This window comes from Lemur catta, chromosome 1 (assembly GCF_020740605.2).
Source record: "Lemur catta isolate mLemCat1 chromosome 1, mLemCat1.pri, whole genome shotgun sequence".
Lineage (NCBI taxonomy): Eukaryota > Metazoa > Chordata > Mammalia > Primates > Lemuridae > Lemur > Lemur catta.
The window spans coordinates 142391092-142819459 of record NC_059128.1 but is presented as its reverse complement, the minus strand read 5'-3'; the positions used below and the strand labels follow the sequence as shown (position 1 = coordinate 142819459).

At 43.3% G+C, this 428368-nt stretch overlaps 8 protein-coding genes and 2 long non-coding RNA genes across 26 annotated transcripts; 6 read left to right on the top strand and 4 right to left on the bottom strand.

The window, feature by feature from the left end:
• Window positions 1-78084: 78084 nt before the first annotated feature.
• On the bottom strand, window positions 78085-144929 carry ITIH5 (inter-alpha-trypsin inhibitor heavy chain 5). Its single transcript, XM_045536201.1, has 14 exons — window positions 144745-144929; window positions 138470-138514; window positions 127622-127785; window positions 126295-126396; window positions 123259-123509; window positions 111047-111216; window positions 110194-110310; window positions 92744-92912; window positions 89272-89581; window positions 88186-88745; window positions 85555-85608; window positions 83317-83433; window positions 80964-81341; window positions 78085-79497 (listed from the first exon to the last, which is right to left on the bottom strand). Exons 1-14 carry the CDS (start codon window positions 144832-144834, stop codon window positions 79196-79198), a joined length of 2829 nt encoding a protein of 942 aa, XP_045392157.1. The 5' UTR covers window positions 144835-144929; the 3' UTR covers window positions 78085-79195.
• Window positions 144930-152606: 7677 nt separating this feature from the next.
• Window positions 152607-184536, bottom strand: LOC123626920. 6 transcript variants are annotated; one of them, XR_006731075.1, is made up of 4 exons: window positions 183897-184536; window positions 182904-183004; window positions 161271-161337; window positions 159420-159539 (listed from the first exon to the last, which is right to left on the bottom strand). It is a non-coding gene; the product is annotated as an uncharacterized LOC123626920 (long non-coding RNA). The 6 variants fall into 6 exon arrangements; XR_006731074.1 differs by lacking the exons at window positions 159420-159539; window positions 161271-161337 and adding an exon at window positions 152607-152783; XR_006731076.1 differs by lacking the exons at window positions 159420-159539; window positions 161271-161337 and adding an exon at window positions 158209-158477.
• ITIH2 (inter-alpha-trypsin inhibitor heavy chain 2) lies at window positions 157148-183568 on the top strand. Its single transcript, XM_045536160.1, has 22 exons — window positions 157148-157228; window positions 158194-158391; window positions 159916-159990; window positions 161960-161992; window positions 163390-163553; window positions 165969-166073; window positions 167126-167288; window positions 168864-168971; window positions 169504-169632; window positions 170019-170135; window positions 171792-171960; window positions 172512-172637; window positions 173626-173807; window positions 174649-174834; window positions 175150-175289; window positions 176874-177043; window positions 177619-177756; window positions 179664-179777; window positions 180233-180431; window positions 180897-181069; window positions 181689-181800; window positions 183263-183568. The coding sequence occupies exons 2-22, from the start codon at window positions 158308-158310 to the stop codon at window positions 183408-183410; spliced, it is 2835 nt and encodes a 944-aa protein (XP_045392116.1). The 5' UTR covers window positions 157148-157228; window positions 158194-158307; the 3' UTR covers window positions 183411-183568.
• Window positions 184537-186828: 2292 nt separating the features above from the next.
• Window positions 186829-214436, bottom strand: KIN (Kin17 DNA and RNA binding protein). Of its 6 annotated transcripts, XR_006731051.1 has the most exons (14): window positions 214235-214405; window positions 210025-210119; window positions 206314-206357; window positions 206111-206233; window positions 204593-204774; window positions 203061-203109; window positions 201819-201879; window positions 198012-198141; window positions 196081-196131; window positions 193180-193248; window positions 192331-192430; window positions 190357-190457; window positions 187384-187636; window positions 187081-187173 (listed from the first exon to the last, which is right to left on the bottom strand). XR_006731051.1 is itself a non-coding variant. In XM_045536126.1 (13 exons), the coding sequence occupies exons 1-13, from the start codon at window positions 214346-214348 to the stop codon at window positions 187111-187113; spliced, it is 1182 nt and encodes a 393-aa protein (XP_045392082.1). In that variant the 5' UTR covers window positions 214349-214405; the 3' UTR covers window positions 186829-187110. The 6 variants fall into 6 exon arrangements, 5 of the variants coding, with proteins under 5 accessions (XP_045392082.1, XP_045392072.1, XP_045392103.1 ...); XM_045536126.1 differs by lacking the exon at window positions 187384-187636 and having other exon boundaries at window positions 186829-187173; XM_045536116.1 differs by having other exon boundaries at window positions 187087-187636; window positions 214235-214436.
• An 89-nt stretch (window positions 214437-214525) lies between these two features.
• Window positions 214526-233021, top strand: ATP5F1C (ATP synthase F1 subunit gamma). 2 transcript variants are annotated; one of them, XM_045536105.1, is made up of 9 exons: window positions 214526-214677; window positions 221067-221101; window positions 223446-223577; window positions 225633-225837; window positions 226500-226643; window positions 226771-226835; window positions 228499-228654; window positions 229291-229387; window positions 232886-233021. In XM_045536105.1, exons 1-9 carry the CDS (start codon window positions 214622-214624, stop codon window positions 232887-232889), a joined length of 894 nt encoding a protein of 297 aa, XP_045392061.1. In that variant the 5' UTR covers window positions 214526-214621; the 3' UTR covers window positions 232890-233021. The 2 variants fall into 2 exon arrangements, with proteins under 2 accessions (XP_045392061.1, XP_045392056.1); XM_045536100.1 differs by lacking the exon at window positions 232886-233021 and adding an exon at window positions 232392-232434.
• A 7916-nt stretch (window positions 233022-240937) lies between these two features.
• Window positions 240938-370081, top strand: TAF3 (TATA-box binding protein associated factor 3). 2 transcript variants are annotated; one of them, XM_045536037.1, is made up of 7 exons: window positions 240938-241327; window positions 246321-246563; window positions 335003-336831; window positions 347129-347211; window positions 364066-364306; window positions 367260-367366; window positions 368099-370081. In XM_045536037.1, exons 1-7 carry the CDS (start codon window positions 241162-241164, stop codon window positions 368211-368213), a joined length of 2784 nt encoding a protein of 927 aa, XP_045391993.1. In that variant the 5' UTR covers window positions 240938-241161; the 3' UTR covers window positions 368214-370081. The 2 variants fall into 2 exon arrangements, with proteins under 2 accessions (XP_045391993.1, XP_045391998.1); XM_045536042.1 differs by lacking the exons at window positions 367260-367366; window positions 368099-370081 and adding an exon at window positions 360198-360261 and having other exon boundaries at window positions 240978-241327; window positions 364066-364148.
• On the top strand, window positions 290902-292241 carry LOC123626848 (chromobox protein homolog 1-like). The gene has a single exon (XM_045536082.1). The coding sequence runs from the start codon at window positions 291127-291129 to the stop codon at window positions 291682-291684; it is 558 nt and encodes a 185-aa protein (XP_045392038.1). The 5' UTR covers window positions 290902-291126; the 3' UTR covers window positions 291685-292241.
• A 10803-nt stretch (window positions 370082-380884) lies between the features above and the next one.
• LOC123642470 lies at window positions 380885-394566 on the bottom strand. Its single transcript, XM_045557620.1, has 7 exons — window positions 394411-394566; window positions 394159-394318; window positions 393270-393474; window positions 391800-392024; window positions 390938-391039; window positions 385430-385530; window positions 380885-381258 (listed from the first exon to the last, which is right to left on the bottom strand). Exons 1-7 carry the CDS (start codon window positions 394564-394566, stop codon window positions 380885-380887), a joined length of 1323 nt encoding a protein of 440 aa, XP_045413576.1.
• LOC123626865 lies at window positions 387579-388492 on the top strand. Its single transcript, XR_006731047.1, has 2 exons — window positions 387579-387770; window positions 387974-388492. It is a non-coding gene; the product is annotated as an uncharacterized LOC123626865 (long non-coding RNA).
• Window positions 390492-418695, top strand: GATA3 (GATA binding protein 3). Of its 5 annotated transcripts, none has more exons than XM_045536058.1 (6): window positions 390492-391095; window positions 400721-401328; window positions 403724-404263; window positions 409178-409323; window positions 413634-413759; window positions 417506-418695. In XM_045536058.1, exons 2-6 carry the CDS (start codon window positions 401088-401090, stop codon window positions 417788-417790), a joined length of 1338 nt encoding a protein of 445 aa, XP_045392014.1. In that variant the 5' UTR covers window positions 390492-391095; window positions 400721-401087; the 3' UTR covers window positions 417791-418695. The 5 variants fall into 5 exon arrangements, with proteins under 5 accessions (XP_045392014.1, XP_045392018.1, XP_045392024.1 ...); XM_045536062.1 differs by lacking the exon at window positions 390492-391095 and adding an exon at window positions 391585-392122; XM_045536068.1 differs by lacking the exon at window positions 390492-391095 and adding an exon at window positions 394569-394839.
• The last annotated feature ends 9673 nt before the right edge of the window (window positions 418696-428368 follow it).

The window sequence follows — 428368 nt, the reverse complement described above, 5'->3', positions numbered from 1 at the left end:
TGTTGGAGAGCGCGGGGGTGGGGTGGGGAGCGCAGCCCGACGCAGGGCTGGGGGTCTGCGGGGCCTGCGGGCACTTGGTTGGGGCGTTTGGGGAGGACGCAGAGGCGCTTCCCGGGCCTTGGGCGCAATGGCTGGGCAGAGCACGAACGAAATGTCCCCAGTGCAGAAAACCTGGTGACGTCCTGGTAGGCAAGACGGCTTCCGAAGAGGGCTTCGCCTTTACTGGGGAGCAGCGGGGAGATGCTGGTGGGGGCTGGATTGTATTTCCCCGGGAAACAGAATGGACACGTTTGCTCGGGGTTTTTGCTCTGTTGCCACAAGAGATAAAATCTTGCCCGAGTCTTCCAATTCTGTTCCCACCCCTTTCCCATGAACCCCTCTCGCGGTACCGCCCCGCCCCGGGGGGCCAGGAGGTCCTCCAGGCGTCCACTGGTTCGCAGCTCCGCCCGCCCTCCCTCGTCCCGCCACCCTAGCGCCGTCTGCAAGTGGGGTACCCCGAGGGCAGGTGGACGCTCCCAAGGGCTGGGGACTGGCGATGGAGTGAGGGCGCCGGGGCCGGACCGCGCGCGGGAAGGGCGGGGGTCCCCCTCCGGCGGCCCCTCTCCCAGACAGCGGGGCTGGAGTTGCTCTAGAACCACGGGGGGACGTGCCCGGAAACGGGTCTCGCCACGCCGCGACCCTGGGGAGCGCGCCTCCACCGAAACCATCGGCCGAGCTCGGAGACCCAGGGCCGGCGTCGGCAGCCTGGAGACCCCGCGCGCCGCCAGTCTGGGGAAGTCCGACTTCCTCCCGCCGTGGAGAGGGCTTGGCGAGGTCTGAAGCGCCTTCCGCCGGCCTGTCCCTCCTCCATTTGACGTGACACAGGAGCCGCCCGAGACCCAGAAGGGTCAGGCCACTTAGGATCAAGGCCATCCGCGGCGCGGCACGGTCTGAAGCTCCAGCCCGCGTCTGCGACCCCTCCAGCTCTCCAGTCAACAAATTTTGGGGACACCAAGCCGGGGCCCTGAACTCTTCTCCCTGAAGCTGGATGAAGGCGGACGCTTCAAACCAACCGTCCCACCTGCACCCCCGAACTGCCTCCTTCTGAGCCCCGAGGAATCCAGAGTGTGGACTCCAGACACTCGCCACGGCTCCGGCCCCAGGTCTCAAACACCTGGGTCATCTCTTCTCCCTCCTTCAACACACAGTGGCGCCCGCGGGGAAGGAGGCGCGGGAGACCCAACCCTGGCGCCCCTCTCCAAGAGGTCATCGCCTTGTGCCCTGGCGAAGCGCAGAGCGTGCGGCGGCAGGAAAGGCCCCGAGTGCTGAGCCCTCCCCGACTCCCCGGAGCCGCTCGCTCGCGGCCCGCGCTGCGCCCACCGAGGTGGCCGTGGCCTTGACCGGCGGCCGCGGCTGCGCCCTCCCACTTGCGCCCGGGACCGCGCGGCCTCGCTCCGCCCGCGGGGACTGACGGGCGCTCCCTCCCGGCCCCGCGCAGGGCTTCCGGGCGGCTCGGGTGTGGAGGGAGACCTCGTTTTCCCTCTCTGCGATCCCTGGCGACGTGAGCTGCAACCAGCCATTGCGCTGTCTCCAGGCTTGTTTACCACTTTCAAGTCATTATGATGCACGAAACGTTATTTCATCAAAATAAAAACAAATGCAAAAGAACACCTGATCCCAGAGTATGTGAGACTGTGCACAATGGTTGCACCGTTATCATGAAGAATCTCATCCCTGCCTATAGTGAAATTTCTGGAAGTTTGGTCCCCACCCACTTTTTTGTGGCTTTTTGCACGTGACTTATTGAACGTTCCTTGACTTTCTTTTTGCAACCTCCCTTCCTTCTCCTTTATCCAAGGACACCAATGAGGCAAATGAAAATTGGTTAGGAGATTCCCTGTGGCGATTAACGTGGCCCCTTCCTCCCACTCCAATACGTTTCAACTTACATTTTTATTTCAGAACCAGACACTCAAAGATGGAGGGAAATCCGGCATAGTCAGGCCCAGGATAAAGCACCGATAAAAATTGTGAACGCTCTTTCAAAGTAAAGAAGCCATATGCACTTCAACTCTGAGAAAGTTCACCACGTAAATCTCATGATTAACACAAGATTTCCCTACATATTGCTAACATTTACTAAAAATCCTGGCAAAAATTAGCCTTCTATCACACCGTAGATGTTATTTCATTCCTAGAGTGAAGCCGTGAGTTTCATCACTTTTTAAATCCATCTTCAAATCTAAGTTATGCCTTCAAAAGCACTTGGGAATTTTTTTTAGTATGAATGAGGCTAAATGATATAAAATATTAAAATTATATCCGTTAACTGCAAAATATTTCGATGCTATTCCGTTTGTTTGATGATACAGCTCAAATGACAAATCTATAACAGTTGAAAAGTTTCTCATATTCTGTTTCCTTAAGTATTCACAAAAAGTATTGCAGAAGAGTTGAAAAATTATATGCAGAGTATTTTATTTCTGTTGAAGACGTGATTACTTAAATCTTACTGTATTAATCTTCATATCGAGAAAAATGTTGCTCAATTTGCTCATATCTATTCCATGTTTAAGTTATCACTTCCTACTGAGAAAAGGAAATGTCTTAAAGATGACATATTTAAGAGTTCTTAATGTAGAGACACTCTAATGAGACATGAGACAAACCAGCTTAACAGGAAAGGACGAAGGAAGGAAAAGGACCAGAATCCAATATTTGAAGAATTTGGGCCATCTGCTCTTTACTGGAGACTTTATCTGCAGTCAAATGCTCTACCACTGAGCTATACCCCCTCTTTTACTGGAGACTTTAAACCAAACTTGTTTTCTCTTAGGGCTACATAGATAGTATTTTTCCATCAACCTCGTAAGGTCACGAAGAGTAAACCTAAACACACTTTTTTCTTTTTTCACCATTTTTCCCTATCTTCCATCCCCAATTAAAGCACTTAAGGACTAATGCATTGGGAGCCAAATGACCTCAGTCACAGTGTCATCACTAATTATCTGTGTGACCTCTGTAAGTCCAGTGATCTCTCTGAGCCATTCTTTCCTACGGGGTAAAATGAGGGGATTGGACTTGATGTTGTGTAAAGTCCTTTCAGACTCTAAAGAGTGCTTAGCAATCTATGCCACCCGAAGCCACAAATTAACTTGTTTAGTATTCTAGTACCATCTCTGCCAATTTAATATATCAAAAATGTGAACTCCGGGGTCAACAAGGGGAAAATATATATGTGATAAAGTAAAAGGATCCGTAGGGGAAGGTGTTAGGCCCTCCATTGCCCTCTGCCCTACAACGGAGGTCATATTCCTGCCTCCTTTTCATTACTGTCATGTTTTTGCATGTACTGTATGGGTTTGGGGTTGCCCACGAAAGTGTCGGGGCTCAGGTGAGAGTACCTGTGAGAGTCATTCTGGGAAAAGCCCAGGTAATTGAGATGGCTGGCTAAAATGGTTAGGAGTTCTCAGTGAGTACAGTGAGGGGTAGTGAGTCAAAAATCATCATCACCTAGCAGAGCTCTTTCTCATACATTTCTACATATTTCAGAAACACACTATTGCTATTGCTTCTTGTATAATTTGAAGGCATTTCAGGCTTCCTTGACAACAGGAGAAAAAAAAAACAGCAGTGGACAGGGCATATCAAAAAATGCACGACGTCTGACCTCTCCTAGGACCATTTACAGAAAGGGCTGAGATGAGTTATGGTGGATGTACCAGTTTCAACTAATGACTTCTTTCTCCACTGAACCTGACAAAAGTCACTACCAGCTTCTGCAGCTACTGGCTTGTACATTTGGGTGTACAGTATCATGTACGTCACTGGTGAATTTTACTTTCTATTAGGCATAGTGGAGTTGAAGAGCAGGGACTGGCCGTCAGGCACGGGCCTTTTATTCCTCCACTCTACTAAACACAGGGAAAGGAGAGAGAGAATCTATTTAGTACCTAATTTGCACCAGACACTATTGTATGTATTTCTACATATATGATAGCATGTAAAAACTTCTAATCTATATCATATGGAATATCCCTTTCAAACAGCTTAAAAATAAACACACAAAGCTGAGTTCTCATCCACTGTCAGTGCCATTAGAACACATACTGTGTTTTTTGTTGTGGAGCTTAAGTTGTCTGGAACCATTTACATTTTCTAATCCAACCCCTTTATGACTGGGGGTGTCTATCAGCAAACATACACACATACACACACAAACACAAACAAAAACAAAATCAGTGCAGGTCAGGGATGTGGTCTGCGACCCTAGAACAATATTTCCTGTGTATGCTAACTGGCCTGAGTGAGGTTGAATTTGGCACAGTGCAGAAGTAAAAAGTGCCCCGTTGGACTTATAATATAAAATAGACTAAACAAATTAAAACAAGCAACCAAAATCCCATATCAAAAAGGGATTGTATTAATAAGCACAGTGGGCAACTTGTTATATGTACCCATTACTTTAATAAGTGCCCAACTATGATATATGAGAGACTCAGTGTGGGGAGCTGGACAATCCCAGCTTTATTGCAACTTCAAAATCCCTGACATACTTATTCTCACTGCATACGTAGCTTTAGATGATCTTGCTACAGAATAAATCATTATTATCATGATCAAAGGAACAATAGTTATCAGATCTATAAAGACTTGATTTGCAGCGCCACCTGCTGGAGACAACTATTGACTTGCCTTCAGATTTTTTAGATAGTTTTGTTGTTGCTGTTGTTATTTTTTTAATGAAAACAGTGTTGGGAAGTACAGATAGCAGTGGTAAGGGAAGCATTAGGTCCTTACTATATTTGATTAAAGCTCTACTTATAAGTAAACTGAAATATATTCGTATAGAATCATTCATACTTTGAATGTTAGACATAAAGAGTACTTACATGTTTCTTTGAAAAGTAAAATCACTCCCTTTTTTTAAATGAGTCATTTAAGCTAGGTTTTAATAGAGCACTATGTGTTTGATTCTTATCCTTTCAAAGATTGAATTTTTTTATCCTTGTAAGTGCCTCTGAAACACATTGAATTCTTGGAGGTTTTAATTTTAATTTCATACCAAGGGCAGGGAGGGACTCAAAGATTTTTCAAGGTTTCCTAAACCAATTTCTTGAGGAGGTAAATGTTTTCAAATTAGGTTTAGAGGAAAATTAATGAAAAATAAAAACAAATCTCTATTTTCATTTAATCATTCAACAGATATTTATTGGGGACCTCCTATGTGCCAGGCACTGTTCTAGGAGCTGAAATACAGCAAACAAAACAGACAAAGCCTTGCTTCATGGCACGTATATTTCATCAAGGTGAGATCAACAACAAACAAATGAATATATAATGTGTCATGCGGAGGTTAGTACAATGGCAAAGAGTAAAGCAGAGGGAGATATAGAAAGTGACAATGAGGGAGGGGAAGGTGACATGTTATATGGGAGGAGGTCAGGGAAGTGACATTTGAGCAGAGTGCTCTGGGCAGAGGGAACACTGAGTACAAAATTCCTGAGATTATTTCGGCCCCATTTGATAGAATAAATTACATAAAAGTTTGATGATATTTAACAGCATAAGCATAAGCTATTAAGTTGTAACTTCTAAATGAAGCAAGGAGTACTAGTATTCCCAAGTGGGAAGCCATAACAAGGTGATCAGTTCAACTACTTGACAACAAATCCACGTGTTCCCCAAGAGATCAAACCCAGGTCACCTGAATCTAATCAGATTCTTAGGTTGCAGGCATAGTAAAGGTCATCTGGTCTACCAACTCTCTCATACCCAAGTCATCTCTACGGTATCCCAAGTAGTCATCCAGTCTGTTTAGACGTCCCACTCCCTCCAGAGAGAGCCCGTTCCATCTCTGGACTGCTCTGACTCTTGGAAAATTCATCCTTACCCTGGAATGAAACCATTTCTCTGGTCTCCAGTGTTTGAGTAACCGGCACGGCGTGAGCAAAGGCAGAAAGCTCCCTCTCCTTCCTTACTGGACAAGTGGCCTCTGTGAGCAGGAGCCCCGTGGACAGGTCCAAGAATTTTGCATATGTTCTAGGACCTGTGGCCTTGCAGCTGCCCCTTTAATTAACTTGCAGTTAGTGCAGTATCTGGAAAAGAATCCATCTGCCGTCATTCACGACTCTGATCTGTCCTACATACAAGCTCCTCAAGGACAGGATGGTTCTCAGCTTGTCCTTGTAACAGTGGAACTGTATTTTCTCCAATCTCTAAACCAATGGAAACTGTAGTTCGCTCAGCTGAAAGCCCTCTGTGTCTAAGTACTCTCACCTACCTTCCATTCCTTTCTTGGTTTGCAGTTATACCAAATCAGAAATTAACTGCTTAGGGATAGCACAAATGAGAAATTCTGGAAAACATACACACATATCCAAATAAGCCATATAGTTCATTTGCTAAAGGCAGACTTCCTTAGGCCAGAGAATCAGTAACAGCAGCTAACACTGGTTGAGCACACGTGGTTGCCAAGCCTTCCTCCAAGGGCTATGCGTGTCTTAACTCACTCCAACAGCAGGGCTGAGAGCAATTAAGCAAAGCGCTCATGGACGCATAGCCGGTGAGCGTTGGAACTAAAATTTGAACTCAGGCGGTCTGACTCTAGAGCCTGAGTTCCCTAAACTGCACTCCCAAGATTTATAAGAGTAGAGATGCCAGAGACTAAGGACAGCACATGGAATGGAAGACGGAAGGAATTTGGGTCATTTAGCAATACAAGAAAAGGCTACAATGAAAAGGTGAGCCAGGGAAAGTTCATGAGCAACACCTATGTCAATTTTTTTAATGGGTTGAAAATAGATGGGACTGTGATCACCATCATCATGTCATATTGCTACTTCCTTATGAGCTCTGTCTCTCCCACGAGAATAGCATGGTGACAGGAGGGACTCCGTCCTATTTACAGCTGTCTCCCCAACTTCTAGAACAGCCTGGCACACAGTAGGTGCTTAATAAATATTTGTTGAATAAAAGTGGAAAGAAAATGCCATAAACACAGAATCTCTAAATAAGACTGAAATGAACATTTTATATAAATTATAGATTTCATGGAATCCGCACTTGTGCGTAAAGCAGGAACATGTTCAACTGCAACACGCCGCGATACAGCTTTGCATTCTACATCCTGTTCAGCCTTTCCCCAGCTATAGGATCTTGAACGAGTGATTTAACCTCTTTCAGTCTAAGTTTCTTCATGTTAAAAAGAAGAAACAGTTGCCATTAGGCTTTATGTAATCTAATATTTTCCATTTCTTTTCTCTACTTAGGTGCAAAGTGTAGGCTCAGAGATCTAAACAGCTATTCTGATCCCCTTCAAGTTCTACCCCCATGCCATTAGGGAAAACATTAACCACAACGTTAAAATTAACAGCCTATGTCCATTAGCAGAAATAACTCTAAAGCTGCTTCAAAGATGAAGCGAAATATTTCCTTTCGGAAAGCTGAGAAACAAAAATGAAATTCTACCAGGAATGTCAATCATAATTGATTGCTAAGATCCAATCCCATCCTTCCACTATAACCCCACCTGGCATCCTAAAGATAGTGTTGGAGGTAAACAACCCCCACCCCTTCCAGCCACGGGAGGCAAAGTGATTTTATCCCTTTAGCTACTGCATATAAAACACAATGCACCTCTCTTCTGTGGGGGAGAAATGGTTGAAATGACTCATTTCTTTACTCATACTGTGCTCCTTTTAAATCTCAACTTTATGCGCAAATCCTCTACCCAGAAATTGAACTTCTGGCAATATAGTCTAAGACAATAACAAGACAATTACATACAATGCATGTTGTAATGGTGTCACCAGAGAACTGTTGAAAATACTCATCTATAGGGGGTTGATTAAATCAACTAAGGTATATGCATACAATGGAACATAATACAGACACTACAAATTATGTTGTAGATTTATGTTTTTTAACATGAAGAGTATTTTTAAAACATTGTGTATACTATGATCTCATCTTTGTAAAAAAAATCCATTTACATATGCCTGAAATCACAGATTCTGGTAAAATCTGGAAACATAAAAAGGTTAAGCACATTGGTAGTGGTATAAGTGATATCACTTCTTACTGTATAACTTTCTACACTGTGATAAATATATATTACAAATATGCATCTGTTAATTTACAAAAATATTTGTTTTTAATAGATAATACTTGTACATGGCACAAAACTTAAAGGATACAAAATAGTAAACATCATAACAATTAAGGCTCTCTCTTTTCCATGGTTCCCTTCCAGAAGGTAATTACTGTTACCTCTGTCTTCCTTAATCTTCTTGAGATAATCTATGCTTTTCCATATATTGCCTTTATAATCACAAAAGCAATAATACTAGGTCCACTTAAAAAAAATAATTTCAGAAAGATTAAAAGTCTTTAGAAGTTAAATAAAATGCAAGGACTGAAGCAGTAATATACTTCCTTGGGTTTTCTTCTTTGTTTTGCAATAGCAGTGGACAGGAAGCATCAAACATAGTATCCAACTCTTTGGTAGGTAACGGTCCTTCTTTACTATGTTACATTTATTTAAGTACATGTTTTTTTCCCCCATAAGACACTGCATTTTTGGAGGGCAGAATTGTTGCCATACAATTTTATGTCATCCACAGTGCTTACACACAATAAAATAAATTAAAATAATATTTTAATATCTAATATTTATAATTTATCAAGATTTTATATGGTAGGGATTATCATGGCTGTTAAATAATAATTTGTATGCAGCAAGCAGGAAATATACATCTGCTTCATAGATAAATAAGTGACTATGATCTGAAACCAGATTTAATAGTTGGATCTTAAGCAGTAATGTTAGCAAATACTCATTGCACTCACTGCGTGCCAAGTATACTTCTCAGCACATGACAGGAATTAACTCAATCCTCTTAACAAGCCTATGCACAATTTTCCCTGTTTCACAGATAAGGAAACCAAAACACGGAAAGAGTAAGTAACTTGCCCAAGATGATCCCAGGGCTAGAGGACTAAGCTTGGCTCCAGACGCAGGCAGCCTAGCCCCAGTGGTGTGTCTCTTATGTTAGTAAATCAGTACTTTTCAAATAAGCGTCTTAAAGTATTTTATAGCACACAAATAAAAATAAAGCCAGCATTTTAATAAGGCACTCACCATGATTGTGCTGGTGGTGGTGATGCCCAAGAGGGTTATGTAACGTCACCAGCAGAACTAAGGGGTCTGAATCCCAGCTCTCAGCCGTCTAGACCACACTCCCTCACCTGCAGGTGACAAACTGCAGTCAAAGAAACTGAAAGGAGATACAGTGAATATTTGTCACCTCATGGTTGTTAATTGAGTATTCAAAGAACATGAAAAGGTAGGACCGGGACGTGGCTGGAGAGCGAGGTGATCGTATAAACACCTGGGTCTGTGATCTTCGACTATGATGAGCTGAATTTATTCTTTTCCAAGCTAATGGTTTTTATTAAAACTTGACTGTGCCCAGGGTGTTACAGACATGCCAAGGAGACACTATAAACAATTAATAGTAAAACCAAAAGTGGGCTGTTTTCGGAGCAAGGGGAGAAGGCAAGATGAGAAGTAGGGATCTAAACTCCATGAACAATTCAGGCGATGACAAAGACAGGAGTCCCTGGGCTATCTAAAGAAACATCTCATAGAGATGAAAGGAAACCAGTGAATTACCATTGCCTTTCCCGGCGTGGTCCTGGGACTAGCATCACTGGCACCACTTTGGAGCTGGGTAGAAGTGCCCAGGCCCCACCCACCTGAGTTCACATCCACATTTTAGCAAGATCCCTAGATGGTTCAGATGCACGCAAAAGTTTGAGAATCTCGGATCTATTTTAATCTCCTTACTTTACAGATGAAAAAACTGAGTGCTGTGGAAGACGCCAAACTCACGTAGCTAATTCTTGCTACACACAAGATTAAAATCCAGATGAGAAACTATGAAAAGACCAATACAAAACTGTTTTACACGTGGGGTAGTACACTGACCGCTTTGTGTGTTAATTACTTTGTGGCTGTGGGATGGGGGGGTTACAAGTGATGCTGAAATGAGTAACTTCAGTCTCTACGTAACCAGCTGAACTGTTAATTAATATATGTCTGGCCACAATTATCCCTACAGATTCCTGCTATTTCTTGGGCAAAATGTATTCTTTGAGTGAGGGTAATTTTCCTAACATCAACTTTTTTCCTCCAATTCTCAAGTGCAACTGCAGGAAAAATAAATTTTTTGTAGGCTGCCTTCCCCATGATATGATAATTACTACCGTATTTAAAATGTAATCCTCTTCTAAAAATATAAATGTTAAATGCAACAGCGTAGTTGTACACTATGATTATCCATCATTTTAATTTCTCAGTTGGTTTTCGAAACAGCTTCAAATCAGCTAGGTATTTATTAGGAGAATTTTTTTTTCTTTTTTTCCTTTTGGATTTGGAAGACAGAAGCATTTGTATTAATATTTCCATCCATGGGGAAGATAAAGCCATTATAGGTTACTTAAACATGGTTGGTCTCAATCCTAACATCTTGGGAGGGGTTAATGATTAATTAGTATTTAGAAGCAGATTGAAAATGGTTGGCCTCAAAAAAGTGATGCTTGTTAGTTTGTATCAAGGCTGGATTTAAAAATGTCGTGGTTGCTGTCGCTACGAAAAAAAAGAAAAAGAAAAATTAGTTGGGCATACTGGTGTGTACCTATAGTCCCGGCTACTTGGGAGGCCAAGGCAGGAGGATCGCTTGAGCCCAAGAGTTTGAGGTTGCAGTGAGTTATGATGACACCACTGGACTCTAGCCAGGGTAACAAAGACCCTGTCTCAAAAAAAATTTTTTTTAGATTATGGTTGATATTCAACCCTACTAGCCCAAATTTATATCCAGATTGTATAAGAGAATCTTGTTGGATTTGCTCATATCCTGTAAGAGTACATATGGGTCTCTCTTTCTCAACGCGTTTTTTCCTGTGCAAATGATTCAACCGGTAGTTCCTGAGTTCTGAGCATGCGCACTGCACTTCCGCTTATACACCATCGCGTTTACCTCTTGAACTGGCCATGCCTTTCAAATTTCTAAAATCAATGCTCCTCATCTGGGCTTTATTCCAAAGAAAACATTTTTTTTCTTGCTTAAATGACTGTTTGAGAATTCCTAATTTCCTATTGCTAAAAACTGGTCAGCATTACTGGGAAAAAAAATTGCAAAACCTGAGACATTTCCAGGACCACGGGGACCCACCCGAACACAAGCCCCCCCGAGAGGGTCACTATGCACGTCTGTACGGGAGGACGCGTTGGCTTCATGTGGGAAATGCACGTCAGAGCTGGAATTACCACTCTGGAGCAGATCCTAGAGCCCTCTTCCAGAAAGAACCCTTTGGCTTCAGTTGTTCCTTGACAACTTGAGACGTGAGATTGCCCCACACATGATGGAAGTTGGATGTCTTCTGCACAAAGTGGGTTGTGTGTGCATAAAAATGCCCAGCCATTCTGCAAGCAAGAGTGTTTCTCTGGGACAAAGAGAGGGGACAGAAGTTTCATTTAAGCCAAAGTTATGTAGACAACCGCATGTGGAATGTTCCTTTATTACCAAGGAGGGGAAGAGTGATGGGGAGAGGAATTCAACCTCTATTCCTCAATGTTCTGGCTATTCAAATCTATTCGAAAGGACGGGGAGAGCTCTCTGAGTCAGTAATTAAGCCTCAGTTACGACCCACAGGAAAAGCATCAGAGACACGAAAAATACGTAAGTCATGAAAAGGTTTGGGGGAGATTGGCAGTGGTCTTATATTTTGGGTTTCAACCTAACTGATCTCATTTCATTCCGGCTTCTGGATCATATTTGATTTAGAGTTTTTATAACGTGAGTCTCGCTAGTCTCACCGGCGACATGGGGCCCAAATCCCTGAAGGCTCCACTGAGCTTCCTTTTAATCTCTCTTTCATCACTGTATTAGAGTCTGTCTGGTGATATATGTCTTTCTGAAGATAATTATATCCCTCTGGATTTTTTTTTCTTTAATTCTTCAATAACTTTCACAGTGTTTGAAATCTTCAGTCGTCTCCCTTTTATCTCGTACGGCATAACAGGCATAACATTCTCCCTCACGGAGAGTTCTTTCTGAACGAGATCTGAAATATCTTTACATCGATGTTAATTAATTCTCTCACTGGGAGATTCCACTCCCTATTTTTGCCTCTTCGGGAAACTGAGGCACATAGCAAAGTGACAGATCGAAGTCACATTAAAAAAATTGGTACCAGTGCTTGACTTATCAACCAGCAGATGAAATTCTCAATGTGCTCTTCAGAAAGAAGTGGTAGTATGAACTTGAGATAAATAATGATAATCAAGAAGTCACATCATCGAGTAGAACAGAAGAGATCTGTGTAGTTTCACTTCATTGATATATAAACCTGAACAACGACATACTCTTAATGGAGATTTAGACACTAAGACTTATGGTGAAATGCATATTGCCAAGATTTTATTACCATATACATATCCACACACAGCAGGACTTTCGGTTTCCTACTGCAAAGTGCTATTTGAAATCGTTAAAACTAAACTGCACCTGTCAAAATAAATCAACCCATGCATTTAGCGATTCAGAATCTCGGACTTTTCAAAAAATCTTTTCTATCTGTTCATTAATTCTTAAATACTCTTTCCCATTGTTAGTGTTTAATTTCCAAGTACTCCTGCCCTATAAAAATAGTGCATTGAAGTGAAATTGGGTATTTAATGCATAATTCTGTCTTTGGATTCATCTGGGTCGAGCTTTGTCACCCAGTGTGCGCTTCCAGGGCTGCTGTATGGTTTTCCCACCTATAAAATGTTTTTACAGCTTTGTGCTGTAAAAGTCAATCCAGCTGTCAAATCTTGGCCGTTGCCTTACGTATGTCTGTTTGATTTAACATGCTTCTGATTAACAGTGGAGTTTCCTGATGTTGTCCACGTAAGTAAGGTATTAAATGCCTTTTCAGAAATGACTGTTTTTAAAAGAGAGATTAAGTAAACTAGCCATTCCTGCTGGTACAATAATTGATTCTGTTGCTGACTATGTAATATTATGTTTAGCCAGAACTCCCTAGGGACAGTTTATGACATTAGCATAAACAAAGAGAGAACAGCCCTCCTCCGCAAGGCAAGCACATGAAGAGCCGCCGCAGATATTTGTGTTTGCAAAGGAGAGAACAAACGCCTTCCTTGTTGAAGGAACCAACGGATCCCATGAAAAACACACACGGCGACTGGAGCGTTACAAACTTATTCATGCTATATTAAAAAGCCACCCTAAGTGTTTTATAAATAGCTTTCGTAGTTCTCCAAAGAAGGATGCAATTAAGAAAACGGTTTGGTTAATAAAGTTTAAAATCCTGAATCCAGCAGGTAGAAACCTAGCTGGTTTTAGTCTTTAATTTGCTTCATAACAGCCCAGTTTTTGTTTCCACATTCTAGTTAAGCTCGGGAAAATCTATTAACCTATTTTCCATGGACTCCTTTGGTAAAAGCGTCATAAAGAAAAATTGATCCCGCTCTCCAAGGCTCTCTTGCTGAGTTAGGCATAAAGTATATTATTAAAAGATACCGGGCTAGCCGCTACATAGTATTAGGCTTATATCTGCGTGCGGCTGTGATTTTTTTCAGCACGTGTTTTCATTTGGGGCTTAGGAAACATTTGTCTCTCCTGCTATGTTGGCTTTTGAAAGAAGGAAAGTAGGAAGCAGACGTGTTACGTTGGAAATCTACTGTGCACGTCCTCCTCACGTGTCTGTAAAAGTGAGGAGTTTTTACAAGCATTCTTTTATGGACTTCTCCCCCGAACCTGGGAGGTGGTTATTATCTGCATTTTTACAGTTGAAGAAACAAAGACTGAGCAAAATTTAGTAATTCACTCAAGGCCACACAGCCAGTGGCAGGCGTTGCCGGATGAGCCCGTGTCTCCTCAGTGGCAAAGTGCCAGCCGTGATGGCCGAATGGAGCCTTCCTGCCCAAATACTCCCTTCCTGGGGCGCCCAGGTGGGAAGGCTGGTGCTGGGGAGTGGGTGTGAGAAAAAGCTAAGTAACAGGGCACCCCACAAAGGCAGGAGCCAGCCTGCTGAGCAATCCTCCCCCATCATCCCGTCCCCGTAACACTCTTACTCAGAATATCCATCTAACGTTTATTGACTGCACCAACACCACCCGGATTACACCCATTTTTCGGAGGGAAGAGCTGGCAAAATAGTCAAGAACATTGTCCTAATTTAAAGTGGGCTTACGTTTATTAACTTGGAAATGGAAATATGGGTGTAAGGGTTGGGGAAGATAACAATGGATAAAGAGATTGATACTAATTGTTTCTGTTCAGATATTCAACTGCATGGCGTAGACTTTTAATTTAAGGATAATTGAAAGTCAGACTTTCCTTCTCTAGTCTTTATTGGTGGTATATTTGGGTCCACTGTGTATTTGCCAATAGAAGTGTTTTCTCCCTTAAACTGGAACTCATAATCGTTACCACCGCAACTACAACCACATGCTCACGGGCCACTTTTATCAGCACCTACCAGGTCCCAGGGCATAGATGAAGCGTTGATGAGGTGGAAACCTTGGGCTGGAATTACCATAGAGGATCCAACCAGTACATGTTTTCTGTGCTTTGGAGGGTAGAGTTTTAAAAGCATGAGTTTTGGAACCAGAAGGATCTGTGTTTATATGCTAATTAAGTAGTTAACTAGTCTGAACACATGAATTCAAGATCAAGTTCTGGCTCCAAAACTAGCTATGAGGCCTTGACCTTGAGCAACATTTTTTCTGTTTTTTTCTTTGACTCCTCTGAGATTCACTTTCCTCACTGAGCCATAGAGGTGCCGTCCTGGTCATTCTCAAGGCTGAGAAATAGCAGGCAGCGGTGGGACCTGCAGGGTCGCCCCTGGTAGATCTGGCTGGAGTTGGAGAAAGGGGGAGGGAGGCAGGTGAAATGGGAAGTGGAATGTGAGATGAAAGAAGGGTGGGTTGGATGATCTGAGAAGAGCCAATCATGTAGCTGGGAAGGCAATCCTATGCATCAAATCCGTATGGCAAGATGTGTCCCAAAAGATGAACCTAAGTAGAGAAACAAGGGCAGAACAGGGTATGCTATTGCTGGGACCAGTGCAGTAGCTTACAGGGATGTTGGCAGCCTAGGCAGATGGGAGAATTAAACAAGATAATGTGAAAGAATCTAGGCTAGAGCTTTATAGTAGACTCTCCCAACTCTTCCTCCCACTTTTTCTTCCCCTTTTTCTTCCCTTTCCACTTTCTATAAAATAGGATAAGTTGCTTGTGAAGCTGCCTAAAATCCATCAGACCCAACTGCATCACTTTCAAATGATGAATCATTAAGTCAGTGATATTTCTAGAGGGATGCTCTAAATCCAAACGCTGCCAGATGTCCCTTCTATTCAAAATGACTTGATGTTCATTTGTGCACATTTTGGATTTTTGAAAGTGATCTCATCTGTAAAGATTTATTCAAGGCTAGAAATCAAAGCTAGGTTAACTGTTTGACCCAGGAAGCCAACCTTTTAAGGAAATGGATATTTAAATCATTTTAAATCCCTGCCACATTTTCTGAAGCTCAGCTTATATCTTGAAAAGCCAGAGTTAAGTTGTATGACTGATGTTGACCCTAACAGTCTTTTTGCCCTATTTTTCTCTTACATGCCATCATTTGTATCGTGTCACACAAGCTTTCTGCTGCTAACCCTTCCTCTGCCTACCTCCAGGGCTATAAATCTCCCAAGATCCACGAGTTCTTCTCTCAGAAGCTAGCACCTTGTCTCTTACTAATTTAATCACTAATGAACAGTTCCCACTTGGGTGAGCCTGTCACATTGCTCCAGGCAGGGGAGCCTTGGTGGGACAGCTCTGCCCCACCACTGACTGGGGAGGGGCCCAGGATGTCCAATGTGGCCACTACAGACTCAAACACAGGAAAGTACCAGATATTTATGGCATAGATTCCAATGCCCCCAAGACACAGCTCTCTCAGATGTCGGGTTCAGGCTCTTGCATACATAATGGTGCATGGAGAGGATCTGAGGTGTGGCACATGGACAGACCTGGGTCCAAGCCCAGTTCTGCCACTTGCTAGAAACCTACTTCTTCTTGCTAGTTTTCCCTTTTGTAACATGGGGATAATGACACCATACGGAATATCATGAGGATTAATGAAGACGGCACAGAAAAACGCCTGTCACGGAATAGTCACCTCATCGCTAGTGGGTACAGACACAATAGCCAACACTGATGAAACGTCTAATAGGCTCCAGACATGGTGCTAAGTGTTTTATGGGCATTACCTCTTTGTTCCTCCCAACAACCTGGAGAACTAGGTATCATCATACTCATTTGGCCAACGAGGAAACGAAGAATAGAGAAATAGTCGTGAGTCACTCAGGGTCCCACGGATGCTGCCTGCTTTGCGTAAGACCCCCACGTTTTAGTTAAATACTCCTGTGCAAGTAAACCCACAGGAACCATGAGATTATAAATGGTTTGGAGCTTCGCAGAGAAAGCTGCCATATGTTTCTTATTTAAAAAAAAACAAAAAACATAAATATGTTTATCCATGAGTGAAGTGGCAGTAACTTGAATTACCGAAGCCAGTGAGTTTTTTTTTCCCAGACTCTATTTTTCTGAAACTCATTAATTCCAATTTTAGGAAGCTATACCGAAGCGTTGGAATGACGTAGTGATGAGTGCGGTAGAATCAGTCCAGAGGAAGGTGGACGGGGCTCAGGGAGAAGGTGACAGTCTATGCAGTAAGCGCCAGGGCATCCTTTGGGGCTGTTATCTCTGTTTGGGCTGTGACATAACCACTGACTGTCATCCAGAAACAACATCACACAGTATCACTTGCACGCAGCTCTGGGAGTCAATCTCTGACTCAGTCTTGAGTGATTGTGGGCGGCTTGTTTCTGGAGAAATTACACTTAATTACGTGAGTAACGTGGAGGGTGTTTGCGTGTGTATTTTCTTAAGGGAAAACTGTTTACGCTCACTGAAGAGGGCCCGCGACAGTTGCAGACCAAGAGGGAGACGTGGTATCGCACGGGAGAGGAAGAACTTCCTGTGAAAAATGGGCAGTTTGATGAGACGAAAATGGAACAAGTGTGATAAAAAACAGGACAAGGTAAGGGGCTGGGGACAGAGTGTCTCCCATCTGTGTGCTCGAGGGTGTTGGGAATCGTCACCAATTGCATTCCTCTAACGCACTGGCTACGGCGCTTAATGTCCACTTTAAGCAGCATCAAGAGCCGGAGCAATTGAAAGATAATAAGAGGAAAATGAGAAATGAATCTGTTTTATTGTGTGCCGTGCACGGCCTCCATCGAAACGGTCCGTGTTTAGACTGCTAATAAAAATGAGTGATGAAGGCAGACGTGTCACATGGGAATTAGTTCAAGCAAGGAACATATTTTCTGTTTAAAAAAAGAACAACCTCACAAATAATTGGGGTTATGGAGAAATTTCTTGCTTGGAAACTTTCTGCAACTACTGTGCGGTTTTTATAAGCCTTGCCAAGGGGTGGGTGGCTTTTTTTTTTTTTTGTGGCTTGAAACATTGGCAAGGCCTATCACAGTGGCTGAGGAACGTCAGTGTTTTGTGTGTCAGTTTGTCAGTATGTGGACTTTTGTCTCTCCATTGGGCAAACACGGGAGCCGTAGGGAGAAGGATATTCAGAAAACACGGGGCGCTTCTGCAGTGTTAAGGATCCTGTAAATGTGGAGATCTGTTGTTCAAATATTCAAACTGTAACCTTGTCTAAGCCTCGAACCTATTAATCCAAAATTTTGACCAGCTCCTCCTCCTTGTTTGCAGTCCCCATGGAAGAAAAGAAATCTGATTTACTATTCTCTTAAGTGTCACAGTTTAAGAGTCTGAACGTCGGAACAGCTCATTTTTGGGAAACCCAATATACGCCTGGCACCTTTAACACAGCCCTTACAGCAACCCTGCAAGGCGGACACGTCTAGCCTCATTTCAGTGATGAGACATTGAAGGCTCAGAGAAGCCTAATGACTTGCTCACTAATAAGTAACAGAGCCTGGAATTCAAGGCTGAGTGTGACGGACCCCAAAGGCCCATGTTCTTTCTAGAGTGCAGCACTGCTGCTCCAAGCAGAGGCGCGCTGCCTGAGTTAGGGAGATGCTCACTGACTAGACACAGCCACAGCCGCACCGGGGACAAAGAGCTCACCCCTAGCACGGGAGATGCTAGGGCTGCCTGCAGCCGGCTGGGAGCTGAGAACCCTGCACTTACACACAATCCTGCATCTTTTTTTTTTTTTTTCCATTGCTCAGACCTTTGCATGATCCTCTAAAGCAGATTTCCTGATCATTATTTGCAGAAGAACCTGTGATTAGGAAGATAGGGAAGAATTTGTAAATTGGGGCAAAGATGAAGTTAGGACAGAGTTTGGAAAAAGCAGGTTGCAGGGTCCCTTCCTTTGTGCTCTCGCCTCCCCGCAACCCGGCCGGGCAATGCTCCATCAGGGGGTTACCACTGTGACCGACGTTTTCAGTCCATAGATGCACCCCGGGAAAATGGACGGGGTGACAGGGAAGAAAAATGATGCTCTCACTATTCCCACATTGCTCCTGCTTTAAGATGGTGCGTGCAGTATCCTTGGCTTACTTGCGGTATTTGGAATACTTTGCAGTCACTAGGAGAAGGACAGGTCGGGTGCAGGATTTTCTGTTCAAGGTTTGCACCATTTTGGGGACTCAAGAGGCAGCTCACAGTTCAAATTAGTCCTTTAAAAAAATGGATTCCCACTTGAAAGCAAAAATCAAAACAAAAGAAAACAAATGCTCACTGTTTCGAGTATCAGCATTCTACCAAGCGCTTTAATGTGTTAGAACCCAAAGGCTCCAAAAGCCACTGCAACATCTCCCTTAGAGTGACCGTGGCTTTCCTGTCTCCTGAAAATGGGGCTCGTCCCAGGAATCCCCATAATGTGTGAAATATTAATATGTCACAAACTGGAAATGAAATATCACTGCATCTGAGGACAAGCAATCAGTCATCTACAGCCAAATGGTAAACCTGCAAGAGGATTTATGCAGAAGGATCATAGGTGGAGTATGAGAAGCATTAGCACAAAACCTAGACACGTGGGGAGAGTCTAGGGCTCTTTCCGTCTCACTGGGTAGCAGGTGTGGCCAGTGCCACGGAGGTCCCGGGACTGCCCCTCACCCTACCTGGTTGGTTCAGCACCTTGCTTCAAGTGCATGGTGATCGACTTTGTCACTGTGTGACCCACCCAATCTCTGCCCAGTCTCTGTGCCCAAGCAGTGACCTGAGCTTCCTTCATTCATATTCTCTAAAAGTAACACATGTTCACCAGGAGCTCACGCCTTTAATCTCATCACTTTGGGAGGCCAAGACAGGAGGATAACGAGGCCAGAAGTTCAAGACCAACCTGAGCAAGAGCAAGACCCCCGCCTCTACCAAAAAGAAAAATTAGCCAGGCTTCATGGTGCACACCTGTAGTCCCAGCTACTCGGGAGGCTGAGGCAGGAGGATTGCTTAAGCCCAGGAGTTCGAGGCTGAAGTGAGCTGTGATGAGGCCACAGCAGTCCAGCCTGGGCGACAGAGTGAGAACCTGTCTCAAGAAAAAAAAAAAGGAAAGAAAGAAACATGTTTGAGTTTGCAGGTAGGTGTTTGGCCTCCGTATCAATCAATACTCTTCCCACTAAAGCTTTCCTTGAGCTACTTAGTTGGTTCGCAGCTCAGGCTGCACTTGAACTTGGGAGGTGAACGAGGGGGCCCGGCCTGAGATTCAGATTCAACAGTCAGAGCCGTGAGCAGAATCTGGAGGGAGGTGGGTGCCACAACACACCCCTGAAGGAGATACCTGGGGCCTAACTGGATGCCTGCAGCTTAAATCCTGCAGTGTAGACAGTTGACTCTGCGCTCGAGCCAGGAATCTGCTAATCCACAGGCTGTGCATGTTCCACGGCTTCACAATCCATGATTTATTTTCCCCCCAGAGCCCAAGGGAGGATTCAGTATAAAAATACTCTGTTCAATGAACAAGTCAAAAGACTCCTAAGTGAGACAGATTGGGGGCCACGAGTGCCCAGCGGATCGGGCAAACCATCTGCAGGCTGAACTCAGGGGCTTAGCCCTCCAGGGTTCCCCACAGCCGCACAGAGAGAGGCAGGGACCAGAGTCTCCATTTGGGGACCTCTCCATCCCAGAAATGGCTAATTAAAAAAAAAAAAAACATATTACAGGTAAACAGTTATATAATCTGAAGTGTAGAATGATCGTTTTAATCCCCATCCTTACTTTAAATGTTTATACTCATGACTTGCATTGAATCTTTTTATTCTCCTTGAGCTCTCTGTTAAATGCGTAATTATTTATTTAAATGACCATGCACTATTGTACTAATGTATATTAGTATATTATGTGTATATATGGATATTAGTACATCCAAAAATAGGGAGGAAGACAATTTTAAAGGACAAGAGAAAAATAAGCTTAATTAGAAGTTCTCAATTCCCCCCCACATGCACGATTTAATTGAATTGAAAGCCCCATTTTTGAAAACCATAGATCCGGTGAAAAGGAAAAATGACTTAATAAAAGCATCCTCTGTGTTTGAAAGAAGTGGCTTTGTCCATCGCATTTGTTGCCAGACAAACAAGCCAGCCAAGAAGGTGGCATCAGCACTTCTCTCCTAAAGGGTGTTTGAAGCGACCGTGTGGCTACAGGTTCATTTTCTGCAGCAGCGAAAGGGGCCTCGGTTTCCCAGCTTTGTCCCTCGGTGGCTTCTCTGCAGGATGGGATTGGGGACAGACACGGCAGAGCATGCACTGCGGTTGTTTGCAGCAGCTGTTTCTAAGGAGATTGTGCTTATGCCTCACGCAGAACGAGCACTGTCCCTTCCTCTTCCCCAGCCGAATTAGTCTCTGCCTAATTGAACTCCTCTTGGCTCTGTGCCAGTACAGTTCTGTTTCACCTACTGATAAATGGTCTTTCACTTTTTAGTTTTCGAGCTAAAGTAACCCCCGGAATGAACTAACAGTTCATCTTCCCTGTGTCCCCAGCGCAGGGCCCAGAGCATCAGACAATCGATGCGCGTTCGCAGCAAATTGGCTGAGTTCAGCGCTTGTGTGCTGGGACCTCAGAAACACAGATAGGCAATGGCTTTCCTGACAGTGCCGTGGTCTGCCCCGGGCTCACTGGGGAACCTCGTGTGAAGTTCTAAGAAAAACAACTTGGGCTTTCTTGTAGCTTCCTGCTGAAGTTTGGGAGTTCTAAATGATGACCCCTGGGAACCCATCAAGCAAACAAACATTTCTCCACCTAAATGAATGAGATAAAATTTGGAACGAAATAAGTATAGACATCTATCTACCCATAGACGACACGGGAAACCATAAACATGTATTTAATGCACGTCTCTGAGCTTACATCCCTCCAGCAATCAAAACAACCAAAGCTGAGAGAGCCAGCAATTTCAGGGATGATGAAAACTCAGATTCAGATGAACGGAAGTTGGGTCCACAAACTGGGCTGGGCCCCTCTGGGGAAGTGAATTAGTATCAGGATTGGTGTACAAAAACAGGAATCTGAGCGAGTCTAAAATGTGGAAGGTGCTGCTTATTTATATTTTTTTGTTCGCATTTTTCTTTTTTCATTACATAATTTTAGAGGAATAAAAACCTTCGCCATCAGCCAACATATGACAAATGAGGCCCAGATAGGAAAAGTAACCCATTAAAGGCACCTGCTAGTTAGGGGTGCAGCAAACACAACAGAACCCACACCCTGGACTCCCAGAGCCACGTGCCTTGGTTTCCAAAATGCCATCACAGTTCCTGTAAGACAAGATAGTCTCTGTTCTTACAGAAGAACAGCTCAGCCCCACCCAAAAGCAAAAGTTTATTTACACCTTTTCAAAGCCTTTAGGACTATTAGCTTTGTTGCTGAAATCAGCAAAATAAGTCATTATCTGGCCAACTTTGAGAATGAGGTTTGCTAAATTTATCAGCAGTTTGAGGTTATCCAGAGATTCTGCAAACTTGCATGTCTCACACATGCTGCCAATAAATTCATAGTTTCATTGGCTCATTGATTCACACATCGCTCTGCCTATGTGGCTTTGTGACTGGCCCAGTAAAGATATTCAAAGGGAACACGATGTGTCTGCGATACAGCACCAGTGTAAGTCAGTTGGTAATAAACATTGCTAACTGCCCTATTCCGTAACATAGTGATAACCTACACCCTTTACTTGTGAAAATTATGTGGCCCTTGATTTTTAAAAATTCAAATAATAATATGGTTTAAAATGAAAAGCAAATCCCCCTTCCCTTCCAGAGCTTGAGTGACTTTCCATGTTGGAACTCTGTATATAATGATTTTTATGTTAGCTACCTGCCTTTGTACACTTCCTTTATTTATTATTTTTAAAAATCTCTTGGCAGGCCATGGTGGCTCACGCCTGTAATCCTAGCACTCTGGGAGGCCGAGGCAGGAGGATTGCTTCAGTTCAGGAGTTCGAGACCAGCCTGAGCAAGAGCGAGACCCCGTCTCTACTAAAAATAGAAAGAAATTATATGGACAACTAAAAATATATATATACATATGTATAAAAAATTAGCCAGGCATGGTGGCACATGCCTGTAGTCCCAGCTACTCGGGAGGCTGAGGCAGGAGGATCGCTTGAGCCCAGGAGTTTGAGGTTGCTGTGAGCTAGGCTGACGCCATGGCACTCTAGCCTGGGCAACAGAGTGAGATTCTGTCTCAAAAAAAAAATAAATCTCTTAATATGTTTTTAAAGTAAACTTTGTCTTATGTATTGCAAATTTTTTCATTTGTCATGTGTCTTCAATATATTTTACCGTATTAAAGTTCAAGATATATACATTCTATAGACAGATTGATTAAATCATTTTCCAGATGGCCTCTGAGGTTTGCATCTTGCTTTGAAAAACCTTTCTCCGCTTTAAGATTATAAAACAAATTCTCTTATATTTTCCTCTAGTGGTTTTATGTGTTTTTTAAAAAGGTAAATGTTTGATTCAGATTTCCACTTCAAAAGGGCATGAACGAAAGACCTTTGCTCCCAAGGTAACACCAAGAAACATTCAGAGAAAAAAAAATCATATATTCCCAAGGGCCTAATAAAAATCAGGGGTCAAAGGAAAACTTAATGAACTGAATTTTATAGAAACTAATCCTTCATTGGCAAAGAGAAAGCCAGGCAGCTTCCATTCCTGACAAGAGTTTCTGACCTAGGTATGGCAGGGTTATCCTAGACAGAGAGATTTGCAAGAAGGAGGATTCAGCTGAGCTGTAGATGATAGTACAGGCTAGAGGGATGGATTAGAATACAGAAGTGTTTCAACTGCAATAACAAATTGGTCCAATAACTCTTACATCCTCACCCTTGCCCTCAAACTTTGACAAAAATGTATTGGTGAAGAAACAGCTAATTTGTAGAACAAAATTACAAAGACTCATGCATTCCTGTGATGCTTGGTTTCCAGGACCCTGCTGAATTGAATCCAAAGTAAGTGAAAAATATCTAAAATGGAAGCCCACCAGCTCAAATATTGATAGCATCCAAAAGACAGCAGTAGCATGGGAATGAGGGTTGGTCTAAGCATAGGTGATCTCAATCTAATTAAAGATTTAGCCAAGACCCAGCACCATTTGACTTCAGAAGGAATCTGAATAATCAACCCTTCACAGTGTCAGACAAAGGGAAAGGGACTGCATTCTTTGGGAAACAAAAACATTATTAAACTTCAATCTTCGTTATATTTTATATACATATTTTAGATACAGTAAAAATTATGAGGCATGCAAGGAAACAGGAAATGCTGACCAATAATCAAAAGAACATATAGTCAATAGAAGCAGACCCACAGTTAAACCCAGTTACTGAAATTAGCAGCAAGAATATTTAAGCAATTATCATAATCCTTTTAAATTTTTATAGAAAAAGATGGATATAATGGGTAAGGGGTATTTCAGGAGAGAAAAAGGAACTCTGAAAGAGGACAAAATGGAAATTCTAGAACTATAAAATGCTATCTGAAATAAAAAATTCACTGGATGACATTAACAGTAGTTTGAATTTTCAAAAGATAGCATTTGTAAACTTGAACACAGGTCTATAAAAATTATGCAGTTGAGTGAGATTTGAAAAAAAATAAAAAACAATGTGGTGTCAAGAATAAGAACAATGACTGACTTCTCATTAGAGATGATGCAAGCCAGAAGACAATGAAATAATAACTTTAAAGTGCTGAAAGAAAAAAACCCTATCAACCTAGAGTTCCATATACAGCAGTGCCCCCATATCCACTATTTTGCTTTCCATGATTTCAGTTACCCATGGTCAACTGCAGTCACAAAATCTTGCAAACTCTCTTCAGAGAGAATGCAAAGACAGAATGAAATACTACCCATCAATTTATTTAAAAATCAAGGAGAAAATATTGCTTTGATGAGACAGTCCAAACTTTTAGTGTAGAATGCAGATAGTGTAGCACGTAGATAGTGTAGCACGTAGATAGTGTAGAATGCAGATAGTGTAGAATGTAAATAACGTAGAATGTAAATAGTGTAGAATGTAGGTGTCTTGGGGGAAAATAGACGTATTGCAATCCAGAAAAGAGCAGTAAAGGACTTTTCACTAGTGTGTGGATTTTAAGCGTAAAGAAGCTTATGAAGGTCTTTTATAAGTCACCACAATTATAACAAACTGTCCCCTGGAAGTTTTCATTTAGCAGTGTGTTTTATCTATAGCTTGTATAAAACAAACAGCAGTGTAACCACTGCTGGGAACACTTACCATAGGAAACATTACCCTCTGGCCACTCTGCAGCAATGGGATGTCACCAGTTATTTACAGGACAATCCTTTTTTTTTTTTTTTTTTTTTTGAGACAGAGTCTCACTTTGTTGCCCTGGCTAGAGTGAGTGCTGTGGCATCAGCCTAGCTCACAGCAACCTCAGACTCCTGGGCTTAAGCGATCCTACTGCCTCAGCCTCCTGAGTAGCTGGGACTACAGGCATGCGCCACCATGCCCAGCTAATTTTTTCTATATATATTTTATTTGTCCAGATAATTTATTTCTATTTTTAGTAGAGACAGGGTCTTGCTCTTGCTCAGGCTGGTCTTGAACTCTTGACCTCAAGCGATCCACTCGCCTCGGCCTCCCAGAGTGCTAGGATTACAGGCGTGAGCTACCACACCTGGCCTAGGACAATCCTTTTTTAAAATACTGTTTAGACTCTACCCTCTTCCAAGAGCTGGTCTACATACAGGCGCCCTTCCTTCAGCTCTTAAACTTTCCTTTTACGTACACAATACAAAGGTCCAAAGTGAGGGTAGCTCTGCTTCTCTGGGTCCCACCTGGATCTTCCTCCTCTCTGCACCACCTTTGCCCAAAGGCTGCACCTCTTAAGGTTGCAAGGTAGAGAGAGCATTTCCAGGAATGAGTAAATAAAGGAATGCATGAAAAAATGAATGAAGAATGAAAAAGTCACTGAAACCACTTAACACGGTCATTGTTTCACCTACCTGATAGGAAATCACCACCTAGTATTTTTTTTTTTTCTGAAATAAATTAGACTCGGGATGGATGACTGTTTCTATAAGAATGTCAGATTCTTTCAGCCGTGCTTCCTGAAGTCATGGTCTTTCACCCTACTTCTTTGTGCAAACCTTGCTGAAAAAAGACTTCCCTGTTCTTTGGCACCGGGCACTGTTTTGTTAGCTAGAAAATGCAGCCTTGTAATGGCTACGTGTGTTACTGGTCTCCAGTGTCTCCTAAATAACCCAGAGCCCCTCTCGCCCTGGAAACGGCAGAACTGAGAACCGCTCGAGGCCCTGGGGGCGAGACGGGATTGACTACAGGGCTGCGCTTTCTGTGGTCTCACAAGACCTGTGTTGTTCCTTGCACCACAATCCACCCAGAGCAGGGATTTCACCCACGGCTGCTGCCAGCAGCGGCTCACCTCTGACAACACGCACCTGCCCGGCCGGCCAGAAAGCCACAGCGCCAACGCGCTGCTCCTCCAAGGGGGAGAAAGACAGTACTCAGGACCAGGTCTCTCTCCACCTTGGGGCTTTCTCTGGCCACAGTACATACGTTTTGTGTGTGTGTGTGTGTGTGTGTGTGTGTGTGTGTGTGTGTGTGTGTGTGTGTGTTTTAGAGTTGGAGGTCTCACTCTGTCACCCAGGCTGGAGTGCAATTGTGCAATCACAGCTCACTGCAGCCTCAAACTCTTGGGCTCAAGTGATCTGCCTCCTTCAGCAGCCAGAATGGCCGGGATTACAGCCATGGCGGATGTTTATCCTGTGCACAGGCCGGGAAAGAAGTGCCAGGAAATTAATGCCTTTAGGAGAAGCCCTCAACCAGCAAGGCGTGGAAGTTGGTGGGTAAATATCACAGCTTCCCTGTTTCTTGGGGAGACAGTGGGTTGTCAGCTACACTCCGCGTATACTCTCGGGATCCCAAGCCGGAGCGAGCCCGGGTCGCCCACCGCGGCACCCTTCTCGGAAGCTCAAGCGTCGTTGCTTCCCTTCCTTCTCACCCCACTGTGCTTGCTGGGATCCCTTCCCAAATAAACTACCCACACCCAAACCCTCCCCTCAGTGCCCTGCTTTCGGAACAAGCTAAACTAATACAAGGCAGCTAGCATTAATTTCCCTCCTATAAGAAGACTACACATGAATGAACAAAGTGTGTGGCCTAATATCTTTAGGACTGTAAATTCTAACTCTATGTTTCTAGTGCGTGAACCAGTAAATTAGAGTGGTCTTACTATTCTGCTATTTGAGGGAAATAGCAAGGAATAATTAATAATCCCGAAATTATTTACAAACGTGAAATGTCATTTTAAAATTTATAAGCAAAAATGTATAATTTTTAAAGAGCGCTTACTGCTTAAAAAAGTGAAACACATTCAGTGCATTAAACTTGGGAAGCGCAGAGCGACCTACAGAGGAACACGAAATGCCCTCATCATCCCACGGCGGCTTTTAAAATTTAGGTATGCAGACTTTCAGGGTTTTTTTCCGACGCACATATGTTTTAGCAAAATGAGATCACATTGTATAAATAGAATTGTAACTTGATTTCTCATTTACCAAGAAACAGATGTGTGTAGCCTTCAGTGGGACTCCAGGTGTATTTTAAGAAATGCATTAATTCCATCAGTCTGCAGGATACGACCTGATGTCCCAGATCCATGTTGGACTTCGTTCTACCCCAGGCCCACTTGATAGACTGAAATAAAAGTATTCAAAGGTCAGAATGAATTTATAGTTACTTTGCAAACTCCATGAGATCGGGGATTTTCCTTTTTCCATTTAGTTATATCCAGAGTTCGTAACAACGCTTGATACAATATGCTTTCCATAAATATTTCTTAAACACACAAATCAACAAAGCATCTGCCACCATCCTACTGACTAGATTAGATCTGACTAGATTAGTCGGCATGAAGCAAAACCAGCGTCGAATAACAAGCGCTCTTAGGAGAATCAGGGTCCGGGGTTGGTCGCTTGTTGCATTTTCTCCACTTTATTTCTTCATTCATATGTCAGACTTTCCTTGTATCAACAGCTATCAAACCCTGCTATTCCGTAACAACCCAATGCCCCAGAACAGGAGTGAGGTTTCTCAAGGGCAAGACACAACTCATTCGGGCTGCTAGAACTCTCCCTTTTCTACAATACCCTGTCGGCATAAATCAGTCACACCGAGTTACGTTTGTCAAGAAGATGATTGGGAGCATTTTACAATGCTGTGGCCTAGATTTTATCACGGGGCCTTGCTCTGTTTCTAATTTGCAATCTTCCATAACGTTAGCCACGCACCTGCCGTTCAGCGGGGGCTGCGGGCGCGTTGGCAAAGGGCTCACGGCCCACAGTGTCACTGTCCTTCAACATCCTAAAATCATCAGTCCAGACAAGGCCTCCGAGATTCATTCTACTTCGGTTCCTGCCTCTTGAGGGCTTGCAGAGCTTTGAGAGGTGTTGAAATAGCCTTAGGGACCCGTGTCTGCATGACCTGTGAAGTGCCATTGTCACCGTTCTGGTTATTTGTTGACTTCAGATGCCGCGGGGTTGAGCTGGCTCCACATTGAATATGCGACTCCAAAACTTCAAGGACAAGTGGGAACACTTAGGTTTTGGCAAACTGGCTGCACAAGTGCCACATTCAACAACTGTGGCGAGTTGCAAACCTTCACGCCCCACCCGGCTGTGGTGGATAAGAGGCAGGCGCTCGGCACCCGTCCTTGCCTTCCTCTGCTACAGTGTCACCTCATTTTTAGGTGGCATCTGCCATTTCCTTCCTGGAAAAATGAGCTTCATAGCATAAACTCTGATCCATGGGGAAGGGTAGAGACAACATCTGCTGCCCCGTCACCAACGGAGTCCCCATCACAGCCACAGTGGAGTTTTTATGTTTACCAAGGCAGAGCTAGGATTTTAAAACAGATCATCCATCTCTTTGCCTATACATTATCGCGGAGAAAGAAAGAACCATCTCAAAAGTGGAAAGAGAATTGGGGGAAACGGGCGATTTAGTAAAGGGAGGAGAGGACCAGGCGCCGCCAGCCAAAACACCAAAAACAAGAGTACCAATAATGTGGATGTTTAAAGAAAATTGGTGTTTTGCTTAAAAATAGAGCAAACATGTGGGTGTGAGCACCAAGGGTAGAGGAAGGCAGGAATGGGGAGGTCAGGCTTCTCCCTGGATCTTACCCTCCGGGACGGGGGCACCAGTATTCCCAGGGCACTCACCATACCTGGTGGAATTCCTTCTTCTCCGGCCTTGGGTACCTGCACGCCAAGTGTACATGTTAGTGTCCAGGGCACAGCAGCAGCTGGAAATCTCAAGGTTTCACTCAGCTGGACGTCCTGAGAATGCACAGGGTTCTTCACTCTTTGGAAGCACGTTTTCTGTAATATTTCACCTAAGTTCTCCGGAGCACAGCGGATAGAGGGTATTTTGCTCAGACTGGAACATCCATTCAGTGTCCAGACTTCACACTCCTGCTTCCTCAAACCACATTGTGACGTCTTCACCAAAAGCCTCCTCATTTTTAATGAGAGTTGAACAGTATTTCCTGTCCTCACTTAACCTTGACCTGTTGCAAACTCATTTAGCAAAAGTGTTACGTTTCCATAAATGGATGGAAAACTCTAGAAACTCCTGATTGTGTGCCCAAGTGCTCTAGATGCCTTCCAGATCTTTATTTTGGAGGCATTTCCTTGCTTGAAGCTCTTGAGTACCAAAGAAAGTAGAGAATGTATGGATTTAGAACACATTATTCCTGAAGGTGAAAAACTCTCATCCTAGATCCTCTGGGAGGAAATTTGATACACATGAATCATTCTTATCATTATTCCGTGAAGCAAAGAGTGTTCCAGAACAAGCTTAGTACAGCCAAATAGCCTTTCATCTACGATTATTTATCATGTTACTATGTTTGGTCTTAGACTTGTTTAATCCAAATAATTTTTTATCATTTACTCCCTCTGTACCTCTTATTTTCATATCCATTATTGGTGTAGATTTTCTAAACAAAATAATTCAAACATTCAAAAAGGTATAGAGAATACTACGATAAAGATCTGTTAGTTCCCCACTGAATTTAAGAATAAAAGCATTTTACAGTTACAAGTGTGGGCCCCCATCACATGCTCTCACCACCGCCCTTAGCCCCCAAGCCCCACTCCCCTCGGTTTGGTGCTACTCCCTTACACACTTTTGTATTTTAACTAACATGTACATGTAACATGGGTATTCGCTAAGACAAAGATTAAACTGCTATAGCAACAGAAGCCCAGTGGAGACATTGTAAAATGAAATTAGTACACGGGAAATGGGAGTTCTCATGAGGAATGCTAGGCTGGTTTAGCACATGAAGATTAATCAGTGTCATACACTGTCTACGTATTAAGAATAAAAGACAAAAACCACGTGACCATTTCCATAGATGTAGAAAAAGCATTTGACAAAATCCAACACCCTTTCATGGTAAAAACACCCAACAAATTAGGAATGATAACCCCGATGTGGGTTAAAAGGCATCCGTGAAAAACCCACAGCTAATGTCATCCTTAAAGGTGAGAGACTGAAAGCCGTGTCCCCAACATCAGGAACAAGACCAGCATGTCTGCTGTCACAACTTCTGCTCACCATCGTGCTGGAGAGCGAGGCCAGGGTAATTAGGCAAGAAAAGGAAATAAATGGAATCCCAGTTGGAAAGGAAGAAGTAAAATCATGTCTATTCACAGTCAAAATGATCTTGTATACAGAAAACCCTAAGAAATCCACATAAATCTATTAAAGCTAATAAATGAGTTTGGCAAGGTTGTAGGAGACAAAATCAATGCATTAATACAAAAATCAACTGTATTTCTATACACTAGCAATGAACAAACTGAAAATGAACATAAGAAACAATTCCACCTACAATAGCATAAAAAATATACTTAGGGTAAGTTTAACAAGAGAAGTGCAAAACTTGTACACTAAAAACTAAAGAACATTGTTAAAGTAAACCAAAGAAGACCTAAATGAGTGGAAAGGTATCCTGTGTTCAGGGACTGGAAGATTGAATGTTTTTATGATGACAATATTCCCCAAATTGATCTACAGATTCAACACAATCCTTATCAAAACCCCAGCTGCCTTTTTTTTTTTTTGCAGAAACTGACAAGCTGATCCTAAAATTCATACAGAAATGCAAGGAATTCAAAATAACCAAAGCAATCTTGAGAGAAGAAGAACACAGTGGGAAAACTGACACTTCCCAATTTCAAAACTTGCTACAGAGCTACAATAATCAAGACAGAGTGGTACTTCCCTAAGGATAGAGACATAGAGCAGTTAAACAGAATTGGGAGCCCAAAAGTAAATCCTTTCATTTATGATCAATTGATTTTTGACAAGTGTGCTAAGACAATTCAATGGGGGAAAGAAGAGTCTTCCGACAAATGGTTCTGAGACAACTGAATATGCAGATACAAAAAAAAAAAAACATGGATTTGAACCCCCGCCTCCCACCATGTGTAAAAATGAACTCAAAAGGGATCAAAGACCTAAATGTAAGTGCTAAAACTACACAACTCAAAGAAAGAAACCTAAGCATAAATCTTCACGATCTGGGATTAGACAGTGGTTTCTTTTCCTCAGAAACAGTGTGGGTGACCTTAAACAAGCCTGTTCACATAGTTTTGAAGGTCTGTTACACACTTCATGTGTCGCTCTTGCCACCTTTTTTTTTATTTCAGCATATTACGGGGGTACAAATGTTTAGGTTACATATATCACCTTTGCCCCGCCCGAGTCAGAGCCACAAGCGTGTCCATCCCCCAGACGGTGCACACCGCACCCATTAGGTGCGAATAAACCCATCCCCCTTCCCCCTCCCACCTGCCCAACACCCGATGAATGTTAGTTGCTACCAGGTGTACACATTGGTGTTGACCAGTTAGTACCAATTTGATGGTATGTACATGTGGTGCTTGTTTTTCCATTGTTGTGATACTTCACTTAGTAGAATGGGCTCCAGCTACACCCAGGGTGTTATAAAGGGCTGATACCTTGAATCTGTATAGAACTCTTGCCACCTGTGTAATGCAGCTCATGCTGTGGCTGAATGTGTGTACGCCTGCTTAGACGGCGCGCGCACACACACACACACACACACACACACACACACACACACACACACACACACAGCATGGTCACAGCCATTCACCAAGCCTGAATCAGTCTCTTCAAATCCTACACGTCTGCGGCTTAGGTAGAAGAAGCTGGTCCCCGGGAACGGCCACCTGTCCAGGTAAGGCAGGAACAGTGTAGTCACACCAGTTTCGAAACTCTTTTAAATATAGCCTCGAGTATTTCCTACCTTTATAAACAGGAACGAAATTGCATTTAAACAACTACCCAACGCAGATGGCACAAATGTTCTGATCGTTTCTTCAGAAACTGAAAGGGGAACAAAAGAGAGAATCCCTCCCAAGGGAGTGTGTGCAGCTATCGGAGAGAGCACAGGGCCTTTCCCTGAGCACTGCAAACACTGCAGCCCGGGAGCACATGTCGGGGTGGAGTAAACCCTGCCCCCTCGTCCCAGGGTGCGTCTGCCACATCCGGAGCCAGATCTGCTCCCGGTCTGGTTGCTGCAGGCGCTTTTGCGGATCTGTGGACCCGTGAGAAATCCCGGGACCGCGTGGCAGAGCGGCAGGAGAGTCAAAACATCTGGGTTGGAGAGTCCTAGCTCTGGTCTTAACCAGAAGCCACTTTCTGTCTGTCTTCAGATTTCACTGGAAGATGTCTCTGCCCCAAGGTGGTCACAGCTGCAGAGACTTGAAGCCGTTCCCAGGTGGCTGGTGGGAAATGTCTGAGCACCTTAGCTGGGCTCAGCCAAGGGCGAAGCTCCAAGCACGTGGCGCTGATTGGCTTTCACCCCCCAGGTCAGGGCACAGCCCGGTAGGGAGGACCCTCTGCCTAGGCTCCCCCACCCGCCTTCCGAGGGGCAGAGATGCAGTCACAACCCCCCTGCATGCCGCTCATGGCTCCCCAATACTGCTCTTTATTTGCAACTATTTGTTTACTCCCCTGCTCTTTCATCAACCTCCGGCCCCGCCTTCAAGACCACCACGAGCGACATTCACGGCTCATGCCAGACCAGACATGGGGTGATAGCAGGCCCTGGGTCCACCTATTCTCCTCCTGGCCTTGCAGCAAACCCTCCAAACCATTATGGGAAACTTTCTAGTTACTCTGCTTCCAAATCTCCTGCCCCGCTGGAGTCCCCCTCCCTGGCCAGACCACACCTGAGCCCCTCCCCACACAGCCTATGCCCTTTATTTCTCTGATTTGCTCCAACTCAAATAAACCTTCTTGGAGGATCCTCAGGTTGTTTTGAGAATTTCTGTTCAGAACAAATTTCCTAAAAGTTTCTTGAGCCCTGGGAATGGGTATATATCCTGCTGTATCCATAGGAGACGCCCCACAAATATTTGCCAACTCGATCGATAATCAGGGGGCCAGACCAATGCCATGGCATTGTGTTGCTGTATGTTGTAACTGGCTCACATCTTAACTGTGCAGCAATTTTTAGTTTCCATTTCGTTACTGCTGCAGAGAGCTATTTCTTACTTTTTCTTATCACCGTCAGTTTCTTGCTCTTTGGCCAGAAACTTAACAGCAGAGAGGAGAAAAGAAATCAAAACTCAGAAAGATGAAGAGGGGATGAGTTGGAACCCAACAAAAACCTTAGTGCCACCGCTGACACTAAATCTGAATTTTAGAGAACACTGCTGTGATCCAAAGGCTTTTGTTATTTATTCTTCCAGCATTATCTATCCCTCAGGAACAGTAAGCTAAAAATTAAGCAGTAAGAGAATTGGCTCTTCTTTTGTATATCTTGAAATATACACACATGGACACATTCTTTGGGAATCTTAAGCTTTTGAACTCAAAGGAGCAATCAGTTTCGGTGAACTGCCATGAATGTGGCAGCTTTGAACCGGAGTCTGTTAATGCGCAAAGCCGCACTTTTCAGGTCTATTCTTTTAACTGATAAATCTCCCATGAGCAGAAACCACAGCCACCAAATGTCACAAGCAGAGAGTAACACGTTGCAGTCACTTAGTAACTCAGAGGTGGCTGCACCTCAGTTCCACGGTAGCAGCTGCGTTCGCCAGCACCGTGTGGCGGTAAGATTTCCATTCATTGCGTGAGGCCCAGGATGTGTTCTGGTTTTGCAGGCTGCTGAGCGGAGCCCGCCTTCCTGTTTCTCTGCCGTGGTGCGCTCTCCCAGCACACGCTGTTCAGAGCCCAAGGGGGTGTCTTTTGCAGCTCAAAACCAGAAAAGACCACAACGTTTTTAAGTAGACTCAAAATTAAAAAAAAAAAAAAATAGCCACTCTGAAAGATGTGTTCCTCTCTTTTCTTTTGAAGGCTGCAATTAAACACATTTATGGGAAGAACGGATCCTCACAGTCCCGAGAAAAGGGGAGGAGGGCAGCAGAGAGGTAAACCCAATTATTTGGCAGTCAACTTTGCCCCTACAGTAAACGGAACTGCAGAACTGTCTTTTACCAGACACAGGGCATGGCCACTTCACACCCATCCCCTCAGGGCAGGATTTAAACCAAGAAATCTGTTGTCAGGAGGGGAGTGGAAAACAGCACCAGGAATAGCTGCAAAGTGATGGTGAAGGGTTTTGGTCTCCCTTTCAACCCTGTAAAACTAAGTGAAGCTGATCTCTGATTGGTTATTAAACACTTTGCATTAAATGCCCAGGAGAGAATGTGCTCATTAAATCCATGACTCTCAGCAAAGCCCTTGCAGTGGGATTGCTGTGCTGGGTGCTGGGAGGCAGGTGCCCACCACGAAAAGGAAGTGGTGCTCGCAGGTTGGCATAACTCCTGAGGAAGTTAAAAAAAGTAACCTTCTGTCAGCAACGTCACCTACAAAATGTGCAAAATGGATGCCATTCTTCATGCGATTAAGGAATCAGGTGGACAGATATAAATCAATCACCTTCACTACGGAAGGCAATCACTCAGTATGGTGTGCGGAAGAGTAACATCTACTGGAATTCTTGTCTTCCATTCGGAAGGGACATACAGATGGGACATTTCTTGTGCATCTCATTCATTGCAGAATTAAGACTAACAAAGGTTAACATGTTTCTCTTTATTTCTGTTTGAGTTGTTAATTTTGGGTATCAATTATTTGTGCATTGAAAAAGATTGTGCACAGTGGTGCCTAACACCATGGTGTTTCGTCTGCATGAGGATTCCCGGGTCTTTAACCAAACACTTGGGGGACTACAGACGGCATCCTGGTATCTCTATTTGCTAGATGTGTTTTCTGTCCATTTTTATGGTTTTTATTTTTTCCTCCACTTCACTTGGAATAGCATCATCTCCTATCTATCTGGGGATAAAAGATGATTACCTTTTTGTTCAGAATCCACTAAACTAATACAGTTACTCTGTTTGTTGCTAAGCAACCGAGCTGGGTTACCCAGAAGCAGCCGACTCCGCGGTCAGTTCCTTGTTCTCTTTTTGATAATTGACCGTGGAGGGAGTTTGCCTGGTAGGGAGGAAGAGCTGGTAATCAAGAGACTTGAAGAATAAAAAGAAAAAAATTTAACTCTCCCAAGTTTTGCCAAAAACTTCTATCTTAGATAAACAAATGATGGTATATTCATATGCTGGAATGCTTATCCGCAATAAAAGGAGCAACACACAGCAACACAGAGGGATCTCAAGTGCATTAGAAAGAAGCCAGACAGTACTGTGCATTTCATCTCATTTTATAGGAAATCTAGAAAACACAAATCTGATCTAAAGAAACAGAAATCAGGCCAGGGTTGCCTGAGGCCGTGGGTAGCGATTGCCTGAGATGGGGCCAAAGAAACTTTTATGGATGGAAATGCCCCGTTGTCTATATCTTGATTGCAGTAGAGGTTGCACGGATACAAATCGAAATGTCATTTAAATGAATGCATTTTATTGTATGTAAATTATACCTCCACAAAGAAACCAAAGTTATCAGCCTACATCTCAGTTTATTAAACTTTGACTTAGTTGTAAGATTTTAGGGCTAGGAATATATTTTTCTATGGAGAGATAGAAAGGATTTTTATTTTTAACGGGAAGGAAATCCATGTCACAGAAGTAAAATACAACTTAATTTTTAAAGAAAGAATTTTGTGTATTTTTTTAAGGGATGTTTACTTGAGAAGTTCTGTAATTAACGTTTCTTCCTTGGCTGCTTTTTCGCCCTTGTCATCTTAATTTTTATCCAAGTTATACATGCAAATAACTGAAAGAATATTCTATGCCTTAGACTTTTCAACCCTTTTTAGCTGTTTCTTTTGGAATTGGTTTTATATTTCTAGTAAAATATGTATATTGCTGCTTCTAGACTTTTTTCAGATTTTGCTTTATTGATTTATTACTCTGGAAACTTAGTATTTAGTATTCTGTCTCTCTCTCTCTTTCTCTCACCTCCCCCCGCAACACACACAATTTCCAGTCCCCTGTCTTATACAATAATTTTGTTTAGATTTGGTGTTTACCTTATTGTGACCGCGTAAATGCCATTCTTGCTAAGACAAGCAGTGAACTATGATTTACCTTTCCTCCTCTGCACAACTTTTTGTTTTCCCCGGAGTTAATCGGTGCCAGGGTTTTGTTTTGTACCGTTGGTGTGTTTGCTCCAATCAGCTCTCTCGCTCTCTGGGGTCACTGCAAAACTGTCACCTGCATCTTCCTCCATCCACATCCTGCCGACCCCTTCGCCTCTCCTGGGACTGATGCACCTGTGTACGGGATCACACGTCTTATGTAACCCCTTTGAAAGGGATAAATGACTGGTCTGCGTGACTAGAAACAGAGAGGGATGCTAGGACCAATAAGACAACAGACATAGACTATCATTAAATCAAAGGTCTGTGGTCTGATGATGCTATTAAAGTCATGTCCTTGTTCTGCAATGGAGGGCCACAAGAGCAAAGATGTCCCTTAGGGAATGTTTGGACCTTAGTTGCCAAACAAAAGCCATGGCATGAAGGCTCCATGTTCCATCAAAAACTCCACACTATACTTTTCATGCAACTGGAATGTCTCCTAATATGTTTACCGGTCCCTCCTTCCTCCTTCCTGCACACTGTGTCTACAGTAACTGATGATTACTGTAGAAGGTGAAACTCTGAGGGGCCCTGAGCAGGCAGGACCTAAGGTGACCCCAGTGCCTTTGCACAGAAGAACCTAAACCAAGATAGTTTACTCTAACATTATTTATAACAATGAGGCACCAAAACAACTGAAGTATCCAACAACAGAAGGGCAATTTAAAGATGTTATTTGGTTTTGTTTCTTTGTTTGCACTTCAGACACATCATATCTAAGCATCAGCAGCACACCTGCAAGGTAATATTTGTTTTGCATCACTATTTTACAAATGACCACTGAGGCTCAAAGAGGAATTGTGATTAGCCCAAAGCCGTCTGGCAATTAAGGATGTAAGTTTAATTCCAAAGCCCATACATGTTTCCCTAATCACGCTGCAGGAGAGGCCGGGCATCCCTTTCACACAGCCTGTTCTAGGATTATGTTTTTGTTCCCTGGGTGGACATATACTCAACAAATATGTCTTAATTTTTAGGAACCACAGAAGCAAGAAATCAGGAGGTCCTAAGGCTTCACCAACCCGAGCTAAGCATTTCAAATAGGCAAGGGGGCAGATACTTAGAAAACCAGTGAACTAGGGACAGGACAGAGACCCCAGGGGTGTAAGTTAAAAAGGCAAACAACAGGAATCTATTGGCAAACTGCCTACGTCCTGTCTGCCCTAACAGCACACAATCTTCAGAACTGTGAGTCTTTGACTGATGGAAACCCTGCAAAATACCTTCTAAGTATCACTATTTTGAAACTGGAGAAGACCACAGAAAAATCCAGATGGCTCCTATCCAAGAGAAGTTTCAAGATACCACAGAAAATATAACAAGAGCTCAAATGCGGGGATTTTCCATTAAAAAGTACAGTATGTAGCAACTTGTGACACTTAAAAAAAAAAAAACAAAAAAAAAAACCAGCTGTTACTTTGACAGCCAAGGCCATAATCTTGTTTCCTAATTGTGGCTCAGTGGAAGAGACTGACGTTCAAAGGCTCACTTTGAAATCAACCTACACAGGCACCAAGATGAAAATCAGAGAAAACACGGAAGAGCTGGTAATTATACTCCATTGTTTCTGAAGCAATTAGGCTGCAAAGAGCTACGCAAACCACCCCAGCCATGGTTTGAAAGAGAATCCTCACTTTGTAAAAGATTTAAAAAAAAAAACCCAATCAGCTATCCTTTTGTAAACTTTTCTATATTTTTTAGGAATGAGGCTGAAATGAAGGCTTTACAGCTTCATTGATCACAATTCTCAAAACAATTCACACTAACCTGTAAATTATTAAAAATGCATTCAGACGCTACCCCTTCGTGAGCATTTACATTTAAACTGGAAAGGAAGGCGAGAAACCTTAAGGCAAAGACATAACATATTAACGACAGAATTTTGGCTAGGAGAGCACAGACTGTCACCAAACTGGAGATCATCTGCTCCAATTTCCTCATGTTATAGAGACCGTGGGCGTGAAGGTGTAGGTAGCTAGCCAGTGTTAGAAATCGGATTTCCTGCCTCCCAATTCGGTTCACCTGGCCGGGGCACCTTGTTCTAAGGGAGGGGAAGATTCCCTTTGTGGCAGACGGGCCTATGGCATCACAGGACCAAGACAGGTGACTCCACATCCACTTAGGGTAAGCCCGAAAATCTTCCAGGAGGGGGTGTGATGGTTCATTTTATGTGTCACCATGACTGGGCTACGGGGTGCCCAGATCAAACATCGCTTGTGGGTGTGTCTGTAAGAAGTTTCCGGATGCGACTGGCATTTGACGGGGGGACCTGAGTAAGGCAGACCCACCTCCCCATGTCGGTGGCCTCATCCAGTCCTCTGAGGGCCTGGAAAGGAGGAGGGGGGAATCCACCCCTTTTTCCTGCCTCACAGCTTGGGCTCCCCCGGTTCCAAGGCCTTCAGACTTGGACTGAATTACACCACTTTCCTGGGGCTCCAGGTTGTAGATGGCAGATTATCATGGGACTTCTCAGCTTCCATGGTCATGTGAGCAATATTCGATATTCCTCATAATAAATTGATCTATTCATGTCTGCCTATTTAATCTCATCTCACCCCCCGTATATATTCCATTAGAGCATTAGAACAGTATTGGAAGTTATTTCTCCCATGCATGGGGTAGGATTAGGAAGTTGGAGGGCCGTGCAACAGGCCTAGACTCTGAAGACAGAAGGACAAGGGAGAAGAGGAAAGATGACTTTGTAACAGAGACTACCAGTTATTACCCAATATCCATCCATTCCCCCTTCTTAAAAGACCAAACTTGTGTTTTTACCTTGGCCTTGCTTGTAGTTTCACGTGGCCATGTGACCAAACTGTGGCCAATAAGAAGGAAATGAAAATGTTGAGTGGGGGTCCAGGAAATTTTCTTGAAGGCATAGACTGCTAGGAAGAGTCCGTTTTGCATTTCTGCTTTTCTTCTTTCTCTTTCCTTCCTTTAAGATGTGATAGCAGGAGCCCCAGCAGCTATTTTGGACCATGAGGTGGCCTTGGAAATGAAAGCCATCCAGGCACTGAAAATGTCAGCGTGGAAAGATCAGAGCATGGGTCCTTAGCGACCACCAGGCTGTCTTGCTCATCTGCAGAGTTTCGTGACAGAGAAGTAAAACTCCACCTTGCTTAAGCAACTGTTATTTTGTGGTTTTCTGTTATGTGTGACCACACCTAATTTTAACTAACCAAGAAATCTACTCTCTCTTACCCTCCAAATAACCTCAACCGAATGTCAATGGCTTCCCATTTACAGTTACTTACCTGAGGTATGGTGACAGCCTTTATATGATGAAATAAGCAAGGACAATGTTGTTTTGGGGCTGATTTGATGGAAATACTCATTTCTTTTTACTCATACTCTTTATGATTTGCCGGTCAGATTTCCAAGAAAGGGACATTAGTCAACCTGCTTTCCATGCACCAGTGGTTTCCTCAACACCCTCAAAAGTGGGAATAGCTCCGCCTCTACCTTCCTCCCCCATGAGCTCTGGAAGTCCTGAGAGGGGGTCACCTGTGCTCTGACACCGTCCTCCTGTCACTGACCTTCCCGTCTTGCTCTCTGGCAGCCTGCAGCTGCCTAGAAGGAGTGGCTTCTGCTCCAAGTGTGTCCGGGTCGGGCTCCTTCCCTGCCCACTGGCTCCTGACACTCCACTTGGCTGCAAATGCATCCTTTACATCTGTCCAGATACCTTGTCATCACTTGCCCCAGTGAGGACATCTTGTGCTTTCAACACGTGACGTAGTTTTACAGCAATTTAATTGAAAGAATTGTTTAACTATTTACTTATTTTTCCATGATGGACACATTCGCCCAGAGCCTACATTGGGCTGCAAGGCTCCAAGGGACAGGTTTGTATCTGATTATCCCTTTGTGTTCCCGGCATAGTGTTTGACGCCTGGAAGGTATTTATTAAAGTTTTTGCATGAATGATGGCTCCAGTGGATAACAGGAATACTCACATTTAGTTTCTCTTCTAATCCCTGCATTATCATCCTGGCACCAAACCAGTGTGCCCCAGCACTTGTCCTTGAAGATAAGGTCTCCTCTGGACACTCTTGCTCACCTCTGACCACCAGAAGGATTTATCGCAGGTTCTTGAGCTGTGACTGCTCACCACACGCAGCCCTGGACATCTTCGGGGGGCTGGGGGGAAGGAGATAGTCTTTTGCCTTTGTGGCCTTGGTGCACCCCATCATTTGATGATGGAGAAAAGGAAGAGGCGCAGTAGAGTGTGAGCATCGTGATACTATTGGCGATCATTTGACAGATGTAGGACAAGAAGACAACTTTTGGGTGCTTGGACGAAACTCCCCAGTGGGACAACATTTAGGTGATGGTGTAGGGTACTCGGTCTCTCAGCCTCATCCAGCTGGAGGGTGCAAGAGCTCCTGGGACTAGACGCGGGACGAGGAGGGGTCTGACCTGCTAACCAGCTGCTGCAGACAGCTCTGTCCTGTCCACATCAAAGGGGCAACAGCGTCAGCCCGTCAGAAAGCTATTACACGGTCTTCCTAAGGAAGGTGGAAGGCCGAGGGCCGTTGTGCTGGAGAGACCCCCATCCCGGCAGGACAACAGGGGCAACAGTAAGAAGGGAAGAAGCTGGCTTAGGAAGAGCCCCCCAACCTCCCCACCGCCTTGCAGAGTTTCTCTGCACGACAGCTCTCTCAATCCCATTAAATCACAATGGAAGTGAATCTGTCTTGTTTCCTCATTATATACCCGGGACATAGCACAGAGTCTGGTATATGTTAGAAACCCAATAAATATTTGTTGAGCAAATGAATGCAACACAACGAAATTGCTGATCTGTAGCTCTAAAGCAAATCTCAGGGAACACTGCAAGCGGGTGATACAGAGCAGATGCAACACAGGAAGCAAATTAGCATGCGCTTGTTTATAAGGACCCAAGGATTTTGATAAGCCCAGGAAGAAATCTATAACACAGCATCAACCCGTATGTCCCAGCCAGCCACAGATTATAAAACGTATACAGGCTCACACGCAGCCCCCAGAGACTTCCAGAAACTCCTTTCTCTCTTTCCTTGCGAGCCAGGTCCTTGCTGCAGAGAAGCAGGTGAGCAGTTGCGACATCCGGCTCTAGGTCCCTAGTGCGCGTGCGCTTGAGGGGGTGGGGCTGACTGTGCTCAAACGATTTAATCTGTGGACGTCCCAGAGGAAGGGATCACGACGCTAATAATTCCTGCTTGACTAAATGCACGAGTTTGTGTTGATATCAAATCGAAGACTCAGTATGAAAAACACTTTCAAACACCCAAAATCCAAAAAACAATGCATTCTTTCCACTTTTGGCTGTGTTTTTTGTTTGTTTGTTTCCCCACTGTTTAATTCCTTAACTCATATTTCTTTTTCCCCAGACCCTTCCAAATCTCTGTGTCCTCTAAGCACAGGAGTGGGTGCCCCTGAGGCCCAGGGGCCTCTCCCGCCACCCCAGGACCCCACTGTCTGGACTCTCGAGCCTGTGCGGCTTCCCCTCCTGCACTCCTCTCTCCAGAGCAGGTGGACACCAAACCCTACGTCCCCACCTGGAGGCCCAACAACAGGGCACCGTTGGGCCCATCCAAGGCCACCTTGCAAGTGCTCCTGGCCGTGGGCCCTTCCAGCACCTGATGGGTGAGGAGCAAGTGCCTGTTTGCCCTTGGGGGAGACCTGTTCCTTTAAAACACTAGAAAAGTCGTGCAAGTTCTATCTAGACTTGGGACATGTACAACTGTGTTACCAAATGCTTAAGGAGCTGCTGCTTCCAGTTTGATTTAGGACTGGGGGACAGTGGGGGTCGCAATGGTGTGAACAGTATGAGGGGTGCTACTTGGCGAGTTTCCCTCTGATCAAATGAAGAAGAATGGGCGGTGTGAGCACCGGCTGGGCCCTGGACCCTCTAGGATTCCCGCAGAGGGAAGCGCAGATCGGGAAGCCGACTCCTTGTCCAGGGTCTTGCATCCACCAGCTGGTCGTGATGTGAACAGAGAAGCTGACGCTGCCAAGAAGTTTTTTTCTACAAAGGGCCACAGACCCGTGGTCTCTGGGCCAGTCCTAAATTGAGGGGGAGGATTTCCGCTGAGAGATGAGAGCCTTCGGTTAGACTGGGATGAATAGATCTGATTGCCTTTGTTGCTGTGAGCATAATGTCTCTTGTTCTCAGTCCTGTGATTTTCTAGGTCAATAATATTATTTCCTAAGTTTTGAATAGAATCCAGCACTTTGAAAAGAGGACTGAATGCCAGTGGCTCCCTTTATGTTGTTCCACTGAACTCTGAGTATCGGGTCCACCTGAGGAGGGTCTCTTAGGATGAGAAGGGAAAAGTCCAGAAGTGCTTTTGTTCTACAGAGGCTGAGTATTTGGCAAATTATTGATCAGCTATAATGCAAATCTCTCTGAGATCAGGAGTTACTTTGTCGCAATGTCTGAAATGGAAAGAAAGTGCACGATGGTTAGAAGTTGACTCTGTCCTATTGTTTCTTCCAAAGGCGGGGAGGCCAAGGCTGGAATCCGTGGCACAAAAAGCAGGGCCGGGTAATGAGGACAAAGCAAGGCGCTATAAATACTTGGGCTGACGGAGCAGCAGATGGTTGAGTTGGGAGTGGATGTCTGGGAGGGAAATTTGCTAAGTGGTGTTGGCATATGTTCCTTCAAGTCTTTGACCTGCTTGTTTCTCAAAAGACTTTATTAAATGCTCAGAAAAAAAAATTGAAAAAGTTGTGACAGCAAAAGAAAGTTAGAAAAGAAAAGGGAAAAAAAAAGTCACCGAGGCTTGTGCATGTTCCTCTGCTTTGTGATTAATCTGCATGATAAGTAATCGTTTTATTCCTCCTGAAAAATATCAAAGCAACACCTCAAACTTCCCGGGCCCCTTTGCCCTGGTCGCCACTCTCAGTGGCCCTGGGTTGCAACGCAGAAAACCGAGAGTGCTGTTGGCAACAGGTCTGTGGGCACAGAGTTGGTTTGACCCCGTAGGAACTTCCTCCTGACTCCTGTCTCGGGTCTATGCCCATCCTCACGCACTGTGTCCATCGTGCGGCTCTGCTGGGGAGAACAGCAGCCCAATTCTCAGCTGTTTGTTCAATAAAGCAATGAATCTCCAAAGTCCCTCACGTTGGGCCAAGACTTCGGCTTCTGTTTGGCTGGAATCCATCTTTTCTTTGACTGTGAAGTTACCCGTGGGCCTCATGTATGATCTGTCCTTGGTTCACACTGTTGGAAACTCCTCCAGGGCAGGACTCTTCTCTGTGCAGCACCCAGCATGGAGCTTCCGGCATGAGCAAGAACACGCTCAGCCTTCATCGAATTGCATTCTTTGCAAGGGTCTCACTAGATTATAAATCCTTTGCTGGCAGGAGTCATGCTGTGCCTTTTAATTTTTTAATGCCCCAGAGCACCCAGCACAGAGTCTTGCACCTTAGATACCCATGAGATGTGGCATCTGACAGTCTGTGGCTGGGCAGGGTGCACTCTCTCATCTCCCTACTGGAAGAGAGCCTCGAAAATGGGCAGTGGGCGGCTGGGCATGACCTGGACCTGCAGATTATACCCTTGAGGACCCGATCATGAAGCTGGCATCCCATTTCTCCAAAAGGTGCAGCTAGAAGAACTCCAATACTTGGTATTCGTGAAACGGATGTGATATGGAGTTAAGACTCCCGCGGTTCAGCATCAGTGGCCTGGTGGCCTGCGAGGTAGTGTGGGGTCTCTGGAGTCCACAGGCAGCAAGTGGGGGATGAGGAGTGGGTGGTGGAGTGGCCAGCATGGTCCCAGACCTGCACCTCCTCTCTGCAGGTGCTGCTGGCCTGAAACCCGCAGTGACAACTTCCCTTCTCTCTGGGGACGCAGCCCTCCACGCAGCCGTGCTGCTGGGCTGGCCTGCGGTGTGCCGCCTCCTGGACTGGCCCTGTGTGTGTCCGACAGCAGCATCCCAGCCTTCTGTGGGCAGCTGCTACCTCCCGCCATCCCAGCACCGTGGCAGTGCCTACCTGCGCTCCTGTCTTCTGACGACTTCCCAGCTGACTTTAACTCGTGGTGAAGCAACAGTTTCCGTATCTCCCCATCATCTTGCCCAGCAGGCATGACTTTCCGTGGTCCTGCCTCAATGCCTGAGGAACAACCCACATGTGATTGAAGATGGGTCCCTTCTATGTAAAGGTGACGCTAGGACATTGTCGATGGCAGCCAGAATGCAGACTTGAAAATAAGCAAATCACAGTGTTGCCTCTTGCTCCTGCCCAAAGCACGTGGCAGAATATTTCTGAATCCTGCTACTCCTAACTCTAACCCGAAGACCAAGGAACCGTTCCTCTGTGCCTGTTCATGTGCCGTAGAGGCTTAGACTTAGTGGTCGTGCAGGAAACGCAAGACCTAGCGACTGGAGACATTTTTTGAGCTGCCGGATGGAAAATCCAGGTACCAACACTGTGCTTTTTCCTGCAAAGGCAGCTCCCGGGCAGGTTTGCCAGGCCTCCCCTCCTGCTAGCCCACTGTCTCTGAACTGTTCTGTATGCAAATTCCGGAGTTGTTTATTTCCCATCACATACGCTGTCTCCGGCTCCTGAGGTTTCAACAATCCAAACTTCAGATCCGCTCTGGCTTTGCTCACACCGACACTCCCTGTGGCTTCACCAAGAACTCAGTTTGGCCCGATTTGGCTCGAAGGTGCAGTTTGCCAATTCCCACTGCAGAGTGGTGTTGTTAGGTGCGTGGTTCAAGCTGGACCTTACGGTGCTTCCACATTCAAGCTCACAGGAAGGAGAACGAACACACAGCAAGGCGGGAAGCCCCTGACCTCTGACAGCTCGTGTCACTCTCCCATTTCCTTGGTTCTGTCACTAGCGGGGCTGCATGTGAACAGCCTCAGCCTTGTTACTATTAACAAGGGATGATGGGTTCTTGTTGACAAGCAACAGTCTCTACTACACCGGCTCGGTTTACTGAAAGAGTTATTTATCTATGTTCCTTTCTCACTCGTGCGTGACCTGCACCTAGCACAGTGCCTGCCGGAACAGGCATCGGTGGATACTTGAGTGAATGCATGAATGAAAGTCAACGCGAGGCTACGTGCTAGCCCGTCTGCTAAGTTTACTCCCCAGCCAAGCGACTTGTTCTAGTACAATGGCCTCCCAGTTCGGACTGTCCAAACTCATGCCTCAGTAAAATGAAATTGAATGTTTGCCACACACTTGCTAATGCTGATGACTTATTAATTCTGAGAATGCTCAAAGCTTTATTTTTTCTATGAACAACAATAATAATACACTTCCATACAATGTCATTTGATGCTCAGAATCTGCTTGTGTGCCAGGTAGAAAGGTTATTGTACTTACCACATTGTCACGTAGGTGAAGCTATTGATGTTCTAATTGATTCAGAACACAAGGAAGTAGGATTAGACTTAAAGGTAATGACCAACATCTTTCTATAATACTGCTAAAGAGTCTATTTAACTTATTTGCTATAATTTCAATTTTTTATAATTTAGAGATAGCTATATCTGATTAATTTATAACTTCAGTGTTTTTTTCCTAATGTGACTTCCTATTTTTATTTTTTTAATATCTTCCTTGTTTTCTTTTTGTTTCCTTTTTTTTAGGTCTCTGAGTATAATGTGACTTTTAAATAACATCTCAGCAAACTTACATTTCTTGCTAAAATTTCATCAGCATGTAAAGATTATTTTGCACATAAAATTTTTCTAAAAAGGGATCTGTGAATATAATTGCTTGAAACAGTAGCATACACTGTAATTAGAAGTTATAATGATGGTATATGTGCTCTGTAATGAGACCAAAACTTCATATGTTCTTAGGATTCCATGTACTAAAAGCCTGTTGAAAAACATTGATTTTAAAATAATTTATTTTTCTACATTTAGATACACAAACTGTGCTCCCAGACACCATATGGCAGGGAGAGGTTGGATTAGAAGGAGTAGCAGGAGGGTAGGGGATGGAGGGGGGAAAAGAAGGGGAGAGGAAGAGGAAATGTGAATGGACTTGGCTCGAGCTCTTGCAGTTACTGGGGCAGAAACTGCTCCTAAGACCCTTGCACAGATTCCGAAAGACGGAGGTGCTGAGAGTGGACCGTGGAATCCACCCACACAGAACACGCCCTTTGGACTCGGAGCTCCTTGATGAGAAGTCTGTGCAGCAGAGCCTTTCCACCTCCCCGCACACGGCGGCGATGTGCCCACACCAGGAATGAATGAAGGGGGCCCCCTGTGGTATTCGTGTCTGGGGGCCAGGGGCTCATTTGCCATCAGTGTGGCCTTCGGTCTGCGGAGGTGGCTAGAAATTTCTAGAACCTTCCAGAAGCCTCCTCCATCCCATAGACCTTTCTCTAGCCCCTCCAGAGGGAACAGCTGGCCCAAATCCCTTTCCCTGTAGTTTCTGGCACCTAAGTGTGTGTGCCGTCCTGGCACAGCTTTCTATGGTTTGAGCACTTAAGCATCTCTGAAAAGTACAGTTTCGTTTTGGTAAGTTTTTGACCTTATGTAAACAGAATCATATAGTATGTTTTCTGTTATGCCTGACTTTGTTCGACTGGTCGGGGGTACCAGTTATGGAGATACAGAACGTTGAAGGAAGGGCAGGTTTGGGGAAGAGAAGGGATGAGTTGACACTGTGGGTCACCCACCCAGACCCGAGCAGCAGGCAGCTGCCGTGTGAGTGTGGAGCTCGTGGGAGCACCGGGGCCACAGGAGGGTCCCCAGCTGTGGATGACGACCTTGCAGCCCTGGTGCCGATGGGTTCTGAGGGTCTGTGGAATGGAGAAAGGTTGGTTCGAGGGGCCCTGAGGATGCCAATATTTAAGAGATGAACAGAGGCAGAAAAAACCCCAGGGGTTAGTGAACATGAACCTCTGGGGCAGTCAGGGGGGTAAAATCCCATGGGGTGGGTTATCTCAGAAGCCGAGGGAAAATCACATTTGGGCAAGAAAAGGAAGTGTAATGGTGTCAGATAACTACCGAGAGGGAAGCTGAGGTCAGGACTAAGAGTGACAAGGTGGCCATTTGTACCCTGGGCATCTTGGGGTTGGAGGGAGGCCATCTGGGGGTGGTCGGAGGAGGACACAGCAGAGATAGCCTGTGCAAAGCTGGACCACGCGGCAGAACAGGGGCTCAGGGCAGTGGACAGACAGCGAGGTCTGGTTGAGGGAGATTTTTTTTTTTAATATAGAAGAGACTTGAACATCTTGAAAGATAATGAAAAGATGCTGGCCGGAGGGGGAAGGGCCACCTTGTCCACGGTGACAGGAAGGAAGAAGAAACTAGGTCAGACGCAGCTGTGAGTCCATGTGCCGGCCTCACCGCAGGAAGCTGAGGGGTCTCGGGGCTTTGATTTCCTCTATAACATAGAGATCGAGATTGTCACCCTGAGCGAGGGGCAGGGACACAGCTGGAGGCCTGTGGGAGCAGCTGCTGAGGGAACGGGAAGGGCCCAAGTGTGGACTCACACGCTGCAGAGCGGGGACAGGGAAGCCCCCCCCCCCCACCGGCACAGGGCAGGGGCCGGCGGGGAGGGAGGCGCCGGCCCAGGATCCGGCGCAGGGAAAGGGGAGGTCAAGGCAGCAGCCGAAGCCGGAATCTGCGTGGGACACGGAAGGACACAGGACACGGAAGGACACGGGACAGCAAGGAGCTCAGAAATGACAAGAAAGTGCAGGTCTCAGCAGACACAGGAGAACTGCCTGGGGAGGCTCCGAGAATGTGCACGATGGAATCCAAATGAAGAGAGAAAGAAATCAGGGGATGGAAGGAAGAGTAGAAGGCAGAGGCGGAGTGGAGAGGTGAGCACCCAGAGACACGTACTGCAATGCGACCAGCTCTTGGCCACTGGTTTGGATTTGCGCTTGCTGCTAGCCAAGGGGTTTAGCCGTCGAGATGTCTGCCTTCCCCTAAAACAACAGGCCACGTTACTCCCAAAGAGCAGACTTGTGGTCCTGGCACTGGGGTTAAAGCCTTTCTGCCCTGGGCTCTAACAAGAGACTCTGCGTCACGTGGTGGACAACGTTCCGTCAGCAGTGTGACCGTTAAAGTCACAGTGAGGTGGTTTTTAAAAATATATGTATTTATTAAAGCTCCTGTATGTAGTTCAATCTATAGAAAAGTAATTCCTTTGAATGGGTTTTCATCTGCATTTTACAGACGTGCAAACAGGCTTAGAGAGGTTAAAAACTTAGCAAGCTGGTGACTGGTTCTCTCAACTCCTGCAATCCGTGATTATTTCGGCTCCTATGTAATTAGTATTAAGTAGGCATTATTTTTTAGAGCAGTGTTAGGTTCATAGCAAAATTGAGAAGTTACAGAGACTTCCCCAGTACCCCTTCCCCAACACACACACAGCCTCCCCACTGTCAACACCCCCACCAGATGGTACATTTGTTGCAGTTGATAAACCTGCATCAATGCACCGTTATCACCCCAAGTCCACAGGCTACATTAGGGTCACCTATGCTGTTGTGCCTTCTATAGGTTCGGACAAATGCATAACGACAGGTGTGCCTCGTTATAGTATCACACAGCATAATTCCACTACCCAAAATTCCTGTGCCCGATCATCCTCCCTCCCTCCACCTCCTGGCAATCACCGATCTCTTTACTGTCTCCATAGTTTTGCCTCTTCCAGAATGTCCTATAGCTGGAATCCCACAGTGCGTAGTCTTCCAGAATGGCTTCTTTCACCTAGCATCACACATTTAAATTTCCTGTGTCTTTTCATGGCTTGATGGCTCATTTCTTTTTAATGCTGAATAATATTCTATTGTCTGGATGTACCACAGTGTATTTATCCATTCACCTCTAGAAGGAGATCTTAGTTTCTTCCAAATTCTGGCAACTATGAATAAAGCGGTCATAAACATCCGTGTGCAGGTTTTTGTGTGGACGTAAGTTTTCAACTCCTTTGGGTAAACATGAAGGAGTACAATCGCTGGATCGTGTGGTTAAGTGTATGTTTAGCTTTGTGAGAAACTGACAAACTGTCTTCCATAGTGGCTGCACCATTTTGCATTTTCTCTGGTAGTGAATGAGCGTTCCTGTTGTTCCACATCCTCACCAGCGTTTGGTGACATCAATGTTCTGGATTGGGGCCATTTTAATAGCAGTGCAGTGGTATCTCACTGTTGTTTGGATTTGTGTTTCCCTGATGATATATGATGTTGAGTATCTTTGCATATTTTTCTTTCCCATATTAGTATCTTCTTTAGTGAGGTATCTGTTTAGATCTTGTCCCCATTTTTAATAGGTTTTTTTGTTTTCTTATTGTTGAATTAAAAAAATTCTTTGTGTATTTTGAATAACAATCCTTTATCAGATGTGTCTTTTGCAAATATTTTCTCCCAGTTTGAGACGTGTCTTCTCATTCTCTTGACAGGGTCTTTCTCAAAGCAGAAGTTTTTAATTTTAATGAAGTTCATCTTGTCAATTATTTCTTTCATAGATCATGTCTTTGGAATTACATTTAAAAAGTCATTGCCCAACCTAAGGTCATCCAGACTTTCTCTTATGTTTTATGGTTTTCCTTTTTACATTTAAAAGGAAATGATCTATTTTGAGCTAATTTTTGTGAAGGGTGTAAGGTCTGTGCCTAGATCCTTTTTTTTTTTTTTAAAACATGCGGATGTCCAGTTGTTCTGGCACTATTTGTTGAAAAGATTAGTGAGGTGTTCTGGGGTTTTTTTACATAGTTTTTCTGGAAGACTGCCTCGAGGTTAGTCAAGGAAATAACCAAAAACACAGTTCAGGGAAAGCTGTTTTCTGCAGGTGAGGCTAACCTGTACAGTGTAATTATATCTGATGTTCTGGGTCTGTCCTAGGATAACATCTAGAATCTTGGTTTCCCAAACCTCATTGATTAAAATCCTTTGGCACACATGGTTCCTGGTTCTACTTCTGTTTCCCTTTTCTCCACATATCTAAGGTCTACTTCTATTTCAAGGTCTTGAACACCTTCTACTTACTCCTCAGTGACCTCAGCAGCACATAGACACCTGGGGCAATGCTTGTCTTTCTTGCTCACATAGTCTTGGATTGTTTCATGATGCTGAAGCACAAATTCCTGAAAAACAGCTGTCTCCCCTACTCAACTATGTTTCTTGGTGGCAGAAACAGTATTATTCTTTGTATCCCATACAGCACTTAGTACAGAACTTGACACATAGTTTAATAAATGTTTGTTAGTTAATGAATTGACTGTTAGTTCTTGTGAGAAAGGATGAGTAAGTAGCAGCTGGCCTGTGAAAAAATTTGTACAAACATGATATTAAATACTACAAAGAAAACCATGACTTAATCAAAACAATTGAATCCAAGTTTGTTTGGTTTTTTTTTTACTGGAGGAATGTATTACTTTGTAAATGTCAAATGTACAACTAGAAAGCTGTCAAATAAAAGTGCTTTTGCTGCAATATGTATTTAGAGTGTGTATATATACTGTATGCATATGTGTGTACATATATACATCTGTATGTGTGCATATACTAGGAAAATGTTAATCCTTGAAATTGTTCATGTTTTTCTTTTCCCTAGTCATGACTTATAAATTAATGCAATTATCAAAGTTAAATATGTTAACACCTTAAATGTTATCATGATGGGTAACATTCATTTACTTGCAAATATTAAATGAGCTTGGTACAAGATTGTGAACAAAACTAGCATGGACCTATTTAAAGGATGTCACTATTATAAAAATGTATTTTTGAAGTAATTAATGATCAAAAGAAAGCATTTTAAGTGTATTTTGATCTATTCAGAAGCCTGTCCCATGATTTTTAAAAATGCAGGCACACCATCCTCACGAGGTTGTTTTCCTTTCTTGTCTGTTTGGTGTTAAGCACATCGCTGGGCTATTTAGCACGGCCCTCACTAGGTATAATGTCTTGTTTCCTGTGTGTAGATAAATGCACCACTTTTTAACAGCATGTTGTCGCAGCCTTAGAGATTTCCAACTTCAACAATGTAAGTTGTTTTTTTTTCCCCATGTAGCCAGGAACTGGATCAATAAAGTAAAAGTATAATGACTTTCCCTGCTTTATTTTAGTAGGTTATCTGATACTATTTGCTTTTTCAGTGTTAGTCAATACTGCTGTCTCCAGGGAGGGGGGGCTGTATAGCTTCCCTAAACCCACTTCTCCACAATCCTAAATAAAAAGGCAGCCAGGACAAAGGACGCTGACTGGTGCTGGGTTTTTTTTTAAGCAGTTCTGAGGCGAATGATAGCTTCAGCCTAATTTCTCCGGTAATAATGTCCTTTGCTGGGACTGGGAGCTGTGGCTCCGCCTCTCTTCTGGAGCTTTCTGCTGCATTGACGCTTTGGGGATAAGCAGCGCAGGTCCCTGTCGTGAGAGGACAATGTGGCAACATTGCTGTCCTCGCTGACGGCTCAGGAATGGATTTGAAAGCTCAATAAATTCTGCTGCCTTATCAAACAGGAGGAAAAAAGGAAATTCTTCTGCTCCCACCCTGGATTTCTCGGGCTGTAACAAGTGTAGTACATGGTGGGTACATTTCCCCTCCTCCTTTCTGAACCGCCCCCCCTTCCCTCCTTTCTGCTCCCCTGATGTCTACAATGCTCCGGTCAAAGGACGAGGCCCTCAAAGAAAAATTTGGAGCTGCCTGATGTGATTGAGAAAATGAGATTCCACGTAAAACAATCACTCCCCTCCCCAATCCTGTTTCTTCAGACTTGTAGCTTATTCCAGGTGTAGGGAGCCGTGTTTGTGGGTGATCTCTCCTCCACATTGCACTTTCCCCTTAACCGTGACAATGGGACCCCAGAAAGCTGTCAAATGACTTCTAGTCAACAATTAAAAATTACATTGTTCCCCAGTAAGCAGCAGCAGCATTTTTTGTATAAATTAACCTCACGTCGTGATGGGCGTTACTGTCGGGGCTCTCATTTTGTACATGGGAAACTGAGGCACAAAGAAATAGACTTTTTGAAAGCCATAAATTTAGCATCTAGAATTCACTGCTGCTGACCACTGCCCTGGACGAGTCCAGCACATCTGTGAAAACAATAGAGAAAATGGGGACCGCCCTGGACTCAAGTCCCAGCTCTGGCATTATGCAGCCGTGTGATCCTGAGCGATTCATTCTACCTCCCTCTCCTGGTCTGTAAAAAAAGAAGTGGCTGAGTTAGATGGGTAGGACCTCAGGGTGTTAAAATTCTCTGATTTCTAGTTTCCTTTCTCCCGGAACAAATGGCATAAATTTAAACCCACTTACAATGTGCCACATATATGTACAATGGAAGAAAACACTTCTTCCCAAATGCTGTGATTTGCAGTAAGGGAAAAGTACGTGGGCTGAGTAGGTTTGTAAGGAAAACCGTGTGGGAGTCGGCAATAAAACATAGCTCTTGAGAGCATTGCCAGCCCATCACCTCCCTTGCCATCACCACTTGGGAACATCTCTGGGCCATCCTCGTTTCATAGACGAGACGTGAGGGAGGAAGAGCACTCTGTTCCGCGGGTCCATTTTTAGCACGAGGGCTTCCAGTCATTCAAGCTCTTATCTCCAAAACTATACATGTAAAAAGTGTTACACTTGGGGCAGCTTTCTTTCCTTTCTTTTTTCATGTTTAGAAAATGAACATTTGTTCTGCTTCAGAAAACAAATTATTTTATCCACCCAAAGATGAAAATTCAGCACCCGGTCCTAAAATAAATTATTTAAATACAATAAATTTTGCTTTCAATAAAATCGTATCTGCCCTTATTTGTGCTCCACTCCTGATACATTTTAAACAACAGAATGAACTATGGATTCCTTTACTACCTTCTTTCCAAATATTTTTTCTAGATTAACATTTCTTCAGCTGAGGTTTATGGACTTCACCTAGGGAGCTTACTGTCTTTCTTGAATGGTATAAAATAGTTGTTGAATCCTCTGAACAGAGGTCAAAAGACATCATATGTATGTCCACATCTGTAATTTTTTTAACATGGGCAGAAATTTCAACATTTTTTTTTAAGAAAATTTAAGAAATCCTATTCTTAAGAGAGACCACCACTAGCAAAAGGGTAAGAATCGCTGTTCATGACTTGATGAGAATATAGGATTTCTTTTTTTCTTGCCATTTTACCTAAATTACTTGAACTAAGGTCTTCATTTGAACTACTACATGTCTAGGCTTAAAAAAATATCAAAATTTCTGAAACGTCAACTTTGTAAAAAAGTTGTGATTAGAGCTTTTACCAGTTTCAGGAGATGCTATGTGCTTTTATACTAAGTATCTCTTGTGACCTGTTTGTTAAAAAGTTAACATGCTACATTTATTGGTCTTAAAAATTTCCTTTTGTAAAATGAATTTATATGAGACTGCAAAAGTGCAGGAGCCGTGAACCTCTCCTGTTTGGATGACCTGGCTTTTGGAAACATAGTATATGTTTCTTCTTTCTTTACCTAGCAAACAAACAAAAATGCTATAAACGCTCCTTTTTTTTCTTTTTTTGCTCTACAACGTAACCACCAAATCGTTATCACTTTAGAGCAGTATTTAAGTCCTGTTTGTCTTCCTCCTTCTCTTTCTGTTCACAAGTCTTGAATTTTGACTGAAGTTAAATATATTTGATGCTAGGAAGGACGTTGGCAGAAATTGAATAAATATGAACAGTTTTAATGAAATAATCTGACCAATATAGAGTAACACAATGTATAATCTATCCCAGGCAGTTTCCTCTTTCTTTTTCTACTATCCACAAAATTGGTCGAGCTTAATATACCTGCATTCATCATTTTGGACAATCCCCTTTAAATGGACTCCATGTGTGCACTGGGACCTAAGACAGAGACCCACGTGAAAAAAATCAAGGGCATCTGGCAGAAGCCACGTTCAAGCCCGTTTAATTCACGTGCTCATTGGCAGCCTCCTGAACAAGCAACACGTGGGAAGTGCTGCGGAGCAAGTTCAGGAGAACTGATCCCGGGGGCTTTTGGTCATTGGGTAGAAGAGACGTGAGCCTGTAAAACTCCAAGGAAATGATACGCGGAGTGTGCACACCAGTTTTAAAGCACGTCCTTGTGGGATGCTACGGGAAGTCAGAAGAGAACAGAATGGGAGGCCCTGACGCAGTTAAAGACAGAATTCTAAATATATATTTGGATGAAGACCAAGGGGTGGACAAAGCATCGGAAGTCAGGGCAAGGGCAGAGCAGAAGCTCTCTGGGGACAGGGCGATGGCGGTGGCAGGAAGGGCAGGAAGGGAGGCGTCCGGAAGAGGGAGAGAAAACGTGGGCTCTGCTGGCGCTGTGGCTGCGGGGGGAAGGGATGAGGCTGGTGGACCCCCTCAGCAAGAGTGAGGGGCCCCCAAACTTCAGTCGCCTCCAGGGTCAAGCAGTGTCTGTGGCACCAACAGCTAGTGCAAGACTTGGATGTGGGAGCAGCGAAGGGAGAGGATTAGGAGACGAGACAGGACAGAGGGAGTGAGGAGGAGGAGGGGGAGGAGAAAGAAACACGAACAGCCTCTTTTCATTAACTACCTGATTGTGACCAGGGCTTTGTAGAGCCAACCCGACTTGGTGGCATTTCGCTTTACAAAAAGTGATTCAGCGGGTAGCTCCCCAAGCAATAAACACGCTTAACATGCATTGCTTAACGACGGGGCTATGTTCCGAGAAATGTGTCGCTAGGCAATTTTGCAGTGTGGACATCCCAGCACGCACTCACACAAACCCAGGTGGTACGTTCTGCCACACGGTACCTGGCTGGTACGGCCCATCCCTCCCAGCCACAGACCTGTACAGCACGTGCCAGTCCCGAATACTGAGGCAGCTGCAACACAACAGTATTTGTGTGTCTAACCATATCCAAGCACAGAAAAGGTACAGTAAAAATGCCTTATGATAATCTTACGGGACCACCATCACATACGTGGTCCATGGTAGACCATGACGTCGGTATGTGGCATGTGGTCGTGCAGTGCCACTGAGGCTCTTAGACTCTCTTAACCAGCCTGCTTTGGGGACCGAGGGCTCCTTGACACAGATGAGCACCTTCACTCACCTGGAGTCATTCGGGAAGTTACCAATGAGCACAGGAGTTAAGCAGAACTGAAGTTCCCATCAATATAGCTTGTGCGAGGTGACCTTGATTTTTCCATGCAGATTCCATTCTTCGATCCCAGTATACACTCGGAGTCTATTTAAAAGCACACGGTCCAAAGTGACCATGTCACCTGAGGCTCCCCAAGCTGAAAGCCCCCCGAAGCCTCTCAGAGTCTGATTCCTGGACCAACCAGCTCTGAGATGTCCTATTAAGCAGTTAATTATTTCTCTTTGATACTGTTTTTTTATCTTTTAATACAACAGTTTTACTGTCTCTGATAATTACCCTGTCTCAGATAACTCTTTTAAATCTAATGAGGCATGGCAAGCTCTGCTTAACAAGGCAACACATCGTTAACTTTCTGCCTCTTTATTTGGCATCTTATCACACTCAATTACTACATCACCAGCCAGAGACGCAGCCTGTCACTGGCTACCGGCTACACCGTGTGAGGTGACCCGCTGTGGGGTCAGCTAGCGGCCTCAGTAAACTTCAGGGGCCACCCACGACCCTGCATTCTGTCCTGCCCACACCCAGGTAGAGGGCACCTCCAGTCACTCAGCTCTCCACCTGCCTCACGAGAAGATTCGTAGGCGTCCTCACCCCCGGCTCCCAAAACACTACAATGCTTTGTCCCTAAAGTCCCTGAAGAGAAGCCGGGAGGAGGAATGCCAGAAGCACAGGGATTCGTCAGAAGACTTTGAGTCGGTCTAACGAAGCTCTTCACCACCTGTGTGACTTTGGCCAAACCACTTAACCTCTCTGAACCTATTCCCTCATCCCAAACCATGATGACAACAACATATTGCTAAAGGTTGTCTTGAAAGTTCAAAGAGGTGATTGTATCTATGTTAGCAAACTGCATTACCCTAGAAGAAAGAGTAGGATAATTCCCTTTGGTCTGTTTTGGGATGAGTTACGGAATAAGTAAATATAGAGTCAAGACACTATCAGAGGTCCATTTCTTTATGTGTCCTCTCTCACTCATACTCTACATAACTAACTCTGCAACCTCCTACTGTATCATCCCAAGTCATTCCGGGACACGGTGTGCCCAGTGGCCCCTGCTCTCTGCCTGTAGGAAGCTCCTGTTCTGTCGAGGGAGGCAGCCACGCAGCACGCCAAAGAGAGCTGGGCTAGAAGGCAAACTGAGGGAGCTGCCCCGGGAGGCACCCGAGAATCCAGCCTGCCTAAGACGGTAACTCCCCGAGAGCAGGGACCACAGCCGCCCTGTTCTTCTCCATGTCCTCAGAGCTCAGTACAGCACCTGTACTGAGTAACGCCTGGCCAGTGCGCAGGGGTGAGTGTGGGAAGGAAGGAATGCTCACTCACCTGGGTGCATCCCACCCGGAGCTGTGGATCCTGACTCTTCTATGGTCATGAGTTCCTGCATTCAAGATGCTCCCTGAAAGGCTGGTGCGTGAGTGGCTGTCACCCTCATGGCTGAGGGAGGCCACGGGGCAGCCTCAAAGCACCCAGTCATTCGTCTTTATCAAACTCACATGTTGCTTCACTAATCCATTTTCTTTCAACAAAATTAACTGAGCACCTGTTCTTTTAAAAGTACGTGATACATTCACATGACTCAACATTCAAAGTTAGACAGGAAGGTATGAACTGAGAAGGTCCCCCATCGTGACCAGATTTTGAACAAAACAGCAGGCTGCACTCATCCTCACTGTCCATCCCCATCTGGGTTATAACACGGTTGCATTTTTTCCAACTCCTGCAGTGCATTTGCATGACGGGGAATGAATCTCATTTCTCCCTCACTCAGCAGTAGAAAACAATCCATGCCGTGTGTTTGGTGAGTGGTTGAGCCAAGTGGAATGGAATCGGCAGTGGGCAGTCTGTCGCCGGTCCCACGGATGCTCTTGTGTTCATGCTGTCACAGAAGGTCGTTAGATGGATTAACTTTGGCGCATGTCAGAAGTATGTGCACTTTCTGCAATCTCTTGCCTCCCTTACTCCCGGGGGAACTGTCGAGAAGATGAGAATTGGCTGCTTTGTAATTTTATGCCAAATGAAGGAATTTTAGAAATCTGTTAAAAGACGTATCATGTGATCTTCCTGAGTGACAAGGGGCTGTGTTCTAAGTCGTCCTCTTTCACGGAGTGGGGAGGAAAACGTAGATGACGTCATAGAAAGAAGTTCTACTACACGTAAGTGAAATGGGACATCTATTGATAGTGAAAATACGCATCTATCGGTGTGCTCTCACGACACGAGAGAATCCATCAGCCCTTCTTTCCCTTAGTTTTTTTCATTTATTTAGGTGCCTTATGACAATAATCCACTAGATGGGGACATTCACCTGTTTATCTACCAAGGTGCGGCGCCATCACCAGGTTGAACTCAATTTTAAGACTTGAAAGCTAGAGGGCAAGATTTCCTTAGAAATCAATTTTTTAAAACCACAGACATGAGGGGACTTTGTCACCAAATGTGGGCGATGATTTTCTGGAGGTGAGCGGTAGGAATCAGGGAAAGACTCTAAGTCCCCGTGAAAAACCCTCGATTTTCGTTAAGTTTCGTTAAGTTTCGCTGCCGCCTGGAAAACCTACCTTAGATCTGGGTGCTTTGCTGGGTGTCGACCACCTTCTGTGACATGCGGGTGTGGACAGGTGGGCGTGTCCTCTGTTCCCATGCGGGTGAGGGCAGAGAAGTGACTTTCAGAAACACTGATGTCACTATTTTGCAAAAGGGGGTCACGTTTCAAGGCCTTTCCTTGGGTTTGGGGGGGGCAGCGTGGACTCGGGCCATCAGAGCTGGCCACCAAGTGCCCAAACGGCCCTCAGCTCCCCACGACCCCGGCTGCTGTGACCTTCCAGAACTTTCCTCATCTTCCTTCTCCCCTTTCTCTCTTGCCTTTGCCTATCTTGTGACCTCTATCCAGAACAGCCTGTTGCTTCATTTCCTTATAACCTTCCTTTTGTACTTTTCAAATTTCCCTCTGAAATTTAAACAAATAATTTTGTGTGTGTTTGGCGTGGGGACATATCGGGACCGGTTATTACAGATTCCGACAGAACTGAGCTTGTTCCCAGCAGGCTACGACTTACCACTGTGACCACCTCTGAACCTGGAAGTGGGGGGCGGGGGGTCACCCAGGCCGGCAAGGGGGCGCTCCCTGTGATCTAGCACCAGGCTGACGAGATGCCGGTGACAACCCTCCCCAGACCACCCTGGTGCGTGTCCACTTCCATTAACGTCAACGTTATGACAGCAATGGCTCCTGGCTCCTCAGGAAGGGGACTTAAACACTTTGAGGATAGGAATTCAGACAAGCGTACCTCACGCCCCCACCACCACCCCCGTCCCCATTCCTGGTGGCTTCTGCAAACATACGGCGTCCCAGGCCCTCCCCTCAGCCCTGTGGGAGATGCCTTCACAGTCCTGTTGCATTCATTAGGCACACTTGGCTCAAGTTTTCTGAGAGTGCTCAATTAGTCTGCTTTCCAAAACTGGTTTGTTTTGTTTTGTTTTTTTAAGTTGAAAGAGAGGGAAATAGAAATGAGTGTGTGCAGCCCCTGAAATATGGGCTGGGGTTTTTCAGCCTAAGTAGAGGCACCAGAAGAGACAGTTGGGTGTGCTCATTTCATGTCACAGAACAGATGACAGATAGACAGATTACAGATAGATAAATGAATGACGAATAGCTAGACTTATACTCTAGCTATTTTTCATAACCATAAAGGCAATCCAAAGAAAGGCAAAAATAATTTACTAGTTTACTTCCTAGAGCAATCCCACTAAAAGGTGAGCTATTTGCCAAATTTTTGGTAAAAGGAGTGACGCGATTCCTTCTCTGATTTGAGCTACCTTAGCCAGGTGCCACAGGGATGTGGAGACGCTGGGCTCTGCCGTGAGCTCCGTCCCCGGATGAAGGTGGCAGTGGTGGGACCTTTCTCTGTAAACTGTGGCAAGAAAGCAAAGAGAGAATTTAGAGACAGAACAATAAACACAGCATTTATTCTGCCCTTGATTGCAGAATCTGCCTTAAGAGACCTCCATGGGACGCTGTGTGTATCTCCACTTCCAGGGAACCCCTGAGGGGCAAGTTTGACACCGTCCTGACGGGAAGGGCCCTGTGAGCATCGTTTGACCCGAGAGCGCCCTGCCGGGCAGCGGGAAGAGAGAAAGATGGGCTACTTCAATGGGAAGGCTCTGTTGTTCAGAAATTAAAATAGTCAACGTGAGGTCACATTAGAAAATGCTCTTGGTAAATTTTTCTAGCCGTCTTAGACCGATGCAGTGATTTATGCGTCCTTAAGAACTGTGTACTTGCCCGGAACAAGCCACTTTAAAAATAATAATGACTAATTAAGACTAGGTCCGCTCAGCCCTTCTGCTCTGTGCAAAGGATCCCCCAAACAATGGATTTGTTGTTTTATGGATTGGTTCAGATACAATGGGCTCGCGTGATCACAGTGCCACATGCTTCAGGTATTTGCACTGAAACCAATCAGGCCTCCGGGAGAGACTCTGCACAAGGGAGGCTGTGGACGTGTCCCCCGGGGAGAAAACGGAGATCACTTCAAAGCTTTCGGTCTTGTGATTAATAAGAAGGAAAAAGACCTTACGGAGGTACAGGGTATAGGTTCCTTTTTTTTACATCCTTGTTCATGACTTTTTCCACCTCAATAAATCGGGAAACGTTGCCATGGAATTCTGATTTTTCTTTTTCCTCCTCCTCTAGTGAAACATCTTAAGGGGCCAAAGGAAGACAGATGTACTTGGAGAAGCTGGTTAGATTTTCTCACTTTCAGTTAGTGGAACTGAGGAAGAAGAATTTTTTTTTCCAGTGATAACTTGTATTCCTGTTGCTTTTTACTCTGAATATTGTAAACATGACACATTGAGGGGGGATTTCTTTTCTTAGTTTATAAAATAAGCTTTGACACAAAATAAGTTGTTCTTATTCCTGTTGCACACCACATTTGAAAGCCAAATGAGATAAACCTAATATTTACAAAAGGCATAAAATTATTTCAGAAACACTGATTTTCTCTAACTTCAGCTTATTTTTAAAATGCCATTGGTTTGGGCATATGAATGTGGTCCACATTTCTGGATTACCCACTGTCCTGCTCTTAGTCTGAAGATGTTTCTTAAACTCTCTCCACCTTAATGTCCTCTTCTGAGAGTAAAACAGCATTATCACTTATGATTAAAGTTATTGCAAAAATAAATATAATAACAATATTGCAACTCAATTTCTTCATGGAAGTCATTGGGACAGACAGAAATCATACCATGTAGAGAACGTTAGCATACATTTTATGGACATTTCATTCATTTCTAAATGCTTTCCCATGTTAAGGGCCTAGAATCAGATGCATCTGCAGCTATGTGCTGTAGAACAGTACAGTGTAGACGAGAGTCATAAAATTACGGCACTGAAAGAACCTCTGATATCTCAAAACAAGCAGGAGGGGCCCTTTCCATACACTCCGCTAACATCTGCCTGTCAGATCTTACGGAACAGCCATCTCTGAAACATACACCACTGCCTTTGTTAATAAAATTAATTGAATTTTCTATATAAACAAATATATATAATATCTTTAATTTTCAGTCACTGCTATACAGCTGAAATTGGCTCCAGGTAGTAATTAGCAGTCCCGAGTGAATCTGTAATTGATATTCCGTCTTTCTTTGCCACCATGGCACTTTTTAAGCAGGACAACCTGATTTCATGGTGATAAGATTTTCCCTTTCTTCCATCCCGACTTGACAAACAGTGTTTAATATTAAACAAACGTGTCTTTGGGAAACTGTTCGATTCATCTTCCCTGGATATGCTGCGATGCATTTTGCCTTTGATCTGCAAAAATGGATTGGTCAGCTTCTTTTAAAGCTACGGGAGAGGCGGAGGTTATCAGAAATGAGACAGGCTGGTGCAATAGCATCTGATTCGACAAATACTGATGGGTCCCGACCACCATGTGCCGGCCACTGTGCTGGGTTTGGGACACACAGAGATTAACTACTCTCCGCCCTGTGTTTTTGGCTTTGTGGACAATACAGACATTTGATTTTCCTGTTGTGTGCCAGGCCCCATCCTTTTCTGTTTATTCCTATGTTTAATCAATTCTTTAACACTCTTCCCTTTTTAAATCTATTCATTCATTCAACAAAGCTCTGCTCAGTCCCTATTGTGTGCCAGGCACTGTGCTGGGTTCTGGGGGTAACACAAGGCACAAAACCAGCCCTGGCTCCTGTTCTTGGAGCTTACACTGCAGTGGGGGAGAAAGACATTCATCAACCACTTATGGGGACCAAATGCAAAATGGCGCTCATGTCAGCGACACCGTCAAGGAGAAGCGGGTGGTGGATGCCGCGAGCCCTGGGACAGTGGGGGAGGGGCAGGGAGGATGGCTGGGCCTGGGGTCCGAGGGTGGGAGGGGCTGAGTCAGCATTGAGGGGCCAGGAAGTCTTCCCCACCCCCACTGAGAACGGGGAGCAGAGAAAGAAGGAGGGGCACCCTTTGGGGCAAGATCAGAAAAGAAAGGGGGCAGGTAATGCCGCCTGCAGGGGTGGCTTGCTCACACCCGATTTAGAAAAGAGCTCCGCAGCTGCAGCGCAGTGAACACATGGAAGGACGCCTTGCTGGAAGTCATCACTCCCAAGGATGTGTGACATCTGAGAAAGAGCGTAAGGATGTACGTGCCTTGATGCCAAAGCAAGACCCCCGTGTTGTGGAAGCCCCCATCACATCTGGGGAGACAGCACCAAGTCTAGTGGTCTAGAATTGCCAGGCTGGTCTTTGTAACACGATTTGCAGAATAGAACAACAGCCCTGGGAGGGAACTTACTTCCAGTCTCACACTAATAAACGATATGGATTTTGTTCCTTGTCTTCCTACAGTAAGAAGCCATGAAAACACAGCCCAGTGAGTAGAATGGTGAAAGCTAGGTTTGTGGGCTCCTGAAATTCTTACTGCTTTGCAGAGCATTCTGTCCACAAGGGCCGGAACCGTGTCTTCGTTGCCTGGAAACCACAACGTCCTTGTTTCTGATCCAAAGGACGATGGAGAAAGAAACGATGGCTCATTTAACAATGTGGCATCCCCATTTCAGAACTGGCTTCCAATGCAAAGTCTTGAAGTTTTTCAAGGTTTTAAGGATGGGACTCGAGGGAAAGAAAAGCCACATTTCCCACCGTGAAGACACATTTACAGGTCTTTTCTGGTGGGCAAAGCCTACGTGTGTTTGAGTAGCAGCTCCTGCTCCCTTCGCTCTTTGTTTAGGTACCTGATGAATGTTGTTCTGGAGGGAAGTTAGTGTCCTGCATGGTGGGCCATTGGGATCATTCCTTATCGGGGCATGGAGAGTATGGGAAGTGACCAGGGGGGTCCAGGCTAGGCGGATTTAGCCTTTGTGCCATAGAAGGAGACACTGGTGTGGTGTTTCTGTTTGCTTCAGCTTAATTTCCAACCCTGTGGGCCTCCATAGAAGGTTCTTTGTCAGAGCACTGCTACTCCTGTGCTCGGCTAACAAAAGGAGCTTGAGGAGCTAAAATGACCCGTGTGCCTCGGTGGTCAGGCTTCACTTGCAAAGAGCAAGGTCTGCTGCGGCTGCGGCAGGCAGAGGAGATAGATTACAGGGTGTCAAATGACCCCCAGAAACCTAGGTGGGACTGAAGAAATTGGAGAAACCCCAGGCTGAGTTTCTAGGAACTACCCCCAACGCCACACCCCAGAAATGGGCCACCAAGAAGCTGAGATGCTGTCATCATTAGGAACCACCCACCTGCTGGATGACAGGGTTTCTGCTGTGTCCCACACTGCCAGATCCCTACATAGATACTTCCCCCTATCGTGAGTTAATAGCCTCGTGTGCATTGTCTGCCTCACAGTTGGATAATAAGCCCTGGGCATCTCTCACGATGTCTTGCACAGACTGGGCATTGATTATACATTTGTCACATCACGGTAAAGTTGGTCTCCCAGAGTTACACATCAACACAGAAGAAAACCGCAGCCCCATGACCTATTATAAAAATGCCACATCTCACTCGAGCGCTCAGATGCCCTTCGAAGGCAGGAAAATAAATGTCGCGTTTGTCTTCTTACTTTTCTGATCTTTGTGCAATCGTGGCTTCCCTCTGGGGCTGGGAAGAATCGGATCATTTCGTAATTGTGTAGAGTTAAGCATAAGACACACACTGGAGCATTTAGCGCTGGGGGTGATGAGAAAGAGAGAAACTGGGAAGGGGCAGAGTGGATGGAATCCGGCTGGGGCCCCCTCTCCATCTCCTTTTTTGTGGGAGAGGAGCGGATGGTGGGAGGGTGGAAGGAACAGCTATTTCAAGTTGCTCCAAAAGCTGGGAGTGGATGGGAATAAAGTCACTATCAGGTCAAGTTAATGCTGGTCAGAATTAGCAAAGCAAATAAGGGTCAGCCTTGGCATGTACTTGTTTGGAAGGAGTTTAAAAGTCCTTGCAATCAAGCACGCCAGCTCTCTCGAATGCAACGCGTATGATTTGTCACAGGCGACTTCCACTGAATTCCACAGGCTCTGTTTTCACTGTGGACTGGAGGTTATGTATCTTGCTTAATCTGCACAGCCCAGTGTGAAGAAAATCTGTGTTCTTCTCCCATCTCTTTGCTTAAGAACCCTGCTTCCGGCTGGCTTCAGTAATGCCCTTGGCAGAGTGGGTAGCAGATGCGCCCTCCTTCCCCAAGGACTTGAAGAATGTGCCCTGGTTAGATGTGCAAAGCAGACCACGGATGTGCTCAGCAGCTGTGGGCACCCTGGAGACAAAGAGAAAAAGGATCGAATACCTGAGATGAACCAGAGCCATAACTGACTTGTAGAGGAATCGAACGGTCACATCACCTATCCGAAAGCGTAGACGATCCAACACTCAGTTCTTTTTGGTTTACAATCTGATGTGCTGCCTTCATGTCAAGCGGTCGTTTTCAAATTGTGTTTTAATAATTTGATCTTGCAATTTCTCCGTATCCTCTAAAGCACATGCCGATTTGTGTCCGTGACGTGCACCCCAATTAAGGTTTATGTGAGGAGCAGGAGGGTTGCAAACGGATGCCACCGTCAGGGGCCACCAGGTATCCATTCACAGATAACAGATTTTTCTTTTTCCATCCTTAGTTGACAAATATTGGCTTTGTGATTGATTAGAAGGTGAGAAATTTTTTTTTTAGACTAGTCAAGTGCAGTAGTGAGGAGCGGGGAAAGCAGTAGAACAAGGAGTTCAATCTGTAACTGACTGTGAACAATCAAATGAGATAACTCACTACCTTCGGACCAGCCAGAAGGTGAGAAAACTTTTAGTCTAGTGTGCTAGGTGCACCATTTCACTCAGTCCATAATTTTAAAGATTGAGTTTCAAGGAGAAGCCTCATTTGATATTTTCCACTCTTGAAGGTAAACTCCCTGAGAGCATAGAGGGTGCATCTCTTGGAAAATCCCACAGCAGGGCACGCAGCACCACACAAACAGCAGGTGTACAGGTGGCAAGGACTCCATGATGTCTCGTGCCAAGAATGGAGTGAAAGTTTGACATAAATTCTCTTCCTTATCCGAGAAGCAAAACTAAATATTCTATTCAGATGAAGACAGAACTGAAACAAGCAAGACTCTTTTCTCCTTCGTTCCCCAGGACTGTAGATGTGGCCCTTGGGATCCGTGGAGTCATTCACTGCCCAAAGGACATGGGAGGCTCATTCCTCGCTGGAATAAGGTTGCTCCTGAACGTGGCTGGTCCTGCACGGTCACGCCTTCGGGACGTGCATTCCGCGGGGCGGGCGTGGAGGGCGGGAGCTCTCACTGCTGTTGCCATGGCCCCTGCAGTGTTTCCAAAACACAGCCGCCCCGCAGCCCGGGCAAGCCAACGTGGACGGTCCGCCCAGCACGACGCGAGTCAGGCTGGAAAGCGATCAAGGATCCTTTGGGACTGATATTCCGATTTTTGTGTGTGAGAGTTTAACTCTGGCTAAATCCAGGCCCAAGATCTCACAGGGAAAGCACTGGGTGTGCTCGACCTCCCTTCCTTGCTGTGGGGACGTTGTGAGCACCCAGGGAGTCCTGAGTGCTTTGGCTGCGGGGTCCTCCCATCTGCGCGACCTGGTAGCTGTCAGGAGCAGGATGAAAGTGGGAAGAACAGTGAGTAATGACAAGGGGACCCACACGGGCAAACTTTCGTGGCCCAAGATTTTAGAAAATGACTTGCACACTTCCCTACTTTTTTTTTTTTTAACAAAAGAACACCAAGGAATTCAGAAACTTGAGTTTTAAGAGATCTTTGGTTTCTTGGCAGTGACAAGCCACCCACCATCTGGGGTTTGTAAATATCATTGAAAAAAGAGTCCCCCCCTGGCAGAAGCAGAGTGTGGCAGGCGTGGCCACCGTGGATTCCCCTGTTGGTCTCAGGGCTCATTTTAATCAGCGATTCTATTGTAGTCCCAAGTATCCAGGGGACAACGTTTCACTACTGCTCCTAGCTCAGAACCAGGAAAAAGCCCTGATGGGGCTGAGTCCCCCTGCTGTCTGCGAGCGCCACCTGCAGCAGGGATGGGTCATCTATGAAGACAGGGACAGCTCCTGGCTTTGACGGCTGCCACAGTGGGTGTGCCACTCCTCCTCTGCCTGCAAGGTGCGACCTCTTCCCCAAGCCGACCCCATCACACCCTTCCTCCCTCAGCCCTGCCTGTCTGCATCATCCACCCTACTTACTAAAATGCAGAGCATATCTGAGCAGTTTTTCAAACTCTCCTAGCTGCTAAATTGTGAGATTATCATATACTTGCCTTTCTTATCTTCTCTACCAAACAGTAAGTTCCTTGAGGACAGGCTGTTCCTATCCCCAAACTAACAGGTTTTGTGCTTCCATAATAAGTCCCTGGCAAAGGTCTGTTTAAATAGCACAAATCAAATATCCTAGTGTTTGCAGGAGTGGACATACACCAAAAAAGTATCCAGCCCTAGGAAACCAATGTAACATATCATGAGCATGTTTTTTGTTGTTGTTGTTGTTGTTCTTTTGGTTTTGTTCCTTATTCCTGTGCTTTAAGGATTTTTAAGGATCAATAAGTCTCGTCTTTCAAAAGAAAGAGATGTTGAACATTCCCGTTATTCCCAATAGAAAGTTTTTGGGATAAAATTTGACAACTTGACACCCAAAGTGCCAAATCAGTGACTGTTACCGGCCATTGTAGAAATTCTCATGCTTTCCTGAAAGTCTGCGTCCCCCGGGTCCCTGGCAGCTCCGCTTCCCACTCCACGGCCCAGACGCTGAGACTCTCTCCCGTGTGACACGCGAAGGGAGGACTTCACATTGCGGCTGCCACGTCACTCCTGAATTGTAGAGGAGTATAATTTAGTGGGATGCAGTTGGTGATTAATAAACTTTGTCCATGGATAGAGCTGAAGACCGTGTTAGTGCAAAATGCAGTCATCATTCTTCGGCGTATGCTGATGTTAATTGGTTTTCAACTGATTGTGTTGGTGGAGTTGGGGAGACTAAGCGCCGACGCCAGGTTCTATTTCACTTGAGTAAAGAAAATCAGATTGAAACACTGAGTGACAACCCAGGAACCAGGAAGCTTCCTGGAGGGGGGGGGGCGGTGACTGTCCACCGGGTCTCGGCGTGAGACCTCCTCTGTGGCCGAAGTAGGGATGCATTTCACAGCAGTGAAGCATCAGGAAATATGCTTTTAATTATCACTTAAGATGTAACCTGTCAGAGGTATTAGTATCACTTGTGTTTAATGAGAATTGATCTCCAGATTGTATTTCCCAGGAAGCCCAGGGTAATGGAAAGCCCTGGCTCTTTCCTGAGACCTTAGTCCCTGCCTGCGTCTCTGTGCAAAGCTCATTGGAGTCTGCAGCCGCCCGATACCCGATCTGCCCACATGCGGCCCCGGCAGGGGCCTGCTTCGCCTTAAAGTGATTTCTGATGGGTGAGATTCCACAGAGCTGTGCCGGGCTCATGAGTTTTCCTGCAAAGTGAGAGAGCTTCAGGGAGACACTAATGAGGGATTGAGGTTTTCACTGCGGCTCTCGGACTGGCCGCGTCTATGCGAGGATGTAGGGCAGAAACAATGTGTTGGCAGCGGGAGCATCCATTTGAGCAATGCCCGCCTCCAGCTTGGTCTTCTATTGGTTTCCTGAGCTTTTCTGAAGTGGTTATGTGAGCTAGATAGTTAGGATCTCTGGCTCTTCTCGAGACAAGGGTGCCCTGCTTTGGTCTGTCTCAAGCAGTTGCCCCAGCTGGGAAGAAGGGTAAGGGTGGACGCCCACTGCAGTGCTGCCCCACCCTAATCCTATCCCGAGCAGCCGCTACACCTGGGGAAGGAGGGAACGCTTTATCAATCTGGGAATGCCCCAGCCCAGGCACGATGGGATTTAGAAAGTGACCCAGAGAAACCTGAGGGTAATTATTGTGCCATCAGCTTGAATCTGCATTTTGGTTCACAGCCCCCAGGTGGGCTTCCTTAGAGGGAGCTCCTATATGCAGCTGGAATTTTGAGGACGCCTGTTCATCATTTGATAACATCCCACACCTTGTGAGAGCCCTCCCCCAGAATGGACCAATAAGAGGAAACAATCTGAGAAGTCAGAGAGAGAGTGGGTCGGTCGGTGAGTGAGTGAGTTTGGAGCCAGGGGAAGGACTGGATCTGGCCAGCTCTTGGCTGTTCCAGCTCTGATTACACGGACTTAACCTGCTGTTGACACTTGAACCACTGCTCTGCTCCTGCAGGGGAACGGGCACCAGTCGATTATACTCATCTGGAGGCAGTTGTGGCAAACACGGGAGAAAACGAAAGCTCAGTCGAGTCCTCTGTACTGGGAGGCTGGGGACGTTCCTGGACTTGAGGACGTTCCTCTGGAGTCTCACGGATACCTGAGAGTTGCCTCTGCTGGATTTTGATTCCCTGTCCCCAAGGCACCGCTCCTCCATGACATACATAATTTTGAGCTATGTGCTTTATTTTCCCGTTCCTTCATGTTTCCTGGTAACAGGTAGCATGAGGGGATTTCAGCTCCCCAGGAAGAAGGCTGTCACACGGCTAAGATCCTAGTATTGGTGTCACTCCGCTGCCCTGATGATTGTCACGTTCCCCCCATGCCCCCCCGCAGGTTCAGGAGGTTTCTTGGATGACATTCCAGATCCTCACCTTAGGAATGCTTAGTGTGCCTTTCCTGGTCACAGAAGTTGACCTCAGTGCGCCTCCAAAGGTCTCTGAGAGCAAAATGGAGCAGCGCCAGGCACGACGGCCAGGGCAGGAAACTGGCCGCCGAGCCCCCTCTGCTGGGCACGGGGAGGAAGGAAACGTCATCCCGTGTCATCCTTTGCAAAGAACGTTCTCTTGAGGACTTGGATTTCCTCAAGGAACCCTTAAAGCCATGAAATGACACATCCTTCAGGTGAGGAGAGAGCCACTGGCGGCGTCCACGAGGCAGACAGTTGCTGGGGTGTCCACCCAGACACGCCCCTCTGCCTGTGTTTCAAAGCACTCTCCTTGGGGGGCATAGCTTTCCCAGTCTTCCGTGAACAGCCTGGAAACCCTGGTGACTTGGAGCTGTCCTGATGCTTCCTGTCCTTGAGAGTCAGCCTCCAAATAAAGGAGGGACAAAGGGAAGTTTAGACTCTAAGAGGGCTGGTGGCTGTCACTGGTGTGGTTCAGTCAAAGGACAGGAAATGGAAAATAATCTGTCTTTATTTAAGCCCAAGATGTACCAATAATAGGAAACAGAATGACCCTCAGCTTCTTAGAACTTCAAGATATTTCTGGCTTATGCACCAAACCCACCTTCCCCTTTCCTACCCCCAAGCAATGCAAATCATAAATATTGTTCCCACATCATTTTGTGCCTTTCCTGAGCTACTAGGGTCCTCTTTCCCCAGAAATGCACCATCAGTGACCAGGGGCGAGTGGTTGCGGGGGTTGGGCTGAGCCTGGATTTTTGATAAACTTTATAATAGAAAATGTGCTTCACCATCACTCACAACCCAGTTGCAGGGTCTTGTTCAAAATCATTTTCTGTCTCAATAATAATAAATAATAATAAATTTCTTATTCCTCTTTGAGGCCATCCGGTTCTGAGTGGAGGAAAGCCTCATCCTGAGGCTATGTAAACTGAAGACAAACAGTAGTGACAACCTTCAGTGAAGATGGAGAGTGTCACTAGTCAAAACCAAGAAGAGTATCAGGCATGGACCAGCCCACGTGGCCTGAAACATGATCCTTCAGGCAGAGTCAGGGTGTGTTAAGTCAGGCATCCGGATACAGAAAGGATAAGTTGTTAATACATTTGTAACATTTATTACAAAAGTTATATATAATGTATATATCCACTTAGAGTACTATATAGTCATTGTAGAAACTTTAGATACTACTAAATATAAAAAAGGAAATAAAAGTCATCTATACTTCTACCACCCAAAAGTAATCGCTAGTACTCTTTTGGCACATTTCTTGTGGTCTTTCCTAGGGTGTGTATGCTACATTCTTTTCTGTTCAACAGATACGAACACTTTTCCATGGCATTGAATATTCTTGCATAATAAGATTCCGTCAGTGGCATTAAGCACCGCCACCCTGCTGTGCATGGACACACAGGACTCTGAGGTTTGCCACGCAAGTCTGATGACACCAGGAAGGGCAGTCACCCCCGTCTCCTGGCCGAGAAAGGGAAATGTGGGTGCTGGCCAGGCTGGATCTCCTGCGGGAAGGCGTCTCACAGCTGGTCGGGGAGGGTCTGGCAGCCGACAACGTCCCAGGACGGGGTCTGTCTGCAGGCTCTGCATCCCACCCTAGCACCCTGGACAGGGGCCCTCCCTGCTGCTTGTCCACTGCCTCCCTCCTCCCCTCACCCCTGCAGCAGGGCCCTGCAGGCTGCAGCCTTCCCCGTGCACGTTCCTCATGCCCCATAGCCAGAGACTGAGTGGCCCGACCTGGGGGTGCTGAGCAAACTCGGCCCCCCTCCTGCCCCTCTGGCCACACTCCCCGCCCCAGCTCCCTGCACCCCTCCCCACCTGCCCTTCCCTCTCCACGGGGTGCTGGAGTTTCCGGGCTGGCTGGGGGGTGGGGAAGGAGCCTCTGCTTATCAGAGTCCATCGCACCGTCTAACAGCAGGCGCCGGGCTGCCAGCATAGCCTGGACTTGAATTTCAACCATTTTCTCTGCTTAACACCTCCTGGCCCACCCCCTCCACCCCACACAACGGGCTCCATTCTTCCCCAGCAGGGCAGCCCAGACCCTACTGCGTGGGGACCGGACTTGGCTCCGCTCAACCTGCGGCTTTTTCTCCCCGTTTGACCAGCACGGTCAGCTGTAACCCTAGCAGGGCCCGGCCACGAGGGGTGCCACGGCTTCGCTTCAGGGAGGCCTGAGCCAGCGGGGGAGGGTGACCACGCAGGGCTGGCCTTGCACGACTGTGTGCTTGTCAGTGGCCACTGGGTGGGAGCTTGCATTCCCCCCCCAGGAGCAAGAAAGCGTGGGCTCAACTCGCCCTGGCCTGGGGGAGGCCTTGGGAGTGGCCTTGGCCTGCGTGCTGAGTACTGCCACCTGCCCACGGCACCGGGCACTGCTGCTTTGGAAGCTCTGGTAAAGCAGTGTGGCTGGGGCCTTCGCGGGAGCTGTGACATTTTGTTTATTTAAATAGTGGGGGTCCCTAGATCTCATATTTCATCAGATGCTCAAAGTGTCCGGGACTCGGAAGAGTTCAGCACACGTGGGGATCCGTCGAGGGTCCCCTGATGATCCGGAACTTGCTGCTTACTTCTCCCACTGCGGAGCCGGCTGGAGGGGACAGAGGAGGGGACAGGGAGACACAGTCAGGGGCTGTCCAGCAGAGCCTCAGGGAGCCCCGAAACTGGTTACCTTCCCCGAAGATGGGCAGCTCCCAGCTGGATCTGCCTTCGCTCGTCTGAGTGAGCCTTGGTGCCCAGCGACGTGCAAAGGAGGCTGGCCAGGGACACAGGAGACTTTCCGCAAGGTTGTCACCCTTGGGTTGTGCTGTTTTTTCATTTATTTTTTTCAGAGACAGGGTCTCGCTGTCGCCCAGGCTGGTGTGCAGTGGTGCGATCACAGCTCACCACAGCCTTGGACTCCTGGGCTCCAGCGTCCTCCCACCCCAGCCTCCTGAGTAGCTGGGACTGCAGGGGTGTCCCCGCACCCGGGTCTGGGTCATCGTGCTCTTTGCTGCACCCGCCCCCTCCAACCTGGAGGACTCTCTCCTCGTGCCGGTGACCCGTGTCAAATCTCTGCTACCTCATTTCTTAGTGCCCGCCCCCCACCCAAGCTGTCCTGGCAACTTGCTTATCTCCTCTGCAGAAACTGGGGTGCGTCTCCCGCACAGCACAGCCCTGGAAAAGGCTGCCTCTGCGGCCGCCCCCGGCCAGGTGCAGCCCAGCGGCTCATTAATCACACCAAGGGCTGCATTGTCTCAGCCTCTCCCAAGAAGACAAGTGACATTTAAAAGCCACTAAATATGCATGTCAGCTCTGCCTCTCTCTTTCTGTGTATGGAGCCCGGGTGGGGGGCTGGGGCCCGATCAGACGTGGCGACACCCCACCCCGTGCCCCACCCGGCGCTCCAGGTCCCCGCACCCCTGCCCAGATGCGCTTTGCATCCTCCCGTCTAACTGGGATTTGCTTCAGAAAGCTACTGGCCCCAGCTTCTCCATGGCACCACATTCTTCCCCTCGCTAGCCACGTCTCTGTCTAAGAAAAGCCTCACCCAACAAGAAACACCTGGAAGGTGGAGGTGCACCTCCCGATGTGGCCCCAAAATGTCCAGCCATCAGAAGTCCCTGACCTCTCCCACCCTGCCTAGTGTCCAACGCAGCATGACTTTCTTTACGGTGGACACCGCATTTGCATGGAAATAGGCCATGCTGAAACCACGGCCTCTGGGGGCTAAGACAGCCCTGCAGTCACCGCCCTGACCTGCTCGGGCGGGCGGCACGCAGGTGGCCCAGCAGCCCGCGGCAGTCGCCGTAGAGACTGCCCTTGTTTAGTCCAAAGCAGCCCAGAGTCATGAAAGAGGAAGAGCCTTGCAGCCAGGCCAGCCTAACCCCAGATGTGAGCACTGTCATGACGAGAGTGACCCAGACGTCCTCTATACAACTTATTTTCCTTCTCCTCATAGTGTTTGTATGAAGAATAAATTATTATATAAAACGGTCTGAGACATTTTTTCCCTCCAAACCTGCTCCGCGCTGCCAGACCTGGCCCTGGCCCCAGGCTGGAGACAAAGCCTTCCTTTGTGAGCCCCTGTCCGCTCCATCTGCCCCTCTGCAAGACAGGCTGCAGTCCCCACCCCCATTCTCGTAACTCATTACGTCAAACAGCATCTCAGGGCTGGGTGGGAAGGAAGCCCCAATCCTTCCACATAGTTAGTTTGTGCTAAATATCAGCTGAATGAACGAATAAGTGAGCGTATTTGTTCTGAAGCATTTTCTCTGCCGGGCAAATGGCATGAACAATTCATAATGTTACTGCTATTCAATAATATACACAGTCTTAGCCCAGGTTTCTTCATCACCAGTTTCCCAAATGCTCTGTTTTTGTTTTCCAGGCAGATAGATAAAGAGATTAAAATGACAAATAGTTACCTACAAGTTCTAGAACTTTTAGCCTCTAGAATATTCCTAGACTCAAAAGCAAATACACTGTGCTCTTGAGCTGAGCCTGAAATTGTGTTTGCCTTCTCAGGAAAAAGCTTGTTTCTTCCGTACCTTTCCACATGGACCTTCGGAATACAGGCTGGACTTTGGTAGTGGGCGATCTCTTCCTACTTGTTATCATTAATAGAGGGATGTGAACATCTTGGCTGAAGGATTCGGGAGACGGGAGGCGGACATCCAGCTGGAAATGTGACAGGATGGACGAGTCTCTGTGTAGCACTCGGGCATTTACTCACACTCAGTGACCCGGAGCAGGGTGTTCTCTACCTTGCCCTTATACATTGCAAATAATATTTGTTTTCAAAAAACATACTAAAATGTATTTATGGAATTTTGTGCTTGCATTTCAGCGAAGTTATTTAATGGGTGTGTCCCTAAACCTCGTACATGGGAGTCTCAACTTATATAATCAGACATTATGTGAGCCAACAGGACAACTGGGTCTTGCACAAACACAGCTGTTGTTTTTGAGAAAATAATATGATTAACGGAATTTTCAGGAAGCACATTGTGTCGATTAAAATTAATTTGGGGTTGGTTTGCTATGAAATGCACCCAACACGTACGTGTGTGTGTGTGTGTGTGTGTGTGTGTGTGTGTGCATGCACGGGTGGGTGTACATATATATATATATATATATATATATGTATGTATGTATGTATGTATGTATTTCTCCTTTATTTGCAACAACCAAAATAGGAAAGGATGGTGCTGGAACTTCTTCCTTTCTTTCCAGATCTCCAATCCCAAACCCTATAATATAAAATATAGACACTTTGAAGATGGAAAGTTTGATTGAACTCCTGCATTTGAGGTGGTGTCAGAACAACCAAAGGGCGGTGGATGCGGCAGATTAGAGTCAGCGCCATGCACGTCTGCAGAGGCAGGTGTGGAAACCCGGAGGGGCTGAGGCCGATAAGGGAGGGCGCGGAGAGGATCAGCGAGGCACCCTGGGGCACGTCCGCGAGTTGGCAGAGGAAAAGAATTCATCAAAGGACACAAGACAAGTTAAAAAAAGAATCACAGAAAAGAAGCAAAGGGACTCAGCACCTTGTCAAAGAGGAAGAGGCCAACAGAGGCGGCATCTGACGCTATTAGCCACGGACCAGGGGATGGGAGACACGAAGGTTCACATACATATCCCTCCAGCAAGTGTGACACCGAAATAAAAGACAAGACAGAAGCCCCAAGGGGGCCGAATCAAGGGACAACGGTTTCAGACTAGAGGAAACTTTTGGGAAGGTATTTGCAACCAAGGGGGAGGCCAAGGCACTGACAGGAAAATGGTGACTTCGGTTTTGCCAAATGCCAGCAGCAGCCCTGTCGATGCCATGGGCCGGGGGCAGAGTTCTGTGACCGTCCCCTAGCTTTCTCATTCTCCTGTGTCTCAGGAGCAGACGGGAAGGGAACAGGTGACATGGGCGCAGGGTTGGACACTGATCCGGCACAGGGGCAAGCAAGCGGGGCACCTAGGATCCCCCAAGTGTCCTCTGCTGTGGGTTCTCAGAAACTGCCACCTCCCCAGCGCCGTGCCTGAGACTGAGCGTAGTGAGAAGATTGCTACGGGGGTGGGGGGTGGGGGGGGGGAATGCCTGCAGCCGCCTAACATCACAGAAAACATAACGTCTGTGGTTGCCCCATGCGTGTTCCTCTGCCTCGTGGCTTAACTCTCCATCCTTGGAACGGTTTCCTGACCTCCTTCCTACCTTCATAATCGTCTGAGCTCACACAACCACCCCTGGCAAAGTTCTCTGACAGTGTTACTCTCACCCTCTTCCAGCCTTTGCATTCTGTGTCCTGTTCTAAACCGAGAACTCCACAGAGGTATGAATTTGTCTGTCTTCCTAAGAATCCCCAGACCCAGGACACCGGAACTTGAAATATACTGGGGTTCCCAAATGAATCATTTTGCATTTATCACTTGGCAGTTCTGGAAGTATCTGCATCTGCGGGAAGAAAGTGAAGATAACATGACCTGGTCCAGCCCCTTCATTTTATAGCAAAAGTAACCAAACCCGCAGAGGCTAATCCGAAGTCCTCCATACCAGGTGTTGGCGTGTTTTCTCTTTACATGGACTACCAATGATGGCTGCCTGATGTGCCCTGTTTGCTTTGGTTCTGACCGGGTGTCACTCCATTCAGAATGCAACATGGCGCAATGGAAATCTATTATACACAAGATCCGGCAGGACCCCTCAGAACCAGAGGGAGGAATGCCAGGACCACAGCTGGAAGTGCCACCTATGGAGGGAGAAGTCCCTGAGCTAAAGGGAAGTAGCTCCAAGCAAGAAGGTTATCAAAGTTGGCGATGCCAGTCCCCAGGTAGGAATGGACAGAGGTTTAAGATACTCGCGTGCATGTGTCGGTTTTAGAAGAGCACAGGAATGCCCGCTGTAAACCTGCTGTCCTCTACAATAACTTGTGTTACTCTAACATTATTCTTCCAATGTCACTAGTCTGTTTACACATCATTGTACGTAATTCAGAAATTCCCACGAACAAGCAGTGCAGTTAGATTCATCGTGTTTATTCTCAATAGCCCTGATTCCATTTTCCCTCAAAACAATAAACATACCAGTATGTAGTTTGTTTTTACACATCACTCTCTTACAAGTTTATGTTTAAGAAAAAATGTCTCTTGACTGTGAACTATCTTGTACCCTACTATTTAAAACTGACAGAAATAAATATTTAGAGCTACATTTGTAAGTATTTGCTAAGCTGTGTTTATTTTATTAGCTGTTTATTTTAGCTGGATGGTGTTCTCGGGTTTCCAAGAGTCCTTTCAATTTTAATAGCAGCATTGTTTGTGTATATTCTGGGTAGCTTAAAGAAAGAAAAAAAGAATTCATATGTGGACTGACTTAGTGTCTTACCCTGGGCTGCTAGAACAAGAATACTGCAGACTGGGGGGCTTCAACGACAAATATTTATTTCTCCAGTTCTGGAGGCTGGGAAGTCCCAGGTCAAGGCGCCAGCAGGTGTGACATCTGGTGAGGGCTGTCTCCCTGCTTGGCAAGTGGCTGTCTCCTCGTGGTGTCCTCATTGGCAGAGAGGACAGAGATCGCCTCTCTCGTGTCGTTTCTTACAAGGGCACTAATTCCATTTACGGGTGGGGGCTCTGCCCTCAAGACCTAGTCACTTTTGAAAGGTCTCACCTCCAAGTACCACCACATTAAGGATTTAGGCTTCAGCACATGAATTTTGGGAGAATGCAAACATTTGGTTCACAGCACACAGTTTAGCCAAAAGATAAATTTAAAGCAATGAATCCTGTTCCTAATCCACCTGCAAGGATACACGATCCCATTAAATGTCTGGTGTTCCTCCTCACAGGAGCAGAGGGGCACTCGCTCCAGGCCCCGGTCTCTGCACCCTCGCTACAGCGCCCGGCTCTGACACGTGTTGTGATGGTTCAGTCCCCAATGTGCACCCCCTCCCTTTAGCCTGCAGTCCCCAAAAAGCCAAACCGAGGAGGATAAAGCACCTAGCATGGGCGGGTAAAGAATGTTCAGTCCATTTTATTTGAGGAATATGACACTTAAAATTAGGAAACCATCAAAGACAACCCATTCAGATGCTTTTCTTCTGTAGACGAGGGAGGTTATCGAAACCTGGAGACAGGGACCGGGCTCGGGGTCCCCATGAGTCAATCATTATGTCTCGTTGACATTTGCTATTATAATAACAATGAGATATATCTCCTCTAATTGTGACATATTTCTTAATCTCATTCAATTACTCATTTAGTAACTCTGCCTCTTCTTATTTATCAATGTTCAAGGCAAATAAATGATTACCCAGATAGTGAAAGAGTGTCAAAGCTAACAAAATGAACTCTAGACGTTCAGCCTAGCCCTCCTCTAAGTCTTTTTGTATAACTTGGGGTGGGGGTAGGGGGGAGGAAATCACCCAATGGCACTCTGCCTCAGTTTCCGCATCTGGAAGAGAATTCCTCCTTTCCTCTGCATTTATTTTAAAGAGCTTGCTATTCACTACACATGTAGCCGGTAGAAAACACCGTGTTTTTCAATGAAATGAAAAGGTCCTAAGTATAGCATTGGCATGAGGTTTCAGGCTCACAAATACTAATTCCAAATAAAACAGAAAACTTAATGGCAAATACTGTTTACAAAAAAAAAAGAAAAAAGAGAGAGAAAGAGATCTATAGCAAAAGAAGAGGAGAAAGAAAGTGGCATTTATCTAAAGTAAAAATATAATTTTTAAAATAAAAACTCAACTTTGATACTTATTTTTTTCTGAGTAGGAGTGGTAGCTATGGGTATCTCGCTGGAGTATTTTTCTCTGCTCTTAGACAAGGCAGCCGCAGACGCAGTGGGAACAGGTCTCGCCTAGTAACACCCCCCCTCTGCGGTGTTGGGAGCTACACCTGCAACAACAGATCACTGCTCCCAGCACTGCACGGTGGCCTGGGCCTCTTGGCCGGGGACTGTCTGCCCAGCTGGGGTTTACATAATGGGACGGCCCCGGGGAAGCTGACCGGGCTCGGCCAGCCCTGGCTCCGGCTCTGGCTCTGCCTCTGGGCTCTGAAACGTGGAAGCATCTGGCAGCGGCGTGGGCCGGCGGTCCTGGCACCTCTGGCATGCAAACCAGCAGCTGAGCTTCAGAGGATGGGAGTGAAATAAATAGCAGAGCAGACAGGCTCTGGGCCGGCGGGCTCACAAAGTGACGAGACTCGGACATGGGACAAGACAGGCGGTCTCCCAGCCCTAACTCCCTCCTGAAGCCACCAGGGCCAATAGGAACATGTGGATGTCATTCTGCTGCCGGAATGTTTCCCCTGGGAAGGTGAACACGATAAAGAATTTTCCTAACTCTGCTCTCTCTCAAAGCGCTAAGCACGCCTGCAGCGCTCACGCGGGGGCCGGCCGCCCTGGCGTCGTGCCCAGGGGATGAAGCCGCTTGTGATGCCGGCCCCAAAGCCTTTACCTCCAGCCCGCATCAGAACAGCCTCTTTCTTTGACCGCAGCCTTTCGTTCTCTGCTCTTTGGCCCAGGTTTCCCTGCAGCCATCCACTTCCCGACCAGGCCCTGAGAAGACCGAGCAGAAAGAAAATTGAAAACCTCTAAGGGGGGTGGGGATGGAGGCTTGGGGCATTGGCCTTGGATGATATGACTGGACTTTACAGGGGGTGTTTGGAATGAGAAGGGTGACCTTCGCTGATTTTAACCTTTTCCTTAGCAGATCAGGTTTGTACAAGTTTTGGAACCAAACTCCCTGTTCACACGGATTTCCTGGTTTTTGCCCATCTGAGAGGAGGGAAGCCTTTTCAACTTCTCTAAGCACGTACACGCTTCCCGCTGTGGGTCCACTGACAGGCGCGCCCTGTGCTGGCTCTGCCCCCCGTCCCAGTGCCATGCACATGTGATTCATCACCTCCTGGAGGACCACAAGCCGTAATGGTCCAGGAACTCTGGCAAAGGCCGAAGGGCTCCAAGTAAAAGTTTCATCACTGCACAGGCAGACTCTCCAGCACCAAGACGGGCCAGTGAAAGCCACCCACGCGGGTTGTCTGTTGTCTTACTGGAATAAACTGGAGAATACCCACTCACAAAGTCAAGCGGTTTACAAAGCCCATCAGAGAGAGAATGCCCATTGTTCCATGTTCAACTACTTTTGCAAATGAAAACTAATTTTAAGGGTGAGATACCACAGCAGAAGAAAACCCTCTCCTAAGAAAAGACTCAATTGTTTACAATGATCGCATTCATGCACCGTTTGCATGACCGGTGGCCTGGCTTCCACGGGAGCTTCCTTTGAGGCAGAGGTTGGCTGAACATCTGGGGAACGCACGGTACTAAAAGGAGAGATTCCTAAGCGTCAGCATGAGGCAAAAAGCAGACTGCCCGAGGTTGGCCGTTTCCACGGAGAAAACACGTTTCGCAGCAACCTTCCTTCACCAGCAGGTGTGACCTTACGGAGGGCTGTGGGACAGACAAGCCGGTTGGCACAAGAAACAGACTCTCTTGCTTTTGACTGTGACCTTTCTCCCCGCGGTGCTACCAGGTTTCTCTGCTGCAGAAGGGAGGGTGCAGGAGGCAGGAAGAGCGAGTAGGAGGAAGTGACACTGGCGCTCGAGCTCCCCGCCCGTCCCCTCTGCTCACAGACGCGGGACCTACACCCCACCCGGCGAGGGTCACGGGGGCAGCTGCTTGCCAAGAGCGGAGGCGCACACAGCACACGGGCCCCGAGATGAGCTGCACCACCGAGTCCCCCCGATCACCCACCCTGCCACGCACTCGTGCCAGCCTCAGCGTCCCTCCGGCATTCCCAGGCCAAGCGTCATCTCTGTGTCGAACGGGTGAGACGCCAGGTAATCCCTGTACTCCCCGTCGATCAGCGTGGCGGCGCTGTTCCTGGCAAACCAGCAGTCCACCTGCTCCTCCCCGTTGTAAATCTTCCTCTGCTTCCAGACCACGGGGACCCGGCGCCCTTTCACTTTGAGGACGGCCTCAGACGGCTCCGGCACCTGGGAGGACAGCAGGTGAGTGAGATTCCTGCCAAGCCCCCTGGGCTCCTCTGTGAGTTCGGCCTCCTGGTGCAGGAACTGACCTGGGAGGACAAAGAGAGCACCGGGTCTGAGTCAAATGGGGACCACAGCGTGCACAGTTGCCCTAACGAACTGAGAGAGAAAACCACCGTCTCCGACAGAGCTGGGAGGACTCAGACAGCGGCAGATAAGCAGGGAGGTGGGGTCTGGTCCCCCCTCTCCTGCCTGTCACAGACCCCTCCATGCTCTCTACTGGGTGGTACGTGCGGGGTGGGGTCCAGTTCATTCCTGACACTTCGTCCTCACAATTCTGCAGGCCGGGTGAGGACACTGCTCAGCCCGAGGAACAGACGTGCATCTGCACGAGGGGCTTGCGTGGCTGCCAGGAACCACAGAACCCGTCTCGCTCAAGGGCCAGGAAATCCTGCCTCTGCACCAAGCCCTGACAGTGGCTCGCTCTTTATTTTTAGACAAGGGGCCCATGTGAAATTGCATGTTGAAGAAAGCCAGCCAGAGTGGCCTGCAGCCACCACGGCCATGCAGGCGACTCCCATGGAGGAAATGTTAATATTAACCTCCCTCTCATGCTGGGTGCTGCGAGACAGCTCTGTGGCCGCCCTTCCCTGTGCCTTCTGGCTGAGGGGCGGAGAACCAGACCTTACGATGACTCCTCTCCATTTCTTTGTCCATTCTCCCAGAAGGCGAGTGACAACTGGTTTATAAAGCCCATTCTTACCCCAGAAAGTCATCGGGAGATAAGAAATCTAACGTGTACATTATACAGACAGTCACGTGCCACGTAACGACATCTCAGGCAACGACAGGCTGCATATATGCTGGTGGTCCCAGCAGGCTATGACATCATATGTTTACTGTCCGTTTTCTAGGTCTAGATGTATTTAGATGCACAAATGCTTAGCACTGTGTTACAGTTGCCTATGGTACTCAGTAAGGTCACACGCTGCACAGGTGTGCAGCCAGGAGCAGCAGGCGGTACCACACAGCCCAGGTGTGTGCTAGGCCACTCTCTCTAGGTTTGTGCAAGGACACTCTGTGATGCTCACACAGCGAAATCACCTAACAACACATTTCTCAGAACATATCCCCACGGTTAAGGGACACATGGCTGCATATACACACACACATATATATGTATACAGGAGCCACATTCCCATTGCATTTCTCAATCAAGCTAAAGATATTAGAAGTATGAACTTCACTTTGAGAAATTTCATTTTATCCTCTAAACCTGTGGTCCCCAAGCCCTGGGTCGAGGATGAGCACCAGTCCGTGGCCTGGTAGGGACCCTGCCGCAGAGCTCCTCGCCCACCCCCCGCCCCATCCGTGGAAACACTGTCTTCCATGAAACTTAGGAACCTGGGGTGGGCGCTCCCCATTGCCCCTGAGCTCCACAGCCCCCCACAACCCCCATCCCCCTACCCCCATCTTCCATGAAACCGGTCCCTGCTGCCCCAAAGCCTGGGGATGCTGCTCTAAACCCCGTGCAGGGGAGCGAGCCGCTGCCCACCTAGCAGGCCGTGGCAGCCGCCGGAGAGGCCGTGGCTGCTGGAGATGTAGAAGCCCAGGTGGTTCCGCTGGAAGGGAGCCGGCTTCTTGTAGAGGTGGATGAGGATGACGAAGGCAATGGAGCCCTGGATGGTGACGGTGACGTTGGCATTGGCGGACACAGACACCTCCAGCCCCCGACTGCCCACCACCACGCTCCGGTTGCAGGGGAGGACCAGCCTGTCCCCCCCGTCCAGGATGACTCTGTTGGGTGTGATCTCGAGGTACGACCTCTCGGGCTTGTTGACGAGGATGGTGATGGTGCCGAAGTACGTGCGCTGCTTCTTGTGGCCGTTGGGAGGAGCGGGGGCCCCGATTAACTCTCCGTTCACTGTCACGCCTCACAGCCCGAGGGGAGAAGAACAGGGGTTAGAGAAACAAAAACCATATCCCCACCTTCCTGCTAAAGGCATCTGACCAGAACGTCCTTCCTCCTCTGGGCCCATCATGCAAACATCTCCAGCACGGGGCACGCTGCCTGCACACGCAGAGGCCACGCAGTGGTTACCGAATGAATGAGTGAATGAATGAATGAAGAGTGAGTGCAGGAAGTTATGAGTGGATTTTTCCCCTGAGTCTGATGAGTACCTTGGGACAGGGGAAGGAGGATGTACGTTTGGATCAAGATATCATAGAAGGAAACACAATGCTAAGTATTTCTGTATCCAAACATAGCTAAACATAAAGTTTGTTTGCCTTCATCCCGGTATCTGGTTGTGGTGACAAAAAGTCTTGTGTGGCCCTGACGTGTGTTTTGTATCTACCAGTAGCCACAGATCCTAATTAGGGGACGCTGGGATGCCACTGAGTAGGGTGGTAGAAAACAAAGTTAGCTTTAGTAGTCCCCAAACTCAAGTTCTTCCACTTAGGTGCTCATCCTTAGATAAGTCATTAGAAAACTTTGAGCTTCAATTTCCTCATCTGTAAAATGGGGGGATATAAAATCTAACAATTTTTGTGAGGCCCCTAGCAGGTTGCGTATGTGTAAGCTGTAAAATGTCACCAAATATAACTCCTTTCTTTTTTCCTTCCTCATTGTGAACACGGCTGTGGCTTTTCTGGACTTGAGCAAGGCCCGTGAGCCTCTTGGTTCTGCGCTGTCTGGCTGAACAGCAAACAGATGGCAATGGCATGTGAAATGTTTGGGGCCGAATTTGGGTGATGCATGTTAAGTGTGTTTTGCTCTCAGGCAAAGAGGCAATTTGCAATAATAGAAGATTACTATATAATGGACTCTTCTCTGCTTCCCAATAACCTTCCCAATAAATCTTGGCTAATAACTTCTCAGACATGCAAGGAGAATAGTGCCTTCCCTGGGACAGGGGTCCGGGGAGAGGAGAAACCCCAGCATGAGCAGAGCCCAGGCTCTTCGGGCTGAGCTCCCATCACAGACACCTTGCGGAATACGGAAACCATGGGAACAGTTGCTAGGAGAGGGCACTTCCAGGGAGGGGTATGGTTAGGCCCCATCTCACTCCTGAGCCCTTTGACATAAGAAATAATCGAGATTTATTTAGCTCTGAGGCTAGAAAGTCCTTCAAGAGAATAATATGCTAAAGGAGCCTCAGGATCAACTTATATTATTAAATCATATGTGTCACCCAGCTGGGGACCCTCCACAACATGACCTTCTGAGACACCTATGTTCTTGGCACCGAGAAACACCAGGATGTCTACTCCAAAGCAGGTCCTCGCAGAGCCAGGCTGTGTGGCTGCCCACATAGCTGTTCATCATCACTGCCACCTGCATTGACTCGGGAAGCTTCTTCTTGCTAATCTCTGTCGCCCAATCCCTCTGCAGACTGACAGGACCAGAGCCCTGTTGACGTCCACGGCTCACAGAGAGCTGCATGGCTGACACCTGGGCTTTCCATCTGAGCCATCAAGGAACTAAGACAGGTGAGTTTAGACTCTCTCCAGCATCACAGCTGCTCAATGGAGGGACGTGATGACAATAAAAGTCCATCATGGGTTTGTACAGCACCTGATCGTTTATGAAACAACTTCATATCCACTATTTAATCGGATCCTGCAAGGCCAGCAAAGTTTCACTCCCTTCATTTTGCAAAGGAAACACTTGCAGCTCCCAAGGCGTGTGCTCAGGGCCACAAAGTGATTCAGCGGGATTCAGATCCACGTCTTTCTGACTCCAGGTCGGAGAGCAGAGTCTGCTTCCTTCAACCATCCACCATCCTCCCTGAGCATCTATAATGTGGTCCTTATATTTTACCAACTGGACATTCACCCTGAGAACAGAGGGCACTGAATACCTGCCTGGTCCTTGCTCGGAGGCCGAGATGCAGGGCAGAACTTACCGGAGTCCACGTGATCCGAGACCAGTCTCAGGATGTCCCCGGGCTGCCCGTCGATGTTGAAGCAGACGGTGAGTCTGCTCGCCGGGAAGTCCACCACGAAATGGGGGTCTCCATCCACTGCGGGACGCGGGAAAGAAGGAGGGAGAAAGAAAAGCATTTCCTGGGGCCTTTTGTGCATTAAATTCTACTTCCTATTTTCCCATGAATGGTTTATTCAATCCTGACGACACTGGAAGGAACGTGCCCTCAGTTTCCATGTGAGGATGATGGATGGGAGAAAAGCGACTCCCCAAAGTGACCCATTTACGTGGTAAAGTAAATATTTGACTTCAGGTCTTCTAAATTCAAATATAATGCTCCTCTCAGCCTGCCTCAGCTAGATATAGACAACTGAGCTTTGCAAGGCAAGAGGGATGAGAAGAGGACAGAGAGAACTCGCCACACACCCTCAACTGTCACGGAGCCACGTTCTTCGGTTTCCCACGTGGATTTCCCTGTCCTCTGCTTCCTCTCCGACAGCACAGAGGAGAGATCTGAATGAGGACCCTTCCCCTTCCTACAGCCAGAGTTCTACGGCTCTTCTCCTCCCAGGAAGCCATAGGCTATCTCAGACACATTCTTGGTGCCAGCTGTGTGCAACCCTTGCTAAGAGCCACGCCCGATGCAGGGGAGTGACCGGTGAGACACAGAGTCAGTTACGCTGCTTCTCTAATGCACACACCCAACACAGCCTGCTTCACGCACACCTCTCTCTGCCTACGTGGGTGTGCACGCGTGTGTGTCCCCGTGTGCTGGAGGGTGTGGGCCCGGAGGGGGCCAGTCTTTCCAAGCTGCAAGCAAATTAACGTCCTCACTGTCACTGCCCCCAGCATCGCCGAGAAGGACCCCTAAAAGAATCTGGCTGCTCTCCCCATGGGGGGCCTCAGGCATTCCGTGAACTGCAATGTGGGAAAAAATACAAGGTGTTGGTCTTTTGCTGATGGAAAAAAAAATGATACCCAGAGGAGATAAAAGTTCTCATCCATATTTTTGGCATTCTTTAGGTCTGACTATTGTCACCTCTCATTGTTGTGGGGCAGTGGTTCCAGAATCCCTGAGGATATCAGAATCCACGGACGCTCAAGTCCCTATTATAAAATGGCATATAACCTTCGCACCTCCTCACAAATGCTTTAAATCATCTCTAGATTACTTATAATACTTAATACAATGTAAATGCCATGGAAATAGTCATTATATGGTATTGTTTAGGGAATAATGACAAGGAAAAAAGTCTGTATGCATTCAGTAGAGATGTGGTATTTTTTCTTGACTATTTTCCATCTGAGGTTGGTTGAATCCATGGATATGAAGCCCACGGATACAGAGGGCAACTGTATAACTTATCTGACTGTTTTCCGAGAATTTCTGTGTGTGCATCTGACACCATTTCTGCTCAAATAGTCCCAATCTCTTTACAGGGAAAGGCGTTGCTCGCTACAAAAAAGAGGGGTGGTCCCAAAGTCATCAGCCCAGACAGCATCCAGGAGGAAGGTTTCCTGGCATTCCACAAAGCCTGTGTGTGCTTAGAGGAATTACACCCTGTCCACCAGAGACTGTGTGGCTCCTACCCCGCTAGCTAAGCTCTAGGATGTCGCGGGTTTATGAACCTGCACGTACCGCACGGCGGCAGACAGGCAATCCCAAAGGCTTACAAAGGACGATACGCACGTTGTAGGAACAAACCCCAGCTCTTATGTTGTTCTTCCTCTGGATTTTTATCTTAATCCCAGCAGGTTGGCAAAAGGAAATGTTATGACTTTTTTTTTTTTCATCTGTTCTTCCCTTCTAAAGCCAAGGATTAAAAAGCAAAAACAAAAACCCTGCCTGTCACACCAGACGCCTTTCTTTTCATTGCACCATTTTTTGGTCTGTGACACCAGAGGCTGGAAGCATGCATGCTTCAGATCGCTGAAACAAACATCTTTTAAACTCAGCGACGATCAGAACGTGCCTCTGCTGTCTGTCTATCCTTCTGCTGGGCCTCCTGCCAGGCCTCCTCCGACTGTGTTATCTCCACGGTGTTTATGTGACGGCTCAGTGACGGTCCTGCCGCCTAGCATCTGCCTCACGCCGCTGGCTCGATGCCGGGTTCTACAAGCTGGTATTTTAACCGGCTTCGGGGGGGCTGTCTGGTTGCCCACTCTCTGAACATCCCTGATACTCTCAATCCACACACAACCGCACCCTTTTCTTTACCTGATGTTTTGGAGATTTTAATTCTTGGCTCGTGTGGTTTCTCCAGTGCGGGTCCTAAAACGAAGGAAGAGGATGCCACTGTTATTCCTTAAAAAGGATGAAGGGAGAGGCACACACGAGAGCGGCTGGAGACGAGTGAATACAGCTCCCAGATACGTCCGCAGTAACTTTAAAGAATCAAAACAACATCTTCAAAACCTTGTCTGTTTTAAAGGAGCGAGCTTGGCCTCAAAACACACAAGGGGAGGGAAGTTAAATGTGCACAATTAATTATTCTTTTATAAATTAGATAATATTCTTCTTTTCTTTGATTTCTGTGTATATGATAATGAGAAATACTGTATCACACTCAAGATGCAGTTATGGGGGAGGGGAAATGGGGAGTTTTGTTTAATGGGTGCAGAGTTTCAGATTTGCAAGATGAAAAAGTGCTAGAGATCTATCTCGAAACGCGAATATACTTAACATTACTTAAGAGCATTGAACTGTGCACTCAAAAATGATTACGATGGTAAATTGTAAGTTATGCAGTTTTTACCACAATAGAAACAAAAGACAATAAAAAAATGTAAAAAAAAAAGTTATAACCCAGTGTCTGTAGCTATGTGTCCAAGCATAGCTCACAAAGCATTTGGCTTTGAAACACTTTGAAACACAAAGTATTTTGTACTTTGAATAAGTATTCAATTAAAGAACAACCTAAAAGTAATTCATTTCTATAAATATGATCAGTATCTTATGTCACATTGTACGAGCAAAATTGTGCTCCTCTTCGCTGGGTTCTGCCCTGCACAGAAATCAAAGCTCAAAGTACCTAAATGGTTTTAAGCACCCCCTTCTCAATGCCGGTCCCTGGCCAGCCTGAGTGCTTGGATGGAATGATTGCTTTGCAGCGTGGCAGCTGCCACAGACGCTGAAAAACTAAAAACAAAAATTAAAACGCCATCAGAGCTTTATGAAAAGCAAGATTGCCTCGAGTGCTCATGGACACTTCTGGAGGATCTTATTTCCAAAAAACTGCTTCGAGCAATCAGTTGGCTATGTCCTCGTCTGTGTTCCTGGCCCTCTGGGTCTCACATCATTTGAGTCTCATCTCTCCTGAAGCTACTGAAATGCCAGCTGATGACATAGAATAAAGATCTTATTCAAAAAGCCATCTTTCCTGGATGTGGCATGGGTCCCGCGAGCAAGAAATAGTAGCATCTTGCGGCTGGTTTGCAGCCAGGATGAAAACTGCACTAGGCTGTGCCAAGACAAGCCCCACAGATCACTGGTAACCTCCCCACCCAGGTCTGAATGTCTCACTAAGTTTCCAGTACTCCAGGCCTCACAGGGAGGGTGGATCCGACATTTATAGAAAACTTACTAGGGGCCAAAGACTTCCCATATTTAATCCTTGCAAGAATCCTTCAGGGGAATTATTAAGAGCTCCACTTTACAGGTGAGGGAAGCTCAGAGAGGTTCAGAAACCTGCCCCAGACTTCACAGCAGGTCAAGGTGGATAGATCCTAACGTCACGCTCCCTCGGCCACACCGGGTGCTCCTCAGAGTTTAGGGTGTGAGGGATCAATGAGTCCTCACTGGTGGGGTGCCCACGAGGGCCTGGTTAACCTCTGATCCCTGTCCTAGGGGAAACTTCACAGGAACCTAATAAAAATGTTACACATAAAAAACACAAAGTTTCCACAAAGGGATATTGCCAAGGATACAATCCCCTGCTTTGGTTTAACTGCTCTTTCTTTCTACTGTTCTTGTCCCTATTGCCCTCCCACCCCCGTGTCCCTACTGCTTTCCCACCCCCTTGTCCCCATCAAAATGTCCCCAAGCCTGACAGCCTCTGCAACTTCATATTCAGACTGAGTGAGAGGTATGGAAAGGGCAAACTCTCTCAAGGGTCCACATCCTTGTGCCTCCCATATGTTCTCGGGAAAATAAAATCAAGCACACAAAATAACATAACTCTGAGGTACCTCGAAATACAGAAAGGCACTTAAAAATGAACACTTGTTTGTTCATCTCGGTAACTCCATTCCTGCCTGGCACTTGGGAGGCACTGGGCTTATTGATGATTTATTGCTGGACTGACCTCACTGGGTACCATTTCTGAGCCAAATGCCATATTTTCTCATTTCTCTAGAGAGCCACAGTTTATAACAGTACAAATACAACAATCTAAGATACTCTCTGAAGACCATGAGCTGCCTGTAGGGTCTATAAAAATTATAATATGGCCAGGCTGGGCGGCTCACACCTGTAATCCCAGCACTTTGGGAGGCTGAGGCAGGAGGATCACTTGAGGCCAGGAGTTGGAGACCAGACTGGGCAACATAGCAAGACCCTGTCTCAAAAAAAATTTTTTTTTAAATTAGGCAGGCATGGTGGTGCATGCCTATAGTCCCAGCTACTCGGGAGGCTGAGCCCAGGAGTTCAAGGTCACAGTGAGCTCTGATGATACCACTGCACTCTAGCCTGGGCAACAGAGACCCTGTCTCAAAAAAAAAAAACCCAATTATAAAATGATAAAATAAAACAGATCCCTGCTGAGGTCACCGCGGCCCTTGGTGGGGTTAGAATGTGCACTGTGTGCCCAGCATCCCACACGAGTGGCTGTCACCGGAGCTGCTGCCTTACCTGGCAGCGTGCTGGCCCCTCGCAAGCTCTGCAACACCGGTTCGGGTCCCACCGCAGCCGACAGGCCATGGGCCTCCTCCAGGCTGCCCGAGGGAGGGCCCGGCTTCTTCAGCCTCATGGTGGTGAAGGGGGTGAGGAAGCGCCGGCTCACGGCCAGCGCCTGGGCCCGCTGCCGCAGCCGCTCCTTCTCCCGCCCGTCGTTACTCTGCAGCCACGAGCTCAGCAGCTCCTTCACCATGAGGTAGCTCCAGAGGCGCTCCAGGGGGTTGGGGTCCTCCTCACCGTCCCCTCTGGGCCCAGGGCTCCCAGGGAGGTCGCCCCCCACCTTCTGGGGCCCCACGGGCACGTCCGCCTTCAGGATGACGAATTTCTTGCTGTTGCTGGCAGTGACCTCCACGTGCAACTGATCCAGCTGCCTGTCCACCAGCTTCCCCGCGACGATGATCTCTGAGCCGTTGAAGTAGTTGGGGAACAGGGTTTTGGTGGCATGTTCCACTGCGCTGGCCGGGTAGTCCACGCGGATGTCAGAAAGGAGGGGAGTCCTGATCTCATCGTAGAACCTGCAGCAGCAGGACAGGGAGAGAGAGGGTCAGGGAACTCCAGCCCGGGCAACAGAGTGAGACTCTGTCTCAAAAAAGAAGATCTTTTAACTACACCACCTCTCTCACCTACTTCACTGGGTAGACTAAAAGTGAGCTTACTAGAAAATGCCTTGAAATGCCAAGAAGACAATTATAACCACAGGAGTTCATTGGACACATAATGTGATGGCCATCGCGCCAACACTTTACGTAGGTTTTTTCATTAAACTCTATCAACCATAATCCTCATTTTATAGATGAGAAAACTAAGCCACAAACAGTCCTAAAATCTCGCATAAAGTCACCAAGCAGGACGAGAATTGGAGCCCAGCTCTGCCTGGTTTCAAAACACACCCTGACGTCTCCCATCGCAACCAGCTGTAATCATTTCCCGCAGACGGGAGGTTCAGGGGCAGCAAAACAGCCTCCCGTCTGGGTCTCCCACTGAACCCGCCCCTCCGCCCCTTGGACAGCCCCTTGCGGTCCTGAGACACAGACAACAGACCCGATGAGCTGCGAGCCCGCGTCCTCCTCCTCCTGCACATGCCGCGTGAGGCCGCAGTTCTCCAGGGACAGTCTCTCCAGCAGCCTGAAGTCCACGTCGTTGCCGATGCCGATGGTGAAGATGCAGATGCGGCCTCGGGCTGCCTCCCGGGTGTTGTTGAGAATCGTGAGGGTGTGGGTCTCTCCCACGGTGGGTTTCCCGTCGGTCAGGAAGATGATGAGGGACACGCTCCGGTCCTCAATGTCGTCCTGGGCCATGTAGTTGTTGAGCAGCGCGATGGCCCTCTGCAGGGCCCCGTTGATGTCTGTGCCTGCAGGATACCAACACGGGACAGCTCATGCCTCTGCACGCACCTGCTGACCCTGAACGCACCTTCACAGCTGCAGGTAACGCTCAGCCATTCACGCATTAGTGGGAGTGAGATGGGGGTGGGGAAGAAACCGCCTGCACGTGCAGGGTGAGCCCAGGTTACACCACCTGTCTGGAAACTTGGCAAGTGTTTGCTAAATAAATATAAAGGACTCAGGATTATCGCTCCGTAAATAAACCTCCTCTGGAAGGTACGTGATGATATACGTTAGCTTAGAAAACCTTCACTATCTTAGCATCGATGGTTTCTATCCCTTTTCCTGAGAAGGGCTTTAAAAAGAGCAGGAGTGTGTTGGGAAGAGGTGGCAGCAGGAATTTGGAGGGGACAGGGTCACAGAAGGGAGAAAGGGGCACAGAATGAGGAGGAGGAGAGTAGCTGGAGGCATGCAGGGGCCTTCAGCTGTTGCCCAGGCCTGGATGGCTCCGAGTAAAGAACCAATCAGTGGGGTCACTGTCCTTCCTTTCCTTGCTTCCTGCCCTTTGGGGATTACCTCTATTTGTCAGAACCCTGAGACAGAAGGGTGCATTTAAATATGTCACCTCCCGGACCGCCCTTGTTCCTTTAGAGGCCCCTGTCATCAGCCTCTGATTAAAGCTGTAGCCAGAGTTCACAGCAGGGGCGGAACAAGTGTTTGCTTGGTGGACGGAGAGATGAGCGGTTGGTTGGCTGAGGTTGAAACTGCCAGCTACGATGAGGTTTCTGGAGCAGCTACAAACTCCATTCGACTAAGATCCTACTCTCCCACCATCGCCACACACAACAGAGTTCTTACCATCACGTGAACACTTATCTCCTTTAGTTTTCTTTTTAATGGCTTGAGATGAAAATTTACATCCCAAAAAATCACCCACTCTACATGTCCAAAGTTATGATTTTTAGTAAGTCCACAGAGTTCTGTAACCATCACCACCATCCACATCCTGACTGCAGTGACTTTTGTCTACTTGCAAAATTGACCACATTTGATTGAACCAGGTCACCGTCCCCATGGCTTCACATTCTCCATAATTTCTGGCTAAAAGAGTAGATAAGCCTAATGCATGGGACCAAAATGTTCCTAATTCTTGCTAAAATGCACATAGAATCAAAACGGAAGGGAAAGTTCCAGCTGCAACCGTCCTCAACATGTCACCGGGACCATTCATCTGTCTTTCCGAATGCCCGGTCTCATCTCACGCTGCCTCTGGATGTGCGGGCAGGACGGACGCGCTGGTGTTTGCTTTCTCTTTAATCTGCACTTAGCGATGGTGCCAAATCTCTCACTCCGCTTTATAGCCATGTGAGCCAAGGCAAAGGGACGGATTAGCTTTCCTGACAGCACCCAGACGCCAGAGGCCCTGCAGGGTTTAGAATGAAGCCTGTGCTGAGCTGGGCATCTCCCACCCACACACAGCAGGGAGGAGCTGCCATCAAACCACTCAATGCACCAGCAGGAGGGATCACTCAAGTGGGCAAAAGCCACGGCCACACCTGACGCTTATAGAGGACTTCCCACGTGCCAGGGCCATTCTAAGTGCTTTAAATATTTGAACTCATTTCATTCTCGTAAACTCCATTGTTTTCCCATTTGACAGATGAGGAAACTGAGGCCTAGAGAGGTTAAATGGTGGGCAGGAGGTGGAGCTGGATTCAGATCCAGGCTCCCACTCCTGCTGCTACACTTTTTTAGAGAGAAGCAGGTGAATTTGCCATCCACCTGCAGAGTTTGGGGCAATAAAGGAAACTGAAGGGGTTTCTGAGGTTTGGATTCTGAAGGAACATAACATGTATTGTCTACGGCCACACCACCCTGAACATGCCTGATCTCGTCTTATCTGGAAGCTAAGCAGGGTCGGGCCTGATTAGTACTTGGATGGGAGAACCTAACACATATCGGCTGTTTTCTAAAGTTGTTGACCACCCCCCACAACACACACACACAGCATTCTCATAGGAAGTGGTACCATTAAGATAAACTCAATCTATGAATATTCACTGAGCATGCACTACACGTCGGAAGCTGTGCCAGGAGCTATTGGCTATGTGACACTGAAGAGGAATGTCTTCCCTCAAGGACGTCACAGTCTTGTCACCTTCCTGCTGTAGATCATCACCATAATATTAAACCTCATCTCTTCTTTCTCCCATCAAACAGTAAAACAGTTCCTAGATGATACCGTTTTAGAGACTGTTAGGAAATCCCATCGTGAATCAAAGCACCAGCCAAGCAAGATCGAGTTGCAAATTAAGTTCATTTGGGAAATTGTGAATATATGAACAAGGAAAAATCCCAGAAGGGAGGAGACTGAACTGAGTGCTTGGTATGTTTCCAAATGACCAAAGCAAAATTCATGGAGACAACAACTCCAGGAGATGGTGTCTCTGCGAAGGCCCTTTAAGAAAGGGGGTGGGGCAGGTTCGGTTCCGCTAAACACTCCAACACTGGGAACCTCTTATGTGCCCACTGTGCCAGCTACCCAGGTGACAGCAAGAGCAAGACCCATGTCCCGAGTAGAAGGATCTTACATGTGGCACAGTAAGTAACACACTATTCTGATTCTCTCATCTTCCCAGTGTTCTACGGCCCTTTCTCTCCTCTCTTACCTGGGCACCCTCCCGGGCCACGTGTGCAGTGGCTCCACACCCTCCCCATCACACTTTACGTCCACAGCGCCTCCCAGGCCACCACAATGCACACTCTGCTCACTCTGTGGTGGCCCTGCCGCGAGGGCTGCTTGGTTTGCAGGGCGGTTCCACCCGCCACCGCCCGAGGTGCCCACGAAATGCTGGATCGTCTACTTGACTTCAATTCTTCACCCCAACACAAGTTACAAAAACGGCTTCATCTTTGTAACAACAAAGCGCTTTGTAACAGGACCCGTGCGATAAGCAGGAGGGCTTCCAACTACCTCTCAGGTATTTCCCCCATAACTGGACCAACTTTGGGAACCGGGAGCGGAGAATTGACAGAGTTGGTTTTCAGAGAAACCTGAGCTTCTGGGAAAGCTCTCGCCTGCCACCCCTTCCCCATAATCAGCTGCGGCTTTCAGATCCTCAACTCCTGGCAAAAAAATCAGTTTCTTATCATGGCGAAGCTAACGTGAAAGTAGGGATCGTTTGTACCTCCGGTGGGGGACATGTGGTGGATGTAGACTTTGCCATCCCTGACGTGGTCTGGGGTGACTGCGATCAAGTGGTCCTTCCACACTTTGATCCGGTTGGAAAATCCAATGATGCTGAAACGGTCCTGGGGTCGGAGGTCATGGAGGATCGTGAAGAGCGCGTCCTTGGTCTAGGCAAACACAAAACCAGAACCGGTCACAGCCAATTGCGTTAGTGCACTTGTCCCTGGCCTGGAATAATCTCAGGGTTCAAGTTCAGTGTCTATGCTGTAACAGCAACTTGGCTAAATGTCAAAGAACTTGTCACCTAACTGGGGAAAAAAAACGGTATAAATATGTTAACAGTTGTATACAAGATATGAATAAGTACTTAATATAACACATGAAATGTCACATGCTGCCACCAGCCCTGGTGTCTCGGGCCTCCATATCTTCACCATCGCTATTCTCTCGGCCTGGAATGTTCTTCCCTAGCGCCTTAGCCCCATCTTTGATTGGACTCCAGGAGACATTTTAAAGTCTGTGGCTGTCCCCACTTGTCCCACGGGTGGCTCAGACTCAACACGTCGAGATTGGAAACTTCATCCTCTGACTCAAGCCTCTCTCTCCCCTCTGCTGCTCTCGACCCCGGGTGACACCCTTAGCTGGCACTCCAGGGCAGAGCCGTGGGATGCCAGGTCAAGTCTTCCCTCCTCCCCGACCCTCGCATCCTTCAGCACCAGCCCTGCAATCCCAGCTCCTCTTCCTAAGTATCCCAGTGACCATATTCTGAAGGGATTTTTCCTTCTTTTTTATTTTTTCCTAATACAAAAATAATATCATTCCTTTTTTAAAAGATCAGAAAAAAAAGCATATAAAACCCGCATCGTTCCACCCACCTAGAGACAACCACTATTAAAAGGCGGGTTCACCACGTGCTGCTTCAGAAACCTTCCTCTGTGTGTGTGTGTGTCTGAGTTTAAAGAAGTGGGAGCGTATACTATGTAGACCATGCTGCAAAGTTTTCATTTACTGTATCATACGCAGTTTTCACGTCAGTAGATAAATGTTCGCCACATTCTAACAGCAGCACGAGATGCACACACACCATGCTTTAATGTTTTGAGCATTTGAGCAGCACTGCTAGGAAGCTCGTTATTCAGCCCTCCTCTGCCCTTGACTCATTGCCTTAGGACAAATTCCCAAAAATGGAATTGGAGCAACAAAGGGCTTGCACTTTGGGGAGGACTAGGCACGTCCCCACGTTGCTGCCAGAGTTATTTTCCACCTTCCGCTCTTAAAAGCCTTCGCCGGCTCCTCACTGCCCTCAGCATAAAGTTCAAATGTGTCTTGGATACAAGATCCTCCATAAAAATAAGTGATCCCAGTGGAACTTTCTGGCTTCATTTCCTGCTGTTCCCACCCCCGCCGCAGACTCTAAGGTCTCATTTCCCCGAGCACCCGACCTCCCTAAACACAGCCTGCTTTTGCAGGACTTCCTGCCGCTGCACAAGCTACCGCCCCAGCCCCTCTCCCCCCCCACCCCCACCAATGAACCACAGTCCCTTCAGGATCCCTGACCTGTCCCTCCTGCATGAGGCTATTCCCAGCTCAGCCGTGAAGACAGGGGGTGGCTCAGTCCCCTGACGCTCCACCCGCTACGGCACATCCACACTGTGCTGTCATTACCTCTTTACGCTGCTTCCCAGCTTGGGGACTTTGCATCTGCTGTTCCCTTTCCCTGGGATGCCGTTCCTCACCATCCACGCTGCTGCTGTCCCTTCTCCTCCTGCGGTTCTGGGCCTACACGTTCTGTCCCAAGAGAGCCCTGCCTGTCTCCCCTGCCCAGCCTGTCCTTCCCTTCACTGCACGGACAGAGGGGACGTCACTCTTCCCTGTGCGTGGACTGTCCTGTCTTCCACTCCACGCTCCTTAGGGCAGGAACGTTTTCTATTTTATTATTCTATATTTAATGCCCTATATTCTATTTTATGATTCTATAGCCTTTAGTTAATGCCCAGTGGTGCCTGGCACATAAGAGATGCTTGATAAATGTTTCCTAAATACATGAGTGGTGAGTAAACCGTCTCTCTGCCACGCTAGAGAGGCAGCTCCTCGGAACAGCTGTTCCCCTGGCCTTCCCCACCCTCCCAACGTGATGTTTTGTACAGTGCAGGCTTTTAGTAAATGTCTGTCGCATTAGAAAATGAGTGAGAGAGACATGGGGTGGGGGGAAGAGAGGGAAACAGGGGAGAGACAGAGACGGGGGAGAGAGAGACAGAGACGAGGGAGAGAGAGAGACGAAGAGAGACAGAGACGGGGATGGTTCTGTTGTTGCGAAGGACGTGAGAGAGACACAGCCTGTCCCGGGGGCCCTGGACAGGTACTACTGAGACGGATGACGCCCAGGAAGCTCCGAGCTCCTGACGGATGAGTCGCAGCAGTGACCAGCAACTCAGATAACCACGCCAGAGGCCGGGCTGCAGGGTGGGGTGTGGAGAAGGGGCCCCATGTCGGCGAGCCAGGCCTGTTAGCTGCTGGCATCCTCAGGATCCTTAAATAGTGCGCCGAGGACCTCCGGGGGGACGGCTGGATCCTGTGCTGGTATTTTTCCCCACGGTGACGGGTACTCTGCTTTGAGAAGAGTCGTTCAGTCCCCCTCCTCCCCCAGCTCAGCAGCCAGAGGCTCCGTATGACCTTGTAAGGCCGCAGCTGCGACTTGTCCTCGTGTGCACCAGGGAAGGCGGGCGGGCGCCTCTGGCCACTCTGTCCCCACTCGCTGGGAGAGCCCTGGATGGTCTCCTTCCCTGGTCCCAGGGGGCCACCAGAAGCCGCTGCTGCTGCTGCTGCTTCCTACAGCTACCAGCTGCCGTTAACCCTTGCCTGGCCCTCCCCTGCCCGTCCCCGGGCTGCGCACTGAGAGCTCTGCACCCACAGGAGGCTGGAGGGGAAGGTGACCGTCCACACAGGAGCGCACCGGCCAGCAGCTGCAGCCCGGACTCCTGCACACCGTGCTCAGATGCCAAAGATGAACCGAAACCCAGGCTCAGTACGGAGCAGAGGGTGAGCACATTCCAGGCAGATCAGAGGACGTGGAATCAAGCCTGTCCAGAGGCCTGAACTGCTCTGAAGGCAAGGAGCACCCCCAAGGGGCTGGACTAGGTACCCGCCAGGGTCCCTCTCGAGTCTGAGATCCTGTGACATGACTAGGAAGAGCTGCAGACTCCCCCCAGTGCAGGCGACGGACCAGGCTGGTGGCCACCCGCCCGCCAACGCCCTTCCTCCTGGACACCCCGGATGCCCCGTCCCCTGGACTTCTCCCCGCTCTGCCCTCAGCGCTCCCTCCAGTGGCCCTCCATGCTGCAAAGAGGCCACCCTGCTCAAGACGAGCACCCCAAAACACGCAATGTGGAGTAATGACGCCCCCAAATCAATCTGTTAATAGGTGACCACAGGAGACCACGGAAACGTCTCCCTTGAAGATCTTTATAACAAAATGAATGTACGGAATCTGCGAGCACACACACGGCACGGTTCCCATCCACACGAGACAGCAGAAGAGATCTCTAAAAAAATCCAGATTGTGTTTGGACCGAAGGGAGATTTTTCTTAAAAGGAACACAGAAAGTATACATGGAAAAGATATATTTCTAACTATTTGGGTAGCAAAGAAGTACCTGGGCCTGGCTACAGGCGACAGACAAGATTCCTTCCAATCCTAGTTATTTAGAATCACAAAGCATAGGGATTACTCTCCGCTTAAAACTATTTCATGGTGATGGATTCTTCTTCTTATATGTACTTTCCTTGGACTAACAAGAAGAAAAAAAGTATTTCTTTTAAAAACACAGTCTTAGATGTTCCTTCCAGCTGTGCCTTGGGTTTACTACTGAATAAGTCGTTTAATCTCTATTTAAATTCTTTCAGGCACAGGCGGGACATAAATAAATAAAAGTCAACTCAGATTCTCCAACCATTCGATGTGGTTACCAATGGTCCTCTTGCTCCAGAGGATCTTCAGGGAGGAAAGTGAGACAATCTCTTCTAACAGTGTGTGTAGAAGGTCGAGCTGGGCCTCTGGACACACAGCCTCCTTTGGTGGCACACACACATCCGAGGAAGGGAGTGTCCGGGGACAGTTCTGTCCTGTGCATTGCAGGCCCTGCGTGAGGCTGCACCAGGAACAAGGATGGGTCCCCCCCTTCCCTTCCTCTCTCTCCCTCTTCCCTAGAACAGACAACCTCAGACTCCCGGCCCAGCCCCCAAAGGAGCCGGCATCCCACTCTGCTGCCATGGTCTCAGTGACCAGCGAACACCTCCCAAGTGGACACACGTTATCTAACAAGACCTCAGGGGAGAAGCCAATGGAGCCCATGCAAGAGGCAGCTGCAAACTGACGCTGACACAAAAGGCTTTTGTATCACAAACCCTCGGTCATCGGGCATAAGATGAGGGGAGCCAGTGACATCATAGGTGAATCCAAGTTCAAGGGAATTCGGTATTGGCCATTCCAGGCTTTGAGCACAACGATCGGGCTGTTCTCCTGAGTGGTCCACACCCCGCCTCATCTGAAATGCTTTCCAAGGAGTTGACATTTTCTCCACGCGGAGTTGGTCCACACGGCCCTTTTGAATGAGCCCAAGAGGAGGATCTAAGACCAATAGCTTAGAATAATCCAACCAAGAAATCAAAGACCTTCTAAAGGCTGAAGTGGGGCACGGAAGAGAATCGTGATCAGGAAATATATCCCATGAGAACAGCCCTGAGATAATATTGGAAAATGGAAAGTGCCCAAGACGACGACTGTGGCTGCAGGTCAGCCTCACCTTTCGGGAGGTGGGCAGGCAGCAGACACGGAGGGGAGGGGGCGGTGTGTCCCCACTGTCCTCCTGTTTCCCTGTGAGTCCTCCCTGATCCAGCAGGCAGGAGGGTCTCAGAGCCCGGGACCCCTGCCCCTCGCTGGGGGGTGGCAGTATGGCCCTGTAGTCATGCCACCCTAAGGGACAGACAGAAATAAAAACTGTCCGGATTCCATCAAAGTTTGCAATGACAGATTCTCACTGCAACCTTCCACTATGTATCTCAGCCTGAAATGAGGAGAATGAACGTGTCCACCAGCCCAGCCTCAGATCTGTCACCCCTGCTGCACCCCACAGACACCCGTACACGGCGCGGTCCTGAGTCACCTTGGCGTCACAGTCACAGCTGAAACCAGAGTAGCCGTGACCTGCCGGCAGACGTGGCCAGTCCGTGGGCACCAGCTTCGCCTCAGTGGGAGCATCTCAAGACTGTGGCGTTGTGAGATCATAAAGACTTATTCTGCAAAAGGGCAGCATCAACTTCTATGACTCCCTGCCAGTCTTTCCATGATGTGAAGGAAAGGTCTCTGAAATCTTACCGTGACTGACCCATCAAGCAACCAGATTTTTCTTTTGAAATCCCAACTTTAGCAGGAAGGCAATTAAATTGAGTGAGAAAGACCATTTCTCTATAATATGTTTGTGTTTATATCATTGTTACCCTTAAAAAAATCTAGCAACAGATTGGCTTCAGAAAAGAAAGCAAACAAAACATTAAAAAATAATGCGATTCCACTGACTCTTGAACAACACAGGTTTGAACCGCGTGGGTCCACTTATACGCAAGATCAACCCTTTCTCCTCCTCTTCCTCCTCAGCCTACTCAACGTGAAGTCGACAAAGATGAAGACCTTTATGATGATCTACTTCCACGTGAGGAATAGTAAATATATTTTCTTTTCCTTATGATTTTCTTAATAAGATTCTCTTTTCTCTAGCTTACTTTATTGTAAGAATATAATACATGATACATATAACATATAAAACATGTGTTAATCAACTGTTTATGTTATCAGTGAGGCTTCAAGTCAACAGGAGGCTATTAGTAGTGAAACTCTGGGGGGGAATCAAAAGTTATACTTGGATTTCGACTTTGTAGGGGGTTGTCAAAAGTTATACTTGGATTTCGACTTTGTAGGGGGTCAGCCACCTCCCCCAACCCCCAGGTTGTTCAAGGGTCAACTATATAAGCAACACTTCAAGGAGTTGTGCAAACTCATAAAGCAATCAACACTAGCACAATCTCTGGTTCCTTCTTTTTGCTACCATGCTATAAATATCTCCTGGAATGAACAACTACTGTATAATTTATATTAAAAACAAAAATTCTAAACTATAATAAAAGAAAGAGACTGTGACCAAAAAGATGTCTCTGTCAAATTTGGGGTATCTTGTTGAAAGAAACTGAAACTATTTTTCTACTGGCTAAAATAAAATGTTCTTTCTGGAGAAACAGTAGAACCTAATATAAGCTTTCTTTATATAAATGGAAAATTTGGAATAGAAGTCATCACATCTTCCAATACGTTAAAACAGTTTAGTAGATGCTATATAGTAACTTGAAATGCCACATAGAAGGAAATGTAGCAAACGCTGTGTTCTTTGGAGTCAACATTTTAATGTTCATACTACTATGAAAAGCATATTTCTTAAACAAAATCACAGGGTTCCTGGTATTTAAAAATGCATTATTTTTTAATTTATTTTAACCCTATTCCTGTCCCTTCTACAAAAAATATATTATTTTAAATAATAACAATTTCATGTACTATTTGAAATCTAATTTCAAATGCTCTTCCAATGCTGTACTGTGTGGAAATAACGCAGCTCTGATTTGGAATACCTCTTTACACATGTGTTTACCTAATCTGTGTAAAAATATAAAACAGCTATTTCTTTATAGTAAGATAAAAAGCACCTTTATAATTCAGATCAAAATACCAATAACACTTCAGGGCTAGTTCTAAAATTGAATGATTGTTAAAGACTTAAATTCTGGCTAAATTCAGGCTTAACTTAAAAAAAGAACCGATTAGGTTTGGATATTAACATATTTTTGCAATATAAACATAACTAAATCGCATCAGTCTCTGTGTTTGGATAATGTTATCCTAACTTGAGAAGCCAACTATGTCTCGTCTCAACCCTCCTGCTCATGTTAGGATCCGTTCCTGCTGTTTTGACTTTGCCTTGACAAGTGTGTCAAACATTCACCTAATAGTGTCACTGTACATTTGTCTCAAGAGCTCTTTGCCAATAAAATTTCTTTGATTCTTTACAACATACTAGGCACATCTATTTTTTATACTTGATGTGTAAATGACTCCAGGTTCAAAATGGATTTTTTTTTCCCATTTCTCTCCACGTAGAAGGTTAGTACTCGCGAGGAGTGATGTCCACAGTCAGTTCTATACTTCTCGCTCAGCCAAGAATACAGCCTTCCCACGTGGCCTGGGGAGCCTTCCCGAGAACACAGCCACCCGCACCTGCAGGGTGCAGGTGTCATCCCCAGGTGCAAAAGGATGGTGACCAGGTGACGTTCACCTGCGACTGCAGATCGCCGAGAAGCTGGTGACCTCCCCCCACTGTTCTGACACGCCTGCTGGCTGAAATGATTGAGTTCCCGTCTCCAGCCTTGGTCTAGATTCTGAAGTTTATATTTCCCGGCTGCGTGTTTGGATTCCGGAGTCTCGCCTGTTCCATTCTACAGATTTTTGGTGTCAGACTCTCTGCCTGCCTTTGACCCACTCAGTCCTCCCTGCAGCCTGAGTTCTGGTGATTCCTGTTCCCGGGCTTGGGTCCACCTTCTGCCTCCCGCTATAAATTCCTAGAGATTTTTCTTGACAAATGTTAAGAACATAAAACACAAAAGTATGAAGAGGCTGGGAGAAAGCCATGCTCCACGTAAAATCACGGAACAGTTATGTGAGAAGTAAACACAGTATATCAACAAATGTAGTTTGTATATTAGAGGAAGTAGAGCCACCGTCCACCAGGCAGGGGGCCTGAGGACACATCCCTGTGTCTCTTTCCACCTTCCCGGACTTAGTTAAGGTGAGGTTTTTATTGCAGGAGGGAAAGGATTATAAAACCGGGTGAGGACCCTTTGGTTACTTTTTCTTGTCTTCCTTATTTGCACTGGACGGGACCCGGACAGCCAGAGGGTCCACAGCAGCTCTGTAGGGAAGGGGGTCCAAGTGAAACTTCATATCTCTGCTCATGTCAGCTGGCTCAGTTACCAGGAGGAAAAGCAAAATGGCATCAGAACTAAGTTCTGACCAATCAGAAAGGTAGTAGGTTGGCCGAGGTTTCAGATGGGCTACATATCTCAGAAATCTGAGCTAGTGGGTGGGTACGGTGGCTCACACCTGTAATCCCAGCACTTCAGGAGACAGAGGCAAGAAGATAGCTTGAGGTCGAGTCCCATACCAGACTGGGCAATGTAGCAAGACCCCATCTCTAAAAAAATTTAAAATTAGGCAGTGTGGTGGTGCATACATCAACCCTGTGCCTTCTGCCCCTAAGAAGAACCGATCACCCCCCCACTGTGCAATGGCAGGAACTTGCATCTGTCTCCAGCACAGGGAGCTCTTTGCATGTAACTTTTGTCTGACTTTCTCTTCTCCTCTGGGCTTCTTGACGGAACAGGCTCTGTCTCATATATCGTTGTACCCCCCGAAAGCTCTTCCACCGCAGATAGCCCATATTTGTTTCATTCTTGGAGAATCTGAAGTCCAGAGTCAAAGCCAAGACGGGAACCTGAGGGAGAGTCAGGTGTTCCGAACAAGGGAAGGCGGCAGCTGTGCTATCAGGAATCCTAGGTACCCAGCTGCAATTCAATCAGCCACCGAGGCTGTCAATACCCGGAGGGACAAAGCTCTCTGACACTCTGATAAGCACTTCCACGCTTGTTATCTCACTTAATTTTCTTCGACGTGCAGTGTTTATCTGGTTGTTGCTTGTAGCAATGTTTCCTTTCAGCCCCTATCTGGCCCTTCACAGAAAAAGTCTGGAGACTTGAGCGTAAAATTAGGAGACCAGAAATGGGGGGAGCTGGGCTTTGCCGTTATCTCCTGGCGCCATGTTCCCAGTGCTCACAGCGGGGCTGCAACCTGAGCAGGTAACACAGGAGCACCCAGAGCTCTAGAGTGACAGGTTTCTCTTTGTCGACAGCCACACAGTGGCTCCATTCAGAGAGGCTCAACGTTTTAAAAATATGACCTCATCTGGGTACATCTTAACTACCTCAACAAAAAAATTTTCTAAAAACGAGGACCTCCAATTTATCTAAAATTATCTGCATTGTCATTGTTGAAGAGCAATTTTTTCTTGAAACTAGAAACCCAAGTGTTCACTGATGGGCCTAGGGAAAAAATATCCTGCCCTCTGTCCCTCACCGGTTACCTCATGGTCTGAGTCAGAGACAAAAACTCCAGTTTTCCCACTGACTTCTCTCCTCTGCCCTACGTCCCAGATCTCTGTTTTGCAACGTGTTCCTGAAACACGCGTCTGCTAGTGGGCATGTTCTGACAAGGGCAGCCCAGTAGTAGATGGGAATAAATACTGTCAACTGAAATGACCTCTAGTCACATGCCAGTTAGTCACTGCTCTAGACAAGGGGTCAGTAAACTATGGCCCAGGGGCCAAGTCCGTACTGCTACCTGTTTTTAATAAAGCTTTATTGGAACATAACCATGCCCATTGCTTTGCAAATGGCTGTGCCTGTGCTTTTGCACTACGACAGCAGAGTTGAGTCGAGCGGTTATGCAGAAACTATCTGGCCTGCAAAGCTAAGTTATCTATTATCTGTCCCTTTACAGAAAAAGTTTGCTGACCCCTTTCAGAAAATCAGAGAGGGAAGCTAGACTGTTCTAGGGCCATGCTTTCTGACATATACAAAGCCCAGCAACCTGCATAGGCAACGCAGGCAGACCCAAAGCTCTGCATTGTTGATTTTTATTTGTGGGACAGCCACAGAGTGGTTGCCTTCTGAGACTCTTCCAGTTTTCTAGACCAGATCTCATTTGGCATCTGGCATCCTCCTTCCTTCTGAAAGCCTTTGTTTGTGCAGGGAGTTCTCTCTTCCCAACCAGGTTGCAAGTCTTCTGAGGCCCTTTTGGGCCCTGTGTCCTGTGCCTGACATTCCTCCAGGCTGCTCAGGGAACCTCAGGCTTTCTGCTTGGGTCCCCACATACTAATATCTTTCCAGAACCCTCCCTTTCAAAATGTGGCAGATCCACATATTTGTGAAGAGGACAGCTAGAATGTCACACCACTAGACATCACTGCCCTTGACAGTTACCCTCCTTTCCTTAGCCTATACCTCCACCGTCTCCACCCTGGGACCTGTCCAGTCCAAATTATAAAAGGGAGAGAAGTCTTCAGCCCTGCACATGTCCGAGGGATGCTGCACATTAATTCTATGGGTCAGAGAAGAACAGCTTCATTCATTTGTCTTAACACCAGTCTGCTGGCTGATACCTCTTTGGGCAGGTGACAGCTGTGTGCACTCACCTGAGATGGGCAGCACTGCCCATCACGTTACTTGTTGACAAGGACAGGTAGAGCCTCGCAGCTTCACAGGTGGGCTACAGCTATGTCACGGTCCATAGCTAACGTTACGGTGAAGTGCTTTACGTAGGCCGACCTGGGCTTGAAACCTAACTTTTCTACTTATAACTTTGTGTATTTCAGCATAATTACATAACCTTCCCATTTATAAAATGAGGATAGCAACGTCTACGTCACTGGATGCCGAAAGATTAAATGAAAAAAAAATGCATGTAAAACCCTCAGAGTGCTCTGTATGTACTCATCACTCAATGGTCTCTACTGTGCCCTAAAAAAAAAAAATGCAAGGTACATTTACTGTTTATGTGCTGGTAGCTTTGCAGCAAATGTCATTCCCTACATTACTGTGCGTCAGGTAATGTGCTGAGAGCTAGGAATACATACTATGATGATCAAAAGCAAGATGTTCCCCAAATCATGGAGCTAACCAACTATCCACCTGTAAGGTTACACATAAAATGCCCAAATAGCTCTTGGGAGCCCAGTTTTGGACAGTGAGGAAGAACCTCGTGTTCTAGAGCATAAAGTAAACCTGCGAATGAAGCGCGAGCAACATGCAGTTCCCCAGCCCATTAATTCACATTTTCCCTCATTTTAATATGGCAATTACAGATAAGGAAAATGCTTGTTCTTTACCCTTTAAAACTAATTAAACAGAAAAAGGGAGACAAAACCTTTCAAAAGCTACATGGGAACCTGGGTTGGCACATGGAAAGGCACAGAGTGTGGGAACAAGTTTGGAGAAAGTTACAGCATGAAAAGCATCCGGAAAATGATCCCTTTGTCACTGCTTGGTTGCCAAAGAGGGTCCCTCAGCCAAGATCCTTAACATGAAGGTGACAGTGGTAGATACAATCACATAGATTAAGAGAAAGAAAGAAAGAATGTGCAGGCCTTGGTCAAGGAAAAACGTATTTAACAGACAAGGCATTATCCTTAATGCCTCCAAGGACATGCACATTTGCAACTTTGCAAGTGCTAATGCTTTAGTGTGCAACTAGCAAGGAAGAAGGAAGTCGACCCCCATCACATCTGTCTCCCCTCTTTTTGCTCTTCTCAGCTGCCACCCTGAGAAGTTTTACAAGATCCTGCCTGCCCCAGCTCCAGAGCCATCTCTCCATGCATTCATCTGCAGACGCACGTGGAGGAGAAAAAGCCAAGCCACGTGTCAGCCAGCCGGGGCAGCTCTGTCGCTGTTCCCAAGCTGGGGAAGTCCTGGCTTCTGGGCGCATATTCCCACCGGGATTAGGACAAGAACCAGAGAATTCCAGGTGCACACAGCTGCGGGGGCTCCCCAGGGTGGACATACCCCTTCCTGAATGTGCATTTTAAGGTTGAATGATCTTGACAAGTAATTATCAAAAACCAACTAAGTGCCCTACATTGAGATAAGGACAGTGAAGTCTTCCAGGCCCCTCACCCACGGGAGTGCCAAGAACATCCAGAATAACAGTGAATCATTCAGAATAGAATCCAAGTGGACCCGTGACAAATGTCCCGCGTTGCCAAGCCTGTTGACACAATATGAAAGCCCTGTGCGTGGGGTGATTTTCCTTCTCACCAGTAGACATCATACCACATACAAGACTCTACGAAGAGCCAACCAAGCTTTTTGCTTAGTGCCGTGGCCTCGGAGAAGCAGAGAATTGCTAAAATAGCCAACAGTTTCCAAACCGCTCAAGGCAGCGAGGGGCGTGAGGAATTGCTCAGACATGTGTTTGGCCGCTCCGTGTCCTGGAGAGAAGCCACGCTGTAGCTTAGCAGCCAGCACAGTGCATGCCAGACCCTCAGCGGCCGGCAAGGAATGGATTGCAATATCCAGGAATGAAGGAAGATGAGAGAATAACAAATGGTCTGACATCTGTTCTTACATTGCTCTTGCATAATGCAAGGAAATCCCTGCCTTCTGCAATGTGGCCTTCTCAAGTGGGTCCTACAACGTAAAATTGCACTGACCTCACGTCCCTGTGCACGTCTCTCTCTTACCACACCGAGAAGCACATGAAGGAACCATAGCTTTGTGTTTGGTTCATGGACTTGGGAGTCGGACTGGCCCTGCCACTCATTAGCCGAGTTATCTACCTTTGCAAAGCCTCAGTTTCTCCATCAGTAAAATGGGAATGACCAAACTGTTACAAAGACTAAATACTCTCATAGTAAATAATTCATGTAATACCCTTAGATATGTTCAAAATGCCCCATGCCATATTTTTAAGAAGTGCCCAAATTAGTTTATGATTAAAGAGAAATTTGGGAGACCATGATTTACTTCATTGGTTTTTCTCTGGACAATTTGGAGCAGGATTCATCTTTCTAGGCGTTGTTTGGCAAGAAGATTCTTGATCTCTCTCCTGTCAGAAGGAGAAGAAGACCCTGTGCTCCGGAAGGGACTAGGTTTGGGCTTAAATCCTGAAGTCACTCCAGCACCTGAAGATGGGAGTCTTTGAGCATTTCTTTACTAATACGGTTCACCCCTGTTTCATAATTTCACTGAATCTTCTTATTTCTTCCCTTTTGGTTTGTTTTGCATCCTTTGCTCACTTCCTTACACAGGATTAATTTTTATTGATCCAGAACAGCGCTTTACACATTAATGATAAACTCCTGTCTTTTTCCTGCATACAATTTCCCGGTCTTTTGTTTACTTTTATTTTTTTTATTTACAACCAAAGTTTTGAAAATTTTATGTAGCTCAAGTTTTTGATTCTTTTCTTTTACAGTAATTATTTTCATTGCTTTTAGGCTTTTTAGAAAGTTTTCCCCCACTTCAAAACTAGTTAAATATGCACCTGTGTTTTACTTACATTTTGGGGGTGTGGTTCATTGATTGATTACCTTTTATCCCCTTAATCTATTTGGAATACTGATCTTGGTAATGGTTTTATGTGTTACAAATTGGCACAGCCTTTCTGGACTGTTTTGATAATATACACCAAAAACCACAAAGGATTTGGCACTCTTTGGCCCAGTAACTCTACTTCTAAGAATCAAATTTAAGAAAACAACAGAGCATGTGTCAAGGATTTCTACATAAAGAAAATCATCTCAGTGGTGTTTATAACAGCAAAAAGTGGAATTAACTTAAAAGTCTCTCATGGCGGGTAGGGTGAATAAATGTTCTGCAGCTACATTGTCCATGCAGCAACTATTAGCCACATGTGGTTACTGAAATTCAAGTTTATTAAAATTAAACCAAACTAAAGATTCAGTTCCTCAGTTGCATTAGCCACATTTCAAGTGCTCAGTAGCTTTCTGTGACCAGTGGCTATCGTATTGGACAGCACAGGTGTAGAACATTCCCATTCTCCTAGAAGCTTCTATTGGATTGTGTTGCTCTATGGCCACTAGAATCAGGTTTTTAAAGAATATTTAATAACATAAAACAGATTCATGATATGATGGTAAATAAAAATCTCAGAACACACACTATTCGGTGGTGACAGGAATTCAGATTCATTGCAGTAACTTTAATCATCAATATCTTCATCAAGTTATTTTTGATCAGAGGAAACACAAACCCAGCCCTCATCAAGCTCATTATTTAAAAAGAAAGAAAAAAGAAGAAGAAAAAAATTTGAACGTACATATGTACATAGGAATTAAATGAGATATATGGGGAAACCTAGCCCATGACAAGTACTCAGTTAACTATTAATTGATTCAAAATCCAAATGAGATTATTATCACACTGGATCATATGTCAGATCTAATTAATACCGTGTTCTGTGGCCAACAATGGTCTTAAAAGAAAAGAAGCCATGATTATTCTTCTGTCAATATCTATTGTCCAGCCACCAAAGTCACAAAAACAATTTGATGAGCAAATGGCACTTGCATAAGAACTTGCAGTACATAAAGCAAAGCACTTTATAGAGTATTCAGTAAATATGGAAAGGCCTCTCAAACATCAATAAACATCAGCCACCATGAAAAAACACTTCACTTTAGGGTGATTAAAACTTTGGGAAACCTATACGTAATTTAGATCCTAATGGGCTCCAAAGTTTAAATTTATTAGACGCACACTTTAAAATAACTGTGTTTACTATGCTGGAGAAATTTTTTTCAATTATTAAAAACTTAGTGCAATAACTGAAAATCCTAAAGTCACAAAGTAGATTTGAAAAAGAACCAAAACAAACATTTGGTTTAGCTTTCCAGTGGAAGCAACTAAAAAAGCTGAACAAAATGTTTTCTTTTTTATCTTCAAAGTAGCAGAAAGCTAACAAAACAGTGAGAGAAAAAAATATGAGAGAAGATGAAAATTTAAAGAGGTGTGATAAGCATTTAGGACCTTTTGTCTAAACGATGTTTGTTGTCAAGGTCAAAGAGATATCTAAGCGACTGAGCATCACTTTTGCAGGTTAAGGGGCCAAAAGTTGAAGGTCAGAGTCCACCAAGGATGAGTGCTTTGGCAAACCCTCTACACTTTGTACAAAACAGAAATATACCAACTCTTGAAAAAACTACAATACAGCTTTGAGCCATCTGGGCTACCCAGAAAAAGCCCAAGTCCTAAAAATGGACTAAAACAATCCCAGATTTTAATTCCCCCAGGTACCTGACAGAAACAAGCCAAAACCTTCTCTAGAGAAATAGACCATCATCCTAGGCCTCAAACTATTTCTACAAACAAATTTTCAAATATTATGTCCATCATTCAATCAAAGACAACCAGTCACACAGGAGAGAAGATAAGAGACAATGAAGACAGCCCCTAAGGGCTCCAAAGTTTGGATTTATCAGACATGGACTTTAAAATAACTATGTTTACTGTGCTTGAGAAAATAAAAAAATTATTAAAAACTTTGTAAAACAACTGAAAATCCTAAAAAGTCACAGAGCAGATTTGAAAAAGAACCAAATAGAAATTCCAGAACTAAAAATACAATAACTGAAATAACTCAATGGAAAAGTTTAACAGCAGGTTAGACGTACCTAAAGAGAGTATCTGCGAACTGGAAGATAGGTTTGGAATGAAGCATGGAAAAGCAAAAGTTGGAATGTGCGGAAGAGAGCATGAGAAACATAGAGGATATAAAGAGAAAATTTAACACTGGAATCCCAGAAGGAAAAGTGAACTGAAGCAGTTTCAGAGATAATGGCGGAGGGTTTTCTCACAAATCCATGAATTCATGAAGTCCTAGTAATCTTAAGCAGAATAAATAAGAAGAAAAGCCACATCTAGAACCATCATATTAAAATTACAGAAAACTAAAGCCAAAAAGGAAAATCTTAAAAGTAGTCAGCTATAAGAGTCCCTTTAGAGGAACAACAGTTAAAAATTTTACTGACTTTTCAACAGCAACAATGGTAGCCAGTAGGTGATGGAATCTATCTATCTTCAATGGACTGAAAGAAAATCACTGTCAATATTTTTACTGGGTATGTAAAAATATCCTTAAAAAATGAAAGTGAAATAAGTCATTTTCACACAAAACCAGAGAATTCTTCACCAGCAGATCCCCATTTTTGAAAAAGACCCTAATGAATGTTCTTCACATAAAAGAAAAGTAACCCCAGGTGGAAGGTCAGAGATGCAGAATGAAGAAAAAACAATGAAAATGGAGGAGTTGGCAGGCTGAACTCTGTACAAGAATGTGATGTTGAAGAACTACAAAAAGCTGACTTACAGAATGAGGCTACCTTCCCCCTATATTAGTTAGAAGTTATATTTGGCTATCCTCTAAAAGCAAAGAGTTAAACCCTATCCTACATAACATTTTGGAATATATTTTTTTGCTATATTGCAGTGGAGGAAAACCAGATGTCATGAGGAAGAGACACACAGATTTTACTAGATGATTTTAAATATATAAATGGCCACAGGAACAATTTAAAAAGTACTAGACCAAGAGAAAACATTTGCAATAGTTTATCAACTAGTATTAGGCTCAACCACATGTGAGGTGGGACCTAGGAGTCAAAACAGGTGGAATAGGTAGTATTTTACTCATTAAACCACAATTATATTGTTAATTGTTTAAAAATAGATAATGCATTTAAAAATAAAAACTAAAATGGACTAAAAAACTAAAAATGGACTAAAACAATCCCAGATTTTAATTCCCCCAGGTACCTGACAGAAACAAGCCAAAACCTTCTCTAGAGAAATAGACCATCATCCTAGGCCTCAAACTATTTCTACAAACAAATTTTCAAATATTATGTCCATCATTCAATCAAAGACAACCAGTCACACAGGAGAGAAGATAAGAGACAATGAAGACAGCCCCTAAGGGCTCCAAAGTTTGGATTTATCAGACATGGACTTTAAAATAACTATGTTTACTGTGCTTGAGAAAATAAAAAAATTATTAAAAACTTTGTAAAACAACTGATTTAAATTTTTGATGAATGTAGAGACTGGAGACATTAGGTGGTCTGGCAGCCAGTAGCTCTCTGTTTTCCATTATGTGAGCTTGAAATATATTATAATTATAAAATTCTGACATTTATGATACCAGACTAAGATAAGAAATAGCCATTTCCAGTGGTATGCAAGAAAAATATAAATAGCTGTATTTTCAGGAAATTTAATTTTTTGGCATAGACTACATGTCCCCTTAATGTCCTCCACCCAGCTCTAGAATTTTAAGTTCATCCTAAATTCTGTGAGAATATCAGCCCTGAATTATCGAGACCTGAGCTCTTTGCTCTAAGGATAAGCCAAGGTGGCTTCCAATGATTCTATCCCATTGTCCTCAGAGGAAGCATCACTGAACAGAATTACTCTGTCAACAAGGATGCTGTTGCGTGTGGCCCCCTCAGTGTGTTCCTGCCTCACTCACATCATCCACTTTGCCAGGACAACGTGTTTCCATAGCACACGTCCTCTTAAAACCACCTCTGCCCTCTTAAAACCACCATGCTGAAATGTTTGTGTTGATGCATTAACCGAATCCGTTCAGGAATGTTCTCTGTATGCAGGAAGAGCTGGACAGGAAAGCTGACGTTTGGCACCACCTGAATGTTATTCACCAAGCAGATCACTGTCCCAGGCAAAAGCGAGGGAGGAACAAGACGGGCAGGTGGCACTCACCTGCCGGAGTTTGGTTCCGACCATGGAGGCACTGCTGTCGAGCACAAACACCACGTTCTTGGGCAATGGAGGCAGGTCTTTAGGAGCAAAGTAGTGCACAAAATAGCCATTTAGCACCTGGTGGAGGGAAAAGAATGTGAAAACGCTAGTAACTAGAATAGGGAGGAAAAATACCTAAAACGGAGAGTCTATGGAACTTCTAAAAGTCAAAGACTGCAGGAAGCAGAGTCTGGGGTCCGATTCCACACCCAGAGTAAAATGATCTATGGTCCTGATCCCTCCAAGAGAACTAATTGCTAATTTAATTTGTATAAGGATAGAATCTTCCCTTAAAAATTTATCAATTATGGCTACTAATTCAATTTTAATTATCCCTCCTTCCCTGGCCCTTGCTACTTGAGAATCCTGCTTCCCTCGTTATCTGGTTTTAACCAAGCATCTTACAAGTTGAGACATCAAGGTTGTCTACATTCTAGATGCACGTTAATACATTTTAATATTCCCAGCCTGTCTCTGGAGCAATAAAACCTAAAGGGAAATGAGGCACGGAGCAGTCTTTTTTAATTAAAATTGAAGATGAACTGAAATTCTAACTTAATCTAAAACACCACAGGGGAAATCATATTACAGATTTCATTTGCTCTCCAGATTACTGAAGCAGGAAATAGGTTCACTCAGCTTCCAGCAAAAGACCACCGCTAGTCTCTTTGAAGATATATTTTGGGTTAAAACAAATTTCCTAAGAACCAGAAGGTTCTCTCTCCTTTAGGTAAGTGTGGAATCCATAGTTCTGAGTCCCCCTAAAAAAATTCCGCAACCAACATGAAACAGCAACAGCGAACCCAATAAATACCTGGATGTCCCCAATGCTCTGTTCCCTGTTGACGTCATAGCGAACAATGAAGTCTCCCAAAATTCCATTCTGGGCAATCTTGGCTTGTTGCACCACACTGGGCTTAAAAACTATTTTGGCAAAAGTCTCGTTTTGGTTGATAACGGTAGAAGGAGGCGGTCCAGAATCATCTGCAAACAAAGTGTAAACATAACAACTGAACATAGAAATATTCTTCTGAAAAGAACTAAGAACTTTTTTTGCATAGACACATTTTATTGCAGGTATATTTCATAGGAACTTCTAAGACTTTGTGCTGATACTATGTCACAATGCAAGAGATACAGTATTATATAGTTCACCTTTATGCCCCCTTTGGAACCTGAAAATTTTTAAAACACATAAAAGTAGAGAGAATAGTAAAACCAACCCCTGTATACCTACCACCCAACTTTAACACTTATCAGCATTTTATCAATCTTTTGTATCTCTTTTTGTCTATTCTCCCACAATTTTTTTTTCCAAGAGTATTTTAAAACAAACCCCAGATGTCATAGTTCATCCTTAAATGCTTCACTGTGGATCTCTGACTGTAACAACTTCCTTTCTAACATAACCACAAAACCATTATCACAAGGAACAAAATGCAAGCCCCAGGCCTTATGATCACTTAATACCAGCAGAGCGAGGACCCAGGATAGAGTCACCGGAGCACTTTTCCGTGCAGTGTCTGCACACTTTAAGAAAGATGTGCTGTTGGCACGAGCAGATGTCACAACTCCTCCCATGGAGTAAACCTGGGGACAATCACCTGCAGGATGGCATAGAGCAGTTCCCACAGTGTGATCTGGGACCAGCAGCAGCATCGTCACCTGGGAACTTGCTAGAAATGCCGATTCTTCGGCCCACCCCAGGAACCCTGAATCAGACGCTGGGGGTGGGGGTGGGACTCGGCGTTGTGTATTCTAATGAGCATCGCAGGTGACTTTGGGTTTGGCCCATAGAAAACAGACCTGTGCTTTACCCACAGAAAAGAGTCAATGAAATGTGTTGTATGTCATTAGGCAGTACTTAGATTATCTCTAAGATTCTGCAGTAAATAGATTTGACTCTCTTTATAATGCCAGCGTGTGCCTACTTTGTCTTGCTTCAAATCTCTCCCATGAAAATGCTTCTGACAAGGACCCTGAATTAATGCCATTCACAGCCACATAAAAGCCCTGGGGATTAGAAATTATAATTTCTCTCTTCATAATTCCTGTGACTGGGCTCTTTCAGATCGACCATGAGAAAGGATGGAGTATGATGATGGTGGTTTCCTATTGACCTCTGGCGTTGGCTAGTTCGTGATGAAAATTCATGAGATTCGCCTAAATGGGCTTATTTTCCATGCCCAAGGAGCGGGTTGATCCTTAGTGTGGTCACTCACCCAGAAGCCCAGTTCCTGACCCGACGTCCACTCATGAACTGCCAGACAGGACGTGTGACCCAATGCATGTTCCACTACCTGTTTTTTTAGAAAAAGTTTACTGGGAACACTTCCAGAGTAATAGCTCTAGAAAATAAAACCCTCTTTTTAGTAGAGGAGGAGGAAAAAACTCCACAGTTACTGACCAAAATCCCAAAGCAGCATGACACTGTTTCGTTTCTCCTGACTGTGAGTCGGGGCTCATCCTGCCGGGCACAGTGGTGTCCCCAGCAGGGCCCTCGGAGTCACGGGCCGTACTCCAGGGACAATGAAGAGCACAAGGAAAGAGATTGGGAGTGGACCAAAAAAGGGAAGAATCTGACCTACTTTCCTAATGAGAAGCATGTATCTCTTCCTCCTGTTTCCCTTCGTCCTCGCCCACTTGGCCGGGGTGGCAGCGAACTGCGGGGGCTGCCCTGCTTTGGGGGAGGCCGAGTCTTCTCATGCCGTCCCCCTGTGAGCACTGGTGGTCCCATGCAAGATGACCCTCTCATGCGCCCCTAGAAAAATGCACCAATCACTCCTTCTCCACCCACCGACTCTGCTCTGTCTCGCAGGCCCCCAGGGGACCCGGGAGGCTCTCTTCACTCCTAAAGCCCCACATTTTTGAGTAAGAAGCTGTGTCCTCCTTGGAAGTCACATAATACCAATGAAAGTGGGCTCTAGAGCAGGACAGAATCAATGACTGACAATATTCCTGAGCCCCACTTCCAGGCCTGTTAACTAGGAACAATTAATTCCACAATCACAGAGTCATGGTCAGGATTAAGTGATATCACATACGCACGGTGCCTGGCACACAGTAGGTGGTCAGTGCCTACTATTCTCACCCTCTTCCCCTTCAGAAGTAGCTTCTTATACTCTTTGTCTATCCTGAAAGACACCTTACAGAGAAAAAATATTCTTTGATAACACACAGTTCATGTTTTGTCATCATGGCTTTCTCTATACTCCTGAAAGCTTAATAAAAAACAAAGAAGTGTTTGGAAAGGACAGACACAGAATAATGAACATTCGTAACAAGGAGTTCAATATATATATATATGACATACATATATCAATATATTTCTATAAAGAGCAATCTTTATAAAGTAGAATGGAGTCGGTATCTGTCCAAAGCCCCCTGAAATGACACGCAGAATCTTGCACGTTAAGTGCATATGTATATTTTTTTCTGAAGGAAGGGTTTGTAGCTGTCACCACACGCCCCAAGGAGTCAAAAGAGAGTTAAGAACCCTGCCTGTAAGTGCTATTAAATAGTCCCCCGTTTGATTCTACCTTGTGATGACAAAGCACTTTAAATATAGCGCATAAAGGTTGAAGAGAACAAAACATGTGTCCTTAGTTTTGTCCTGGAACATGAATGTGAGTCACAAATAAACATTCTCCTCCTAGACAACCACATGGGGAACAAAGGAAGCCAACTGCTATGGAAAGTGTGCAAAGGTGACAAGATTTGGACACAAAGAACCATGCTCAAGGGCGTCAGCTGGAGGCTGCACCCTTTGGGTGGATGGACAGAGGGATTCCTGGGCTGTTTCCTGCCGTCCCTGGCTTTGGCTGCTGCGGCAGAAAAACAGCGCGCACCTGGTGCTTTCACGAAAGGACTTCCCGACACACACGGCCTGCTCAGTTCCTCTGCGGAGAGAGGCTAAACTGGCTGTTTGTTTATGTAACCTGCTCACCTGGGATCCAACCAGGCAATTTTTTTAAATATATGGCAGCCAAAGGTACTGTGGATAATTGCGCGACTCTCCTCTGATGGCAGCGTGAAGGCCGACGTCGAGTGCCCCAGGCGAGGACGGAGAGACCAGCAGAGCCGAGGCAGTGAGGATAAAAGGGAATTTGGCTAAATACCTTCACCAGCCTCTTACTACATACAGTTTTCTTATTGAAAACATATTCTTCGATAACACAGAGTTTACGTTTTGTCATAATGGTGACCGTTTTCTTATTGAAAAGGGTTTTTCTTTCCCCTACACTGACATTTGGCATTTTAAATCCTTTTGGAAAATATCGTCATATAGACAGGACAGCAACATTTAGCGTAGAATAATAATGCAAATTTACAGCCAAAGGGGTTCAAATTCAACTCTAGTATTTTACAGTTAAATGCTGTTTGCCCAGGTTTCTTAGAAAAGTAGCTTTCTTCGCTACTTATTTGGTGTTTTCTTCCTAAAATAATAACATTCCTGAGGCTCAGTTTTCCACATTTGATTGACATCCCAAGGGAGACTATGCATGAAAACGAGTGTTCACTAGCTCACCAGCAAGCACCAGCCTAAGCGCAATTAACCCCCGAAAATACGCACAGCCCTTCCTGCAGTCGCTAGTGTCCACTGAAGACCTCAGACACTCGCTGCTCAAAGCGCTTGAAACTGAACAGAACGGAAGCCCAGCGAAAGCAGTGTTAGAGCAGCCAAGGAGTATGAGAGGTCGAGAGACTTCTGCTACATTCCTTTACATTTTCCTCTTGCACGCAGGCGGAACGCAATCTAACAATTGAATCAGGCTGGGCAGCCTTTTATAGGTTCAGCCTTACAGCATTTTCCTTTCTGATTATTCAAAACTGCCAACTCTACACATCCACTAGGATGACTGCTACCAAAAAAGAAAAAAAAAAAAAAAAGAAGGTAACAAGTGTTGGCAAGGATATGGAGAAACTGGAACCCGTGTACGTTGTGGGTGGGAATGTCAGATGGTGCAGGCACGATGGAAGATGGTATAGGATTCCTCAAAAAATTAAAAATAAAATTAGTATATGATCTGGCAATTCCACTTCTATATATAGACCCAAAAGAACTGGAAGCAGGATGTAGAAAAGGTATTTGTGTACCCATGAGCACAGCAGCATTAGTCACTAGATCCAAGAGGTGGAAACAACCCAAGTACCCATTCATGGATAAATGATAAACAAGATGTGGTCTATACATACAGTGGACTCCAACTCAGCCTTAAAAAAAAAAAAAAAAAAAAAGGGATTTTGATACACACTACAACATGAATGAACCTTGAGGACATTACACTAAGTGAAATAAACCAGGCACAAAAAGACAAGTATCTTATGATTCCACTTATATCATGTATCTAAAGTATTAAAATTCACTGAGACAGAAAGTAGAATGGTGGCTGCCAGGGCTGGAGAGAGAGGAGATGGGGAGTACGTGTTTAATGGGTACAGAGTCTCAGTTTGGGGAGATGGAAAAGTTCAGGAGGCTGGTGGTGCAACAATGGGAATATACTTAACACTACTGAACACTTAGAAATGGTTAACATGGTAAATTGTATGTTATGTGGTTTTTCACCACAATTTAAAATTAAAAATAATTTTGCATTGCCAACCCTAAGGTCTGCAAGGGTGGTGACAATGTCTTAGATATTAATATCTTTAGATCCTAGGCGCCTAGCACAGCGCCAGAAACATGGTGAGAGCTCACGACAGGCTCGCTGAGCACGGAGCACGAGAATGCTGGAACAAACACATCAGCATGTGGTTGGGCAGATGGTAGAGGAGCCCTTCGAGAGAATGGAAGTGTCTCATCCTGAAAGTGTCTGGGTGGGTGCAGGAGATGCTCTTGTGTGTGACCTGTGTCACATACTGGGACCCGCCTCTGGGTTCAGCCACAGCTGTGGTGGACCGTGTCATACACACAGGGTGACAACAAACCGGGACAACAGGAAAAAGGAAGAAACACAGTGAGGTCTCCCAGGAAACAGCAGGCTGCTCACCAGGCTAACAAAGAGAAGGTCCAAACCTTGCACCACTCTGAAGGGTTTACGAACGACAGCTGATGTCAGAACAAAGAAGATAACTCGGGTTTTCATACTCACATTAAAAATCAAAAGGAAACCAACTCTGGGCCAAATGATTCATACCTGAATAATTTCTGTGCTGAGCAATGCTGGAAACCCTCAGAACAACCAGATAGTTTCCTGGCAAATTTACAGAGATTTCACGGAGGCCAAACAGGGTCGTGCCCTTCCAGCTGCTGAGTGGACCCTGGATCTGGGGCAAGAATGTAGCAATTGGGGCTTAACCATCCGTCACAATGCAGCCCTTTAATGGGGGGTGGTTTGCTAGACTTAGCAAGTCACAATACAGGATGCCCAGTTACATCCAAATTTCAGATAAACAATGAATATTTTTTTAGTATAAGTATGTCCCAAATATTGCATGGGACATATTGTTTACCCGAAATTCAAATGACACTGGGCATCCTACATTTCACCTGGCAACCCTAGCAAAGGCGGATTGGATTTATCTAGAGCTAGATTTTTGCAACCAAAGTCTTCTGGAACCAAAGTGAATTATTAATTCTGTCTTCTAATCCCTCCTTCATAACAACATGAGAGCCAAATCCAAGATCTGGCAAAATTCACCAATGCACGCCAGGAGAGCGCTGAAAACCTAATAGCACTCTCATAACCAGCAGTTACTTATTCCTTAGTTCAAGGAACAAATACCTATTATGCACTCATTCTATGCCAGGCACCACATCAGGTGCCTAAGACTACAACCCTGGGAGGGCCTGCTGAGCAAGATGAGTCATGATGTTAGCAGACCAAAGAAAAACATAATAAAACTTTAAAATAGATTCAAGTCAATTCCTTATTGGGCATCTACTGAAATACAAGACACTGTGCTAGTGGAAAACATTTGGAGGCCAAGGGGACTTGAATTCGCAGCATATGCAGCTGGTCACCAACCTATTCTCAAAGACAGGTACAGCGTCAAGCCAACCCCTCTCCAATATGAAAGGCCATAAAGCTGTGTTTCGAGTGGTTCTCTTCTTTCTAATTTAGCTTCCTTAGTTCTTCTGATTTTCTGAAGATCCAAGTTTCATAGGAAGCTTAAGTAGGGGTGATAAGATTAAAAAGCAAGCCATGAATTGAGTTCCAAGTACTCTTATCGTTTGCCTTGCTAGACACCTAAAGGACTCACACAAAACTGCTGGAGAACACACCGAACTTGCTTCCAGGGCACGAGGGAGGTGGATTCTAACAACCTACAATGTAATTTTTTCATTTTATTTTTAATCCAAGTGAAAGTCACAGAACATAAAATGTACCATTTTAAGGTGCACAGACCAGTGGCATTTAGTGCATTCACAATGCTGTGCAACTACCACCTCTAGTAAATTCCAAAACATTTTTATCACCCCCAGAGAAACTCTGCAACTATTAAGTGGTTATTCCCTGCTCCTCCCTCCCCCAGCCCCAGGCGACCACCAATCTGCTTTCTGTCTCCATGGATTTGCCTATTCTGGACATGTCAACTAAATGAAATCATATAATATGTGACCTTCTGTGTCTGGCCTCTTTCACTCGGCATAATGTTCTCAAGGCTCACCCAGGTTGTAACATGTTATCAGCACTTCATTCCTCTCTATGCCCGGACAATAATCCATTGTACATATGCACGTACTACAATTTGGTTATATATTTACCTGCTGATGGGCATTTGGGTTATTTCCACCTTTGGCTATTGTGAATACTGCTACTATGAACATTCCTGTGCAAGTATTTGGGAACCTGTTTTCAATCATTTTGGGTATATACCCAGAGGAATTGCTGGATCAAATGGTTTAACTTTGTAAAGTCCCTCAAAATGTTTTCCACGGCAGCTGCACCACTTGACATTCCCATCAGCAATATGTGAGGGGCTGAATTTCTCCACATCCTCATCAATGCTTGTAATCTTCCTTTTTTTCCCCCCTCATTATAGTCATGCTAGTGGGTGTGAAGTGGTATCTCAACGTGGTTTTGATTTGCATTTTCCTACTGACTAATGGTGTTAGGTGTCTTTTCTTATGCTTTTTGGCCACTCGTATATCTTCTTTGGAAGAAAGGCTATTCAAGTCCTTTGCCCATATTTTAATTGGACTCTTTATCCTTTTGTGGTTGAGTTGTAAGAATTCTTTGTATATTCTGGACACTAGACTCTTACAAGATACATGATTTGCAATTTTTTTCTCCCATTCCGTAGGTTGTCTTTTTAGTAAATTGATACTCTTTTTTCTGTGATTTTGAGTGTGAGGCACTTGCCAATGATGAACCAGACGGTGGGAGAATGTGAAAACCATTACAAAGGTCTCCTCATTCTTGGAACTAAAATTTCCTTTTAATGTTAGGTCGGGGTGAGGTCACATGAGTCCCTCAGTTTTGACAGAGATGAGGAACTGTGATTACCCAGGAATCCCCACTGGGGGAGTTGGAAACAGACTCACCAGACCAAGGAAAGAATTTTAGGGAAGAAAGGGGTAGGAACGAAAGCCAAATAATGCTAGAAAACAAGAAGTCGCAGTGTAGACCCCAAACTTCGCTGCATGTTGGAATCACACGAGGATCTTTAAAAAAATACCAAGAACTGGTTCCATCTGCAGCTATTCTGATTTCATTGGCATGGGTGAGACTTGAGCAACAGAGTTATAAAAGCTCCCTGGGGGATTATAATGTGCAGCAAAGTTTGGGAACCACCGAGCTCAGCAATGGAGCTGTGTCCACCAGTGAGGACGAAGGCTGACGCTCAGCGGCCCGGGGAAGGGGTGATCCCACAAGCCCAAGAAGCCACGGTGGAACCACATTAATTTGATAAGCTCTTTTTTGACACCAAAACGTCCTGAATGATCACATTGCCTGCTCCAAGAGCAGATGGGATACGAATTTAAAGCACCGAGGCTGCATCACAAAGACTGCTCCGTGGGGATGGCCTGTTGGTGCTTCTCCACCTCTGGTTTCCATGTTGATGAGCAGAAGCTGGAGGTGGGAGGAGGTATTTCTGCCACCTATGTGGGTAATTCTACGGTGGCCTGGATCTGACGGCACAAACACGGTGGAAAAGAGGAATACTACACATTTTAATAACGATCCAAAGTCAGTATTCTGAAGGCCCCATGAAATTGAAGAGTGATCTTGTTTGCTTCTGTAGGTCAAGATCCTGACACAGTTGATGTCCCTAAATTCCACTGGAAAGTCCAAAGTGATGGTTTCCCACCTGTACTAAGAATCAGAATCGCCTGAGGTGTTTTAAAAAATATAGCTGTCCTAAATCTATAGGGACAGAAGGTGAATGAGTGCTTGCCTGGGGCTGGGGTGGGAACAGGGAATGACTGCAGATGGGTACAAGGATCTCTCTGGGGTGACACAAATGTTCTAACATTGGATTGTGATGATGGTCGCACAACTCTGCAAATGTACTAAAAGTCATCAAATTATACACTTAAAATGAGTAAATTTTATGGTATATAAATTAAACCTCAATAAAACTTCTTTTAAAAGCAAGGAACAGCTGGGCATGGTGGCTCACGTCTGTAATCCCAGTACTCTGGGAGGCCAAGGCAGGAGGATTGCTTGAGGCCAGGAGTTCAAGATCAACCTGGGCAATCAATAGTGAGACCCTGTCTCTACAAAAAGTAAAAGTTAAAAAAAAGAAAAAGGAATATAAAAGATAAACCAGGAAAGTCATATAACTATACCTGGCTATTGAGTGGTAGGAAAAATATTCAGCATTATTCTTTAACTTTACAAATAATTTAAAAATTTCAAAAGCACTCATACATTTTTAAGTTTTTAATGTAAATTTACAGAATATCACACCCAAAAGTACAGCTGCCTAGTCCGCATCCAAAAAAAATTCTGATTCACTTTCTGGGGTAAGATTGGGGTGTCCGGAATTCTTTCTAAACCGCTCAGTCACTACAGAGTATCACCAGGTTTGAGCGCCGTTGAGGTAACGTCTACAGGGGAATAAAAGAAGTAAGATATCTTATCTCTCACTTTATTTATCTCATTCTATTTTACCTCGAGTCCTCGGGGGTCTTGTCATAAATGAAAATTTCCTGCCCCCCAAAATCGGCATCCTGGCAAAGGCAGTAATTTAGGTGCCAGGGGTAAGAGAGTAGGAAGTTCGTGAGATTTTAAGAGAGAGAGTTGAGTGACCTGCCTTGAACCAATCACACAGTTGGAAAATCTGTCTAAGTGTCCACCTTTGGAAGCTCATTCACCCCAGGTATGTCCCAGAAAGGTGTTCATTTCAAACTCTGTCCCACCGAGCTCACGAAGCATCCGAATATTTCACAGGAGTGACCGTAGGGAGATAGGCGAGAGAGGAAGTCCTGGCTCTCCTATATACCAATTTCTAATCCTTTAGCTTTTGTACCTGTGTTAACTGCTTTAATAATCAGAGATTATAGTGCTTTGGCTTCCAAATTACATCTCACAGAATTGGCGTTTACACTGGGAAGGAGCCCATTCATTTACAGTTCCATAGATGTGGGTCCAATCCTGATGCACCAGACAAGTGAACTAAGGCAAAGGTAAATTATATTGTTTTTCATCTTTTTTTATTTTTATATTTAATGAGGGAGACACTTGGGATTTGAACTCACACCCTCAGTAGTTTAAAATCTTCTATTTAGTGAGGAGGTGGGACAGCACAAGTTCCAAAGGTGTGAACTTGGAATCAGACAGACCTATGCTTAAATTCTGTTTCTATCCATACGTAAATATGAGACCTTGCCCATATTACTGAACCTCTGTCAACCTTAGCTTCTTCATACACAAAATGGGGATTTAAAAAAATGACCTACAAGAGCTGTTATAAAGATGAATGAGATCATAGTACATCCAAAGTGCTTTGTCTAATATGCAGCACACAGAGTATTCCTTATCTAGAGTTGTTATCTCTAACAATGAAAATGGGTCTCGAGTGGTCAGAGGTTTGCTTACACAAATTCCAGAAGTCTGATTTCTTAACTACAGCCAGATCTGCCCGAGGAATGTCCTGGCTTGGGCCACAGCCACGCAAGGACAGCTCATGTTCTGGTGCAAGCCCAATTCTGGTTTGATCTCTACCCTAGATTTCTTCTGGCAACACGCGGTGATGTCCAGACAAAATCACAACACCCTGTGCTTCGGGCTGCTGGGCAACCCCACCACAGGGACAGTAACAGCTGGGCTCTGAACCACGGGAATGGGGACGGCAGGAATGGAATCGGCCCACTGCACCTGCCTCTGGGAGATGCTTGTGAAATCTCCATGTTCTGGACAGCAAAGTTTCTACTTTGGTATAAAGAGCTAGGAAAACAATTTTCTTAAAAATAAACAGATCCCGAGAGATCAATGGTCTGGAAAAATTCCTCTGAGATGCTAGCGGGCCCTGAATATAAACACTAAGCAACTTTTTGGCCAACCACTGTAATTCCTACGCCCTCCAAACCTAACACACACAGTCACACACACACCCCACAACACGTACACTGCTCTGAAGGGTCACAGTGGCTCTGAAAAGTAGGCAAAATGCACATTTCGTTACTGTGCATGACCACGCTCAGCACCCCCTCCTGCCACATTACTGAACGCTGTGCATCACCCCAGACACACGTCACAGATGCTCCGCCTCCTTCCTCCTGTTAGAAAACTTTCCTATAGTGGCGCATAGGAAAATTCCCCTCTAAATTACGATTAGAGAGAAATAAAATTTTAAAACATTCTTTGTCATTTTTATGTGTGTGTTTTCTTTTCTTCTGTAATCTGAAGACACTCAATTTGCCATCGACTGTTTAAAAGGCACCGTGTTAAATATCAAGCAGACAAGGTTACGCACGCAGAGACCTGCCTTCAAAGGCACTTATGCTCTTATCAGATCGGCTTTAAAAAATATATATAAGGTGATGATAATAACCATAGCAGGTGGTGGCTCATGCCTTTAATCCCAGCACTTTGGGAGGCCCAGGCAGGAGGATCGCTTGAGGCCAGGAGTTCAAGGCTGCAGTGACCTATGATCACACCACTGCACTCCCACCTGGGCGACAGAGTGAGATCCCAACTCTAAAAGCATAATAATAATGATGATAACAATTATTAAACTCTTACAATGACCCTGGGAGGTAGTTATCATCTCTGTTTTCCAGATGTAGAGGCTGAGTCTTACAGGCTTTTAATAATTCTTTTCAAGGTTATAGTTAATAACTGAACTACAACCCACTAACCATATGACTGCCACCTACACAAGAATTGCGTCTTGTATCTCATGCCATTTCTAAATTCCAGAGACCTTGACGATATTTTTGCTTTTTCCGTTACATCTTGATTGAGAATGACAAGCTCAGTGTTTGGAGACAACACAGAATAAATGACCAGCATCTCCCATGGAGCCAGGAAACAGTCTTTGAGGGTGACAACTTCTCCCATACAAGGTCATTAACTCAACTGTTGCTTTAGAAAGAATATAACATACTGCTGACTGTTTAAAAACAGATTTTTAGAAAATGACCCCATATTCCCACACTCCTAATATAAAATGGTTATTTGTATAACTTTCTAGTTTTTTTCACTCCATATTTAACAAAGTTGACACATTTAATATTATAGCATATGTACAATTTCATCTTTTTCTCCCTGTCACATGCTGAATTGTCTTATAAGGGTAATTTACTAATCTCCCCGTTATCGTTGACTATTAGGCTGATGGAATGTCTTTGCTACTACAAATATTAGTAAAGAAGTTTATACATATAATATAGCCAATATTTTAGATATTTTACCTAAGATAGATCCCTAGACGTGGTATTATTGTGTCAGTAATTAGAGCCTGGCACTTTAAAAAAATAATAATAATAAAGTGCAAGGCATGTCTTTGCTTGGTTGCTGTCTTCCCAATTCCAAGCCTCTGTGGAGGGGTGCCCTCCCTCACAGACGTCCCTGGAGCCAAGGCCCGGCTCTGTGTCCCCACGGAAGCTGCAGTGGACCTGGCATCAGCACTCACCTTCCCCTCGTCCACTGCCCTTCTGCCGGCTGTTCTGCAGGGGCAGCACCTGCAGCGACGCGATGCCCGACTGCTCCAGAATGTTCACCTCCACCGACAGCCTCCCGGCCAGCTGCTGGGGCCGCACGCTGACCACGTGCTCGTACTTCCCAAGGCGCCTCTGCAAAAGCTCTTCGTAACTTAGGAAGAAGGCGGCTTTGTCCTTGCTGGGAATCACCAAAGAGGCCCTGAACACTTCAGTCCCCTTCTCCCTGTAAGGAAGAACAAAGGGGCCCCAGGGAGGGTTCAGAGCAGGACAGAGCCAGGTTCCCTCCGTCCCCCTCAGGGCATCGGCCACACTCTCTCCACCGGCTTCCAGGGAGACCAGTGGGCACAGCAGGGAGTCCTGAGAAAGGAAACAGAAAAATCAGTCCTGGAAGAAGTAAAGACCTGCACTGGAGGAAGTCGCCAAGGGTCGGGGAACACTGAATAGGAAAGACTTCAAAGACGACTGACCCCTTCACCTCTCCCCGGGACAGACCGAGGGGACAATCCAAAGAGAGGACACTTAAGGCCATGAACCACTAGAAGACAGAGCTTTGCAGTCAGGATATGAACTGCGTTCTTCGCTCTACAGGGGTGGCCAAATGAATGCCGACACTTTACGTAACTTTAAAATAGCCAGTATGTTAGGTTTGTACACCTTGGTTAAGTTTGGTGGGCGTGTTTAGGAGGAAAGGTACGGAATAAACGACTGCAAAGCTTTATAAAAAGACAAACTATTCTGAACACTTTCACCATATTCACCAAAGGAATAAGCATGAGGGTGACTGTTAGGGGGTAAGACAATCTCAAAGGTTTCTAGAAAACTTGGGGAGATTCGGTAGAGCAAGAACTCTACAGCTCAGAACATGCAGGAAGAGGCTGCAGCAAAGGAGAGAGCCAACTGTCTCCTCTGAATCCAGCAGGACACAACCAGGTGGAAGTGACAAAGGGACCAAGTCCATATATGCATTCACGACTAAGACAATAGGCTTCCTACACTTCTCTTGTGTCCCAGAGACACAAGTATCGAGATGGAAAAGTTTCATTGAGCACTGAGCAGAATAAATGAAAAGACTGATGCCTAAAGGCATTATCATAAAACTTCAGAATATCAGATAGAGAAAACATGGAAAAAGAATATTAGACCACATGAGATGCATCATCAATAAGACTGGATGTTACAAGACATTGGAGCAATGCCTCAATGTCAGAGTTCAGAAGGAGAATTATTTTGACTTTACATTTCATACACAACCAAAATATTAATCGAGGTCTCAGAACGTTTACCTCTTATGCATCCATTCTGAGAAAGTTACTTCAGTATAAACTTAAGCCAAGCAAAGGTGAAAACCAAGAAAGAGGAAAATGTGGAATATAGCAATAACAAAACCTACCCAGAAGAAAATGAAAAGAAACACCTGGGGAAAAGTTTTGCAACAAGGCTGCAAAACAATGATGATATTTCATGGATTTGGAGACAACCTTGTTTTAACAGCTCTAAAATCAGAATGTCTTCCCAACAGTGATGTCTTTCAATATCAGGGGTGATACAGATGCCGTTGCTTGCAGAAATTTGGTCATAATTATTTGTCTTGTCATCATTTCAAATGAGTTATGTGTCTTGCTAAATGTTAATAGTGACAAAATTAAATTTGATCTCATGAGAAAGAAGAAAGGCAATGGGAAACTCCAAGAAAAACAGAAACTTAGAAGGTGTGATCTAACTAAACTAAACTATGGCATGACTCTGAATAATTGTGATAAAGACTGCTTGGGACACACCTGTAGTCTAACAAAGTTAAGTTTTAATAACTAGCTGCAGCAAGGGAGACCACATACCAGAGGCACCATGAAGCATCTCACCAAACAAAGGAAGAGACAGGCTTATTATATGATTGGGAAAAGAGCAGAGTGGAGGTAAAAGTTAAAGGAAATGGTGTTTGGACAGGCTGAAAGCAAAGCATGGCTGTGTTTAAAGCTGTTAATATCAGTTAGACTGAGAAATAGACTCAAGGTTATGTGTCCTTAGTAAATACGACATTAAGATAAGTGTGGAATTCTGTGTCTGAAACCCCCTTATCTGAAGCTCTGGACCTAGGCTGATTTTCTGCAGCAAAGTGAACCTTTGGCTCAAGCCTTCCAGACAAGAGTGAGATGTCCAACAGCAAAGTTTCTGACAGTTTAAGATTTTAGAGAACTAGCTTTCTCAAAGCTATGTCCTTTTATGAATCAGGTGTACAGGTTCACATCATTTTATCTAGATTCAAAGATCACTTTTCTGCAAAGGTTATGGAGCCCTTCATGTCAGGCTAATTGCGAGGGAAATGCAATCTTCGTGCACTGCATGGCTCTGCAGTTAATGTTGTTTACACAGCTCTTAAAAAGCTAACGCTATTTATTGGTTGTCAATGTTTAGATTCAGTTTAGAGACAAAACAGAGAATACAAGTATTGTCACAGATCAGAATTTCAATGTTAATAACTATGATAATACCAAATAAATGGTTAGGTAACAAAAGAGAGGTACAAAAAATGGGACAGGAGAGGCAGAGTGAAGGTTAAGAGAGGGAATGTTATCATTTAAGACAGTAAAGACCATCCAAGATGGCCTCAACACTGATTAACAGATGGAAGAAAAAATAAAATAATACGAAAATTTGGAATACAGAGGGAAAGTAGGAGTATTATAAATTTGCTAAATCCTCTTTCTCCACAGCAGAGAGTCAACAGATAATGTCTTATTTTTATCAAGAAATCAGGCTGGGCATGGTGGTGTCCATTTGGGAGGCCGAGGCAGGAGGATCACTTGAGCCCAGGAGTTTGAGGTTGCTGTGAGCTATGATGACACCACGGCACTCTACCCAGGGTGACAGAGCAACACTGTCCACTCCCAGAAAAAGAAAGAGAAAAATAATTGAAGGTTGAGAAGAGAACAAGATGAGGAGGCAAAGGGATGGAAAACACACCACTTTGCTTAAGTGGATTTTTAATTCCTTAATCAAATAATACTTACCCATTATCTTCTGCGGTTTTATTCCGTTTCTCTTTCACCCTGTCACCATCCTTCTTTTCTCTCTCTATAATTTCACCCCGATATACCTCGTCTCCAATAAGCCTGAAACACAAGAGACCGAGCTGTGTTACCAGCGAGCAGTTCCAAGACAAACTCAGACACGGATCTTATAACCATGACAACCCTAGAAAATATTTTTATTTGCCTCTTGGGTATGCAGAAAGAACGCATTCCGGACGAGGGCACTACCCAGGAATCATTCACTTCAGCCCAGGGCAATGTGCAGCAGGTCCAAATGGTGAGACCCAGCCCTCGGTGCCCGTCATCCTGCAGGAGACAATCACAAGATCGGCTCAAACTTCCATGAGGATTCACCATCTTGAATCTTGCCCAGACCAAAAATGAAACCCAACACATACCCTGTTTTGCGTATCTTTACCTCTTGGATCAGAAGAGGAAAGATATCCAATGCAGAGTGTCAGAGGTCTCGTGGCACCTCATGGCTCCAGTCTCAACTCAACCTTCCTGACTGCACTGCCTGACAAAGCCCCTCTCAGTCTGACTTGTCATCTGTATAACAGTCACGATTGTCTGAAATTATTTTATTTACTATTTTGTTTACTAATTTATTGACCATTTCTCCCCACTGGAATTTCTACAGCAGAGTGACATTGTCTTTTTTTTTCTCCCTGAGACAGGGTCTCACTCTGTGGCCCAGGCTAGGGTGTAGCACCATCAGCCTTGCTCAGTGCAGCCTCAAACTCCTGGGCTCAAGTGATGCTCCTGCCTCAGCCTCCTGAGTAGCTGGGACTACAGGTGCACAACACCATGCCCAGCTAATTTTTTTGAAAATTTTTGTAGAGACGAGGTCTCAGATGTTGCTCAGGCTGGTCTTGAACTCCTGGCCTCAGGAGATCCTCCTGACTTGGCCTCTCAAAGTGTTGGGATTACAGGCGTGTGAGCCACCTCGCCCAGCCAACATTGTCTTTTCCATAGAAATATATCAATCCCCTTGAAGAGTAGCAAGCCTGTAATGGACACTCGTTTGTTGGAGGGAAGGAGGGAAGAAAAGAAAGAGGAAAGGATGGAGGAAAGAAGAGAGGAATGAAATGAAAGAAGAGAGAATGGAAAGGAGGAATGAAGAAAGGAAGGAAGGAAGGACAGGAAGGAGGGAGAGACGAAGGAACGAATGAGTCAGCCTTCCACCCATACACCATCTACCAGGACACGAATTCCCCCAGCCGAAAGCCTGTGGCCCTCACATCATCCCAGGCTCCCCCGACCGCCCCACATGGAAATCTTCATCTCCGACCAACGCGTCACCTACATCGTGAAGTTGGTGATGAAAGCGGCCGCCGGAATTTGCATCTGAAACTCAACTTCCTGGTCCTCCGAGGCTCTGTTGAGCAGCCTGCAGGCAACCGTGGTGAAGGCATAACGGGAAATGATGGTGGACTTCACCGAGAATTCCGTCATCAAAGGCTTGGTTTTCTGTAGGAATGAAACCACACAGTATTCTCAGCGATGCATGAAAGCCTGATTCGAACTTTAGGGGTAGGTGAGGCTCTTTTTACCTACGATGGAAATAATCCTCAATTTGGGAGCCTGTGGCCTGCGATTCCCTTCTCCTTTCCGCGTGTTGTCCTGAATTCCCACTCACTCCCTTCACTTGTGAAACAACCGATTCATAACATACAAGCAAACCTTTAACACAGTGACGATTTCCAATTAAACGGAAAATACACATCGCTTAAGCAATGCAATTAATCACTAGAATTTTAGAAGTAAATTTTGTGACAGATATCGTTCTTTTAACAAAAGTTATCACTTTTAGATCACATTTGCAGGACCGCTGAATGGATCAAAACATCAGAACACGCCTAAAGAAATTCTCTTATTTTAAAATCGGTCTCAATATCCACTTAGAGAAACGATGCCCTAGGGATTCCCCACCTGGTTTGCAGCCAGCTTAGCGTGAGACATGAATCAATACTAAACTCAACAAAGCACTGGGGGAATCCGAACCCAGAAGAAGGAAAGCCTAAGTCTGTGCTCCTCAAATTTATCCCCAAATCTCTGTTCAGGGCAGAGTAGCTAGAGGGTGTAAATTTAAAAGCCTGTTAAAACCATTCAGGGTTTCTTCCAGCCTTTGCAACATGCTACATCTGGCGACAGCTGGTAGCAGAAGGCTAAAGGAGGAAGGAACATTCCTGAGAAAAGCCCCGAATAACAGAGCCATTATCTCACTCCAGGGACTGGCCAAGGAATTGATATGCATGTTACAGGCTGACTATGTTCTCCCAAAATTCGTATGTTGCAGCCCTAACCCCCTAATGTGATGACATTTGGAGATGGGGGCCTTTGGAAGGTTATTAGGGTTAGATGAGGTCATGGCGGTGCGTCCTATGATGGGATTAGTGCCCTTATCAAAGGAGACACAGACAGCTCTCTCTCTCCACGCACACGCAGCTAGAAAGACCACATGAGCACACCATCGGCGAGCCACGACAGGAGCCCTCCCCAGAAACCAAACCCTGCAGAACCTTGACCTTGGACTTCCAGCCTCCAAAACTGTGAGACAGCACATTTCTGTTGTTTAAGCCACACAGAGGCTATGGAAGCCCAAGCAGACAGACTAAGGCAAGACATTACCCCATTACAGTCTTGGGACGGATACTTGAAGTACATGTTTTATTCCCACTTCATAGACGGAAGGAAGTCGAGCTCAGTGAGAGCAAATATTGCTCCAAAGCCTGCCTAGCCACTCTCTGTGGACTCATCCTACTCATCCTCCCGTGCTCACCCCCCAGCCCAGCCTCTGGCACACAGCAGGTGCTCAATAAATGTTGACTATAACCAACTTACTCTAATAGGACCCTACTCCCTCCTATGGTGACTGTAGGATACCTGGGCAATGTTTATTTCAATCCTTATCTATTTTATTAATGTATTTACATCCCTGGGCTGTAATTATTTTAAAAGCAAACAGAAGGTGATGATCTGTTGATATCAAGGCCTGTTGCTCCTGTGACATCCAATGGTGATCACAAACCCTGTGTCACAAGGGTGACCACAGAGGGCTCTTCTATTTAAACCAAATATTTACTGAAAAACGTTTGAGTCCAAGGATGCTCTGCACAGCAAATCACCAAAAGCTTAAAGTGTGTCTCATACAAAAGAGATATTTTATGCACCGTCTTAGAGAAGTAGCTGTAAATACAAAGCATGTCTGAGAGAGGCTCAAACCCCCACGAGAGGGTGAGCACAGGTACCAGAGAAAGAACACAGTACGGGCAGGTGCTCCACGCACAGGTGTCAGGACCCTTCATCCTTGTGACAGGCTGTGGCCGAACCTCCAGTCTTGGTGACTCTAAAAATCCAAAGACAGATAGGAACAGCTGAGGGAAAATGTCAGGGTATGTGTAGCTTTCTCAGAAAGCAGGAAGGGATAAACATACAGAGTGTGGTTAAGAAAAGATCAAGTGGAAAAAAAATATGAGCATATTTGAAAGATTTTTGACTAAAAGAGAAGAAAACTCTCCAAATTTGGTCCAAGAAGGAATTATTTGAAAGCAGCGGTTCTCAAAGTGTGGGCCCCGGACTGGCAGCCTCCGCTTCACCTGGAAACTTGGTAGAGATTCTCAGACTCCATCCCAAACCCACAGAATCAGAGACTCAAAGGATGGGCCCAGCTATCTGTGACCTAACAAGCCCTCCATGTAATCCTAGCACTATGGGAAGCAGAGGCGGGAGGATCACTTGAGGTCAGGAGTTCGAGACCAGCCTCAGCAAGAGTGAGACCCCATCTCTACTAAAGATAGAAAAAATTAGCCAGGTGTGGTGGCACCTATAGTCCCAGCTACTGGGGAGGCTGAGGCAGGAGGATCACTTGAGCCCAGGAGTTTGAGGTTACTGTGAGCTAGGCTGACACCACGGCACTCTAGCCTGGGTGACAGCAAGACTGTCTCAAAAAAAACAAAAACAAGCCCTCCAAGTGATTCTGGTGGATGCTCAAGTTTGAGAACCACTATTTTAAAGTCATTTAACGAGGTGACCTTTTTCCATATATTTCCTCATCTGTCAATGGAGGGGGCTTGAATAAGTCAGCAAAATCACAGCCACATCTGAGACCCACAGATCTAAGGCAAAGCCAAAACTAAGGGATAACACCTTCGGGTTTAGGAAACTATTTCTGAATTCAGAAATTGGATTGTACAATATTCTTTGATGAAAATCTAGTCTCTTTAGGACAAAACCTATCTCTCTTCCCAGAAGTAATCTGGATTAAAAAGAGATGCCAGTTACAGTTTAACCAAATGCTTCTGTTAAATGATCTCATTAAAAAACATTTAATACATTTCAGTCAAGGTGATGAGGATTAGGCTGAGGATGGTAATGACAATGATCTTAACAGCTCGGCAACCTGTTGGGTTTTTTAAAAGTTGAATTTGTATCACATCATCTTTCAAAGAAAGAACCCTGAGATGCATAAAAGCATGAATTGAAACGAGGTGTTTACTTTGATCTGTGTTATTTCTGGAAAGCAGTTTTCTGCCTAAATTACCCAGTATTACATATATTCTTTTATCTCCAAATCTGAGCTGGTGGACAAAAACTGGTCCATGCTTTGCCCTTGAGAATTTGTGAAAAGTCTAAAATATCACTGCACACTGCTTTGGTGTCTATAGATGCATTGGAAAGTACGTGAACTCAAAAAATATCAGCTATTCTCAGCTTTATCATTCTTCAGCTTAAAGTTTAAACTAGTTTTTAAAAAATTATCAAGTGACATATGCACATGGTAAAAACTTCAACATTACACTGAATAGAAAATGAAAAGTATATGAGAGTCTCCCTCCCACGCTGTTTCACAGTTCTGCTTCCCAGAGACAATATTTAACAGTTTTTGTATATCCCTCCATAAATATATACTGTGCTGATGACTTTAATTTCACCTAATGTTCATCTTTCTTTTTCTGTCTACATTCTGGGTATCTCATGCTGCTTAACACATCACTCTAAAAATTCAGTGGTTTAAAACAGTCTCATTCATCATACTTTTCCTCAGGGCTGGCTGGTGTCTGTCCCTCTCATGTTGACCCAGAGCCTCTCGATGTGGTTCTTCCAAATGAGCAGGTGGAGGCCAACTCGCAGCACAGGGACCACACACGTGAGTCAGACTGGCCACCTGGGAGTCACAGACGTTACCAGTCACCTGGTAGCTTTCCCAGCAGTGAGGTGGAGGTCACATCCTCTTTTATGCCCTAACCTCCAAAATCACATAGCACCACTGCCATCGTCCTCCGCTGGTCAAAACAGTCACAAAAGCGCACTCAGTTTCACAGGCAGAGGGCATGGACCCTGTCTCCATGGGCGGGGTGGAGGGTCAAAAACGCCACCACCTTTGGAAAACACAACCTGCCACTGAACAAAAAGATCTACCTTCATCTTGTTTAAATTGCTGCATAGTATGAATTGCAAAGGTAAAATATAAATAAAAAGAGCCTCTGGAGTCCAGTCCCCTCGCTTTCCCACATAAGCTAAAGCCACCGACTGCGGGACTCTCCCAGGTTACACAGGTGGTCAATCCGGGGTGGCATCGAAGGACCCTGATGTCCAATCCTGCCTCTTTCCTCAAAGGATTCCAGCAACAAGCTGGCTGCTCGGGGCTTCTCACAGTGATGGTTGCTAGACCACCACCAAAATATAGAGCTTCGAAAGCACACTACACATAACTCAGTCTTTGCTGCTGATTCAAAAGTTACTTAGGAACCTCAGTTACCAACCTCTAAACCGTAAACACTGATGACACAGGACGTTAACCGGAATCTATCCTGCCTATAGCCCTGTTCTGATACATTCCCAAAGTTCTTCTTATCAACTTGTCTCTTAACGCTCTTATATAAAAGAGTACTAAGGGGAGAAGGACGTATTATGTTTACATCTTGGATAAGCAGAAGTTTCCAGCTCTGACTGCACAGCACTGCAAATACCATGCAGCCCCTTCAGTAAGATAGCTCTCGGCCGGTACTGTTTTTAAAGTAATGGAAAATCTTCTTCACTTGGTACATTTGAGACTATGTTTGATGTCATGTTGATTTGTTCTTATTTATAAGGAATAATTGTATTTAATTTGAAATGTGAAAATTAGAAGGCACCCAACACCATATTAAGTTTATTACAGTATTTTCTGATCCCTTAAATTAAGGTTATGGCAGACGGGGGCGGAGAGGGGATGGGTGTATACATACACGAGTGCGGTGCGCACCGTCTGGGCGACGGACACGCTTGAAGCTCTGACTCGGGGGTTAGGGGGCCAAGGGCAATATACGTAACCTAAACTTTTATACCCCCATAATATGCTGAAATAAAAAAAAATGATTATGGATGTATCAGAATTTCCCACAATAGTACATGAAAAATATGAAGCATAGTTTATGGGCCCAAGAGACAGGCTGAAAAAAGTTTCAAGGAACTGTTTTAGTTTTTCTGTTTCTGCCCAGTTATTATTCTCCTGGGAGCCCCTGCTGTTAGTGACACGCCACAGCCCTCTGTTAGAGCACCCTCGGTCTAGAATCCACTAGGATCAATTTGGTATAAAAGTCCACGCCCTGCCCAACAGTCACCAGCCGCTTACCCTACCCCTACTAGATTATAATCATGTGGAGAACAGAAACCAGGACTACTACTTCTTCTTCTTTTTTGTTTTCACCCACAGCTCCCGGGATAGATAAAAACTCAAAAATAAAATCATTTATGGAATTGAATTTTCTGAATCTAAACAATGAAAGAAAATGATATATATATACCAAAAAAGGAAATGTAGTAAACTAGAATTTATGAAGCACTATTATAGATTAAATTCTATGAAGGTTTGAGAAGAAATATTATACGTGGTTCCTTCTCTCAAGGAATTTATAATCAGGTTGGGAAGACAGTGCAAAAAATAAAGCAACATACAAAGATACAGGGAGCGAGGTATAGCTATCAAGAGAGGACAGGGAGAGAGTGGATGGATGGATGGATGGATGGATAAGTAGATAGATGGACAAATACCTTTACTATAAGATATTCCAGAGTTCAGAAGAAAGATAAATCAGTGAAGTCTGTAAAAGTCAGAAAAGATTTTAAAACAGATGCAGTATTTATAAGCGGTGAAAGAGAACAGAAAGAACATTCTAAGAACGCCGAAGACATGGCAGTGGGAATGAAGCACAGCACATTCTGGAACAACAACTAGAAAGGAAGACACAACATGAGAATAATATTGGACAGGCAGGTGACATCGTCAGGGAACAGAGGACTCTAAAACAACAAGCGAGAACTGTGCACGGCAGAGGTTTGTGAAAACGTGTCATGAAGGAAGGATATAAAGCAGTTGCCTCAATTTTTCCCTGTGCACAGTTCTTAAAAATCCAACATGCTTTCCATATTTATATTTAAATAATAATTTGGTTTTGGGATGTCAATTGGAAAAAAAGGCAAAAAAAAAAAAAAGGAGTCTTCCTGTGACATAATGTAATTTCTTCATTATTTTTTCCTACAAAGACAGAACAGATGGAAAAGTATTTGAGGCAGGGAGTGTCTTAATTAGCTGCTCAAGGGACCAAAGGTTTTTGTATGAGTCATGTGAGTCACTTAAAATCAAGCCACCCAGAGGATGTCCTGAATTGCCCAAGATGCCATCTGGAATGTGACGGAGGAACCTTTGGGGGGATTTGCCAGAACTCGGGCCTCAGCACCTCTTCCTAGAAGATTAACCTTTTGCTGCTTTTTTCTGGTTTAAAAATCCTTTAGTGACCATTAGAAGAAATTGTTTTGGAGGTGGCAGAAAACCTTAGAAACCATCTAACTTTGTACTCTTTCTGTTTTACAGAGGAGAAGGCTAGAGCATAAGTCCATAATTTTTACTAAACTTCAATGCCTCTCCTTTCTGAGAAAAACAACATAGACCATGTTGCTACTACATGAAACAGAAGAACATGGCACTTCCCTGACTACTGGATTTACCGCCCTAGGAAAATAATTTTACCTCTCTGTACACGGAAAAATCATCTGCTCTTAATCACCTATTTGCGATAATAAGTTCTACTTAGCAATATTTCATTGTATTTAGAGGAGGAGAAGCATAATATGCAATTGTCATCTTTATATAGGAAAGCAGCCCATTGCATACACCTCCTGAAAAGGACAGACCACAGTGGTTAGAGTTGGGGACGGGGACACAGACACACATATACCACTCTCAGCCCAGAGAGGTAATGATGTCCAGAATCACTACCTGCTCTGTAGACTATATTTTCTCAGTTTCCCTATTCCTGATACTCTGACATTTGGGACTCTGATCCTGGAGACAAGGCCCCTTCCAGGGCTCGCTCGTTCCTAGAGACAGCAGACGAGGCCCCTGGGAGCCCACCTTTGACGGGCAAACCCACCACTCCAGAGCACACGCCCCCAACCACCTCCTCCATCTAACCCTCCAGCACCAAGCCAGTACTCCCCCTGCCCTAAGTCACACCAGGGCCAGGTACCAGACAACTAGGGACTACCCCTATAACCCCGAGCCTGCTCCCCCATTAATTGTTCAAACTGTCCAGTCCTAAGCCTGTTCAGCACACCTGCCCTGCCTCGCCCATTCTGTAGCATGAAACCCTGATAAAGCCCTGGGCCATGCTCTGTCCTCTGCCCCGTCTGGCACTTCCCCGTGTGGCCCTGCAGGGTGTGCCCTGAGTCCTGTTTCTAGGGACCTGTGAGTGTGAACTTCTTCCTCCATGACAGTCACTTCTGTGTCTGCATGTCATACCACGCCTGACTGAAACAAATCCTGGGTACACACTTAAACATACCTTCTACGAAGCTGCCACCAAGACGCAGTGGCTGCTGTCAGGAGGTTAAATGACAGCAATGAATCGTCTTAGGAAAACCAGGCCAGCATCTGTGAGGCACCATGGAAACTCGGACACAAAGATAACCCTGCTTTCCAAGTTGTAAATATTTTGTGTGTGCATGTGATGCCAAGGAACTTGTAAAAAGGGTATCTAATTAATTCAGAGTAAAAAAATCAAGCAAATCCCTGCAGTCCTGGCCATGGTAGGAGAGTAGCAGCTGTTGCCATCCACACTCTATTCATTAATGAAAGCACGGAACATTCTGAGGACCATAGTTAGAGTGGGATGGCGGGGCACAGGCTATAAGGAGCTCATGGGTGAACTGAGGCTCCAGGTAGGAGCCAAGTCATGCAGGGCCACATATGTCCTTGGAGTCTGTCCCGCAGGTGCTACGGAGTCACTGAAAACATTCACGCAAGAGAATGACGTGCCAGGTGTGCTGCTGGAAAGACTGTTCTGGTACCAGGTGGATGGTGAATAACGGTAGTGCTAAAAATTTAAAATACTACGTGATAGTAAGACTTTTAAAATTCTAAGAGATTTCTAAGAAAATCTAAGAGATTATACCAACAGTCTAAGCCAAGGGGTCAGGAAAATCTTTGTAACCAAGAATGAAAACTTAGAGGTTACAAAGATAGAGATAAACTTATCTATTACTTAGGAACTTAAAACTTTTATATGGCAAAGATACCAATAAACAAAGTTAATAGACAGATGAAAGCTTTAGGGGGAAATCTTCCAATTCAGAAGACAGAGGGTATCTATCACACACAAAGATCTCTGATAAATTGACAATTAGGTGGATAAAAAACACAACAGAAAGATGGACAAAGGACTTGAAAAAAAACATTCACAGGCTAATGACTCTGAATTGATAACAAACATATTTTCACATGTCCAAATCCATAAGTAGTCAGGGAAATGCAAGTTAAAGGTACAATGAGATATCACTATATGTAAAAGACTGCAAAATCAAGAAGAGTCATTGTATCAATTGCTCATGGGAATGTATGTATTCATCACTGTCCACAAAGATGGAACAAATACAGATAGTGTTAAGAGTAACAGTATCAAAAAGTAACCTGACCACCTCTACCAAAATTTAAACTGTGTATGCACTTTGAATCAGCAGTCTTCCTATTGAAAACCTAAGCCACAGAATTGAAAGCACCCATTTAATGCGATAAATGAAAGGTTTCTTTTGCAGCATTGTTTATAGGGGCAACAGCTGGAAACACACTGAGAACTCGTCAATAGTAGAATGCTTAATAAATTCTGGTGTGCTCCAGTATGGAATGTTATCAGCCATTGTAAAAAGTGGATAGAGCTATGCCAGGTGAGCAATTGTTGAGTGAAAATTATAAGGAATAGAAAAAGACAGAATTGAGAAGACATTCGGTGTATTAGTTAAGAACATGGCCTCAGACGCTGCATTACCGAGACTCAAATCCTGGCTCTACCATCTCTTCCCAACTGTGCCATTCTGAGAAAGTTACTCCATCTCTCTGAATCTGTTTTCTCATCAGTAAGATGCCTTGAAGAATTGTTAAAAGAGTAATTAAGTCATGACACACAAAGCACTCAGAACAATGCCCGGCACGTCAGAAGCACTCGATGAACATTAGCTATCATTATATAATACCTGGTTTTAAAGCAATGAGCAGAAATCTCATACGTGCAAATGTATGCAGGGTCCCCCCATCTTCCCGTTTTGTTATTTTTCTCAGTGGTACTTAATCTTTTCAATTACCAATATACTTATAAGTTATTTATATACTTTGTTTTGTCTGTCTCTGCCCCTTTTAGAATTCAAGCTCTGTGAAAGATGGCGCATTTTGTGCGTTCTGTTACTGCTGTGCCCCTAATGCCCAGAACAGTGCTGGGCAGGTGGCAGGCACTAGAAAAAAATATTTGCGACTAAATGAATGAATGAATAAGTGAATATGTATATGTATATATTGCTGGGAGACTGTTCTCCCTGAGTCTCTGGTATCGCTGCACATTTTGCGAGCAGAGGCTCTAGCCGCTTTTGTTCTGAACTATCTTTGCGAGGATGTTTGTACAGTGAACAGCCTTGGAAGACAGGTGGTATCTCCCTCCAGAGAGGAAGGCATGTTGGCTTTATGTCCAGAGTAATAAAGAAAGCTTCTCCCTCTGGGGGGCAAAGATCAGGTGGGCTTGGTGCTCATTGTTAAAGAGTCAAGTTCCCCAAGCCGGGGTTGCTGTCATGCAATGCAAACCAACTGCACTCGCGGGAGCCATCTGGCCCTCTCTGTGTCCCCATATGGGAACTGGGGAAGGTCACACATGCAGGTGCTCTGACGGCTGCTCTCACTGTGAGTAATAAGTCGTCCTTTGCCTCTGACCCTGGAGTCTCCAGTTACCTGCTGGCATCCATGAAATGGTAACAGATTAACTTATTAGCTTGTAAGTAGGGTAAAATCTCAGCCCCTTCCCAATTCTTGATACACCTATGTATGTATATGTTTGTCTAGGAGTATGTGAACATGGAGAAAACATGAAAGAATGAATTCTAAGTTAACAAATTTGGGGTGTGGGGAGGTAGGATTGGGAGAATCAGGGGAGGGGAGGGGGAAGAGAACAGCCAAGCTATAAACAAAAAGAATACACAGTCTCAGGCCAAAGAAGATGGTAATGATTGTGACATTGGTAATAACAAGAAATCGGCATCGACTCACACACCAGCCAGATGCAGGGAGGGCTTGAATAAAAGCCTCGGCAGAGCCTCAGGGCACGTCCCCACATTTGGATATTCCATGGGACGCACAGTAGTAAGGAAGAACTGAGATCATTTCAAATAAGCTCTTACTGTTTCTGGACATTTGCTCGAGTTCCAAACTATCAGCCTCCAACAGACACGGAGAGCCTGCCCAACCCTCATCGCCTGATGCTCTGATCTGCAAACGTGGATTCTTTGGTTGCTTTAGTTGTTTACTTTATAACAAAGCTTTTATTTCCTGGGTAAGGATGTCATTAAAAAATCAAGGTTATATTTAGGTTTTGTTTGTTTTCTTTTAGAAGGTCTTTGATACGCCACGCTTTGTCCTTAATAGTCCTACCGAAATAACCAGTTCTCTTTCTAGAAAAAAAAAATCCACTTAAAGGAAGCCTTATAAAAAAGAATTGGCTATGCTGTTTCATGTTAGAATTCTTCTGCAAGCAACCATATAAGATTTGGAGGACCCGCAAGCAAAGCGGATGCCCGGTTCAAGACAAATAGAAGAGTGAGGGAGTCGACTTTTGAGATGTACCGTGGATATACGTACCAGCCTCTGCAAGAGCCGGACTTGTCTCGGGACCCTGAGTGCAACCTGTAAAAAGAGGAGAGAGACATAAAACATGACTGTGAGGTCATTCTTAATGCTGCCTCTGGGTGGTTGAAATCTTTGTCTTGAAGCTTCTCTGTATTACCTTGGGTTTCGACAAATTGGCATGTATTGCTTCCATAGTAGAAAAATGATAAGGATATTTCCATTTTGACAACTGAAAGTATAACAGAAACTATTTTAAGCACATCCTCTCTCTTATATCCCCTTCAAAAAATATATATACTATTGTAAATTACCATTCTAAGCCATGATAGAGCCTCCTGTGTGATAGAAAACAGAACAGAGAGATAGAAATGTCAGGATCTAGGCTGACATCCACCCTGCCTCCAAACGAGGACAAACGATTCCTAGGAGGATGTGGGTTTCAGATTTCTAAAATGACTGAGGTGTCGGAGAGACCCTCAAAGGAAGGCCATGCTACAGTTCCTGGGCAAGTTCCTTCCCAGGTCTGCAGGTTCATCTCGGGCCTTTCCCTCCCTAAAATTGTGGAATAGTCTGGAGACCACTTAAAATGACCACGGCCAGCAGAGAAGCCCAGCCCCTCTCAGGTATTAAGTTCACTGATTGATCTAAAGTATTTGCTTTGAAGTTTCCTCCTTTCTAAACATTTTCCAAGAAAATGAGCATGCTTTCAGAAGAACAAGAATAGTTGGCTTTTCATTTTTGAGATGACTATCTGACATCCTCAGGGACCACTATGGCTACTTCAGTCCAAGTTTAAACTCAGCTTGATGCAGAATCAAAACTTCCCCTGGTACACACAGATTCCCGGTGCCTGTGAGGATTGGAAGTGGAAATGGCCCTAATGTCATCATCATTGTGTTTTGTTAGGAGTTCCTGGTCCTTTTTACTGTGTGTGTGTTTCCCCGTCGCCTTATAAAAAACTGAGGGTGAAGTTTGGGGACAGAGAAGTTAACTGATTTTCAGCTTCATGGCAAGAACTACCATAGTCATTTCAGAGCTTCCGCTCACTTGCTTGGGACCCCATGGACTTAGGAGCTGGCTCACTAGAATGCATTTGGTTCTACCCAGCTGAGCTTATTTCTCTAGCATCAGAACAGAAGGTGTCCAGACCACTATATTTATTAAGAAACATTTAAGCCACGATCTCTGCCATCCAAGACCACACTATCTAACTTTCAAAAAAGAAATATACCCGCGAAAATGTAATAGACAAGGGAAGTGTTAGACATCACAAAGGAAATGGGAAAAAGAAGAGGTCACTATGTCCCTAAGAGACCGTGAAAGGCTTTATGTTGGAGATACAGCTAGAACCAGCTGTGCAGATGTTCGTGGCAGTGGGAAGAAAGGGAAGAAGTTAGAGAGAATCAGCTTCCATACAGGAGCTGTGCTCAGAAATACCAGCTTCAAAGATCTGTCCTGGCTCTTTAACTCCCAGGGACCAGGCAGCATTCACTGTTGGGAAACAGAAGGGCAGGTAAGGGTTTCCTTTGTGCAAGCATCATCAGAGCCGTGGCGTTTAAAATATCTGCATCCGCCCCATTATCAACGAGTGCAACTATAGGTGACAAAAACTACAGGCCGGGCGTGGTGGCTCACACCTGTAATCCTAGCACTCTGGGAGGCTGAGGCGGGAAGATCACTTGAGGTCAGGAGTTCGAGACCAGCCTGAGCAAGAGCGAGACCCCATCCCTACTAAAAATAGAAAGAAATGATTTGGACAGCTAAAAATCTATATGGAAAAAAATTAGCCGGGCATGGTGGCACATGCCTGTAGTCCCAGCTACCCGGGAGGCTGAGGCAGGAGGACCACTTGAGCCCAGGAATTTGAGGTTGCTGTGAGCTGGGCTGACACCACGGCACTCTAGCCCGGGCAACAGAGTGAGACTCTGTCTCAAAAAAAAAAAAAAAAAAAAAAAAAATTACAGGTGCTGCTTAGATGTTTATAATTTGAATGATAAGGGCTCTGTTTTTTTCCCAGGAGCTATCACAGCGTGGGATCCCAATTGAGAGAGGAAAACAGAAAAGCCCTGAAAACATTCCCAAGAGTCCATCAGTGGGAAGGAAAAACAGGGCACAGAAAAAGACAAACAAAGCTGAATTCTTCAGCACACACCTTCCCTTTTTGGTAGGGATGCTTTAATGCCGTGGTTGACCAGAAGAGAGATGTAGAGGCAGGGTTTATATCCGCTGCTCTTCCTTCTGCTCTCTGTCACTGCATCCATGGCTCTAGATCCCATACCGGATCCAAGAGATGCTACACTTGGTCCAGCCTCAGCCAAACACCTTCAACTGACTGAAGTCACGGGCTCCTAGAGGGATCTGTACGAGGAATTTATCTACCAGTCAGCCCCTATTCTTCTGAGGGTATTCTGAAATCCTGACACCAAGACCCAGCAGCTAAGGAGTCAGTTCTCTTAGCAATCCACTATAGGACCTGGAACAAAACCAAGGGCTAGACATTGGGAAGTCACACGAGATGCCATTTGTCATGTGGGCTGAGAACGGTTGGTCTGGGAATATTCCTATTTGGGTAATTTGACATCACCTTCCTTTGGAGTAATGTCGCTGCAAATTATTCAGCTGTGAACTATTCTCAATTTGGGGTGCCTAGAACCCCAGTAAATGGAAGAAGAAACTTGATATTTCAGCAAAAATTCTGAACAATTTCCAAGTAGATTAAAAATTTTAAAAAGTACTGGCCTTAGGCAAGTCACCTTTTTTCTTTTCCTGTGAAAAATCAGGAAAATGGACCTTGCTTGTGGGAAAATAATGAGTGGTTCGGAATGCCTCCCTGACACCCCAGAAAAGCTCAGGTGTTCATCATGGCCCCAACTTCCCAGATCGGCCCTCCTGTTGCTTGGATACAACAGCAGCTCTGATGGTACACAGGGATTGGGGGAAGTGCTGGTTAGGAACACGAAGGCACATACCACTCATCACCCAGTTCTCTGGACTTCCCTACCCCTCCTTTCCGCCCCCAAGAAAGGGGATATGTCTGGTTTGGGAGTGAGCAAATCTCTGGAATTTCTCCCATAACATCCTCCTTCCTCTCTCAGCTCTGCAATCCCATCGCAACACTCTCATCAGTGCACATAAAGGAGACATCACTGAGTGGCCTGCAGCTTACCAAATCTTTCACTGGCTTTATTTTTTAGAGTTAAAAAACAACAACAAAAAAAACAGTTGTCTTGATTCTCTCCTTTTTTCCTAAATGCAAAGATTTGGTTTTGAGTGAGAATTTATAAGAAATTAAAAATCTAAAAACTTCCAATTCAGGTAATTAGATCCATAACACCACAATATATAGATGTTTGAATTCTGACCAGCATGTATTGAACACTCTCTAGGTACCAGGAGCTACAAATAAAAATCAAATTTAGACTGGACGCAGCGGCTCACATTTGTAATCCTAGCACTTTGGGAGACTGAGGTGGGAGGATTGTGAGACCCCATTTCTGCAAAACAATAGAAAAATTAGCTGGGTGTGGTGGCCCACACCTGTAGTCCCAGCTACTCAGGAGGCTGAGGCAGGAGGATCACCTGAGCCCAGGAGTTGGAGGTTGCAATGAGCTATGATGATGCCACTGCATGCTAGCCCAGGTGACAGTGCAAGACTTAGTCTCAAAAACAAAACTGCATTTAAACAAATTAAGCAAAATTACAAGTGTGAAAGTGGCTTGCTATTTGGAGGAGTCATTGAGGGCCCCAGCTTTGGCGCTTAGCATACCTGGGCTCTAATCCAGCCTCTGCACAGAGTAGCTTGGATCCGTCACTTTTGGGAAAGGACTTTCCTGGTTGTCCTCCCTAAAGCAAGTGCACTAAGACCTTGCTGTGGTAGTTGGAGATTCAACTAGGCTGTGCACAGATACTAAAAACTGCTAGTATTACTTGAGTGTTTACTATACACAAATGCTTTCCCTGAATTAACTCATTTAATTCTCACAACGACCATAAAAGCAGAACTGGAATTATTATTTTTTATTTAATAGTTGATTATTATTTAAAAGCTAATAAATGTAAGCTTTGGGACCCTGCCCCCCTTGTATAGGCCCCTAACAATAGGCGACATTTCTGGTGTTTATCGGATTGTCAAAATGTGTAATCTGGTGTGCTTCATTTATTTTTATTGCACACTGAAGGTTGAAAACCACTCCTGCCAGTAGTCATTCCACTCTGGGTAATACTGTTTGCAGATGACAGAGGGTGAGAGGCGAAGCAACCGGAATCGAAGGTGTTAGATTCCAACTGAAGGCACAGGACAAATAAGAATTGCAATGTAATTTAATAGCCACAGTCTATTACATTAAACTTTGCATGAGATTTGCATAACCTGTTCCATTTTAAAAATTAAGTTTACATACAATTTTAAAAACCATAATTATTGAGAATAGAGCACTCACTACATTCCCAGGTTCTGTTAAAAAATGTAAGTATATTAATTCTTTCGTTCTTCACAATCCTTTTAATTAAGTAATCGCATCATCTTCATTCAGAGACAGAGGCTGACAGACATTAAGTAATTCCCCAGCAAGCGCAGAGCCAGGATTTGAACCCAGGAAGTCTAATGCCAAAGCCCATGCTCTCAGATTCTACATCACAAAAGCTAAATTTAAAAAATATATAGAGTAGGGATAAAAGATAAAATTGCACATTTTACCTAAATTTCACAGAACTTTATATCTTGGGTTTTAAATCAGGTTTTTCCTGATTTAGTCATTTTCAAGGTAAATAAATACTCCTGGGGGTTGAAGACGGCACGAAACGACTAAAATGGGCCAAACCCACGTATTCCTGTGAAGCAAAGTCCAGCGAGTGCTAACCCTGCTTGGCCTTGGAAACGCCAGAGTCCCATTGGTCTTCCTGGTTCATAAACAGAATCTTTGTTTCAGCTCATCCCACACTCTCCTGGCTCCACCCTCCAAAAAAGCTTCAAGATCTTTACCCTAAATTCCTTCTGTCTGCACTGCAGCTGCCCAAGCCCCTGGCAACAGCCAGCATTCGGTGCTGACGCAGTTTGAGGCACTTTAGGGGCATTCACTCGTTCAGTCCTCACAACCCTCTTATTTTTCCACATTTTACAGAAGAGGAAATCAAAGCGATGAGGACCTAGCTCAGGGTCCCAGAGCTGGTAAGTGACACGACTGGGAATCAAACCTGGACTTCGTGGTGCCAGGTCTGTGACCTTAACCACTTACGAAAACATCTCCCAGTTATTGAGTGCCGGCTGTATACCAGGTCCTTAACACAAACTAGCAGCATCCTTACAAGATGTTAAAAAGGAGCTGTGTCCCCAGCCGTGATCAACAAGGAAAAGGCGGCTCAGAGACATTAAAGGGTTTGCCAGAGCCACACAACCAAGTCGACACCAACCTGTCTGTCTGCACCCAAAGCCTGCACTTCTCCGACACCACCACGAAGCCTCCTGGGATTTTTTTATTAGCTACACCTGCTGACAACCTCAAGAGAAAATTGCCATTACCCCCATTTTACCCACACGCACATTCATAAGACAGGGTCGGCGTGAAAACAACCATCTGACGTTTGGACAGTTCGTCTTCCAGATCTGCTGTTCCAAACAAGAAACGTGCTATCTTCTTCCCGTCACGCGAAAACATGCGTAAACTAAAGGACTTGACATTTAAATGATATGTGTGGCAAAAGCACTATTTGAAGTGTGATAGAGCCACTTTGCATATAATATTTTAATGACATTCACGTGAACCTGCCTTACCCTTTCCCAAGAGCGTTCCCAGTCATCAGACATCGTATTGAGATCCCACACCTGCAGGTTGTGTTCACCTGTGACACTAAGCCATTTTTCTGCCTGGATCAACTAGGAACAGCAACAACAAACTGTCCCCACACATGGTAAAGAAGAAATCTTGTCATTAACTTGGGGGCTCTGTCTCAGAAATTAACAACGACTGGCGGAAATCTGCGCGGATAACAGGAGCCGAGAAGAAAACCCGGTTCCAGGGCTTGGAAGCCGCGGGCGCGACTCTGCGGGGAACCCAGGCAGAGGCGGGCGCGCGGCACAAGTGACCCACGCGTGACCAAGAGCGGGGGAAACTCGCAGGCAGCAGGCTGGGCACAGGGACGCCGCGCAAGGCCGGGCGCGGGATGCCTCCTTCCTCACGGCCAGCACCTGCCAGAGGGAGCCCGGCCGGCAGCCACGAGGCCCGGGGAGACGGAGGGAGGGGACGGCAGCCGCGCCCGGGCCCCCCGGGCCCCCCGGCTCTCCCACTTACTTGCTCCGAAGTGTCGCCCCAGCTCCGCGGCTCCCCCTGCGCCCCCGCGCAGAGGGGCAGCCCCAGGCACAGCCCCAGCAGCAGGAGCATGGCGGGGCGAGGCGGCCGCCGCTCCGGGACCGCGGGACGCGCAGGGCAGCGCCAGGGCTCCGGCCGCCGCGGGACGCGCTCGGGCCCCGCCTCCCTCCCCGGGCCCCGTCCCCACGGGCCCCGCCTCCCTACCCCAGGCCCCGCCCCCGAGGGCCCCGCCTCCCCGGGCCCGAGTCCGAGCGGGATTCCCTCTGCCCCCCGGGAGAAGGGCTACTCCAGGCCCCGTCCCCCGCCCTCCCATGCAGCGTGTGACACTTTAAGGACCAGACTCTCCCTCTGCGGAGCCTCCCGCTCGCTTTCCACCTGCCAACACCCCTCCCCAAACTCTTCCTTCTTCAAGGTGCGAGGTGCTTCTTTGGAGACATAATTCCTGTCGCCAGGACGCAGGAGCAGCCCACGCCCTCCCCAGCTGGCCTAAAACCTGCAGGAGACCAGCTGTCCTCTGCCCAGAGGGCAGGACGTTCCCCTCGGGTTGGCCACTGATGCTTAAAAGTTAAGACTAAAGGATGCAACTGTAGCCAGGTGCAGAAGATATTAGCAAGATTGTCCCCTTTTAGGCTGTTCTGGCACAGACGACAGAGAAGAGGAAAGTATATTGGCATCGTGTGGTGGTATTTCTAATCTTTTCTTAGTAATCATGAAAATGAATGTCATTATGTATCTTAGTTACAAACTATTGGTGCTATTTCCATCCTGCCTTAGGGAGAATTATCTACCAACCATCCACACCTGGCTTTTTATAGGGTGCCAGGTTTTTATCTGGTAGATACAGAATGTAAATGAGCTACTTGTTTGTTTCATCTTCCAAAAGACAATCGCCTCCAAAACAGTTTTTGTGTCTCTGTGACAATTCCATCTAATAGATGAGGTGCATAACAGGACTTCAGGGCCAGGGACTGGCGAATGGTAAATGTGGATAATGGAACATCGATCCTGTGGGATATTGTGCCGTCATTAAACAATAATCACAAGGTGTCTAGAAACATGGACAATGTGGACAGTGTAATCTAAAGAGAAAATCAGATCACAAAACTGTATCAACGGTGCAATTGTAATTAGGTGGAAATACATATGCAAGGACATAAGAACGAGGAAAAAAACATTAAAAATGAAAACAGTGGATGGGTTAAGTTTTTGTGGTATCGCTTCTTAAAATATTTACTTTTGTTGAAATGTTATTTGTTCCACAAAGACATAAGGAGAGGTTAAAATAAAACAAACATGTTGCTACTGTGAAACAAATGAAAGAAAGCCATCGTCAATGGCAGTTAATCATTTAATAGCTTAACCACTGACTAAAGAGCATGCAACCAACAGTAAATAATAACAGTAGCTGATCCCACAAGGTCTCTACAACAAAACCACTTAGAAATCTTGCAGCAAATCATGTCCACGTCCTGTACCTGTTTTTAACCAAGGAGAATAATCTCAAATCTTCTAGGATCAGGGTTTGCCTATTTTCTCCCAAGAGAAGAATAACTATTTGTGAACTGAAAGTTAAATTGGACAAAGCCAGGTTATTTGAAAGGAGACAGTAACTGCAGCTATTGTTTGAATCCTATTATTTCAATAGAATAGAGACTCCATCTTCATTTTCCCATTCCTACCGTCCCTCTCTCTTGAAATGCTGAAAAGGGCCGTTCTCAACTATTTCACCCTTGTATCTGTCCTTTTCCAAATTTGTACTGAGTTCTGCAGCAGTCCAACATTAAGGAGAGTGAGTTTTATTTTCTTCATCTTGGAGGACCCTCCGATTCTACTCTGGGCTCATGGGTCATTAGGTTGGTTTTAAGGTTGGTTTCTTCCATTTGGATCAGAAGTTCCCTGAGGACAAGCAATCTCTACAACTTCTAGCACTGTGCTAAATAATAGAGTTAGCTCTTAATGACCTTTTAGTGGACAGGAAGCACGAGGCGGGGGCGGGGGCCAGCCATGCTGGGGTAGAGGGGCTGCGCTATGGTTCAAACTTGGCCACTAATGAGCTATACGACCTGAGAGTTTCTGAACTTTGTTGCTTTCCAACTGTGGTAGTTCAGTGTTCTCTGTGCCGCTTGAGCATCTGCGTGATCATCTCGGAAATAAGATCCAGTGAAAAGTTTTCCAAGACTGTCCACAAGCATAGGCAATGATTTATAAATAAGCTTTATTAGTAAGGCTGAAAAGAATCAACTGACCCCCAAGAAGCAGACATGTTTGAATAAGGGCCAACATGGCCCCCCACACATGTGTCCTTTGATCCTATGTTTCTCATTTTACTCCCAGGAGGAGCTGATTTTCCAGTTATTAAACACATAAAAGCTCAAAGCTAGGAAAGACCCTAGGGCATCTGGCCCAAAGCTGATTTTTCCAAAGAGACACCTCTGGGGGCTTTCCCAGGACGGCATGCCCTTGGTGACCAATCTCAGGCAAGGACCCAGGCATTTGTTGGCAGCGTCTGATCTCAGTGACAAGGGATTCAGAGTCCAAGAATGAGCAAGAGCTCTTCTTCCAGGCCAGGGGTGCTCCCCTGTCTGTACCAGCTATTTCTAGGAATGGATCCCCCAAGTATCTCAATGATAGACCAAAAGATTCCAGAATTTTAGGATTCTGGCGTTTATGAGCCATTTATCAGCTTTATCTTTGTCTCCTACTTGAGACTGTCCATTGCTGGGCCCAAAGCCATGGCCAAACTAGCCAAGGCTGAGAGTCAAGCGGTGAAAGCAGGTTGTGTACTTCTTTTCTTTTCCTCTCCCTTGAATTTACACCCTGACACCCCACAGTTCCTATATGCAGCTACGGCACAGTTCAGGCCCCCAACCCGCCCTCCCCTTTGAGCGTCTGCGAGGCCACTGTTCTGTTCCGGGCCAGCCCTTTCTGCCCGCCCTGGGCCTGCACCTTTTTTATCTACTTATATGGCCTTGTTTTTCTCTTGGACCCCTGACAACTTTTTATAATTGCTACAGTTTCTTACAACCTTGGTGTTCTGTGTTGCTTTTTCCTTGATCAAAGGGCGTGGGGAGGAAATGGGTTCCTCTTGCTTTGGCTGAGTGATTTCTCAGAAGCCTGACTCACAGGAGTAGAGTTATGCCCACTTTTCATCTATTTACCCACTTTTCATCTATTTACCAAGCATTGCGTTTTGTCCGGAGAGAAGATCTGTGAAAGAAGAAATGGATAATGCAGTTTTTAAATTTATGATTGATGACTGGCTGAGTTAATCAATTGTTCACTTAGTATATTTTATTTTAATTATCTGCTAACAGATCTGAACTCAATTAGACTCTCATTTCCTCATGGGCAAGGAGTATGTCATGTTTATTTTGATATCCGTGGTCTCTGGTACATATTCCTCTCCGAAGACATAAATACTTCGTCTAAGGTCTTGCAACCCATCAGTAGCTATGCAGATTGGTGTTACAGAAATTCCAAATAAAATGCACAACATGAAGAGCATACCATTCTAACTAAGTGTTCCTTATTCATTCAACAAACATTTCTCAAGCTCGGGTTACATGCCGGATGCTGATAGGGTGCACAGTGATGAAAGAACACAGAGCCTGCCCTCCACGGGGTCTCGGTTTAGTGGGAAAGACAGACGTTTGAACAAAGACCTGAGTGCCCTGTTAGTGGCGTGAGTGGCACTTACCAACCCGACGAGATCCGGGAGACACAGCACGATGTTGATTCTTCCATTGCCAAAAACATTCTAGGATACAATCCTCCCTCTTCATTATCTATTCATTTTTCTGAGAGTTATAATTACAAACACTGGGGAAAGACAACTGAATTTTAGACCCTCAGTATATATTATATCAGATACTTAATCTTCTCTTAGACTACTGGATTCCTGAGAGTCTTAAATTCTGCGTAGAGGGAGAAGCAAGTTCTAATCCACCCATTTCCACACCCTCACCCCTATTTTTCTATCCCAAACCCTTGTTCCTTCAAGGATCTCACCCCAAAAACTCCACTCTCTGAAAGTGCTACAGCCTTTCTCCAAACACACGCACTAAAAATATTTCTCTCCCCTGAAAAATGTTGAGGTTTATAAGATGCAGTAATACATTTTTATTATGTCCCTGAAGTCATCACAGGACGCAATTAGCATGAATTTTGACTTATTTCCTGGACGTGCAACCCCTCAAAAAAATAATGGAAGCCAGCGCTGGGCGCTTTGGCACTAGCTGCAGGTGCCGTCTGTGCTGTCTTGCCTGCGCATTCGCGTGCAGTGCAAAGCCGGGGAATAGTCCCGAAGAAATATCTACTAGTTGAGCAATGGCTTGTCCCTATAGAGAGACTAATTAAATACTGAAAAAAATCTTAGTCCAAACTTAACGATCACTTATATTTTCTTTTAGAAAGATGCCTTGAGCCACAAATTGTATCCTTGTTTTCTGGGCTTTAACCTGGGATCACAGAAGATTTGGGGCAGCACAGAGGACTTGCCGATGCTACAGAGTAAGACAGAGGTTCAGTCCAAACTGCCTCAATCCCAGATTCTAATCTCCCCACCTGGTGCTATCTTTGACTCGCGGGCATGAAGACAGAAGCCAGAAAAACTTGAAGTTAATCCAGAGGGTGTGTTTTCTCCCTGAAGTATTGCAGGTGCTTTTCAGACAGAAGTTGGGGAGAGGGGAGGCTCCAGAGAGCTTTCACCAAAAGCCACAGATGTGTCTTTGGAGAGGTTTTGGCGAAAGCAGGGCAGTGTTGGGTTTGTGGTTGATGCCCAGAGATACATCACACTCCATCAAACCAAGACCTAATAACAAGGTGTCGTCAGGTTCTTTAAGTGGTGCTGACGGGCTCGGCGCTTGACGGGCTGTGTAAGACGCGTAGCAGGTTTGCATCTCACAGGAACAGACTTGCTGAACAAAAATATGTAAGGCGGCTTTTTTTTCTCTACGTCTCGAGGTTATCTTCATGCTGAACCACCACCTCCTGAGCAAACTTTACTCTTGCCAATTCATGATAAACCATCAGTGTGGATTTTTTTTTTAAAAAAACCAAATGATGTTTTCTTAGTCAATTTAGGGTTCTTTGCCTTCCCAACTCTCCGTTGGATTGGTTCTAGGGTCCGTGCTGTCTTTAGGGAATCGGGTGGGGGATGAGGGAGGGGTCACTGGTCCTCGGTCATCACCTGTGTTAGGGGCTGAACGTTCGTATTCCCCCAAAATTCATATGTTGAAGCTGTAACCCTAATAATGATGGCATTAGGAGGTGGGGCTTTTAGGAGGTAATTAGGTTTAGATGAGGTCGTGAGGGTGGAGCCCTCATGATAGGATTAGTACTCTTATAAGAAGAGGAAGAGAGACCAGAGCTTGTATTGCATTCTCTTCCTCCCTCTCTCTCACTCTGTCATTCTCACTATCTCTCTCCTTCTCTCCTCCCCCTTCCCCTATTGTGTGAGGACACAGCAAGAAGGCTGCCATCTGCAAGCCAGGAAGAGAGCCCTCACCAGGAACCAAATCAGCCGGGGCCCTGACCTTGGACTCCCTAGCCTCCAAAACTGTGAGACATAAAGCAGCCCAAGCCGACCAGCACGACTTGTCCATGCCGGCTGTGCACCACCCCATCTGGCTTAGAACCATGTCTGCCTCTGTGCTGGACTCCATTCCGTGGTTCCCGTGCCCATGTGGCCTCCAGTTCTAAGGGCCATCCCCTGTCCACCCCAAGTCCCCTCCTCCTATCTGCAAGGGCTGTCCGGGTTTGCTGAGTTTCCATACAGCATCCCACCCGCTCAGACACCGAGGGAAACCTGGCTCTTTCCTTCCCCATCAGGAGCCAGGGCTTGTTGAAGAGTTCACAGACATAACACCAAAAGCATAATCCATAAAAGAAAAAATCAATAAATTGGACTTCACCAAAATTTTAAATCTTTTGTTTATAAAAGACCCTGCTAAGAGGTTTTTAAGTTAGTGTATACTTTACAACAACTAAAAGAGTGGAATTGGAACATTCCTAACACAAAGAAATGTAAAATGCCAGGTAAATGGCAGGTACCCCAATTACCCTGATTTGATTAATTCACGTCATACATCTGTATCAAAACACCGCATGTATCCTGTAAAGATATACAACTATTATGTACCCATAATAATTAAAAATAAAATATTTTTTAAAGAGGTTTATCATTTATTTTAAGGAATTGCTCACACAATCGTGGAGGCTTGGGGAGTCCAAAATTTGCAGGGTAGGTCAGCAGGCTGGAGACCCAGGCAGTGCAAGTCCAAAGGCTGTCTGGCTGTGGCAGAATCCCTCCTGCTCCCTCCTGCTCGGGGAGCTCAGTCTTTGCTCTATTCTGCCCTTCACCTGCTGAGACGAGGCCCACCCACACTATGGAGGGCTGTCCGCTTTCCTCAAATCCAACAATTTCTATCAAAATCTCACCCAGAAAACACCCTCACAAAAACCCTCACCACATGGTGAAGGTACTAAATATCACTGAATCGTTTCCTTTAAAATTGTTTCATGCTATGTGAATTTCACCTCTACTTAAAAAATTAATAAAAACAAAACAAAACAGACCAGGTGTGGTGGCTCATGCCTGTAATCCTAGCATTCTGGGACGCCGAGGCGGGAGGAGTGCTCGAGATCAGAAGTTTGAGACCAGCCTGAGCAAAAGCGAGACCCCGTCTCTACTAAAAATGGAAAAATTAGCCAGATATGGTGGCGCACGCCTGTAGTCCCAGCTACTCGGGAGGCTGAGGCAGGAGAATCTCTGGAGCCCAGGAGTTTGAGGTTGCAGTGAGCTAGGCTGATGCCACTGCACTCTAGCCAGGGTGACAGAGCGAGACTCTGCCTCAAAAAATAATAATAATAATTCTAATTTATGACTATGATTTTGGAGAAGGAAAAAACACGATCGGCTCTAGTGATATTAGCTGTGTATTTATTTAGTGCCACTGAAGTACAGCCCCTTATTATATTATTATTCTAAAATAGTATGACATGGACCTTTATGTCCACTGCTTGCATGTCCCACTGGCCGCCAGCGTGAGGCGCTATTTTACTTTCCAGTCCCCAGTCCTGCCCTGAGCACAGGTTCTTAACATCAGCTCAAAATAGGTGAGCACTTCACGCCATCTAGTGGACACACGTTTTGAAGATCATGCTGACAGCATCCAAAAACCACACAGAGATCTATGAATGAACATAACAGAAACATTTTGAATAAAACTAGAATCTTACCCCTCAATAAGTAGCTGCTCCAAAATTATTCTTGCAACTTCTCCCAGGTTGTTGTCCTTTGTTCCTGATTCCATACAGCAGCTTCCTACCGAAAGCACCCTCCGCATTTCTACAAGAGACCACACTCCTGATGGGTCGACCACAGAGGTCTGTTTTCTTCACAGTATGCGGAGGGGGCTCCTGGCAGAGTCAGTGGCCCGGGAGAGGGGTGCAGGCGGGGATGGAAGGTGCAGATTCGCGATGCCTAGTAACCTTCCTCAGCTGAAGTCACTCCCCTCGCTATTCATACAAGTGCTGTCTGAATGTGCTCGTCCATGCTCCGCGCCAAGTTCAAGGGCCTCCCCAAGGTTCTTGCAAATTCTGGGGCTTATTTTCATGGTCATGTTGGGTCTTCTTCATGTTCAATTCCAGTGTCAGAGCTTTCCTCTGGCAGTAGACACTTTATTCTGCACCAGCACCCAGTTTCCTCCTACTGCCAGGCACGGGGAAAGATTGCGATTCCCCCGCCACCTGGAAGTTAAGCATGGCCATGCGCCTTGCTGTGGCCAGTGAACTCTGAATGGAGGTGACATGCAGCACTTGCGGGTAGGAACATTCAACCAATGTCCCCCTCTGTGTTTCCCTTCTCCCTGACTTTTTTTTAAATCACAAATCAAGGGTGGGCTTGTGTATTTATTTTTATTTTTGCATGCATACATACATACCCACACACACACGGAGTCTTCACATTGTATTGTGGGACCATAAACATCATCACGGAGGCTGCTACTGTGCAAACCAATCTTAATCAAACGGAAAAATTACAATTATTCATTGTCCTTTAAAAATTTTTTTCAAAACATTAAAAGCTCTCTTACTGCTGACTATAAATGCATAGGAAAATTTAGAAATAGTAAAACTAACATTTATTTAATATACCATACACTAAAACACGTAAAACACTGAGAATTAAAGCACTTGATTTCTTTGTTAAAAATCTCATTCATGGCAGCCTGAACAAGGCTCCTTCCCGTTGGATATCTCCGGATCCTCAGTGAGCAGCTTGTCTACTCCTGGGGAATTATCCCGTCCTTTCCTAAGTCTGGACCCATTTCCAACTTTTTGTTGTGTGTGTTTTCCATGGTCACATATCTCCAAGAGTCCCTTCAGATGTGTTTCTTGCCAGTGTCATGTTCTCCGAGACATCATCCTTTTCATCACAACCCCTGCCCCATTTCCGTCAGTAAATCCACCTTCTCACACTTCTGGCTGCACACCTGGGGGCTTGCCGCACACTCCTCTGGTCAGTTATTTCTTCTATAATTCTGTTTCCATTCAAACCTAAATTTCACTCTCAGCATTACGGATTTTGGTTTCCTTGCTGCAAGTTCATCTTTACTGCCCATTCTCTCTTTCAATCACCCATTTTTGTAAAGTGCCACATGAGTGTGTCCCTGGGAGATATGGAGGAAGCACAAAGACCTGCTTTGCTGCCTGTGTGTGTGATCTCAGACGGACTCTAGATATGGCAAGAAGCTAGACAGGAAGAGAGTAGGTGCTCTGAAATGTGAGAAATGAGAAGGTGGCTTTTTCTAGCTTTCTGTTGAATTATGGAATCTTCACAGTCCCTGGAGTTCATCTTCCTCACTATCCCCAATGCAAAGTCCCTTCTCTTCCTTCCAGAAATCTGGTCTTGCAGTCTCTATTTAGAGTTTAGACACTTCAATAACAGACACAGCATTGATAATAATAGTAACTAGCTGCAATAGCAGCTATTTAATGAGACTCCGCTATGCTCCAGTTATTATAAAGATCTTTACATGCATCGCTTCAATTCACCTTCATCAAAGGCCATCATTTCCATTTTTGAGGCAGAATCTCTTATCCCCTATTTTCCTTGCAGTGGATGAAAGATGGCCCCAAATTGTTTGCCACTCTTTGAATCAGAGTTGGAGTTTATTTCTCCTCCCCGTGAATCAGGGCTGTCCCTGAGATTTCATTTGCCCAATGGAACATGACAGAAGTGCAACTGTGTCATCTGCAACTTAGGAAATCTGCAGCCTCCATCTCCGCACACGCGCAATGCCCCTTCTTGAAGCGCAGCTGCAGTGCAGGGGGAAGCCAGGTGATGGGCGGAGGCCACACCCAGGAGAACCAAGATGCTCCCGTCAATAGCCCTGGCTGAGCTCCCAGCCACCAGCTAGCACCTACTGCTGCCTTTTGATGAGCTATTTTGGATGCTGTACCTCGGTTGAACCTCTAGTGAACGGCAGGTCCAGCCAACTCCACATGAAGCAAAAGAACCGCCCGTCTGAACCTAGTCAGCCCACGGTTTCAGGAGAGAGATTAAACTGCTGTGTTGAAGCACTAAGTTATGCAGCAGTACAGAACTGGAATATTCCAGAGGTACCACCCTCTGGAAATACAGTGATTAAGCTCACCTCCATGGGGCACTGTGGGCCAACATACTACCAGGAGAGCCTTGTCCTGGCCCGATGAATCCTGCCAGACTGCAGGAATGTGCCAGCCGGTGCCCAGCGTTCGTGGAGTGAGTTCTAGAACGGCGCAGTGCATCCATTTGAGCTGTCTCTGTGCTCAGCGTTCCTGGCAAGCTCTGCACCCTGCTCATTCTTCTGCCGTGTAGACTGGCCACGTTCTTCCAACTTCTGTTTTCCTGGACTCCGACTTTGTTCTTCCATTCTGGCAAGGAGTCTCCATAGAACAACAACCCCCTAATTAACCTCCTCTGGCTTCATAGTTGTTGGGGCTACCTCATCATCTCATTTTTGAACAGCTTTTTCTCGAACTGTGTATTAATGTCACGTCCTTGCAGGACACAGTTTTCAAATATCTAACTATCCCCACCAGCCTGGAATGGTTTACCTCTGATTTATTAAAGTCCACCATAGTATTTCTTTCAGAATTGGGTGCAATATTTTAGATGTAGTCTACACCGAAGAAGGCACTGAGACTTTACTGCTTCTAGATTTATGTTCTCCGTACCTTCCTTTTCATCATTCAAGTTTATTCCAAGTATATTTTAGTCAAACAGGTTCAGGTGAATTACAGGGCCCTGCGTCTCACCACTAAATTCATTCCTTCAAGTTAACGTCAATCTATTCATCGAAGCTTTTCTGGTTGGATTTGTTCAAACAACGGGTTCTGTAATTAACTGGATGAAAATTCATTCCATTTTCATTGTCCACCTTGTCCGTGATAAGTACATTACAACCAATCTGTGCTTGTAGCAAATCTTAGATTTCCTACTGATTTTCACACACAAAAAAGTGAATATTCTTGTGGCACTTGCGGTAGTGATTTCCGTTCTATAAACCAGGAGCATTTAAGTAACAGTGGATACTTTCAACTCACCAGCACGGCAGGGGTGGTGGGTGGGGAGGATGGAAGGTTCCAGACCCGGTGACCTGAACACACAGCCTACCCTGATGGGAACTGTCGTGTTTCTGAACATCAAGGGAGAGCAAACAGTGTGTTTTTCCAAGACTGTAAGATCTGGAGATACACTATCAGCATGGAAAGAGAAGTGTGACCCAGCCTGCCTTAGTTTGGTGTATTCTGAGATAATTCTGAAAATTAGATTAAAATCATCAAGGGATGAAATGATTGATGGAAGGTGCCATAACATTGAAAAATCTCAATCATTTTTAAGAAAAACATGCCTTAATTCCCCAGAAGCATTATTTCAGCAAAGAATGACAATTGGTGACAGGATTTTTCCATGGGATTCCACTGAGGCTCCCCCGGGCTTGGGTGGGAGCTCACCCAGTCCACCCTAGACAAAAGGGGTATCTGTTTTCTCCCTCCCATTATTTCAGAAGTTGTGTTTTCCCAGCAGATATTGCTGTGCAATTTCAAAGGCCAATTTTTAAATTTTTTTGTAGAGGTGGGGTCTCACTATGTTGCCCAGGCTGGTCTCAAACTCCTGACCTGAGCGATCCTCCCACCTTGGCTGTGATGATCGGCATGAGCCAACTCACTCAGCCTCGACTGTCTTCTTTATGTAACTTTTTCTATTTCTTTCCCTGGTTTGTTCTCTTTACCTTTATATTATGAGTCATTTTTAATATTTACATTTCATAGATGTCTTACAAATTTGACATACTGGTCAATTTAAAAGTAGATAGCTGAGTGACTGAGTGTAACATCTCAATTTATTTTAAAATATCTTTCACGTTAATCATACATCTCATTTTCATGTATAATTTATTATTGTATATTTTATTACTTGGACAGATCTATTACTATTTACTTTAAAATTTTATTTTATTATCTTCTTGCTCCAAATATTTCATTCCTAATCCTAGATTTAATTTTCTCCTCTGACTTTCTTTTTATTATTATTGTTAGCTATGACATCTATTTTAATATGCTACTATCTTTGTAACCCCTGTTTTCAAGTATTTTGAATAAATAAGATAGAATGTAACCCAATCTCAACTTTTAATCTTTTAATTTGTGTCTTGGAGATAAAAGTGTAATTCTTAGAGACAGCATATGATTGAACTTTTCTAAAAAATAAAGTCAATAATCCCTCATAATCTTATAAGTGAATTTGATCTATTGCATTTTATATTTGAACCAACACTTCAAATTATTTTTAGCATGTGGTTGAATATAATAGAATCATAGTTCCTATTGTAATGCCAACATATTATGTATTTTAATTTGTAAATTTCTCTTTTTTGGCATTCTTCTTGGCTTTCTCTTTTCACTTGCCTTGTTTTTAAAATGAACTCTAAACGATTTCCCTTCAAACAAAGTCAGAAGACAATTGCAAACAACTGACCTTTGTCCCATGTTCAAGCTCATCCTCACAGAGACTCTGTACAGGACAAGGGAGGCTGCCGAGTCCAGGTAGGATAGGAACTGCCAGAAGGAGCCCTAAATCACCACATCTCAGAGGCCAGAGCAGACCTTCTGCCCTCTAGCTGGTGCAAGTCCTCCTGTGCAAGTGACCTCTTAAAGAGCAACTGTCCCAGCCTGCAGTCCATGACCAGGTGCTGGATCAGAGAACACTGGGCGAAAGAACACTGAGATGGCAGAACTCACGCGCTCCGTTCTGGGGAAAGAAACTGCCAGAGACAACGTGGGCATTCAGGTTCAACGTCATTAATTGGTGTCCACAGCCCGGCCCTTGTTCAAGCAGGTGTCTGGAGTAGAGACTGGGAAACCCAGACTCAAGGAAAACACCAGTGACGCAGGTGAGCCACCTGCCTGGGGATATCAGGTAAGCTCTAGCCTAAATGCGCATCTGGAAGACACCCGGGGGGGGGGGGTGGGCACGCAGCAGGTGGCCCTCCCCAGGTTCATTCATGAAGGGCAAAGCGTTTGGGGCCAGGCTGCCCTGGGCTGAGTCTCCACTCACTCACTGCCACATGTGGGGCGAGTTACTTATTTTCCTCCCCTGTAAATGAGTCCACACTTCCTATGGTTCTTATATGCATAACAAAAAGAGTCAAAGATAAAGCAAGAACGTAAGTGCCTGACTCCAGGAAGGGCCCAATACATCTCAGTTAATATTATTACAATATCTAGGCCATGAAGGAGAAGGGATAATACCATAGACTTCCAGGTGCTGCTTTCCCTGATTCCGGGAATGGGGAGAGTTGATTTGCCGCTGACCCAAGCCTGGGTGACTGGGCAGCAGGACAGACGCTGTCACCTTAACCAGAGACAGTCACAGAGCACCCTGCTGGAGAGCATGTCCCCGCTGTCTTGCCCGGCAGCTCCCCGGTTGCCGTAACAGGTACTCAGTTATCAAAGACGGAGAAACAGTCACGATGAATTCTTTGCTCCGAAACCTATTCTGTGTCTTCTCTCACTTTTTCTAAATTTCTCCTGCTGTAATTTAGACCCAAGGATTTTATTTCCTGAAATTTCACTTTAGCTTTTCTCTCTCTGACTCTATTTCTTAGAATAGTTCCTCACTTGGTCCTTTAAAAAAAGAAGACAATTGCTGTTAGGTCTCTCTGATTTTAAGATCAATAGAAATCAGCAAAAGCAAAAAAAAAAAAAAAAATCACATCCATCTGACCCTGACTTGTGCTCACGGTGAGCAGCTGCCTCTGGCTTTGCTGTTTGAATAACCTCTGGGTGTCCGATCCACCCCCACAGCTCAAGCTGGAGCTCCAGAACAAATATTTGTTCCAATTTCGAACAAAGTTAGAGAGGTTTTTTTCTTCTTTCTTACAGCGAACTGTCCTCTGTTGTTCCTTTGAACTCGGTTTAGCAGGAAGGAGTGGAGTCCTCCCCGGCTGCCTGCTCCGGCCGCCTGCTCCGGGGAGCTTGGCAAAGCTGTCCCGCAGAATGAGACGACTCACATGCTTTCTCATCTGTCTGCTTCTTTCGGAAGCACCAGGCTTTGAAATCCCCACAAACGGACTTCCCGAAGTAAGTACTTCCAGAAGACCCCTTGCTGTTGGCCTCTGCATAGCTCAGTAAATAACCTCTTGAGGTTGCTGGTCCATGGCCTTATTCTGTGTATAATGGAAACTTATAAAAGTCATCTGAGTACAGGTGTTTACTGTTATAATTACCAGAACGTGTATTTACCCTTTAAAGCATTAACAGGTTTTGCGCGAGAGTTAAGTTCAGTGGGTGGGCATTCTAGCGTGGCATTTATGGAGCACAGCTGCTTGCTCCTTACCTAGAAAATGCGGTAATCACAGACCAAACTCAAAGGTTCGCTATGAGAATTAAATGATGTACATAAACTACGTAGCACTGTGTCTGCAGTTGCAAGTGCTTAATAATTATTAGCTATTGATATGACGATGAAGAAATACCATTATCATTTCCTACTAGGAGTGTAAGAAAAGTCCTTATCAAAGTGCCCTTGTTTTTCATATCTATGTGAACAATGACTTTTGTAATAAGGGCATTTTTTTTAATTTCAGAATATTACAGAGGTACAAACATTTTGGTTACATAATTTGGTTTTGTACAGGTTGGGTCAAAGTTGTAAGTGTGCCCATCACCCAGACAGTGTGCATTGTACCCATTAGGTGTGAATTTACCCATCCCCTCTGCCGCCCCCCCCCCCAGGCACTTGGTTTCCATTGAGTTTTCTTCCATGTGTGCACATAGGGCATGTTAAGTATTCCTGTTCAAGGTGAGGACGGCAAGTGTCGTCCGGCACAAAGCGGGATCAGTTCCCATGGAGCTCAAGGTCTCCGCTTTGGACCCTTAGCCACCAACATAGGGAAAGTCTTGGACTGAGTCACTCTGAAACTCATACAAGAGCTATTTTTATGCCAGAAAAGCAAAGCATGTTATGGGAATATCTTAGCAAAAGCAGAGACGTGCAGAGCGGATTACCTACAAAAAATGCCAAAGAATATGATGGCATATTTACGGGGGGGGGGGGGGGGGGGGGCGGAACATATCACTCTGTCTGCTTAGAAATGATCATATTTTCCAACACTTTGAAAACCACCAGAGTGTGTTGGGAGTCTCCAGTGGAAGCCAAGTCATCCAAATGTGTTTGTGCTTTTTCAGTCATTTCTAGCTGGTATTCCTTCCATACCTGCATTTTCAACCTGCGGAAACATATGGTTCATGTCCGTCCAGTCAGAAGATGCTGCTAATTCCTCCAGACCCACCCAGATACTTCCCCGGGCCCTACCTAGTCACTGGGGCCCTTTGACCCCTACCTGTCTCTCCTACCATCTCCTGGCAAACTAAAAAATGAATTCCTGCGTCCAGCAAATTTGAGGATGTTAAATTCCACTTAGACACCTCTGAGACCTAACTAGCAAACATAAATACAGTGAAGAAATGATTGCATTTTAAAAAATGAGACTGCTCATAGAGAGAAGAAAGGGTATAAAATAATATAATGAATACCACCATTTGCCTTTTGGGCTCTAGACCTATTTTTAAAATAAAAATAAACATCCTCAATTCTTTTTTAAGTTTGTAGACTATGAAGATCTTGTGGAACTGGCCCCAGGCAAATTTGAATTTGCTCCAGAGAACCGGAGACATCAGGTATGGTAAGCTTTACTTCCAGAGGGCAGCGTAAAGGACAGAGAGTATGAAGAAGTAAGAGAAGGATAAAGACACCTTTTGCTAGATTTTCTCAAGAGCTTTGATTTTTAGCAGAGAGGAGCTCAGTGGTTTCACAGCTGGGTGGAAGCAGGTGAGATACAGTCAGGCCTCCATGTGGCTGTCCAGCAGCCTCCAAACCTCATCAGTCACCTTAGTCCCTTAAGGAGTGTTTTCTTCAAAATTTAAGATTATAGAATGATTTCACTGCCTTACAAGGAAGATTTCCTACTAGGAGGACTTTTTTTTTCCTTTCTTTATTTCTTTTTTTTTTCTTTGGAGACAAGGTCTCGCTCTGTCACCCACGCTAGAGTGCAGTGGCATAACATAGCTCACTGTAGCCTCAAACTCCTGGGCTCAAGTGATCCTCCTGCCTCAGCCTCTGGAGTAGCCAGGACTACAGGCACACGCCATGACAACCGGGTAATTTTTCTATTTTTAGTAGAGACGAGGTCTCGTTTTTGCTCAGGCTGGTCTTGAACTCCTGAGCTCAAGCAATCCTCCCTCCTCGGCCTCCCAGAGTCCTAGGATTATAGGCATGAGCCACTGTGCCCGGCCTCAGGAGGACTTTTCTTATTCCACTGGTGACAGACACTTCCCGTTGAAGCCTCACACTCTCCTTCCTCCCGTCACCCTGTCTTGGGAAGTGGCTCAGACCTGGCCACACCCGAGGCTGCATCTACCAGTGGCAGCATAGGTGGCCAAAATCCTCTTATTAAGGGGGCGAGTTCTCCAGCGAGAGCCCACATGCTGAGAAAGGAGTTATTTATGGAGGCAGAGAGCGCTGAGCTGACCAGTGACTTATTTTGTATGGGTATGAATTTTTTGCTTTCTTCTAAAAGTTTTTTTTTTTTTTTGTAGAACAATAATATTAAAACCCAATAGGCAAGACCTCACGTCAGTCTTTAGCCACAAGAAAGAAAAATTAGTCATTGAGTATTCCATTCAAGAAGTCCAAACAAAGGTAACTGGTGATCCCACTATATCACACAGCACTAGAATCTCAGTTCACCCCAAACCAGGCTAGCTGAGCTTCCATCCGACACCTGCCTTATTATTTTCCAATCCAGTAGACATTAAATGTTCACCCATCACTCTGGAGCCATTCAGTTTTCACAGGCAAGGAGATGGATGACCTTTGTCCATGCCCCCAGGACAGTCATTTAGTGGATAATCCCCTAGCGTGGTGGTTAAGAGCACAGAATTTTCCAGGTGCTACTCACCAGGCTTGGTTCCAGGGCTACACCATGGAGGAAATGCATCAAAGTCCCCGCTCTCATGTAGCTTAATCTGAAGGAGGAGGCAGACCTTAATCAAACCGTCCCTCAAATAGAACAGATGATTATTAATATAAAGCAAAGCGAGAGACCTGAAGGAAGAATATGCTGCTATGGAAACACTTAGTGAAGGAAGCTGACCTGGTCTTGGGGGGCCAGAGGAGTGGGGATCTGAAGCATGAGTAGGAGTTCGTGTGGGAGTAGGGGACAGAGAGGGCCAGGCAGGAGAAGCATCACACACAGTGGGAACAGCATGTCCAGAGCCTCAGGGTAGAACAGAACATTGGGATCAACATCCAACTGAATAAAACATAAACGGCACAAATAGAGTAACAGGGCTATATGCTACCCAGTCTGTGTGTGGCTGAATGCTTTTATCTAAAAATATTGGGTTTTGCATTATATCAAAGAGTGACGTATGTGCAATCATAAATGGTGGGGAAACTTGTTCAGAGAAACTCACCGGTGGGAAAATCATTTTCAAGAATATTTGATAGTTACTTCTCAGCTCCAGTGAATGAATGATAGCTCAGTATTGCAGAAAAAGAAAATTTTTTGACTGAGAAAATGGTTTTTGCCCTTGAGGTCAGAAGTAACACCCAGTTGAAGAATGATTGTCTAACTTCCTTTCACAGAGAAGCCTTTCCGGAGAATCCGGAGAAACGACGGTACGTTTACTTTGATTTTGATTTTGTTACAAACTGATGCCAGAATGATTTTTTTGTTAACTATTACCTGGAAATCAATCCAGGTGTCTCCTTTGTCTTCATCAGTGTTTACCTGACTTGCAAAATACCCCCTTGCCCAATTCTGTTTGGAGGTTTCTCTGAAATTCAGCATTGATGAGTACAGTATTTTCAAACAGGAGAGAGGCCACCAGAAGCTGAGATGTCCTCTCTCTCTATATTTCCTCGGGTTTTATCAACAGCATAGGTTTCATCCCTCCATAGGCATTATTTATTCCAACTTAACAGTTTTGATTTAAAATATGACACCTGACAGCCTTGGAGAATGAAAGACTGGCTGTGGAAAGGAACTCTTAGACACAAAATGGCCCGGTTCCCTGAGATGTTCAAAGTAGACCCCCTGTGGCAAGAAAACAGCCCGAGGAAGCAGTTTATGCTGTGCTTCCTGCTCTGAACAGACGGAAACTGCCAGAAATGCACACTTACCTGGAGGGAACGACAAGCAAATTAGCCTGGATTTTATCTTAGCTTGAGGCGAGCTGCATGTTAATTAACCGTAAGGTTTAATCTCAAGCCACAGAGTTTGGGGAATGACACCTAGTATTAAAAGAAGCAAATCCTTTTGGAGAAAAAAGCAAAATCTAATGGGTCACATAATTGCCATAGACCTGAACAAGCTTGCAGCCTCCTCCTAAAAGATGTGGATTTTTAGAGTCTTGCCTTTGATCAAACTGATGTCCTGTGATTCTTTTATACTGGGGCTGCCTTAAATCAGCAGAGATAAGAAAAGAAGGTCTAGAGAGTTGGACCAAACATTGCATCAAAATGCCCTCTGCGTGATAAATGCTCGTTGCCCACACGCATCGGTGTTCTCATAGCTTGTTCTAATCGGGGGGACGAGGAAAAGACCGAAGATGAAATTGTAATAGATGAGATTGAAGAGAGTAGGGAGCTGTAGGGGGTTTGTGTGTTTGCACCCCACAGCACCCCGGCCACTTCTGACTCTGAAGATACAGCCAGGGTCCCCTTCCAACTCCAACATCCTGAATCCTCTCCCCAGCTGTGGCCCTGCATTGAGAGTTATTTCCTGGACTTCCTCCATCCAATCTGCCTCCCCACAACCTTTTTCTACGTATAGTCTAATTTTTTAAACACCATTATTAATAGACTCCTTAGTCTAAAAGGGCATCTCAGGCTGTCTCCAAAGGCAGACCTCTGCCTGTGGGGTTAAGAGAATGCTTAATAACACCTGAGTTATAACTTACCAATGCCCCGGAATTGTGCGTAACGAGTGAAATGGACCACTGTTAACATCAATGCATAGTGAAGTTCTGTGTGATTTTGCTATCCGTACAGTTGTGCTTTCTTGCCACTTTCAGGACGATCAAGTAACTCTTTATAGCTATAAAGTCCAGTCAACTATCACCTCTCGTTCGGCCACCACCGTCATTCAGAGCAAAGTGGTGAACAACTCCCCCCAGCCTCAGAACGTCGTGTTTGATGTCCAGATTCCCAAAGGAGCCTTCATTACCAACTTCTCCATGTGAGTAACTCCTAGGTAGAACCAGAAATAGCTTACGCTGTGCTCACAGAATCAAGAACCCTCACAGTTAGAAAGGGACCTGAGTGGTCAACTGTTCCAATGGTTGTCACCTCTAAGGCTGCCCACCTGCTGGGTGGGGAGGGTCCCTATCATTTGTTCCTGTTCAAATTATCAGAATTTGTGAAGGATTTGCTTTTTGTTTCTAATAAGTTAAAGCAAACTTAAGGCTATCTCTATAGTAACGACCTCCCACTTATTTGCATTTTAATGTGCTTTCTTGTGGGGAAAAAATATATGGAGTTGTTCTAGCTTACAGGAAACCGCATACAAGGGTGTGTACAGCAGGTCAGTGTCATCTTCCATATGTTTCTCCAAGGAAAAAAAAATGTTGAGAAGCACTGATTAAATCCAATCACTAGCCAGCGCTTGAATTTGTCTATTATACCACTGACGGGTGGGTTATCCTGGCTGGACTTGATGATTTCCTTAACGATAAATTCATTCCTTCACAAGGCAACGGCCGACAACTCTGTTAGAATTATTTCTTATACTTGATTTAAATATTTTCCATTGTCTACCCAGTGACTCTAGTTCTACTCACATGGAATAAAAAAAAAAAATCTCTACAGCATACTGAAGTTCTCGTGAATGAAATGATGTGTCATCTGAGTTTGGCTTCAAAATAATTGAGGTGGGAAGCGTGGGAGTTTAGACAAATTAAGATTGGCCAAGTATTGACAATGGTGTAGCTCAGTGATGGCTTCATGGAGGTCTTTTCTATGATTCTCTCTATTCTTGTATGTTTGAAAATCTCCATAATGAAAAAAGTTTTTTAATTATTCTAACACTCGTCACATAGTTAAGGCCAGTAACCTTGCCCGCTTGGAGACTTTGTGTACCAAGGCTAAAAACTCCCTGCTCTTCCACGTGATTGGAATGGTTTTCTGTGTCCTGGGTATCCTGGTGGCCGCCCCAGGGTGGGCTCCAGTTGGTCTATGTCCCTCTTGGGCTGGCCAGAACAGAGCGCGGTCCCCTGCGTACAGTCTGCCTATTTCATATGAAGACATTAGGTTGAGTTACTTCTCATCTGCTTTTGTCCTTCATATACCAAGGTAATCAGTGATAATTGTGAATAAATAAAATAAAGGGTTCAACCACCAGGCACTTGGGCTGCTAAAAACTGCAGAGCCACGTTAATTATATTTTCTAAATAAAATGAAGTAGGTAGAAAAAAAGCCGTATGTGACTTTGATTGGTATCCTTTGAATTGGCTAAAAAATGGATCACTTTTTTTGGTCAGCCTTTTCTAAAAAGTCAAGGGAGAAGGAAAAGCTTTTCTGTAATAAAATTATATGATCCCATGTCCAGAAATGACATTTAAAACTATATTTAATAAATTCTGATTTTTAAAAGATATAATCAGAACTTATTCTAGGGATCTCTTCTTTCTGTTTTCTTTCATTCTTTTCTTTCTTCGCCATCTCATTCCACAGAACTGTGGTCCCCAACCCCTGGGCCAAGGACCGGTACCGGTCCATGGCCTGTTAGGAACCTGGCCGCACAGCAGGAGGTGAGCAGCAGGTGAGCGAGCGAAGCTTCATCTGTATTTACAGCTGCTCCCCATGGCTCGCATCACCACCTGAGCTCTGCCTCCCCCCAACCCCCTGTCTCATGGAAAAATTGTCTTCCATGAAACCGGTCCCTGGTGCCAAAAGGGTTGGAGACCACTGCCATAGAAGATTTGAAGTGACAAGAGACAGAATAGTGAAACATACATTTATTTTGGTCTCCCTCTACACAGGGCCAAATTTGTAGGACCAGAGAAGAGAGCTCTTTCATCATCGCAGTTTAAAATAAGCTGTGTGTCTTTTACAGGCACTCATCCTATTCCTGAGGGATGCCCTAATTACCTGACCTAATTACCTCCCAAAGGCCCCACTTCTAATCCCATCGTATTAGCAGGTAGTAGTCCACATACGGATTTTGGGGAACACAAACGGTCCATTGCATACTCCCAGCCTGTACCAAATTCTTTACTCGCAGAAGAATGTGCTGGTGAACCCAATGTAATGAGATATTTAGTGATTTATCAGTCACCTCTCCTAGTCACATGGGTCACTAACCATGGATACCCAAAAAGAAGGACACAATTTGAAAATGAGGAAAAAGTTTAAACACAAACAACAAGACACGAGGGAAAGTTTTTAGGATGGGAGCTTACTTCTTCGCCCCTCTCAAATCACACTGTCAAATAAAGGATGTCTTGTCTATGAGTTATTCCAATGTCTCTTCCTGTCTCTTACAGATGCAAAATGGTCATTGCTCCCCGTTCATTATGTCGAGTGTGCTGGGTTGTTTCTGTTGCTCTGCTAAGGCTGCTACTCTGACCAACAGTTGCCTTCTGTCCTTTTCTAGGACTGTGGATGGCACGACATTCAGGAGTTCCATTAAGGAGAAAACTGTGGGCAAAGCTCTGTACTCACAGGCGAGAGCAAGAGGCAAGACGGCAGGCTTGGTGAGGTAAGGCCTGAACGACAGGACCTGCCCTCCATCTTGACAGGGGCTCCTCTCTTGTCCCCTCACCCAGGGGCAAACCAGCTGTTTTCTGTTTAAAATCATCAATGCCTCAAAATAAATAATCACATTGGACTCAATATGTACAGTGACCAAATAAGCTCTTACACTAGAAATACATATTCAATGTGATGAAATAATAGAATTCTTCTAAAATATATAAAGAGGCCAGGTGCAGTGGCTCATGCCTGTAATCCCAGCAATTTGAGAGGCTGAGGCAGGAGGATCGCTTGAGGCCAGGAGTTCGAGACCAGCCTGGGCAACATAGCGAGACCCCATCTTTACAGAAAATAAGAAAAATTAGCCGGGAGTGATGGCGCATGCCTGTAGTCCCAGCTATTTGGGAGGTTGAGGCAGGAGGATCTCTTGAGCCCAGGAGTTTGAGGCTGCAGTGAGCTGTGATCGCACCACTGCACTCCAGCCTGGGTGACAGAGTGAGACCCTGCCTCTAAAAAAATAGTAAAATAAAATAAAACATTAAAATAAAAAAATGAAGACTTCCTGGAGTGAGTTTCCAATGCAGCATAGGAAATGTGTGCTGTCTTTGGAGTCGTCTAACCTTAGCTATGAGTCCTGGTCCTCGAATTGGCTGGCGGTGGGGTCCTGAGCAGCTTCCTCATCTTCTACGAGCCTCACTTATTATCGTCTGAAAGATCAAGGTGATGATATCGGTCCTGCAGAGCTGCTGTATCAGTGGTGACATATGTCAAGGTCCTGGCCCAGAATAGGAACCAATCGCTAGTAGCTTTTTGCAGATGACACTCAAATCAGTAAGAAGCTCTGGAAGCAGAAGATCAGGTAGGAGAAGAGACTGACGCTCTTGCTGGGATTAACCAGATCTAGACGTTGCACTTATCTCCAGAGTACGGACCGTTCATTTCCATAACCGGCTGAGAGGCTGGATCAGCCAGGAAAGTCTCCACGCCCTCCGCCTAGACCCTGGGTCTTGCAGCTCGGTCGTCCATGTGCTGACTTATGTTGGGGGCTCTCATCTTTAGGAGCGGGGCTCTCGATATGGAGAACTTCAAAACCGAAGTGAACGTCCTTCCCGGAGCAAAGGTGCAGTTCGAACTCCAGTACCAGGAGGTGAAGTGGAGGAAGCTGGGATCCTATGAGCACAGGGTTTCTCTGCAGCCAGGACGGCTGGCCAAACACTTGGAGGTGAGCGTGGCTTTGTAGGGTGGACAGTGACCCTGCCCTTTCATGGTCCCCATCCCTGATTTATACTTTCTGTTTGTCATCACTATTTTGTGGTGTTGGATGCCACTCGACTCTGCAGGTGTATCGAACAGATTATGGGTTTGCAGTGAACCATGGCCTGATGGATTTAAGCATCAATTCTGCCCCTCATTAACTGTATTGCAGTAGTTTCCTGGTGCTGCCGTAAGAAATTACCACAAACTGCACAGAACGCAACAGAAGTCTCTCTCAGAAGTCTAAATCAGGGTGTCATCAGAGCTGCCCTCCCCTGGGAGCTCTATAAGAGGGTCTGTTCCTTGCTGCTTCTGCTGTCTGGCAGCTGCTGGCATCCCTTGACTTGCGACATGTCACTCCAATCTCTTCCTCTGTGGTCACATCACCTCCTCCTCTGAGCATCTCATATCCCACTCTGCCTCTCTCCTGTAAGGACACTTGTCATCGGATTTAGAGCCCACCAGCCAGTACAGGATGATCTCATCTGAAGATCCTTAACTCCATCTGCAAAAACCCTGTTTCCAAATATATTCACATTCAGGGGTTCCAGAGATTTGATGTAGGCATATCTTTCGGGTGTTGCCACATTCAACCCACGCTAATCTCTAGAGACAGGTTATCCTGAGTCTCCACTGTCTCATCTGTAAAAAAGATACTGTAACAGTGGCTCACACCTGTAATCCCAGCACTTGGGGAAGCCAAAGTGGGAGGATTGCTTGAGACCAGGAGTTTGAGACCAGCCTGGGCAACATAGCAAGACCCCACTTCTACAAAAGGATGCTATGACATACTTTGTTCCTTAGTTCTAAGTGAGGTGAATTCATGGAACTAGGTAGCAGATGATAGGTGCTCAATGAATGTTCAGTTAGTTGTCTTCCCTGCCACCCCGACCATTGTTGCTGCAGGGGAGCGATGCCTTTGGCATTGGTTGCACTGGCCATCCCTTGAACTCACCTGTGCCGTCATCTTCACGTCTTGATGTAAAGTCTGAAATGCTCTTTTCTTTGCTCACATCTTTGTGGCGCCATTTGAGCATGTTGTGTAGGAGGCAGAGCGAAGCAACCCAGGGGCATGTACCATCCAACCCGCCTGTCTGCCTGGCACATGGGAGAGTGAGGCAGACAGGCTGTGAATGGTCCACAGACACAGGAGACGAAAGGGGACGAATTAATCATGGTGACGTTTTCATTCCCATTTGAAAAGCTGCATATCTGATAAGTAATGTCCTCCTTTTCCCCCAGCACTGTGAATGCTCTTATTAATAAATAGACTAGAGTAGAATGAAGAAGGGGAATTAAGCCCTGGGGGAATGAGGCCGTAGACCATGAACACTGAGTTGCCAGACGCGGGTTTAGCCTCCGTGGTGAGATGACCCGCGTCCCGGGGGATCTATAAGAGAACTTGCAGAGGGGACCATGGAACTGTGCTGGGAAAACCCGAAGACGAGAAAAGTGTCACAGGACTTAATAGTAATTGTCCTTCTTGCTTAAAAAGCCTTTAAAGACTTTTGATGCTTTGGGTACTTCTCTCTCCCACCCCCAGGTGGACGTGTGGATCATTGAACCTCAGGGAATACGGTTTCTTCATGTCCCCGACACCTTTGAAGGCCATTTCGATGGAGTTCCAGTCATCTCTAAAGGACACCAGAAGGTACCGTGAGCCTGGCACGTCTTCCACGGGGCATGCAAGACAACACTCCCAGTCACGTCATTCCCTTTAGACACGAGGCTGTCCCTTTCAAGCCTCATTTTCCCCAAGTCATCCACTTGACCAGCAGCTAAGAGGCAGCTTTCATATAATGTGTGGTAGGTTTCCATCAACCACAGCAAGAACAAGTCAGCTTAATTCTCTGTACCTTAATGGCCAGTGATGACCAACTGTGACTCCTCTAAGGTCAAACTCCTCTAGGAACATTTCACAGACTCTTTCCGGAGCCTGTCATCATGCCTTCCATGGGGGATGGAGGAAACTCTTTGATCTCCTTTAAAAAGGCCTCAAACCAGGCAAACAAACAACACTGCAGGCCAGCAGATGCTCCCCTCGAAAGCCCTGGCTGTGTCCCTTACATCAAGGACAAGCCTACGGCTGCTGCCTGCGTGCAGCACGGCCACTGGGCAGTGCCTCTTCCCCTACATGCACGAGGAGGGCCGGGCACAGGCTCTGACGCCACCGCTCTTTCCAGGCGCACGTCTCCTTCAAGCCCACAGTGGAGCAGCAGAGAATATGCCCCAGCTGCCTGGAGACCGCGGTGGACGGGGAGCTGGTGGTGATGTATGACGTGAACAGAGAGGAGAAGGCTGGGGAGCTCGAGGTGAGTGCAGAGGGACGCTAGTGCCACCTCCAAGGTGACACCACAGGGCTGCTGCTTGCTGAACGAACTCCCTGGCCTGTGGGTAGTTTCTAGCTGCAGAGAACGGACTGAAATTACATTCCTTTAATATGCTGCTGAGCATTATCTTTTATGTCGTAAAAACCAAATAAGGCCGGGCACAGTGGCTCACGCCTATAATCCTAGCAGAGTGGACTCTGCTGGGAAGGCATGGACCCTCATGGGACAGGAACGGGGGAGAAGGCAGGGGAAGGGGAGACGGGCGTGCACCAAGCTCTCACCTCCTCACCTCTCCTCTCCGGGCCCCCATCTCCCCACCTTCTGAACATTGGTCAGGATTTGACTCACAGACACCTTCTGTTTTTCAGGTATTCAATGGATATTTTGTCCACTTCTTTGCTCCTGAAAACTTGGACCCAATTCCCAAGAACATCCTCTTTGTTATCGATGTGAGCGGCTCCATGTGGGGGATTAAAATGAAACAGGTAAGTGGCCCTCGTTTGCAGTGGTATTCCGGACTCTCCCTGGCTTCTTGGATCCCCTCCCGAAACGCAATCATTCAATTGTTCCTCCCCTTTCAGGGTGAAAACTGAGGAACTGCGGCTACTGACTGGGGGTGTGAACTCCGCCCAGAGTTTTGAGATTATTGTATGTTCACAGGACGCGCACCCCCATCTTCTAATCACTCCTCCCCCGTAAAATTCCTGTCCTTCTCATCTCCCGCTTTCTGGCTTCCTCTCCCCTCTCTTCCTCTCTTTCCTGTTCTGCATCCAAAATTTCCTTGAAAAACTGTCTCTTTGACCTCTTTGAAAAATTTCATCTCTGCATCACCTCCTCTCACTCTGATCACTCATATCCCTTCAGTTCTTCTGCATAATGTTTTAGTTTAATATCTTGCGTTCACGTGGAACTTTTAAATCAATATATGCATATCATTTCTGATTATATCGAATTCCTTAAGGGTGGCTTTCCTTTCTCATGTTTTCCAGTTTGGAGCTCAGTATAGGCTTATTCCGTGACAAGTGGTGTAGATGCCATTCTAAAGAACAAACAAGGCAATATCCATCCAACCAATGTGAGCAACCAACCATCATTCATTCAGCAACCGTTTTTGTTTTTTGAGACAGGGTCTCATTCTGTCTCCTAGGCTAGAGTGCCATGGCGTCAGCCCAGCTCACAGAAACCTCAAACTCCTGGGCTCAAGCGATCCTTCTGCCTCAGCCTCCCAAGTAGCTGGGACTATAAGTGTGCAACAAAACACCCAGCTAATACACATACCGCCAGGCACGGTGGCTCACACCTGTAATCCTAGCACTTTGGGAGGCCAAGGCAGAAGGATCACTTGATGCCAGGAGTTTGAGACAAGCCTGGGCAACATAAGACCCCATCTCTACAAAATTTTTTTTAAAAATTAGCTAGGCATGGTAGCACACACCTGTAGTCCTAGCTACTTGGGAGGCTGAGGCAGGAGGATCACTTGAGGCCAGAAGTTTAAGGCTGTAGTGAGCTGTGATCACACTACTGCACTCCAGCCTGGGCAACAGAGTGAGAACCTGTCTCAAAAGAAAACAAAAAATAAACAAACAAAAAAACCAGTCAAACTGGTCATGCATAACAAAATAAGACAGTAAAAATTTAGGTATCAAAAAGATCAGGTTGGTGGCTCACACCTGTAATCCCAGCACTTTGGGAGGCTGAGGGGGAGGATTGCTTGAGGCCAGGAGTTCAAGACCAGCCTGAGCAACATAGTGAGACACCTGTCTCTAGAAAAAAAAAATAGAAAAATTAGCTGGACATGGTGGCACACACCTGTAGTCCCAGCTACTCGAGAGGCTGAGGCAGGAGGATCACTTGAGGCCAGGAGTTTGAGGTTGCAGTGAGCTGTGATGATGCCACTGTACTCTAGCTGGGGCATAGAACGAAACTCTGTCTCAAAAAAAAAAAAAAAAAAGAGTCAATAATAACATGTTCAGAATACGCAAAGGGTAGGTCTGTGTTGACTGAGGTGAGTTCAAGATGTTTTCTAGAAGTTCAGCTTGAGCCAGTACTTGATAGATGACCAGGATCAATGACTGGTCTTCCTAGTTTCTTCTTAGGCTTAGATTTTATATAATGAGACCTTTCATTTTCTTTCAAAATAGACTGTGGAAGCAATGAAGACCATATTGGAGGACCTACGAGCAGAAGACCAATTCTCTGTGGTTGATTTCAACCAGAACGTTCGAACCTGGAGAAATGATTTAGTTTCAGCTACTAAAACACAGGTCGAAGACGCCAAGAGGTATATTGAGAAAATCCAGCCCAGTGGAGGTGAGTGGGTTTGGTCTAAAGCCCAGTGAGAAGCTTCTGTGGTTCACGTAAACAGCGTCATGTCCTGTCACGGGGGTCTTCGCACAGTCTAGCGTGGGCTGCCTTAAATAATGCCTTTATTGGTAAATGATGAACACTAAGTTTGTGATGAAAGCACAACACACAATCCAGCCCACACAAGTTTTTAACCATCCCCATCTTCCCTAGAAAAGGGCTCAGGAAGTGACAATGTATGTCTTTATTACTTGCATTTCGTAAAATGTTAGTCTCCAGCGCATCTCAGCGAGGCTGATTTCACAAAATAGCAGACTGGTGCTTTGAAAGGGTTAATTCATCTCCAAGGGGATGGTTTGCTTCAAAGTGAATATTTCATGACACCAGGGGATCACCAGGCTGAGCAAGTTTTGTGTCACTTAAAAAGCAATCAGATAATTTTGAAATTGGACACATTATGCCTAAGTCATCACCAAACAGATGAGCCTGAATCTGGGATGTAATGTTTGTGTGTGGAAAGAAAGCACAGGCAACAACACGTGATGTTCCCTCCACAGGCACAAACATCAACGAAGCGCTCTTGCGGGCCATCTTCATTTTGAATGAAGCCAGTAACTTGGGGGCGTTGGACCCCAACTCGGTCTCGCTGATCATCCTGGTTTCTGATGGAGATCCGACAGTAGGCAAGTATCGCTTCCGTCTTCTCCTGACAAACATTTTCACTGTTGTTCCTCAGAACGGCGGTTTGCTTAAAATGGGAACTCTAACGGGGCTTATCTGTGTTTCTAAAACATGTTAAACCCTTGCTTCCTAAAGAAAGTGTCCTGCCCCTGAAACCCTCACCCCCTTAGGCCACCTCCAGCAGAGCCCATGAATGTCCCCACGTCACCTAAACCATATGGAGAAATGTGAGTTTGGATTTTAGCAGTATGTTGTGAGGACTGCGGATGCATCTGGGGAGATGCATTTATTTCCTCAACTGGAGGTATGTGAAGCGGGTGTGTGGAGGTGTGAATGAGGGTTGGTCCCAGCTGTCCCAGTACTGCCTCTGGAGGCCACTGTGACACATCCCTACTCTCCACATTTCCCCTAGTTGCAGCTGGAGAACTGACTGGTCTCCGAGACAGCCTCTAAGTTAATCCTCTTTCTTACCTGCAAAATAGCTTCGGCAGCTCCCTACTTGTCCCTAACCACATTTATTTTCATTTGTTTTATTCGTGTCTTTATACTGATGACTATAAGCAATAGTGAACGCTACATTATGTTGCCTGAGAGTGTTGTCACATAGACAAGGATCATGTCTAGTCCGTGCCTGACACAGCTACATGGAATGAAAATGCATAAGGCAGTGACGACAATGGCATCTGCATCTGCTGTAGATTCCATGTTTCCTCCTCAGCTCACATTACTTTTAAAACAAAGGAAATATGCTAAAAGAAAAAGAGATATGGTTTAAAAAATTAAGTCTCTTTCTCACTCCTGTTTCCCAACCATCCAGTTCCTGTCCCTGGAGTCGGTCACTGGTTACCAGTTTCTTGTGTATCTTCCCAGAGATAGATCCTGCATTTTACATTTTCGCAAATTTTGCTAAACTTGCCCTTCTTGGATTTTCCCAAAAACGTTGTACCATAGCTTCTTCATCCCTTTCCTTTCTGTCATCACCAACTTCAGGTGAAGTAAAATTGTCGAAAATTCAGAAAAATGTGAAGCAGAGCATACAAGACAATATCTCTTTGTTCAGCTTGGGGATGGGATTTGATGTGGACTACGACTTTTTGAAGAGACTGTCCAATGACAACCGTGGAATTGCTCAAAGGATTTATGGAAACCAGGACACGTCTTCCCAGCTTAAGGTAACAGTTTCTTCTAGTTCTTTTCTTTGCTCAAAATCATCTAGCTACCCATATCTGACACTTGAAAGAAGGGCTGGATATGACCCAAAATTGTCATTATTTTAGCCATATCCAGTCACAAGAAGCAGGCCAGTGTTCCATTTCTTTCTTGTACATTCCCCTTCACCCCTGTATTTCTGCACTAACAGGGAGACACACTTCTCTACCCACCCTCAACAAAGTCTCCCAAACCACCATCAAAGCTTCTCGTAGCTTCCCCGTCCCCCAAGCACTTGGTCTCCCTGTCATCATGCTGCCGGTTTTCCCTTTAAAGTGTCCTGTCATCTTGGATATCAATTTTTTAACATGTAAAACAGATCAAACTATGGTCTGTAAGTTTCCTTAAATACAAAAGATACAAATTACTTGTTTATTTTGAATAAATGTACAAGAAAACGCTATAGGGAAAGAAGAACATGCCTTTTCCCCTGCTTTTTGTCAGAGTCAGGCACTGTATTTCAGCTTGGGGTCAGGTAAGGGACAAGGTTCCCTTAGGAATATCAACCCAGCTGATTTTTATTATTATAAGTGTCCATGAGCTTTTTGTGCTGAACATAACAGAAAATAAAACAAAAATACTGGGCTCTTAAATCAAGGGTAATATTCTTAACAAGTCTTTATCCTCTCTCTGTCTCCGTTTTTTCTGATAATTTATGAGCATTTTTCCTTGTCCCAGAGGTCCCATGAGAATAAATTAAGAGGTATATGCTGAGCATTTGAAGAATCTCAGAGAAAAATGCTTTAGACCTACAAAATGGTAAGAAAATAATGATTTCTCTCTTTTTTTTTTAATGAATTGTAGAAATTCTACAACCAGGTCTCTACTCCACTGCTCCGGAATGTTCAGTTCAACTATCCCCATACATCAGTCACGGATGTCACTCAAAACAGTTTCCATAACTACTTTGGAGGTTCAGAGATTGTGGTGGCAGGAAAATTCGACCCTGATAAACTGGAGCAACTACAGGGCATTATCACTGCCACGTCGGTACGATTATTTACAGTCCATCTTGTATGTTACCCCTGCCTTCCCAGAATCATGTATGTAGCATAAAAGCAACACGTGAAGGAGAAGGCATGAGAATGTCTCTGCCGTCTGCCCAACTATTCTGTAAATCCTTACCTGTTCACCAAGCCCAAGCCCAAGGTGTGCATTTCCTTCCTCAGTAGAGGCTGAGGAAGGCTCAATGTTCCATGCCTCCCGCATTCCCGTTCATTTACAGCAAGTACTAAACATGCGCATGGATTAACCATAATTCTCTTCCCCCCGGGGTGTCTTTCAACTGAACCTCCCACCATCTAGGCGAACACGGAGTTAGTCTTGGAAACGCTGGCCCAGATGGATGACTTGCAGGATTTTCTGTCAAAAGACAAGCATGCAGACCCCGATTTCACCAGGAAACTGTGGGCCTACCTAACAATCAACCAACTGCTGGCCGAGCGGTAAGCAGAGACGAGCACACACACCACGGGGATTTGAAAAGGTGAAACGTTCACCTTGAATAGCTGAAGTCACACACACGCAAAAAGAGTTTAGAACCAAGAAAGGCAGCAAATGAATATAGGTTTGGATCATTAACTTCCTCTGGTTTCGGACACTTTAGCTGAAGCTGGGTTCACTCTTGTTTCTTTTTTATTGAGATGTATGATTAATAATACCCTACAGTAAGGTGTGTAAAGTGCATTAATGTTAAGTGTGCAGCTTAATGAATTTCTACATGTCACCCGTGTAATCAACACCCAGATCCAAATGTAGTACCTCAGAGAGTTCCCTGTTCTCCGTCCCAATCATCACCCGCCACTTCCAGCAGAAACCACTACTTCAACATCTGCCACCATTAATTAGTTTTGCCTGTTACTAAATTTCACATAATCGTTCCATCTGTATTCTTTCGTTTCTAGCTTCTGTCTCTCAATACAATGTCCATGAGAGTCATCCATGCTGCCGCGTGTATCGGTGGTTCATGTGCATTTACTCTTGAAGACCGGTTATTTTCCAAAGAGAAATTCACTGTGATGCTATTATGATGTCCCCTAAGGAAGGGCTCCCCAAAGCTCACCCATGTCACCTCTGGTTCTCCGCCGAGCTGCATCTCGGCTCTTCGACATAAAAACTGTATCACTAGCGTAACGAATGGTCTCTTGACCACCCGCACCAGAATGACAGGAAGGTGCTGGACAAAAGCTCCTACACCCAAGCCCTACTGCACCTCTTAGATCAGATTCTCTAGGAAGATGAGACAGGATGGTCTGAACTAGATTGGGAAAATGAAACATGGTTGTATAACCAGACTCTCGGAGAAAATCCCTAATGTCGGTAAGATTATAAAAAATACACAAGGCTGTAAGCTGTGGCTTTGAAGTAAGCGAGAAATATCCCTCCCTGTCTGACAGGAGCACACTGAGTGTGTGCAAAGGCATAGAGCAGATTGTTGCAGAAGTTAAATATTGATTTTTTGGAAAGAAAATCCCTATAAAAAGATCAGTGGTTGCCAGGGGTTGGGGGATGGATGAATAGGTAGAGCAGAGAGGATTTCTAGGGCAGGGAAGCTACTCTATCTGATACCACAGTGGGGGATACGTGTCATCGCGAGTTTGTCTGAACCCATGGAACGTACAACACCAAGAATGAGCCTAGTGCCGACTGTGGACTCTGGGTGATAAAGGTGAGTCAGTGCAGACTCATCAGCTGTGTCAATAACAAATGCACCACTCTGAAGTGGGATGCAGGTTGATAGGGGGGCCTGTGCTTAGGGGAAGGTGGTACATGGGAAATCCTGGTATCTTACCGTGAGCCTAAAACTGCTCTAAAAAATAACGTTAAAGAAAAAAAACCCCACGGGATCACATAGCTAGATAAAATACTAAGTTTCTTGAAGCCAGTTAGCTCTGTTTCCCTGTCACCTTGTCCCCCTCTGCCCCCCTGCCCCAGGTAGGACACCAGACATGGGGTGCAGGGAAGAGGGGTGACAGACTTCAGTTCCAGATGCAGTGATGTTCTATAACATCTCTACTTCTTGGATACAGAAGCCTGGCTCCCACGGCTGCCGCCAAAAGGAAGATCACAAGAACCATCCTGCAGATGTCTCTAGACCATCACATTGTGACCCCACTGACCTCAATGGTGATTGAGAATGAGGCCGGGGATGAGCGCATGCTGGCCGACTCCCCGCCGCAGGACCACACGTGCTGCTCAGGTGGGTGTTCCCACCGGCTGGGCGTCACCCGGTGCTCTCGCCCACCCCAGCCCACCCCCTGCCCCCTGCCCTGTGTCCCCAGGTGCCCAAGCTCTTCCTGCCAACTTACTTCGAGAATGGTCTTCTTGCTCACAAATCTCCCAAAGGAATTCTCAAAACCTACATATGCCCCACTCCTGTGATATTTTTGAAATCAACATTTAAAATTTTTCATTTTCTTTAAAAAGTTGCAACAAATATAATTTCTGGAATATTGTAAATATTGACCTTTTAAAATAAAACTGTTACATCACTGTTTTAAATATAGCCAATGAAATAGGATACCTAATTTGATACGTACACCACCACTCATTTAAAAAAATACATGAAGAAATTCCATATTAATTATTAGAAATTTTATATTGTGCTTTTTCTAGTTGAACTTGTATTTCCATTCTACTTTCTGGAATAAAAATAAGGAAGAAACCCTCAGCTGACAGCCTCCAGGGGCTGCATAAAACAGATTCCTGAAATTGTAGGCAATTTCCATAGAAACGTAAACCTGGGAACTAACAGACGCAGGTGTTTCTGCACAGGTGCCCTGTATTACGGCAGCAAAGTTGCCCCGGGCTCAATCCCATCGTGGGCCAACCCCTCACCGACCCCAGTGATTCCGATGCTTGCGCAAGGGGCCCACGTGCTGGAGTCAACGCCCCCCCCACACGTGATAAGAGGTGAGAGAACTTCCACGCTGCCTGCGCCTCTCAGAGCCCAACGGATCATGATTCCAGGAGGCATTTGTGTGTGTTAATAAAAATCACTGCATCCTGGCAAACTAGGCGACAGGCAGTGAAAGAAGATGGCTCCATGCATTAGTCAGCGGGGGGCTGCTATAACACAGTACCACGAACTGGGGGACTTAAACAATAGACATTTCTTTCTTACAGTTCTGGAGGCTGGGAAGTCCCACACCAAGGTGCTGACAAGGTAGATTTCCTTCTGAGGACTCTTTTCTTTTCTTGTAGGGGCCACCATCTCACGGGGTGCTCACACTACCTCTTCCTTGTGTGTCTATGTGGGGAGAGAGAGAATGAGGTCTCTGGTGTCCCTTCTTATAAGGGCACCAACCCCATCATGAGGACCTCATTCTCATGGCCTCATCTATACCTAACCACCTCCCAAAGACTCCATCTTCAAATACCACCACACGAAGGGTCAGGGTTTCAACATATGGATTTTGAGGGGGACAGTTCAGTCCATAGTGCCCTTTCCCAATGGTATGGGACGAACCCTCTGGCAGGGAAGACATGCTCTTCTCATGCGGAAGGGCCAGTTGGGTATCAGGGGAAAGAACCTTCTCTTTGGAGTTCACATCATCTGTGTGGACTTGAGCAAGTTACTTAATGTTTCTGCACTTCACTTCCTTCATATTGAAAATGGGCATCATGATGCGTATATACCTGTTGGTAGCTAGGTTGCAGATTATTTGTGGAGCCATCTCTAAAGTGCTAGCACATAGTAATCACTCAAGAAATGGATGTTATTATTAAAGATCAGGAGCACCTGGGCATGGTGGAGTCTACCCAACAGAACAAAGTCCCATTTTTTAGTGTTTCAGGGTCTTGATGATCTATATTTTTAGTCTTATTTTTTTGTGTATTTGCCAAGAACCTATATTCTGGCCATATTGACTTACTTACTAAACAAATCATAAACTGTTCTACCCTTCTGATTCTGTTCACTCAGAATAATATCTCTCTCCTGTGTCTTCCGTGTTTCCCTTTCCTCCTCTGTAAGACTTAGTTCAAAAGCCAGCTTCCTCCCTCTTATGCCCTTGCTTGTTCTGCCTGGGGCGCTAACCCATCTTCATTCCCACAGCACGTGGCTTGGGCCATTACTGTGCCTTTTACGTGGTTCTGTCTCACGTTAGTGGTATGTCTGCATCCTGCACTGAAGTATTACTTTCTTGAAGGTGCAAAACATGACGTATTTATAGCTGCACCAAACATTGCCTAATTTAGTGTTTTGTCCCTAAGTTTTTTTTTTTCCCCTTTCCCCAAATATTTGTTGAATGGTTACATGGAATTTAAAAAAAAAAAAAAAAAAAAAAAAAAAGGCCAGGAAGGATCAGTTGGATAATCAGGTTCAATAACAAAGCGGTGATTTCTGATTTCTTGGGGATAGCTTGATTCTTCATTGCTGTTGGAATTGATTAATACTAATCTGTATGTCAACAATAATATGTCTCCTTTATTGTTCTGCACCATATATGGCTCCTTAAAAAATACATCTCTATTTATCTATCTCTCTATATATCTTATATTGTATATGTGCGGGTGTGTGTGTTTCTTATTACTTATTTTTTCCTATTTTTTATCTCTAGCACCCAGCTTAGTACATATATGATAGCTACAGAATAAATATCCACTGTATTTGTAAAAGAAAATAAAATGCTAACGGAGGCTCCGTGGGGAAGGTACAATGGGTATGAACCACTGAGTCCCCAGTGCTTGAAACAGTAGCTGGCACATAGTAGTAGCGCAATGAATATTTGTTCTGGCTAAATAAAGGTGTTCGGGAGCAAAATACTGTTCAAAATTATCTTCCTTTCTTTCTGATTTTGTTTCTTTTCATTTTCCAGTTGAAAATGACCCCCATTTCATCATTTACCTCCCCAAAAGCCAAAATAACATTTGTTTCAATATTGACTCAGAACCTGGAAAAATCCTCAACCTGGTTTCTGATCCAGAATCAGGTAAAATAAAAAGAAATAATATTCGAACTAGACAATTAGATTGTTGTCATGCTTCCTTGTCACTACCTGGGATTTCTTTCTTTCTCACCTTAATTGAAGTTCTTTATTTTCCAAATTCTGATATTAGTGAGGATTAAATTATGTATGTATCTAACTATTTTGAACAATTATAGCTCAATTATACAATTGTATACAACTATACAATTATAGTTCAAAATATATACTCTCTCTGAGCATGAACTAGCAGATCTTATTGTGATATAATTAATTTAAACACAGTTATAAAACAAGAATCACAAAGAAAAAAAAATGTTATATAAATCCTGAAGGAAAATAGTAATAATTTTCCCATATTGTCAAGTTTAACAAATTTGAATTTTGGTGCCCACACATGCCAAAAAAAAAAAAAAAAAAAAAAGGTACACAAGCAACAAAATCATTTTTCTTTCCTGTAGGAATTTCAGTCAATGGTCAGCTCATCGGTGCCAAGAAGCCCAATAATGGAAAACTAAGCACCTATTTTGGAAAATTGGGGTTTTACTTCCAAAACGAAGACATGAAAATAGAAATCAGCACAGAAACCATCACCCTGAGCCGGAAGTCCCGTGTGTCGGTCTTGACCTGGTCTGACACGGCTCGTGTCATCAATCAGAGGCAAGTGTTATTCCACCGAGCCCAGCCCTGTCCTCGACACACCACTGCATAAATCAATCCAGGCATCAGTGACATCAGCATAGAACTTAAAATCATCATTCCAAATACAAAGCAGTTGAGATTCAGAACAATTTACCATGTTCCTGGCAGCAGGGTCAGTGGTTTTGGTCACTGTTGTGTCTCAGGCCTAGTCTCGTGCCTAGCATTAGTGAGCACCAAGACATTGTATCTTAGGTGTTGCATCTTCCCCATTAGTATCTGAGCGTTTATCTACACCCATGCACACTGAAAGAATTTTAGGGCTGGGAGTTATAACAACAACAATATTCGTAGCAAACGCATTGTAAATAAAACTCTTAGAAAACTAGTGGGAGGAATGGAGAATTCATATTGGGGGTGAGAAAAATTACTTTCTAGAAAAGTCTGTTCTGGAATTGTTTAATTCCATCTGGACTTTCACACCAGGGTGGTTATCTCAGTGAAGAAAGAAAAAACTGTGACCATCACCCTGGATAAAGAGATGTCCTTCTCGGTTTTACTGCATCGTGTGTGGAAGAAGCACCCGATTAACGTTGACTTTCTGGGAATCTACATTCCCCCCACGAACAAGTTTTCACCCAAAGCACACGGATTAATAGGTAAAATGTCAATCAACAATTCAGCAAGGGCGGGGCCACCCTAGGTCTTCAGCAACTTTGTGTGACAGTGGCTAGAAGTTGGGAAAATGGCAGGTGCAAACTCAAGGGCACAGAGGACGGACACAGCAGTGCAGGGTGGTTCACGAGTGTGGCCGTTCCAGACGAGGGTTTCAGGATCACGAACAGGGCAAGTTATGACAAGGCACAGATAAATTTTATGCTGAGAATTTTTTTCTAACTGAAGCAAAGCGAACTGGTTTAGGAAGTCTTAGCCTCCTGGGCAACTGTCCCTCGTATTTTAAGAAGGGTTCAAACGACATCACAAACAAACCTGGTTCCTGATTTGAGCTGTGCTCTCAAGTGCGACACTCGCCCCCTGCCATCAGGGTGGCCAAGTTACTAATGGTCCCGTACAGCAACCTGATGTGCACAATGGCCGTGCTCTCAGGAGGGAGAGCAAATCACTGTTCCTTTTTCCTCTCAACTTGTCTTTCTTGACTTGTCCTTCTACCCTAGAATTTCTGGAGGGAGGATCAAAATGTAGCTTGGATCGAGTGACAAGCCTTTTTGTTTAGCATGGGATTACATGGAAATAAATGTCTGGGTTCTGTTCTGCTAGGCCAGTTCATGCAGGAGCCCAAGATACACATCTTCAATGAGAGACCGGGAAAGGATCCCCGGAAGCCAGAGGCCAGCATGGAAGTGAAAGGACAGAAGTTGACTGTCAGCAGGTGGGCTTTGGGTGCATGAGACAGCCACGAAAAGGGGCCCTGGGAGAACTGGACTCAAGTAGCAAGACAGAAGGGCAAGAAAAGGCGTTGCAAGCACTGCCTACGTCAGACTGAACAAAGCATTAGTGATAGACACACACACAACATTTGCATAAGGACACTGCCAATAGTTCTCCTTAAATGCAAATAATGACTAGATATATGTATGTGTGTCATACGATGCCAAGATTAACGAATCTTCATACATCGGAAGCCTTATGTTAACAAGTTGGATAATTGAAAAAGTCGATTAAAGGAGAAAATCATAAAAATACCTACTTCGCACCATTGTGCTGGAGAACGAATATATATTTTTATATAAGGCTGGAGCCTTCTTTTTGAGTGCAGATCTACCGACTGCCGTTTGGTAGCTTTTCTTACGCAAACCAGACCCATATGCTTCACTTGAGGTGAGAACTCGGGCACTTGTAAAGCACTCTGCGTGTAAAATTCTCACAAATCTTTATAATGTTTCCGAGTCCTTTACAGCTTGTCTCACTGATGATGCCTAATTTGGTATCATTTTAAAGCATTTTTCTCCTTTTTTAGAGTTTTTACAAAGCAGCCAACTTTGCTTTGCACACAAATGTCAATGGCTTCCACAGACCTAACCATAACGATGACAAACCTTAAAATAACAATAATAGGTACCACCACCGGTAGATTTGTGAGCTGAAGCGATGGATTCTTACTGAGTATGGCACTGAGCTGGCATTGGTTTAATAGAGAGCAGTGAGTCCCCAGTGGGCATCAGTGAGCATGTTTTAGGGAAGACAGGGTGAGTGGAAGTGAATGATGCTAATAAGTTCTCTGTGGTTGGTCAAAGAGCATCTTCTCTACTCTAATGACAAAAAGTAAATGCTGACCTCAGTTTCATCTTCAAGCACCTGATGACGCATAACCGAAACTGAGTTGACCTGTGAGCTGTGTAGTTACATCCTTTTGAGGCTCATTAACAGCAAGGTGCCGTACACCTTTGCAAATCACTGGCTTCTTTGTCCTTCAAGTGGAGGACATGAATTTGCCCTAAAATACCTGGCATTACCATTAAATATAACACTTACCCATTAAGTGAAGTTAGAGGCGCCTCGGATTCATTCTTCAGGTTCCGGAGTTCTGTTCCTGCTTTCTTTCCCTTTGGGTTAATTTGCTGCTCTGTACCTAACTGGAAAAGTCCATTTGGGTCAACCTATATCAGGGTTATTTGGACTATCTAAAGACACACTGCTTATTCTCTGTCCTTCCAACACTAAGCCCTGGACTCTGATGTTTCATAAGATTTGGGGAGCAGGGGTGATGGGGGGTGGGCAGATATGGTGACAGAAGGGACACAAAGAGGGACAGAGGGTGTCTTTGTTTCTAGATGTGCCCAGCTGCCATGTAGGAGTCTGCTTCCTAACCATGCATGTCGTTGCTCCTGCAGAGGCTTGCAGAAAGACTACAGGACGGACATTGTGTTCGGGACAGACGTTCCCTGCTGGTTTGTGCACAACAGTGGGAAAGGCTTCATTGACGGACATTACAAGGACTACTTCGTGCCTCAGCTCTATAGCTTTCTCAAACGGCCTTAAAGGTTTAGAGTTTTGGAAATTATGTGTATAAATATACCTGTTTTTCCCTGCCACCTTTGCAGATATGCTTCAGTTTGAATAATTAAAGCAAACCAGATATCACAGTGGTTTATAAAGCCTGCAAACATAGCTGAAGAAAATAAATATTTTGCAAAGAAGCTTTAGGATTTTGTTGTGTTTTCAGATGCTAAGGTGTGCTCACCAAGGTGAGGCGAAGGAAAGCTGCTTTGGCATGTCAAGCTTGACAGATTTAGCATTTACCGCGATAAAATTTTGCTCCTGTTGAGCCTTGGGTCCTCAACCTTGCAGATGGAGTGCATTTTTACACTGTTAGTTATATGGAAAGTTCAATTAAGAGAAGGTTATTTGGTGAGTGTGGACTAGGAATAGGAGAAGTTACTTGACCTTAGTTGCTTTATAGAGATTTACACTAAAACCCTGTCACCCGCCGTAGGGATAGCTAGGATAGCTATAACACAAAGTTACCTGTGATGGCCCGATGCTCTTAGCCAAGATTCTCTTCCTAGTGTTGGCCCAAGACCCTTTTTAGTTCATGAGGTCTGGATTAGTCATAGTTCTCTAGAAAAACAGAACCAGAAGGTAATTATAAGGATTGGCTCGTGTGAATACAGAGGCTGTAAGTCCAAACTCTGCAGTGCACACCAGTGGTACAGGAGACCCTGAGATGAAGTCCCTCTTACCTGGGGGCGATCAGCCTTCCTGTTCTATGATCGGACGAGGCCCACCCACACCAGGGAGGGTGATCTGCTTTACTGAAGCCCACCAATTTAAATGTTAACCTCACCCAGAAACACCCTCACAGAAACATCCAGAATAATGTCTGACGAGTTATTTGGGCACCTGTGGCCCCGTCAAGTTGACACATACAATGAATTATCACCAGGCCTTAGTTGATTAACCTCATTCTGTTCATATAACCATTCTCCAAATAAGATATAACACAATTGGTTAGGGGTCTGTTCATTAAATAACAACCATACTCTTACCATATGATCCAACAAATGTATTCCTTGGCATTTACCTAAGTGAGTCAAAAACTTACATCCATAGAAAAACCTGCACACAGATGTTATGGCAGCTTTATTCATAATTTCCAAAACTTGGAAGCAACTAAGATGCCCTTCAGCCCATGAATGGAAAAATAAACTGTGGCACATTCAGAGAGTAGAATGTTATTCAGTGCTAAGGAGATAGGAGCTATCAAGCCACAAACAAACAAAAACATGGAGGAACCTTAAATGCATAAGTGTTACTATGTAAGAGGAGCTAATCTGAAAAAGCCACATACTGTAGGATTCCAACTATATGACATTGTGGAAAATGCAAAACTATGGAGACAGTAAAAAGATCAGTAGTTGCCAGGGGCTTGGGGAGAGGACGAGGACAGAGTAAAAGGGACTTCTAGAACAGAGAAACTACTCTGTACGATGCCGTAATCGTGGATACATGTCATCATACATTTGTCAAATCCCATAGAAACTGCTCTAAAAAGTCTATTTCTTAAAAATGAAAAATAGCTTATGATGCTTCAAAAATAAAGTCAACATAAGACCTGATTTTAGTTGTCTACAGTCATTTCGTTTAACATAACCACTATTGGGCTCTATGAACTCAGAGGGGAAAAAAACGCTCCAAAGTCCAGAATCATATTTTTATGCTTTGAATATATTTTATTGAATTTAATCTCAATTATACTACTTTATTTCCTTCTGAGATCATTTCAGGGACATGTTGGAGAAAAGAATTAAACTAGGGGTAGACAAGAAACCTTCTTTCTCTCAAGAAAACCACAGCATTGACTCCAGACTTATGGATTGGGGAAGGCATACAGAATCTGCCACATTTACTCATCACATTATTTATTATTATTCTTATTGAGATTCAAGCCAAGTTCACACCAGGCCAGGACCAACTGCTGGGCTCCAGTTCCAACACTACCGGTTATTGAATACCTACTATGTGCCAGGATTTATGCCTGATACTCTGTATGTATTTTCTGTAGCTCTCACATCAACCCTGCAGGGACACGTCCTTTTTGACAATTTATACATTAAGAACACTGCAATTCAAGAACATTAACGTTCTACGATTACACAGCTAGGGAACAGAACTGCCAGAATTTAAACTGAAGACTGCCCAACTCCAAAACCTAGTTGCTTTCCTTATTACGCTGTGAAGTTATTTTGGAAAAACCTTAATTCACCCCTTAAGAACATTTTCTGTAAAGCTACTGACATCCTATTAGTATGTCTTATACTGCCTCTTATGTTTCTGGTATCAGCATGTTATCAGCAACCCCCCCAACTCTCAGTCCAGGAGAGATGGGGGGATGGGGAGGTTGGCAGTTGACATAGGACCTGGGTCTGGCCAGTTAGCATACTCCTGTCCCCGTGTTTGGAGTGATTTGTCCAGGTCTGGTGCAACGAGAGTCGATCCCAGGCCTTTAGTTTGAACGGTTATAGAACGTAAACCTGGAGTGCCTGAGAATGGGGAAGCCCGAGACAGAAGAGAACAAACCTGATGGGACTGCCCACACTCGGGTCCCACTGCCCTGCAGCTAGTGTGTGTCCCTCCTCAGTTACAGGAACTTAAAAACTCTTCTGTTCTCCTGTGGCATAAGCAAATGTGAGGTGGCCTTTGCATCCCAAAATAACATACTGCTCTACTTATGTAAAACTGTATAGTTCAACATTGCTGGTGGGATTGTAATATGGTGCAGCCACTTTGGAAAACCATTTGGTAGAATCGAAAAATATTTTTCACACAAAATCTTCTACATGGATGTTCATTGCAACATTAGCCATGAAAGCCAAAAAGTAGAAACAACCCAAATGTTCATCAACTGATGAACAGAAAAACAAAATATAGTCCCTCCATACAATGGAATATTATTTAGTAGTAAAGACAAATGAAGTACTCCTACAAGCCACAACATGGATAAACCTTGAAAACATGATGCTAAGGGTGTGGAGCTAGTCAGAAAAGATCACACATGATATGATTTCATTTACACGGAATGTGTAGAAAAGGTAAATCCATAGGGACAGAAAGTAGATTAGTGGGTGCCCACAGCTGGGGCAGAGAGGGCACAATAGGGACTGACTATTCATACGGGGCTTCATTTTGGGGTGATGAAAACCTTCTAAAATCAGACAGATAGTGGTGATGATTACACAACCCTGCAAATAGACTAAAAACCACTGAATTGTACACTTTAAATGAGTGACCTGTATGATCTATAAATTGTATCACCATAAAGCTGTTATATTTACCATTTGATGTTTTAAAATTTAATTACATTTATAGTTCAACTTTACCACTCTACTACTGAAAAATATAAATTTAGAGTGTATACAAGGATTTCTCCAATTATGACTCTAAATTGTCTTACATAAAACACTTTACAATAACATTCTTTAATGAAGATAAAAAATCATTTAAGTAAATATTATAAAGGAAACAAGAATAACATGGGCAAAATTACATAGTTTTGATACTTCATGAGACATAATTATATTTTTTTCTATAAGTTTAGCTAAACAACTATACAGTAATATTTTCAAAAATCCATTTCTTTTATACAAAAGGAATACCCTAACACAGTAGAGTCTCATAATGCCTTGGCGAACACCAATTTGATGTTTTAGGATTTTAATGTATTGTTGACAGATTTTTAAACTCAGGCAAGTTTAGAAATGTCTTCATATTGAATTCCTTCAACTCTGCGTCCTTTTAAAGGGCCCTGTAAATTAAAATAATTTAAGAAGAGGTTAAACACACATGTACTGAAAAAAAAAATGACATCACACTTATAGATACAAATTTACTTTTTCCATATCCCTAAAACACCATAAAGGTAGTTAACATTTCTATACATCTATGAATTTTAAAAATAATCTATGGCATTCTCATTAAGACCTATTAAAACCACATTTTCTTCAATGATACTTACAGCATGTTATCAATAGATACTGGGGGGCAGAGGCTCCCGAGCTGTTTGGTAGCTCCTCTGCTTCCTGGCTACACAGCTACATTTCCTAGCCCCCCTGGTTAGCTGTGGCCACGTGTGGGGCTCCAGAGCACGGAGGAACAGCAGCGATGGCCCAGGCGGGCTTTCCCTCCACGCAATCCGTCAGGCTCCTCTTGCCCAACTGAAGCACACACATGGCAGCTGGAGATGCCACTTGTTGAAGACGGCAGAGCCACTAGCTGAAAGGACCCTGGACTCACAAATCACCACTTAGAAGAGAGCCATTCCCTGATCAAGAATAACCATTTTGGACTCTTAGAATGAGAAGTTAACTTCTATCATAATTGTGTCACTATCCATTTTGGGGTTTCTTTTTTTTTTAATAGCAAATATCATTATTGTAAGCCATACAGATACTCTAACACGTGTGTCTAGTTTAGCTGTGATTGTTATATTGGTATATATTATAGAAAATGAGTCCAACTGCAAATTTATTTTCTTCTTTCCTTCATATCCAACAAACAGAGAAGGAGGAAAACAATTAATGAAAGACACTATCTGCCACAAAAATGGATATAACCTGGGAACACAGAGGCTAAGAATATGGGCTCTGGACCCAGAATCCCCAAGTTCAAATCTCATTTTCAGCAAGTGACTTAACCTCTCTGAGCTTCAGTCTCCTAATCCTCTCTGTGCCTGGTTATCCCCCAGCAGGGATAACAGTAGTGCCTCTATTATTGGGCTGTTGGAGTTAAAACATACAAAGCGCTTAGAACGATACCTAGAATTTAATATGAGTATGAGCTCGATAACTTTCAACTCATTGTTATTAAATCTTTCATTTAAAACTTGAAAATTTTTCTCTTACAAAATATAACATGATGATGATGATGAAGACACTAACCCTAGACGAAGATTTTAATAGTTTTTTCTTTACTTACAATCATAACTTCCCTTAAAATTGCTTTTTAAAATTGTCATTCTTTTACTATATAATAATGGTTGTATTTAAAGGAAATAAATTCCCAGATAAAGCAAGACTAGGTTAAATTCTTCATTACTATGTTTAACACTCTATGGCCAATTACACTTTTCTGATAATAACTGCATATCTGGAGAATAAGACATGAGCCAAACATTTGGGTTTATTAGACAAATAGCTAAAAAGCTGAGGCTGTTTAGGAACATTTATTAGCTAAAAATCAATAGCTAAATAAATAACAAATAGCTAAAAATCTGCTTAATAAATGTGTAAATTTCAAATATGATAACTGGCGCTAAAGTTTAAGATGCCAGAAATGATAAAAAGAGCAAGAGAAACCACTTGAAAAGTTCAAATGACTCAAAGAAAATATGGAGACATAACAGACAGACAAACACATGCACAAACACAGATTTTTTTTTTTTAATGGGGCAGGTTGAAAAGAGGAAAAATAAAAAATTAGCAGGAGGATTTCCTCTTCCAGAAGTACAAGTTGCTTTCCAATGAAACAGAAAGGCTTTTCATGTGGATTTGCTCATAAGTTCTACCCTGTACAGTCCTGTAGGCAATTGAAGCATCAGAAAAGAAGATGAAACTGGATTTAGAGTGAAGGAGGTATGAAACTAGCTCCTGAAGAATACCATGTAAACTGTGAACCAAAGACACCAGAGTAGAATTAACACATCCTCAGTAGTAATTAGTTGTTTTGTGTTTCCCTTAGACAAAAACATGAAACAGGACTTCCATTTGATAGTACCAAGAAGTTTCAAAGGGAAGGATAATCAATCTGTCAAGGAAATATTGGATTTCCCATCACCTTCTACTGATCGAGTCAGAGAGAAAAACTTACGGAGTTATTTAAAAAAAACAAAAATCTGTTAAATTTAGTCAGACTGATAAATTTCTCAATACCAGGTAAGAGTACCTTTTCCTTTTTTCCCTTATAGTTTAGGTTGGTGAGTGACAGTTTCTAGGTTAGTACTGTCAGACACAGGAAAAAATTGCTTAATTTACTGAAATGTGATAAGGACCTCTCCGATAAGGACTTAACTAGTCTTTCCAGAAAACCTTCCTGAGACACATATCCTCTAACAGGTCCGTGGGCTTAGGGGCCTGTGATATGAAGGCCTAAGAGAACATAAAAACTTTTGCAATTGCCTGCAATGTTTTGGAGAGACTCCAGACTTTCATCACCCTCTCCAAGGGGTCTATTACCCTGACAAAATACTAAAACTGACTGTGCTGGAGATGAAAAATTCTTTTGTTTCATGGTAAAGTTATGTAGTGCAGGAGTTCAGAGTCCTAAAAAGAATCTTCCTTCTGAAGACATCTTGGGCCATACTCACAGACCTGTCAGAGAACTATCGGTTCTAAGGCAATAAACAATTTTATTTAGGCCATGCATGGTGGCTCACATTTGTAACCCTAGCACTTTGGGAGGCTGTATTGATCTTTGCTACCTTAAATCCTTTATGGAAGAGGGCAGGACATTCAAAAAAATGGTTAACCTCTGTGGCTCTTTTCCCGTTAACTACGACTACACTTCCCCCCACTAACTTTACTGTGTCAAATTGAATTTTATATTAAACGTAGAGGGAGGAAGTCAGGAAAGAAAACTGTACATGTTGTATACAATTTTATAAAACACAAAGACTGGAAAAGAACAAACCAAAATATTAATGGGGGTTATCGTCAGGATGGGGGACTATGGAAAATTTAAAAAATTATTTCTATTAAATTATATTTTTCAGGTCTTATACAATGAGCACACATTTCTTTTTTGATCAGAAAATAAAATGCTTTAGCAATGGCAGAATCATTGGAGAAAATAAGATGACAGATTTCCAAATAGGAGAGAAAGCACACAAAAAGCCCAGATTCTAACATAAAACAAAGACCAGTCCAATTAAAAAAAAAACCTGGCACATTTTGAAAGCATTTTGAAATTTCTGTCTTTGTGTAAACAAACTTACAGTTTCAATGACTATAGTAGCTGAAAAAGTCTTCTCATTGATGGACTCTAGGGTACCTTCATTTCCTCTGTAACCTCCATTTAAAACTAGGATTCTTTTTCCTACAATAGGAAAGAATATAAACCTTAGTGCAAAGAAATCTGTACATTTTTCTTCTACCTTGTTACAGCAAAATGCATTCCACTGAATGAACATAATGAAAAATGAAACCTTTTTCTTATTAATACAAGTTCTTAATCATTTAAGAAGAGTATTTTAAAGTACAGTTTGTAGACTTTCATTACTCTAACATTTTAAGACTCCTCATCTTTTTCACTTATTTGTTAAAGGGATATGTTTTAATTTTAGATTGCAAGAAGTATAAGTTACTTGGGGAAAATGTTCCGAGTCCGGAAGAAATCAGAGAAAACTGAGCTTAATTTGTCTCTTTTTAAAATTCATGAGATGGCTTGGCAATTTTATAAAAATTTAAGCTTACGCCTACCATATGACTGAGCTCATTCTAAGTATTTACCACAAGGGAAAAGTAATCATATATCCACACAAAGACTTGAACATGAATGTTCACAGCAGTTTTTTTTAACAGCCAAAAACTGCAAACAACTCAAATGTCCATCAAGAGGTGACTGGACAAACTGTGGTACAGTAGTCCCCTCTCATCTGCAGTTTCGGTTACCTTTGATCAACCATGGTCTAAAAATAGGTGAGTACAGTACAATAAGATATTTGGAGAGAGAGAGAGAGAGAGAACTATATTCATATAATTTCTATTATAGTATATTGTTATAATTGTTTTATTTCATTATTAGTTAATCTCTTACTGTACTTAATTTATACATTTAATTTTATCATAGGTATGTATGCGTAGGAAAAATCATAGTATACATGGGGTTTAGTACAATCTATGGTTTCAGATATCTACTGGGGGTCTTGGAAGGTATCCCCAGCAGATGGGGGGACTGTTGTCCATCTACACAATGACACACTACTCAGAAATAAAAAAAGAATAAACAGTAGATACATGCAACATGGATGAATCCAAAACAATTATGCTGAGTGAAAGAAGCCAGATCAAAAAAAAGAACACATTTATATTTATATTTGGCCAAGTGTGGTGGCTCATGCCTGTAATCCCAGCACTCTGGGAGGCCGATGCAGGAGGGTCACTTGAAGCCAGGAGTTTGAGACCAGCCTGGGCAACATAGTGATACCACACTCTACAAAAAAGTTTTGTTTTAAATTAGCTGGGTATGGTCACATGCACCTGTAGTCCCAGCTACTCGAGAGGCAGAGGTAAGAAGATTGCTTGAGCCCAGGAGTTCAAGGCTTCAGTGAGCTATTACTGCACCACAACACTCCAGCCTGGGCAACAGAGTAAGACCCTGTTCTATAAAAAAAGAAAAACTCTACATCTGACCTTAGACAGGAGTCAAAACACAGTTAAAAGTGTTTCATGTAAAAAATTATTAAAAATATTGTATAAAATTATCTTCAGGCTATGTGTATAAAGTGTATATAAAACACAAATGAATTTCATGTTAAGACCTGGGTTCCCATTCCCAAGATATCCAATTCTGTGTATGCAAATATTCCAAAATCCAAAGATCTCCAAACTCTGAAACACTTTTAGACCCCGGCATTTTGGATAAAATATATTTAACTTGTAATAATAAGCCCAATATAATTAATTCTAACCATATATGTCTGTGTTTTGCTTCAGAAAAAATATGTACTCTAAGAAGAGAAAATCCATTCACGCCACCAAATAGCTTGATCAGAGGATTGGTAAACTAGTACGTCACCTGACATCAAATGGGGAAGAGTTATATTGGCAGTTAATATTTCTGAAATGGAAACAAATCTATCACCATCAAGTAATATCAAAAAAAAAAAAGCAAACCAAAACTACAGTTTTAAGAGTGGGATAGCTCATTTTGATGGCACATGTATTAAGTGGTCTGCAAACAGATTTACCTGGTGCTGGAATTACTGTCTCTAAATGAGTCTGGTCAAGTTTCAGCTTGTCTCCAGAATCAATCATCTTCACCACAGCTGTGTATTTGTCAATGACTTCCTGTCATGCAAAATGAACACTTTTATAACAAAATACATGAACACTCATTTAAAAGGATAAAAGTATATAAAATAAAAACAAGTGAAATTCCAATCTGAAATAAGAGTGACTCGTTCTACAGATGACACTATTTTCTACATTTCACATATGACTTCTCAGTCTTTGGTTCTCAATAAAGAACTCAATTCAAAGCTTAGTTAAGCTTATAATCTGGAAAGAGTAAGAGACTGGTGATCTTAGAATAAGACTGTAAGAAGTCTAGCAAGAGGGGTAATTTTGCCTATTTTCAAGTACAGTAGAATAGCAGTCTAGGCATGCATGAGGCTGGGTGCTAGAATCAAACTGTATTTGGGAAAAGCAAAAGGGAGAGAAAGACTGGAATGTTGATAAAAATTTTATAATCCCAGAGCAGCCAAAAGACAGGACCTCTGGGAGGTAAAATTATACTGCCCCTTCACTCAAAAAGAATATATTTTACTGATTAACAAGGCATTCACGCTGAGTTTTTTAAGAGCTGCCGATGGGACTTCATACCTATTACTTGCCCCAGTAAGAAAATAGACCAACTCTGGTTGGAAAAGAAACATTTCTCCAACAATCATGAATTCAGCCTCCATTTTATGGAATAATCAAGAACTTTAGACAATATTTCTGCTACTAGGACTTGATTTCCAAGAAACACCAAAATAGCTTCCCTGAATTACCCACAGCTTTGTTCACAAATTCCATTCATAACTGCATGTCCTTACCTTAACAATACCCTTTTTCTTGTGATATTTGTCACCCAGTTTTTTGGTTATAATTTTTACGATGATTTCCTAGAAAACAACAAAAAAATAAAGATGAAAGGAAAGACATAAAATGATCCTTTCTAATTTGCTTCTCCCTTTATGTTCACCAAAAACCATAGTAAAATGTAATTTTTCTGCTAAATAAGAAATTACAGAGTTCTAAGCCTTCCCAACAATGGCAAAACATTTCCTTATTTCCTTAGTATTCTTTTAATTCTTCTTCCTCTTTTGGTTCAACATGGTTACCAACAAGAAAAGAATATATACAAAATGGCTGATTTCCACAGTGAAGGTTTCTTCAAATATTTTTATCTGTAAATCTCAACTCTACTAATTCATGTCTTTCACAGACAGCTTCTTTCTCTCCACTTAGGAAGTGAAAAGTGCCAAGGATATTACACTGTTGGTGTTCACTGCCGATGATCTCAAGTGGCAAGAGTCTCACTGGAAACTGCATGGAACTGAGCGAGCCTTTGAGCTTACGCAGGGCTCTCTTCCCAGTGTTCTTCTCTTATCAGGTTGCTTTGAATTTTTGATACAAATGTGATTCCTCCAGATTAGCTCCCGCTAAAAGTATCGTTCTGCTGAGCATCTAATTCTCAAATGGGAGAGAAATCTGGACTTATTTCATATTAATGAGTTTGCTTCGTTAGCATTGTTTTCCTGGTTTGGATTAGCTGTCTAAATGCTAAAAATGAAGACTAAATTGCCCAACTTAGTGCTACATTCGCTGCAGTGATTTCACATTTGCTACTTCAAGTGAATATATCAAAGAGATGGGCACAAGTATTTCATAAAGCCATGCTTAAAATTAGTTAGCAAAAATTTAGTAAGAACTTTGGGGAAAGAATATTTAATATTGTTAAACATGTCAAAAGACATGTTTAAGGGAAAATTTGAATGGTCTTTTCTTAAGCCTCTATTCTAAGACTTTCTAAATGAAGCTAATTAATGCCACAACAACTTATCTGATTAAGCCATAATATTGCTGCGCTAAACTTCTCAAAGCCCTCATGGGACATGGGTTCACACTCTACTGGAAGATAATTTATTACATCACTGTACTTACTGACCCTTGCCCATAATCTGTTCAAAATACTTCTTTTCTGAGTTTAGGAAAGAAAGCCCTCCAAGCCTATCTCTGTGGATCGATGGTTATTTTCACAAACATCCTGCCCATTTCAAAATAAGGGACCCACTGAAGCCTCAGAGCACTACTGGCTGATCCTCACTTGCAACAAAACACTCCGGAAGAGGAACTATAAATAAGTATGAATTTATTATCAGACAAAATTATCAAAGAGAAAATAAAGTTTAATTGAAAGTACTGTCAATGGGAAGAGAACTTCTAGGCTAGCTAAAACTTGGAATGCCTTGCCATTTTTTCACTTTTTGTTGGTTTTCTTTTTCCTTTAAACCAATGGTTCTCAGCCAGGGGCACACATTGGAATCACTTAACAGGTGAGTGGAAATCTGCATTTCACCCCAGGAGACTGGACAGTGGTCGTTAGTACTGAAGCACGTGTAATTTAAAAAAAAAAAAGTCTCTAAGAAATTTTGAATTATTCTCTGGTTAAGAACTACTGCTTTAAGCAAAATTATTGATTACATTTCAATAAATAATATATGAAACTATTACTATTCAAACACCAGCTATTCTAACAGGGAAAACAAGTCAAAATAATTCACAAGATGGTTTCTTCCCTACCGGTCCTTCCTGTACTAACCTTGTAAGTACAAAAACTAGATTTTTCTATCCCATTAAATATCCCTGAGTCCACAGGGCCCAGACTTCCACGCAGAGCGGGACGTCAGCCTGCCTAACGCACAGCAGGCAGCACCGCACGGGCACTGAGAGCACAGCCTACAGAATCTGACTGCCAGGGAAATCCTCACTCACCGCTTAGTAGATGACCTTGGGGGAATTATTCTACTTTATACGCTCAGTATTTTTAACCTATAAAATGGCAACAATAACAGTAATGACCTTATAGCACTGTTATGAGAATTAACTAAAATAATTCATACAGAGTGCTTATTTTCTATTTAACACAGCAAGTGTTTTCATTTTAGATAACTTATTTCATGATTCTTCACGTGATCACCTGTGGAAATGCTTCCCTCTACATAAGAAGATAAACTAAAACACAGACACTAAATTATTTTCACACTACTGGAAGAATGACTATGAAGATTTGAATTAGAATCCTGGACTTCTCAACTTTCAATTTTATTTCTCAGTTCAAAAACTACTGAAATGATATATTACTTTTCATTCCCCTATTATTGATCAAACCAGCTTCTTTAAGGCACTCTGAAAGTTTTACGAAAACTTCACATCTTAGTAAATCCAAAATAGAGCATCAATAAATAATAATTTTAAAAACTATTAAATGCCTAAAAACAATTTTTAAATTATTTTAAATAAGCAATCAAATATAAAACTTCCTTGAATTTGTAAAATTAAAACCTGCTTTTTTCTACAAAGTACCTAAATAGGTCTACTAAGTTCAATAAGCAATAAATTAAAAACCAATACTTCAGCAATTACAATTCTACCTTTTAATCTCATTTCTGAAAACACAACATTTTGTCTTACAGCAAAAACTGAAAATTCCAGGCTCAAATTCAAGATGTCCATATACAAATTTAGCACTGAACTCATGAACATGAAGTAATCCTCCAACATAGCTGCCACCAAATTAAAATTAAAGACCCAAGAGAAAGAAGTCATTATAAATTATAACTATATCTACGTAAGTTACATATGTTTGAGAAATTTAGTTATTTATATCAAATGCTATTTAAATCATTCACTTAAAGATAACTTTAGGACTTAAACTCCAATTGGATACTCACAGGCTGTAGCCAATAATCTGTTCGGGCAGTTCTTTTCTTCTCCTCTTCAATCTGTAGAACACAGAATACATTCTTGAAATTATCTCTTTAAAATCCTCAGTTTACTTCAAAATACTATTCTATTTAGCAAAATAACACTATAAGACACATACTTCACAGAAGACCAATGATAATATTTGCTAATTTGCAAGCTCTGATAAATACAAATAAACATTATTTGTGATTAGTTTCGGATTTTTAAAAAAACCTTGGATTTTAAAAAATATGTGATAAAGCAAGCCAATTGATCAGAAAGCAAACAAAAACCACCCCTATTCAGCCAATGCTGCAAGACCATCGGCCAGTGCCACCCCACCCTGGCCTGCTTTGACTGTCAGAAAACAGACTACGTTTTCATATAAAACCTAACACGTGCACCAATTTCGCACAGCACGCTTAGGAATACAGTCTGATGGCAAACACGAAGGTCCCTGTTTGGGAATGATAATAAAGCTCATGAATGAAAGGGAAGAATAATACCACCGAGAGATACAAATAAGAGTGACCAAAAGAAAAAAGTGCCGTCTGGCCATCGTGATGATGTATCTCAACTTTTTCTTTCTCAACTGCTTACAGTTAACCCTAAGTGCCAGCTTTTGATGGGATCAACAATCTAATTCTTCGGTTGGTTCTAAACCTCATTTTAAATCCTTCAGCTTTCCAATATCAACAAGCACTGTTCTAAATTCAGTATGCATTTAGTATGCATAATATTCAAAGGTACATCTGACTTTCCATCTTATTTTGAATTAAATTTTTAAAAAATCCCTACCATGGCGGTAAGTTCCCTGTGGTGTTGTCCCCTCTGCTCTCTCCAACCTCACGTGCTGCCACCAGGCACTGCACTCTAGTCACATGGCCTTTCCTTCCCAAGCTTGATCTTTCCTGCCAAGCACCTTGCAAATTCCCTCCCAAGTCCTCACCTCCTTAGCATTTTGTCATCATTTACTGCTTCACTTGCTAACTGAATGGCTCCCTCACTAGAATGAAAGCCCCGTGACAAACAGGGACTGCGTTTTTGTCCCTGCTACACAGATCCCACACCTTGCACAATGCCCAGCAAGTAACAGCGACTCAATATTGATTGAATAATGAAACGACAAGATTTCATAGTGTGTTCATCTTATATTATACTTTAAGCTTTTTAGACTGCCCTGTGTGGTGTGAGGGCAGACAACAGAGAAAACCGAACAGTTACTTCCTATCCCTTCAGAATGAAGAAAAGAGATGAGGGGACAGAGGAAATGATATTAAAGCAAAAAAAGTTAGCTTCTTGTGTCCACTTTTTCTTTCTCTTCTCCTAGACTTCCTCTTCTCCTCTCCCACTTAATTCATTAATGAAGGAAGGCTATGTGTTACAAGGGAGAAAGGAATACTTAGGAGTACATTAAGAACCTTCTGTAGAATTACTCCAGAGTCGTGGGTAGATTTAGAGCCAAAGTTTGCCCCTGGATCCAGATAATCATATATTTTCAATGACTCATCATATAAAGTTAGCTATCAGTTTAGATCAAATTAAAAAGATGTCAGAGCTTTCTCTTGCTGGCTAGGGGGTGGTGAGTGGGATTCTGTGGCAACAGGAGAGTAGTAGTTGGAGGAGAGAGGGCACCAATGGAGGACCCCAATTTCTAACTCAACTCTGCTGACACCATTGCATGGAAAGTTTCAAAGACAGCACTTGAAGCAAGAAAATAAACCTATTGGCGGAGAGGCAGGGTCCAACTCTGTTCTGATGGAACTGCAGCTAGGCTCCTATTCCCTAACCCATATATGAAAATTTTTCTAAGTCTGTAGCAATCTAATAATTGGTGAAGCTATTTAACTTTCCTTGAGTTTGAATGACATCATTCCTGGAATTGCTAAAGGGCCCATGAATAGCTCACAAACTGTACCTCCATGATCTCATCCAGTGCAGATTTCTTTTTCTTCTTTTCCTTGGACTGAGCTGAGCTCTGGGGAGATTCTTTTCGTTTCACTGATGCTGTACTCCCTACCGTCTTCAGTGCACTTGGCCCCAAAGAACTGACGAAAAGAAAACACATGCTTGTTAACAAGAACCATACACAGACAAATGCTTTATAATGTGCAAAATTCACAATACAGAATAAATCTGTTACATGATTAACTTACAGCAGATTAGTCAAAACAATGAAGGACTTGTTGCATCTTGTACGGGATGACCAGCACTAACAGAACATTGAACCTGTCCTGTCTTCAACTCCCTGAACCTTCTAACCCCTTCTGTTAGTGCTACTATTGTCAGTATAGCAGAGTGACGATAGTCTAGGCTTCCATGTTGGGCAGGTCAGAGTTTGAGGCTACTTTTATTAGGAACTTGATTAATTCACTTTTCTAAGCCTCAAATCCTCATCTATAAATGGAAATAATAATATGATCCAACTCCTCACTCAAATGCAAGGATTAAATGAGATTGTTTTTTCTTTTTTTTGAGGCAGAGTTTCGCTCTCTTACCTGGGCTAGAGTGCCATGGCATCAGCCTAGCTCACAGCAACCTCAAACTCCTGGGCTCAAGTGATCCTCCTGCCTCAGCCTCCTGAGTAGCTGGGACTACAGATGTACACCACCACACCTGGCTAATTTTTTTCTATTTTTGGTAGAGATAGGGTCTCGATTTTGCTCAAGTTGTTCTTAAACTTCTGGCCTCAAGAGATCCTCCTGCCTCGGCCCCCCAGAGTGCTAGGATTACAGGCATGAGCCACTGCACCTGGCCTGAGTTTCAGTTGGGGAAGATGAAAAAGTCTTGGAGATGGATATACAATAGTGTGAATTCACTTAATTCCACTGAACTGTACACTTAAAAATGGTTTAAAATGGCCAATTTGGTATTATGCATATTTTACCACACACATAAAAGAAATAAAACTAGACTGAATAAGAGATTTTCTATCAAGAAAATGTATTCAGCATTATTAAATGTTTAGAATGCAATAAGCAATGGGGATAAAAAGATGACCGGAATAGCCCAGCAGGATCTCACGATATAGCAGGAGAGCAGACATGGAAGGGCATTCCAGGAAGAGGGGACAGTAGAAGCAAAGGTAAGAACAAGTGAGACACCCCCTTCCCCAAGCACATTTAGGAAACCACAGTTTAGCACAGAGGGAGTGCAAAGGGCAGGAGATATAACAGGTATAATAGTATGTGAAAAAATCAGAAGTCATCTTATACATGCTGACACTAGGAGGCTTTAATAAAAAAAAGTTGGGTGTGGTACCTCACACCTGTAATTCCAGTGCTTTGGGAAACAAGAGGCAGGAGGATCACTTGAGGCCAGGAGTTCGAGACCAGCCTGGGCAGCATCGCGAGACCTCATGTCTACAAAAAAGTAGCCTGGCATAGTGGTGCACACCTATAGTCCTAGCTAGGTGGGAGGCTGAGGCAGGAGGATCACTTGAGCCCAGGAGCTCCAGCCTAGGCAACAGAGATCCTGTAAGGTAAGGTAAGGTAAGGTAAGGTAAGGTAAGGAAAGGAAAGGAAAGGAAAGGAAAGGAAAGGAAAGGAAAGGAAAGGAAAGGAAAGGAAAGGAAAGGAAAGGAAAGGAAAGGAAAGGAAAAAGGAAAGGAAAAAGGAAAGGAAAAAGGAAAGGAAAAAGGAAAGGAAAAAGGAAAGGAAAGGAAAAGGAAAGGAAGAAAAAGGAAAGGAAAAAGGAAAGGAAAGGAAAGGAAAAGGAAAGGAAAGGAAAGGAAAGGAAAAAAGGAAAGGAAAGGAAAGGAAAGGAAAGGAAAGGAAAGGAAAGGAAAGGAAAAAGGAAAGGAAAGGAAAGGAAAGGAAAGGAAAGGAAAGGAAAGGAAAGGAAAGGAAAGGAAAAAGGAAAGGAAAGGAAAGGAAAGGAAAGGAAAAAGGAAAGGAAAAAGGAAAGGAAAGGAAAGGAAAGGAAAGGAAAAAGGAAAGGAAAAAGGAAAGGAAAAAGGAAAGGAAAAGGAAAGGAAAGGAAAGGAAAGGAAAGGAAAAAGGAAAGGAAAGGAAAGGAAAGGAAAGGAAAGGAAAGGAAGGAAAGGAAAGGAAAGGAAAGGAAAGGAAAGGAAAAAAGGAAAGAAAAAAGGAAAGGAAAGGAAAGGAAAGGAAAGGAAAGGAAAAGACATGGTAGGATTTAAAGTCTAAAGTTTAAAAAGGTCCCTTTGCTTGTGTTATCAAGAATTTTACTGGAGGGGCGAGAGACTGAGACAGGGTTAGGATGGGGTTAAAAGCAAAGCAAGAAGTGAATATTAACAGATTGGAAATGGAAGGTAAATCTTCTTGAATAGTCCTATGTTTCTGCTTTCCAGAAGTCAGAACACATTTTTTGTGGTTTTAAGCCACAAAAACCATTTTTGTGGTTTGTGGTAATTTGTTACAGCAGTCATAGAAAACTATTAAATAATACAAGGGTGATCAATCTGGGCCCACTGGCACCAATCTTAATCCTTGTCTATGCCTAGGAGTAGCAAATAATGAAAACGAAAGGAGAGAAATGCACAGGGCCTAAAACTGCAAGGATGTGTGTTAGGCTGTATTTGAGCCTGTCCTCCAGGTCACATCACTCTCATATTAGAAAATTCTTTCCAAATATACCGTATGTAGAACCCAATTTACCAATTTCTTAACGATACCTACTGACGGTGTTAGTTTTGACATACTATTTTGATCAAAGTCAAGACATCGGGCAAGTCATTTTGAAGCTGATATATGCTGCTGACTCAGCCTGTCCTCCAATCCTCCTAGCCACTTATTCAATCATGCAAATAAGCACCGACCCATAAATGAACAGAAAAAACTTAGATCTTAAACAAACAACATGTCAAACACTAAGTAAAACAGATAACATCACCCAGTTTAATAATAAATTCCAGTAGATACTAGTATTTGAGTATCTTGTCTTACTCAACTTTTTTGACCTCCATAACAAAACTGAATGCATTGCACATCATGAACAGTGAATAAAGATTTGGTGAAAGACTATATAAGAATTGCAGAAGATAACATGAAAAGCAGATAGAACTACCTGACTACACGCTATACCAGGATTTGGCTCTAGCTTGCTACCTGCTTTTGGAAATAAGATTTCATTGGAACACAGCCATGATCCGTTCATTTACGTATTGTTGTCTGTGGCTGCTCTCACTGTGATAGCAGATTTGAGTGGTTGTGACAAAGACATATGGTAAAAACAGCCTCAACTATTTACTATATGGCCTGTTACAGAAAAGGTTTGCTGCCCCCAGCTCTGTACTATACCATCTAGAAGGGAAGGTAAGTAGCTACTAGAGCATTTGCACTGCATTGGGTGCTTAGGAGAGAGACTGATTACTTAGTCTCTAGTCTCAGAAAACCACAATTCAGAGGGTAAAAGAAAAACGTACACCCAAGCTAATATTTAAACTGTGATAAGCGGGGTTATGATAGGAAAATAAACAGTTTTATAGTAGTGCAGACAGAGCTATTAACATGGACATTTACGGTGAACCAAAAGTGAAGCATTTAAAATAAGCCTTTCCTCAAAAGATCGAATCTCATCACATGCAAATAAGAACAGTTGCTAAAAATCAATGGAACAAACAAAAATCGCAAACAACAAAGAAAAACCAAAAATGGAGAAAATCGCAACCAGGAAAAAGTGATTTGCAATACTTTAACATGCAGTAACCACCTACATTTCAAAGAAATCCTAAAGTTTCAAGATACCTGTGAATGTAGCTCACCTTGACTTGGAAGATGTTGCTCCTGCTGAACTACCTGCTCCTTTATTCAAATTAAACGTAACTAGAAGAAAAAAATTGATATTCCATATATATTTAAGCAAATTATAATTAAAACTTATCAAATTAGATACCGCAAGGTAGGCTGGGCACAGTGGCTCACACCTGTAATCCTAGCACTCTGGGATCCTGGCACTCTGGAAGGTCGAGGCAGGAGGATCACTTGAGCTCAGGAGTTTGAGACCAGCCTGAGCAAGAGCAAGACCCTGTCTGTACTAAAAATAGAAAAATTTGCTGGGTGCTGTGGTGCACGCCTATGGTCCCAGCTACTTGGGAGGCTGAGACAGGAGGATCGCTTGGGCCCAGGAGTCTGAAGTCGCAGTGAGCTATGACGCCACCACTGCATTCTACCCGGGGTGACAGAGCAAGAAAAGATACCACAAGGTATTCACAGAAGAATTAATGGACATTTTAAATAAATGAGCTAAAATGCTCCCATCCAAAGATCACATATCCCTGAAAAATGTCCCAGCGTGAAACCTGGAGAGCTAGGAGGGACACCACATGCCATGTCACCGTAGCAGACAGTGCTGAATGCTTCCCCCTTTCATCCTCCTTGCTAACAGTACTTCCTCCCCCTTTCCCTTGCTAACAGCATTCCAAGTTTGTTCAGGTGTCCACATCTCCTGCCTGTGGCTTAGGGGACATAACATCATCTTCATCTCTGGGGTAAATTCTGGTTGTTTAAACCAATCAACGTAATCCCAATGATTGCTTTTAAGGTAGACACATGACATGCTTCCTTTTGAATATCTGGCCAATGATATTCAAAAGAAAGTGTGTTGGCAGGAGGATTGTATCCTAGGAAAAGTTTCCTTGCTCCTACAGCTGACTCCAGAAGAGATACTCTCTGCCATTCTCTGGGCAATGTTGGGTCTGGGAGTGATGGCTGGAGTGTTGGCAGCTCCCTGTGTCCGTATGGCATACAGAACCCCCTTCCACTGGGATTCTTATTATGGGAAGATATATTTCCTCATTGTTTAGGCTAATTTTAATCAATTTTGTCACTTGGCTGAAGGCATCCCATCTAATTCATTAGTATTCCTTTTCATTTTATAGATAAGAATGATGCATCCCAGCCAGATTAAATGTCGTTACCAGACATGTTGACATGTTGTTAGTTTTTAGCAAAGCCAATACAAAAGCATCCACATTAAAAAAAAAAAGAAGAAAAATTAAAACTACCTTTCTCTTCATCACTTTCTCTACTTAATTCCGTAAAAATAGGGGTCTCCTAAAAAAAAAAGGTTGAAAGTTTTGACTTACAGTGCATTGACTATCAGTAATTAACAGGCCTAAATTATGACACACCCTCTGTGTTGCAAGGCAGCTCTGAGACACAACTCTAAATGATTAAGATCTTAATTAAGAAATTAGATGCTTTGTGAATATTCTCCACTGGATAATTATTCCAAAGGACACAAAAGCAGTTTTTCTGTACCAAACTATAGTTTACCTACATTTTTATTTCTGTTACAACTTAAACAGGAAACAAACAAAATGTAAGGCAATAAACTTTAGGAATCTTACCTAGAGCACTACTTTAAAAAGCAAAATCTTTCCACATTATGGTACAATTTAGTGTAATGATTAAGAGCCCTAGACTAAACTCAAACAAAATTGCATATATGAAACCCACCCCTGTAAACTGTGAGCTTTGTAATCTGGCAGCCTTGGCATCTCCCTTAAGCCTCAGTTACTGTATCTTTAGGGATAAGGTAGAACAGACTACCTTATCCCTATCCCTTAGCCCTACCTTAAGAACAGATTAAACCAATCAATAATCAATAGTGGCACCAGAACAGTGGTTACTTCTGGGGGACAGGGGTATTAATGAGGGAGGCTTCTGGGGTACTGGAAATGTTCTGTATCTTTATCTGGGGGGCGGGTACACAGACGCACGTGCTGCGCTGGCTGGTGCACTCACTCTCTCTCCACACACGCGTATCTGTAGAAGTTCACTGAACTGTGCACGTGAGATTGATGCACTTCATACACTTTAATCAATGTATGATAGAGCTTAATAAAAAGTTTTAAAAAATACTAAATGGCTAGTAGATTCACGTACACACCAGGCTACATTTTCCGCTCGCACACAACTGCTAGGATATAAGCTGTGCGGGGCAGTTTTCTATATCTTTGGTCCACTGTGTATTCCCAGTGCCTAGGAAAGTCCTGGCACATGGGATGTACTGACACATTTTTGTTGAAATAAATGCCTTGACCTAGTTATTCTAACACATGAGACCCCTTGCCTCGCCCATCCACCTGGCTTCCGCCCACTCACTCTTCAGGACTCCTCCGCTGAGGGGCTGCATCTGCCTTCAAACATGCTCTGCCCTTCCCAGACTGCAATGTTGGCCCTTGTGTTCCCACACAGTGTGTTCACCCCCAGCGTTGCGTTACAACAATCAGTTGAAATTATCTGCTTATATGTCTTCCAATTAGGTACTGTCTCTATTTTAGGGATAAGGAAACTGGGTTCTAGAAAGATTAAGTTATACAAGACCATGAAGTTAGCAAGTCAGGAATTAAAGTGAGGTTTGTGTTAACTCCAGAACGACTCTACAACCTGTGCTTTGACACCACATCAGGCTCTTTTTCTTCTTAGTTAAGACACAATGCCTGCAAAGACTTGATTCAATGCTTTAAAAAAAAATGAATTTTGCTTCTTTACATCTTTTTGCGTTGGCTCTCTGGAGGATTTTGTTACCCACCTGTTCCTTCCCTTCCAGACCTCTTCTCACTTGCTCTTCAATAAATTTGGCAGTTTTTTCTTCATCATCAAGGTCCTGCTTCTTCTTTTTCTCCAGCTCCAGTTGCCGGCGGATGGTTTCGGGGTCCCTGTCTATGTACTGAATGTACCAGCCTTTGGGTGTCTCGTCCACTTTGCACAAGCCTTAACAAAAACAACAGACACTGTAAATTTGTGTACAACCAAAGCAAAATGTAAATATAAATATGTTCCATCTCCATATATTTATTTACGTATTCATTCAAATACACTCAAACATATTCAAACACACAAATTCATGGACCATGTGAATTTTCATGTTTACACTTGATGAAATTTAGATACAAGTGGAATATTTTCTTTATCTTTTAAGAAAGACAATGTTATTATTCTGATTTTTACATAGCTAAGTTGAGGCAACATATTTATTTATTTAATTTTTTTTTAAAGCTTTTTATTTCACTTTTAAGAGGCAGAGTCTTACTATGTCGCCCAGGCTGTAGTGCAGTAGCTGTCATCATAGCTCACTGCAGACTTGAACTCCTGGGCTCAAGTGATCCTCCTGCCTCAGCCTCCCAAAGTGCTGGGATTACAGGCATAAGCCACTGTGCCCGGCAAAGCAACATATTTAAACAAAGGAAACACAAAATAAGTGCTATAGACCCTCCATATCCTGTGGGTTCTACATCTGTGGATTTAACCAACAGTGGATCGGAAGTATTAGGGAAAAAAATGGATGGTTGTTTCTGAACTGAACATGTACATACATCTTTTTCTTGTCATTATTCCCTAAACCATATAGTGTAACAACTATTCACACAGCATTTACACTAGGTAAGTCATTTAGAGATGATTTAAAGTGTACAGGAGGATGTGTGTAGGTTATATGCAAACATTATGACATTTTATATCAGGGACTTGAGCATCTATGGACTTTACTATCAGTGGGGGGTCCTGGAACCCATCCCCCATGGACACCAAGGGACAGCTCTATTATCTTGCAGAGTAATTACTCAACCCTGTCTAAATGTTTATATTCAATGAGTACATGATGTTCTGTTAATTTTAAGAACTTATTAAAATGGAATAAAGTAATACAATGAGTAAGTAAAACACTGACACAAAATTTTTCCCCCTTTTCATATCCCAAACTTCTCATCCTATGAAGATTAGAAATGGGAAAAGAAAAAGCAACTTTAAAAAAAAACACCTTAACATAGAGTACAAAAAGTGGGGGCTGGGAGGATAGAAGAGATTGCTATAACTCTTAACCTAAAAGAGAGAAAATGTCAGTGATAAACCATGGTCTAAAGAACTATTCCAGATGTTGGTGTTCAATTGCATTAAACAAAATCAATCCTGGATCAGCATCCTCCTCTCCTCCAGTTTTCCAATTGCCCTGCATCCTTTTTTTCATGAATTTAGATAGAAATTATGACAATTCTCTCTCTCCCATCAATGGAGCCACATAAAGACTATTCACATAATCTCTTATTCTTACCCTCTCTGCCCAGCCACTTGGTAAAATCAGTCAGAGTTTCCCACTGGGTGGCATTCATGTGGATGTGCTCTCGGTGGCTGATATATTCATTGTAGACAATGTTGTTGTGGACTCTCTTCGTGCCTAAGAACAAAATATGACACTGTTGATCCTAAGAAGATTGTAGGTTATAAAGTTATTTGCACAATACTTGAGATGTTTACCAAAGCGTCTCCTGAGAAGTTCTAGAAAGTCGTTTCGGAATTCCCTAATAAAGAAAGAAAGGAAAGCATTAAGCTTAAGTATCATCTTCCTAAAATTTAAGCAATCATATCATTTTAATGCCCAAATGATATATGAAACGTCCATATGAACACTGCTGAACCTTTAAAAACTGAACAAAAGATTATAGCTTTTAAGGATTAAAGATTAAAAGTCAGTTTGGAGTTGAAGTTTTTTATCTTGGTAAAGTAGCCATAGCAAAAGCTACCACATTATTTTTGGAAAGGGTCCTTCATATCTCTCTCTCTTTTTTTTTTTTTTTTTTTTTGAGACAGACTCTTGCTCTGTCACCCAGGCTGGAGTACAGTAGTGGGATTACAGCTCACCGCAACCTTGAACTCCTGGGCTCAAGCAATCTTCCCACCTCAGCCTCTAGAGTAGCTGGGATTACAGGGATATGCCACCACAGTTGGCTAATTTTTCTTAACTTTTTGTAGAGATAAGGTCTTGCTATGTTGCCCAGGCTGGTCTTGAACTCAGCCTCAAGTGATCCTCCTGCCTTGGCCTCTCAAAGTGCTGGGATTACAGGTGTGAGCCACTGCCCTCTCCTTCATGATATCTGTTAGTGCTACTGAATGTGGCATGATAGCCCCATTCTACCTGATAACAAAACTTCCTTTGCACATGAAATTGACAGGTAATGTGTCCCTCTGAGCTAGATACACTGTGTTAAGTGCTAGATAAATATAAGCGAATAAAACATAAGTTGTGATCTATACGGAGGTTACAATCTAGCAGAGCCAATCATAACAAAAGTTAAACTGAAAAAGAAATGTAACTAAATATCACGGAAAGAGTTAAGGTAGATACCCAGAGGTGATTTTAATATGGGCAGTGAAATATAAATAAAACTTTTACAGGTGAATTGGAAGAGAAGGCCATTCCCAGGTGGCACAGAGGCAGGAAAGCATCACATTTGAAAAATGACACTCAACCTAATTTGGCTAAAGTTTAGGGCAGATAAAGATGAGAGTGAGAGAGGGAGAACAAAAGGCAAGATGTAGCTGGAAAGTAAAAATAAGGTTTGGGCTAATTTTTGAAGTGCCTTGAATGTCATGCTAAAAAGGATGAGTTCTAATTGCATTTGAGAAGTAATTTGTTAAAATCTGTAATTTAGAAAAGACAATCCTGGTGGACAGAAGAGAATAATTTCCAAGTTGCGGCCTTCAGACCAGCAGCATCAGTATCCCCTGGGAACTGGACAGAAATGCAACACCCAGGCCCACTGACCCAGAAGCTGGGTGCGGGGTCTGTGTTCTGTGAACAAGCCCTCCAGGAGCTTCTGATGCACACAGGGGACTGTGAAGCATCAGCATAAAGTGTGTGTACAGGAGGGGCCAAAGCCGCAGGTTGGGAGACCAGGAAAAAGTCACTGAAATCCTTTAGGTGAGAGATGCTGAGAACTAGTTATTACTAGGGCAGTGAGAATGGAAAGGACATAGGTTTAAAGGACATGACACAGGAGAACTGGCAAGAGAGAATCCCAAGAGAACTTGAAGTTTACAGTCTAGGAGTCTGGGTAGATGGCTATTAGCCAACACAGGATAAGAAGCAGATTGGGTGAGGAGAATACAGAGTTCAGCTTTAGAAATGTTCACTTTGAGATGGCCTTCAGAAAGACAGGTGACAATTATCCTGGGGAGACAGGGAATCTATAACTCAAAAAAGAAGTCAAGTGGGCACCTGGGAGAACTTTCTACATTCGAGGAGCTGAAGGGAGAGGAGGAGGTAATGAAGAAAGAAAGCACAAAGGCACAAAGACAGGAGAAGTAGGAAAACCACGAAAGAGCAGAGTGTTTCAGTTAAGAACATTATGTGAAGAGAGATCAAGGAAGATGGAGATGGAAAAGGCACGAGTGACTCTCCCGGAGACTGAAAGGGCGAAGTCAGCCTCCGCGGACTGAGTGGACTGAGCGGACTAAGCAGTGAATGCGGTGGAAGGCAGGCAGTGGGTGTAGACAGCTCTTGCCAGAATGGTGTTTCCCAAAGTGTGACTCATGCAAGCTGGTGGTATTCCAGATAGTTTTAGATGTTTCACAGGTAACTTTGCCTTTGTCACTGTGTTACTCGCACTGATGGCATAAAAGCCATGGAGGGCAAGCCTGCTGGCAGCCTAGCCCAAGTTAAGGCAGACAGCAGCGATACCAAACCTCGCTAGCACACGGTGTGTTCCTCGCTGCCATGCACTCACAGTAAAAATTAAGGGTTGCATTAAATCTCAACCCTTAAGTAAACATCTTTCTAACATTGCGTATGATGAAATGAGAATTATGAACAAACCACTTCTGCTGCTGTACAATTGTCCTGAGCAAAGCACTTGTGTGACTGAGCTGTGAGCTGAAATATCTTTGTCACCTTTACTTGAAAAAACAACTGACATATAAACTATCATTATTCCAATGGTTATTGGCATACATTTTCTAAAAAATAAAGTGAGACTCATGTTAAGGAAAACAACTGACAGTATCTGTTGCCAATGATAAAATTTGAGCTTGCAAACTAGTATCTGCCACTGGGACTCTGACATGCTTCCCAATGTTTAAGGATGTCTCTGATGGCATCAGTGTTGGTATTAGTGAAAATGATTCAATAACATTGTTTGAAAAAATGTGTCCTCATTTAGAAGATCTATGAAACTCAGTGAAAGAGTATATTTCAACAACCAGCGCATGATATTACAAAATCATGCATGGGTATAAGACCCACTGAAAGTAAAAGATAACCCATGGATTTTAATGTAATAGGACAAAAAGTTCAAGAACCCGGTTTCAGATTCCACATTGCAACTAATCTTTAAGAAACTGCCAAACATCGTGTTTTGATGTAGTATCAAAAAAAATATTCAAAATTATCTGAAAAGTTTATTAAAGTATTCCTCCCTCCCAACCACATATGTATGAGCTGCATTTTCCTTAAGTGCTTTGATCAAAACATTTCACAATAGACTGAATGTAGAAGGAGATGTGAGAATCCAACCGTTCTCTATTATGTGAGACGCTGAAGAGATTTGTAAGAATGTAAAAACAATGCATGTTTATTTGGAAAATGTAATTACTTTTCATTTAAAAAATTTTAATGTGTAATAAGTGTATTATTTTCAAATTAATAAATATAATTTTTAAAATTTCTTGGTTTTGATTTCTAAGTGTTGACACATATGACTCACATAAACAGAAGCTCTTGGGGTCTTCAACAAGTTTTAAGAATATAGAGGAGTCCTAAGATCAAAAGGTCTAGAACTTTGGAAAGAGACGGATAGAAGCAAGACTATTCATAGTAATAATAACTAACAGCTAACCTTAATCAAGTACCAGGCACTCTAGAGGCACACAGCTTCTAGGTGGAAAAGAATCTAACTTCTGGCAGTCTGAATGCAGAGCCTGTGTTCTTAGTCACAACTGGGTTAGAATGAAAGATAGTTTCATATGTTTGAAGTGGAAGGAAGAAAAAACTAAATTGTGAGAAACACTTTTGTAACAATTTCATACCATAAAAAATTCTCAAAAAAACATGAAAACTGAGCATAAGGAGAATACAGTTACCATGTTAACATATAAGAAATAATAGAGCCTCTAATAAATAAAATATTAACTATCTATTAAATGTCCAACTGAATAAAGCTTTTGAGATAAGGAGTTCTTTGAGTTACTTACTCTGAAAAATAATCCATAAACTGCTGAGGATTTTCTGAAGCCAGTAATAGTTGTCTCTGATGAGATTCGGACATACAATGACACTTAAAGCCATTCTACAAAAAATGTAAAAGTAGTAGTTAAATTCCAATTTAGGTCATGGAAATGGGCTTTAAATAGAAGTATTTAAACCCTAAAAATCTGCTCTTTGATGATAAATTGTAAGAAATAATCAAATCACCAGCTGTAACTATCCTATCAGGTTTTTAAAAACATTTTTTATGGAGTTGAGCTTTGCAACTCTGCTAATCAAAGAATAATCCTTGAGATCAAAGAGACAGCAAAATAGTGCTGTAGAAAACAGACATTAATAAGAAACATTACCAAGCACAACAGAAGAGTGAGTTCATTTTTTGGACTCAAGTTAGCTAATTCTTGCTGAGCACCTACTTCATATAGTGCTATACAAATGGAGTAAAGTGGGTCATTAGTGATTTTCTGCCCTGGAAAACTACTTTCACTCAACTTCACCTCATTATCCCAAATACATTGTGGCATATTACATTGTTCAACATATTAAATCTGTACCTTCTTAAGATGGTTGAAAAATCATAAAAGTTTTGATTTAGTGTCTATGTTTTCTACTTAATATTTGAACCTGATTCTTCACTAGTAATACAAATGAAAAATATGCCTCTTCTATATTGCCTATCTCAGTGAACACCTCTATCTCATATCTAATCGCCCAAGCCAGGAAACTGGGCAACATTCTAGATTTCTTCTTCCCCTTCTACTTTGAATTTACTAGTAAATCTATTCAGCTTTCTTGATAACTCATATCCAGTCCCTCTGCTCAATCCCATTGCCACTGTCCAGATTTCCACACTTGATCTTACTTAAAGCAGTTTCCTAATCCTTAGTCCACGGACCACCCATACAATTTTAAATTTATCTTAAAAGGAAAGTTGGTGTCAGCCTTATAAATAAAAAACCAGTACTGTTTTCCAAAATTAAAAAATAAATCAATAAAATGAAAAAAATAATAATAATGTTATTAAATTCTAGAAATCCAGAGTAGATAGGGGAGGGGAATACTCTGACTCCAACCTTTCTCCTCCTCGATCTTCCATTATTGGGAGATAGAAGACAGCAGAAGGGACCTGCAGGGGCTAACTTTCGCCTCCCCCAGGCTGCCCTCCCAGATAGGGAAGGGCAATGAACAGATCTAAGGGCAAACAGGCCCCAAACCACCACAAGAGCCTTACACTGAAAACTGGTAGTTAAAAGAAGAATCATTTATTCTTTTCCCATAAGAATGGCATTTCAGAATAACCAAATATTCCTAGCTGATGTACAAAAGCTCATTTTTAAAAAAGATATGGTTGGGTGTGACGGCTCATGTCAGTAATCCCACCACTTTGGGAGGCTGAGGCAGGAGGATTGCTTAAGGCCAGGAGTTTGAGACTGGCCTGGGCAACACAGTGAGACCCCATCTGTATAAAAAATTAAAAATTAGCCTGGCACGGTGGCATGCACCCGTAGTCCTAGATACTTCGGAGACTGAGCTAGGAGGATCACTTGAGCCTCGGAGTTGGAGGTTGCAGTGAGCTGTGATTACACCTCTGTACTTCAATCTGGGTGACAGAGCAAGACTCTGCCTCACAAAAAAAAAAAAAAAATAAGTAAAAATAAAAAAGAACGGCAGCCAATAATAAATGTTGACAGAGTTAGAAAAATAACCACTTTGCAACTCTTAATAAAATAACTGACTCATACAAGAATGCTAAAACATATAGGTATAAGGTTAATGGGAAAACAGATCAAACTATTACTCCACTAGTTACTTGCTCTCACAAGGGAGAAAATACTGCTTTCCAATATCACTTTACAGGCTGTCACCTTTACTCTATCACTACCAGATATTACTGACTTCATTATATGATGCATTATGAAATATACAAGATCACCTATAAAGAATACTATAAGTATTAATCTATACAAGATCAAAAACAAATTATTTTTCCCAAAAATTTTTAACTTGAACCCAATTAAGCCTTTGGATCTAATTTTCAGTTGACAGAAACTATAAGAGTTAGAAGACAAAGGCAAAAGATAACCAGAAGAAAACAACTCAACATAGTGAGACTGCTGCAGGACAACTGACTGGCCTAGTCTCCTCAACAGGTCAATGTCAAGAAAAAAACGGTGGAGGGGAATGGGTTCTATCCTAAATTTAGAATTTAAAAAGAATTAAAGTTAGAGAGAATTAAAAGTCCTAGTAACCCAGAGCACAGATGATTTTTTAGGGCAGTGAAACTATTTTGTAAGCTTTTATAATGGTGGATGCATGTCATTATGCATTTCTCAAAACTAATAGGATGGACAACACCAAGAGTGAACCCTAATGTAAACTATGGGCTTTCGGTGACACTAATGTGTCAATGTAGGTTTATCCGTAACAAACATAACACTCTATTGCAGGATGTTGATAATGGGGGAGGCTGTGTGCATTTGAGGAGGGAAATCTCTGTATATCTTCTAGTTTGTTTTTGCTGTGAACCTAAAACTACTCTAAAAAATAAAATCTATTAAAAAAGTCCTAATACCCAAATCCAATTCATGGCTTTTGATTGGATCTTGCTTTGAAGAAACACTTGGGGGACAACAGAAGAAGTATGAATAAGGAATATGTATTAGATGATATAGAAGGATTTTTATTCATTTTGTTATGTTGATGACATACGTTGTGATTATGTAGGAAGGTATTCTGATATTTTAGAGATGCATATTTAAGTATTTAGAGTTGAAATACCCTGATGATTGTAATTTACTTTAAAATATTTTTTTAAGTAAATATGTCAAAACACTTAAAGTGTTTTAGATCTGTGTGTTATGGACTGCATGTTTATGTCCCCCAAAATTCATACGTTGAAACCCTAACCCCTAAGGGGATGACATCAGGAGGTACGGCCTTTGGGAAGTTATTAGGTTTAGATGAGGTCCTAGGGGCCCTTATAAGAGAAACAGACTACAGCTTGCTCCTTCCACCTTGTGAGGACATAGCCGGCAGCTGTCAGCAAACCAGGAAGAGGCCTTCACCAGAATTTGGCCATGCCAGCACCTTGGTCCTGGCTTCCCAGCCTCCAGAATTATTATTAGAAATAAATTGCAGTCATTTAAACTACCCAGTATATGGTATTCTGTTATAGCAATCCAAGCCAACTAAGACACTAGGTAACGGATATGTGGATATTCATTAAATAGAAAGAACTAAAGTGAAATGGAAGAGAAATATCTCATCCCTCATTCGCAGAAACACTGAATTGGACTATTCCAATTTCCTCAGTGTTTTTCCACCCCTAGCCAGTACGATCTCCAGAGACACATATGATCCCATCATTAGCCTGCTCTCAATTCAACATTTTCCATCTTCCACCTCTTTAATGGAGAAAAGTGTAACCCCACTGCACAGCATACTAGGCTTTTCAAGATCTGCCCAAAGACTACATGACCCATTTTACATCTACTTCACTCATTTAAAACTCAATGACAAAAAAAGAAAATAAAAAAGAAAAAGAAAGAAATGCATAAAAAACAAACAACAAAAACCTCAACGACAATCCTACAAGTAGGCACAATTATTATTCCCACTTTACAGATAAGTAAACAAGCAAGGAGAATGTAAGTAGTATTATAACTTGCCCAAGAGCACACAGCTGGTAAGTGGTGTAATTTGACTTCATAATTTTGACAGTCTGACACGAGACAAATCAACAATCTTAACCACAGTATTATTGTGGACCTGGTACATTATAGGTGCTCGTTAGATGAGTAGTGTGGAAGAGCTTAGTTTTCCTTTTTCACCTGATCCTAATCACTCCGTTTCTCTTAAGAGCCAAGACAAGTCACAGACGACGATTGTTATTGTTATTGCCCGGGCGTGCATCTGGCACTGCACTGTTCACGCCCCTAGGAGGCTGCAAAACCTTTTCCGATATACCTTTGGGGGGGGGGAAGGAATGAGGTGTCAAAGACCCCAGGTTGTCGCTAGGACAGGGGCTGCACGGAAGGACGGCTCTACTATTGAGCAGCGGACTCGCCCACCGCAGACCCCAGAAGCCTCAGGACCTGGAACCCGAGATCCGCGCTCTCAGCCCCCTGGGCAGGGACTAGAACCTGGATTTCCAGCCGGGCCTCCTTTGGGAGACGAGGCCGTCGCGGGCCCACTTACCTCGTCCCGACACTGCTTTTGGCACATCTGGCAATACCAGCGCAGCTTCTGAAGCCCCTTGGATTTGATCCTATTGGCAATAGCCTTAGGGGTAAGAAAATCTGACTTTCCCATCGCGACCACCACAGCGGTAACTCTCTGGAACCCAGCGCCCCTCCAACCGGAAGCGGAATCGGGTTGGCGCGGGTGGGCGGGACAAATACCGGCTGACCGGCGGAAGGAGGTGGGGCCTGGGGAGGTTGGGTTCCAACGCTCGCGAGACTTCCCTCGGTTTGGCGCGAGGAAGCGAGACTGCAGGAGACAGCGAGGTGGGAGGGGCGTGTGGGAAGCCTCCGCGCATGCGCTGTGAGGCCTGTCTGACCGACCTTCAGCAGGGCTGCTACCACGATGTTCTCTCGGGCGGGCGTCGCGGGGGTCTCGGCCTGGGCCTTGCAGCCGCAATGGTACGGCAGGTTGCGGGCGGAGCGGGAGGACTGCGAGGCAAGGAAGGGCTCGGTCGGATGGGGTGGAGGAGGGGTCAGGGCGCGCGGGGCAGGCCCGGGCTGGCGGGTCCGGGGGAGGCCACTCGCCCGCAGAGGCCCAGGGCGGCCGGGCTGCGGGAAGCGACTTCGAGCCCGGAAGGGCGCGCGGGGGCCGGGGCTGGGCTCCGGTGGAGCAAGGTCACGCCGCGTCCCCTGCGGCTGGAGGGGTCATCCGGGCCCTGGGGACTGCGACCTTAGGCCGAATTCATGCCAAGGCGGTGTTGGGTTCATTCAGCCAGTAAATTTATTTCTTCCTGAGCTCCAGCTGCGAGCCGGGCTCCAGGTCTCGGGGAGTCTTTAGCAGGGCCCGTGAGATGGCGGGGGGACCTGGGAAAAAGCCTAGCGGAAGGTTCCGTTGTGCTTTATGTCCTTGAGGCGAACAAAATGTGTGCCCTCATGCGCTGATGGTCGTCTTGGTGCAGAAGGGACCTTAGAGATCTGTTAGCGGCGACAGGAAAGACACCTGCTACTATCTCGAAGTCATTTAGCTGAAGCAGTAACCTTGCAAGGTCATGAAATTATCCCAAGGTCCTGAGGAGGAGGAGAGAGAGAGGCTTTAAGTGGCGTTTATTAACTGCCATGCAGGTAAAGGGTGCTACAAGTTTGGAGAATTGTAAGCATTAGTTGAGGGGGGGGATGTATGTTAAAGGGCCTAGGAATGGACAGATAACAGTTGGTTTGTGGGGGATACTGTATAATAGGATGACATGTTTTGAAGCTTGACAGTATGGAAGAATTTCACACGCGGTGCTAAGGGGATTATAAGCTGTAGCCTGTGTCCTGGCACTCGCTTGGTTTTGCAGTATGGAGGATTTCTAAGAAGCTACAGAGCTAAAGTAGATTTTTGTATCCTAATTCACGTGAAGGGACTTTAAAGCATTAATTGAAATAGATACATTTTTCATTAAGCAAAGAACTTACAGCAATACACAAAGATTTTTGATGTACTGAAGTAATTAAATCTGATGTGAATTATCTACATAAAATTCTTGGTGGATTGGCCTTCAGAGTCTTTTTTAATATTGAAAAAGAATATTCATGGCAATTAAGTCACTTTATAGTTGAACTCTTCATTGTGCAGGTTGTCCCATTTGTTAACGACTCAGTAGACATTTGCTGGGTGCCTACTCTGCACCATTTGATGCTATGGAAAGTGCTAAAATGTGGTGATGGACAAATAGATACCGTCTCAGCTTCCTGGGACAGTTTCTGGCATGCAGTGGTGCTCAGCAGACATTAGCTCTCCTGTCCTTCTCCTCTTGCTATGCATTAGAGACAGGATCTTGCTGGCATGCAGTGGGGCTCAGCAGACATTAGCTCTCCTGTCCTTCTCCTCTTGCTATGCATTAGAGACAGGATCTTGCTGGCATGCAGTGGTGCTCAGCAGACATTAGCTCTCCTGTCCTTCTCTTGCTATGCATTAGAGACAGGGTCTTGCTATGTTGCCCAGGCTGGTCTCGAACTCCTGGAAGCAAGTGATCCTCCCTCCTCAGTCTCCCAAAGAGCTCTCAGTCTGCTGTTAGGAGCCTAAATTGGAACCTCAATCAGCAGATAAAGGTCATAGTCCTGACCTTAATCCCTGTGGAATACTGGATTTAAATGGTCAAACATCAGTGTTCACCCTATGGAAAGCATATTCTGCCCTCTTTTCACATAGTCCATCACTGTTGATGCTTCATGTCTTTTCCACCTTTTCTGCCCTTCCTCTTCCCATTAATTATAATTGCCTTTTGAATTCAGAAGTTAAAAACATCTTAATGTTTCACATTCCACAGAATTAATTTGGAAGGGGGAAAACTACCTTTGCCTTCACTGAACCATGAAGAGGCATTTCCTTGGTTTCTGTTTTGATTATTGAAAGCTTTTAAAAGTGCCATCTGTTAATATTATAGGTTTTTTTAGGGAGGTTTACTTGCTAACAAAGTAAACATCAGTCTTAATTAAAATCATGGTGAAGTTATTTTAATAGTTGTTTAGGTATCGGCAAAATGCCCTAACTTTTTGGAAGTTATTTTTAAGTTGCATTTAAGAAGGTGGAAATTAAACATTTGAGAAAAAGAGTCCCTGATTTTACTGTCTTCAAATCTGGGAAAAACACATTTCTATTTTTTTAGTGTTCAATATAATTATTTATAATAGGATATCAATGTTCATAAATTAAACAATATACACTGAAAAGAAGAGAGTGGCATCTCAGTGGAGAAAAGGCAGGTTGTCATCTGAAAGCATGAGAGCAGATATTTACTGGTAAATTACAAAGTAAGGTGGTAGAGTGTGGTTCTGTGTAGTAAGAGTTGGACTCTGAAGCCAACTGCCTGACTCTTGAGATTTGAATCCTAATTGCCACTTACTGGCTGTGTGACCGTGGGCAAGTTACTTAGTGTCTTTACCACTGGTTCCTCATCCTTTAAATCAGAGGTCCCCAACCTTTTTGGCACAAGGGACTGGTTCATGGAAGACAGTTTTTCCATAGACAGTAGGAGCTGGAGGGGGGGGCAGGGGCGGAGCTCTGCAGCCTGGGGATTGGGGACCACAGCTTTAAATGGAGGTGATGAAAGTATACAATTCATTGGGTTAGTGTGAGGGTTTAAGGAGTATTTGCAAAGAACCTAGAACAGTGGGAGAAATGCTGGCATGGATCCAAATACTATATATCAATTGAAAAATAAAAACGAGTTTATAAATACAGTTATTACATAAATATAATGTAAGGAGGTTTTTATACTTGCCAAAGGAGGAAAAGAAGATACAGTTGTGGGTGAGGGTTGGAGAAGTGTGAGGGAGATGTTCTGGGTGGCGGGGCAGATGATGGACTTTTACACATTTGGTGTCAGAATTAGATGTACTTATGATTTTGAGTCCTTTCCCCACTGCTGTCAGCTCATGTAGCAATGCTGTGTGGTCATGGTAGGTAATGGTAATCCACAACCTGTTTGATTTTTCTATCTCCTGAATTTATGCATTCCACTGTTTCTCAGTCTTCTGAGGATTTCTCGGGACATGATGCAGTGAGTCAGAGCATTCTTTATCTTCTCATTTGCCAAAATAGTATATTCAGTAAAGCAAGCCATCCCTAAAGAGAGTTCGATTAGCTCATGCCTGTGCTGCACTCAAATTGTATTTAAAAAATAAAGTAGTAACATAAACATCTTCAGAGCTAAATGAAAGCTACACACGAGAGCTTCAAAACACGTGAAATTAGGGCATGCGCACAGCATGAAGAATCACAGAAGGTGCTTCCTCTTTGTACCTCTCACTTGGAATACTTACGGAACTCCAAACATTCTGTGTTTGTCCGCATATGGTATGCAAATCAAATTTCGTTCCATATGGTATTCTCTGACTAGAAACTGGTGTCAGTTAAATTGAAGTGTCTGCCTAAAACCGTAACATCCAAATGTCATTTGTTATAGCTGATAAATTTAGAGTGTTCTGGGGGGAAAGTCATTACTATACTGAAAAAGGAAAGTTGGCCAAAAAATTATGTTACTTTTCAAGTGCCATTATGAGAAATTGTTGTTACTAGAACAGTCATTATGTCAGATAGTCTACACTCTGAAATAGCAGCAGTTGTCAGTATTTGCCAGCTTTTATCTTTTCCTTTAGTAGATCCATTCTTAAAACCAAACCTAATATTTTCCATATAGTTCCCTTCCTCTTATTTTCTTTATTTTTGTTTATGGCTGAGTATTACTAGTATTGAGCTGGATAATTAAGAGATTTTTTTTTTTAATTAACTGTTTTGGTTATGACCTTCCAGACTTTTTTTTTTTTAACTACAGCCTCAAACTCCTGGGCTCAAGTGATCCTCCTGCCTTAGTCACCTGACTAGGTAGGACTACAGGTACATGCCACTACTTATGCCTGGCTGAATTTTTTAATTTTTGTAGAGATGGGGTCTCACTATGTTGCCCAGGCTGGTCTTCAACTCCTGGGCTCAAGCAATCCTCCCACTTTGGCCTCCCAAAGTGCTGGGATCACAGGCATGAGCCACACTGCCCAGCCCCAGACTTATTTTTATGTACATAAACACATAGCACAAAAATGAGAACATATAACATGTATCATTTAATAACCTGCATGTTTAAAATTATAATTAATAGACTACTTTTTGTAGAAAATTGGGCATTTAGTACAGAGAGTGCCACTCTGGACAGTTTGCCCTATTATTAACATCTTGCTTTAGAGTAGTATATATGCTACAATTAATGAATCATATTGCTACTTTTTTTTTTTTTTAAGAGAGGAGGTCTCCCAGCCTAGAGTGTGGTGGCATGATCAGAGCTCACTGCAGCCTCAAACTCTTGGGCTCAAGCCATCCTCCTGCCTCAGCCTCCCAAGTAGCTGGAACTACAGGCACCTGCTACCATGGCTGGCCTTGGTACATTGTTAATAACTAGAGTCCATAGTTTTATTAAGATTCACTCTTTTTGTTACACGGTTCTGTGGGTTTTGACAAACCCATAATGACATGTATCCACCATTACAGTATCATGCAGGACAGCTTCACTGCCCCAGAAAGCTCTCCTCCACTCTCCCCAAAACCCTAACAACCACCAGTCTCTTTACTGTTGCTATAGTCTTGTCTTTTCTGGCTTGTGTCATAGTTAGGATCATATAGTAGATAGTCTTTTTCCCCGGTGCCTTCTTTCACTTAGCAATGTACTTAAGGTTTCTCCATGTCTTTTTATGGCTTGATAGCTCATTTGTTTTTTTGCTGAGTAATACTCCATTGTATGGGTGTACGAGAGTTAGGTTATCTGTTTATTCACATTGAAGGACATCTTTGTTGCTTCCAGTTTTTAGCAGTTGTGAGTAGAGCTGTTTTAAACACTTGTGTGTAGGTTTTGTGTGGACATAAGTTTTCAGCTCAGTTGGGTAAATACCTAGGAAGAACATGATTGTTGGGTCATACGTTAACAGTATGTTTAGTTTTGTAAGAAACTGCCAAAACATCTTCCGAAGTTGGAAATTGAAGGTTTCCATCTTCAATTTCACATCCTTGCCAGCAGTCAACAAGAGTTCTTTTTGCTCCACATCCTCATCAATTTGCCAATGCATTGTTGAGGATTTTTGTATCTGTGCTCACAAGAGATATTAGTCACCATCCACTGACCTTAAAGCATTCTTATTGTTTTCCTTTCTACTAAAAATTTACTCTCAAATCAGTCTCCTGTTGCTTTGCTGACATCTCCATCCAGGTTCTTGCTGTTTCTTGTCTGGAAGCTGCACCAGCCCATGTCTCCATGTCTTCAGTGTTCATCGGTATTCCAACCTCATTTCATGCTTGTCACTGCCATCTGAGATCCATTGCTGAAACACTAACCTGATCTGTGGGCTTGTAAACATTCATTGTTTTCCTCCTACCTACAAAGTAGTATTTAAACTGATTTCCTTCTTAATGTTTAAATATAAAGTGACATTTAAGCCCAGCCCATGTCTCCAGCTTCCCCTTCTGCTGTTTCTCACTGTTCCCTGAACATGACATCATCTTTGAAAACTACATCCTGTTCCTGGGTATGCCCTCCGTAGGCCCTCCTGTATGCACGAATTTACTGATTCTTCAATTCTCCCACGAAGCTTTGCCTGCCAAGACAGGTAGTTTGTGTGGATTCAAAGGCAAAGAGATAATTTAATATGTTTTCACATGTCTTCCTTACTAGGGCAGGGACTCTCTCATTCATCTTACACTAACATGTAAGTCTAATCATTTTGACTTTTGTGCATTAGCACATTCATTATGAGATAATAATATGCTTCTTGTGATCAGAGACCATGTCTTAGTCACCAGTGCCTGAAACATAGAAGCTGCTTAGTAGATGTTTATGGAATTGAATTGAAAAAATGAAAAATCAGTTCAAATAAACTGTACTTTCACACATGTGGCCATGGTGGACTGTATCATTGACTCTAAGTGTTATTTAAAAAGGTTGCTGTGAACTAAGGAAGGCAGGGTTGCTTTTTATAGGTGGCTGACCTTGATTTGAACTGTCATTGGACAGCCTCACGAGGGGAAGGACTTTGCTGGTATGGAGGGATACAGGTAGGATATAGGATATGGAGGGGGAAATGGAGCATTTATGAATGCAGTTGTGGTTCCCGTGAGAGGCAGATGTTAGAGCGAGGCCAAAGAAAACACCTTTGATACAGGGTTTGGTATTAATATTAAGGAATTTAAATATGTAGATGAGTCTGTTCCTATACATTCAGAGTCCTGTATTTGATAGATTGTTTCTTTATGGGGTATTGTTTAAATAATTACATTAACTCTGAAAGTTTTTTTCTTACATTCTTGAAACTTTTATTCTCAGGGTCCAAGTTCGAAATATGGCAACTTTGAAAGATAGTAAGTATGCTGTTTGTTTCAATATATAAATTAAGAAAAACTAAATTTTGCCAAATAAATACTTAAAAATATACTACTTTGGCCTACTATACATATATATTTGGTGAAAACTGACAGAATGTATCTATGCTGTATGTGTGACATTGAACTTGTTTAGGAAAAGACCAGTAGGAGGTGGCACATGAGAAAGTTGTATTCTGATTCTGTTATCTTTAGAATGATAATGCTATAACTATTAGGTCATTAAATATGAAATGTCTGATTTCAAATTTAGAAGTTAAGTTTATTATATCTCAAACAAGAAGCAGTACAGTGAATCAAAGTATGTGCCTAAACTATCGACACAGTTTTGCTGTCCTAACGTTAGCTTGCTTATGCCAGCAGTGAAGAAGCCTGGAGAGCGAGTGGCGATGAAATTGCAAAAGGCGTTTTCCACAGCTTGTTGAGAATTGAATATTTTTCCCTGGAAGAAGTGGTAGTCAGTTGGTGCAAGGTCTGGTGAATACGGTGAATGATAGAGTTTCCAAGTCTAGCCTCTGTAGCTTGAGCAGCGATGTTCTTTTCGACATGTGGTGTTGCAAGAGGACTGACTTGTCACGATTGACCTATCTCAGCTACTTCATCGCAGACATCCCCATCATTTCATCCAATTGGTTGCAGTAATCACCCGCTGTCATGGATTGACCAGGTTTCATGAAGCTGTAGTGGATAATACAAGCACTGGACCACCAGACGCCATTAACTTTTCTTGTTGAATATTCGGTTATGGACTGCATTTTGGCACTTCATCTTTATCCAACCATTGTGCCAAATGCTTGCAATTGTCAGAAAGAATCCATTTGTCATCACACATAACGATATAGTGTAGAAATGGCTCACCTTTATGTTGTGACAGCAAAAAAAGGCAAGCTTCAAGACAGTTTCTCTTCTGACACTCGTTTAATTCATGTGGTACCCATCTATCCAGCTTCTTTACCTTACAGATTTGTTTCACATGGTCCAATGTTGTTGGAATAGTAATGTCAAACCTTGCTGCTAATTCACGTGTAGGTTGGGATGGATTCACTTCAGCTACAGCTTTCAGCTCATCGTTATGCACATTGGTCTCAGGTTGCCCATGTGGCTTATTTTCAAGATTAAAATCACCAGAACAGAACTGCTCAAACCGTTGACATACTGTGCATTCATTCGTCATATCCTCCCCGTAACACTTTGATGATATTTCAAGCTGTCTGTGCTGCATTGGTTCCACAATGGAACTCATATTCAAAAATAATGTTAATTTTTTACTTATCCATGTTTTCACAAAAATTGCTCTTAAAGAAATGGAAAGGTAATCACAAGCCAAAATGTGCATTTGAAAGAATGAGATGTACCTTCACAATAAAAAAAAAAAATGTGTCAAAGTGAAATGTCAGAGATATCAACTGTCAAACGTAGTACTTAAGGAAATTGGACATTCGGTACTTAATAACCTAATAGAAAAAAATTATACTGTTTGTGTATGTGTATATAAAAATAACGTTATGGAATATGTGGATAAGGCCATTTTCAATACATTTAATATTTTGAATGTATATTATGCTGTTCTCTTACATTGGCATTGTTTGTTTTAAGTAACAGCTAGTCTTGCCCTTTTTTTGGGGGGGTGGGGGACAGAGTCTCACTCTGTCAACCTGGCTATACAGTGGCATCATGATAGCTCACTGCAACCTCCAACTCCTGGGCTCAAGTGATCCTTCTGCCTCAGCCTTGTTAATAGCTGGGACTACAGGTGTGTGCCACCATGCCTAGCTAGTATTTTGTGGGGTTTTTTTTTTTTCTATTTTTAGTACAGATGGGGTCTCACTCTTGTTCAGGCTAGTCGTGAACTCCTGAGCTCAAGCATCCTCCTGCCTTTGCCTCCCAGAGTGCTGGGATTACAGGTGTGAACCACCACACCTGTGGCCTTGCCCTTCTTTTATCAGTACTAGTTCTAACATTAAGACTGGTTTACAGCTGGAACAAGAGCGAGACCCTGTCTCTACAAAAAACTTAGCTGGGTGTGGTGACATGCACTTATAGTCCCAGCTACTTGGGAGGCTGAGGCAGGAAGATGGCTTGAGCCCAGGAATATGAGGTTCCAGTGAACTGTGATGATGTCACTGTACTCTAGCCAGGGCAACAGAGTAAGACCCTGTCTCAAAAAAAAAAAAAAAAAAAAAAAAAACTGGTTTAACGTCATGCTGTTTATTGTTGGTCTAAGAGCTAGACCAATCCTACCTTGCACTTTAGAAAAATATTTCAGTAAATTCACAATGAAATTATAATTCCTTTGTCTTAACACAGCACTTCTATTTTTCAGTTACCAGGCGACTAAAGTCCATCAAAAACATCCAGAAAATCACCAAGTCTATGAAAATGGTAGCAGCAGCAAAATATTCCCGAGCTGAGAGGGAGCTGAAACCAGCTCGAGTGTATGGAATAGGATCTTTGGGTAAGAGAAGAGTAATTTACAAATTACAAAGAAGTATTTAACCTAAAGAAGATTCCTGATGACTTTTATTTAGTGCTTATGGTGATGCCAGCCCTATTTTGGTACCTTACCTGTACACACTTTTCATGTATATGCACTTGACATGTCCTCATAGCAACCCTGTGCAGATAGGAACTGTTAGAGTCCCTGCTTTGCAGATGAGGAAAACTGAAGCATGCTCAAGTTAAGTAACTTGCCCAAGATCACATATAAGGGACAAAAAACCTCTATTTGAACCTATGTGGTTCGGCATCAAAGCCAGTATAGTCTTCTTAATGGAGAAGTGACATAGCAGTTAAAAAAAGAATTTGTATTTTGTTTTTAGATGCTTTTGTACTGCTTTGATTACAAATTAGTCTTGGAAATAAGCAAAATTGTAAAGAGGTGGAAAGTTCCCATTTTAACCTGTAATTCTGTTTTCTATCATAACTCTTCCATTATCTGAATTAAGGCCACCTAAGAGAATTTTAACTTAGTATTATGGGAAAATTATACAGTGAACCCCCATTTATCTACCACTCAATAACGTTATCTCAGGGCCATCCAGATTTTCAGTTTGGGGCTTGTCTCTTCCCAAAGGAGTATTTCCACAGTAGTCAAGTCCCTGCTGCTCAGTCTCTGGCCTCTAACTGCCATACCTCCCCTGCCCGCACTGCTGCGGGGGCTTCCCACGGGCAGACTGCTCCCGCCCCTCACCTCAGTCAGGTTTCCACCCAAATGCCACTTCCATGAAAGGCCTGCTCAAGCTGCCTTATCCCAGGTGGCATCTCCGTTCATCACTTCATGTACTTGGATTGCACCTTTATTTTTTTCTCATATATGTCATTACCTGATACATTGTGTCCTTGTTGGCTTGTTTTATTATTTGACTCCCCTCCTAGAATATTGGCTTCATTCTTGTGTCCTGGGCACCTAGAACAGTGCCAGCTGACTCACTGTAGGTGCTTAATGAACAAATGAACGTGAGCTGAAGGAAGATGGATCTCACCAACAGCATACATAAGTGGAATGTTTGAATATCAACTTGAAAAGCAAAATTTGCTTATTTCCAAATTGAAGATAATATATGTATTAATATTAGATGTAGCATTACCTTGGGCAATAATTTTCTTGTGCTCTCTCATATCTTACTTTTTTGTTGTTGTTTTATTTTGAGATGGTGTCTGTGTTGCCCAAGCTGGTCTCACATTCTTAGGCTTAAGCAGTCCTCCCGAGTAGCTGGGACTATAGGCACACACCACTGTGCCTGGCCTTATATATCTTTTTAAACATACATTTATACTGCTGAAGAAAATTTTATGTAAGAAAATAATAATAGGCCTCAGTTGAAATGGTTCCTTGCTTTAAAAGTGCCGTATTTTGGTACAAAGCAGAGTTAATGGGTTCGGTATTAGCCATCCTTACCAGCTCCAAACCGTTTGCTCTCATGAGTCATGTTCTCTGCCTAGCACAATATGAAGAATGTGGTTGGTGGCTCGGTAAACATTGGTTAGCCAGACATGGTGGTGTGCACCTGTAGTCCTAGCTACTCGGGAGGCTGAAGCAGGAGAATTATTTGAGCCCAGGAATTTGAGGTTACAGTGAGCTATGATTACACTCCAGCCTGGGCTCTAAGAATTTCATACGCAGATTATATGAGCTGCTCAGTAAATACTTTCTACTTTTTTGGTTGTGTACTGGAGGTTTGCGTTCTTTAGAAGTCTGATATCTATGTAAGTAGGTACCTCTGTAAGTCTGGCCTCTTTACAAGTTCTTTAATTGTACTAGATATTTCTTTTGGTCAGTATTTAAGATTAATTGGCCATGAATTGACTCTTAGGATCTTTTGTTACATAGGGATTTAAACCTTTATGGTTTTCAGCCTTGTAAACAGAATAAGTACACAGACACTTTTCATTGTGCTAGTTTAAATGTAATTTTGAAAATAGCCAGCTCTTTTGTAAATTGGGGATTATTACTATATTTAGTATAAATTGCCTATAAAAAAATTCTTGCTTTTTTTTGTTTGTTTTTAAGCTCTGTATGAAAAAGCTGATATTAAGGTGCCTGAAGACAAGAAGAAGCACCTCCTTATTGGTGTGTCCTCAGATAGAGGGCTTTGTGGCGCCATCCATTCCTCGGTTGCTAAGCAGATGAAAAGTGAGGTGGCTACGCTCACAGCAGCCGGGAAAGAAGTTATGATTGTTGGAGTTGGCGATAAAATCAGGGGCATACTTCACAGGTAATTTAAACATATATTGCTCGTGTTCATACAGATACAAGCATTAAGAAATGTTTCATGAAAAGTTTTGATAAATTATCAAAAGTTTCTTGGATAGTTTATTTAAGCAAATTGTCTTTCTTGGGTACCTTTTTTGGTATACTCCCAGAGAGCTTTTGGTTTCATTGTTACTTTTCCCAGGATATATTGGTATATAAATATATATTTCCCGTTTTCTACTTTCTTTTGCTTCTCCTCCATCTAAACCATAAATTGAATATGATGGGAATATTAAAAGCTATTGGCATTAAGACAAACATAGAATCTGTGGAGCAGTTACAGCCTGGAAATGTTAGCAGTGAACAGTAGTTCATTCAGATTAGGAGAGAAATGCAGGCAAAGAGAATAGAAAACAAGAAAGGCCTAATTTTTAGTCCTTAGTTCTTTGCAAGTGCTGCAGGAACAGCATAATCGTGATAATGTGTGGAGCAGCTTAACTGAGGGAACCCGGATAACAACCCACACGCCCAAAAAACCTTGATCCATGGTGATATATTTTTTTTTGTTCCCTGTGTTCTTTCAGCAGAAGTATTCTGTTAAACTATTGCATATAAAAAATTCTTGCTTTTCTTGTTTGTTTTTAACTTCTGTATGAAAAATCTGATCTCTTCATTTTCTCATAGGACTCATTCTGACCAGTTTCTGGTGACATTCAAAGAAGTGGGAAGAAAGCCCCCTACTTTTGGAGATGCGTCCGTCATTGCCCTTGAGTTACTAAATTCTGGATATGAGTTTGATGAGGGCTCTATCATCTTTAATCGGTTCAGGCAAGAAAAATTTACAAATCAAAGTTTTTTTATGTTCATGTTTTTGCTCATATTTTGAAATAACTGAATGTCTACTTGATAGTTTAAAAATTATTTTGAGATTTACATTTGTTTTTGTCATTTTTAGGTCTGTCATCTCCTATAAGACAGAAGAAAAACCCATCTTCTCCCTTAACACCATTGCAAGTGCTGGTAAGTTGTATTTATATGAGAAGTATATTTACATGTAGAGTGGACAGATTAAGGAAAATAGTGTCTGTCAGGACATCCTGTTGTAACTATAGCAAAATGATTGGGGGCTACTTCTAAGAAGCACCATGTATTAGTGACTTCCATGTTACCTGAATTCAGTCACTATTGGACAACTCTTACTACATTCCTTCATTAATTGAACAAATAAATATTTATTGAGGTTCATTAGATCTTCTGGCATTAAGGATTGAGAGTCTAGCTAGAAACCGGCTTTGCGGTTTGTATGTGGGAATTCTACCTAACTACAATACAACCATAAGCTATAGAATAGAGATTTGAACAGAGTTCAGAACCAATTTACGTTGACCCACTCAGTTCTTTTATTGTTTGAGTAGTCTTCATTGCTTAGTGAAGCATCCTAGAAATAATATTCTGAAACTGATTTTATTTTCCTAAGGTTTTTTTCTCCTTCTGTATACTATATTTCATCTATTTTGTGGCGTATACGTCTTTACATTTTAATATCTCTGACATTGGGAAACCTCCACCAGTCAGTGGAATGTCATTCTTAATAGGCTGTGTTTTTTTCCTATCTTCATGATACATAAAGTAGGTATTATGACCAATATCATCTTAAATTTGACGAAAGTACTATTTTACCACTTTACCTTAATGAATGAATTTTGAAATGTGCTGCTAAATGTCTGCAGCATTAAAGCTAAAACTCTTCAAGCTTATTCTTAATTGCTATAAAAATATAAGAAAAAAAATTTTTAAATGTAAAATAACAAGAAAGCAAAAAAAACCCTAAAAGTCCTACCAGCTTCTACTCTTGAGTCTCCCACTCTTTCCTGTGCTGAGAAAGGTTTTCCCTCTCATTTTCCAGATTGATACATTCAGATTTCTCCAGTAATCAAATGGCTAAATTGGAATTATTGTACAGGTTGAGTATCCCACATCTGAAATACTTGGGACCAGAAGTGTTTTGGATTTCAGAATATTTGCATATTTATAATGAGATATCTTGGGAATGGGACCCAAGTCTAAACATAAAATTCATTTATGTTTCATGTATACCTTATACACATGGCCTGAAGGTAATTTTATACAATATTTGTAATAATTTGGGGTGTGAAAATTTTGACTGTGACCCATTACCAGAGGTCAGGTGTGGAATTTCCACTTGTGGTGTCATGTCAGTGCTCAAAAAATATGGGATTGTTGAAGCATTTGGGATTGAACTTTTGGATTAGGGATGCTTAACCTGTATTACACTATATTGGTTTTAATTCTTAAATTTTTTTTCCCAAAAAACCATTTACTTAGTGCTTGCTGGCTTTGTAACAGGCACTTGCTAGATACTGTCCAGAGGACTTGGTAACCATGAGATTTAGTGCCATTACTTTAAATGTTGACTTCTTAATTTTTAAGCATCTGCAGTAGATGCTTAATATCAAACACTTTGTTACACATGTTTTGCTAACAATAAGCTATAATCCATAATGTGGGAATAGCTGAAATTATTGGAACCAATTCGTTCAATTTATTTTACGTAACTTCTGCCCTGTCATTATAAAAGAGGTTTATACTAGTAAAGCTGTTTTTGATGAAATAAATCTTTGTTCTGTATGACTTCAAAGAAATTCATCACTTGTTTTGACAGAGAGTATGAGTATCTACGATGATATTGATACTGATGTGCTGCAAAATTACCAAGAATACAATCTGGCGAACATCATCTACTACTCTTTGAAGGAGTCTACCACCAGTGAGCAGAGTGCTAGGATGACAGCCATGGACAACGCCAGCAAGAACGCTTGTAAGCCCACAGTACAGAGGGTGCTAGCAGGAACTCTGTGCACACAGTGCCTCTGTGCTGAGGAGTCTGTTGTCTAGAAACTACCATAGGCTGGGTGCAGTGGCTCATGCCTGTAATCCCAACACTTTTGGGAGGCCAGGGCAGGGAGGATTCCTTGAACCAAGGAGCTCAAAACCAGCCTGAGCAACATAGTAAGATCCCATTTCTACAATTTTTTTTTTTTTTTTTTTTTAGCCAGGCATAGTGCTGTGTATCTGTAGTCCCAGCTACTCAGGGGGCAGAGGTAGGAGGATGGCTTGAGCCCAGGAGTTTGAGGTTGCAGTGACCTATGATGATGCCACTGCACTTTAACCCAGGAAGTAGAGTGAGACTCTGTGTCAAAATACAAAACTTTACCACAATATTCTCTGCCTATAGGGAAGTATGTCTCACTTGATAGATAGTGGGTTTGCAAGTACTGTGAAAAGGTCTCCTATTGAAGATGTAACAATAGCTTCATAAAATTTTTTGAGAGGCCACCTTTGGTACTCAAAAAGAAACAATCTCTTATTTTTAAATTAAGCAACAGAAGTTATTAACAAGTTATTCTTTTCTGGTTTTAGATTTTGTTGTCTCACCTTTTTGTTTTGTTTGTAGCTGAGATGATTGATAAATTGACTTTGACATTCAACCGCACCCGCCAAGCTGTCATCACAAAAGAGTTGATTGAAATTATCTCTGGTGCTGCAGCTCTGTAAGTCATCCTAGATTGTTGCCTTCAGAGAGTTTTGTTCTCATCTCCCTGTGCCTGCTTGTTTAACCTTTGGATGCTCACAAGTTTTCTGTTCTGTTTTGTCTGTTAAAGTTGAAATGATTTATTGCTGAATCTTGTATCCTTACTCTTAAGGATCTAAAGATTGGACAAAAATAGGATCTCTGTGGTTTATTTTGATGTTTCAGCTGAAACATTCAGGCTTTGTTTCTTCTATTTAGAGATAGGTATATTGCCAGCTTTCACTTTCCTAAAGCACTGGAAACAAGGATGTGGATAATTCAATATCGTTTATAAAAATCTGTCTTTGGAATCTAAAGAATTATAACGCTTTTTTTAGTTACAGGGCTGGTTTTGGATTTATTTTATGTAAATCTATAAACCATTGATGTAAATAGTTGTACCGTATTGATTTTTTATTTGTATTTTTTATTGTTTTTGTCTTTTTTCTCAAATATTTTCCATCTGCTGTTGGTTGCATCTGCAGATATGGAGGGACAACTGTATACTGCTTTCCTTAAGCAAATTTCTTGGTTGTTGAGAAATTTTAATGTTTATGAAACATGGGTTAAGACAGTGGGAATTTTATTCAAAAAATCAAGGTGAATACCCACTCTGTACAAAACACAGTGCTAGGCATAGTGTTAAAGACGTGATCCTCTTTCAAGGCATTTATATTCTAACAGGATAAGAAACATGTAGATAATTATGATGAAAGATAAGACGTGTAGTGAGTTATCTTTAACTGGTTCCTTCTTAATCTCCTACTAATTGGTTTCCAAGTTCTCTAAGTTTTAGCTTCCAAATCTTTCTTGAATCTTTCTCCTTCTTTATTCCCCTTAATGTAGACCCTTGTCATTTCTCTTCTGAATTAAAATAAATATTTTTTTGAGCACCTCTTAAGTGCCAGACCCTTGTTAGACATTGAAGATGCAGTGGTAACAGTATTTGCCCTCAAAGAGCTAAAAATCTTAACAGGAAAGACAACATTAAGTAAGAAATCACAACAGAACAGGGGTTGCCAAACTGTGGCCCTGAGCTAAGAATGGTTTTTACATTTTTAAAGGGTTGTTGAAAAGAGAGAGAGTCTGGGCAACAGAGTGAGACCCTATCTCTTAAAAAGAGAGACAGTGTGTGATCCCCAAAGCCTAAAATATTTACTGTGTGGCCCTTCACAGAAAAAAATGGCAAATCTTTGTGACAGTGTGTGAGGAAAATATTGTAGTAGAATCCATTCTCTGTTACGTAATCATCTTATGTTTTCTGGCCACCAGCACTCCTGCCAGTCTAATCTCTTAACCATTTCTCACTTCCTTGAACTTCAGCCACCTTGGTTTCCTTCCAAATCTACAGATATGCCATATTCTTTCTCACCTCCAAAAAGCACATCACCTTTCAGCCATGTGCTTTTGTCTGAAACGCCATTCTTTCCCTGTTCTTTATCTGCCTGGCTCCAGCTTATCCTTCCTGAGCTGGGGAACCCTTTCTTCCAGAAGATGCTCCTTCACAGTCTGAGTTATCCTTCTTTGGAGTCCTGTGCTTCCCTTTATCTTAGCTCTTACAACACTGCATCAGGAATTCCCTTTTTATTTCTGTGCTTCTTGAGGCTAGGATGAGACCATGTCTTTTTCCCTTCACTGTCCCCATTGCCTGGTACATAACCTCCTCAGAAAGACAGAGTGAATGAATGAAATGCCACGTGAGTATTAAGAACTGGAAGTTCAGAAGCGGGAGAAATAACACTTTATTGGGTTTGTGAAAATGTGGGTCCATGTTTAAGAATTAGGGAAAAGTTCATCGCTAAGGTGACATTTAAAGCAGACCTTAAGTGTTATCTTTCAAAGGTAGAAACTGGGCAGAAAGCCAGAGACTCAACTAGAACTGATTGAGCCAACAGAAACTATCGTGAAAGTTGTTAGTGGATCCATCAGCTTTGCTATGCTAAGCATCCTTCTTCCTTCTCTTATTTTACTTCCTAAGCATGGCTTTATTAGGACTGACCCATTCACAGCCAGTCACCAATGTTCTATTAGCATCTTAGAAGAGACTCATGGTGTCTAGCTTAATAAACTTGGCTGAGATTCTTTCTCTGTTACTCAGCTTTCCTATCTGTAACAGGGCACTAATACAAGGATTAAATACTTAGATTATCCTTTATCTCCTTGCCATACATCTGCAAATGCTAAGCTGATTTCTTCTTGGATGTTATGTGAGTGTGAAAAGTTCTGGGGGAAGAACTGTGTTCTGCAGGCTCCAGGGCTGTGTGAGATCCAGAGAGCCCAAGGTTCTTTTTGCTCTTGGAATGTTAGGTATGAATGTGAAGGATACATGTGCAGAATTAAGGACCTTCTTGATAAGAAATGTGGGAAACCTGGCTTAAAAGTAGCAAAATCAAGGGAAAATGGGGAAAAGGGGACTGGGACATAAAACTGAGAATTTAGAGAAAACAATCCAGGTAATTGGAAATTGACTATTAAGTTTTTGTTTTCTAGAAAAGTAGTGTAAATCTTTATATAAAAAGTTAACCGTGCAGTGCCAAGGTGGGATTGCTGATGTGAATAGACTTGCATGGGCCGTAACCTATCAGTTATTATGGTTCAAAACTTTAAACGTATTTGGCTATTTAGTAATAAAATTATGCATGTGAATAAACCATAATATTTGAAATATCAAGTATTGTCAGCCTAAAATTTTTAAATATATTGTATGCTATTTATAGAAAAAATAGTAACTTAAATACGTTCATAGTTTTCTCTACTTGCATGAACATATTTTTATTTCTTCTAACCAGATTGAAATCTATAACTTTTTATAATAATCACTGAATCTGTTCTAAAGGAATATTTTGGTATTTACATGATACACTCAAGGTGGCAAGTAAAGAAATGGACCTTTTAAATTGCAAATTACATGTGATTAACTAGCATGGATTGCTTCTTGACCTGCTTGTTTTGTGTTTGTCTTTTTCTTCTAATATAATAACCAGGGATTAATGAAAATCAAGTTCCATCCTCAGATAAGAGGTAAAGTTCACACATTCTTCCCCATATCTCTTCAGAAAAGAAACCTGGCTAGATATAATTGAAGCTAATTTAGCAATGGTGAAACTCCTTCTCTGCCATCTAGATTGGCAGGGGCCGATTTTTAGTAGTGGCCAACTTGTGGGAGCGTCTGGGCAATGCTAGTGGGCTTTTTTATCTATTTCTGTATTAATTTTTTGTGATATCATACATCAGGTAGCCTCTGCAGAATTCCACTGTGTACTCTTGAAAATAAAACAGGCAAATAACATTATTATGAAAAAAGTTTTGCACTCATGAGCCCCAGATCAAAATTTGAGAATCACTGGAATAGAGTAACATTTTATTATGTAAATTCAGTTGTTTATACCCTACTTAAATATGTATTATCTCTTGACATTGTTTTTTTCCCCCAAAACATATGATTTGATTTTTACTTGTTCTGTACTTTGTTTTTCAGGTAAAGAAGAAAAATTCAGCTGGCTGATTTGTTTTTAACTTACCGCTGTTTTGTCAGAAGTTTTTGCTCCATTGTTTGAATTACTGAAGACAGCAAGATATTTGTAAATTATCTTACAATAAACAACTTAAAATAAGAAAATCATTGTCTTATAAGAATAGTTAAAATTTTTCAAAATGAGATGATGCTAAAATACTTTAAAATATTAGCATGCTACTATTAAAAGTTTTTAGATCATTTAAGAGTTTCTTCCAATTTTATAGTTCTCTACCAACCTTAGCAAGTCCAGCCTCTGGGGCCAAGGCAGAAGGAAGGGACTGCAGGCCACCTCAGCCCGGAATTCCGCCCTTCTGCAGCCTTAGAAGAATGGTCAGTAAAATGAATAGAAGTGCTGGCCCTTGTGATTTTTGCCTTTTGAAAAAAATCCCTTTGCTGATGTTTTAGTTGAGTACGGGATGAGTGGAAGTGTGTATGTGTGCATTTAATTTGCCATCCTTAAGTGGAAGTCAAGAAAAAGGGTTTCACAAGAAAGGGTTCTATAACGTGTCAAGTTTTAAACTTGGACATTCCGTGTTGATACATAAATATCCAACTATTGGTAAACATAGGCTTTCCAATTTTTCACGACTACAAAAGTGTTGAATGAGCATCCTTGGGCAAGTCTCTACATGCTCGTCTGAGTAATTCTGTGGACTAAATTATTATAAATGGAAGTGATAACTGTGTACCTTTTCACATTTAATAGACATTGGCAGATTGTTCTTGAAAAGATTATAAACTTGGATCAACAGTGTATGAGACTGATTCCCCCATTCTCTAAAACCTTGTCTATCTTTATAACAATCTTTTGACTGAAAATACAATTGCCCACTTACTCATTGCCCATTTTTTAATTGAGGGTTTTTTTAAATCTTTTTCTCATTGAAATATGAAGTCTCTGCATATTAGTGACAACCCTTTTATTTGTGTTGCAATTTGAAATTAGGGAAGTTTGTGTAACTGCTGTTAGACAAAGATGCATTATCAGTTTTTTACTCTACTTTTAAATACCATCTGGTTAGCTACAAAGGACACCCAAACTCAAGGCAGGGAAGTAGCATTTTTATTAGAAATGTTGCATTTCTCTTGTGCTGCTTTCTTACAGACCCAGCATAGGGTCTTAAGAAATAAAACTGAAGAAGGACTTAATTTGCTTTATCAACAACCCCACATAAGGGAAAATAGTTTTGTGTGCACAGAGTAATGGTTAGTGAAAGGACTGTGGGTCTTGTGCTCTGCTCCCTCTCCACCTAGGGAACAGGTGCCCTGCAGAGCCCTGAACATCTCAAAGGAGCCCAGCAGACACAAGGAAATGTAAATCTTTTTACACTTGCTAGACCAACTGACTAAAACTGCCTTTTAGCATCTGTTTTCTATAGCCTGGAGTAGTTCCTGAGAAGTTCCTGGATGACAGCATGGGGGACAATCTCCAGACTTTAAACACAGCCCAAAATCATATCTTGAGGGGAAAGTCACTTTGTCCCTAAAGCAAGGGGAAGGGATGCAGCAGTTTCACACAGCAGATTCCATTATCTGCTTGCAGTTAAGAAGAAAGAGCAGATGCAGCAATTCACAACAATTAACTATTTTTCTTTTTTTGTTTTTTTTTGAGACAGAGTCTTGCTCTGTTGCCCGGGCTAGAGTGAGTGCCGTGGGGTCAGCCTAGCTCACAGCAACCTCAAACTCCTGGGCTTAAGCGATCCTACTGTCTCAGCCTCCTGAATAACTGGGACTACAGGCATGCGCCACCATGCCCGGCTCAATTAACTATTTTTCTTTTCATCCCCTTGAAAGCAGCAAGCCACTTGGCCTAGCTCCTGGCATCTCCCTTTTTCTCTGGGATGCCATACCATCTCCCTGCTCTCTCCCTACCCCACCTCTCTCTCTCTCTCAAAGTTCTGGTTGGAATGCTAGCTCAGCCCTTACCAGCTGTGACCTTGGGTGAGTTATGCAGTCTTTCAGTTCTAACATCTGTAAAATGGAGATTAAAATAGGGCTTCCCTCACAGGGTTGTTAGGAGGATTGGATGAGCTAATGTTGACAAAATACTTAGACTCTGACACACTAAGTGCTAGATACGTGGTTAAGGGATCTAGGTAAAAGTGATAACAGTTCAACAGAGCAGTAGTGATGCTCTTCTGTGTGTTGGAACTCTTACACTCTGAAGATCCAGTGATAATTAAAACACCTATAGGAGTTTACAGCAAATTGTGACAAATGTGATGTGTTATAACTGGGGAGGACACATAGGAGGGACACCAACTCATATCTGGGGGGAGATGAGAGGACAGGGAAGGCCGTTCAGCCTGCAGGGAGGTGAGGTCTAAACTGAGTCCTCAAGGACCAGCAACCAACAGTAGAAATTAAACTACGGGAGCAAACCAGTGAGGTGGGAAGGCATTTTCAGGCCAAGGAAGCAGAATAAGCAAAGTTTCAGGTCAGGATTCAGACACATTCTAAGAACTGCTAACAGACGGGGAGAAAGGCAGGATGGTCTGGAAAGGCACAGGATGTGCCACGCTGTGCAGTTTAGACCCATAGGAGGGAGTCTTGAAGAGTAAGGGTGACATTTTCCCCCAAGTTACGTCCTCTCCTTTTACTAAGTGTCATAACAGTGCAGTTAGTGATCAATATTTTCTACTTACTAATAAGGCTTATTACACAACTTAAACCGCTATCATATTTTCTGAAAACATCTGGACAGTACCTAAAGGGCTAGGTCTATTAATGTTAATATTCCAGTATTGTATTTCCATCATCACAACCCCTGTTGTCTATGATTTGCCCTTTGTTTTTCTGTTGGCTTTAACATGGAATATTTGCAGCTTTCAGAATCTTTATTATCAATAGAAACTAAGCTTGAAAATTGTGCAGTCACTGAGCTTCTGCTGGCACCAACTGAATAGAACATGATGCCCTTGCTGAAGTCAGGGCCCACTCGTGCCCAGCTGGAACCCTCTGCTAGCGCTGACCTCTGCACCCCAGTACTCCACTTTGCCATGTTGTCCTCAGTACTTGCATCGTCCTCCAAGAGAATGATGAGAGCCAGAGTCTTGGAGTGAACCACAGCTCCGCTCTCAAGAAGGAAGTTTGGTCTATAGATCATGTGCCCCCCACTAAGCCGTCTACAGACAGTGAACTCCTCACAGCTCCTAAGGAAAGCAGCTGTTCGCTATTGTCGCTACTGCTGCTCTTGCAATTGGTTCCTGTTTCCTGGCTTCCACTGTTCTCACTTCTAATCATTCTCTTTTAAAATAGCTTTACTGAATTCATATGCCGTAGAATTTACCCTTATAAAGTGTACAATCCAATGGCTTCTAGTGTATTCATAGAGTTGTGCTGTACTCCACAGCTTACACCATTGCAAAATGAATTGTTCTAGCAGGCATTATTTATTGAGGGATGAGTTTAGTTTTGGACAGCTATCAAACATTAATTATGTTTGAGCTGTATGTGGGACACCCAAGCAGAAATTAGTCATTAGGTACAGTTAGCTACATTAGTAGGACGCTCAGGGAAAAACTGAGATAAAGTGTTATATTAAGGAGTCATTTTTATATATAGCTAATGATTAAAACCACGGGGATGAGGCATATGAAAAGAGGACAGACACTTAACAAGCAGGCCAGGGCGTTGCAGGATAAAGCCAGCCTTTGATACTACTGAAGCCAGGGCTCTCACTTTAGGAGGGACAGGACACACAAACACGACACGGGAGGAGGAAAGGAACATGGAGTGCTAGATTGGAATCATGTACTTAGGACTTTAAAAATAAACATGTTTTCTAGTTCTTTCCACCACAAGGCCTCTGAAGCAATGATACCCCTGCAGTAAGGAAGGTAAGCTAGCACTCACATCTTGGTTCTAAGTACTGCTCCTTGCCAAGAAGAACGGGCCCCTTAGGTGGCTACTTCCAGGTCTAGGACAGGGGAGGCACAAGGTGAGCCTAGAACACAGAACACGCAGTGCCACCAAGGAAGGAAATGCTCAGTGAACAATAGTGACACAGTGCAAGAACACAGCGGGTGCTGGAAAGGGCCCCCACTGGCCAAATACGGGGCAATTTCAGCATCAGAAGAATCATGACGATAATGGATTGCAACACAGTGAATAAAGAATCCCGACCGCATAGCGATAGGAGAAAGGGTGGGGGAACTCTCCTTTACAGAACAGTGCCTGCTAACAGATGTAGAGTAAGTGACTGGATTAGGAAAATCACCACTTTGTCACCACCAATGTAATAATCCATGCAGTAAGAGATCAGAAATGGATGCCAATAAACCGCTGTGGTGGAAGGTGTGGAGATGCAGTGTTTTCAGGTAGTCTCAAACCATCACCTTAGAGGATGCTTATTAATTTCAAAGTAAGAAAAGGTGACTTTATGCTGGAGGGATCTGGCAGATGCCTCCTTTACAAGTTGTCCAACTTTGTCAGCACTAATGGGACAGACTGACTCGTGCTCACCTGATGTGCTACAGCACGCAGCACAGATCACCTGTATAGTAGTATTGCCAAAAATGTTCAACTTCAATCTAATCAAGTGAGAAAACAGTCAAAGCTTGTGAAACCTTCGTCCTGGACTTTGCAGACATGTTAATGTCTTGAAAGATGAAAGAAAACAAACGAAAAAACACAACCACAACCAGGAGATTGAGCTAATTAAACGAGACTAAAGAGAGAGAGATCACAACTAAATGCACTGAACGTTTTCTTGATTTGATCCTGGTTTTAAAAAATTTTTAAAGCTACAAAAGGCATTTGGGGACAATAGGAAAAATCTTGCTATGCACTTTATTTTGGGTGATGTTATTTTATCAGTCTTAGTGTGTTGAATGTGATTGTGGTATTGGGGTCTGGTGGAAGGTACTAGGCACCATCCAGAGTCCCCTCAGAAGGACCTCCGGGGAATGCAGGAAGTACAGAGCCCCCAGCTGGGACTTGCTTTGGAATTGCCTCAACTGGAGATCACGTTGCCCAAGGTCATGGCCCACTCCTGAAGCAGCCCGCATCCACTGCCTGAGGCCAGACGGCCCCCAGCTTTAAAGCTCTCTGTGGGGTTGGCTGAGGCCTTTGTGAGCCGCAGCTCAATGTCTCCCTCCCCCAATACTGCTTTCTGCTCCGCCCTCCTCCTCTCCCCCTCCCCAGGTGGTAAGCCCAGAAGCACCTCTCCGCACCTAATCTCCATCTCAGAGATCGCCTCCTGGGAGTCCAATTTGGGACAGTTTGTACCAGGGGGCCCTGAGGGACCAGGTACAAAGATGGAATTTTGGAGCTGGATCACCCAACTGGCTGGCGGTAAGGACTCACCCACCTGGCTGGCAGTAAGGACTTCGGCACCAGGGTGGATGGAGCACAAGGGTGCTACCTGGCACACGGTAGCAGTTCCTGAATGTGCAAGTCCTAAAACTTTCCAGCAGTGGACAACTGGGGTGGTGTAACAGTGGAAACAAGCTGGTACAATGTATCAAACAAGATATTCAAAAAATATGAAGATCATGGGACCCTGCAATGAGAGACCAGGTGGCAGTGCATAACTGCTTAGGGTCAGAAACCATGTGAATGCAATATAAAGGGCAAGAAAAATCAGAGAGGGTGGGCTCACCTGGTGAGTCATGATGCTTGTTCATAGAATGGTGAACCCCTGGGTGAGGTCGATGGATAGCCAACAAGTGGGCTACTCAATCTGCACAATTAAAATACTGCAAGAGTGGGTAACAGGTGGCCCCAATAACGAGTCAAAATCCCTTGCCCAGTTTCGGGACCTGAGCCAGTTTTCAGACTGAAACTCTTGGCAACTGAAGGACAGACTGAGTCTTTAGGAGGAAGAATGCTGCAACACCAAATACATAAGGTAAGAATTCCCCACATTCCTTCCACAAAAGAGCTGACAGCCACTGACTCAGGTAACCATCCACTCGGAAAGGGAATGCCCACACATTTTGAGGACTGCTGAACACAGGGGCTGAGCTGAGAACGAAACCAGGACATGCAGCGTCATCAGGGGCCCCTTGTTAGACTGGGGGCACCTGGGACCAAGTGATACCTGGAGTCTTGGCCCAGGCACAGCGGGTCACACTGGTCCACGGGGTTTATGGACCTACTCAGTGGCCAGTTCCCTGGTTCCTGAATGTGTCCTTGGAATAAACATACTAGGATGTTGGCACAACCCCCGGCTGGTTCCTTGACCTGTGGGATGAGAATTTATGGGCGGGGCAGGGCTGAGGAAACATACCTTTGAAATCGCTCCTGAAGCTCAGGTTGGAGGCAGAAATCAGTGCCACCCTTTGTGACTTAAAGTTTGTAACATTTTCAAACTGTTCTGGAAACAGATACTACTTGCATGTATATATAAATACAAAAATATCTAGTGAATGAGGTAAAATGTTAACAATTGGTGAGTCTAGATGAAGTGTATACCTGTGTCTGTGATTTTGTTTCAACTTCTCTGTAGGTTTGAAATTTTCCAAAACAAAAGTTCAAGGGGTTAATGTTCCCCCACCCCCATACACAGGTAAATGAAGAGGAACACAGGGATGGAGAGGCATTTGTGAAATCCAAGGTACAAGAGAGTTTCAAAGTTAAGGTAATGTTCAACATTATTAAATGGCTACAAAATGATCAGGTAAGGCTAGCACTGTGAAGCACCCCATAGATTTACCAGCAAAAAGGTCCCTAATAGCCACTGTACTCCAGCCTGGGCAACAGAGCAAGATTCTTTCTCTTAAAAAAAAAAAAAAAAGTCCCTGACAATCTTGCGGACAGAAATGTCAACAGAGTAAATATTATAGGCATTTTGCCACCTAGTATCTTGCTTCTCTGCAGATTGTCAGCTGAAGTACTACCATATTTTCAGTTCTATTGGGTTTTCAAGACTTTTAAAAATATTGACTATTATGTTCAAAGTTCTGGAATAGTCCCTGGGAGGGATATAGAGTCACTCGGAAAGTCACAAATTTACTGGGGGAGCCACTTACCCTCATATACTATACGCTGTGACAGGCACAGAAGGGCATATTAAGACATTGAGTGCATCAGCCATTACAACCTGGCTACCCACAAGCTGAATCTAGCTAACCTAACTGTGGGATTAGTTTCGCTTGCAAATTAAAATTTAAAATGTGTTCCCAATATTGTATTTAAAAAATCAAGATATTGATCACAAAAATCTCGATTTCTGGCATCTTGGAAAGATCCAGCAGTATTTAGCTGGAGCTGGAAGAAGGCTCTGGAAGAAGGCAGTCGTTCCCAGGACACTCAGCCTGCATCAATGATTTAAGGTACTTGTTTGCCCTCTCTGGACAACTGGGTTCCCCATTCCCTGGAGGGGTCATGGTGGCAATGCGCAAATCGGCAAACTAAAAGTCCACCGCCAGCTCACCTGCTTTTGTTAAAAATATATATATATATATTGGAACCAAGGCTAAGATTAGATGAGGTGAGTGAGGCTGGAGTTTATGGCATGAATTTTTTAGAAAAACCGTATTAAAATATTATTGATCTTAATTACTGAGGTTTTTTTTGGGGGGGGTCTCCCATTAATTTGCTCTTGCCCTAGTCTTGGCCCTATTGTGAAGGACTTCAAGTGACATGCTGAACAGCCTGGACATTATTTAATCTACACAGTGGCAAGCAGCTCCCTTTTTTTTTTTTTTTCCCTTTAACAGAGGCAAGACCAGATCAGACCCGCATTTGGGGGAGCTCCCTAAACTAACACTTAACGCTTCCACATTATCGACATTATTAACGTTAACTCTCTAACATTTCAATGTCATATCCCAGCTCCCTCGTTTGCCCCTAAAGCACAGACGCCCTCCTTGCCCTCCCTCCCCAGGTGAGCGCCCCCCCGCTCCGGGAAGGCCCCAGCACCTGCCGTCCCGGGCGCGCCCTTCACCTGCGCTGCGCATGGCCGCTTCCGGCCGCCTGCCAGGCCTGCGGGGCGATACCGAGACAGTCGCTCTGCTCCCACGGGGCGGAGCTTTCTCATCGGCGCGATCGGCGTTTGTCTCGTGCTGCCTCGCCCCGGCGGCCGTCCAGCGGGAGGCGGAGCGAGTCCAAAATGGCGGCTCTCAGGCAGGCGCGCTCCTTGCTGCTGGGGCTTTGAGGTGGTCGCCCAGGGTCCAGGGGACGATTTCCCCGCCGCGGGGGCCCTAGAGGATGAATCGGGGGCTCTGCTAAGGTCAGGCGGCGGGGCCGGAGAGAGGTGGCAGCAAGGGCTGCGGTGGCGTCCACGCAGCGGGATGTGCGAGAGTTACTCCAGGTCGTTGTTGAGGGTCTCGGTGGCGCAGATCTGCCAGGCTCTGGGCTGGGACTCGGTGCAGCTCAGCGCCTGCCACCTCCTCACCGACGTGCTGCAGCGCTATCTGCAGCAGCTGGGCCGGGGCTGCCATCGGTACTCCGAGCTCTGTGAGTACCGGGCTGGGTGCGGGAGGGCTGCCCCGGCAAGTCACGAGTGACACCTCCGGTCTCCCCGTCCTCTTTCGGCGTCCCCGCGGTCTGCGTCCCGCACTCCGCCCTGAGATCTGCTCCCTCCTCAGCCTCCGACGCCCCTGGGCTTCCACTGCCCCTGCGAACTTCAGTCATCCCTGGGGTGCCTCTTCCTCATCCGCTAACTTCCCGCCACCAGCCCGGGAACCCAGTCTCCGCTCCCGGCTCCACACCCTCCTACCTCTCCTGCGCTCTGAAATGTGCCTCGATCTTTCTCATTGTCTCACGTTTGCGGCGAGTAGAGTCACCCCCAGGATGCCCTACACCCTCTTTTACCCTGGTCCTTTTCCTCTCTTGCCCGCAAACTACTACAACTAGTTGTCACAGGCGCTCCGTCTACCGGCCGTTTCATACAAGACTGGCCATTCTTTAGCTCCTAACTACACAGAGACTCGTTGACAGCTCTGCTCCGTTAGAGACTTTGCCTCTTCTTTCTGTACCTGTTCGTTTCATAAATAACACCTCCGCTTACTGTTTCCCAAGGTCGACTTTGCCAGTTTCACTGGTTAGATTAACTTTCACTTATGTGTCAATGACCCATTGACATCCTCCTCTATAATTGTATGTCAGTGGTTATCAAAGTGTGATAGAGGGATCATAGGCAATTTACAAGGTCCTCCAGGTAATCTGGGCTACAGTATTTATGGGTTTTTATAAATAGTATGTGGTAGTATCTATAGCTAATGGTATTTAATAATTTGATAGAAAGAATGGAATATTTTAATAGAAGCTCACATCATCATGTTGATGTGAAGCAAGCATGTGTGTGTGTTGGGGAGGGGTGACTACTGCTTACTTAAGTTTCAGGTCATGATTTTTTAAGGTAGTAAAGCTGGAGAACTGGATGAAGTGTTCCGTAGGATATTTTGTTAAAGTTTTTCCTAGACCGAAAAATTGAGACTCATAGATACGCTGTACTTCTTAGGCTCCAAATTCCCTTCCCATTTGCACAGTGCTGCCAAAATAATCTATCCCAACACAAATCTGATCCTGTCATTCTTCTCAAAAAATATTTCAACTGCACTCCATTGGTTACAGGCTAAACATCTAAACTCTTAGCAGCACGCAGTTCCCTTTGTGAGCTAATATTTTTCTTATCTTCTGCCCCCCCTGCCATACTAATCTGCAACTGTGCTGAGCTATCTTGCCTTTCCAAAATGTTTTAAGCTATCCATTCCTATATGCATGCTGTTTCCTAGAGTGTCCTTCACCCCTGGTCCACTAGTAGTATTACTTACATTTTGGGATGTACTTATCACTTGCTCTAGGGAACTCATGTTATCTGCTCTCATAGTTCTGTGCATGATTCCGTTATGTTATTCATCACCTTGGTTTTGTAATCCCCATCTCTTTCTCCCTCCCCCCCAGGAGACAAAGTGATTATGTTTGTATTCTGTAACCTACTATGGGGTCATAGTATAATAAGCACCTAGGAAACATTTGTTGAATAAATGAATGAACTGATAATCCACAACCATAATAGCTGTTTATTGACTTCACATTTTGAGTTCTAAAAAATGGGTGTGTACTGAATGCTTGATTTCATTGATACTTCTAAATTTGGAACTGCAAAGTGATGTGCATTCATTGTTATCTTGAAAGTCCATCAGTAGCAGAAAATACTCTCCTGGCTTTTGCTTTTTCCCTTTGTGGAGCCTTCCATGATCTTTGAGTATACTGTTACTGTTACGCTAGTATCATAGCATATAGACTATATTTTTACTACTAAGTTCTCTAAGGACAGATGTTCTGTACCTTTAGGTACTCAAAATATCCCCTGAATACATAGTTACTTTCGTGCCTCATATGCATCCAGAATGTGTGCTGGCACTCCATGTAACCAGGCGTTCCAAAGTCATCAAGGGATCATTGTTATGCTTAAATGTAAGCCTACTTCCTAATTACCCAGTTTCTGTAGTCAGTTTTCTTGGTTTCGGTGAGAATGCAATTGTCAGGTTCATTAATTCCCCATTGTGGTTTGGTGACTTTTTTTTTAATGCTAATTTTGGTATGCCTATTAGATATTTTTAGATTTTTTTTTCTATACTTTATTTTAAAATCGAATTCTGTAACCACTGGTTACCACTATGCAATCTTGTGTTCTACTTCTTTAAATCTTTTTTCTCTTCTTTTTTCATTTTCTTTCTTTCATTCTTTTTTTTTTTGAGGGGGGGAGGACAGGGTCTTGTTCTGTCTCCCAGGCTAGAGTGCAGGGGCATCATCATAGCTCGCTGCAACCCCAAACTCCTGGGCTTAAGTGATCCTCCTTCCTCAGCCTCCCAAGTAGCTGGGACCATGCCTAGCTAACTTTTCTATTTTTTGTAGAGATGAGGGTCTTGCTCATGCTCAGGCTGGTCTTGAACTCTTACATATTGTATTATGTATGAAATACGTATGTATGCAGTGAAAGCAGATGTAAAACTTTCAGAGTGATGCTTCATTCTGAGTTACTTCAGAGAGATGCTTCACTCTAAGTTACTTATTGCATGGTCCAGGCAGTAAATGCAAAAGGAGTAAGAGAAAGGAGAGATGGTTGCAGACTGTGGATTCCTGGGTAGGATTACTTTGCAGAAAAGATAAGATTTGAGTTGAACTATGAAGTATGGCTGTATAAAGGTATAGAATATTCCAGGTTAGAGAATAGCATAAACTAAGATGTCCAAGTGAGATTAAGCATGATAAAAGCCCCAGAAAGATGATCATGTGTAGCTAGTTCATTTGAAAGATGTTTGAGGAAAATGTTCAACAGAGTGCAGTCAAGTTATAGAGGGACTTAAAAGTGAGACAAAAGAATTGAAACATGGCAGGAAACATTGCATACTCCTAAGTTGGGGGATAGTAGGATTAAAGTGGCATTTTAAGAAAATTGTACTGACAGTGAAGTGCAAAGGAGATTCAAGTGGGCAGAACTTGGAACTATACTGATATATAGTGATAGTAGGAATAGAAAGAAAGAAAAAAGTCTGAAATCATAGCCAAAAAAAAAAAGGGGGCGTGGGAGAAAAAGTACCAGAAGATCTTGGGTTGAGATTGCAAAACATAAGAAGGAATTTAAGATGATTGCATTTTTTTTTATTTTTCTTCTTTAGAGATGGAGTCTTGCTTTGTTGCCAGGGCTGGAGTGCAGTGGCTGTTCACAGGTGTGCACGATCATAGCACACGACAGCCTGAAACTCCTGGGCTCAAGAGATCCTCTCACCTCAGCCTCCTGAGTAGATGGGACTACAGGTGCACGCCACCGTGCCCAGTTAAAGTGATTATGGTTTTTAGACTGGGACAGTCATAATGGTTTTAATAGGAATAGTAGAGTTGAAATGCATGTCTATGTTCAGTAAGAGGAAGAATGAATATTAGTTTTGTTTTTTCTTTTTTGCATATCACAGCAGTAACACATACTTGTGGAAAATTCAAAGAACGCAGAAGTGTTTGAAGTTAGAAGTCTCCTGTTTCAACCACACCATTCTCTACTGCAGCTTCCATGCCCTTGCACTGTTAACTGTTGCCTATATACCCTTCCAGAATTTTCTGTGTGTGTTAGCACACACATATCCTATTCTTGCAAAGTTTGGAGTCTTCTTTTCATTTTGCAGCGTGATTTAATTTCAGATACTGAGTTTGAAGTGATCATAGAAGATTTCAGTAAAAAAAAAAAAAATGCTTTAGGCTACTGAAAATCGGGAATTGGAGTTTTCATAGAAAGTTTTAAAGATGTAGAGAGACCAAACAGGCGCTGTGGCTCTTGCTTCTAAATCCCAGCACTTTGGGAGGCAGAGACAGGAGAATCATTTGAGGCTGCAGTGAGCTATGATCATGTCACTGCACTTTAACCTGGACAACAGAGCAAAGACCTGTCTCAAAAAAAAAAAAAAGAAAAGGAAAAAAAGGATATAAAGACCTTAAGTTCTGCTAATGGTAGGCATAGGAAAAACTTGACTTTTGTAAAGAAAATGTCACTATATCTAACTTTTTATCTTTTTATCTCCATTTTATGTGGTGGTTTCTAATTACATTTGAAAATTTATATGTAAATTTTATGACCTGAGTCCTTTTTTGTAAATATTCTTGGATGTAAAATATTGATTTGATGGTATAATTCATTTAACAGATATTTATTGAGTGCCAGATATGTGCATCCACTGTTTTAGGTTCCAGAGATGCATCAGTGAACAACAGAGGAAATATAATGGATGTTTACTTAATCAATATGGCACACTAATTATTTGATAGTAAAAATAATAATAGTAATGTTTATGGGTCATGTACTTTGTGTTAGTCACTGCTCCAGATACTTTTGACCATCTGTACACTACTTTCGATATTTGTTCTATACTAGCTGATCATTAGCGTGATTGTCTGTGGTGTTTTAGTTAGTTATCAGATTATATTTAAAACTGACTTTAAGAATCAGGTTTCTGGGCCAGGTACAGTGATTCATGCCTGTAATCCCAGCACTTTGGGAGGCCAGGGTGGGAGGATCGCTTGAGGCCAGGAGTTCTAGGCCAGCCCTGGACAACATAGTGAGACTTTGTCTCTACACAAAATAAAAAATAAAAAAATTAGCCAGTCATGCTGGCATGTACCTATAGTCCCAGCTACTCAGGAGGCTGAGGCAGGAGGATCGCTTGAGCCCAGGCATTCAAGGCTGCGGTGAGCTATGATTACTCCACTACACTGCAGCCTGGGCAACAGAGGGAGGCTCCATTGCTAAAAGAAAAAAAAGATCAGTTTTCTAATATTTAAATAATGTGATATTCTGTTTAAAATCTATTAAATTCTTTTTAATAACTAGGTTTTAAATATATAGCACGTATGATTCTCAGGTATATATTTACTTAATACTTTTTTTCTTAATATTGTAAAAGATATTCATGGGATTTTCTTCAAATTGGATTTACTTTTGACTTTGTTTCAGATGGCCGAACAGACCCAATTTTGGATGATGTTGGTGAAGCTTTCCAACTGATGGGGGTTAGTCTGCATGAACTAGAAGACTATATTCACAATATTGAACCTGTTACTTTCCCACATCAAATCCCTTCATTTCCTGTTAGCAAGAACAACGTGCTTCAGTTTCCTCAACCTGGAAGTAAAGATGCCGAGGAAAGAAAAGAATACATTCCTGATTACATGCCACCCATTGTGTCTTCTCAAGAAGGTTTGTGATCGTTAATTTGTTTCTTCCTCATATAGTAGTCACTATTTTAAGTGATTTTTTTTTCACTCTTTCCTGCAAAGAAGGAACTTAAGTGATTTTTAATCTTACCTTTCCATGCTATGCCAACATACAAATTCTAGAAATGCAATCAAAATATTTTAATGTGACTTACAAATTATTCTAACTGTTAAATCAACAAACTTGCAACTGACATTACCAGGCAGAGCCATGGCGTAATCAGGGATATGCCCGATGAGGCATTTGTCTCCTTTGTCAATTTAAGTAGGGAAGAAAAGAATGTGACATAGAGGGAAGTCTTCCAGCAGACGTATGAGAATGGGATAGTAAGTAAATTAGAAAACCTTTGAAACAAAAAAGAAAAATTGGGGTTGCTCTTTCCCTTCCCCCTTAACATTAATGTAAGTTCAATGCCGTTTTACTGGGAACAGTGAATGAGTTGTGCATATTCACTGATGCTATGCAGACTTATTTCTGCTGTTCGTGATGAGTAGAGATGTTTGTTGTTTGATCATATCGAACTTTTGATTATGAAATGGTAGCTAATCAGCCACAGTGGTCAATCCCATGGCAGAGTCCCTTTTTTCTGCGTGATTTTACGTGTTGATCACTAGGTTCACTAAGATTCTAAAGAGGTACTTAAGTAATTTGTGGTCTCTAATATAGGTACAAAATACTTGTAAAAAATAGAAAAGTTGCAATTAACTTCTTTCCTTTTTTTAAAACAATGTAAAACCATAGGTGTACTTCAGGACGATGCATATGATGCCAGAAATATTAATAACTTTTATTTATATTTTTTTATTGTGGTAAAATATACATAACAAAAATGGACTATTTTAACCTTTTTTTTTTTTTTTTCACCTGGTTCTTAGTGTGCAATATTTTAACCATTTTTAGGTGTACAGTTCTGGGACATGAAAGTACCTTCACATTGTGTGATGACCATTACCACCATCCATCTCTAGAACTTTTTCATTTTCCTAAACTAAAACTCTGTCCTCATGAAACATAACTCCCCGTTCCCCACTTCTAGCCCCTGGGATCCACCGTTCATTTTCTGTCTTCATGAATTTGTCTGCTCTAAGTCCTTCTTACAAGTGCAACCACATAGTATTTGTGTTTTTGTGACTGGCATATTTCACTTAGTATAATGTCTCCAGGATTCATCCAGGTTGTAGCATGTGTCAGGATTTCTTTCCTTTCTAAGGCAGACTAATTACATTATATGTATGTTCTACATTTGTTTATCCATTTACCCATTGATGGACATTTGGGTCGTCTCCACTTTTTGGCTCTTGTGAATAATGCTACTGTGAACACTGGTGTGCAGATATCCTTTGTAGGGTCTTGCCCATGGAAGTTCCTTGTTTATCCTCCTGTTCAGGCACACTGCTGTCATTAACAGTGGAACTCAGAAATCTACAGATGCACCTCAGCCATCCCCAACTTCCCTTAGCAACTGCTTAAAATTCTGTCCTTCCTCTCCCCACCCCACCGCTTTGAATATATTTGTATTTGTGGCCTTTATTACCTTTGAGGAAATCTTACTATTTATATTCTCCTATGTAAAGTTCTATTTAAACCCCTTGTTCAGCCGGATGCAGTGGCTCACGCCTGTAATCCTAGCACTCTGGGAGCTGGAGGCAGGAGGATCGCTTGAGATCAGGAGTTTGAGACCAGCTAGAGGGAGACCCCACCTCTACTGAAAATAGAAAAATTAGAGGGGTGTGGTGGCGTGTAGTGTAATCCCAGCTACCCAGGAGGCTGAGGCAGGAGAATTGCTCAAGCCCAGGAGTTTGACGTTGCCATGAGCTAGGCTGATGCCATGGCACTCTACCCAGGTAACAGAGCAAGACTCTGTCTCAAAAAAAAAAAAAAATACATATATATATGATTTATTAAGCATCCTGGACATCTTCATGAAAGTAATGTTTAGTTATCAATCCATGATATGTCCTGTTGTACTCAGAATTAATCTTTGTATGGCTCTGAAATTTTTAGCTGAAAGGCTACTTAGAAGTAAGCACACAAAATTGGTAATTGTGCTGAGAAAGCATGAATGGTAATCAAATGCTGGGAGAAAACTTGAGGCATTATATAGAGGAAGAAACTAAAGAAAAGACACTACGCTAATATGTAAGTAATTAGTACATCAGTGATTCATAGAATGATAAGCGATCATCATAAGTTTCTATCAGTGAATAGACAGTGGTCAAGTTTAACAACCAAGACTTGTGTGCACTATCACATGGCACGTGAATGAGCCAGAACTACTGTCTTCTCCTGTTTCAATACTTTAGCCCACATTCTCTGTGCCTTTGGGAGCTTCCTAAATGTGTCTGGTGGTTTGCTTATTTTTCTGTCTCCTAATACACCACCTATTTAATAGTTAAATTGTTTGATATTTTTTCCCTGTTTTAAAAAAATATTTGGAGTCCGATGAACAATATTGGATTAATCCTTTTTGGGGGAGATTAATATTAATCCTTGACTCATGCACACTCTTATCATTGGTCCATGCATGACCTGCATCTATTTAGAGTTATTTTTAATAATAAGCCCTAACAAACTGACTACCCAAAACCAAAGCTAGGACTTTGATAATAATCTACACTTAACCATTTGGTTCCTCTTGTTTTATTTTTATAGCATGCAAATATTACACAATAAAATTATCTTAAAGTGTTATATATAGTTATCATGTATAAATACTGCCAAGGAAATCTAACTAAGCTATCAGATTTATATTGGGTAGTGAAGCAGCATGAAAAACAATTTAGTGATTTTAGATACTGACTTCTGGCTGAAATCACTATTACAATAAATTTTTGGACTTCTTCCCTGGATTATTTGAAGCAAAAGAAGAATCTTATTTAAAGTTTTAGGCAGTATAAATTATAAATATTTTAAAAGGAAAATAACATAAGGCATGAGACTGATACCAAGTGTTTTCAGCAAACACTTATGCATCACCTAAGGAGCATAAATATTGCTGATTCATAAGAGATGCACGTGGTTCCTGAGGGTGCAGTGAGCGATAGGCAGTGCAGTGAGATGCTTATCAGAACCTTCTTCCCCGTTCATGGGCAAAGGATATAAAACGCAATCCTGTGGTTACCATTTTTTAATATAGCCACATAAGTCAACTTAATAAATCGTTTACAATCTGAAATTTTTTTTTCCCCCATGGGTACAGCGTGTTAGACAGTTGTTAGTATTCTGGTTAACAGTGCAAAGTGTGGTACAGAGGTGAACAACTGTGATAATGATACTATTCACCAAGCTTTTTATCTTCCTTTTACTTCCTTAAGAGCCACAGACGGGCAGACTTTGGTCATAAAACATTATGAGTAAAGTACTGCCCTGGGGCTCTGCTCTTATCAATCATTCAACTTTGTGCGTGTCATAAAAGCATTGGAACATCTCTCTGCGCAGAGCGCTCCGAGCACGGTGGTCAGTGTGGGTACACAGGAGGCCTGGGTGGCAGCAGCCGTCATAGACACAGCATGGACTTCACAGGGTTACTCAGACATGACTGAGCGAGTCACTTAGTTTGTAGTCTTCCCAGGCCGCTTTACCTTTCTCCACTTTATATCCATCATCTGTAAAAGAGGTTTGATAATAACCTGCCGTATTGGTGGTAGGGAGGATTGAGTGAGATATTTTTTATTTGTATAAAATAGGACAGTGCTTCTTAACACAGAAAACACATAACAATGTTAGTTCTCTTCTCACTTTTCCTTTCTCACTCTTAAGGAATTTGCTTTGGAATGGAAATAAGCTATACATGTATGGCGTCACTCTATAATAAGAACAGATGTAATGCTGTGTGTGTTGGTGCACCTGTAGTCCATCTACTCTGAACGCTGAGGGGGGAGAATCGCCTGAGCCCAGGAGTTCGAGCCTGCAGTGCGCTGTGATTGCGCCACTTCACTCCAGCCCGGGTGACAGGGTGGGACCCTGGAAGGAAAACGGTGTTATCGTCGTGTGCTTAGGAGCTGAGGGAACACGGACTAATGGCTGGGCTGGGCTGGGCTGGGCGGGCATAGCCATTAGTACTTGACTGAGGAGCTGTTTGATTATGAGCAGAGTGGAGACGACAGAGGAGATGGTATGGAAGAAGCTCTTGCCTACTGTATCCAATTATATGTTTAGAACTTAGACCTCTTTGAAAATATTTTATACATGCACATTTTCGCTTGGACTGTTACAGTTCTGATGGCTGGTACCCAGTGTGTTTTATCCAAGAACATTCTCTCCCCAGCTTGCCATACATATTTTCAGATTCACACCAAAACCATATTTTTTGCTTCCTATTTTATTGTGCTGAGGAATGTCTGAAAATAGTACCATGTACCATGCCAAAGTCATTGTTCGGTTCTCAGAGTGTGGCCACTCGATCACTGGTCAGTGACGGTCTTCTAGGTGGTCTGTCGATGGGTTCAAAATATTTTCAAGAGAAAGAAAAGAGAGAAACAGAAACCATGTGCTCTGTTTTACTTATTGCAGGAAACTTACCAAGCTCAGCTTAAACTTGGTGAAGATACTGTGATGTTGCCACTTTTAGGGTTTCTATTTTTTAAAAATTTTAAATAGACTATTTTTTAGGACAGTTTTGATTTACAGAAGAAATTGAGAAGATAGTGTGGAGAGTTCTCTTATGTTCTGTACTGTCTCCAGTATTGTTAATATCTTACATGAGTATGATACATTTGTTATAATTAACAAACCAATATTGATACATTACTATTAACTAAATCCACATATCATTCAGATTTCCTTAGTTTTTACCTAATGTCCTTTTCCTGTTGTAGGATCCCGTTATATATAGTTGCCATGTCTCCTTAGACTCCCCTTGGCTGTGAAAGTTTTCTAGGCTTTTCTTGTTTTTGAAGACCTTGACAGTTTTGAGGATTATTGGTCAGGTATATTATAGGCGGCCCCTCTAATGGAGTTTTTCTGATGTTTTTCTCATGATCAGACTGGGGTTATGAGTTTTTGGGGAGAGAGACCACAGAGGTAAAGTGCCATTTTCATCACATCATGTCAGAGGTATATCCTGTCAGTGTAATTTATCACTGTTGATGCTGACATTGATCACTTGGCCGAGGCTGTGCTTGTCATGTTTCTCCGCCATAAAGTTACTCATTTTCCCCTCTTTCCAGACTGTCCTCTTTGGAAATAAGTGACTGTGTGCACCCCCACACTTCAGGAGAGGGGAGTGTGCTCCCCCTCTTTGAAGGTGGAATATCTACATGAATGTGGAACTCTTCTGCATGGGGTTTGTCTCTTTTCCCCCAGAGGTTTCTACTTTTATTATGAAGCCCTTTAAAAAATAAACATTTACAGGTTTGAAAAAATTAACAAAAGTAATACAAGCTTGTTGAAAAAATATATTGCCTAAGTATAAAATGAAAGCATCTCCTCACTTTCCTCGTACTCCCGGTTCCCAAGAAGAACCTGGGTTAACAGGTGTGAGTCCTTCTCCGTCTGTTCTCCGGACACTTCGGATTCCTTACACTCGAGAATCTGTGTCCATCTGGTACCTGCTGTTTCTTTCTCAAGCTACTGCAATCTGACTTCCACTCCCACCCTTTTCTTGAAATAATTCTTGCTGAGATTACCAATTACTACCTAATTGGCTGATCTAAAGGAAATTTAATACCTTTTTAACCACCTCACATTTCAAGAAACAGAACCTTACCAAGTGTCTCAGAATCCCCTCGAGTGCCCAACCCTAATCCCAGCCCCCTCTTCCCCACCAAAGAGAACCACTCTCCTGACGTTATAGGAATTACTTCTTTGCTTTATAGTTTTATCAGCCAAATGTGTTTCCCTAGACACATTAATGTTCTTCACATACCCCCTTTTTTTCTACTTTACATGTCTTAATTCTCTTTTAATTTACAGCCTACTCACCCATTCTTTTCTTTTGTCTTCCAATTTATTTGCTGAAGAATCTGGGTGGTTCGATTTGCAGGAGTTCCCGCAGTTGGGTTCCGCTCACCATATGCTCACAGTGCACTGGTTTTCACTTTTTTCGGTATTAGCCGTGCTGATGCGTGATACCAAGATCCATTAATTCATTAGGGTTGTGAAGTAGTGATTTTCTATCATTTAGTTTTCATTTCTTTGTTTAGTTGGAATAGTTTTATAAGGGAATCCTTTCCCGCATTTACTATTTAGTAGCTTAATGGTACATTTCGTATAGGGAAAGCAGGATAAATGCTTGACTTCTTTCATTTTAAATACCCAGTTTTCAAGATTATGAATTGGTTCCTCATCATCCTTAGAAAGAGACTAGTTTTTTAAAAATACTATACCATTATGAACTTACAAATTTGAACATATTTGATTGGTTTCATTCATTACAATTTTTACCCTTATTGCAGCACCAATTGTCCTATCTTTGGCCACTGGCAGCTTCTGAGTCCTTTTGACATGACCCTGGTAGCCTCTGATAACGTCGTTACTTGCTGGTGTATCGAAATATAGGCTCATCTTGTCTATTCATGTCCAATGCTGAGACTTGGTCATTTTGGGGAATAGCCATTCTGACAGGTGTGTGATAATATCTCATTGTGGTTTTAATTTGCATTTCCCTAATGTTTAGTGATGTTGAGCATTTTTTCAAATATCTGTTGGCAGTTTGAATGTCTTCTTTTGAAAAATGTCTATTCATTTTTAATTGGATTATTTGTTTTCTTTCCATAGAGTTTTTTGAGTTCCTCATATATTTTGGATGTTAACCCTTTATCAGATGTATGACTTGCATATATTTTCTCCCAGTCCACAGATTGTGTCTTCACTCTGTTAATTGTTTCCTTTGTTGTGCAGAAGCGTTTTATTTTCATACATTAAATAATACCATTTGTCCATTTTTGCTTTTGTTGCCTGCGCTTTTGGGACAAATCCCCCAAATCATTGCCCAAACCAATGGCTTGTAATTTTTCCCCTATGTTTTCTTCTAGTAGTTCTACAGTTTCAGCTTGTTTAAGTCTTTAATCCATTTTGAGTTGACTTTTGTAAATGATGTAAGAATACAGTTTCATTCCTCTGCCTATGGATATCCAGTTGTCTTAGCACTGGGAAATAGCATTTCAAATACATGATCTGTGTTCTAGGGAGACATACTAGAACTCGGTTGGTCACTGTTTGTAGCCAATAAGTAAATACATATTTCTATTCATGTGTGTACATGTAGATGTGTATAGACAGGTAAGGTGCCTCATGAGTTCATACAGATATTTTCAATTCAGTTCAGGACTACAGGATTTTTCCTTTTTATGTTACATCAGTAAATACTTTCATCCATACTGAGAATTCTGGTTCTCAGGAATAAAAATGATGATAAGATTAGAATATTCTCTAATTACTCATTTCCTTTATCCCAGATTATACCTACAATATTGATGCTGACACTATCATTCATTCATTATTACTGAAACATGTAAAAACTTTTTTTGGCGTATGCTATCCTATTTAATTTTCTGTAATTGAACCATATGTATATTGTTAGACCATAGAGCTATTTTCTTGAATTCTGTCACCTCATTTCTGAGTTTTTCTAATTTTGATTTATATTCTTTCATATCTTTTAGATCATTTAAAAATAGAACATCAAAGTGTTCATCTGAGTTTTGAGTGTGTGTTTCTCTTGTACTTTCATTGTCTGTAGGGATGTTGTTTTGGTATTTAGTCTTTTCCTTATAGAAATTGTGTATGTGAACATAGTTGTCTGAGCCTTTAGAAGCTTCAGGTTGGTTTTTCTATGTTTACAGTGCTCCCTCTTCTGTTGTTTTTGTGTAATGTCCACAATTACCGGTGGGTTGCTTGCTGACATTTTCTGTCCTTGTTTTCCTTTGCCAACTATTATCTGCATCTTCTCTTTCCTTTTTTTTTTTTTTGGGGGGGACAAAGTCTCGCTTTGTTGCCCGGGCTAAAGTGAGTGCCGTGGCGTCAGCCTAGCTCACAGCAACCTCAAACTCCTGGGCTTCAGCGATCCTACTGCCTCAGCCTCCCGGGTAGCTGGGACTACAGGCATATGCCACCATGCTTGGCTAATTTTTTCTATATATATTTTAGTTGGCCAGATAATTTCTTTCTATTTTTTTAGTAGAGACGGGGGTCTCGCTCTTGCTCAGGCTGGTCTCAAACTCCTGACCTTGAGCAATCCACCCACCTCAGCCTCCCAGAGTGCTAGGATTACAGGCATGAGCCACCGCGCTGGCCCTCTTTCCTTAATATCAGTTTTCCTTTCCTTGCTCCACTGGGATTCTGCTCCCAGCTGTGTCTTCTCAGTGGGACAGAGAGCAGTGAGGGTCAGGCCTGAGAGCTCAGGGGCCTGGCTTTTCCAGCCCCTTTAATCTCAGCCAGGCCCCTGTGCGTGGCTGTTCCTGAAGTGGCACCACCCTTCCCAGCATCAGCCTCAGCTCTCAGATTGGCCTGCTGGGCTTTCCACTGGGGTTCCCATTTCAGGTCAGTCTCCTGTCACTTCTCAGTTTCCCCAGCACAAGTGCCTTGCATTCAGGTCTTGTGGCCGCTGGTAGTTTGCGCTCACCTGTTTGTATTGTGGTGTTGATGGGTGTACTCTTTTACTTGGTTATGTTAGTTGTTCAATGCTCAGACTGGGCACGGTGGCTCACACCTATGATCCAGTGCTTCTGGGGGCTGAGGTGGGAGGACTGCTTGAGGCTGGGAGTTTGAGACCAGCCTGGGCAACATAGCAAGACCCTATGTCTACAAAATAAATTTTTAAAAAAATTAACCAGGTGTGGAGGCATGTACCTGTAGTCTCAGCTATTCTGGAGGCTGAGGAGGGAGGATCACATGAGCTCGGGAGTTTGAGGCTTCAGGGAGCTATGATCACAATACTGCACTCCAGCCTGGGTGATAGAGCAAAACCCTTCCCTCTCCCCCCCAAAAATTAGGTTTTCTAAAAATATGTATATCTTTTGCTTTGCATTCAAACTAGCAAAATTAGCCCTTCAGTGGAGATATATGTTCCAGAATAGAGAGGAAAATACCAGCATACACAGATATGATAGAATACAGTTTATAGTGGACTTTGCCAAAATTCTCTTCCTTATAAAACCTTTTTTCCTTTAATCTATTTGGATTTATAAAAACAAAAGTACATTCCAATGTTATAATAAATGTTTTTATGTTTCTGAATCAACAAAGTAACCATATCAAGCATCTTAGGAAAATGAGATGTTTTGATATTTACTATACGTGCTAAATTTGTCTACTTCTTCCTTCCAGGCATCCAGAACAGAAAAAAAGATTTTGTTATTTTTTTCCCCCAAATTTAAAATTTTCCAGAAATTTAAGATTTATTTTCCACAGTTATATTTTTTTGGAAATTTCCCCAGATGTGTGTTTGGAGAGAGAGTGGGGGAGGTGTCAAGGAGAAATAGAGCAATAAATGCTGCATGGCTGGCTCGATGAAAGACCCCCAAGTTTGTAATTTTGTTATAAGTTAGGATTTACTCTGGCTGCTTTCCTGAATTTGAATAGTGCAGTAATTGCCTTTTATTTACCTACTTCATATAGCTACACAGAACTATCCTATTTCAGATTAAATGATATCAAGTTATTTACTTCTTTTACAGTGATTATATTATATACTGATCTTGTGCCATTGGTGCTAAAAGGAAATTCAAAATCATTTTTTCATTCATTCACCCATCCATCCAGTAGCTATGGAGAACCTGCTGTACGTAGGCACTGCTCATTTCCAGACAAAAAAGAAAGGACTTTCTCTGCTTTCCTTTCCTGGAGCTTATAGTCTACTTGGGGAAAGAAAGGTTATAATTATAATTTGGCATGTTTAAAGGGAAACAGAGTGCTCCCAGACTGTAAATAGCAGCGGTTTCTAACCTGATGTGTCATAAGGAGTGAGGAAATCAATAGATATTTTTTAAGTAGGGGGATAACATGATTCGATTAGTAAATTCTGTTGGTACCAAGAAGGATGGACTCAAGAAGGAGACAGCAGTGAAGAGAGTCTTGCTGGAGCTACAAGCAGTCATCCTGAGAAGATGACAGGAAGAGCCAGATTTGGGAGATACTTAACGGTCAGGATCTGGTGATGGGTCCGTTGTAGTTATAGACGGTGTGACACAGACAAGACCCGAAGGTTCAAGCTTGGGACACTGGGCGGGTCATCAGATATCTGAATACCCAGATCTCAAACACACTGGCCAAACCTGGAGTTAAAACTTAGAATCTCCTTATATCCCTCAGGGAATCCTCTAACACCATCTTTTATTTATTTTTTGAAAATAGGAATCGGGTAGAGTTCAAGATTATATAATATGACAAGAACCTGGGACCCAGGACAGACTTTGTTGCTTAATAAGGGCAGCAGATGCACTTGCTTTAAAACGGGTGGGCAGGGGCCTGGTCACTGGCTGCCCGTGTGGGGCAGCGGCTCTCCTCTCAGCCCTCAAGGCGTCAGCGTACGGTACTGAATTAATGTTCTTTGAGTTCTTATAACAGAATTGCTAGAAAAACCCGAAAACCAGTTCTGTTACAAAAGATTAAATATCAACCTTAAGTTTTTTAAGTTAGGGCTTAAAGTTATATTCACATAACAATTTGTGCATTGATACCTAATATTCACTACTGTCGTGTGATGTTTGACTACCAAAGGTCATAACTTGGTATTTCATTGAAATATGAATTTAAAGCCTTTTTTTTTTTTTTTTTTTTTTTTTTACTTTCTCCAAATGTAGTATACCTATTATATCTTCTCCCAAACTCTAGTTCCCTCATTTGTAAAATGGGTATAATAACCTCCATGGACTCGTCAGGACCATTGAATGAGATATAAATGTTATATATTTTTATAGGTCTTAGATAAGACCTTCTAAGGGCAGGCCCACGTGTACAATTTGTTCCTGAAAAATCTCAGCACCGAGTATAACTGTTGTCATACCACATGTCCTGGAAAAACACAGTACAATAAGTATACAAATTTGTAATAACGTCCACTCCAGTTCTTTCTATCTGGGAATTCTGACCTGCTGTGTAAAGCGCTACCGCATCTGGTAGGGACTCAGTTTGTGTCTGCTGAGGGCGTTTGGCTGCACTCTGGTTAAATGAGGTTCTGCTCTACCTTTCTCACGAAACTGCACTGCCACCAGCACAGAGCAGAGCACGACTCCGTCTCGAACAGGTGAGGAAGATGTCTGTGAATGTGCAGGTGCTACGAGCCAGACCTTCACTGTTATCTCGTCAGTATCTGTATTTGTCTTCCATTGGTTTCCAATCTGCTTTTAGTTTTACTGATCTACTTTTAAGTAACTTTTAATCTTTCTTTGAACCCTTAGACATAGTCAAGATTTTTAAATTTTATACAATACTTAAACATGGTTACTTGCATCTAATTTTAACATAAGAAAAAAGTAATACTTCTCTCTCCCAGTCATTTGACTGTGCCACCCCAATTTCTCTCTCTCCCTTTTTTTTTCTTTTACTACGAGCACCACTGTGGTGATTCATGTTACAGTTGTTGATATTTTGTGCTTAATACAGCGCCATGTGCGCAGTTAACACACACATTAATCGATCATTTCTCTCATGTAATCAGACTTGGTTTAATTATGATTCATTTTTATCAAGTATTATATACTAGAAATATAATGTTTAAATATACTCTGCTATTGGTAATATTTTGTTATCATCCATTTGACTCTTGGTAGAGACTTCAAATTCTGCAGGATAAATAAGAAAATTGATTCCTTTTCTTAATATGAAAGTGATTATAATTCAGTAGGTGGCACTCTTTCCTTTTCTGTTAATGAGTATTCAATTAAATGCAAAAGAATGTTTTTAAAATCTTGAGAAAAAGCATATAACTTTAAATTATCAATGGCTTGTTTTAGAAAGAATAATAACAATTCTATTCATAATTTAGCTTCTATGGAACTTTGTTAGAACAGTTACATAGAAATACACTTAATATTTATTTGCCTTGAGAAAACTTCTATACCTAACGCAGAATTTCTTTTAACAAAGCATTCTGATATCCTTTCTGAAACTCTAGATTTTCTTTTCAAAAATTTGAAATTATTACCTATTATTATTCACTTTTCCTTCCATGTTTTGATTTTTTTAAACATTATTGTCAAAGTCCTATTAGAAGATACTTTAAAAATTAATACATTCTCCGCATTCTAACATAGCAGCTTTCCTTATTTTTAATTTGCTCACCTCTTTTTTCATTATGAAGAGAATATTTTCCTATTTGAACTAGTTAATACAACATAGTTTTGCTCTTTTTGTTCAACATTATTTATGTTTTACTTTATTTTTAACTTAATATTATATATTTTTTTGTTCCTGCATATTTTTTATATTTCCTACTTTTTGAAGAATATACCATAATTTACCTAGCTGTTTTCTTATTTGGGGGCATTTTTAATATTTTAAAATATTACAATGTTGCATCGAATATCTTTGTGCATGTTTTTCTTTTATATTATTTCCTTATGATAAATTCCCAGGGTGGGAATTTTTAGGTCAAAGGTATAAACACATTTATGGTTTTTGACACGTATTACACATTGCCTTCCGAAAGAGTTGTATCAGTTTACAGTGCCACAATGAATGTGTGATCATACCAGTATCCTAGCAGTCTCACTGGAGTTAAATTTCAAAGTGGAATTTTTTTTTTTTTACTAGCTTAGATTAAACAATTTTGGGGGGGATCATTTTGTTTTAAAATTTTTAGTTGAAATGTGGGAACTATAAAAAAAAGTCTCCCCCTGGAACATAACCACTGTTATTATTTTGATGTAGTCCTTCAAGTCTTTGTGTGTGCGTGTATATACATGTGTGCATGCCCATTTTAGCATAACTTAATTTTTATATATAATTTTATACATTGCATTTTTCATTTAATTAATTCACCTATTGGATGCTAGCCATTAGCCACTTTCTGCTTGCTAGGCAGTGCTAGGTGTAGGGGTGAACAGGAGGTGTATAGAATGGATTGAAGTGATTTGGTTTGGATGGTTCTGTTAGTCATGATAGGGTGTGTGCAGAAGCAAGAATCTGGGATAAGTGCTGATACGGAGGTACATAAGCTTGTTAGATATTTTTATCTGAGAGATGCTTACTTAAGTAAATATCTGTGAGTATTGCCTTACGGCAGTTATCTGTTCAGATTTAGAGTAAAGGTTGAGAGGTGTCATCTGAACATTACTCCATGTGGCTGTGTAATCTTCATAACCATCATTTTAAACGGCTCTATGAGGGGCCATCCCTTAGTGTTGAATATTTAGGCTTCTTCTAATTTTTAACTTATGTGAAGACCACTGCAAATATGCTTTAAAAAGGCTAAAATAAGAAAATGGAAAAATGATGAAATTGCCTGAATAAAGGTGATCCAATAGTGAAATAAATTGTCATCCTCCATTTTTTTTACTGTGGAACCCAGAATATTAGATTTCAAGAATGTATTAAAAAGGACTAGAAACACCATCTGTTTAGCTACTTTTAGCTGTCATTTGAATCCAGTTGAGATTTACAGCATTTAGTTTTCCACTTTTACAATAGAAAAGAAAAAAATTGGCATGTTTCACAGTTATCAGACAAATGAAAATGTTAATAAATACAGTGGGATAGTACTTCTGGCCTTTGATGATGATGATGATAGAATTGGTCATATAAGTGAAATTTCAGGCTCTGAGTCTTCAGATAACAACATCCTAGATGAATTTCCTTAAACTCAAGATTTGATGTATTTCTAAGGACAAACTAGAAATATGGTCTCTCTTCTAGTGATTCCACAGAAAGGGCTTTACCATGCAATAATATGTTTGTGACAGGAACCTAGACTATCCTGTTTTGAAAGGATATATGACAGTGTTTAAAAAAATATTTTGTGCTGTTATGCACCAAAATTTACATGATACACAGGGTTTGATATATTTAAATTCCTATTAAGATTTCTAATAAAATTGTTTTCACTATCCTTTTCTCCATACTTCTGTAACTTCTTCATAAAATGGCTAAAAAATATAAAGGTTCTATTGGACCCAGATGTTAACGATTACTGGCTATTCTTCCTGATATACTGAGAGTTAAAGTAAAAAATATTTGTCAGATTTGATGGCTTTATTACATTTTAACACTTCTTTTTAGTTTACAACCCTAATTACGTCTGACAGACACAATTGGGAATAGTTAGAAGGAAACAGTAGTTCTGGACCAATCAACAATGGAGTGAAAGACTCAGGAAGTCCCAGTGCCGTGGTAAAGGTGAAAAACTCATTTTTCATTTCCTTTCATGTACAGTGTGTTCAGATTAACTTTAAAGGAGAGTGAGATGGAGGTTGGAAGATCGTGTCTACAGTTGAGTGCTACCTGTGTGTGGAGCCTGTCTCAGCAGGTATCCCGTCATCAGCTAACAAACCTTTCCATGTCCCTTGACAGCTGCTAGATATCCTATTGCAAATTAAATGTGAAACAGGGATGGACTTAGTTGCTCTTAGAGGATTTCTCAAAGTTCAACTTCAAATGAAGTTGTTAGTGTATTCATTTTTATTGAAGCTGGCTTTGTTGGGAAGGAAAGGATAGCTGGAACTGTCCTCTGTGGTATTAAGAAAAATAAAATTGATGCCTGAAATTTGGTACCTTTACATATCTATTAATATACATAACATGTCAGAACTGTTATAAATACTGTGCAATCGTCAATCCTGCCAAAGTGTTATTTAGCCTGCTTGGTAGTACAGCCTATTAGTAAACATATGTTTATAGTTTAACAAATGTTTCACAGCAGGGTGTTTTTGAGACTTTCCCTTTCAACTTCATCTTTCTAAATTTTAGTAACAAAAAGATACAAAACATGGTGAGTTTATATCACACCTTGGGGGACAAGAGGCTAAATTCTAGATTTGCTGAAACTTAGTAACTACAGCACCACCACTTATATACCCCTTGCTTAGGTGCCACCCACTGACCTAATGACTTTACACATATTAACTCTTCTAATCCTCATAATAACCCTGTGAAGTAAGCACTCTTACTATCTTTATTTTATAGATGAGCAAAATGAGGTGTAGGGATGATGACTTTTAAGGTGACACCCTAGTGACTGGTGGGTCCAGGATTCAAATCCAGGCAGTCTGACTCCAAAGAACTTTTTTTTTTTTAAATTACTGAGCTATTTTTATACTTAAATTCTGTTACTATAAGTGATATTCCTATTATAAGGCATTATTCTGGAGAGTCAAAGATCCATAAGGAAGATTTTTGGGGTACATTACGCCATTTGTTTCATCCTATAGATCTTGGACTTCTGAGAAGACTTAGGGTTATTGCATGGGATGTGTGAATTTATGTTGGGTAAGCGTATGTAGGCTACATTTTTTTTCTTTTTTTTTTTTGTTGTAGGCTAAATTTAAGAAAATTATATATAGGTATATTTTAAATGTGCATAACAGTTGTGGTTCACAAAATTCAAATTCAGTAATATTACTTAGTTCTTAGCTTTTTGTTATGTACTGCCCCAATTAACATATACTAATATTACAACAATTGAGGTTCATGAAATCTTTTGATGTTAAAGGAGGGGTGCTATTTATAAGAAATGGTTGAGGTTCATAATGACAGATTACAGGCTTTGCTTGAACTGTGGATCCACCATCTCCTGATAAATCCTCTGTCTGGGCCAGGATAAGTTGCTCTGCCAGCAACAATGAAACTCAGTGTTGTGATATGTTGTATTCTTAGTGATGTACCTGCAGATTAAATCTTTACTGTGCTTTAATTAAGAAGCAAACTTGGCAGCTACTGCTCTGTTGATTGATTTGCTCTCATGAATGAGAAAGTGCTGCATTCATTTTATTCTGGGATTGATAGGACAACTTATGCTGTCAATCTGGGCAAGTCATACGTGGGAGGCAAAAGCTATATCATATGTAAATGTAAACTTAACAACTAATACTATTTAGGGCCGGGCATTGTGGCTCAAACCTATAATCCTGGCACTTTGGGAGGCCAAGGCGAGAGGATCACTTGAGCCCCCAGGAGTTCGAGACCAGCCTGAGGCACATAGTGAGACCCTGTCTCTACAAAAAATAGAAAAATTAGCCAGACATGGTGGCATGTACCCGTAGTCCCAGCTACTTGGGAGGCTGAGGCAGGAGGATCACTTGAGCTCAGGAGTTTGAGGCTGCAGTGAGCTGTGACGACATCACTGCACTTTAGCCTGGGTGACAAAGCAAGACTTTCCCTCAAAAGCAAAAACAAAACTAATAACTATTTAAAATATCAGCCTCACAGTACATATTCAAATTTTAAGAGGTGAACATTTAGCTTTATTTTCCAGTTCCCCTGAAATACCTAAGTCAGTTGTACTGCTCTCTGTTTTTATGGTGCTTTGTACATATTTGTGCTATGGTACCTATTACTCATTAGTTCAGTTCATTCAGAACATTTTTATTCCCTGGTTGTGTGTGCCAAGCACTATTGTGAACACAGAAAATACATAAGTGAACAAAGCAGATAAAAATCCTTGCCGTTGTAGAGTTTATATTTACACTTTAGTGTGTGGAACCGATAAGAAATAATAAACATAACAAATAAATAATACAGTATTTTTAGAAGGGCATAAGTACTATGAGGAAGAAGATAGATCATTTTAGGGGAAATGAAAATGCTAGGGTGTGAGAAGAAAGTTGGAATTAAAAATATGGTGGAGCAATAATGAGAAAGGGACATTTATGCAGAGACTTAAAGGAGATGAGGGAGATACCAGGTAGAACATCTGGGGAAGGGGCCTTTCAAGCAGAGAGACTCCAGTGCAAGGAGACAGCAGGCCTGCGGCTGCGGTGTTGGGGGCAGCGTGGAGGTCAGGATGGCTGGAGTAAGAGAGGCCAGGAGGTGACCCCAGAGGCAACACAGGTTGCCTTGTGGTAGGCACCTGATTTTCACTCTCCGTGAGATGGATTAAAGCATTGTAATATTTTTAAAGAAATTTTTATTATAGAAAAATTTCAAACACACAAAAGGGAACAGACTAGAATAACTAACTTCCGTATGTCCGTCACCCAGCTTCAGCAGTATCTACTCATGGTCAATCTTATTTCATCCATGCCCGCTTTCACTTCTCCCCTTTTCATGGTATTTTGAAGAAAATCCCCAACATCATATTATTTTACCCATAAATATTTGAGTCACTTACTCTAAAAGATAAGAACTATTTTTGACATAACTGCTATAGTATTATCACACCCTTAAAATTAATAGTTCTTGAATAATATCATCAAATAACCAGTCTTTTTTCAAGGTTTATTTTTTTCTCAAATGTTATAAATATTTGTTGGTTTATTATTTACTGTTTGTTTGAATTAGGAGCCTAATAACGTCCACACATTGTGCTTGGCTGATGGATCAGTTGATCTCTCTCTTTCTCTCTCTCTTTTGCTCTATGTCTGTCCCTTTTGCATTTTCCTGTTTGTTACAGAATGTGGGTGGTTTGTCCTGTAGAGTTTTTTATCGTCTGAATTTTGCTTGTAGCATCCTAATGGGTTTGTTTCATATAGTCCTCTGTATATCCCATAAATTGGTAGTTGGTTCTGAGAGCTTGATCAAGGGTCAGGTTCAATTGTTTTGGCAAGACTATTTCATAGTTGGGGATGTGTAATTCTATCAGAGGACTTAACTTCATTGTGGATGTGTGTGTGATTTTAGCAGACATTGAACGATTAAGTTGATAGACATTGCTAAATGGTAACAATCTAATTCTATCCTTCTTTCTTTATTAGCTGGAGTGCTCCTACAAAGAGACACTTCCTTCCCTTTGCCTACTATTTGGTTTCCTACCTGAGCAGTTTGTATATGAAAGGCTAGCTAAATGTTTGATCTCTTTTCTTCATTCATCAGTTTTCAAAGTGAGTTGGTTTCCTACTTCTTCCAATAGTCACCAACTGGTTTTGCATATGTTTTTTTTTTAAGTATCATTATGAACTTAGGGATTTAAGCAAATTTAATGAGTGTCGATCCATTGCACTTATTATTATCCATCGATGTTCAAATCGTCTCATCTTTGGCATGTAGGACCAGTGCTGGAGCCAGCTGTGATCACTTTCGAGAGCTGGTTGGTAAATATTGTTCGACATTCAGAAAGTTTGTGGGCTGGTTGTTAAACACAGCCTTTGTTAAAAATTAAGCCATATAAACTTAGAATTAAATAAATGGTATTAAAAGCAAAGGTATTCAAAACCCATCACTTCCTAGTTATTTTATTCTCGAGGTTAAGTTTATTGTACTGTATGGTGAAAGTACTGTATAACTGTGTGCTACTAAACCTCTCCCCCCAACTCCACATTCAGGGATATCACAGTGGTAGTTTGAAATTGGCCATTGTGGGAGTATTAACATCTTAGAAGTTAGCAAATGCTACAAACAATGACATATGATTTATTGTTTTGTTGATTGTCTAGACTTAATAAGGTGATGATGAAAAATGTTGAAGATGTAGATTAAACTTCAAAATGTATAGTGTCTGTAGCTCTTCCATTGTAAATAGTACCAAAACATGAGGAAATATTCTTCAACTGTTATATGATTCAGCAGAGAAGTTGCTCACATCATTGACAACAAGTGAAATTCTGACATATGCCTTCCTTGTTTTGCTTTAAATTAAACCAGAGGTTGGCAGACCATGCCTGGCCGACAGCCTGAGTCTGTAAATAAAATTTTCCTGGAGCACAGCTATACCCATTTGTTTACGTATTGTCTGTGGCTGCTTTGGCACTGCAGTGGTGGGATGAGAAGATGTGACAGAAACTGCGTGTCCCACAAGCCTAAAATAGTCACCGTCTGGCCCTTAGTGTAAAAGTTTGCTGATTTCCGGGCTAAACCAGTGTTCATGTCAGAACTACATTCATTCATCATTTGCAACTGTAGGTTGGCTACTGAGACATAAGTTTGGCAAATAGCAACAAAAACATCTGTGAGAATCAATTGGCTATGTGGAATTTATAATGAAGAGTACTGGATTTTTTATAATTATAAGTTATGTGCTGTATGCCCTTTATATCAATAAAACTTAAACACACACATCCCCACCCCCATGAAAGCCAATTGTTAAACGTTTTCCAGTACACCACTCAATCAACTTGAACTGTCATCTAGCAAATGGAGCCAGTGACTGATTTCATTACTGAAATGATTCAGCCCTTCGAATGAGGGATTTGGAAATTGAATAAGAAGCAAGAACCATCAGGTTTACAGGAATAATATATTCAAGGCTTATCAGGAGTAGGTAGTACTGCACAGAAATTCTTGTCAGCCATTGCATTTGGAGACATGCATACAGTTTATATTTTAAGTTTGTTGTTGATTTCTAACAATAACAGCCCCCAAAACTGCCTCCAAAAGAAAACTGGAAGGAAACCTTTGCCACAAACAATTTCTATGTGCCCACTGTTAGGCTAGATACAGCGAGATACACAAATTTAAGCTGTGTGTGATTTTTTGGCTCTTAAGAAGTTAATATACTGAAGAGACAAAACTAACATGTACAAAACACTTCCATTACTATTGTAAGTATGGTAGGAATTCAGAATGGGAAAGATTTTTGTAAGTTAAAGCAACTGGAGGAAGTTTATAGAGAAGGTGGGTCTTGACCTGAACTTGGACCTTGAAGGATAAGACTTAAATTTTAAGAGAACTAAAGAAAGCCCTCTAAGGGAAGGGGAGTTCCATTAGGAAATCGTGAAGGCAGGGAAGAAAACATGTGTGTGTGTTTCAGTGTGTGTTTGAGTAGCTTGCTGGAGTGTGAAGAACAATGAGTATGTGGATCCGTAAATAGATTGGGGGTATATAATAGTATCATGGGAGCCATTCGGAAAACTTTGATTGTTGCGTGAACCTATGAGTCGCTGCATGTTAGTGAAGAGCTGAATGGGACAGCAAATGGTGTTTGCAAAGCACCTTTGACTCCTGGCTAAGGATGGAGAATTAAATGTGTGTATCTACTTTAGCTCCCTTCTGGCCATGGAAGACTACTAGGATTGTATTGGAAGGACCCAGAAGCCAACTTAAAGAGGGTCCCACTCACTGCTATTCTGGTAAATGTTCAACAACTGGTTCTCAAAAAGAAAAAAGAATTCATGTATATGAGTTCATAAGTTTATTGTTAATTTTACTAACAAAAATGTAGTACACAGTTTACAAATAATAATAGCATAAATAATATTCTTTGTTGTGAATTCCATTTAGCCAACTAATTCTCAAAGAATGCTTTTGTTAATTTTTGCTAAACTCTCATATTCGTAACCAAATACTATTACAACTGACAAATGAGTGTAGTTTCAACATGAATGTTGGTTGATATTTTCCTTTATGTTAATGAGGAAGACAAAAGCAAAACAACAAATATGTATGTCAAAACGTCACTCATTTGTTAACAACGTGAGTGACTATTTTGCTGAGTTGAATGTTAGTTTTTGAATACTGGAAGAGTATTTTCTCTTTTTTTGTGTGTGCTATTCACAATGGAATGGCTACTTACACAGCTCATTTTTAAATTTAATCTGCATTTTCAACATTTTCTACATAATTTTTTAAGTCAACAGTAAGTCATTCTGTGTTTTGTAGCATTTGCCGATTTCCTTGGTGTAAATACTTTCTACCATGACCAATTTTAATCCCCCATTGGGATGTCACCAAATGTAGTATGGAAGTGAGCTGCTGACATACATGGTTACATAGTGTTTCCCTGACACACATACAACAGATGGGAATAGCCACAAGAATAACGTCATTAGCAATTGGCCAGTTTTAAGTATTTATTACTTTTGTTTTTAACCTAATTGAGTTGTAAGCTTATATGATTTAATTTTAAATCATGTACCTATTTCAGCATACCATTGGGTGAATCTCACTTTTTATAATAGATGGATCTGAAAAAGTTGATGTTACTTACATTTTTAAAAATAGAATTTAAAATGAAGCCAAAATGCTCTCTACTAAAAGGAAATTTGCCCCAAGTCATTTGTAAAGTGACAAATCCTGCCGTAAAGTAATGATCTCCTAGTTTCAGATTCGTTTTGTGAGACACATCTGTTCATACACAGTTAAGACCATAAAGCCAAGGAACTGTCCTGAACTTTGAGATCACTGGAAGGAAGATAGGTAGTGCTTTGTATTTAGAATTTTATTAGAATAATGTTAGAGTTCCATCACAAAAGAGTACCTTGAAGATCATAATTTCCCTAATGTTCTTGAATTATGAAACATTTTTTGAATTTATCCTTCTCTTTTCTTTTCTTTTCTTTTTTTTTTTTGGAGACAGGGTCTTGTTATGTTGCCCAAGCTGGTCTCAAATTCCTGGGCTCAAGCCATCCTCCTGTAGCTGGGATTACAGGCGTGAGCCACTGCACCCAGCTCTGAATTTACTTCTTAATGGAATCAAATCCACTTCCTCTTTTCGTTTGAATACCAATTAGTGCAGGTAAACACTTTATTTCTGAGGAGATACAGTTTGAGTTGTTGTATCAGTGCCTAAAATTAATAAATGTGAAAGAAGAGGAAGGAAAAAACAAAGATGAACTGAATTCAAAGGCAGGGTCTTCAGCCAGCCACGTGTGCTTCCTGCACCTGTCTTCCCTATCACAGGTCTGTCGTTTTGTCACTTTAGCAAGTCAGAAGCGTTTCTGCCACTGCTCCTTTGGATACGTCTGGGAGAACGTTCCCTGGAGTTGGAGGAGCTGGGCAGGGCGCCTGCCGAGTGGCAGTGGGTGCCCCCAGAGAGGAAGAGAGCTGGTGCCACGAAGTCTTTGGAACGTTGAAGTGGACACGGATAGCGTGTTACTTGGTGGACTGTCGCAGGACCCTACTCAGACTTGTTCTAGAGTTTTAAAAGGCATTTTGATTTTATGTTGCTTGAATTCTTCATCCTATTTGTGAGTTGTTTCATGAAAGGGCAATTGTATTTTTTTTTTTTTTGAGGGAAATAGTGACTTTTCTCTTTCACACGGGTATAAATATCTAAGAAAAAGCTCTTAGCTTTCTCTCAGCTTTTTTACATGATTATTTACCACAGTATCTTAAGTGATGTTTTTGTTAAGGTTAAGAAACAAAAAGGTAGGGGAAAATTAGAGCAGTTATGAAACTATTAGCTTTCTAAATTCGTTGGGGGGAAACTGAGATTTTCAGCTGTATCACACCCCAGGGTTCATTTCAACATTTCTGAGATAATTTTGTTTCTACTAACCTTAGGGATTTCCCAGAAACTTTATCTGCCAGTTGAATTATTTCAGGGAGGTAGGAGTAGGGAAAAGTGGAATTTGAGGACTTACAGGGCTGACAGATTACAAATAGATTTGAGTGGCTTCAGCAGCATATTACCTTTTGAGCTCCGTTTTATTATAAATAAAACATGAAATTATATTACTTTCTCTTTTATCCCATTTTCAAAGTAGTGATTGGCCTGGCTGTTAAGGGTCACTGTCTTTTCCCAAAGAATTTTGATAGTAGAATAGTAAAATCCTTGTCTTTATTCTAAAGCTACTGGTTTACAAATCATCAAAGAAATGAGTGATATTTCAAGTGGTTTCCAGTAATTTTTTATCCTTTGGACTTGGATTCTGGTTTTGTCACTGAATTTTATATTTATTAATAGTTTTTCTTCCCAGCATTTGATGCTTTAGACACTCCTGGATGACATAATCATTTATGTCAGCTAAGCTGCGATTATCATTATTGGCAGGAGTTGTTTATTCTTGGATAAATACTTAACTAGTTTTTCACAAGTTCTGGTCCTTACTAATTAGTTAGGAAGACTCTAGGCTTTCTTATTCCACTGAACCGGGAGGCAGAAAAATCTCACATAGATTCCAAAGTTCCTGCCTGGATGTGTCATATTGAACAGTATCTTAGTCATCACTAAAATAGACTAAGTTAATGAACTTTCTTTTTTTTCTTGAGACAGGGTCTCACTCTGTCACCTGGGCAAGTGTGCAGTGGTATCATCATAGCTTCCTGCAGCCTCAAACTTCTGACCTCAAGCCATCCTCCTGTCTCAGCCTCCCAAAGTGCTGGGACTACAGGGGTGAGCCACTGCACCTGGCCAGAACTTACTTTAGGATTGCAGTGAGTTCAGTATGTATAACACACTTAGAACAGTGCCTGGGACGTGGCCACACACCCAGTGCCTGTTAGCAGCTATTAACTGTTTTAACGTCAACATTATCATCAGCATCGTCACATTCACCGGTATGTTATAGATTGTGTGTGTGTTTTGCTTTTGTCTTTTGGGTCATCCAAGATACAACTTTCCTTGCAGAAGAGAAAAATGGGAAGGTGCTGGCAGAGTTGTGCTCTTGGCCCTACTGCTGATCTGAAACCAGCTCTCTGCAGAGTGGAGCGAGCTGGGAAACTGGGTATCCTCCGATAGGAAAGGATGAGAAATAAGCAGTCTATTCCTCTACCTCCCGGCATAAGTCAAACGAGTTGTAATTATTGATACTGTAAAGAAACAATACTACCCTTTCCCTTCCTTATGTCTTTCATTGACAACACTGTCTGACCAAAAAATGACCAAGCCCTTAATAGCCCACGTGTTTCAAGAAATATTAATGTGACATAGCAAAATGCCAATATCAGCAAAAAATGTAGATAGTCTCTTGTGGATTATTGTAGTAAAACTTTGTCCCACAGTGGCTTCAGACAGTACTTGATTTTGAAGACTTGATATTGTCAGATTTCAAACAGACACAGCGGTTGACACTATTGGTGTGGCACTTGATACTGGCTTTTCGGAGTCCAGAGTGCTAACCAGTATACTGTGGAGCCCTTCTGGATACTGGCTTTTCAAGTGGGGCTTCTCACAGGCAGGAGTGAAAGAGAAATAGAGAGGTTGGTTAGTAAAAGCATTTGCCTTGAATGGACAGTAGTTTCACTTAGTTCAAACATAGAACAGCATCCGAGGGTGCACAGGAGAAAGTGTCTTTGTCACTTTCCCCCCATTCTGTCCCCTCTGCTCCCTCTGGGCGCTTCTGATGTTTACTTAGGCAGAGAGAAGTGGCTATGACTGTTCTCTCTCCTGCCCCCTTGCTTCTCACCCAAACTGTAGCGCGCAGCGCACCCTGTTCTGCATCTTGCCTTGTCATTGTACTCAACAGTGTATCCTGTCCGTCTTCCCCTGCGAGTAAAGAGCGTTCGAGTCATCTCAGTGATGGATGTACGAAAATACTAGTAGCAGTTTTGTTTGGATTGGAAAGTAATTTTTAAAATACTCTCCTGTATTCTGTAAGTTCCTTCAATGTGCGTATGTCACTATTATAATTAGTAAACTTAGAGAGTTAAATTCCATTCTTTCAACAGATACCTACTCTGTGCCACCACTGTTCCAAGCACTGGGCCTGTCACGAAAACGGGCAGAGCTCTGCTTCGTGGCATGTGCACTCTAGTGTGGGCGCACAGTCACCAAATAAGAAAACAGGCGACAGTGGAAGTGTTGTGCTAAGTGTTGTGCACATAGAGAGTGAAAACAGAGGTATGCGGTGGTGACTGGCTGTGGAATTTCAGGGCAAGCCCCTCCGAGAAGGGAGCACTTGAGCTGCTATCTCAGTGACAAGAGCCAGTCACGAAGATCAGTGAAGAAGAGTGTGCCAGACAAAAGAAGAGCTAGTGGGAAAGCTCTGCAGTAAGATTAAACTTGATGTTTTCAAGAAACGGCAATAAGGGCCATGTGTCTAGACTCTGCTGGGAGGGAGAGTGGTGTAAGATGACACAGGGGTCGGTGCTTATCTGGTAATCAGGGAGAGGAATGAGGATTTTATTTTAAGTGCAATGGGAAACCATGGAAGAGTTTTAAGTTATTGGAAAGAAAACAGGGCTATAGAAAACAGTGAAGTTGCCAGGTGAGTAGAAAGAGAACCTACACAGTCCAGTTAGAAGTGAGGTTCCAAAAAACCCTGCAGTGGTAAATGCATCAGGTTAATGCTTAGGTTGAGGCCTGGAAAGAGGTTTATTAATTGTTTTTTTTAATGGTACACTCTAAAACGTAACCTACTTGAAATGGTAACTCCAAACTGAAAAGATAAATTAAATTTTAGATCAATATACATTTTAAATTCCAAACTGAGGAAAGCAATTTTTAAAGATGTAATTTCACATATGCATTTATAACCTCATTTGTATTTTAGAGGAAGAAATTAGTACTTAGTCGCTTATTTCTTCTGGGATTACAACAGTGATGCTGAGGCTTCAGGAAACCCAGTGTTTAAATTGGCGCTCACAAGCGAATTATTTCCTCACTCATTTAAACATCACACTCTGGCCCTGAATTAGCCACATTGTTTTTGTCCCCCCATTATGAGATCCCCAGTGTGCTGGAGCGTGTGTGGAACTTGAGGAAGGTGCACGCTCATTCCACGTGTGTTTAAATGTGGAGGAGACACGGTGGCTACTGGTAGTTTAGGGTAAGGGGTGTGGTCTTGCACAGCTTTGAATAGGAGGTAAGATTGATGTATTTGCTAGTCAAAATGAAGAGTTAGATTTTTATTACACAGCTGGCCCTCAAACCACATGGGGCTTTAAAGGTGCTGACAGCCCCCCACAGTCAAAAATTCACATGTAACTTTTGACTCCCTAAAAACTTAACTACTAATAGCCTGCTGTTGACCAGAGCCTCACTGATAACATGAACAGTCCATCAACACATATTTTGTATGTTACATGTATTATATCCTGTATTCTTACGGTAAAGTAAGCTTAGGGAAAAGAAAATGCTATTAAGAAAATCATTAAGGGCCGGGCGTGGTGGCTCACGCCTGTAATCCTAGCACTCTGGGAGGCCGAGGCGGGTGGATTGCTCGAGGTCAGGAGTTCGAGACCAGCCTGAGCAAGAGTGAGACCCCGTCTCTACCAAAAAATAGAAAGAAATGATTTGGACAGCTAAAAATCTATATAGAAAAAATTAGCTGGGCATGGTGGCGCATGCCTGTAGTCCCAGCTACTCGGGAGGCTGAGGCAGTAGGATCGTTTAAGCCCAGGAGTTTAGGGTTGCTGTGAGCTAGGCTGATGCCACAGCACTCACTCTAGCCCGGGCGAAAAAGCGAGACTCTGTCTCAAAAAAAAAAAGAAAATCATTAGGAAGAGAAAATGTATCTACTATTCATTAAGTGGAAGGGATCATCATAAAGGTCTTCATCCTCATGTCTTCATGTTGAGTAGGCTGAGGAGGAGGAGGAGGAGGAGGAGGAGGGGTGGGTCTTGTGCTCTCAGGGGTGGCAGAGGTGGAAGCAAACCCACGTACAAGTGGGCCTGCACCGTTCAGACCTGTGTTTTTCAAGGGTCAACTGCATCGTGTGACAAGTGAAACGTTTTGAAATCGGAATGATGGGAAAAAATCATCACCCGACTAAAGTGATAATAATAGCAACAAGAACAGCAGTACAACCATAGTAACCATTTAGGAGTGGAGGAAGTATAACATAGTGATTAAAACCATAAGCTTCCTGTGCACAGTCTTGGGTTCGAATTCCGGGGCAACCTTTTAGTAGCACTGTTTTATTGGATGAGTTGTTTAAACGTTCCAAGTCTCATTTCCTCATATGTAAAATGTAGATCATATATAGTGCCTACAACACAGGGTGGTGGTAGTGAAGATGAAATGATAATCTATGTGAAGTTCTTAGGGCCTATCTTTTGGCACCTAGAATGTGCTGAGTAAACAATAACAATATATTTAATATAATAATTATTGTAATTTTGTTATGTTTTACTTATAAGACAAGTAGTAATGTCTCCATTTTTCAGAAGAAAAACATATTTAGAGAACTTTAAATTTTCCTAAGGTCACACAGCTAGAAAATGCAGAGGTGGGATTTAAACTTAAGAAGGTCTGACTCCAGAGTTCATGCTTTTAATCAGAACTCCATATTGTCTTCTAAAAGGGTCCTTCCAACACTGGAACTCAGATCATTGGATTCAGAGTCCAGGGTATAAACCAACACATCATAGAACAATTCCCTATTTCATTTGTTAACCTGAGGACTTCATACTATTTTCTCATGTCGTGCTCCTATTTTAAAAATAAAAACTTCATTATATAAGAAAGGTATTAATTTTAGAAAAATTAAAAAATATAGATAAGATAAAAGAAAGACATCACATATAATCCCACTACCTAATGAGGACTGTCCTTCCTGATTTTTTTCTATACATACATACACACACACACACACACACACACAGATACGTACGTGGATGTTGGTTTCTTTTTTCCAAAATGAGATCCCACCATAGATTCTATGTTCTGATTTGGGTTCCTCCTCCATTATTTTATTTTGAATATCTTTCTACATCTGTTAAGTTATCCTGGTGGCAGCATGGGTATTGCATTATGTAGGTGCACCATAAAGTAAGTATTTACCTAGTTCCCCGTTGTGACATTTAGATGATTTAGAATTTTTCACTATTTTAACAGTGCTTCCATTAACATCCTTGATCACACACATCCATTTGTACTTTCTCATAATTTCCTTAGGAGAAATTCCTAAAAGTAGAATTGCTGTGTTGATTAGAGGATTGCCACATTTTTAAGGCTTTGAATTTATAGTCCAAACTGCCCTCCAGAAAAGCTACCCCAGTGTGCTCTCCTGGAGCAGCCTGAGCTGTCCCTGCACCTGCACCTGCATCAATAGTTGGTGTTCTTTCTGATCTTGGCTAGATTGGTGGAAAATAGTTACATCTTACATGCCTTTGAATACCAATGAATGTGTTTATAAACTGTTTGTGTATTTCCATTGTAAATTGCCTTTTAAAAATCCGTTGCCCATTTTAGCATGCCTGACTCCTGAATTTTGTTTGGTCCAAAGAAGTCGTTATCAGAGATTTAAGTTCTTCATAGACTACTTTTGACCCCATTTTTTGCATGTTTAAATTTAGGGATTTCATGTGAGTATCTCCCTTTTTTTTTTAATTTAGATAATTAGGAGAAATGAAAGATGGTTTGTAATATTATACAAAGTAATGTAGGTATCAGCATAAAAGAACTTGCTGTAAGGGCTTGTCTTTCCCCTGCATGCTGAATAGAGGTATAACTCTGAACTCACTCTTACGAATAGGAAATAATAAAACTCTGAACCCAAGAATGATCATGTGGATCCTTTCTTTTTTGTAATCCATCACTCCTTTAAATCTGAACTTCTCATCAGTCATTTGTTGTACTTTGGAATTACTGTATATCAGTACCTGATTCTGACTTTTTCAGGGAGGATCCTTTTTTAAAAAAAAAAAAATTCAGATCCATCAGGATATAGTCTCTCCATTTTTTACTTCTAATGAAATTCTCTGCTACATTCATAGTTACTTTTGTTTCTTATCTTTTATTCCAGTGGTCAGTTAGAATATAATTTCTTTACATGGGTATTGCCTAGTAGGAAGATACTTTCTGATGGTCAGTTATAAAATACATTTTTAAGTGTAAATTTCATTTTCCTATTGATTTCCGTTATATAATTGGAAATGTAACTGTTAGTGAGAAATGGGGGTCTTTTGTTGAAGAAGAGTTCGAATGGTAACTTGTTAAACCATCTGCAAACTCTTCTCACTTACACACTTCTGCTCTGACTTCTGCTGTTTTTTTCTCATCTCAGCAACTCCCCTCCCTCACTCTCCTCCCTCCCCCCCCTTACTCACTTTTTAAAAGTTTTCTATCTTACAGTATAAAGTTCAAAGATTTTAAAGTACATGTAACTTGAAGGTCTTGTATTACGATTTCTTCTAACTCAGACTTGATGTGGTAGAGTTTTTACTTCAAACAAAGGAACTGTATTAGTAATGACGGTTACATTGTTATTGAGATCTTATGTGCTAGTCCATACAATTGTTGCTAAAACCAAGGGTATTCGTACAGAAATATTTATTGGTTTAAAGAAATATTTGCTGGTTAAAAGAAACAAATGGAGAAATAAATTTTCTCTGAATCTAAATTGATTACACATAACTTGCTATTTTGATATGACATTATAGGCATGACAAGCTAAGAAATAATTCATACATTTAATGAATGAGATTTTAAGTTCTTTTACTAAATATATGATTGTTAAATTAAAAAATATTGATGAACTATTCACATATGTCTACTATTTGTTCATCATTCAAAATAAACATGGTTTGTCTTCTAGCCAGATGGTATATAGTTAGAAACCACATTTCTTGAATTCAGTTATTTCAAAACTGTAAATTTAATCGGGAAGCTTTTCAAACGTCAAGTTAAATATTGATTTAGGTTTAAAATGACACAATTTGAATTTCATTATTTATATGAAAGAAAGTCAGTGAAATTTCCATAATTAAAGTTTGCTCTTCCTGGCTTTCTGAAGTAAAATGTCTTTTTTTACCTGCAAAGTTCTGAACTTACCAGTAGAGGGCACTGTTGTAACACGATAGAAGTGTTTTGTTGCTTTTTTTCTGACTCTCCCCAGTCTGCCTTTGCAGTTTAGAAAGTGGTTTTAAAAGCAATGTTCTCTGTGTAATTAAAATCAGTTCCCTGTATAATTAGCAATGGAGCCTTATTCTTTGTGGCGGAGTTTGTGGATGGCATTATTTTAAGTCTGTGCTCGTCTATAGCTAATGCCAAAACTGTCGCCTATTAAAATATAGAAAGTTATATTGCTGTTTATCAGCATTAAGCAATATTGTAGATGAAAATAAATAAAATTACAGTATGTTTCATTTAGGTGCTCTGAGCAAATTATTCGATAGGGAACATTTAAAATTCCTGGTTCTATCTTGAGAAATAGCAGAGTTAATGTGCCATAGTAATAATATCTTGTGTTCAGGTGCCCTGAATAATAATAGAGGACAACTAATTCTTGCAGGGTTTTAAAAAATGTATCTGCATTAGTGTACTACTTAAGAAAACCACTGATCTACTGAGCAAATTCTCTCTATAATTTCTTTTTCATGCTTCCTTAAAATCATACACTATTGATATAAATATCAAACTGCTAAAATAGTGAATATTAAAGCACAATTAAAGTTATACCTCCTTCTTAAAAGAATATAAATGCTATATAAAATGACATTAAATGTGCATTCATTGCCTGGGTCTCTTGGGAAATGTTTGGGGGTGGGGAATTTAGAGAGAATCCAAGCCTGAATTTTAAGTTGTCAGAAGTGTAATTCATAAAGTTATAATTTATCCATAAATCCCAAAGTCTTTTTTGGATTTTTTTTTTTTTGGTGGAGAAGTCAGAGCACAAACAACATTTATTAAGTTTGTCATCTTGTACGGGTGTGGTTCTTGGTGCCTCAAAACAATTATAATAGTAACATCAAAGATCACTGATCATAGATCACCCTAACAGGTATAATAATAATGACAAAGTTTGAAATCCCAAGTCTTTTTAAGTAGTTTAAACAACAAACAGAAATCTTATTTCAAAGCCAAATTATAGATTATTTGCTGTATAATTTTTTAGAACTAAAAAAATAAGTAATAATGTGTTTGAAATTAATTTTATTCTATGTTTAATATTTATAAAAGAAAAATAGTTGAGAATTGGGAATCTTAATGATTTTTTAATCTTTAATTGGTAGCCATGTAAAATTAGAATTAGCATTTTCTTTAAGCTTTTTTTAACTTTATGAACAACTCTAGGTAAAAGTCCAATTGGCTCTTGAAATCGTGTTTAATTCAAAACAGGCTTTCATTTTAAAAGGTGGAAAGGGCTTTCATTGGCTTACTTTCTATGTCACAGAGGTAGGAAAGCAAAATAGATAATTTAATGTTTACTTGTCTATTTACTTCGACAGTAAAAATGTAGGGGTAAAATTTGAGAGAGGAGTCAGATTGTTGAGGGAAGCTATCATGTAACTTGAAAAAAACATTTAGAAATATCTTTTATATATTAGTCACTGTAGGTGCAATTTTAGAATATTTTAGTAGAATTGGAAAAAGTGTGGGATAAAAATTTAAATGCACCTTAAGAAAGCTTTCTGTCATTTTTTCCCTAAGTTTCTCTAATATTATAGGTATCCCCAAAGGAAGACATTCTAGTTTTTTCTCTTCCTCCTGTCAGTCCCTTACTCCTTTGTGTTCTGGGTGCATCCTAAGACAGATGAGGCCAGGTGATTTGAGGAACCAGCCAAATAACAGAAGAACACTATAAAGGCTGCACCAGTTTCTTGATTAAAATATGTGAGGTTGATTAGAGAGATAACTTAATGCTGTTTATCTACAGATATAAAACCGTTGCTTTCTCATTTCTTATTACCAGAGTGGGAGTGAAACAAATGTTCATTTTGTTGAAGCATTTGTATTGATACAGTTCCGTGTATCATCTTGGTCACGATATCGCTGTTTTCCCCCAGAGAGGCCATCACGGGTTTAGTCTAAGCTATTTGTATTCAGCAAGGTCAAGATAAGTTTTATCTCTACAGATAAGTCAAGTGCATTAGGATCAATAGGTAATAGTAAAATGCACTGAAAATATTATAGCCAAGCTCTTAATGAATTTTTAAAGCTGTGAGCTTGTCATATAAAATATACCCCTTATTGTTTTATTTATTTGAATGGAACTCAGGAGTGCAATTAATTTTGCAGACATTTAAGAAGAGTAAGGAAACTTAAGAGCAGATTAAAGTAACGTTTTTAGAAATCCTTAATTGCTCTAGATTTAAACCTGTACTGACGAAGTCTTAGAGGCTAATTTTTTTTTAAAGAAAAGAAATATAAAAGAATAACCATTAGAAAGCATTTATAAATTACAAGTATAACTGGAATTTACTTGTTAAGATAATCATTTTTTTGAAGTTGTACACCTCTCACCCATGGGCTTTCCTGCATAAATCAGAGTCCTGCTGCCTCAGCTGGGGATGGTGGTGGGAAAAAAGACCACTGACGCTTACCAAGAGATGATGGTGAGTATTGTACTATTTTAGAATTTCTGTTCTAACATGAATATGTAAATAAGCTTTATATAATTAAAGACAAAATATTCTAAACATTTTCATTGACCTTTTTTTCTTTTCTACTCACAGGAGTATTGTATGGCCTATCTTTATTTGTATTAGAAATATGGACTCTAAAAGGATGTATTTTGTCTTAGTTTTTTTCAGTTAATTTTCTGTGGGGAGCATGGCCACATTAGGAGAAATGTAGACTGAATTTTGTTTTTTTCCAGATACAGATTACATGGAAAAGTGTTTTCTTAGATTACTTACCTACATATATCACGTAACTGTTCAAAACACATAAACTAAAGAAATTATATATTGAACTCAAGTTCTTTTCCTTCAGTTTTGCTACTAAAAAGAAAGCCTTTCTGAACTTCGTAGGCTTACAATTTGGGATTTTGCTGTTCTTGCTTGTGTTTATGCTTAATTTTCCAAAATGTGCTGTTTTTCCTTTGATATTCATTTGGAGATACCAGTTTCTAGGTTTTCCTTGTTTTAAATGAAGTTTTCTTATCATAGCTGATAATTGAAATAAGGAGACTGCAACCGAGCTCCATGTTGATTTCAGGTGTTATTTGTCAGTAATCCTTTATGTGGCAGCTAGCACTGCGCTCCATTGCTGTCATGATCACCCCTCCTTGATCATTTTCTTCCTCTCTTCATACTTCATACAGTGTTTATTTAACCATTTGAATTGAAGCTAATGTAAACATCTGGCACCATTTCTGGGAATTGTAACCGTTTTCTTTTGCAAGTTCCTATAAATGATGATCTTTAAGCCTTAGGTTTATTAATCTTTCTAATACGGGTACACGTTTCCACCTACTTAACCATTTCTCTTTCCGGCTGAAGAATGACAATTTTTCCTCAACATTAGGTCGATTTATTTTATTGCTGGATTAGATAGATGGTGCCAGAAGAAAGAGAAAACCAAAAGGCGTGGGGGGCAGCGTGGAAAGCTGCGCTGAAGAGCAGGCACCGGCCCTCCGGAGCACACAGGCGTGAGGGGCTCTGGCTCCACTGGGAAAGTGGCCTGAAAGAGAAGCTGACTTGTCTCTTTTCAAAAGTTATCTTTGTGTGGCGGTCCTAATGCAATATTAAGAAAATTAGAGCTTTAAAAATAGAACAATGGTCCTTTTAAAATATATCTAGTTTAGTGAATTTACCCCCCAAAGCCTCTGGTGTCTAATTACTCAAAAAAGAAAAGAAAAAGGAGAAATCCTTATCTACTAACTGAAAGGTACATTGCAGACGTGGCAAGTTTTTAATTCTTTTTATGGAGAACATTTGAATTCTACTTCAATGAGGAGGGCAGTCAGAGAAGCAAATTTTTAAAATATTCATTTTTTTTCCTCGTAGGACTGATTTTACTGGCACAAAGTAATCAAACTCCAAACTAGCAATAGTAATCTCATGCTACTGTTAAACTTTTAAATTTATATTTGCAAAAAGGAATTCTGTTTTCCCTTCTTCTGGTTTGTCTCTTCTGCGTAATAAAGGGAGACACCTAAAGACCAAAAGAAAAAATTTTATGTGGGGATAAATTACTTTGAGCAGTACTTTCTAGTTTTCTTTTCTTTGTTCCTGTATAGTGATAAAATAGAAAATTTGAATAAGAGAAAGATAAGACTGTTACTAGGGTTAATTTCCTAAAATATTGTGAAGTTTTTTAATTAAGAAAAATAAGTTGCCTAAAAATAATACTGTAGCTTCACATTTAGGAGTTCTCGTATTGTAGACTATATGGACTTGGTTTTCTCTAAATTTAATTAGGACCTCTCGTGTAGAGGTATTTCATTTTAAACGAAATGGGCCATGTGTGGGTATTTTAAAGTACATATTGTTTTCTAAATTTCTTTTTGTTGGTTTTATAAGAAATATAAAAGAACAACTAATTTATCGCAGTAGTAGCTACCGAAATACTGTCACTAGAAATGAGTTTATGGTCCACAGAGGAGAAAGGGGAGGGATCGGCAGTCTTACGTATTCACGTACGTGAGAGCTGAGTACAGGTATAGGTATTGCCTGTTATATCACATTTTATGTGTTTACTCAGCCTATGTGAAAGTATGGCTGTATTGTCTTAAAAATCATGAAAGTTCTTTGGCTTAATTATCTTTATCTTTGGAGCTTTATAAATCATTATTTCTACTGAAATCTTCATCCATGCTTTACATTTTCTTCCGTCTATTAAAACTGTTTTTCCCCTCCCCAAATAGAGTGCTTAAACTTTGGGAAGTGCATGATTCTTCCTCCAGACTTTTTTCTTGTACTGGAAATAGGACAATGCTAAACCTATCACTTTTACTTTGATTTGCTTCCTTTATCTTTAGCAAATCTAAATAAAACTGTCATCCTGATTTTCAAATCTCTCTTTGGACTTCCTTTACCCAAATTGCTCACTTTCCTATCTGCTCACTCCTTTTTTTTTTTCCCCCAAATGGAGATTCCACATCTGACGTTTATTTTCTGTTACTGTCTTTTCTTGGATTTTTAAAACACTTTTACTTTATAGCTTACCTGTTACTCCCTTTTTGTAACCACAAATCTAGTTGAGAATCTTAGAGTAGTAAGTGAGAAAATTTCCTTGAGTCTTTAGGAGTAATTAATATTGATTTCATAATTTAAAAAATCAGAATTTCTAACTTTGGGACTCATTAGGGACTTAGATAGTGAGAATAGGCGTGTGGATGCCTAAGAGGGTTTTTTCTTTCATATTTGAATTTCTTTCACATAATTAATTTCTCAGTATTTTTAAAAGTTTGAATAGAATAGGTAGATACATTTCTTAGCCTAGAATTGTCAGCAAGTGTTAAAAAAAAAAAAAAAAAGTTGGAATTTCCTTTTTTTTTTTTTTTTTCTTTTCTTTTCTTTTCTTTTTTTTTTTGAGACAGAGTCTCGCTCTGTTGCCCGGGCTAGGGTGAGTGCCATGGCATCAGCCTAGCTCACAGCAACCTCAAACTCCTGGGCTTAAGCTGATCCTACTGCCTCAGCCTCCCGAGTAGCTGGGACTACAGGCATGTGCCACCATGCCCGGCTAATTTTTTCTATATATATTTTTAGTTGGCCAGATAATTTCTTTCTATTTTTAGTAGAGACGGAGGTCTCACTCTTGCTCAGACTGGTCTCGAACTCCTGACCTCGAGTGATCCACCCGCCTCGGCCTCCCAGAGTGCTAGGATTACAGGCGTGAGCCACTGCGCCCGGCCTAAAAGTTGGAATTTCTTGCTGAGTTCTTTAAGACACATAGAAAAAATTATTTAAAAAGTACCTGTTTATTTCCTTAATATTTGGAATATGAATGAGAATAAAGTGTATTATATTATTAGAATTTTTAAATATTATTTTAATAAAATGAACAATATAAATACTTTTCCTTTATCATTATAGTAACAGGATCTAAGAATTTTAGACCTAAAATGACCTCTAAGATTACTATTTAAAAAATAAGGCAACTAAGGCCCATAGACCAAGACCTTAAAAGCTAGTTAGTGACAGAGACAGAGATAAAACAAGGTTTCTTGGTTCTTCCTTTTTTGTTTTTTAACATTCTGAAAAATTCTGTGTCCCTATCTCTCGTTTGAGTACCTCTCATACACCACATATGTTATTTTGAGAAAGGACTTGCTAGAGAGGTAGTTCCTGTACTGTAACAGCAATTTGAATCTAAAAAACATCGGAGCTAATGTTTCTGTCTCCTCAACTGTCACGGTGTCCTTTAAGTGGACTTGCAGTTTCCAGTTTGGCATTTATTCAGTAAACATTTATGAGTACATGCTGTGTGCCACTCCTGTGCAAAATAATGGGGCACGGATATTGTGCATCTGACCTTCTCATGCTAATTCTGAAACATGATTTTTAAAAGAATACAAGGTATTTAATCATGTGGACGTACCCAAGAGCAGATCCTGATTTTTTGAGACCTAAAGCTTATATAATTTTGGGAGCCTTCTTAAAGAAAGTAATATAAAGTAGCAAATGCAAAAGTAGGTTCAAAGGCCTATCAACAGTAGAATAGATGGATATATTGTGAAATATTATATAACAATAAACAAAGGGATCTCCTCCTGCACACGGTGTGGAAAAGTCTCTCCAACGGAGAGATTGCATGGGAGAATCCAGGCCCAGACAGCCCTACTTCTGCTCTGAGAAGACTGGCTGGGAGCTGCTCCCAGGGTAGGTGGTGGGGAGTGGTCGGGGGTGGTCTCTGTGTTGGTGTGGGTGGAAAGGCATCAGGCTGCACACTTAGGGTATACATACTTTGTGTGTGTTTATTATGCTCTAACAGCAAGTTTTTAAAATCACATATACAGTCTTGGAAGGGGTTTGTGTAAGTGAGGAACCCAGATGCCATGAGCTTATGGGAAATGGCTCTCTAGATACACTGTAATTAATTCAAACAATTTCATGTTATTAGACATTGGGACTATTTCCAATACAAATATCCTTTTGAAGCTAAAAATTTAAAATTTTATTAAATATTTAATATATCCATGTTTAGTGGGTTTTTTTAAAGTACTATTTTTAAATAGTAGAGTAAAAAGGCATTTTTATTTTCTATTCTCTATTTTTGCCCTTTTTAAGAGATTATACCTTTGGTATAAAATTACCTTCACCAATTATGATAGTTGAACTGTATGGTAGATTACTAACTATAAACTTATGTATGAAAGATTTATGGAATTATACACTATTAATGAAATATAACTTTGAATTTCAGTTGGTAACATAAACATATTTGTGTATTATTTTATCTTGTATGGTTTGAGTCGGAACTAGCCCAAGAAAGAGCAAGACTCTTCTCTACTAAAAATAGAAAAATTAGCCAGGCGTGGTGGCGTGTGCCTGTAGTCCCAGCTACCTGGGAGGCTGAGGCAGGAGAATTGTTTGAACCCAGGGATTCGAAGTTGCAGTGAGCTATGATGACGCCACTGCATTCTAGCGGGGGGGGGGGGGGGGGGGGGGGTGAAATTCTGTCTCAAAAAAAAAATCAAATTTTCTGCAAATCCATATCAGTGTTCAGAGGAACAAAGAGATAAATTAGAAAGAAATTATTCACATTACAAGAGGCTTCTCTTTAAAAAGTTACTTTATTTATTAATATTTTTGAGATGGTCTCACTCTGTCGCCTCTGCTAGAGTACAGTGGTGTCATTGTAGCTCACTGCAACCTCAGACCCCTGGGCTCAAGGGATTCCTCCTCCTGCCTCAGCTGAAACTATAGGTATGCACCACCACGCCCAGCTAATTCTTCTATTTTTTGTAGAGACAGAGTATCACTCTTGCTCAGAGCTAGTCTGGAACTCCTGGCCGCAAATAATCCTCCCCAAGTGCTAAGATTAACAGGCATGAGCCACTGCACCCAGCCTAAGTTAGATCTTTTAATGTACTGTTTTCCTACCATGTGTTGCAATACTTCAGTGACTCTTGAGAACCTTCAGTTATATTTCAGTTTTAATGCATTCTTTGGTACAATTAACAAAGAATTATAATTGTTACAGTTAAACCTAGAGGATGGTTATTAGGAATATCCTAGGTTCCTAACCTGCAACAGGTGAGATCGCCACTGGTGGTGTGCAGGCCTTGCCAAAGTGATCACTTGATGAGGGTTTTGCAAGAAAGTATTAAGCAATGGCTGGGTTAATATTCATGGGTGGCCTTGGGGCCACATGTAGCCTTCTGGATCCTTGAGTGCAGCCTTTTGACTGAATCCAAATTTTGTAGAACAAATCCAATAAAGGGATTTGTTCTGTGAAGTTTGGATTTGGTAGAGGGGCTGCACTCGGGGGTCTGGAGGGCCACATGTGGCCTTGAGGCTGCAGGTTCCCCATTCCTGTTAACCACATGATTTTGTTTTGCTTTGTACTTTGAAATAATTCCAGAGTTGCAGACAAGTTGCAAGAAGAGCACAAAGAATTCCCAGATATTCTTTATCTAGATTCTCCAAATGTTAACACTTTACCTCATTTGTTTTATTGTTCTATTTCTGCATATATACATTATTTTTTAATTTCTGAACTATTTGAAAGTAAGTTACAGACATGATACCCTTTTACCCTTAAATATTTCAGTGTGTATTTTCTAAAAATCAGAGGTTTCTCATATATAACTTTATAGTTATCAAAATCAGGAAATTACCGTTGATGTAATGCTGTTATCTAATCTACACACCATATTCAGATTACATCAGTTGTCTCAGTAATGTCCTCTGCAGTGAAAGGAAAGGAAAATTTGTCTGGCCCAGTGTTCAATTAGGAATCCGCGTTGCATTCAGTGGGCGTGTCTCCTTAGGTCTTTAATTGGGAACAGTTCCTCAGTCTGTCTTTCCCTTTCATGACCTTGCCACTTTTCAAGGGAACAAACGAGTTACTTTGTAGACTGTCCTCGATTTGGATTTGTCTGATGTTTCCTTTTAAAATTCAGGGACAATATTAATACTTTTGTCAGAAATACCATGGAAGTGGTAGTGTGTCTTAGTGCATCACATGGAGAGTCCTGTCCTACTGATTTGATGGTAATTTACCTGGCTAAAGTGGCATCTGCCAGGTTTATCCACTATTGCGTTCTCCCCCCTTTATCACTGAGATGCTTGGAGACTGTGTAAATACCCTGTTTCTCATCAGACTCTACCCACTGGTTTTAGCATCCATTGACGATTTTTACTTGGATCGGTTGTTACTGATGGTTGCCGGGTGGCAAATTTCTAATTCCATCCTTCCTTCCACATTTGTTAGTTGGCATTCTACTCTAAGGAGGATTTCCCCTTCTTTCCCACTTATTTATTCATGTATTAATATCAGTGTATGCTTTTGGATTCTTACTTTAGTCAGTGAATTATACTCTGTCTTAGTCTGTTTTCCATTGCTCATGATGGAATACCTGAAACCAGGTAATTTATAAAGAAAATGAATTTATTTCTTATAGTTATAGAAGCTGAAAAGTCCAAGGTTGAGGGGCCACATCTGGTGAGGGCCTTCTTGCTGGTGGGGACTCTCTGCAGAGCCCCGAGGTGACGCAGGGCGTCACATGGCAAGGGGACTGAGTGTGCTTGCTCAGGTCTCTCTTCCTCTTTTTATAAAGCCATCAGCCCCTCTCCCATGATAGTCTATTAATCTACAGATGGATCAATCACCTCTTGGAGGCCCCACCTCTCCGTGCACCACATTGGGGATTAAGTTTCAAACGTTTGGAGGGGACAGACATTCAAACCACAGCATATTCCATCACTGTTATTATTTATTTTGGTGCTTAAGTTATCCCTGATTTGGCCCAGGGGAGCCCCTCAAGCTTCCTCCTGTGCACTTTGGCAGGTTCTCACTGTTCTTTGAGTCCTTCCTTACTTTCTGGCCCAAAAAGGTGATCCAGGCTCTTTTTGTGCTTCCGGCTTTAGCCCAGGAATCAGCCATTTCTCCAGAGCCCGTCTCCCTTAAAATCCAAGATCAAGGCACGAGGGCTGGTCATTGCTACTAACTTACCATTGCTTTTCATTCCTCTTGGCAGAGCTAGGAAATACACGTGTATGCACAAACACGTATATAATCTATATCTATTTCCACAATTATCTCTCCATATATATTAAAAGCATGATTTCATACTGGCAACTCCAGTTCTAATTTCATATCACAGAGTTTATTCTCTTATTTGCTTAATTCTCGAACATACAGAAAGCAGTTTTAGAATTGCTAACTCATACCAATGTATGTGGAGTTCAATTTTTGTTCACAGTTTTTTTTTTAATCTTTAATTTGAAGGCATATAGTTAGAATTTTGTGTTTAAAAATTACGTAGAAGGGCCCGAGGGAAAGGAAGTACAGGGAGCTGTTGCTCAGAGGCTACAGAGTTTCTGTTTGGGTTGATGAAAAGTCCTGAAAATAGCAGTGGTGGTCACACCACATTGTCAGTATAATCAATGCCACTGAATTGCGTACTTAAAATTGGGTTTATCAGCAAATTTTATGTTATATAGATTTTACCACACCCACACAAGAGTTATTTAAGTTAGTTCCTTTTCCCCCACCCTGATATAGCTATGTTATTCATTCAAAATATGGTTAAATTCATTTGTTTCTATTTATATTCTTTTTTAGACTTTCCCCCTACCCTTGTTGAGTTTTTTTTCTTATATAAAATATTAACATAAGTAAAAAGTCAGAACTATACAAAAAAGGTATATTCAGAGAAGTGTCACCCCCTCAATTTATCTGCCCCCTTCCCCCTTCCCCAATCCTTTCTGCTTGTTCCTGCCCACCCCAGCAGGCGAACAGTCTCGTTAGTTTCTGGTTTATCCTCCGAGATTTATTTTCTCCTTTGCTTCTATATTCTAGTATAAGCATCTCTAATTCAAATATTTTTCTTTTTGTGCCTTTGATCTCCTTACTTCACAAACAGTCTTAATTATCCCCCAAATAATCAACCCTTCTTTCTTCCATTGGTAAACATGCACCATGTTCTCTCCTCTTAGCAAATGCCTTGACTTCACCACTGTCTTTTCTCCAAATGGGGCTCTTTGAGCTGAATGCTCTGCATGGGTGCTCATCTTCACGGTATTACTTTTGATTACCTGTTGTCAGGGTTTTGAGTTTGAGGAACCCCATTGAGGCCTAATCTTCCCTATGTTGATGCTTTTACACGAGTTGGCCACATTAGACATGAGCAGCCGCTCCCTGGTCTTGTCCGGACTGTTTCATTCCCTTCCAAAGTACTGCCATAACCTGGGTCCTTCTGCCCCTCTTCTCTGTGGTCTTTGTTTTCTCTCTCCCACCTCTTTCCTTTATTATATTCCCTTCTTATCCTTTTAATTTTTTTATCCTCAGTATGTAACTAATACTATTTCTTTCTTTTCTCACAATGTATATTAATGATAATGAAAGAAAAGTGTGGGTTTTGCATTCATAGACTTGGCTTAAAAATTCTAGCTTTGCCACTTTATGGCTGTATGACACTCTTAACCATCGTGAACTGAAATTTCCTTATGTGTGAAATGAGGGTAATAATATCTCATAGGGTTGTTGTGAAAATTAAGTGAATAACATGCACATCCCAACATGTAACAGCTATCCAATAAATGGTAATTCCTTTCCTATTTCCCCATCTTAGTACTAATATTCATTTTAACTTCAACACTTATAACATGATATCTGCCTTCAAGTACTTTTGGCCGTCTTATTCGGGAAGCAAAACTTATAAAATTAATAGAAAGAAATATACTGGAGTAATCTTGTATTGGAATTATTTTAAATACCTTCTTTAAGAGTGCTTTTAAATTTTGTTTGACATGTTCTCTTTTGTATAAGGGATAAAGCTGGTTAAAAAAATAATTAGGAAAACTGAATCTCAAGCAGTTTATGAACTGATAACTGTGTTAAAGGGGCTGCCAAGGAAAGTTATGTGAAATAGCGACTTGCCATTTTATGTAAAATGGTTTAGCTATGAACCCAGCTTGACATTTCACTTACAAAATTTTTGCAAGTGTAGAGAGAACTTTTTGTGTTTGCAGAGAGTCAAGAAAGGCTTTATCCTCACAATCAAGAGACTGTATGTAGCTCTTCTCTCTCTCTCTTTCTGTTTCTCTTCTTTTTCTTTCCCCACTTCTGCTGCTTATTGGGAAAGGAAACAGGAGATCAGAGAGCAGAGTAGATGAAAATGCAACATAAGACGTTCCTGGTGATAACTGCGAGCTGTTTAGGCAAGATGAATTGACTGCCTGGGACTGGAACAGATAAGAGCCGCAGGGAGTGTTTTGATGCTGAATCATCTGAAGTCTGAGAATAGACCTCAAGAAAAGGCTTTTCAATCCAAGCTAAAATTGGGGGCGATAAAGGAAAAGTTAAGGATAGATAGGAAGATACCTGATTATACCTTTTAGGTGATTAAAATTCTTTATAATTTAATTGGCCACTTAAAAAAGAACACCAAAATAAATTATGGAGTTGAAAAAGTGAAGCATTGGAAACTTGTTAGTTTCAAAACCCTTTATCTGAGGCCTCGGCCTGTGGTTCCGGCTCTATTCCATGGACCGGCGATATCAGAGTAATAACTCGAGGGGCTTTTCTTAACGGAGCTTTCCAGGCCCTTAAACCTGTATTTTAAACCGCCCCTGCAGGGGACCCATCTATCTCTAGTTCAGGGTCCGACACTCTGCAGCCATCACCTCTCACTCCAGCTCCTGTGGCTCCTCCCTCTCGCCTGCGGATGTTGGATCGCTCCCATCCCAGGAAAAACTGTCTTCCCCCAGGCTGAGATCCATACCCCTTCTTTCCTTTACAACCAAAGGAAACACTGTCCAAACACGGTGTTTTTACTTCTTTGTTCTTTGACCTTCCTCACTCTTTAAGGTTTTCAACAATGGTTTCCAAAGTAGAACACACACTATGATGCATTGGGACACAGGAGAAAATGTTTAACTTCTATTTTAATATTTTATCTACATTTATAAAGAATAATGTTTTATTAATGTTTGATACATTTGATTTCCTTACATTTAATGCATTTAAATATTGATACCTCTTAATCAATAACAGGCGCAGGTCACATAACAGGCATGAGGTTTCCTAAAGAAGATGGGAGTCTGCAGGGCTGTTGGGTTTCTACAGCGATGTGTCACAGCTTACACACGCCCAGTCGAGTGCATTTATGGTTTATGGAGGTATCCTCCCCAAATGGAAAAGTGTCTTAAAAAGGTACTAGCCTAAAAGCTTTTGATTGAATATACTGTGCTCATTATACTCATTATAACGCAGCACAATTGAACAAGAAGACAGTGGCAGAGTATATGGTGCCTTGGTCCCTATGGTCCAAGGTCCCTTGGTGCCTAGGGTCCCTCAGGTGTATATGGTGCCTTGAAAGATTAGCCCCTGATAGCAATATAGGTATATAATTTATAAATGTACATGGATAGGAGAGTTAAGGTTCATATTTTTTTATACATGGAATATACAATTATAAAAGTTTGGGGACCATCCTATCGAAGCTGCTTTTATTGATGTCTTCGGTGACTTCTTAATTGCCGATTCTGATCCACATTTTCAGAGCTTTATTTGCTTCATACCTTTGCGGAGTTCAGCATTACTGACCTTTTCCTTCTCTGAAACTGTCGACTTTCTTGGCTTCTGTGACAACACTCATCCTTCTCTTGCTCCTACGCTGTGTTTTTGCTGCCTCTTAAATCTTAGTATTGCTAGGATTTTGTCTTTGGTTCCCTTCTCACTCTCCACATGACCTCAGCCATACACATAGCTCTGGTTCCAATAACGACAACAGTAACAACAGCAACTAACACACAACAGCGCACACTACCTGCCAGGCACTGTGCTGAACACTTTGCGTTTCATCCTCCCAACAATCCCATGAGGTGGGTACTATCCTTATCTGTTTGTTACAAATGATGAAGCAGAGGCAGGGAGAGGGTCACAGAGGTTGTCACTGGCACAGGCTGGAATCACACTGTCTGGGCCCAGGGACCAGTTTCTCACCATTCTTGTGCATGGCTAATGTTTGCCTCCTGTCTCTTCCTCCGGCCTTGACCTCTGCTGTGAGGTCCAGACTCAGACATTCAGTGGCTAACTGGGCAGACTCCACCCCATAGTCGTTACTTCCAAGGAGGAGTTATTTCCTCCATCCGTCTAGTTCTCCCTGGTGTCCCAGCTTGTTAACCAGCCTCATCGTGCGTCTCGTTTCTCATGGGGGAAGCCTAGGCATCCTCTTAAATACTTTTTCACACTCTTCTCAGCAACTCTCTTTCATTCCTGTTGGTTTTGATTCTGCCTCATAAATACTAAATCCACATCCTTTTCCCAATCCCATGGGCCCTGTTTTCATTTGGATTTCTAAGTTTACAGTTGCTCTTCCAGTTCAGTCTTCCTCCTCCATTCCATCTTCTGTACTGCTGCTAGAGCAGTATTTTTGAAATAGAAATCTGGTTATTGCTCTACTTAAAATTCTTCAAATTATTTTGCCTTCCAGATAAAAATCAGACTGTTGGCCATGGTTGGTCAGACCTTTCGCGAACTAGCTTCTGTCCAGTTTCGCTTTTGGTCATCTCCCTGGAACATTCTCTTTCTGACCGGCCTGTGCTGCAGCCAGCTGAAATTCACCATGGTCTTTCACCTGCCTGCCTCTGTTTCCTCTTCTTATCTGCCTGCTAAACTTCTATATCCCCTTTGATTCAATTCATTTCAGTTTTTTCTTAACCTCTCCCAGCTACCCAGGCCTAGCTGGATGCTCTTAGCATCCTGTTGATGCTTCTGCCATAGCCCTTTATCATACTGAGTTTTCTCACCTGCTAGTTAGTGAGTTCTAGGCTCCAGCATAGTAGAGTAGAAGTCTCTTAGGCTATCATAGTTGGAGTTTAAGCAGGGAATTGTTTAAAGAAAGAAAAGATTCAGAGGATCTTTTGTTCGGCAGAGGGGAGGGCCGTTGGCCAGGGCCTGTGGGGCCTGCACTTCATTGAGGGGCTCCACCGCGGCCCCCAGCTTGTTGCTTTTCCTGGGCGCTACTCCCCCGCTGGCCCGACGCGACGCTCCAGTAGTGCGGCACCGGTTCCTCTCGGGTTTTTGGGCGCTGCTCTGAGCAGCGTCACCCTTTACACCAGAAAGCTGGCGGGCACTATGGGGAAAAAACAAAACAAGAAGAAAGTGGAGGAGGTGCTAGAAGAGGAGGAAGAGGAATATGTGGTGGAAAAAGTTCTCGACCGTCGAGTGGTAAAGGGCAAAGTGGAGTACCTCCTAAAGTGGAAGGGTTTCTCGGATGAGGACAACACGTGGGAGCCAGAAGAGACCCTGGATTGCCCTGACCTCATTGCTGAGTTTCTACAGTCACAGAAAACAGCACATGAGACAGATAAATCAGAGGGAGGCAAGCACAAAGCTGATTCTGATTCTGAAGATAAGGGAGAAGAGAGCAAACCAAAGAAGAAGAAAGAAGAGTCAGAAAAGCCACGAGGTTTTGCTCGGGGTTTGGAGCCAGAGCAGATTATTGGAGCTACAGACTCCAGTGGAGAGCTCATGTTTCTGATGAAATGGAAAAACTCTGATGAGGCTGACCTGGTCCCTGCCAAGGAAGCGAATGTCAAGTGCCCACAGGTTGTCATATCCTTCTATGAGGAAAGGCTGACATGGCATTCCTACCCCTCAGAGGATGATGACAAAAAAGATGACGAGAATTAACTCTCCTGAGTACCAGCCCCTGTCACATCTGACTGTGGGTTTCAAGTGGGGAGGGAAGGAGTTTTACTTGTCTTGACACCATAGAGGTGGCTTGAGAAGATGTCCTTTGAAGAGCCAGTATAGTTTCTGTGCCCTGCAGCAGCCCAAAGTGCTTTAAAGCTGTTCAAGCTGTATGGATTGCACACCCATCCCAGTGGAGGGGAAGGGGGATAAGTGTTTCAAGGCAGCCCATTCTGCACTTTGTCAAGAAAAGCAAAGGGCCTTCTATGAAGGACAAAACTTGTAGAATTGAGTGTGTGGGAGAACAAAAAGGTACTGTAGATCTTCAAAGAGCATCTCCACAACCCACAGCCTTCTTCCCAATAGTGTTAACTCTGCATTTTTACAGCGTAGCATGTGTGTAGTTTTTGGCTATTACTGGTGTATTATTTGGGGGTGGGAGGGATGGGGTGGGAGAGAAGGGAGATGAGTAGGATCATTTTGGTTAAAATTTGGGGCCTGATTGGGGAAATGGTGAAATAATGGAAAGAACAGACAACTAATGATTTGCTTCTATGTCCATATTTTACCTTTTCAAAAAATGTCATTGGCACCACAAATGAGGACTTTGAGAGACTGTTTAAAAGCTGTGAATGCCTGAAACCTATAAGCCAAGGTGTTCCCTGCCTTAGCTTACTGCTGTTCCCCACAAAGTACTAAGCCAGCTCATAAGTTACCAAAGCTGCCATTTTGGAGATGGAAACTGATTGAGGAAGGAAAGTCTTGTATTAGAGAGTATATATCGGCAGATCATTCTGTCCTAGAGATGCTAATTCCTGAAATTAAACAAGACAACCCTTTCTTTTCCAGTTATGAAGTTATAAATAGCTTGTTCATCCAAGCCACTGGCTGAGGTGTTGGGGAAGAGGGTGGTACAGGAGATGGGAGAGTAGGGAAGAAAAGGGCCCATGCTCTTAGGGCGGAGAACTCTTGGAGCCTCTCTGTTGTTGTGTGTTGTTTTGTTTTGTTTTTTTCTTTGAACGTTGGAAATGGGAGAATAGGGAAGAGAAGGGCCCTTGCTCTTAGAACGCAGAACTCCTGGAGCCTCTCTGGTTTTGTTGTTGTTGTTGTTGTTATTGTTTTTTGAACTTTGAACTCTAAAACCATTTGGGTAGCAGGGTTCAGTCACTGACAGCACAAGTTTCATTGAATCAGTTCAAGAGTTGAATGATTTCAAAAGCCCTGGTCTCAGGAGAAGATTAAACTTTCATACCGGGGCAATGATTCACTGTAAAACACAACAAACAAAAAACATTTTTTAAAAAATCCTAAGAATTAAGTGATACCCAAAATGCTCTGTCGTGAATCACAGGATCCATCAGTTCTTGACATCATCTAGAGTTGGAACTAGAGCTACATTGTAAAATCTTTTTTAGGCATGTGCTAGATTTCTGTGAAAACTTTGTCTAAATGTAAACTTCATACCACACTGTCAGTTTTTGTCTTAATAAAACTATAGATTTATAAAAAAAAGAAAAGAAAAGATTCATATATGAAAGCCTTGAGCATTTTAAGACATAAATGTATATTCACCTATCTTTTACGTTTGGTCAAGGCCCTTTCTTTGAGTGTTGGTTCTCTGATTGGGATTTAATGTTGCCTTTCTTATATAAAACACACCCTGGTTTATCATCTATAGTCTCCAATCTCATTGTCTTTAAAGTGAAGTTAGAACTTTAAAAACTTACAAAATAATCAGTGCAGAATTCATCTAAATTTTAACTTCTAATCCTTCTACTTTATCTGTTTTTTGAGACAAGGATTATTGCTCTGTCCCCCAGGCTGGAGTGCAATGGCAAGATCATAGCCCACTGCAGTCTCAAACTCTTGGGCTCAAGTGATCTTTTTGACTTAACCTCCAAGTAGCTGGGACTACAGGTGCATGCCAGCACACTTGGCTAATTTTTTTTTTTTTTGGTAGAGATGGGATCTTGCTGTGGTGCCCAGGCTGGTCTGCAACTCCTGGCCTCAAGTGATCTTCCCACCTCAGCCTCCCAAAGTGCTGGGATTACAGGCATGAGCCACTGTACCTGCCCATTCTGGTTATTTTTAAAATACTTGCTCATACCTACATCATATAGGAACTTTTTTCCCAGTGATTAGTCTATACTGAGTCTTTCTGAGGCGTTCGATTTCATTTCCATTAGAAAAAAGTCTCTATTTACACTTACATTTCCTTGGTTAATATTTAATTTAGTAACAAGTACAACTGGCAAAAACTCATTTGAGAACAGCACGACTGATTTTTGGTAAGCATATAGTTTAGTTAGTGGATGCCAATATATATGGAACTGTTGGAGCATAGCTCCGCCTTTGCTAGCTGTGTGTTTGCAGCGGGCAATGAGTGTCAATACATGTGTTTTAGAGAAAAAGTGGAGAGCATCAGTTAATTGGGTGAGTCTGTTAAATGGAGGTTGCTGGGTTTTGATATAGGTTATCTCCCTTTGTTTGATCGCTGTGTAATTTTTTTAAAGCTGATTTTTATAATACTATCTTTTGATATGGGGAGTGATTTTGTGAGTCAGTTTTAATCTTTCATCTTTTATTGATTTTTATTTTATTTGTACCTCAGTTACCTCAGAAAAGATTTGAAGATGCTTATATTAAAAGACACAGATATAAGTTAAATTTTGTACCTGCAACCATAAAAACCCTGAAAATTATATCAATTCTTAAAAATTTGGTTATTTTTAATTGATTGTGTGTTAACTTGCACCATGGTTCAAACTAACCAATAAATGTATTGAGAGGCATGGTTGATTTCTATGGCATGCTACTTACAAAAGAAGTCATAAAAATTTTTTTTTTCTAAGAATAACAGTAAGCTCTTTTTATGTTTAATTTCTTCTCTTTTCTGTCTTCACCCTCTTCTCTATATTTTTCTTAAAAACTTTTTTTCTTAAGATATTTGATTATGGTCTAAGACAGCTAATTTAAGCATCTGTTTATCACTGTCTGGCTAGACTGAATGTAAAATTTCAATTGAATTACCTCCCAGGAGAGCTTTGAGCTCTTAGGGTAAAACACATCATTTTCTCTTCTCTCCTCTGGGATTGTCAGCAGAAAGAATTCATCTAAATAGTTTACATGCATTTTGAAAATGTTGTATCTACTGGACTTAGCTTTGTTGTTTGTGGAACATTGCCAATATAAATGGACTATCTACTCTGCTTGTTAACTCAAGTACAGTAGTGTCATATGGTATTACAATATTGTATAAATTGTAGCAGTGAATGACTTTTGCTGATGGTTAACTTATAACCAATTTTTATTAAGAAATAGGAGATTTTCCTTTCTTAAAAATTTAATTTCAAAACCCAGATGTTTAATCATTATTCATTCATTAAGTATTTATTGAGCAATTACTATATATACAGCATTACAAAATTCAGATATATGCTGTGAATACTTATTTTGCCCCTTTGCTCTGGAAGAGTTTTAGATTTTTCTATTCACTTTTGTCTATTTCATAAGGGCTTCGTTAGGAAATAAATTATTGAACTAACTAAAAAGATCAATAAGCAAATTTAGTATATGCTGCCTGTCAGGGGCAAGAGGATGTACTCAGGTGAGCTCCTAAGGAGCTTTCAGCTTGGTGGAATGTATGTTCCTTTTTTCCAAAGAGAAATGTTATGAGAAAGTGCCATAATTTTCTTTGTACTACTTGATTACAAAAATTGTAAAAATAAAAAGATGAAAAAGTAAATGAAAACTTGATTCTTCCAGTTTTTCCTCTCTTAAAATAAAAAAAAAATGATGATTTTTTTTAAAAAGTAGCATATAGTATATTAAAATCTTCTAATATATTCAAGTATTAAATCTTAACGTGATAGAATATATTGTCAGATTAAAGTTTAGCTTGGTTATTGAAGCACATTGTTTCTTACAGAATCCCAACAGTGTGTGTATCTGTAGGTTGGTCAGTCAGTTGATCAGTTTGTCCATCTTTACTTTGAAATCTCAAAGAATCTGAAATAGAAAATTTTTTTATTATTTCAATATACTTTATTGAAATTTATTTTATAAATGGTCTTTAAGATAGTCTTTGTGCATTTGGGATATATATTGGGGAAATTGTTTATTATTTCTTGACCTTAATATTTTTTTTTCTTTTTCTTTCTTTTTTTTTTTTTTTATGAGGAAGGGTCTCCATATGTTGTTGGCCAGGCTGGTCTTGAACTCCTGGCCTCAAGTGATCCTCCTGCCTTGACCTTCCAAAGTGCTGGGATTACAGACACTGTCTTTTAAGAGAGTAATGTAAAGGCCTAAATTACTGCCAGAAAGCTTTGTTATTTAATAATGAGTTAATATAGGCTTATCAGAGAAACCTTTTTTTTAAATCTATGGCTTTGGGTTTGGTAAATTTATCACTTAAGAGATATATTGCTTTTAAGATCAGATTAACAGATAAGAAATAGGGACGAGCTAAACAATTTGTAAATTTTTGCAACTGTTTTCTGTGTCTTCCATCAGAATCTTTTCCAGTACAAGGTTTTCTTTTCCTGTTCCAGACGTTCATATTCTCAGATAGTTTCCTCTCTGTGCTTTCTGTGTCTCTGGCTTTCGTTGCCTTAGCTACCTGTTTTCCTTCATATCATTGATTCTTTTTGTCACTTCTTTTTCCCTCCTGTAGCCAGATCTGTCCTGGGCGTCTTGGGCTTCGACTGTTGCCACTTTGTTCTCTCTGATGGTTTTCGTCCCATGCTGTCCCGGCCTGTCTGACGTGTGTCCAGCAAGGCTCATTCTGCCCGTATCAACATTTTATCAGATATTCTCAGTCCGTATTAGGATCTTCCTTACATAAATTGATACTCATAATTAAAATACCACCCCTTTTAATATTTCTATGTACAGCATATCTATTTAATCATCCTTCTCAAAAGAATTCTTTAAAAAGCACAAAAAGAGGCAGAGCCAGTGTCTGTTTCTCTCTCTTCCCGTCTTTCCTGTTTTCACCCGCAGAGCAGGTATAAAACTCAGATGACTCCAACTGCAGTCGTCTACCCCATGGCATCAAAGGAACTGTGCATTTTATTACTACTAACATCATCCTTTTTCTTTTCTGCTTTTATATTGTCCTACAGTAAACTCTGAGTTGACAATTAGCCCTATGTAATCCCATTGTAGTTACTCTCTATGTTCGACTTTGGAATGTGGCACATTTTTTAAAATGTTATCTCCCCCTAACCAATGCACATTCTTCATTGCCCTAATTACTGTCAGCAGGGAGAGTCAGCCCTGAAGGAACACATTTGGTCAAAGAGCAAGTATAAAAAAATTTACGACATAAGGTAGAAAAGTATTATATAGAAAACCGGGAGGCTGAGGCAGAAGGATTGCTTGAGCCCAGGAGTTTGAGGTTGCTGTGAGCTGGGCTGATGCCACGGCACTCACTCTAGCCCAGGCAACAGAGTGAGACTCTGTCTCAAAAAAAAAAAAAAAAAAAAACCAGATGTATTATATAGAAAATCAAAATGAACCGAATAATAGTTGCCTGTATTCTATCTCAGTGCTGTTTGGTTTTGAATAGTTCGGTCTCCAGAAAGGAGAGATGATGCCCATATGTTCATCCTAGCAGATGTGAGTGACTTAACTGATTCTTAAATGATGACTGGACATTGGACTGTTCAAAGTGGAGCAACGATGATGGAGCAACACTACCACCAGCTAATTTTTAAATTTTCTGTAGACATGTGGTCTCGCTATGTTGCCCAGGCTGGTCTCAAACTCCTGGTCTTAGGCAGTCGTCCTGCCTTGGTCTCCTGAAGTGCTGGGATTACAGGTATGAGCCACCACACCTGGCCTAGTGGACTCTTTTAATCTAGTAATTCATGCCCTTCAGTTCTTGGAAGTTTCCTTTTTTAATCTTTGGATAATTTTCTTTCCTCTCTTTACTGTTTTTTCTTTTGAAAATCTTATTAGTTGGATGTTGAATCTCTTGCACTTATCTTCTAATATTCTTATTTTTTTCTCTCTCTGCCTTTTATTCTTCTTTCTGAAAGCTTTTCTTGATTTTATTCTTCAAGTCTTCTGTATTAACTGGAATGCTTTCAGCTCCAAGTAAGAGAATCCCCAACTACAAATGGCTTAAGCAGTGGTGATTTACTTATTTATCTTTTTACATAACCAGGCATCAGGAATACTGTTCCCACAGTTAACACGGGCAGTCAACACTGTCATCAAGAATCCAGACTCTTCCATCTTTCTTCCTGGTTTCCTTGGTGTGTGACAATCTCTCTCCCATTCTAAGTTGTAAGTTGCCTGCAGCTTTTTAAGCTTTGGGTTCTCATACAACAATATACAAAAGCAGAAAGAGAAGGGTAGGCTCTTCCTAAGCTCTTTTCTCTTTTATCAGGGAAGAAAGTCTTTTCCAGAATCCCACTAGGGGAGTTAGCTTTACATCTCATGGGTCAGAACTAGGTCGTTTAGCCACTCCCAGCTGCAGGAGGAGGTTGGCCAAGTGAGTATCTGGCTGTATCTGTCCCTGACTGCTGTCCTTGGTCCCTCCTGCAACCTGGCAGATTTAACACATCCACAGACAGGTATTCATTAGACAGCACAGGTCCTCACCATTGTCAGGTGCCAGGAGATCGAATGTGGAAAGAGGGACTCATGTCCAGAACCTGCGTGTTAAATCAGGTGACTGAGCTTGCCGCAGTCAGCGTTTGCAACTGTGGATCGTGAGCGTGTAAGATGTGGTTGGTGTGTGAGAGGCTTGGTCAGCCCTTGCTTGGGCTTCCAAGTATGACTTCACCCTGGAAAGGCAGAACACTGTCACCATGAACCCAGCGGTGTCTCTGTGGGGACCTGGGGGTCTCAGGAGGCTGTGCTCGCTGAGCACCTCTTGCGCAGTGTCTCTGGCTCCTATACTGGATGTTGTTGCAGTAAAAGGTACTTTTTGAGGCTTATGTGTTGAATTCCCAATCCAGTCTTCCTCCACTTGACTTTGATGTCTGTCCTAGGAGGCAGACTCCTTTTCCATGGACGAAGGGGACAGGAAATGGCTTGTGGGTGACCAAGCAGTAAATCGGCCACGCTTTATGTTGTTTTTTTTCCCCCTCCTTTTTTTCCCTGAGGATTTCTGTGGATTCTCTTATTTTTTATAGCTTTTTATTCTTGTTTCATACAAGTCAGTTTTTTCCTTTTCACTCTGAGAATATTGATTGTATTGTTTCTTGAAATTCTCTTCCATTCCGTTTCCCCCAAGTTTGTTTTTCTCTCTTGGTGGAAATGATCTGCAGTGCCCTGTGATTGCTGGGTGCATTCTTATCCTTGAGAGCAAGGCATTCGACAGCTGAGTGGAAGTTTTGCGTGCATGGTCAGGGATGGTGGGTGGTGGATGGAACGTTAGGGTGACAGGAATTGGCCTTTTTTAAAGAAGCCGTCAATGTCAGTCCCTGCAGATCCTTTCATTTGCTCCAGGTAAGACCCCCCCCACACCAGTCAACTTGGGGTGTCATAAGAGGGTTGCTGTGTCTGTCGATCACTTTGGAGCTTTTACTCAATATTGTGGTTTTCGGGATGGGCCTTGCCGGTTCCCTTGGCTGCGCGGTCTCCCTCCGTCTGGAGCCTCTGTGGTTAGGCTCCTCCATCCCTTCGTTCCTGCCTTCCCGCTCTGCCGCTCCCCCCCCCCCCCCGCCCCCAGATGAAAAACCTCTTCTGCAGAAATTAGCCGGACATGGTGGCACATGCTTGTAGTCCCAGCTACTCAGGAGGCTGAGGCAGGAGGATGCACAAGCCCAGGAGTTTGAGGTTGCTGTGAGCTATGATGATACCACTGCACTCCAGCCCAAGCGATAGAGCAAGACCTTATCTCAAAAAAAAAAAAAAAGGTTATGAAATGATTCCTATTTTAATTACTATAGGAAAACCCTATTTTTATAGAAATCACATATGTAAAACACATTTAAGTAGCAATTTCCCCAGTTTTCAGGGAGGTTACATAAGGAAGCTATAGAGTAATGTTTATCTTTAACATATTCTGATATACAGAACTTTTTGCTCTTTCGGATTCATATTAAGAAAATAAAGATTTTGATTGGAAGAATGTGAATTTTATCCTAAGTTAGCAGGAAATCATAAAACTTTTAAATCATAGTAAATTTATAACAAAATAATTCACATTTAGATGCCATATTACACATGTAAATTACCTTTTAAACTGGTGTTTCATGAAGTAATGATGTATACAAATATTTATAATTTCTTTTGATGTGCTTACGGAAACTTTCCAGATGTTCAGATTTTTTAAACCTAGACTGATAATCCAACTAATATTTTGGTTACACATTTAAAATTACTAAGATCCATTGCATTTGATTATAATTTATTTTAAATGTACCGTATTATAAACCTGTATCTTTTATGGGAATTTATCTAGGTATGTGCTGTCAACTATATTATTAAAGCTATTTGTAATTGAGTTTAAATACTATAAAACTGTCATGCATATCTTTTAGATAAAGAAAATACTATAAGAAGAAAACTTTTAAAATAAATAAATACATTGTTGGAGTATTTCCAAACCTCAGCATAGTCCATGGCGCAGAAGTAGGCGTCTTTCCTGAATGAAGTTAATTACCCACGGGGCACATGTTGGTCACTCTTTAAAATTCTTATAAAAACAAAGAAATTAATTATCCAGTATGAAAACGAGTCCTACTCTTTCTGGCAAACATTCAATTAACTTTTTAGTGCTTGCTATTTAATGTTGTTTTTGACCAACCAACCATTGAAAACTACTTTCCTTTGAAATTGGGCTTGAGTAGAAAACAATATTGTGTGTAGCTGTTTAGATGGTCAGTTCCATTTGGTCATTAGCTTTTTTCCCATGATCTTTGAATTTGGTGGCTTGTTATATCTTAGACTTGCTGTGAGGTGTGCATTGGGCACAGTTACTTAGTGTTTTACAGAGTTAACGTCTAAGATCTGTTGGGAAATACTCAGAAAACTTAAATCAGTATTTTGTGTTAAGACACTTCAAAAATGTAATAGTATTAAAAAACTTTACACTTAAATGACTAAGGACTGTGACAGTCACATTTAAATAATTTTTTTGGAAAAATTATTGCTTCTTTTCCCGATATTTTGACTGATAAGTGCCTCCTATATTTTAGATGGTATATTCCACATTTGATAATCTTATCATTTTGTCACATTGGCTTTCTCTCCCTTTGAACTTACAGATATGTGCATGTGCAATGCACACGTCCCTTCACCTTTATTTTCTAAACCATTTGAGAGTTGGTGCAGACATTATAACACTTCACCCCTATATTCTTCAGCTTCTATTTCGTAAGAACAGGGACATTTCTCCTACATAACCACAAATTAACATACTTAGGAAATTTAACATTGATGCAATATCATTGTCCAATATTCAATTTCCTTCAGTTTTCCCAATAATATTATTTGTAGCTATTTTTTTACCCCTCAGTTCAGGATCCAAAGATCGTACCTGGCATTTAAGTTATCATATGTCTTTAGGGTCTAACAATATCCTAGCTTTTTTTAAAAAAAAAAAAATCTTTTATTACAGTAACATTATTGACAAGTCCAGGCTGATATGGATATATATAATTGTTTTCTCGTGATTATATGATTGTTTCCTCTTGAAAAATTTTGGCAGGGATACTTCCTAAGTGATATTATTTTCTTTTCAGTACATTATGCCAGGAGGCATATGCAGTGAAAATATAAGTAATCTTGCTATCCAAATTCATTCATTTTTTTACTTCAGTTAGCAAAAGTTCAGATGGTAAGACATAGTTGTGTTATGGTCTATTTTTGAGTATTTTTTAATAAAATTTACAAGTCAAGGGGTAAAAATATTAAAAGGCAATAATATTTCATAAAAAACTTAGGTGAAGATTCTGCTTTATATGTTTATACTTTTAAAAATATATGGTAAGTATACAATTTTAGACAGAAAGTTATATTCAAAAATTTGCTGGCAAATGACAGGCCAAAAGAAATTTAATAGAATGTGCTTTAGTGAATTGTGTCAGAGATAATTAAAGGTGCTCCTGGGATGGGAGTTGATCCTATGCAAAAATTTTTCCTTTGTTGCTTGAGTACTTTAGAATTATCTGTGTGATGTGTCATCTCTTGTCTAATTCCTCTTCCCACCCCCCCCAACTTTCCTTTAATTTTTCGTATTAAAGTTACAGTTTCATAGTGTCTGATTTTTAATTTCAATATTGGATAGTAACATTCGTCTCAATTACTGGCACATCTTCCTAACCAAGAAGTAAAACAAACAAGATATCTGATAATGTCCACATTTAAATAGAGCAGGTCTGGATTATTCAATATCCATTGCTTAGTGACAAAGCTATCAGAAACAGGTGGTAACTACAGCTACATGATTCTTATTCAAAGGAAAAAGCTTATGTTCCATTGGGGAGGAGGACAATTTGCTGATTAAGATCACTACTTTAAAGGTCTCTTCTCCTTTCAGAGGAGAAAAACTGGAAAAATATAGAAAGATTTAGAAAGGTGACTATTTTATGAAACCTTAGAGATTTCTGCTAAGATGCCATTAATTTGCTTTATGGAACTGAACCAAAGTGACACTGATAAAGGCATCTTATTCTTCTTCTTTTTTTTTCTTTTCCTCCAAGACAAGATCTTTCCACGTTGCCCAGGCTGGTCTTAAGCCTCCTGAGTACCTGGGACTACAGGTGTGAGCCACCACACCCAGTTTGCACCTTATTCTTCTGTGGATTTCTTTTTGCCTCTTAATATCCCTAACCCAATAGCATATTTATTATCTGAGACTCTGCATGTGAAGTCTAGCCTTTCCTGGACCCTTTATTTTCTTCTGTACATTTTGGGCTGAAATTTAGGTGATTGTCATTGGGTGAACAGTGTTCTTATAGTGTGAACAGAGAATTACCACTGCAAAGTAGAGAAAGACATCTTTATTTGTAGAATAGGACTCAATTAGGAATTGGCAGGGTCAGGATTTGAACCCAGGACTTTATAATACTAAAACCTTTACTCTTTCCACTCAATGGTAGTGATTATTAGAAGTTCCTTGGTATTGGGGGAGAATTGGCTCCAGGATCCCCACGGATGCTCAAGTCTCATATAAAATGGCATAGTATTAATATTTGCATATAACCTACATACATCTTCCTGTATACTTTAAATTACATTTAGATTACTTATAATACCTAATACAATGTAAATGCTATGTAAATAGTTGTTATACTGTATTATTATTATTATTTTTTTGAAACAGAGTCTTGCTTTGTTGCCCTGACTAGAGTGAGTGCCGTGGCGTCAGCCTAGCTCACAGCAACGTCAAACTCCTGGGCTTAAGCGATCCTCCTGCCTCAGCCTCCCGAGTAGCTGGGACTACAGGCATGCGCCACCATGCCTGGCTAATTTTTTCTATATATATATTTTAGTTGGCCAGATAATTTCTTTCTATTTTTAGTAGAGACGGGGGCTCGCTCTTGCTCAGGCTGGTCTCGAACTCCTGAGCTCAAACGATCCACCAGCCTCGGCCTCCCAGAGTGCTAGGATTACAGGCATGAGCTACCGCACCCAGCCTACTCTATTATTTTTAATTAGTGTTTTCGATTGTTATATTGTTACTTTTTATTGGGGTTTTTCCTCAGATATTTTCAATCTGCAGTTGGTTGAGTCCAGGGATGTGGAACCCGCAGATAGAGAGGGCCTACCGTATTACCATGACCTCTTAGAGTCCTTTAGTCCCCTCCTTATGTTGTGCACTTACTATTTGTAAACACTGAAATTTTCCTACTTTTATTTAAGTATGAAGTCTAATAAAGATACATTGTATAGTATGATGTGTTCCAAATAGGCAACACTGCTATAATATACAAATTCCTAAATATCAGGACTTTGGAAATTAATTCTATACTTTATAAATTTTAAACCTGTTTAATTCTGAGTATAAAGCTAAAATTATTTTGGGGGGGACATTAACCTAACTACTAACCAAAAGCTAGGAACAATTTGGTGAGCTGTGAACTGAATTCATTTATTTCTATACTGAATCATGAACAAGGCCAGAATTTAAAAAAATATATACCCCTAAGTTCAAGTCAGAAAGAATGCATACTTTCTTAGGTTGTGGGATAAGAACAAAACTCGAACAAATAGTATCTGACTCAAAATGATATTTTACCTGTTATGTAGAGCACCTGATCTTAATAAAATAGTTGTTTAACCTCAGCTTTTAAATATATGAGTTTTTATTTGCCACATTCTTTGTACTAAATGATATATGTTTTAGGGTCCCTATGGTATTTCATGACTTTGATTTTATAGATTTGAGGGAAAAGACTCAAATCTGAAAGTTTAGTCTTATTATGTAGATCTTTTTAAGAAGGTGGTTTAAGAGAAAAATGTATTAATTGTTGATATGCTCAAAAAACATTTTTTAAGAAAATAGAAATGGCAATAAGCAAATATCTGGAAAGGCATGAGTATTCAAACCTGGGGGCATTTTGATTTTATTTAGTTGGTAAATGAAATCTGGCTTAATGTGGGACAGTAATTATTGTCATTTAAGAAAATACATTTAGATTTTTAAGAGAAAAAAGTTACTGAAATTATTTGTATGCAAAAACGAACCCTTACCCAGAAGTGTCACAGAAGATTGAAATCATCTGCCATGGGGCAGCTACTTCAACTCTCAACTTGCCCCTGTAATATTCGTATCCTTTTTCTACCCCTTTATCTCATAAATAATAGAAATACAGAAATTGGAAGCAGTTAATTTTAAAAATCCTTTTAGATGGGGAACTCACCACTCAATTTACAAACCTATCTATATAAACCCATGTTCTCCAGCTTTATTGGCGTCTTTTATCTCCCAAATAGTCCTTGTGTCAGGACATGCACTGTTGTCCCCTGTGCCAGGGACACTCTTCTGTCCTCTCTTCAAATCAATCCATTGATGAATCTCGACATCACTAAAAGTGGGACAACCAGACATTCGTGCCTATCTTGTGACACCCTAAGAAGTACACGGCATCACCTATAAACTGTTCTTGCCAAATAAATCGAACCTGAGTGTAATCAAGACCTCAGATCCAGCTACATGCTTATAGGAAATACAGCAGATAGAGATTAAATGTACCCGAGGAGGGAAGCAACTAAATCCAGAATGTGATATTCTGCCAACAAATGACCCAGTTTCTTCAGCAAATGAATGGCATGAAAAAGAGAGGAGGGAACTGTGATTGCTCAAGAGAGACTTATGTGACATATCAACCAGTTGCAATGCGTGATCCCAATCTTTTAGATGCTGATTAAAAGAAACAGACTAACATATGTCAGTTTTTGCAATTTTTGAGGAGATTTGTATATGGACTAGGTGTTAAAAATTGTTACTAGTTTTGCTAGGTGTCGTAATGGCATTGTGGTTATACATATTCTTAAAATGTCTTTTCTGTAAGGATACACATGGAGATATTATACTTACTGGTAGAATAATGTGATGTCTGAGATTTGTATTAAAATACATCTGGGGTAACAGAGGAAAATTCAACCTCGTTCTTCAGGTCTTGGCTTCTGTTACCCCCTTGGGGGAGATCCTTGACCAAAGCAGGTGTTCGCCCCATCCCTTTATTTCAATCCTTTCACGCTGTTGGTTTATTTCACAGCTTTTATCATAAGCTGTGGATAAGGATTTTATGTCAATTTATTTATTGTCTTTCTTACTCCAGACTCTCAACTCCAACCAAAAACACAGGGACCACTGGTTGGCCACTTTATACCCAGAGCCTGGTACACTGCATGGCTGTGGCAGGCTTTCAGGAAACATCTGCCAAAAAAAGTAAATGAGAGGAAATTTGATTTCATATAATGTTTGCATTTTGGTGTTTCCAGATTTGGACTTTCAGTATAAATTGTTAGGCAAAATTTATTGTGTGTGTAAAGTTTCTTTGCTTCCTTTTTTTGAGGGATTGGGAGAGGAAGTGCTGCCTAAGCTTTTGCACGTGAGAACTCAAGTAGGAAACATTTGAAATGGTGGTTTCTTTAGTAGTTGGCAGTTGTTAGTAAAGTGCTGCCTAAGCTTTTGCACTTGAGAACTCAAATAGGAAACATTTGAAGTAATAGTTCTTTAATAGTTGGTAAGTGGTGGTATTGAAGGTAGAGTAAAAACGTTATTGTCACATCCTTGGGTTTGTCCTTGTACACAATAAATGTGTCCTTACACCATGCGCCTGTCACACCTCATCCTCCTCCCAGCCTTTTATGAAGAACCAGTTTCTCTTCCCTTTGCTCTTACTGTACTACGGGAGGGTGAATTCCTGTTAGAGTGCAGGGTGAGGACCTTCTAGGCTCCTAAAGAATTAGGCCAACCTAAGTTTATTAATGTCCTGTAGCTTTTAAAGCCCCAGTCCTGTTAAGAGTCTAACAGTCTATTGTATCTATTGTGTCAAAACAAGCAAATGGATACTAAATTGTTTCAGTGTAGCTCCTCCACTTAACCCAAAAGTGTTTGGTTTGGATGCTACCCAGTAGTTACTTGTTAAGGTACTATACAAAAGAGAAGCCTTGCTTTTAGTCAGCTAGACATTTTCCTTTGTTAATGGATTATTACATTGTGTCTTTGTCTTAATCTCCTTCAGGCAATTGATATGTGTATTCCTATTTTTGACCATGTTTTCAAGTTGCTTGTACACATAGAAACTCATACACAAAAGTAGAGTAGTGTAATGAACCTCATGTGTAGATCTTAGCTATGAAATTTGATAAACATAAGTTGATTAATTTTAAGAATATAAGGACTGAATTCTAAAAATATTGTCAATATATCTGCTAATATCCTACAGGTATCCCAATTTTAGTACATTTGTTTTTGGTTTTGTTATTGTTGTTATTTGAAACACGGTCTATCTCTGTTGACCAGGCTGGAGTGCAGTGGCGTAATTATAGCTCACTGCAGCCTCAAACTCAAGCGATCCTCCAGCCTCAGCCTCATGAGTAGCTGGGACTACAGGTGCATGCCACCAAGCCCAGCTGATATTTTTTTACTTTTTAAATTTTTATAGAGATGAGGTCTCACTGTCTTGCCTAGGCTGGTGGTCTCAAATTCCTGGCTTCAAACAGTCCTCCCTCTTCGGTCTCTCAAAGTGCTGGGATTACAGGCATGAGCCACCATCCCTGGCTTAGAACACTTTTTAAAGAATAACTAACATCATGTTCAACACACAATTTTCTTTTTAATGGAATTTTCAAGATACACTTATAAAAGACATGTTTTTCATAATAAGTGAGCCTTTAAAAATTAAGGTATATATTATATATTTAATTTGTAAATCCAATCTTAGTTTAATTGTTCGAGCGCAACTTGGTATTTAAAGGAGTCTTTTTAAAAATCAGTTTTATTTTTTTGTGTTAAGTTGGACTGTCATATATCTTGTTGTCTTAAACCAGCTGAGGAGTGTATGTAGTTCTTTCAATGGTGCTTTTCTGGTTTATTTACTATTTGAGGCATGTTCCTTATCTTAATACATAATAAATAATTTTGAAATAAGTTAACTGATTGACAAAAAGAAACTTAATTGGGTTCATACTCCATCGTCTTATTTTCTTGAGAAATATGGACAGTTGTGTACTTGAAAGGGTAGGAAAAAGAACAGGCTTTTGACATCCTAGGGATCCGCATTCAAAGCCTCACCACTGATTACTAAGTTCAGTTGTTCTGCAAATATTCCCCAAGCACCTCCTGTGTGCTCAACGAGTAGGAGCATGCATGTTCTTTGACATAACAGGTACTTCAGTGAATGAAACAAGTTCTTTCCCTGGTGGTGCCTACATTTTAGTTGGGAAGACAGACAATATAAAAGTAACTAAATAAACATCTGATAACATTTCAGGCAGCAATAAGCCGCAAAGAGTAGACACAGGGAACGTAGCCGGGTCAGGGAGATTCTCTTTGTTTGTTTTGGCTTGGCTTTAGGGCTGGAGGTATTATAGCAGGAGTATATGCTAATGGATGGTCAGGATGGGGATGAGTGGAAGAGCAAAGGGTTTGAGTAAATTGACCAATTTGGGAAGAAGAGGTAACTCTAGTTTCTTCTACTGGTGACATAAGTAAAGCCAAAAGCAGTTAAGGACTGAAAAGGAGGAAAAGAAGGAGGGGTGTGCTGGAGGTTTGAAGAGAGAGGAGGAGGTATGAAATTGTTTTCATGAAGAGTGGGAGACAGTAGGATTGCCGGGCAATGCTCTGGGCCCATTTGAAATGTATGTTTCTGTTTTAAGAGGGCCCAGTGAGTTCGTGGTGTGTTATTCAGCCAAAATTAGCAGGCTGGGTGCAGGCTCAGAGGAGTGAAGAGTTGGGTTTAACCAGGATCGGGATTTGGCTATGCCAGTGCGATGCTGGGGCAAAGGAGCGAGGGGGCTCAGAGGCTGTGAGAGGGGTGGGCCAGGCTGGGAATGGGGGTGCTAAGAGCATGGGGGGAGTGCTGGGTGCTGAGTGTGGGCTGGGTCCAATTCTGTGATCATCCTGCTGAGGAGGAGGACAGGGAAACGGGGTACATGCTGGCCAGGAACAGGGGTGCTCTGGGAGTCCTGAGCTGGGTGTTCAGCCTGAAACTGAATTATATTGTATATATATTATATTATGTCGACTATATCTATATTTTGTTGCCTGGGAACACTTGAGTAGAGGTGGAGAGAACAGTGAACCAGGTACTAAAATCTTCAAAAAAGGGGGAGGAGTTAGGTTGAAAGATGACCGGTACAAGGAAGGGTAGCAGGTGATATTTCCTAATTGCATGTGTTTCGAAGGGACAGAAAACAGTCTGCAAGCAAAATGAGGAACAAGAAGGGGCTTACCTCACCTTCGGACAATTTGGCATGTGGCACGTGGGAGAAAAAAATTACCACCAGCTGAGGGGGCTCTCATGGAAGTAGTATCTTCAGAGGTTTAGCAGGAAGTTGTGAAGGCAGCATTAGAAAAGACTATGAACTTATAGGAGACTTTGCTAATGCCAGATTGTGAGTTTCAGAGGACACAGAGTCTGGGAAGGATGGGAGATTGAGTCAGATTAGGGTGGGAAAACCATATAGGAATCAGAGTTCAGTTGTGGGGACGGGTGGATGTCCTGGGGGGCTTGGCTCCTGGGCTAAGGTAATCGGGGATGTAAAATATGGTGTAAGCCTTGATTTTCTCTTAGGGGAAGGTTCTGGGGCTTGGTTTCTTAAGCAGTTTGTGGTAGTGAAGTGGGCAGTATTGAGCCCAGGGGAGGGGTGGTCCTACCCAGAACGCAGTAGTCCTTGCTTAAATCTCGCAAGGTGTGCTGTGCCCTGGTGTAACTTAGGTTAATTGTACATGTGAGCAAGTCAAGAGGGCCTGCCCAAGCCTCAGTGTTTTCACCTGTGAAATGGAGATAAGTCTAGTCTTGCAGGTATTTAAGATGGTGATGTGTATACAGAAAACCAATGGGGACAGGGTTATAGTACCGTGGTCCCTCATATCCATGGGGGATTGATCCCAGGATTGATTCCCTTCCATATCAAATCCACAAATATTCAAATCCCTGATATGAAATGGCATAGTATTTGCAGATAACCTGTGCATCTCCTCCTGTATACTTTAAACCATTTCTAGATTACAATACCTAATACAATGTTAATACTATATAGTTTTTATACTGTATTTTTATTACTGTTTTATTGTTATTTTTAATTTTATTTGTTTTTCAAATATTTTTGATCTGCAGTTGTTTGAATCCACAGATGCAAAACCCATAGATACAGGGGGCATCTACTGTATACGCTTAATGACATTTTTTTTCTTATATGTACGTAGAAAAATATGCAATTTTTAGTCCCTCTCACGGTCTATAATGGGTTGTTTATATGTTGATGTTAATGTCAAAAAATTTGAAAATTAAAACGTGTGTACATATAAATGCTTGGTTCTTTTGTTGGGTTTTCTCCTCCACTAGATGAATGCTACGGGTGAATTATATGATTCCAATCTTTGTTTATAATGTTGAGCTTTTTATGCTGTGCATTTTGTTCTAAGATATAAGTGATAAAAATATTTCCAGCCATCTTAGCCCCAATAAAGTCATATTGATTTTTGTGCAGCATATAATGAAATAGAAAATAATCTCCTGGTGTCTATTCTGCATTATTCACAGAAACAATTTCTAAAGAACAAGTCTGAATTTGTACAATATAAACGCCTTATCTTGTTTACTTGATATAAACTGACATTTTAAAAGTCAGAATGGAGATAAAAATCACAGTTAATTGTTGTCATTCTTTAAAATAGTATGGCTAAGCCTGAAAAGCTTTTTGATTTGCAGGTAAAACATTTTTTGGAATAAAGCTTATCTTCTTACCAAATATTTTAAGGAAATTTGGTGGTATTGAAATAGAGTGAAGCTATTTTAGTCAATTTAGAAAGTTAATCATTTTTTTAATAGTGATTTATACTGTAGCTAAAAAGCTGTTGCTAGTTTTCCAAATCTTAAAGCTAACTGACCTTCCATTTGAACCCAGCTTTAATGTAAACATTTTCTTGAGCGGGCTAGGGGCTGGGCCAGCCAATCTGGAGGATATTAGTGGCATCATGTTCCAGGGAAGTTGGAATCCCTAGATAATTCCCAGGAGCGCTTTTCTAGGCCAGAAGCTGTCTTAGACATTACATATTTCTTAATTCTGCCTTGGTTTTGTTAATAATGCCTACTGTCGCTCTTGGAAATCTAATTAGTAAAAGACATAATTAACTTTACTTTGAAGTAGAAGGTAAAGGTGGTTTTATTTGGTAGTTTTTCTATTCTTTCCACTCTAGTTGCTAAGAAATAGAATGTAGTAGCAGGCCACTGGGGTTGAGGTTATTGCCCTACTGCCTGTAAAAAATTTTACTTTTTAGTCATCTATTACTTATCCAAAATATTTTTGTTCAAAGCCAAACTAAGTACTTTATCAACAACTCCCTTTGACACTTCTTCCCCTTTTAAACTTTCTGAGTGTTTTTCAAACTTCAGGTCATGACCCATTAATGGTTGTTAAATCAGTTTAGTGGATTGAAATCAGCTTTAAAAAAATTAAATACATCGCTCATAGTAAGGAAAGGTATTATTTCATAACACTTTTGTTGCACTTACACAGATATATTTGTGAGTCTATGTAAGTGTGAAAAATGTAAAATACTTTTTACTGTGGGCTATAATCAAAGAAAATTATTACTACAGAGAATATTCCAGGTAAGGTTTTATAGTCTTTTGCAAGCATTTGAATTTAAAATCTTGAGATTTCAGCTATATGGCTGATACCATTGTTGAATATCGTAGAAGAAAATTTAGAAGACTGAAGTTTAAAAGAAACTACATATTTTTTAAAAAGTGGTTTTCTTTTCTAATTCTGATGTCGTATGAACAAAAGCTGAAATGCCAGAGCTAACCAAAACTCATGCTTCTCTTAATTCAGGAAATATTTATCAAGAATACCATGTTATTCAATAGATATATTGAAATATAAAGGTATAACTTCCCATCTCAAAAAAATGACAATCAAATTTTTGTCAGGCCTCAGTTGGAATATATCATGTTAATGTTTGTTTTATTTTATCTCCTTAAAAATAGTAGCCTGTTTACTTAATAAATTCAACTCTCGGTATTCAAACTCAAAGGAATTTTTAAAAGAAATGTTTGCCCCTTGCCCCTTGAATCTTGTCAGATTTCTCAAGCCTATAATTGAGTACTTCTGTCTACTTGAATTTTTTTCTGCTTATTAAATAAACAAACTTCATCATAGTAATGTTAATTGTTAAAAGGTTTTAGACTAGGTTTGTATTTGGGTCCTAATATGGTATATATCTTTATTGCTCTTTCTAGAATCAAAAAAGGACTGGTTTGTGAGTTTTAAACTTGGGAGGATATTTTTTTCCATTGTAAAATTTGTACTGTTTTAATCCCATCCCTTAATTTCTCCAAACCTCTCTTTTCTTTTCTGTAAAACACAGATGATAATCAAGTTATACTACAAATATCAAACAGATACCTCAATATCTTTTTAAACCCCACAATACTGCAAATCACAATGTGCTGATTAATAATAAGGGGCATGGTGTTTTTATGTTACGTACTATTCGAATAAAATACAACATACTGAGATTACTGCCTGGTGATTGAGACTTGATTGTTGACTCAAAACAACTAATGTATTCTGTCTTCACTTCAGTAATAAGTTTGTAAAGCATATGGCTAGCAATCTCTTGATCATAGTTTATTACTTGGTTATTGGTGTTTTGACTACTAAATGCCAGTTTTATAAACTGGAACCAAGGTGTTATATTCTCAAGCAATATTACAGTAATAATGCTACTCCTTGAAACATTTAGAAATCACTTGGAGTTCATTTTATCTGAGCCATATCACTTTAGACATAACAAAAGCAGGTTAAAATGCATAGTTGGAGTGGTGGGTGTATTGGTCTGTCATAAATAATAGGCTTATTAGAACTTGCATCTCCCAGCTTACACATTTAAGCCACTTAATAACATTAGTTTCTCTTAATGTATATAAATCATCTGTATAAGGTATCTGGTCTGCTTACCAGACAGTTCATTTTCTCATACTGTCTTTATTAAAAGTTTTTTTTGTTTTATATGAATAAACGAAAGTTGTTTAATATGAGCAACTACATTTAAATCCTACTGTGATGATGACAGAAATCTCCAATAGTGAAATAATTCAAGTTGAAGGCTGACATTCTATATCCTTATGGTGTGTGAACAAAAATAGAGTCATGATAAGAACAGTATGTCAGATGTAATTTAAAATTGCTCTGTGTCACATCTTAAGTGATAATATAAATATGATTTATTTGTTTATTTACCTTTTTATAGGTTTTGTATATGTCATGAAAATGGATTCATGCACTTTGGGCTGGGGGTGGAGCTTTGTTTAATATCTGTATTCTGTAATATTACTTGTATGAAAACTAACGGGAACTTTTATTCTTCCAGTATTTGCCACATCTTTATGTTTAAAATGTCTCAAAATGAACTTAATCATTTTTCTGGCTTTATTTTATTTTTGAAGTTATTATAGTATTACTTTTGCTGTATAGTAACAAAAAGCCCTTTTCCCCCTCCCAGTTGCTTTGGTGTTCATCCTGAATTAAATAGAGTAGTGATGCATGATGATAAGACTTTTTTTTATAACACTACCTCCCTGCTTTTAAATACAAATAAAAATGGACTCCATTCCCCAATTTTTTGATTCACTGTACGAAGATTGCTATAGTTGATCATCCATTGTATTGCAATAAATGGGAAAAGAATTGAATTTTTGTACACATAATTGACTTTTTGTACAAAAACCAATGCTAGATATCTTAAGAAATTTGTATAGAGCTAACATTTGGTATGAAGTAATAATGAAACTGTTTATTTTCATTTTGAATAAAAGAGCATTCCAAGATATAAAGGACATTTTATACTTGAATTTTGTAAAATTTGATAGAAAAACAACTATGTAGTTGACAATATTTAGGCCATCATTTCATAAAAACATCATTCTTTATGAGCACCTTGATGCCATTAAAAGGAAAACTTTCAACATCGTTACTATCAACACGAGTAAGTTGAATGTGTCATTCTTAGACAGTGTTTATGATTGACTATTTCTATACTTGGTGCCAGGGTATTTGACAAAATGTGAGATGGAAATGGAAAGCCAAAGCTTCCCTTTTTGGGGGGAGTACACTAAGTTTGTTTTATTTTGTGCTAACCTGATGAGGAAGTATATTGGTATAAAAACATAGAAGAAAGGCTCAGTTCTTTGATAGCACGTTTTGATTTTAAAAGAACATCTGAGTACTATGGGCTTTTTGAACTGTAAGGTAGCTGGTTTGGCATAGTAAGTGTCTGTGCTTGCTTTTACATTTAAGAGTTTGAAATTCCCTGTGAGCTTTGCTTGTGAAGTCCAGTGATCTGCCTGTCAAACAATAACAAACATAGAAGTCAAGTGTGTAGGTCATTTACACGTCTTTATGTGGGCATGGCTACCATTTTCTCTTTAACCTTTCTTGACGCTGAACTCAGTTCTTTTGGTAGAAGTTAAGAGTTCACTATCTTGCTAGTGATTCTGTAAATCAATATTTATTCTTTAGAAATCTGTTCTTTTTAAGAAATTTTAAATATTCACAACATTATAGAAAAATTGGAAAGTAGAAAAGAAAAACACCCATAATGACCTTACCACCCCAATACAACACTATCTGTTCCCTTTTTTTTTTTTTAGTAAGGGAGGGATATCAGTTTTAAAACTTAGAGGACAATCCCTAGTTCTCCGGTTGTCAAATCAGTCTCACTTTATCATACCACACAGTATGTTCATACCTAATTTAAAAGATAAGCTGTTTGGAAAGTATAGGTTGCTAAAAATTCTACTTGTTGGATAATTACTTCAATTTTCCTTCCTGATATCTTACTGCTGTTTCATCCTTTTAAGAATGACAAAAAACCTGGATTTATAATGTTCAAACTATATAGAAGATTTTTAAAAAACTCACTTGTTGAAATGTGTAGGGTATCAAATATTAACCCTTAGAAGACCACAGAGATAAGAACAAACACTGACAACCTATTATGTTTCCTGTGAACACTTGCCCTGATAAAATTGAACCAAGGAGGCTGCATTTCCAGCATGTGCGTGGACCCTGGGTTGCAGGCCAGGCAAGGCTCTTGGCGTGTCTTGGCTTAGTTGTAAGCTACAAGTAAATGCATGTGAATATGTTTTGTCCTAATGGCATTGCAGTGTGGAGGTGTTAGCCTCTTCTGTAAATATAGAGTGCTTCTTGTCTGACTTTGATATTTATGATAACAGACATAAAGTTGTCTTGGAAAATCGAGACGTCTTACTATACCTTGATTAGTTTAATTGAAGAATATCATGAGATTGCAAAGTAAGCTCTTAAGACTTTTAAAGAATACCTATTATAGTTTTCTATAAAGTTTTACTTTAAAAAGGATTGTGTTGTTTATAAATATTGAAAATTTCTGATCTTAAAAAGAATCAGATTAACTGTGGGTGTTACTGATCTGACTGAGAAACGGTGAATTAATTTATAGGTATTCTTTGAATTATCCAAATAATTTTATGGTGTTTCTCTCTCTCATGCCCCAAAGTGCTGGGATTGCATGTGTGAGCCACTATGCCTGGTTCAACCATTGCCATAGAAAATATTTATACATTTACATATCTTTAATATAAATATTTTATATATTTACATATCTTTAATATATAAATATGTATTTATATATTAATGTATAAAAATATAAGGGTTTATATTTTTGTAGCTTATATAATATATTAATATCTCTAGAGGGAAAAAGAATCTTTATAAGTCCCACAATTTTCTGTTTCCAGAATTATATCTGCCAAATCTGTGGTACATACTATAAATATAGCAAGAACTTAATTGAAATCTATGTTACCAATTCTGTCTGTTCATCGCCATCCGTTGCATATAAGAACATCTAATACTAATAGTAACATTGCCTAGTTTTTCTGGTTGTGTTTTGTTTTTGTTTTTGCTTTATTGAGATAAACTTGATTAATCCACCTAATAAGCTGCATTGTAATTAAAATGTATTTAGTGATTAATATGTATTAAGTTTTGCCTCATTTAATTCAGTTCCTAAAATAACTTGGGTTTATTATTGTGTTCAGTTTACTGATGATGAATGAGGGCCTAGAGAAGTGAGGTAATGTCTTCATGTGTTGCTACTAATCAGTGGCAAACGTGGATCTGGAACCCCAGGAAACTCTGTTCTTTTTTTTTTATTATTTTTTGTAAGGAGGGCGGCCACCCCCCCATCTGCCCAGCTGCACGAAAGGCACGATTAAGTGTTCCCTCCTGAGGGTTTCTGAACCCCGATGCCATACTCGGAGCCCCTGCCTACTGCTCACTCCGATTTCCCCACAGCCGCCTGCGCTGCCTCCCGTGAAGTCGCCGCACCCCCTTCCCAATCCCCGCGGTCCTCACCCTCCGCCCGGGGGTAGTGCTGGCCCTGCGACCTTGGGATCCAGAGGCTGAACAGTTCTTCGAAGCGTCCTTACTACTCTTCTTCCTCCTCTTTTCCGACCCTCTCCCCCGGGACCGGCTGCGACTCCGCGAGTGCTTGCGAGAGCCGACGTGAGCCATAGCGCCGCTGGCTGCAGGAGGAGAAGCGCTTAATCCGAGGACCCCTTTGGCCAGTGCCTGTGGCCGCCCCGGGGAACTGCGCGGTCCTCTCCCACCCCCACCCTCGGGGACTCCGGACTCTCCGCGACCGAAACTCTGTTCTTAACCACCGTGCCACATTTGTGTTCCTGTTGACCCTGGAGTTCATTCAAGACAGAGATCCCTTACTATTTGACCCTGGGGTAGATTTCCCATGGGTCTTGAAATTCTGGTTGACTGTGGGCTTGGATCCCAGGAAATTTAAGCCCACAATTTAAATCTGGTAGACTAGAGGGACAGGTCCTAAGTTATTCTATATTTCTGACACAATAAGACTTTATAAAAATAAATAGACCATAGATTGTCATGAAGGTTCTAGGAAATAAGATGGTAATTATATTTTGAAGATTTTTAAATGGATTTCTTAGATATAAAAGCCCATGTTTTCAAATCTCTTTGTGTGTTCTGCAATTTGAGTATGTAAATTAATTCTAGGCAATGAGACAACAAGTATTAACACTGAGTGCTTATTTGTTCCACAGACATTTATGGTCAATCACTGAATGCGACGTACTAGATACACAGACTGATGCTGGCAGGTCCTCCCTGCTCAAAGTATTGTGTCGTCTTTGGTCTCATGGTTGAGTCAAAAACATAAATGTTTGTAATACATTGTGGTAGGTGAAATAATAGACAGGTATTGGGTCTTTGAGGAGTACAAGGTGCTACAGATATGGCACTAGAATATATTTTCCTATAAATTACTGTTACTCGAGAAAAGTATTAAACCACCCTATGTGGAGATGCAAAAATGAAAAAATCCTCTATAGGTTGATGTTTTAGTTAACTTTTGGAAAAAATGAGTCTTGGAAATTTAACTAGGAGCGTATTCAATACTGAGAGCGCAGTCATTTTTTAAAAAGTAAACAGAGATGAACATGCAGTTAACTGCAACGTTAACCTAGTTCTTCCTTGCTTTTCTTATTGGTCTCATTTTCTCTTGACTCCACGTTTCCTACCTTCCCCTTCCCACCATGTCTTTGCATTCTTGGAAAGGAAAAATGACTATATCAGTCAATGTGACAATTGATCCTATTTAAAATAGTACAAGGAATAGATCTGTGCACTGAAGAGTGGTATCAGTTTTCACCTGGGCTGATGATTCTTCCCCCCCCCCCCCCCTTTTTGGAAAACACAAAAAGCTCATTGAATACTGAGCGTCCTGGCCAAACTTGCTCTCAGTCCACTGGAGAGAACGGCATCCCAGCTAGCCAGTATTCATCAAATAGCACAAACCCGGGAGTACTGGTCCAGTGTTTTCTGCAGCAAATATCCAAAATTAAGAGACAGATGGACAGAAAGAAGAGGGGGTGGGCAGGAAGGAAGAGAGGGATTGATTGATAATGAGTCTGGTTTATGTGTTTTAAATGTGCAACCAAAATCACCAATAAAAAGAAAAACATTTTTATATTCTTTAACTTAAAGTAATCCCAAATGTAAAGACCAGTTTTGTTAACCTCATACTTAGCCCAAAATACAAATGTGTAACTGATGTTGATTCGTGTTCCACTTAATATTAAATGAGCAAGACGGGAAGGAAACCCAATTCTACTTAAATCCTTATAGTTTGATTTGACAGCCTTGCTGCTTAGAAAAGGAGGAGGAGGGGTAATATAAAGCAAACAAAAAAATAACTGGTTACTCTGAAGTGAGGTGTTATATTGTCTTTAAGATTACCTTTGTATCTTATGTTATTGAAACACTCTTACTTAAAATGTAAACAGAAATTCAGTCTAAGAACACAAGCACTATGGCTTTTTGATTTTTAAAATGCCAGTTCACTGAGAATACAAATGGTTACGTAAATTGCATTCCAGCTCAGAGGCACAGGATGGGGAGAGTTTTGTCTCATCATTTTCTCAGTGCAACAGCTTCACGTATGGCTCCCACCTACGGAATGGAAATACCCCATATAGAGCCAAGTGCTACGCTGCAAGCCCTGATGCAGCCACTCAGGAAACCTCTCTTGGGCCGTGGAGAGCAGATGTGTGACTGAAAGGGACTTTTCCACAGTGAGGACATCTTCAAGGGAGTTCCTGTGCTGGGTTCGCCTTTTCACCTTCTCCATCTTGTCTCCTCCCCTCCCTCCTCCTCCCCAAATCCAAGTAGAAAGGAAAGTAGGACACTATTCACAGTTACAGTGACAATAAAAGTTTCCCCACCATTTACACACACACACGCACCAGTGCTATCTTTTATGGGTCTTTAGAGATGATAATCCTTAACAAAAGGAAAAAGGTCATACGTAAAATGAATATATGGTATAGACTACAAAATTGTGGAAAACATCTTTGGCCTGTTCTTTGACTATTATGTATTGGGGAAAAACATGTTTTATGGATTTGAAGATGCACATTTCCCCCCCTGTCTTAGCATTTCTGACATCCAGATGCGTCTCACAGTTACTGCCTGGCAGCTGTCACACCACAGTTGTCATCGCCTGCGCACGTGCACCAAAACTTGCAGAATGAGTGTCAGTGGCTTGTAAGAAAATCCCAGAGATGCTCATTGAGCACAAAATGCTGCCTTTCTAACACTCTTGATGGCACGGAGATTGATACTGTGTAGTAAGGCGTGGATTTTGACAAGTCAGGGTTGACAAATAATTCAGAAGAATTAGACACTGAAAGTAAAGAAGTTTTAGAACGACCTTACTAACTTATTTCACTTCTCTTTACGCTAGGTAGAGGGCCAGCGTGTAATGAGGGTTACAGTTTTAGTTAGGTTGTTCCAAGAGGTCTCTCTGAGGAGTGAGGGTTAAACAGAGACTTAGAGGAAATAAGGGAGCAACCATGCGGAGACGTAGGGGAGGGCACTCCAGAGACGGGACAGGAGGCAAGTGTCACTGGACCCAAGTGAGGAGAGGAGATTAAACAGCCTAGTAGGGAGGGTTTGTAGACCGTGAAGAGGGCTGAGGCGGGACTGTGAGGTGCTCTGCACTGGAGGACTGGAATGATCTAGACTCTCACGCTGCCTGACAACTATAAGGCACTCAAGGATGGAAGTAGCAAGACTGAGAAAAGGCTGTGGGGGTTGTCTTGGTGAGAGATGACAACGTCGGGGACTGGTGTGGTGGTTGTATACCACAACAGAAGGATGACGTGACTCCAGCCACTGTGGTGAAATTACAGATAAACCCAAACAAGGGACAACAGGAAGATGAACGATGTAAACAGAATGTTAGTTGCATGATCGTCTTCAACGACTCTGAGAGTCATTGCAGGTTACAGTGACAATATTTGCCTGAAGTAAAAGTAAAACAAACGTTACTTAATTGAAAAGTTTTTTTCTTTCCTTTTTTTTTTTTTTTTGGAATTTACTGGGCATTGTGGAGTCTATCAAAAGTATTAAATGTCATCCCTGGGAGCTTCTAGTTGGGTAGATAAGACAGGAGAATTTCTGTAACAGTTTAAAGCATTATACGATTAAAGATCAAATGTCAGCAAGTTCTCTTAGAGTTGAGAAAAAGTAGAGATTACTGTGGATTGGCATATCACAAGAGGTAGGACTTGAGCTGTATCTTTTTTTTTTAAGTAGACGTTATTTTTTGGGACAGTTTTAGGTTCACAGCAAAATTGAGCAAAAAGTACCGAGAGCTCCCACTGCCCACTACCTGCCCTCTTAATAGCTTCCCCCCGTCCACACCCCCACCCCCGATGGTGCGTTAATTACAATCCATGAACCCGCACTGACACGGCAGAATCACCTGGAGTGCACAGTTTACGTTAGGGCTCACTCTTGGGTTACACATTCTATGGGTTTGGACAAATGTAGGATGACACCTATCTACCATTATAGGATCATGCAGAGTTTGTTTCACTGCCCTAAAAATCCTCATTGCTGCTTCTCTGCATCCTTCCCTCCCTCCCTCCCACCTTTGACAACCACTGACTTTTTTTTTTCCTCCGCATCCAGTTTTGCCTTTCCCAGAATGTCGTGTAATTGGAATCATGCAGTATGTATGATTGACTTCTTCCACTTAGCAATATGCATTTAAGGATCCTTCATGTCTTGTCTTGGCTTGATAGTTCGTTTCTTTTTAATGCTGAATGATATTCCACTGTTTGAATGTGCCACAAGGTATTCATTCACCTACTGAAGGACATCTCGGTTTCTTCCAGGTTTTGGCAATTATGAGTAAAGCTGCTATAGACATCTGTGTGGACATAGATTTTTAATTTATTTGGGGAAATACCAAAGAGTGTGATTGCTGGGTCCTATGATAAGAGTATATTTTGTAAAAAAAAAAAAAAAAAAAAAAAAAAAAACTGCCAAACTGTCTTCCAAAGTGGCTATACTATTTTGCATTCTCACCAGCAGTGAATGAGAGTTCCCGTTGCTTGATGGCTTTGCCAGCATTTGGTGTTGTCAGTGTTCCAGATTTGGGTCATTCTAATAGAGGTGTAGTGGCATCTCATTGCTGTTTTAATTTGTATTCCCCTAATGACATATGGCGTGGAGCTTCTTTTCATATGCTTATTTTCCATCTGTAGTATCTTTTTTGGTGAAGTCTGTTCAGGTCTTTTGCCCATTTTTTAACTGGGTTGTTCATTTTCTTATTGTTGAGTTTTAAATGTTCTTCATATATTTTGGATCAGATTCCTTTATCAGATATATCTTTTGCAGATCTTTTCTCCCAGTCTGTGGCCTGTCTTCTCATTCTTTTGATTGAGCTGCGTCTTGAAGGATGATTAAATAAATACCCTGGAGTAGAACAGCCTGCTTGGAAAGTAGGGCTTATATTGAGGACTGCTTGGAAAGTAGGGTTTATTAGAGATGATTTTGTGGTAAATGGTGGCCAGTTTGTTTAGTGCTTTAAGTCCCAGGATAAGATATCTATATTTATATGTTAGATATAAATGTTTTTAGTAGTGAAACATTTTCTCAACAAAATAAAATTGGGTCCTATGATTTAAAACAATAAACAAAATTTTTAGGCAGGTTAAATCATTTGTGGCACCCCTGACTGACAACTCATAGAGTTTAAAACTCACCACCTGAGACGGGGGGGCCCTGGGGGATACAGAGTGCCGAGGGATGGTGGTGTTGTGTGAGGACGGGAGGACAAGTGGAAGCGGATGCTTGTAGATATCAGACTGTTACTGCTCAGGGACAATGTGATCTGAGGGCCTGGCCCCAGCAAGTGGGAGTAATAGAGAAAATGATGGTGACAAGAGTTTCTTGAAGGGAAAATTAGTAACACTTGCCCAGTGACTAGATATGGATGGTGAATGGCAAAGAGTGAAAATTTGTGTCTCTAGATGACGAAAAGCACAAGACAGTCAGGTGAGAAAACTGAACGCCTGAGCTTCCTTTGATGGAGAAATAACAAGGTCAATTTATGCCCTGTTGAATGTGAAATAGTCAAGTCAAGATGCCTAGCAGGAAATTAAAAGGAAACTGAGATAAAAGAGAAGGAAAGAAGTGAAGATAAAGATTAGGAGTCAGCAACACTGAAGTGATAGCTAAACTCACAGGAGGAATGGACTTGCCAAATGCCAAGTGTTGAAAGAGGCTGCCGGTTGATCAATAACTGAACCTTGGAAACGGTGGAGTTAAATCCTGAAGGAGCTGAGATTTCTGTTTAAACGTAGTGGATTGACCCTCCAAGTTCATCTGTGCTTCTTGCTAAACGCCACTACAATTTGAAGGTACTAGCAAATGTATGAAGCCACCAGGACACAAGAGCCAGGGAGGAGATGGAAAGTGTTATCTGACTTAGCAGAGCAGAGGGAGCTGAAACCTCCCAGCCTGCAGAGGAGAATACTAGTGAGAAGCAAGCCAATGATCCCCCCAAAAGCCCAGGGGCCCCATAGGCCAGGGTGTGTAGCAGACGTCGAAGTGTGTTTGTGTGTTTGTTTATTGGCAGAATGAATGACTGAAGCACAGAGACAGTGAGACTCAGCCCTGAACATGGAGTGTAGGCCACAGTGTGCAGACTGAAAGGTGAGCCTCCTACCCCTTCTCCAGCAGGCTCCTGCTGGGCAGGAAATTGGAGGATCCTTCTCTGAAGAAACTGAGCTGTCCCAGGGAGAATCCATGCTGGTGATAACATTGTAGAGCTAGACTATCTCACAGGGCAGCTCTCCTGCCAACAGAGTCTCCGCCGTTTCACTCAGCGCTTCCGCTGATTCACACTCCTCAGTGGCCAGTAGCTAGCGTACCTGAAAACTATCCCACATGAAACACAGAAGCCAAAACCTCAGAAGTAGAGACAATGCAGGAAATAGAAGAAAACTTTACACACACACGCACACGTCTTCAAACTGATAAGAGCAGAAACTGTCAACGAGGAACAGGCAATCAAAGAGCAAGAACAAGTTGTTAGAAATTAAAAATATAATAACCAAAAGAAAAAGTTTTATAGAGGGGTTTTAAGATAAAGTCAAGGAAATCTGAACAATTAGATAAAGAGAGGAACAATAGGAGAGAAAAAGTGAGAAAAGTACAGAATTAATTTGTGAGGTCCTATAGCCAACAGAAAGGAGTTCTAGGAAGAGAGAACCATGAACGAATTCTCCAAAGACAAGGCTGTGTGAGAGTTTTCCTGAATTCTTAAGATACGTACTAAGTTTTTTCTTTTAAAAAATGTCTTCTATAATAAGGAGAGCGTTAAATGCTGTAATTTTTTTCCTACACCAAAGATGGTATGAAGAGTTATATGGTCAAAGGCAGAGAGTTGTGAAAGCCATTGAAGGCTTTTAAATGGAAGAGTAGACGTGATCAGTGTCTGTGATTTTGAAAGTTAATTCTGATGGCAGAGTGGATGATGGATCGTAGGTAGCAAGAAATTGGTAACCGGAAGACCAGCTAGCATTCCATTTTAATAATCCAGGCTAAAGATTTGGGCTACAACACTCATTATCACAGCTTCCATTTATTAGACACCTCATATGTCATAGGTGTCACACCAAGTGCTTTGGTAGCAGTGACAAACTGTCTCCTCATGTGAACCCTACAGCATAGATATTATTCCTGCTGTCCCCATTGTACAGAACTTCCCAAGTTCACACAGCTAACGAGTGGTAAAGGCAAGCTATGAAGTCAAACCGTTTGATCCCCAAGCCCACATAGTGACCCGCTGCTTTCTGGCACCCAGACAGAGGAATGGAGCAAAGTTAGCTAATTTGAGAAATGGGCAGTTGAGTAGAGGATTTAAAATCTGCCCTCGCTGGAAACCTAACACACTGCTATTTAGGGGCCCAAAGGTTATCGTTGCAGAGTACCACATTTTTATATCACTCTGTCCCCAGCATCCCGTTGCTAGTGCTCAGTACACCATAGGCAGTTGCTAAGTGTTCATTCCTTCTTGGTCTTTTTCTCCTTGTTTAGAAACTTGGATTAGTTTCTGCAGCCATTTTTGGTGCTGCTGCCCTGGTTTTCTCTTAATTGCATCATCAACCACATATTCAGTCTCTCTCATCCTGTTTCTCTATTCCCTCTGGCTCCACGCCTCAGAGTCCCCTCCTAGTCTTCAACCTGAGCTGTCCTAACGGAGTTCTAGACCCGAGCGTCCAGCATGGTGGCCACCGAGTGTATGTGGAGCACTCGAAATGCCCTCACCTGACTGAGGGACTGAAGCTTTTATTTTAAAAATTAATTATTTATCATTGGAACATCTTGGGTATGTGGACCTCCTTTTTCAACTGTTAATTTTATGAAATCTATATACAGATTGAGTATTTCCTATGAGAATTTAGCATGTGAATTTGATATGTACTGTAAGTATTAAATACACCTTAAATTTTACAAGCTTAATATGAAAGTATCTCAGTAATTATTTTTATATTGTTTACATGTTGAAATAATTTGATACATGGAGTTAAATAAAAGGAGTTAAATAAAATAATATATTATTAAAATTAGTTTTACCTGTTTCTTTTTAATATTTTAATGTGGCTATTGGGTAATCTAAAATTAACATTTTATTGCTCACATTATATTTCTGTTAGTGCTGATTCTAAAATTTATTTCTAAGATGGCTTAGTATTCTGCTTGCTCTTTATTATTACAAACTACCACATTTTAGATGATAGATTTTACTAGTTTGTAGGTTTCTTCTGGGTAAACATTTTGAGGGTCTTTTTTGTCTTTGAGTTCTTAGCACCTAGCAACCAGCACGTGGTAGATGTGCATCGTACGCTTACTGAGTAGAAGCCCCTCTTTTGCCAGCCTTTCCCACATGCCTTCCAACCTTACGCCGTGCTTCATTGTCCTTCACAGTTTGCTCTAGCTGCCAGGGGTGTCTGAGAGCCACCGAACTTGGACATTGCTAGACACAAAGTTAATATGGGCTCAAAGAATAAATACGTTTCAGTTTTCGCTGAACTCAGATGATAGAGCTGAAACTCAACTGAATAGAGTTCTAGAAGTAGCTAAAGGCAAGCAAAAATTAGTTATGTGGATTTTCAGCTTTTTTTAAGGATGCATTACAAAGGAATTATAATGAATGTGGAATTGTCATCTCTATGATTTCTATTAGCATGGATGGTCAAGAATTGATATACCTGATTTGCTTTATTTGGAGGATGGAGGATTTCTAAAAAATCATTAACCCTAGTAAACCAAGTTTGAGTCTGCTTATTATAATAGGGCTCTTTGTACTTTGAAAAGGGGGTGGGTTTTCTTGTTCTTTCTGCAATTGATATGCATAAGAGGAAGAATGCAAAACCATGAATCCACTCATGAAATGTACCTTTGAAATTATTCACTCATTTTTTAAAAATGTGTGTGTGTATGTATGTGTGTGTGTGTGTGTGTGTGTGTGTGTGTGTGTGTTTGGGAGGGTAGAGGTAGAGAGAAAAACTAACTTGTTTAGGCATGATTGTCAATTTTATTTCTGTCTACTTATTGCTTTGGATAAACATACTGGAATGCTGCCAAAAATTCAGGTGGCTGAATACTAATTTTGCTGAAATTAGGTGGAACAGCCATCCCCTGCCAATTTTCTGTCTAAATATTATGCAGAAATTTGACTCTTGTAAGACATAAATCTGGTCAAAAATAGAGTCCTAATTTTCTAGTTAGTCAAGAAGACCTTCAATAGAGTAATTATTTTTGTTTTAGCTTTTACTTTTTATTTAGAAAAAGAAATCAAAGAAAAATGAAATGCAGTAAAAGTTAGTACTCATTTTCCTCATGTAACCAAATGTGGATTTGCAACGTTAAAGTACATAACACGTAGAGCTTTTTCTGACATAAAGCAGGAGTGAACCTCAGAAAACAATTAGTGCATCTTTCAAATGTACTGTAGTTATTGAATAATTACTCAAATAATGGTCAGTAATGGAATACAAAGGGTTATCTCTTAGCTAATCCTCAAGTAATGGAATTGGTGTATCTCTGATTTTTCTCTGGCCTTCCAGGGTTTAGAAGAATGAGACAGAGTGATTATGGAAACCAGAGGGAGCCACTGGAGGCCACAAGGAAAAGGAGACCTTATCTTAAGCAATTAATCAAGAAACTCATATTGTGGGACAATTATTCAGAGTTAATTCTAAAATAGCTTTAGAGCCCCAGGTCTTGAGATATTTTTTCCAGAATTTTGTCAAGGTCATTTAGAGCACTAGGATAATCTTACATTAGAATAAAGGTTTGGTTAAAGGTATATATAATATATTACTCTGTATCTGGGAGTAGGTGCAATATGAAAACGTAGCATCAGATGACATAAGTGTTGTCATTTTTTACTTTATTTTCATTTAGAACAAGGCCTTGATCCCAAAGGTAAACAGCCTTTCTCAGAGCACATTCTTAAGCGCATCGGCCTGTGGCATCAGTAGCATTAGAGGACAATATTGAAGTTTTGTAGTTAAGTCGGCCTGCCTCTCCTTCTAAAAGCTGGACAGTGGTGCCAATCGTGTGTGCTTGGGGAGTTTTTATTTGTATGTCATTTCAATATGATCAATTTCCTATTAAGTATGGTTAAGACTGACCAGTCATCTTAAGCTTCCTATTATTGTGACTTTTTTCCCATCAGTGGAAAAAGAAAAACCTATTATTTTCTGGTTCTTCTGTTTGTTTGTCTTATCTGATAGTTTATCTTGTTTATCTGCACCGTGAGCATTTTAAGACCTTTCCTCAACTTTCTCTACCTGCCTTCCTTGGTCTTTTCCTTTCTCCAGTCGAGCTTCTCTGCCGACATCGGGATGCTGGCCAGTGGCTCCCCTGCCTCCAGATGCTCTCTGGAAGCCTCGGGGGGCCAGGCCTGCCTTAGCCCTGCAGGCCCCTCCTCGCAGGCAGGTGTGTTCCCGCAGCAGGACCTCATCCTCCTCCCTCTTCCTGAGATGCTTGCAAACACCTTCATCATGTGGCTGTGTCCGGCTCCTGAATCTGGTCTCCACCGAAACGTCACTTCCTCGGTGACTATGCATTCCAAAGTGGCCCTTTCCCTCCCCACACACATGATCCTATTTCGTTGTCTTCCTCACACTTAATCATTTCTAATTAATCTTTGTATATGTTTGTTGCCCATCCACCGTCCTAGTAAAATCCGTGAATAGACAAACCTTGTCATTGGTTTGCTAACCTCCGAGTTGCCTGCCGTACACAGATCGGAACAAGCATTTGCCGGATGAGCGAATGGACGAGACTGCCTGTGCCTGGTGGTGCACCTTACCCTGACTGCCCTCCTGCTCTGGCCCCCGGCTCTGCACTGAAGCTGCTCTCGGGTCGCCAGGAACCTCATTTGTATTCTCTACAAAGCTGCTAGAGTAATCTTTTTCAAAACAAGACCGAACTATTTTAGAACTACCAGTGACTTCCTATTACTCTTCAGTGAGATCCAGACCCTTCGCTGGGATCCACGAAGGCCCGTCTGCCTCCCAGCCCTCTTACTCATCCACTCGTGCCTCATGCCCCGTCTGCGTGCTGTTCCCTGTACCTGGAATACTCTTCCGCTGGCTCGTTCCGGGTATTCCAGTCTCAGTTTAATTAATCATTATTCAGATAGTTGGCTCCTTCTGTTCTAGAAGCTGGCCTTCTACCCTATTAGCACCTCCCAGTTGTCATCTTCTATTCCTTTATCCTCTCTGTTGATTTTGTAGCACTGACCATGAATCATAACATTTTTTATGTATTTGTTGCTTTTCTTATATTCGACACAATGGAATACTCCCTAATCGTTGCAGCTCTTCTTTCTCATACCTGGTTATACTTTCTTTTCTGTGTTCTTTGTTCTTTTTTTTTTTTTTAATCTCTTCTGGTTTTCTTCCAGCTCACTGGCTGTCCCATCTCATTCTCCTTCTCCAGCCCCTCTTCTGTCACTACACAAAGGTTTGGCTCGTCCTGGAATCTGTGCTTGGTCCTCTGCTCTCTCTCTCTGTGTATCCCACAGGCTACCTTCAGTTCCTGGGACTCCAGCTGCCAGCAGGCCGTGTGGCCTGGCAGGTGGAAGCTTTCCTTCGGCCGGTGTGAAGGCCCTGCCCCGGTCAGCTGCGGCGGTCAGATGGCTCCTGAGGGGTGACATTAGAGATGTCAACAAAATGAGAGAAGCAGCAGAGAAGACCTGGGGGAAGAGCATGCGGCCCCCTGGGGGAGTGCAGGACGGGCCTGGCTGCTGGAGGAGCAGGGAAGGGCCAGTGTGTTAGGAAGAGGGGCCGTGAGGGAGCGGAGGCAGGGCCAGACCTTCTGGGCCCTTCCAGGCCGGAGGAAGGAACATTCTGCACATGGCTGGCTAGTTCTTTGAATTAAACTAAAACGTGTCCCAGTTTGGATCTGGAGAAATGTCTTGTCAGATATGGTCACAGTGTTATAGTTCATAAACCACATTTATTCTTTTCATCAAATGCTTCTAAGTACTGGAATTTCTTTCAAGTAAAATCTTTTATTGAAATCAGTAGTCCATAAAAGTACTTGATGCTGATGAGTATATATGCACATCATTATAAACAGTTAATCCTCATTATGGGCAGATTCTGGTTTTGCAAATTTGCCCACTCACTAAAATGTATTTGTAACCCCAGAGTCAATACTCATGGTTCTCTCACAGTCGTTTGAGAACACGTGCTGAGTGGCAAAAAATTGAGTCACCCACCACGCACATTCCCAGCTGAGGTCGAATGAGGTGACACTCTGTCTTCTTTTTTCAGCTCTCATACTGTAAAGAAGTATTGTTTTCTTGGTCTATTTATTATACTACCATATTTTTTGCATTTTTGTGCTTTTTGTTGGTGATTCCCCTATTTAAAATAGCCCCCAAGCACAGTGCTGAACTCCTGTCTAAAGCTCAGGAGGTTGTGCTGTGTCTTATGGAGAAAGAGTGTGTGTTAGACAAGCTTCCTTCAGGCATTAAGTTACAGTGCTGTTGGCCAGGAGTTCAATGTTAGTGAATTAACAATGTATCTTAAATAAAGCATCTTTAAGCAGAAGCACATATAAACAAGGTTATTGATCAGTTGATGAAAATGCTGTGACCAGAGGCTCACAGGAACCTAACCCTGTATTTCCCCTAGGAACAATGGTTCAGTTTTTGCTAATGCAGTGTTCACGGCAACTTTACAGACCATAACTACTGCAATAACAAGAAGTGACTGTACATGTATATGTAAATACAGAGTTAACATGCTGCTATGTAGCATGCCACCCCAAAATTCAGTGGTTTAAACAGTGACTGTGTATTAGCTCACAATTTTGTGAGTTGGCATTTTGGGTTGTCTCAGCTGTGCGGTTCTTCTGCTGGACGTGGCGGGGCTCACTCATGTTTGTGATCAGCTGGTGGTTTCCTGCCTCACTCCTGTGTCTGATGCTTTGGCTAGGGCTCTGGGCCATGCACCTCTCGTCATCTGGCAGGCTAACCTGGGCTCATTCATGTGGCAGAGGTTGCAAGTTTTTCAAGAGCAGCAAAGAGCAAACCTCCATGTGCAAGTGTTTTCCAAGGCTCTGCTCTGCCACATTTGCCAACTGTGACCCACTGGCCAGAGCGTCACATGGCCACCCAGATTCCAGTAAACCCCACCTCTTGATGAGAACTTTAGTATCCCATTCAAACGGCATAGATGCAGAGAGGGGAAGAATTTCTGTACTTTTTTATAGTCTAACTCCTATATTAAGCACTTTTGCTAGGTTCTTGACATACTTTGTCTGTTACTCAAAAGCCAAAAAGGTAGTACTTTCTGTTAACTTGAACTGGCAGAAAAGGAATTTGAAGTTCAGAAAGATTAAGTCACCACATAGCCAATAATTGGCAGAGGCACATCATATAGATCTGGATGCTGGCAAGGTTTTTATTCTTTCTCTAGTGTTTTGCCTTCTGATAGATTTGCCTAATTTATCTTATTCTGGGGTGGGGAGGGACAGCAGTAAGATTCGTTTCATCAATACAGGACAATACCATTGTCTGTCTTGAGAAAGAAACTGTATCCTATGCATAGTCTTACTATTGTAGTAAGTTTAAGAAAATCATGATAATAATGATTTGTGAATGTGTGGCACTTGATCATAAATTTGATTTGCGGGAAGGACTTACATCCTAGGTATGGAATCTTAGTTGTAACAGAATTGATTCTGAAAGACTTAAAGGAAGATGATTAAAATATTAGAGATATTGACATTGTCTGAAGAGATCTACTTGTATTTATTTCTTGTAAAAAAAAATCCACGATATTACCATAGCTGGGCTCTATTATGCTATTGTAATCATATTTGAACCGGGAAGGGTGATTAACGATAGCAATTTATTGTATCTGAGGAGGAGAGAAAATAGGAGATGTTGTCGTTATCATAAATCATATCATAAATAACCAAAAAGAAGCACTCAGAGTGCTCGTGTGGTGTCAGCAGCCAGCCTTTTCAGGCACGTTAGCCTAGGATGTAGCCATAGAAACCCCAAAGTCATATTGTTATCTTAGTCTTGCTGCAGTTATATGATACAACAGTATTAACATATAGATTAGGCCATTTATAATACTAGGTGTCATTTCAGGTTGGCTTGCTTATATAGCATTTTAGTTTTTTATTGTGCAGGGTGTTGGTGAAATAGTGCTTTTTTACAGGTCAGTGTGAATATAGGTATTTATAACACATCATCTTCACTCTACTATCCGTTTATTGTGTTATTGATTGGTTGTATGTATGAATTGTCATTGCTTAATTGTCTCGTCTTTGCTAGTAATTTGATTTTTTTAAGTAAATAGGTTTATTTTAAAACTACATACTTAAACATGTGGAATTGTGTTTTAAGGGTCCTATTTCTGTTACATTATAGACAGGACAATTTTAAAATATTTTATAAGGAGATGTAGATGGAATTAATTTTTTTAGCCTCATTTAGAACTAAAAGATAAAATGATGAAGTGGGTTATGATTGCTTTTCATGCCACTGCCCTTCTGCCTTTCCCAGGCAGCCGGTGTCTGTCACCTGTCATTTCCCACTGCCCCAGGCCCCTCACAGCAGCAAGCCACCTGAGCCTCAGCCTCCTGGCACAACCCTGTGTTCCAAACCACTAGATCCTCAACATGCCATCCGATTCTTTCACCTACGATCCATTTTCCCAGTCTTCTCACCTCAAAAACTAGGATAGAGTTGTTCATTTGTTAGCTTCGTTGTCTTAAAAATATTTTGACAACAACATTTTAAAGATACTGCCTTTATCCAAAGACAGAATTTTAGGCACTGCTCATGTTGGCCAGTAAGATATCAGTCTCCCCCTGGACTTGCTCTGTCCTGCCCTTTAGATCCTCCCACATCCGTGGTCAGCCACCCATAGAGATGGCCCTAATCATAAAGATCTTCAGCTCTTGAAGTAGGAGGCCAGATGTCAGTACTTTCATTTTGCAGATGAGAAAACTTAGGTCTTGGGAGATTAAATGGGCTGTGCCAGGTTGAACTGTGGTGCTGGGAACAGATCCCAGGTGCACTTTCAGTCCAGTTGATTTCCTGCCTACTCAGCACTTCCAGTTCTGTCCTCGTGACCCTTCATGTGGCTGCAGTGTACCTTGTGCAGATCCCTGTCCTACCACGTGAACTGATGTCCACAAAATGTGGTTGAGTCAGGACACATGTCTTATTTGACTTTATATTCCTAGTTAATATAGTGCTTAACATAGTGGCATTCACAGTTCATTCAGGAATAGGTGAATGAATGAGTTTTAGTAACATTGAGTCACTTCAAGCAACTGGGTACAATAAATATACCTGATATTCAGACAAATAGATATTTTTGGAAAAAAATATGCATTTTAAAGGATCCTTTCATACTTGTTAATAAAAGGGGAATCTATTTATAAAAAACAGTGGGATGAATAGACTGGTCAGAAAATAGGCCAGGCACGGTGGCTCTTGCCTGTAATCCTAGTACTTTAGTAGGCTGAGGTGGGAGGATCACTTAAGGCCAGGAGTTCAAGAAAATGGTATAGAATTTGCATCATCATTGTAGAAATTAGTTTCTGCATGTATATTTTTAAACAATTATGAGAAATCTAGCTTTAAATACATTAAAATTTTGGTGAAATATATGCAGATAGCATTTTATCGTCCTTTTATTTAAAGCTTAAAAATACAAGTATATTTTCTGCTTCATTTGAGAACATGCCACTGAATTTTAAAGTTGCATGCATCTGTGTAGTTAATGAGATAAAAAGCTTTTGTGCCATGTGCAAACAATTTCCTTTTTTTCCCTAATGTCTATGAGCTTTTTAGATTATAGTGTTTCTTTAAAGGCATTTACTATTCTAGTTAAAAAGATATTTTGTTCTAAGTCAATATTTATAGTAGCTTAGAATTAACCTCCCCAAATCCTTTTGGTATGTTCAGACTTTATTGCTTTGTTTTGTTTTTGTTTGAGAAGTTTGGTTAAAAAACATGTTTTTTTTTACTATTCCTCAGGAAAATGTAGGAAGTATGGATTATTTATTTGTATTAATAAAGAAGGAAAATTAGAATGGAGTTTGTAGTGTCCTGCCCCCATCAACATTTGTGAAGTTTTTAAAAGATGGACATTAATATGGATACATGTTGTTTGTTTTATGTGATTAAAAAAGAATTCGACAGTTGTTCTGCAGTCACACTTTGATGCATTTAGGGTAAAGGAGCATGATATCTTCTACTTATTTTCAAATAGTTCCCCCCAAATTATAACATAATTATGTAATTATGTATAATAATTATAAAATTATTATATAATTATGGAAGATGAATGTTAATTTAGGTGAAGGGTATTCATGAGTTCTTTGTAGTATTCTTACAACTTTTCTGTAACTTTCAAATTATTTCAAATTAACAAGTTAAAAAATAATTTTATAATCAAATGTTGACTTGGAACCATTGATTGTTTAAATGAGAAGTTACCTTATAGAGCATCTTTGTCTCCCTGTTTTTCTGTCCATTATGATAAGATGCCCTGCTACCGATTAAATGTCTGCTTTAAATTGTATTTCTAACTGCGGTGATGCATTTGCACTCTCCTTCATACTATTTGATGTCATTTCCTTTTTTGACTGGTGAGAAAGCGTCCTATACATATAAAACATTTGGCAGAGTGAAAAGTTCCTTTTTACCACGGCAGTTTTTACTTTGGTTGAATAATAACATTCACATTTTAGTGACTCTATTTGAAAAATATGAAAGAAAAATAGAGTTGTTTTAATAGTGGACGTGAACCTTTACCAGTAAGTTAACCTTTTTTTGAAAATAGGTATTTCCACACTGGTTTAAGTGTGATTCTTCATGCCTTTGTTGTTGTTAGTGTCTTATTTTTTCTCCTAGAAGCATAGAGGCTATATCATAATTTATGGTATTCTTTGATGAGTGACAGTGCTATTAATCATAACACATAATTCTGAATAAATTCTCACACAAGGGGAAAATAAATCAAATGTCATATCACTGTTAACTTTAGCCAAATTTTAGCGTAATCGGAAAAGACAACTCTGGTTTTGTGCATAATTCCTTACTACTCCTTTAGCAACATGAGCATTAATACTTATCCAGAACTATCTCCCCTTACTTCAGTGTCCATTATTCTTGAGAAGTCTACCCAACAGCTCTCAGCTGCTTCCACTGGAGGATGGAGTTATCAGGGCCGACGGCTGAGGTGACATCCATTTGACCTGTAGATGCTAACTCTGCACTTGTGCTGTTGCTGTGTGGTTTTACAGAGATTATGGGGAGGAGAGTTGTTTTTTGCTTTTTATAATCTTCTCAAAAGGGTTATAAGGTTAACTTTACAACGTGTATCTCTGTTATTGACCAGTATTATTATTCAGAAGTTTGAATACTTACCTCTAATTAGCAATTTTCACAATGCTCTCAAGGTAAATGATGCTAATGTCCCCATCTTCTAGATCAAGGGTTAGGGTTAGTAGGGCACTAAGGAGTTGAAGAACTTGTTTAAAATCTCACAAATAATAATCAGTTTTCCTTGAATTGTTACTTTTTTTCCTCCAGTATTTGTTTATCACACAGGTACAGAAGAGTCCTTTCCTCCAGTTTTAAACTACTGCTGCCCAGTTGGCATCACTGACTAAATGTTCATCCAAATCTGTGTCTCAGGATCGAGCTAATAGTCATCGCCCTCTGTTTCTTTATTTCCTGTTTCTGGTGATCACTACACTAATCATTCACCAGGGCTCACAGCCTTGAAACTGTTCGAGTCCTTCCTCAACTCCTACACCCGATCACTTATCAGCTTCTACCCACCCAACTCCAGAGTACCACTTAGCTCTCTTGCTCCTTTGGTACCACTATCCTAGTCCAGTCCATGTCACCTCTTGCCTTCATCGTTCCAGAAACCCCTCAGTTGCCCCCTCTCCCTTGGAGTCTAACACCTCCCATTCCCTATCCATCATGTACGTCCCTGCCAGGGTGGCTTTCCCGGCACATACCCCAGTCATCTTCCTCTGTTGTCCAAAAGTCTTCACTAGACCCAAACTACCTGTAGAATAAAAATCATGGTCCTTTTTCTGGAATTCTGGAATCTGGATGCAATTTTACTAAATGTACTTTCTACTGCTCCCCATCCTGCACCCTACTTTCCAGACAAATTAAGTTATTTTCTGCTTCTTAAGCACTTCTTGTATTCCACCTCCATCTCTGTGTCATCTGACCCCTCCTCCTGGACTTGACCACTCCCAGTCTCCAAGATTCCCAAACACCACGTAATCACTCCAGCCTCCCCTGCGTGCTGACCTTGCGGTGAGCGGTCTCTCCTCTGGCCTGCTGCAGCACTTTGTCTGTCTGTGGCACTGATCACTTTCTGTGCGCTAGACAGATCCATCATTCCTCCACTAAACTGTGAGCTCTTTTAGGTTATGATTTATTTCTGATTTATTCCAGTAGCTCTTTCAGCCTTTATCACTGTGCATTATAGGTGAATATGTGTGGAAAGAAATAATCTGATCTTACAACAACTCAGCCAAGGAGGCAGGCAAGTAACATTAACTCCTTTTGAAAGGTCAGGAAACAGGCTTAAAGAGGTTAAGAGATTCCCTATGGCCTGTTGCTCTGTAGTGCCAGAACTCCAGCTGAAACACCACTGTGTTTTGAATGCCTATGCCAAATGCATTCCGGTGTACCGCACCACCTCTGCAAGTTGCTCACAGCAAACAAGCAAAGGAGAAGACATAGCAGTATATGAAATATGTCCAGAGAATTAAAATTTGTTGCAAACACCTTAAAAAAGTTTGCCTTTCTGTCATTTGTGAGGGTAGTAGTCATATGATAACCCCTCTCTTAATTTTCAGAGGGGGTGTGTATGTGTATGTACACGAGAGGGAGGCGGAAAGAGAAAGACACTGTCTACTCACGTAGGAAAAGAACCAAGTAAAGAAACAGGAGAAGACAAACAGGAAATGCATAGCGAACTCCAGACCCCGAGGTTAGGGCCAGACCACTGGAAAGGACAATAAGCAGTCTGCACACCTGCTGTCGCCGGTGGCTAAGGGAACGATGGCGCACCGGTTTCGAAGACCCACGAAAACTTACTGCTTTACTCTCTAAATCCTGTAAATAATTTCCCTTCTTTCCTAGAAATCATGTTGGAAGTATCGTTTTTCTTCGTTAGGTTTTGTTACGGGCAATAACACTTCTTTTCTCTTCCCTTACCAGAGGAAGAAGAGGAGCAGGTGCCCACTGACGGGGGCACCTCAGCAGAAGCCATGCAAGTGCCCCTGGAAGAAGACGATGAACTGGAGGAGGAGGAAATCATTAACGATGAGAATTTCCTGGGCAAGAGACCACTGGACAGTCCTGAAGCTGAGGAAATGCCCGTCACGAAGCGGCCGCGGCTGACGAGCACGAAAGGGGACGCCCCGGACGCGGTGCCGCTGGAAGCGCGCGAGCCGCTCAGCTCCATCAACGCGCAGAAGGTGCCCCCGCCGCCGGCCCCCGCGCACGCACAGGACAGCGCCGGCCTCGGCCCCGCCCCCCCGGAGCCGCCCCCGCTGGCTCCCGCAGCCAAACCACAGATGCCAAGTGCAAAGCCGTTAGAGACCAAGTCATTTGCCCCCAAAACAAAGACTAAAACCAGTTCTCCCGGACAGAAGATTAAATCACCCAAAACCACCCTGTCACCAGCCATGGTCGGAAGTCCTATTCGGTCACCAAAAACTGTATCCAAAGAGAAGAAGTCGCCAGGACGTTCCAAGAGCCCCAAGAGCCCCAAGAGCCCCAAGGTTATGCCCCACGTCCCCCCAGCACCTGTCAGGCCGGAAACACCAAATAGGACTCCTGCTGCTGCCGTGAGCGAAAAGCCCAGCAGAGAGGCCGCTCCCGCGAAAGCCCCGCACGCGCCGGCCGAGGCGGGGAAGCCGAGCGTGGAGGGTGCTCCGAGAAGGGCCGCCGTGGCCGATAAGACCATCGACGCCTCCATCGATGCCGTGATCGCGCGAGCCTGTGCTGAGCGAGAGCCGGACCCCTTCGAGTTCTCTTCTGGGTCGGAGTCCGAAGGAGACATTTTCACCAGCCCCAGGAGAATTTCGGGTTCGGAGTGCCCTGCTCCAAAAGCCTCCACGTCGGCGAACAGTTTCACGAAGCCGGGGTCCACCCCCCTGCCCCTTTCGGGCGGGACCTCCAGCTCGGACAACTCGTGGACGATGGACGCCTCGATCGACGAGGTGGTCCGCAGAGCCAAGCTGGGAGCGCCGGCTCGCGCGCCCCCCGGCTTCCCCTACGGCTCCCCGCCCCCTGGGTCCCCGCCCACGCCCGAGCCCCCGCACAAGGTGTACGAAGACAAGGCCAAGCTGCCTTCGTCCGTGGAGGTAAAGAAGAAGTTGAAAAAGGAGCTGAAGACCAAAATGAGAAAGAAAGAAAAGCAGAGAGACAGGGAGAGGGAGAAAGACAGAAACAAGGAGAAAAGCAAAGAAAAGGACAAAGTGAAAGAGAGAGAGAGAGACAAGGAAGCCGGCAAGGAAGCAAAGTACCCTTGGAAGGAGTTTCTTAAAGATGAGGATTCAGACCCCTACAAGTTTAAAATCAAAGAATTTGAAGACGTTGACCCGAAAGTGAGATTGAAAGACGGAATTGTGAGGAGGGAGAAGGAGAAGCATAAAGATAAGAAAAAAGATAGAGAAAGGGGCAAGAAAGATAAAGAGAAAAGAGACAAAGAAAAAGCTAAAGATAAAGGGAGAGAGGATAAGACGAAAGTGCCACCAGCCCCTCTGGTGTTGCCCCCAAAAGAAATGGCCCTGCCCCTGTTCAGCCCGGCCGCCGCCGCCAGGGTTCCTGCCATGCTGCCCTCTCTGGCGCCCATGCTTCCAGAAAAACTATTTGAGGAGAAGGAGAAACCTAAGGAGAAAGAAAGGAAGAAAGACAAAAAGGAAAAGAAGAAAAAGAAAGAAAAAGAGAAGGAAAAGGAAAAGAAAGAGAAGGAGCGGGAGAAAGAGAAAAGAGAAAGAGAGAAGAGAGAAAAAGAAAAGGAGAAACACAAGCATGAAAAAGTAAGCAGTTTCTCATTTTCGGCACTTTCTGAGCAAAGTCCTAGTGAAAAATGCAGGTAAACAAAACCAGCAATTATATCTGTATTGGGGATATAAACCGCCCATCACTTAACTGAAAATATGCTTGTAATGAGGTTACAGAATTTAATTTTAACTCTGAAACCCATAAACTTATAATCAGGCCCTCTGTACACTAGAAGATGTTAAAAATTCATAGCCTAAGAGGAATCTAATCACAGACTATAAACTCTCTATTAACCATACTAATCTCTGGTAGTTTTTAAAAATCTGTGATCTTAAACTGTGAATAATATTGTTTGCTAATTACCATCTCTTATTCCTTCCATTTTCTGCTTTAATAAGATTAAGACACGTTTGTGAGTACCTAGGCTCATCTGGCAGCCTGGTTGGTGGGCAGAAAGTGATTCCACGTAGCAGGAATGTTTTCCCATATAGGTCGGTCGGACTTCATGGAGTACAGCCTGAGAGCTGCTGGAGACCCCGCAGTTCTGTAAGAACCGGGACCTTAGTCCTGGGCAGGGGGTATGACCTCTGCGTTTGTGGCTTTGCTTTTCAGTCCGTGGTTCTCTGGGTCATGGACATTGACTGGTTGATTTGAAATTTCTCTTAAACTTTCTAAAAAAATATCTGTTGGTGGTTCTGTCCCTAGAGCACCTTAGAGATCCTTTCCCTGCTCTATAGAAGCTACCCTCTTTGTTTGAGCTTGGCTACAAAATAATACTCAGTACTTTTTCCCACATAATAAAATATGATGTATTTGACCTACAGCAGATAGTATTAGCAATAATTGTGCAATATTTTTTACTTCAAACTTGCCTGGAAAATTGATTTAGCTGACAGCAGTGATGTCAACTCTCACGTTTTTCGGCCCAACTTTATTCTTTCTTTGTCCTCCTTGGGTCTTCTAAAATAGGAGGAAGTAGAATGAAAATTCTGGTTATGAATAACTGAACATTGACAAGTTAACAAGACACAGAAATCCAACTCTTATTTCCACTTAAAAGTCATTTTATCATTATCTTATTATATTATTTTTATACAGCACTTGTCAGATTTTAAAGCACATCCACACACCTTATTTTCTTCCCCTAACACAACTGTGACGGCGGTCTACTGGGTATTATTATCAACATTTATGGATGAGAAAATGAGCCTGAGAGAGTGACTTGTCCAAGCTCAAGATCACACAACCAGCAAGAACCGGGTCACTTACCATGCAGAGACTTTGCATGTTGAGATGTGTATTGTTAGAGATGCTGCCTGACAGCAATTAGTCATCTGTCCGTCATGTGCCTAGTAACCTGGCAGCTGAGTCCTCAGTGAATCCAACAGGGCACTGTTGCTTTCATCATCATCTTCCTTCGGAAAGTCCGCGGAGTTGTTTCAGCAGCCGTCATGAACCTGAGCGAAGCCCACCAGGTTAGGTTTGTGACAGCAGTCGTGCCTTTCCTCAGCATCGGCCTGGCTTTCGGAAAGAAAGTTCCTCAGACTAGCTTGGTGGGAGGCAAAGGCTCAGTCACTAGTAACACAGATTTCACCCAGCAGAAGAAGACAAGTCCTTGTATCAGTTCTGATGTGTTACGGATCAGAGAAGTGACAGAAGATAAAGAATTATAAAAGTCAGTTATCTTATAGGACCTTCAGAAATAATAAATAATATTGCCTATAGAATTAGACCTGAGTTCAAATCCTGACTTGCATGAAATTGGGCAAGTTGCTTCTATGAGGATTACATGAGATACCATACCAGCAAGACGTGCTTGGGACTGTAACCGACACGTATGTAAATGCTCACACATGGAGATGGTGATGGCGGTGGGTCATTTTGGATCAACCTGTAAAATGTAACGAAACCTAGAGTTCACTGCTTCATTAGAGTTCACTACTAGCCAACCTACATCAATATGGTGAGTCAGCTGCTGTTAACAGTTTTTAAAAATTATTTTGGCATCCTTGGCATTGTTTTAAATTTTAGCCCTTTATACGAACAGGAAAAAAACAGGCCCATGGTAATGCCATTGCTAAGGAGTAGAAATTAGGATATCACATAAGCAATAAGAGTTGTCTTTTTTCAACCCCACTTAATCTCCCCAGTATCAAACCATATGAGTAAGCAAATATATACCTGAAATGGGGTTACAAATGGTGCAAGAATTTTCTTGGGTATCCAGAGAAATAAGGCAACAAGGAGAAACAAAAATGAGGCACATGTAAGCTGCCACAAGAAAATATCTGCTATCAAGAAAATGAAGGCCACAATTTTGTCCTCCCTTCGTGTCATTCTGAGCAACTCTGACAGCCATTGACCCAGACCAGCAAGCAGGAGCGGGATTGTTTCTCAAAAGAAATCACAGCCGGGCACAGTGGCTCATGCCTGTAATCCTAGCACTCTGGGAGGCCGAGGCAGGAGGATTGCTTGAGCTCAGGAGTTCGAGACCAGCCTGAGCAAGATTGAGACCCCGTCTCTACTAAAAATAGAAAAAATTATATGGACGGCTAAAAATATATATAGAAAAAATTAGCCGGGCATGGTGGCTCATGCCTGTAGTCCCAGCTACTTGGGAGGCTGAGGCAAGAGGATCACTTGAGCCCAAGAGTTTGAGGTTGCTGTGAGCTAGGCTGATGCCACGGCACTCACTCTAGCCCGGGCAACAGAGCGAGACTCTGTCTCAAAAAAAAAAAAAAAAAGAAAGAAAGAAATCCCACATTTGTTTTGCCTACTTATAAAGTTTTACCAGCTGTATCCACTTTTATCAATACCAACAACCAATAAAGATATCGTTAATTAAACAGGAATTTGCATTGCAGGTGGAAGGGACTTTGGCTTTGGAATCCAGCAGACCTGGAATAAGGTCTAGGACAAGTGTTTTAGCTTCTTTAATCCTTAAGCATTTCACCTTTAAAGTAGCAATAATAATAATAACACTGAAAACAGCAAAGCAGTGATAGTTAATGTTGAGTAATCACCATTGCTAAACACCATGCTAAGCACTCTGTATATGTTTAATTCCTTACCACAGCCCTCTAAGGTAGATACTGTAATTATTGTCACTTTAAGATGAGAATCTGAGGCGTAGAGAGATAAATAGACTTGCTCAAGATCACACACCTAGTAAGTGATTGAGCGGGAGCCAGAATTTCAGCCCCGGCTGTCAGATGCTATAATTTATGGTCCTTACCACTGCACTTTCCTATACTGAGCTAAAGATGGGATAGGGCTGGGCGCGGTGGCTCAGGCTTGTAATCCAGACACTTCGGGAGGCCAGGGCAGGGGATCGCTTGAGCACGGGAGTTGGAGACCAGCCCGGGCAACCCAGTGACATACCATCTCTATAAAAAATAAAATAACTAGCTGGGTGTGGTGGCACAAATCTGTAGTCCTAGCTACTTGGGAGGCTGAGCCAGGAAGATTGCTTGAGCTCAGGAGATCAAGGCTGTATAAGCTATGATCATGCCATGGGCGATAGAGTGAGGCCCTGTCTCTAAAAAAATAAATACAATTTTTGAAAAAATGGGGTGAGTAAAATAATGTATGCAAGGCATCTGGGTGAGTGACGCACCATCAGGAGGCCAGATCATTTTTCCACTAGTGGTGATAACCCAAAGAATGGCGACTTATTCACGAACTGTTAGTTCCCCTTTGTGGCAGTCATACACCTCAGCATTAGGACTGTGGTCTGTCACTTATTTAGAATAGAGCCACACTATTTTTTTCTAAAAGACATGTTAAGGCGATTATGTTGACCAGTTGCAAACATAGCCATAATAGTTTTAGCCGTGATAAACCTAAGAGTTAGTACATTTTAGGGCGGTTTAAAATTTTTGTTCAAATATTTGTTTCTGTGCATGACAGCGTATCTGTTGCATGGCTTAATTTATTTCAGACTATTGATCTTTGGGGTTTAGATGAGTGTACAGGATTATTTTAATTAAAATTCCCCTTGATATTTTAAATGTTTTTTGGAGAGAAGATCTGTGAAGAAATACATACATCTTGTTGTTTTTGTTACTGGAATCGGACAGTTGTACCTATAATCTTAAATAGAAGGTAAACCAAAATCCATCTGTCCAACTTGGGAATATGTTTTTATATTTTAATATGCTCTCATTCAAATATAATCTGGAGAGGAGCAGTAGAGTTTCACCCAATAAACAATGACATCACCACCTGTGCATAAATAGGCCCCATGTGGGCCCACAGAGCGTGGGCTTTGGCTGTCCCGTGACCTGGGTGGACATTCTAGGTCTCCCGCACCCTCCTTTTTCATCACCCTCCCTTGACCTCTCGGACTCTCTGCTTCCTGCCTCTGTCTCCTTCCTCCCATTCAACACCAGGAAGAGACAGCATCATTTTAAAGTATAGATTACCTCTGCTTAGAAACAGTAGTTTCAGATCTTCTCTAAGAATATTTTGGCTTAAAACGCCTTTTCTTCTGCCTTCTCATAGAAAATATTAAATGATTAAATTAAATGTGTCATTTAATTGAAATGGGTAGATGACTATAACAATTCAGAATTTTCTTACAAATAATAATGTTGATAATCACCCCATGCATAATTGACAGTTGTTTATAATGGAAAACCCATAAATTCTACAAAGTGTTCTCAACATTTTTATCCTATTGATTGATAAATTGTGTTACTTGAGCTGACATTGGCTAGTGAATGAACTGACCTGGATGGCAGATGGTATTAGTAGCTACCACCTCTTGAGCGTGTGCAAGTGCCAAGTCTCACCAGAACTCGATTGTTTAATTCTCCCAGCAGTGCTGAAGGTTTGGTATCGTTGCTCCTATTTTATAGTTGAGAAAACTGTGCATGGAGAGGTTTCATAACTTGCTGCAGGCAGTGAGGGGAGCTGCCCAGGTCTGCCTGCCCAAAGCCTTGTTCTTTACCACCCGGAATGGCCTTGGCAGGCGCGTCACCCAGTCTGCGTTGGTGCACCCAGGTGGGGGGTGTGGATGAGAGGCATGAGAATGGCTTAACACTGGAGAGTAGGGTGACAGCAGGGTTTCATACAATTCTGGTTGTTGAAGAGACCTTAAAGAGCTCCTCTTCAACCGCCATGTTTTAAAGAAGAGGAAGGGGATGTCCTCACTTCTTTAATGACTTTAACAACCAGAACAATTAAAACTTTTAATGTGTCTTTATCCCCAAGTCTTGTAGGATCTGCCGCCAAATGATTTTTTATTTGTTCTTTAAAGAATAATAAATAGCCTTACTGGTTTGTGCCTTTAACAAAAGGTTCTCATCTCTTTTCCCTTCTGTTTAAAGTGATATAGTCTCATTTCAAGTCTTTCCTCATCAGCTGTCATCATTCGCTAGTGAAATGAAGAGTTTTTAGTAAATAACCCAATAAAAGGGGGAAAAGAGTCCCTTCCTGTTCCTCACAACTGTCTCTTCCAAAAGGAAACCAGTAGTAATGTTTCAATGAGTGTGTTTGAGCTTGTAGAGGTTTGCCCAGGGCGGCCTCCCAGCCTTCACGTGAATGAACTCAGCGCCTACTGAAAGCTGAGTTCTGGTTCAGTTGTCCGAGTGGGATAGCACTTGTTACACTTAACCACAACCACACAACTTCTGCCTTTTTAATATTTTAAATAGTTTATCAGAGTTTAGTCAGAGAATGTTTCTAAATGGAAATAATGTTAATGACCTTAATTGTTAAAAAATACAACAAGATGGTTTCCAGCCATAGTTCAGCATCCCAAATGTTCAGTTATTAAATTCAGCTTTCATCAGTACTATTTATGGGTTTTTTCCTGCTATATCAGCATAGATGGGAATCTGAACTAGTGCTTGCTGAACTTGCTGCTACCTTAGCTAGTACACATATTTATTTTTTAATGAAAGGCATTTAACATTAAAAAAAAAATAAAAATAACTCAGATTATATTGACAAAGCTGCCCATTACCTTTGCAGAAAGTCCCTGTCAAAAGATAAACTTTAAAGCTGAAATGCATGAAAGAGTTCCAAGATAGAATTTAAATTTGAACTGATTCTTTATAGATAAGCTTTTTTAAAAATCCACCTCTTTGCTTCAAGTCAGGATTTTAAAAATAAATTTCCCCTTTAAATCTCTTGAGCGATTTTCATTTTTTGCAAGGCCGCACTGCTGGTGTCCTGGAAAAATGGAGAGTTAGAGCTTTATCAGTTGGTGCCCTGAGGTATGTGGCAAAGAAGCTAAATCCTTGAAGATTAACAAAAAAAATGCAGCACATGGCAATAAGGGGCTTATATGACTACTAGTATTAGTTCAGGTGAAAGAAGTATTGCTTATACATAAAACTGGACAAATCCACTGACAATGTATTTTTAGTTAGCTACAAAGGAGTCTTACATTGCTGGACTTTACCTCTTTGGTGAATTGGGAAGCTTAGTAATCCACTGTAAATGCTCTTCTGCGTGCCCCAATTCTCAGCATTACTCCAAAGTGCTGTTCTTTTATTTTAACCCTTAAAAGCTAACGTTGGTCCCAGATTTTGGCTTCGTGCCATTTAATGATGGCATTAGCTGTAGTGTCCAAGTAATTGAAACATTGTCATGTAATTTGTTGTTTTCTGGGAAGTACCCATGAGAAATCATTTTGTGATTGTAGGAATTGTCTCCATGTTTTTATTTGGGTAGCCGTTCAGATAAAGTTAATGGAAATGAAAATCTGGAAAGAAATGTGTACTTAGAAATTACGCTTTTGATATTTTATTAGCATTGTTGTTAATCTTTTTCTACACTTCATCAAAGTTTCTCAAGTTAAATCTGATTTAACTTCTTTAGGAATGAAATTAAGGTATTTAAATGGTTTTTAGGTAGGGTTGCCCCATGTCCCGGGTTGCCTGGGGCAATACCAGTTCACACCATTAGGTGGTGTAATTAGCAGCTCCCCCGTCCCCTGTCATCGGCATCTCTGTTTGATGACATGGCCACTGTAAGGACAGGTAAAGCCTTAAGCTGAGGTAGCAGGTACCGAATCATTCATTAATTCAACCGCTTTACTGGATATCTGTTGCCTTCAGGGCACATTGATACCATTTTTAATCTGACTTACAAAATGTCTCTCCATTTTTGTTTGCGTATTTTTTACATATTGTATCACTTCCTTTTTTTTTTTTAACAGTAGGTCATAATAGACCCTGTCTCCATCCCCTTGCCCTGCCAAGCCATTGAAGACAGACAGCCTTGAGAACCCAGTAGTTCCGCTGGATGAAGGTGATGCCAAAGTCAAGCTCTGTTTCCATATAAACTAGTCAGCCTTGCAGAGAGGGAGAGATATTTTACAACTAAAACTAGCCATCTCACAAGTATATATCATTTATCATAAGAGACATTGGCATAAAAAGTGAACAGCTCCATGGGGCACGTGCGTTACCAAAAAAAGGACATGAGATACGTGTCAGAGAGCAAAGGAACAGTGTAGTAGGACAGAAGGAAGTTGGTGTCAGGAGACCTGGATTTGGGCATTTATTTACCAACTTTGTACCTCTGGACAAGGCACCTGCTCTTTCTGAACCCTCATTACATGGCAATAATAATACCATCCATACCCACCTTACAGAGCTGTGAGGATAATGTTGGATCATGTATATGGGGACACATTAAGTGCTGTGCAAGTGTGAGTTATAATTGTCATGTATTGTGGCAATAGAAACGGGCCAAACAAGGCCAGGCGCGGTGGCTCATGCCTGTAATCCTAGCAGTCTGGGAGGCCGAGGCAGGAGGATTGCTCAAGGTCAGGAGTTCGAGACCAACCTGAGTAAGAGCAAGACCCCGTCTCTACTAAAAACAGAAAGAAATTATCTGGCCAACTAAAAATATATATAGAAAAAATTAGCCGGGCATGGTGGTGCATGCCTGTAGTCCCAGCTACTGGGGAGGCTGAGGCAGTAGGATCGCTTAAGCCCAGGAGTTTGAGGTTGCTGTGAGCTAGGCTGACGCCACAGCACTCTAGCCCGGACAACAAAGCGAGACTCTGTCTCAAAAAAAATAAAAATAAGGTGTTTGCCTTGCCTTAAAAAGTTGTTCTGCTTTACTATTATTTTGCTTTGCATTGTGTGTTTGGCCTATTCCTTTTTTTTTTTCTTTATTTTTAAATAGAGCTTAAGAAAAGGTTATTTGAATGCTTAAATAATAGTATTATCAGTTGAAGAAATAAGAAATATTATTCCTAATAGTTCATCACTTACGAATATGTAACCCTAAATTTTTTTAGAATTGAGGGATAGAGAAGAAACTTTATATAATTTTCATTCTCTGAATCAAAAAGACTGCATTCAATCCCAGTTTTAAACTTACAGTTGAAACCATGGATAGGGATGAGATCACTAAAGAAAGTGTAGAGCGACAAGAGGTCAAGTGCAAGCAGAGGACTTTGTAAAGGAGGAGGGAGCAACATGGTTAAGATCTATCATGGGAAACCAAGCCGGGACACTAGGGAGTTGGCGTGGCTTGAGGAATGAATAAAAAGTGAGAAAACAGACAGTGGCGTGAAGACTGACAAATGTGAGAGGTTATCAGCTAGAGGTTGAAGGGAAGGTAAAATTTTTTTAAAGATGAGAGTTGGGCACATTGAAACGTGAGATGATTGACAATATTGGAGAGGTTGACAGTATTGCAAATAAATAAGCTGGTGACGGAGGAGGGTTCTTTGGAAGACCGGAAGAGCTGGACTCTAGTGTAGTTGTGGATGGAAAGATGCTTGTAAGTCTGCAGGGAGTTGGAGGCGCTCTCCGGCCTCAGCATCGTTTTCTGGGGTATTGGGTGGGCAAAAAAGGGGAGAAGAGCTCCTGGGGAGGTTCTTGAAAGAGGTAAGGACTGAAATCATTGCTTCACATTCATGCTCCAAGTGTATCTTAAGCAATTATTATTTGTCACACCCAATGGTGGGCACTGGGAAATAGCAGTAAACAAAACAGCAAGGTCTCTGCCCTCATCGGTGTGAGCTGGTTAAAGTTTTTAGACATTTTCCTTGGTGTCGGGGCTCTGAAGGATGGTCTTAGATGGGTCCTTGACATATAGTGGATCACTGGGAGGCCGGAGAGCTGAGGGCCCTTGCAGGATAAGTTCTTAATTCCACAAATCTCTGTTGGGCACCTCCTGCGTGCCAGGCACTGTTGAAGAAAATGGTCAGAGCTGTAGATCTTGAGTGATGGTAGATTTAAAATAAAAAAAAAACTCTAGGAAGAGACAGGTAAATACATATGAGAAAATGCAGTTGATCCCTCTGTAATATATTGATTTTATAATGTAATGTATTGAGCATTATTTCATACATTCATTCCCCTTTAGAACCACTACACTGTTCTGCTATGATTTAATTCTTAAGCTTGGAACACATAAATCAGTGGTTTGTAACTAGTTGTCAGTGACTAGCAGTGACCTACTGGCATATGGTACCCCGAGGCCAGGGACGTTGAACATCTGGCAGTATTTGGGACAGTCCCATACATGAAAGAACCATCCCACCAAAAACATCACTCAAACCCCCATTGAAAAACTCTGATATAGATAATAATTTGGAACTGCAGGGCTTTTGTTTAGTTTTTCATTCAGAGTACTTACTGTAACGTAAGATCTCCAAACCAGAAATTGTGAAGACACCCTTTAACATCATACTTAATTTGTATATTCCCTTTCCGACTAACATCTCAAATATTTGTGAGGTCTTCAACTTATCGAACAGTCATTGCGTTCACTGAGAATCCTTTCTAAAAAGAGAATATACTTTTTTTTTCTTTTACAGCATTTCAGATTGTTTTACTTCTAGCCAAAAAATGGAATAGTTTAATGCTGTAATTAGACTGGTGTTTCAGTTTTCTCATTTGATAATGCAAACGTAAGGGGAGTTTAATGTTTGTCAAGTACCATAAATAAATGCTTTTATAGGGGAGATAGCATTGCAGTTTTTTCTATTTATGTTAATCTAGCAATTACTTAAATGCCCCACCAAATGATCTAGATACCAGTCTGTGTTAAAAAAAAAAAACAAAACATTCTAATGAAATAATTAAATTCAAGAAATTAACCCAAACTAATAAAACAGAAGCTACTACCATATTTACATAATATGATTAAAGTTCATAGAATTTCCAGTGATGCCAGGTCATCTTCAGTTGTTGAGAAGCAAAAACACAGAATAGCCCAGATTGTCTTTGTGTCCAGCATTTTAACCATGTTTGAGGCTTAAACTTGACAAAGGTTGTGGCAGTGGGGGAGTAGGCGAAGAGGTAGGAGGTGCTTTTGTTGAAGAAAACATGCTGAACTCTGCCGTGCTCACTTCCGCAGGTAAAAGTGGAACCGGTCGTCCCAGCCCCGAGTCCAGTTATCCCCAGGTTAACCCTCCGAGTCGGTGCTGGCCAGGACAAGATGTAAGTACCGACGCTCTGATCTGTAACACAAACGCAACTTAACCTTCTCTGTCCTTCCTAATGCACTTAGAACCCTCCAGACCTTTTCCAGGTACGAACATGTAGGGTAAAGCTTTCTTCTGAGAATGCTTAGTTTTCAAGTTTTTATTGGTTTCTTCCACAGAGTAAATGCCTTTTGCTTTATTGAACACAGAGGATTCTTTTTTTTTTTCCTGTTCTTTTTCTCTTTTTTAAAGACTAGCACATAACATTGTTTCTGTATAGTGTTTAAGGTCCTGGTTATCTGAAAAATAAACTATGTGTTAAACAGACTAACTGTCCTTTCGCACTCAGGTGGATGTGGTGTTCAACCTCCTTGAGTGCCTATTACCAATCTCCATGACAAAGAACAAAGATTTTCTTTTTGCTCAGATGGCAAATGGTTTTACTCTGTACCTATAAAACAAAGCTACTGCCAAAGGCTTGGTGAAGCCGTATGTCATAGTAACAAGTAATGTCTTAGTTGTCCATTTTTTTCTTTTAAGAGAGAACTAGAAATATAAACCCCATGTTTGCTCTTTATTTGTCTTAATGTTCATGGAATCATATCAACCCACATTTCTTTAAAGTAAATTAGGTGGATGTTTCTCTTTTATTCATTTTTTGGGGAAGGATTAAGGCCTGCAGTGCTCTTACATGATCCTAATAAGGTAATGAAACACTGATTTTTTTTTTTTTGTAAATCATGTTAAAAATCATTCTCCTTGTTCTAACAGCATATTATGTGCGATTTAAATAAAACTCACCAGCTAGAAATATTAGTTTACATCCTTGTTTTTTCCCGGTAAGCCTAAAAATGGAGTTTACATTGAAACTAGTCAAATATTGTGTAGAAAACAGGCTTACGAGGAATTCCATTTCCATTCAGTCTTTAGCTGTAAAAGTGAGAGTAGGACCTGCGAATTTATTTTGTAGCTGCTATAGAGAACAGAACATTTAGTTTGTGTTCTGAGCGGTCCATTTCATCTTAGAGTTTGTGTGTATTTTATGCTGGTGCTTCCATCAACTCCCAAAGTAGTACAGAGAACGGGTCCAGCCAGTGCAGGGTAGCAGAGAAGCAAAGGTGGTTTTCCAGGGGAGCGAACACTGCTCTGAAGATTTCAAGGAGAACATCCAGATGGTTTGTATTTTTCTCACCTAAACTGTCTAGAAAATTTCCACGCTACTCTTTGTGGTTGTGCAGTAGATACCTAGACAGTAGGTGTTCATACTGCTGACAAGCTTAGAAAAATGCAACAAAAATGCCACGGATTCAGCTTTTTTAAGCCAGCTATCTGGAGTGCCTGGTGCCCTCTGTCTTACATACAAAAGTTTGAATAATGTCCTGGTCCCTCACCCAGCAGAGCTCAGAGGAGACCCAACTAAAGTAACTCTTCTTCCATCTCCTTGGAAATTCCCTGTGTGGGCTCATTTCTCTAAAGGGAGGATGTTCATCATTCAGCGATACTTTACTCCTCCCAGTTCACACTTATTCCTGTTTTCTCAGCTTACCATGACCTAGCTTTACTCCCCCACAGAAGTTTGGCTTGTCGATTCCCATTTGAGAAATGGGTTTGTGAAAAGGCATCAGTAGCTGTTGATGAACACTAATGTGCACGTACGGTAGTAACATTCATCAGGTGTCGGACAGGTGAGCAGGGAGGAGGGGATGGGTGTATTCACACCTAATGGGTACGGTGCGCACCGTCTGGGGGATAGACATGCTTGAACCTCTGACTCAGGTGGGGCAAAGGCGATATTTGTAACCTAAACATTTGCCCCCCCCGTAATATTCTGAAATTTTTTAAAAAAGGCATTGGAAGTTATATTCATCTCATCTGCCCATAAGCATCTTTCAGTCATTTTATTGACTATTTTTTCTGTTTTCTCTTCTCAGTAAATCACTCATACACATTAAACATTGGAAGATGTGAGAAACATATCCTGTTATTCTGGAACAAAATGTCCAGTGTCAGGGAAATTATAATACCCAGACATTCTAGACAAATTGGCCTTGAAAGTTTAATATTATATATCATGTAAACGTTCAGATATTTAGGCAAATAACAGCCATATATATGAAGGATTATGTGACCAAGGGCAGATGCAAGAAAATCCTTACAATGAAAAAAGAGATAAATTAAGTGAAATATATTATACTTTAAATTAAAATGAGAGAAAGAAAGAGGCCCAAGTCACATAGTCATAGAAGTTTGTATAAAATAAAATATTCAGTAAAGTACTTTTTATGTTTTGGTCTAATCCAGGGGTCAGCAAACTATGGCCCATAGGCCCGATCCAGCCCACTGCCTATTTTCTATGACCTGCAAGCTGAGAATGGTTTTCACATTTTTAAATGACTGAAAAACAATGAAAAGAAGAATATTTTGTGGCACATGAAAATTACATAGCATTCAAATTTCAGAACTTTTTGATGGTTGTAGCATGAGGATACATGGCTTACTCCACGGCAGTGATCATGGAAAAGAGGCCATGGATTCGTGTAAATGTGCCTTTGGTGGCTCCATCTGTGCACGTGGGGGGGGTGCAGTGATCCTCTTTTGAAGTGAAATTAGTGAGCTGACTCGGGCTAGAACAGAGGAGTCTGCATAGTCCGGAGGTGGGGGATGTTTACTGCTGAAGAACAGTCCGAGAGCAGTCTTTAGAAATTAGGAGCAAAAAGAAAAGGCTTTACAGGGTTCAAATTATACCCTCTCTCTGGAAGACCTTTAAGACAATATTTAGTTTCTAAGCCTTAAGTAAAGCAGTTATGTCTTCTGCCCTTGATCCAGAAAAGTACTTTGAGGTTGGATCATTTCCTTTGTTCTGTATTATTGTTCCTTGAAGCAAGACAGAGGTAACTGTTTTTCCCTCGATTTGACATTCCTGAAAACTGTATTCTAAAGGGGTCCATGGTGAGTCCAGCACCTTCTCCCCACAGTGTTAAAATTCAAGGTGGCTTTCCAAGGACCTCACGTTCCTTTAACAGGTCTGCCAGTAATGGTAGCCGAAGTTCCCTGTAGTCTGTATTGAAGATGAAACCAAAATCATAGCCCTAAAAATACAGTCTGCAAACTAGTGCAATCTCTAGTGTAAAATAGTGTGGAGATTCCTCAAAGAACTGAAGGACACCTACCATTTGATCCTGCAATCCCACTACTGGGTATTTACCCAAAGGAAAAAAAGTAATTTTATCAAAAAGACATCTGTATGCTATTGCAGCACAATTCACAATCACAAAGATGTGATCAACCCAAGTGCTCATCAAGTCATGAGTGGATTAATAAAACGTGGTTATATGTATACCATGGAGTACTACTCAGCCATAAACAATGAATTAATACCTTTTGCAACAATCTGGATGGAACTGGAGGCCATCCTCCTAAGTGAAATATCTGAAGAAGGGAAAAACAAACACCACATGCACTCACTATTAAATTGGAACTAACTGATCAGCACTCATGTGCACAGATGGAAGTGAAAGTCAGCGGAAATCGTGCAGGTGGGAGGGGGAAAAGGCGATGGGTGAAATCACACCTAATGGGTACAGTGTACACTGTCTGGGTGATGGGCACCCTGACGACTTTGACTCAAGCAGTACAAAGACAATCTATGTAACCCAAACATTTGTAACCCCATAATAATCTGAAATTTAAAAAAAGAAAGAAATTTCCCAGCAGCTGACCAACTGTGACAGAGGTTATGGGTTGTATATATCATTCCTGCTGCCTTCCCGTACTTACAGATTCAATAGCCCCAAGCCCATGTATCTCAGTCACAATTCCGAGCCACCCCCGAGAGGAAGCAGATAGCTAAAACATTCTTATTCAGATCTTCAGCCCTTTTCTGCTTTTTCCAGACAGGGAGTTTGGGACCTCCTTACGTTACTCTCTCATTTCTACTGGCCTAGACTTACGATGAGGTCTCTAAATTTAATTTTTCCCCCTGGCACACTGTAGTTTGTTCATTAACACCAAACATGCAACATGTGTAAGAGGAAAAATAGTATACTGTCAGAAAAACTGGCTTTAGGTTTTAGGAAATACTTTTACTACACAGTAAAACAAGTGGAAAGATTATTATCAGAGCATTTCCATCTTCCTTGTAAACAGTCACAGCAGTTTTTACGTGGAGGCCACATTAGAAGACTTGGGGAAATTTACTGGGTTCCATTCTAATGCAATTAGAGCTAATTTTGTTCTTTAAATGAATAAAAGGTCAGCTAGTAAATCTAGCTTATCTTGAGTCCAGACTTCAATAAATTGTTTTATTTAATTTGTTGTAAAAGATCTTATCCTTAATGGGCCTAGGTCTTATTAGTTCACTTAGGTTTTAAAATATTTATGACCACCTTTTTAGATATGATTTGAATGATAGTTGGAAAGTTTCTCTCTGCAGTGTTATCAAGGTCCAGGATCGCTAATTGTGTGAATATAGGAAGGTACTTAAGATTTGTTATCAAGAAAAAGCTGATGTGAACTTCCAGAATTTAAATGTTCTTTAACCTGTGACAGGCAGAGATAATTTAGCTGCATCGTGGTAACCTGTTGGATACTATCTGATTATAATTTCCCCTGAAGATCAAACTACTCACACTTCTGGCATTTAAATAAAGAATATGTAACTACTGGTGAAAACACTTAGGCACTCTTATTACAAACAACATAGAAATTTAAAATTCTTTGCATTCTATTATTTCCTTCATTTTACAGACCTATAGTATATTCAGATGCTACAGAAGGATTTACATGCATGGCATAACATTTCTTGTCAATTCCCACTCCTGCCTTTGTAGCTGATAAAGTGGGTATTCATGTCACTGCAGGACTTCTGTGATAGAATATTTGCAATTTCTTGTATTATTATTATTTTTTTAAAGTTTTATAGATGAGGTGTTGCTCTGTCACCCAGTACAGTGGCATGGTCATAGCTCACTACAGCCTCCAATTCCTGGGCTCAACTCATCCTCCCACTCCAGCCTCCCAAGTAGCTAGGACTATAGGCGCACACCACCATGCCCAGCTATTTTTTTAAAAAATTTTTTATATGCAAGATCCAGAGGAGAAAAAAAAAAAAATTTTTTTATAGAGACAGGGTCTCGCTATGTTGCCCAGCCTGGTCTCAAACTCGTGGCCTCAAGAGATCCACCTGCCTTGGCCTCCCAAAGTGCTGGGATTATAGGCATGAGCCACCACTCTAGACTCCAGCATTTCTTTAATATCTCAGCATTTGGTACACTTGACTCCAGAGGCAGGTAATGTTAATCAGATAAAAATGAGATAGTGACTGGTACTGGTCCGTGATCCAACGTTTGAAAAATAACGTTCCTGGAATATGTGTATGAACCTTGTCTGTGATGTAATATACTTACTTGGTTTTATTTTTATAAATGTGTGCTGCATCTTAAGTATAACATTTTCCTGAAGTTTATTATAATTAAAATTCCCTTTAAAATTATATGTTTTCTAAAAGACCCAGTTAAAATTAACTGTATATATCTTTAAGGGAAAAATTATGTTAGTTTTATTTTAGATTAACTGTTAGAGCACTTCTGGCTCATGTCAGGCATTCACCTGTTTTTGAACGTATCTCTAATGTATGTTATGACCCAGTTGAGAAATAGTGATAGATGTATATATGGACGTGTGAGTTCTGCTAAAACGCTGAGGAACGTTGAGAGTCGTTAATGCTGTTAGGCTCATTTGTTCTAAATTGAGATGAACAGAATGAGTAAATCACAATTGTAAGCGGTAAATGGCCACGTTCCAATTTTTTCATTAAACCATTCAAAGCCAAGTGAGTAAGGCAGAATATCTGGCTACTGTTTTATTGTTTTCATTGTTTTCTTTATTTGGATTATAAATAATACAAGGAAATTTGTATTTGCCTTACATCAAGGCTACTTTCAAAGTACACGGACAGAGTAAATTTTAAATTACCTCCACTGCTTTCTTCTGGCCTTCCTAGCATGAAGTGTTTTTCTGTATGCATGCATATGTCTGTAAATCAGTACATGTGCTTTAAAGTATCATTATGTCATTTTAAAGAAAGAAACTAAAAGGAGAAAAATAGCTCTTGAATAAGAAATACCTTCTCAGATTGTCTGGCGTGTGGCTGTTCTGCTTATCTGCGCTCCCCATAATAAAATCTAAATTAAAACAATTCAGAGATTACCTATCAATCCCCTGCAGGGCCCGCGTTACTGATACAGGCAGGAACAGGAGGGAGGAGGAGGAGGAGGAGCTTCACACGGTGCTTTAGAGTAGCCATACCCAACCTTTTTGGCACCAGAGACCTGTTTCGTGGAAGATAATTTTCCGCAGCCTGGGGGTGGCAGGGGGCATGGTTTCAGGATGATTCAAGCACATTACATTTGTTGCACACTTTATTTCTATATTATATTGTCACGTGCCACTCACTGATAGGGTTTTGATATGAGTCTCCAAGCAATTGATTTATTATATTCTCTGTGTGTCAAACCTCTCTGCTAATGCTACTGTGCATTTGCAGCCGCTCCCCAGCACTAGCATCACTGCCTCGGCTCCATTTCAGACCGTCAGGCATTAGATTCTCATAAGGAGCCGCAACCTAGATCCCTCGCATGTGCAGTTTACGGTGGGGTTTGCCTTCCGATGAGAATCTAGTGCTGCAGCTGATCTGATGGGAGGCGGAGCTTGGGTGGTGATGCGGGTGATGGGGAGCAGTTGTAAATACAGGTGAAGCTTTGCTCGCTTGCCTGCTGCTCACCTCTTGCTGTGGTCCCTGGTTCCTAACAGGGGTTGGGGACCGCAGCTTTACAGAGTCCTGAGCTCACGTTCCACAGCTGTCCTTATGAAAGGGGAGGTGAGACTGACTTCCGTGCTTTCCTCACATGTCCCTCCAGCTGAGGTTTGAAACTTCTTTTGCCCTATTCTGCCGTCCTTGACGTTAGAGGATTCGTGTGCTAGGAAACTCTTAGAGGAGATGAGGACCAAGACCTAAAGCAGCTCTGTAAAACTCACAACTGAGTTCTTGACTCAGGCTTTTACGTGTTTGGAAGCTGCAGTGACCTTTTCTTCTCTCTTCTTTTTTTCTTTATCTCTTTCTTTTAGAACGATCTTAACCTTACTGTGAATCTAAAGTCAGTGGAATCATTTCAGAAGTCTTTTCTTGCCTCAGAAAAAATTTTAGAAACTTGCTTATGTGTGTGTATATATGTATAACGTGTGTGTGTGTGTGTGTGTGTGTGTGTGTGTGTTTTACTTCAAACTCCCTTGGACACCTTTTTTTAATGAATCTTTTTGTTCATAAAAGTTCTTTAAATCCTAAAGCAAATACAATGATTGCTCATTAAATATGAATGTTTATTGGAACTAATTTATTGTATTTCTTTGAAGTATAGAAAAACACATCTTCTTCAAACAAATTGTTAAAATCCTCTTTGTTCTCATTTTGGAAGATCATTTTTGCTATCAAAGATATAATACTAAACAGACAATCTATAAGGAGAATGACCCTGCAAGGGTAAGGAGTATGACGTAGAGATGTATACACACATGCATACACATATATGGAGTCACTTCTTATTGTAGCCTGCACAGATTAATATATATTAATATATATGTATTGTACATATATTGATATAGCACCTGCTTGATCTTTATATATATGTTCTCTCTATATTATATATCTTGTATATATTTTTCTATGCTGTTTACAAAGGAAGATAAGAATTCATGTAAAGCATGGTGATTTTTGGTGAAGACCCAGCAGCTATTTTCAAATTTTAATATATTTTAGAGTGGTAATGTTGGATTTCCCAAGCATGACTTCAGTAATAACTGACTTTTATAACATTCCAGTAAGATACAAATCTTAATCACAATCTTGTTCATTTTTCAAGTTCACTGAATATCATCTTATTGCTTTTAATGTTTTCAAATAACTTGGGATGTTATTTGATCCTAAAAAATGTAAAGGTATATCTTTTGTGGTTAACTTGCAAACTTTAACATATTTTCATGTAAAATCATCTTTTACTAAGTTACTAAATTACTCCTCCTCCACTGTAGACTCTAGGCTCAGGGCTACTGAAAGTAAAGTTTATCCATGTTGAATATTCAGTTTCGTTTGGCTTTGCTGTTTCTTACCAAAAGCATCCTCTTGTTTGCTAGAGAGAAGGAAAAGTCTTTCTGAAATCACAAAATCTTTTAGAACTTCTTACTCCAGAGAATTTGATTTTTGAAAAGAACCCTCAAAGTGCCCCAGACTCTTAGGGTTTGGATTTTTTTTTTAAATGATCTGCATTTAACAAATATTAATTTTGATTATGTACCTAATATAACTATGTCAAGGGAAACAGACTTGAAAAAAGCAAATTTGAATTAAATATTGATTCTCTTCTCAGGAACGTAAGCATAAATATCACAATAGAAGGTAGGAAGTGTTAAAGGCTAGAAGAAATACATCTAAAATTATATAGAAGTTCGCAGTGATTACTCCCAGCTAGGAAGGGTTAGAAAGTTTTGGGCAAAGTGGAATTTGAGCAGAGCCCTCCCTAAAGGATTAGTAAAATTTGGAAATGGAGAAATGTGAAGAAGAAAAATAAAAGCAAAGGTGTATCAAGCCAAATAACGAATGTATGTTTCCCTAAGAAATTTCCATAGTATTCTATTGACATAGTAGTTCATATGTGCCCTAGATTTATCATGTTTTATCCTAAATCATCTGGATGGAATGCATATTACTAACATTTTAAAAAAGTTTTTATTAATATTTTCAGACATAAAAGAGAGAATAGTACACTTTCATATACCTGTCACCTTGATAGATTTAACAGTTATCAAAATTTTGCCATACTTGCTTAATCCTTTTCTTCTTTTTGTCTCTTAAGGCATTTCCAAACATATCCAAACCGAATGTCATTTCACCTCTGTATTCTTCAGTATGTAGCTCTAAAAATATGGCTATTTTCTTATGTAATCACAATGCTATTGTCATTCATAAAATGAATGAACATTTTCTTTGTTGCTACCTAATACATAGTCTATATTCAGATTTCTTCATTTGTCTCAAAAATGTCTATAGCAATTTTTTTGTTTGAATCAGAATCTAAACCAGACTGATACTTCTTAACCACTTTTCATCTAGAACTGGTAGGTAATTCTGCTCTGCTCGCCCACACCCCTCCTCTGGATTTGTCTGTTTACTTCCTTGTAGTGTCATTTAAATTGTTGTTCTGTCCCTGTAAGGGCATTTAGCTCTAAAGACTTGATTAGATTCAAGTTGAGCTTTTTTCCAAGGATATTTTGCTGCTATATACTTCTTACTACATCACATCAATGGCACTTACCATCTGACTGTCACACTCAGTCATTTCACTGGGGAATGATGGATTTTTAAAAACTCAGTCATTCCTTTCATATTTATTTGCTGAAATCATTCAATAAAGGTGAACTTTTCTTCATTAATGAATACATATATATTATTATATATATTACCCTGAAATATAGTTCATATAGGAGAGGTGTGATAAATGCTTCTTTTACTTGCCAAGGAATTGATGGAGTTGATAACATGTTGATATCAGTTACCTCCCATGGTGATCACTGGGTTTTGGAAAAGCCTCTGTCTCTTTCTCCCACTCTCTCCGTCTCTGTCTCTCTCTCTCTCCCCACTCCCCCCTTCCTTGTCCTCCTCTCCTTTTTTCTCTCATGTCTTTTATTTGTTTTCATGTTCATATTGACCAGTGAGAACTCTGTCATGTTGCCTACTGGATTTCAATACAACCCCATTTGTATTTGATAGCTTTCTTATTTTCTGGTACAAAAATGTTCTGGGTTTATCTTGTATATCTCCTGTATATTCTTGCGTATTTCCACTGATCTGGAATTAGCCACTCCTCCGAGGAATGGCTAGTAAGGAGTGGTTTTTAGGAATCACAATCTGGCACTAGAGTTGCCCATTGCTACTAGGATGTCATTACATCTATGCCTTTACAAGGGACGGAACTAGGAAGTAGGTAGGTGTGAAAAGAAAAGAAAAAATTATGACCTTATACTGATATTTTCGATTCAGATTTAACATTACTGTTACCTCTTTAAATTTATCTCTGCATCTTTTACATTGCAAATCTTGAGTCTTATGAGCATTATCATGATTACTTATTTGATTATTCTACCAGCATATAGAAAATATATGAAAGTAATAGTACTACTATTACTGCTACTACTAAGACTATTGCATAAAGTTAGAGATTTAAGTTTTTTTTTTTTTTTCTGCATGGGGATGTCATCAGCATGATATACATTGAGGTTCATTCACTTCCATTTATTTTTGATTCATAAGCAATGTTCCTAAAATTTAATTGTCTGAATATGGAGACCATTTGCCTTACCCCAAAACTGAATCTATATAACAGGATATATCCAAAGAAGTCTGGCTTTCAGCCCTTTTTTCCTGTTACACTCCTTACCCTGTCGGTTACCATTTGGGCTTCTTTTTTATTGTTGTTATCCTTTGAGTGTATCTTTTTGCAAATATGGGGAAATGTGCATCACTTATTGCTTATCTGAAGTATTAATGCCCTTGTGGGGTATGTTACAGATTTCGGACATATGACAATAGAAGTATAATCATTTGAGCATCTCTCTTGGAAATGAAAAGTCTAATGGCTATATTTTCCTCTAATTACTTCATGCAATTTGTTTCCTTTTTCAAACAGGTCATGCCTGCATTAAAAGATAAAATGTTTGCTACTTGATATGTATGTACTTGGGCTATGACAAAATAAAATAACCATTTTATGAGATGATGTAAATATTCAAGAGGCAAGCCATGAGCTTGAGGAATTAAACCCATTTATAGTTGCGTTTTGATTACATGAATGCTAAAATTTGAGCTATGAAGATCAAGAAGAATAAGGAATAATGATTAATTTGAAGAATCAACATAAAACCAATTTTCATAATTGTCTTTGGGTATTTGTTCCTTTTGATCAAATCTGAAATATAGAAATGACTGTGTTACAGTTTGGCCTCTTAAGTACTAATAATCTAATTTCTCCCAAATTCTGAATATTTATTTATATATCTAAGTTGGATAAATTGAATACTTGGTGTGTTAGTTTTCTATTTCCACATAACAAATGACCCTAAAACTTAGCAACTTAAAGCAATAAATATCTATTACCACCCAGTTTCTTGTGGGTCAGGGATTCAGGTGGTTCTGGCTCAGGTCTCTCATCGAGCTCTGACTAGGACTGTAGCACCCAGAGGCCTCAGCGAGGCTGGAGAATCCACTTCGGGCTCACACGTGTGGCTGTTAGCAGGAGGCTCCCCCGGGCCTCTTCCTAAGGCAGCTTCCGCGTCTTGATGACATGGCAGCTGGCTTCCCCCAGAGCAGGTGATCCACAAGAGAGCAAGGTAGAAGCCGCAGTATCTTTTATGACCTGGCCTCAAAGGTCACATGATATTATTTTCACTGTGTCCTGCCAGCCATTCAGCTCAGCCTGTTGAGTGTGTGATAGGACCACACAGGTGTGTGAATAGCAGGAGGCCAACTGCCACACTCGGGCTTAGTGTTTCTGAGGCTTTTATTAATAATAAAAGTAAGAAAGCAAAATAAGAAGATTGTGTGTGTGTGTGTGTGTGTGTGTGTGTGTGTGTGTGTGTATCTGACCTAAGCATGAGGTTTCATAGTAACCTTATTGTGAAATCTCAGTGATCTTTATTTGTTGTAAGGGGTTAGTTTAAAATACAACATGGGAATTTGTTTCTGAAGATGGATTGTATTTCTGAGATTGATTAAAAATTGAGATCTGAAGAAGAAAAATGAATTGTTGTATAAGGAACATATTTTTTGATCAAAGTGTTTTTTTCTCCCAAACATTGAAGAACTTCCCTGTTCAGAAGTTTCTGTAAAATTCATGGACATGAGTACATTAGTTTTTACCTGTGGCATCATTTTGTTACCGTTTAAAAATGGCTGTTCACTTTTAGCAGTAAATAAGTAAGCCATTGTGAGGGGACTTTTGAACTTTGTGTGCAGTTTAGTGGCCAGTTACTCAGACTTTGATAATTTGGATTACTGGTTTCCTAGTGTTTGCACACAATAGCTGAATAATGAGGATCATTAAACTCCCTGCACAGACATATCCAAATTGTGTTTGCCTCTAACCTTGGAGGCTCTGCATGGCTGGAAGGTGAGGACTGGCTCTTTATTCCCTTGTCAAGCTGTGAGTTTGCATTACAGGCCAACCAGCTCATGACCCATTCTATTTATGTCCCTGTTTTGTCGTGGGGAAACAGGTAAAGGAATCCTGCCGAAAATCCCTCCTTCCGCACGTTTTTATGAATAACCCCAGTGTTTATAGCAGTTAGGGCGCTGTGATCAAATCCTCCAAAAGATGTAATGTCAGCAGCATGGAGCCATTGTGGGACACAGCTGTGGGCGGTGTTGGGTTCTCAGCCAGACGTTGCTCATTCAACAGAAAGCTCTGGAGGAGAACTTACTCTGCAATTAAATGGAAGGGAAAAAGTAACGCTTCAGGGAGAAAAATACACAGAAGCAAAGTGCTGTCTAGAAGCATGAGACAATAAAGATTGACAGTGAACAAGGCCAATAGGAATCCAAAATGATTTTTATAACCAAATGCAGTTAGGTGATGATAGTGATCTCACTAGTGAGGAGAAATTATATATCATTCTGTTATGTATTCTGTAATGTTCAAAATTGAAGAAATAATAAAAGGATTGTTTTTAAAACTGTGTATTCAGTTACTACAAAAGTAACTTAGAAGCTAAAATCAAAATAATTTTCAAATTCTAGTGAATTTTCTCTTGAATTTCAAAAGAGCTGGGAAAAAGCGAGTCACTTTAGTGCCCATATAATGCCAGTCTAATCCCTTGAAAACAAAAAGTTAGGATAAAAGTTTGTCTCATCAATATTGAGTACCGGGGTACTTTGATGTTCTTCTGTTTACTACTCAGGCAAACAGAAATCTCACGCCTCTTGGAACTCATTACATAGCATGGAAGGAAGGTAGGCGGGAAGGTAAGAATAGAGAAAATTAACCTATATTTTAAAATATATTAAACAGACAAAAATGTTCAAAAGTAAAATAACTTTTTTATAGAAGAGTTGTCACTGCAGCAATAGGCGTTATGCTTATAAAAGGTGGCGAATATTTATTATGATGCTGTGTTTAATACTGCATGCAATCTAGAGACAAGTGAGATACACACCTCACTCTCAAGAAATGTGCTGCCTACTGTGGACGGTAAGGACAGCCATGCACACAGTCGGGATACAGAGCAACTGCAGCCAGTATACGTCTTTGGAAAGATCCAAGACTATGAACCAACCTCGAATGACCCCCTCTTGTTGGTCACTTACATTTTCAGGCTTATTTCTGCCAATAGTCTCATGAACCACGATGCTTTTTCCCTCGTTTTCTCCTGCTGCTGTTCTCTCCCTCTTTCTCCTTCCCTCCAAATTAACTCCGCTAGCCCGCAACTGGAAATGCCTGTGTCGCCCTCGGCTTCTGACCTGCCTTTGTAATCCCTTCACCTGCCCTGTTTCTTCTCTTTTCTTCCCTTTTCGTTGATATCCTGTATTTCCCCACAGGTGCCATCCTTTTTCCCACACCACAGAGAACGTTGCCGTGCTGTTTTCTTGATATAATTTTAATTGGATAGAAAAATATACTAAATGTATCATTTCATCTAAAAAAATCACTACTCTTAAGACCAATTTTTCTTTGTTTGGCTATTAAAATATGTTCAAGTTTATCAGGTGCCTACTAAATGCCAGTTGCCATATTTTACAGAAATAGGGATAAGAAATTAAAAAGGCTTTCTGTTCTTTTGAGGGGCCACCCATACAGCAGGGGTAACGAACGTGTGTATAAACTATTCACATTATTTTTTAGCCTTGTGAAATTTGGTGAATTTTTTATTAATGTTCAGTATATTCTAGAAAAGAATGAGTATTCTGCATTTGTTGAAGACAGTTTTTTTAAATGACCATTGAGTTGATTTGTTTATTCATACTCAAACCTTCTCTGTCTGTGCTGGCTTTTTGCCTGCTTGTTCTGTCGGTTGCACAGAGAGAGAGATAAGCCCAAATCTCCAACTATGACTGTCTGTGTCTTACAGGTCTGTCAGTTTTTGCTTTATACATTTAGAGAATATGTTATTAGATGCATAAAAATTTTAAATTGTTGGGGTTGTGTGTGGTGGCTCACACCTGTAATCCCAGTTTTTTGGGAGGCTGAGGTGGGAGGATCACTTGAGCCCAGGAGTTCAAGACCAGCCTGGGCAACATAGCAAGTAATGCCCTCGATGAAGTAATAAAAATTAATAATCTTATTAAGTCTTGGCCCTTGAGTTGACCTTTTTAATAGTTTGATGAAATGGTAAGCAATGAAATAGGAAATACTCACAAAACACTTTTGCTGCATTCTAAAATATGGTGGTTCTTTTGAGGAAAAGCACTTCTGTGATTATTTTACAAGCCAGACTAGCTGCTTTTTTTCACAAAACACCATCTTTACTTGAAAGAGCAAGTGACAAACAATGGGTATTCAGATTTGGATATGTGGCCAACATTTTCTCAAAAATGAACAAAGTAAGCCTGGTATATTAAAGAAAATATCTCTGATCATTTGTTATAAATGATAAAATTCAAACTTTTGAATGAAAATTAGAATGTTAGACAACATATTTGTTACAAGTTGACAGCTTCTTAATAAACAAATTTTTTTTGGCAGAAAAAAATAAATTTTTGATGAGATGTATGGTAACACCAATAAATGTGATTTTTTAATGTATAGTGAATTATAGAAACATTTGGAAGATCTGCATAGCTCAGTGAACCAGTATTTTCCAAATGGCCAGTGCATGACATTATAAAATTATGCGTGGGTAAATTATGTATTCAGAGTGCTAGACGGAGCAGTTGATTTTAAGGTAACAGAATATAAAAGCTTATTGATATGGTTTCAGATTGCACATTGCACCTAACTTTTAAGAAACTATCACTTGTTGCATTTTGTTGCAGTATCAAGATGAATTTACACAGTTATCTGAAAAAGCTATTAAAATACTCTTCCCTTCTCCAGTTAAATATGCATACATTGAAGAGATTTGCAAAAACATGAAACATTGCCAGTCTGCACAAAATTTTTTGTCTGGGAAAATACAGTTACTTTCATTTTTTTAAAAAATGTGTGTGCTAACATGTAATGGATTCATTTTGTTACTTTTAAATGAATTACTAAATACTTTTTTAATTTCTCAGTTTAATTTTTAATATGGTAAATATTGACAGGCATAAAGCACATTTGAAAAGTTCTTGGTAATTTTTATAAATTTAAAGGGGTCCTAGAACCAAAAAATTTGAAAATTGCTGCTTTAGAATTTTTTTTAAATGAGCCTCTGCTGGTGGCAAACTCTTAACTTTTGCTTGTATAAAAATGCGTTTATTTCATTTTTTATTCCTGAAAGATGCTTTCAAAGACAAAATTTATTTTTCTTTAGTACAGTGAAGATGTTATTCCATTGTCTTCTAGATGTTGTCATCATTGCTGCTTGAGACGTCACCTATCATCTGTGTCTTCTTTGAAAGTAGTTATTTTTTCCACCTCAGGCTGTTTTTCAGATTTTTCTCTGTGTCCTGTGATGTTTTATAGTTTCACCTTGGCATGCCTAGATACTGATTGCTTTTTATTTATCTTGCCTGGGGTTTGTTGGGCTTCATAAATCTGTGGATTGGTATCTTTCATTAGCTCTGTAAAAGCCTCAAATATTCAATTCAATGTTTAACATTTGTTTCTGCCATATTTTCTCTAGAAGTACGATTAAGCACGTACTTATTAGGCCTCTTCATTGTATTCTATGGGCCCCTCCACGCTATAGTCTAGAAAGAGTCTTTTGTCCTACTACTCAGTTTATAATTCTGTCTTCAGTTGTTTCTAATCTGTTGTTAAATCCATCTATTGAATTTGAAATCTCAGTTACTGTATTTTTTCATTTCTAGAAGGTCTTTCTGGTTCTTTTCAAATCTGCTTGGTCACTATAACTTCTTAGCTACCTGTAGATATCTTCAAGCTTTACCTTTTGTTTTATTTACCTCTGTGAGCAGAGCTGTTTCGTAGCTGTTAGTTCTTTATGGGTCTCTCTGCACTGGCTGTTACTTCTGTTCTCCCTGAGTCACCTTTCCTCCCGATGGGTTTGCTTGTCTTTGATTGTGTGCTGCTTTAAAAAAAATAAATGTCTGTGTTAATAATCTAAGACCTAGAGTTTAAATTACTTGCTCTCAAGACGGTTTGTGCTGGGTGACTGGGCACATTACAAGTTCTGGTTACTTTAACCACAGTATCCTAGGACCCCAAACCTCAGTGGCCTCTCACAACAAATGTCCGTTTCTTGGGCCTGTTGGGTGTCCTCGTGGCCCTGCTCTAAGTCCTCTGTGATGTGTCACAGGTCACTTCCTCTCACGGCTAGTCCCTGCAGAAGTCACATCGCCAAATCTCAGCAGCAGAGACGGGTATTAAACCCGCCACAGGGAGGGACAGTTGAGTGCTTACATTTCTGTAAACGGTGCAAGTGTATTGGCTGCTAAAAATTTCTAAATATCTGGTCATTGAGGGGCAACTTGGGCAAATAAAAAATCAGTTTATAAGTTTGAGAGGTTAATTGATGAAGGGCCTTGAACTCTGAGTTCTTCAGTTACCCCCGGACTTTTGAAGATGTGTTTTGCTACTCGAAGAACATTATTTTGTGATAATTATTTTAAATACGTGTTTGAGTCGGATTGCCCTGTTCTAACTTTCCCTTCTCTCTCTCTCGTTGGCAGCGTCATCAGCAAAGTGGTCCCCGCCCCGGAGGCTAAGCCCGCGCCCGCCCTGAACCTGCCCAAGACGCCGCCCCCGGCCGCCGCGCCCCCCGGCCCCAGCCCCGCGCACCTGGGCCCCGCGGCGCCGCCGCCGCCCCTCGCCGCAGCCTGCCCGGCGCTGCTGTCCCTGCCGGGCCCCGCGGCCGGCAGCGCCAAGGCCCCCGTGCGGAGCGTGGTGACCGAGACGGTCAGCACTTACGTGGTGCGTACGGCCTCGCCCCTGGCGTGCGGGCTTCCGCTTGACAAGTGTCCGTGTGCCAGTACCGAATTTCAGAGGCAGTTCTTCATGCCAGCAAAGCATTTTCACTGCATTGTCGGGTTTTGGCTGCAAGGTGTTAATACTACTGTGCTCGGTGTATTCAGTCTTCATAAGTAGTGGCAAAGCACTGTTGTGCTTTATATTGTTTTGGAATATAACTATATATATATATATACATACAGCAATATCAGTGGATAAATACAGACGAATGGTGATGTTGAAATCCCACATTGAATTTCCTGATCAAGCAGTTAAATTATTCACTTAAGAATATAGGACGTGGTGGCGCACACCTGCGGTCCCAGTGACAGGGAGGCTGAGGCAGGAGGATGGCTTGAGCCCAAGAGTTGGAGGCTGCAGTGAGCTATGATCATGTCTCAGCATGACAGGGAAAAAAATTTTTTTAATTTTTTAAAAGATTCTAATTTATGTAATGTACACAGATCTTATGAACCAGCTGGTATATCTAAGTAACAGCACTAATTACAATATTTCACTGGCTAAGATCCAAACTATATCAGGGCTTGCATATTAAATGGAAATGAACTTTTAGACCACAGAGCTTCCTGAGTATGCAAGTGTGACTTCACATTGTAAAACCCACCACGTCGAATGACTCCACATTGTCCTGGGACTGTTTTTAGGAATTTTTCTCACACTTAATAGTATCGGGTCTTGTTCAAAGCCTGAATTCAGTCTAGTAATGCAGTGTTCATGCAGATGTGTTCTTCGGGCACTGTAGGGTAACACAGGCACACGACAAAATAGTCAAGGCCCATGGAGGCGGTGACATTGCTGTGACTGCCCAATGTGCAGCCTGGGATGGCGCCGGTCCTTGTGACGAGATACTGATGTGATCGGAACGTGGCAGGGTGGGACTCCTGGTATTTGACATTATAAACTCTACAATATTCCATTTTTTAAAAGGAGTTTTGGAAGGAAATCTCAGCAAATCATTAAATATTTGGGGCACTATAGTCATACAAAGAAGTATAAAAAGAAAATCTTAAATGTATTCAGAGGGAATATGAAGATGTGAAAAATTAATAGGAAAATATTAAAATGGCAATTCAAGATAAAAATAGAAGATGTGACATAAAATGATCATCAAATTGGTCCACTCAAGGACCAATCACTATAGATGTTTAATTGGAGCAAGGTCACCCCAAGATGGATTGATCAGGGAAGATTTTATACTGAATCTCCCAGCCTCCATGCCTTCATCCATAATTAAAGAGTTTGTGTTATTGTCAGTGATCTCTGTGATATATTCTAGCTGTAGTAATTCTGGGTCTCCAGTGGATTTTTGTGCTAACGCACTCCCTAGACATGAGTCCAGTTGGAATAGACAATGTGGATGAAAAACCTTTTAACTCCTGAAGAGACACTTTGTGGACAGAGGACAGAATGTGTGGTTTAGATGAAACACGTACTCTATAGAACCAAAAGGTGGATTTTGTCACTGTCTAATAGTGTGATATTGGAAATGTCACTTACATTCCTTTAGCTCCAGTTTCCCCATTCTTAACCTGCCTATAGGTGGTTCTCCAATGATTAAATGAAGTAAGATGTTTGAAAGAACATAGTAAACTGTGCGATGTTGGGTGTTAGCTATTGAGGATGCTGTACAAATTTCTTATAGAGCACACGGAGTCACGACTGTCTGATTCTAAGAAAGGTCAACCAGCAGCAGCCCTGGCCATGCCTGGTGGCATCAGGGCATAAGATGCTGGCCAGTCGTAGCCACCAGACAGCTGCCACATGGTGACTGCCGGTTCTCTCTCCTTGTTACATTTTCTCCTGAAATTAGAGAGGGCCAGAGATGTAGATTTCTTTAGGAAATTTTCATAATGACACAGTTTGCCTCTGTACAGATTTTTTTTTCAAAAATGGTAGGCCTTAAAGTAAGCCCATCGGTAGAATGAAACATATAAACATACACATACCTCCAATACACCCGTCACACACAAAGCCTTTTTTTGTGTGTGTATCTAGTCAGTGTTGAACTTAAAAGTATAGGAGGAGAGTATACCTTGCAAAATAAACCTAATGAAATGATATGTGCTATCTTATTATAAAAACTTTTGAAAATTACCTCTTACTGCTGGTTTTGAATGCCATCAGAAAATTATTTCTTCCAGGTTGATTTTGTGATGTGCAGTTTGAGGAAGGTGGTACAGCGCTTCCTATGTAGAACTGCTAAGTTAAGTAGACTCTAGAGCATACAGTACTTGCAACAAAATAACGTTTAAATGTGTAGCTCTTTGGCCTCCTGAGCCCCTTATTTCATTTGCCCTTTAGTTGACTGTACTTTACTTAAAATGTCATAAAGGGAATGGAAAGTTACTTAGTAACAACCCTTTTATATCCTTGATCTTATCAGCTAGTTCAGGAGAAGGGTTGGCTAATCAGTAATAAGGAGATGCGTGCACATTTGGCTGTATGTATTAATTCCAGGCTTATGAGTGTGAATGAAGAAAGTATATATAGTTGAGCTCTGTAGCTTTTAAAAATAACGATTGTTGCTGCCATAAAGACCCTCATCATTAAGAATTTATATGATTGTGGGATTTTTTAGATGAAGGAAGTTACAGGTCGTATTGTTCACAGAAATTATTATAAAATGTTTTGTTTTTTATGACTTACAAAAGAGACTTTAGAATATCCATTAGAAGTGCCTTGTCGTTGAGTACTTAGCAGTTTTCTTTTTCACATGATTCCAGAACAGTGATGACCATGACATAGCTTTAATAAAGTGCTAATCTACTATATTTTTATAGTTAAATTTGTCTGTTTATTCGGTTTACAGTGTAAAGTAATAGTTCTGATCTGGCCTCTTTCTGGTTCTTTTTCCCCATTCCGTCTCCGGCTTTGCCCCTCCCCCTGGGAACATCAGATCCGGGACGAGTGGGGCAATCAGATCTGGATCTGCCCCGGCTGTAACAAGCCGGATGACGGGAGCCCGATGATCGGCTGCGACGACTGCGACGACTGGTACCACTGGTAAGTGCCCAGGGCGGCCTGCCGGCCACAATGCGGCTGTCACTTAGGGCAGCGCCGGTCATTCCGGAGAAGAGGTATCCCCCGGAAGATACTAGTGCCTTTGCACGGTTCCACTGCTGTCCTCAGGGCAGCATGCAGAGTAAAGTCACAGAGCCTGTAAACTGTAATTAATTACATAAACAAAGAGTCTTTGGAAATTCTGAATATGTTGCTTAGCATTGTATTTTTTAAAAAAATAAGGCAGTTCAGAGGTTTCCCTTTCCTTCCTTTCTGGGAATGTTCTGTGAGAGCTGCAGGACTTGGCAGAACCAGCAAGTGGTGACCCCTTTGCAGCACAGCGCAAAGACAGCTTGTCTGCTTGCTAAACCTCCCTCTTCAGCAGCTCCCCAAAATGTATGCAAAAATCTCATTTTATCTTTAAAATGTCAGATACAGAAAGATAGCAGTCTGTTCAGTTATGACATGTGATCTGTATAAGGTAAATCCAAAGCTGTTGCTCAGAACTACGCTATTTCTGGCCAGCAGTACCCGTGAGCTAATCAGTCTCTCCCGTGGAAGAGGCATAATGTAATACAATAACCACATGCGCTGCAGAAATCAGAGCTGTTTGACTTTGATTTCTGGTAGGTCTATCATAGACTTTAAAAACGATTTAAAACCATCAACATGAAAAGAATATACATCTATATAAAACTTGTTTATCTGAATTTTTTTTTTTTTTTAAACGTGTAGGCCCTGCGTTGGAATCATGGCTGCGCCCCCCGAGGAAATGCAGTGGTTCTGCCCCAAGTGCGCCAGCAAGAAGAAAGATAAGAAGCACAAGAAGAGGAAGCACCGAGCACACTGACGTCCGCCCGCGGTCTGGGCCGCAGCGAGCCCGGCTCCTTCCCTGGCCGCTCCGGACCGGAGCTCCTGTGACTGCTGTGACTCCGAGTCCTGAGGACGGTGGATCCCGGAAGACGGAGGACAGGAACACGCCACCCTTCCTTCCCCTTCGGAAACGCACCGGCCTGCGCCCCATGGTCGGGAGACTGGAGAAGAACTCGAGGTGTGGCCCGCGGGCCGCCCCCACCTCCCCATTGCCAGTGGCAGCAAGTATTATTAATAAAAAGGCCATGCTTCCTCCCTTTGGATTTTTTTTATTCTCTCCAGGGCCTTTTCATTAAGGTATTAGATGCGAAGATAATGTGTAAACTGCCTTGACTGTGATTTGAGGATGACACCGTTAGTCTGTATACAGTTTTCAGCCCCTTTCCCTCTATAGTAAGATAATCATCATAACAGAAAACAAAACTCCAGTTGGAGTATTGGTAAATATTTTTGTGATAAGAATATATGAAGCTTCCCTTTCCCCTCCCCCCGTTTTTAGTACTAACATGTAAAATGTTCAGGCTTTTGTGAAATACCTTATATTTTTTAAGAAAAAGGTTTCTATCATGTCCTGTTTGCTTTGTGCAAATTATTTTTGTTTACTCTGACGTATTTTATATCTTTGTTGCATTCTGATTTCGCCCTTCTTGAAACTGCTGGAGTCTCTTCTCACTGCTTGTACATTTCATCAACTTGTATAAAAACTCTTCATACTAAAAGATTTCCCCTAATGTAAATAATAAATATTTATGAAGTAGTTATTTTTAAAATTTTTATCGTGTTTAATTCTGGCTTTCTCTGAAATCCACTGCGATTTCAGCCATGTCTGTAATTACGCTGTATATACGCAAAGAAGGCTAGAGAAAAAGAGCCATAGTTCAAAGTAATTTACCTTGAGCTAAACCTGTGCAGTGCTCAAAACATTGTGGGGAAAAAGGCCCTAGCAGTTGGAAGGAAAACAAGGCAATTTAAATCTATAGTTTATGATTTAAAATTGTTTTGTTTATTATCTTGTTTTTGTAAATTTCTTTGACATTTATTAAAAGGACATGTAGGTTCCACAAAAGTAAAAAAAAAAAACAAAAACCGTATACTGTAGCATTTTGTGTTTATATTGTTTTATTTCTACAAATCTGTTCATTGATATTGTGCTTTAAGGCTGAAATGAAGTATATTATGAATTTTTTTTTAAGAAAACTCATCAAATTTCAGGGTATCACAAAATTTTATTATATTACTATACTGCCCACTATTTATTATATGTTATAGATGTCTGAGAGGTAAACCAAATATTTTATTTTTAATGTAAAAACATCAAATTTAACTTTATTAGCATATTTTAGCAACTTTGGAATAAATATGGACTTTTACTTGATTTTGAAATAATCCCAATTTGGGCCCGTGTGATGGATCTCTTGAATGCTAGAATATGGGCTTTGAACCTAATACAAATATATTAATAGCAAATGTGATTTTTTTTAATGCCAAGTAAATTGATATTAGTGTATGAATTAGTCATATTTTAAAACATATTATGTGGTTAGAGAAATGCAGTTTTCTCCCATGAATGTTAAATTGCAAATCAGTGGAAATGAAGTAGACCTTCTGAATACAGGATACCATTGCCCTCCTTGTTCCAGAGGCCATACTTTTTCTATCCCTGCAAAAAAAAAAAAAAACAACAAAGCATCTATGTTGAGATATGTGTTTTTTGTTTTATTAATTTGAGCTCATTCTAAATACTTTATACAATATTTTCACATGCACAAATATACCCATTAGCGCTTTTTGGAGAGGGATGAGGGGTGGGGGAAGTGCAAAATAAAGATTATTGGCTATTTCATAGTTTGCTTTTCCATTTTCTTTATTTAGGATTTAGTTCCTTGAGGCATGGTCAGTGGATCTGAAGTTGCCACGTTTAAGTGAGCAGGTCACGCTGCTGAGGAAAGAATGGAGGTGCCTGTATATAACTTTTCCCCCAGTCCCGCTGTCTGAGAGACTTCAGCCCATACTACATTTAAGGAATTTCAATCAGTTTGTTGTCCCTTGCTATTTCATGGTTGCTTTCCTAAATCCAGTTCATGATTTTATAAATGGTCTTTGCAATAATAAAACCAAAGAATCATTTTCAGGGGGCTGGATGGCTCGAGGGATTAGTAATGGAATACAGAGCCCTTCACCTCTAGGTCAGTGAGTCGGATCCAGCCCAGGTCACTAGAGACCAAAAGTTGTCACCATCTTACGACTGTTCAGTGGCCTGTGTGAAATGAACTGGTGGTCTCCGTCTCCACTGGGTGTCTGGCTGTGACACCAACCAAAGGAAGTTCAAGAAACTGCAAAAAGAAATGTGGATTAGAAAATAAAACATCTATGTCACGCAGAAAAGTTAGAAAGTTGGGCACAGCCATTCTCCATAAAGTAACACTGAAAGCAAAAAGCAACTTACAGATACCACAGACATTGCGAAGACAGTAGAGATTAATTTACTTTCCTTCATGAAGTCAAGTAGGATAGGCAAAGAAAAAGCCTGTATTGGGCGAGTGGGAAGAGAAAGAAATTGGAGACGATGATTTATTTAATCAGGAGAAAAACTTTAGGGGGCCCAAACAATAAGAAAAAAAAATGGGTTTTGACTTTTGAGAGAGAAGGAAATCACAAAAGGCAGCAGGAATTTGAGGAGCCAGTGAGAATTAGATGCAAAGGAATGAAAAGTATTTCCCTTTGGAGGGTTAGAAGTTTCCCAGTTGGAAGTAAAATCATGACCTGTTTGAATTTATCCCAGCTCTATCATTGGAATAGCATCAATACTTGATTAAGAGAGGTAGTCAGGAAAAAAATTGTCCCGGCTACTGATCTTACTGGAGGAGATGGTATTTAAGAAACTGAGAGACCCTCACGGGAAACTGAGAAGCTCTTCTGGCGCGATAATCCGCCTGTGGAGCCAGGTGTGGCCGGCAGGGTGTCATTTCTGCAGCCGACAAGGTGTTTCTTTCCCAAAGGTGTCTGGGGCTAAGCACAGTGGGGATCCTCCGACTGGTTTGTGGTTCCAAATGTCCTGAAGAAAATCAGAGGGTATCACAGTAGTCTGACTTTGTCGGGCTTTTTTCAGAGATAAAATATAATGCATTACTTACCGTATCACCTAAACCGCCTTTGTTCCCCGTTCAATGGGATGATTCAACAAAGACCTACTCACCAAATGAAAGTATAACATGAACACTGAGATACGGAAACCTTGCCACCACGCATGCCAATGAATGAGGTTCGCCAAAGGCGCACTGGCTAAGTTTTCAACACAAACAGTTTCATGGCCAATCTCTTTAGATCATAGCAGGTTTAAGTCTAAAAGTAGATGAGTTACCTCGACTGAAGAACGAAACAGATAATGTCCTGAATAACGTCTCTTTCCACAATGGTGTCAGTCATTCTGTTGGGAAACTATTTCTTTGAGCCTCTTGCATGAGTTGTGGCCTAAAAAGTATAAAGTAACTATTAATCTGTGTGTGCAGGCCAATAGGTGACATCGAAATGAGAGAGTGAGGTAGACAGCTGAACAGTTTATTCTTTTTATTCTTTCAGTCTTTTCAATATAACGTTTAGTCTACATATGAGTTATTGAAACAACTACTAGTTTCTTGTTTTCATCCTGGATGACTCTGTGTTTAATTTAATTTGTAGGACAGTGTTAAATATGTTCATTCATTTATTCATTCCTTATTTGCTAGGCACATTTTATGCAAATGCCAACGAGCAACGCCCTATCAGAACCAAGTTCATTTCCAGAAATCCAGTTTCTGAGATGCGCTAGTCCCTGTCCTCGACCCATGGTTTTGCAATTGTTCCAGCAGTAGACTATGTATTGTTATAAAATGTATCCAATTCTAAGCATATTCCATACTTCTTTTCCGATTTTTCCGTATATAGTCTTTCCATCTTAGGTTGCAGCTGGTTTTTAATGTTAATATAGCCTTATGCTTTTAAATGTTTATATTTACAACAAAATCATTTAAAACTTAGCAAATATTTGCATTAACTGCCCTAGGAACTAGCAGGGTAGACATATAAAAAAAAGATAAAGATATATACCGCACAAGATTTAAATGTGTTAGGCTTTCAGAACAGAAGCATATTTTAGGTACTTAACCCTAAGCAATAGTTTGCTACTATATCTTTGAAATCTAGTCAGTATTTTGTTAACCTTTTGAAGTTTTGTGGGATTTTTTGGTTTGGTCTTGCTTTTGATTAATGAAACGTTTATAATGGGACTATCTTAAACAAACAAACAAACAAAAAACCCCACAAACCTGAAGAATGTCATTGTTATTATCCTTAATGAGTTAACTATTGCCAAGTTAAGTGGTTTAAAGAAAATGTTTGCTGGTTCTAGTTAACTCATTTAGAGCATCAGAGGAAGTTCAAATCATCCAAAAATATTATCAGGTTATATTCTGGTTTTTTTTTTTTTTTTGAAACAGGGTCTCACTCTGTTGCCCAGGCTAGAGTGCCGTGGTGTCAGCCTAGCTCACAGCAACCTCAGACTCCTGGGCTCAAGCAATCCTCCTGCCTCAGCCTCCCGAGTAGCTGGGACTACAGGTGTGCACCAAGATGCTGGCTAATTTTTCTGTTTTTAGTAGAGATGGGGGTCTCACTCTTGCTCTGGCTGGTCTTGAACTCCTGAGCTCAAGCAATCTCCTGCCTCGGGCTCCCAAAGTGCTGGGATTACAGGCGTCAGCCACCGCGCCTGGCCAAAACAAGTGATCTTGATATTATAAGTGATGCTTGAAAAGTTGAACAAGACACTAGGCAGTTTCCATTATTGAATGATTTGATTGTTTGACATAGAAGACGGCACAGAGAGAGGCTTCCTCCCAGTGTAGGATTCCCCGGGTGGGCTGCCCAGCTCAGTTTCACAGGTGTAGGGGGTAGACAGAGAGTAGAGGGATAAATTTGACAGTGTCCCAGACCCTAGAAACACACCCACTGGCAGAACTGACTGCACGGCCAATGTTAACGTGCAGGAAGTCCATAGGCAATGGATTTGGCATTGGGGTTTTCGAATTATTACACTGAACAATCTCAGAGAACTAAACGGGATAGTAAATCACAGAGAAAAAGCCCTAGTTAGGCTTTCCCTGCAGTCTGCGGGTCCAGAGTTGCATGTCCATTCTTGAACAACTTCAGGCAGTAAATGCATCAGATAAAGTAAGAACCCAACTTATACTTCAAATGAGGAGAGATTTCCCGGAGCACTGTAAATGGAGCCCAGCTGTAGGGAAGCGTTAACTTACGGAGTGTGCCCCGGTGGAGGAGCTATCACTTCACGCCTTCTCCCTGAACAGACATTCAGAGATATGTTCAATCTAGAAACATTTACATCATTTAATCATTGTACTCAGTGTAGGAGCTCAGGCTGTTCACTAGAACTTTCTGTGATGATAGAATTGCTCTGTAATTGTGCTGTCAAATACAGTAGCCACTGCCACCTGTGACTATTTGAGCATTTGCAATGTGGCTACTGCAACTGAGAAACTGAATTTTAACTTATTTAACTTTCATTAATTTAAATGTAAACAGCCACCAGGTGGCTAGTAGCTACCCTATTGCATGGTGCAGGTCTAGAGCACCCACAAATGTAGGTAATTCTTTGCTATTTCCTTCCTTGTTGTCCTAATCTTCCACGTGGCCCATCCCAGCCATGGCCCCGCTTCCTAACCCCCTGCATGACCTGACTCTTCCAACAGCCGCAGCTCCTCTCCACTGAGACCAGGAGGTCACGTGAGATCTGTGTGCTCTTCTCGCTCTAACATTCTGTGTTTGAGATTCGAAATCTTACAAGTAAATCAGTTCTGTTTAAGAGGCAGCGACTCCAATGCCTGTTACAGCTGGAATCCAGGGGTGAAGGGATATGTCTGGGGCACATAAGGAACCCATAGAAACTACTTACCCCCAGTGTTTTTTAAAGGTGAATTTGGCTGAATTAACATAAAGAATATTGATCATTACACATTCTGTGCATGTAACAAACACATGTGCCCATAAATACGTAAATTATTAACTTATTATTAGTAAAAGGGGAAAAACCAAAAGCATAAGGAATAGGCGTAAAGTCACAAAAGAAATAAAATGAGGATACAGAAAGTAGGCTCGTGAGCTATCCTTTCTTTTCAGGTGGGTTACCTCTTGCTAGAGCAAAGAAAAACAAGGAACTGAGGAGGGAATTTCTCCAGCAATGGAAATGGCTCCTAGTGGCGGTCCCAGGGGTGGGATCACAGAGAGCTGCCCAGGGGGCAAGCGCATTTACTAAAATGTCTCTGCACGGGCAAGCCTCTCGTTACAAAAGGTTGGGCAAAACAGTACAGAGGCGTTTATATTGCTTTATTGTCAATAAAACAGAAGATGGCAAATGAACAGAAAGAGTTTGACAGTTACAACTTACTAACAACTTTCCGTTAAGTGCATATTTTAGGTATGTAGGAGTCTGCCCTTGTGTGCAAAATGTCAGCTGTCAGTGGTTTGTATGAAATTTTAGTGAAAATGTTCTACTTTGTCGATTTAACCACTATTGATAATATAACACACTATACACTTGTTCCTGTATATACACTGAATCTGTGGATATCTGAACAGCTTCCATGTGGTTTCTAGAGTCTAGGAGGTAACGTGAGCCTTCTCCTTTGACATCTACTCCATTTCTCGAATGGCTAGTTATTTTTTCAAATATTTTTTGTACAAATCATTGTCACTAAGTTTTGTTTCAAATCACTAAAAACAAGAGAAGACCTGCTTATAGGTTACAAAATACCAAAACCAGCTTGAGGGCGTCAAATGACCAGACTCCCAAAGCAAAGCTGGCCGCACGTTTCAGTTTGTAGTCACAGACAATACAGTAATTTAATGCAGCAGAAATTCTGGCCAAATTCGAAAGATGGTATTTCTGCCATGAGAGGTTATTCACTGCCGGCCCCAAGCAGCTGGGTAATGCTGGTATTTGACACTTGCCCATTTTGTCTTGGAGAAGCGAATCTAAGTTTGTGCATAGAAATCCACATGGAAGATGTTTATATGAAAGTGCAGGGTGTGATTACTCCATACAGCTTATAACACTTCATGCTTATATATTTATGTATAGCTTTTGCAATTATGTAGTTTACAGACACAAAAGTCACATTGCATGGCTATAATTTTTAATATGCACAATGAACCTGGGAACAAGAGTGTGGTTGGTGTTTGCAAGCTCATATTTTTCATTAAGTTCCTCAGCATGTTTCTTTAGTGCTCAAACATCAGAGGAAAAATAAAAGGTTTGGAGAAAAAGTCAGGAAAGACCCAGGTGAGCTCTTTTCTTCCCTCTTCTGTTCCAATCCTCAGGTGTGATGACAGCCCGTGTCACTAAAACAAACAAACCTCCACACCTCCACCCTTTGTTTGTCTTCACGGGAATTGTCCGATTTTTTTCTTCTACAAGTAAAGCTGATCTTTCACATTAAGTGGAATAATGTCAGAATTAGACCAAGTGTGTGTGCAGGCAAGTGGAAACAGTGCTCCTTACGTAAAGAAGCGGCAAACATTTTAAAAACCATTGCTAGAATTTCAGTAACTGATTGTTAAGACTCAGGTGAGGGTAAAAACAAAAAACAAAATGCATCCAAAACAAAACATTAACCATGTTGTACCTAAGCCAACCCACTGATCGGGGAGTACAGAATACAGAGTGCTAAGATATTAAGGCACTCCAGAATTGCCACCGGAACACTGGACATGAAAGTAAACATTCCGAATCCCCAAACCCTCTCCCATCTAATCTGATGGAGCCACCCAATGGCTTCACATAAGGTAAGAGGAGCCGGCTCCCCTGGACGGGCTATCGCAGCGTCTAAATGGACTGCTATTAAAACCCGAGTGGACGTATCTCCTGGGATCAGCACAGCGGCGTTCAGTTGCCGGCTGGCCCGATGGTTTCAGCCACCCCTGCTGCAAACCCCCACTGTTGGGAAGCACCACGTGATCACTTGGGTCCACCCCGTCTCTGTTTTCAAGGTCTTTCCTGCAAGTTGGCCACAGAGATAACCTGGTTTCCATGCTATTTATTGCCTAGGAAGGAGGAAGGGTTGTGCCCAGCCCCTTGGGGACGTGAACTTGTGGTTCCAGGGAGTCTAGGAAGTCAAACCTGATGCTTTCGGGACTCAGCTGCCCCATACAGTTAGTGAATCAGACTGGAGTTTTCTCTGAGAACCGAAAAGGGAGCCGAATTGCAATTGCTCTTTCTTACTTGTGACACATTTTAAAAACACATACACACACCAAAAACAACAACAACCAAAAAAAAAAAAAAAACCCCAAAACAACCTTCTCTAGTAATTTAGAATGTATTTAACCTGTGGCTTTTGGGAACAGTAATTTTTCTACACTAAGAATGAATTCCTTTTAATATTCTCTTGATTAGCTCAAACACCATCTCGCACAGGACCTCCATTTGCTGGTGGCAAATCTGGTTAACTTCGGAGGCCCAGTATCACTTTTTCCATCAAAATTGATTAGTCTGCAGGTTCAGAGAGATTATAAGGTCAGGTCAAACCCCTCCCTCCTCCCAAGTGTTTTAGCAAAGATAAAATTCAAATGATGTTTTTAGTAAAAATGATTGCCTTCTTTTAAAAGATGGCATTAAAGATAACAGTGTAATACTACTTTTTCCAGCAGCACAAAAGTTTGCTGTCTTTGTAACTGGATTTATGAAAGATCTTTTCCATGTGCCCCGAGGCTTCGTTTTGGGTGAGTTCTGGGCACAGCATTACTCTGTGGTCCTATCTCATTAAAGGAATGATGTACTTCGGTAGACAAGACATTATTTAAAACTAGGGAAAAAAACAAAAACAAAACAAAAAAGCTTACCTACTCAGCTTTTAAAAATAAAATCCTTGGTCAGCAATCAGTTTTGGACAAGACTTTGCAACTTCCGATGTGTTGCAGGGACAAGTGTCTCCGGCTACCATATACCTCACAGGTATTGAAAAGCACATTTTTTATCTGTTTCTAGTTGCTAGAAAGAACGTTTGCATTGATTTCTCCGGGTTCTGCCTATCTTTTAAAGACTTGTTTGTGAGAGCCAGGTCCTCAGACTTGCTCCGTTTCTGTGGGATCGGAACGTAGCACACCCTGAAAAAGTACCAACGGTCAGTCTGGTTGAGAGGTTCAGCTGATGAGTTGAAATTATTAAGAGAAAACCAGGTGCTGAATTTCTATAGCACATGCAGAGTCAAACTCAGGAAACACTCCCTGCTCGTTCAGAAGAGCTAAAAATTGAGGCCCCGTGTGTAGGCCTTTAAATAAAGTTCCCCATTCCAGGATTATTTATCATGGTTAGTGGTGGCCATCAGTCATGAAAAGTTAACAAAGACCTATTGGGTTTATCTATAGGCAGCTAAACAAACATATCTTGCTCTCCTGTTATCTTCTTGTTAACAAAGCCCTATCATGATGTTCTAAACAGCAGCACTTGCTGCAGGGGCCCTTTATCTGGGATGATATATAGAGAGCCCATCAATTAGCGGAGGGTGTGCAGATACCTGCCATATATTCATGAGAGCAGACGCTCTCTTTTGTGTCTCCTGTCGGGGACAGACACATGGCAGTGTGGCTTTCTAGATGGTGTCCCTACCCACCTGCTGGGCCTCGGTTCATCTCTGTTGCAGTGAACTGTCAGAGCTCCTGCGCTCCAGCCAGAGCCGTGACTTTGAACAAAGCCAATGAACACGGCTGTTCTCAACACACTTCCACCACCCCATAGGACCAAGGTCCCAGGTAGTCATCCTGAAACACAGAGAAAAACACCAGCCTTGGTGGAAATGTCGCTTTGCCCTAAGCATTTTGGAAAAACAATGTTACCATTCGCTTAGTTTACAAAATTTGAAATATCCAGGCAGTCACTTTTGCTCCGGGTGTGCGGATGAGGGAAGGGCAGGAGCTAGTGGCCAGAATGCCACCCGGAACCTGCAACCTCTTAACTCATTCTGTTCAGGCTGTTCCTCCTCGCAAAGCCCGTCCCTGGATCCCCAAGGCCCACAGGGTAAAGCCACTTAGCTTGACTTACGAGGGGCTTCACTGTGGCATGTGCCTGCCTCTCACTGGTGCCCCTGCTGGGCCACACCATGTTTCTGGGGGTGCTGAACTCCTGTCCCCTTTCCCAGTCCCAAGCTGCTGCCCCTGACTTTCCCTTCTAGAATTCTCTTTGCCCTGCTCTGCTCTGGAAGCTCCTGACTGTCCTCCGAGGGCCAGACAACGCTTGTCTCTTTGGTAGAACACTTGGGGTCACTCCTGGCATTCTCCCTCTGGGCTCACACAGCACCAGGCCACATTTTTCACATAGTTATTGCACCTAGAATGATCTATTTGGTTGTCTTTCTCCCCACTCTCCCTGTGGGCACCTTGAGGACAGAGAAATTTTCCTACTTGGTAGTCTGACGCTTAGCAGGGTGCCCCTCAGGAGGACAGTGTTGAAGGGAGGAATGAATGATGCAGGAATAAATATAAATGCTCGTAAATCTACTGACATACCTCAGTATACACCGAGATCTGCTACAAGGAAACATGGAAACTCAAGGAGTGGCGGCAAGAGCTGGTGTCTTGGTCAGACAATGTCACTTATAAAAAAGGGATCGGCCTGTCTTAAAGGATGCTCTGAGTATCTAGTGAGAGGACGCCTGTGATCTATTTGGTTTGTGGTAGATGTAGTTGCTGTTATTCTGTAATAACGTTATTATGCCCTTTGGTGCCGTGGCCGCAGCATCCGATCACTTGGGCAGCCTTTTTCCTCGGATGACATTTGCATCAGATCGGTTCCCCCGGCGTGATAACGCAATTTGGGGCAGGGCTGTGGGGCATGTGATGCCTTAAAACACAGCGAGGCAGACTGCGGGGACGCAGGCTCACAGCACGCACTGCGGCCACCTACTGTGGCTGTCTCACCTCCACGCACCTGTGAACTCCCCGACAGCACAGAGAAGACACCCGACACCCTCCTGGATCTGTGTCCTTTCTCCAAGGGTCACTCACCCAGACCCAAGTCTCCAGCCCCTTCTGTCTAACCCTGTCCACAGTCAGGAGCTCCACCTGGCTTTGAACCCTGAACCCTTGCAACAGGAGGGGCGGAGACAGGAACTCTTTCTGCTTCCTTCCGCCCCACTCCCATCCCTGACCTGCGCTCCAGGCACCTGGGGTCTTCTTTTTAAAAAACCAGGTAGCCACCGACAAGCCCTACCTGTCCTGGCTCTGTCAGGACAGCCAGCCGTCCGTCACCCATCTCCTCTGTGTCCCTTCCTGCCCCGGCCCTGGGCGCTCTAGACGCGGGCACCCTGTGGCAAGCCTGCCTTCCAGATTGCTTTACTGGGAGGGGTTGGAGGTGTGGGACAGAGAAGGCCACCAAGAGCCCGCTGGCTCCCCGGGGAAGGCCCACCTCCTCTCTTTCTCCCAGAGCTCCCCTGCGCCAGACCCACTGCCCTTGGGTGGGGACGTGGCTAAGGGGGCCTTGGGGACACCTCCTCCGCCCCCCACCCCCGCAGGCGAAGTTCCCGCGCTCTCCAGGTAGGACCGGGATGGGATCGCCGGGTGCACGTGGCATCCCCTCCGCCTGCAGGGTCACGATGGCCCAGGTGACCGGCTATCTCGGGTTTGGGGAGGGAGGTTGACCGCTGGAGCCCTTAGAGCGCCTTACACCTGCCGCCTAGGAGCTCGGGCCCACACCATTACTCCACGGCACGTCTGGCCCCGGCCACCTCCGGTCCCCTCCGGTGTCTGCGGAGCGCCGGCCACCTCGGCGGCCTGGTCCTGGCTCGCGCGCGCCCCCGCAGACGCGATCGGGGCGGCCCAGAGAGGGTCCCTGGCACCGGTCTCTGGCTGCCTGGCTCTCTGGGGGCTGCAGCGACCCGCGAAGACCGTCCCTGGGGACGGGGGGCGGGGGCGCTGGCGCCAGCGGGGCCTTCCCTGTCCAAGTCCACAGAGGCAGAGAGACAGAGACTGCGCCCCAGGGGCCTCAGTGGGTCCACCAGCTCCATAAAAATCAAAGACGGGGTAGGGCGTAGGGTGTGGAAGGAAAGAAAAGGAAAAGGGAGGGAGGATTTCGGTGAAGCTGAGGGGAAATAGAAGCCTTGGCCAACAGTGGCCTTCATCACTGCCCTTTGGTTTGGTGGCTTTGCAGGCTGGGCAGAGAAATCTGTTGGCCATGTTTGCTTTAACGTAGACTGGTCTGTAACGCTCTTGGTTGACTGTCCTTAGATGTTCTAGTTCTTCTGTGTACCCCACCCACCGCCCCAGCCCCTCTGCAGAGAAGCGGGGGACCAGATCCCTGGTTTCCCAGGAAGCTGCCCCGCCAGCAGGCCCTGTTTCCCGGCCAAACTGGGGGAAGAAACCTAAGAACCGTGCGCTCCCGGCAGGTGGCTTTCTGCGGAGCCAGGGCGGCCAGCGCGGCCAGGCGGCGCCACGGACCGGCCAGGGGATCCCAAGGAGGGGAAGAGAAAGGGGATGGGGGCGGGGGTCTGAGAAATGGGACAAAAGGTGGCTTTATTTCGGAAGGTACGCCAAGAAGGAGCCGCTTGGTGTTAACTGAGTCCAGGTAGCAGAGGTGGCATGGCCTGGGCAGCCAGGTCCCGTCTGGCCTTAGACGTTGCCACCGCCCTCCTTGTCCTGAAGGTCCGAGAGGGGGTCAGAGCCAACCCCGACGGGCGGATGGGACAGCGGAGCGACCACTCGCCCCTGCGCGGGGGCAGCGGTGCAGGCGCCCGTGGTGGCGGTGCGTAAATGAGCGTCCATGTGGGGCCCGTGACAATGATACCCCCCATACAAGTGCAAACTAGTTTCTGTGTTGGGGGAAAAAAGAGAATAAAAGTTTAATAAACGTGTGCCGTGTTGTGGATGACTTTGTGACGACCTCTGTTGCAAATGGCCTATGCATGCGGAATAATGGTCTCCTTGCAGAGAGGGAAATAGCTTAGTGCTATCATCGTTGCCTCGGTAACCATCAGAGTCCCCATCTAGCAAGAGAGAAATGAGTTATGAAAAGGCTTGAGTGAAGAAGGGATTAACACATGATCCCAGGGACAGTATGTCAATCAAAATCAACTGAGAAATTACACTGCTCTATTTGAGAATTTCCCCGGAACCCGAACGGTAGTGGAGTTGGGTGCGTTCTCTCTCCCTCTCTCTCTCTTTTAATTTGAGAAAGAAGGGGAAAGTATCATCATGATTATTCTTCATGGCCATCGTTGAGAATTACACTGAGGGAGGGACAGGATCACAAAAAGGAGCGTTATTTAAGAAGACAGGCGCCCCCACCCCACCGCGCGCGTCTGGGCACTGGCTCTGCGCCCCTCGCCGTCCCCTCCCTGATGTCCCTCCCGCGCGGATCCCCACTCCGCAGCTCGTGTCCCGCCGACTGCGAGGCCCGGGCCTGGTGCTTGGCCTTGGACGGGCCGGAGCTGCACCCGGTGGGGGAAGGTGGGGGGACTTGGGGTTAGGGAGGCCAGAGCGAACCGGGTTCCGGCCCGGGAGGACCCAGCGGCAGCCTCGCAGCGACCACTCGTCGGCGCCCTGTGCCTGGACCCAGTGTTGGGGAAGTAAGTGGAGGCTGGTGCACGCCCCTCCCCCAGGGTGTAAGACACCCCCCATCCCGGCGGGAACACACCCGCCCAAGCACGCAGACCCTGCACACGTGACACGGGGGGGCTCAAGAAGAAAGAAAAAAGGCCCCCACCACGCGCAGGAGCGGGCGCCGGTTAATCGATTCCCGACACCGCGTGTGGCGCGGCCATGGCCCGCTCCGCCCGGGATGCGAGTGCTCCGACTTCCGCCCCCGGCGCTTGAGTCAGGAATTTTGAAATAAACCTCAACCGGCTCCCCACCCCCGGAAAAAAAAAGAGAATGCCCCCCTCAAAAGAGCGAATGTTCCCTTTCGGAACTACTTGAAAGGCACAAGACACTGGGGGGGAGGGCGCGGAAGGAGTCGGCTCTGCTGTATTAGGGGAGGCTGCACCTCCGCGGATGGTGACCCCAGATAATCGCGGGGGGCCCGGCTACACAGCACTGGGAGTTGGGTGAAGCCACCATAGTAGGGCGCGAGGTGAGGGGTTCCTTGGCCAGGCCGGGGGTGTACCAGGTGCCCGGGTGACCTGGGTCGGGGTGGCAGAATCCGGCACACGCCACTCCTTATTTCCCACCCCGGACCCTCATCTTGCTCTTGTTCCCAACAGGAAGGGGACCTTGGCCTTCATCTGGTCTACCCGCCCCTCCCAATCTGCAGATGGGGAAACTGAGGCCTGAAGATGCTACAATGAGTAAAGCCACACATTGACAAGGGTCGAGACTAGAGCCCAGGTCTCTACACTTCAGTTTAGAAAACTGGCCCTATTTCAAAGACATAAAAAAAAGTTTTAAGGGAAGACTTCTGGAACCCAGAGGAGGCCCGGGAGGTGTGAGGAGAGGCCAGGGCGGGCGAAGGGGCTGGCTGCTAGCTCGGGCCAGCGGGTGCGGAGCCTCCCTCCATCCGCTCATTCATTCGTTCCTTCGTTCATTCATTTATTCACTCGCCCTGCTTCCGCCTGCCGCCCCTCCCCCGCGGAGCCCCACACAGGTTTGGAGTCCCGAGGCCCCAATGGTTAACTAAATCGCCTTGACCCCGGCGCTATTTGATATTTGCCTCCTTGACACCCATTTAGGAGCTCGCAGCAGCAACGCAGACATTGGACAAGTCCAGCCTGAAACCGAAGCCTCGCGAAAGGGGGGAGATGGGGAGAACCTGATAGCTGGAGACTCGTTTTCTCCAAAGGCTTTCGGGACATTTTAGCCCGGCTCCGGGTCCGCGCAGCGCCAGGGCGCCGCCAGTGCGGGCGTAAACGTTAAATGTTAGCTATTTGTTCCAGTGATTGGCATGAAAATCGACTCCCGCCTGTCTTCTTTTTTTCCTCCTTTCCCCACTTTCCTTTCTCCCGCTCGCTCCCCTACGGATTCCCACAAATACTGATCCAACCGGTGGCTCCTCTAATCCGCCTTCCCTCCTACCCCCGGCGCCACCCAAGTCAGAAAACTCCCGTTTTGGAGAAAAAGAGCAACATAACAATGACAACCAGGACGCGGCCCGGGGACAGTCTTCTGGTTCTGCTCCACCTCTGGAGGCGACACTATTCATCTGCCCCCAACTCCCTGCCTCCTCTTGTTCTTAGTTCCTTCTTTTTTCTTTTTCTTGTCTTCTCTCTTTCTTTCTTTCTTTCTTTCTTCCTTCCTTCCTTCCTTTCTTTCTTTCTTTCTTTCTTTCTTTCTTTCTTTCTTTCTTTCTTTCTTTCTTTCTTTCTTTCTTTCTTTCTTTTTCTTTCTTTCTTTCTTTTTTTTTTGTCTTTCTTTCAAACTGGGCTGGAGAGAATGATTACTGTCAGTAGCATATTAGTAATTCAGGAGTGCTGTGCTCTCTATTAACGAGAGACAAACAGATGGGCAGATAGGAGAGTCACCTGGTTGCAAAAGTTCCAGTTTCTGCTTAAGGGGAGCAAACGACAGAGACGTCTTACTCAGAGCGTGGTAACTGCCCCTCCAGAAAAGGGAGGAAGGACCCCCAGTCCCAGGCTGGGGACAAACCACATCCCCACGCCTCTGCCTGTCCACCCTCCTGGTCGGGGTCCCAAGCTCCCCTGAGCCCACTCCCGCATCTCTGGGCGGTGACACACGTACTCCAGGCTCTGCCCACTCCGGGGGGCTGGTCCTGCCTCCCCCACCCTCGCTCCACCCGCGTTCTCCATTTATCTTATTTGCTCTGTCACTCCCCGTACCTTCTTGTAACCTTTTCAAACTCTGATTAGTGGAAGCCTCATTCTCACTCACGCTTTCCCCCAATCCCCCTCTCTCCCTTTCTCTCTCCTTAAAAGATTTTGGAGCCGGGAAGATAAGATATGCAATCCTCTATCGGGAATCCTGTGATATTAAAGATCAAACGTGGCATCAATGGAAGACCAAATGCAGGGGGAAACAAAAGGGGGAGGCTGAGAGATGCTCATCAGCTAATTACAGCTGCAAATATTATGCAAATTTATCTTGGCACAGAAATGGAGAAAGCGAGTTTAAGTGCGGAGATAATGCCGGAAAATTGAATGTTCATCTGGGCATGGGAAAAGGCCCAGTAGGCTCCACTGGTTTGTTTCATCTAGGGAAGCACCGTTTTTATGCTCCTATCAGATCATCCGCACTTCACTGGTTGGGGCTGAGAAATTAATATTACTTATAATTGATACTTGAAATTCTTGGAGTGATGTGTCATAAAGAGAAGGAAGGAACAGGGAGAGAGGAAAGGGAGAAACCCGAGGAGGAGAGGGGGAGAGACAGGAAGGAGAGAGAAGTCCTGCAATATTGAACGCAGGGTTGGAACCCAAGGTCTCAAGTTCACTCTACTGAGGCCAAAGTGAACGGAAAGATAAAGGAAAAATATCCCAGAAAATCAGGTGTCTCCCTCTACCACCACCTAAAACCTGAAACATCTTTATAATTAAGATTCAAGCTTTTTTTTAAGAAAAAAATCTATAATTATTTGGCTGCCTACTCTACTTATGAGTGTAGGACACGCTCAGAAATTGGGACTTGAACTTGAGATGGATGGGAAACCTGGATAGCCCCAGCAGAGGAAATCTTCGTGGTGGGAAGGCGAGACCACTCTGGGTGCTCTTGTGGATTTAAGCAGAGGGAGGGAATGATGCTTTCAAACCAAAGAACCTCATCCCTGGCTCCAGCCCACTTCCTCCATCCTCCCCAGCCCATGTCAACATTCTTCAATCTACTCAAGAACTGTCTAGGAAATTATAGTTCCTGAAAATAGCCTCCAGATCTTCACAGTTCAGAAGTAAATGTTCTTAAGTGTAGGGGGAAAGAGAGACAATAGGACCTACAGTGAACAGAAAATTATTCTTAAAAAAAAAAAAAAGTCCTCCTCCCACCTCCCAGTACAAAATCTACTGCAACCTAGAGAAACGTGGAGAATTTCAGATGAGCATTATCCGGGTGCAAGCCATCCAATTACCGGGAAATTATGCTCTGACGTCAGGGCGAACAATTGGAGAGTGAATATGTATGAATCTCCTCTCGCTGGTTTGCATACTTGCAACGATTGTTTAATCCAAGCAACCAGAAAGTAATCAACAGGCACAAAAAGCTTAAAGAGCAAATTACCAATGACTCCTGCCCCTTCTACTTCCAGAGGCCGGGATGTTGCTAGTGTTGTCAGCCGTTGGGAGGGGACTCCGGTATAGCCTTGGATTTTGAAATCTGTCCTGCAAGAGGAGCGAGTAAAGCCTGTTGCATTTAGATGGCTTTTGTTCCTTTGGCATTAGGGCCAAAGACAAAAGAAACAAAAATGACAATTATTGGAACTAATTAACCATCAAATGAGATGTTTGTCCTCTTCTCTAAGACTCTAAAATGCAGGGAAGTTGATGAGGGTAGGTGAGGGGGTTGTCAGGAAGAACCCACCCACTCTGTGCTCTGAGGAAAGGAAACCTATGCATGCATATTGTGCATGTGTTAACAGACAAAGCCAAGAGAGCTGAATATATATATACTTTTACAAAAGAGAGCAGTAAATTTGGAGAGAAACCTGGAATTGATTTTTTTCTTGTTTACTTGGAATGGGGCTGGAGGGGACAGCCATTAGATAGGGTGGGAGCTGTGGGTGGGTGGGGGGTGAGAGCTATGGTGAGGAGAGAGAAAAATCTCAGAAAAATTAACATTATTGGTATCTTTCTATATAAAGATGCAAATGGCATTTTATCTTAACTTGGCCTTGTGCTTTAGTCAGTGTTTATGATTAATTATCTCCTTTTTCATAAAAATAAATCATGTTAAAAATTAGGATCTCCACGTTGGGGAGAAACTAAGCTGCTGGTTTCAGGTCGATCTTGTTAATTTCAGCCTGAAATTGACACACTAATTAAAGAGCAGAGTGGTAAAGCAGGAGCAGGCAAGATTATACCCAGCTCTTTTTTTTTTTTTTATCAGATCTACCTTATATTTTCCCAATTAAAAACTGCAAAAAGCAGTTTCATTGCCCCGGGATAAAAAATAAGGGCCCCCTTTTCACAACATTCGCCATCACTTTCTACCATCAGATTCATTGTGATGTATTAGATGCAATAAATTATCCCATGTAACAAAACATTGGGAGCTGAAAGGCAGATAATCTGGAAAGCAGAGATAAGGATTCATTATTCCAAATCATTATGAATCCAACGTTGCCTCTGACTTCTTTCTTAATCAGCTCCTCTGATCCTGGATATGTGAGCAGCACAGATAAGGAAAGAGTCGTTTATAATTCTCCACCTCGTCTAATATTTTAAAATAAAGTCAGAGGCAAGAAAACGCCATAAAACACTGGTGAGCAGGCAAGCGCCGAATGAAAAATCACTTCCATGTTATTATATCCACAGTAAGATTTAATTAAAATTCTCCACGTCCACGTGCTTTATTTTCAGATAGGATTTTTTCCCATCACGTAATAATTGATAGGAATTTGCAAACGGGGCTATTTATTTAGGGCTCCTGGGTGAAATAGGTCTGATTTTTTTTTTAAATTTCCAGTGGTTGCTTTTGAAACTTTCATTTTCAACATCCATAGTTCCCTAGGATCCAGGCCCCCATGGCCCACTGGCCCCCAACCGGGCTGCAGTCCCTGGTCAGGGGAACATAGTTATGGCCACCGTCCTGAAAGTTGAGTTTAATAAAAATGCTCTTTTAGAAGAGGAAGAAGAAAACTGGATTGTTCCCATCTGATGCCTCATTTACACCCTCTCAAACCCCCCCCATTTATCATAAAATAAATGTCAATGAATGGGATTGAAAGCTTAGAAGTTTTAAGCCCAGGCTAACATTGAGTGTGTGTCTTCATAGGGCAGTGTGCACTGTAAAGAACTAAACCAATCCGTGGGCATACATAGGTAGAAAAATTGGAAAGCAAGGTGGTGCCAAAGGCTGATGGGCTGAAAGAAAACTATTACCTGTGTTTTAAGGAAAAGAGACAAGACATTGGAGAACTGGAAGAATAAATATATAGGTTCCCCAGTCCTACACAGACCAACTCCAAGTGGCCACACATTCGTAGAAAGATTGGAGATTCTGCCACCGATTATTTCTTCCTACAGGGTCTCTTTTTTCTTTATCCAACAGGTGAACTTCATATCTACGCGGCCATCGCAGAGATCTGGACACAGTGTTTCTATTATCTATTAGTCATTTACTGATCCATCTTCCACCTCCACATGCCCAGTGACTTCCCTTTATATTTAAAATCCAATCAAACGCCTTAGCCTGTAGGAATGTGGTCTGGGGAAACTTGCTGAACGCACCACGGGATTTAAAGCGGTGGATGCCGGTGCCAATTAGGATGAGCCAAGTGCCTGCAGCTGGAGTCCCAAAGCCCAGCTCTGCCTCCAGGCCTGTCCCTCTCGCTGGTTCAGCTCTGAACCGACGTCTGAGAAGGATGAACGTCTGCCCAGGGATGAGGGGTTAAAGACTGTCGGTAGGTGCTCCATGAGGGGAAATAGAGTCAGGGAGGCCTGAAGCAGGGTACAAGGTGGACACGAGGTGCGGGGCAGAGGTGACCAGCATTGGGTATCAGTGTCGTGCTGTGGGCTGGGACACCCAACACAAGGACTCCTCAGTGAAAAGGTTCACTGGAGAGAGTCCTAAAATCTTCAGAGTAAAGCTACCCTGTCCCCTCAGACGTGTTAGGTTGGCGCAGGCTCTGAGCAACCACCGGGATCCGTTGCCCCTTAGTGTGTGACATGTAGACAGTCGCTGGCCGGGAAGAGGAGTGTTGCTTACCCTGTCTGCCTGCCCTCTGTCACCTCCAAGTGTATACACACACAGAGACCTGAAACTACGAATCAGCAACCCAGATGGTGGCTTTTAACATTTAGGAAGCGAATCGAAGCTTCATTAAAGCAGTATCTTTGCACTGTGCCAGGCCCAATGCCCCCTCATCGGGAATAAATCATCAGCATTGCTGCCCGGGAAGTCCAACGAAGGACCAGGAGTTCCCTGGCTTTGCTTTCTTCTCAGAAAAAATGCTCTCCTTGCTTTACCCCACTTTCTCCCCACTCTCTCCCAACTCTCCTGGAATAATTGGCCTTAATTAGCAGCATTTCCCCACCCCTGAGCCCATCAGGATGACAAGAAATGTCCAGCTGGCTGAATCTCGCCCCCGCCTGACCATTAAATTGGAAAACAGTTGTATTTTTATTAAGTCCTTTGCATTTTCTTTTTAAAGCCTGAGCCTCTTTGGCAGCCAGATTTCCTTCAATCAAGGCGTTTTTTGCTAAAGGTAGAATTGGGGCGATGGTGGGGGGAGGCGGTGTGTCTGCGATCAGATTTCTAAGCCCCTCACCAAGGAGTCACTTAGACCCCAGACAAGCAAGTGCCCGCGTCAGCAGAAAAGGGACAGGGAGCGAGGCCGCCAGACCGACGGGAACCAGGCGGAAGGAGAGTCGCTGGCGCGCACGGACCCGGTCGCCCGCGGGAGGGAGGAGGAATGAGAAAGTCTGCATTGGGTCTCAGAGGGTGCAGTGGCAGGATCCAGATTGTGCGGGAAAAGGGCTCTCCTGCCGGAGGCGAGCCCGCCATGGGGGAAGGAAGGGGGGCTGGGAGGATGGGAAACTCGAAGGGGACAAGAGGCGGGAGAAGGGAGCTTGGAGAAAGACGCAAGTGGCCCCTCCGGCCTACTGGACCGCGAGCTGGGGCGTAGCTAACGCCCGGGTCAAGGAGACAACTGTTGCCGCCTGGGTCCCAAATGCCTCTGTCTGTCTCTCTCTGGGCCCTGTCCTAGTTCCTACGCGGGGCAGCGCGCGAGAAGGAAAGAGGTGGCGTTGGGACCCTCTGGGGTCCAGGGTGCCAGCGACACTCCTCTTCCCAGCGGCCGCGGCCTTCATGGCACAGCCCAGGCGGCCCCCGAGGTGCGCCAGGGCAACAGGTTGGGTGCCAGCTGTCAGGAGAGTGGCCTTCTCCCGCGTCCTCGAAACGCGCGGAACAACGTGGCTCCGCCACTTGGTGGCGGAAGGCGGGAGGGACAGGGCAGGAAGGTGGAGGAGGGGCTGTGTTCATGACGATGGGCGGACTTCAGGGCTCCCTAGAGGGCTGGGAGACCCCTTTCTCTCCTGGCCAGGTTGGGACATAATGTGCTCCTCTGTCCCTATTCTGGGCTCAAAGCGCCCAGAGGGTGCGCAGCGGAGGCACACGCCGCTGGGCACACAGGGAGCTGGGGCTTCCGAGTGGAGGCTGGCTTCGTTAGGTGGCCAGGGTCTGGACGCCGACCCAGCCGAGGGGGCATGACACCTCGGATGCCCTCTGGCCTGGCATCCTCTCTCCACCCAGCGGTCCACTCTCAGCCTCACCCGCACCCACACTCGGTGGCCCTCCCAGGCTGCCCGCCTGGCCTCCCTCCGTGCCACCCGCTCTCCTGACTCCGCTGACCAATGTCCTCCCCTCCACTGCGCGGCCACCCCCAAACACTTTGCCCCATGGACCGGGCAATCTCCTTCCTACCCAACCGGTTGGAGCACAATGAGAAACTTCTTGACTTCCTGGACCAGCCATGGACACATTTTGTTTTATTTCTCCCCAAAGATTTATTTATTTTTAAAGTCAGTCTCCATATTCTTATAGTATAAATATTGTGAAGGGAAAACTCTACCTGTCAAAACAAATGGACCCTGACCTTTCTACCCCAATGTTTATGGAGTTTCATTTTACTCTGGCCGAGAATTTATTCGTGACAGACTCTCTCCCCTGGATCATTTTGATCTCCTCGCCAGCAGGGGCAGGGATGGCACAGGCTTTGCAGGGGGAGGAGGCTGGAGTGCCCCAGGTCCAGTGGGTCACCTGGTAGGATCATTTTCCTTTAGACAATTTATTTCCAGAGCGACTTCTGATTCCTGCTCCCCTATCTCACTCTCCTAGAAGGTAGATTTTCCACAGAAGTCTTAAAAAGTAGGGGTCCCTAGAGAATTCCCTCAACCTCTAGTGTGTGTGCCCATGGAGACCCCCATCTCCAAGTGCACTTATGCCCATCTGGGGAGCGACGGCCGGTACAGCCCAGCACAGTTACTGAACATCCTGCCTCTAGTAACTTTTACTGGCCAGCTAGGGCTGGGGAGAGATGAGGGTACCGTGTGGCATTTTGGAGGCGTCAGCAGAGACACAAACAGAAGAAATAGTAGGGAGGCAGAGGGAGAGCCCTGTAGGTCAGTGCCCCTAGTTCATTGGCCCTGCCAATGGTTACCACCCGCTATACCCCTAGGCTCTCCCTGGGGTCCCCACTGCTTCCAAAGTGGGAGGAAAATGCCACCAATGCGTTTGTGCCTATGGTAATGACCCAGTCAACCCTTCTGATGACATTTATAGTGTTAATTCCAACCCTGCCAGAAGACAGTGGGCTGTGTAGGCGCCAGGGGCAGGTCACATTTCAGGCCGTCTTTCCACACGCCCCCCAACTCCTTCAGCCTCGCACACCCCTGATGTGCGGTTTGCATGTTTGCAAAAGGGGGTGAAATTCATTCCCTCGCTCTTTCTTCTTCCCTCCCTCCCTCCCTTTTCCTCTTCGCAACCCGGAAGAGCTCCGGTCTCCACAGTGAGCAGGGGACGGCGGAGGGGAGGGGGTTCCTAGGAGGATGCACAGCACCCAGGTTTTACCTCTCGCTGGAAGCCCGCCTGAGATGCGGTAAGCAGTTCCAGGGCGAGGGCGGCAGCGGCGGCAACAGTGGCGGACTCTGCCTGTCATTCCTGCCTTCGGATCTGCGGCGAGCCAAGAAAAAATAAAAACCAGCTGGCCCTCGGAGCGCGCTGCCCAGGTCAGTGAAATCGCTCTCTCCCCTCTAACTCTGCACGCCCTCTCCCTGACCCACGTGGAGAGAATTAGGAGGAGGTCTCCTCTCCAAAGGGACAGCTGCCTCTGGAAGAAAGTGAACTAGAACCCGGTCCTTATTGTTCTTTCTGGTCACTGGAAATCGTTGGCTTTCTGCAGTGACCTTGGGCGAGAGTGGTGTGTGAGTGTGTGGATGTCCTTGTTTGGAGGAAAACCTAGTAGAAGGAGGGATGCGGAGAAACACTGAACAGGAAAACCAGAGCCAGTGGGACGGCCTGGGAAGAGCCGGGCATGCTCTCCACTCCAGGGAGGGCAGAGGATTGGGGCAAAGAACCCGTTTGTCCAGCCCTCCTCTCCTGAAGGTGGCTGCAGTGCCTGAGCGTCAATTTTGTTTATTTGCCTCTGCTTACAAGTGTGTGTTTGGGCTCATTGTCTTTGCATATAATTAAGGAAACAGCTGTGCGCTGTAAGATAAAGTTGGAGCCCAGATGTGGTGGCATCTGGCACCCCCCTCCTGGGAGCTGGCGGTCAGCGGTGCCTTTGCTTCCAGGAGCACCCTAAGGCGGGTGAGAAAACCACAGCTTCCTCGAAAGAGTGCCCAGGGGCATCAGAAGCAGAAGGGGCAGAGGGGACAAGGTTTAGACTTTCTCCTCGGACATGAGACCAACAGACTTCTAAAAAGTCACTTACCGGCAGTTCCCCATGAAGGCAGGTAATGTTAGAATGTCAGGGAGGTGGAGTGAGTCTGAATAGGACAGTTGCTTGTATACTTTTCTTTCTCTTGGATACCACAGGGTACTGACACAGGGGCGAGTCTGTCCAGGGCAGGGGGTGGAAGTGAGTCGAACCACAGCATCCTCCCCGTTTGGTTCCTGTATTTCCTGGTCCGCCCTGCCTCCCACACTCGCTAGGACGCTGGGGTTGTGGATGGGAGATTAAGAACTTTAAAGGGACAAATAACGAAGTAGCATTTCTGAAGCCTTTCCAAACCCTTAGCAGCTGCTGCAGAAAAGGTGATGGTGGTGGGTGGGCCAAGGGGGTCTAGCCAGGCAGGTAGAGTCCATCCAGGCATCTGTATGAGAGGTTTTGGGCCCCCCAAATGCCTCTGTGTGTGTGTGTGTGTGTGTGTGTGTGTGTGTGTGTGTGTGTGTGGTGGGGGCTCGACATTAAACATTTGTGCCATTCAGAAGAATGGAATTGTTTTCTGCCCACTTGAACCTGGTCTGGGTGCGGTGTCAGTTCAGACAGACGGAGACCCAGCCGGGTGTCCAGGGTTACATGGGGTCCGTTTATTGAGTCCCGCAGTGGGATCAAGCAGGAGGCCGGGTTTCCAGCTTCAAGCCAGCCGCCTGCCAGGCCTAAGGTTCCTGGCCTGAGAAGCCAGCTGGGCTTGGAGGATGCGGGGAGTGGCCGTGGTCCGCAGGCCCACCCTCCATCCGAGATGTCTCTGCCAGCCCCAGCGCTGGGGCCAAAAGCCTGGAGACCCGGCAGTCTGCACTTTTTTTTTTTAGTCTGATATTTCCACCCTGCCTTCTTGCAGAAGATATATGAGGTAGGGGTAATTCAGGGGAGCAGTGAAAGGATGGGAGGGGGTGCCCTGGGTGTTCTCTGGTAGCGCCCTTCTGCGGGGATGCCACACAGAGCCTGGGGAAAGGACAGGTTTGGGGAGCCAGCGGCTGAGAACCACTCTTCCAGAGATTAAGGCAGTTTGTGTGCTAGAACTGTGGGAGGTGGCTGGGAACTAGAGATTCTGATAAGGTATGTGGGCCAGAGTCCCAAAGCCACCTCTGTTCCCCAGCACTGGGTTGTTTTCACCATTTCTGGGCTGCACTGAAGTGACATCTCATTCTCAGCGTCTGAGCCAGTTTGCACACACGTGTGCACTGCTCTCCCGGTATGGCTTTGTGTGCGGACAAAACACTTCCAGTCGCCTCTTTCTTTCCTTAATGGTTGGAGTAATCAGAGAGAGGCTTTGCAACTGCTGGGGAGCAAGCCAAGAGACCCCTTTTTGCTTTGGTGCTGGGAAGACAGGAGCTATGTGTGCTGGCAGTGGGTGCTGCAGTCGGAAGGGACGAGAAACAGTGTCCCCAGGCTCCCAGCTGGGCTCCACCGGGTGTCCGTCGCTGGGGACCTGCCGGCGCTAGTGAAGAACAGGCACACGTGTCTCGTTGCTGTTTTGTTTTATATAACAAATTGCTTGGGGTCCACGAGGTGGCAGGCGGCGGAGAGCCCAGCGTGAGCCGGGGGCCTGGCCGGGAGAGGCGGCAGCCCCGTGCCAGCGAGGGCCGGGAGAAGGGGCGCAAAGACTTCCCCGGAGCACCTGTGAGCCTGGCGGAATCACGGATTTTACCGTGGGGTCCCTGGCCTGTCCAAGGAAGGACATGAACTGTTTCCGCTTTTAAAAGCCCGTCTCTGCTGTCCCCTGCATCTGAACGGAACTATCCTCTCCCATTTTCCCAACCCGGGTTATGAACAGTTCCCCCTGCCCTTGATGCCCACGGCAGGCCGAGTGTCCCGCTACAATCACACCCCTTCTTCAGGCTAATCCAGAGGAGTCAAAACACAGAGCTCCCAGATAAAGCCCTCCTTCTCCTCCGGAGGTGCCAAATGCAGTGGCCGGAGGAGAGTCGGCGCACAGGGCCCCAGGGTGTGGCCGGCCAGGGGCTCTGGAGACGGGTGGCAGTGAGTGAGGTGCTGGGCGCCCAGGCCAGGGGAATGGGGCAGGTGGCTAGCGCTGGCCGGCCTGAGCCCCACACGCGCCCTTCCTCTCCCGAAAACGTTAGGGCCTGGCGGTCCATGCGTCCAAATGGGTGAGTCCCCGCCTGGCTGGAGACTCTCCTGGACGCAGGAGCTGGAGTCCCAGGGGTCTTCAATGGTGCGGCCTAAGGCGACCCCCAGAAGGAGAGGCTGGGTCTGGAAGTAGCAAGCCCCAGGCTAAAAGTCGGTCAGTGACGCCGCTGGGCGCAGGGTAAGCGGCCTGCGGCCCGGGAGACTCGGCACCGCCTGGCTGGGCCGCTGCCATCGTTTCCTCTTCTGCTGTGGCTCCCACCTGTCCTCCAAACCGCCAAGGCCAGGATGGAGGGGGGTAGCTGAAAGGTACACCCTTCCTCCAGGGTGACTCGAATTCCTTTGGACTCGCCCTCAGGGCAGCTCTTTCTCCCCCGCCCAGCCCGAGTCCCCCCACCCTTGGCAACCCCCTCACGTGTGCACTGTCAAACCCGAAACAGAAATCCCCTGGCTTCTCCCTGCTCGTCTCCCCCTTTCCGCTACACCCTTACCTACCCAATTTTTATCTCGCTACAATCAGGGGTTTTCTGAACCGGGGAAAAGGTGGCGGCGGCGGAGGGAGGGCCAGGATCCCTCGAAGCTGGAGGCCCGGGCTAAGGCTGGGGGCGGAGTGCGGGGTGGGGGGCGGGTAATCTCTGTGCGCATCTCCTCTCTCTGTGAGTCTCCACATCGCTCGCCTCTCCTCCGGGCCCGGGCGGGTTTCCTTCCGAGTTTTAAACGGTGATAGATGAATAAGCAAAAAAACAAAACAAAAGAAAAAAGGGTAAATCAAACCACACACCACCCCCAAAGCGATGGCTCATTTCATGGGGAAGGTAGACCTAGAGGCCGGGGCGGGTGGGCGTGGGAGCCGCGAGGAGAGTTGCGCATGGATAGCTTTTTGCCCGAGTTCCTGCGGGTTTCCCTCTGGACGCATCCACCTCCAGCATCTTCCCATTGGCCAGTGAGTTTGGGGTTCCCCTTCCTCTGCATTGGTCGCAAGTTCTCTGCTCGCTGTTTTATTGAAAAGAGCCGGCACAGCCCTCTGCCCGATGCTTTCTCATTGCGTTTAGATTTTACTCCCCATTCTCTGCATTTCGGCTCACGCAGGAACGAGAAAGGGGGCTTGGGTGGGCGACGCGAAGAGAATATGTATTTAACCAGCGGGGCCCGGGGCGCAGCGTCGGGGCGGGCTCCCCCGCGGTGTGGCCTGCGCAGCCGAGGCCGGGCGGTGGCGCCTTGGGCTGTGTCCCCGGCGTAACCCTCGCGCCCGACAGCCGGCGAGCTGTTTATACAGCTTTACCTGTGCTAGTCTCGTATCCAGTAAAAATCCTCGCCCGGCCAGGGTAACCTAATCCGGGGCCAGGCGGAGGAGGGGGCAGTGAGGCTGGCTTGCGCGCAGAGGGAGGTGTGTGCGCGCCACAAACCGGGGTCTCTCCTTTGCCCCTCCTCCCACGATAGGGAAGGAAATTTGGACGTGATTCGGATGACCGAGGTGGGGACCCGGGCTACGGAGTAAAGAGGCCTGTTTCCACGTCTCTCTCCTTCGCATTTCTCCCTCTAACAGGCGTTGGGGACCACAGCCCGCAAAAGGCGCGCGGGTCCCGGGGGCGCCCTGCCGGGGCAGCGAAGCCGAGGACGGACTTCCCGCCCTGGCCTGGCTCAGGTCGTCCTCGCCCGGCTTTCATCTTGCCCCAGTCGCCCTGAATAATTCCCACACCGAAGACAAATCGAGCGAGGGAAGGAGCCAGCGCCTCCCCAACCAGACCTTCCCTCTCCGGCACCCTCGGCCAGTCTTCCTGAGCGCCCGAATCCGGACTGCTTCAGGCGCGCGGAATCGAATTAAACGCCTCTTGGCGGTTATTGTCTCTCGCTAATAGCTCCAACAATGGCCACTATTAAAATGGAGACACCCAATTAAAGGCCCCGCGGAGCCTGCGCTCTGCTCCCAGCCGGAGGCTTGCAGAGCGCCGGGCCGCGAGCCGGGTGCCGGCGCCGGCCCCTACACCTCCGGCCTCCACTGCTTCCCCAGACGCACAGCGACAGCGGCCGATTCACACCGTTTTTATTGACCGATCGCAGCCCGGGAAGATTAATCGGCTGGAATGGGAAGGGATTTCTCCTCCCCCAGCCCCGGCTCGCCAGGGCCTGGGGCCGAGCTCCAGTGTCTGGCCCTTGGTGTGGCTCCCCGCCCCCAGCCCCGCAGGCTCCCGGCTCCTTTTCTGTCTTTAACGGCGCGGCCGGTCCGCCCAGGCCGGCGCCGCGGCTCCGGGGGGAGGGACGCGGCGGCGCGGCCGGGCTCCGCTTCTTTCTGCCGCCTGCAAATATTTGCTGCCTCGCTGGAAATCCGACTATTTCGCGCGCGCTCGGCTTGCAAAGTCTTTAAGTAAACACGCTCAAATGACCGCCCCGGGCGGCCCGAGGCACGCTTGTTCCCCCTGCTCGGGATTAGTAACTTTAGGACTTCGACCCCGAGGCTCTGCTGCGCGGGTTTCGCTCAGCCCGCAGCGCGCGGGTGCCTCGGGCCGCTCCTGCCGGCACCTCGGCCCCGCGGAGCTCGCCTGGACGCGCCCGTCGCCTGGTTCCAGGGGGGTGACGCTGGCTGCGCAGATCTCGGCTCTCTGGGTCCGCGACCCTAGGGTTGGGCCCAGGGGACCCCATCCTCCTCTGGGCGCCACGGCCTCGGGTTTCTGTGCGGGACTGGGTTCCCCACTTCCACCCGGACGGGGTCTCTGCGCCCCCGGGAAGGCGTGTGGGAGGGACCTGCACATGGCGTGTGTTTGGGGGTGGGTATGTGGGTCCCAGCTTACCCCAACCGAGGAGACAAGAGTCAGACTCCGTTTCTCACCCTTTCCCCAAGAGGACACACATACCCCGCTCAACTTGACGCCTAAAGCGGCCGCCTCGAGGCCTGGGGTTTCAGATAGGCCAACTGGCTGCCGCCGCCTCGCGCACCGCACTGGGACCCAGCCGCTCCGGGGGCGGTGGCCAGGCCGTAGCCTGCTCGGCTCCCGGATGCTTGCCCCCGGAGTCCCAGGCGTCTAGGCCGCTCGCCAGCCGCTTACCCTGGTGAGGGAGGCCTCGCGCCCTATAGGAGCCGGGAACCCTGCAGGGGCGGCGGCGGTGGCGGCAGCATCCTCCTCGGTCGCCTCCTCGTTTTCCTCCACCGGAGCTCAGTCGGCTGCTCCCGGGGAGGAGGGAGACTCGCTAGACCAGGCCGGGCCCGGCGCCTGGGGAGGGGGCGCGTCAGGTCTGCGGGAGGGCGCAGAGGCGTCTCCGCAGGAAACCTGGATCAGCTCTGCGGCTGTAGCAAAGGGAGAATCAGGACCACCTTTCCCCCTTCCCCCCGGCCACAGCCCCCTCCCCTCCCCCGCCGCCCTGGGAAGAGGAAGCCCGGCCTGCATTTGCCGGCGAGGCGGGTCAGGCCGGCGCCTGGTCTGGCCCGGACCCCCGCGGCCCGGCTCTCCGCCTCGGGCCACGCGCCGCAGCCTCTTCGGCCTCGCTCTCTTCCCCCTTCCTTCCCCGTGGGTCCCGAGGCCGACCTCGGCCCTCCCTCCTCGGCAACCCCCTCCCCTGCCTTTCCCTCCCCCCTGCTCTGTGCTGCCCGCTCTGGGGCTGGGCCCGTGACGTCAAACCCAGTGTGGCGTCGGCGAGACTGGCCGGCGCGGGCCATCAAAAGACCAACGTCCTCTTTCCCAATTACCCACTGTCAGTCCGGGAACAGGGGCGGACCGGCTGGGAATTAAATGTTAAATACCCCCTACAGGCTGGCTCCATTACCCGGGGCATGCAACTCCAGGCCCCCCACCCCTCTCTGCCAGCCTCCAACCACCCAGACCTAGAGGGGCCTTCTAGATCTTTTATTTTCCCAAGGTGGGGCGCGGTGGGGGTCATGCCCTTCTCCAGCGCAGTGCAGTCGGACTCGGTGCCGGCCAGGGAATTAAAACGAATAATCCCCCACCCCAACCACAGTTATCAAAGAGGCCCCCCTACACCGGAAGGCCTCCTCGCACACAGTTGCTTTCTGCCTTTTAAAATCGTTTTTTAGCCTCAGAAGTTAACATTTTCAAGACCCGGCGTCAGGAGCTTTTCCGTCCCGAGGACGGCTCTCTTTCGTCCCTTCCCCGGCTTCCCGGTCTGGGCGCGGAGGTTTCCCGCGTGGCCGTGAACTGAGGGGCTGCTTGGCGGGTCCATGTCTCCATGGGCGCGCAAAGAAGCGCTTTTCATTTTGTTTTTCAGCTTCCATCCTTAATCTTAATCCCGGGCCTCTTTGCAAAAATGCGTGCGCGTTCGTTTCTCCTTGTTTATAGAGCGGTTTCCGGTGAATGTTAGCAACATTTTAAATAATTAAAAGGTTTGGAGAGCGCCGAGAGCGGGAGGAGATGCTTGGCTAGCCCGGAGAGAGGAGTGGTCAGAGGGGAAATCGATGCTCCTTTATGGGCCGGAGCAGCGCGGGAGGCCAAGTAGGCTCGGGAGAAACGTGCAGGGAGGGCTTTTTTTTTTTTTAATTTGAGGGTTTTCTTCCTGTTGTAAATCCTAGAAATCCAACCTTGATTTCAAAACAAATTATCAGATAGAAGAAGGTTCGGACTCAAGAGAAGCTCCAAATCCAAGACCAGGAGGACCCACGTTTCCACTACTCTCAAATACATTTTATTCACCTTTCGGCAAGGATTGTGTCTTAAAAGAAGACATCCCCCCCCCACACCAAGTGGAAGCTGAATATTCATGTTTTTTCCTCCCCGCACGAAAGGAATCCTTCAGAACTTCCTTTTAGGGATGGTTCCTTCTATCTGGAATTTTTGTGTTTGTAGGGAATTAGTTGCATGGGGTGGAGGAGCGAGTGAGGGAACAATGTCTTCACATAAAATCCCAAATCAGGCTCTCGGCTCCGTGGGTGGGATGGCCTGAGGGAGGACCCGCACTCCTCCTCTCCCACGTTGGCCTGCAGTGAGCAGGGGGTGGACCTGGAACAGTCTTCTGTTCCCGCCTGACCCCTGCTCGCCCGGGCCGCATTTGGGGGCCCGCGGCTGCAGCAGCCTCGGCGCCGCTAGGGGAGGCAGCGGCTCCAAGGACCGAGCGGGGCCGCGCAGGTTGGAGCCCACGGGGCGGGCCAATCGCGGCCTGGCCGCAGCCTCGCCCGCTGATTGGCCCTCCTCGGCCCCGCCCTCCCGTACCGGCCCCGCCCCTCGCAGGGCTGTCCGGGAGCCGCGCTCCCTCCTCCTGCAGCCGCCCACGGCGCGGAGACCAGCCCGGGACCCCGCAGCCGCGGCTGCCCGGCGGCCGGAGCTGGGGCCCGGGGCAGGGGGCTGGCTTCCTCCGGCGGGGCAGAGGAGCCTGGAGCCCGAGTGAGTGGGACTCCGGGCTGGGCGGAGGGGGAAGTTCGATCATTGGAGTTGAGACCGAGTTCTTTCTGTCCATCCACCCTGAGTGCACTTGGGAGCGAGTTAGGGTCGGTGTCTCCTCCGTCCTCTCGCTGCTGTTCCCTCCAAAGGCAAACACTGATTGCAAATATTAGGCAGGTAAGGGCAGAGCTGCAATAGCAGATGCATGTTTATTTGAGATGTTCGAGAACGCAAAAGGCTCGGGAAAATAGTGACAAGGACGACAACAGTCACACGGGCGCTCCACTCCTGGGCGCATTGCCTTTGCCTGGTTCCTCAACCTCGTAAGAAATTGGTCCGAGAAGCAAATCCCAAAGTCCCCTGACATTACTTTTTTTCCTCCCTAATCAGTTTTCCATGCACATAGCCCCACATCCATAAACTCTCCCCAATACCCTGGGTTGGATAATTTAATCGTAAAAAAATGTTTGCGCATTAAAAAAAAAAGTCTGCAAAAGAAAAGTCTGCCTGTCCAAGTTAACTTTATGAATGGGGCAGGTGGGTCTCGCCAGGACGCGGCGATCTCCCGGCCCAAATGAATCGGCAGGAGCAGGAGGCACATTTAAAGGGCCAGAGCGCGAATTCGCTCGCGCCCGCCCCTCCGCCCCCGGCCCCGCGGGCCGCGCCCACCCTGCCTGCCGCCCCTGCGCCGGCGGCCGCCCTCGGCGGCGCCCCTTTCCGGTCAGTGGAGGGGCGGGCGGAGGGGCGGGGGCGTGCGGGGGGTGGAGGGAGAAGTCCGGGAGCGGGTTTGGGTTGCAGTTTCCTTGTGCTGGGGATCCTGTCCCCTCCTCGCCAGCGCCAGGCTCCTCCCCCTCGGCGCGATGACACTAGAACCTCCTTAAGTTGCGTCGCGCCACAGCTGTCTGCGAACACTGAGCTGCCTGGCGCCGTCTTGATACTTTCAGAAAGAATGCATTCCCTGTAAAAAAAAAAAAATACTGAGAGAGAGAGAGAGAGAGACAGAGAGAGGAAAAGAGAGAGAGACGGAGAGAGCGCGAGACAGAGCGAGCCACGCAATCTGACCGAGCAGGTCACACGCCTCCTCCTCCTCCTCCTCTTCTCTGCTCCTCGCTGCTCAGGTTGGTACTGGTGACTCTTTTTTTTTTTAAAGTTCGATCCCCCCCCCCTTTCACTTGGGAGGACTTTAGAAATTGTATAAAACCCTAGCTCTCCTCTTTTGGAGGTCTTGTAGAGGCTGGAAGGAAGGTCCCGGGACGGGTGTCCCTGAGGGAGGGATTTGTCCTCCACCTTGTGACCGCTTGGTCGGCCCTGGGCTCCTGCGAGCTGGGTTGCTGGGGTGTCCCTGGGAGTCTCGCTTCTTCTGCGGCCGCGTCCCCGCGCGCGTGTGCGTGTCCGGGGTGCGCAGGGCCGGACGGGCGGCGCGGGGCGGTGGTGCCCCTCCAGAAACTCAGGTGCTAAAGTACCTACCGGCTCATCCAGGTCTCCTTCTCTCCCTTGCAGGTGACCCGAGGAGAGACTCAGCCTCGGAGCCGCGGAGGAACCCGGTGCACAGGAGTCTTCCTTGCAGGATTCCAGAGTCCTCGCCCCCTTTTACAATTTGGCCCCTGTTATCCTGCCGTACCTAGTTTTTGGATTTTTTTTCCTTCCCTTTCTTCTCTTTGCTAACCCACCCCTCAAGGATTTTTTCAAAGCCCTCTGGTTCGCTCACCTTTCCTTCCCAACCTTCCCATTCCCCTACTGAGAGCGAATCATTAAGCGACCCCCGGCCCTCCGACGGCAGGAGCCCCCCCGACCTCCCAGGCCGACCGCCCTCCCTCTCCGCGCGCGGGTGCCCGGCCCGGCGAGAGGGCGCGAGCGCAGCCGAGCCATGGAGGTGACGGCGGACCAGCCGCGCTGGGTGAGCCACCACCACCCCGCGGTGCTCAACGGGCAGCACCCGGACACGCATCACCCGGGCCTCGGCCACTCCTACATGGACCCGGCGCAGTACCCTCTGCCCGAGGAGGTGGATGTACTTTTTAACATCGACGGTCAAGGCAACCACGTCCCGTCTTACTACGGAAACTCGGTCAGAGCCACGGTGCAGAGGTACCCCCCGGCCCACCACGGTGAGTCCGCCCAGGGTGCAGGGACCCCGCCAGGCGCGCCGACTCTCCGGGGGTCGGGGAGGCGAGGAGGGACGGGGGCGGGAGGGGGAAGCCGGGCGAAACCCCCCAACTGCAGCTACTGGTTCATTTACCAAAAAAATTGGGGCCCGGAAATGGGTGAGGAAGCCGTCTCTCTGGTCCTGAGATGTGTTTTGAAAAAGAGTCGCAGCAGCCGCCTCTCCCCGGCGTTGTCCCGGGGGCTTGGCTCACCTGGCGGGCGCTGAGCCGCAGCTCTCTGTGCCCGCGTGATGGCCGCAGGTTCGGGGGGTCCGCGAGGTCCCGGGCGCGGGGCGCCAAGACTCTGCCTCTGTGGCCGAGACGCCCGGGGCCCGGCAGCCGGCGCCCGCCAAGCCGGGCTGGAACCCGCCTCTTCCAAAGAGCTTCGCTCCCTGGTACCCCCCAGCTCTTTTAGAGGGGTTTCTGTCCGACGTCTTCAATTTGCTTCTCCAGACACATTTTTGGAAAGGCCCCAGAGACGTATTTATTCACACCTTTCTGTTTGATCTCTCCCCAAAGGTAGTGCATCTGGTTTTTAGGCAGGTCTCCTACCTCTTGGCTTCAAGAAGGGAATTCTGATGCTTGGAGGGGTTTAGGGGGTAGGGGGAAGACCAATGTCTTGAGAGAGCTGAGGTTTCCCAGATTCCCGGCTGCACAGAATTGCCCTGCGCCTTTTGCTTCTAGGTTGCCTCACTGCCGGCAGTTCTTGCCTTGCTCTCGCCTCGGGCCTACAGCAGTGCGCTAGGCTCCCACATGAGATTTAGGGTACATCAGGGTTCCAGTAGGAGCGATGCCAGTGTTCTGGTGACACCCCCCTTTTTTTCCGTTTCACCTTGAGTTTAGGAGAGTTCTGAAATGTAAGAAAACCAGACCAATATAGTTGGGGAGAGGAAAAAGATCCAACACTTTTCAGCTGTAAGTTTTGTTCCTGAAGAAGAAATAGGAGCAAAAATTGGGGCAGAGAAAACGTGAGGCTTTCTCAGGCCGGCCAGACCTAGATCTGCCCTGGTCCCCGTGTTCAGAGGCTGCGTTGGCGCCAATGACATAGCCCCTCCGGCAGCAGGCGTCCTCTGCCCTGCTGTAGCCAGGGTTTAAACAATCGTTTCTGCGGATGGGGCGCTCTTTGCCCACGTTCTGCGCAGATCAGCAGTTGAGTGGAAACGCGGCAGATGCAGACTTAATATTATTTACTATGCTACTTCCTGCATAATACGAATCTTGACCCTTGGTGTTCAGAGAACCCTCCTTCCCCCTGAACTCTCCTCCCCTTCCTCTCTCTTAAGATTTTAGTTTCAGTATTGTTCTTAATGGTTGAAGAAAATGTCAAATGCTGAGGCAGGTACTACTGGATTAGAAGATCAATAAGTGTGTGGATTTGCACTTGCTGTTTAAACGTACTCCTCTCAGTGTATGGACCTGTGTGAGTTATGGCTACCTTAAAATTGTATATTTAAAATGAAGGCTAAATAGGCTCGGTATGAGTCATCCTGGGTTTAAAATATACGCATCAACTGGAGTTTTATGTCTCAGGGTCTCAGGTGGAAATTCACTTATCACACTGGTGGAATCACAGCTTTGAGGGCATGTAGGACTTATTTTATTTTCTTCTCCTATAGGATTTGGGAGGGTGAGAAAAGCAGATAAAAACTGCCACCCCAGGGTCTAACCTTAGAAACTTGCTTCAACAGCCCGAGCAACTGAAAATTTCCTGGCAAATCCCATTTCAGGCCTTTTGGAAGCTGGTTTGCAGATTCTGAGAACCTGCATTAGGTTTCTGGGAACTAGAAGCGTCTCTGTCTTCTTTCCCAAGGCCTCTCCTTCCTGCGGCAGGCTGGGGTGGGGAGCTGGGCCTCTGGAGGGTGCTGAGCCGCTGTGTGGCCAGGCTGCATCGTTCAGGCCTCATCGTTCGCAGCTGACCCTCTTAACAGGCTGGCTGGGATTAAGTTTGGGCTGGGGGATTCTGGGCCATTGAAGGCAACCAATAAATCAAGTCAAGTTCTAGAGAGAGACCTCAGGGAATGTGATTTAGATGGTGTATCTGGACAGGCCAAAGAGGCCGAAGGGCCCTTCTCCACTCCCGCGCAGCCCCTCTCGGGTGTCAGGCCCAGGCCCTTCATTTTGCTGGCTGTGAGGGGACATCCCTGTGGGCGAGAGGGCTGGACGGAGTCTTTCTCTACCTCTTGCCTCCAGGTCTGTGGCCAGGTACTCCTGGGACCTCTGGGGTTAGAGAGTGGGCCTGTGCTTGGACTTTTGCTGACACGGAGGCTGGGGCGGGAGGGGGAGAGTCCCCAGGCATGTCTGGGGGCCTCCCAGGACCACCCTCACCCTCCTCTCTCCTGCCCCTTCCCCGCCACTGCAGGGAGCCAGGTGTGCCGCCCGCCCCTGCTGCACGGATCCCTGCCCTGGCTGGACGGCGGCAAAGCCCTGGGCGGCCACCATACCGCTTCGCCCTGGAACCTCAGCCCCTTCTCCAAGACGTCCATCCACCACGGCTCCCCGGGGCCCCTCTCGGTCTACCCCCCGGCCTCGTCGTCCTCTCTGTCCGGGGGCCACGCCAGCCCGCACCTCTTCACCTTCCCGCCCACCCCGCCCAAGGACGTCTCCCCGGACCCCTCGCTGTCCACCCCGGGCTCGGCCGGCTCGGGCCGGCAGGATGAGAAAGAGTGCCTCAAGTACCAGGTGCCGCCGCTGCCCGACAGCATGAAGCTCGAGTCGTCGCACTCCCGCGGCAGCATGACCACCCTGGGGGGGGCGTCCTCGTCGGCCCACCACCCCATCACCACCTACCCGCCCTACGTGCCCGAGTACAGCTCCGGACTCTTCCCGCCCAGCAGCTTGCTGGGCGGCTCCCCGACCGGCTTCGGGTGCAAGTCGAGGCCCAAGGCCCGATCCAGCACAGGTAGGAGCCGCCTCTCCCCTAGCCCTTTTTCCCACCCCCCTTCCCTCCTCCTAAATAAATCCAGTGCCCGAGCAGCAGAGAGGGCCCCTCTGGGGAGCTGGGGTGTCCCAAACCCTGCCAAGGTTCCATTCCCTCCCATTCTTCCAGCGGGGAGGACTGCCTGTGTCCTCCTGTCCCTGTGTCCTCCTGTCCTCAGAAGCCGAGGGGAAGTGGGAGCTGATTTAAAACCCCCCAATGAGCTGGGAAAGGAAAAAGACAAACAAAAACAAAGCAGTGCCCTCTCCTGCCTGTGGCGGGACTTCTGCATTCTGCTGGTAACCTTTAGTCAGCTTCCAAGACCAAATGGAAGGCCCGGGGAATAAATCTTTAGTGTTTAATGCTAAAACGAAACCTCCTCAAACCTAAACAAACACAGGTCCCTCCTGTGACCCCTTTGGCCTCTGTCAGTCTGACTGTTCCTCTCTGCTCAGCTCCGAGGGGGTCATGCTGGAGGACAGCCGTTTAGATGGATGGACGTGCACGAATAGAGTGTGTATATATAAATGTTTTGAGGCGGGGCAGACACTGGCCAAAGCAGCGCACATTCCTTGCGTGGAAAAGGGGGCTCTGAGCTGAACTTCGGGAAGAAAGAGGTGGCTTTGCACTGGGGAAGCAGAGGTGAATGAAAAAATGATGTCTCACGGCCCAGTTAGTTACCTGCAGCTCTCCCAGAGCACTCAGTGTGGGCAAGGGCCGGGGACAGGGAGCCGTGTTAGGACATACTCCTCTGTCGCTCTGAAGCCAGGGCAGGTAGAAAGGACTGGACAAGTTCTCCAGGAGTGTCTCTGCTTCCTGAACTTACTCCCTTTCCAAAACGCGCACCCCGTGTAGCAGCACGCTGCATATTTATTCCCATTGGTGTCGTCCTTTGCATTAAAAAAAAACTCCAAATATTTTTGCTTTAAAAATAAAATAATCCATCACCAATTTTGTTTCTAACCAAAGTAATTGAGTCAAAAGAGAGAAATTCTCTGAGATGAGAAGGGACTGTGGTTAGGCATGGTTTTGTGAAGACTGCGATGTCTCCTTAGGTACGTCCTGTCCCATCCTCTCCTGGCGCACCTCTGCCTGTCTCTGTATGGACCCTATCTAACTAGCGACGGTGACAATCACTTGTCTTTTAAGGGTGAGATGAGCAGTCTAGAATCAGAGCTTCCAAAGCTCCCGGGTTGAAAAACTTCAGAGGGAGGGCTCTGGGAGCCCAGTGACCATGAGATCAGTTTTCAGGGTTTTTTTCCAGGGTGACATTCACTCCGACTGCCTGGGCAGGACTGTCTCTATTTAGTTGATATGTTTTAGCTAATCCAATTATTTTCAGACTGCTGCACGCGACAGTTGCATTGTTTATCCCGAGCCAGGAACTTTAATAGAGTCCGGATGCGGTTAGGCTGAGAGAAAAACTCAGACCTGCATGTTCAGTACATGAAAGTAGGCAGGAGGCAGAGGGAGGCAGGCTGGCTGATGGAGTCAGAAAGAAAGCAAGGGGATGGGAGCGCCGGGGAGGAGGAGGAAGGTGGCCCGCGGTGCCTGGCGGGGGCTGGCCTTGGGGGTGGAGGCGAAGGGTCGGGGAGAGATAGGGGTGCAGCTTGACCCAGAAAAAAACAGGCTGGGAGCCGCATGTAAAGAGGACAAACCTGTGTATTTGGGGGTCATAATGGGATTTAAAAAAAAAAACTTCTCTTTTCTGGTAGGGCTATGAGGCTGGGGGAAGATCGTGGTATCTGAGGTCGGTGCGGTGGTTTGTGTGGGGGAGGGGACAGAGTGACTTTTCCAAGAGACTCTGGTTTCTTTGCCCTCATTTCTGCGTTTGATATCTCCCCCTCTCCTGTGCACACGTTCTGCCTTCAGTTGAGCCTTTTCCCTTCTCTCATCTCTTTCCTTCAGACTCTGAACGTGGACGGGAAAGGTGGTTCCCCTGAGCCACAGCTAGGGATATGTGAGCACCTATTTTATTGTTTTGGCAAGGCAGAGAGGAGGCCATTGCAATTGCCCCTTTTTACTTCCTCCTTCTTATTCCTTTCTCACAGTCGGCAAAAACCAAGAACAGCACACCTGGCCAGCGAGGGAGCTGGGATTTTTGAGAGCGTGGAGGGAAGTTTCGAGAAGTAGCCCCTGTGTGCAGAGGGTGGACACCGTGGGAGTTCTTGAGGAAGGGATTCTCTTGGGTTTAGTGGTTGCTTTCTTTTTTCTTTTTCTTTTTCTTTTCTTTTTTTTTAAACCTCTTCTTTGCAAACGCATTTGCTGAAGGAGGAGACAGAGAGAGGGCTGTCAGGGTTGTCGCTGGAGAAACGGTTGAGCTGTGGTTAGGGCACCTATTGCTTTCTTAACGCCTGGGCTTTCAGGGCTGGGATCTCTCTTTGCAAACAAAAGACAAAGCCTTTTTGCAAAGGGCCATTTCTTTGGGCACCTCCCTCCACCTTCCTCGGAACAGTCTCCTGCCCTACTCCCTACCCCCTCGAACGCCCCAGTTTCAGGCGGGCAAGGGGCCTTTGCAAATGGCTGTTGAATGTCAGGAGGCCTCGCAGCTCTGTGGTTCTTGTCACCTAGGAGAGAGGTGTCTGCCTGAGCCGCTCACAGCAGGCAGGGGGCGAGGAGAGGGGAGGAGAGGACGCAGGAGAGAGTCGGGGCCTCCATTAGGAAAATTGGCTGTTTGCTGAAGTCACAGACCAGAGGCAACAAGGAAAAAAGAAAAAGAAAAGCCCACACAGGGCGATCGCAAACTTGCCGAGTGAATCAAGACAGAAAATTGCCCCAGTGTACAGAGCCTTGTTGAAGAGGTAACCGTTGCTAGCTTTCAAGGTCCCTCTGAAAAGGAAGCTGTCATCCTCCCCGCCGCCCTGCAAAAGAAAGGAAATCAGACTGATCGCGTCAGGCTGGGAGGTCCCCTAGTGCCAGGGTGCCGGCTCAGGGTGCCTGGAGCTGGCATAGCCTTGCACAGCCCCGTGCCCTGTGCCTAATTGGGGTGGGTGGGGGGAGCCTGGGTGGCCCCTGTCTGGGCAGGACGGGGAGTGGGCCTGCAGCCTCAGCCAGGACAGGGACAGCCCTGCTGCCCCCAGAAGGGGCAGACCCGGCGCCCACTCGGCTGCCTCCTGGCTGGGCTGTAGGCAGGTGGCTTCTCCTCGCCCACTCGTCCTGCGGCCTCCCCTTACACCTCCCCCACATCCAGTCTGCCACCTCCCTCAGGCTTCTGACCCCAGCTAAGGTATCTGGGTATGATTCAGTCCAAAGCCTTTTTGAGAAGAGCTGTTGGCACCCCAGTGTGATGTGTTTGTGTATGATGGCAGGGCTTCTTGGACAGAAGGCGCCCTGGAGACCCCAGGCTAAGAACCATTTTGGAATCGGGAGGGAAAAAAAAAATTCTCTTCTCCAGATTTTTTTGAAAAAGCAAAGTAGATTAAAACTACTCAGCACCAACCCTAACTCTAATGGAAGATGAGGCAAGACCCTCTCCCATTGGCAAAAGTCTTTAACTTCCCGGAAGATCACAGGCCTGCAAGTGGGACCCCACTAGTTCCCTCATCTTTGGTTTGGGGGTTTCCAAAGGCCCTGGAGGTCCCAGAGCTGCCGAGGGAGGCAGATTTCTTCTCCTTTTGGGGGAGTCAGAATTCCTAAGGGCCCTTGCAGGTTCTCTTCTCCCTACTCCAGTCTTCCTCCTAGATTGTCGGTGGTTGATTCATCTCTTAAAACCATCTTCAGGGCTCATCTCTCTCCCCTGCTCACCAGCCAGTATCTTCCTCTGGGCCTCCCCTCCCTGCGGCGCCACCTTGAGTTGAGGGCTTCCTCCCAGGCACCAAGAAGACTAGGTGGTGCGGGTGGTGGGTCCTTTGCACCTCCCCAAAGCAAGGAGATTCTCTTAGAAAAGCGTGAAATCAGTTAGCAAACTCCCCCAGTCCTAAAACGGTAATTTAAGGGATTCTTCCAGGGAACTTGCTGGGGGGTGGGTCTGGGTGGTGAATGCTGCCCAAAGGAACCCAACCCTGCCTGGCCGGTTTTTTTTGTTTATTTTGTTTGTTTGTGTTTTTGGAAAAAGAGAAACTGCAGGCAGGCCTTGGTTAATGAGCCTACGGAGAGCCCCCAGGCTGCCCTCCCAACCCATCCCCTCTCCCCCACTCCCTCCTTTCTGGGTTCCCTACTCCCCTCTGCCCCCAGCAGCCCCTGGCTTGGGGTCACAGTTTAGCTTCAGTCTCATAACCCATCTGGAAAGCTATGGAAATGCCTGTTGGGTCCTAATCTCTTCCTTTCCAGCTAGGGACATTCACAGTTTGATTGAAAGTAAAATCTAAAGCCCGAGCTACTCAGATCAATCAGCCAATTGATCAATCGATACGTCTATTTATTATCTGTTTGTCTAGCTAGCCATTGATTAATCTTTCCTTTCCCCGGATCCTAATCTTCATTATTTAATCAATCTATATAGACAGACCTAGTGATGATGATGGGTCATCTTTGTTTTTCTTTTTTTTTTTCCTTTGAGGGAAACGAATGGCATGTTTTGCTTTTGCCACCGTTCAGGGCTCAGAATTTTCTCAGGGATGTGTTTCCGGTTGGAATCTGCCTTCCTCCTTGGTGGGCCTGGTCTTCCTCATCCAGGCCAGGAATCAGGCTCCTTGGCTGTGGATGCCTCTGCCCCTTGTGTGGGCGCCATCCGTGGTGTGTCGCGTGTGCACATGCACCAGGGAAGGTCGTGCCAGGCACAGCAGCCACTCTGCTCTACTTTGAAGCCCCTTAGAAGAAGGCAGGGATGGGACAGTCCCCAAAAGTGGAGGAAGAAAGGAAAAAGTTCCCACCTTTACTTTGCTCCCCAAATTCCAAATGCTGTTGCCTTCCCTGCGTGTTTTCCTGCCATTCGTGACTTATCCGTGGTTTTGTTTCCAGAAGGCAGGGAGTGTGTGAACTGTGGGGCAACCTCGACCCCACTGTGGCGGCGGGACGGCACCGGGCACTATCTGTGCAACGCCTGCGGGCTCTACCACAAGATGAACGGACAGAACCGGCCCCTCATCAAGCCCAAGCGACGGCTGGTGAGTTGTCCTGGGGGGGCACTGACCCCTCACTACCCATTTTGTGCTTTTCATTTCCTGTCTTCGGGAAGGGACAGCCTTCTTCAGGAAATTGGCAGGATAGCTCAACAGCATGTCAGCTTGCTTGGGACAGGTTCCTTTTTGCTTTTCAAATTAGATATATAGAAAAGCTCTCTCTCTTTTTTTCCTCTCCATATTTCTTAAGCCACTTCTTAGATTTTTAAAGATGTGGACTTCTTGGTTGTCAGATCTGCAACGTAGACCCTAACAGAACAACTGTGTTGTCAGTACCGGGACGGCTGATCCAACATGCTTTGTAGTCAGTGTTTCACAGAAAGAGGAATTTAGTATGAGGATGCACTGTCCTAGGAACCATCTAGAATGTGCTCCCCAGGTGGTGGCATGTGGTCTCCGAGGAAGGGTCACTGGCTCAGTGCTGATTTCTTGTTCTGATGCTTTAAGACGGATGGGGCTGGTGAGATGAATTTCAGACGCAGCAGCCTCTAGGGAGACCGTTGTGTGTTTCCTTCTCTCCTGGTCGTGGGCACTGAGAACTTTCCACGGGCAATTCCTGTGGGAACAGTCTTGTGAGTCCTGTCTTGCCGCAGTCTGACCTAGCATTTGATCTGACTTTCTCTTTGAACTGCTGTGAGGAGGGTGATAGTTTTTATTATTTTTTTTCCCCTCCTTCTTTTTTTCTTTTTAAAACTGTTTTGACCATTGGGAATCCTTGAGCAAACCTGGCGGTGTCAAGGAAAACTAGCAGGAGAGGTCCCTTAGTAAGCTCTTCCTCGGAACCTTAGGCCAGGGGAACAGTGAGTGTCTGTAACAGAGAAGTAACGTCTAACCGCGGTCCGGAGATCAACATGCCTTTGGTGGTGCTGACGTTCTCCAAGCAGAGACTGGAGGAGGGGAGTTTCCCCAGGCCGATTAATGGATGAATTAGCATCCATCAAATTCTATGGGAGGAAAAAAAAAAACACACCACACCACCCTGTGTTCTTTTTAAAGAATTAGTTGTCCTCCCCATCAGATTGTAGTTGCAACTCAACACCTTTCACATCCTCTTTAGAAGAAGGAAAAACTTTCTAGGGATGGAAGTGCCCACATGACTTTAATTTCTGGTAGTCGTGGACCTCCAGGCTTTACTCTCTCTGATCTCTGCCCCTTTCTCCAGCTTTCTCAACCTTCCCCCACTTCTCCTCATACAGTTGGCTATTTTTTTTTTTTTCTTCCTTTCTCTCATGTGCAAAGCTAACTTCCTAGGAAAAAGCTGCCGGATATCTGAGCACTGGAGATAACTCATAAACAACAACTCAGCTTCCCCAACCTAAACACCAAGATGTTTGAACGGATCAGAACAAGAAGTGTTTGAAAAAAAAAAATGGCTGGAGGTGTTAGCACAGAATGAATATGAGCACACCACAAAAGAATGTTTTGAATCACTCAAAACCTGGCCTTAGTGAAAAAAAAAAAAAAAGAGAGAGAACTAACAACAAAAACCTTCTTGTTAAAATAAGTCATGGTACCATCATAGTTGTTTTTTTTTTTTAAGGGCAAAAGTAATGAAGACAGAAGGGTTAAAAATCTCAAACTGTGGGCTGATGGATGAGCACGAGTTCATCTGACATTTTCTTGGGTTTTCTTCTTCTGTCTGTACAGATTGCAGAGGAGGGTTCTACTTCCATTTTATATAATTTTGTCTTCACTCACCTTTCATAGGAAATCTCTAGAACTCTGAGTAATAATTGCTTTTAATTCCAGAGTTCATTGGCTGTCACATTTTAAACTGTCTGTTCTTTCTGAATCATCTGTCCTGGGTACTTTGATATTTTTAGTTCCATAGAATTCATGTACTACAGGGAGGCACTCAGGACACATTCAGATTTTTTTTTTTTTTTTTTTTAGCCCTTAGATGTATTTGGCTTCTGAACACCTAGAACATTTTGTTTTTTTTCTTGCCTGTATTCCCTATTCCTTCACCCCAGCTCCATCTTTTCAGCTTGCTATTTTTGTCTGATACATTTGCAGATGCACCGAAGACCACCCAGCCCATAATGTAGTAGCTCTTCCCTGAGATGCGTATCTAACGCTGAATAAACTCATGCAGGAAATAGAAGAGATAACCGAAGGGGAAGATCCATTGAGTTTTTTTTTTTCCTCCCCTCTGGTGTTGCCGGGATTTTCATGTCTCACAAACTAGCAAAAGTCGGAGCAGCTTGCTCTATCGTATACTCTGCCTTCTGCTAGGGAACCAAACAGCGTGGCTTTGGGAAACTCTGTGTCAGTTCCCATAAAGTCTGTAGTGCTGGGGACATATTCTGAGCCTGCTTAGATTTATGTCTGTGACTGTCAATATGATGCTAAGAATTACAGAGAGCCCCTCCGCTGGAGTTCTAATCTTACCAGTTGGCATTATGTGTATGTACCATACATGCTAAATTGCTGGGCTGGGAACTCCAGGTGGCTGGGTAGCTGTTAGTCTACTCTATCAGAGTATTTATTTTAAAGGAAAAAAAAAACTATATGAAGATAATAATCATCACATATCACGTAATTGTCAAAATCATTAATCACTGGTTTTATGCAGCACTTTCTTTCCAAGAGTACACAAGGGAAATGGTTATTTAAGTATTAAATGATCACATTTCATAAGGGCAGGTAGGCGTAGGCCTGTGGCGTTGGAATCAGCTTTCTTGGACTGGTGAATTATTTTCAAAACGGGCAGCAAAAAAGTAGAACCTTCTCCATTAGGATAGATCAGGACTGTTTTTAATTTCCATTTCCTTAGAATACAGAAAAGAAAGAATTACTTGAAAAAAAAGTCATAGCTCTGTTGTTTAGAGCCCATAGGAGCCTATCTGTGGAATGTTAGTGGCTTTCAAAGGAAAAGGATCAGTCTGGTTAATTCGAAATTGCCCCTGGGTTTTCCATATCTAGCATCTTCGGGTGTTCGGCCTAACTTTTTGCTTGATAAAATATTAATAGGAAAGTGCACCAGGGTCCTTGTAGTTCTCATACAACGTTCTTATAACCATACCAGCATTTTCTTATCACAGATAAAGACTAGCTAAATTCTGTCTCCTTCTCTTGCCTTTTCCTTGATAATATTTTTGAGTCCAGAAACAGGAATAACTTTGCAGTTAAAATTTTCTTTCCATGGTGGAAGGTGAGGAGGAAAGAGAAGTGTGCATTAGAAGTGACCCAACTCCATTATCTTCCAACAGTTTTTGAGTTTTTTTTTTTTAAGTGTGCACATAGAGAATAGTCACCTGGCCAATTTCAATGTGTCAAAAAGTGAGAGAAAAATCTGCCTTTTAAAGGAAATGAAGGCCATAACACAACCAAGGAATGAAAATTCACACTGAGGCCGACATTTGAACTGCAAACTCTTCTACTGGGTGAACAGCAAATAGGAAATACCTCATTTCATGAAGGTGACATGAGACCAGAGGAGGCGGGGAAGCCAGGGTTTCTGTTGAATAGCGAAATTCCTTGTTCCTTTGAATTTGTCTCATTAACTGACAGCCACCTAAAGGGACTGAGGGTGGCTGTCCTGTGAATGGCAAGTGACTGAGTCTGAAAGCACAGGCTGTGTAAATGCAGGGCCGCTGCAAATTCGATAAGGTCTTGTTGACTTAGGGTGTCCTGCCTGGTGCCTGCTGGGTTATGCGAGCCACGAGTGCATGCCACACACGTGCACGGACATTCTCCCGCAGAACGATGTCGCGTTGTGCTAGCTCTGTGTTCTCTTTACAACCTGGTGTTTCTTTATTTGGGATCTATAAAGTGCTTTGGAAGCTCAGGTTTGTTCTTTTGCTGTTACTGTATCCTGATGGCCAGGAGCCTGTCTGAGGATTAATATTCTTGGGAGTTGGGCCTGGAAAAGACCTCCTGTGGCCGTGGGCCTGGGGAATAAGGCAAGACTGAAAGTCTGGTACCCAAATTAGTAGGGGTGATTAAAAATTGCCACCTGTGAAAACTAACCCTCTGGTGCACTTTGTGAGACAAGGGTAGGGAGGTAACATTCCCAGGGAGGTGGCCTTGGCTTTCTGATCCTTGCGAGCTCTGGTGAGTGGCAGGTAGAATTCTGTGCTCCAATACCCTCCTATCCAGTGGATTGGTGACATTTTTCTTCTCAAGGCAGCTTTTGGGGATCTTTATTACTTTCATGTGGGCCACTTGCTAGTTTTGATTTCAATGATAATTTCTTCCTTCCTTTTTTTTTTTTTTTTAAAAGCCTGTCTCCGTAGTTATGACAACACATTTAACATGTGTTTTGGTTTTATCCTCTTTCTCCCCACTCCCAGTCTGCAGCCAGGAGAGCAGGGACGTCCTGTGCAAACTGTCAGACCACCACGACCACGCTCTGGAGGAGGAATGCCAACGGGGACCCTGTCTGCAACGCCTGCGGGCTCTACTACAAGCTGCACAATGTAAGTGGGACTGGGACCCGCCAGGCAGGGACCCTCGCTGACAATGTCGGGTAGGCAGCATCACCCCTGTCCCCTGGAAGCCCCCCTGATCGGGGTGAATTGCCCACCTGTGGGCCAGATAACGGGCCTCCCGTGATCTATGCAATAGACCTAGTTTGAAAAACTGTTTTGTCTAGCGTAGCCTTGCTGAGGCGGAGGGGGTTGGAAGACACAGCACCTCACAGCCCCGTGGCATGTGTCGGACACACTGTGTGTGCTCCGGTGGTCCCAAGCACAGGGTGGGCCTGTCTGGTTTTTGAAGGGGGAAAAAAAAAATCTTCCCCATGGAAAGCAAAAAAAAGTCACTGGTTCTGTTCTGTTGTTTTCTGGCATTTTGAACTTTTTGCAAAAAGAGTGAGAGTGAGCTAGCGAGAGAGTGAAAGAGGAAAGCATGTAGAATTGTGTTGTGGGGCGCAGGACTCTGAAACCAAGAGGACCCATTCAGCCGCTGAGGGGTCAAAAGTCTCGCCTCCCCGTGTGCTGTGAATTTTAAATGGAGTCTCTGTAGGGAAGACATGAAATGAAACGTCTGAGCGATTTCATCTGGTGTCTTTGTCCAAACCTGCTTTCCCGAGCACAGAACTCCTGGGCCAAGTGGCTGCTGGAGGAGGCTGTCCCGGAAACCCTGTCTTTTTCTCCTTCTGTGTTCCATTAGCAGTGTGACAGTTGCCAGTCACCTGTCTCTAGCTGTGTCATTTGTAATCTTTCAACTTTGGGTCTTCTCATTTTGTAATATCTTCAGCTCAAAAAAATTTTTTTTCAGGATATTTTCTTCCTGAAACAATTCTGGCTTAATGGGGCCATGGCCCTAAGGGGGCCTCAAGTTTACATTAATTCCAAAGAAAAATGGTCATTTCTCTCTCTCTCTCTCTCTGTCTCTGTCTCTCTCTCTCTCTCTCTCTTTCCTTTTTGGCACTTTCTGATTCTCCTAAAGTCTCTTGGCCAACATGACTTTGGCACAATCTAGGACCGAACAGGGAGGAGGCAGAGACTTTCGCCCGGGGCAGTTCTGGCAAGAACTTCTCTTACTCAGGATTCCAGGGAGTTGGGGAGGAGCTTTTCTGGTTCAGTTTTTTGAGTCACAGAGAACTTGTCAAGGTTGACCCCAGCACCCGACTCTGTATTCGCTTCTTGGGAACAAGTTGCCGTGATTCCGAGGGACCCTCTACCCTCATCTCCTTCCCTGTGATGTCATCTACTCTTGACACGGCTGGTGCAGAGCTCAGTGCCTGGGACACCAGAGTCTCACTATGATTCCTGGTTCTCCCTGGGCCCCTGGGACTGAGGCTACATAACATTTATCAGCAACTACATCCAAGTTCTGTTTTCACTTTGGAGAATTCACTCACTGACTGCAGTGGAGATAGAGATTCGTGATGAAAATCTGGAAGACTTGGAGTGCTAGAGTTTATTAGCTCTCCAGCCATCAGCACTGCCAGTGAAGTTATTTTGGGGCTGTAATTTATGGCTTTCAAAGAACTTTCATGTTACTTGATCACATCTGAGCCCCAGATAGTCCCTTGATGTAGACAGGGCAGAAATTATTTTTATTTCAGTTTTACGTGAAGAAATGATGCCTGAGAAAAGGAAGTAGCTTGTGCAAGGTAGCATGGCTGATAAAATAGACGAGTCAAAACCGATTTCGAAGAGTCCAGGAGGCTTTTTCCTGGGAGGTCAGTAGGGGCAGGACTAAGGCAAACCGTTGGAAAATAAGTACTGTTTTAGAACACAACAAAATTGTAATGACTCACACGTATATATATTTCTTATTTCCATGGGAGCATGGGAATTAGGGAAATTAGCTAGCTATCCTTTTTTTTGAATCGTTAGCTATGCTGAGATATGATCCCACTTGTGTCTGATCTAAAAATATATATACAGATATAGTTTCTGAAGAATATGAATTTCTCAAATCTTAAGAAAAGCCAAGTCATCCTCTCTACTGCTCACTCCCATGCCGTCCTTAATTAGCCAGTCTTCCTGGCTGCGCTCTGGCGAGTAGGAGAGAGAAACCTCCTCATTCCCAAGCGTAGTTTTTTTCCCTGTCTCCTCTGGCTTAGTTGGGCCTCGGGAAAGCAGGCGATTTATGTGTATCCAACAATAAGAGATACTAATCTATGAACGTTTTCATCGCTCTGCCCATCCAGATACCTACACGGGATGCCATGAGCTCCTTTCTCTCCTTATCTAGGTGTTTAGATAACTGCCTATCTCGGCATCAGTGTATCTCAGTGGTGTTGTGACTAGTTATCTGTGCGTGTGTGGCTATCGGTGTAACTAGATATTATATTTAGATATCTGGCTATGTATATCTAGATATCGGCCAGGGCTGTGTATCTAGACATTATCTTGGGGAAGATTTGATGTGGGAGTAGATTCCTGTCATCTCTGCAGGCTGCCGCTTTACCTGGAGGATAACTTTGCAGGAGGAACCCTGAGACGTTCCCCTGGCAGTGACCTTTCTCAGCTCTTCTGCTGTCACTCAGTCATGTTGTCTTCCTGGCACCGGGGAGAATAAGGTCACAGCTGCAGCCTGGGGCTCTGGTCCCCTCTCCAGACAAGCTCTCCCAGCTACTCAGCAACCTGGTCCCTCTTGGCCGTGTGAATTCTCCCTTTCTCAACAGTCATTTTCTAGCTTTGGAGGCAGACAGGTGGGCCCAAAGCCGAGGGTTCTCCACGGGGTGAAACGGGGGACGTTTTCACCGCAGGCAGTCAGGGCTGTGCAGTTTGCTCTTTGGGACCGGTGTCTGCTCTTCAGTCGGGTTAATGTCACTCTGCCCGGCTGGGGACCAGCTTCTGAGCACTTTGTAAAGTCCCTTTTCTTGATTCTGGCTCCCCTCCCCCTTAGCTGATGTACTTTAAAGAGACAAATGAGGTTTATCAAGAAGAGAAAAGTGGTAGCTGCCTGGGGATTGAAGTCTGGTGATTTTGAGAGTAGGGCCTGGCCTCTGTCTCTTTGGTTCATTCTTGGTCTTTACTTTTTAGGGTGCACACACTTCCATGCTAACACAGGGCTTCGCACCCCAAAAGTAGTTATTAAATACTTGTTGGTTGGCTGTTTGTCTAGTTAGAAGGGGAGAGTCAGAACTAGGCAGAAATGGTGACTTTCAGCCATTACAGTTGCTGCTGAGTGACTCAGGCAAGGGATGGGATGACCTTTCGGAAAGGTGTGTTTTCTTAAAATACAACCGTGGAACATCTAAATTCCAGGAGAAGATTTTGCTACGGCACCTCTCATTGTGCAAAGGCCTAAGGGGAAGAAAGGCAACCCCCAAATGACTCCGCAGAGCGGTCCAATCCCATTTCCTCCCAGGCCGATAGACTTAAACACCTGAAGATTGATGACCTTGGCAGCGCTTTTAAAGTTCTAAAACCGATTTGTTAGAGGAGTAGACAAAATGGTATTTCCCTCTTGAAGATTCCGTAATAGCTCTCTTCTCTAGCACTAGTCTAAGGAAATTCTAAAGAAATAAGACAAGTTATTCTATTTTTGTTACCGGAGCAATACAGTCACGCTAGGTGGGTCTCTCCTCTGGTAGCTAGATCTGTCCTAGTTCCCCGGTCCCCGGGAAGGAGGCAGGAGAAGGTGGGAGGGAGCAAGGGGAAAGCGAAACGGATCCCAGATCCGGGGCAGCTGGTGGAACCCGTGTCGGTGTGTGAGAGGCAGCAAAAAAGTAAAAAAAAAAAAAAAATTGATCTTTGTTTAGATTAACAGACCCCTGACCATGAAGAAGGAAGGCATCCAGACCAGAAACCGGAAAATGTCTAGCAAATCCAAAAAGTGCAAAAAGGTGCATGACACGCTGGAGGACTTCCCCAAGAACAGCTCGTTTAACCCGGCCGCCCTCTCCAGACACATGTCCTCCCTGAGCCACATCTCGCCCTTCAGCCACTCCAGTCACATGCTGACCACGCCCACGCCGATGCACCCGCCGTCCAGCCTGTCCTTTGGACCTCACCATCCCTCTAGTATGGTCACCGCCATGGGTTAGAGGGCTGCTTGACGCTCCCCGGGCTCCACGCGGGAGCCCCCGAAGCCCCTTCGACTTGCATTTGTGCAGGAGCAGTATCATGAAGCCCAAAGGCCATGGATATATGTTTTCGAAGGCAGAACGCAAAATGATGTTTGCCACTTTGCAAAGGAGCTCACTGTGGTGTCTGTGTTCCAACCACTGAATCTGGGTCCCATTTGTGAATAAGCCATTCAGACTCTCATCCCCTATTTAACAGGGTCTCTAGTGCTGTGAAAAAAAAAATGCTGAACATTGCATATAACTTATATTGTAAGAAATACTGTACATTTGAGGAAGACTTTATTGCATCTGGGTAGCTGTGAGGCATGAAGGATGCCAAGAAGTTTAAGGAATATGGGGGAAAATAAAGTATGGAGATTAAAAAGAAACTAGGTCTGATCTCCAAATGGACAAACTGCCAGTTTTGTTTCCTTTCACTGGCCACAGTTGTTTGATGCATTAAAACAAAAAAAAAAAACCAAACAAAAAAATAAAAAAAAAACAGAAAAAAGAGAAAAGCAAAAAAAAAATAAAAATAAAAAAGTCGTAGGCGAATCATTCGTTCAAAGCTGTGGGCCTCTGCAAAGGAAGTGTCTATCAGTTCCGGGCAATCAGTGTTAATGCTCGCAAATGCCATCTGCCATCGTTGGATAGTCTTTCTCTAGGGCCTACATGCTTTGTGAACAAGTCCCTGTAATTGTTTGTATGTATAATTCAAAGCACCAAAATAAGAAAAGATGTAGATTTATTTCATCATATTATACAGACTGAATTGTTGTATAAATTTATTTACTGCTAGTGTTTAAGAACTGCTTTTTTTTTTTTTCGATACTTTTCCTTCTCTCTCAATTTTTGGTTGAATAAACTAGATTATATTCAGTTGACCTAAGGTGGTTGTGCTCTGGAGGGTTTATTTTTCCATTTTGTTTTTTGGATGATATTTATTAAATAGCTTCTAAGGGTCCAGCAGCATCTGTCTTCTCCCTTCTGCAGCCTGCGCTGAGGGTAGCAGCGTGTGAGCTACCCACGTGCATGTCAGCGACCCCCCCGGCTCCCCAGGCCGTGTCCTGCCAGCAGCCGGCTGTTAGCCCTGTCGTGTTCTGTGTTAGTGATCACTGCCTTTAATACAGTCTGTTGGAATAATATTACAAAAATTATAATAAAGTTAAATATTTTAAAACAACAAAATGACATCGTATCAACGTTGGTTGCCAAGTTCTCTTTCTAGAATCTGGTAGCTCTGGCTAATTTAAGAAAAAGGCATTAACAAAGCAAAACCACACACACACACACACACACACACACACACACACACCCCACAGACGTGTAGTTATTCACTAGGAGACTGCTAACCCCAGAGAGTCAAGTCCATTTTGGGGGGGAACTGGGAACACTTGGAGTTCCTCCATGCAGCCCAGCGGAATCTACCCTGGGGCGGCAGTCTCCCTGCTCCTGCTGTACCTCCACTTGGAGAAGATCGTCTCCTGGAAGGTTTCCTCGCTGAGAGGCACAGGTGCAGACCGCAGCCCATGGGTTCCTCCAGGTTCTCTTCTAGGCGTAAAAGAGCTGGGCTGCTCTTGAGTTCGTTTCTGCTTTGCCTTTCTACTGTCGAGTCACGCCACAGCGACGAGTTTATTGGAATGTTTGCGAAACCCGAAATAACCATTTTGTAACTTACGCTGTATAGTTCCCTTTTACTGTGGACAGAACGTGTAACTATGGCACACATTTAAAAAAAAAATATCTGTTAATCGCCTCTCTGCTTTCTTAGCAACTATTTTAAACCTAAAGCTAAATGTCGAAATAAAGGAGTAGAGCATCATTGAGATGCACGTGGAGATCTCACTGGCTCCTAATTAATGACCTGCAATTCGAATGTTTGCAATGACTTTGGAAGCACCGAAGGAAAGAGTTGTCTATTGCCCGTGTTAAACTTCGGAGATTTGACTGTATAGTTCCAATGTCTCAGGAGTTGCCACCTCTTTTCTTCATGAACAGATTTGAGTTGATGCCCTTTCACCTTAAGAACAGGGAGTTCAAATTCTTGACATTCCTGGGGCGGGAAGGGGTGAAGGGGACACGTAGAAAAATCCCAAACTCAGTACCTCCCCTAGGTTTGGTTTTAGGTACTAGAGCTATAATGGCATATTTCATGCTGTTCCTTCATCAGAGAGATGTCATTTCATCATTCTGTTGTATATGGATTTAACCTTCTTAGATGTTTCTAGAAGATGATGCAAAAGTTTTGAAATATATATATATGAAAATAATGATTCAATTTCTTCTTTAGAATGGTATATGTTTTCATAGCTCCAATGGTTTTGTTCTTTTTTATTCTTTTTAAAAATATATAAGACAAATTAGAAGAACAATATGAAAGAGGGTTTAATCTAGAAAAGCAGGACAAGATTGTAGATTTAAAATATTGCTGAAATATTTTTGAGTAAATGGTACCCCTCATTATTTTCAATCTGTTTTGCTTCACTTTTGAAATATTTGCATTAGCTCATGGCTAGCAGAATATTTGAGAAATACTAATATATGGCTTTTTCCGGGGCACTATCTGGGGATTTAATTTTAAAATGTTTAATTTCATTGAAACATTTTAAAAGCCAGCATAATAGAAAAAAACTATAGTTATGGAACAGTTTTTTGCTATTTATAAACTCCTCTTATATATCTAACAGTAGAAGTTCATGCAGTAAAAATTTTGGATTTATTCAACAAACGTCTATTGACTGTGTAGGTTGAAGTTCATTTAAAACCACCTCTTTTTTTTTTTTTTTTAAAGCAGATCAGAAAACAGAGAAATCAAGACTCCAGTGATGTCATTCTTACTTTGTGACATTTACACTGTTATTCCCCTTTAGCGTGAACTGCATGAACCCTGGTGAGGTCCCCCGTTGGAACTCCGGGCTAGTCCCCAACCAGGTAGCTTGTGGTAGAACAGGAGATACCCAGAGGCCCTTCAGAGATCAGTGTCTGTTTCTAAACCTTTGTAAGGTCTTAAAATTATTTTTAAAGCGTAGTCTTCATCACACGACTTCATTTTAGTATTTCATCCGTCTCAAACTATGCGAAGGTATTGCACGCCTGCCTTGAGTTTAGTGAAACACCTGTTCCCAAATCCCAATTCACAAACTCAAGTGCAACCCATTCCTTGACTCCCGTGTTTTTCTCACCGTGGTAAATTGTCCTAATTTGAAAGACGTGGTGGCAGCATTTTCTCTTTTGTACCACCCCCCTGTCATATGTCCTCAACCCCAAATCCATCCCGTATCCTAGAGCCATTGTTGTGATCCTTCTTGGACAGAAGACATTGCTGACCTCTCTGCAATTTCCAAGCTCAGGAGAGATTAAAAGACCAAAAGAACATATTTGAACGATGGCCTGTAATCTTATCCACAAGACAAAAATGGTAGCCTTTATCCTAATCAGCTGAGCAACATGCCACCCCTGTTCTGCACTTGTAAAAGCAGCAAACTTCTGAAAAACATTTCCATTTTTGTTGGTGCCATCTTGCTCCAGTTAGGCAAACGCATCCTCAGATTTGACTTGTCTACACCCTTTGCAAAGAGCCCAGGGAAGAGAAAACCCTGGAATTCTGAGCACTCATGGATCACTGGAACATGTGACTGTTGTCCTAGGAAACTTGGGCTTCATTCCTGGCTCTGCCACGAATTAACGGAATGATCTGAGACCATTTGTCTGATTTCTCTGAGAGTGAGTCCCTTATCTGGGTAATTAGATGAGATGCTCTGTAAGACCCATATGAGAGCAAAAATACCATGATTCCATTGGATTTATTATAATTACTATTTTTTCCTTTATTAGGAAAGGCTTTCGCACACCCTCCCCGCCCCCGTCCCCCTCCCTCCCCCCCAGCCAGAATTCTGGCCAGGGTGCTTGAAACCCCGGAGCAAGAGTAGCCCAGAAGGTTCCAAATGGGTTGGGGTAGTTCCACGCCCATCTGTCCTTAGTGCTATCTTGGGAACTGCAAATTAACTTGTATTTTATGACTGTCAACCTGGGAGAGGAGTCAGCATCTCGGTCTTCAGCGTCTCTGCTCTTTCTGAAACGTGTCCGGGCTCCTCTGGAGCTAAATACACAGGACTTGCTTGTCCTACTGATTTTGGCAGCCCGGCTCATGTTTCCCTCGTCCATTGTGTGGAGAAATTCTGCCTGAATTGCTTACAGGCTATTCTAGGGATATAGTCAGAGTCCAGCCTTTCTTTTTTCCTGTCCCTTTCTCTCTCTTTGGAGAAGGGGATAAACAGAGGAAACAGAGCAATGCTGGAAAAAGTGGTTCCTTTTAGGGTGCTCTGTGCGGAGTCTGCCAGACGTGGCCACTTCCTGACTCTCCCTTGAGCTCCTTTACAGGGGATCCTGGTACATTAGCTACATTGTCTGCGGTGCATTTTGACAATCCCCTGTCATGTCTGTGTGCATAGTCTGGCAGGCTGCACGTTGGCGCCGGGGTTTGGAGAGTGGCCCTCTCACCCCACTCCGCCCCGCCCCCCGCAGGCCTCACACTGAACAAAAGCCGAGCACTCACCCCTCTGCTCTTCCTGGTGGAGCCTGGTCCCCAGCTAGAGCCCCAGAGACACGTGTTTCAAAAACACCTGGAGGAGCGTTTGTGTTTCTAAGGAAGCAGCTTTGGGCCAAGCATCATGTAATTCAGGGGCAGAGTGTGGAGATGCAAGGCCAAGGGCTCCCAGAGCCCGGTCCTCACTCAGTGAGTAGATCCAGAGGGGACCCCGCTGCAGAGATTTGGTCTATACAATCCTAAACTGCCTGGCAGTTGCCAAAGAAACCAGCCAATCTGTTTGTGTGTGGGGGGGGGGGCGGTCTGTGGGGCATAAGAAACTTCGAGAAAATGAAAGTTTTTTTTCCTTTCTTTTTTTTCTGATTATAGAATTAGTTCATATTTATGGACCAAACTTGTAAAGTACCAAAACATTTTTTAAAGGGAGGAGACGCGATAGGATTTCTTTCATGGCTGATGAATTGGCCATGTGTAGTCCAGTGTTTTGAAAGTTTGCCTTGAACGCCGCCAAGAATCTGACAGCCCCTGGGGGAGGCTTTGGGGGAGGCCTGGGGACAGCGTTTGCTTTCTGAGGGTCATCCGAACTCCATTTCATGAACCTGAAGGGGTTGTTAAAGAAAAGCCACCTTGTCAAAGGTGGCCGCCCTTGCTGTCCTTATTGTTAGCGGAGGCTCAGCTCCTATTCACCAAGACGGCTGTCCCAGGGCCACCCTGAGGACAGCTCAGGCACCGCGTGAGCACTGGCAGAGGCGGCTCGCATGGCTCCGAACACATCAGCAGCTTTCACTGCCGCCCCCACCCACGGTCCCTGCCGACACTGAACAGAAGCTGGCTGGCTCTCTCTGCAGCGCCAACCTGCTCGTTCTGAGTCAGAAGTTCTGCGAGTTCTCCTCTACCACTCAGACTTCGTTTTGAATCTTTGGGCTCCCTGGTGGCGGAGTGACCTGGGGTGCATTCAAGCAAGCTGGGCCCCCTTGGGAGAATCCCGAATTTCCCAGGAGGCAGCTGATCAAATTCATCCTCTGAAGACCGGACTTCAAGACTCCGGACAGCTGCCTGGAGCCATGGGGCCGTCCTGCAAAGACAGGCGGGATGCTTTGTGCCGTCCAACACCTGGGACTCGCTTAGATCGCACGATGAGAGGCATCAGGCTGAGAAAATGGGCCGGGGGCTGTTCTGACTCAGCACACAGGGGCTAACGAACACAGTCAGTGACAGGTCGTGCCACAGGCAGAGAGCAGCTGGCGTTTGCACTGAGCACGAGCACGGTGCCACGCTCTGCGGGTGGACGTTCTCGCTGCATTCTTCCTGCTCCCATTTCATGGGTAAGAAAACTGTAGGTAAGCAACGTGCCCAAAGTCACACCCCTGTGGGGTGGAGGGGCGCAGACTTGGAGCCAGCGGAGAGCAGGGCTGGACCCCACGGGGGGGTCACCAGCCTTAGGAGGTTACTGGGTCTCATTTGGTCCTCACTGAGTAGCACAGTGGGCGGCGCGAAGTGCACTGAATGCATTTTGCTGAATACATGAATGCCAGTGTTATGCTGCTTCGGACATAGGTTCCTTTCTCCCAGGAGAAACAGAAATCACCCATTGGACACAATGACTTCCAGTCTGACCCCATTCTCGCCAGGTGGGAGGTGGTGGGAGGTGATGGGGGGTGTCAGGCACATGGGCTGTGCCCACAGCTCCTCAGAGGCCTGGTGACAGAGCCACAGGAGTAGCAGTCTTTGGCCTTGGGCAGACTCTTGCAGCACGCCCAGTGCCTTGCCTCCTTGGAGCCAGCGTCTGCATTAGTCTCCTGTTGCTGCTGCGACGTGTCACCATGAACTCAGGGGCTGGCAATAGCACACGTGTATTCTCTCATGGCTCTGGAGGTCGGGAGCCCGAAATCAGTCTCACTGAGCTGAAGTCACGGTGTCGGTGGGGCTGGTTCCATTCGGAGGCTTCGGGTGAGAATCCGGTTCCTTGCCTTCTCTGGCTTTGGGGGTCTGCCTGCATTCCTGGGCTCACGACCCTATTCTTGCATCTCTTTGACCTCTTGCTTCCGTCATCACATCTTCTACTCATCTTTTGTCAAAAAATGGGAGCTGTCACCAGCTGCAGATGGGGCCCATAATTATGCCTTTTTTTTTTTTTTTTTTTTTTTTAGAGGCAGGGTCTTGTTCTGTTGCCAAAGCTAGAGGAGTGCAGTGGTGACATCCTAGCTCACTGCAGCCTCCAACTCCTGGGCTCAAGCGATCCTCCTGCCTCAGCCTGCCGAGTAGCTGGGACTACAGGTGCACACTGCCATGCCCAGCTAATTTTTTTTCCTTACTTTTTAATAGAGACAGGGTCTTGCTATGTTGCCCAGGCTGGCCTCAAACTCCTGGCCTCAAGTGATCCTCCCACCTCTGCCTCCCGAAGTGCTGGGATTATAGGCATGGCCCACTGTGCCGAACCCCATGATTATGTCTTTATTTGCCTAAGGTAGTAATCAAGTGAAGTCGGCTTCACTGACTGTAGGTCTACCTGATACTTAGGTATTGGTTACAGAAATAAGAAAATGAAGAAATTCCTTTACCCAAACCCAGGGTGGTTTTATACATGATTTCTAATCTCATGGGGTGACTCTTTCTTGTTCCTTGGACCCCAAAGCGAGATGAGAGAGTGTGACCTTTTTCATTTTATGATGAATGTCTCGAGACATTCATATAAGAACTCTCGGTAGGGCGGGAAGGAAAACCTCCTCTTGCTACCCAGGGCCTTTCTACAATGGTGGAGGGTAATCCAATGACAGAGAACTCTGTTATGCTGCCCCTTTTAATTGGGTATAAATGAAGGCATTTTCATGACAGCATTTCACCCAAACGAAAGGCTTTTTTAAAGAATGACTCAGAGACCCGCGGTGGGTGAGTAGCAGGAAACAGCCTTCTCTCAGCTCCCAATAAATTATACCAAGTAAGTGAGCAGCTAATCCAACTATGTGTGAAGTCAACCCTTCCCTTAAGAGGTTTACAATCTCTTTGGGGTCACAAGATGTGCCTGAGAACAATTAAATTGTGCATGTGGCTCTGGCTGGCTGGTGGAGCAAGCTGGGGAGCTCACGGCGGACGGGAGGGCTGTGCCTTCCTAATTGGATCAGGGGGCCTGGAGCTGCCTCCCGGGCTCTCTAAATGGGATTGTGGGCGGCATGAAGGGCTGGAACTTGGAGCTTAATTCACTCCACCGCTGCCCCGGCCGGCGCCACACACCCTCGATTCCATCGGAGCCTGACCGTCCAGTGTGTGGATTACACGGGGCCTTCAGTGCTACGACTTTTCCTTCCAGAGTCCAGATCCGGCCCAATCCTCTGCCACAGAGCACGCGTCGAAGGCAGGGAAGGAAGGCAGGCAACACCGGTGCCCGCCTGTTTGATCATGGGCAGCTCTGATGAAGGGAGAGGTTTTAAACTACAGTGGTGTCTAAGGTGAGGTTTGGGGATTAGGTGTCTCTGCTTTCCATTACCCCAGATAGAAGCGAGCTGGCGGAACGTCTGCCCGCCGAGCCAGCTGGCCGGCCACAGGTGAAAGCAGAGGAGAGAACGGGGCGTGCACCCATCCACTTTTTCCATCGGCGCGGTTCTCTAAGGTAGACTCTTGGCCTGTGTTTCCTCTCCGTCATGACCCCGGAAACTGAAGCTCTGGGATGTGTCTGAGTTACCCAAGGACACAGGAAGCCGGTCCCCAAGGGCCTGTCCTAGATTGTGAGACTGTTAGTATAACTGTTCTCAGCTTTAACGATAAAGAATAGAAAAGAAAAGCCCACAGTGTAAGCCTTAAACTTAAGGGAAATACCGCATTGGCTTGCCACTGAGAAAAAGATGTTTGATTTCTAGATAAAGATATCCCTAATGGAAGTTGTCACCTTGATTTTGCATCTTAAAAAAAAAAAATCTCATTTTTGTCAATGGATGTCTCCTTACAAGTCTAATTGTGCTTTGTACCCATCAGCCAGTGAATTTAATGTCTATCCAGGGTGTGACCAGAAAGAGTCCCCAGGTTGATTGCAGAAGCAAACCACAGAGTTTTTCCTGAAGACAGACAGCTGCAATTTAGTGAGAAAGGATGCTCAAACTGGGCTGAAGTTTGCAAATCGATACAACGTGTTGGCTTGCTGGGAACTCCCCCTCATTTTGTTAAGGATTACATTTCTACATGCTTTGCAGACTAGATGTTAATCAGTGGCTGTTGGCCAGAGAGGGCAAAGCCTACCAGCAAAGAAATACATTTAAGATGTTAGGAAGTGACCAAAGAGGAATATGTAGGCAGGGACCTGAAAAATATGAAACCAGTTAAGAACTCAAAGGTCATTTTGTTCAGGGCAAAATGCTTGTGCCTGGTGCTGACAGTTTGCCCTCTGGGTGTTTTCAGAGCTTAAAGGATCAAACTTGTCCACATGAAATATGGAATGTCTAATACAGAAGCCCCATGCACCCCTGCAGACCAGCCTTTCTGCCCTGCAGTTACTACGGCTCCGGCTTCGTGTGATGCCTCTAGCTGCGGCATCGGCCTGTCCCCAGCCAGCGTGCGGGCTGGCGCACCTGGAGGAGCCTTTATGGAAGTCTTCAGGAACAAGACAAAACAGTCCATAGCTTATGTGGGGCTGTGTCAAGGGGGGCAGGGTTATCTTTGTCCACGTCTGACACGGGTTCCCAGCAATATTGGTGCTTATTCGCCGCTATGCAGAAATCCCACCAAAACTTCTCACGTCACTGTCGGAACGGGCTGCCGTGCTAAGAGGGGGATGAACTATGACCTTCCGCTTTCCCGCAGGTTGATAGGCTAGAGTCGGCGTTTATGCCGTGGGATGGTGACCTTAACAACCACGAGTTATGCCAAGAGATGGATTACGAAGAGGTGATTAACTCAAGAAGGTGAAGTTTGCTTTGGCTCTGCGTCCATCCCCCTATTTCTGCCACCCACCTACTCCCTTTTGGTATTTGTCACCATGAGGCTGCTGCTGTTCCCCATTCAGCTGCAGAACCCGGATGCAAAGCAGAGCCCACACTCTGCGGCCGTGTCAACCGACCCTTCCCTCTCGGAGCAAACCTGAGCTGTGTTCCTAAGTCTGAGCTGATACATTCTTTTGAGCTGAGATATTGGTGACTCTTCATGGCTTCAATGTTACGCTTCTTTGTTGAGATTTGCATGTAAAAGGAGCCTCTTGTGGGGGGGGGTCCCTCAAACATAAACCAAGCAAGTGAATCCCATGGGAATTCCAGGCACCAGGGGAGATGCAATATTTTTGGGCAGAGCTATCTGTCAACACCTAGCACAGTTTCAGTTGTTGAATAATAGTTACCAGCTAATGCACAAGGTGGCCACCAAGTCTGGAAACATAGAAATTGTTTTATCCTGTAAGGAAATTAATAGCAACGAACCATGCATGTATTCCCCTGTTTCTACACTTCGTGGCCGCCCTGAATTTTGAGCACTTTGTATTGCTTTTGTGAGTGCTCTCGTTTAATCTTCCCAACAACATATGATGTCGGTATTATTATTGATTAGCCCTGTTTCACATATGAGGACAAAGCGGCTTAGAGAAGGTAAACTGAGTGATTAACTCGTAGCTAGTCAGAAGTGCTCACTGCACAGCCGTGTTGCCACCCTCTGCTTTCTAACTAGCAGAGTGGACCTCCTCAACCCAAACATAGAAGCTGCAGAAAGTGTCCTGAGCCCCTGTGTCCCCAGGCTTCTGGATTTTTCTTTTCTTTCTTTTTTTTTTAGAGCTCTTTTCATTGATTCTTTCCGTTGACTGACTGTCTTGCAGTTTCTCCTTGTAAGGCAGCCTAACCGTTTAACCCTCCCTCCCTAGAGGTTAAGTTACTTGCCCAGCGTCTCAGGCAAAGGTCATCACTGGGGTTGAAGCTCACAGCCACGGTGCTCAGGGCCGGGCGTCCCTTGGGGAATGTTCTTGGCAGGGGCAGGTTAAGTTTGGATTCGATCGCTTGGTGGTCGTCAGCAGTCTTCGGGGGCCTGGCATCGTTTCCGGC

Excerpts from the sequence above, each read along its gene's own strand:
- ITIH2 (XM_045536160.1), top strand. The coding sequence starts at position 158,308 with ATGAGACGACTCACATGCTTTCTCATCTGTCTGCTTCTTTCGGAAGCA. Across the intron at positions 179,778-180,232 it reads GGTTTCTGATCCAGAATCAG|GAATTTCAGTCAATGGTCAG; the intron begins GTAAAATAAAAA and ends TCTTTCCTGTAG. Across the intron at positions 181,070-181,688 it reads CAAAGCACACGGATTAATAG|GCCAGTTCATGCAGGAGCCC; the intron begins GTAAAATGTCAA and ends CTGTTCTGCTAG.
- LOC123642470 (XM_045557620.1), bottom strand. The coding sequence starts at position 394,566 with ATGTGGAGACTCACAGAGAGAGGAGATGCGCACAGAGATTACCCGCCC. Across the intron at positions 391,040-391,799 it reads GCCTTCATGGGGAACTGCCG|ATCCGAAGGCAGGAATGACA; the intron begins GTAAGTGACTTT and ends GGCTCGCCGCAG. Across the intron at positions 385,531-390,937 it reads AGGCGGGCTTCCAGCGAGAG|GACAGATTTCAAAATCCAAG; the intron begins GTAAAACCTGGG and ends CTCCTCTTGCAG.
- ITIH5 (XM_045536201.1), bottom strand. The coding sequence starts at position 144,834 with ATGCTCCTGCTGCTGGGGCTGTGCCTGGGGCTGCCCCTCTGCGCGGGG. Across the intron at positions 126,397-127,621 it reads TTCATCACCAACTTCACGAT|GCTTATTGGAGACGAGGTAT; the intron begins GTAGGTGACGCG and ends CTTGTGTTTCAG. Across the intron at positions 89,582-92,743 it reads CCACATGTCCCCCACCGGAG|GCACAGACATCAACGGGGCC; the intron begins GTACAAACGATC and ends GGTATCCTGCAG.
- LOC123626848 (XM_045536082.1), top strand. The coding sequence starts at position 291,127 with ATGGGGAAAAAACAAAACAAGAAGAAAGTGGAGGAGGTGCTAGAAGAG.
- ATP5F1C (XM_045536100.1), top strand. The coding sequence starts at position 214,622 with ATGTTCTCTCGGGCGGGCGTCGCGGGGGTCTCGGCCTGGGCCTTGCAG. Across the intron at positions 223,578-225,632 it reads GTATGGAATAGGATCTTTGG|CTCTGTATGAAAAAGCTGAT; the intron begins GTAAGAGAAGAG and ends TTTGTTTTTAAG. Across the intron at positions 226,644-226,770 it reads ATCATCTTTAATCGGTTCAG|GTCTGTCATCTCCTATAAGA; the intron begins GCAAGAAAAATT and ends TGTCATTTTTAG.
- KIN (XM_045536116.1), bottom strand. The coding sequence starts at position 214,348 with ATGGGAAAGTCAGATTTTCTTACCCCTAAGGCTATTGCCAATAGGATC. Across the intron at positions 206,234-206,313 it reads ACTTCTCAGGAGACGCTTTG|GCACGAAGAGAGTCCACAAC; the intron begins GTAAACATCTCA and ends TTTTGTTCTTAG. Across the intron at positions 203,110-204,592 it reads GTCTGGAAGGGAAGGAACAG|GAGACCCCTATTTTTACGGA; the intron begins GTGGGTAACAAA and ends TTTTTTTTTTAG.
- TAF3 (XM_045536037.1), top strand. The coding sequence starts at position 241,162 with ATGTGCGAGAGTTACTCCAGGTCGTTGTTGAGGGTCTCGGTGGCGCAG. Across the intron at positions 336,832-347,128 it reads AGAAACACAAGCATGAAAAA|GTAAAAGTGGAACCGGTCGT; the intron begins GTAAGCAGTTTC and ends TCACTTCCGCAG. Across the intron at positions 364,307-367,259 it reads AGACGGTCAGCACTTACGTG|ATCCGGGACGAGTGGGGCAA; the intron begins GTGCGTACGGCC and ends TGGGAACATCAG.
- GATA3 (XM_045536058.1), top strand. The coding sequence starts at position 401,088 with ATGGAGGTGACGGCGGACCAGCCGCGCTGGGTGAGCCACCACCACCCC. Across the intron at positions 401,329-403,723 it reads GTACCCCCCGGCCCACCACG|GGAGCCAGGTGTGCCGCCCG; the intron begins GTGAGTCCGCCC and ends CCGCCACTGCAG. Across the intron at positions 409,324-413,633 it reads TCAAGCCCAAGCGACGGCTG|TCTGCAGCCAGGAGAGCAGG; the intron begins GTGAGTTGTCCT and ends CCCCACTCCCAG.